The sequence below is a fragment of the Patella vulgata genome, chromosome 6 (genome assembly GCF_932274485.2).
Source record: "Patella vulgata chromosome 6, xgPatVulg1.2, whole genome shotgun sequence".
Lineage (NCBI taxonomy): Eukaryota > Metazoa > Mollusca > Gastropoda > Patellidae > Patella > Patella vulgata.
Window position 1 is genome coordinate 60028514 of NC_065884.2, and position 573874 is coordinate 60602387.

The 573874-nt window shown below is 36.7% G+C and overlaps 16 protein-coding genes, 12 long non-coding RNA genes and 1 other non-coding gene across 36 annotated transcripts; 16 read left to right on the plus strand and 13 right to left on the minus strand.

Moving 5' to 3' along the window:
- Positions 1-4520: 4520 nt before the first annotated feature.
- On the minus strand, positions 4521-11210 carry LOC126824213 (uncharacterized). Its single transcript, XR_007681510.2, has 4 exons — positions 11056-11210; positions 9520-9552; positions 8069-8693; positions 4521-7526 (listed from the first exon to the last, which is right to left on the minus strand). It is a non-coding gene; the product is annotated as an uncharacterized LOC126824213 (long non-coding RNA).
- Positions 11211-17138: 5928 nt separating this feature from the next.
- Positions 17139-21164, minus strand: LOC126823637 (bifunctional endo-1,4-beta-xylanase XylA). Its single transcript, XM_050552593.1, has 3 exons — positions 21047-21164; positions 19464-19496; positions 17139-18995 (listed from the first exon to the last, which is right to left on the minus strand). The coding sequence occupies exons 1-3, from the start codon at positions 21098-21100 to the stop codon at positions 17955-17957; spliced, it is 1128 nt and encodes a 375-aa protein (XP_050408550.1). The 5' UTR covers positions 21101-21164; the 3' UTR covers positions 17139-17954.
- Positions 21165-25745: 4581 nt separating this feature from the next.
- Positions 25746-33104, minus strand: LOC126824523 (uncharacterized). Its single transcript, XR_007681544.2, has 4 exons — positions 32973-33104; positions 29815-29847; positions 27088-27515; positions 25746-26712 (listed from the first exon to the last, which is right to left on the minus strand). It is a non-coding gene; the product is annotated as an uncharacterized LOC126824523 (long non-coding RNA).
- Positions 33105-40873: 7769 nt separating this feature from the next.
- LOC126824519 (chymotrypsin-like serine proteinase) lies at positions 40874-44775 on the minus strand. The gene is made up of 6 exons (XM_050553765.2): positions 44718-44775; positions 43365-43545; positions 42272-42362; positions 41772-41943; positions 41503-41639; positions 40874-41035 (listed from the first exon to the last, which is right to left on the minus strand). The coding sequence occupies exons 1-6, from the start codon at positions 44749-44751 to the stop codon at positions 40898-40900; spliced, it is 753 nt and encodes a 250-aa protein (XP_050409722.1). The 5' UTR covers positions 44752-44775; the 3' UTR covers positions 40874-40897.
- Positions 44776-46674: 1899 nt separating this feature from the next.
- LOC126824527 (uncharacterized) lies at positions 46675-50604 on the plus strand. The gene is made up of 6 exons (XR_007681547.1): positions 46675-46749; positions 48096-48276; positions 49073-49163; positions 49501-49672; positions 49807-49943; positions 50454-50604. It is a non-coding gene; the product is annotated as an uncharacterized LOC126824527 (long non-coding RNA).
- A 14438-nt stretch (positions 50605-65042) lies between these two features.
- On the plus strand, positions 65043-72216 carry LOC126824426 (uncharacterized). The gene is made up of 3 exons (XM_056101535.1): positions 65043-65166; positions 67976-69138; positions 70473-72216. Exons 2-3 carry the CDS (start codon positions 68005-68007, stop codon positions 72003-72005), a joined length of 2667 nt encoding a protein of 888 aa, XP_055957510.1. The 5' UTR covers positions 65043-65166; positions 67976-68004; the 3' UTR covers positions 72006-72216.
- Positions 72217-75689: 3473 nt separating this feature from the next.
- Positions 75690-82710, plus strand: LOC126824507 (uncharacterized). The gene is made up of 3 exons (XM_050553741.1): positions 75690-75801; positions 78033-79192; positions 80512-82710. Exons 2-3 carry the CDS (start codon positions 78062-78064, stop codon positions 82045-82047), a joined length of 2667 nt encoding a protein of 888 aa, XP_050409698.1. The 5' UTR covers positions 75690-75801; positions 78033-78061; the 3' UTR covers positions 82048-82710.
- A 10152-nt stretch (positions 82711-92862) lies between these two features.
- Positions 92863-95555, plus strand: LOC126824508 (uncharacterized). The gene is made up of 2 exons (XM_050553742.1): positions 92863-93263; positions 93743-95555. Exons 1-2 carry the CDS (start codon positions 92865-92867, stop codon positions 95294-95296), a joined length of 1953 nt encoding a protein of 650 aa, XP_050409699.1. The 5' UTR covers positions 92863-92864; the 3' UTR covers positions 95297-95555.
- A 1544-nt stretch (positions 95556-97099) lies between these two features.
- On the minus strand, positions 97100-348781 carry LOC130013148 (xanthine dehydrogenase/oxidase-like). The gene is made up of 7 exons (XM_056101763.1): positions 348596-348781; positions 347558-347697; positions 346518-346687; positions 345362-345522; positions 344821-344897; positions 343553-343635; positions 97100-97123 (listed from the first exon to the last, which is right to left on the minus strand). Exons 1-7 carry the CDS (start codon positions 348655-348657, stop codon positions 97100-97102), a joined length of 717 nt encoding a protein of 238 aa, XP_055957738.1. The 5' UTR covers positions 348658-348781.
- Positions 99582-114906, plus strand: LOC126824515 (uncharacterized). Of its 2 annotated transcripts, none has more exons than XM_050553757.1 (6): positions 99582-99964; positions 108789-108952; positions 110254-110438; positions 111721-111856; positions 114022-114148; positions 114744-114906. In XM_050553757.1, the coding sequence occupies exons 1-6, from the start codon at positions 99586-99588 to the stop codon at positions 114824-114826; spliced, it is 1074 nt and encodes a 357-aa protein (XP_050409714.1). In that variant the 5' UTR covers positions 99582-99585; the 3' UTR covers positions 114827-114906. The 2 variants fall into 2 exon arrangements, with proteins under 2 accessions (XP_050409714.1, XP_050409713.1); XM_050553756.1 differs by lacking the exon at positions 99582-99964 and adding an exon at positions 103731-104135.
- On the plus strand, positions 119713-134349 carry LOC126824510 (protein PIF). 3 transcript variants are annotated; one of them, XM_050553745.2, is made up of 10 exons: positions 119713-120695; positions 121574-121656; positions 123468-123554; positions 124346-124660; positions 124935-125117; positions 127433-127594; positions 128032-128378; positions 129829-129916; positions 130606-130685; positions 132399-134349. In XM_050553745.2, exons 2-10 carry the CDS (start codon positions 121581-121583, stop codon positions 132417-132419), a joined length of 1359 nt encoding a protein of 452 aa, XP_050409702.1. In that variant the 5' UTR covers positions 119713-120695; positions 121574-121580; the 3' UTR covers positions 132420-134349. The 3 variants fall into 3 exon arrangements, with proteins under 3 accessions (XP_050409702.1, XP_050409703.1, XP_050409701.1); XM_050553744.2 differs by having other exon boundaries at positions 119916-120695; positions 123468-124025; XM_050553746.2 differs by lacking the exon at positions 123468-123554.
- Positions 150435-154541, plus strand: LOC126824533 (uncharacterized). The gene is made up of 5 exons (XR_007681553.1): positions 150435-150536; positions 150883-151065; positions 151903-152139; positions 153659-153763; positions 154383-154541. It is a non-coding gene; the product is annotated as an uncharacterized LOC126824533 (long non-coding RNA).
- LOC126824428 (cell migration-inducing and hyaluronan-binding protein) lies at positions 155064-173348 on the plus strand. The gene is made up of 23 exons (XM_056101830.1): positions 155064-155132; positions 155722-155840; positions 155977-156149; positions 157368-157437; positions 157731-157877; positions 158192-158346; positions 159347-159418; positions 160371-160541; positions 160819-161041; positions 162471-162686; positions 162987-163092; positions 163702-163807; positions 164464-164634; positions 165763-165937; positions 166569-166616; positions 167167-167251; positions 167538-167695; positions 167878-167968; positions 168545-168619; positions 169607-169633; positions 170038-170122; positions 170866-170969; positions 172956-173348. Exons 1-23 carry the CDS (start codon positions 155111-155113, stop codon positions 173162-173164), a joined length of 2808 nt encoding a protein of 935 aa, XP_055957805.1. The 5' UTR covers positions 155064-155110; the 3' UTR covers positions 173165-173348.
- LOC126824534 (uncharacterized) lies at positions 195604-199324 on the plus strand. Its single transcript, XR_007681554.2, has 4 exons — positions 195604-195735; positions 196764-196918; positions 197847-197918; positions 199249-199324. It is a non-coding gene; the product is annotated as an uncharacterized LOC126824534 (long non-coding RNA).
- Positions 202217-214973, plus strand: LOC130013165 (uncharacterized). The gene is made up of 13 exons (XM_056101831.1): positions 202217-202284; positions 202877-202982; positions 203656-203826; positions 206927-207101; positions 207703-207750; positions 208439-208523; positions 208924-209081; positions 209492-209582; positions 210194-210268; positions 211255-211281; positions 213048-213132; positions 213614-213717; positions 214703-214973. Exons 1-13 carry the CDS (start codon positions 202236-202238, stop codon positions 214912-214914), a joined length of 1386 nt encoding a protein of 461 aa, XP_055957806.1. The 5' UTR covers positions 202217-202235; the 3' UTR covers positions 214915-214973.
- LOC126824521 (uncharacterized) lies at positions 248368-255333 on the plus strand. The gene is made up of 5 exons (XR_007681542.2): positions 248368-248536; positions 249820-250118; positions 250540-250644; positions 250890-250994; positions 251828-255333. It is a non-coding gene; the product is annotated as an uncharacterized LOC126824521 (long non-coding RNA).
- Positions 256691-263042, plus strand: LOC126824522 (uncharacterized). The gene is made up of 4 exons (XR_007681543.2): positions 256691-256849; positions 258892-258994; positions 259968-260092; positions 262469-263042. It is a non-coding gene; the product is annotated as an uncharacterized LOC126824522 (long non-coding RNA).
- Positions 264046-287906, minus strand: LOC126824532 (uncharacterized). 2 transcript variants are annotated; one of them, XR_007681552.2, is made up of 4 exons: positions 287614-287906; positions 275389-275762; positions 273880-273921; positions 264046-272399 (listed from the first exon to the last, which is right to left on the minus strand). It is a non-coding gene; the product is annotated as an uncharacterized LOC126824532 (long non-coding RNA). The 2 variants fall into 2 exon arrangements; XR_008788518.1 differs by lacking the exon at positions 287614-287906 and adding an exon at positions 283612-283872.
- Positions 291213-297401, plus strand: LOC126824529 (uncharacterized). The gene is made up of 3 exons (XR_007681549.2): positions 291213-291622; positions 295540-295640; positions 296957-297401. It is a non-coding gene; the product is annotated as an uncharacterized LOC126824529 (long non-coding RNA).
- On the plus strand, positions 302712-308947 carry LOC126824528 (uncharacterized). Its single transcript, XR_007681548.2, has 3 exons — positions 302712-302917; positions 304561-304641; positions 305970-308947. It is a non-coding gene; the product is annotated as an uncharacterized LOC126824528 (long non-coding RNA).
- LOC126824524 (uncharacterized) lies at positions 310883-316458 on the plus strand. Its single transcript, XR_007681545.2, has 3 exons — positions 310883-311018; positions 313720-313798; positions 314561-316458. It is a non-coding gene; the product is annotated as an uncharacterized LOC126824524 (long non-coding RNA).
- Positions 348782-352881: 4100 nt separating the features above from the next.
- On the minus strand, positions 352882-368774 carry LOC126824509 (xanthine dehydrogenase). Its single transcript, XM_056102086.1, has 12 exons — positions 368665-368774; positions 367376-367456; positions 365773-365882; positions 365181-365294; positions 363908-364069; positions 362389-362517; positions 360372-360502; positions 359428-359562; positions 357665-357788; positions 355551-355647; positions 354013-354120; positions 352882-353020 (listed from the first exon to the last, which is right to left on the minus strand). Exons 1-12 carry the CDS (start codon positions 368717-368719, stop codon positions 352947-352949), a joined length of 1320 nt encoding a protein of 439 aa, XP_055958061.1. The 5' UTR covers positions 368720-368774; the 3' UTR covers positions 352882-352946.
- Positions 368775-369804: 1030 nt separating this feature from the next.
- LOC130013268 (uncharacterized) lies at positions 369805-377664 on the minus strand. The gene is made up of 6 exons (XR_008788662.1): positions 377607-377664; positions 376774-376920; positions 375863-375942; positions 371542-371651; positions 371106-371210; positions 369805-369872 (listed from the first exon to the last, which is right to left on the minus strand). It is a non-coding gene; the product is annotated as an uncharacterized LOC130013268 (long non-coding RNA).
- A 14769-nt stretch (positions 377665-392433) lies between these two features.
- On the minus strand, positions 392434-403937 carry LOC130013149 (uncharacterized). The gene is made up of 6 exons (XM_056101764.1): positions 403725-403937; positions 402752-402912; positions 400568-400644; positions 396377-396459; positions 393247-393445; positions 392434-392543 (listed from the first exon to the last, which is right to left on the minus strand). Exons 1-6 carry the CDS (start codon positions 403935-403937, stop codon positions 392434-392436), a joined length of 843 nt encoding a protein of 280 aa, XP_055957739.1.
- Positions 403938-428748: 24811 nt separating this feature from the next.
- Positions 428749-450547, minus strand: LOC126824513 (uncharacterized). Of its 3 annotated transcripts, none has more exons than XM_056101906.1 (10): positions 450416-450547; positions 449224-449713; positions 443262-443507; positions 442978-443118; positions 441438-441596; positions 440580-440713; positions 439288-439483; positions 435392-435442; positions 432924-432971; positions 428749-432166 (listed from the first exon to the last, which is right to left on the minus strand). In XM_056101906.1, the coding sequence occupies exons 3-10, from the start codon at positions 443494-443496 to the stop codon at positions 432138-432140; spliced, it is 993 nt and encodes a 330-aa protein (XP_055957881.1). In that variant the 5' UTR covers positions 443497-443507; positions 449224-449713; positions 450416-450547; the 3' UTR covers positions 428749-432137. The 3 variants fall into 3 exon arrangements, with proteins under 3 accessions (XP_055957881.1, XP_055957880.1, XP_055957878.1); XM_056101905.1 differs by having other exon boundaries at positions 432837-432971; XM_056101903.1 differs by lacking the exons at positions 449224-449713; positions 450416-450547 and adding exons at positions 434034-434084; positions 446931-446990 and having other exon boundaries at positions 432837-432971.
- A 5173-nt stretch (positions 450548-455720) lies between these two features.
- Positions 455721-499869, minus strand: LOC126824506 (uncharacterized). The gene is made up of 32 exons (XM_050553739.2): positions 499694-499869; positions 498190-498266; positions 496795-496877; positions 491833-492031; positions 491228-491307; positions 490159-490317; positions 489725-489827; positions 488802-488950; positions 488224-488334; positions 487464-487530; positions 485885-485985; positions 484658-484816; positions 483066-483188; positions 481911-482009; positions 480928-480985; positions 479837-479983; positions 478731-478810; positions 477659-477768; positions 475308-475412; positions 474936-475014; positions 474256-474373; positions 473166-473246; positions 470061-470170; positions 469484-469597; positions 467784-467945; positions 465437-465565; positions 464163-464293; positions 461009-461143; positions 459196-459319; positions 458355-458451; positions 457381-457488; positions 455721-456304 (listed from the first exon to the last, which is right to left on the minus strand). Exons 1-32 carry the CDS (start codon positions 499867-499869, stop codon positions 456231-456233), a joined length of 3648 nt encoding a protein of 1215 aa, XP_050409696.2. The 3' UTR covers positions 455721-456230.
- A 6614-nt stretch (positions 499870-506483) lies between these two features.
- On the minus strand, positions 506484-506556 carry Trnar-ucg (transfer RNA arginine (anticodon UCG)). The gene has a single exon. It is a non-coding gene; the product is annotated as a tRNA-Arg (tRNA).
- Positions 506557-509927: 3371 nt separating this feature from the next.
- Positions 509928-514169, plus strand: LOC126824511 (uncharacterized). Its single transcript, XM_050553747.1, has 3 exons — positions 509928-510028; positions 511223-511641; positions 512563-514169. The coding sequence occupies exon 3, from the start codon at positions 512801-512803 to the stop codon at positions 514118-514120; it is 1320 nt and encodes a 439-aa protein (XP_050409704.1). The 5' UTR covers positions 509928-510028; positions 511223-511641; positions 512563-512800; the 3' UTR covers positions 514121-514169.
- Positions 514170-514940: 771 nt separating this feature from the next.
- Positions 514941-517549, minus strand: LOC126824514 (innexin unc-7). 2 transcript variants are annotated; one of them, XM_050553755.1, is made up of 2 exons: positions 517399-517549; positions 514941-516104 (listed from the first exon to the last, which is right to left on the minus strand). In XM_050553755.1, the coding sequence occupies exon 2, from the start codon at positions 516088-516090 to the stop codon at positions 514963-514965; it is 1128 nt and encodes a 375-aa protein (XP_050409712.1). In that variant the 5' UTR covers positions 516091-516104; positions 517399-517549; the 3' UTR covers positions 514941-514962. The 2 variants fall into 2 exon arrangements, with proteins under 2 accessions (XP_050409712.1, XP_055957980.1); XM_056102005.1 differs by lacking the exon at positions 517399-517549 and adding an exon at positions 517123-517141.
- Positions 517550-573874: the final 56325 nt, after the last annotated feature.

A 573874-nucleotide genomic window follows, 5' to 3' on the forward strand; every position in this document is an offset into this window, starting at 1 on the left:
AAATTGAATATTTTCTGTAAAATTGAATATTTTCTGTAAAATTGAATATTTTCTGTAAAATTGAATATTTTCTGTAAAATTGAATATTTTCTGAAAAATTTAAAGAATATATATTCCGAAAAATTTAAAGAATATATATTCTGTAAAATTTAAAGAATATTTTCTAAAACAAATCAACATGAATTCTATCAACTGCTCGCAATAAAAACTTACATTCTGCCATGGTGGTCCTTTAAGAGAGATAACGTGCCATTTGTTTGAAGTTGAGATACGTTTTGTGTATTTTTGTAAAACCAACAAACATAATGCCTTTTAGGCCGTATATAAGTGCGGTGTATTCCAATTATTTTCACTTTATTTTCCAATGGTACTGCAAAAGCCGAATAAACAAACGTAATATTATGATCAAGGATTTGCCACTCGTCACTGCCTTTTGGCCACGAAAGGTTAACGGCGCATTGGTTTCCAGGCACAAACTTCGTTGATTTTAAACTTTGACGCTTTGGTTTCTCATTTGTACTGGGAATTTGTTTAACCGATGTTTTTTCTCGGAGAGTGGTTTTCTGCAATATCCCCAACTCATCGAAATGATTAATTCTTGCTTTCATTTTCCCCAATAAACTCTCGTTAAGGTTATACCAATATATGAACATTAGAAAAAGTCCAGCGATATAAAAAAGATAAGTAATCCTTTTAATCTTCATCGTGAATGTTTTTGGAATTTTTAAAAAAATTGAAATCCGGCGTATGTTTACCAATCCAATATCTAAATGAACTTCTTTTCGGAACTAACGAATCTTTGATAAATACAATATTGAAACAAAAGAGAAATGGCACATCTGATTAAAACAAGAAAATTTGCTGTCTAATTCGATCCGAATTCATTTTGGCAGCATTTGAATTAACTGGAAAACAGATCCGTTTTATATCCGATGCAGAAATGAACAAATGTGAAAATTGGTGTTATATTTGTTCCTAATTCACTTTGACATAATTTCAACTGACTGGACTGATACGTTTTATATCTGATGCAGAAAATAACAGAAGTTTAACAAATAATCCACAGGCATGTACAGGTTCACGTGTTAATCAAGTACTATATTCCAAAATTTTAAAAAGTAAGAATTAAAATATATCCGTCCGAATTAAAATATATCCAAGGAACGAGCTAAAAACCAGCACGCACACTCATTATCAATCTCTTCATTTGACTAGATTTAAGGTACAAACTGTCTGGTTGGGGGAGTTTTTAGAATCAGTGATGTGACATGACCTAACGAGTATGTTATTTCACAAAATAAGAAATACACTGGGCTACAGTAAAAGGATTGGAAAAAAGTCATCTTAAATATAAATTTATTTCTGAAGGGGAGGATCTTTTTGTATGTTTATATTAAAAGCTATTTAAATCACATTCAAGACTGGTGGAAATACACGACCTTTATCTGATTACAACTTCACCTTTTAATCTGCAGACACATTAAAACAGCATGTATGGGCCCGAGATATCCATGATTGTGACAATGTTAAAAAATAAATGATGTCTGTTTAATTGTTAAGGAACACCCACCATTTTCTTTTAAAAGGGGTTTGCTCCCATTGCTAAAGACCCCTACGCACAAGCGAATTATTAAAAAAAACGATTGTACCATATATTGGTCACGAAATGACCTAGTTTGTGTCATACCTATGGACCCCCCCCCCCCCCTCTCTCTCCACACACAATCTGATTAAAATACAGACATATATTTTTTATACTTTCGATGGCCTAAACTACACGAAGATCTGACTGGTTGTAGCGATACAAGTGGCTTTTGACCTATGACGTCAGACATTTGATTAACCAATAAGCATTGATGTTACTAGTGGATTACCCACAGTGCCGTGCAAAACATGCCCAAAGCTCGCCGTAACAGACCATTTCATTGGCTAAGCCCTCACACCATTCAGAACATGTCAATGATAACAACTTTTCCAGATCCTATGTAGTAAAGACAAGTAAAACGAAATTTTGAACTATAAATACGAAACGAAATAGGATCTGTGTTTTAATCAGATTGTCCACACAGACACACACACACAAACCCACACACACACACGCGCGCACACAGAGTTTTTATTGAATCATTTTACAACCTTAATACACTCACTGTACAGTTTATGAAGTTCTCACGTGAATGTACACTATATTTCTTGGCAAATATGCTCCGAGGTGAAACATGTTAAAGGGATGAAGTGAGCCAGTCGCGAAATCTAATACAGAGTGCAGTTAAGGTTTAGAGTTTGGTCCTAATAATTTTAACACGTTTTACTAATCACTGAGAACAGCGTTCCTTTTTCAAGTATTGCAAAAAGTGAGCGACAAGGAAAATGTCTTATAGACATGCATATTCTACATATATCCAAAAAGTAATTGATTTCATAAAATATTGACAATTTATGGATAAGTGAAATATTGATATACATTTCCCAGTGTAGGTACTTTTTATTTTGATAAAAATAATATTTATTCAAACGTAATTATTATTGCATATTATAAGGTGCATAATAGATCTGTCGTATTTAGTTGCGGTCGCAGGGGGGTTGGATTGCTAAATGGTTAGCGTGCGCGCGCTGTATCATAAAGTCTGTCATTGAGTCGACTGGCGTGGTTTCGAATCTCCGGTTGTACGTGACAAGGAGTAGGGTCGCATGTCCAACCTCGTGGGTTTTCTCCGGGTCCTCCGGTTTCCTCCCACTGCTAAAGACCCCTACGCGCAAGCGAATTATTGAAATAAAATTAAACCATATGTTAGTCCCGAAATGACCTAGTTTGTGTCGAGTGGACGTTAAACCCCATTTCTCTCTCTCTCAGTTGCGGTCGCAGAATATTGATTTCTGGGATATCATGAACGTTAACCATATGAAGGCCTCCCAAACCCTCAGAAAGACTCCATCCGACGTGTTCCTCCACTCGAAATACTGTCTGATTAAATATAGTTTCCAACATGTAATTCAATCGGACATTCGTTCCAACAGATCCTGCCAAACATCACTGACTTACGTGACAGAAAAACGCACGACGCTCTGAATGACAAACCTTGACTATCTCCTTGTTCCTATTTCTTCAGCTGGTTTTCCAGGCGTCTGTCTGTCTTGTGGGCTCGGATCTCAGATACAGATCATTTGTAATGGCCGAAGTTTTATCAACACCTTTATTAGTATTTATAATTATGAACAAAGTATAGTACATGTTTATAATTATTCTTCATTAAAACAATCAAATGATATTACCTAATAATATGAGAAGATATTGACTATTTGTAAGTTAAAGGGACCAACCCGATTTTAAGAGAGTCTTATAAATAAAAGTCCGTGTACGTATAAAATGTAAGCGTCAAATTATAGAGAAATGGTGTATTACCTTGTCGAAAAATTTCACCTCAGAAGGTTGAGTCGTTTGGGCGTGAACGTCAAAACGGCTTATCCGGACACGTAACCTTTTTAAGATTTCGGGTCAGTTATTTTTATAAAATAAAAGTCTGCTTTTATCCAGACACCGTATAATACAGCTTTGGACACCAGTCTCCATTTCCAGATGAAGACTGGTGGCTATAAGTTGCTTGAAAACGTATCACAAAATTAAGCAGTTTTGTTCTCAAATTTTTTATCGAGCTTGGCCCTTAAATAATGCATGCGTGGCACACCTGTCTATAATATTATATTGCACGAGCCAGCGTCTTACTCACTGAAATATTTCTTTAAAAGGTCTGGCCCCGAGTTCACAAAGCATTCCCAGACTTAAGTTAAGAATTTACTCAACTTTCAATCACTGTTTACGAGAAATATCTTTGATCCAAAAACACAAAACTTTGCACATAGTTTCTTTTTGAGGTATTTGATACATTAAGACAACAATAGATTTATAAAGAGCTATATTTTAGTTAGAATAAGGCAAACATTTTTGAGTAAATTCTTAACTTAAGTCTGAGAATGCTTTGTGAACTCGGGGCCAGGACACTAGCTATGCAAACGGTATATACAAATACAAATCGGTTTAAAGCCCCGAGATACATGTGGGCCAGTGACCTACCAGAGAGAGGTGGGGTGGTAACGTCCATTTGTCATAAACTATGATTCAATTTTATTTCAATAATTCACTTGCGCGTAGTGATCGTAAGCAGCGAGAGAAAAACGGACAACCCAGACAAACCCCCTTGTCACGTACAAGCGAGGAATCGAAACCACGCTACTTGGCCCAATGGCAGACCTAACCACCCAACTTGCACGCATTAACAATTCGCCCCCCCCCCCCCAAAAAAAAAATAAAAATAAATAAATAACCACTACTAATAAATATCTTGCAATTAAAGGACACTTTTATCCTAATACAGGACAATGGTAACTGTGACACCTTGGGCATATAAAATCATATTTAGTGCATGACTGACAGACAGTGGACGACAATATCCGACAACATAACAAAGGGGACGAACACAAGAAACAACAGAAACTTTATCATATTTTGTTATTTTATTAACAAAACATACATTTATAATTATGCAATGCATAAAATGATTGGTCAAACCGAGACACTGATGTTACTTAAATTACATGTTATATGCCGTTTTGCAAGGCATCGTTTCAGTATTAAAGATAACAGTGATTTTTTATGACAATAAATATCCTGTATTTCAATACAATTCATTGCTTACTTTTTAAAACAAAAACAAGGTGCACAAATTGTGTGCTACAATTATGAAGTCCACAGTAATCAATATACCGGACACAATTCCTTATCTTTAATGCCACTCAAATTACATCGAATATAGCAACATTTTTGCGCTATAATATCTCCCATAATTTGCATTTAAAGTATTTCAATACATCAGATTGGTTACTTTATAAAATATAGCAAAAAGGGTGTGCTTCAATATGCCCATGTTGTGGGACATTTAAATACATTTATTCCCTATAGTTTTAATATTTAAAATATTATCCATAGTTTGAAAGTATTTAACTTAAAACAAAATAAATTTATATGACATTTCAGTATTTAAAGTAAATCTAATGAGTAATTGTTAAACATAGATAAACTTTTCACCTGGGTCAACAATCCGGAGTTACAGAACAACCTATTTGTTGCTTTCATATCACATAAAATTAGCATAAAATGTGTGCTGTAACAAAGTCCATAATGTAGGACATTTACAGTAAATTTATATTTAAGGGACAAAATTCCCTAGTTTTAATACTATTCAAATTACACGGAAATATAGCAGTATGGGCGTGCTAAAATATCGTTCATAATTTGAAAGTATTCAACTTAAATTTAAATTTCCGGGACATTCCAGTATTTAAATTATTTCTATTTTTTAGAGGCATACTTCCCTAGTTTTAATACTACTTTAACTATTATAGGGAAATGTGACATTTTGGGTGTGCTACAATATTTATAATAATAAGTAAGTATTAAACATAGATAAATTTTTAATCTGGGTCACTCATCCGGAGTAACAATACAAACTATTTGTTACTTTAAAAAAGTATCATAAAGTGTGTGCTTCAACAAAGCCCATAATGTAGGACATTTAAAGTGTTTGTAAATACACCTATGTGTAAACTACAGAATAAAGGGTATGCTTCAAAATGCCCAAAATGTAGAACATTTTAAGTAGGGACCCATCCGGAGTTACAATACAACCTATGAGTTACATAAATATCACCCATAATTTACATTTAAAGTGTTTGTAAATACACCTATGTGTAAACTACAGTAAAAAGGGTATGCTTCAAAATGCCCAGAATGTAAGACATTTTAAGCAGGGACCCATCCGGAGTTACAATACAATCTATGAGTTACATAAATATCACCCATAATTTGCATTTAAAATGTTTGTAAATACATTTATGTGTAAACTACAGTATAAAGGGTATGCTTCAAAAGTAGGGACCCATCCGGAGTTACAATACAACCTAAATATCACCCATAATTTGCATTTAAAGTGTTTGTAAATACACCTATGTGTAAACTACAGTATAAAGGGTATGCTTCAAAATGCCCAGAATGTAGAACATTTTAAGTAGGGACCCATCCGGAGTTAGAATACAACCTATGAGTTACATAAATATCACCCATAATTTACATTTAAAGTGTTTGTAAATACACCTATGTGTAAACTACAGTAAAAAGGGTATGCTTCAAAATGCCCAGAATCTAAGACATTTTAAGCAGGGACCCATCCGGAGTTACAATACAATCTATGAGTTACATAAATATCACTCATAATTTGCATTTAAAATGTTTGTAAATACACCTATGTGTAAACTACAGAATAAAGGGTATGCTTCAAAATGCCCAGAATGTAGGACATTTTAAGTAGGGACCCATCCGGAGTTATAATACAACATATGTGTTACATCTATATCGCCCATAATTTTAAGTAAATTTATATTTAAGGGACCCAATTCCCCAGTTTTAATACGATTCAAAATAGTATGCATAATTTGAAAGTATTAAACTTGAATAAATATACATTTTCGGGACATTGTATAGTATTTTAAGTAAATCTAATTTTCAAGGACATACTTCCCTGGTTTCAATACTACTTCAACTATTATAGGAAAATGTAACATTTTGGGTGTGCCACAATATCTATAATAATGAGTAAGTATTAAACATAGATAAACTTTTCATTTTAGTCACCTATCTCGAGTTTCAATTTAAATGTAGAATATAGGTTTGCTACAATTAAGCTCATGGTCTCGAAATATTTGAACTTTATTTCAATGCATTAATTCCATTTTGATTACATGGAAAAACAGCATAGTTAGACTGTTGTAATGTCAACTATAATTGGGAAGTATTTATAAGTATCAATGTACATTTAAACTTCCGGGACATTTCAGTCTCAAAGCATGTCTACTTGTCGGTCAGCATGTCGGAGTTCCCGTACAATCGGACTAGTAGCATTATACTATACTATTATACTCGTGCTACAATATATCCACTTTTATATTTTGAACATCTATTGTCCAGGGACGCCTTTTGTAATTTTCAGTACAATCCGGCTAATAAAAATGTAGCAGTGTAGGTATACTAACATATCTCTCTAAAATCGTAAGTAATTTAGATAAAGAACTTGTATCATATCCAACACCTATTCCGAGTTTCAATAACGTCAATCTGGTATTTAGCGTAATGCGCGTACCACAATTACGCTTATGATTTGGAAGTATCAACTTTAATTTCAGGGACATCCATCCCGAAATTTAATACATTCCATCAGTTACCTGGAATATAGCCCATAATTCTGACGTTTTTAACCTAAATGGTCTTCACGTCATGGGACTACAATCGTTCTTTTCTGCACAATCCATTCATTTCTTGAACGTACTATATAGTACAGAAGAACTTCATCTCCCATTCAGAGGTAGTTCCAGGTGTGAGCTCTGGAGTGTTTATTACTCCACCATAATACCTGATCGGGATACCATGTAGAGTTCCACCACTAGGTGTTAGTTGATAACAACAGCGACCCTGTTACCTATAAATAATATAAAACTTATTTACAAAATGGAATGACAATTTATATTTTCTTATAATTGATATCAAGATTTTTGTCCCTTTCGCAAAATTGTAATTATGATATTCCCCATAAGCCTTTTCTAAAATTTTCTGTTAAGCTTCCCCGTCCCCTCCCCCTTCCTAACACAAAACCTAATCTCAAATCCCCTAATCCAAACAAGATAACCTCCAAAAAACAAATAATACCCCCCCCCCCCACCCTCCAATCCAAACTTAAAGTTGATTAAAACAAGAGAGAGAAAGAGAGAGAGAGAAATGGGGTTTAACGTCCACTCGACACAAACTAGGTCATTTCGGGACTAACATATGGTTTAATTTTATTTCAATAATTCGCTTGCGCGTAGGGGTCTTTAGTAGTGGAAGGAAACCGGAGGACCCGGAGAAAACCCACGAGGTTGGACAGGCAACCCTACTCCTTGTCACGTACAACCGGGGATTCGAAACCAGATTAAAACAAGAGGTTTGTTACTGATAGTTTACTGCCCTACAAAGTTAACTTACCGTTGCATTTACTGCTTGGTTTTGGGCCATTGGTCTAAATTTCATAATCAGAATCATTGTCATCGAAATCATCATATATATGTCTGACCATGTCCTCGTTCCCATTATCTTCCTTCTTCTCTTTCTCCCTCTCCTCTCCATCATCATTGTCATCCTCATCATCATCATGATCATCACCACCACCATTCACTTCGTCATAATCGTTTTCCGCATACTCTTCAATATCGTTCAGATCAGGGCAAAAAACATTATTCTCATCATCGTCCTCATCATTACTATAGTAACCATCGCCGTCACCATCCTCCCATTCCTCATTACTATCGTTACCACATTCATAATTACTATATTCACCATCGTCAACCCAATTCCCCCATTCCTCATCTGTTTCATTTGTATGACAGTCATCATCTGTTTTATACTTTGGACGTTTTGCGTTCCTGTTAACAGTGACGTTAACCCCAACACGATCAATACTTCGTTTTATAAGAGAAAGTTGAAGTTTCCTGTTTTGGTCACTCTTTTTAAGGTTCTTAATCTCTCTCCTTAACTCATTAATTGTTTTTAAAATTCCTTCTGGAGTTTCAAAGACAATGCTGTTCTTCTCTCCAAGTTGAACAGATGCCTCCTACAACGAAATGATGTTTTAGCATCAGTTATAAATGGATGTTATATAATGGGCTTACTAAACATTATCACTCGATGTAATTAAAACAATGTTTATCTTTATTTCTGATGTTATAAACTCCAGGTTAGTGCTAAATGGTAAGGCCAGCTCAATTTTTCGTCATAGGTCAGGAGATGTAAACATGGCTAGCGCTGATCTCAATCCTATAACCCTGGACCTAGACCCAATGCTTACAATAACCGTAACCTACAATCTCGCCAACAATCACATGACCTAACCTTATTTACATCTCTGTGACCTTAACAAAAAGAGATTTAGCCCCGCAGAAGATACCTGAAATTTGTAACAACCTTTGTTCGAAAGACTGGCGTGGTCAACGTTGTTCACGTTAAAAAGAAACGAGGTTCAAAACCGTTCTGTTACGTGCATGCCAAAGAATATTAGGATGTACCTTGGTTTTGTAGCATTTTCGTTTGTCACGCCATCCTACACCTCTGACAAGGAGTAATCAAGTTGGAATTTCCCGAAACCGGAACCTCCTGGTTACTGAGAGAGTGAAAGAGGGAGAGGGAGAGAGAGGGAGAGAGAGAGAGAGAGAGAGAGAGAGAAGTGGGGTTTAACGTCCTCTCGCCACAAACTAGGTCAATTCGGGACTACCATATGGTTAAATATTATACTCAATGACAGACCTTATGATACAGCATGCACGTGCTAACCGTTCGGCCATCCACCCCCCACACATGCTAACCATTCGCCCCCCCCCCTCTGGTTACTGAGCCAACTCGGCTCCGGTAAGTGGTTTAAAAGACACATACTTATTTCTTACCTGTGTATAAATGTTGAAGTTATAGGTATCACCCTGAAATAAAAATAATGAACATTCATTAAATTTCCATAAAGGGATATTAATTATAAGTACTTCTTTTTTTTTTAAGAATTAAGAACAAATATGGATGAAATGTGTTCGTTGCATATTCATCAAGACGATTACCGCACATTCCCTCTCATTAGGTTAGTTAACATCTTGATCTCGATGTACAAAGATATAAACGAGATAATTATTCTTTAGCTGACTGATGTCTTGAAATGATGTTTTGGAAAAGAAATGTTTTCGACAGGACTACTTTTTAAATGTCTACATTTGTCTTTTAGTCTGAAATATAGTGCCTTTAATTAACATAACAATGACTGAACACCCACATTAATTTCCCCATTGACTTCAATGTTAATTCTGGCCTCTTTGCCCACCTCCAACTTTTCCCCAAATTTTCGTTGGGCTGAATGCTTTTCACTACAGACAGATGAACAAATGGTCATGTCTTTGCACTAAAATTTGTATGAGGTTAACCACCAAAATTTTGAGATACACAAACTTGATGAAGCATACTAAAAACATGTAACTAGTTGCCGTACATATCGCCGTAGCCAACCTGATAACCCGCCTCAAAATCATGAATATTTACGAAAACCTGGCAGAACATGTTAATTCAAACCCTCTTCGTCCATTCTAGACCAAAAAATCAACAAAAAAGGGCATGCAAAAGGGGAGAAAAGAGAGAGAGAGAGAATTGCTATAAATAGAGGAACTACAATTTAATGGTGGTCTGCATCCGTACGAAACAGAACACGGTTATTTCCCTTTCCCCAATCCGTTGACTAATGTAAGTAAAATATAACATAGATAATTCTTTATCTTTCATTTTCTTCTGTTTAGCACGTAATAATGGGAATTCCCACGAGAATGCCCGTACAATACTGATTAAATTGAAAATAAAAAAACCCGCGGTCACAGTTCAGGGTCGCAATCTATAGTTGCCAAAATGTTGGAAATGCGGTACAGGTGTGTCTGAAGGATGGGTCAGCTTTTAGACGGAAGAAATGACAAGAGAACGACCGAAATTCTATGGAACAGCAAACCAGATTTGTGTGTGTGTGCGGGGGGGGGGGGGGGGGGCGGCACGGAATGCTCGAACAATTTTATAGGGCGAAATGTCAATGGGGAGAGAATTACACACCTGGACGTTAAACGTTGAATTATGCCCCACGTATGGTTTCCATAAATTTAAAATACCATATTTAGTCCCGAGCTTCTGCAATATTATGATTGCAGAAAAAAAAGAGACAAGATATAAGAACGCCTCCACGTGAGTTTCCTCCCACTGCTAAAAACCCCTACAGGCTACGCGCAAGCGAATTACTGAAATAAAATTAAACCATGCCCCGAATGCCTCTAGTTTGTGTCGAGTGGACTTCACTCTCTCCTTCTCCTCCCTATTTCACACCACGACAGCCGTGTGATATCCTGTAGGCCCTACTGTGGCGGTACATAAATAATTTAGGTCTGTGTTTCATTTATACTTACCGCCATCTCCTTAATGGTACTGGTCTTATCCGCTGTTATTAGATCCGCGGATGCCATTATAATCAACGAATAACGAAAAAAACGAAACAAAAATAAAGCAAAATTAAACTTTAATTTCTACAAGAATGTGCTGCAAGTAGAAATAATAGCTAGAATGAAACATAACGTGCAATTATTTGATTGGCGAGCGAGATGGACGCTCATGCGCAATACTGGACGTAAAAACCTAAATGTCTTATAATAGAGGTTTATATTTATGCATATATGATGTCACCGGTGCATGATATTTATTTAGCCCATTTAGACGTAACATTATTGATCATGTGATGGTTGTTATGCGGTTGAGACCAGTTTATTTATTCGCTCAGGTATACAGGTACGCATTGCCATAGTACACATGGTATATTAGTTATCAAGTTGAATGTCATCTTCAATAGAAGGCTTGATCACGCGTTTAACTGCGTTCATCATATAACAATGATATAGCTAGCTATCAAGGTGAACGTTGGCAGTTGAAGCAGTGAATATATATATATATAGCTGATACAGGTCTATAGCCCACCACCTCACCCATATCTTAACGTCTCATCGACATTAAAATACATGGGTCAATTTGGGCTTAACATACTATTATTTTATTTGGTCATGTGTACAAAACGACGGAGGACATATTGGAGACTAACATAAAGTTGTGTTTCTGCCTACTCTTCTCCTGGGCCCGGTTCCTAGAAAATTCTTAAAGTAAGCACAAAGTCGTTCTTCACTTTTTCTTACGTAAGAAACTTATAAAAATACCGTCCCTAGAAAATTCTCAAGACCATTCTTACGTAAGCACAAGTCAAGTATAAGTCTAAGCACATTGTGACTGGTAAAGTTTTTTCTTGGAACGCATAATAACGTTCTTGTGCTTACAATGAAGTCTACTTAAAATCTAAGCACAAGAACGTTCTTAAGAATTTTTTGGGAACACAAAATAAGGTAAGTTTACTTAAATGCAAAGTCTACTAAAATCTAAGCACAAGAACGTGCTTAAGGGTAGTAGAGAGTGTCTTTTGATTTACGCGGAGAACTCTAGGCCGGGCAATACAGCTGTAGTATCAAATTTCAAGTGAACTATAGGTATTCTATTATTCTATACATATTTAATTACAATATAGGCTGCACAATAGGCGCCTACATTTTAGGCGCCAATAGGCACCCTACATCGGGTGTAGGCAAATGCAAACATTTGAACCGGCGCGTTGTAGGCGAAAAAATAAACCAGGGCCTCTTTTAAACCCGTAACCCGTAGCTCGAGCTAATTCTGAACTATTTCTTCTTCTTTTGAAATTTGTGTGAATGAATGATTGACACAAACGGGCATTTGGTATCGTAGCAACGCGCGTAGACAAAACAAAGTGACTCATGCTGGCGCGGCTTATTCAGATATCATCAGCATAGCGGCTTACCTTATTCGCCGATTTCTTGATTATCCTTACACGACAGGCAGGTCTCGGTGGACCATGCTACGAGCCTACGGGTCGCCTACCAATTTGAACACTCCTAAAAAATTGTCGGGGAAATATTTGAGGGGGAGGGGGCTTAGCCAGAACGGATCAATTGACAGACAGCTGTGGGCACAATATACGTCCTCATGAAATCAAGAGATTCACAATCACTAAACCTTTTGGTTTTGTGTCAGAAGTGTTGATTTATTTCGTGCAGTGGATATATGGTTCATAGACACAGTTACCTTAAATTGTAGCATAGGCGTACGGGCTCGATGAATGTTAGGGGGCAGAACTGAGATGCCCGAAAAAAATCTCGTTTACAGACAGCATAGCGGAGCTTACCATGTAGCTGAGTTTTCCTGCTATTTCAGCCCGAATACCAATCAACCAATCCATCGTTCACAGAAACGCGACGGTTGGGAGAAAATTTGAACATTTAACTGCCACAAACGCGTTTCCTGCCCGTGAATATAGCAACTCCAACGTGGTGCAAATTCGCCTAACCCGAATTCTAAACAACCAATCGTTAAGTCCAAGATTTAGAAAATATTTCAGGTCTAGGAAAATACCTGGAATAGGCAGATTTAGCTCTTGCATTAGTATTCAATTTTAAAAAGCAAAGTAAAATTAGTATTATAATAGATTTCGGGCACTTTATTTTGCCAACTAGATGATATATTATTTTTTTTCACTGCCTGAAAAGTCAGATTGACCCCTCTCCCCCTGGGAGGGATTAGGTCAGCTCGAAGCCTGGGAGTGAGTGATATTGGCCTGGTGGAATTGCACTGCCTTGGGGCTGTCTTAACAATATAGGCTCCAGGGCAAAGCAGTGCACTGGATGCCCTACCTACAAAACCACTCACAGGAATCAAAATGTAAATGGTAGATAAAACTAAACATATATTATTGTACTTCTTAACAATATCAGTGTTTAAACAATTAAAAAAAAAACAGCGGCTGTCAGGCAGGATACGCTCACATTTTGCAAGAGATGGATAGAGAACAAGCTAAAAACAAACAGGATTTTTTGTACAATCAGAGGCAATAATCCAGAAAGTTATGGTCTGAAATGCGCAAATATCAAAAAGGACTGAGAACTTTGGGATATAAAGATATGTTTTAAGTTTCATCAGAATCGGAACAAAAATTGTGACCTCTAGAGGGTCCACAACCTTCGTATTGCATACTTGTACACAGTTCGCGTACAAAGAGCGGCCATTTTGTCGGGACGGACGTCCGGACGGACAGGGGGGACGACAATATACGTCCACATGAAAATATGGGCGTATAAAAACCATGTTGTACAGCAAAGATGAGCCACCTATGCTCATGCCCCCCCCCCCCACCAACAAAACTACTTAGTATATTCATGCGTTAGATGGCCCTGGCACTATCGTTACCTGCTCATGCCCGCCCCCCACCAACAAAACTACTTAGTATATTCATGCGTTAGATGGCCCTGGCACTATCGTTACCTGAGTTAGGGTTACGTTAGGACCGAGGGTGCGTCCCAGGACATGAGTTCAATTCCAGTTAAACTGCTGGCAAGTGCATAAGACGATAGTTACCACTATTTACGCGAAGCTTAAAGCGGAACTGCTTTTAACAGTCGTATTGTGAAACTTTTGTTTGCATAATTTTTGCCCCCGCCCCCGTGACAGCACCCCATTCCATTTTAGTGACAACAGGTGTGTGGTGCCTAATCAATAGTAAACATAATCCGTCTCGTGACAAAAACAGAATACAATAGAGTTTATGACGGCATAAACGTTGCAACGAAATTTTAAAAGTATGGATACATTTGTGAGTTAGTGTGGGATAGAAGTCAGGAGAGAGAACACATCTCAGACCAGGTGAATATAAATATATCATAATATGTACATTAAAATGTACGCATATCTAATGTATTCTCATTGCGTTTTCGTCGGTATGCACCTTTTTGTGTAGTATTGGTTTCTGAGGTAGCATTGATAGTCACTATTTTATAGTTTTCCGGTGTCGCTCCTTGTGGTTGCTTTCCTTGTCGTTTCATACGGTTGCTTCCGGTCTTACTTCATCATTTGTAAAAGTCGATATTGTCGCTGTTGAGCTGGCTCTATCGCGAAGTCTTGAAAAAAAACAAGAGTTAGTTTTTAGTCTGTTAAGTTTAAAGTAGCTAAGTCTCTAACTCAGTATCATCCAAAATCTTCGACATTGAAAACACGATTTAATTGTCAATTTAAATCAACATTGATGTTGTGATCTTACGGGGAAAAGATGGGCTTCTGATATCCGATAATTAAGTCAAAATAAACATTTTACCGATGGTACACGAATCGTGTACAATGGTGCATTTCAGCGCCATTTTTAACAAGGGACTCGTAGAAAGGGGCTAGATATATTTCACAAGTCATGTCAAACAGTGACGTCGTATTCTTCTCTGGAGAGCATGCGCAATAAATACTATCGGTATAGAGTTGAATAACCAGACGCTAGAGATTGCCATTGGATTGAGACTTTTGGCGTATTTCGCCGAATATAACTGATAAGAAATTGCAGTAAAAACTGAAACGATTGAATGTAAATCAGTTTATATACATTCATATTACATTATTATATGCGTTGCGACCCATTTGTGTCAATTTCTAGATCCAAAATATTAGCGATTTAGCTCCTTTAATATAACAAAAACATAATTATATGTTTGACAGAACGTGTCACATATGACGTAAGTGAAATATACAATACAATATATATAAAATTACGTTGAAAAAAGAAATAAACCACATGTGTCATATTACGTACATTATATTAAATAGCCTGAACAAGTTCAACAGAACTGAAAACGTTAGTTAAATAACAGGACGGTGTGTGTGTGTGTTGTGGGGTGGGGGGTACTCGCTTTGCTGTAAGAGAGAGAGAGAGAGAGAGAGAGAGAGAAATGGGGTTTAACGTCCACTCGACACAAACTAGGTCATTTCGGGACTAACATGTTTTATTTTTATTTACATAATTCGCTTGCGCGTAGGGGTCTTTAGCATTGGGAGGAAACCGGAGGCCCCGGAGAAAACCCACGAGGTTGGACAGCTTTGCTGTAAGAGGCACTGTTTGGAATAATACATTGTCACATGATAATAACATCCCGTGACAATTACACTCGGGGCAAGGAGTCCCCGTCACGTAGATAACTTGGTGGTTTTATGACGTAATTTGTATGTTATAATTAAGATATGATAATGATTTGAAAGTCTTCGCTAAGCGAACTTTAGAATTTCGATCATTTCTGGGGACCTGCACAAGCTGAGCTATGATCGATCCAATCATAATTATTATTTACAAGTTTACTTAGACTATTTAGTAATAGTATCGTCTAGTATATATTAAGAAATCATCCAAATTGCAGTTGTTGTCTTTCCACATTTACATTGCCATACCATAGAGTATGTCATACGGTAGTGCAACTGCAGAGGCCAATAAGCTTTAGCGTTCAGTGTAATATTACGAATAACTGTTATGATTCAGTAGATAGATATAGGACATGATAGATTATATTTTCAATGAATCCCAATCTCAATACACTGGTCCACTCTATTTATCTCGACAATCGGTGTCGCACTGTATTCCCGGCTGTCTATTTTTAACAATTGTCCCACGTAAGGGCTCGCTACTTTGGAGCTCATGAGGGGGCTTCGTCGAGGTTCGCAAGTCCGTTCTTTGACATTTTTCACTCTGGTCGGGTAAACTGGTCAGTCTATTTATTTTGACTATCAGTGCCTGAAATACTACCAGACTGCATTTCAGGGAGGCCACCCATACCCCTAGTTGAAGCTTCCGCCTTTGCCCCCATTGCCCCTCCTATCACCGGTGGCTGGCATCGCCACTGCGTGTTGGTATCCTTAACGATGAATAATACAGTTATAGTGAAAGATTAAAGGCTTCGTGCAGACCATTAAAGGTTTCAGCTGAAGCTTTAAAGGACAATATTGGTGTGAGTCAATATCACATATGTGATAGAACTGGTTTAACACGTTCCAAATATAATTTTAACACAGAGATCATTGCTACGATAGATGCGTTATGAAGCGTTCAAGAAAAGGGAAGTGACAAACGCAAAAGGAAAACACGAGTTATCCTTCTATATAACCAACTGAAGTGACGAGTGATAACAGATTCACGGGCGAATTTGTTATATGAGACTGTGGGAGGATATCTTACAATTAAAAAAAGTAACCGACTCTCACTAGATAAGAGACAGCGAGAAAACTACAAAAAGTCCGTGCATTACAATGTTTTTTATAAAGAAGAGAATGATTAAGAACAAAGGGAATGTACGGGCTATTTCTGTTTTTCGCGTTTCCCTTATCCAGTGGCATTCAATTACTTTTTTGAATTATCAGATATCCTCTCACAGTCTCACATAACAATTTTTCGTCTTCAAAGGAATTATTAGTGAGCAGAAATTAACCCGTGTATCTGTTATCACTCGTCACTTGAGTCAGTTATATAGAAGGATAACTCGTGTTTTCCTTTTGCGTTCGTCACTTTCTTTTCTTGAAAGCTTCACAACGCATCTATCGTAGCAAAGCTATATGTATTAAAATTATATTTGGAACGTGTTTAACCAGTTCTATCACATAATGACTGACACCAATATTGTCCTTTAAATGAAAAGTTGACAAGTAGTGCCGATCGCTTGTTAATTAGACAAAAACGCAGTTTGTGGAAAACAAATTTGAAGAATATTTAAACTGTTACGACGAATATTGTAATACTATAGATGATGCAGCCATTGCAGCCTATAATGAATAGTATTTCACCGAGAGAAATAACTATATAGAAACGTCCAAACAAAGTGATAGTGAATGGTTTAGTATAAATAAAACCCCAGTACCAAGTTTTCGCACTAGTAATTCACCAACATCGACGTTGTCGTCGGCACGGATAAAGGAAGTACTAATGCTTGCTGTGCTGGAAACAATGGCGGAAACACAAAAGGAACAAGAATTTGAACTAGAAATGCAATTTGAACTAGACATGGAAAAAGAAAAAGAAGCATTGGACTTGACTGAAATTAAAGTAAAACATCAGCAAACAAAATAGAACTAGAAACGGACATTAAAGTAAGTAGAAAAATGTCAAAGTTCTCAAAGAACTGGGACGTCAGCATTGCCTCAATAGTTGCAATAATAGTGACCATGTTAACGATTATATTTCTATATATTGTCGTTAGTCAACCTTTGGTAAATCCATCTATTGTTAGTAATTCCATTGTTAACAGGCCTATAGTTAGTCATTCCATTTTAAATGGTAAGGTTAATCTAGAAATTGTAAATCCATCTGATTGTCAGTATTAACATGCTTTTACATAACCATTTTGCATATAACCCTGTTAATATGTCCATTTTGAATCATTATGTAGTATATAGGGTATTAGGGGTAGTATTGGCGTGGTATTAGGTCGTAGCGACGATTGCTGGTACGTGACATTTCGCAATGAGAACCATAATCGTATTCATCATCATCATCGCTATCATAGTCATTCCTCCATTCCTCATTACTATAGTTACCATCGTCATTCCTCCATTCTTCATTACTATAGTTACCATCGTAATTCCGCCATTCCTCATTACTATAGTTACCATTGCTGGTACGTGACATTTCGCAATGAGAACCATAGTCGTCTTCATCATCATCATCGCTATCATAGTCATTCCTCCATTCCTCATTACTATAGTTACCATCGTCATTCCTCCATTCTTCATTACTATAGTTACCATCGTAATTCCGCCATTCCTCATTACTATAGTTACCATTGCTGGTACGTGACATTTCGCAATGAGAACCATAGTCGTCTTCATCATCATCATCGCTATCATAGTCATTCCTCCATTCCTGATTACTATAGTTACCATCGTCATTCCTCCATTCCTCATTACTATAGTTACCATCGTAGTTCCGCCATTCCTCATTACTATAGTTACCATTGTAATTCCTCCATTCATCATGGTCTTCATCATTACTATCGACTTCATCATTACTATAGTCACCATTCTCAGATTTCTCATGTCTATAGTGATTCCTCCATTTCCCATTACTATAGTTACCATTGTAATTCCTCCATTCATCATGGACTTCATCATTACTATCGACTTCATCATTACTATAGTCACCATTCTCAGATTTCTCATGTCTATAGTGATTCCTCCATTTCCCATTACTATAGTTACCGTCGCCATCCCTCCATTCCTCATTACTATAGTTACCATCGCCATCACGCTTGGCCTTGCTGTTGCCAGTGGTGACATTAACATCCACACGATCATTGCTTCGTTTCCTCAGAGAAAGATGGGATCTTGTATATCGGGTCAGTTCCTCCATTTGTCTTTTCAAATTAGTAATTTCTTTTTCAACCCGTCGAGGATTTTTAAAGTCAATGCTGTTCTTCTCTCCAAGTTGCAGAATTGCTCCTTCCTACAACGACATGGTAATATATATATATAAGATATAAATGGAAGGTCCATTTAGAATTACATTTCTACGCCGCAGAAGATCCCAGAAATTTGTAACAACCTTTGCTCGGAAGACTGGCGTGGTCAACTTTGTTCACACTAACATGAAATGAGTTTCAACACCGTTCTCTAAGTGCATGCCAAAGAGTAATCGGATGGACCTCAGTTTATCGTCAATCCATCATGCACCACTGACTAGGAGATATATAAGGCTAGATATTCCCGAAGCCGGAACCTCCTGGTTACTGAGCCCATTTGGATACTGTAAGTGGTTTAAAAGACACATATTTATTTCATCTCTAAGCAAGAAAACGTTTATATATTTTCACTCATGCTACGCATTCGTGAAAATATAAGTTTTCTTGCGTCTCGATGAAATAAAATATGTTATTCACTCTAAAACGACAAATATTCTCTATTTATTTCTTACCTTTGTATACATGTGGATGATATAGGTGTCACCCTGAAAGGAAAATAATGCACATTCTTCTATAACTGTCAAAACAAAAATGGATGAAATGTAAGTAAAATATACATAATTCTTTATCTTCCCTTTTCTTCTGTTTAGCGGATAAAAACGGGAATTCCCATGAGAAATCGGAAATCCCATACAATTTGTTTAAATTTGAAAATATAAACTTTACGGCCATAGTTCGGAGTCACAATCCATAGTAGCCAAAATGCGCTAGTTTGTCGCCTGAAGATATTTGCAGTCGGTTGGGTGGGGGATTGCGTAAACCTTGAGAAGGAGGAAGTGAAAAGCGAATGACGGAAATTCTATCGACAGGAAAACCAGATAAGTTTTGTTTTGTTTGTCCCAGGCGGCGATTCCTGTTTTGTTTTGATAATTATAGTTCTAAATATGCTTAGAATTGGACCCATTAGAAAATCTATGAATTTGATATGAACAAACGTACATGGAGTCAAAGTTGGGGTAAAAATGAAATAATGTTTTAAAATTATAATTTACCCCTTTCTTTCTTTCTTCTTTCTATACGGGACCTTTTATGAATAAAATTACTTTTTAAAGAGCCCCCCCCCCCACCCACCACCACCACAGTTTCACCTGAGACGAGATGGGGAAAAGACGTTGGCACCTTCCCTTGATGTCTCAGTATGTCCGCCACACGTGGTCGAACTTGAAGAATGTGACATTTATTTGGCTATTTTTAAAGAGTAATTATTATTTCCGTTTATTTCATGATAGACGAATATATTTCATCAATTTATAGCAATCATATCTTTCCCATTTCCCCGCTTTTGCATTGTAATTTGCTTTGACATGTTTTTCAATAATCAAAGACACAGTTAAACAGCCATAGCTAAATCGCTTTCAAAAATGTTACATTGGACTCGTTGTACATGTATTTAAAACAATTAAAGATACATTATGGGGGATTTAAAGAGCTGGCAGGTCTCACTATAATAGTTAAAATCTAAATAATGTAAAGGGAATTTGCTGAAAATTTCAGTCACATTGATCAACTCTTGAGTCGAGATTTTAACGATTGAATTTACGGCCAAGCCTCGGCCATCATTATTAAAGTCGGTAGGATAAAAACATAGTCTCGATTATTCATTTCATGATTAAGTTATGAACAGCAAATCCGAACCTAATCCAATAAACATCGCAGGCTAGCGATGCCATCGAGAGTTGATTATGGTCTGGATAAGTTAATTAATGTCTAATTACTAATTTAGATAACATTTCAGGTCTAAAGAAAGACCTGCAATAGGCAGATTTAGATCTTGCATAATGTATATTTAAGTTTCACGGAATGCTCGAAAAAATTTATAGGGCAAAAACTGGCATGCATTTAACATTGATGTCAATAGAAAATGAATTACACATCCGATTATGTGCGTTCAGCGGTCTTGAATTTCGTCCAACGTACCACTTCCATATATATTAAATTTAGTCCTGAGTTTGTGATATTATGATTGCAGAATTGAAGGGACAAGATCTAATCACGGCAGTCGTAGGATACATAGGCCTAAATAATTAATACGTACTGTCATCTCCTTAATACTTTTCTTATCCGCTATCATCCGTCCCCCGTATGCCATTATAATCAACGAATAAGATAAACAAAAAAAAGAGGAAAATTAAACTACAAGAAAGTGCTGCAAGTAGAAATAATAGCTAGAATGAATCATATAACGTGCAATTATTTGATTGGTGATGGAGACGTACAAACCCAAATGTCTAATAATAGAGGTTTATATTTATGTATACAATGTCACCGGTGCACGATATTTATTAATCATGTGATGTTTGCTATGAAGCTGAGACCAGTTTATTTATTCGTGCAGGCAGACAGGTAGCCTACATCATAATACACATGGTGTAAGCGTTTGCGCAATGCGTCCCAACGCTTCACCACACACACCAATAATCTTCTTATCACCCAACACAATGACAATTCATTTAGAGGAAAATACAGTATATTAACATCAATACTGGAAGGTACACCTATCTATGAGACGTAATTTTAATATAGACGGAGCCTATTGGAGACGATTAACTGAAAATAAAATAAAATATATGGGGAATAAAGTAGGCCTATTACAAAATATACTGTTCATTATTAGGCCACTTTATTAACTAATGCCAGAATAAGTACACACACACACACACACCCTATCTTAAATTTATGTACATGTATGTATTAAAATAGACTCGTCCAAAGTACCAGCTTGTAGACGCAAAAAATAAATCGTACCTTGTCTTTAGATTAAAATGTGCACTAAATAATCCAAATTTGAAGAAACAAAAGACACCATACCATTCTTAGATTATCACCTAACAGTAGCATATTGAAATAGCAAAAACGTTTCATACGAAATATGCAAGAAATAATTAATACAAAGATCCCAATCAGTGCAAGACATAACAGATCCCAAAGACATAACAGCACGGAGCACAATCACCTGTAAATGACAGGCAAAACAATTGATCTTAGCATTAACAATCTGACATCTTCTTAAACAAACCAGCGGCTGCCGGGCAGGATACGCCCACATTTTCGAGAGATGGATAGAAAACAAGCTAACAAGAAATTGATTTTTCCTACAATCAAGGGCCATAATTCAGGAAATTACAATTCGATATGCGCAAATATCGAAAGGAACTGAACGAACGGCAGCCATTTTGTCTGTCAATACGGTTTTTTAAATCGGATAAAAATTATGACCTCTATAGGATCCACAAGCTAAAAACGCAATTTTTCGTACAATCAGGGGCCATAATTCAGGAAGTTACGGTCCGATATGTGCGAATATCGAAAGGAACCAAGATCTTTGGGTTATAAACTTACATTTCAAGTTTCAACAAAATCGGATAAAAATTGTGACCTCTATAGGGTCCACAACCTTGATATAACATATTCTTATGCTATGCCAGAACGAACGGCGGCCATTTTGTCTGTCAATTTTGGGCCGATTTTCACGAAATTCAAACTCAGTCGTCCTTAGGGTGTAACGGTTATATAATAATACGGTTTTTTAAATCGGATAAAAAATATGACCTCTATAGGGTCCACAAGCTAAAAACGCGATTTTTCGTACAATCAGGGGCCATAATTCAGGAAATTACGGTCCGACATGCGCGAATATCAAAAGGAACCGAGATCTTTGGGTTATAAACTTACATTTCAAGTTTCAACAAAATTGGATAAACATTGTGACCTCTATAGGGTCCACAACCTTGATATACCATTTTCTTACGCTATTTGAGAACGAACGGCGGCCATTTTGTCTATTAATTTTGGGCCGATTTTCACGAAATTCGAGTTCAGTCGTCCCTAGGGTGTAACGGTGATATAATAATACGTTTTTTTTTTAAATCGGGTAAAAATTATGACTTCTATAGGGTCCACAAGCTAAAAACGTGATTTTTCGTACAATCAGGGGCCATAATTCAGGAAGTTATGGTCCGATATGCACGAATATCGAAAGGAACCGAGATCTTTGGGTTATAAATTTACATTTCAAGTTTCAACAAAATCGGATAAAAATTGTGACCTCTATAGGGTCCACAAGCTAAAAACGTGATTTTTCGTACAAACAGGGGGCATAATCCATGAAGTTTCGATCCGATACATGCCAATATCGAAAGCAGCCGAGATCTTTTGGGGATAAACCTATATTTCAAGTTTCGTCGAAATCGGATAAGAATTGTGACCTGTAGAGAGTCCACAAACAATTGTGGACGGACGGACAGGGGCGACGGCATAATACGTCCACATGAAAATGTGGGCGTACAAAAAGTTTTAACGTATATAGAGACATACTATCAAGAAATAGTCTTGCTTACCTATGTCTGAAATTTTTGAACTTGACACGTGTTATATAGCCTATCTAACTATCAAGGTGAATGCCATCTGCAATAGAAGGCTCCATCTCGCTTTAACTCCTTGCATCTTATTAGGATATGATATGATGTATCTAGCTTTAGCTCCCCAAACTCACCCATGCATATACGTTAACGTCTTATCGAATTTCAACTTTCAAGTTTCTTTTAATCCTACCCCAACATGTACAGGATGGGTCTTGTTGGTTTGTCGAGATTCTTTTTGAAAAAAGAATCATTTTCTTATAAAGTGGGTATATCTTTTGCACTCTTGCTTCCCCACCTCAGATCGTTTTCTCAATTCTAGAAATGTATGGGTATATTGTTACACGGATTAGATTAATTAATTTAGAAAGTATTAAATAATTCTAGCTACCATATAATCGTAGCCGGCGCTGCATGGCAAGGTGTCGAAGATGAAAGACCCGGCGTCGCTGATGTAGCCTTGATTGCCTCAGGAAACTAAACATAAGCAACTTAAGATCACCAATGGCGCATCCATCTTGGATATGAATGATCGTCACTGCGCATTCAGTGTGGCGCGTTTCATTCTGAATTCAATCCGAATAAACAGTAATGTGACGCACAGCTTTTAAACCGGGAAAAACCAACCCGAATTCGGGCGACCGGTCTCCGGAATTCCCATTGAATGCGAATGCAGTGTGAACGCAGCTGTATTGTGATAGTTAGATGAATGCCATTCACAGAGCTGTGCTTCTGCCCACCCCAGAGTGGATCGGTCGACGAATAGCTGATGGCACAATAGACGTCCTTATGAAATCAAGAGATTTGAAATTACTAAACATTTTGGATTTGTGTGACAAGTGTTGATTTATTTCGTGAAGTGGGTACAGACACGGTCAGTTTGGAGATAGCTGATAGCTGATTTTGTTTTCAGCAGTCCTAGCAACCAACTTTCTGCTTAATATTCCAAACGAAAATGTAATCGTTCCATCACTAAACCAAAGATACAACCAATTCAATACTTTCTTTTATCCTCCATTATCTCGGTCATTAATACGTTAAATTCATTTATTACCTTTCAATTTTCGCAGAGGATATTCGCCATCCGAATGGCAAAGAGTAATTCGTTTTCGTTATTTGCGGAATCAAAACCACGCCAATTGAGTAAATGGCAGACCTTTTGATCCAACGCGCAGGCGTTAATCGCCCACCCCACCCCGCCCAAATGCAGTATAGCGTACTTAATATAATAGGAGGAGTCACGGTGGCTCAGTCAGTTAGATGTTGGCTCGCTAACCTGTTGATTCCGTGTTGGCCGAGAAAGTTCATCTGGATTTCCCGGCGTCGTTCCTTCTTAACAGTGATGAAAGAGGTTCTGGCTAAAAACAGCCTACAGCTGCAAATATCAAAAAAGGAAGGCAAAAGACCCTTTGCAATCCATATGTCGAATTATTCTTTGACATCCGAATGCCGAACTCTTCTGTCAAATGAGAAAGTTCATCCGGATTTTCCGGCCAGGTTCCGGTATGGTGTCTGTTTACACTGTTAGCTTTGAATAACACATGACAATTAAAAAGGGATTTTGGGTCCTTTTTTCAATAGAAGCACAAACAATTTACTATAATGTTCCGGTGGGGGCGATTAACGGCCACAAACGCGTTTCCTACTGTTCCATCCCGTGAACACAGCAACTTTAACGTGGTGCAAATTGGCCTAACCTGAATTCCAAACAACAAATGAATCGTTACGGCCGGCTAAAAATTTTACTGCGGCAAATGCATTTTTTTCTGCATTTTTTGTCCGTGAGTTAAGTAGCTTCAAAGTTGTCCAATTGTTTTGCAACCGAAATCCTTCTCTATGCCGACATAAATTTACTCATCCAATTATTAACTGATGCCCGAAAAATGTTGCACAAAGCAGGGGGCTCCAGAAAAAAATATCTTAATCCGTAGTCAATTCAGAACAAATTCGCAGTATTAAAATAAAAGCAAAGTATAATTAGTTTTTTATTTCGGGCACTTTATTTTGATAATTATATTATTTTTTGTTCACTACCTGAAAAGTTAGATTGACCCCTCTCCCCCTGGTTCGTACGCCTATGTATTGTGTCAGCTCGAAGTCGGGGAGTGATATTGGCCTAGTGGAATTGCGCTGCATCAGGGCTGTCTTACAATATAGGCTACAGGGCAAAGCAGTGCACTGGATGCCCTACCTACACAACCACTCACGGGAATCCAAATGTAAATGGTAGATAAAACTAAACATATATTTATTGTACTTGTACCTCTTAACAATATCAGTGTTTAATCTTAACTGCTGGCAAGCCCATAAGATGATAGGGAGAACTGAGACTGAGAAAATAGTACAAACATAAAACAAAAGACTAATTATTTAAGATTTGTTTTTCTTTTTATTCCAGGTTGGTTTTCCCATATAAAAGGGGATATTGCTCCATTTATAATCATAATAAAATATGAATTTTTCCACTTTAGACGTGGGCTTAAAAAGGATCTCACCCTGTTTATCTGAAACAACTTCCAGTTCGCAAAATTGTTTAAGTCACAGACAAAAGTTTCGTGTGTGGCCAGTAATATTTTTGTTTTAGTGATAAATGGTGAAATCTGTCCAATCATTGGTCATTAATTTGAAAAGGGTGACATCCTCTTTAACGCAGAACAACATTTTGTGCTCATAATACGTAATCCCATTTCATGACTTATAATTACCACTATTTACGTGGGGCTTAAAGAGGCACTCATCCTACGAGCTCGGCTTTTAACCAAAAAAAAAAAAATCCGTCGTATTGTGAAACTGTTTGTTTGGATATAACGTTAGGCAATCGCAACGTGGTAAACAAGTTAACAAAATGTTATAACGCTTTATATCGTCGTCGAGACTCCTTGTAATAAGCGACCCAAGGAAACCTGCGAAACACACAAAACCTAGCTGGAACGAAATTTTAAAAGTATGGAAACATATGTGAGTAATACCTTTTATTAAATACGTCCAGTTTCATTAAATATTCATGAAAGTTTTCGAGAAACTGCGATATATTTTTTTTTAAAAATCTGCGCCCTTTTAAATTTGAACTTTATTTTAGATAAGCATAGACTTTAAAGAATGACTACCTCTTTAACGCTCTTTTTGTATTACAAGGGAATGTTACCGTATCTGTGGGCCTTATTTTACACCCTTTCTCCCATTTCAGAGGAACATTATAATTGTGGGCTATCTAGCACCAATCATCTACGGCGCTATTACTCAAACGCGAGCGTATATTATAACGTTTACTTCTGAGACGCATCTTCAACCGTACTCATTGCGCCTTAGGTAGCAGCCAACCATGGTATTCTTGTTTTCTCACCTAAAAAGAAATGCTAAAAGATAGAAAGTGCTTATATCACACCCTATTACCGACAACTGTGACAGCTGATGAAATCCGGAACACAGATTCGAAATTTAAAAAAAATTTCTTCCACATGAAAATTTGGATTTACAATTTCTGTCTCGTATGTTCCTACGGTACTGTTGAATTGGCATCCCCGTCGTTCTCTTATAGGTGACAGAGGATAAAAAAAAATACAAAAAACACAATAGTTGACGTAGAGACGCATCCCTGTTTTTCTAAAATTTTACACTTCTTTCAGCTAAAATATGTTTCTTCAACTCTTTGTCTAGTTTAGGCAGAAAGATATTTTATTTGATAATAATAATGGATGACCATTTTGATTCAACTTACCTCCGAAGCATCTTTAAATTACAGATGACTTTAGGGACGTGCATCATCATCTTCACTATCACCATGACCGCCTTCACCATTTCCCTCTCTCTCTTCTTCATCATTGTAAGCATCTTCACAAACTTCCTCGTCCACATCTGCCTCTCCCTCCGCTTCATCATTGCTATAACCGTCTTCACCTTCTGCCTACCCCTCTTCTTCCCGAGTCTTTCTATCTCCGACCGAATCTTCTGTTTCATCTTTCTTTGACTTTTTCGAATTTTTGTTGTCAAATGGCTGATGATTGATCTTTTCATCTCCGAAAGTTGAACACGTATCAACTTTGTCTGGCTTAAGAATTGTTTTTCAATATTCGCCATTCTGATTGACAATCCCTCCGGCATTTCGGACATCATGGTGTTTTTCTCGCCAATCTGAACAGATGACTCCTACAACAATAACAATGTTACATTGTAAAACGAGAAAATAATTTGCACTTCATATGCAATTTGTTTTGTGCCCGAAGAACAAAACAAATCTGAAGACGCACAAATGCTTTCATCGTTTATTAACATGGCGGGAACTATCAGTCACTGTAAACATATATATATATAATATATATATATATAAAACGATCTAACTCTGACGATTCGTTTGATAACGATGAAAGTACTAGCCAAAATTTAATTTGTAGTGTTTTTTCTCTAATATACTATTCAAAAAAAGTAGGGGATATTTGATTTTTAAGTGTTATTAAAGTCACCTAATGAAACTGACGAAGAAACAAATGACAAAATGAAATGAAGTTCACATTCATCGATTTATTCCAAATGATCGTTAGACTAAGTAAGGCACAGACTGACCATTATAAGGGTAAAATGATACCCGGGGTCAAACAGCAAAGTTACCACAGCATCACAACCAAGTCAGTGACGGGTAAATCCTCCTCTGTTTGCCAAACAAGCATTGATCCGACGTGGCATACTCCTAATGAGACGTCTAAGGTCATTTTGGTCCAGATTGTCCCATTCCTGTTGCAACGCAGCAGCAAGTTCTTGGACATTGGCAGGACGTTGTTGACGTTGACGTAACCTCTGTCCAAGCATGTCCCAGACATGCTCGATGGGGGAGAGGTCGGGACTCAGTGCTGGCCAAGGTAATGTGGTGATGTTCTGTTGTTGGAGGTAACCTGTAACGATCCTGGCCCTGTGACATCTTGCGTTGTCATCCTGGAAGATGAAACGGCGGCCATGACGTCGTGCGAACGGCACAACATGGACTGCCAAGATGTTGTCCCGGTAGTACTGGCCTGTAACACGCCCTGCAACAACATGTAAAGCCGTTCTTCCAGCAACAGTGATGCCTCCCCACACCATAACAGAACCACCCCCAAATCGATCATGCCTGATGATGTTAACGTCTTGGAAGCGCTCGTTTCGACGACGCCACACCCTCCTACGTCTGTCCAAAAAATCAACAGTGAACCTTGACTCATCTGAAAACATCACATTGCTGATCTGATTTGAGGTGATGACACGATTTCTCAAGGCCAAGGTACGGATAAATCGATCCTGGGCTTGAGTTGTCGACCTGAGCTTGAGTTGTCGACCTGAGCGTGGTCTGTCCTGTACAGATTGTGTATCACGGTATCTGGACCATAGCCTGCTTATGACAGACTGAGAAACATTCATCGTCCGCGCCACAACCGCCTGTGTTGTGCCGATCTGTAGCATGCCAAGGGCACGTAACCTTTCATTTTGGGTAAGCCGACGCATATCAAAATTTGTTTTCTGGTCACTAAAACAATTAAACTGATGTTTCCACCCTGGAATTCAATGCCACAATGACTGTAACATTCAAAGTCAGAGTCGTGCAAATCTTGGGTTGGACCCCCATGATGATCCCAAGCATCACCTGCATTCCATGCGGTAGCTATTGGTGCGTTTGGGCGTCACATGTAACTGGAAATGTTTCTTCTGTTAGGTTCTATAGTGACTTTTTTCGTAGTCATTTGCATATTTTAGTATTATGCCCCCAAAATCAAATATCCCCTACTTTTTTTGAATAGTATACTTGAATTTTACTTTCACGGTAAACGACGAAAAGATAAAAGGTATGCCGACACAAACTGATTTCAACACTGGTTTAATAATATTTTAACATTTTAAAGTACTTTTCGTCCGTCTTGGGACTATTCATAAATAATGCCATTGTATAAACATGGACAGTATAGTAGTATATTTATACATATTTACATAGAAGCACTGGTTTTAACTGGCTATAGTTACCATTGTCTATGGTTACATAGTAAATCGGTAACTAATGGAAAAATGTACACACGAGTGGAAGATAATCCTGGGATAGATGTAAGAAAATCAATGAAGTTAATGGCCAAGTGTTACTTATTGACCATTAAGTCGAGGAACATATTATTTCGTAAAATGTCAACGGCTTTAATTTTATAAAAAGGGAAAATTTGAAGTTTACTTGTAGGTATTGTGCACATCTAAAGATATGTCTATTTACAAATAAGGGCCCATTTTCAATATTACAATCCCGTCGATGGTTGTGTACCCTATCCCGTAGATTTATGCCCGTCTCCCCGATGTAATTCGGAGGACTGGTGCATTTTTATATATATACGTTAACATGTTAAAGTACTTATTAATACAACCTAAGACTTTAGTTATACACCAATTCTATACGCAAATGGCAGATGTAAGCGTGACCATATATAAAATTTCTTACCTTACTACTGATGTTAAAGATGTTAGTAGTTCCCTGAAAAATCAAAGATGTATACCTTTTCAGAGGAAGTTGATAGAATTCACATAATAAATGCAATAACAGGACTCCTTATCAACGAGCAGACAAGTCATGCGCACTAGCAACAAAAGTACGTGTTTACAATTTATTCCCTGTCTACTAAAACAATAGTTTTTATATTTATAGACAAGGCATAGAGATATAAGATGGTTTAGAAAATATTTGTATCTTTACAAAACATTATCTATTGTTAGTATATTAGCTATGGTATGAATTTTTTTAAAACGCAAATTAATTGTTTATGAAATAGTGTGAGAATAACAGGAAAGAGGGTCTAAGTTCAAGGGTAGATTGTGTCAAAAAACATTTGACTGGAAATTTACCTATTGCGTCATTTGGTTTAGTTTGACCAATCACATGATTAATTACATCATAATTAGCCAATAGAATAATTAATGGGTGTCAATCTGAGAATATATAATTAATAGAATGCGCGTTCTAGGGTAGACAGCCATGTGGTTCTCGTAGGGAGAAGATGTAGGAATTTCCATCAGCAGACTCGCCGCATGAGAGCGGGTTAGAGAGAATGTCTTTATTCTACTATGCATTGTACCATATGTAATCAGCTATGATATATAAAATGTAAAAACGAACTGTTGCATTGTTATTCCTGGTAAGACAAACGTATTAAGAAAAGAAGTAAATACACAACGTGAAGCAGAAGCAAAGACAAATAGAGACAAATTCTAGACGATCACAAGGCTACTAAGATATGTGGAAAGAAAAGATGCATAGGATATGGCGGCCGGTTAGGATCACCCGCTCTCCACGTCTGACAGAAGACTGATGGTACTACATCGATCGTACTCAGTCGGTTTTTGCCTTTGTTTTCTTACACTGGATCACTTGGATTAAGATCCTGGTCTGGCCAGGCCATTTATGTTACAACGGGTGTAGATCTTAGTGCCAGTCATTACAAATCAATAACAGCAGACGAAACTACAACGAACTGTATTGACCATTAAAATTGTAATAAACAAAAAGAACAAACAAAATGAGGTAGATAAGGGATTGTATAGTTTACTTAACAAAAAACTAAAATGTATGTAAACTTCGATTTAAATTTCAACGTCCCAATTTAATCGAGGATTCTGCTGTTTATATCTTCCAGGAATTGCTGTCAATAGAACTACATTTCTGGGCAATGTATTTGTCTTGGTCGTGCATTTACTAATTTAATTCGCTCATAACGGAAAATATTTATAGTTTGGTAGCCAGCCAGGCTTTCTGGTGATAATATTTTACGTAGAATTTCAACAAAAAGGTAACAGTAAAATAATAATAAAAAATAATAATAATAATAAAGGCTATGCGGGTCTAAGCCTCCGCGTATTTGTGCAGCTACAAAAATTTTTAATCTCCCCACTCTTTTAAGTTTGTAATGGCACGGTCCATTTTTTGCATTTCATCAACACATCTGCGACCGAAATCTGTTTATCATCTGAACGTACCAAGTTATAGGGTGACAACTTTCGGTTATCGTCCAGTAATACCCCCAACCAACCAACCAACGGCAACGCACGGCTAGATCTATTTCTTAAAGCCAAGGTTGCTGAGATGTAAATAAGGTTATGCACGTGATTGTCGGCGAGATTGTAGGTTAGGGAACGCTTTAGGACTAGAGTTAGGGTTAGGGTTGGGATTAGCGCTAGCCCTATTTATATCTCGTGACCTTTGACCAAACTTTTGTAATAGATCTGACCGCAAATGCACCACCTTATTTTCAATCAAGAAACTTTTTAAAAACTCATTTTTTCAAACATTAAGTTATAATTTATAGCTAAAAACTCGTTATGGCGATATGGCGATATGCTTGCCAAGCACTGCGAGCACTTTTGTGTGTATGCGGGGGGGGGGGGGGCTAGAATAATTAACAATTATTACACGGGTAGTGAAATGAAATGAAATGAAATGGAGTTTAACGTCCTACTGTTCTGCGCCTAACCTGGGCTAATGAAGACGGGCATACGCCATACAGTGTGAGGGAAATTTTGCCCGGACTGCGGCACTACGGCCTACTCTTATATCGAATTCCAACTGCCAAGGGGTCTTTTACGTGCACGCCAATGTGTACACGGGTCCTCGGTTTTTCGTGCCATCCGAACGACTAGACAGCTTTCCTTGTCAGCCCCTCCCTCCTGCATCACTGACAAGGGAGAACCACGCCGGAAAATCTGGATGAACTTTCTCGGCCAATGCAGGGATCGAACATGCTAGCGTCTTACCCACTTAGCCACGCGATCCCCTACACGGGTAGTGCCCTGAAATCGGAAGTAGAATTACCAGAAGGGGTAGTGGAACGCCACCAATCCGATGTCAGTCCGCGGATCGAGCTGCCCTTATATTATATCACTCGTCTTTCGAGTTGACGCAACTCTTGTTTGGTACAGTCAATTGTTATTCAGTGTCGTTTAGCTTTATAGACGATCCCATTATTGAATGAACAGGTTAACCTCCATGGACAACCCAACTGTGATATATTTCGCCGATGCGTACCCAGATTGCATTATAGTAAAAACCTTGTTCATATATATGCCTGACGAAGTTATAGCGATAACTGATCGTCCCGATTATCAAGTCACCTATACAATCGAACAATTTAAATCCTTAAATAGTTGTAACCTCATTAAGCGAACCTTGTGATTATTTCTGAAAGTCTCAATATTTTTATTTGGAACTTTCAGCCAAAGTAATTGAGCATTTGCTTTTAATTTTGGCTTTGCATACTACACTTTATACCTACATCAGTGGAAGATTTCGCCTTGCAAAGGTGCGCAGCTACCAGAGCGTTTGAAACAGGTATTCCCAGTTTCGCCTGAGTGAATAGATCACAATATTTACATCCGCAATGAATTATTTAGCGCTCCAACATCATCTCGTATTATTTACCAAATGTTAAAAACTGTTTGACGTTTTAAAAGCAATCTCACCGAACGTAAACGATGGGAAAAATTAAGTATTCAGTAATATCCAAAATCAACAGACGTCATTTGACGACTCCAACAAATGGGCGTGGCACGTAAAAAAGACAAATTATGATATTAATTCTGTTGCATATTTAGGATAACAACGGTACCCACCTCCTTATTATTGTTGTTATTCACCTCCTCTGATTCCATTGAAAGTTGGAACTGACGAAACGAAAACTAATAAAATTAATTAATCCTCTTTAAGAGAACGACCAAATACAGTCCAGGTTATGGACCGTGTGCAAATATTAGTATGTGAGCATGCGCGTTAACAATTATTCTTTCTGACACGTGGATAGAGATTAAAATAAGTAGCTTGTCATATTAGATATAGAAAATAATATCTTTTATATCACACACATTGAGCCTTGTATACAGCAGTCTATAAATAGAATTTGTTTAGATGCATATTGCATAACGACATTCAAGGTCAAAAGGAATTTAATAATATCCTTAACCTTTAAATTATGTTGGTGTGGGTGGGGTATGGGGTAGAGGATTAAAAATATGAAAAAGAGAAGAGCAGCACACACATGCCTGTCCAACTGACAGAACTAATAGTAATATGTCAAATTACACGGCAAAAGTAGAACGTCGAGTGAGCCATTTTCGTAATAACATTTTTACGATAAAAATAATATCACCTTTGCAATAAAAATAATAGCATTTTTGCGATAAAAATAATAGCACTTTTGCAATAAAAATAAAAACATTTTGCAATAAAAATAATTTTGCATTAAAAATAATAACATTTTTGCAAGCTTAAAAAATCTGTTAAAAACTATATATTTCGTTCACAACATTTTCTGCAAAGGGAGTGGAATCCCGAAAAGTCACAGAACGCTGAATGTCGATAGGGTTCATCCACCCATGGCCCCACAGCTTCATATCAGATTTGAATCGTAGCCACTAACATGGTGACTGTATCTCTTTCACAAGTTTTTCGGCAAGGGGTGGGATAATTCCTGTATGGAAGGTCATGGAACGCTTAATATCGATACGATTTATCCCCTAATGATCGCAGAGCTGCACACCAAATTATAAAAAATACCAAATTTAAACTGTAGCCTCTATCGCTATCACTAGGATTTCGGCAGGGATGGGAGGAGGGGAGGGGTGTGTATAGCGCTTAATATCGACAGGGTTCATATGCTGAGACCAGTTTACAAATTGGTGATTGCAAATGTGAGAGTGTAGAAGCATACCACAAGCAATCCTTCATCGACTTGTCGCGACTTTAAATTCAATGGTGTTTAACGTCCTACTTTTCTGCAGCAGCAACTCCAGCATTCATGATAAAAGATGTATTGCTAACCAATTACATAAATGAATAAAACAGAATGATGGATATATAACGAATTAGGTGTGGCTCTGTTATAGTGTATCTTTGTATATATTTTATTACTATTGGTCAAAATAGCAATTGACCAATGTCCGAATTGATATTTTTTTTTTTATAAACATATTTTATTCACTATAAATGAATGGGAAATTGGGGAACAGGCAAAATGCCTATGTCAGACCCCTATCCCTATTTACAATACAAATTATATACTAATAATGAAAAGCAGTATATACAATATATACAACCCTTACTTAGTTGAGTACACCTAAAGTATTATAGTATGTAATAATAATAATAATATTAATAATAATAATAACAACAACAATAATAGTTTAAAATCGTTTAGATAAATTGAAGTATGATTGAACTGTTGTAAAGATAAGGTTATTAATTTCGTTTGTGGAGTCATGCAAGCCATAGAGTAGAGTTATGCTGTTCTTATACTCATCAGGTAATGTAGAAATGGTTTTTCGTCGAAAAGTATTGAAGTTTAAAATCGTTTAGATAAATTGAAGTATGATTGAACTGTTGTAAAGATAAGGTTATTAATTTCGTTTGTGGAGTCATGCAAGCCATAGAGTAGAGTTATGCTGTTCTTATACTCATCAGGTAATGTAGAAATGGTTTTTCGTCGAAAAGTATTGAAGTTTGGACAGTGTAAAAGATAGTGTTCGCTATCCTCGAAAAGGTGACCACAATTGATATCGCGCTAATCTTTCAGGTCTTTTAACTGTTTAGGTTTATACTTAATGTAACGATATATATTACGTAATTATGGTTAACACGCGTTCTTGCTATGTCGATATCTTCTTCTGTATTAAACATCTGTTTCCTATGTACAATTTAATATCTCTGATCAAATATTATTATATAATTATTTTTATCCTAGGCTTGTATATATGTTCTATATTCTACTGTATCTTTAGTCTGGTGACCGGCTCGCACTAGCGATACCAATCTCGTTATTGTGACCGTTAGCCAGTTTTGGACACTCGTTTATTAAAAGTACAATTTTAACTATTGATCTGAGTTTTCGTCGTTAGTGTTGGTATAAGCTACAACCCCCAGAAAACAGCACTTTGGCAGCTCGATGCCGGTAATGCTTAGTCATTCTAGAAAACCTGACAATGACAACGTTTATTTGAATAGTTTACTATTTGTACAATACTAGTTGTACAATATCCTAAAAGTTAATTCGTCCTTAACTTTTCAAACCAGCACAACCCGTTTTACTGTTCGTTTTAATTATTTTTATGACGCATACAATTTTGTGCGACAAATTAGAAGAATAAACGAAACTAACTTGTAGTCTTAATTTAAAATTAAAATGTAATGTTCACGATACGGTGATTTCTGGGAAAAGCCTGTTTGCTGTTGATTTTCATGTCTTTAATTTAGTTTAAACATGATCTATTTCTAACCCATATATCTCGTTTTAATCTTGGCAATTCAAATCTAATTAATCTTTATAAGCTTACTTGTTTGCAGAGTAAGCTTACTCTTCCGGACACCTGTTACCACTGTTTGTTATATATTTTGTACACGGTGATCAGTCCATTTGCTGATTACACTATTTAGCCTATACTTGTTCGTACTTGTTTTTTTTTTATTTTTAATAAATAATAACACATTTTAATCCATGTCTTTAAACATTATAATATACTTTTATAATTTGTTTGTTTGTTTTGTTCTATTCGCAAATGTTCATGTCAATCAAAGAATTGAGATTAAACAACATTCCAATCTTATCACCGAACTGTTTATCTAGAACAGTCATAAAGAAGACCACGGTCGCTGAACACCAAGTTGTGGAGAACACAGCGAATAACAGTATATCCATTGTACAACAACTTCCGCGGTAGCGGTCTGATTTGCATCGCATTGTTTTACTGATGATTTTCACTCCCCTTGACCACTTGTTCGTCTGGGAAATCTCGTCCTTAATTTTATTCTGGCATGTACATTTCCAATCCGCATTCCTCTTTCTCTTGTACAGCAAAACAATAGTGGTTAGAACCGCCAGACCACTCAGCATTAACAGACAACTGATCTAGGCTGTTATAAACACCAACTTTGAAGATGTTTGTGGGAGAAGGTTGCTCACGGTTGTCAAAAACACAGCAAGTGCAAACAAAACTGTGATGAAAAAAGACGTCTTCTCTCTAGAATCATCTGGTAGCCAAAATTAACATATTTCTCCGTTTGAATTTAAAGTGATAGTTTTAAAAACGATATGCCGTGATCCTCTTTAGGACTGACACTGGGAGAGATCAGCTTCCATTCACCATTGGGTTTAAATACAGAATAATTTGTTAATTCATCATTATGCTGAAGCTGAACTTCCTCGCTAGTTAAATGCAAAGGTGCAATCGTTAGTTGACACTCCTGGGTATCAAATGGATATATGGATACGTCCAATGAACATGTCACCGTTATTTTGTTGGTTGGTTTCCATGCGACTTGACCATCATGATAGATAGTTAGTCGGTACCGATCTTCGCCAAACATGTGTCCATCCTCGAGGGAACTTACTATATTCACATATGGTTTCCATATATTAAAAGAATCAAACTGCATCTTATTGCTCCCACCATAGAGACTTGGAACCCATTTTAAAAATTCGTCTGTCCAACTCAAAGAAAAGGAACAGGATACAGTTAAATATTGCTGGATCTCGTTCAGTTCAACCAAATCTTTTGGCTGTGATTGTAACGTGGCCTTATAGAAGTGCTATAATTTGTCAAGAGTGCATTTTGTAAGGTTCGCAAATCATCCGAGGTACCGCCAACATGGCAGAACCAAACAATGTATCTGACGAATGCCAGTGATGACATAATAATTGCCCTTGATTGTTGACACCGAGCCACAGGAAATAAGATCAACTGTGTAAATAAAAATCTAATTTGGTCAAAAGTCTTCTCTTTCGTTCTCTCACAGTTGCTCAGATGGCTGTCCTGTTCTCGTTCGTCTACATTTCGTTTGTGCACCAAAAATAAAATATTAAATAATCTTCCCGGTGAGCTTTTAACGACCCCATGCTTAAATCCACATCACACTACGCGACATTTAATCTTGTACTGAAATTGTTTGAGATGGAAAAGTTAATCACACACTTCGGGGATGTCTATAAGGACTTGTCGTGATTTTAGATGTCTTTCCGATGTCTATGGCATTTTTGCGAATTTTTCGGCAATGAAACAAGAGTTAAATCCAACAAATAAACCCAAAGTATGGTGAGCTTTAGGTTCATTTATTTACCCATATCAACAGACACCGTCGTTACCATTTGCTATTATTACTAATAGAAACAAAGGTGATGCTTAAGAATTAGGTTTTAAAAGTCAGGTTAAGCATTCATTTTCGAATATTTGGATAAACCACACAGAATTTATAACTTGCATCAATAAAAGTTGGGATTTTACCGTTTGGTGAACTGATAATTGATATTTCATTAATGAAATTAATCAACGTAATCGATCCTAAAAGCTGACATTTAATAAAATGCACGAATCTCTAAAACTAAAATAATAATAGAGACAATTGCTACTGACCTTGCGAATTAAAAACAAATCATAATGTGTGGAAGAGAGAGAGGGAGAGAAAGGGGTGTTAACGTCCACTCGACACAAACTAGGTCATTTCTGGACTAACATGGTTTAATTTTATTTCAATAATTCGCTTGCGCTTATAGGAGTCCCTAGCAGTGGGAGAAAACCGGGGGCCCCGGAGAAAACCCACGAGGTTGGACAAAAGACCCTATTTCTTGTCGCGTACAACCGGAGAATCGAAACCACGCCGGTTGACTCAATGACAGACCTTATGATACAGCGCGCACGTGCTAACCATTCCCTCCCCCCACAACTTCTAGAAGGCATGATGGTGTCTGAGAACTGAAAAGCCAGCCCCCAAGTGGTCTCCCTTATACCAAAAACCACCTAGCGAATCCAGACCCACTTCTGTATAAAATGGGATATTCTTTCCTCGGACCTTTCATCCATCAGAGGGCTAATAATGAAACTCCGTTCTTTTTCTCAGAATTGGCCCCATGTCATCTTTTCCAGTCTTATGCTGTTGTTGGGATTCTACAGTCTAATTGCTGTGTATATGTAGGGCTAGTTGGCCACTATAGCTATGTCAATCGACGAACTGAGGCACAGTAATAGTACGGTAGGGTCTGTCTATCAGAAAAGAATTAGTAGAAACAGAAAATTGCCCATGTAAATTATAATGAATGTGATATCGAAATCCTTCTATGGCTTGGTTTAGTTGAAAGCATAACACGAATCGTTTTATTTTTGGACATATTTAATGTGTTTTTGTGTATGAGCTGATTATATCTGATAATGTGTTAGCGCAACTTGTTAATATACTGTTTGAAATGTAATTTATAAATAATTTATATACAGGGCGACTGAAATTCAACGCCCATGTGTTGGTTAGTGAAGCTATACAATTTTATGTATCATGTAACCACAAATATCACATGAGCATACGTTATTGACCTACAAAAACGCCCTTGTTTAGTATATGTTATGTAACCACAAATATCACATGGGCATACACAGCTGCATAACAGCATAAATTGTGAACGTTTGTAAATAACGCACAAAAACTTGTGCCTTAATCCATGAAGACTCTTTCCCTTCTTACCAGGCACCTTTTCCAATATTTTAGACGCTATTGACCTAAAAAAACGCCTTTGTTTAGTATGATAGTATGATATGTCCATGGTGTTTATTCATGCAGCTAACCACTCATATGATGGATATTGAAAGTAGGCAAGTCTCTAACTCAGTATGATCTAAAGTCTTCGACATTGAAATCTCGAATTATTTATCAATTTAAATTGATGTTGTGGTCTTACCGGGAAAAGACGGGCTTCTGATATCCAATATTTAAGACATAATAAAAATTTTACCATTGGTACACTACTTGTACCATAATGCGTTTCAGCGCCATTTGTAACAAGGGACTCGAATAACAAGGCTAGACATATTCCACAAGCCATATCAAGCGGTGACTTCATATTCTTATCTGGAGAGCATGCGCAATAAATACTATCGGTACAGACTGGAATAACCAGACGCTAGAGATTGCCATTCGATTGAGACTTCTGGCGTATATCGCCGAACATAACTGATTAGAAATTACATTAAAAACGGAAACGATTGAATGTAAATCAGTTTATATACATTCATATTACATTATTATATGCGTTGTACCCATTTGTGTTAATTTCTAGGTCCCAAATATTAGAGATTTAGCTCCTTTAATACACTGCAAGATACAGGTTTTTACGTGATTGTTTAGTAATGAAGATTTTCTAAGCGGGGATCGGAGTTACCAACGGCAACAAACTTTTTGCGTGTAAAGTGTCGACTATATAGAGTTAATATCTTTCTCATTTAAATGTGACGCGTTCGTATGTATCATTATCCAATCGCCAATTCTTTGAAATGACAACTATATAGGGTCAATTTCTTGCTCACTTAATGTGACGCCTTCGTATGTATCATTATCCAATCCCAAATTCTTTGAAATGACAACTATATTGTAAGGACTTTTACGTATCGAAAAGGGTATTTCATTATGAAAACACTCGAAAAGAAATATCTACATCAACTGTCCTGAAAGGTAAATAAAAAAACCCCTAAAACAACGTGGTGCCTGTCCATTAAAACTTTTGGTAAACTAACAGTCCAATACATCACGGTCCCTTCTGCCATCACCAGTGGCCATATTAGTTCGGTCCATGAAAGCTTACCTGTTCATGGAGTAAATTTGATCTCTTGGAGGGCTAAAGTATACTGATCACCCTACCGCACTAATTAACATCACTACTTCTCTATTTTGAAGATTTCAAATATATTACGATTTTTGAAAACGTCTGTTATATAACTGTTTCAATGCAAAAAATGCACTCGGTTGCCCAAAATACATTTTCAGAAAACTAAACATGGTTGACTGAGTATCGGTGATAAAATTCTGCAATTGTGGCGATCAAAAAATCCTACTAAATATTTGCGAGGCTAGATATGGTCATTATCTCTAGAAAGGTTGAATTGTATATAATATGTATGTGGTAAATTTATCACCGAATGTATGGTTTAGTAACTATTTGATAAAGATTTCATTATGTTGTCTAAATTATGATTTAGATCATAATTTTCAGACAAGGTAAATACACCATTGCTCGATATTTTGGCACTTAAATTTCATACGTTCACGGACTTTTATGTCTGAAACTGTTAAAATTGGGATGGTCCCTTTAACATTTTAAACAAATTTTGTTGCCCAATAGTCTTGCAAGTTGTCGCACTGACGTCCCGATAATGTGTCATCTTTTTGTTGTATTGACATGTCGAGGTCCCGTTGTAAAATGTATCTAGTGAACACAACGTTCTTAAACCTTTTCTCAGTGCAATCGCTGATATCCCAAACATGCTATTCATGACGTGTGTGTGTGTGTGGGTGGGTGTGTGTGTGTGTGTGTGTGGGGGGGGGGGGGTCCGCCATAGATTCGTTACAGGCTTCACTGGAAGTTTTCACTGGTATGTATAGAAGACACAATACTTAAAAAAAATCATTAAATCCACGTTTATATTTGATTATGTAAATAAATTCTCATAGGCATTCCGATTGATGTATTTCATTTATTTCAGCGGAAAATAACTCATCTTATAGATTTATCTTAAATAGTAGCAATCCAGTTAAGGTATTGTGATACTCGAGTATACACACTAGGATAGGTGCCTGGACATCCAGACGCTCCCCATGATGTAACTCCAGCCAAATAACCATTACAGATCATAGGTCCACCACTATCACCCTGCAGTTAAAATACCATATTCGACTAATATCACCGTCACTTATTAGTTAAAATTTTACATTACCCGGAAGTTAAAATATATTCCACTAATATCACCGTCATCCTATAGTTAAAATATTATATTATTGTCACCCTGGGATTACATATTACATTATTATCACCCTGAAGTTAAAATATATCGCGATTTTACCAATAATATGCTTGTTATTAAACAGTACGTCAACGTTCTGGTGTTCAATTGTAGGGTATGACTATTATACTAATTGTCATTAATATACCCAACATACAGTTATATCGTCTGTACCATATCCTATTAAAATGATCAGTGAAGTAAGGACCAACATGACGTGGTGGCAGTGATGACAGTATTGATATATATGGAGATCAAGTATTGTCGAACTTAACCACGAGTCAATGGTTATCAATGCGGGTATAGTTTACTGACGAGAGAATATAAAATATCTTACGTTACAGGCTGATTTTCCTGTTTCATGAACACAGATATGTCCACTGTTGATACTGCTACCCCATCTACTGGTGCATTCACTGTTAGAGATTTTATTCATAGATACATATTGAAGGGTGTTTGGTAGACTACCACCACCTGAATAACAAGTTATAGGAATGGGTGATTATAAATCTAACAAAACAGTACTGATCGCAAGTTTATAATCTATAAAAATAATAGGTTTTTATGCTTATATATTGAGATAAGTTTCAACAAATACTGACTCACCTACTGTTCTACCCCATCCACTGATTGTACATTTTTGACCAGTAAAACTTGATCCATATGGAGCCAGAGTAACAGTGCTGACAGCTGAACTTCCGGTATTGGCATTGGATGCAAGTCTCATAACAGAAATATCGTTAGGGTATCCATTAGCATTACCATTGTAGTTAGGGTGCTTGAAAATAAAGAAACCCCAAATGTTCAAAGTATTGCACATCACTGATATTAATTTAAAACCTGGACCTAGAAGCGCATCCATCGTGTTTGGAACATTCGGTTATAAGCGGAACCGCAATCAGCTCTTGTTGTTCGAAAACAAAAAATAAAAGGATTATCAAAACGCTGGAATATATAATTACGAATTGTTTCTTTTGTTAAATTGTTACTTTTGCCTATTACTTCTTTGGTTCGGGTTAAAAATAAAATCGTTTATTTCATTGGCTTTACTCATGGGTTGTAACTGACATGCGTGTATATCTGTCAGTTATATTTAAATTACTTACGTTTACAATAGAACTGATATAAATGACCTGTTCTGTACCATCATTGTTGTTTAATCTGTGGTCACCAAGAACAACTCGATATGACCCGGGACTGACAAAAATAAACAATAAGAGTCAGCATCATTGGTTATTTACGTTGTTAAAAAATAATAACAACAGGTCAAGTATTTGATATTTATATAATAGACATGATTGAGGTTTAATATCCGATCATTACAATAGATTAGGTATTTTGAGAGAAATAAATATAATGGTATTTTGTATGTCTATGGCTACGTGCAATATGAGAATTTTGACAGTTGAGCGTTTTTGAGGATTTTTAGATGCAGGCAAATCTGTACACCTAGGGTTAACGTTCCATCCGAATGACTAGATGATTTTATGGTTACGCGTGCTATGCGAGGAGGGAGAACTTTAACCGGACAACGTTGATTGGACCTATTATTCGTCGATTTTTAATTGTCTTTAATTGTACACCAATGTGTACATCTGAGGTTTACGTCCCATCCGAACAACTAGATACGCGTTTCTTGTCAGCCTGGCAGGTACCATCCCTGACAAGTGAATCCCGTCCACACCGGGATTCGAGCTAGGAAATTTTCTAGTCAGTGCCCTGATCTCTCGATTACCATGGCCGATTTTTATCAACAACTACCTGTAAAATCACGACAACCCGCATTAATGCAAAGGATCGGTTGCGATACCAAGATGGTGTAATTTAACACGCACACACGGCCCAATGCTGGAATAACAGGCTGAACATTTTGTTAACACATAGGTATATTTAACTGTTGAAAAACACAGAGGGAGCTGGAGATGGAGAAAATATGCGAGTTCAAAACCAACCGTGAAATTGCAGTGATGACAGACGTTTTATGATCTAAAACGTGTGCTAGAAAGCACACCCTGGGAAACAACAACGTAAATGTAGATGCCATACAGTATGCTATTATGATCATATTGCTACTGCCTACTCTAATATCAATTACCATTTGTCAGAGCACCCACAGCGACACGTCAATGGTATGCACGTGTGTTCGTGCCGTTAAATGAAGATGTAACAAGAAAAACAATTTAAAAGAAAAAGTTAAACCTGTTGGGAGAAACACAATGGGCAGCGGTTAAAACTCGGTTGCTGGAAATCAAACTTCCACCACAGATATGAGACCAGCTGCTTCCAGAACTTCTCTGAAGAGACGCTTGCCAAGGAAATTGTCCGGCATAAGCATTGGATCCTCCAACAATTTTTTGTGATACTTCACTGGCGACAAGGCCTGCAAAAATATAATTCCCCATTATATATGTTACTTTATCAGAATTTATCCAGGATTGCTCTGTAATCACTATATATACCGGATATATACCTTACGTGCAACACATGTATTCTGATTGGTGGATAGATTATGGAAGCTAGCAAAACTAATCACAATTTATTTTTACTAATTAATTTAAATTATTTCTAGTTATTCGCTATTTACAATACCCAATTTGTCAGAATAAAATTCATCTGTTTGTCATGTTCTTGAGGTCAGCTATTATTTAAAATATCAATACAGGGTAAACTTTCAAGGCCACCATCGGAATCCACCCCGGGAATGTTAAGAGTGGGGGACTTTTTACGTGCATTTCAGTTTTCCCTTTCAGACCCTGTGTTCTGCTAAACTAACAAGGGAAAAGGCTTGAAAATCGCAAGGAACTTAACCAGCCAACGTCAGGATCGATCGCACCATAGTCATCAAGCCTGTTATATTAAAACTTACGTTATATTGCAGTGCAATATGAAATTTACTTGGTTCTGATTGGTCAAATCATGACGTAAATGGTATGTATGGGATTTTGGCAACCAAGACAATGTTACAGCCACTTTCTGGGTCGTGGTGTTGAGCTGTTTTGCATACCGCTTAGCCAGCTGCCCCAATGGCGTGCTTGTGTGGTCTGTCATTTTCAAACTGATCCTTTTCATCCCAAACATTTGTCTGCGTTATCACCCTAGGTAATAGTACCCTTTAGTGCTGTCCTGTGAGAAAGCGAAGGTTAATCCCCTATAATCAATCGGACAATAATTCAAGCAGGGTTAAATGATCACAATCGAATCTGGGATGTTTATTTTGAGCTCAGTATCACGAGGTAGATTTTTTATATGACACCAGTAGTAAACTCAACCCACCTCGACTATGTATATGTCACCAGTAGTAACATGACGGAGTAGACAACTAAACTCAACCCATCTTGATAATGGATAAGTCACCAGTAGTAACACGACAGAGTAGACAACTAAACTCGACCCATCTCGACAATTTATATGACACCAGTAGTAACACGGCGGAGTAGACAACTAAACCCAACCCATCTCGACAATTTATATGAAACCAGTAGTAACACGACGGAGTGGGCAACTTAACTCACCCCCTCGCCAATTTATACTATACAGATTAAAACAACTTACCAGCTAAAGCAAAGATACACAACAGAAGTTTCATCTTGGATGGTTTTATCAGTCTGTATTCAGATGATGGCAATCCAGACAAAGAAACGGGCTGTATTTATATCCAAAACGTAAAACACGGTTGCCATAAAATGGTGCATAAGGAGCGGAAAAATAACAGATGTTTATTGTTTTTGACCGTCTTAATAGGTACTTGGGATAAGTTTAGGCGGACTCACGGAACTAGCGACGTGCTATTTCTATATGACCATAATCTGCAGTTCAATTATTACCGCTCAAATAACAAACTGTAAATTGTATCCCTTAAAATTCCATGGCTTTCGGAACATTGCCCTCATAGACAAAAGCAAGTTCATTCCTCTGACTAGAAAACAAGGGCAGAATTCTAACTTGTTAGCCCTGGGTCCAATTATAAAATACCTTATAAACTAGCTAAACAGCCAGTTTCCCAATATTATAACACGAAGGGTGGGTGTCACTTAAACACATTCAGTTACGTAATTTGTCGCGTATAAACAACATAATAAAGAGACATTAGAACGTGTTTCCAAATACTTAAATATGCAATGTGTAAGATTTTGATATAGAGCTGATAGTTCTCGCTATAATAGTTTTAAAAAATGATAATGAAAAGGGAAAATGTTGAAAATTTTAGTCGAATAACTTTATTCTGAGCGGAGTTATTGTCAATTGCAGAACATTGTAGTCACTATTGTCATTACTACCGTTATTACGACAATAAACAAAGTCTTGATTATCCATTTTTAAATTAAATCATTAGGTGCCAATCGTATTTAAATGTGTTGAAAAACTATGGCACCCTATGGAAACCAGGGTTGATTATGGTCTTGGCATGTTCATAAATGTTTAATTAATAATTTACAGGGCAAGTTTAGCCCTTAAATAATGCAGCTTTAAATAATGTATTTTTAAAATGCAGATTTCTCATTGGCCAAGAACTCAAATATCTGCTGCTATATTAAACCTCGCTCAATGAAAATTCTTAACGCTCGAATACTTTATTTTAGGGTCCTAACACAACAAACATATGGACATAATAAAAGTAATTTAATGGTTTGATTTTTGGTTGCAGGTGAATGTAAGAATAAAATTATGTCAAATAAATTTCAGTTATTTTCTGACTGAATGGGACAATGGCGCTTTAACATGTTTATTAATGTTTTAGCGATATTCGAGATTCTATCCAAATTATCGCCCTTATTGTTAAAATTGTTTGACGTTCTAGACGCGAACACCGTTAAGGTCGATCGTCTTTCTTGTAAATATTTTCCGGCGTGGTTTCCCCTTGTCAGTGATGCAGGACGGAGGGCCTAGCAAGGACAGCTGTCTAGTCGTTCGGAAGGGACGAAAAACCGAGGTCCCGTGTACATATTGGCGTGCACGTAAAAGATCCATTGACAGTTGGAATTCGATATAAGAGTAGGTCGTAGCGCCGCTGTCCGGGCAAAATTTCCCTCACAGCACACTGTATGGCGTATGCCCGTCTTCATTAGCCCAGTTTAGGAGCAGAACAGTAGGACGTTAAACCCCATTTCATTTCATTTCATTTCTTTCTTGTAAATCATTTTCAGTGAAGCCTGTATCATAATAACAGGACAATGGTTCAGTCACTTGATTTGATATTTGTTGTTTAGTTCTTGTAATGTCTATATAGTTTGTCTTGTCCGCATGTTTGTCTCGTCGGTTTTTTTTTGCGTGTAGTACGGTTCTCTTGTACTTACTATTTAGAAGTAGACTTAAAGAAAAAATGTATGTTACAAGATTTATTGACATAAGTGTCGACACAGATCATATATATTTCAAAGCACTACAGAATTATAAATTAATTCCAAGTATTTATTAAGACGGTCAAAATAATAAACATCTGTTAATTTTCCTCTCTTAAAAAACCGTATTTACGGTGACTTTTTGGTATAAATACATGTCTCATTGTCTGGATCGCCATCATCTGAATACAGGCTGATAAAATCAACCAAGATGAAACTTCTTTTGTGCTTCTTTGCTTTAGCTGGTAAGTTGTTTTAATCTCTACAGCATAAATTGTCGGGATTAGTTGTGTTCGAGTCTATATGCAACCCGTGTTAGATAAAAAAATTTACTCCGTGATATTGTGCTCGAATAAACGTGTTTCAATTAGAAGTTAAACACGCCCAGCGTGCACGTAAAAGATCCCTTGGCAGTTAGAATTCGATATAAGAGTAGGCCGTAGCGCCGCTGCCCAGGCAAAATTTCACTCATAGCACAGTGTATGACGTATGCTCGTCTTCATTAGCCCAAGTTAGGAGCAGAACAGTAGGACGTTAAACCCCATTTCATTTCATTTCATAAACACGCCCAGATTCGAATGTTGGGAGGGGGAGGGGTTATTGACCATTTAACCCTGCTTGAATCAGATTGACTTATAATAGATGTTAACGTCCGCTGTCTCACAGTGTGATATCACAGACTAATACTAGAGATTTCTCGATATGGCAGACACGTGTTTCGGATTAAACGGACCAGCACACCTCTATGGCCCCAGATAGTGGGGTACAAATGGCGCTGTCTTGGTGACAAGCCCCTACACGCCATTTACGTCATGATTTTCTCAATCACAACCAACGAGTCGAAACCTACAATTAGAGAATACAGAGTGCCACCAAACATAACAAAGCAGGAGAGAGAGAGAGAGAGAGAGAGAGAGAGAGAGAGAGAGGTGGGGTTTAACGTCCACTCGACACAAACTAGGTCATTTCGGGACTAACACGTGGTTCAATTCTTTTTCAATAATTCGCTTGCGCGTAGGGGTCTTTAGCAGTGCGAGGAACCGAAGGACCCAGAGAAAACCCACGAGACTGGACAGGCGACCCTACTCCTTGTCACGTACAACCGGGGAATCGAAACCACGTTAGTTGATACAACGCGCACGTGCTAACCATTCGGACATCCATCACCCCCCGCCCCTCCATAACAAACCAACATATAACCATTTTGTTTGTAAACAAAAACTTGTGAGGGGTTTGCGGTTGGAAGGCCAAGATTTCGCAGTGTACTGTATTTATAAATAACAGCTATCTTTAAAAGGCATATATCTGAATTCTTTCGAATCTTAAAATAAAGGAATAAATTAATGAGATATGTGAGCATATAAAGTGATCTACATTCAATTTTATCAATACACATAATCTGTTATACGATGTAATCAGCAGTCATATTTCGTTAGCCATCTTTGAAAAGATACACGTGTTCTTTTTTTGACAGCAGCAGAAGGTTTTAAGATAGTGTAACATCTATATTGAAGTAAGGTATAATGTTTACAAAAAGAACTGGCTAAATTTCGTGAAAATAAAATATATAATGTGAATTATATTTTTGCAGGCCTTGTCGCCAGTGAAGTATCACAAAAAATTGTTGGAGGATCCAATGCTTATGCCGGACAATTTCCTTGGCAAGCGTCTCTTCAGAGAAGTTCTGGAAGCAGCTGGTCTCATATCTGTGGTGGAAGTTTGATTTCCAGCAACCGAGTTTTAACCGCTGCCCATTGTGTTTCTCCCAACAGGTTTAACTCTTTCTTTTGAATTGTTTTTCTTGTTACATATTTTAACCACATGGGTGACTAACGAACACGCGTGAATACCATTGACAAATCATTGTGGGTGCTTTGACAGTTGGCGATTTCATTTACCTGGTTGGTCACACATTTTAGATCATAACGTCTGTCATCAATGCAGACTTGGACTCCAGGTTCCACTGTGTTTTTCAACACCTAAATACACGTACGGGTTAACAAAATCCCGCATTGGGTCATGTGCACGTTAATTCACATCATCTTCATGGTATCGTAATTGATCCTTTGTATAATGCAGTTTGTCGTGATCCTTTGTATAATGCAGTTTGTCGTGAACAAGGACAGCTGTCTAGTCGTTTGGATGGGACGAAAAACCGAGGTCCCGTGTACATTTTGGCGTGCACGTAAAAGATCCCTTGACAGTTGGATTTCGATATAAGAGTAGGTCGTAGCGCCGCTGCCCGGGCAAAATTTCCCTCACAGCACACTGTATGGCGTATGCCCGTCTTCATTAGCCCAGTTTAGGAGCAGAACAGTAGGACGTTAAACCCCATTTCATTTCATTTCATTTCAGTTTGTCGTGATTTTACAGGTAGTTGTTGATAAAATCGGCAGTGGTAGTCGAGAGATCAGGACACTGACTAGAATATCCACTAGTTCAAATCCCAGTGTGGACGGTTTCACTTAAACCCCAATCATGTCTATTACATAAATATAAAATACTTGACCTATTATTTAATAACGTATGTAACCAATGATGCTGACTCTGGTTGTTTATTTTTATCAGTCCCGGGTCATATCGAGTTGTTCTTGGTGACCACAGATTAAACAACAATGATGGTACAGAACAGGTCATTTATATCAGTTCTATTGTAAACGTAAGTAATAATTTACACAAAACTGACAGATATACACGCATTCCACGAATAAAGCCAATGAAATCAATAATGTTATTTTTAACCCAAACCAAAAAAGTAAAAAGCAAAAGTAACAATTTAACTGCACATTTTCCTTTACCCATTCGTAAGTATGGATTCCAGCGGTTTGATAATCTTCTCTTTTTTTTTCTTTTTATTTTCGAACATCAAGTGCTGATTGAGGTTCCGCTTATAATCGAGTGTTCCAACCACGATGGATGCGCTTCTAAATCCAGGTTTTAGATTAATATTAATGATGTGCAATGCTTTGAACATTTGGGATTTCTTTATTTTCAAGCATCCTAACTACAATGGTAATGCTAATGGATACCCTAACGACATTTCTGTTATGAGACTTGCATCCAATGCAAATACCGGAAGTTCAGCTGTCAGCACTGTTACTCTGGCCCCATATGGATCAAGTTTTACTGGTCAAAAATGTACAATCAGTGGATGGGGTAGAACAGTAGGTGAGTCAGTACTGTTTGAAACTTATCTCAATATATAAGCATAAAAACATATTATTTTTATAGATTATAAACTTACGACCAGTACTGTTTTGTTAGATTTATAATTGCACCCATTCCTATAACTTGTTATTCAGGTGGTGGTAGTCTACCAAACACCCTTCAATATGTATCTATGAATAAAATCTCTAACAGTGAATGTACCAGTAGATGGGGTAGCAGTATCAACAGTGGACATATCTGTGTTCATGAAACAGGAAAATCAGCCTGTAACGTAAGATATTTTATATTCTGTCGTCAGTATACTGTCCCCGCATTGATAACCATTGACGTTTGTACTTTGATTCGTTGTTAAATTCGACAATACTTGATCTCCATATCAATACAGTCATCACTGCAACCATATCATGTTGGTCCTTACTTCCCTGATCATTTTAATAGGATATTGTACAGATGATATAACTGTATGTTGGGAATATTAATGACGATTAGTATAATAGCCATTATCCTATAATTGAATACCAGAACGTTGACGTACTGTTTAATAACAAGCATATTAGTGGTAAAATTAGCTTTATATTTTAACTTCAGGGTTATAATAATGTAATACTTAACTCCAGGGTGACAATAATGTAATATTTTAACTATAGGATGACTGTGATAGTGGAATATATTTTAACTTCAGGGTAATGTAATTTTTTAACTATAAAGTGACGGTGATATTAGTCGAATGTGGTATTTAATTGCAGTGTAATAGTAATGTAATATTTTATTTTAACTGCAGGGTGACAGTGGTGGACCTATGATCTGTAATGGTTATTTGGCTGGAGTTACATCATGGGGAGCGTCTGGATGTCCAGGCACCTATCCTAGTGTGTATACCCGAGTATCACAATACCTTAGCTGGATTGCTTCTATTTAAGATAAATCTATAAGATGAGTTATTTTCCGCTGAAATAAATGATATCAATCGGAATTATGTTTTGTCAATTTATTCATGGAGAGTTAACCAAGCGCTACTTGTGTAATCTCGTACTGGAAGCTTTATTGGTCGTGGTCCGATCTAAATGGGGACTTACGTTGGTGTAAATGGGGTTGTACAATATAACCCACCTATTCCTTTTATTTGACTAGGGTAAAGAGATATATCCACAGAGACAAAATGCCGCAACACCCGAATTTTTATGCGCTGAAAAGAAATGTATTACGTAAATAAATGAATGCGAAAATGTCCTCCATACACACAAGTGACAACTGCACGTGCACTGCATAACGGACCTACGACGGAAAGCATGAACCCCGTACATCATGAAAAGCATGTTTGTTAAATCAGTCATTGCATTGAGGAAAGTTTTAAAACTATTCACTCTAGCTAGCTGTATTTCACAATGAGACCTCCAAAATTTGGCGAAAAGATGGCAAATTATTTGGACGTCAATTGGGTACCGCCCCGCTCCACCACCACTAGTCGATTGTTGATAAAAACATCAACAGACTTGTGTCATAAAGGACCGTCAATGTTCTGGCAAATCTCGCAGTACGTTTCCCAGAGAAGATGCAGCGTTTACGAGAGTCGTGCGACTTCCCCCGTCAGCGTCAAGCACTGTGTTGAAAAGGAGATAAGATAATTACCCCGCCGCCCCTATCCTACTGAGCTGTTGGCGATCGACTCGAATCGACTGGATATTGCGCTTCGAGACAGGAATCCCTGACCTGAATCCAGTTGAGCATGGAACATTCTTAGGCGTAAAATCCACCAGAAGGGTCCACCCGTGATGAATAGGGATGGAACAACCCATCACAGGCTCAGATCCAACGTCTCATTCAATCAATGAGAAGAGTTCAGCGGATGATTCAGATATTGCGTTTTTTTCACCGTTTTGAATTTGAACATGAAATGATATGAGCTGAAATGTACGATTTCGTATTGACCTGTACCAGCCATGGTTTTTTTTGGACTTTGTTTTACCCATGTTTCGCCCCTCTTTTTGAATTGGACGGTATCATATTAAACTCACTACTTAAACTTCAACCTTTGTCTATTTTTTCTGGTTCACTGTTCCGTTGAGGTAGTTCAGGACGATTGAATTCTCTCCAGAACGTAAAATAGAGAGAAAGAGAGAGAAATAGGGTTTAACGTCCACTCGACACAAACTAGGTCATTTCGGGACTAACACATGGTTCAATTTTATTTGAATAATTCGCTTGCGCGTAGGGGTCTTTAGCAGTGGGAGGAAACCGGAGGACCCGGAGAAAACCCACGAGGTTGGACAGGCGACCCTACTCCTTGTCACATACAACAGGGGAATTGATACAGCGCGCGCGTGCTAACCATTCAGCTATCCAGCCCCCCTAAAACGTAAAATAGCTAACGTATCTGATCATACACTATAAGCACTGTATTCTTGTCAATGATGCAGGAAGGAAGTTCTGACAAGAACAGCTGTCTAGTCATTCGGATGAGACGAAAAACCGAGGTCCCGTGTACACATTGGCGTGCACATAAAAGATCCCTTGACAGTTGAAATTCGATATTAGAGTAGGCCGTAGTGCCGCTGTCCGGGCAAAATTTCCCTCATAGCACAATGTATGGCGTATGCCCGTCTTCATAAGCCCAGTTCGGACAAAGCAGTAGGATGTTAAACTCAAAGATTTAAATACTCCAGATAGAGCCCAATGTAAAAACCTTAATTTAAAATACTATTTATACTTTCATTATGACATATAATCTTAATTTAATTCTATAACGGACCTGGCCTAGGGGCAACACAACTTTTTTAAAATGTTAACTCAACATAAGAATAGTTCAACTGTGTTAAAATTCAAAACTTTTCTAAATCATAATTTAGGCAACATAATGAAATAATGATAAAATAGTTACTTAAAGATACATTCAGCACATACATCTTATATACAATTCACCAAATGTATATTATATACAATTCACCACATACATCTTATATACAATTCACCATATACATCTTATATACAATTCACCACATACATCTTATATACAATTCACCAAGTGTATATTATATACAATTCACCACATACATCTTATATACAATTCACCACATGCATATTATATACAATTCACCAAATACATATACAATTCACCATTTCTAGTTATTTAAATATTTAGTTAGATTTTTGGATCACAACCATAATCGAATTGTTCTCCAGACCACCCATTTCTACATAAGTCAATGAAAAATGACACCAAACGCCATATTGAGAACTGAAGTTTATTCAGAAAACATTCGAGTAGTCCGAACACAAAGCATTGACAGAAATCGTCAATTACATACAGGGGCGGATTGGGGCCGCGAACCGGCCCGGGCTCCCGTGTCGGAGCGGCCCCTTTTACTGACCGCGGGTCCGGGGGCTCTCTCCCCTGGAAAATTTTGAAAAATGAACCCCAAATATGCGATTTGGTGGCATATCTGATTATAATCTCTGTCAAATAATATATCTCATAAATCGATTAATTTAGGCCAAAACCCGGACATACAAGTAATTTCCAACCATCAACCTGTGAAATTATCATATCGTCATATTATTAATTAACGTATTATCTTTTTATCGTCAAGAGAATTTAACTGGTTACAAAATGGGACTAATTGAGAAAATTTTGACCATTTGATTAACCAGTTAGGAATATTGAATAAGTAGGAATATTTTCATTGAAAAATGTCCCATTTTTGTTGCCGGGGGCGCTAATTGATTCCCCCTGTAATGGAAGGCCACAAGACACATTGGTACAGAGTGACGAAAGTGAAATTCATGAAAGCTGCTTTTTGAATTTTGGATTTGTTCGGATGAAATTCGGAATCCCCATTGCAGGATTCCGAATTCCGGCCCACACCCGGCACACCTGGCCCAGAAAGTCTATTCTACCAGCCCGTTAAAGCCACCGGCCACATACAACATTGCCGCTCCATCGCCGGTCCAATACCCCCCCCCCCCCCCCATATAATGTTTAGCAGAAAAAAAAAGTTTTTTTAGACGAATTGGACAAACTTATTTTTTTCCATTTTGTGTCCGACCGGCCCTTAGGGCGATCGCCCGATTGCCCGATGGCCCAATCCGCCCCTGATTACATATCAAGTAGTAACAGCTGTTAGTACGTTAGTATTGTTAACGATCGGGTAAGGTTAAACTGTGGGTAATAGCAAAAAAATTATTTAATGAGGCAACTTATTTAGTTTGCAAAAAACTAATCTTCAATTTAAGCTCCTAAACTACAAAGACATATATACATGTAATATCAAAATCATGTGAAATGCAATAGCACTCCTAAACAAAAAGAACATATACACGTAAAATGTAGGAAGAACACTATACAAGTGGATTACACACAATAAAAGGTTAATATAGACGCTGTGATAATGCACAAGGTTAACAAAATCCCCCAAGTAGTATAATAAATTTAACTGTTAACAAAATTTATGTTCTTGTTTATTTCGATTATACTTCTGCATATGGCAAGTTCACAGTCATATGCAATAACTGTGTATCAGGTGTTAATGAAACACATACCTATATAATATCCGATATCTTTGAGATACCTCTTAGACACGTTGCCCAAATATATTAGTTGCTAGTTTTCATAAGTATGTGTTATATAGTTTATTATATCAAATATAATGATCGGCCGACCTAATACCGCTTTTCATAAAGCTAACAGTTTAACCAGTTTTTATACACATAAACACGTGCAGTTTGTATTTTCCGCATTGAACTCCGTTACACTTGACATCACATAGTTAACACGGTTGGTTGTATGCCTAATTCTGTATTGAAAACAATATATATCAGCTTACGGGACCGGTAATGAAAACAGGCATACGTCATGCAGTGTGCTATGAGGGAAATTATCAAGATTTCTTTTATGTGCATGCCAATGTGTACACTAGACCTCGGTTTTCGTGCCTCTGGAAAAGCTATTCGCTGTCTCTTGCCAGATGGACACTAGTTTCATAATGTAAAGGTCCAGTCTGCCAGAAGGAAAATAGCATGCGATGCCAAATATTGCAATTCCGTAATGCAACTACTTTTTTTTAACTGAAAGGAGGTCTACCCCACCCCCTCGCCACCTCTGGTAGGCTGGCCTATTAAGTTAATATGAAGCTAAAATTTGTTTAATTCTATGCAAATTGAAGGGAGGGAGCGATATATATATGCAGGCATACATATATAAACCCAAGATATAATTGTTAACAATTTAACCGTTATTTATACTACATTTCAAAAGATGACGGCATAGATACAGCCAGTTGAAATATATATATATATATATATATATATATATATATAGGTTGTTTTTTTTTCAAATTAAATTAGCTATAGAACTACCCGTTAAATTACTCTTCGTATTGATATAATAAATGACTCTTATACCCGGTAGCATGTTTATACACATCACCCCGCCACCAATAGACAAAAATAACTAGCCTATGTAGCAGGCGTCATATATCCCGGCAGCATGTCTATGCGTGTTAGAAAAACATCTATGTGTATATATATATATATACATTGTGTATCTTTTACTTAGTTTTATCTATCTATAACAGTCTATAATGTTTAATTTACTTTCCATTATGTTTTTAATGTGTATGTACTGTGAAGCCTTTGTGATAGTCTTCTGTCCGGGTTTAGGAGATGATAAAGCCATAAAGGTTGTTAATATTAGTGATAAGAACACAGACACCGTTACTTTACATAACACGTTCGGGACTTTAGGAATGTATCAATCTTTGGTATGGAATCCACCCGATCAGAGACTGTATTACATCAACGATACTAGTATCGTGACCAGTTTTCTTCATGGAAAGGATTTACAAATTTTACCTAACTTAACGAATGTAATAGCATTTGATTTGGATGTTGAAAGACAATGGCTGTTCTACGCCGAGGCCTCTAATTCAGAACAACACATCAAACGTTATTCATTAGTCGATCATTCTAAAACAAGCGTTGCCAGTAAACTTTCTTCTATTTCTACTGTTGTCGTTGATGCATTTAAAAAGATCGTGTTTTGGGGCTCCTTTACAGGATTAGTACGCAGCAACTATGACGGTACGGACAGAAGGCTGTTATTAGAGATCCTCTTCACACAATTATTCATTACAATAGATAAGTCACAAGAGATAATCTACTATAGAAAATTGGGTAGCGATAAACTTCGCTCTATGAATTATAATGGCTCGAATAAACAAACTTTCGACGAAACGACATCTGCAATGGTGGCGTGGGATAGTTATCTTCTTCTTTCACAGAGAAACAATATTGTGTTGGTCCGATATAACAATGGGAATTTAACGACCAGGGAAATAATATACACCGACGATGATAGTAAGATCCGTATTTTAGGAATGACAGTTATTTCAACGAACACTACAGCCACGCAACCTTCGACCGCGATTTCATCATCGACATCGTCGACGTATTCGCCTACGTCATCAGATCTAGAGGTAATGTCATCAACATCTACTGCCGTATCAAGTACAGTGACAGGACGTATGTCGACTCCATTACCCGGTCAAGACTCCCCACTCGGTTTAATTATTGGATGTGTCATTGGCTTAGCTGTGGCAATGGTTATCGTCGTATGTTTGATCATATGGTACAGAAGGAACAGGAGGTCTGAATCCGGCACTTCACGTTTCACTGCAGTACCCAAATGATTAGAAGTGGTGGTCAGTCATTGGGATGACTTGGGAAAACGTCACAACCTTGAAAATGGACGTAGTGTTATCACAATATTTTTGAAAAGGCAGTATTCACTATCATAAAATGAGTTAGATAGGATTACCAACCGTTGGGATGACCATGAAAAACTCCACAAACCTGAAATTGGCAGGAGTGTTATGTCAGTATTCTTATCAACATTCTAGTCTAATGGACTACCCATATATAAGATGATTAACCGTTGGGATGACCTGGGTAAACTTTATAAACTGAAAGTTTGGAGAAGTGTTATCCTAGTCCAATCTGATTAAAATACAGATCAATATTTCATTTCGTTTTTTTTATACTTTCGATGGCCTATACTACATGAAGATCTAACAAGTTATAGTGGGAGTTCACGTCAGGGGTCAAACGAGTGGCTTTTGGCCCATTGACGTCAGACAATGATTAATCAACCAGCGTTGACGTTTCTAGGGGTTTACGCGCAGAGAACGCCAAGAAGCCGCCGTAAGAGAACGTTTCATTGACTAATTCCACACATCAATAAGAACGCCTATTATATAACAACTCTTCCAGATCCTAGTGTAGTAAAGACAAGTAAAACGAAATTTTGAACTATAAAAAACGAAACGAAATAGGATCTGTGTTTTTATCAGATTGTATCCTAATCCACTGGACGTATTCAGTACCCATACAAAGGATGCTCCAGCGATGGGGTGAACAAAGAACATTTTACAAACTTGAAACTGTTATAATCGCAATAATTTATCACAATATGGAAAGGAAGTATTTAATTCCAGTTTGCTGCAATATTTGTGTTTTAAAAAGAAATTATATATTTATTTTGTACTTTTTGTATAGAAGTTTGAAATTTTGATTGAGTTGAACTCACAAATTTACCATTTTTTATAGCTTCTCATTTTTACGAAGATGCATACATCATAGTTTGACATTTCATACCTTCACATTTAACGAAGATGCATAATTTTATCAGTCATTACTATGGTACCAGTTAGGTTTTGGTGTTGATTTTCACTAGTTACTAAAGTTATATCCAGACAAACAATTCATATAAAATTGAGTATCATTGACCCCTTTTTATCGTGGAGTAATCGTGGTGATCCTATCAGGTCTTATCATATATTAGAGTCAGTCGTGGCAATCGTGTTGATCATATCGAAACGTATCGAAACGTAACTTCACGTACCAGATAGGTACAATCTAATCGTAACGCGGGGTGTGGATGGCCGAATGGTTAGCACGTGCGCGCTGTATCATAAGGTCTGTCATTGAGTCAACGGGCGTGGTTTCGACTCCCTGGTTGTACGTGACAATGAATAGGGTCGCCTGTCCAACCTCGTTCGTTTTCCCCCCACTGCTGAAATAAAATTGAACCATAGTTTGTGCCGAGTGGACGTTAAACCCCATCTCTCTCTCTCTCTCCCTCTCTCTCTCTCTCTCTCTCTCTCTCTCTCTGTTTGTCTGTTCGGGGTTGGCGACTACACTAGGTCTGTCCCGAGTTTGAAATTTGGGGTATAGGGGTAGCTCGGACCGGGGAGTAATATAGGCCAGGTGGCGTTAGTCTACCACTTCCCCTTTCGGAGTTATGACCCCCGGGCATTCTGCTAGTACGTATATAAGAGACATTTGGCAAGCGTAAATTCCTGGTCCGTATCGGGTTAGTGCTAAATGATAAGGCCAACTCAATTTTTCGTCATAGGTCACGAGATGTAAACAATGCTAGCGCTAATCCCAACCCCAAGCCTGGACCTAGTCCCAATGCTTACCCTAATCCTAACCTACAATCTTGCCAAAACATCGGGCGCAAAGTTCCCAATATTAGACCAACTTTCATGCAGCAGTCCAGACATAATTTATCTAATTTCATGCAGAAAATGCGTAGGAGAGACCTAGAATGCACTTGGGGAAAGAATTAACGGTCACCGGTCTGTTTTAGTCTGTAGTTTTTTCCACTTTTTAGTGAACAAGTATAGATAACAGTCAGGTAAAACACCAAAGAGTTTGTCATTTGACCATATGCAACTTCTATGACTTTGGACTTTTGAATAGAGAGATTCTTGTTTATTTCCATGCTGAACCATTTTACCCCAACCGGGTAGATCATTTTGCCCATTTGTTGACCTGTTCATATTAATCCACAGTGTTTATCAACTAATAATGGGGCACTAGTATCCATCAAAACACTAATGATTCGTCTCATTAGTAAGAGGTGAACCGTGCCAAAACCTTAAGTGGTCCATTTGACTGGATAAAGACTGGAATTTAATCATTATTTCTGATGAGTTTTTCTAGGAATGTTCATGTTTTTCATGTCTGTCTGTATGCATGCTGGTTGATCTACTTACTAAATTTAGTGAGGTGGGACCTTGCAAATCTGTAAATGATGTGATTTATGGTAAAGTGTTACGAACTTTCTGAAATGATACATCAGTGAAACCATTAATTGCGGACGATTCGAAGTCGAAGTTTTATAATAAGATTCGACATTAAATTTTAATAGCTTAGCGATTGTCGAGCGACTTTACTGCCTCCAGGAATTTGTAGGTTAGGCCTAGATTAATACTGATGGTGATCTTGGTAGATACCTGCCATCATGTTGTAATAAATCTAAGCTCAGCTCAGCGACTCAGACTTGCCAAAACTCTAAAACTACATTGACGCAGCGTATCACGAAATCATAAGGCAACGGATACTACAGATACGGATTAACGGCGGCTTCCATCGAAACTTGCCAGAATGGCCATTTTGAGTGAGAGGCAAGTCAAGCATACCACGCCACTTGACTAATGACAAACTTTGTGATTTCACACACAAGCGTTAAACCACTAGATGATCCAAACACCCTAAATAAAACGGCCGGACGTTTACTGTCACCTTAGCTCCAAGTTAAAGAAATGAAATGAAATTGGGTTTATCGTCCTACTGTTCTGCTCCTGTACTGGGATAATGAAGATGGCCATAGGCCATACATTGTGCAATGAGGGAAATTTTGCCCGGGCAGCGGCACTATAGCCTATTCTTATATCGAATTCCAACTGCCAAGGGATCTTTTACACGCACGCCAATGTATACACGGGATCCCATCCAAACGACTAGACAGCTGTCCTTTGTCCGGTCCTACGTCCTGCACCACTGACAAGGGGAAAGCAGGTCGGAAAATTCCGATGAACTTTCTCGGCCAATACAGGGATGAAAACCACGTTGGAAATGAAATGAAATGGGGTTTAACGTCCTACTCTTCTGCTCCTATGCTGGGCTAGTGAAGACGGGCATACGCCATACAGTGTGCTATGAGGGAAATTTTGCCCGGGCAGCGGTACTATCGCCTACTCTTATATCGAATTCCAACTGCCAAGGGATCCTTTACGTGCATTCTAAATGTATACACGGGACCGAGGGAAAACCACGTTGGAGCCCCCCCCCCCAAACTAAACTATGATGTTGTGTACAACATCGCAATGCTCAGGCGCTGTGTTGTCAGAGGTAATGATCTCCATTTATTGTTGAAGAATGGCACAGTCCATGTCGCAAAAAGAACCGACCCTCCATTCGGCAATTGGAGGTCAAACTCAGACGAGATCTTTAATTGTAAAAATAACCAATGGGAGACAACTCCACTTAATGCCCGACACTGTACTGGATTCGATTAATGTATCATTCACACAGTTCATCTGTTTTGTACTTGAGTTAAAATATTTTAATATTCAGGCCAAATTGATTGAAATCTACCAAAATTGTTCTTAATTTCGAATATTATGTTGAGCTAGAGGTTCAACTACTTAAATATCTCTACACTTAATTATCAGGTAATTGAATGTCTAATAATCCTTAATGACATACCAAAATATATTATTGTAATTATAGTAGGTTTGTGTTACTGATGGCATTCTATGGTGTATGATTAGCAAGGCATTCCAAAACCATAATTAAAGGATAAACGAAAACTATAAGAAATAGGCTAGTTGTAGGAAAACCGTGTAGCATATAAAAAACAAATGTTATACCCCAATGTAATGTACTGCTGCTTATTCTTTCTTTTTTTATAGTTATGTCAAGGATTCAATTACGTGCACGCCAACGTATACAAGGGAGCCCGAGTTTACATCACATCCGAATGACCAGAGGTTATTTCTGCAAAACTGACAAGGGGTAACCACGCCGGGGAATCCCGAGGAACTTTCTCGACCAACACCAGGGGCGAACCCGAGACCGCGTGGGTGTATCCAAATGACTAAATGGCCTACTTTTTTTGGAATTCCGAATGTCAAAAAAAGAAGGGAATTGAGTTTAACTTCCACTCGACACAAACTAGGTCATTTCTGGACTAACATATGGTTCAATGTTATTTCATTAATTCGCTTGCGCGTAGGGGTCTTTATGCTCTCTGGGAGGAAACCGGAGGTTGGACAGGCGACCCTACTCCTTGTCACGTACAAGCGGGGAATCGAACCAAATGTCAAAGGTTCGTTTCAGCCTGAGTATATATTCAAAACAAAAAATGTAAATCACGAAAATTTGATCTGTGCTGTGGTGAGTATCGATAGGCTTACACACCACCAGAAAGGTGTTGTTCCCCAGTTTGGGTACTCGTGTATACAGCTTTGTCTCCATTATGTAGTTCCGTGTGTTTTTATTGATTAATAATAGTGGTAAATGATTTACTACAACATTATAAAAGGTTTTTCTCCAATGTGCAACCTCGTGCTGTTCGCTCTACATGATTTATTGCAAACACAAGCAAAAGGGTTTTCTTAAGTACGAGTTTAAAATGTTTTTTTCCCCGGTATGAATTGTAACTTTAGATCATTAATGATTTTACAAACACCACAAGTTTCTCTTTTGCATGAACCATCTAGAACTATTTTTCAAGGTTTCAGTCGATCACTATGGTATCGAGTAGTAATAAAAATTAGTATTGGGCAGTACTAGGTAAATCGTCCTGTCAGTATATGATTAACCACAAAAATCACGTTCGAAATGTCTTTCTAAAATGTGAAATCTAATATGTATCTTTAAGTTGCCAGTATGATTGCACAATTTGCTACAACCATCACACCTCAGTCACACTTGAAAGATTTTTCTTCAGCATAAATTCTATTGTGTTTCTTCAATTTGCTACAAGAGAGAGAGATGGGGTTTAACGTCCACTCGACACAAACTAGGTCATTTCGGGACTAACATATGGTTTAATTTTATTTCAATAATTCGCTTGCGCGTAGGGGTCTTTAGCAGTGGGAGGAAACCGGAGGACCCGGAGAAAACCCACGAGGCCGGACAGGCGACCCTACTCCTTGTCACGTACAACCGGGGATTCGAAACCACGCCAGTCGACTCAATGACAGACTTTATGATACAGCGCGCGCACGCTAACCATTTGCAAGAAAAGGCGTCTAGTTTGTCGATTGAGTGTATGGACAAAAACGCGACGTGTAAGACCTCTAACAATTGGAAATTTAAATAAAAGTAGGCCATAGCCCCGCTACCATGGACATAAATATCACACTGTTTCGCGTTACCATAAATATGAACACAATTTTGAAGCAATTTTCTATAAGGCAATTTAATGAGTTCACTGTTATTTAACAGCCGGTGTTCAGACAGCTGTTTTCATCCACTGTATTTAAAGCTATTTTAGAATCGCATTTTGGCGAGTTGCTTCCTTAGCAACCCTAGAAACTTTGAAATTCGATCTATTAACGAAAAACGTGTCATAATTTCTAATTATAGAGGTAAAATCACGTGCTCACCGATTGGCGAAGAAAGTAATCACTGATTTGATGGTAATTGGGCCTGTTTACATTTTTGCAAAATTTGATACAAATGTACCTTTTGGCGCGTGGTATAATTTTCTTAATGCTTTTTCGAGTTGGGGCGTGATTGCCATTCCTGTCCCGATCCCAACAACTTCTTCTTTTTCTTTGTACTCGATATGTCTAATATTTATCATTAACAACAAAGATATTGTATTTTTCAAGGTATGGTTAGCGTGCGCGCGCTGTATCATTAAGTCTGTCATTGAGTCGACTGGCTTGGTTTCGAATCCCCGGTTGTACGTGGCAAGGAGTAGGGTCGCCTGTCCAACCTCGTGGGTTTTCTCCGGGTCCTCCGGTTTCCTCCCACTGCTAAAGACCCCTACGCGCAAGCGAATTATGTAAATAAAATTAAACCATATGTTAATCCCGAAATGACCTAGTTTGTGTCGAGTGGACGTTAAACCCCATTTCTCTCTCTCTCTCTCTTACTACACCAAATCAGTTTGTTAACGGCCAGGGTGTTGGATGGCTGAATGGTAAGCGCGCGTGCGCTGTATCATAAGGTCTGTCATTGAGTCAACTGGCGGGGTTTCGATTCCCCGGTTGTACGTGACAAGGAGTAGGGTCGCCTGTCCAACCTCGTGGGGTTTCTCCGGATCCTCAGGTTTCCTCGCACTGCTAAAGACCCCTACACGCAAGCGAATTATTGAAACAAAAGTGAACCATGCGTTAGTCCCGAAATGGCCTAGTTTGTGTCGAGCGGACGTTAAACCCATCTCTCTCTCTCTCTCTCTCTCTTGTTAACGGCCTCGCATGCATACGTCATGGATGACAATGATACTGCCTCTTTAAATAAGATTTGCAACTGGCATTTTAGCTGAACTAATTATGGGATATTAACGATGGCATTATGTACACCTGATCGAAACCCCGCGAACTATTCTAAAAATAGACGACTAACAGCACAATATGAGAGTTTTTCTAACAATTTTATATGATGGTCTGTTCGCTGTGGTTTGATCTACAGAAAGGTAAGAAGTTAGCCTAAAATTATATTCAATTGTTATTAAAGTTAAGTTTACATTGCATTCTCAAAACCACCGTGCGTGGATGGATTTCTGGCAGGATCTATAAGATAAGATTAGATAAGATAAGTTATTGCATCAAAACGTCCATTAAGGACAGCATGCATACATATACACGTACTTTTAGACATAATCATATACATTTGATAATACATTATACAGAAAACACGCACACACAAGTAATACTTCATACAAACAGTAACTAAATATAGTTACCACCAAATTTGATTTAGATCTCTTATCAAAAGCAAAAATCACACATACAGCCACTGCCTTGGCAAATAATTTTGGCGGGTCAAATAGATTAATAAAACTGTAGGAAATCTCAGGATTTGCTGAGAAGACGGGGTATATATCTTACCAAGTCATTTAAAACCGCCCATACACGCTCAAATTTTTCGTCAATTAATTGATGTCGAACTAATTGAAACAATTTAAAGGAGCTAAGTCGCTAATATTTGGGACCTAGAAATTGACACAAATGGGTCGCAACGCATACAATAATGTAATATGAATGTATATAAATTGGTTTACATTCAATCGTTTCTGTTTTTACTGTAATTTCCAATCATTTAGGTTCGGCGACATACGCCAGTATTCTCAATCGAATTTCAATCTCTAGCTTCTGGTTATTCCAGTCTACGCCGATAGTATTTATTGGGCATGCTCTCCAGATAAAAATATAGCGTCACCGTATGACATTACTTGTGGAATATAACTAACCTCGTTTTTCGAGTCCCTTATTACAAATAAGGCTGAAACGCATTATGGTACACGATTCGTGTACCAATTGTAAAATGTTTATTTTGTCTTAAATATTGGATATCAGAAGGACATCTTTTGCCGGTAAGATCACAACATCAATGTTGATTTAAACCGACAAATAAATCGTGTTTTCAATATCGAAGATTTTGGATGATATTGAGTTAGAGACTTAGCTACTTTAATTGAATTAATTAAACGACGGATCAAAGTTTCTTTGATATTTATTGACGGCATGTCAATTACGTTGCTAGTGCCAGAGATGCTTTCATCTCGACGTTTTCGATCAGAATGAAAATTGACACTAAAACATTGATCGTGCGTGGGCAAGGTCAATTTCGTCAAATTAATTGATATAAAGATCATTAATATAATCTTGAAAAATGATTTTCCCATACTTTCAGTGGAATATTATAATGAAAATTGACACTAAAACATTGATCGTGCGTGGGCAAGGTCAACTTCGTCAAATTAATTGATATAAAGATCCTTAATATAATTTGAAAAATGATTTTCCCATACTTTCAGTGGAATATTATAATTTGTTTCTTTACTTTGGGGGTCACGGTGGCTAAGTGAGTAAGGCGCTGGCTCGCTAGCCTGGAGGTCGGGTGTTCGATCCCTGCATTGGCCGAGAAAGTTCATCCAGATTTTTCGGCGTGGTCCCCCCTTGTCAGTGGTGCAGGACGCAGGGCCTGACAAGGACAGCTGTCTAGTCATTCGGATGGGGCGAAAAACCGAGGTCAGTGTACACATTGGCGTGCACGTAAAAGATCCCTTAACAGTTAGAATTCGATATAAGAGTAGGCCGCAGTGCCGCTGTCCAGGCAAAATTTCCCTCATAGCACACTGTATGGCGTATGCCAATCTTTATTAGACAGTTTCTTGAAGAAAGAATTTACTAATTTCCAATACTCACGCGGGTTGTTCGTTTGTAGATCACGTAGTTTATCTAGAATTTCGGTTTTGGCGTGTTTACTTTTTAAATTTCATAGTCTTTTTATTATAGTTTTTTACCTTCCGAATATATTTTTCGTAGAAATTTATTTTGAGGGTAAAATTCTTGTTCAACTAATGATTTTTCTTGTTATTTTCTTAATTTTGACCAGCTTGACACAAGCTTTTGTTGCATCAAGAAAGACGGAAGTTGTATCAGATACTGTTGTGTTTACATCATCAGCTCCAGGTACATAGTTTGTTGTTAATTTACTATTATAAAATATCCGTTTTCTAAAGTATCAAATGGGTTGTAATTTAGAGGAAATTTGAGGGGGATATAGATAGCTGCTATGGTAATTGTGATACTGGGCCCTTATTCACGAAAACTTAAACTAAGATACAATCGAAATTTTAAGAAATACTGCAATTCGATTGGCTGACCAGTAAAATCGATTTGCATATATCCAATGAAGTTGCAGTATTTCTTAAAATTTCGATTGTATCTTAGTTTAAGTTTTCGCGAATAAGGGCCCAGATCTTAAAAGTTTGACCCAGATAATATCATCTTCAGATTTAAAGAATTTGATACCACTTTTTAATTGTACAGCCACCCCCTCCCACTTGGACCCCCCCCTCCCATTCTACTAGTAGATATGCCTATATAACCCTTTAAACAGGTAATATTTGAATGTTCCTAGGTACTCCAGGTGTCTAGGAAGCATTATATAGCCCTTAAAAGAATGTTTTAAATATTAATAATGTTTAATCTAAGTAAGTCATTATTGTACTATAAATATACAATGAAGTACTGATAATATTCCCGAAATTTTACACACTGTACACACACACGTACACACCATAATAACCCGGATTTGTTCTTGAATAAAGTTTCGGCGTCGATCAATTGCATGGTACGCATCAAGTAGGAAGCAATCATGCACATTAGATTTTTCACTGTAAAAACTCCTCTCTCCATATACTTTGTCATATGGAGATGGATCAGTTTTTTCACAACCAGCATATCTTGTTCAAACACAACCTGAATATCTTGTTTAAATGAGCTCAATCGCTAATATATGGGACCTAGAAATTGACACAAATGGGTCACAACGCATATAATAATGTAATATGAATGTATATAAACTGATTTACATTCAATCGTTTTCGTTTTTAATCTAATTTCAAATCAGTTATGTTCGACGAAATACGCCAGAAGTCTCAATCGAATGGCAATCTCTAGCGTCTGGGTTATTCCAGTCTACACAGATAGTATTTATTGCGCATTACTCGTGGAATATGTCTAGCCTCGTTCTTCGAGTCCCGTGTTACCAATGGGGCTGAAATGCATTATGATAAACGATTCGTGTACCAATGGTAAAATGTTTATTTTGTCTTAAATATTGGATATCAGGCCCCGAATTCACAAAGCATTCTCAGACTTAAGTTAAGAATTTACTCAAAATTATTCGCCAAATTTTAACTAAAATATAGCTCTTTATAAAACTATTGTTGTTTTAATGTATCAAATACATCAATAAGAAACTATGTGCAAAGTTTTGTGTTTCTGGATCAAAGATATTTCTCATAAACAGTGATTCAAAGTTGAGTAAATTCTTAATTTCAGTCTAAGAATGCTTTGTGAACTCGAGGCCTGAAGCCCATCTTTTCCCAGTAACATCACAGCAACAATGTTGATTTAAATTTTGAAAACTTTGGATGATATTGAGTTAGAAAATTAGCTACTTTAAACACAATCTTGCGATTCCTCTCTATACACATAAACTTTGACACATTGTGATCAGTCACAGTTTTTACGACCTGTATATTTCGTAGACGAAGGTATAATATTTTTTACATTATATTTATATGTATTGGGCCTACTGTATTTTACGTTGATGGATTTCTAATCAAATATATTTATGAGAGAAAGAAGAAGACACAAACTAGGTCATTGCTGGACTAACATGGTTCCATAAAACTCACGAGGTTGGACAGGCGACCCTACTCCTTGTCACGTGCCACTCATTTGACTCTATGGCAGATCTTATGATCTAAAGCGCACGATAAACATGATTTTTTTTCTTGGGAATGAATTGTTCGCCGTGTGTAGATGGACTGACTTTATAAACATGATATATTTCTTAGAATTAGATCGGCAATAGATATATACAATGATGCACTGTCCAGATTGAATATATCTTGCAATGATGTTTTGTGTATTTTGTTTTTATTGGATATGAAAAAGGCCAACTGTATTATAGTTGGACATAATACATTTGAAAAGGCGTGATCCGAAATCAAACGTATCAACGTGTGTCAATTACAATTGCATCCATCGATACCCGTGGCGTACGTAAACAGTTTTAAACCTGACTGTAAAGAAATTACTTACTTATCTCACTACTAACATGCGCGTATGGGTCTTTAGCAGTGATAGAAAACCGGAGGACCCGGAGAAACCCCACAAGGTTGGTCAGGCGACCGAGGAATAAGAGCGTAATATACATGTACAAATTAATAAAAAATAAGGTTATCTATTAATAACATTCGTTATCTACGGCAAACACATGTCGGGATATACTAATAGATGATCTAGCTAGACTCAATAACTGTTAGCAGGTAATGGATGTTTATTAGCAAATAAGAATTGATATGCGATTGGGTTAACGCAACGAATTGTGCTAGGATGTAAGGTTACATCCGAGCATCGCTGTGTTGCCCGTTATGCGGAGAATTTTGCCCGGACATCGGCACTATCAAATTCCAACTTTCAAAGGATACTTTACGTGCATGCCAATGTGTAAACGGGACTCGGTTTTTCGCGTCTTCCGAACAACTAAACGTTATCCATTGTCAGGCCTTCCTGCCTTCACACTAGGAGCCACGCCGGAAAACCGATGACCTTTCTCGATCAAAACTGGGAACGAACACGGAACCTCCAGCTTAGTGACCTAACATATTACTCACTGAATCACCGTGGCTCATGGTGTAACCTTCCTTTTCAGCAATGGGTTTTATAAACAGCTATTTGATGATAATATACTTTCTTATTTTAGGTGAACATAGAATCTGAAGACCGTTCGTAATGAGAAATACTGACATGGAAACAATTATTCTGTGTTGTCTTGTATTATCAACATTAGCACCCGACCCTTCAACGGTAGATAATTTACAGCCAACCACACCTGGAGCAGGACCCGATAACAGTTATTCCATTACCCCATACGACCCAAACAACCACAATACAACCGCTGGTAATAAGTTTAACTATGTATTGCGACTCAAAAGCCAAAAAGAGGTAGAAGAGATAAAAATAAAGACCGACATTGTAGCACTAACTCAAAAGAATCTTTCAGATTGGACGCTTGATGAGCTGTTCCATTACTTTCAGGTGGTACAACTAATAGAATGTAATAAACAGTGTATCGAGGAAACTAACATACCTGTAGAAACGCTAAACATAAGTCTAATGCGTCGCAACGGTTTTGAGTGCCAGCCTTGTTATTGTGATGAGTCATGTCATGTGAGCGGTGATTGCTGCACTCTTGCGACACATACCCTACCTGAACAAGACAAATTTCAGTGCATAGTTACAATTAATCAGACAAAAATGGAAAAAAGCATTTTAACAAAGATGTCATGTGCGGATAATTATCATGATAAGAGAATACGAGAATTATGCAAAATGCCATCTAGTGGTTGTAGTATGCTGCCCGTGACAGCACAAAGTGGAATAACGTATTTGAATAAATACTGCGCAATTTGTAATTATGAGAGCAAATATAAGGAATGGCAATTGGATATGAGAGGAGAAAACACGATATTGAGTAGCCGTGTACTAGAATTATTTTCATGTGAAAAGGAAATATACATAAAGCAGTCTTCATTTAATCAACAGATGAAAACTAAAACAAGAGAATGTAATCGGTTTATGATTCAAACATGCAAAATAAATACATCAAAAATACTAGAAACAAACTGTCAACAACACTATGGTCCAATTTATCGTCCAGATGTAGGGATGCTTAAAAATGTTTTCTGTTATCTTTGTAATGGGTTGGACTTCAGAGGAGAATATATATGGGTGTCGAACACTGAATTTGGAGGCTTCATAAATAGGGTGTCATACCCTAATTTATCAGATTTATTTGATCGTACCTATACTTCAAGTGTGGCTGGAATTTGCAATTCTTCTGTGGACTGGTTTCACCCGTATCAGGTATGAAGCAAGAGTAAAGAGGATGCACTTTCCCCCTTCCCGTGTGGCGCTCCTTTTTGTCGTCGGGGAGGGGCATTTAGTCTTTTGCATTGAACAAAACCTAGAAGAATGATACGAGATGCCATATACAATTATATTTTTTTCACGAAAAGACGGCTTCTTGGCGGAAACTAGCCTTGTCATTGCTACCGTTGTTACGATAGTAAACAAAGTCTTGATTATCCATTTTTAAATTAAAATCAGTGACCGCCAATCCTGTATAAATCCTTTGAATATCTAGAGCATCCGATGGCATCGAGAGTTGATTATGGTCTTGGCAAGTTAATAAATGTCTAATTTATAATTTATATAACATAATTTAAGGTCTAAAGAAAGACCTGCATTAGGCAGGTTTAGCTCTTGCATAATGCATCTTTAGTTGGTGTTAAGCGGGGCTCTCGAAAATTGTGTACTACGGAGTTCTATGGCTGAATGGTTAGCACGTGAGTGATGTATCATTGAGTCAACTGGCGTGGTTTCGAATCCCCGGTTGTACGTGACAAGGAGTAGGGTCGCCTGTCCAACCTCCTGGTCCTCCGGTTTCCTCCCACTGCTAAAGACCCCTACGCGCAAAGCGAATTATTGAAATAAAATTAAATCATGTTAGTCCCGAAATGACCTAGTTTGTGTCGAGTGGACGTTAAACCCCATTTCTCTCTCCCTCCCCCCCTCTCTCTCTCTGGCCATTTGCGTCGCTCCGCCACATTATTGTAACGGACTCGTTATTAAATATTTCGTTTAGTTACGTTCATTATAAACACCTGTCGCTACAGGACATGGGCTTTAACATTCTGTCTTTCTTCACCACCGGGCTAAAAAAAAAAGAAGAATGGCTTAGGACAGATATGGGGGACATTATTGCGGATAGGGGGGTTCCCTCTCCTCTTCATCGAATTCCATTGGACAAGATTCAAGATTTATCTTACGTGCATGCCAACGTGAACATGCAGCGTTGTGTTTTCGTCCGATCTGAATGTCGAAACCTTTAGGCTAGAAAATCATAGCGAGATCGAACCCGGGGCCTCCTGGTTAGTGAGCCTATCCCTTACTAGCTGAGTCATCGTGGCTCTTGTTTCGTTACCTCTTGTCCAGGTCAGGTTCATTATGTAGGCAAAAGACAAGACAGGGTAACGAGTTTGATAAGTTTATGTAACAGCCATTTCTAACTATCTCGGACATACGTCATCATGAATACATCCGGGTAGTTTACATTATACAAATCGTAATACAGTTAAATATCGTTACAGCTCTCAGAACCCCACCCTTAAATGATCATTGTTTTGTTATGCTTTCAGAGACGGTGCTATCAAATTGAGTGTTCACCACAGCTACAACTGCAAGACGGTGAATGTCTTCCCATACAAAACGATGTTAGGACAGTGTACCATATCCTGTTTACAATAGACGACGTGTTCTACAAGGCACAAATTGATCTTCTAGCAAATAAAATAAAAGAGGATTTGCAGACATTAAGAATTACCACTTATGTAACATATGTTGGAATTCAAGATTATTCAAATAATGCCTTTATCCATGTGTACTTTTTCTTAGAAGAATCGCGATTCAGAAACCTAACAAAAATTTTATCTTTCATTAAAGATAATTGGAAATTTGGCGAACAAGTGACACATGATTCGACTGTATCACAAAGTCGGAGCATATCACATGAAATCGTTTCTGATGATGTGTTATTAACCTGTTGTAAAAAAGACAAGATTGCCTATTTTAATCTCTTAAGAACACGAATTGTTGAGCTCAATAAGCAATATATATGTCCGCATATTGTACAGGACTATTTGGAATTTGAAGACGGACTGAATGGCAGTTTAACATTATACAATACCAGTTTAACATTAAATAAAGGGGAGTATTACATGGATCAGCAAAATAGCGTAACGATCTGTATAGATACAATCAATGATAAATGGAAATCAAGTTTGTATCAGGAAAATATCATATTCATCATATTACGAATAAGCTTTTTAGTCTTGTCATTACTGTCCCTATTTCTAACGTTTCTAACATACTGCACGTTCCCGATTCTGAGGACATCGGCCTCAAAAAACAATATGGCGCTCGTTGTATGTCTATTTCTGGGGCAACTGTTTTTGCTGATCGGAAGCTTTCAGGCGACCAATGATATTATGTGTAAAATAACTGGCATGTTAATTCACTATTCATGGTTGTGCGTTGTCTTTTGGATGAATGTTTGTTCGTTTCACATGTTTTCTGTTTTTCGATTATCAACTGTGTCGAGAATACCAAGTTCCTCCAAACGATTGATCAAATATACATTATATGCTAATGGCCTACCCTTGATTATCGTTGCTATGGTGATTTCATCGTTTTCCATTATTTACGGCACTCCAGGTTACGGTGGGAGGAAATGTTACTTAGAAACGCCCCTTTTAGTGGGTGTAGCCTTTATCTTGCCGCTTGCTTTGGTTATTATTTGTAACTTCATTTTCCTATCACTAACAATAATATCGATAAATAAAACTTCTAATAATGCCAGGCTTGTTGGTAAAGATCAACACCATATCATGGTATACATAAAACTATCGACACTAACCGGCATCTTCTGGACGGTCGATATTTTATCAAACTTTTTCTTACATGATATCTTGAGCGTCTTATCTACAATTTTAAACTATGGTCAAGGTATTTTTATCTTCCTGTCTTACATGGTAAATCGACGAGTTGCTAACATGTGGCTTGGTCTGTGTGGTAAACAACTCCCTTTGAGTAGCACTGAATCACCGAAGGCAAGCAATGATTCAAAACAAGATAAAAAGCAACCCGTCACTGAGGAAGTGACATTGAAGTAATTTAATTAATCAAATTCACGAATTTTTGGTGATTTGAAAAATAAATCGCGTTTGAATACTCTAGTATAAATTACGTTTGTTTTCGTTTTAATAACACGCTCACATTTTAAATCCGTATAATAATACGTCCAATTTTAGATCTGTATAATAATTCGCCCATGTTTAATTATGTATGCCTGATACATGTATAATAAATCTGTATTTTCATTAAATGTACATGTACTACATGCATAAAGCTATCTCTGTATAATGTAATTTGTTTTTGTTTAATATTTCATATAAAAGAAAGTGAAAGTATGCAAAATAAATATAAAAAGGAAATGGCCACATACTTCTGTTATTGAGCCACAGATCCACTTGCACCTATTTCAGAAAGTTTGGGGTGAACTCTCGATAATGGCCTTCAGCGAACTAGTCAAATATAGAAAGGGCCCAATAGAAGTGCACTGAACTCTGCAGTTGTCGCCTGGAGAAGTAAGACACGCATGGCACGTACAGCGGAATAAAGACAAAAAATCGCCTATCATGTATCATCAACGGTAGCTTGATATCTGGTACGGTTCCGTCACATGGTTGTTAAACCATTGATCCAAATGCCAACATTGGACACAGATATTTTAAAGAACTTTTGATTAATTTTCAAAAACAAAAGCTGCACGAATAAGCGAGAGAGAGAGAGAGAGAGAGAGAGAGAGAGAGAGAGAGAAATGGGGTTTAACGTCCACTCGACACAAACTAGGTCATTTCGGGACTAACATATGGTTTAATTTTATTTACATAATTCGCTTGCGCGTAGGGGTCTTTAGCAGTGGGAGGAAACCGGAGGCCCTGGAGAAAACCCACGAGGTGCACGAATAAGCCTTTTGAACATCTAAATCAACAAAATCTATTGTATGAATTTCAATATTCGTACAGATCTAAACATGGCACAGAAACGGCCTTTATGTTATCAATAATCTTAGAGTGGGGTGGGGTGGGTGATCCCTCTTTGTTCACATGAAAGTTTCAGCCGCATTTGATATGCTCGACCTCTTTCGGTCCCTGAACTGTTTAGATACCGACTTTGATATAACAAGTACTTCCTTAAAGTGGTTAGATTCAGACTTTATTACAATATGGCGTTCCCCAAAGGTCTGTACTAGTTCCCTTGTTAATTTCATGCACGAATCAGTTCGGCCATCTTCACCAATCCATATCCATTCCACATCGCTTCTACGCTGACGACATTTTTATTCATTTATTGGTTATGTAAAATGACTTCTTGCACACAAAATGTAGAACTATGTAAAGTTTGGTTGACCAACGACTGTGACAAAGTGCTCAATAGCTTTCATAAAATTGTGTAGCGTATAAAATACGAACTTATTGACCCCCAACTGGTTTTCGTAATACGTGTATATGATATTGGTTTTTCAACTACTTTGATTCTAACTGATGGAGAGTGATAAAACTTAGTGTATAGTTTCACTACCAGGTACTTCAAAACCTGTCTGAGTTTGATTGTTCCTATACTTGAAACTAAACAACAACTTAAGAAACTCTCTGTGATAAAGCTGAAATTCCAACAGAAGAAGCAAATAATACAGGTCCTATTCTTGATTCGCACTTAACTTTTAAATCTCAGATAACTTCCGCAAGACTTTTCTCTTCAACCAGAAAATATGACAATATAATATAACTTCATTACTTAAATATCTGCACTGGTTACCCACTGAAGAACGCGTCAAGTTTAATACAGCTCCATCTTATATGATAGATTTAGTTACTCCACAGACTTCTCATCGATGGCTTAGGTCCTCTGATAAGAGTCAACTTAGTATTCTAAGGAAGACGTGCCTTCTCCTTTTCTACTCCTTCATTGCGGAACGAAACACTAAAAAATATTAAGGATCTGCAATCTATATATAGAATCAACAGAAACATACCCCCCCCCCCCCAAATCAAATAAGCGAAAGTGCTAGTAATCAACAAATAATGTAGTTCTATTTTCAAAAACTTTTATATTTTTGTATATTTAATACCTAAGAGTAGTTATCTTTAACTTTTCATATGAGAGAGAGATAGAGAGAGATGGAGAGAGAAAGAGAGATGGGTTTAACGTCAACTCGACACAAACTAGGTCATTTCGGGACTAACATATGTTCCATTTTATTTAAATATTTCGCTTGCCGGTAGGTTTTTTTAGCAGTGGGACGAAACCGGAGGACCCAGAGAAAACACACGAAGCTGGACAGGCGACCCTACTCCTTGCGACGTACAACTGTTGAATCGAAACCACGCCAGTTGACCCAATAACAGACCTTATGATACAATGAGCACGCGCTAACTATCCGCCCCCCCCCCCCAATAATTTATATAACATTCATGGTCTAATGCATTATTATTTAAAATCAGGTGTTCAGAAAACTGTTTCTATGCACTGTTGTTATGCGTCCACATTTTCATGTCCACGGATATTGTGGGTGGAGGGGGCCACGGTGGCCAAGTGGGTAAAAACGCTGGCTCGCTAGCCTGGAGGTCGGGTGTTCGATCCCTGCATTGGCCGAGAAAGTTCATCCAGATTTTCCGGCTTGGTTCCCCCTTGTCAGTGATGTTTAAAGATATCGCCGTAACACCATAATGAAGATTGAGTTCGAATTTCGGGAAAACCGATACAAAACTGCCAGATAAAATGGCCGCTCCTTGTACGCAAAATGTGTATAAGTATTAATAAGAAGATTGTGGACCCTCTACAGGTCACAATTGTTGTCCGATTTTGATGAAACGTAAAATATATGTTTATATCCCAAATATCGCAGTTCCTTTCTGTGTTCGCGCTTTCAGACCATAACTTACCGGATTATGGCCCCTGATTGTACGAAAAATCGCGTGTTGTTTTTTTTTTAGCTTGTTCTCTATCCATTGCAAAATGTGGGCGTATCTTGCATGGCAACCGCTGGTTAACGTTACATTTTGGCTTGTTGCCACTGTAAACCTATGAAATTCAATCTAAATCGTTGAAACCATGCAAAAAAAAAATGTACGGAAATTGTGATTGTTAAATCTCTCGCTATTCTAATTATCTCCCTTATACCATGCTATTAAAATCAATATATGTCTATAAAATACTAGACCAATATAACAAAATAATGATATAAAAGTACAATTATTTGGATAACAATATAGTTGTTTGTGGACAATAAATATTTATTCAAATGTTTGAATTATTATACAAGTTTACTCATTGATATTGATATAATTGCAGAATTCTGTCAATTTTGTATAATAATAAGGTGTTATTGTAGAACTGGGTTAGAATTGGGAGATATTTGGTAATATTTGGCAAGTCTTTTAGACGCTTGGGCTACCGGGTACTAATACTATAAATAGACTTGTCTAGTTTATCGTAATATTTTGCTAATTCCATAAAGTAGGTCAATTTTGTTTGCATTATTCAACCCCTGTGGTGGTATTTAATTAGTACTGAGTAGTATTGGATAAATTGTCCTGCCGTTACATTTGATTGTTGCAAAATCTGATATCAAATTACACCAAATCAGTTTGTTAACGCCCATGCCGGCTTCTCCATACGCGCGTATTCATTTAGAAATCCCGCATACGTCATCGATGACAGTGATACTGCCTCTTTAAATAAGATTTGCATCTGGACTAAACGTGGGATATTAACCATGGCGTTTTGTATACCGACTCGACTCTCGACTAACTATTCTAAAAATAGACGACTAATACTACAATATAAGAGCTTTTAAAACTTTGTATATGATGATTTGTTCGCTGTGATTTGATTTACTAAAAGGTAAGAAGTTAGTCTTAAATTATACTCAATTGTAATTAAAGCTAAGTTTACTTTGCATTCTCAAAACCACCGTGTGTGGTCGGATTTCTGACAGTATCTATATGATAAATATGATGTATTTCCTTGAACTGGATCGGTTATAGTGCGTGGACGGATTTCCAACCAGATTTATTTGAGAGAGAGAGAGAGAGAGAAAGAAAGAGAGGGATTTGGTGGAGGATCGGGGGAGGGGAGGGGGGAGGCTTTTATGTTCAGCTGTCACAGACTAGGTCATTTCTGGACTAATCTAAAATGGCTCATAAAAACCACAACTTTGGACATGCGTCCCTCCCTACTCCTTGGCACGTACCGGCTGAGAATCGAACCATGTCACTCCCTTGACACACATGATGATCTGAAGAGTATATGGATTAACTTAACAGACATGATATATTTCTTAGGAATGAATCGGCAATAGATATATGTACAATAATACACTGTCCAGATTGAATATATATTGCAATGAAGATTTGTTTATTTTGCTAATGTTTGTATTGGATACCAAAAGGCAAGCTGAATTATGGTTTGGCATAATGCTCTTGAAAAGAGGTGATCACAAATCAAACTTATAGACGTGGCTTCCTGCTTAGTTTCTGGATGCAGGACAGAGGGTCTGACAGGGACAGCTGTCTAGTAGTTCGGATGGGACGAAAAACCGAGGTCTCGTGTACACATTGGCGTGCACGTAAAAGATTCCTTGACAGTTGGAATTCGATATAAGAGTAGGCCGTAGTACCGCTGTCCGGGCAAAATTTTCCTCACAGCACAATGTATTAAGTATGCCTGTCAATATTAGCCCAGTTCGGAGCAGAACAGTAGGACGTTAAACCCTATTTCATTTCATTTCATTTCATTTCAGTTTCTGGGTCTTTGCCATCTATCATACCCGTGGTGTACTAAAAACGTAATACACATGTACAGGCGTTGTGTTCAAATATCTTAACAAAAAAAACCAGTTTATCTATTAATAACATTCGTTATCTACGGCAAACACATGCCGGGATGTTCTAATAGATGATCTAGCCAGACGCAATAACTGTTCGCAGGTAATAAATGCTTCTTATCAAATAAAAATTGATATGTAATGCTTTTAAGGAAATAATAAATGATATGCAATTGGGTTTAACGTCCTACTTTTCTGCAACAATGAATTGTGTGCTAGGATGTAAGGTTGTTTTGCCAATTGTATTTCGTTTCTACGTTCCATCTGAAAGACTAGACGATTTTACATCTTAGGCTCCTCGTGCTGTCCGACCTGCAAAAGGGGGAATAATTCTAGAAATTAAATGGGGTTTAACGTCCTACTGTTTTGCTCCGAACTGGGCTAATGAAGACGGGCATACGCCATACAGTGTGCTATGAGGGAAATTTTGCCCGGACAGCGGCACTACGGCCTACTCTTATATCGAAGTCCAACTGTCAAGGGATCTTTTACGTGCACGCCAATGTGTACACGGGAAATAATGACCAATCACCAAACAGTATGTTTTATAAATAATAAAGGGAAGACATTTTGCACTAAACTAACACATGGAAAGATAAAAATCGCACCGTGACGACCGGGTCTACTTACAATTGAGAACACAATGAAACGTCGTACATGTGGGTGTTGGCTGTGTGAACTCCACAAATGGGAAATGGTATCAGGTCTTACAGAAAAAGTAAACGTACTTATCCCGTACACGACACCGTCACTACAAATAGCTAATTGGAGCATTGGTTTAAAATGAAGTGGGGCTTCACGTCCTACTGTTCTGCTCCGATTGGACCAGTTAAGACGGGCGTATGTCATACAGTGCTCTAAGAGAGGAATTTTGCCAGGGCATTGGCAATAGTGGTTATTGAATGCCAACTGTCAAGGGGTCTTTTACGTGCACGTCAATGCACCAATGAAGACGGGCATATGTCATACAGTGCTCCGAGAGGGGAATTTCGCCCGGACATTGGCACTACGGCCTAACTATTTATTGAATTTCAACTGTCGGGGTCTTTTACGTGCACGTCAATATGTACACGGGACCTCGGTCTTTCGTCTCGACCGTACGACTATCCTTTACCAGGCCCTCTGTCCTGAACCAAGGAGAAACCACGGGACCTTCTGGTTAGCGAGCCTAAGTCTCCCGGTTGACTCCCGGTTTCAGCAATAGGATTTGTAAACAGCTATTTGATGATAATATACTTCCCTATTTTAGGTGAACATAGAATCTGAAGACCGTTCGTAATGAGACGTTCAGACATGCAAACAATTATTCTGTGGTGCCTTGTATTACCAGCATTAGCACCCGACCCTTCAACGGTAGATAATTTACAGCCTACCACACCTGGAGCAGAACCTGATAACAGTTATTCAGTTACCACAAACGATACAAACAGCCTCAATACAGCCGTTGATAATACGTTTGACTACGTATTACGGATCAAAAGACCAAAAGGAATAGAAGAGATAAAAATAAAGACCGATATTGTGCCACTAACGCAAAAGACCCTTTTTTATTGGACGCTTGATGAGATTATCCAATACTTTCCAGTGGTACAACTTATAGAATGTAATAGCCAATGTATTGAAGAAACCAATATTCCTCTAGAAAAGCTAGAAATGGGTCTGATGCGTCGCAACGGTTTTGAGTGTCAGCCTTGTTATTGTGATGATTCATGTCATGTGAGCGGTGATTGTTGCACTCTTGTGGCACATACCCGACCTGTACAAGACAAATTTCAGTGCATAGATAGAATTAATCAGACAAAAATGGAAAGGGTCGTTTTCACAAAGATGTCTTGTGCGGATAATTATTCTGATATGGGAGTGCGAGAATTATGCGAAATGCCACCTAGTGGTTGTGGTATGTTGCCCGTGACATCACAAAGTGGAATAACGTATTTGAATAAATATTGTGCAATTTGTAACTATGAGAATAAATATAAGAAATGGGAATTGGATATGAGAGGAGAAAACATGCAATTGAGTAGCCGTGTACTAGAATTGTTTTCATGTGAAAATGACATATACATAAAGCAGTCTTCATTTGATCAACAGATGGAAACTATAAGAGAATGTGATCGAAATATGATTCGAACATGCAAAATAAATTCCCCCAAAATACTAGAAACAAACTGTCAACGACACTATGGTCCAATTTATCGTCCAGATGTTGGGGCGTTTAAAAATGTTTTCTGTTATATGTGTAATAGAGGAGAATATGGACGGGTGGCGAACACTGAATTTAGTGGCGTCATATTTACAGTATACACAGTGTCATACCCTAATTTACCAGATTTATTTCATCGTGTTTATACTTCAAGTGTGGCTGGAATGTGTAATTCTTCTTCTGTGGGCTGGTTTCATCCATATCAGGTATGAAACAAGAGTAAAGCGTATCGTAGGGGCGACGAGGATGATCTCGGGGCACATCTTATTTTGTTGGGAGGTGGGGGCATTTGGTATTTTGCATTGAATTGAAAATAACCCCAACAGATTGACACGAGATGTCACGAAAAGACTGCGCACTTGCGGAAACTAGCCTTCGTTAATGTGTCATTAATCGCCAATCCTGCTTAAATCCGTTGAAAAGCTGGAGCATTCGGTGGCATCGAGAGTTGATTATGGTTTTGGCAAGTTAATAAATGTCTAATCAATGATTTATATAACAGTTAAGGCCCAAAAAAATTTTGCAATAGGCAATTTAGCTCTTGCATAATCGCCAATCCTGCTTATATTCGTTGAAAAGCTAGAGAATTCGATGGCATCGAGAGCTGATTATGGTCTTGACAAGTTAATAAATGTCTTATATAACCGTTAAGGGCTAAAGAAAGTTCTGCATTAGGCATAATGTATCTTAATAAATGTCTAATTAATAATTTATGTAACCTATAACTAAGGCCTAAAGAAAGACCTGTAATAGGCAGATTTAGCTCTTGCATAATGCATCTTTAACTATAGTTGATGTTAAGCGCGGCTCTACGATTTTTGTGCTGAGGTGATCTATAGTCCTTTGTTTCGCTCGGCCACATTTTTGTGACAGACTAAATATTTCGTTTAGTTTTATAAACACCTGTCGCAAAAGAGGGGTAGTTGAAATGAAGGGACATGGGAGTTAATATTCTGTCTTTCTCCACCACCCGGACTAATGAAAAAAATCATGGCTTAGGACAGATATGGGGGAACTTGTGCCTGGGCAGGGGCGTTTCCACATCCTTTTCATTGAATTTCAATTGAAATGGGTTATTTTACGTGCATGTCAAGGGATCGAACCCTGGGCCTCCTTCTAAGGGAGACAGGGCCGTGGCTCCCAGAAAACCACCCTTAAAGCTGAACTCAGTAATAATTAAATAAAAAAAGTTAACGCCCTAAACAACCGCCATACTTGTTTTCAATGTGTAGAACAAACATGACGATCGCTTAGGGGTAACAAATACACAGGCAGGCTCCGCCCACATCCAGTATATGCAGTCTCAAGCAAAGTGTCCACATCCGGTTAGCTAGTCAACTACCAATTACCTCCTGACTGATTGACGTTTTTCACTATCAGCTTACGGAAAATATTATTGCTACACAATTACTATAATTTTATGTATTATTTCTGTAGTTTTGTAATCGGAGTTCAGCTTTAAGTGTACTAGTGCATGAACTATAACAGGCGAAAGTTCTGATCATTTGTCTTGTTAAACTTTCAGAGAAGGTGCTATAAAATTGATTGTGCACCACAGCTCCAATTACAAAATGGCGAATGTCTTCCCAGACAAGACGATTTTAGGACGGTGTACCATATCCTGTTTACAATAGACGACGTCTTCTACATGGCACAAATGGATCTTCTAGCAAATAAAATACAAGAGGATTTGCAGACATTAAGAATTACCACGTATGCAACATATGTTGGAATTCTAGATTATTCAAATAACGCATTTATCCATGTATACTTTTTCTTAGAAAAATCGCGATTCAGAAACCTAACAAAAATTTTATCTTTCATTAAAGATAATTGGAAATTTGGCGAACAAGTGACACATGATTCGACAGTATCACACAGTCGGAACATATCACATGAAATCGTTTCTGATGATGTGTTATTAACCTGCTGTAAAAAAGACAAGATTGCCTATTTTAATCGCTCAAGGACACATATTGTTGAGCTCAATGAGCAATACCTCTGTCCGCACATTGTACAAGACTATTTAGAATTTAAAGTCGGACTGAATGGCAGTTTAACATTATACAACACGAGTTTAAGATTAAATAAAGGGGACTATTACATGGATCAGCAAAACAGCGTAACGATCTGTATACAGACAATCAATGATAAATGGAAATCTAGTTTGGAACAGGAAAATGGCATATTCTTCAGGTTACGAATAGGCTTTTTGGTCCTGTCATTACTTTCTCTATTTCTAACGTTTCTGACATACTGCACGTTCCCGATTCTGAGGACATCGGCCTCAAAAAACAATATGGCGCTCGTTGTATGTCTATTTCTGGCGCAACTGTTTTTGCTGATCGGAAGCTTTCAGGCGACCAATGATATTATTTGTAAAATATTGGGTATGCTAATTCTTTATTCATGGTTGTCCGTTGTCTTTTGGATGAATGTTTGTTCGTATCACATGTTTTCTGTTTTCCGATTATCAACTGTGTCGAGAATACCAAGTTCCGCCAAACGATTCATCAAATATACATTATATGCTAATGGCCTACCCTTGATTATTATGGTTGTTTTGGTGTTTGGGTGGGCTTTGGCGAGTAATGGTTTTCTTGATTATGATGGGCGGCTATGTTACTTAGAAACGCCCTTTGCAGTGGGGATTGGTTTTTATTTGCCACTTTTTTTAGTAATTATTTGTAACTTTATTTTCCTATCACTGACAATAATATCGATAAATAAGACCTCTAATAATGCCAGACTTGTTGGTAACGATCGACAGCATATCATGGTATACCTAAAACTATCGACACTAACCGGCATCTTCTGGACGGTCGATATTTTATCAAAGGTTTTCTTACATGATATCTTGAGCGTCTTATCCACAATTTTAAACTATGGTCAAGGTATTTTTATCTTCCTGTCTTATATGGTAAATCGACGAGTTGCTAACATGTGGCTTGGTCTGTGTGGTAAACAACTCCCCTTTAGTAGTCCTGAATCACCGAAGGCAAGCAGCGATTCAAAACAAGATAAAAAACAACCCAGCACTGAGGAAGTGGAATTGAAGTAATTTAATTAACGAAATTCTCGAACTGTTGGTATTTTGTAAATAAGGCCAAAAAAAAAATCTTATATGCGTATTCTGATTAAGATTTACATGTCGCTTCGACTCGTTTTAATGGTATGTCAACATTGAAATATGTACCACATTTAGAACTGTATAATAATACACCTAGATTCAGATTTGTATATTAATACTGTCGAGTAGGAATATTTGCATATTCCATTTTCCCCTCTTTACGCCAATATCTTATGTTATTCCACTGTTTTACGCATTGTTATAATTTACTTATATATTACTAATTCGGATCCTTTAGAACCTCTTTACTTATTCAATGCCAAGGTCATGTCGATGATGCATGTTTATATTCGATTAACCAGACACTTTGTATCTATGATTTGTGTTGCTTGATAATTAGGCACTAGGAGATCGAGATTAAAGATGGCGTCTTAAAGATTGATGGTATTTTGTTCTTCCTATATAACCCAGTTGTGGCCCCCCCGCTACACCCCCAGGAAATGGGGTAGCCGCAACAATACGCATATTTAAACCTGCATAATTATACGCCCATATCTGAATCCGTTACGCCCACTTTTAGAGCTGTATAATAATACATTTTAATCTGTATAACAATACGCTCACATTTTAATCTCTATTATGACAAGCCCACATTTTAATTTACATAATAATACGCCCATATTTAGATCTGTATAATGATACGCCTTCATTTAAATCGGCTTTTTAATACTTCCAAATTTGAACTTTATATTAATAAGCCCACAATAAAATCAATAATACGCCAACATTTTAAATCTGTATATGAATACGCCCTCGTGTGTACTTATAGATCCACATTTTAACCGACAAAATAATACGCCCATATTTCAATCGAAATATAATGGTGATTTTTTTATATCATTTTAGAATCAACACACGAATCAATTTTGAGAATCAATTTTACTACCATGTTATCTCAGAAAAAAAAACCTATCTTTTTTTTTATTCAATCTTTCATAACTATATATTTTACTATCCATACACTATAAAACTATACACCCTAATCCTATATATTGTATTCAATAAAGTAACCTATAAATCAATTTAGTTTTTTTCGTTTAGAAATTTCAAAAATCAGTTCCTTTGATTTTCACAAATCTATGTTTTACATCGAGATGCTGTAAATTTTACTTTCGATGGGTGTGTGTGCCGCCGTGTCCTTTGAACTGTTGAGAGATGTTCTGGTAAAAAACCGACCCCATTGGGATTCTTGAACTTAAAATCTCAGACGTATTCTTTACTGTCAATTTTGGGTGATTAACGCCACAGTGAGACAAGTCGATTGGTTGCAATAGCTCTGGTGTTTTTGTGCGTGTCTTTTCATAGGCTTCCCAAAGTCCTACCTGTCACCATACACCCTTGTGATTTATCGTTCTTGGGCAATTCAAATTTTTATGTTCTAAAACTGTTCAGTCCGGGTTGAATGTCCACTAGGTCGTTTCGGGACTATCTCCTTTTCACGTACAAGCGGGTGAATCTAGACTGTTCGAGGCTTTTTATTCTAAACCGCCTTACCCCCACCCCACCATGCGTGTGATGTAGCCGACAGCAATGATAGATTTTATACCGATTTTAATGACAACAGGGTATATGTTCTAATAAGCTAATGCAAAATATAGGCCTATGGTATTCAGAATCAATAATATATTCATGTAGTAATTCATAAACTAGTACCAATTCAATATTTGTATACAACAAATATGAAATAATGGCTGCACCTATGAAAAACACGTGTTAGGCATTTTCTAAACACCTGAAGGCATTCATTTCTCTAAGAGGCAAACTAATGTTTGAATCAAAGAATATAGAAAATGTACTCTATCCGCCTTCCAAACAACAACCTAGAGCACGATAAGGGAAGTCGTTCTGGCTATAATCATTCCCTAATTGCCTTCTAATTATATTAGCCTTGTTTGAGTGACATTTAGAAGAAGTTAACGCGATAAGAGACATTTAGCCAAGCTATTATATTAGTCATGACAACTTTTCATGAATAACGCAATATGGATTTAATATAACTAAGTGTGTAACACATAATTATTCTCATTGGGGATTTGGGGATCAACAAGGAGCTGCATCGCCTGTCCAACCTCGTGAGTTTTATGGAACCATGTGTTAGTCCAAGAAAGACATGGTTTCTCCCTCTCATTCACGTACTATAACAGATCCAGTCCAAGGAAATAACTCTTGCAAAGTAAACTTAACTTTAATTACCAGTAAGTACGATTTTAGACCAATTTCTTACCTTTCAGTAAATCAAATCACGGCGAACATACCACAATATAAAATTGTAAGAAAACCTGTCACATTGTGCGCTTAGTCGTCTATCATTAGAATAGTTAGCCGGATGTCCGGTATACAAAATTTGAAATGGTGGCCGTCTTGGGCGCCATCTAGAATTTATCAAAACGCCAAGGGTGACCGAGGTTCACCCGGCAGATTCTTAACGAGGACACCCTAGGCTACTAAAATCAATCACATAAAAACCTTGTAGACAATTTTCAGGTTCACTCGAAATATATATAGTCGCTTGAGAAGAGATGCAAAGCTAGCTGACCGACAATATAAGTCCTAAATCGACAATATTACTTGAACACACTAAGTATAACTTCCAGAATTTTGAGAAGTATATATTTTGCTTTTATTTAATAAAACGTTTTCGTTTCGTTTACAACCAAATCATTCATTGTAAACTACGTCTCTTTTGCAGCAATGTAAATGGGCATAACTTTTTTTTTACGTCATATTGATGATTGCCTTATGGCCAGTTTTGTCCTTTTCTGGGTATGTTCATAATATGGTCTGGTAGGAAGACAATACTGTTGGTTGCAAAAGTTTGTTTAAACCTAATTGATCTATCCTTTTCAGGCTTAGGACGTTTCAGCCAGTCCTCGACAGTTGTGTATAGCATAATGTAGGACGTTTGTCCATCTTCTTTAACCCAGTCGGTGTAGAAAAGTAGGACGTTAAACCATATTTTACTTCATTTCATGTTGATCCCAGGTTGATATATTCGGTTCATATCAACCGCTGATGACGTTGTTGATCGAAATAATACAAAGAACACAGAAATAATTTTTTATTTTTATTCTTTTGACAATTAAAACATTTTATGGTACAGTTTGTAGCATTCAGCACCGAAATAGACGGCGTACTTATCGGCATATTTAGATCTGTTAATATCCATGTCTAAGATTCCTGTCAGAATTTTCTTTTCGTCCACATTTTGATTATTTCTCTACACACTCCAAGACTAGAAAGCATTTATATTCCAAGAGTTCCTTTGTAAAGTATTTTTGGGTATATTCCACTTAACACAGTCGATCAAATCTTTCTCTGAACATATCGAAAACCTTCACGGTTCACTGTTAGAATTATCGGAAAAGATTGCCTTTTGATCCAAATTTTCTTCAATCTGTTTGCTTTGCAAAGGGGGAATAAATGTAGAAAAAATGGCCCAACACCAAACACTATGTATTATGGATAATGAAGGGAAGAAATTTCCATTAAACCAACACACGGAAAGGTCAAAATATAATCAGACACCCCAACCACTCCCTCCTCCTGCAACACAAAATCGCCCTGTGATGGCCAGGTCTACTCACAACTGAGAACAAAAACCCATCACCAAACAACCCACCTCCTGCAACACAAAACTGCTCTGGGACGACCTGGTCTACTCACAATTGAGAACAAACAGGCCAGCGATACCGGTGTCCCACGCCGCAATCCCAAAATAAATAGATGACACAAATTAATTAATCGCACATTTATTTTTTCAAAAGTATCAAACAATCAAACTGATTATCAACTATACACTCTCTACCAGATACAATCAAAATTATCTTGTCCTAAAGCATCGACCAATGAAATTGCTTAGCTCTGCTTAGCTTTAGCTTGAAATGTTAATCAGTGTACTCAGTCAAGACATTCACCTAATGAACATCTACATCAAGTTTAAACATTCTACCTCAATTAAAAGGGGAGTCGTTATGTTCCAATGTTTATACCAATCAAATTGCTTATCGCTCCTTAGCCTAAGCAGAAAGTTTTGACCAATCAAATTGCTTATCACGCGTTAGTCAAGGTAATGAAGTAATAAATCTGTACTCAGAGTTTCATCACTCTCACTTAATTATAACCAAAGTTATCGTGCCCCAAATCATCAACCAATCAGGTTGCTTATCCCTGCTTACCGTAAGCAGACAATGATTATTATCAAACTAGATCAAGGCATTCACCTAATGAACGCCTACACCAATTTCAACATTCTACCTCAATTAGAAGAAGAGTTATTGTGTTCCAAAGTCGAGACCAATCAAATTGCTCATCGCCCTGCTTACCCTGAACAGAAAGTGCTCATTATCGAACTTAGTCAAGGTATTGATGTCATCACTCTCACTTAATTAGAACTAAGGTTATCGTGTCTCAAAGCATCAACTAATCATATTGCTTATCTCTACTAATTCTAAGCAGAAAATTCCCATCTTCGAATTACGCAAAGGCATTGACCTAATAAACACTTATGCCAAGTGTGAACAGTCTTAGCAGAAAATGCTCATTATCGAACTTAATCAAGGTATTGGTGTAATGAAACTATACATCAAGTTTCTTAACTCCCAATTAATTACAACGAAAGTTATCGTGTCCCAAAGCATCAACCAATCACATTGCTTATCTCTGCTTACCCTAAGCAGAAAATCCTCATCAAGGCACTGAACTAATAAACACCTACACCAAGTTTGAACATTCTAGCTCAATTTGAAGGAGAGTTATTGTGTCCTAAAAAGTGTGACGGACAGACAGACAGACGGACGAACCCATTTAAATAGCCCCCCGGCTTTCTTCGAAAGGCGAAGGGCAATTAGTACGTGAATTTATCCCTGAAACAAAACCTGGCCACGAATACTTCTTTGCTTGGCGTGTGGTTCTACAGGTCATCGCCCTAACCATTTGGTATACTGCATCATTCTCCATAGAAGGGTGATTATCAAGGCGTCTTATAATACGATCACGCTCTTTTCAGGGCGGATTTGCAATCGTTATTATACCATGGTAGGGTGACCCACCATAAATAAATATCTCCATATATCTCGACAATTTCGCCACAATATTTATATATATGCCAAGCCTCAAATCAGTTTCACACAATTATAGTCACTAAATAAACGATCATGTTGTACTTAATAAGCTATGACCATTAATCATCTATAAATAATAGACTGAAAACTGGTTCCATGTGTCGTCCATAACATCCAGACACTTTTGAGTAAAAGATAGGTTACGTGCCCTTGTTTTGAAATTAGTCTCGCTTAACCAGTCTATCGACCATTCTAGGGCTGATTGACAGGTCGGGATAATCAAGACTACTTTTTTACGAAACATAACAGAAAGCTAGAACAAGAAATTGAATTTAGAAATGAGCACGTTAGCTAGCTCAACAATTGTTTTAAGAAGCTTGTAAAAGTAAAATGAAACTACTGCTAGTATCATGTTCCTGTCTAACCCGAGTGTTTCTGAGATATTATTTGTACTAAACCAAAAGATGCCGCTCTTAAGGGTACAGTTAATGATAAAGCGATTTAAAAAATGAAACGAACGTAATTTCTAAATCTGCTGTAATAACCAAGAAGCTTAATTTCACTGCTATTCAAAATCGTCAACAATAATTTTTTTACGGCTGTAATAGTTGATAGATTTGTAGAGAATTGCACGTGCCATGGCTATTTATAGTATCATACTGTCAGAAAGTTGGCCTCGACACGGCGAATGTGCACGCTTCAGTGGTAGTCTCGAACTATCAGCGGTGGACTGTATTTCTGTAGGTGCGTGGGCCACCCTAACCATGGTTTATTGAAAGGTTTCGTTTAAGAATTGAAGGAAGGGAGATAGAAATAGGGTTTAAAGTTCACTCGACACAAACTAGGCCATTTTGGGACTAACACATAGTTCAATTTTATTTCACTTATTCTCTTGCGCGTAGGGGTCTTTAGAAGTGGGGGGGGGGGGGGGCTAAGGACTCGGAGAAAACCCACAGGTTGGACAAACGATCCTACACCTTTTGTCACGTAAATGGAAATAACGCCACCTGGCCTATTATACCATGGTTTATTGAAACGTTTCGATTCAGTCGTGGACTTTGAAAACGCCCGCTTAGCTACATCTTTAAGAATTGAAGGAAGAGAGAGAGAAATGCAATTAAAGTCCACTCGACACAAACTAGGCCATTTCGGGACTAACACATAGTTCAATTTTATTTCACATATTCGCTTGCGCGTAGGGGTCTTTAGAAGTGGAGGGAAACCGGAGGACACGGAGAAAACACACGAAGTTTTGCAAGCGACCCTACACCTTTTGTCACGTAAAAGCGCGGAATGGAAACCACGCCACCTGACCTAATGACAGACCTACTGATTCAACGCGCACGCGCAACAAAATCTGAGAGATAACACATCTGAATTCTTGAAATACGTTCCTTGTAAACAGATAGCTAATGGATTGAATTTTTGGATTTAAATTTGGTTTAAGACACCGACAATTCCATCGAATACTGAAATTAGACATTTTCAAGGAGGTATAACAGAACTTCTATAATGTTGTTTGGAGTCCATTAGCTTATCCGGTATCCCGAATATGTTAAAGGTTTGGACAGGATCTTCGCCACTCTTACTACTGCGGACTGTAGTTAGGCAGAATCTCCTCTATCACAGACTCCGCAGGCTTATTATTAGTCGGAGTACTGAGAGAAACAATAACGGGTTTAGGAGCAATTTGTCATTTTTCGTTTAACGAGGACTCTGTCTCAGCAGGCGTTTGAAAGGCAATAGCAGCGGGCTTAGGCTTGGCTGCATTTGCAAAAGACATTGTTAATGTTGGGGTTGCAGCCTCAACCAACTTTCTAGCTTCTAGATATGGTATATCTTTTCCGTTTTTACCTACTTAACTTGTTTTTTCTTTTTACCATATCGGACACTCTTTCGAATAAGAAAAACGTTGGGGTATATGCTGTTAACTCCTACGCCCCGGAGGGTGGGGGAGGGAGTATTATGACAAAATCTCGCATCTATTTATAAAATTCCCGGTAATTTGATACCTGGTACTCTTCAGTCACATTTCAAACACGCGTTTGTTAAATCATTGATCCAAACGCCAACATTGGACAGCTATATTATAAAGGACGTTTGTCCAGAAACAAAAGTTGTAAGATTATTTGAACATCTAAGTCAAAACAGGGTATTGTATGAACTTCAATCTGCGTATAGATCTAAACATAGTACATAAACGGTGAATATGTTATCAATCAATCCCTCCCCCTTTAATATGGATATTTCGGCCGCATTGAATAAGATTGACCACTTTCGACCACTAGAATGATTAGCCGTGCCCGGACATCTAAAATTCCCATCGCGTCTACGCCGATTAGATTTTCATTCATTTATCCCTGATTTAGCGCATAAAATGACTACTTGTATATAAAATTATGTCAAGTTTGGGTGACCAGTGGGTGCCGATGTAGAGATTGGTATCATTTCTTGGCATGGTCATTAATATGATCCAAGCAGACCGTTTCGGGCGACTCCGCTGTGTTTTCGTAGCAATCAGTCACTGTGTAGCACTTCAATAACCTGATGATGGTCGTTCTACAAGCGATATGGACATTAGTCACATTGATGAATGGGGGTTTTCTTTTACCAAAAAAACCCCAAACAAAACAAACAAACAGTAAACGAATACTCCACGAATAATGGAAATTATTCCACAGTAATAAATAAATGCTTTGTAATATTTAACTAATGTGGGAAGAACTAATGAAAAGCTTTAAAGACTTACGTGCACATACTACCAAATAAATGCTTTGTAATATTTAACTAATGTGGGAAGAACTAATGAAAAGCTTTAAAGACCCACGTGCACATACTACCATACAAGATCATTTGCAACTGTCAAAATATTTTATATTTGACCACCCATTTAACCCTTTAACCCTAAGAACGTCACTTCACTGGCGACCAGTAACTTTCAATTCGCAATTAGTAATATGTCGTTATAAACTGTACAGTTGGCTACAAAGTCCGTATGACTTAGATCCTTGTCCATTCAATGGATTTTATCAAATCCAACTGGCCTAAACATTACAGAAAATGTTAGAATTCAAATACTCCACACCTTATAATTTCCAAGTTATCATCTGTAGACGTTATCCATGGCCTCAACAGACAATATGCACAGAAAAGGTTATCAAAACCCCATGGTATAAAATATTTCAGACTAATGAAAAATATTCACAAGTTCCACTTACACCCAATAAAATATTTATTGATCATTTCACGAAATGGTAGCGGTGATAGTGATGATGCCTTTCCAAATTTTATCTCAATTCTGTGTAATTGTCTATAATATGCGATTGATATTTTAGCGTCATCCTGAATTAATAAGGGAATATTAGCTTGAATGTTTTGCATTCCAGTTCGTTGACTTCCAACAACTCGTTTATGGCTGTTGTTTGATTGACTGAAAGGTAAGTTGTTACGACTCAAATTATACTTAACTAAAATTAAAATAGGGACGGATACTAAAATTAAAATAGGGACGGATACTAAAGAAATTATACTTAACTATAATTAAACAAAATTAAATGCCAAACACATTAGGTTAGATACTAAATTTATATTTATATTGATGGGAGTAGATATTAAACAAATTCTATTAAACTGTAATTAAAATAGAATAAACTAAATTCAATTAAATAATAATTCAAATCGGGGTAGATACTAAACCAAATTCTGTGTAAGTGTTTAGATTGCTCGATTGGCGTTGCATGTTAAAACTTACGAATATAATATTAGTTTAAATTAAATAATGGGGACTACATTTTTTTTCAAATTTCAAAATCAATATTTTCAGGCTTTTGAGTTTCATAATACGAGCAAACGAAACACACGGCTAATCACGGAGATAATAGCCTATTCTAATTAATTAGTATCACTGGTGTAAACTTCCCACTCTAATTATTGTTACTGGTGAACACGTCCAACTATCCGTAGATTGGGAAAATTTGGTGAAATCATTTTACTAATATATTTACATTGTGATCTGTTTTGATGTAATAATTGATTTGAAATAAATAAAAAAAATAAACTACTGATATTTAATCACAGCTTATCAGTTGATATATATAGCTCCTCTGAAGCACAAATATATTTATTATATATTTGTACTTATTATATATTTATTATATTATATATGTATTAATTTGTATATTATTTAAATTTTGGAAATGGTATAATACAAGAATCTGTATTATATGTAGTTTTTTTACATGTAATCTTTTTCACTAATATTATTTAAATCATTTTGTTATAGTGTCACAAACTTATTACAGACTATACTTTAAACCCCCTTTGTTGATTAATCAGTCATGGCGTGGTGGATCTAGATTCTAAACAATAGATGTGGGGAAAGTGAGGTGTCCCCGTAATCACATTGTGCCTATAGTGATTACACAACATATCGCAATTTTTACATATAACTCGATTATATAATATTCCTATACAGGTGTTATTAACTTATAATCGATCACCATCGTGATAACGATACCAGCCAGGAGTTAGTAACTGGCACTATTAAAATTTTACAATGGTATGGCCATATGAGATACACAAACTGGAAGCAGAGACACAAAAAATGCAACTTTCTGCCCTACATTTCAACCTAACCAACCTCTTAACTCTCGTACCCTTCCGCCTCAAAATCATGTATATACACCAAAACCTGGCAGCAAATGTATATTAAAACACTTTTCGTCGAATCTACACCTAAAAGTGAAAAATATCCGATGGAAAAGGGAGAGAAAGGTTAAAAAAAGCTTTGTCCCCTGCAGCTAAGGAATAATTGGTGACCCATATGCGTATGATATTTTGTATACACCAATTTCACTAGATTATCTCATAAGGTGTTATCACGCAGATTACTATTGTCATGTTATACTTTATAAGATGATTTATTATTTTAGGTGAATGCCGTTCGTAATGAGAGGTACAGGCATGCAAATAATTATACTGTTGTGTCTTGTATTGCCAACATTAGCAGCCGATTCGTCAAGGTTAGATTATTCGCAGGTAACAACCAATGGAGCTGAACCCGATAAAAGTTTTTCAGTTACCGCATATGATCAAAACAACCACACTACAACCGTCGATAAAAAGTTTGACTACTTTTTTCGGATCAAAGCATTCAAAGGAGTAGAAGAGATAAAAATAAAGACCGATATTGTAACACTAACGCATACAGACCTTTCAGAATGGACGCCCGATGAGCTTTTCCAATACTTTCCAGTTGTCCAACTAATAGAATGTAATCAACAATGTATCGAGCAAACGAATATACCCATAGAAAAGCTAAACATGGGTCTAATGCGTCGCAACGGTTTTGAGTGTCAGCCTTGTTATTGTGATGAGTCATGTCATGTGAACGGTGATTGCTGCACTCTTGTGACACATACCCGACCTGTACAAGACAAATTTCAGTGCATAGATACAATTAATCAGACAAAAATGGAAAAAAGCGTTTTCACAAAGATGTCATGTGCGGAGAATTATTATGATATGAGAATACCAGAATTGTGCAAAATGCCATCTAGTGGTTGTAGTATGCTGCCCGTGACAGCACAAAGTGGAATAACGTATTTGAATAAATACTGTGCAATTTGTAATTATGAGAATAATTATAAGGAATGGCACTTGGCTATGAGACAAGGGAACATGATCAACATGCAATTGAGCAGCCGTGTACTAGAATTGTTTTCATGTGAAAAGGAAATATACATAAAGCAGTCTTCATTTAATCAACAGATGAAAACTAAAACAAGAAAATGTAATCGGTTTATGATTCAAACATGCAAAATAAATACATCAAAAATACTAGAAACAAACTGTAAACAACACTATGGTCCAATTGAGCCCAAGGGATTAGGAACTTTTAAAAATATTTTCTGTTATATTTGCAATGGATTCGACCTTGGACTAACATTTCCCCCATCAGTAATGGTTCCAGATACTGGTATCATCGGTTTAACAGACGTATCATACCCTGATACATTTGTTCGTTTCTATAGTTCAAGAGTGGCTGGAATGTGCAATTCGTCAGTGGAATGGTTTCATCCGTATCAGGTATGTATAAACATTAGCGTATCTAGGGCGGGAAGGTACATGTTGTGTGTTGCATTTGGGGTCTACTACATTGAAAAATATAACTCGTTTTGTAGAATATTACCAGGCGTCCGCTATAATTTCTTCCACTTTCTCCTACTTTTTGACCGATTTTTCTACTAAACATTTCGTTTAGTAACACTTTCATTATAAACACGCGTGTATTAATTGACAGCCCTCTCTCCTATTCTGCGTCTGCCCTTGAATTGAAATGAAAGGGAACGAGTTCCAACGGTCACGTGGATGCCAACGTGTAGACGGGGCGGGGCGTCGGATGTTCGTCCCACCCAAATGACTAGATCATTTGTCTTATACAAGGGAAGGTGTAGGGGACAACAGGGATATTTCGCGGCCAACACCTGGTTAGTTGACATAGCGCCTTTCTCAATGCATGCACTGCACCAGACAAAGTGTTGATTAAAGTTTTGTTAAACTTTCAGAGACGGTGCTATCATATTGTGTGTTCACCACAGCTCCAACTACAAGATGGTGAATGTCTTCCCATACAAAACGATCTTAGGACAGTGTACCATATCCTGTTTACAATAGACGACGTGTTCTACAAGGCACAAATGGATCTTCTAGCAAATAAAATAAAAGAGGATTTGCAGACATTAAGAATTACCAATTATGTAACATATGTTGGAATTCTAGATTATTCAAATAATGCCTTTATCCATGTATACTTTTTCTTAGAAGAATCGCAATTCAGAAACCTAACAAAAATTTTATCTTTCATTAAAGATAATTGGAAATTTGGTCAACAAGTAACAGATGATTCGATTTTGTCACAATTCTGGAAAACGTCACATGAGATCGTTTCTGATGATGTTTTATTAGCCTGCTGCCAAAAAGAAACCCCAGCCCCGTTTGATCAACGTATTGTTGAACTGAGTGATCACTATATCTGTCCGCATATTGTACAAGACTATTTGGAATTTGAAGACGAACTGAATGGCAGTTTAACATTATACAACACGAGTTTAACATTAAATAAAGGGGAGTATAACATGGATCAGGAAAATCGCGTAACGGTCTGTATACAGACAATCAATGATAAATGGCAGCTATATTTGGATCAGGAAAATACTGATGTCAAACCTCGGGGTCTTTTTGAGCATGCATTGACCATTTTACAAATAAGCTTTTTGGTCCTGTCATTACTTTCTCTATTTCTAACATTTCTGACATATTGCACGTTCTCGATTCTGAGGACATCAGCAACAAAAAACAATATGGCGCTCGTTGTATGTTTATTTCTAGCGCAACTGATTTTGCTGATCGGAAGCTTTCAGTCGACCAATGATATTATTTGTAAAATATTTGGTATACTAATTCATTATTCATGGTTGTGCGTTGTCTTTTGGATGAATGTTTGTTCGTTTCACATGTTTTCTGTTTTCCGATTAGCATCGGTGTCGAGAATACCAAGTTCTGCCAAACGATTTATTAAATATACATTATATGCTAATGGCCTACCCTTGATTATTGTTGCTATGGTGATTTCATCGTCGTCGATGATTTACGGCACTCCTGGTTATGGTAGGAGGAAATGTTACTTAGACACGCCTCTTTTAGTGGGAGTAACCTTTATCTTGCCGCTTGCTTTGGTTATTATTTGTAACTTCATTTTCCTATCACTAACAATAATATCGATAAATAAGACCTCTAATAATGCCAGACTTGTTGGTAAAGATCGACACCATACCATGGTATACATAAAACTATCGACACTTACCGGCATCTTCTGGACGGTCGATATTTTATCAAACGTTTTCTTACATGATATCTTGAGCGTATTATCCACAATTTTAAACTATGGTCAAGGTATTTTTATCTTTCTGTCTTACATGGTAAATCGACGAGTTGCTAACATGTGGCTTGGTCTGTGTGGTAAACAACTCCCTTTGAGTAGCACTGAATCACCGAAGGCAAGCAATGATTCAAAACAAGATAAAAAACAACCCAGCACTGAGGAAGTGGAATTCAAGTAATTTAATTAATCAAATTCACTAATTATTGTTGTTTTGAACAACATCTTGTTTGCGTATTCTGATTACAATTATATTTCGTTTCGACTCGTTTTAATGCTACGTCTACATTTAAATGTATACATTTAGATCTGTATAATAATACACTCAGATTTAAATTTTGTTATTAATACGCCCACATTTAAATCACTTTAATAATACGCACATGTTAAAATTTGTGTAATAAAACGCCCACATTTACAGCTGTATATTACCACTTAAATCAGTATAACCACTCTCCTACATTTTAATCTGTATAATATTGTAATCTGTATAATATTGTAATCTAATAATGTATACAGCGTTTAATAGTACGTCTACATTTAAATATATACATTTAGATCTGTATAATAATACACCCACATCTTAATCTGTATAATATTTTAATCTAATAATTTATACAGGGCCTAATCGTCCTAAGATGCTTTAAGCGCTTTACAATCATGATATCACATTACCTGACATATGTCAAATTATAATATATGCATGTCATTACTGATAAACTTGGTTGTAGAAATGAGTTTTTAAATTGCTTTTAAAATGTCTAGGGACTTGGTTGATCTAATGGTTTCTGGTAGGCTCGATCTCCACTACGTTTCACTTTTGAGCGTTTTTCTGCAAAAAGATTGAGTGAAGTTGATCGAAGATTTCGATTTGGATTGTATTTTGTGATCATCTCTTTGATATAGTCTGGTGCTTGATTATGTAGTGCCTTGATCCGATAGGTAACTGACAACCAATGCAGGCTATATTTAGATCGGTATAATGATAAACCCATATTTAAACCTGTATAATTATAAATCCAAATTGGAATCTGTATATTAATACACCAACAGTGACGTCAGTCCAATAATACGCCCACATCTTAAATCTGTATATGAATACATCCACATTTTAATTTGTATATTTATAGGCACACATTTAAATCGGCAAAATAATACGCGTACATTCAAATCGATATTTACTGGTATAGGTTATATCCTGTAGAACACACGAAGCCATTTTGAGAATGCAAGATCCATTTCTGTTTCACTACGATATTATTTCAGAATAAATTATCTATCTACTGGAAAGGTTAAGCTATCTTTCATACCATGTATTTCTCTCCAAATCAGATATAAAAATTCCATCTTTTCACTATAACGGTCAGAGGAAACTCCAGATAATCCATAGTAAACTTAGACTCCGATGTTCTGACCTACAGGACCACAAATACCTCAGACATGTTGCTGACAGCCCGCATGCCTCTGTGGTCACATTTTTGAAGCTCCTGATCACTACCTCTTGCAATGCTATTATATTCAAATGCACGAAAGGAAACCATAGACAAACTACAATACGTTCTCAAAAACATTAACTGTCTTCTGTTCGGGCCCTCAACCCACTGTATCGATGTAAACAATATTTTTCACCAAGTCCACAAGTTTATTGATATGTCAAACATATTTTAATCTTGCTTACTAGTTATTTAATTTACAATATTAATTTTAAATTTACCTAACAATGTAACATATCATATAGTATATATTGTACATTCCCATCCATCTCATGTATTTACACTTATATATGTATGTGTTTGTCATTTTAACTGTGTATATACACCCATTTTGTTCCTTTGTTTGTAATACTATGTATGTATATTATCTAGGGAGAGAGGTTTTACATAGGCTAAGCCTGTTCCCCAATCCCATTCAGACATCCTGAATAAAAATATTGTTTATATAAAAAAAAACGTTTAGAAATATATCTAATATATATGCCTATTTACTATAAAATCATACACTCTAAATCCTCAATATTGTATTCAATAAAGTAACCTATAAATCAATTTGTGTTTTTTCGTTTAGAAATATCCAAAATCAGTTCCTTCGAGTGTCACGAATCTTTGTTTTTGAGGCAAGCGGTCCTGACTTTCGACCCTTGTTATATTGAGATGTAGTGAGTTCTACTTTCGATAGGTGTGTGTTCCGCAGTGTCCTTTGAACAGTTGAGAGATGTTCTAGTAAGAAACTGAACCCATTGAGATTCTTGAACTTGAAATCTCAGACGTATTCTTTGTAAACATACTGTGTAACGAAAAATAGCATTTCATAACACCATTGTTGCTGCTGAATTCATGGTCACGAATTCAATCCATAGTGAGTCGCCTTAACTGGTGGAATGTATGTGTGTGTGTGGTTGGGGGGGGGGGCAAATCGTGGTGTCTTTTCGTAGGCTTCTCAAAGTCCTTCCGGACACCATACAGCCTTGTGCTCATCGCTCTTGTGCAACAATAACCGAGAAAACGATAAGGGGAGTACTTCTGGCTAATAATCATTCATTAATTGCCTTCCAACTGGCATTGTTTTAGTGACATTCAGAAGCGGTTAACTTGATACAAAACATTTAGCCAAGTTACTATATTATTCATGAATAACGCAATATGTATTAAATATAACTGTATGTCTTCAGGTAATTTGTCATCCTTGAGATGATTTTAACCCTGAAAAGTTAATTGAGTCATGGCGCCATGTTGTGTATTGTTATTTAGGTTTAAATGTGGACGTTTTTGTTAAGATATTGCTTTTCTGAAGCAATGTCATTATGTTCCATTTCGAAAAGATCTAAGTCTGAAAAGGATAGATCAACTGGGTTGAAACAAACTTTTGACAAAAAAGTACAACCATTGAATGAATCATAGGAATACAAACTGCATTGTGGTGTTATTATTGTCTTCGTACCAGATCATTTGGTGAACACACCCATTGAAATCACCAGAAATGGACAAAACGAGCTTTAGGGCAGTTATCAAGTATCTGCAGCTGAAAGGACAAGCCCCACCACAGATACATGCCGACGTGGTCTCCACTTTCGGAGATGACACCTCTTGCCTTTTCACAGTAAAGAAGAGGTCTGGAATTTAATCGTGGCAGAGATAGCCTTGATGTTTACCCGCGCCCTTGAAAGCCACAAACAGCAACCATTCAAGAAAATATTTTCCGGGTACATGACCTGAGAGGGTTGACAGCGGATCAAAAACGTGTCAAATTCGTGACGTCCCGTTAAAATCTGCACTTTTTGTAAGCAGACCGTGATATATTTGGGGCCCTAATGTAACCATGCATGAGATTCACCACTTTCAACCAGAATTCACAATTCGGACTGAACAATGAAAGCATCCAAAGTCGCCAGCTCCCCAAAAAGACCAGTAGGTTACTTCGGCTTTAATGGATATGGCGGCAGTATTTTGGGATTGTACTGATTGATAAATCTCGAAAAAGGGCAGACTATCAATGGAAGAGATCATGCTGATCTACTAAGACAGTTGAGTGAAGCTATCAAAGCTAAGCGACAGGGAATGCTCACTAATGGCGCCCTGTTCATAAATCGGTGATTTGGTCGCACGCTAGACTTGAAAAAAAAATGAAAAAGGAATAGTCGGTAATGGAATAACAACTGTTCTTTTACGTGCTCGTCAATGTGCACACGAGTCCAGGCCCTCCGCAATCCACCAATGACGTGGGGGAATCACGCCAGAAAATCCCGATGTTCATTTCCGGTCAAAGCACAGGGAGTGAACATGGAACCGCAGGTTAGCGAACCGAACATCCTGTTGTGTATGGCTGCCCCGCCTCTAAACACTGCCTCGTATTTTTGTTTGCAGAGTTATTGTCCCTGCACCGAAAACTGACAAACATACTATAATTTTATCAAACTTCCGGCGTTTGTTCGACTGTCTTAATCTAGGAATACCATTACAATTAAGGACTGAGCATTCTGTTTTGCTAAGTTTTTGCCATACTACGGAAGTGATTCCAATAAGCTGTTGGCAGGTCTTATTTTCGATATCTGTCAACAATGTTCTCAATTACTATTATTGCGTATCAGAGGTATGTGATGGTCCTTGTGGGTTAAAAAGACCAAACTGTTTCGTTGATCATAATTAGTAAATGAACTGGGAATATACAGGTCACAATTCTGTGGAATAAAATTACTGTTTATTTCTAGTCTTTATCAGGCAATGACAAAATAAGAAATCTGGCGGGACATTATATACACGTAAAACATATTTTGTTAATTAAATTAATAAATGTACAAAAAAAAAATATTATGGAAAACCATAACAATAGCAACCTGTAAAGTGATGATGATAGTAATATAACTTTAGTAATAAACGGCAATTTTATTCCATAAAAATGTGACTTAATGTGTGTTAATGGGGCCACCTGTTGCGTTATTGCATACGCATTAGAGAGCCACGAATAAAACCTAAGATGGGTGACGACGACGATTCGGTTCTAAATCAAGTGCGAAGGGACGTTACAGAATTACGCCAATTAGGCGAGCAGTGGGGTCTGACAAATCTGGAAATTAATTCTTGCATTAGTTACGCCTTTAAAAAGAAACTAACCATCGTTACGAATGAAAACATTGCTAAGAAATTAAACTTAAAAAACAAATGTAGCAAAATCGGATTTGCTTTCCGAGTATTGATAGCGTTCGCTATTCTCAATTTTGGATTTACAGTAATGGTTATCAAGACAGGGTATCTATCTGGTATTGCTGAGAGAGTTTTACAACCTTATAGATATTGCATTATGAGAGTGGTAAGGCTGGCTTCTCTACCACTTCATGAAAAATACAACATAAGCCGTAAGTATAACTTAAAGGAGACAAATATCTAACTCGGTAACACCCACAGTCTTCGACATTGCAAACACGACTTATTGATCAATTTAAATCCACATTGATGTAGTTATCTTACCGTGAAAAGGTGGGCTTCTGATCTCCAATATTTAAGAAAAATTGAAAATTTACAATTGGCACACGAATCGCATGCCATATTTTATGAAGCGACTCGATGAAAGAGGCTAAACATACCCCACAGGAGACTGGAATAACCATACGCCAAAAACTGCATTTCAATTTGGGCTCTTCGTGTACTTCGCCCAACATAACTGATTAGAAATTACATTAAAAACAGGAACGATTGAATGTGAATCAGTTTCTCTACAATGATATTACGTGTACATTATTATATGCGTTGCGACCCAAGTGAGGACAGTTTTCAGTCTTTAGAAAGTTCTTAATTTTTTACAACAATTTAATTTTTTACACGTCACTTGGTGTCATTGTACAAATTATTATCTTCATGGATGTTATAACGAAATGTCCTATCGATATTTACTTTTGAGGATCAAATAAATTAGTTTTTGTTATGCCTCCGTCAGACCCGGGTGGCGTCCTTACTGCGCTGCTGCGACCGTACGGGGACCAGAAAATACACAAGGTCGCCGGCAAACGTGAACACAACGCAAGAAAATATCCCAAAAAATTACCAACTTGTAAAAAAGTCGGGTTCTCACAGCTTTCCAGGCCAGATCGCACAACCTTGGCGTTTGCTTTGAACATGCTCAAAACAAACGCCGTGACTCGGCGATCATTTGCGACCATGGAGACCATAGCACGACATCTGGCTTTTACACCAAGCTTTTACCACGCATATGGCGATGTTGACGCGCTCTAAGACCATTTTCCGTCGCCGTAGCAGCGCAATAAGGACGCCACCTAGGTCTGATGAGGGTATAAAATAACCTTTCCAACTTCGGCGATCATAATCAGTAATAATGGACTAGTATATCACCGAACCACAGCATTTGTACTACACTCGAAATGAAGAAATGAAATGAAATAGGGTTTAACGCCTTAATTTTCTGCAACGACTGATAAGACCTACTCGACCTAATCACGGGCCGAACACGACAACCTCGCTTCAGTCCAGATACTGTACAGATCGTGTCCAGATCCATCACGACCTCAGCAGAATGGTACAAAATGATCGGAAATAGGCTTGTGGTTTAATATCGTGTCTGGGTATTCAAAAGGTAAACATCTCCTTGTCTTGTTGCATCGCATCAGGGTCGCGTTAAGACCTTCTTGGATCTCCTTGGTCGTGTTGAGAGCGTACTGGTCGTATCGATATCGTTTAGTTACCAGGTTTGTGGGTTCCGGTTACTGGTTGAAGTAATTTCATCAAATTTGAACCGCGATTATACGCGACCTGCTAGATATTGGGAGTCTCCTTGGATCGCCAAACTTTTTAGATCTTAGTCCGACAGCAGGTCGACAAACCTAGAAATATAGTCCACCTAATATTTTTTGATGGATTATATATCTTCAGTATGTGTAGATCCGGAATCCGGATGATGGCGCCCTTGGGGAAATTTAAATATTCACGATGGCCGGCATGAGTCATTTTCTGGTTATTTTGTGGGTGAAATATGTGACAGATTCTCTGGACTTCGATTGGAAGATGGTTTCTATAAGAATTTGACCCATTGAGTCTATTGAGCTTGGTCATAAAAGGGACGACTAATCCCGCTAGGGGGCTAAATTCAGAATGGTGGCTTATTCTTGATATTGTTTAATCAACATGAACACATACATATTGCTGGACTGCGATTGTCGAAATGAAATGAAATGGGGTTTAACGTCCTATTGTGCTGCTCCTACTGGACTAATGAAGACGGGCATACGTCATACTGTGCTATGCGGGAAAGTTTGCCCGGATAGTGTTACTGTGGCCTACTCTTATTTCGAATTCCAGTTGCCAATGGTTCTTTTATATCTATGCCAATACACAGGACCTCGGTGTTTCGTACTATCCGAAAGACTATACGTTGTCCCTTGCCAGACCCTCTAGCTGTGTGGTCGTCGATCGATCTATGCAGACGCAACATAAAATGAATGTACACGCTGCTTAACTTCACGCGCGGTGGATAACACCTGTTCACAGTACTAAAGCAAAGACATGAAATTAAATAACCCGGCACTCCTACGGGAACATTAAATTCGCAAAACCCGTTCGAAATATAAGATCCAAACATTTTAAAACTCAATAGGGTTGTTCTCGTTTGGAAACGATTCTCTTTGGATGACCTCTAGATTACTAGAGTCTGGTAATGCTCGGGCATGGAAGCGTGTAGGGGCCAAAAGCAAGAAAGGTTTCACGGTATTAATAAAGTAATATTATGTTATCTATGAAATGATTTTAACCCCGAAAAGGTAATTTTTACTGAGTTAATTGAATCAACGCCCCATGTTGTGTGTCGTCATAAAAAACAACACAATGCGTTGATAAAATGATAAAATTAACTCGGGTTTAATCATCGCAACAATTAATATCGCGGTTTTGACCCCAATACGCTTCCATACTTAGTTACCAGTGAATACGCCCGACCACTGTTTCGAAATTCGCGTGTCTTCAGTTGGAATGAAATTGTAAATAGAGCAATTACCGGTTATTATAAAGTGATGTCGGTATAATTCGTATCACATTTTATACCCCCCGCTCCCACTCTTACATTATAAATTAATTTCCCTATTTTACGACTTATAGTATAAAACGAATCATGAACTGGCATCCATTTTCATGGCCTGTATTTCTAGCGTTTGCATATGGCTGTCCCACATGTAAACTTGAGTCTTTGTGGGGTTTTAAAAACTTCCATTGGGATTTGTTCAGCTTTCAGCTTGTCATACGGGGGAATGTATTACAAAGGTTTAACGCGTGCGCGCTAGATCACAAGGTCTGTGATTGAGTCAAGTACGTAGGGTTTCTGACCTAGTGGATGTTTAACTGCATTATAATGCTTTGTATATTGTTTTGCAATGTTATTGTCCCTACACCAAAGCCTGGCAAACATGTTAAAGTTTTTTTCTGTTGATATATGTCTTTTTAAAACACTTTTAAAATTCAGGGCTCAACAATATATGTTACTATTTTTTTTGTCGATATTACGGAAGTGTTTCCAATAATATTCGATATCTGTTAACGGTATGTTCTCAATTACTATGGTTGCGGAACAAAGGATTTTTTTTTAAAAACAATATACTCAGAAAAGGATTGAGGTACAGGCTTGGCTTATATTACCTCCCTCCTATGATACAGGAAATATATACAAAAAGTTATGAATAATATAAAATAAAACGTAAAAAAGACTATGTCCATATTTACATTTTCAGGTTTGCCATCCATATTTTAAAACAATCTGAAATGAATCTTGAGATGTCTAGAAACCAAATTGTTTCGTTGATCATAATTAGTAAATGAACTGGGAATACACTGTTTATTACTGCACGAGGTTTTTCTAATCTTTATCAGGCAATGATAAAATAAGAATTATGGTAGGACAATTATATACACGTAAAACAATATTTAGCTAATTAAATTAATAAATGTAAAAAAAACCAAAAAAAAAAACCAAACAAATTATTGAAAACTATAGTAATAACTTCTTGTAAAGTGATATTGATAATAATGTAATTTAAATAACAAACGCCAATTGTGTACCATAAAATTGTAACTTGTGTATTAATGGAACCACCTGTTGCATTATTCATAAAGGGGGATAACTCATTATAGAGCCACAAATAAAATCTAAGATGGGTGACGACAGCAGTGCGGTTCTAAATCAAGTGCAACGGGACGTTACAGAATTACGCCAATTAGGCGAGCAGTGGGGTCTGACAAGTGTGGAAATTAGTTCTTGCATTACTTCTGCCTTTAAAAAGAAATTAACCGTCGCTACCACCGAAGAGATCGCTAAGAAATTAAAGTTAAAAAACAAATGGAGCAAAATCCGGCTTGCTTTTCGAGTATGGTTGGCTTTCGTTATTGTCATATCAGGAATTGCAGTAATGGTAACCAAGATAGAATATTTATCTAATATTGTTGACAAAGTTTCACAACCTTATGATTATTACATTATGAGAGCGGCGAGGCTGGCTGCTTTACCACTTCATGAAAAATACAACATTAGCTGTAAGTATAACTTTTACACGGACGAGTCCTAAGTGAGGACAGTTTTCTATGCTTAGAGGGGTTTTGCGTCTCTTTCTCCTTCCACAATTCAATTATTACATACCAATTGACGTCATTGTACGAATTATTAACTTCATTGCTGTCACACCGAAATGCCCTATTACTAAGAAATAACACCCATATTTACTGTTGATGATCAAGATTTAGCCGGAAAGTGTCTAATAGATTATTTCATTTTGAATAGCCTGTCTCACTTCGGGGATGATAATCGGCTATAATGGACTAGTAGAAAATATCGCCGACTCGTATTACTTGTACTACACATGAAATGAAATGGGGTTTAATGATCTACTCTTCTGCACCGACTGGACTAATGAAATGAAATGAAATGGGGTTTAACGTCCTACTCTTCTGCACCTAACCTGGGCTAATTGAAGACGGGCATACGCCATATAGTGTGCTATGTGGGAAATTTTGCCCGGGCAGCGGCGCTACGGCCTACTCTTATATCGAATTCCAACTGCCAAGGGATCTTTTACGTGCACGCCAATGTGTACACGGGAGCTCGGTTTTTCGTCCCATCCGAACGACTAGGCAGATGTCCTTGTCAGGCCCTCCGTTCTGCATCACTGACAAGGGGAAACCACGCCGGAAAGTCGAGATGAACTTTCTCGGCCAATGCAGGGATCGAACACCCGATCTCCAGGCTAGCGAGCCAGCGCCTTACCCACTTAGCCACGTGATCCCACTGGACTAATGAAGACTGGCATACGCCATGCAGAGGGCTATGACGGAAACTTTGTCAAAAAGCGACGCTATGACCTATTCTTATATCGAATATATATAATTCCAGCTGCCAAGGGTTCTTTTATATACTTGTACGCCAATGTGTACATGAGACCTCGGTTTTGCGCCCATCTGAACGACTAGACAGCTGTTCTTCCGGACCACTGACAAAGGGAAACCGCGCCGGAAAATCCCAAGGAACCTTCTCGATCAACACCGAGAGCGAACCCGAGACCTCCAAGTTAGAAAGCCAACTTTTTACTCAATCAAATTCGTCAAATAAATTATTTCATTTTGAATAGCCTTTCTCGATTCGGCGATGGTAATCACTAATAATGAACTTCTAGAATATATCTCCGACTCGCATTATTTTGGCCACATTATACGAAGTGACGAAGGGTTATTGTTTCTATATGACTCGGTTTGACTATACATGTACACATTAAATGAAATGGGGTTTAACGTCCTACTGTTCTGCTCCTATGCTGGGCTAATGAAGACGTGCATACGCCATATAGTGTGCTATGAGGGAAAGTCTGCCCGGGTAGCGGCACTATCGCCTACTCTTACGTGCATTCCAATGTATACACGGGACCTCGGTTTTTCGTCTCATCCGAAGGACTAGACAACTGTCTTTGTCAGGCCCCCCGTCCTGCATTACTGACAAGGGGGAACCACGCCGGAAAATCTGGATGAACTTTCTCGGCCAATGCGGGGATCGAACACCCGACCTCCAGGCTAGCGAGCGTCTTACCCACTTAGCCACGTGATCCCCATATACATGTATATGACAATACCTATAGAATTTAACTATAATATATAGGTTACTTTAAATGGAATATTGAGCAAAGCTCAAGACAATGATAATCCCAATATACCCATGTATAAACTACATGTGGGTAGGCTAACATGTCAATATTTTATTACTATTGACCCCCCCCCCCCCAACCCCCCCCCCCCTCAAAAACAATAAATAAATAAATAAACCCAACAGAACAAACAAAACTGTGCTGTTACACCGTCTGGATATCAAAGATATTTTCTCCAGTTGTCAATGTTAATATTACCGATCAATCGGTGTCCATGTTACGAGTTATTAAATGTGTACTGTTATGTATAGACTGTGGTTTTTAGCCAATATTTTATTGATATTTTGATCAAATATCCTTTGTATATACAACAGCTGTATTATATATCTGTATAACAAACCAAAACTAAATTTAAAAGACTATCAAGTTGCTCACGGCTTAATCAAAGCTGGCATATACTCAGATTGATTATTTACTATTTAATTAAGCATAGAAAATCAAAAGGGGTGGGGGGGATGGCCCAAAGGTTAGCGCGTGGGTCGCCTGTCCAACCTCCGGTCTCCTACCACTGCTAAAGACCCCTACGCCCAAGTAATTTATTGAAATAAAATTGAACCATATGATATGTTAGTCCCGAAATGAGCTAGTTTGTGCCGAGTGGACCCCCCTCTCTCTCTCTCTCCCTCACCCCCCCCCCCCCCCCCCCCACACACTTAAATTCAATATATCAACGCTATAGAAGATAATGTTCCGGCGTGGATTCAATCGGATTTAAAACCGGCCTATTAATATATTTTCGCGGACAACCGAATATCGGCTGGCTTATTGCAGAGCGGACTGTATAGATCGATAAAATTTCAATTCCACAATTCTTGGTAATTACTTATCCGAACGGGACCATTTTTGGGCTGATATTCCATTATTGTAGTTTGCAAGTGATTCCTATTGCTAAAATTAGCGCACCGAGACTTCAATATCATCCAGTTCCAGCACTAAACATTTCACAAAATTGATAAAAATTGAGACCTCCAGAGAGACAACACGCTAAAACCACGTTTTTTCGTACAATCAGATATCGAAAGATACCGAGATCGTTTCGCCAAAAACAGATAAAAATTGTAACCTGTAGAGTGTCTACAAACAAGTTGTGGACGGACGTCCGGATGGACAGCGGCGACGACAATATACGTCGACATGAAAATTTGGGCGTATATGCATGCCCAATGGCACCGATGATCACACGAAGATGACACGATTTGACAGGATGCTCTCACGATGGCCTTGTGAAGGACACAATGGAAAATAAAACTTCGCAAGATTTTGCAAGCGCTCAAGAAGTTTGCTGCCGGAGCCTGAGAAACTCCACAGGAGCTTGTACAATGCTCTCACGAATGGGCCAATGTTTTTACGATCAGAGCCGAATTTGAACATTTACTCTATCGTGTGTCAGTCTGATGTCAATTTCGGGACAGTGTGACGCTTTAACATATTCTAAATTCATTATGGTATTTGTAAACACTGAATAGAATTGAACAATTTGTGGACGGTTATGAGATTTAACATTCATAATATTGTAGTTTGCGAACAATTAACAATCTCTTAAATGATATCCACAGACATTAAGTAGAAGTAAACAGACATACATTAGATAGAGAAAGAGAAATGGGGTTTAACGTCCACCCGACACAAACTATGTCATTTCGGGACTAATACATGGTTCAATTTTATTTCAATAATGCGCTTGCGAGTAGGAGTCTTCAGGTCAAGAAATATCATAGATTTAATACTGATGTCAATAGTGGGTGTAGGGGGGGGGGGGGTACTAGTCCGAGACCACCAATAGCTTCATAGTTGAAAAGTTATTCCCTTTAAAACTTTATAGTATTGTAACCTGGCATGACGTTTTTCTTATTGGTATGTAATGATTCGTGGATAATGTATATTAAAGGTTTTATGGTGTGTCGATATACAGCTGTTGTATATATTTGTATATGCTTTCGTATAAATGTCAATATTTTAACACAATATGAACACATAGGTATTAACTGGAGTGTGATTGTTGGTCGATATATACGCAACATATATAAGGCATGTACACATTGCTTTACTTCACGTGTGGTGGATGACAGCCGTTCACTGTACGAAAGCAATGACACGAAATGAAATACACAGTTGTAAACCTCAATATTTGTTCATTTCAATCAATATTGATGTTGTGATCTTGCTGTGAAAATATATTTAAGACACAATGAAAATTTAGGATCAATACCCGAGTCGTGCATTGTATGGTTTGGTGTGCCATTTGTAAAGAATTTCTTTTTACTCAGAAGTTTACATATATTTTTTTATAGGTGCGGGGGGGGGGGGGGGGGGGGTGGGGATTGTTTTATATTTTAAAAAAATATATATCCTAATTATAACTTAGTAAGGGGCCCCGCCACTGGTTTTCATGAACAAATGTTATAAAGGTACATTACCCTAATACATCTGGCAGTGTTTGTGTTTGTCAAAGGTTACAGCTAGGCTAATTTGTGACGGTATTTCGAAATTTAACAGTAATCTACGATTATAAACCGGGAAATTGTCTTCCTACAGTTTGGATATAGTCTCTAATTCACACCTAAACATGCATTATGCAAGAGTTAAATATGCCTATTGCAAGTCTTTCTTTAGGCCTTAAATTTTATCTAAATTATTAATTAGACATTAATTAACTTATCCAGACCATAATCAACTCTCGATGTCATGGCTAACCTGCGATATTCAGTGTAATGGAATATATTTTTTGATGGATAATTTAACGTAAAAATAATTAATCGAGACTTTGTTTATTATCGTACCAACGTTAGTAATAACGATCGAGGCTAGCCTAAAAATGAATTGCTAATATCCTGGTTCAGACTGAAGCAATTTGACTCAAATTTTCAGCATATTCTGTTTTCATTATCTATCTTTGGACTATTATAGCACGAACTGTCAGATCTTTATCTAATCTCACCTAATGTCCCTTTAATTAAGTATTAGGCATATTTAATGTTTTATTTTTGTTTCTATGTAGCATACCACAATCAAGAATGTCTGATTGAAAATCCTTACTACGAATATGAAGAAGAGGAAGTTGATTGTTTACGGTGTGAAGGAATCGATTCAGTGCGTATAACCAAATTAAAAAACGAGAACGAATTAACAGAGGACATCTTTTCCGAACCTGTTTTATTCAGGGTAAGTCATTTTGTAGAGAAAGAGATATAATTGGGTTTGACGTACGCCCGACACAAAATAGGTCATTTCAATATTTCAATAATTCTCCTGAGCGTAGGGACCTTTATCAGTGGGAAGAAAACAGAGGAACCAGAAACAAGCTAACAGTGAGGCTGATGTCCCCCGCCGAAATCCCAAAATAAATATATGACACATATTATTTAATCGCACATTTATTTTTTTCAAAAGTATTGAGTAATCAAATTGATTATCAACTATACACTAAGTTACACTACTCTCTATCAGATAGAATCAAGTTATCTTGTCTCAAAGCATCGACCAATGAAATTACTTAGATCTGTTTAGCTTTTGCTCGAAATGTTAATCATTGAACTCAGTCAAGCCATTCACCTAATGAACATCAACATCAAGTTTAAATATTCTACCTCAATTAAAAGTAGAGTTGTTATGTTCCAAAGTCTTGACCAATCAAATTGCTTATCAATCCTTCGCCTAAACAGAAAATTCTCATCATCAAACTTAGTCATGGTAATGATATAATGAATCTATACTCAGAATTTCATCACTCTCACTTAATTAAAACCAAAGTTTCCTAGATGTTTTTCTTACAATCATAATCATGTTACTTCTTGTCAGATTTCATTATTATATGTTGCAATGTTTGATTAACAATACAATAAAAAGAATGCAGGGCGAAAACGGAGTGCAAGCTGAAATTGAAAAGGAATTAAATGAAATGGGGTTTAACGTCCCACTGTTCTTCTCCGACTGGCCTAATGAAGACGTGTAAACACCATACAAAGTGCTATGGGGGGGGGGGGGGGGGTTGGATGGCTGAATGGTTAGCACGTGCGTATCATAAAGTCTGTCATTGAGTCAACTGGCGTGGTTTCGAATCCCCGGTTGTACGTGACAAGGAGTAGGGTCGTCTGTCCAACTTCGTGGGTTTTCTCCGGGTCCTCCGGTTTCCTCCCACTGCTAAAGACCCCTACGCATAAGCGAATTATGGAAATAAAATTGAACCATATGTTAGTCCCGAAATGACCTGGTTTGTGTCGAGTGGACGTTAAACCCCATTTCTCGCTCTCTCGCTATGGGGGGAAATTTTGTCCGGACAGCTGCGCTACGGCCTATACTTATTTAGAATTCCAGCTACCAAGGGCTTTTTTTACGTGCACGCCAATATGTACACAGGACCTCGGTTTACCGTCCCATTCGGACGACTATACGTTATCCATTAGCAGGTCTTCTGTCCTGTTCCAAGGTGTTATGTTTCATCAGCCATATATTGTTATTTGCAGGGTCTGCAGAAACGCATTATTAGTTTTATGGATATAGTGAATTTAATAAATAAAGAGGAAGTGTTACAGGATTCCTCATTGGTCCTCCAACAATCCTCAGTTGATTGGATGAAATCGCTCAATGATTTAAATCAACCAGGTACATTGGAGGACATATATGCTGAAGAAGACTTTCACATCCAGTGGTATGTCATAATTTACTGAAATAACTTTAGACAAAACAATACACAAAAAATATATATTATATTGAGTTGTGTCCAACATGGGGGGCGGGGGCAGTGGTGACTCTGTGGGTTAGACGCTGGCTCGCTAAACAGCAGGTGCCGGGTTCGTTCCCTAAATACCGTGGTCCGTGTACGCATTGGCATGCACGTAAAGGAACTAATGACAGCTAGAATTCGATATAAGAGAAGGCCGGGGCACCATTGTTCGTTCAAATCGTCCCCGATAGCATACTGTATGGCAAATGCCCGTCTTCCTTAGCCGAGTCGGTGCAGAAAAATAAGATGTTAATTTCATTTGATTTAATTTCATGTATCCAACAGCGTTATCTCAATGAAAATCCAGAATAGATAACCACATGGAATGTGGTTTAATGTCGTGTCAACGCAATATGTCGGCGATTGTGAGACAAATATGATTATTATTTTTATGGGTACATGGACACTTCGAGGTGGACAGCTGCGGTTCCACCTACTCTTCCTTCATTTTCAACTGTCAAGGGCTCTTTTACGTGCAGGGCAATGTATACATGGATGGACCTACCTATGTTTTTGTCCTTTCCAAACGACCAGGCACACTTTTCTTGTGAGTTCAACATGCCCTACCTCTAACAAATGAAGATTGGTGTCGACCTATTCATGGATTCTAACTGGGGACGTACTAGTTCAGTGATCTGCTCATCCTCGGTATCCCCAGTGGTCTCATTCCGTTCTTCTCCACTATACTCAACTCTACTCAACTATTTACGTATTCCAATTATCTGCCCTTGATCGTAGGTAGCTTGGTTCTACGAGCCAATCAAAAAACGTTTACAATCGAGACTTAGGCTTATTGTTTACGCTCTCAACAATATGACGGTTTGTTCGCTCGATTATGAGAAAGTTTGAAAGAAATTTAATATAAAAAAGTGACATGCAAACAACAAGATGTCCTAAAGCATCTTTGTGATTGGAATGAATTTTTTTTATGTATCAGTCAAAACAGGCAGTGGCAAGTCTTATATGCCATCAAGCGTATTGGTCGATAAAAATAGCACAATCATCAAGGGCAGATAATTTGAATACGTGTTCCCATGGATGAACCTGGGGTATAATCGAGTGAAACGGAATAAGACCACTGGATATACCGAGGATGTGATCTGCTAGAAATACTCAAACATATTTCAAAATTAGCCAATTAACATGGCTGATTACAATTTTTAACATCACCAACTGGACTCAATTTAATCTTGTTTTTATGTTATAGGTCAAGTCGTAGAATGGCAACCAGTAAGTTACTAAAGGGGCTATTCCCAAGACCGAGTGTTATATCTAAAAATGTGGAGGTTCTCATAGAAAAACATCTATATATATCTGGGCCAGGAGCTGATGGCGTATCATTGGTAAGTAGAAGTTAAATGTATATCCAACAGGAAGTTTAATAATCAAAATGCCCTCACAAAGTTTAGATGTACACAATCTGAAAAGTCAGTTTCCACTGCAGCAAATGCCACCCCCTGTTAAAGGGTACGCTGGGACCTTATCTTAAATGTGCAAAATATACCACTTTTCACTTCATCAGTTCACATAGCTGATAATATTGTGTGAATTTGTATTTTACTGTAAAAGAACTATTGTTATAATATAATCAAACATAGCACTGATTTTTTTAAGCTCTGGTGTTGATGGCGACGTCAAATCAATAGAGACTAATCATAACGTAGAACACTATTGAGTAGACATAGATAGAATAGTGTAATTGCAGGAGGCAGCGCCTTAACGAGTGTGGAGGTTCTATCTGAATTAGGTACCGTGCGATTAGATTCGGTCAGTAACCTCAAAATCCAAATATGGTACACACCCTTCGCCCCTTCCCCTTCAGGGGACATAAGGGTGGCATATCTGCAGTTGGACAACCAAGGAAAAAGTGTGCCTCGCTAACTTAGGGTAAGCTGCAAAAGAACTGTCCGTATCACAAGCCAGAATTTTATCGGGCGTGTGCCGAGACTACATCAGACGGGACGCTTAAAGAACATCATGTGATCTTTATAAGTTTTTTAAAACCATGTTTGTAGTTTAATGTTTTACCGGTTTATATGTAAAACAGTACACAACATGAAGTGCACGGGTGACACATGGCTAGGGTAGTCTTTAAGAGGTAGTCTGGAGGCCCCGTGCGGCGCAGGGCGTCCATTAAATGGGTCCGCCGTTTGGGCGTTTTTCGAGATATTTGGGGTCAAAAGTCAAATGAAGTCATTTAAACTGACAGTGAATACTCAACCATTCTTGTATCCTGAAAACATGCTGAAAATGATCGAAACTAATCACACTTTCAACAAAAATGTAAATTTGCTAAGTTCACCTTTGTTATTTTTGACCCCGGAGGTCAAAGAGTCAAATTATCCGTTTTTGCACTAGAAGATTTAACGCAATACAAGTCAGCGTAAAATATAAAAACTAAAGACAAAACCACGCGGCCTGCAGGCTGGAATCCAACCATGAAACTACTCAATTGTTTTTCGGCCGTCTAGTTTCATTATGAATATAGCAATCGTTGTACAAACTAAATCAGAGAGATTACGATTAGACAGTTTTTACGTATTTTTGAAACGGGTTTCGAGGTGTTTTGTTCCTGTTATGCAAGATCTTTTTCGACACTGCAATGTAAAGGTACGGTGCTAAGACCCCATACAGATAAGTTTTAAAAGTTCCGATTATTAATTAGAACTGATTTCTCATTAGTTTTTATATTTTACGCTGACATCCTGTTGAAGTTCCCAAGTGCAAAACCGAAAATTGGACATTTTGACCTCCGAGGTCCCAAGGAACAAAGGTTTAAGGCCTTGTGATTCAGGACGGCACTGTCATAAACGTAACTTAGCATCGATTGTTTGAAAAATATTTTGACTACTTGTTTATTTGCTGTAAGAGTAATTTTCGTTATGTTTGCTCTAAAACGCGTTTTTTTTTAAAATACATCCTGACTTGTTATGTTAGCCCTTGACAGTGCACGATCTATCAGTTATTCATTAAGAAAAAAAATACAGTAGTCGTCCAATCTTTATTCGATAACCGTATTGAAATGTGGTTGTATATTGTTTGGCGCCCTTATACGAAGTATCAATGCATTTCTAGTTAGGCGAAGAGGCATAATCTATCTATTTATCCTAGAGTTATTTCCCTTCCACGCTGTGCAGGATCTTGGGAACGATATATTATATAACCCGGTACATTGTGCATTGATCAGATTAGAAAGAATAACCTTTATAATAATCATAATAATTTATGTTAACAGCGTCCATTTTTATTTTTCTTCCTCACTTTATATAATCTTTATATCAACTTATATAGCTTCGAGTTATTGACCTTGCTCAGTTTTATTTTTTTTTAGAAAATTGCTTTTCATTATACTGTAGAATCTTGTCAACGCCTCAATGTCTTTGCTTCTGCTTCTACTTCCTATGTAATGTATACATCCGACAATTCGAAAAGCTTTATTGGCTACTCTGGCGACTTGGCTCCTGTGGTTGTAAGCTTCCTTTTCTAAAAAGATTTTATTATTATATAGGAAACTGGAATTGCGAATATGTTTTATATACAAGGCTCTGGTTCTCGTACCATAGCATTTACACCCAAGGCTGGATGTGAAGAGAGTTGTTTCTCGTTTGACGTTACAACAGAGCCAGGAGATGTCGGTAAGTTTACAAGATAAATAATTAAATATGAGTGTGTGATCACGAAAGGGCCACCATGTATGTTGATAGAATGCATTATAGGCCAGTTCAGTGGAAACAAATACCTGTCTTCTAGTGGTGCCTCGCTCTTATATCAATATTGATACATTGACCCCCCCCCCCCACACACACACACACACAGACCCGGTAGGGTTCTGATAAAACATCGATAGTTCGCCGCTAGTTTAATAGGCAGTCGTGAGTTCAGCGGCCGTGAAACACAATATCAAGTGGATTACCTTATAAAACCACGAAGTATGAAAACCACCATGGATAAAGTTACTTGAACAGATACAGTGACGTTGGCGACCTGGTATTTTCTCTGATCGCAGACGACATAAGCCCGTAGAGCAGTTTAATTATAGTTTCCAATACTTTTATCGCCTCACAGAACGACACAAGCCCGGCTTAAAAATTAATACCGTCAACACACAAAACTATCATATCGACATGCACGTAAAATGACTCACATAACTTGCTTTCATTAGCCCAGTTCGTGGAGAACGTTAAACCCTATTTCATTTATTGTATTTAATGACACGTCTGCTAATTTCAGTGGTTTTTCCGGATTATTGGTATATCGAATTATTAACCAATGACTATGAAGTCAGTGTTTCTTTCCTTGGTGGAACCAATTGAAATATAAGCATCGACCAAAAAGGAGAACAGACATTGATATTGTCCACAGAAAATAAACAAATAAAACCCATAAAGTGTCATCTTTAGTTAGTTAGTTCTTGGTGTTTAACGTCTGCTTCTACATAAGTGATATCGCAGACAAGACATAGGAGAGGCGAAGCTGATTCCTGTTTTTTAGAATATGCTTTGCAATTTTTCCATTTGGCCTTAGGCCATGGATTTGGTTTAGTGGGAAGTTCTTCCCTTTATTTAATATAAAACATATCGTTTGGTTGATGATCTCGTCTGCTTCTGGATTGGTAGATGTCATCGTTTGGGGTTAGTGTTTAGATGCCAGGCCCGTCTTATCGTGACCTCCCCTTACTCCACTATCCCACTCTCTGGGTTTGGTATCAGTTTTATTTGCGGAATAGTGTATAGGTGCCGAGTTCGTCTGACCGTAACTCCCCTTACTCCACTATCCTGCTAGTTTGGTAGATGTCATCTTTGTGGGGTTTGTGTTTAGGTGCCAGGCACGTCTTATTGTGACCTCCCCTTACTCCACTATCCCACTCTGTAGGTTTGGTGTCTGTTTTTGGTGGAATAGTGTTTAGATGCCGAGTCCGTCTGATCGTGACTCCCCTTAAAACCCATAAAGTGTCATCTTTATTATTATTAACATTAAAACTTGACTGCGCATGTTTCCGCTAAACCTTAAGGGTTTATTAGTATCAACGGTTGTTTTAGTTTAATTGTATATTTCCCTCCCTTTAAGGGTTTCTTATAGATTAATATTAATAATAGTTCATAGGTATGAGGTTTAACTTAATGGCTTCTGATTTAACTCTTAATTAGTTTATTGTTATCCACTTGTATATAACCTTCTTTAACATGTTTGATTGTATCATTGCTTGATAACGGTGAGAGTATCCTCATTGAAACGTTGCAGTTTATAACCCTATTGAATGTTATCCATAAAGTTGTCATTTTATTATATATCCCGTTCACTAAATGCCCTTCAAAGATACAACCCATTGAAAATTGAACGTAATAAATTTATGTTCATTGTTTTCACATGGTACATCGACCAGTAATATGTTCAATGTTTTCACATGGTATATCGACCAGTAATATGTTCAATGTTTTCACATGGTACATCGACCAGTAATATGTTCAATGTTTTCACATGGTACATCGACCAATAATATGTTCAATGTTTTCACATGGTAAATGGAAATATTATGTTCCGTGTTTTGACGTGGTAAACCGAACAGTAATGTGTTAAACATTAACAGATGGTAAATTGAACAGATATTTGATTAATGTTTGCACATTGTAAATCGAGCAGTAGTATGTTGAATGTTTTCACATGGTAAACCGAACATTAAGGGTAAATCGAACAGTAATATGTGTAAGGTTTGCACGCGGTAAACTGAACAGTTCTCGGTTCATAGTGGATCAATTTGAATGAAATGGATAATCGAGACTATGCTGTTTATCGTACTGACTTTAGTAATGATGATCAAGGCTAGATAATGTAAAGGCAATTTAAGCGGTTGAAATTTCCGCCTAGCCTCGATCATCATTACTAAAGTCAGTACGATAAACAACATAGTCTCGATTATCCATTTAATCGTTAAATCGCGAAGGAAAGTTATGCAGTAAATCGGCCCATAATCGACTAAAGATCGCATGCTAGCATTACCATCTAGAGTTGATTATGGTCTTGATAGGTTAATTAATGTCTAATTAATAATTTAGATAACATTTCAGGCCCTAAAGAAAGACCTACAATAGACAGATTTAACTCTTGCATAATGTATGTTTAAAAAAAACAAATCATAAACCTACAAAATGTGAAATAGCGTCGGCATACAATAGCACTCCCGTCAACAGTTCGATTCGTAGATTGTTATCCACTTGTATATAACCTTCTGTAACATGTTTGATTGTATCTTTGCTTGATAACGGCGAGAGTTTCCTCATTGAAACGTTGCAGTTAATAAACCCAGTGAATGTTATCCATAAAGATGTCATTTTATTATATATCCCGTTCACTAAATGCCCTTCAAAGATACAACCCATTGAAAATTGAACGTAATAAATTTATGTTCATTGTTTTCACATGGTACATCGACCAGTAATATGTTCAATGTTTTCACATGGTATATCGACCAGTAATATGTTCAATGTTTTCACATGGTACATCGACCAATAATATGTTCAATGTTTTCACATGGTAAATGGAAGTATTATGTTCCGTGTTTTGACGTGGTAAACCGAACAGTAATGTGTTAAACATTAACAGATGGTAAATTGAACAGATATTTGATTAATGTTTGCACATTGTAAATCAAACAGTAGTATGTTCAATGTTTTCACATGGTAAACCGAATATTAAGGGTAAATCGAACAGTAATATGTGTAAGGTTTGCACGCGATAAACTGAACAGTTCTCGGTTCATAGTGGATCAATTTGAATGAAATGGATAATCGAGACTATGCTGTTTATCGTACTGACTTTAGTAATGATGATCAAGGCTAGATAATGTAATTTGCTGAAATTTCATTCAAATTGATCCACTATGAACCGAGAACTAAGCGGTTGAAATTTCCGCCTAGCCTCGATCATCATTACTAAAGTCAGTACGATAAACAACATAGTCTCGATTATCCATTTAATCGTTAAATCGCGAAGGAAAGTTATGCAGTAAATCGGCTCATAATCGACTAAAGATCGCATGCTAGCATTACCATCTAGAGTTGATTATGGTCTTGATAGGTTAATTAATGTCTAATTAATAATTTAGATAACATTTCAGGCCCTAAAGAAAGACCTACAATAGACAGATTTAGCTCTTGCATAATGTATGTTTAAAAAAAACCAAATCATAAACCTACAAAATGTGAAATAGCGTCGGCATACAATAGCACTCCCGTCAACAGTTCGATTCGTAGATCACGTATCCGGTGTTCAACCCTTCTGTATTTTCACCTTAGAAATAAATAAAATTTTAAAATTTCTGTTGTCATGGGGTTGATAAATATTCCTATACACGGATAAAGTAAATTGAATGAAATTAATTTTGAATTATCTATGTGTTAGCTCTTTCTCTAAATCTTACATAATGCATCTTTAACCTGCCACATGTGGTTCACCTAGAGCATACGTAAGCTGAATCAACAATGATCTAAACAAAACAGGAGACAATAATTTGAAAAAAGTTTCAGTTGGTGTTATGAATGCTATCGGTAGTCTCACAACCAGACTCAATGCCATGGCGGCAGCAGTGACGATTTTATGATCGGTACAATGTATAGGACAAACGTTCTCCTCCTAATCCTAACATTTCACCTGTCTTCGTGAAATGAAATGAAATGAAATGGGGTTTAACGTCCTACTGTTCAATTCCTAAACTGGGTGCTTTGAGGAAAATTGTGCCCGGGCAGCGGCGCTACAGCCTACTCTGATATCGAATTCCAACTGCCAAGGGATCTTTTACGTGCACGCCAATGTGTACACGGGACCTCGGTTTTTCGTCCCATCCGAACGACAAGGACGCCAGGCCCTCCGTCCTGCATCACTGACAAGCGGAAACCACGCCGGAAATCTGGATGAACTTTCTCGGCCAATGCACCCGACCTCCAGGCTAGCGGGCCAGCGCCTTACCCACTTAGCCACCGTGATCCCACCTGTCTTCGTGAAACGGTAAATATAAATCCTTTAGCCAAATCCACGGAAGCGGAATTTTTAGAATGTACAATCATCCTCGGTTAAAGGCAAGTAAACATTTGTTGGCTGAACTGAATACTATTGGAGAAAAGTGTACATACATGTAGAAGTTATAAAATCCTCGTTTCAAATGATAGAAAAGAGATCTGAGATGAGTTATTTGCCCCTGGTCTTTATGATCGGTGGTTGAGAGGTCTAAATGTAAAGATATAATCCCTACATTATCAGAAAATTTTGATATATGATTTGTTTGAGCGTAGGAAATGAGATGGCAATGACCATAGTATTACAGACATCAAATATACACCTTCGTATTCTAGGATACACATGATGTTATACGGACAGTATCACGTATGAGGAATACACACGCATTGATGGCGTCACACGCAAAATCGATACGGACCAGGAATTTACGCTTGCCAAAAGTCTCTTATATCTGTGCGTTGTCCGTATTGAAAGATGAGAAACACGGGTTATTGTATAGTAACAGTTAATACTGCGTGTTTAAAAAAGACTGACAGAAGAAAGAAATATATTATTTCCTTTCGCTGGTGTCAGTTTGCTGGTGAGTAAAACACAAAAGCTTGTTAAAAATACAAATATTAAAAAAGTGAATATTTAACACAAGGGAAGAATGCAATATCAACCAATCAGAAACGATGTTACGAACCCGATGACTGTACGGGTATATAATATTAATGATGTCATTATTCCTCCTACATAAACGTCTTTTCCGTTATTTTTCATAAAAAAATATATATTTTTTAAAAACAGCATTTTAAGGTAACACATAACGTATACGACAATCACGATATCCGTCTCAAAATAAACCCAAGTGAATCAACGTGACATTAATTTATTTCTGAGTATTTTGAGGGTAAAGGAACTCGCGCTAAAATAGTCCAGTTTCTCATTTACTGCTTTTTCGACATATTGTTAAAGTTTCAATTTCATATTTTTAAGTTATATTTTTAAAATTTATTAAAATAAAGCCTTAAAATTAAAATAGATGGTATCTATAAACAGTCCTACCTTGTTAAAGAATAATCCTATTAATCCTATAATTCACTATTGCCAGTTGAGAAACTGGCAAAAATATCATTTTCATCGACAAATTCAAACGTTTGAAGTTAGCTACTCCATGGAGTAGAATAGAAAACAAGGTAGGTAATTGGGAGGTATTTGTGTTATTATTTCCGGTGTAAATGAGTTTTAAGTGTGAGAATGACACCCATGATCGTATAATAGTGAGTTGACAACCCATTAAGCAAAAGACATAGAAATAATTATGTTTTGACTTTCTTAGAAAATATGAAATTGTAACTTTAATTAAAATAAACAAAATAAATTGTACCAACAAATTAAAGATACATTATCAAAGATTTAGATAAATAGCTAGACATTCGTGCTATAATAGTTCGAAAATAGATAATGTAAAATGAATAATTTGAAAATTTCATTCAAATTACTCTATTGCGAGCGAAGATATTAGCCTTTGGAGGTTTGACAAGACGGTGTGCTAAGTCTCGCTCCTCCATTTTTAAATTATATCAAAATATGGCTAAACCGTTCTAATCTATTTAATATCAGAGAAATCCGATGCCATCAAGAATTGATTATGGCCTAGATCAGTTAATTAATGTCTAATTAATGATGTAGAAAACATTTCAGGCCTAGGCAGATTTAGCGCTTGCATAATGTATGTTTAAATGTAAGTATTTGTGTGACAGGATAAATACTTAATATGCAAATTAGTCTGGAAAAGGCGGGGAAAACAGTTGAATAAAACAAATTTATGGTAACACATGAATCGTGATAAACGTTGAGATGTCTGACAGCTTAAAATCCGGGTAGCGTAAATCTACATAATCAAAAACACGTCTTCAAATGCAAATAAAAAAATCAGGTGACGTTTTACACACCTTCATTAACAGGGGCTCTAGAGACGTTCATCTGTATTAATCAATCAATTGTCATGATAAGCTATTGTGAGGCGACAGCAAGGAAGTCTAATTTAAGTACAGCCATAGCTTAGGTTTGAGGTCAGCATGGAAGTTTGCGGGGTGTGGCAATTAGTCAAAGTATATAAACATTATTTTCCACTGAATCAAAATATTGAGCTGTCAAGTTGTCGGGGAATATAGCAGTGTAAATACGGTAAGTGGAGAGAGAGAGAGAGAGAGAGAGAGAGAGAGAGAGAGAGAGAGATGTTAACGTCCCCTCGACACAAACTAGGTCATTTCGGGACTAACTTATGATTCAATTTTATGTCAATAATTCCATTGCGCGTAGGGGTCTTTAGCAGTGGGAGGATACCGGAGGACCAGGAGAAAACCCGGGTGTGTGTGTGTGTGTGTGTGGGGGGGGGGTAACGTCCACTCGACACAAACTAGATCATTTCGGGACTAACATATGGTTCAATTTTATTTCAATAATTCCATTGCGCGCAGGGGTCTTTAGTAGTGGAATTAAACCGGAGGACCCGGAGAAAACCCACAAGGTTAGACAGGCGATCCTTGTCACGTAAATGGAATTATAAATGCTGCGGTCAGTAGTATGGTTTTAAAATGTTACAATTATTATATTATTTTTCTTGGATGATTTTTGCCGAAAAATCGTTTCATTGATAATACGATGTAAAAATCACCATGTTTGATATATTTTGCAAGATTGTTTTACATGATAACCAGCATTAATTGTGTAATACCTATATATTAGTGAATTAATAAACGTCTATATCACAGCCCGTCTTCATTAACCCAGTCGGTGCAGAAAGCTATTTCATATGTCAAAAATACCTTTGCAAATTGACTTTACATTTTACATAACTATTAAAGCTGCAATTAGGTTTTTATAAGCTATTAAAAATAATGACAAAACAACATTATCCAATTCATCATATTCCTCTGTTAAAGCAATTAAAGCATTAACCAGTATGGCGTCTTTCTTATTTTCCGCATTTTTTGTTTCGACTCAATTACAATGATATAACATTTATATTACTTATGTTTTATAAACCACTTTTCTACTTACAGATAAAGGATGATTTGTCGATTATTTTGCGTATTCTTGGTGGGTTTTCTATCAATTCGAGCCGATGATTCTGACGATGGACCAGGTATGTGATTTAAAATACAATGATAGTCGACAGTAACATTGCTATAAATGATTTTATTAATGTAAGGTAATGAGTCATGTACTTAATATGCATTATGTAAGATTTAGATAAAGGGTTGGTCGTTCGTGCTGTAATAGTTAAAAAATAGACCATTTAGAAAGAATAGCTTAAAAATTTCAGTTAATTTATTTCATTCTAATCGAAGTTATGGGTGTTTGAAGTTGTGAGGATATATCCTCGATTGTCAAGTTCCATTGTTACGATAACAAAGTATCCCTTGTCCATTTTTAAATTAAAATATTAAATTTCGGTCGTGTTTTAATCCATTTAAAATCCCGATCACCCGATGGACCAGCGAGTTGATTAGGGGTTTGGCTTACTACCGGGTGTTTAAGCCATTCTGCAATTTTCATTACTCAACTACCTTTATATAATATTTCACAGTGTTGTCTAAAGGGCGTCTAAAGGGGCAGGTGTGGGGGGGGGGGTCGCCAACATAATCACAACCCAGATTCGGAATCTAGAAAAACTTGGTTTCATAAATTCACAGCTCGGGTGGCGATTCCTCGCTCCAGCCCCCAGACTATAAAACTACATGTAATATTTAATAGTGTTGCCATTACATAATATTTAACAGTGCTGTTATTTACTCCAGTACGGTTAAACATTATATAATATTTAATAGTGTTGTTATTTACTCCAGTACGGTTATACATTATATGCTACTTAATAGTGTTATTATTTACTCCAGTACGGTTATACATTATAACATATTTAATAGGATTGCAATTGTATGATATTTAATAGTGTTGTTATTTACTTCAGTACAGTTAAACATTATATAATATTTAATAGTGTTGTTTTTTTTTTTGCTCCAGTACGGTTATACAATATATAATATTTAATAGTGTTGTTATTTACTTCAGTACGGTTAAACATTATATAATATTTAATAGTGTTGTTTTTGCTCCAGTACGGTTATACAATATTTAATAGTGTTGTTATTTACTCCAGCGCGGTTATACAATATTTAGTAGTGTTGTTATTTACTCCAGTACGGTTAACTCAAATACGGTTATATAATATCAATCTGATTAAAACACAGATCCTATTTCGTTTCGTTTTTTAAAGTTCAGAATTTCGTTTTACTTGTCTTTACTACACTAGGATCTGGAAGAGTTGTTTAATGACCCGCGGTTTGGCTGATGTGAGGGATTAGCCAATGGAACGGTCCGTTGCAGCGAGTTCTTTGAGTGCGATGCACGGAACTGTGGGTATCCTACTAGAAACATCAATGTTCATTGGCTAATCAAATATCTGACTTAATAGCCAGAACTGACGACGCTTTTATCTAAATCTTAATTAGTACATCTTTAAGCGTCGTTATATGATATTCATAAACAGTGGTCTATTATTCCATTAAAGTTGCAATTTCATATTTTTAAAATTTATTAAAAGAAAGCCTTAAAATAGATGGTATCTATAAACAGTTCTACTTTGTTAAAGAATAATCCTTTTAATCCTATAATTCACTATTGCCAGTTGAGAAATTGGCAAAAATATCATTTTCATCTTCAAATTCAAACGTCGGAAGTTAGCTACTCCATGGTGGAGAATAGAAAACAAGGGAGGTAATTGGGAGGTAAATGTGTTATTATTTCCGGTGTAAATGAGTTTTAAGTGTGAGAATGACACCTATGATCGTATAATAGTGAGTTGACAACAGCAAAAGACATAGAAATAATTATGTTTTGACTTTCTTAGAAAATATGAAATTGTAACTTCAACTGTAAATTATTCTTGCATTTTAGCTCAAGTGTCAGCCTTAGATTGTAAAAGTTTATTAGACGTAGTCGTAATTGTTGACGGTTCAGACAGTATTGATGCTGATGATTTCAGTAAGTTGAAATCAGCACTGGAGTCTCTAGTAACTGATTTGAATGTTAAACCAGAAAATACCCATCTTGGGATTATTTTATTCAGCGCAAATATAACTGCTAGAATCGAACTGAGTGGGGATGCTGCGAACCTAATTTCCAGAATCCGGGGTTTGGGACATCCTCGTGATGGAACTAACACTGGTCTTGCTATTGCGGAAATGAATGACATGGTCTCCGTTTTACGAAGAAAAGGAGTTCCAATTGTTGGTATTGTTATTACTGATGGTATCTCTAAAGACCCTATTTACACCGCTCAGCAAGCTGTCGTATCCAGAGATATGGGAATTAACATGGTTGCCATTGGCGTTGGAACTAAAGTTGACGAACTGGAACTTCAATCTATTGCCTCAAATGGCCAGGTCCTGACCACCGCCCACTTCAACCAGATTAGGGCCATTTTGGGTAACCTTGTACAAGTTGTGTGTCCAAGTAAGTAAAATATATTAGAATCCCAATTATAAAAAAGCAAAATAGGAATAGAAAGCCGTCAAACTAATTTTCTATGCGGTAAAAGTGATAAACCAAACTGGGCATTCTAAATCCCAATATGCAACACTAGTGAACTTGTGTGTTTTACAAAGCGTAAGCTCACTCCACCTCGGGCACGACATTCGTCACTTAACATAGCAGAATGTAGACGTATTATAGCGGCCATCAAAAACAATTTCCCAGACGGAAAATGACACCATATGTACCTTTATGTAAGTATCGTCTTTATAATATTTATGCCCATGATGCTTTTCTTTTAGCTACCACCACTACTACGACTACAACGACCCCAGTACCAACTACAGCAATTCCCACAACCACACCCACCCCAACTACTACAACCATCCCAGCACCAAACCCCACTAAAACTATAAAACCAGATCCTTGTTCAGGATGCAAGATGTCCAATGGTATCGGTTACAATCCTCATCCCATCGATTGTCGAAAATATATCCAGTGTGAGTTCGGATTAAACGGCGTCATTAATTCTGTAGTTCAAGAATGTGGTCATGGACTTTTCTGGGATCAGGACCTGTTGACTTGTAACTACCCTGCTGCCGTCCAGTGTGCTGCTGGTGAGTACACATGCTTTTATTCTGACATATCATGTTGTCGCAGAGACTACCCATACCTATTGTATTATGTACCCACTTATAGTCGTGATTCCATTTTTCGATCTACGAACCTTGCAGTAAGATAAGGAATATCAACGAGGAATTTAACAATGTGTTACTTGAAAATCACCTATCAGATAAACTACCTAATCGGTTTTGCTGCTGGTTCGTCCATAAATCGTTTATTATTGGATTCATGGGTTAACTATAAAATACCCAAATATCCTTTCTTTAGATCCTTGCAAGAATATGTACAGCCAGACGTACAAAAATGGTGGAAACTGTCGGGAATATTACGGATGTGTCAACGGTTCATCTGTTGGACAGTGTTGTGCTAAAGGTAACGCTTATGTTTCTGGACGTTGTGTTTATAACCAAGGATGCGATGCTTACTGTTCAGGAGATGTTGTCAACACGGGTAAGTAAACATTTTTTTTATTGTAGTAAATATTGTAATACATGCGTTCATGCTGATAAATGTTCCAGTGGACCCTTTTGGAACTTACTGTCTATTTTATATAAATAAATATATAGCTATGTCATCAAATCGTTAGGGAACATTCCCTAGGTATAGAAACTACCAATGTGTGTGTGGGGGGGGGGGGGGGTGTCTTTGCGCTACATAGTTACAGGGTATGGCGGCAGTAGCGTGCATAGAGGTGGCATAATGAAATGGTGTTTAACGTCCCATTTTTCTTCACCGACTGGGCTATAAATGGAGAGAGAGAAAGAGAGGGAGAGAGATGGTTTAACGTCCACTCGATAAAAACTAGGTCATTTCGGGACTGACACATGGTTCAATTTTATTTCAATAATTCGCTTGCGCGTAAATGCCTTTAGCTTGTGTGGCTAAAAACCCCGTAAAAACTCATGAAGAAATCTTCCATAAAAAACATGGGGGTACGGCTTCGATCTTTTTTCCCCAGCACAACATAGGTGCAAAGAATAATGGACTTTCCTGCATAACGTAAAGTGTTTTTTCTTGGAATTTAAATATAAAGTCCGGCATAAACGCAAAATGCATTTTATGGCCTGTCAAAAGTTTTGTGATATAAAATCTAGGATGACTTGCTGTAAACAATGGTGTATCTTTGTGACACATTGTATGTCACGTTGGAAGTTGAGCGATGAGATAAAATAGAAAAAAAAACACATTTATTCATCATGTTCGCATGACAAATCGATTAATAGCAATAAAGTATCTGGTTTTGAATATATTATATAAGACTAATTATCAGTCAAAATAATGTCATTTGGATCAAGTGCTAATAGATCATTCTCTCTGGTCTGTAAGACAGATACAGAATTCTTGCTGGGCGGGGCTGCATAAAAATACACCCGTTTTTTCGAAAGTGACTAATACGATACCATATCATGCAATGTGACGTAATTATTGTCCTCTGACAATACTGTCCCATAGTACCACATGTCTTGTGATATATGACCAGTATAGTCGCACTGCATGTCATGTTGTCCTATGACCGGTACGATCTCACAGAGTATGACATGTCCTATATATGACCAGTATGACCTCACAGAGTATGTCATGTTATGACCAGTACGTTCTCACAGAGTATGTTATGTTGTCCTATGACTAGAACGACCCCCCCCCCCCGTTCCCCTACTTGCTATGCTGTCCCATGTCCACTACGATCACATAGAGTATGTCATGTTGTTCCTATGACCAGTACGATCCTACAGCGTATGTTATGTTGTCCTATGACCAGTACGATCTCACAACGTATGTTATGTTGTCCTATGACCAGTACGATCTCACAGAGTATGTTATGTTGTCCTATGACTAGAACGATTCCCCCAACATGCTAATGTTGTCCTATGACCACTACGATCACATAGAGTATATCATGTTGTCCTATTACCAGTACGATCTCATAGAGTATGTCATGGTGTCCTATGACCAGTACGATCTCACAGAGTGTTATGGTATTCCATGTCAAGTATGTCACGGAGTATGTCATGTTGAATCGTGAACAGTACCATCTCACAGATGATGTCCTGTTGTAGCGTGATCCGCACGACCCCACATCATGTGTCCCATGACTCGAATAATCCCCCAGCATGCCAAGTTGTTCTGTAACACTATGACTCCACAGTAAGTGCCATGTTGTCACGTGACCAGTGCGATTCCACAGCATTTGCCATTTCGCTATGTGGCCAGTACGACACCGAAGCATGTTCCATGTTCACGTAGTTAAGAGATAGTTTTAGCATTTAAGCACAATCCGTTCGTTAATATTAGTTCGTTGTAAAGGGTTTTGTCCAAGACACCGCATTATGTTGTTCCTGAAGACATTGGCTTAACTTCCAGAACCCTCACACTATTTTCGTATGTCCAGTAGACACCAGAATTACGTACAGTGCAATAAATGGGCCGAACTATGGACCGGGGTAATCATACTTATACTCGTTTCTAAATTATTTCCAGCTACATATAAATGAAATTAAACTGTCAAATATGATTTAGACTCATTATTGTAGTTGTTACCATTATACCACAGGGTAGTTTTAGTGTTTTCTTATATTGCCATTGACCATCACCAAGGTCTTGCCTGATGATTAATGGATGATGAACGGCATATAATGGTTACGAAATTTCATGATAAAATGAAACGGATGGTGTCAGATGTTCTAGACATATAAACGACAGGTTTAACACAAATATAACAAATATATATATGATTATTTACATCTTTTGAATTTAAATTATTTCAGTTTGTGACAAACGAGCTGTTTCCGGCAATAAACGAGTCTTTGAGCAACTGGTATCAGATTACCAATGGGTTTCGATGCCATGCGCACCAGGAACTGCCTACAATTCTGAAGATTGTGGATGCACTGTTTTAGCTGATTCTGTTGCCATCCCAGTTACGCACCGTAAGTACCAATAAGCCAGATTTATTGAACAGAATCCGAATCAAGGGTATTTCAAAAAATGGGTTCAATCATAATAAGGTCCCTCAATTACATTTTCTCTTTCTAAAATCCCCTCCGTTTTCTTGTAGAGAGTCGCGGTGGCTCAGCGAGTAAGACGTTGCCTCAACCAGGATGTCTCTTTTCGATCTATACCGGAGTTGGCCGAGAAAATTCATCGGGATTTTCCGGTGTGGTCCCCGATATCAGTTGTGCAAGACGGTGGCCTGGCAAGGTACAACGTATAGTCGTTCCGATGGAAAGATCTCCCTCATAGCACCCTCAATGGCGTATTTCCGTCTTCATTAGCCCAATCGGAGTGCACCCGAGATATCTTGGTTAACGAACCAGTGTCTTACTCACTAAGATTAAACATCACGCTGGTGTGTTATATATTACAGAATGTCGGCGAATTGTTTATTTACCATTTGACAAGGATGTAAGCGATCAGTCAGGAAATGGTAATTACGTTGAGAATATTGGTGTTACCGTGAGTGGAGGCTCTGCGTATTTTGATGGAAAAAGTGGTTTGAGAATCCCAAGATTCGCTAATGTTGAATTCGGTACCAAATTCGTCATAAAACTGACTTACAGAAACGATGGAGTTTCTGACAAACCGGAAGCTGTCGTATCCAATGGTGACTGTGGCAAACCACAAACCCTGCTCATCGCTTCGTATAAACACACAACAATGTTTGGTCTACAACCTGTAACTGGTAGGCCTAGAGTCGTTTCTATTCCATCTACTGTAAGTGTATCTTTAACACTCAGAGCATATATATTAACAGCTTTAAAACGACAAGATTTAACCAAATAAACAAAGCCGCTCCTAAAATGAGGGGTGGGGGTGGGGGTACCAACTAAGCAAGCAGTGTGCTATATAGGAAAATGTGACCGCATGACGGCGTTTCCAACTGTCAATGGCTCTTTTACCAAGGTCGAACCCGAGACCCCCACTTCAGTGACATCATTAGCGATGTGTGTGTGCAAGTGGCAGAGTATGCCTACTCATTCCAGAACAACCCATTCCAAGTAAAACCTTATTATGTATTATAAAAATTAGAAAAATGTGAATTCTAAATTGATCATGAAACATTAGTTCGAACTATCGTAATGGAACAATGATATTTTATTAAGTTAAACATTAGCCTCGGTTAACTAGAAAGTATTCAAAAATTACTTTGAGTGACAACTGACGTGCAGTGGTGAACCCTAGTGTCAATTATCTGTCAGCCCTGTGATAGACTAGCTGTATTATAATTTATTGTACCAAGCCTATATTTAACATCAAAGTGGCGCGAGGCTTGATACACGATTGCCATCGACCAATCGCATTATAAGTACATTAAAAATAAAACCCACCACTGCCGCCGACTACAATGTAAATTGTTATAATTTTATTGGGAATTATTACATACACGTATAAATATGGCAACACAGTGACAACCCAATCAATTTAATACGCATTAAAACACAGGTTACGATTTGTTAGACGTAATAGTTATAAAGAGCAGAGTTGACTCACTCGGTATAAATATATTTGCAAACTTATTTCATTTAGTTAATAAGTTAGAGGGGCTATGAACTTATAAATACAAGCCCTTTATCGCCTTGGAGGGAGCCTCGGTGGCTGGCTAACCCGTAGGTCTCAGGTTCGCTCCTGGTGTTGACCGAGAACATTTCCTGGGATTTTTCGAAGTGGTGTTCTCTTGGCAGGAGACATTGGCAAGAAACAACGTCTAGTCATTCGGATGCAACGGGAAACCGATACCCCGTGTATACATTGAAGTGTGCGTAACAGAATCCTTAATAGTTGGAATTCGCAATAAGAGTAGACCACTTTCTGGGGTAAAATAGTCCCCATACCTGTCTTTAATAGCCCAGTGGGTTCCAAAAAGTAGGACGTTGAATCACATGGAATATTTACACCATTTCGATACCACTATCAAAAAATCAGAAGTGCCATGATTGACGCAATAAATTATAGCTCTGTTGGTGCTGACAGAGGTCTACCAAAACATTTCTCTGCTGTTCATGTAGTAGGCTGTTTCAAAAGTTGAGCCATGGGCCTCGATGAGTAAGGTGTTGGCAGAAAAAAAATACTTTCCACTCGTCATTCAATTTCAATTTCGTGTTATCACTAGTCCCCCCTTTTCAACATGAGTGTAAGAATCACCGAAATATTTTTTTATCTGCAGGTTGGCTGGAATAACATTATATTTAAAATACAAGATAACCATCTATCAGGATCAGTTAATGGTAATGAAGCCCGCACGGCTAATGATGGTAAGTTATTCGTGTTAAAGGGTTTATGACTCTTCTTTGGATCTTACTGTCTTCGTAAGCCCAGTCGGTGCAGTATAGCAGGACGTTAGGGCCTGTTTATTTTCGTTTCTTCGGATACTTTAAATCGATACAAATTGATAGAGAAGCACATATTAATGTAATACACATGTATATGAAATGATTTTATATGAAGTACGTAAACATCGTCTTGTATATGTTTTCTTTGTTAACTATAAAATGCTCACTGATTATAGACGGTTCCCATTTCTTAAATATTGGATATTAGGATGTCATATTCTCACGGCAAGATAACAACATCAATATCGATTGAAATGGACCAATATTGAACTCTACTTCGTTTTCTTTAAATTTCGAATGCTATGAAAAATATTAAGTAACTTCTTTAACTTCTGTAATGCAGAGGGGTTTTATCCATTCGACAGACAAATGTAATCTATGTTGTGATGTATGGCAGTCTAGAAGGGTAAGCGAAAAGGCCGCTGCCCGGACAAAATTCTTTCCGTCACATTGTATACGTATCTATTGAATCGACATTTACCACCTAGTCTCAAATTATAACGTTATGAGACGTTACATGCCATTTCATTGCTCAGGCTATTTGTTGATAATGTTTTATTTAGCAGAGATAAATCACTTGAATCAATAGTGTTGTCTACTTTTACTTTCAGGTGATGTAAAGAGAAGTCAGTGTGCCCTACAGATTGGCCGTGGTACCAGTCTTAATAACTTCCGGGGTTACATGGATGAGGTGGGTATCTACTATATATATTGTCGATTAGTTTAATGACATATAAATGATACCTGTTTTTGTTGATGGTTATCAACAAAATGTCGCACTCGAATATATTACATATTATTGCCTGGGGAATTGCTATTTGCGTCTTTCAAGGGACGTAACTCGACTTAAAGAAATTATTTTATTACATTGCGTAGCTATCGACAACTTTCACCCTTATAACTTAAACGTAAAATCACTACTCAAATCTTGTAATGTTGATGTGATGGCTTCGCAACCCAGATAGTGACGCTAAGACAGGGTACAATTTTATGGATACAAAATTACTGAGTTTAATACGAGGATGCTCTTGTCTTTGTCAAGCAAATGATACAGGTATGTGAATAATAGGCAAATATATACAGAATATGCAACAAAAATAACATTCAAATACATTTAAAACTTAACACCTTTGATTGGGGGGGGGGGCATTTACAACTAAACCTGCACAACGGAAACTCGTACAGGGCTTAAAAAGAGGTGTGTGTGTGTGTGTGTGTGTGTGGGGGGGGGGGGTCAATGTATTAACACTATTAATGGGAAACCAATTAACCTGAGCTATAGATAAACAATAATTTAAAGAGAAGTGTGAATGTATGGGAGTATACTGAACAAGAGTGATCGCTGATGCAAGGGAAATGACAGAATAAAAAATATATTAATTCAATAAACAGAAAATCATGAACGATAAAACCTATTATTAGATTGTAAAACTGGACGAGGGAAACAGTAATATATTAATTCAATAAACTGAAAATCATGAAGGATAAAACCTCTTAAAAAATATATTAATTCAATGAGCTGAAAATCAAGAAATGTGAAATATATCATAAGACTATAAAACTGGATAAGTGCTAAGAACCAAGATGTGTAAAATGTATAATTCGACTGTAAAAACTGGATAAGCACCGAAATAGAACAAAAGTATGGGAATGAATGTATAAGTTTGTCATAAGCTCCTGAAAAAGAGTGATCGCTGATGCAAAGGAAACCATAAATGTATTAATTCAATAAGCTGGAAATCATGAAAGATAAAACCTATTGTTAGATTATAAACCCGGGCGAGGGAAACCGTAAATATATTAATTCAATAAATTGAAAATCAATAAATGTGAAAAATATTATCAGATTTCACATTTCTTGATTTTCAGTTTATTGAATTAGCCTAAAATGCAATAGCTTATGGCTAACAGCTATCCCCGTCAGGCCCACCGACCTGCACCACTCACAATGGGAAACCACGGGTCTCTGGATAAAGACTAGGGAAACCCAGTCGAAACATCGTCAGTAATTACATTCCAGAGGCTTGAAATTGTACACTGAATGGCAATGGATTAAAAAGTGTATACAATACAATTCTGGGTAGCATGAACTAAATTCTCAAACAATTATGACAGAGAAAAAATAATTACGCCAGGGACATTTAATAGATATTGTCTAAAAACTCTTTCATACTCTCAAACAGATTAATGCATATAATTATAAAGTGTAGCCGTGTCAATCATATCAATAGATGGATTAGACCCCACCCCCACCCATCCAACCCGTCCTTACCAACCAAAATAGTACAAATTTGACCACGGATATGATGTCAGTATCACCAAAACATGGGTAATTACTATTTATCAGGTATAAATTAGCCAATCAATCAAACATTTAAATCAATCCATATATTTTCCATTTCAGTTCTCGGTCTACATGTGCTAAACTACAACCTGCAAGACAGATAATATTTAACAAGCTTATGTGATATATATATTGCTAATGTATGTGACGTATATTACTAATGTATGTGACGCAAAATGCTGATGTATGTGATATATATATATTGACCAACTTATGTGATATATATTGCTAATGTATGTGACGTATATTACTAATGTATGATAATGCATGTGATGTATATTGATAATGCATGTGATGTGATGTATATTGATAATGCATGTGAATAAATATCGATAATAAATTGAAAATGTTTGTGACATATTGATAATGTATGTGACATATATTGATAATATATGTGATCGGAGCTAGGGAGGCAACGAGGGACAGACTGCACCTGCATGCCATCACTTTATTTCACCTACTTGTACCCAGGAGAAACGCCTTTCTAGAGCTTTATGAATGGTGTTTAACAGCACCACTGGACAGAGTCTCTCATAAGGCACTATTGAGCTCTTATTCAAGGAAATGGAAGCTGTAAAATCTGTTTTAATCTTACCTCTATCTCTAACCTGTGCTAGACTAGCAACTCATTTACGACTAGCTCTATTTGCATGTTTAATAGGAAACACCTGTCTGCAATATCACCCCCCGGTGGAAGCGGACGATAAACCCCATGAAAGAAGCAATGATGAATTATGCACAGACAAGGTCTGGACTGATAAGCATCCTCTCAGTATTAGTTGAGGACAAAACGTCAACTTTTAGCCGTTTTTTACATTCCGGGTTATAGCTCAGTCTGTTAATATTGAATAATAGGTGTGGTCGGATTTTATGTGCCATATTGATAATGTATGTGATATATATTGATAATGTATGTACCATATTGATAATGGATGTGATATTGATAATACTATTATGTGATTATCATTTGATATATATTGATAATGTTAATGTATGTGATGTATATTGAGAATTTATGTGATATAAATGTATATGGGATGTTATTGTAATGTTTCCAAAATATTACCCGTTACCTTTGCAATCGACTTAAAAACAGTGTCAATGGTTTAATTTCATACCATTTACAGTAATTAATTTACATTTGTGTTTAAAGTAGCTAAGTCTCTAACTCAGTATCATCCAAAACCTACGACAATGAAAACACGAATTATTTGTCAATTTTAATCAACATTGGTGTTGTGATCTTACCGGGAAAAGCTGGGCTTCTGATATTCAATAAACATTTTACGATTGGTACACGATGCGTTTCAGCGCAATTTGTAACAAGCGACTCGGAAGAACGAGGTTAGACATATTCCACAAGTCATGTCAAACGGTGACCCCATATTCTTATCTGGAAAGCATGTGCAATAAATACTATCATCAGTGTAGACTGGAATAACCAGGCGCTAGACATTGCCATTCGATTGAGACTTTTGGCTTATTTCGCCGAACATAACTATTTTGAAATTAGAGTAAAAACGGAAACGACTGAATGTAAATCAGTTTATTTACATTCATATTACATTATTATATACGTTGCGACCCATTTGTGTCAATTTGTAGGTCCCAAATATTAGCGATTAAGCTCCTTTAAAAGTCTGTATTAAATTTACAATAGGTCAATTCAATCATTTAAACATTTTTCATTTATCATAAATATAATATTTGTAATGATCGAAATAACTTTAAAAACACTGATTTCGTAAACAATATTATATGCATGACATATACATAGTATATAAAAAGCCAATGAAAATCAATAAGAAAGAAAGAACTGTTTATATTGTCATTCTATTTTTATATTATTTTATATGTATATTCGTTCTGTATTTGCGCGCTGTATCATATGACCTGTCATTTAGTCTATTGGCGTGGTTTCGAATCCCCGGTTGTACGTGACAAGGAGTAGGGTCGCCTGTCCAACCTGGCGGGTTTTCTCCGGGTCCTCCGGTTTGCTCCCACTGCCAAAGACCCCTACGCGCAAGCGAATTATTGAAATAAAATTAGACCACATGTTAGTCCCGAAATGACCTAGTTTATGTCAAGTGGACGTTAAACCCCATTTCTCTCTCGTTTTGTATTGGATCCAATCTGGTAACAGTGTCTTAGACATTCAAACAGTAGTACGATAAACCCCATTTCATTTCATTTCATTTCACTTAGACATTCGGATGGGACCAAAAACCGAGGTCCCATGACAACTGATTTATCGTAGTGTAGGTCATACCACAGCAGTGTATGCCGTCTTCATTAGCTTAGTCGGAGCAGAACAGTATGACGTTAAACCCCATATCATTTCAATTCATAGCGTATGTAAATCTTTATTTGCCCATTTGGTGCATGAAGCCACCACCCCCCTTTAATTTTGTTTTGTCTTCTTAATAAAAGCTAATAAGCTTCACTGTTAATACATGTAAGCAGACAGGGTCTCGAACAAATGTACCTTAATTATTGGTAACTGGAATAGGAATAACGTTGGATCTCAGAGAGAGAGAGAGAGAGAGAGAGAGAGAGGTTTAATGCATTGTTGAAACTTCAGTCAATAATTTGGTTTCCCGACCAGCCCTCTTTAATAATTTCTGCCTATTTCACTGATCTGTTTGATAAACTAAGAGGGGAAGCCGAGATAAACAGGAAGTAATTAATGGTCTGCACCTGGGTAACATACAGGACTAGGAATACAGGCAATTCAGTAGAGCGTGGCCTTATATCGATGAAATCTTGGAAGAGTTCAAATTAAGTACGTTACTACCAGAGAGAGAGAGAGAGAGAGAGAGAGAAATGGGGTTTAACGTCCACTCGACACAAACTGGGTCATTTCGGGACTAACACATGGTTCAATTTTATTTCAATAATTCGCTTGCGCGTAGGGGTCTATAGGAGTGGGAGGAAACCGGAGGACCCGGAGAAAACCCACGAGGTTGGACAGGCGACCCTACTCCTTGTCACGTACTACTGGGGAATCGAAACCCCGCCAGATGACTCAATGACAGACTTTATGATACAGCGCGCACGTGCTAACCATTCAGCCATCCAACCCCCCAGCGTTACTACCAACTCCGATAGTTATAGCTATGTGACATATTGTACTTTCAGGTAAGATTATCCAGAATACGGGAGATCACGTGGCTAAGTGGGTAAGACGCTGGCTCGCTAGCCTGGAGGTCGGGTGTTCGATCCCTACATTGGCCGAGAAAGTTCTTCCAGATTTTCCGGCGTGATTTCCCCTTGATGCAGGACGGAGGGCCTGACAAGGACAACTGTCTAGTCGTTCGGATGGGACGAAAAACCGAGGTCCCGTGTACATATTGGCGTTCACGTAAAAGATCCCTTGGCAGTTGGAATTCGATATAAGAGTAGGCCGTAGCGCCGCTGCCCGGGCAACATTTCCCTCATAGCACACTGTATGGCGTATGCCCGTCTTCATTAGCCCAATGGGGGGGGGGTTGGATTGCTGAATGGTTAGCGTGCGCGCGCTGTATCATAAAGTCTGTCATTGAGTCGACTGGCGTGGTTTCGAATCCCCGGTTGTACGTGACAAGGAGTAGGGTTGCCTGTCCAACCTCGTTGGTTTTCTCCGGGTCCTCCGGTTTCCTCCCACTGCTCAAGACCCCTACGCGCAAGCGAATTATTGAAATAAAATTAAACCATTTGTTAGTCCCGAAATGACCTAGTTTGTGTCGAGTGGACGTTAAACCCCATTTCTCTCTCTCTCTCTCTCTCTCTCTCTCTCTCTCTCTCTCTCTCTCATTAGCCCAGTATCCAGAATACTTACCTTTATGGAGGAGTGCACTGTTAAAATTGTATGTAAATTTACCGCTATAATGAAACTAACCATACGGTGTCAGATAACATGGTCTGTTTAACTTACATTTAAAACGATGAATATGAATAGAAGACTTATGGATGATTACTTCAGATAAAATGCAAAAATACAATCATATATCAGTTCACACAATGCCAACTGTATATTAAATATACATTATGCAAAAGCTACATATGTCTATTGCAGGCCTTTCTTTAGGCCTGAACTGTTATCTAAATTGAGACATTAATTAACCTATCCATAATCAACTCTAGATGGCTTCGCTAGCCTACGATCTTTAGTGGATTATGAGCCGATTTACTGCATAAATTTCCTTCACGATTAAATGGATAATCGAGACTATGCTGTTTATCGTACTGACTTTAGTAATGCTGATCGAGCCTAGGCGGAAATTTCAATCGCTTAGTTCTCGGTTCATAGTTGATCAATTTGAATGAAATTTGCAGCAAATTGCCTTTACATTATCTAGTTTGTAACTATACTATTAAAAAAAAGTAGGGGATATTTGATTTTGGGGGCATAATACTAAAATATGCAAATGACTACGAAAAAAGTCACTATAGAACCTAACAGAAGAAACATTTCCAGTTACATGTGACGCCCAAACGCACCAATAGCTACCGCATGGAATGCAGGTGATGCTTGGGATCATCATGGGGGTCCAACCCAAGATTTGCACGACTCTGACTTTGAATGTTACAGTCATTGTGGCATTGAATTCCAGGGTGGAAACATCAGTTTAATTGTTTTAGTGACCAGAAAACAAATTTTGATATGCGTCGGCTTACCCAAAATGAAAGGTTACGTGCCCTTGGCATGCTACAGATCGGCACAACACAGGCGGTTGTGGCGCGGACGATGAATGTTTCTCAGTCTGTCATAAGCAGGCTATGGTCCAGATACTGTGATACACAATCTGTACAGGACAGACCACGCTCAGGTCGACCAAGGGCGACAACTCAAGCCCAGGATCGATTTATCCATACCTTGGCCTTGAGAAATCGTGTCATCACAGCAAATCAGATCAGCGCTCCTCTTCAAACAGACACTGGTGTGAGAGTGAGTGGCCAGACGATTCGGAATCGACTGCATAGGGGTCACCTTCGCGCCCGACGTCCTCGCGTGATCCCTTGTTTGAGAGATCATCACATTCAGGCAAGACGTCGTTGGTGTAGGGATCGTCAACACTGGGATAATCGACGCTGGAGCAATGTGATGTTTTCAGATGAGTCAAGGTTCACTGTTGATTTTTTGGACAGACGTAGGAGGGTGTGGCGTCGTCGAAACGAGCGCTTCCACGACGTTAACGTCATCAGACATGATCGATTTGGGGATGGTTCTGTTATGGTGTGGGGAGGCATCACTGTTGCTGGAAGAACGGCTTTACATGTTGTTGCAGGGCGTGTTACAGGCCAGTGCTACCGGGACAACATCTTGGCAGTCCATGTTGTGCCGTTCGCACGACGTCATGGCCGCCGTTTCATCTTCCAGGATGACAACGCAAGATGTCACAGGGCCAGGATCGTTACAGGTTACCTCCAACAACAGAACATCACCACATTACCTTGGCCAGCACTGAGTCCCGACCTCTCCCCCATCGAGCATGTCTGGGACATGCATGGACAGAGGTTACGTCAACGTCAACAACGTCCTGCCAATGTCCAAGAACTTGCTGCTGCGTTGCAACAGGAATGGGACAATCTGGACCAAAATGACCCTAGACGTCTCATTAGGAGTATGCCACGTCGGATCAATGCTTGTTTGGCAAACAGAGGAGGATTTACCCGTTACTGACTTGGTTGTGATGCTGTGGTAACTTTGCTGTTTGACCCCGGGTATCATTTTACCCTTATAATGGTCAGTCTGTGCCTTACTTAGTCTAACGATCATTTGGAATAAATCGATGAATGTGAACTTCATTTCATTTTGTCATTTGTTTCTTCGTCAGTTTCATTAGGTGACTTTAATAACACTTAAAAATCAAATATCCCCTACTTTTTTGGAATAGTATATGTTAACATATTGTAATTGTTATGAAGATTTTATCTCTAATTAAATAACTCACTATGTTGTATGTCGTCATTTCGTTTTAAATGCATGGCAATATTTCGCGAAAATGTCGACATATATTACGACGAAATGGAATATGTCGACAAAGCTTCAGAATAGCAATATCTTAATGCAAACGGGCACATTTAAATCGAAATGGAGACATATAACATAGCGCGTTGCTCATTCAACTCGACAAAAATTGTCTTTTCCGAGATAAATCCATCAGAACAATCACAATATGTTAACATATTACCAACTTAATATTGCGATATTTATCGCGCTATTGACCCCTATACGCTTCCATAGTTAGCGGCCATTCTATATTCTCGACACGACAAGTCGAAATAATTGCATGTGACAAGTCTACAAAATGTACTCGATAATCGTCGCCTTCATTTTGTCGATTTGTCGCCTTCGACAATTGCAATTAAATGGTGTTTAACGTTCCACTGTTCTTCATCGACAGGGCCAGTGAAGACAGGCATACGTCATACAAATGAAATGAAATCGGGTGTAACGTCCTACTGGTCAGCTCCGACTGGGCTAATGAAGACGGGCATACGCCATACAGTGTGCTATAAATTTTACCCGGACAGCGGTGCTACGACCTACTCTTATATCGATTTCCAACTGCCGAGGGATCTTTTATGTGCACGGCAACGTGTAAACCGAACCTCGGTTTTTCGTCCCATCTGAAGGCGCTATTGCACTTTCGTACCTCTACCAGTTCCCGTGGTCATAGGATGTTAAGGGGGGCTAGCAATGACCACACACCAAATTTCAGCCAAATCGATAAATAACTTTTTATTTTACCGACCTTTTAATTTCTAACGAGAGAGAACTTCATCCGTTTGACGCCATTTGCTTTGTTTACTAATTAGACTTGAATAACAAGACACTAAGACGGAAACCGACTCGAATAACAAGACACTTAGACGGAAACCGACACACTGCACTAGCTGCCTAACACTGCAGTTCATAAAAATTAGTTTGAGTTTAGTTTTCTGTAACATGACCTTGACCTACGACTTTGACCCAATTATCTTTTCTGAATGACGCCGTCTCTGCTTTCACCTCGAACATTAACTTTGATAATACAGTAAGAAATAAGGTCACGGCACGCATAAACGCAAAGGGCCCGAGATGGATGGGAAGTTCGGACACTAGGTCAGGGTCAAGGTCACGGATGGTTAACGGTGACTAGTGGAGGTCACCACGACCTTTCACATTGACCACGCCCATTGACTTCCTTTCGGACACGGCCCCTCTGCGTTTGACCCTTTTCTGACCGAGCAGTGTGTGACAGAACCAAGGTAAACGTCCATGATTCAAGCCAAGATGATAGCCTTCGAAAACGGTTACGGGTCAAGGTCGTAAGTCAAGGTCAAATGTTCAAAAAATGACTTTGAAAAGTTTGAGTTTAGTTTTCTGTATTATGACCTTGACCTACGACTTTGACCCAATTATCTTTTCTGAAGGACGTCGTCTCTGCTTTCACCACGAACATTAACTTTGAAAATACAGTAAGAAATAAGGCCACGGCAATCATAAACGCAAAGGCCCTGATATGGATGGGAAGTTAAGACTCAAGGTCAAAATCAAGGTCACGGCAATATTTACACCTAAAGGCCAATCCACTGATCAACACCAAATAGTATTTTATAGAACATGGTGGCTTCGCGCAAAAATTAAAGTATACGAAAATTATATTAATTTTTATGAACTGCAGAGATAGGCAGCTAGTGCAGTGTGTCGGTTTCTGTCTTAGTGTCTTGTTATTCGAGTCTAAATAGTAAACAAAGCAAATGGCGTCAAACAGATGAACTTCTCTCTCGTTAGAAATTAAAAGGTCAGTAAAATAAAAAGTTATTGATCGATTCGGCTGAAATTTGGTGTGTGGTCATTGCTAGTCCCCCTTAACATCCTCTAATAATTTCAAGTTCCTACGACCACGGGAACTGGTAGAGGTACGAAAGTGCAATAGCGCCCTGAACTACTAGACAGCTGTCCTTGTCAGGCCCTCCGTCCTGCACCACTGACAAGGGGTAACCACGCCGGAAAATCTCGATGAACTTTCTCGGCCAACACCGGGATCGAACCCGCGACCTCCAGACTAGCGAGCCAGCGTCTTACTTACTTAGCCACCGTGGCTCCCCATACGCCATACAGTGCCTATGAGGGAAATATTGCCCCGACAGCGGCTCTACAGTCTACTCTTATATTGAATTCCAACGACAAGGTATATTTTACGTGCTCGCCAAAGTATACACGGGGCGTGGTTTTTTCGTCCCATCTAGACCACCATGCGTTGCTGTGCGAGCTTGCGTCTTACTCACTGAGCCACTGTGGCTATCCAATTTGAAATCTAGACAAACAAATATTTACCCAATTAAACGTTTACCCTCCACGTTATTTTTGATTCCATTGAAATATGTAAAAGACATAATAATATTCTTTTGGGAAATATTTAAAAAATAATAAAAGTTTCAATACAGCAGAAGAAACTGGTCCAGTAGGTTTTGCGATTTGGAGCCATATTAGGATTTGCTAGCTGCATTGGGAAAAAGCGGCAATACTATATATCGGAAAACAACCGGAAAACACCGGAAAAACTACCGGAAAACACCATGTTATACTGAATACCGGAAAACTTCGGAAAAACACTAAATACAGGAAAACACTCTAAATACCGGAAACACCCTAAATAGGTTACCCAGAGCCTTGCCCTCTGCTTGCGGGGAGTTAGAGTTATGGTTAGGTTTTTCGGGTGTTTTCCAGAGGACCAGGCTCCGAGTTACCTATTTAGAGGTTTTTTTCCGGTATTTAGTGTATTGAGTGTTTTTCCGGTGTTTTCCGATATTCAGTATAACATGGTGTTTTCCGGTATTTTTCGGTTGTTTCCCGGTATATAGTATAGCCCGGAAAAAACTTAGCTGAGTGATACTTGTTTTACTTTCAGGGATTTGTAGGGCGCCCAATTCCAATATTATTGTACTGTTTTAAATTGTAGACTTTATTTTTTATTCTATTCATTCATATAAAACCAATTTATTACAATTTTATAATAAAATGTATAAAACTCCGACTTCGAGTTTTGACTAGCATATGAGAGTGAATTTATGGAAAATACGGAGGCTTATATATGTATAGTTCACAAGCAGTATCATAATATAGATTTGTGACGAGAAACTAATAAGTAATATAAATAGGGCCTACTTAATACCCTATAAAGTTTTTTCACAATTGGTTTAAAAATTAGAAGTTTAAGTGGCTGAATCAATACAAAATTATATTTTCAATGGGCTGCTAATGTGCTCAAAGGGGGTCTGTTCGCGGATATAATGTTATTCCCACTCAATTTATATTATTGATATACACTTGTAACGTCCTCGGATGTAGGTGTGTATGTACTAGGTTGTTGGCGTTCATCAAGTCCCCATGTGTCGGTATTGAAACATAATATGCGTCCTCGGCTGATTACATTATCGCGATATTGTACCATACATCAATTTTTATACGCCCACATTTTCATGTCCACAATTGTCCGTGAATGAAATATAGGTTTAACACCCCAAGATCCCGGTTCCTTTCGATATTGGCATGTATCGGACCGTAACTTCATAGACTATGGCCCCTGAATGTAGGAAAAGTCACGTCTTTAGCTTGTGAACACTGTAGAGGACACAATTTTTATCCGATTTGGTTTAAACATGAAATGTATGTTTATAACCCCCAAATCTCGGTTCCTGTCGATATTCGCTCATATCGGGCCATAACTTCCTCAATTGTATTATTTATATATTTTTCAAATCGTTTGATGTACTAGAGTTCAGACATAACTGTGTTTTTTAGTTACATGCAATATTTATCAAGACCTCGATTAGAAGCATCCAGTCAAAGTCCTCGGTTTACACCATAAACATGTTTGTGTGTGCGTGTATGTATGTCTGTGTGTCGCCTACAGGCCACAATGCTTAAGTGATCATCTTCAAACTTTACATTCCTATTCCTTATACCCTAAGGATGATCCCTATTGTTTTTGGTGCATGCCCGAACCCCAGAGGCAGAGCCACGCCCATTTTTTGTATTTCTTTGTTTGTCATCTACAGACCGCATTTCTTAACGTATCATATTGAAACTTTGCATACTTATTCTTTGTACCCGAAGGAACATCCCTATCGTTTGGGGTGCATGAATAGCCCCCAGGGGCAGAGCCACGCCCATTTTCTTTTTGTGTGTCTGTGTGTCGCCTACAGGCCACAATTCTTAAGTTATCATCTAGAATCATTACAAACTTATTCCTTATACCCTAAGGATGATCCCTATTGTTTTTGGTGCATGCCCGATACCCAGGGGCAGAGCCACGCCCATTTCTTGTATTTGTTTATTTGTCGTCTATAGGCCGCATTTCTTAACGCATCATCTCGAAACTTTGCATACTTATTTTCTGTACCCTAAGGAACATCCCTATGGTTTGGGGTGCATGCCCAACCCCTAGGGGCAGAGCCACGCCCATTTTTTTGTGTGTCTGTGTTGTTGCCTACAGGCCACAATTCTTAATCGATCGTCTTAAAAGAATTTCATATGAATTCCTTATACCCTAAGGATGATCCCTATTGTGTTTGGTGCATGCCCGACCCCCAGTGACAGAGCCACGTCCATTTCTTGTATTCATTGTTTGTCATCTACAGACCGCATTTCTTAACGTATTACCTTGAAACTGTGCATACTTAGTCCTTCTATCCTAAAGGAACATTCCTATTGTTTGTGGCGAATGCCAAGCCCCCGGGGACAGAGCCACGCCCATTTTCTTTGTGTGTGTCTGTATGTCACTTACAGCCTACAATGCTTAATCGATCATCTTGAAAACTTTTTTATACTTATAAAAAAGTAGGCTGACCTCTATTATTTTTGGTGCATGCCCGAACCCCTGGGACAGAGCCACGTTCAAAATTTGTGTGCTTTTGTGTCGCCTACAGGCCGCAATTCTTAACATTTCCTTTTGAAACTTTGCATACCTATTCATTTTCCCTAAGGATGCCCCCAGTTGTTTTTTGGTGATTGCCCAACCCCAGGGGCAGAGCCACACCCATTTTTTCTTTGTGTCTCTGTGAGTTGCCTACAGGCCACGATTCTTAATTGTATTGTTATTATTTTATTTATATTTTGATTCGAATATTATAATTGTATATGCTTATGTAATATAATAGCATTTAAACGAACTAAATCTCATCCCATAATTAATTTGACTGAAGTGTACAGAACAATTAGTTATTTGACATACAATGCTAAGGATTCGGTCGGGGTTGGATGGTGGAATGGTTAGCACGTGCGAGCTGTATCATACGGTCTACCAGTGAGTCATCTGCCGTGTTTCGATTCCCCGGTTCTACGTTACAAGGACGAGGGTCGCCTGTCCACCGTTGTAGGTTTTTGTACGAGTGACGGTTAAACCCATTTCTCTCTCTCTCTCTCTCTCTCTCTCTCTCTCTCTCGCTAAGGATTCAGTGATTTAAGATAGTGCTTTTGGTCTTCGAAGGAACTATTAGTGAGTAGAAATACGGCCGTGTATCTGTTTTCACTCGTCTCTTCTGTCAGTTATATAGAGGGATAACTCGTGTTTTCCTTTGGCGTTCGTCACTTTCGATTCATGACACCTGTATTACTCATCTATCGTAGCAATGACCTCTGTGTTAAAATTATATTTGGAATGTGTTTAACCAGTTCTATCACATGACTGACACCAATATTGTCCTTTAATCCGACACTGCTCGTATGCAGGGCCTAAATATTTGCTAAAATCTTTGTAACTAAACCAAATTGTAAACGTGTAATATATAATAGTAAAAGTGGTTTACTATCAATCCAAACCAGTTACATCTAGTTTTTGTTGATAAAACATGTTACTGACCCACCAATTCCGCCATCTTGATAAGATGTGATACATTGTACTAGGTAGACTAGTCGGAAGAGAATATATTTAATGTATTTATTAATAAACAACGTTGACGGCCGTGGAGATGAAGCAGTCGTTCCCGGGATCAGATGTTATGGAACGGAAAATACACTGCACTTTCTTTGGGAGAAGGAGAGAACAATGGGGTTTAACGTCCACTCGACACAAACTAGGTCATTTCGGGACTAACATATGGTTCAATTTATTTCATTAATTCACTTGCGCGTAGGTTTCTTTAGCAGTGGGAGGAACCCGACAGGTGACCCTACTCCTTGTCACGTACAACCGGGGAATCGAAACCACGCCAGTTGACTAATGACAGATCTTATGATAACCATTCGGCCACCTTTTGTGAGATGTATATTTCTACTCAAATATGAGTGACAGTATGTTATCGCTTTAATCGTTCATTATAATGCATTTGAAGATACTTTAGTGTCTTAACTCCTCGGAAAACCCCAGCCCGTGTCGGTTGACGGTATTGCAATAATCGTTTAGTAAAAAAAGGTAAAATTAGCCAGGCATATCTGAGATAAATGATGAAACAGATAAAAAGGATATTACTATTGATCGGTTATTTGAGACTACAAGATACAAATCATTCGGTATGTTATCGGATAGATATATCATTTGATATAATATATTAATATTAATACATTCTATTACTTCCCTGTCCGGTCGCTTGAAATGACAATCTTATCGTCCACCGATTTTGGAAATGTGAAAATAATCATTCATATCCTTATTTAACCACCATCTGGTGCCTAAACTCTTAAGGTTGGGGTTATAAATTGGTTTTAAAGGTTTGAGGTTCGAGGCAAACTCCTATTTTTGAAGGTCTTTTCTGTACCAGACAAAACGCACTGAACAAAATGGGCTTGGACGGTTTTGGCCAGGGTATAATACTTTCCATATTGGGGGACTTTCTAGAGCATTTGAACGTTTTTTTGGTGTGCAATTATGTCTGAAATTCTGCAATTATAGTGTTCTAATCACTAAGTAGTTAATCATGATCCATGTTTGATTTAATTTATTCAAAATGGTATCTGCAGATTTTAGGTTAACGCTGATTAAATTAGAAGTCAATGATAAGTCATCTGCTATACAGATAATATGTATGTCAATTATAAAGATGTTCACAGGTATAAAACTGCATTAACTGTTAGGGAGCATAGTTTATTGCTGACGTGTATCTAAATCCAGTATGCCAGGTGGGTTCTCTTAATTACGTACAAAAACACATTAAATGAAATAAATAAATCAGAATTTAATATATATATATATATATTATAAATATAAGTGAATCATTACTTTTTACGTTTTATTAATACAGTTATTAATACAGTTATTAAAACTGCCAGTAAAAACCCAGTGAATGATATTAAATGATATAAATATATATGTATTTCACATGATGTACTTTTTACGTTTTATTAATACAGTTATTAAAACTGCCAGTAAAAACTCAGTGGATTATATTATTAAATGATATAAACATATTATATGTATTTTACATAATGTACCGTAATAATACATTTAAAGCGAGTGAACTTCGGCGGGATCTTTTGCCAAATATTATTTAGTATTCAACAACCTAAAGGTCATTGTCCCCCCATCCCCAATAGGTTGTTTTGTCCGTGACATCATTCCTGTAAACCATAATAATGACTTCAGTCTGATTAAAATACAGATCTATATTTCGTTTCGTTTTTTTATACTTTAGATGGCCAAAACTGCATGAAGATCTGACCAGTTGTAATGGATGGTCACGTCAGGTGTCATTCGAGCGGCTTTTGACCTTATGACGGCAGACATTGATTAATCAATCAGCGTTGGCGTTTTTAGTGCTTTACCGAAAGTTCCGTGCACCTTACCCCCCAAAACGCACCGTAACAGACAGTTTCATTGGCTAATCCCTCAAATCATCGAGAACGCAGATTATATAACAACTCTTTCAGATCCTAGTGTAGTAAAAACAAGTAATACAAAATTTTGAACTGTAAAAAACGAAACGAAATAGGATCTGTGTTTTAATCAGATTGTTATGACTTTTGCCAGCGATTATTGTAAGGCACATGCACCACATCCACATCGAACATTTCACTTCACCCGACAACAATTAGTAAACTACAACCGTGGCCTTTATCAACAAATAACGTGTTTTGTTAAGCCATGTGATGTACATGTCCAGAGATTTGCAAATAAATTTCAGGTAATTTAAGTTTCGTAACTTTGCCTCGTTTATGAAATATGGACCCTGTTATTCAAACAGTAATATCTCGACCGTTCCCGTTTCCATTTTATCATGTAAGGAATAACAAATTGTAGTTACATTAACTATCATATTTGAAGTCATTATTGGAATGATTTTAAATGAAATGAAATGAAATGGAGTTTAACGTCCTACTGTTCTGCTCCTAACCTGGGCTAATGAAGACGGGCATACGCCATACAGTGTGCTATGAGGGAAATTTTGCCCGGACAGCGGCACTACCGCCTACTCTTATATCGAATTCCAACTGCCAAGGGATCTTTTACGTGCACGCCAATGTGTACACGGGACCTCTGTTTTTCGTCCCCTCCGAACGACTAGACAGCTTTCCTTGTCAGCCCCTCCGTCCTGCATCACTGACAAGGGAGAACCACGCCGGAAAATCTGGATGAACTTTCTTGGCCAGGAATGATTTTACCTATTCTATCACATATTATGTAAACTCTGTGGACAGCAACATTGTCCCTTTAAACTGAGTCACCCGAATCAACAACACCTGCAGTTGTCTATAAAGGCATTGGATTTATCAGTTGAAGTATATTAGCTTCTTAAACGATGCTGTGGTCTGTGGTCGTCGTTAGTGTACTGGAATGCGTGGCAGCTCTCTGCCCATGGGAGGAGGCTGGCCTTGAATCCTGGAGTGATGTAAATACATGGGGTGGAACTGTTCCTGGTATTAACAGTAAGGTTGTAATATCTGGAAAGAAGGTTTTACTAGATGTTACTCCTCCAGATTTAGCCACTATTGTAATCTCCAGTGATGCCGCATTGATTTGGGGAAATGTGAATGGCACCAAGTTAACAGTTAGCTATATTTTGGTTAATGGGGAGTTTCATATCGGTTCAAATGATTGCCCGTTCACAAAAGATGCCCATATCTTCTTGACAGGTAAGATAATTTTGAAAATTCAGTTGATTAAATATCATAATTATTGTAACTACATTTTGTTATTCCTTAAATGATAAAATGGAAACGGGAGCGGTCGAGATATTACTGTTTGAATAACAGGGTCCGTATTTCATAAACGAGGCAAAGTTACGAAACTTAATTTACCTGAAATTTATTTGCAAATCTCTGGTCATGTACATGACATGAGTTAACAAAACACATTTAACCAAATATGACAAAATATTGCCGGGGGTGAGGTGTTTATTAAGCCCAAGGAATAAATCCATAATTACATATATCAATTTACAAACATGATTAAGTAAAGTTTTTTTTACATAAATCATAGATTAGAAACTTTAAATTTTGGGTTTGCAATGATAATATTCTGGTAACAGGAGTTATATATGTCTATATATGATAAAATGTTTACAATTAAATAAATATTGATGTTTATCACTGTACAATCTTTATATTTAGTAAAACTTATTTTATATTTCTTTTGTGAACTGGTGAGCCACTGTGGCTAAATGGGTAAGACGCTGATTCTCTAGCCTGTAGGTCGCGTGTTCGATCCTTGCATTGGCCGAGAATGTTCATCGGGATTTTTCCACGTGGTTTCGCCTTGTCTAGTTGTCGAAAAAGCGAGGTCCCATGTACACATTGGCGAGCATAGTGCCGCTGCCCGGGCAAATTTCTTTCAGAATACTAGGACGTTCAATCCCATTTCATTTCTTTTGTAAATTTAAATAAGGTACGGTTGAATATTCTTATATGGTTCTATAAGTAATTGATTTGCTAGACCAATGAATACTAGGGTGCCAAAATTAATTTTCGGAGAACTTATCCTTAAAAACTAGTAACAGTTGCAACACCGCTTGAATGCCAAATATAACTACAAACATATTCATTCAGGGTATTTTCAATAAAAATTTAACAGTTTCACATCTTTAAGTTTAAAGTCTTCACCAAAACGTAATCATCCTGTATTTAATAAAACAATACTGATAAAGAAAATGGTCCAAATAAATCAATGGACTAATTAAGAATTTGTTGTAGAAATTTATTATGTACAGAATCAATATCAGATAGCATTTTCCCAAATGTCACATCGGAATAGTAAAATTATTATTATAGTCTGATCAAACGATTTTAATGGGCAATCAATAGATTAATCAAGATTGAATATTCTAGAATTTAAAAGATACATTGCTTTTAAAACACTTTCATTATATACTATGTTACAACCTTTTGGAACAATTCATTCTAAGGTATTTGCATTCATCGATTATTTCTAACATTTCGTTCTTTAAATGAAAGTCATGATTTGTGATTTCTCTTGTTCTAAAAATAACAATTTTAGTTTTAAATATATTTACTTCAAATTTTTATTTATTATAATAATGTACAAATTCAGTAAGAATAGTTTTATATAATCCACTTAAAACAAAACACAATTTAAAAATGAAAAACAACAAAAAACTAATATTGCACATCGTCTTTACAATTTTCAATATTAACGCCGTGTAGTTGTTGGAATGGGACTAAAGAACGAGGGCATGTGTACACGTTTTTGTGCCCGTTACATCAGAGGTGGATTTCGACAAAGAGACGACCGAAACACCGCTGTCCCTGCATGATTTCCAGCATGTCACCTCCGTGGCATTTAAACTTCTTAATCTGATCGCTTGGTGCAGAAAAGTAGGACGTTACACCCGCCCTGTTTCATTTCATTTTGTAACAACAATGTAAGCCCCGATACTTGTTCGATCCCCGCGTCGGCGGAACAGAGGGCCTGGTAAGGGACAACGTATAGTCGTTCGGATAGGACGAAAAAGCGCGGTGTCCGTGTAAGCATTGGTGTGCACGTAAAAGATCCATTGGAATTTAATATAAAAATTTCCATCTTCATTAACCCAGTCGGAGTAGAACGTTAAACTTCATTTCATTTTATTTTTATACGCCCACATTTTCATTTGGACGTATTATGCCGTCGACCCTGTTTTTCCGTTCACAATTCGGTTCCATTATATATTGGCATGTATCGGACCATAACTTCATGGATTATGACCCCTGATTGTACGAAAACCCACGTTTTTAGCTTGTGGGCACTCTAGAGGTCAAAATTTTCATCTGATTTTGATGAAACTTGAAATGCATGTTTAGAACCCAAAGATCTTGGTTGTTTTCGATATTCGTGCATATTATGACACCTGATTGTACGAAAAATCGCACTTTTAGCTTGTGGGCCCTGTAGAGGTCACAATTTTTATCCGATTTAAAAAAAAATGTGTGAATATATCACAGTTATACACTAATGATGGTTGAGGTCGAATTTTGTGAAAATCAGACAAAAACTGACGGACATAATGGCCGCCCCTTGTACGCAAATAATGTAAAAATATGGTATATCAAGGTTGTGGACTCTCTAGAGGCCACAGTTTTTATCCGATTTGGATATAACTTTAATTATATATTTTTATCATAAAAGTCTTTGTTCCCTTTGATAATCACACATATACAAACGTAACTTCCTGGATTATGGCCCTTGGTCTAGTTACTGGTGGTTTAACATTGTCTTTAATGGTAGTGATATCGCAAACATTTATTTTTTCAGTTTTAACGTTGATGTTATATTGTCTATTTCAGGAAAAGCAAACAGTCCTCACAGTGTTGCTGGATTTGGAAGGAAATTTATTGGTGTTACTGCAGGTGCGACTTTGGAAATTCACGGAGCAAAGAAGAAAGCATGGACGAAGTTGATTCAAAGTGTTCCGGCTGCATCTCTAACTTGTGGAGTTGTTTACAGCGTGGAGGTGTGACGAACGATTAATTTCACCTTAAGCAACCTTTACAATATAACAATTTTCAATGAATACTTATATAACCAGATTGTAATAAATGATAATAAAAATCGATCTTCTGATGCATTAACTGGATTCCTGATGCACCACATTTTGTTTCAAATTTCAAACAGATTTTTTTTTATTTTATGATATTCCAATTTAACCATTTTCAGGAACAAAGATATGCGAAATCGAGTGCCTTTGGCCTTCACGTAACTGTTTGGAATATTGATGGTTCATTAAATGATTTCAATGTGTATCCACTTTCTGACAGTGGTAAATCTGGGGTTGAAACAGATTTCAAGGATTATGTTGAGAGTAGGTCTTACTTATATTTATTACCAGGGGCGTGGTGACGGATTATTTTGCATAATGAACAAGATCTCGTTGAGGCACAAAACTCTAATATTTATATCGAAAGTTCCTAGGATTTTCCTCTGTGATTTCCCTGTCTCAGTTATTCAGGAAGGAGAGCCTGCATGACAAGAACAGCTAACTAGTCGTTCGGATTGTACGGAAACCCGAGGTGCCGTGTACAAATTAACGTGCACGTAAAAGAATACTTGACAGTTGGAATTTGATATAAGAGCGTCATAGCATACTGATTTTATTGTATATCACAGATATTCATATTTTTATGTTTGTTGTATTTTATTATCAACAGGTCTTGATGCAGGACTAATTGTTGCTATTGCTGTATATGGTGATCTTGGTGTTACTAAAGTACCAGGAAGGAACTGGGAAGATGTATATTCTAGTATAGAGCAACTTGGTGGATTAGCCGCTACCACAAGTCAAATACGAAACATCGATGGAAAAGAAGCATACGCGTTTATAACAATGAAAGGTATCATGATGCTAATATAATGGAAATGTTTTTAACTATGTCAATACAATACAAATGTTTATAATTATGTCAATACAAATGTTTATAATTATAATTTAAATAATACGAATGTTTATAACTGTGGAAAGTATCATAATGGTAATACAATACAAATGTTTATAACTATTATCAATACAAATGTTTACAACTATGTAAATATAATACGCATGTTTATAACTGTGGAAAGTATCATAATGTCAATACAATACAAATGTTTATAACTATGTAAATATAATACGAATGTTTATAACTGTGCAAAGTATCATAATGTCAATACAATGTATATAACTACGAAAGGTACAATAATACACTACAAACGTGTTCTTTGTACATGGTTATTTAATTACCTCCGCTCTATAAATATTCTTTTTGGGCGTAGTTTAATATGATATATTAATATAATTCATTTTTTTATAATTTAATAAGTAATTGAAACACGGGAATATACGGTAAAATTCCATTTCTCCACTAGAAAACAACGAAAATAGAAAGTATAGCGGGAAGTTCATATTGCGCTCGTCTGGTGGGTATAGCGGATAGCTTTAAGTGGAGACATGTTGATTGCTAGGCATGTTGCTCTGTCACCTTCCAACCCTTGGTCAACAGACGTTGGTATTTTTTGAAAACGCATCACAAAGCTTCGTATAATTATATGAGGGTGGGCGCCTTTAACACACAATATTAACCAGATTTAATAACTGGGATATAACTGTGATTTCTTAAATAAGTTTTGTCCTCGGAATGAACGTCTTTTGTTATCAAAGTTGATTCACAATCAAATTTTATTTTTTTTTAAAGGCGATGCTACGTCAACTTCCGAAGAATATATCGATGCTCCATTTTATGTGAATGTTACAAGAACATCGATACAAAAATTTGTTCACCAGGGAAAGGCTTTAGAATTTAGAACTAGAAGTCAAGTTAAGGCCAAAAACACAGTTCCTGACATTAACCAAGTAGATTTTGAGGTTCTGACGACTGAAGTTTCTCAACCAATAATAACTGTTCGAGATGATGTATCTTCTTGGAACCCAGGTAATACTATAGTAGATTTTAACAGAACTTAAATATTCGTGACTGCAACTTCTTGGCCTTCTCTACATCAGATTGAACGATATCGATATGAGAACCAGATATTAATGAGTTTTAAGTGTCATCAACATAACATAATAATTTTGAACGTATGACTATATCAGGGACTCGTAGTTTTGAATTTCTAGTTTGCGCTTATTGTCATATAATAAATACATTCTCAATTTCCATCGACATTTAACTTGTCATTATTTATTCATTATACCATTGGATTTTGATATTGTCAGTTTACACTTCCGTTGGCAGTATAAATGTTTTTTTTTATACGCCCACATTTTCATGTAAACGTATTATGCCGTCGCCCCTGTCCGTCCGGACGTCCGTCCGTCCACAATTTGTTTGTGGACACTCTAGAGTTCACAATTCTTATCCGATTTTGACGAAACTTGAAATATAGGTTTATCTCCAAACGATCTCGACTGCTTTCGATAATGGCATGTATCGGATCGAAAATTCATGGATTATGGCCCCTGTTTGTACGAAAAATCACGTTTTTAGCTTGTGGACCCTATAGAGGTCACAATTTTTATCCGATTTTGTTGAAACTTGAAATGTAAGTTTATAACCCAAAGACAACGGTTCCTTTCGATATTCGCGCATATCGGACCGTAACTTCCTGAATTATTGCCCCTGATTGTACGAAAAATCGCGTTTTTAGCTTGTGGACCCTATAGAGGTCATAATTTTTATCCGATTTAAAAAACTGTATTATTATATCACTGTTACACCCTACGGACGACTGAATTCGAATTTCGTGAAAATCAACCCAAAATTGACAGACAAAATGGCCGCCGTTCGTTCTCAAATAGCGTAAAAATATGGTATATCAAGGTTGTGGACCCTATAGAGGTCACAATTTTTATCCGATTTTAAAGTAATTGAATGTCATTAGATAAGAGAACACGACAAAAATAGAAATAGTCCGTACATTCTCTTGTTTACATTCATTCTATACCTTATAAAAACATGGTAATGCACGGACTTTTTCTGTTTTTCTTTCGCGTTCACTTATCTAGTGGCAGTCAATTCCTTTTATGAATTGTCAGATATCCTCTCACAATCTAAGACGACAACTTTTGGTCTTCGAAGGAATTATTAGTGAGCAGAAATTCGCCGGTATATCCGTTATCACTCATCACATCAGTCAGTTATATAGAGAGATGATATAGAGAGATGACTCGTGTTTTCCTTTGGCGTTCGTCACTTCCGATTCAGGAAACCTGTATTACTCAGCTATCGTAGCAATGGTCTCTGTGTTAAAATTATATTTGGAATGTGTTTAACCAGCTCTATCACATATGTGATAATGACTGGCACCAATATTGTCCTTTAAAACATACACGTCTATAGAATAAACCATTATAGGTGATTTTTTTAATTATTGATACACCGCACACTAAATTTCACATTTGCCAATGCAGTTAAAGAGCCTAATGGTTTCTTATTATATGTTTGATTTCAGGCGATGAAATTATTGTGACATCAACAGATTTTGACTGGAGACAAGTGGAGCAGTTTAAGATATTAGTTTGTCCAGATTGTTCAAATAATCAAATTAAATTAGACGGTATGTTCACTCTTATATTGAATATAACTCAAAAGTTATTATAATAATAATATGGTTTAGCATTTCTATTAGACAATCAATGCGACCAAACTGTTCAATATAACGCAATACATTTCTATATAACAAATGATCCAATACGTTGAAGTGAGTCAAGAATAATTTGTTTTGCAGCATCTAAAATTCTTAAAGACACCATCAAGAGATAAATTTGCCTTTTATGGCGGTTTTTGTTTTGGCTTCAAATGTTATATATTTAAATTATTATGTAGACATTTATTCTCATGACAAGCACATATTCAACTCTCTGGGCCATCGGAAGGTCGAAATTTTGGATGGATTAGAAACACCTGCGCCATTTAATGATTTAATGATAAAATGGATAATCAAGACATTGTCTTTTATTATAGCAAACGTACTTGACAATCGAGACTATGTATATTATATTTTGTGGAAACTTCAAACAATTATAACTTCGCACAGAATAAAATTTTAACTATATTCATTTTACATTAATTTATTCTTACTTTTTATATATCAAGAAAAATCAGCTTTTATCTAAATCTTTCATAACGCATCATTGAGTCATTTGTTTGTTTGATAATCATGAATGTGTTTATAGGCGCTTTCCAGTATCCCCATTATGGTAAGATCACTCATGGCGTCGATGAAAGAGCAGAAGTTGCTTTATTAACAAGGAATATTAAAATAGAAGGCGAACTACAACCAAAATGTTACGATAATGGTGATCCTAAAGCAGCTTTGTTATGTGAACGTTATAAAAGAGACACTTTCGGGGGTCATGTCAAGGTAAAGATCTACTGTTATGAATAAATCGCATTTTAAGTTGTAGTGTCTGGAGGAAGCTGAATAAGCTAGCCGATACATTCGCTTTACACGTCGAAATCTTTTCCTAAAACCAGTTAGAATAAAATTTCACCGAGGCTACACAAGTTTTCCATACACGTCACAAGATCAATTTAAGTTGTAATTTTAATGGAAGCTAAGTTAAATAGCGGACACTCTTGCTATGATATGATCACATCTGTTCCCCAAACCAACTGGAATAACATTTACCGAGGCTACACAAATTGAAATCAGTTATTGATACACAAGATCAATTTAAACTGATAAAATTATATTAAAGATCAAATTAATTATTAAATAGATAACTGAGACAATTATGCCAATAAGATTTTATAAATTGGAATAATACAATATTTGGGAATTAATACTTTAGGCACTTTTTAGTCATAACTTTGACGGTCAATAGCAATATTTTTAACAATAATGTTTTAGTTTGTAAGAGGCTTTAAGTCTGTTCATGTTGAAGGCCTTGAGTTGTATCATATGGGACAACAACTTTTAACTGGTAGGTGTTTTCTTCTTCTTTTTTTTCCATAAAGATCAGACCTGTTGTGGTGTTGCGCCTGTATCCATCATCACTGGGTACTCTTTGGTTTATATATCCCTAAATTGATTGAATGCATTCGAGTTAAAACGAAGACACGTCTATTTAAGTATGATAAAACAATTCTTTGAAGGGCGAAGCTCTATTCATTGGAGTCTCAAAATAGACGAGGGGGCGGGGGTCTAAAAACGCACTTTATTGTAATAATTATGTTCGGTGAAATACGTGTACAATTCAAATTAAAGGGTAATCGTTAGAGCTTGCTGGGTTCATTGTACATACATTTTTTTTATAATTGTGTCGTTCGTGAAACAGCCATATTTAATCAATTTCACATTGTCTTGTGGGGTATGTTTTATTTTGTTCATTACAAAAATGGTGCCCAAAACCAGTATGTAAATAGTGGATATTAGATTTTAGAATGTTATGGATAATACTCAATTTTTAGTTTAGCTCCTTTAACTACAATGAAACATAATGTAACACGAAGACACATTTTAGGTATCCACGAGCATTCTTTTCAAAGCCCATGTCTTTGACTTTATTGCAGGGACCTACCCTCTCCATTATCATATGTGTGATGACGTAGATACATCCTATTTACGTAATACCAGTATCCACGATAGTAATAATCGTTGTATTACTATACACGGTACAGATGGTGCCGAGGTAAAAAGTTTTAATTTACTATATTCGATGGTATTAAACTATCTGAACTAGCTCTGTATGTAAATAATTTAACATATTATGTAATAGAAGTCGATTGAAGAAAAACTATATCAGAATATTATTTCTTTCTTATTAGTTAAGCGACAATGTATGCTATGATCATCTTGGTCATGGATATTTCCTCGAGGACAGTGCTGAACAGCGAAACATCTTAGATGGTAATCTGGGTGTAGGAACTCAATATGGAACACAATTGTTGACAGATATGGCCCCAGAGTGGTGTCCTGAGGGTTTAGAAAGTTCATGCAAGTAATGATTAATTTTATGTTTTTGCTTGTGCTGTTGTTTGTAAATAACGAAAACTTTGTCGGTGACGATCCTAAACGTATCTAACCTAATGCTAATCGATTAATTAAACTGGATAAATATCACCTGTGCTTTCTAGAAACTATTTGAATTGTCCACTGTGCGACAAGTTGGGTCAGTATTTTTAAAACCCCTTATTCTATGGTATGATATACCGCTTGTGGTAATATCCTCATATATATGTGGTAATATCCTCATATATATGAACGAACATATAAGGGAGATGTGTAAATACTAAAAAGGCGAAGACCAAGTACTGAACCCTGTTGAATGCCAAACTTTAAATATATTTGATTATATATATATAGGGTTACAACCAAGATAATTAAAATAGATAAATAGCAAAAGAGATATGTATTTCTTCCTACAAGGTTAGCTACAAATAATATAAATAGTACACCTTGTTATCTTTGTAAATTACCTAAATGAGAGATGCATCGGGTGTTGTAAAAATGAGCAACCATATCCAGTTGGGTGTTTGACACTCGCCACTAATTATAGCTAACTCGAGTAAGATTAAAACCAGGATATTAGTTTCCGAAGCTATTGGTTACATTGTATATCAATGGTGCCAAAGGGCTACCAGCAGAGTAATTTCGGTCTTTTTTTTATAGATGTGTACCTTATTAGCTAATACAAGCATTTGCGTATTTAAATAATACTGCAAGTTGATTCGCTATCTTGTTTAAAAGTGTTATGGTATAACAATACTGTACGTATGGGTTAGGCTACTCTACGTTTTGAAACTTGTGTCTGATCTGTTTGAAATTAACAGTTGGACATCGATATAAAAGTTAGCCATAGTTCCAGTGTCCGGGTAAAATTTCCCTCGTAGCACAGTGCACAATTTTTGCCCGTCTTCAATAGCCCAGTCGAGACAGAAAAGTAGGTCGCCAAGCCCCGTTTCATTTCATTTTCATACGCCATTAGCATCTGACATTTTCTGTGTTCAAATCACGTAAACAATTAAATTGTCTTTACTGGTATTCGAGAATGAATTATGGGAAATAGTAAATATGAGAAGTGTGCTGAGTGGTCCAGGGATAAGGATATGGTTATCTATTATCAATATAGCCCGCTCATGTGCTTAATAAAACAGTTAGATAGATTTTCATTAATTATATTAAACAACAGTAATATTGGATAGTACATTATTTCCAGTCATCCAGCTACCTACTGGATAACACATCCCAACAACATAATAACAAATAATGTTGCAGCCGGTGCTGAGGTGAATATTATTTATTTATACTACACAAGATTGCTAAGTAAAATAATTAGATATTATTTAAGTATAATCAGAATTAAGTATTTTCGTGTTTCGTTACAATATCAGTTAATTTTTGCTCATCAGTTACTCTAAATAATATACAATCTGACGGTCTGAATAATTGATTCATATTGGGATTAACCCGAAGTGGCTTTTGTTTCCCAATAAAATGAAAACTTGGTGCACTGCGCACAGGTTAAAGCTCGAAAAAAAAATGACTTTGCTTAATTGGATTAACCTTTTTTTGTTTCTAGAGAAATGGTTTTCATATACTTTTTGCTAAAAAGCCTCTAACAATATCAGCTGCACGTCAAGCAGAACGAGGACTGGTGTTTGAAGATCATGCACGACTGTCTAAAATTGCGCTGTTTGATCGAAATGTTGCGCATTCAAACAAAGATGTAAGTTTTGTGGAATTATTGAAATCCTTTAGATTTGAACATTATACCCCCACTGTAGCCTATGTGTATCCGTAACAGTCTATATTTTACAGTGTGTTATGATGTTTGATATGCTGCTATGTAAGAGGTTTACATGTAATAGCAGATGTTTACATGTAAGACCATTAGTTTTTACCTCTATGTTTACCTGTAAACAGCCTGTGTTTATCCGTAATAGTCTATAATTTACAGTGTGTTATGATGTTTGATAGAGGTTATGTAAAAGGTTTACATATAAAAGCCTATGTTTACATGTAATAGCCTATGTTTTACAGCGTGGTATAATGTTTGATAGGATGATATCTAATGGACAAGTCGATGGCATTACTGACGAAGTGGTACCAGAGAATGGACTTATTGCCAATAGCAGATACGATCCCAGAGAGGAACCAGATAAAAAATCACCACGAGCTGAAAGCATTATTAAAAGGTATTGGACATGTTTCTGATAAGAAACAGGCCAAATAAAAAAACTGATACATGTAGCTGATTATTGGAGGTCGTTTGTACACAAATCACTGAACTCAACACTTCCCTCGGGGGTGTGGTGGTCACGATGGCTTTGTGAGTAAGGCGCTGACTCATTAACAGGGTCCCGAAGTTTGATCCAAATGTAAAATTACTATTATAGCTCAAATCAGAAATTTCCACATTCTGACATTCATCATCTATTGGACAAAAACATTTTCATGAAAAAATGTACGGGAAATCTTCATCTATGACATTCATAATAAAAAACAAAAACCACTAATCATTAACATTATGTAGACCATTATGAGAACCGTTCTCAACCTTTTTTTGCCAACGGCACACCTTGGAACACAAGAAATTATAGCGGCACACCTGACTAAATACATATGAAAAATATTTGAATTTTGCAAAATAAAAACATGGGATCACGAGGTTTTTCGCATTTTCTTAGTGTGCCGTTCAAAATTCCTCGGCACAATTAGGAAGACATGGCGGGACTGGTTTAGACAATAGAAAGCATTAGACTTTATTAATAAAATAGATGTGATATGAGTTTTAAAACTCGACCAGTTATCCTTAAAACCGTTATAATAATGGAAATGTTGTCAGTCTTCGTTGAGCCTATCTTGCACGATTTATTCTTAATTTTACTAAATTTATACCCCGAGTCACTTACCATAAACCGGATAATTCATTTAGATAATCATCAGTATTACGTTTAAACATATGCTTCAAGCATGTACATTTTTCCCAGTTGCACAATGCCTGGTTGATTACGTGTAGGCATTATGTCAAATTTGTCAAACTCGTCCCCGTTATTTGAGTATTTATGTTCCAAATACACATATGTTGCCAGGGAAAAGGCCTATTTAACGTTATTGACAGAAGTTTAGGTGGGATTAAGGAGACATGTGTGGCTTTGATGTCTGGGTTCGAATGACAACATGTCTTTCTTTCAGGCCAACAGTTTATAGGAACAGGGGAGAAAATATTTGGTCAAAGGGAGGTAAAATTGTCTACGATCACGCAAGGTAAGTAATTCTATCATGCTTATAATCATTAAACAGCGTATAGCGCTATTGTTTGGGACCTTAAAATATATGAAAATTTTAAATTACTTCCGAATTGTCTTAATTGTGGAATATATTCATTACAAATCCATAAAATACATGGCATCATGTACTAATTTTAAAATTATCCAATGTTTCCAATGTAAGATGGCTACATCAATATTGATTGAAATGAACCAATATAGTATAGTATTGGATTACAGGTTTAGATCATTTAAAACAAAATAAACATTCTCACTAAATAACAAATTAAAGACATAATTCTTCGAGTTTAATTAAATGGTCATCCGTATAACACACACACATATTATTCCTTACGCGCGGTAAAAGTAGACACATAAAATGAAGTTGGATGATCAAGAAATATGATTAAAAGAACCAAATGTTCACCTTTTCTTACTAGCCAGTAGATTTAGCAACGATGTCGTCAACCTCAAGAGTTACAAATATAAATTAGTATGTTAATGTGTTATTATGAATCGATGGCATTATAAAATCCTGCAATGGACGTGTGGGCTACGTTCTTGTGAGAAGATTGCAGCCAGATTGGAAATATTTTTGGATCGTGAATCATAATTAGAATCTCATACTTGAAAGGAAGACAACTTTATTATTTAATTAGATCAGATCACATTAATATTATCTATTCAGAATTAATTTATTCTACATCGGGATTGAGAATTTTTTTTAAAGTTTCGCCTGGATAGCATTGCCATTTAGTGAATTCCATAGAATGTCTTTGATTCTATTAACTGATGTGACATTATATGGGTATAATTAAAAAAAATCAATCAAGGCCATTACGTTTCCTGTGGGGTGGCTTGTAATTTGTTTCTTTATATGTAAGATCCATTTTTTGGGTGGGGGGGGGCGATCATAGACTGCAAAGTAATGTTAAGTTTTGTTTATATAGTATTGCAGATGCCCCAATTGGAGTTGCTATGACAAGAAGTATATTGGACACTGCACAAGAAATACGAAACAGTGTTATTATTGGCGAAACAGATAATCTTGGATTGCCATTAAAGTATAAAAAGGATGGACAAACACATAACTTCGAACGTTCTTTTTCACGCCCCTTGCCGTAAGTAGAACGATTATAATGACAATTTCCGTTTTTACAAAATTATTGCGATGGCTTGTTAATATTTCTTTACTAATGAAACAAAAAATCGTTTCGTTCACACAGAAACTGTCAACCAGAGAAGAAACGAAAAGGATGAAGAGAGTGGTGATTTGATCCTGTATGGGGTTAAAACCAGGTTAAAATGGGAATTAAGAAAAAATCTACTTAATGACGATTTTCGTAACTGTTCATTTTATTTACATATCCTTACTAAAATGTATATTTATATTTACAGTAATTTACCATTGGTTGGTGTCGAATTCTTTTTCGGGATTATTCTCGTGAAGAACACATATTTTGATAAGTTTAATCATTGGACGTGGAATAGTACGTGGGAGACAGAATATGGTTTAGATGCCACAAGACGAGCAGCAGCGCTGGGATTTAATACAAATTTCCCCTACCCGTCCCTACCACAGAATGGTGTAGAAGGAGCTGTTTTTGGATTCTGTGACACGGTATGTCTGTCAGAAAAGTTGTACGTTAAACCTCATTTCATTTCATGGAAATGCTGAGTTATACGTGTTTATAGTCAGTTTGATAAATACAAAATCAGGTTTGGGAATGGAGATCTTTAGAGGAAACACGATCGTATAATTAATATATATTAACTCATAGTGAAATGAAATGGGTTATAACGTCCTATTTTTCTGTTCCGACTGGGCTAATGAAAATGGGAACTCATAAAGAACCTCGTGAAGAGTTAAACTTAATTTTAAAATATTAACTTACTAGCAGGATGCCCGGCTTCGCTCGGGGGTAATGACTCCGAAACCGGAAGTGGTAGACTAACGCCACCTGGCCTATGTTACTCCCCGGTCCGAGCTACCCCTATACCCCAAATTTCAGACTCGGGGCAGACCTAGTGTAGCCGCCAACCTCAAACAGACCGGCTTCGCTCGGGGGTCATAACTCCGAAACCGAAAGTGGTAGACTAACGCCACCTGGCCTATGTTACTCCCCGGTCCGAGCTACCTCAAAATCCCAAATTTCAGACTCGGGGCAGACCTAGTGTAGCCGCCAACCCCGAACAGACAGACAGACAAACGACAGTCACAAATATATATATAGATAGATAGATATAATGAAATGAAATGGTGTTTAACGTCCTACTGTTCTGCCCCGACAGGGTACATGAAGATGAGGGAACTCATAAAGAGATTCCTGAAGCGTTAAATTAAAATGGTTGAAGTACAAATGTTGCGTACCCGTTCTTGGTCTAACTGTTTTTGCTTTAGTCTTGCGTGTTATTTATATGATTAATGGACGAGTTTATCTTCTCTTCAATGCGTGCTAGGTATTAGTAATCTACGCATCCTGGCACAATTTTTAAATTTTTGGACCACGGGAACAGTGCCGGCTAATCTATCCTAGTTGGAGGGCGTGTCTATTAGGGATAACCCACCGCACAAACTGTCTGGCAGTGGTCATTCATGATTCCTCTCGTGGTACTGAACAACTCCAAAGCTGTTTTAGGTGGTACAGATTTGAGCTAATCTAGCCTAGCTTTGGGCTGGAAATTAGATAACTCTTGTCAGGGATACTTCATCAATACAAATGTCTGGCAATTACATAGCTCCACTAGAAATGTCTGTCAGAGTGTTCTTGTAATACCTGAAGATGTACGGTACCTTGCTGTGCGATTTTTATGTGGTACACTTTTGAGCTAATCTAGACAAGTTGGGGGGCATGGCATTTTGGGCGTGGAATACCACACCCACCACCAGAAACCCGGCAGACTTACATTCTGATGATACCAGATATACATACATTGATACCATATAGGAGAAACTTGGTACATTTTTCAGCTAGGTTAACCCCCTGGGCTCCCGCTCTATAAGTAGCGAATATCCACTGCTGATCAGTGTGGATAATTTGTTGTTACAGGTTGACGGACTAAAAGTGTTTGCAGGAAATAGTTCTCTGCCATTCTTCGATCAACCAAAAGATGGCGATCTTCAAGCAAGTATTAGAGATTATGATGGTTCTATCTCTGGTATAGCAAACGTACAGTTAGTGAGAAAAACCCCATTTTTCTTGGATTATGATTGTTACTATAACCAAAATTATCAGATGTCTGTTTGTCCTCATGAATATTCAAAGGTAAGGGTTCAATGAATTAATGAATGAATGAAAACAAGTATAGAACCTACAAACTGTGGGGCTACGCAGCAGCATGTGTGACCTTGGTATGAGATCTTTTAGGTATAAAGAATATTTATGCCCGAAAAGACATTGCTTTCTGAACTAGGGTGAAATTAAGTGTTGCCATACTATCATATGTCAGTCTAACCCGAAATAAACCCTAGTGCGGTTTCGAATAGCCTCTTTCAATTAAAAAAATATCACAGATAACCATTTTGATATTGTTACATTAAATTTCATGTATTCAAAATTATTCAGATAATATTTAAAGGTTCCGATGGGATATTCAAGTCGCCAAAACGCACTGATTATCCAATGTATATGGTGAGAGATGACGTAACTGACAGTCCGTTTGCTATACGTGGTAAGAAAGCTTTGTGTTTTGTAAGTAGAATATTGTCTTGACTAGGAGCCACGGTAGCTGGGTGGGTAAGATGCTGGATCGCTAGCATAGAGGTCGCGTGTTCGATTCCTGCTTTGGCCAAAAAAGTTCATTTGGATTTCTCCAACGTAAAAGATCCCCTAACAGTTGGAATTCGATATAAGAGTAGGACACAGTGTCGCTGCCAGGTTAAAATTTCCCCCCATAGCACAATTCATTAGCCCAGTCGTAGCAGAACAGTAGGACGTTAAACCCCATTTCATTTCATTTTTGTCTGACTAAAGCAATAAATAAAACTTATGACATACCCTTTCTTATTGCTAAAAGACCAACACTTGTATACGCCCATATTTGAGTATCTTATCATGCCATCACCTTTTCGGCCCGTCGATCCGTCAACAGTTGGTTTATGAAGGCGATAGAGAACACAGTTTAATATGGATGTTTTTCCAAATTAGTCTGAAGAATTGGGGTCACGAGAAATGATATTCCTCATATTTCCGTTGATACTTCCCCCACCCCCGTTAAGAAATCCTCGCACACGTGATGACCGATTGTTTTAATAAACCTACAATATGTTTTTTTAATCAGGTGACAAAAGTATAGAGTATCTGTCTATGCAAAACAAAGGCTATGTTGCTATGTTTAATGGTACCAATCCAACTGATGTAACCGTGAAAGTCAATAATTTAGCAATGTAAGTACTATTGTTGTTATGTATTCATGCGGATGCCTTAGCATCTTGTGTCTCTAGTGGCGGGGGGGGGGGGGTCACGTTCACGAATCAACCAGTAGGCCTACACAAACTTGTAATCACCTTCGGACACTAAGATAATGTTTAGCACAACAGCTACACAAGCAGTGGAGGAGACAACAATCGTTAAAATCTGTGAGGGGAGCAACAAACAAAACTGCACTTCTTGGCTAGATTGTCTTACAGACTAAGAGTGCTCTTATTGTGTACTGAACTATGGGAGGTAGCCCAATTTAAGAATAAAACCACAATATATAACTTCACGGCAAATCTTTTTAATAACTTTACAACGATAAATTAAACTGCCACATGTGTGCCGTGCCGTGTCATATATTGGCCGATGTTTGTTATTCATTGATAGCCATTTTGTTGTTTTTCGGCCAAAATGTTTCAATATATTATAGAAAGATTTCACCACAGCACACGGTATGACTATGCCCGGCTTCATTAGCCTAGTTGAGACAGAACAGTATGACGTTAAACCCCATTCCATTTCATTTTGTACTTCTTTTAATAGACTGGGGCTCATAGCATTATATTTACATCGATACTTTACTTTTAACATATTTTTAAATTCCCATATCTGATTGTTATTTCAGTGGATCATATATTCGCCTGGCACTTTGTTTTCCAAAAGGAACTACCGATTTTACTATAACTGGAAGCAACCCTACAATTAATAGCAACAATCTCCCAATATCTGTTGACAGTATGTCGGACCTTGAGGCAGATACAACCGGTAGAGCTTATTTCTGGGATAATTCTCGCGGGTATGTACTTATATGAACAATTGTCATAGATTAGACTAAAGGGCATATATATTTACTTTCAGTGTGTAGTATAGGTTAACTTAAAAACTGTTAAAATAACTATCTCGACTTTTAGAATAATTTAAATTTTAATTGACGTCACTTCCCGTGTAAATAAAACCGTTTAGATATCCGGTCACAATAGACGATTAGTTCCCTCATTGCTCTGATAGTAATTCTGGTTTGTTTGACCGGCACTAACATTTAAATCAAATCTCTGATAGTTTGAAAGATTTCAATTCTACCACAGATGGAGAAACATGTGGACACTCAAGCGCATCTATGGGGCTTATAATGTGAAAGTAGGATTCTTAAAAAACTTACAATTATCCGCCCTACATTTCAACGTATCCAATGTAGTCAACAAAAACCGCAATGCAAACGGGGGGGGGGGGGGGAGAGGAAATAGATATACGGATTTGGGTAACCAAATACATGAAATAATCGCGTCCTGGTTCCACCCTCTTCTTCATGGAACATCCACTAATTATTGAACAAGCCGTATTAACGTGTGAACACCCTTTAAAATAATCGAGGGAATTTGCTATTTCCGGCAATATATAAGGTTAAAAAATATTTTAATTGGGGCAGTTGAAAAAAAAATCAAATAGCCCAACCTCGGCTATAGTTGGTACACCAAAGCAACCGAATCCTCATGTAACACAAACGGCGTTTGTTTTGAGCATGTTCTAAAGAAACACCAAGGTTCTACGATCTGTTCCAAGAAAGATGTAGAACGCGACATTTTTTCAAGTTTGTAATTTTTGGGGACATTTTCTCGCGATGTTCTCACATTTGCCATCGACCCATGTGCATATAATGTTCGTCGTACAGTCGCAGCAGCGCAATAACCCCCCCCCCCCCCCGGTCGGACGGTGGCATTACAGAATGCATCATCCGGTAAGTCGCAGCAGTGGTACACTAAATTAGGGAGTTGAAAATTCTAAAAGCAGTTTTATGTCCATACCTACCTGTTTTAAGGCAAATTAATATATTTCGAACTACATTTTGGCCAGTAACATTACAAATTAAAAAACTGGAAGCGGAACTTTAATACTAATATTCACAATGTTTCATACAATATTTCAGGTTATTTTTCCTCCGATTTGATGGAACAGAAGCAAGACAAAATTCCGACGAAGAGTGTCCTGGTTCCAAATGTCCAAGCATACGAATTAAACGTAATGATGGTGGTACCGATCCTATAGATTGTTTCCAAGACGCCTACGTCAATGGACCGTATAAAGTTACTCCCCAATCGCCGGTAATTTTAATTATGTAAACACCTAATACTATCGTACAGCTCCAAACAAACGATGTGACACTATTATGCATCACAACGGTCAAACAGGAAGTACGCAAGACTATTCTAAGAGCCACGATGGCTAAGTGAGTAAGACGCTGGCTCGCTATTCTGGAGGTCGCGGGTTCACTCTCGGTGTTGACCGAGAAAGTTCATCAGGATTTTCAAGCATGGTTTCCCCTTGTCAGTGGTGCAGGATGTCGGGCCTGACAAGGACAGCTTTCTAGTCCTTCGGATGGGACAAAAAACGAGGATCCGTGTACACATTGGAGTACACGTGTAAAAGATCCCGGAACAGTTGGAATTCGATATAAGAGTAGGCCGAAGCGCCGCAGTCCGAGCAACATTTCCCTCACAGCACACTGTTGGTGTATGTCCGTCGTCATTAGCCCAGCCAGAGCAAAACAGTAAAACGTTAAACCCCCATTTTATTTGCAAGAGTACCCTAGCTTCACCGTCCAAATATACAAAGATACACAATGTCAAAGCAGCTGCATAAACCAGTTACACTATCCTGTGGTCCAATCGTCGGTCCAGTTCTTTACTACTTTAGTAAAGTTTTTAATAACAAAATTAATGTTGTTTATTTCAGGATCCAATAACTCCGCCATCAACACCTTGTGTACCAGCTGAGATTGATGTAATTACCCATTTTATTTCTTCCACAATCGACTACTGGCAAAAAGTTGCTAATGTCTGACGTATATTTTACACCCATTATTGAAACGTTATTTAGAGTGTATCTTAAAAGTTGTGTTTTTTTACGAATTTGGTGTCATTTTGAATACCACATTGAAGAATGAGGAAGATTGTAAATTCAAAGGGTGTATGGTCTCATGATATTTCAGCCTACTTACCACTTGTCATAGGCGGAGGATGGGCGGACCTGGAAAGTAACATCGTCTTTTCGTTCGGATGGGGACGCAAAACCGAGGTCCACTCGACACTTGTGCGCTGATTGGCATAGAGAATCCCTGACAGTGGTAATGCACCGGTATAATTTACCTCATGGCGCATGCCTGTCTTCATTACAAAAGTTTCCAAATTTAAATTGACTACCCACGTGATTAATCAATATGTAATATGCTTACAGATACAGCAATACAGTTTTAATATTGCGATAACATTTGTGAAAGCATTCTTTATAGAAATTTATAAATATTTAGTCATTTGAAGACGTATTTTTACAGGGACGTGGTGCTGTTGATCCAGCGGAACTGCTGATTACAGCTCCTGAGCTGACGCAGACTTGTCACACATTTGATTCTGACAAAGGTAGGTTGGTGAGGTGGTTAAAATAATTGGCACATCTTCTCATATCTGTGATCTTAAGTACAATATGTGATTAAAAGATACATCGAAACATCCGGGATACTAGTATTTCATCTAAAGATATACCCAGGATACTAGTATTTCATCTAAAGAGACATCGAAACATCCGGGATACTAGTATTTCATTTAAAGATACACCCAGGATACACGTAATTGGAAGTTTGTAGATCGGAGAAGTAGATTTTAGATTATTTTCATTAAACAAATTGTTTTATTCTTATATTTCCAGTGCCACAACCATGTGGAACAAATAATGCCGGATATCGTATAGGAAGTGGAGGGAAATGTTATGCTGTAATCAACAAGTTTGACAGTTATATCAAATCGAAATATCTCTGCTACAGAATGGGAGGAATTTTGGCACCAATACCCGATCTTGACAGCCAAGTAAGTAGCATAGATTACGCTTAAATATTTCAAGTTGAACCAGTCTTTTCTTACGGGGCATTTTATCGGGGTTTAAACTGGTGAAATTGTTTATCGTAATCCAAGAATTTATCAACTATAAAATTTGATAAAAATAACTCTTTCCACTTTTAAATATATTTATTGTCTTTGAATGTTTGCAGCGTGAAATAAGAAATCATATTTATAGATTTGGAGAAACAAAGAAAGATTATTGGGTTGATGAAGTAGGTGACAGTGCGAAAACTTTCATGGGTATGTAGACATTTAAACTAATGGAGGATTGTATACACCTTGTAATGTACTAAAGAGAAAATTTCGCCTGGACAGCAACGCTACAGACTACTCTTATTTGGAAGTCCAACACTCAATGTTAATTTACCAGAACGTCAAGGGGGGCACCACGCCGAAAAATCCCATGGACTTTCTCGGCCAACACCGGGGATGGAACCTGGGGGGCTCCATGTTAACGAGCCAACGCCTTACTGAGCCACCGCGGCTCCCTTTTTAACTATGATATTTCCGATGTAGCAAGGCCTTCTGTTACTTTGCTACTGTTTCACTATTGCCAGAAGTACTTTTCGGTGTATTTTACTGCTGTTGTGATACTGCTATTACTGGTAGAAATATCTATTAGGAATAAGAATTTGTATCCTGTGCAGATAATTGCGAATGCTTCCCCCCATGGTTAAGCCTTAAGTTGTGTACTTCCACTAATATTCTGTGTCACAAAAATATTTTTCTTGGTGACATAACGTTAAAATAAATACTGTACCATAGCTGATTAATTATTGCTGGATCTTTATATTATTTTACCAAAATGTTTTTTAGAGATGCAGTTCAACAATTATTATAACCCAATAAGCAAGACGTCAGGCAACAAAAATGGAGCTATTTGTCTTTTCGGTAAGTCTACTTGCATATAACTATATAAACAGTAAGAAAAGAAGAAATATGGAGACATGATAAGAACATTGGTGTCAGATGTTTAACAAAGTCATGAATAGACACGAGAAAGTTTGTCTTTGATGTTATTGTATTCTGCTGCAGCTTTTGATACCATTGACAATTATATTCAATTAAACCGTCTTGGACTTAGTTTTGAGTACCGAAACCTTTAGAGGTTATTTTATTAAAAGGACACAGGGTATTGTTGTAAATAGTCATTGTCTTTCTGAATTAGGTTTTACAATATGGTGTACGGCAAGGTTCAGTCCTTGGCCCTATTTTAATTGACTTGGGTGATATTGTTCGAAAGCAAGTTATATTTCATTGATATACAGATGACAAATGATACCAATTCCTTGGAGAATTCTAACAGATGTCGAAAATGTTTCATAAACTCAACGATGACCATAAGGAATTTATGTGTATTAGATTGAATAATCAATTTTTCAAACTAAATTAGGATTCAGAATTGGTTATCGGTAATAGTATACTTTCCTCTAAATTACCTTCTTGCCTATAGCTGTAAGTATTGCTTCCACTATGAGTGGGGAGGGTGGGGTCCTATTGACAAAGAACATAAACTTCTATTTTTTTTTAACTTAGGAGGGTATCTCACTAACAAATGACACAGCTTGCTCCCCATTAGGCATTATCTAATTACTGTCCTCCAGTGTTTTAGACAATACATTTTGGACACTTCCCTCTTGCGGCAAGGGCCGATAAGTCAGTGACTAGTGAAATTGTTTAAACTCGTAATACTTGTGTCCGTTTGATAAGAATATGAATCTGAAATGTTGTCATTTTAAAAATAAGAATATGGGTATGGGATGTCAATTGAATAATGTTTGTAAAATATTGTTATTGTTACGTTCGGAAGATCGGTACCATTCTGAAATTTATGACTTTAAATGCTACTACTAAATAACTGCTTATTAATATTTACAGATTATGCCACAACACCTTGCCGAACAGGTAATCATTTTAAAACATTAACAGCTGTATATACATCTATATGTTTATATCAAAGATATCAGTTTGATATATATTATCGGAAATAAGCATGCTTGTGTACAAAATGTGTATTCTATAATATAGGGAATTCTCTATAATATAAATCATCCGCCAAATTGTTAAACTTGATTTCAACAGTATTTATTTAACATATAATTACATACTATATACAATACATAATGAATTATTTGGATTGGGAAACAAGCTGTAAAGCTTATATTAATCGGTCTCCAAATTCTTAAACTTAGCCCTTGTCCTACTAAAAGTTGCCCAACCCTTACATAACCCTTCTGTGGTTACGAATAGCCTCTTTCATCAACTAAATGTTTACTATTGCGGTTGATTTACACATATTTTGTATTTAGGTTGGAAAAATATCGGCAGTAGCTGTTATTTATTCGAGGATGTAACTGTAAAATCGTATACACAAGCTGAGGAGTTTTGTAGCGGGTAAGTCAAATTTATCACATTAATTTTCTCAGTTCTGTTAAACCGAGCAAATATAGTAATACTACAAAGTTCAATGCACAATCCATTATAAATGTGTACACAATAATAATTCAATACATAATTAAATACACACAGGTACCCAATTTTACCCGAAATTTGAGTTTTAAGATTCGTCATGCAAGTCATAGCGGACGTCAAATGCAGCGGGCACGAGCAAATAATGCATACTTTGTACTTGTATATTGGTTAAGCTGTTACAAAAAAGATTATCTTTATTTACATATCTTTAAGACTGTCGCTTTAGTGGTGTATGTGCAATAGTTGAATATCTTTTTATATCTTGTTTATCGAATTAGTATATTCAGTCGTGCTTCAAAATCTAATTAACATTCCTTTTAGGTTTTATACTGTCGTGCTTACACGGAATAGTGGACTAACAATAAACATAAAATGCTCATTTCCTTGGAATAATTTCCGCTCTTCTGCCTTTCATTCCTCTCAAAAATTTGCATAGCTTATACATTTTTATGTATTGCAACCAGATTACTTTTATTTCGCGACTTTCCCGTCATTTCAAGTTGCGATAGTGGATTGTGAAATAATAGGCAATACTGATGACGATATTTCGACAAAGAGTTAATTTAAATATTTGCAAAGCATTATAAAACATATTGTAACCAAATAGAATTCGTGTTTAAATAAATTGAATAGTTTCTTAGATATGCTTTCAAAATTAATTTCAGTGAATTCATGTCAATTCTCTCCATCGAAAATGCGGAAGAAAACGAAGCAGTCAGAACATTTGTGTCTGACTATAACCCAGAAAAGAACGGTGCCGTATTACTTGGTAAGAACTGTGTTATTTCCTTAATATAACCGGCTAAATGCATATATAAAGAGCTACACTTCAATCACTTCAGAACAAGGATGAAGTTCGGTTTTGTTAGTAGAAATATTAAAACTTGCCTTAAATTTGATCTTGTAATAAAACAAACATTTGTGTAAACCGAAGACGCCACAAAAAACCATTATCTGAATTATAGACAAATGGAGTGAAAAGCATTGTTTTGATGTAGAATATTCAAGTTTCATGGCCATCATATTGACTTGATTGGTAAATATAACATGTCTCTCTCGGCTATCATTCTAGATATATTTAATTGACGCGTATACTATCTCCTTGATAATGTCTGTATGTCTGTTTATCGCGTGCATTTTGCATATCGATAGTCCATTGACCATTCATGCTATTTTACCGAGATTTCGCCTAATAGTTTGGATGCAGCTATGGCGGATGTGGCGCTAGGCAGGGTAAGCACTCTTCCGGACACCTGTTACCACTGTTTGTTGTGTATTTTGTACACGCTGAACAGTCCATATGCTGATTACACTATTTTGCCTGATTACACTATTTTGTCTATACTGTTTTTTTAGGACTTCGAATTTTGTCTAATGGTTTGGATTGTTCGTACTTGATTTTATTTTATTCAAACAATAGAATGCTAATATATTTGAAACTAGTACAGCCGCTTAAAGATTTGACACGAAATGATAAAATCCCTGTATGGGAGTCAACTATGGGATTTCTCGCAAAAGTCATTAGAGAGTTTTTATGTATAGTTTGAGGAAAAACAGGTTAGGAGAGTATTCAACATTTCCCCAAGAACCCACAATAGTTTAGTGAATATTATATGTCAGGATTTGTCAATTGAAACTCAGCTTCATAAACGTTTTATCATAGTATTATACATAGTAGTAATTTATGTCTTCATGTGGACGTACTGCGTTGTTGGGAAGTCAATCTACTATGTGCAACAATATCAATTACTATAATATTATTATAATATAACAAAATACAATTTAGAACGTAAGTGATTGACAGGCGTTAACTCCACCTACATAATCTCGATTATCAAGTAACGTTTTCAATTCGTATCACATTTCTTTTTACTACAAATTAAAAATAGGACTTTTATTATATAGATAAGAAGCGAAAGTTTTAAAGGAATGGACCAAATCAATGAGGCATAATTATAGCCGACTTCTTCAATCTTGTTAGCCTGCGTGTACTCCCGAAGCAGACAAATTGAAATAGGAAACATTGATCCAATGGGGCTGCATTGGCTGCAATTCAACTGATGTGATGTTAGCTGCGATGTTTATCAATTTCCATAATTTTTCTGTAAACGCAGGTGACAAAAGAGCGTATAATACCGACATCGAAACTCTCATTTTAACCACAAATAAACATAATATCAAGGCCGTATATATCGAACTTTCAATCAAATTGACCGACATATGCGGTTTCGCTCAACAGCGGCCTCGCTTCGTACACTCTATCATTCAGCCTCGATCTAAAATTTCCCGGAGTATGACGTCAACGTAACGGTTAATCTCAGCTTACCACGCCATTTAAAAATTTAATCAATCAATGAAATCCTGTTTAAATCCAAGCGAATCCAAGCCATCCGTGGGTCTACAGAGTTGATTTTGTGCTTGTTGTGTAAATAAAGATCTAATTTAAAATTTCTATGACATCTGAAGCCTAAATAAAGACTTGCAATAATCAGATTTAGCTCTTGCATAATGTATGTTTAATTGAAAACTTTTATATATGTATTTATTGTTCATATTTATTGTACTTAATGTACGAATAAAAATTTATTATTATATATCACGATGGGTTTAACATGAACTCCAAACGCCCAAATATTTTTAAATTGGCGAAATACCGTGCCGAAACGGATCTAGGTACTATACGCCAGAATCTCTCTATATGTGTATATAAGGTTCTTTGGGCATTGGAAATAATTTCTCGATTATTTTTATTCAGCATACAAGTACAGTTCGGCAAGTAATGAATTTGAGTGGCAAGATGGAGAAACTACAACGTACGCACCATGGGCTTCTGGACAAGGAACGGGTGCTGTTGCCGCCGATGGAGATTGTGCCAGACTCTTTATTTCTAATGGCCAATGGAAGAATACTCCATGCGATAAAACCAACGGCCGACTTGTCTGTAAAACGTCCGTTAATGTATAAACGGGACGTACATTAATATAATGTTACATTAATCGAAATTAGTGCTAAATAATTTAATAATTTCCCATAATAATTTATTTGGGATAAAACAAATGAAAATAAAATAATTAAAATTATTTGTATATCTTTAGATAAACTATTTCAATAAAAATAAAATGTTTCTTTCAAATCTGAAATAAAAAAAAATAACGATGGCTGCCTAGTAGTGTTTGTGATTGGGTGTTTCAGTCTGGTTTGATTTCAGTAATAAAATGGAATGGAATTTAAAGACCTATGTACACGGGACCTTGGTTTTTAGTTTGAACCCGGTCGGGATGGCTGCCTATTAGTGTTTGCGTTTGGGCGTTTCAGTCTGGTTTGATTTCAGTAATAAAATGAAATTGAGTTTAAAGACCAATGAGAGAAATATTTTCCCGGGTTATTTGACGTGCACGCCAAAATTTACACGGGACCTTCGTGTTTAGTTTGAACTCGGTCGGGAAGACACTGTAATCTGCCATTACTATATCATCGAGAAGGGGGAACCACACTGGAACATTCCGGGGTACTAACTCGGCGAAAACCAGCATGATCGAACCGGAGACCTGTTATTTTAATATCTCCAAGGATGCCAGGGTAACATCATACAGCTTCCGAATCTACACATACTGAAGATATATAATCAATCAAAAAATTGCAAGAAAACATTTTATGCATTTTTGCGTTTATAACATCCCCTCAGGTTACCAAATATTGCGTACCGGACAGCGGTAAAAATTCGTAAAATCCTGAATGGCTTACATTCGCCTGATCAATGTACAAGAAAATCCTTAACGGTTGGTTTAAAACCCTATATGTATTATGAACACATAGCAATATAATATCAAAATGTTAAATGAGCCCATTGAAAGTAGTATGACGCCATATAGCCATATACTGATGTAATATGACGACCGGCATATCCACGTACTACATAGGCGTACGGGCTGGGGGGCTGGGGGGGCTGGGGGGGCGCCCCCCCCCATTTTGGGCCCCAAATGCTGGGAAAATTTGGGCACACAATTGTACTTTGTAAAAGTTGTATAAAAAAAATATTGTGTTCTTGAATGTGTCCAATTTAACAGCGAATTTAAATTCAGAATGTCTATAGTTAGGCAATTAAATAGAAATCTTAAGACTCGAACCCTCTATTGTTTGGAGTACAGTAAGCCACGAGTTACAGTTACATAAACAACTGTTTTTAGTTGTGTATATTACACTTATTCATCGCAAAAGAGATATTATAGAACCTGTCATGGGCCTTCAAATAAAAATCAAACTTTTTTTTATTTGGTAAAAACTAATAATAATAATAATAATAATAACTTTATTTTCTTATAAAACTACAAATATACATATTATTAATATGTATATTTTTGTTTTATAAGAAAATAAAGTTATTATTATTATTATTTTTATTATTATGTAACATACTAAGAACCTAACTACATTTTTTGGGCACCAACCACCACCGCCCCCCCCCCCAGTCAAAAATTTCCCCGTACGTCCACATTGTGGACGTATAAAAAGGGGGCAGACTAAAATATACCCCAAAGCAATAAAGTTATGTGCATATATAGACAAATATCATACGCGTTTTAATATTTAATAAGTCCAGTATTTTACAATCTTGACCCGGTTTGGCAAATAATTGGTGTAATGACTGACAACGGTAAAAATGCGATCTAACATCCTTGAGATGCTTGCACTCAATCAAAATGTGCTTAACGGTCAAAAGAACACGAGAGTATAAAAGACATTCTGGTTCAGGTTCTCGCTTCAAGATGAAAATGGGTCGGAACATATTGATCCTAGGCGTGTCTTAAACGACCGACCCTTAATAAATATAAACAAATATCAACTAAAATATATTCAACTGAATTTAATTGTATTGTTATTATTATTTTATTTATATTTTGATTGTAATATTATAATTGTGTATGCTTATGTAATATAATAGCATTTAAAACGATCTAAATCTCAACCAATAACTCATTTGACTGAAGTGTACATAACAATTTGTTATTTGACATACATTACTAAGGATTCAGTGATTTAAGATCGTCCCTTTCTTTTTAATCTGTGATCAAATAAAAAAAAAGAAAATCAATATTACATCTTATATAACTCAATTTAAATATAAACTCAACATATATTTCGGAGTTGGTGGGGATGGGGTATCTCCAGTTTAATAAAGTGCCCCAGGACCCCATATCGTATTAATCCGACACTGCCCGTATGCAGGGCCCATATATTTGCCAAAATGTTTGTAACAAACCCAAATCGTAAACGTGTAATACATGTATATTATAGTAAAAGTGTTACATCTAGTTTTTGTTGATAAAACATATTACTGACCCACCAATTCCTCCATCTTGATAAGATGTGATACATTGTACTAGGTAGACTAGTCGGAAGAGAATATATTTAATGTATTTATTAATAAACAACGTTGACGGCCGTGGAGATGAAGCAGTCGTTCCCGGGGTCAGATGTTATGGAACGTAAAATACACTGCAACTTCTTTGAGAGAGGGAGAGAAAATTGGGTTTAACGTCCACTCGACACAAACTAGGTCATTTCGGGATAACATATGGTTCAATTTATTTCGTTAATTCACTTGCGCGTAGGTTTCTTTAGTAGTAGGAGGAACTCGACTGGCGACCCTACTCCTTGTCACGTACAACAGGGGAATCGAAACCACGCCAGTTGACTAATGACAGATCTTATGATAACCATTCGGCCACCTTTTTTGAGATGTATATTTCTACTCAAATATTAGTGACAGTATGTTATCGCTTTAATCGTTCATTATAATGCATTTGAAGATACTTTAGTGTCTTGACTCCTCGGAAAGCCCCAGCCCGTGTCAGTTGACCTTATTGCAATACTCGTCGAGTAAAAAAGTAAAATTAGCCAGGCATATCTGAGATATATGATGAAACCAATAAAATGGATATTACTATTGATCGGTAATTTTAGACTACGAGATACAAATCATTCATTATGTTATCGTATAGTTATTTCCTTTAATATAATATATTAATATTACTACATACATTTTCCCATGACATTCGGGCAAATGTCAAACGATTTCTTAAACAAGCACAGTTTGAAAGGAACAATTATTGAGACAAAAACCTACCCCGTCACTCCACCTTGGCAAATAAGCGACCCTATCATTAACACGCACTTAAGTGACGTCACAAACAAACGCGCTGATCCCATAGAGGCTATAGCACTAGCATTAGAATTAATTGACACCAAATGGACGGATCATCTCAAAATCTACACAGATGGATCAAAAAACAATACACAGGGTTCAACAGGGTACGGCTTATTCATACCCAAAGCAAAACTAAACATCGGGAAAAGGATACCAGAACACTGTTCTGTGTACACCGCAGAACTGATGGTCATCAAAAATGCAATGGAATGGCTAGACACGCAAACATACCAAAATGCCATAATCCTATCTGACTCCTTGAGTAGCATCAAATCCATAGAATCAAATTCCTCCAAAAGCCGGCAGGACATAATCCATCAAGTTGGGGACCTAAATCAAAAATTCAAGAATAATGGGAGAGGGGTAGTCCTTGCATGGACTCTCTCCCACGTCAATATTTTCGGCAACGAACAAGCCGACAAACTAGGGGTTGTCACTAAACGAACTAGAAAATTTAGAATATAGCAGTCAGGAATTAGCAAGCATAGCAAAAGAGTGATTAGAAATGCATGGAAAGTCCGTCTAAAACAAGAAAATACTCATCGCTATCAAATAGATTGCAATTTTGTAGACAAGGTTTACATCAATCACCCTTCTATCAAAACATGAAAACTCATCACGAGGCTTAAAACAATAAACGTAGTCAAAGACTACACCTATACACCAATTAAATGCCCGCGTTAATAAATTGCAAGCACCTCACACCTGCTAATCAACTGCAATCAATTAAACAATGACCGTCAATCAATGATTGACAAACTAATAGAGAGAGGGGAAAATCACTCTGTCTCAACTCTTTCCTTTCTCCACAGCTTGAAGATAGATACCGGACATCTCTGCTGGTCTGGGACTTCACTGAAAATATAGGCATGACCAAACAGATATAATAATAAAACCAATCAATTAAAACACACTCAGTAGGGCGAAACGCAAAAACGTCCCCTAGAGGGAAGCGCCAATCGCCCTACACTACTAATAAAACTACGATGAAATTAATGAATTAAAATACACTAAGTAGGCGGAGCGCAAAAACGTCCCCTAGAGGGAAGCGCCAATCGCCCTACACTACTAATAAAACTACGATGAAATTAATGAATTAAAATACACTAAGTAGGCGGAGCGCAAAAACGTCCCCTAGAGGGAAGCGCCACCCGTCCTTCATCACTAATAAAATTAGTGTAATGTAAATGTAAATTATATTAACTTGTCATAAATGCAAATTGATTTTCTTACTTTTTTTATATTTTATTATTATTATTATTATTATTATTATATCAAATTAAGTATCTTTATCTTTTTTATATTATTATTATTACATACCCCCCTCCCCCCGAAGCCTTACTAGACGAAATAAAACCCAAAATCACCGTAAGACCAGATACTCTCTTTTCTCTCTCCTTCTTTTCAGGGACTTAATTCTTCCTTCAGAGAACCAATAACAAAAGGAATGAACAACAGAAATAAGGATGAAAACAATACCACCATACCGGACAACAAACCCAAATGGAAGGAAGAATGGACCAGGCCTTACACTCACCAACAGGTCCCAAGGAAGAGTTGCACCGCCCTGCCATTCAACCGGACAGAACGACCAGACCGACTAAAACAACCCAAGATATATATATATATATATATATATATATATATATTATGTACATAATGTGTTTAAATGTTAGTCCACTTTCGGGGGAGGTCGGGTGTTCGATCCCTGCATTGGCCGAGAAAGTTCATCCCGATTTTCCGGCGTGGTTTACCCTTGTCAGTGATGCAGGACGGAGGGCCTGACAAGGACAGCTGTCTAGTCCTTCGGATGAAACGAAAAAACGAGGCCCCGTGTATACATTGGAATGCACGTAAAAGATCCCTTGGCAGTTGGAATTCGATATAAGAGTCGGCGATAGTGCCGCTGCCCGTCTTCATTAGCCCAGTATAGGAACAGAACTGTAGGACGTTAAACCCCATTTCATTTCGTCCACTTTCATGTATGTTTTGTCAAAATGTCCGTATATAAATGTCTATGTCTGTCTGTCTAAATGTTCGTCCATATTCATGTCTATTTGTCAATGTCTGTGATTGTCCCTAATAGCACCTCATTACTTTGCACTTGTTATATCATGTCTCGTCCTCCTATCTATTGTCTTCTGTACATATATATAAAAACCTAACTATCCTTTAATTTTTCCACTAATCACATTGTAAATATTTTCACTATGTATATATAACATGTAATTGTCTAAGATATCACTTCGGTGGAAGCGGACGTTAAATAAAGCTATTTCACACACACACACACACACATTCTATTACTTCTCTGTCCGGTCGCTTGCAACGACAATCTTATCGTCCACCGATTTTGGAAATGTGAAAATAATCATTTATATCCTTATTTTACCACCATCTGTCCAATATGTTGTCTAAACGCTTAAGGTTGAGGTTACAAATTCGTTTTCAAGGTTTGAGGTTCGAGCCAAACTGGGTTGAGTTTCCTAGTTGTGAAGGTCTTTTCTGTACCAGACAAAATGCACTGAACAAAATGGGCTTGGACGGTTTTGACCAGGGTATAACAATTTCCGTAATGGGGGACTTTCTAGAGCATTTGAATGTATTTTGGTGCGCAATTATGTCTGAAATTCTGCAATTATAGTGTTCTAATCACTAAGTAGTTAATCATGATCCATCTTTGATTTAATTTATGGCATCTCCATTTAGAATTAGAAGTCAAGGATAAGTCATCTGCTACATGTATATCAGGAGAACCCATAGGGGAACCCTTATTTGATAGATTTGCTGCCATACTAAATAAACGTATTTTTAAAGACTGGTTTCTATCTTTCTCTGTGAAATATAGGCAATTAAATCTAAAATTTAAGACTCGAACCCTCTATGTATTGGAGTACAGTAAGCTGAGCCAAGAATCGTGTGTACTTATTTACAAGTAAGTAAAATGTTTTTGCTGTTTTGAAGATGGTTTAGAAATTTGGGAAATTTATCTGAAAAGACATTTTTTAAAACCTGTCATGGGCCGTCCAGACAGAAGACAAAGGGAAAAGAAACGGGCAGAGTGGATATAAGTGTACTGTTCTTATGTTTTAACTGTATTAAATACTTTATTGAATGGGTTTTTTTTTCGATTAAAAAATTGCTCTCTGAACTACATTGTATTTCGTTATTGTTAAAAACTCCTCGGAATCACTGAGAATGCATATTTAGACACCATTTTGAAACAAAAATTAAAAAAATTGTAAGAAACTCCTCCCCCACCTCTAGCAGCTCACGCCAGCGTCGTTCGGTTCGGTTTCACAAACGAACCCGTCCACCCTGCTTCCAGCCTACGGGCCCGACTCTGTATGAAAACTTATAAATTTCTAAAGAAAATATTCTTTTAATTATTATTAGGATCTACACTGCGTCGTGGAGATGTCCCAGAATGAAAAACAAAAGCAGTTAGGCCGGAAGATATACGATATTTTCAAGAAGAGCATGAATGAGACAGCGCGGCCAGCACCTAGGCCTACAGTTACTTCGGATTCTTCTGTTTCCGTATCTTTGGACGATATCTGTGAAAATTGATGTGAGGATGATATATATTCTCGGACAGATGAATCTCCAGGTTGTAGTACAAGCTCCGATATAGGAAAGAAATACATGTACTACCCTTACCTGTTACAGATCAGCCGTATCAACCAACCGATTTGACTTTCATGACCACACAAAAAGTGAAAATGGGCGGCAAAGCTGGTGATAAAACGAAGATTTTGAGTACATGAGAGAATAAATCGTGAATGGTGGCTTGAAGATTTGTCTTTAGATTAGATTTCGTATCATTTGCTGACTCGGGGATTAGAATTGTTTGCCAGAAAATGATGCTGAAAATACCCACAGAGTGCGTTTTAGAGCGTCTGGTTTTCAAAAAATTTCGGGGGAGGACCGCCGAACCCCCCTCTTTACCAATAGTCGCCCGCGCATGGACTGTCTCCACCATTAACTTTTGGCGATCTGCGCCGTTGTCTGCTATAAAGATAATATGTATGTCAATTATAAAGATGTTCACAGGTATAAAACTGCATTAACTGTTATGGAGCATAGTTTATTGCTGACGTATATCTAAATCCAGTATGCCAGGTGCATGGGTTCTCTTAATTACGTACAAAAACACATTAAATGAAATAAATAATTCAAAATATATATATTTTAATAAATGGGTGAATCATTACATTTTACGTTTTATTAATACAGTTATTAAAACTGGGGGTAAAAACTCAGTGGATGATATTATTAAATGATATAAACATATTACATGTATATGTACCGTATACATGTACATGTATATGTACATGATGTACCGTGATAATACATTTAAGGCGAATTAACTTCAACGGGATGTTTTGCCAAATATTATTTAGTATGTAACAACCTAAAGGTTATCCCGCCCCACCCCCTCCCTCAATAGGATGCTTTGTCCGTGACATCATTCCTGTAAACCAAAATAATGACTTCAATCTGATTGAAATACAGTTTTATATTTCGTTTCGTTTTTTTTATACTTTCGATGGCCTACACTACATGAAGATCTGACCAGTTGTAATGGACGGTCGCGTCAGGTGTCATTCGAGCGACTTTTGACTGTATGACGGCAGACATTGATTAATCAATCAGCGTTGACGTTTTTAGTGGTTTACCGAAAGTTCCGTGCACCCCACCCCAAAAAACTCACCGTAACAGACAGTTTCATTGGCTAATCCCTCAAATCAACTCTCCCAGATCCTAGTGTAGTAAAAACAAGTACAAGTAAAACAAAATTTTGAACTATAAAAACGAAACGAAATATGATTTGTGTTTTAATCAGATTGTTATGACTTGTACCGGCGATTATTGTAAGGCACGTGCACCACATCCACATCGAACATTTCACTTCACCCGACAACAATTAGAAAACTACAACCGTGGCCTTTATCAACAGATACGTTATATGCAGCAGTAAGATATGATTCTTTGTGATGAGTGGTATCTGATATTATAGTAAGAGTAAGTGAGTGGTATCTTTTGTTACAGAAATAGTGAGTTAGTGTTATCTGATGTTATAGCAAGAGTCAGTGAGTGGTATGTGGTATCTTGTGTTACAGCAAGAGTAAGTTAGTGGTATCTGGTGTTACAGCAAGAGTAAGTGAGTGGTATCTGTTGTAGCAAGAGTAAGTGACTGGTATCTGGTGTTACAGCAAGAGTAAGTGGGTGGTATCTGCTGTTATAGCAAGAGTAAGTTGGTTGTATCTTATCTTGACACATAGTCCATTTTGACACATGTTTAGATTTTTGAATGTTAATTCTGTCTAATTATTAAAAAACAAGCCAACAGTGAGGCTGATGTTCCCCGCCGAAATCCCCAAATAAATAGATGACACATATTAATTAATCGCACATCTATTTTTTTCAAAAGTATTGAGCAATCAAACTGATTGTCAACTATACACTAAATTTCATCACTCTCTATAAGATAGAATCAAAGTTATCTTGTCCCAAAGCATCGACCAAGGAAATTGCTTATCTCTGCTTAGCTTTAGCTCGATATGTTAATCATTGAACAAAGTCAAGAAAACATCTACATCAAGTTTAACCATTCTACCGCAATTAGAAGCAGAGTTGTTATGTTCCAAAATCTTGATCAATCAAAATGCTTATTGCTCCTTGCCTAAGCAGACAATTCTCATCATCGAACTTAGTCAAGGTATTGATGTAATGAAACTATACACCGAGTTTCATCACTCTCACTTAATTAGAACTAAAGTTATCGTGCCCCAAAGCATCAACCAATAAAATTGCTTATCTCTACTTACCATAAGCAGAAAATGCTGCTCATCTTCGCACTCTATTAAGGCATTGACCTCATAAACACCTACACCAAGTTTGAACATTCTAGCTCAATATGAAGGAGAGTTATTGTGTTCCAAAGTCTCGGCCAATCAAATTGCTTATCGCTCTGCTTACCCTGAGCAGAACATGCTCAATATCGAACCTAGTCAAGGTATTGATGCAATGAAACTATACACCAAGTTTCATCATTCTCACTTAATTGGAACTAAAGTTATCGTGTCACAAAGCACCAACCAATCAAATTGCTTATCTCTGCCTACCCTAAGCAGAAAATGCTCATCTTCACACCCAATCAAGGCATTGACCTAATAAACACCTACACCAAGTTTGAACATTTTAGCTCAATTTGAAGGAGAGTTATTGTGTTCCAAAGTCTCGGACAATCAAATTGCTTATCGCTCTGCTTACCCTGAGCAGAAAATGCTCATTATCGAACTTAGTCAAGGTATTGATGTAATGAAACTATACACCAAGTTCCATCACTCTCGCTTAATTAGAACTAAAGTTATCGTGTCCCAAAGCATCAACCAATCAAATTGCTTATCTCTGCTTACCCTAAGCAGAAAATGTTCATCTTCGAACTCCATCAAGGCATTGACCTAATAAACACCTATACTAAGTTTGAACATTCTAGGTCAATTAGAAGGAGAGTTATTGTGTCCCAAAAAGTGTGACGGACAGACAGACGGACGGACAGACAGACGGACGAACCCATTTTAATAGTCCCCTGCTTTCTTCGAAAGGCGCGGGACAAAAATGCACAATTTTATGGAAATTTGGCGGGTTTATTTCTATAAGACGATTTAAATATTTTGTTGATAACGGAAGTGACGTCATGTTATACTTTGTGTATTGTTTTGGTTTTACTTGTCTTTGGACAAAATTTTGACGGTAACTATTTCGATATATGTTATAGGATTTAGTTTTTGTGTTTACCATCAGAAATATAATTAGAGTAGTCATTTTGTAATAAATGGGGCATTGAAAGTTTGGTCTTTCGTTGCCGAACTCCTATCCATGGCTCTATGAAGAATCGAGGTAATAAATCCATAACTAAAATTGATATCTTATTGGTACAGAAAGTTAAATCCATAGTTTAATTGTAAAGGTGCGGGTACCACTAAGAATCGCCATTGCTCTAGTTTGAGGTCAATATTGGAATGATTTTAACCTATTCTATCACATATTATGTAAACTCTGTGGACAGCAACATTGTCCCTTTAAACTGAGTCACTTACCAGCATCAACAACACCTGCAGTTGTCTATAAAAGCATTGGATTTATCAGTGAAAGTATATCAGTTACTTAAACGATGCTGTGGTCTGTGGTCGTCGTTAGTGTACTGGAATGCGTGGTAGCTCTATGCCCATGGGAGGAGACTGGCCTTAAATCTTGGAGTGATCCAAATACATGGGGTGGAACGGTTCCTGGTATTAACAGTAAGGTTGTAATATCCGGAAAGAAGGTTTTACTAGATGTTACTCCTCTAGATTTAGCCACTATTGAAATCTCCAGTGATGCTGCGTTGATTTGGGGAAATGTGAATGGCACCAAATTAACAGTTAGCTATATTTTGGTTAATGGAGAATTTCACATCGGTTCAAATGATTGCCCGTTCACAAAAGATGCCCATATCTTCTTGACAGGTAAGATAATTTTGAAAATTCAGTTGATTAAATATAATAGTTATTGTAACTACATTTTGTTATTCCTTAAATGACAAAATGGAAATTCGAGCGGTCGGGATATTACCATTTAAATAACGGGTCCATATTTCATAAACGAGGCAAAGTTACGAAACTTAATTTGCCTGAAATTTATTTGCAAATCTCTGGTCATGTACATGCCATGAGTTAACAAAACACATTTCATTATTTATTTTTCAGCTACTACGGAGAGAGCTGTCAGCTCTTTATCTAAATCTTGCATCTTTAAAATTCAGTTTTTGTCTTTCGTAGCTGGTTCAGTGTTTCCTGGGGGCAGTTCAGAATGATTGAATACCTTCCAAGACGTAAAATAGCTATCATATCTGCTCAAACACTATAGCATTATATGCTTAGCCGTGTTGCAATACCTTATTCTCTGTGTATATGTATCTTGTATGTATGTCATATATTGTCGGGTTTTGAATCTAATACGGCATACTATTTAGCAAGGTGTTAGTTATTTCCCTGAATATTTTCTGATTAGGCTAAGCATTGATCGATAAACAGTTTGATTGGTCGATGGTTTGGGATAGGATAACTGTGATTTGGTGATATATTTGGATTGAAAACAATTTCAAACTAATTTATACATCAAAAGTTTAAACCCTCTCAAACAATCTAATTTCAAGAAACTACACCAAATCGTAGACATCTATTTTACGCACCCTTCTTTGACACGTGACCTACTTGAGGAAGAGTGTATTTACAGCTTGTAATTGTCATTACCCCCTGCCCATTTACATACATATCGAAACATAAGTAATTATCCAATGCCAACTTCATTTTCTGCCGTTTAATACACGTAGGTTTAAATTTTCCTCAGAGTCTTCCAAAACGAATAACAAATCCATCAAGAAATACCATTCACCTCCACTTCATTCCAGCAGAGAATTTGCCATACTGGAAATAACTATCCTATTTTTAAGTAGTAGTCTAGTAGTTGCTGGTGGTTTAACATCGTCTTTAACGGTAGTGATATCCCAAGCATTTTTTTTCACTTGTAACGTTGATCTTATATTTTCTGTTTCAGGGAAAGCAAACAGTCCTCACAGTGTTTCTGGATTTGGAAGGAAATTTATTGGTGTTACTGCAGGTGCGACGTTGGAAATTCACGGAGCAAAGAAGAAAGCATGGACGCGGTTGATTCAAAGTGTTCCGGCTGCATCTCTAACTTGTGGAGTTGTTTACAGCGTGGAGGTGTGACGAACGATTAATTTCACCATAAGCAGTTTTTTCAATATAACAGTTTTCAATGAATACTTATATAGCCAGATTGTAATAAATGATAATAAAAATCGATCTTCTGATGCATTAACTGGATTCCTGATGCACCACATTTTGTTTCCAATTTTAAACATAATTTTTTTTATTTATGTTGTTCAAATTTAACTATTTTCAGGAACAAAGATATGCGCAATCGAGTGCCTTTGGCCTTCACGTAACTGTTTGGAACATTGATGGTTCATTAAATGATTTCAATGTATTTCCACTTTCTGACAGTGGTAAATCTGGGGTTGAAACAGATTTCAAGGATTATGTTGAGAGTAGGTTTTACTTATATATATATATATATATGTACCATGGGCGTGGTGACGGATTACTTTGCATAATGTTGCATAATGAACATAATCTCTTTGAGGCACAAAACTCTAATATCCTCTAAGAGGAGGGTGGTGGGGCTCGCTCCGAGAAATGTTGAGGCCGTTGAGTCGGTTTGTTGCATATCTGAGCCACGGTATATGTTTGATACTGGTTGAGTAGCAATACGATTATGAAGTAACGAAGACCAGAATCTACTACAGCCACGTGATGTTTTCCATGTGATGAGGGGAGCTGCGGTGGCTCGGTGTTGGCCGAGAAAGTTCCTCGGATTTTCCTCCGTGGTTTCCCTTTGCCAATTATTCTGGGAGGATGGCCTGGCAAGGACAGTTGTCTAGTCGTTCGGATTGTACGAACACCCGAGGTCTCCTGTACACACTGGTGTGCACGTATAAGAGTCCTGTGAAGTTGAGAATCGGTATAAAAGTAGGCCATAGCACACTGCATTAGCCAAGTCAGTACAAAACAATAGGGCGCTAAACCCATTTCATTGTGATCAAACTATTTATAGCGTATTTTATGTAGCTGGTATGACATAGCCGTACTGCTTTTATTATGTATCACAGATATTCATATTTGCACGTATATCGTACTTTATTCTCAAACACCGTCTTCATTAGCCCAGTTCGGAGCAGAACAGTAGGACGTTAAACCCCATTTCATTTTATTCTCAAAAGGTCTTGATGCAGGATTAATTGTTGCTATTGCTGTATATGGTGATCTTGGTGTTACTAATGTACCAGGAAGGAACTGGGAAGATGTTTATTCTAGTATAGAGCAACTTGGTGGATTAGCCGCTACCACAAGTAAAATACGAAACATCGATGGAAAAGAAGCATACGCGTTTATAACCATGAAAGGTATCATAATGCTAATATAATGCAAATATTTTTAACTATGTCAATACAATATAAATGTTTATAACTAGATCAATATAAATGTTTATTTTATAACTATGTCAATACAAATGTTTATAACCATGTAAATATAATATGAATGTTTATAACTGTGAAAAGTATCATAATATCAATACAATACAAATGTTTATAACTATGTCAATAGAAATGTTATGTAAATATAATACGAATGTTTATAACTGTGCAAAGTATTATAATGTATATAACTATGAAAGGTACAATAATACACCACAAACGTGTTCTCTGTACATGGTTATTTAATTACCTCCGCTCTATAAATATTCTATTTTGGCGTAGTTTAACATAATATATTAATATAATCCATTTTTTTTATAATTTAATAAGTAATTGAACCACGGGAATATACGGTAAAATTCCATTACTCCACTAGAAAACAACGAAAATAGAAAGTATAGCGGGAAGTTCATATTGCGCTCGTCTGGGGGGGGGGGGGGGTATAACGGATAGCTTTATGCGGAGACATGTTGATTGCTAGGCATGTTTGCTCTGTCACCTTTTAACTCTCGGTGAACCGGACGTTGGTATTAATTTTGAACACGCATCACAAAGCTTCATATAATTATATGAGGGTGGGTGCATTTCACACACAATATTAACCAGATATAATCACTGGGATATAACTGTGATTTCTCAAATACGTTTTGTCCTCGGAATGAACGTCTTTTGTTATCAAAGTTGATCCACAATAAAATGTTATTTTTTTAAAGGCGATGCTACGTCAACTTCCGAACAATATATCGATGCTCCAATTGATGTGAATGTTACAAGAACATCGATTCAAAAATTTGTTCACCAGGGAAAGGCTTTAGAATTTAGAACTAGAAGTCAAGTTAAGGCAAGAAACACAGTTCCTGACAATGACCAAGTAGATTTTGAGGTTCTGACGACTGAAGTTTCTCAACCAATAATAACTGTTCGAGATGATGTATCTTCTTGGAACCCAGGTAATACTATAATAGAGTTTAACGGAACTTAAATATATACTTGTGACTGCAACGTCTTGGCCTTCCCTATTATTTGCCTTCTTCTGCTTTGGTCTGAAATGCTTGGATAATGGGTTTGCGGTTGTCAATTTTCAAATTTTTCCGGGGGGAGGGGGGGACCCCCCTCCTCCCGATCCCCCTAGGACGCTTGCACGCCTTTGGCGCCCTCTTGACGCGCCTTCTCCGCTTACTTGTGTGGACCTTGGTTAATGACCTGACAGGCGGGCCTTGGACACACCAGTCCGGCACTGTATGCGAACCAGATATTAATTGAGTTTTATGTCTCATCAACATAACGTCATAATTTTGAACAGGTGACAATATCAGGGTCTCGTAGGTTTAAATTTCTAGTTTGCGCTTATTGTCATATAATAGATACATTCTCAATTTCCATCGACTTTTAACTTGTCATTATTTATTCATTATACCATTGGATTTTGATAATTGTCAGTTTACACTTCCGTTAGCAGTATAAATGTGTGGGGTTTTTTATTTTATAACGTATACATAGATATGATGAAAAATTGTGTTAAAACGTATACGTTTACTGAATAAACCATTACAGGTGATTTTTTTGAATATTGATACACCGGACACTTGTAATTGTCAATGCAATTAAAGACCATAATGGTTTCTTATTATATGTTTGATTTCAGGCGATGAAATTATTGTGACATCAACAGATTTTGAATGGAGACAAGTAGAACAATTTAAAATATTAGATTGTCCAGATTGTTCAAATAATCAAATTAAATTAGACGGTATGTTCACTCTTATATTGAATAGAACTCCAAAGTTATTATAATAATAATTTGGTTTAGCATTTCTATTAGACAATGCGACACCAAACTGTTCAATATAACAAATGATCCAATACGTTGAAATGAGTCAAGAATAATTTGTTTTGTAGTTTCTAAATTTCTTAAAGATGCCACCAAGAGATAAATTTGCCTTTTATGGCGTTTTTGTTTTGGCTTCAAAAGTTATATTAATTATTATGTAGAAATTTATTCTCATGACAAGCACATAAAGTCAACTCTGTAGGGCATCGGAAGGTCGAAATTGTGGATGGATTAGAAACAAATGCGCCATTTGATAATTTAATGATAATATGGATAATCAAGACATTTTCGTTTATTATAGCAAACGTACTTGACAATATAGACTATATATCCTATATTGTGTGGAAACTTCAAACAATTATAACTTCGCTCAAAATAAAGTTATTTAACTGAAATTTTAACTATATTCATTTTACATCAATTTATTCTTATTTTCCTATATATCAAGAAAGATCAGCTTTTATCTAAATCTTACATAACGCATCATTATATTAAGCCATTTTTTTGTTTGATAATCATGAATGTGTTTCTAGGCGCTTTCCAGTATCCCCATTATGGTAAGATCACTCATGGCGTCGATGAAAGAGCGGAAGTTGCTTTATTAACCAGGAATATTAAAATAGAAGGCGAACTACAACCAAAATGTTACGATAATGGTGATTCTAAAGCAGCTTTGTTATGTGAACGTTATAATAGAGACACTTTCGGGGGTCATGTCAAGGTAATGATATACTGTTATGAATAAATCGCATTTTAAGTTGTATTTTCCTAAAACCAATTAGAATAAAAATTTACCAAGCCTACACAAGTTTCCATATACGTCACAAGCTCAATTTAAGTTGTACTTTTAACGGAAGCTAAGTTAAATAGCGGACACTTTGCTATGATATGATGACATCTGTTCCCCAAACCAACTGGAATAACAATTTACCGAGGCTCAATTTAAACTGATAAAATTATATTAAAGATCAAATTAATTATTAAATAGATAACTGAGACAATTATGCCAATAAGATTTTATAAATTGGAATAATACAATATTTGGGAATTAATACTTTAGGCACTTTTTACTCATAACTTTGACGGTTAATAACAATATTTTTTTAACAATAACTATTTTAGTTTTTAAGAGGCTTTAAGTCTGTTCATGTTGAAGGCATTGAGTTGTATCATATGGGACAACAGCTTGTGATTGGTAGGTGTTTTCTTATTTGTATTTTTCATGAAGATCAGACCTGTTGTGGTTTTGCGTCTGTATCCATCATCATTGGGTACTCTTTGGTTTAGATATCCCTAAATTGATTGGATGCATTCGAGATAAAGTGAAGACACGTCTATTTAAGTATGATAAAACAGTCCTTTGAAGGGTGAAGCTCTATTCATTGGAGTCACCAAATAGACGTGGCGCGGGTGTCTAAAAACGAATTTTATTGTAATAATTATGTTCGGTGAAATGCGTGAACAGTTTAAATTAAAGGACAATCGTTAGAGCGTGCTGGGTCCATTGTACATATACTATTCAAAAAAAGTAGGGGATATTTGATTTTTAAGTGTTATTAAAGTCACCTAATGAAACTGACGAAGAAACAAATGACAAAATGAAATGAAGTTCACATTCATCGATTTATTCCAAATGATCGTTAGACTAATTAAGGCACAGACTGACCATTATAAGGGTAAAATGATACCCGGGGTCAAACAGCAATGTTACCACAGCACCACAACCAAGTCAGTAACGGGTAAATCCTCCTCTGTTTGCCAAACAAGCATTGATCCGACGTGGCATACTCCTAATGAGACGTCTAAGGTCATTTTGGTCCAGATTGTCCCATTCCTGTTGCAACGCAGCAGCAAGTTCTTGGACATTGGCAGGACGTTGTTGACGTTGACGTAACCTCTGTCCAAGCATGTCCCAGACATGCTCGATGGGGGAGAGGTCGGGACTCAGTGCTGGCCAAGGTGATGTTCTGTTGTTGGAGGTAACCTGTAACGATCCTGGCCCTGTGACATCTTGCGTTGTCATCCTGGAAGATAATACGGCGGCCATGACGTCGTGCGAACGGCACAACATGGACTGCCAAGATGTTGTCCCGGTAGTACTGGCCTGTAACACGCCCTGCAACAACATGTAAAGCCGTTCTTCCAGCAACAATGATGCCTCCCCACACCATAACAGAACCACCCCCAAATCGATCATGTCTGATGACGTTAACGTCTTGGAAGCGCTCGTTTCGACGACGCCAAGCCCTCCTACGTCTGTCCACAAAATCAACAGTGAACCTTGACTCATCTGAAAACATCACATTGCTTCAGCGTCGATTATCCCAGTGTTGACGATCCCTACACCAACGACGTCTTGCCTGAATGTGATGATCTCTCAAACAAGGGATCACGCGAGGACGTCGGGCGCGAAGGTGACCCCTATGCAGTCGATTCCGAATCGTCTGGCCACTCACTCTCACACTAGTGTCTGTTTGAAGACGAGCGCTGATCTGATTTGCTGTGATGACACGATTTCTCAAGGCCAAGGTACGGATAAATCGATCCTGGGCTTGAGTTGTCGCCCTTGGTCGACCTGAGCGTGGTCTGTCCTGTACAGATTGTGTATCACGGTATCTGGACCATAGCCTGCTTATGACAGACTGAGAAACATTCATCGTCCGCGCCACAACCGCCTGTGTTGTGCCGATCTGTAGCATGCCAAGGGCACGTAACCTTTCAATTTGGGTAAGCCGACGCATATCAAAATTTGTTTTCTGGTCATTAAAACAATTAAACTGATGTTTCCACCCTGGAATTCAATGCCACAATGACTGTAACATTCAAAGTCAGAGTCGTGCAAATCTAGGGTTGGACCCCCATGATGATCCCAAGCATCACCTGCATTCCATGCGGTAGCTATTTGTGCGTTTGGGCGTCTTCTGTTAGGTTCTATAGTGACTTTTTTCGTAGTCATTTGCATATTTTAGTATAATGCCCCCAAAATATTTTTTTTAAAAATTGTGCCGTTCGTGAATCAGCCATATTTAATCAATTTTACATTGTCTTGTGGGGTATGTTTTATTTTGTTCATTACAAAAATGGTGCCCCAAACCAGTATGTAAATAGTGGATATTAGATTTTAGAAGGTTAAGGATAATACTCAATTTTGAGTTTAGCTCCTTAAACTACAAAGAAACATAATGTAACACGAAGAAACATTTTAGTTATCCACAAGCATGCTTTTCAAAGCCCCTGTCTTTTACTTTATTGCAGGTACCTACCCTCTCCATTATCATATGTGTGATGACGTAGATGGATCTTGGTTACGTAATATCAGTATCCACAATAGTAATAATCGTTGTATTACTATACACGGTACAGATGGTGCCGAGGTAAAAAGTTTTAATTTAATATATTCGATGGTATTAAACTATCTGAACTAGCTCTGTATGTAAATAATTTAACATATTATGTAATAGAGTTCGATTGAAGAAAAACTATATCAGAATATTATTTCTTTCTTATTAGTTAAGCGACAATGTATGCTATGATCATCTTGGTCATGGATATTTCCTCGAGGACAGTGCTGAACAGAGAAACATCTTAGATGGTAATCTGGGTGTAGGAACTCAATATGGAACACAACTGTTGACAGATCTGGCCCCAGAGTGGTGTCCTAAGGGTTTAAAAACTTCGTGCAGGTACTGTTACGATCTCATGATTAATTATATGTTGTTGATTCGTGCTGTTGTTTGTAAATAACGAAAACATTGACGGTCACGGTCCTAAACGTACCTAACATAATACCATAATACTAATCTATTAATTTTAATGATAGATATAATGGGCACCCTCTAATAACACCTGTGCTCTCTAGAAATAAAATAAAACCAAGTACGAACAATCCAAACCATAAGACAGAATTCGATGTCCTAAAAAACGTTATAGGCAAAATAGTGTATTCAAGCAAAATAGTGTAATCAGCAAATGGACTGCTCCTCGTGTACAAATTACACGACAAACAGTGGTAACAGGTGTCCGGAAGAGTGAGCTTACCCTGCCTGGCGCCACACCCGCCATAGCTGCATCCAAACTATTAGGCAAAATATCGGTAAAATAGCGTGATTGGCCAATGAACTATCGGTATGCAAAATGCACGCGATGAACTGTGTTAACGATGTAGTAGATATTATCAGGGAGATAGTAATAGTATACGTGTCAATTAAATATATCTAGAATAATAGCCGAGAGAGACACGTTATATTTACCAATGAAATCAATATGACGGCCATAAAACTTTTTAAAGGTTTTAATAAGTTTAACGCGCAAGTATCCTTGTAGTTGAAGCTTAGATGACAAATGCCTCGATCTACTTAAAAAATCAGAATAAAAGGAACAAGCTCTCGCGTAACGAATTAGCTGAGACACAAACACTCCATAAGCTGGTAATATTAGAATGTTACTACTAATAAATGGAAAGTTAACAATCGGAAAGTCAAAGTCATCACGTTTATCGTACAATTTAACACTCAGTTTATGGCAATTGTCAAAATCGAGACGCAGATCCAAGTAGGAAGCGTAATTGTCACTGTCAGTGGTGTTTTTAATTTCGAGCTCATCAGGATATATGAATTCTACATAATCACTAAATTTAGGATTATTAAGTGATAAAACGTCATCGATATATCGATAAGTGAAATTAAAAAGTCTGACTGATCGTTTATTAGTTTTTACGAGCGTCTGTATGTAATCGGCTTCGTACGAATAGAGAAACAGATCAGCAAGCAAAGGTGCACAGTTGGTGCCCATGGGAATGCCAACCACTTGCTGATATATTTCCCCTCCAAATTCAACAAAGATGTTGTCAATTAAAGAATCCAACATCTGAATTATCTTGATGGCCGTGAATTTGTTTTTGGAATCACTGTGATTCTTAACGAAATATGTGGAATTGTAATTTACAACTAAATATTGATATCTCGCAGTACCTGATTTAGACGAAAAGACACTGTGAATAATGTCTTTCAACCGGGCTTTTAATTTACTATGGGGAATTTTAGTGTACAAAGTAGAAAAGTCAAACGTTTGAATAGATGAGACTGAAGCAAGGGATCTAGATTGCAAACTATCAAGTAATTCTTTGGAATTTTTCAATATCCACATTTGATTTATACCACTACGAGAGTATATTTTGTCACCCTCTTTAACAGCCGTTAGTAGAGATGTCAATACTTTTGAAAGTGGTTTTACTATTTGAGTTGTCTACCGTGCGACAAGTTGGGTCAGTATTTTTAAAACCGCTTGTGGTAATATCCCCATATATGAACGAACATAAAATAAGATAGATGTGTTGATATTAAAAAGGGGCCGACCAAGTACTTAACCCTGTTGAATGCCAAACTTTAAATATGTTTGATTATATAGTGTTAAAACCAAGATAATTGAAATAGATAAATAACAAAAGAGATATGTATTTCTTCCTACTTGGTACAAATAATATAAATAGTACACCTTGTTATCTTTGCAAATTACCTAAATGAGAGATGCACCGGGTGTTGTAAAATGAGTAACCATATCCAGTTTGGTGTTTGACACTCGCCACTAATTATAGCTAACTCGAGTAATGATTAAAACCAGGATATCAATTTCCGAAGCTATTGGTTGCATTGTATATCATAGGTGCCAAAGGGCTACCAGCAGAGTAATTTCGATTTTTTTTATAGATGTGTACCTTATTAGCTAATACAAGCATTTACGTATTTAAATAATACTGCATGTTCATTCGGTATCTTGTTTAAAAGTGTTATGTTATAACAATACTGTACGTATGGAAAAGGTCACTCGAAGTTTTTGAAACTTGTGTATGATCTTATATGAATTAACAGTTGGAATTTGATATAAAAGTTAGCCATATTGCCAATGTCCGGATAAAATTTCCCTCGTAGCACAGTGCATGACTTTTGCCCGTCTTCAATAGCCCAGTCGGGACAGAACAGTAGGACGTCAAGCCCCGTTCCATTTCATTTTCATACGCCATTAGAATCTGACATTTTCTGTGTTCTAGATCACGTAAACAATTAAATTGTCTTTACTGGTATTCGAGAATGAATTATGGGAAATAGTAAATATGAGAAGGGTGCTGGGTGGTCCAGGGATAAGAATATGGTTGTTTGTTATCAATATAGACCGCCCATGTAAACAACAGTAATATTGGATTGTATTTTATTTCCCCAAATGTACAGCGAAAATATTCCAGAACACGATCGTATAGCATCTACAAGGTTAAGACTCTCGTCTCATGACCTAGCTATTGAAAAAGGACGTTGGTCTAACATCCCTAAAGAAAGTCGCTTGTGTCTTTGTGGTGCAATTCAAACTGAAAAACATGTGATTTGTGAATGACCGATATGTGACGATGTTCGTGCCGACTATCCAGAGTTAGACTTTCCCAGTTTAAAATCTGTTTTCCTTAACAACCGTGTCTATGATGTAACTAGATGTGTCCGTCAGTGCTTGAGAAAATTCAGTTAAAATAATCATCTTTCTATCAAAACCAGACTTATCAACATATTTGAACCCCACCTAGAGTTTTTAATTAGTTAAATCAGTTAACATTATCACTTGTATTTGTGCTATATTCACAGCTATTATACCCATCTTGTTTCATATTTAAATTTGGTAAAAACTTTCATGATATATTTAGCATGTACATGTATCAGTTTTAATTCTCACTTCACATTATTCGATATATATATATATACTGTATTATGATGGTAATAAACTATAACTAACTAACTATTTCCAGTCATCCAGCTACCTACTGGATAACACATCCTAACAACATAATAACAAATAATGTTGCAGCCGGTGCTGAGGTGAATATTATTTATTTATACTACACAAGATTGCTAAGTAAAATAATTAGATATTATTTAAGTATAATCAGAATTAAGTATTTTCTTGTTACGTTTCGATGTCAGTTATTTTTTTATTTATACTAAACAAGATTACTAAGTAACATAATTAGATACTTATTTAAGTATAATCAGAATTAAGTATTTTCTTGTTACGTTAAGATATTTTTGCTTATCGGCCGTTACACTAAATAATATACAATCTGACGGTCTGAATAATTGATTCATATTGGAATTAACCCGAAATGGTTTTTGTTTTCCCAATAAAATGAAAACTTGGTGCACTGCGCACAGGTTCAAGCTCGAAAAAAAACTTTGCTTAATTGAATTAACCTTTTTTGTTTCTAGAGAAATGGTTTTCATATACTATTTTCTAAAAAGCCTCTAACGACATCAGCTGCACGTCAAGCAGAACGAGGACTGGTGTTTGAAGATCAAGCAAGACTGTCTAAAATTGCGCTATTTGATCGAAATGTTGCGCATTCAAACCAAGATGTAAGTTTTGTGGAATTATTGAAGTCCTTTATATTTGAACATTACACCCCCTTTTGTAGCCTATGTTTACCTGTAAACGGCCTATGTTTACCCGTAATACTCTATAATTTACAGTGTGTTATGATGTTTGATATGATGTTATGTAAGAGGTTTGCATGTAAAAGCCTATGTTTACCTGTAATATCCTATATGTTTACATGCGAGGCCATTAGTTTTTACCACTATGATTACCTGTAATAGGCTATGTTTACCCTTAGTAGTCTATATTTGACAGTGTTTTATGCATACTCCTCGCAATGTTTCGTTTGATTAGAGCTAATCCCACTACTCACTGCTGTAAACAAAGCAAATTCTTGTTCTAAATTATGACTGGTCAATAGTCCGATTAACAACCAATAGCTTACTGCGTAACAATACCAAACAGAGCTCCAAATTGGACCAAATATGTTTACATAACGTTACGTCATGACTCACGATTTTATTATGCCCAATTAACCAGTGCATAGCAGAACATTGCAGAAAAACTAATTGTGTGACAAACAAGGCTATCAACTGTCAACACGATTTTTACTCTGTGGATATAATGTAAACAATATTGTTTTGAGACGAACAACACTTTCACCGTTTTTAATACCTTAAATCACTGTCCAAAGTTTTAGGGAAGACCCCTGATTAAACGAAGGGGTATCATGTTGCTGTTCTTTTGGATAGATTTGATTGAACGGGAAGAATAGACACACTCCCTCAAAAGCGCAAGTTTCAGAAGCTAATCCAGCAATGGCCAGAGAGGGATTTCTCCGGCCATTGCTTCAGGAATATGTGTGTTATGGTGTTTCATAGACTGTCATGTAAGAGGTTTACATGTAAAAGCCTATGTTTACCTGTAATATCCTATATGTTTACATGTAAGACCATTAGTTTTTACCACCATGTTTACCTGTCATAGCCTATGTTTACCCGTAATAGTCTATATTTTACAGTGTGTATGATGTTTGATAGGATGTTATGTAAAAGCATATGTTTTACAGCGTGGTATGATGTTTGATAGGTTGATATCTACTGGACAAGTCGATGACAGTACTGGCGAAGTGGTACCAGAGAATGGACTTATTGCCAATAGTAGATACGATCCGAGGGAAGTACCAGATAAAAAATCACCACGAGCTGAAAGCATTATTAAAAGGTATTGGACATGTTACTTATCAGAAACATGCTAAATAAAATGTTGATACATGTGGCTGATTATTGGGGGTCGTTTGTACACAAATCACGGAGCTCAACACTTCCCGGTGTGGTTGGAGGGGGGGGGGGGGGTAGCCACGGTGGCTCAGTGAGTCATGAAATTTGATCCGGATGTCAAATCACTATTGTAGCGCAAATCAGAAATTTCCACGATTCTGACATTCATCATCTATTGAACAAAAAACATTTTCATGAAAAATGTAAGGGACATTTATGACATTCATAATAAAACACTAATCATGAAATGGATGCTCAGACTATGTTTTTTATCGTAAAGATTTGAGTAATGATGATCGAGGCTAGGCCGAAATTTCAATCGCTTAATTCTCGGTTCATAGTGGATCAATTTGACTGAAATTTTCAGCAAATTGCCTTTACTTTATCAAGTTTTGAACTGTATGCTCTTTATCTTATCTCCCATAATGGATATTTATTAAAATAGAGCCGTAATGAGTTTTAAAACTCCACCAGTTATTCTTAAAACCGTTATAATGGAAATGTTGTCAATCTTCGTTGAACCTATCATGCACGATTTATTCTCAATTTTACTAAATTTATACCCCGAGTTAATTATCATAAACTGAATAATTCATTTAGATAATCATCAGTATTACGTTTAAACATATGCCTCAAGCATGTAACCTTAGCCCAGTTCCACAATGCCTGGTTGATTACGTGTAAATATTATCTCAAAGTTGTCAAACTCGTCCCCGTTATGTGTGTATTTATGTTCCAAATACATACATATATAAATAACTATTGCCAGGGCTTAAGCCTACTTAATATTATCGAAAGAAGTTTAGGTGGAGTTAAGGAGACATGAGTGGTTTCGATGCCAGGGTTCGAATAACAACACGTCTTTCTTTCAGGCTAACAGTTTATAGAAACAAAGGAGAAAATATTTGGTCAAAGGGAGGTAAAATTGTCTACGATCACGCAAGGTAAGTAATTCTATCATAATTATAATCGTTAAAGGGCGTATAGCGCTATTCTGTGGAACCTTTTAAATTACTTCCGTATTGTCTTGTGGGATATGTTCATTACAAATGGCGCCCGAAACCATAGAATACATGACATCATGTACTAATTTTAAAATTATCCAATATTTCCAATGTAAGATGGCTACATCAATATTGATTGAAATGAACCAATATAAAATGTTTAATTTTATTTCAAATAGCATAGTATTGTGTTAGAGGTTTAGATCCTTTAAAACAAAATAAACATTCCACTAAATAACAAATCAAAGATATAATTCTTCGAGGTTAATTAAATGATCATCCTTGTAACACACACACACACATATTATTTCTTACGCGCGGTAAAAGTAGACTCACAAAATGAAATTGGATGATCAAGTATCTCAAAACGGAACTTTTTAATCAAATATACAACTGATTGAATACGGTTCTGGCCGTGTTTGGGTCAGACTGTTACCATGTGTACTAAATAATGCTCTCCATTTTTTGTTTATGTCTTTCTTTTATGGATTAATGTGTTGTAATTTTATATTAGTTGTACTTAGGTAAAGCGTACGAGAGCGGCTCGCTGAGTTTAATTGTTGGCGCTATATTATCAAAAAATATGATTAAAGGAACCAAATGTTCACATTTTCTTACTAGCCAGTAGATTTAGCAACGATGTCGTCAACTCCAAGAGTTACAAATAGTAATTAGTATGTTAATGTGTTATTATGAAATGAAATGAAATGGGGTTTAACGTCCTACTGTTCTGCTCCTATGCTGGGCTATTGAAGACGGGCTGTTATTATGAATCGCTGGCATTAGAAACGCCTACAATGGACGTTTTACCCTCAGCAGCTTTATTCTTATAATTGATATTCTCTACGGAATCGCGTGGGCTACGTTCTTGTTAGAAGATTCCAGTCAGATTTGAAATATTTTTGGATCTTGAATCATAATTAGAATCTCATACTTGAAAGGAAGACAACTTTATTATTTAATTAGATCAGATCAAATTAATATTATCTATTCAGAATTAGTTTATTCTATATCGGGATTGAGTTATTTTTTAAAGTTTCGTCTGGATAGCATATATTTCCATTTAGCGAATTTCATAGAATGTCTTTTATTCGATTAACTGATTTGACATTATATGGGTATAATTTTAAAAAAATCAATCAAGGCCATTACGTTTCCTGTGGGGTGGCTTGTAATTTGTTTCTTTATGTATAAGATCCATTTTTTTTTGGGGGGGGGGGGCGATCATAGACTGCAAAGTATTAGTTAATGTTAAGTTTTGTTTATATAGTATTGCAGATGCCCCAGTTGGTGTTGCTATGACAAGAAGTGTATTGGACACTGCACAAGAAGTACGAAACAGTGTCATTATTGGCGTAACAGATAATCTTGGATTGCCATTAAAGTATAGAAAGGATGGACACACACATAACTTCGAACGTTCTTTTGCACGTTTCTTGCCGTAAGTAGAACGGTTATAATGACAATTTCCGTTTTTTCTAGAATAATCACCGTTGAATACAAAATTGCTGCGATACTAATGAAACAAAATATCGTTTCGTTCATATAGGAACTGTCCACCAGAGAAGAAGCAAAAAGGATGACTACAGTGGTGATTTGGTTTGTATGGGGCTAAAACCAGGTTACAATGAGAATTAAGTAAAATTCTACATATGACGATTTTCGTAACTGTTCATTTTATTTACATATCCCTTACTAAAATGTATATTTATATTTACAGTAATTTACCATTGGTTGGTGTCGAATTCATTTTTGGGGTTATTCTCGTGAAAAACACATATTTTGATAAGTTTAATCATTGGACGTGGAATAGTACGTGGGAGACAGAATATGGTTTAGATGCCACAAGACGAGCAGCAGCGCTAGGGTTTAATACAAATTTACCCTACCCGTCCCTACCACAGAATGGTGTAGAAGGAGTTGTTTTTGGATTCTGTGACACGGTATGTCTGTCTATGCAGAAAATTAGGACGTTAAACCTCATTTCATTTCATTGAAATGCTGAGTTATACGTGTTTATAGCCAGTGTGATAAATACAAGATCAGGTTTGGGAATGGAGATCTTTAGAGGAAACACGATCGTATAATTAATATATCTTTAATTAAACTTAATTCTTGTTAACTCATAATGAAGTGACATAAAATGAAATGGGTTTTAACGTCCTACTGTTCTGTTCCGACTGAGCTAATTAAGATGGGGAACTCATAAAGAACCTGTGAAGAGTTAAACTCAATTCTAAAATATTAAGTCACAAAGAAATGAAATGAAATGAAATGGGGTTTAACGTCCTGCTGTTCTGCTCCAACACTGTTAATGAAGACGGTAAGATCCCAAGAAGAGTCATAAACCCTTTAACATCAATAAATTACGACCATTAGCCGCACGGACTTCATTACCATTAACTGATCCTGATCTATGTTTATCTTGTATTTTAAATATGATTTTATTCCAGCCAACCCGCAGATATAAATTAAAGGCGTTAAATTAAAAATGGTTGACGTATAAAGGTTGGGTATCCGTTCTTGGTCTAACTATTTTGTTGTTGTTGTTAGTTAGTTGTATTTTACGTCCGCTTCCACCGAGGTGATATCGCAGACAATATTTTGTTGTAGTCCTGCGTGTCTTTTATGGACGCTGGTTCGCTAGCCTGGAGGTCGGGTGTTCGATCCCTGCATTGACCGAGAAAGTTCATCTAGATTTTCCGGTGTGGTTCTCCCTTGTCAGTGATGCAGGACGGGGACCTGGCACGGACAGCTGTCTAGTCGTTCGGATGGGACGAAAAACCGAGACCCGTGTACACATTGGCGTGCACATAAAATATCCTTTGACAGTTGGAATTCGATATAAGAGTAGGTCGTACTGCCGCTGTCCGGGCGAAATTTCCCCCATAGCACCTTGTATCGCGTATGCCCGTCTTCATTAGCCCAGTTCGGAGCAGAAGAGCAGAACAGTAGGACGTTAAACTCCATTTCATTTCATTTGCGTGTCTTTTATATGATTATTGCGGGGGGGATGGCTGAATGGTTAGCACGTGCGCGCGCTGTATCATACGGTCTGTCATTGAGTCAACTGGCGGGGTTTCGATTCCCCGGTTTTCGTAACAATGAGTAGGGCCGCCTGTCCAATCTCGTGGGTTTTCTCCGGGTCCTCCGGTTTCCTCCCCCTGCTAAAGACCCCTACGCTCAAGCGAATTATTGAAATAAAATTGAACCATGTTTGTGTCGAGTGGACGTTAAACCCCATTTCTCTCTCTATATATATATGATTATTGGATGATATTTAAAGAAGCCAGGAGTAAGAAGATATCATTAAATAATTTGTTGTTACAGGTTGACGGACTAAAAGTGTTTGCAGGAAATAGTTCCATGCCATTCTTCGATCAACCAAAAGATGGCTTTCGTCAAGCATGTTTTAGAGATTATGATGGTTCCATCTCTGGTATAGCAAACGTACAGTTCGTGAGAAAAACGCCATTTTTCTTGGATTATGATTGTTACTATAACCAAAATTATCAGATGTCTGTTTGTCCTCATGAATATTCAAAGGTAAGGCTTCAATGAATTAAACATGCATTATGCAAGAGCTAAATCTGATTATTGCAAGTCTTAATTTAGGCTTCAGATGTATCTTTAATGAATGAATGAAAACAAGTATAGAACCTACAAACTGTGGGGCTCCGCAGCAGCATGTGTGACCTTGGTATGAAATCCTTTAGATATAAAGAGTTTTTGTGCACGAAAAGTGAGAGAGAGAAATGGAGCTTAACGTCCACTCGACATGTACTAGGTCATTTCGGGACTAACGCATGGTTCAATTTTATTTCTATAATTCGCATGCGCGTAGGGGTCTTTAGCAGTGGGAGGAACCAGGAGGACCCGGAGAAAACCCACGAGGTTGGACAGGCGACCCTACTCCTTGTCACGTACAATCTGGGATTCGAAACCACGCCAGTTGACTCAATGACAGGCCTTATGATACAGCACACACGTGCTAACCACCCCCACCCTACCCCCATGCACGAAAAGACATTGCTTTCTAAACTAGGTTGAAATTGAGCGTTGGTTGGTCATACTATCTTGGCAACCTAACCCGACCTAAACCCTAGTGCGGTTTCGAATAGCCTCTTTCAATTTAAAAATTATCACAGATAATCATTTTGATATTGTTACATTAAATTTCATTTATTTAAAATTATTCAGATACTCTTTAAAGGTTCCGATGGGGTATTCAAGTCGCCAAAACGCACTGATTACCCAATGTATATGGTAAGAGATGATGTAACTGACAGTCCGTTTGCTCTACGTGGTAAGAAAAATTTGTGTTTTGTAAGTAGAATATTGTCTTGACTAGGAGCCACAGTGCCTGAGAGGGTAAGACGCGCTGGCTAGCTAGCCTAGAGGTCGCATGTTCGATCCCTGCTTTGCCCGAAAAAGTTCATCGGGATTTTCCTACGTTAAAGATCCCTTGACAGTTGGAATTCGATATAAGAGTAGGACATAGTGTCGCTGCCTGGGAAAAATTTCCCCGCATAGCGTATGTCCGTCTTCATTAGAGTAATCGGAGCAGAACAGAAGGACGTTAAACCCCATTTCATTTCATTTCTGTTTTGACTAAAGCAATAAATAAAACTTATGACATACCCTTTCTTATTGCTAAAAGACCAACACTTGTATTCGCCCATATTTGAGTTTCTTATCATGCCATCACCCTTTCGGCCCGTCGGTTCGTCAACAGTTGGTTTATATGGATGTTTTTCCAATTTAGTGTGAAGAATTGGGGTTACGAGAAATCAATATTCCTCAAATTTCCGTTGATATACACCCCCCCCCCCGTTTTGAAATCCTCGTGCACGCGATAACCGATGTTTTTAATAAACATATCATATTTTTTTATGCAGGTGATAAGAGTATAGAGTATCTTTCTATGCAAAACAAAGGCTATGTTGCTATGTTTAATGGTACCAATCCAACTGATGTAACCGTAAAAGTCAATAATTTAGCAATGTAAGTACTATCGTTGTGGGCATTGCTTTATACTGTTATGTATTCATGCGGATGCCTTAGCATCATGTGTCTCCAAAACCTGCGGGGCGGGGGCGGGGGGGGGGGGGTAATTCATGTGAATCAACCCAAACACCTTCTGACAATATAAAATAATGTTTAGCACAACAATGCGGGGTAGAGGGGGTAAGATAATATTTAGCACAACAGTTACAAGCAGTGGAGGAGATAAGAATCGGTTACATCTGTGAGGGGAGAAACAAACAAACCTGTATTTCTTCGCTAGTGCGCTTATTGTTTACTGAACTATGGGAGGTAACCCAATTTAAGAATATAACTATAGGGTTCAGGCTACAATATATAACTTCACTGCAAACCTCTTTAATAACTTTACAGTGATACGTTAAGCTGCCACACGTGTGACGTGTCATATATTGGCCGATGTTTGTTCTTCAATGATAACCATTTTGTTGGTTTTTTCTGCCAAAATGCTTCAATATATTATTGACGTATGCCCGGCTTCATTAGCCTAGTTGGGACAGAACAGTAGGACGTTAAACCCCATTCCATTTCATTTTGTATTTCTTTTAATAGAGTGGAGCTCATAGCATTACATTTACATTGATACTTTAATTTTAACATATTTTTAAATTCCCATATCTGATTGTTATTTCAGTGGATCATATATTCGTCTGGCACTTTGTTTTCCAAAAGGAACTACCGATTTTACTATAACTGGAAGCAACCCCACAATTGATACCAAAAATCTCCCAATATCTGTTGACAGTATGTCGGACCTTGAGGCAGACACAACCGGTAGAGCTTATTTCTGGGACAATTCTCGCGGGTATGTACCTATGAACAATTTTCATAGATTAGACTAAACGGCATATATATCTACTTTCAATGTGTAGTGTCGGTTCAACCTCGTGGATTTCCTCAACTGGTGTGGTTTCGATTCCCTGGTTGTATGTGACAAGGAGTAGGGTCGCCTGTCCAACCTGTCCGGGTACTCCGGTTTCCTCCCACTGCTAAAGACCCCTACGCGCAAGCCAATTATTGAAATAACCCAGTTTGGGTCGAGTGGACATTAACTAACTATTGATCAAGCCGCATTAACGTGTGAATACCCTTTAAAATAATCGATGCGGAATTTGCTATTTCCGACAATATATCAGTTTAAAAATTATTTTGTCATCGTATATCATATGCATAGTTAGAAAATAAACAGTATACTGGGAAAATGTGCTAAATATTTTGAGTAGGTCAGTTGAAAAATTGGATCAAATAACCGAACTTCGGTTACACTTGTTACACTAAAACAACCGAATCAATAAATACGAATGAGACATATATATATTATAGAACCAACATTAGTAATGATGATCGAGGCTAGCCGAAAATTGAATCGTTCATATCTTGGTTCAGAGTGAAGCAATTTGGCTGAAATATTCAGTATTTTCTGTTTTCATTATCTATTTTTAACTATTATAGCGAGAGTTGTCAGCTCTTAATCTAATCTTACATAATGCCCGTTTAATATCCAAGCAGTGGCCAGTGGCCCACTTAAATATTGGGGAGACGAAAATTATGAGTTTTATTTCCATACCTACCTGTTTTGAGGCAAATTATTATATTTCGAAGTACATTTTGGCAAGTAACATTACAAATTAAAAAAACCGAAAGCGTGACTTTAATTTTTTTTTTTTAAACCATATTTTTTATTCAGGTTGACTGAATGGGATTGGGGAACAGGCTTAGCCTATGTAAAACCCCTCTCCCTAGATAATTTGTATATACATATTTATTATTAATACAAAAAGGGTTCTTCACTACCATCTCTCTTGCGAATCAGCTTCTTCACGTCACCACATTCAAGAACTTCATACTTGTTTAGTAAGTAGTACTGGTGTGGAGACTTCTTGCTTGAAGAATTAGCATCAAGCAACTCACTAACGATCTTCTGGTAATCATCTTTGGGAATGAGGACGCGCTTGTTGACAGTGTGCATCTGATACAGTTGATCTCTAAACTGTACCTCTCTATCTGAATCCATTTTGGAAATAGTGAGGATCCACTTTTCGTTCGTTCGTTTCTGGGGTTTTACGTCCACTTCCACCTAAGGTGATATCGTGTGAGGATCCACGTTCGTTCGTTTCTGGGGTTTTACGTCCACTTCCACCTAAGGTGATATCGTAGACAAGATGAGGATCCACACACAGATATGTCTTTTATATCATTAACTTCATTAAGCAGCAGTAAATGGTATGTTATGAAAGCAGAAAACACCTGTTTACGCATTAATCCCCTTCTTTAAACAAACAATCTAGAATGAAACAGTTTAACAACAACACTAATTGTTATGTAAACAAACACTAACAATAGTGATTGTTTAAAGCACTAAACAAACACTAGTAGCAAACATTGTCATCACAACAAACAGAGATCACTTCAGGTATGCACCAATTGGTAAGAAAACTCATCCTTCTCTACGTATTAAAATAGCCATGATTAAAGGTAGTTCTTTGATCACATAATGTTAAAAATTATATCAAAATAAGAACATTTATTATAAACTATGTTTCATACATGCATATGTTTGATGCATGCATTTGTGTATGTGGTAACATGTTGTTAAGATATAATAGATAAAGAAAACAACTGTAAACTGTGTTGGTATCTCATTTATAAGCATTCAGGGAATATGTATAATATTTGCTGACTTTTATCAGGGAATATGTATAATCCCTGAAAATTTCAGGGAATATACATACTCACTGGGTGAATCAGGGAATATACATAATCACTGAAATTTTCAGGGATTATACATATTCCCTGATTATACATATTAACTGTAACATATATACATAGTTAAAATTAGCAAACGCATACATATTATATAGATATAATAAAATGGATGAGAATGTACAGAATATAGAGTAGTTAATAATTATACATATGCAACCACAGTAAGAATCTTGTAATAATAATCAGCATTAGAGAGACTATACATACATAAAAGAGAAGATAAAATATTATTTGATCGAGATGAGATTAGAATCTGTTTGATATATTTATAAATTTATGGACCTGAATAAAAATATTAGAATTAACATCAAGATTGTAGGCTGTTGAGCCGAATAACAGACAGTTTATATTTTTAAAATCATGTTGTAATTTGTCTATGGTTTCTGTTCGTGCAATTGAATGTAAGGAACATCGCAGGAGGTAATGATCGGGATCTTCAAATATATGACCGTAGAGGCATGCGGGACTGTTGGCAATATGTCGTAGGAATTTGTGACCCTGCAGGTCAGAGCAACGAAGTCGTAATTTACAATGGATTATTTGAGGTTTCCGCTGACCGTTATAATAAATCGAAGGAACTTTGATATCAGATTTCGATAGATGATCGGAGAAAATTTTAAGAGATCTAGAATTCCTCGCAGGGGTACTGAGTTTATTCCATTCCCTTATACTGGATGGGATAAATGATATAGCAAAAATTTCAGTACGACAGCGAGTTACTTTTAATTTGTCTTCGTTACGAAGGGAATATTTGTTTGCAGGTTCTAGATTTATGAGATTCTTAAGATAAGGAGGGGTTAGGTTATTGATGATTTTGTAAAGTAGTTTTAATTTATGTCGATTTCGTCTTTCTTTGAGTGGAATAAACCCAGTTTCTGCGTAGAGGGAAGCATGGCTAGTACCCTTAACTGCCCCACAAATAGTGCGTAGTGCGTCAAGCTGAAGCTATTCAAGATTATTACATAAGTAGTCAGTGCACCCGTCGCAGATAACATCGGCATAATCAAAGTGTGACAGAATGAAGGAAGAATATAGGGTGTGTAGCGATTTCCTATTTAGACGATATTTCAAGGAGCGAAGACTGTTTACTAATTTTGACTTTAATACTAATATTCACAATGTTTCATACAATATTTTAGGTTATTTTTCCTCCGGTTTGATGGAACAGAAGCAAGACAAAATTCCGAGGAAGAGTGTCCTGCTTCCAAATGTCCAAGCATACGAATTAAACGTAATGATGGTGGTACCGATCCTATAGATTGTTTCAAAGACGCCTACGTCAATGGACCGTATAAAGTTACTCCCAAATCGCCGGTAGGTTTTAATTATGTAAACATGTAATACTATCGTACAGCTCCAGACAAACGATGTGACACTATTATGCCCCTCAGCGGCCAAACAGAAAGCACGCAGCAGTATTCCGAGAGCCACGATGGTTGGCTCGCCTTTCTCGAGGTCGCGGGTTCTCTCCCGGTGTCGGCCACGAAAGTTCATCAGGATTTTCCAGCATGGTTTCCCTTTGTCAGTGGTGCAGGATGGAGGGCCTGAGAAGTCCTTTGGATAGTACAAAACCCCGAGGACCGGGTACACATTGGCTTAAACGTAAAAGATCCAGGGACAGTTGGAATTCGATGTAAGAGTAGGCCGAAGCGCCGCAGTCCGAGCAACATTTGCCTCATAGCACACTTTATGGAGTATGTCCACCTTCATTAGCCAAGTCGGTGCAGAACAACAGGACGTTAAACCCCATTTCAGTTGCAAGGGTACCATAGCTTCAGCGCCCAAATAAACAAAGATACACAATGTCAAAGCAGCTACATAAACCAGTGACACTATCCTGTGGTCTAATCGCTGGTCCAGTTCTTTACTACTTTAGTAAAGTTTTTAATAACAAAATTAATGTTGTTTATTTCAGGATCCAATAACTCCGCCATCAACACCTTGTGTACCAGCTGAGATTGATGTAATTATCCACTTTATCTCTTCCACAATCGACTACTGGCAAAACGTTGCTAATGTCTGACAAGATGACATATATTTTACACCCATTGTTGAAACGTTTTTTAGAGTGTATCTTAAAAATTGTGTTTTGTACGAATTTGGTGTCATTTTGAATACCACGTTGAAGAAGATTGTAAATCCAAACGGGGCCACGATTGCTCTATTGTGTATGGCCCTGTAGACTAACCAAGTGGTCTCGTGATATTTCAGCCTACTTACCCCTTGTCATAGGCGGAGGATGGGCGGACCTGGAAAGTAACATCGTCTTTTCGTTCGGATGGGGAGGCAAAACCGAGGTCCACTCGACACTAAACTTGTGCGCTGATTGAATCCCTGGCAGTAGTAATGCGATGGAGAGTAGGCCTGTCCCCATTACAAAAGTTTCCAAATTTAAATTGACTACCCACGTGATTAATCAATATATAATATGCTTAAAGATAAGATGGAAATAATATAAATCATTTAAAACTGTAAAGAGTGGTCTCCCTTTTAAATGCATGAATCGGACTTTCGATTTTAGAGCAGTTAAAGAATCGCTGTTAACCGAGGGTGCTTAAATATATAAGGCAATACTGTTTTAATATTGCCATAATATTCTTGAAAGCATTCTTTGTAGAAATTTATAAATATTTGAAGACGTGTGTTTACAGGGACGTGGTGCTGTTGATCCAGCGGAACTGCTGATTACAGCTCCCGAGCTGACTCAGACTTGTCACACATTTGATTCTGACAAAGGTAGGTTGGTGAGGTGGTTTAAATAATTGGTACATATCTTCTCATACCTGTGATCTTAAGTACAATAAGTGATTAAAAGATACGTCTAAACATCCGGGATACTAGTATTTCATCTAAAGATACACCCAGGATACTAGTATTTCATCTAAAGAGACATCGAAACATCCGAGATACTAGTATTTGATCTATAGATACATCGAAACATCTGGGATACTAATATTTCATCTAAAGATACACCCAGGATACTAGTATTTCATCTAAAGAGACATCGAAACATCCGGGATACTAGTATTTCATTTAAAGATACACCCAGGATACACGTAATTGGAAGTTTGTAGATCGGAGAAGTAGATTTTAGATTATTTTCATTAAACAGATTGTTTTATTCTTATATTTCCAGTGCCACAACCATGTGGAACAAACAATGCCGGATATCGTATAGGAAGTGGAGGGAAATGTTATGCTGTAATCAACAAGTCTGACAGTTATATCAAATCGAAATATCTCTGCTATAAAATGGGAGGAATTTTGGCACCAATACCCGATCTTGGCAGCCAAGTAAGTAGCATAGATTACGCATAAATATTTCAAGTTGAACCAACCTTTTCTTACGGGGCATTTATTTTATCGGGGTTTAAACTGGTGAAATTGTTTATCGTAATCCAAGACTTTATCTATCAATCTTCTATACTAATATTTGTGAATGTCGTTTGTCTGTCTGTTTGTCTGTCTGTCTGTCTGTTCGGGGTTGGCGGCTACACTAGGTCTGCCCCGAGTCTGAAATTTGGGGTATAGGGGTAGCTCGGACCGGGGAGTAACATAAGCCAGGTGGCGTTAGTCTACCACTTCCGGTTTCGGAGTTATGACCCCCGAGCGAAGCCGGGTATCCTGCTAGTCAAATATAAAATTCGATAAAAATAACTTTTTCCACTTTTAAATATATATTTATTGTCTTTGAATGTTTGCAGCGTGAAATAAGAAGTCATATTTATAGATTTGGAGAAACAAAGAAAGATTATTGGGTTGATGAAGTAGGTGACAGTTCGAAAACTTTCATGGGTATGTAGACATTTAAACTAATGAAGGATTGTATACACCTTGTAATGTACTAAAGAGAAAATTTCGCCTGGACAGCAACGCTACAGACTACTCTTATTTGGAAGTCCAACACTCAATGTTAATTTACCAGAACGTCAAGGGGGGCACCACGCCGAAAAATCCCATGGACCTTCTCGGCCAACACCGGGGATGGAACCTGGGGGGCTCCAGGTTAACGAGCCAACGCCTTACTGAGCCACCGCGGCTCCCTTTTTAACTATGATATTTCCAATGTAGCAAGGCCCTCTAAAGTAATACATGTTACTTTGCTACTGTTTCACTATTGCCAGAAGTACTTTTCGGTGTATTTTACTACTGTTGTGATACTGCTATTACTGGTAGAAATACTTAATATTAGGAATAAGAATTCGTATCACGTGCAGATGATTGCGAATGCGTTCCCCCGTGGTTAAGCCTTGAGATATGTACTTCCACTAATATTCTATGTTACAAAAAATGTTGTTCTTGGAGATTTAACGTTAAAATGAATACGTTACCACTTCACAGCTTTGCTCCCGTAGCCAATTAACTATTGCTGGACCTTTAATAGTATTTTGCCAAACTGTTTTTAGAGATGCAGTTCGACAATTATTACAACCCAATAAGCAGGACGTCAGGCAGCAAAAATGGAGCTATTTGTCTTTTCGGTAAGTCTACTTCCATATAACTATAAAAACAATAAGAAAGGAAGAAATATAGAGACATGATAAGAACATTGGTGTCAGATGTTTAACACAGTCATGAATAGACAGTTTCTCTTTAATGATATTTTACTTTCACTCGATAACCCTATTATTATTATTTAAAATGCTAATGTATTTTGTAGCATCTTTTGATACCATTGATCATTATATTCAATTAAACCGTCTTTGACTTAGTTTTGAGTACCGAAACTTTTAGAAGGTTATTTTATTAGGACACAGGGTATTGTTGTACATAGTCATTGTCTTTCTGAATTAAGTTTTACAATATGGTGTACCGCAAGACTCGGCCCTTGACCCTATATTAATGGACTTGGGTGATATTGTTCGAAAGCAAGTTATTGTTCATTGATATACAGATGACAAATGATACCAATTCCTTGGCTAATTCTAACAGATGTCGAAAATGTTTCATAAACTCAACGATGACTATAAGGAATATATGTTTATTAGATTGAATAATCAATTTTTCAAATTAAATTAGGATTCAGAATTGGTTATCTGTAGTAGTTAATTTTGCTCTGATTTACCTTCTTGCGTATAGCTGTAAGTATTACTTCCACTGTATTGAGGGGGGGGGGGTCCTATTGACAAAGAACATAAACTTCTATTTTCTTTTACCTTTAACTTAGGAGGGTATCTCACTAACAAATGACACAGCTTGCTCCCCATTAGGCATTATCTAATTACTGTCCTCCAGTGTTTTAGACAATACATTTTGGACACTTCCCTCTTGCGGCAAGGGCCGGTAAATCAGTGAAGAGTGAAATTGTTTAAACTCGTAATACTTGTGTCCGTTTGATAAGAATATGAATCTGAAATGTTGTCATTTTAAAAATAAGAATATGGGTATGGGATGTCAATTGAATAATGTTTGTGAAATTTATGACTTTAAATGCTACTACTAAATGACTGCTTATTAATATTTACAGATTATGCCACAACACCTTGCCGAACAGGTAATCATTTTAAAACATTAAAAGCTGTATATACATCTATATGTTTATATCAAAGATATCAGTTTGATATATATTATCGGAAATAAGCATACTTGTGTACAAAATGTGTATTCTATAATATAGGGAATTCTCTATAATATAAATCATCCGCCAGTTTTTTTAAACTTGATTTAAACAGTATTTATTGTTAAAACATAAAATAACATACTATAGATACTAAACAGCAAACAAAAACAAAACGTCAGTACGATTTCAAAATCAGAGAGGCACTTTAATCAAATAATTCTAGAAAAGGACTTACTAAATGGATCAAAGCAATTTTTTGTGAACAGTATGTTGACACATTAGTGATTAATTCATCACAATTTCAAGACATTACGAGAAGATTTATAGTCAGTACACAGTCTATACATCAGTATCTGGTGTGTCAACCGCGAGTGTCAATAACAGCAGCGCAGCGTCTGTATATGGAGTGGACCAGACGAATGATGAACGCCATTGGCACCTGGAGCCACACTCTCAGAAAAGCCTGGCGCAATCCATCGACTGTGTTTGTCTCGGTACTACGCTATTAAGTCTCATCTGAATTTCATCCCAAAGATGTTCAATCGCGTTTGACTTTGACACCGTTCTGCCGTAGAAAGTCCCTCTTGCGGTGTGGGCACGGGCGTTGTCATGCTGGAAAACATTGTTTCGATGACGTGCGAAATGTGGTATGACGTGGGGTCTGAGAATTTGATCAATGTAGCTCACTGCTGTGATGCCGGTTCCTCTCCCTGGACCAAGATTTTGGAACACCACAGGACCCACTCCCTGGTTCATTCCGATTCCACCCCCAAACCATGTGTCGCCAGTCCTGGTGTTGTTTGGCAAACTGTAGGCGTCCACGTCGATGGCAAGGGGTGAGGATCGGTCAACGGTAAGGTCTACGGCAATGGATGTTCTCTTTGGTGAGACGTCGGCGCACTGTATCGATACCGATGGGTCTTCCGTGTGTTCTCACTGTCTGCCTGTGTGAAGGGATTCTTCACGTGCTGTCGCACAACATGGCGGTCTTGTCGCCTTGTGGTAATCCTTGGTCTACCAGCTGGGGGGGGGGGGGGGCGATCCTCCGTGGTGTCTGTGGCCCGAAAGCGTTGCTGAATACTGTAGATGGTCCGAACATTGACCTGGAAGTGATTGGCAATGGCTTGGGCAGTGTGGCCAGTGTCGAGGTCGAGTCTTCCACGCGCCTGATTCTTCTGAGCTGTCGTGAGTTGTGGCATGCTGCTGACGTTGAAGTGTGAATGATTCAACCGGGTATGGGGGTGTATTTTATAGGGCTGGTCCCGGTGAACATGGAGAACACATTACCATCTCAGAAGTCAGGTTGCGTTTTTGAGAACATTTCCTGGGTTCAATTCTGTGTTTGGGAAGGAGCCTTATTGCTCAGGTAAAGTTGGAGATGTGGTCACAAATATACAATAAAAACATTTGACAAGTTTTATGCAATGCGTTTATTCAGAGTAACATACCAACCTGGCGTTTCGTTTGCTGCTTAGTATATATACAATACATAATAAATTATTTGTCTTCAGAAACAAGCTATAAAGCTTCTATTAATCCGTCTCAAATTCTTAAACTTAACCCTTGTGCTTGTCTAGTATATAGATTGTCCCACTAAAAGTTGCCCAATCCTACCAATAACCCTTCTGTGGTTGCGAATAACCTCTTTCATCAACTAAATGTTTACTATTGCGGTTGATTTGCACCAATTTTGTATTTAGGTTGGAAACATATCGGCAATAGCTGTTATTTATTCGAGGATGTAACTGTGAAATCGTATACAGAAGCAGGGGAGTTTTGTAGCGGGTAAGTCAAATTTATCACATTAATTTCCACAGTTTTGTTAAACCGAGCGAATATAGTAATACTACACAGTTTAATGCACAATCTAATACATAAATGTGTACATAATGATAATTCAATACATAATTAAATATACACAGCTACCCAATTTTACGCAAAATTTGAGTTTTAAGATTCGTCATACAAGTTATAGCGGACTCCAATTCCAGCGGACACGAGCAAATAATGCATTCTTAGTATATTAAGCTGTTATATTGATAATATATATTAATAATTCCAGATTACTATTATTTCGCGAATTCCCCATCATTCCAAGTTGCGCTAGTGAGTTGCGAAAGAATAGCCAATACCGATGACGATATGTCGACAAAGAGATAATTTAAAAATTTGCAAAACATTATAAAACATAATATTGTAACCAAATGGAATTCCTGTTTAACTAAATTGAATAGTTTCTTAGATATGCTTTCAAAATTAATTTCAGTGAATTCATGTCAATTCTCTCCATCGAAAATGCGGAAGAAAACGAAGCAGTCAGAACATTTGTGTCTGACTTTAACCCAAAAAAGAATGGTGCCGTATTACTTGGTAAGAACTGTGTTGTTTCCTTAATTTAACCGGCTGAATGCATCTATAAAGAGCTACACTTGAATTGCAGCCCCTTATTGTTGCCACTCTTCACTTGAGAACAAGGATGAAGTTCGGTTTTGTTAATAGCAATATTAAAACTTCCCTTACTCTATTAATATTTGATCTTGTAATACAACAAACAATTGTGTAAACCGAAGACGCCACAAAAGACCATTATCTGAATTATAGCCAAATGGAGTGCAAAGCATCAAACAATAGTCTAATGCTAATATGTTTGAAATTAGTACAGCCGCTTAATGATTTGACACGAAGTGATAAAATCACTGTATGGGAGCCAACTATGGGATTTTTCACAAAGGGCATCAGAGAGCTTTTACGTAGTTTGGAGAAAACAGATTAGGAAAGCATTCAACATTTCCCCAAGAACACACAATAGAATATTGAATGTTATATACCAAGACTTCTCAATTGAAACTCAGCTTCATAAACGTTTTAAAAAGTATTATCATAGTCTATTATACTAGCAGTAATTTATGTCTTCAAATATGTGGACGTACTGTGTTGCTGAGAACTCAGTCTACTATGTGCAACAATATCAATTACTTGTCATATTATTATAATATAACAAAATAAAATTTAGAACGTAAGTCATTGTTAAATATTGTAAATAAATGTCACGATAAAAGTTCCTGGAAGGAAAATGATAAGAGAATAGGAAATGCTATTCGAGAATACATAGATTTAAGAGATTGTTCACCATCTGAATATATAAACTTAAATGAAATAATTAATCAATTATGTATTAATCGAGAACCTAGTTTTATATTTATGGTACTTAGTGTACGAATAAAATTTATTATTATATATCACGATGGGTTTAACATGCACCCCAAACGACCAAATATTACGTCAGAATCTCTCTATGTATGTAAATGAGGTTATTTTGGACATTGGAAATAATTGCTCGATTATTTTTATTCAGCATACAAGTACAGTTCGGCAAGTAATCAGTTTGAGTGGCAAGATGGAGAAACTACAACGTACGCACCATGGGCTTCTGGACAAGGAACGGGTGCTGTTGCCGCCGATGGAGAGTGTGCAAGACTCTTTATTTCTAATGGCCAATGGAAGAATACTCCATGTGATAATAAAACCAACGGCCGGCTTGTCTGTAAAACGTCCGTTAATGCATAAACAAGACGTACATGAGTATAATGTTACATTAATTGAAATTACGCTAAGAATTTAATGATTACCCATAATAATTTATTTGGGATAAAACAAATGAAAATAAAATAATTAAAATTATTTGTATATCTTTAGAGTTATTAACCATTTCAATAAATATAACATGTTTCTTTCAAATCTGAAATAAACAAAATTAAAGATGGCTGCCTATTAGTGTTCGTGTTTGGGCGTTTCAGTAATAAAATGAAATTGAGTTTAAAGACCTATGAGAGAAATATTTTCCAGGGTTATTTGACGTGCACGCCAAAATGTACACGGGACCTTCGTGTTTAGTTTGAACTCGGTCGGGAAGACACTGTAATCTGGCATTACTATAACATCGAGAAGGGGGAACCACACTGGAACCTTCCGGGGTACTAACTCGGCGAAAACCAGTATGATCGAACCGGAGACCTGTTATTTTAATATCCCCGAGGATGCCAGGGTAACATCATACAGCTTCCGAATCTACACATACTGAAGATATATAATCAATCAAAAAATTGCAAGAAAACGTTTTATGCATTTTTGCGTTTATAACATCCCAAAAGGTTACCAAATATTGCGTACCGGACAGCGGTAAAAATTCGTAAAATCCGGAATGGCCGACATTCGCCTAATCAATGTACAAGAAAATCCTTAACGGTTGGTTTAAAACCCTATATGTATTATGAACACATAACAATATGATATCAAAATGTTAAATGAGCCCATTGAAAGTAGTATGACGCCATATATACTGATGTAGTATGACGACCGACACATCCACATACTAATATCATTTAAACTTTTGGTTTTTTTCTCTATATAATAAATGTAATTGAGCTTTAAATGTATGAATATTTCCTCCCAAGAAATAGATATTTTCAATAGGGCTGACCCATTTTGTTCAACTGTAATTTAGTATGGCACTAATGTCATCAAACAGAAACAAATAAAGTAAAAATCATATAAAAGATTTAAAACAACAGGCAGAGTATATGTAGTATATTAATAAATAAGCGGCTGCCAGGCAGGATACGCCCACATTTTCGTGAGATGGATAGAGAACAAGCTAAAAAGATGATTTTTCCTACAATCAAGGGCCATAATTCAGGAAATTACAATTCGATATGCGCAAATATCGACCGGAATCGAGATCTTTGCGTTATAAACTTACATTTCAAGTTTCAACAAAATCGGATAAAAATTGTGACCTCTATAGGGTCCACAACCTTGATATACCATATGTTTACGCTACTTGAGAACGAGGGGCGGCCATTTTGTCAGTCAGTTTTGGACCGATTTTCACGAAATTCGAACTCAGCCGTCCTTAGGGTGTAACGGTGATATAATAATACGATTTTTTAAATCAGATAAAAATTATGACCTCTATAGGGTCCAAAACCTAAAAACGCGATTTTTCGTACAATCAGGGGCCATAATTCAGGAATTGACGGTCCGATATGCGCGAATATCGAAAGGATCTGACATCTTTGGGTTATAAACTTACATTTCAAGTTTCAACAAAATTGGATAAAAATTGTGACCTCTATAGGGTCCACAACCTTGATATACCATATTTTTACGCTGTTTGAAAACGAATGGCGGCCATTTTGTCTGTCAGTTTTGGGCCGATTTTCACGAAATTCGAACTCAGTCGTACTGAGGGTGTAACGGTGATATAATAATACGTTTTTTTAAATCGGATAAAAATTATGACCTCTATAGGGTCCACAAGCTAAAAACGCGATTTTTCGTACAATCAGGGGCCATAATTCAGGAAGTTACGTTCCGATATGCGCGAACATCGACAGGAACCGAGATCTTTGGGTTATAAGCATACATTTCAAGTTTAAACCAAATCGGATAAAAAATTGTGACCTCTACAGTGTTCACAAGCTTAAAACGTGATTTTCGTACAATCAGGGGCCATAATCCATGAAGTAACAGTCCGATACATGCCAATATCAAAAGAAACCGAGATCATAGGGTGATAAACCTATATTTCAAGTTTCGTTGAAATCGGATAAAAATTGTGACCTGTAGACTGTTCACAAACAATTGTGGACGGGTGGACAGGGGCGACGACAATAAGCATACATTTCAAGTTTAAGCCAAATCGGATAAAAATTGTGACCTCTACAGTGTTCACAAGCTTAAAACGTGATTTTTCGTACAATCAGGGGCCATAATCCATGAAGTTACAGTCCGATACATGCCAATATCGAAAGGAACCGAGATCTTAGGGTGATAAACCGAAATTTCAAGTTTCGTTGAAATCGGATACAAGTTGTGACCTGTAGACTGTTCACAAACAATTGTGGACGGACGGACAGGGGCGACGACAATATACGTCCACATGAAAATGTGGGCGTATAAAAAAGAGTGAACACGTATTGTTTTGTTTAAATTGTGCGGAAAGAATTCCATTCGTAAATGAATTAATAAGTCTATAGTAAGAGGTTAAAGAAGCATTACTCTATGTAAACCAACCAGGTTGAAATCGGAAATATTGTGGCCATCAGCGAGATTATTGAAACTTTTAAATTTCCGCATTTTTACAGTATAACGTTTTAAAATTATAATTCTTAAATTTGGAGGCTACCATAGTAAGTGACGTATGGGCATTATTCAAAACGATTGTAAGTTCAGTGGCTTAAACTGTTGGGCCCACTTTCGATGGAAGCATTTCCGCGGGAGAAATAAGAGAAAGCTATATCTGAGTCTCCGATCGTTATGGATTGTTCATGTATGTTTGATCGCTGATGTTTAGTGCCTCTTAAAACTGCCTCAGTTTTGTCATTACGTTTCAGCATATTAGTGGTCATCCATGACTTAATCGATTTGGTACATGCAGTTATGTTTTCGAATTTCTGCAAAGATGCTGATATCCCGAAACTTCCAATTATCTGAGTGTCATCTGCATATGCATGCTTATCCAGGAATGACGGTCAATGATGTTAGATACAGATGCAGAATAGAGCATAAACAACAGTGGGCCCAAAACAGAGCCTTGTGGCACACCATGTTTAAACAGTACTGGTGGTGATACTGTTTTGCCTATTAACACTTTCTGCGATCGATTTTGTAAATAGGATTTACAGCGTCTCTGATACCAAACTGACTGGAGAGACGGTCCACCAGTATACTGTAAATATAATGATTGTACAATCTCAATAATAAAATCTTGCCTTTCTAGTATTAGGAAAGATGTAAAAATACGTTTAGATCCTGGAGACAACATCAGTTTAATTTTATCACGGCAAAATAATAAATTAGATGACCCCCACCCCTACCCCAAACAAATAAAAACCTACACCAAAAACACCTGTATTACATATTTTGATCCCTGCATTGGCTGGTAAAGTTCGTCGGGATTTTCCGACGTGGTTTCCCATTGTCATTTGTGCAGGATGGGGGCATAACTCAAGACCCAACTCAAATATATTTGAAATTCACTTTTTATTAACTTATAATTAATATTAATGAAAGTTTACTGTACCTATATAACATATATGAGATAAGCACACTGTGAGAAGATTTAGTAGCCAATTGTATTTCCCTTGGGGAAAAAAATAAATCATTGTGATAATTTTAAATTAGGCCTAAGTAAGAAAGGCCTTATCCAAACTGGAGCGTGGCACTGGTATTTTCAAAGTGCCCTTGAAAAAGTCTATGGGGATTAAATTTTAAAGCAAGGCATCTCATGTTGTTCACGCATCGTCGTTGGCCTTCCCCTTTAACATATAATAATGTTAAATCTCATCTGAATCGGACAATTGGGACCTAGTTCTGGAGGGTCCACAAACTTTGTACATATTTCACATTTTGAGTAATCCGAGATCTTTTGATTCTAGAGAGTTTACAACATTAGTATGCTTTGTCACTATTTGCTTAAAGGGGAGGGGCCATTTTGACGAGAAATTACCGCCCTATTTTCCGTGATTATGATGTAACGAAGTTAAATCTGAACGGTTTTTTTAAAGGCAAATGACAATTGTGACATCCGGAGGGCCCACGAGCTTTTCGAACAATCAGGAGAAATAATCCAGGAAGTTACAGTCCGATTCGTGAAAAATATCTAACTCATCCTGGATCTTAAGGATATTAACATACATTTTAAATTCCAATAAAATTGGAATACAATTGTTTGCTCTAGACGAGATATAAATAAAATTGCATGCAATATTTAATGATTTTTGTTTATATCCCTAGATCACAATAACTACATGGCGTCTACATGTAGAACAATTGCATACAGCATGAAAGTGATCCACAATGCTACTAAAATTAGTATCGAACTTATACATTTTTAAACTAAACATATTAAAACTGGGGTTGTCAGACCATACTTTCATTTCTCTTTACTCTTTATAGTTTACATAAACAGAACATAGTTTGGTAAGTCTCTCGTCATCTCAAGCATGAATAAAGTGCATATTTCTGTCATAAAGTTAACAAATCAAATAATTGGTATTTAGTGACACATTCCTGGGCGAGGACGTATTAACATTTAAAAAGAGAGCTGCTCGTTTAGAAAGTTAGGATACCATTCAATTGGACAAAATGGTAAGATAATGACATGTAATCGACATGTGTTTCTAATTTTTCATCATAATGGAGTCTATGGGAACGTCCATTTGCGGTGCATAATTGAAACACAACGTGAAGCAGACAAGGTAATGTGCGACCGTGTTGCAAACAGCACCACCCAGGAAACCCATACCGATCTCAATAGCCGATATAACGTTCTGAAATGATATTTACAGGTTTCACTTGTGTTTGTTTCCGGAAAGTTTTCAAATTTGTTTAGTCGCGAATAGTTAATATATTCCAAGAAAAGCCGTCGATGTCATGAATGCGGAAGCCCAGTGCCAAATCTGCGTTCCACTACACTGGTCGATTCAAAATAAAGTACACAGTAGGGCCGCCTAGTGAAAGGGAGGTACGACAATTTCAGAATACAAAGAAGCTAGCAACACCCCTGTCCAGGGAAACTATACCGGACTCTACATAAAATCCTCGAATATCAAAAGAGAAAAAAACAGTTGCTGTAATGTCCAAAACGTTTCGTTTCTTAGATTATTATTATTATTATTGTTTCATTTATATAGCGCTACATTACATATCAAATGTTCCTAAGCGCTTCACAAGACTAATCATAACACTATCCGATTTACGCTTAAATATATAATATGAATTTGATCGTCTAATGGTCACAGGAAGATTGTTCCAGAGTTTTGCAGAATTACAAGGGTATGTGCGAAGTTCTTTCAGATAGACTGGGTGGGAATCGGAGTATAGCGAATTGTATGTGTTGCATAGTATCTTAAAAGAGATGCGGGATTTTACTGGTAGCCAATGAAGATCTTTCATATAGGGTGTGATGTGTTCTCTTTTTCGAGCTCCACATATAATCCGGTGTTCCAGATAATGTTTTTGTTGGAGTTTTATTAAATGGACATTGTGATGGATTTCAAATGCACGTTACAAATACCAAAAATTAATATTAAATGTTTTTGGTATATCAAGCGTGAATTTCCATTTACCTCTTTTTCACATAATCAGTTTTGTGAGAATTATTAAATATTGTCCATATGTCAATAACGTTTCTGTGTAACAATTATATTGTTGTCAGATGTCACATATGAATGCAAAAACACACACCTCTGCCCTTATAACTCAAATACATGTGTGTGTAAAAAATTCGAAATAATAATGGGGCCCAAATGGACCCTATGATAACAGCGATGTGATTATTCTAACTCATGTCTGCCCCATAAAAGCTTGATTTGTAACATTCTCATTTTGATGATTTGTTTTTTCTTCTGTGGTGGTTTACAATCTCGTGAAAACATTCTCATTTCTTACCGTGATCTGACTGTGTTAACATTCCGAATTGCAAGATTATGTGCTACTCCAAACCAGATTTGCATTCCTCAATTCACAAAGGTGGTTCGTTTTACATGCGATATTGATAGATAGGTTCTTTTAAAAAGAATAAAGTGATTTTGAATAAACATGATTTACAATTAAACCCTAATGAATACGCTAACGAAAATTAGTATTGATTCGTGAATTACTGAACCATGACTAGCTATTATGACGGTAGTTATGGTTATCAAGCGTGACTTTTATTCATAACAAATGACCGATAATGTCGAAACTGATTTGGAGAGGAAAATACTTTCAATTATATGCATATGAGTTGTTAAAATGATGAAGAAGGGTTGGACCTTGAACATACTTAATTGTATCATCCTAACGTACTGGGTGCCAAGTTTATCAAACAGTTTCAATACCAATGACTTCTTGATCAAATACAGTTTGATAAAGTTAGATAAATCGGTTGCAGCATCTTTTAAAACTTATAATGCTGATGAGCGAAGTTTGTGTAATTTGGAATGTGAAATTGAATCAAGGTGTGTGTCATATACGTTTAACAAAAATAAACGAGAATGTCAACTTTTTGATGTAAATCTAAATGAAACGGAGACATGGGTCGATGATGTTGGAAATGAAGTTTTTACACTGAAAACAGGTAATGTTTATAACGATCTGTTGTTTGCATGATTATTTACCCATAATAAAATGTTTCTTAAATATGCATTATGTGAGACCTAAATCTACCTATTGCAGGTTTTTGGGTTTTTTTCTAAATGTTATTTACCTATTACATATAATTTTATTCACATGACAAACCCATAAAGAACTCTCTGGAACATAGGATGGCCCCTGCCTTTTACGCAAAATGTGAAATAATTTATGTACAAATATACTCTTCAAAAAAAGAAACGCATAGTGACATTTCATCGTCGGTATACCCTCGCTTTACAATCGCCTCGTTACAACAGGAACCGCGACTCGTCGCTGAACCAAACTGTTCTCCAGCGTTTGTGTGGCCATAACCTGTGTGTCTGAAGCCACTGACGGTGTCGGCCTATTTCAAAACCTCAACTCTAATGAGATGTCCGGCTCATAATACGGTTTCACGTAGGCGTCTATGGACTATCTGGTCTAGGAGGATACGCCGTCCAGGAATTGCGGCTGCAGTAGAGGTCGCTGATGTGAACCGTTTCCGCAAATAACGGAACCGGATGTGACGATCCAGGGCAAGTGAGGTCACTCTTGTTTGGCGTGAGCTTGGGTGGTCACGTGTTGATCTTCGCTGTCAGCACCTATTCGAAAGGTGAGAAATGGTACCCTGCGAAACATTCAGCAGCCTTGCTACATCTGTCTGGTATTCACCTGCTTGTAACCAACCAATAGCGTTGTTGCGTCGGTCTTCGTTCAGATGTGGCATCACTTGGCTCGTTGGGTATGCAACTGATTTTGAAACCGAGAACCCCCGGATTTTAAGGCCTTAGATTTGGGTTTCATACGAAAAGCTTGAGCAGTTGTTAAACTCGTGTGTCTTGGTACAATCAAGCGAAACCAAATTTCGGCAAAAAGTATGACCAGTTAGAATTAGTGAACCTACATTTAAAAGCAATAATGAATTTCTTTTATCCTTACATAGTGACATTAAAACAAGTAAGATTTATGGAAACATCGACCCTGTTCAAATAAAATATGATGAAAAGCGGGCTGTGCATTTGTTTGGTTTTTTTTTGAAGAGTATATTTTGTGGATCCTGGTTGTCCGATCCAGATGAAACTTAACATATATTTTGATGTGCGTATTTTGTCCGATTCAGAAGTTAAGTGTTGAGGATCTTGAATGGGTTCGATATCAGTGCGCATCAGAGTTGAGCTCCTTGGGATATGGCCCCTCTCTTTCACGCAAAATGTGAAATATATACTAATGTATTTTGATGTGCGTATTTTATCCGATTCAGAAGTTAAGTGTTGAGGATCTTGAATGGGTTCGATATCGGTGCGCATCAGACTTGAGCTCCTTGGGATATGGCCCTTCTCTGTCACGCCAAATGTCAAATACGTACTAAAATTCTGGGCCCTCTAGAGCCCAATAAGGTGACACTTAAAACTATATTTTAAGGTACATATGATCTCTGATGAATGTGATTTTGGTGGGTATCGGACCTTTCCGGAGTTATGATCCCTTTTCCGAAACCCTGTGAACGCGATAGAGGTTATAGTTTTTAATTTAACAGATTATTTTCATATTGGATTGAGGTGTTGGTGTCATGACGGTCGATAATCAGCATTCCGAGACCTTTCGTTCAGGGTTTATACCAATTCCAAAAGGTTGTGAATGCGACAGTGGCTACAGACTTTAACAGATCGTTTTTAAATTTGGTTTGAAGCTTTGGGTTTTATAGAAGACGAACCCATATTCAACGTTCCGCGACTTTCTGTGCCGGAGTAAACCCAATTTGCCGAAAACCTTCTGCGTTCGGTAGGGGCTACAGTTTTTTTTTACTAATTTTCTTTTCAAATATGATGTGGGGACGAGCTCTATCGACTTTACCAGGTCTCCGTCCATCTCTTGCAAAATGCGCGAGTATCTTGCGTAGCGGTCAGTTCTAGGAGTAGCACTAGTAGGAGACTATTTGCTTTTACAGACCGCAGGCTTAACTGTCATGTTTAAATTGACTTCATACCTAACGCCATGGATATAAAGACTATACTACAGATTTCTAATACATATTTTCTTGTACACTGGCTTTAATGGACAGTTTCCATTAATAGGCCTGTACAATATATACATTAGCACATCTATTTGAAATGTATCCTTGGACACCTAGAGCCGTTTTAAGTGCAAGGAATTAACTGGTATGTGTAGATTTGGCTTATTCATAAAGATAAACCAATAGGTTCGAATCTGTTAATTGCAAACTGTTATAAGCCTGTTTAAAATTCAATTGTATCTTAAATTTTAAAAAACATATAACATTACATTTAACTTAAAAGTGCACAGTAAAATTAAAATAAATAATAACACTAAATCTTAACTGTACATTCAAAAAAAAATAATCCTTTTGGCTGAACAAAATAGCACTGTTTTTAATTGTTTTCATAAGAATTTGGCCCTTTGGTATTTTCAAGGAGAGGTGGGATTTAAAGTCCACTCGACAAAAACTACGTTATTTCGGGACTAACATATGGTTCAAGTGTATTTCAATAATTTACGTGCGCGTAGGGGTCTATAGCAGTGGGAGGAAACCGGAGGTCCTGGAGAACAACCCACAAGATTGGCCAGGCGACCCTACTACTTGTCACATACAACCGGGGAATCGAAACCACGCCAATGAGAGACCTTATGATACAATGCGCACGCGTTAACCATTCGTCCCCCCTCTTTAAAAGGTATCTTGCTGCAATGTAACAAAATGGCAGCAGTTGGCAGGTGTACTGTAACACTATCTTAGTGATAACAGAGATCAGTTTCGTACATATAGGGTTTATTTACATCGGAACGGAATATAACACAGCTACATAAACACAACCTGAACATATATTAAACAGAAACTAGACTACGACAGTAACACATCCGGACGGTACATAACTATATTAAATCCACCATTCCACCAAGGAAACGGCTGAACTCATGTGAGTCCATGCACTCGTCCATGCCTCTCTTTTCCTCCCTGCTCGTCTCCTTGTTATATAGGGGTCGACAATAGATAAGACTCATGGTCATATATGGAATTGTCATCTTATCACGTTATGGTATGATTACTGAAGTCATGCGGACAGCAAAATAAACGTTTCTAAACATCACAAAAAGAAAAAGGTAATTCACACAATCAAAATATATTATTTCACTCAAGATAAATGATAATGAATGATCTGAACACATTTTACCAATCTTAAATAAGACATTTTTCAAAGAAGCTCTCAAAATCAACAATTTCGAACAGGACACAAAACAAAACCTAATATTCGCTTCGAATTTGCGCGACCCTACTTCCTTGAGGGTATAAACCGATTCTATTTAATAGGAATACAAAGCTCTTGAATTTACAATGCAAAACTCTTGAAAAAGCTTCCAGTTACATCGGGGTATATACAAAACACACAAAAAAAGCCAACAGTGAGGCTGATGTCCCCCGCCGAAATCCCAAAATAAATAGATGACACATATTAATGGCACATTTATTTTTTTCAAAAGTATCGAGCAATCAAACTATACACTAAGTTTCATCACTCTCCATCAGATGAAATTGATTAGCTCTGCTTAGCTTCAGCTCGAAATGTTAATCATTGAACTCAATCAAGACATTCACCTAATGAACATCTACATCAAGTTTAAACATTCTACCTCAATTAAAAGCAGAGTTATTATGTTCCAAAGTCTTGACCAATCAAATTGCTTATCGCTCCTTAACCTAAGCAGAACATTTTCACCATCGAACTTAGTCAAGGTAATGATATAATGAATCTATATTCGTCGCTCTCACTTTATTATAACCGAAGTTATCGTGCCCCAAAGCATCAACCAATCAGACTGCTTATCTCCCCATCAAGGCATTCACCTAATGAACGCCTACACCAAGTTTGAACATTCTACCTCAATTATTGTGTTCCCATCAAATTGCTTACCCTCAGCAGAAAATGTTCATTATCAAGTTATTGATGTAATAAACGCTATACACCAAGTGTCCCCACTCTCATTTAATTAGAACTAAAGTTATCGTGTCCCAAAGCATCAACCAATCAAACTGCTTACTCTAATCAGAAAATTGTCACGGCATTCACTTAATAGACACCTACGCCAAGAGTGTACATTCTAACTCAATTAGAATGGGAGTTATTGTGTTCCAAAGTCTCGACCAATCAAATTGCTTATCGCTCTGCTTACCCTGAGCAGAAAATAATCATTATCAGACTTAGTCAAGGTATTGATGTAATGAAACGATACACCAAGTTTCATCACTCTCACTAAGCATGCGACAAAGGCTATTTTTTTCAAGGAGAGTTTTGAAGACAGGTATTTTCATAGGCCAAAGTACTCGAACAACGCAAATAAGAACAGTTTTTGCCTGAAAATCGAGTTTGTGCAGAGCCATTTTTCAAAATGGCCGCCAGACAGCCCAAAAATACCATTTTTCACAATAAAACCATTAATAACTCGATAAATACTGATCTTTTAGAGTACCAATGTATTACAAACATATAGGAAATGACCCCTGACCTTTCCAAAAATAATACTATTTTTTCAGTGTGACGTCATACCGATGGTTTTTACTAGCTTATATGGCCGTTTCACGAACTTTTTGAACAAGATCAGATTGAGTATAACATTACAAAATCCCATATGAAACATCCATTTTTAATTTAAATGCACGAATTCATCATTTTCATAGGTTAAAGTACTCAAACAACGCTATAAAGAACAGCTTTTTAGTCGAAAATTGAGTCTTTCGCTAGGTGCAGATTCATTTTTCAAAATGGCCGACAGACGGCCCTAAAATACTATTTTTCACAATAAAATCATTAATAACTCATAAATACTGATCTTTGGGAGTACCAATGTATAACAAACATAAGCTTACAGCAAATGACCCCTGACCATTCCGAAAATAACATTATTTTTTGTGTGGCAAATCCATTTGGCGCACGAATTCATCATTTTTTACAAAGAATTCCAAGAATTAGTTCATCGATATCATCCACAAGTTTAGCTTCTGGTTTGACGGCCATCTTCACAGACTGTATCAGTTCGTCCAGGTTAAATGTCTTGAATTGATATTTTTCCATTACCCAGTTTTACTCTCCGTTTCTGTCTTATGTTCGGAGCCACGGTCAGTCTGAGAAAAGAAATTTCAGATAAAAGCTGATTCTCATTTAGCCGATCTATCAAGTATATTGTAGAGGGTGTTACCGGACCCCCGCGATTCTTGCACTTTTCCAGAGTCTGGAGAATTCTCATAGACTTCTTCCTTTTTTGTTCTTCCTTTTGCTGCATCGCAAGGCGCTTCATCGCCTTCACCTTCTCAATGAAATCTTCTTCCAGCTTCTTCACTTCTGGTACTTTTTCTGAACGCCTGGCCCATTTCCGCATTGTTGTGCGTTCTGTGTCAGTCTTGCTGAGGAAATTTTCGCTGACAAGTAATCCATTGGATGATGCAACTGTCTTATCCGAGTGAGTTTTCAGTAATGTCATACCTCCACTAGACTTTACTCTGCTACTCAATTTCGAGAATTTGGACTCGCAACCAAGATTCGTTAAGGGTGCCAATTGCAGCTTTTCTATGTCCAATCTACAGGAGTCCATGCTCTCATCGCTGAAGTAGTCCATTTGTGAAAGTTGTCGATTTAGTCCTTCAATGATTTCACCAAGTACGGCGCTGATGAGCTGGCCTTTCCCAGTAGTTGTTCGCGCGAAGTCTTCATGCCGTACTTGAAGCTGAGGAAGTTTCAGTTGAAAGAAGGTCTTCAGGTCAACTCACTGCCGTCTATCGTTCTCTCCGCGTCCGTCGATTCCGAGAAGGTCCATTAGTGGGTAAATCAACATTTCCCCAATGAGTGAATAGGCTTAGTTGCGGCATAAGAACCACCGACATGAGATGAACGTATACACGGCCAGCACCAATCTATTTGTGTTCTCGTCAACTACTGATTCAAAAAAGGCAAGGAGGTTGTCCCTTTGCTTCAAAAACTCCCGTGATAATTCAACCACACGCCCAAATCTATTGGAAGTGAATCCACTAAAGCTGGCAGAGTCCAGATCGTTAGTTTTCAACCAATCCTTGAATGAGAATATAAAGATACAGAATGCGAGGCGTGGGATGGGGAAAGTAGTTTGGCCAGAGCGATAAGTCCTGCTGTATGTAGTGATTCGTTACCTCGTAGAACGTTTCCCACCTTTATAAGCTTCTGGATATCAGCTCTGTCTTCAGTATCTTTGAATACCTTTTCAATGGTATGGTCGATGCGTAGAAGCAGGTGTGCACTGCATTTCAACGTTTTAGATTTCTCTATACCAAGTTTGTCCAGCAAAGAGGTGCAGTCAGAAGCACGATCCGACATCCAGAAGTCGATATTAGATAGGATATCTTCTAGAGTAGTGTCTGCCAATACGGCCAGGCATTCATTGTAGCTTGAACTTCACCGATTTAGCACCAGCTTCTCCGGAATGAGAAGCATTTTCCATGTACCCGGTGGTGTAAGTATCGCGCTTGCCTTCAGAAGTTGTGACCGTAATATGGTGAGTTTTGATGTCGAAAACTCTGTATCCGGCGGCCGTAGTGGTATCGTCTATTCCCATGGTTACGACTGCACCGTTTTCATGAGCTTCTGCAACTACCTTCGCGACCACAGCTAGATTTAGGTAGGATGCGTCCTTCACATAGTTAGATATACATTAGATATACGTATTCTCTGTCGTTATATAGCGTTGTCGCAGGCAGCTGAAGTTTTAGTTGCTTCTTCAATGAGTGCCCTCTGTAATTCTAACTGAGCCGCAGCCTTTTCGTCGATCTTGGCTCGTTTCTCCTCTTTACGATATTCTCTATGAATTCTTCGCTTTGCCTGCTTAGCCCATTTTCTGGGAACAGTATACACGCATGTAGTCACGTACTCCCCGTTACAAGTGTCTTCATAGAAAGCTAAAGTTTCTGAGTTATTAGAGATTTTTAAAATTTTCGAAAGTTTTGGCGGCCATTTTGAAAATTCGTCCTGCACCAACCTAAAACGACAATTTCTGTGAAAAAGTCATTAGGATTCAGCTATATCAACCCATTTCGCATACAAAAATGCCCGTCTTCAAACTTCGATCTCAGTTGTCCCTTCCCTACTCTCACTTAATTAGAACTAAAGTTATCGTGTCCCAAAGCATCAACCAATCAAATTGTTTATCTCTGCTTACCCTAAGCAGAAAATGGTCATCTTCACACTCTATCATGGCATTCACCTAATAAACACCTACGCCAAGTGTGAACATTATTGCTCAATTAGAATGAGAGTTATTGTGTCCTAAAGTCTCAACCAATCAAATTGCTTATCGCTCTGCTTACCCTGAGCAGAAAATGCTCATTGTCGAACTTAGTCAAGGTATTGTTGTAATAAAACTATACACCAAATTTCATCACTCTCACTTAATTAGAACTAAAGTTATCGTGTCCCAAAGCATCAACCAATCAAATTGCTTATCTCTGCTTATCCTAGGCAGAAAATGCTCATCTTCACACTCTATCAAGGCATTTACCTAATAAACACCTACGCCAAGTGATCCCAATTGAGTATTCACTGGTGTCTACTGATAAGTTCATAGCTGTGTTTTTCTTTATTTAGTTTGAGTCATTCTATGTATCTATGACTAGTCTTTGTCTACGGTTGTATGCCGTCTGACTTGCCATGTATACACAAAATGAAGATTAGTAAAATATCCATTATACATCGAAATATTTACCTTTTATTCAGAGGGTGCAAACCTGGCCAGAAGTAAACCCACTTTTAACAGTAGTGTTGTAGCTGGTCGTTCAAGTGGACAGGCAGTAGACGGAGTCATCACACCACAAGATTATGGTTTACAAACTGTTTGTTTTCAAACACCTATCACAGACCTCAATCCTTGGTTTATTGTTGACTTAGAAGATGTTTATAGAATCAACTTTGTTGTTGTTTATAATGCCGATGATTATCGTAAGTATAAACACGGTAATTTGTGGACAATCGTCGTTTCTGAAATCATATTCGATTTTGGTAGAGATAATGAAAATGTTTTCTTTTCATGGTTATATTGAAGCTATCTTTTTAATTAGATCTTCCGACAAATATCCTGTTGCATGTTTGAAAAGACAACGCCAGGAATATCTTCCTTAAGATTATATATTCTATATGTTCTACCGGTATCTTGCGAAAATCAATACACTAGACGATTTCGTAAACATGGGTAAGTCGCTGGCTCGCTAGCCTGGAGGTCGGGTGTTCGATCCCTGCATTGGCCGAGAAAGTTCATCCAGATTTTCCGACGTGGTTTACCCTTGTCAGTGATGCAGGACGGAGGGCCTGACAAGGACAGCTGTCTTGTCGTTCGGATGGGACGAAAAACCGAGGTCCCGTGTACAAATTGGCGTGCACGTAAAAGATCCCTTGGCAATTGGAATTCGATATAAGAGTAGGCCGTAGCGCCGCTGCTCTGGCAAGATTTCCCTCATAGCACACTATATGGCGTATGCCCGTCTTCATTAGCCCAGTTGAGGAGCAAAACAGTAGGACGTTAAACCCCATTTCATTTCTATTTCGTAAACACGTTTATCGTTGTAAGAAAGAAAGATCTAAACTGGCTAGTAGTGCGTTCATTTCCAGAAAAGCCGTTATTATATATTGTGATATAATCAAAAGAAAGTGTTATGCATATTTGATGTTGGTAAAGACAGTGAAAACTACTTCTTTGTATGTTTCTCAATCAGGTTATCCCTAGTCGATATTAAATAGTGAAAATATCAACAAAGTGCTATTTTAAACCATTATAGCATCTTTGGCCACAATCGTAAAAGAAAAAGCGACATTGTTATTAAGGATGCATTATTCAAGAGCACAATCTGCCTAATGGAGATCCTTTGTTTGGCTTCAAATGTTATATAAATCATTAATTAGACATATATGTAGATGCCAGGCCCATAATCAACTCTCTAGAACTCCAGATGGTTTTGATTTCCAGCAGTTTTAAATACGAATACCAGTTAATGATTTAATTTAAAGCTTGATAATCGAGACTGTTTATGATCGTAACAACGGTAGCAATAACATGCTGGACTATACTGTTCTGCAAACGACGATAACTCGCGGCTCAGAATGAAGTTATTTGACTGAAATTGTCAACATATTCCCTTTTTATTTATTTTTTTAACTATTATAGCGAGAACTGTCAGCTCTTCATCTAAATCTTATATAATGCATCTGTATTTATACTCTTATTCTTAAATTGGTAGGCTACCAAAATTAGGTTTGTTTCCTGTGGTTCTCGTGTATAGAATATTAGAAGCCTATAACTGTAATTTCTACATTTGGCCCCTTCAAAACACGAAAGTCGAAAAGTAGAAGTTACGACAAAATGTCAGGCGACAGCATGCTATACAAGCCAAAATGGGAAATTAAGAATTATAACACCGCGATAATAGCGCCGCGTGATTTTCGTTAGTAAGAAGGCACCAACACGCATACCTAGCTATAATGTAACTCGAAAAGTAGAAATTAGGAAATTAACACATCGCGCTATTAGCGACCTATCATTTTGGCTTTCTGTTGTACTGGCATTTACGACTGGCTCTTCTTGCAAGTTTCCGCGGAATCACTTGTGGACGTTAAGCCCCACGAACGAACGATGTGTGAATAAAGGACTGAACTACTTGGCACGCCTGAGGTTTCGTCATATAAGTGAAGATAGATGGTGATTCCTTGTACCGCAGTACATACCGCAGTACAAAATTCAAAGAGTTGCGCCCCTCCTCTTTTTGCGGTTTTTCAAACCGAGCATTCCGGGTTATAGCACTATCTGTTAGTATTGATGGCGTATTCCACTATCATGCGTGCATTTCCTGGAAAACAACTACCCAACCCAGCTATCTTGCTACGCTGGCCCTGGAACCGTCATTTGGCATTTTGAGCTGACAAAATAGGCGAAACTGAGAAATTTCGCTGATTGATGCACATTTATGCGAGAAACATTAGATAAACTCATTCCCCCTCATTCCTAGATCCGGAAGAGTGAAAATGCGTGAACAACTGAAAAAATATTTCTGGTTCAATTAAATAACCACATTGATAAATGCCTGAAAGAGGCTTATTAGATTTAGTTTTATGTATTGTCATATTTACCAAAACGTGTAATATTCATAAACACCAGTAAGATATATGGATAGATATGGATGTAGTTAATTCTATTAGACCCCGACATTAAATTAAACCCTTGTCTTGCTTACATTATAAATTTTGGCTTTAGAGAATGTTTTATAATTTACAGCTGAAAGACTACATGATGTTAATTATGAACTATTTCAAACGAACCCGGAAGTTGACAATGCGGCCGTCCCTAACTGCTGTGCATCTGTGGTGAATTTCAATAAAGGAAAAAATATCATCCGATGCAATGACGATGTATCTGGAAGATTTTTGAAAATTTCTATCCAGAAATCCAATTTCCTGACACTCTGTGAAGTTGAAGTTTATGGAGTTTTGTGTAAGTATTATGGTAAGATATTTATAAACTGAAGGGTTGTCTGTTTGTGTTGAAATAAATAAAAAATGTACACCAAAGATCGTTGGACGAGGGCTTAAGAACCAGAAACTACATATCAAAAGGTTTTCAATTGAGGTAATCGACTCATTTTGGTTAAAACCAGTACGTCAATTACTCAAGTCAGCTGAAGTATAACCGGATTAGTAATCAACAGCTTAAGGACATACGAAATGTGGGAAACGGTTGATTTTTGCTCAGTGTACCGAAATTAAATTACATGTATAATCGTAGAAAGCATACAGTGCTAATGGGGAGCCACGGTGACTAAGTGGGTAGGACGCTTCCTCACTAGCCTGGAGGTCGCGTGTTCGATCCCTACTTAGGCTGAGAAAGTTCATCGGGAATTTCCGACGTGATTTTCCCTTTCAGTGGTGCAGGACGGAGGGCCTGACAAGAACAGCCGTCTAATCTTCGGATGGGGCGAAAAACCGAGGTCCCGGGTATACATTGACGTGGACGTAAAAGATCCATTGACAGTTGGAATTCGATATAGCCATAATGCCGCTGCCCTGGCAAAATTTCCCTCATAGTACACTGTATGGCGTGGCATCCGACCATTACCTCGCTACCCCGACCGTAATGGTATGTGAACGTTGGGTGGCCGACTAGCACGGAGACGACCGTTTGTCAACCAAGTAGGGTGTTAACTAGTTTGTTGGAGTGCACGGAGCGGTCTAGAAATGGTTCCACTACTGATGTCTTCTGCCTTACTCCAGCCATAGTAGTGGCTCGTCCTGCGGAGTTCCTTTGCGCAAGTTTTTTAGTCAAATGACTACAAAAAATTTACTGGTCTATAGCTCCCTTTCATTTACACATAAACTGACCCCAAACTGTACTGCACATAAATTAACATATAATAAACCAATTCTCATTGAAATAACGGTGTATCCTTACCGCATAATAATATGATTTGACGAAACCCAACTGTTAAGCGAAATTTCTCTCCTATCCATCTTAAAATGTCCGCAAGTCTGAAATAACATGCGCACTTCATCTCACCTGATCACACGTCACTTTCCATATATGGCCTTCATGTTCATAATTATATGCTAATGACTTTAGCGTGGGAAAAAATGCCCAAAACAATAATAGACAGTGTGTTGCGGAGGATGGGTATTAATTTCTCGCTCAAACGTGAACAAAAGTTGATTATTGACTATGTTTTGGAAGTCGGATACAATGGGTGTCTTGCCAACTAGTTTTGGCAAATCTATAACATTTGGCGAGATTTCACCAGGCTTGTGCCATGGTGCTTACATTATAAGAAATATCGCTTTGAAAATGTAGAACGTATTACCACAAAGACAAACTGTTCGGTAACTATTTGATTGGTCCAGTCTTCACTATTTGTGATAGAATTACTTATTTCAATACAAACTGTAATGATATGTGTTGCCAATTGTGCGTTTGAACCTAGGTGGTGTCAATTGTAGCGTTAAGCAATCACCTATCTTAATCCCGAATAACGAGCCAGCACGGTATTCGGGATTTGCCAGTAAAACAGACCGGCCTATCTACAATCCGACTATTCCCTCGTTACCTCCGACCGTAGGGATAAGTGAACGTTTGGTGGCCGACTAGCAATGAGACGACCCTTTGCCACACGAGTAGCTTTAAAGAAACAACCTGTTTTTTGTTGGGGGGTGTTTTTTTTTTTTTTTTTTTTTTTTTTTTTTTTTTTTTTTTTTTTTGTTGGGGGGGGGGGGGGGTCTTTTTTAGCTAATTTGTAAATGAATTCCGGTGGTTTAACTCCGGTGTTATCGCTTAGACAGCTTACGAAACATCGGGAACAAACTCGAGGGTTATATACAATTGATCGGTCGCAGTCTAAAGATATTGCGTCCACGTGCGCTGATCTCATACTTTAAGACTAGATGTTATTTGTGAACCTAGATGTCTTTCACTGTACTAACTGATCTATTAAGCTTTCTGGTCAGACATCATACGTGTTGCGATTTTTTCTTCCAGCGGAGAGCGATAACTGTGGATCCCAGTCCTACAGCTGTAAACAGCTACCAGGTATCTGTATTATATTATATTGTATACACATGAAATGACTTTTCTATTTTTACGGTAGATAAAATACATGATGAAATCAACCAATTTTACATCTTCATTGTGGCATGCATCAAATCATAAACTATCTGTCTGCTCCTAATTGAGCGTCTTCAGATGCTATAATGTATATAGCTAATTAAACGTTAGCAATACAATTGCCTGGGGTTATATACATAAATAACTAACATAGAGCATGTAGATACGCGTGTTAATCTGTTGTATATGGGCATAATTTAGGAGTAATGAACTGAAACTAATCTCCGGATAGATTGATATAAGTAACCGACCATTGTAACCTACTGGATATTAAGTTGAGGGACATATGTTTTAATAAAATGTTGATCCATTATTTTTCTTTTAGTTATGAAATTTCATTTGTAGGTGTTGTACATATCTACAAATGTGATTCTTTTTACAAATAAGGGCCCATTTGCAATGTTACAATCTCGTCGATGGTTGCGTCCTCTATCCCTTAGATTTGAGTCGATTTCTCCGCTTTAGTAATGGCGACACATCAAGATATATACGAGGTTATTTGTGTGAAAGTCACATATAAACAGATCCTTGTGAATTATTGAGTTTTGCTTTGGTTAGAAGGTGTTTCCGATTTCTTCTCTAGGATCTCGCGATGAAGGGAAAGTTAACCCCGCTCTTCTTATATAAAGAAGATACGCATATGAGTCATGTATTGAGCCCCGGGAAATTGACCAGCTACTTCCTTTATCGGATTGGTCAGCTGCACAGACGCTACCCTGGATTTAAACCTATTGTACTAATATGGGCACAAGAAGGACAGTTGCCCATGTGTCTAAAGCATGGGATTACAATATTTGGATTATCAGACTGATGTCATTGCCCGATTTTAAACTACCAGACTTATCCTTGTTAGCCTAATTTTCGTTGTCACTGGTACTAGCTAACAACTTCAATACATTAAAAAGAGCATATTTTTACAGAACTCAGATAAACTCTGCTGTATATAAGTCCTATAGTATTACAATTTAAATAACAAACTTTTGAGGTCTCTGATTTCAGTTTCGATTTTAAAAAGTTCGCAGTTCCGTTATTAGCTCCGTATTTAAAATTATCGGGGGGGGGGACTGGGTAGTCGTGGGCCCTAATACAACAGTTGGTCGTGGCTCTCCCCCTGGGGGTCGGGCATGGCACTAAAAACAAAAGGGATCATCCTTGGGTTCATACTTAGGGCATAAGGAATAAATATGCAAAGTTTCAAAACAACCCAATAAGAATTGTGGTCTGTAGGAGACCCACAGACACACAAATTCGAATACGTGGCATGACGAGAAAATGAAACTAGTTTGATTCACTATTCCTGCACTTCCTTCATAGATAAATGAAACTAGTTTGATTCACTATTCCTGCACTTCCTTCATAGATAAATGAAACTAGTTTGATTCACTATTCCTGCACTTCCTTCATAGATAATTTTTCTGCTCTGATTGAGACTATTATGATCCGAAGATCAATTTTAGTAATTTTGAAAAAAAAAACATATATATGTTTTTCCAATCAGGACCGATGGACCCCTGGCCTGTCGTGACCCTGAAAATAACTTACCCCGTACCTCAATAGTTAGGAGTTTGTCGCCATTTCCTGCACTTAAATTTCTAGCACTTAAGAACAGAAGAATCGAATGGAACTTTTGTATTGCATATGCTCGTATTCATTAGCCGAGTAGGTTAATACGTTCAATCAAATTTTATTTCATTTCTATTTGTTTTAAATCGCCATCTCAATGAGTGGGCCGAAACAAATCTGACCTCTGATTGGCAGTCCGGGTTTAGAAATAAATTCAAATGAAATAGGGTTGGACCTTGTCTCTTCTGCACCAACTGGGTTAATGAATACATGCATTTGCCATGCCGTATGCTGTCAGGAAAATATTGCACGGATAATGAGTATGGTTTCCGTTCCCACACCCCCGCCCAATAAGTGCTCCATCACGCCACTGCCCACTACGTTAGATAGGGGACCGTGCTCCCCGTCACATACAAGCTGAGGCTCGACGACAGGCCACTTGTCTGAACGACAGAGATGATGAGGAACTTGTATTATTTGATCTTTGTCAAATTTTAATAAGCGTTTGACTTACAAGTGTGACACTGTTAAGATCGGCTTCGCTTTCTTATATGACCAGTTAGGTTCTTATTTTAGCATGGATTAGGCCGTGTAAAAATAGTTATTATCAGGAAAATGCAGTTGACTGACAAGAGACATCAAGCTTATACAGTCATCACCAATATGTCATATTCTGCATATTGAAATATATTTTCTTTTTTTAAGGTGGGACGAACGTAGCTTTCAATAAAACATCTGCACAAAGTTCACAATTAAGCGGACATGTTCCTGGGTTAGCTAATGACGGTGATATACCAATTGATGCTTTCGGCTGCATGCATTCCGATGTCAATGATGCTCACCCCTGGTGGCAAGTTAATTTACAGAAGACATACAACATTACCAGTGTTACCATTGCTAACAGATTCGATGATAAGCAAAGTAAATATTATGTAGTTAACAAGCGGGGATAGTCAGGCAACCAATTAAACCTCATTTTAAGACTTTGACATTGAAATATAGTCCACCTAATGTTTTTGATGGATAAGATATGTTCAATATGTGTAGATTCAGAATCCAGATGATGCCAGCCTGGAGGTTCGGTTTGGCGGGAAACTCATAAAGTTTCCTAATAGGGTGTGTAATATATTGCAATATAGGTTTCCGGTGGATTATATATCCTCAATATGTGTAGGTCCTGAAACTGGATGGTGTCAACCAAACACCCTTGGAAAAATTTAAATATTCAATATGGCTGCCATGGAGTTATTCAGTTGGGTAAAATTAGTGACATATTTTGTCAGACCTCGGTTTAAAGGAGGTTTCTATAAGAAATCCGATGAGCTTAGGTATTCCCCCTAATAGTGACGGCTAATTCCGCTAGTGGGCCAGATTGAAAATGGGTGCTCATATTGGCGGGAAGCTCATAAGGTTCCCTTAAAAGGTATGTAATATATTGAAATATCGTTTTTTTAGGGATTATATACCCTCAGTATGTGTAGATTCAGAATCTGGATGATGTCACCCTGGCATCCTTGGGGGAAATTTAAATATTCAAGATGGTCGCCATGAGGCATTTTCTGGATATTTTCGGACCTCTGTTTGAAGGTGGTTTCTATAATGAATTCGATCCGCTGAGCGAGGGTATTACTCCTATAAGTAATGTCTAATTTCGCTTAGAAGAAAAATAAATTCAAAATACGGGCTCATTATGGCGGGAAACAGGTGTGCACTATATTGAAATATAAGGTTACGGTGTCAATTACTTCAAATTTAAACATGAAAACATCTTCCGACCAAAAGTTATTCCAGGTTGAACTCATATTCAAAATGGCGGCTATATTTGGCGGGACATTTCGATGCCAGTAATGTGAGTGTGTAATACATCAAACTATTGGTTTTCGGCGTCGCTGAATTCATATCTGAACAGCTAAATGTCCCATGATCGAATGAAACAACAACATGGTTCTCCAATTTGACATACTCGCTAAGTTTAGGACACCATTGAAGAATATAGTAATGTAATGCATAAACATTTTGTATCAATGGACTAATAGCAAGGCAGAATGAGCGTTAACAAGAATAACCAACCCGACGATCGACGATATTCTTTCCCTTGTATTATAAAAAAACACAAATTATACGGTCAAAAACAATCAGCTATCGGACCATCGTGCGTTGAAAGCACATGTTTCTAAAAGATAACTGGTACTCACATATTTGTCTCGCCCAACCTCGCGTAATTATCTATCTCAGTCGGATTCTTCCCGTTTCATCTGTATCATTCAACGGGGATCAACTTTGCCTGGCAGTTATTAGGTCACTCATATGCACGGATATAGCTGACGTTTTGATCACGCTGGCAAACATTTTCCATTATATATTACATATCAACCTATTACAGTATTTGTGATTTTTCTATTTAGAAATTTCTTGGGTTTATCTTTATTGTGTTTCCATGGAAACAAATTTGACTTAGATTTTGGTGTACAGTTTTGTTTCCGGAGCCTATCTCATAAACCATTCAAGAAATCTTCATGAAACTGTACAAACATCCACCTATTATAGTAGTTGTGCCTTTTGCTGATTTGGAATTTCTTGGATTTAATAATTTGTATGTTTTTGGTATATAAATATAGTTCGATAGCATACATCAGAAACTGTTCAAGATACCTTTTTTACACTTTTGCATTCATGAACCTATTATTTTACTTTCTGTTCCTATTTCGTTTCCCGATTATATTTCATTATCCGTTCAAGAAATCTTTTTAAAACTTCTTACAAACATCAACCTATTACAGTACTTCATTTTCTGATGTATAAGCTTATTGTTTAACATACAGCAGCTGATTGAGGTTGGCAACGGTTGTTGTGCAAACGTTAGAGGGAGTAGCGACCCTGCCTTGACGAGCTACTGTGATCAGAGTATGAATCTTCTGACTAGTCCTATTGGTATTCCATGTGTTGGAATATGAGATTAATCGGATATAATTTTATATCGATTACTAATAACATGCCTTCCAAACAAGTGCAAGGGCGCGGGGTGTCGATGACTACCACATTACTAACATCGTTATGTCCCCCAAATACGTCCGAGAGAATCTGTCACGAATTTTACCCCACTAATTAACCAGAAAATTCCCCATGGCGGACATCTTGAATATTTAAATTTCCCCCTAGAGGTGCCAGAGTGACATCATTCAGATTCCGAATCTACACATATTGAAGATATAATCCACCGAAAACTTATATTGCAATATATTTCACACATTTTTAGGGAACTTTATTAGTTTCCGGCCGAAATGAGCCTCCCGTTTGAATTCGGCCCCCTGACGGAATTAGTTATCCCTTTTAGGAGGAATACCCAAGCTCACTGGAATCAGCGGGTCGAATTCTTATAGAAACCACCTTCAAAACCGAAGTCCGAGAGAATCTGTCACAAATTTTACCACATTAAATGTCTCACGGCGGCCATCTTGAATATTTAAATTTCCCCAAGGCTGTCACCGTGGCATCATCCGGATTGTCAATCTACACATACTGAAGATATATAATTCATTAAAAAACATTAGGTGGACTATATTTCCAGGTTTGTCGACCACCTGCTGCCGGACTAGAACGGGGGAAATATACATTCAGTTTATTCAAACTGAAGGTTAGAAAAATGATTTATCATTCGGGGCCGCGCAACATTTTCTAGAATTAGAAGGTTTGCGCCGCGCACGAAATGTTTTGTTTATTGTATTCGTGATTTGTGGACACCTTCGTCTTTCTTCTCTGAACTATACACAGAGAAACAGAGAACAGCGCATGGCAACATCCCTATTAAAATATAGTGCTAGTGTTTGATCAGATACGTTAGCTCTTTTACTCGTTCGGACAATTATTCAATTTTCTTGAATTTCCTCGAACATGCAATAATAAACAAAAACTTTTTTTAATTGACGATTATGTAACCATTTTACTATTTACAATCTCGATTTACAGGTAAAACTTGTCATTTTGAAATATTAAGCACAAAATCGGCTAAATCACATAACTGGCTCTGTCTTTGTTATCATTGATGATTTCACATCCCCGAAGGCTGAACGGCTTCAATCTGTTTAAGTCCAATTCTGTTTAGTCGGTCAAATGCAACATCGAAAGCTGTATATCGGGGATTAAATCATGGATGTCATCAAATGTTTTAAAGTTGAATTTCGAGAAATAGGAATTTGTGTTTAGTGACTTTAAATAGCAGCTACAAATAGTGGCCCCACAAAAAAGTGGTTTTCCATTGGTGACAGTCAAATTACTACATCTTCATCAGCCAGGAACATGGCCCGGATGCTGTATTCGATGAATACGAGTATGAAACTGCAGATAAACAATATATTTGTAAAGTTCGTTACTACTATTCGTGGTTAGAAAATACGTCACAAACGATGCAACAAAAACTTAAGTCCTAACGCATTAATTTTTTAAATCGCAAACGGTGCATGAGCGATGAATTCCTTTTGCTTTTAGAAATATTATTATCAACTTTTTCTTTTTATAATTTCAGACATTGGAGATCGTTTGTCAGATACCCGTATCTTAGTCTATGAAACAACACCATCAACATCAACGCCATTTACCGCGTGTAAATTTATACCCGGAGTATTTGGTTGTACTATTAGAACCTTTGAATGTGACGGAGTAACTATTGGTAGATGGGTTCGTATTACGAAACCCACCCCCCTTTTAACACTTTGTGAAGTAGAAGTAACAGGTACACTGATATAACGCGTGGGGTGGGGGAGGGGCTGATAGAAATCTGTGATATAAGATCCATCCATACTATACCTGTCTTATATTAGTACATTATAGTTCACAAATATATGACGGACCGTTTATCAAGGTAATTAATTGGGGTCTCTGAATTAGAACTATTGCTCAGTTAAAGATACATTATGTGAGGGCTAAATCTGCCTATTACAGGTCTTTATTTTGGCTTCAAAAGTTATATAAACTATTATTTAGACATTTATTCACATGACAAGTCTATAATCAACTCTCTAGACCAACGGACGGCGGAGATTTAAAGGGATTAAAACACGGCCGCCATTTAAAATGGCGAAGCGCGACTAAGTCTCGAATAATCGTTACCTTTGTTACGATAATAAACAATCTATGCCATATCTTGTCAAACCATGATAACGTCACTCAGAATAAAGTAATTTTAATGACATTTTCAATATATTCATTTAGCATCAGGCTATCTATATTTGAGCTATTATAGCAAGAATGACCAGCTCTTTATCTTAATCTACATAATGCACCTTTCCTAAGATCATACAATTACGGTCGCTTTCGTTAATCTCTATAAAGCAGTGTTTCATCCCATCTGATCGAATTCCAATTATCAAGGGTTTTTCTTTTTTACATGTAAACCGACGAGAACACGGATGGAACTTGGTTGACTGATGAATTAGACGTTTTCCCTTGTCAGTTTCTCCGTTCAGAACCATTACACAATTCCAAGGTACGTTCTCCATCGGAATCAAACCCCGGACCCCCCCCCCCCCGCCCCCGGTTAGTGAGGTAGCGCCATAATCAGTGAAACGAAGTAGCTCCACATTTCATGAAACCATAAACTGTATTTTGCGATGTATGAAACAGGTATATTATGTTTTCTCATAATAAAATTTACTATTGTCCCCTTTAGTTATTTAGGATAAAGATACATTATGGGAGATTCGGTAACGAGTTGGCAGTTCTTACTATAATAGTTAAAAACTAGATAATGTAAAGGCAATTTGGTGAAAATTTCATTCAAATTGATGCACTATGAACCGAGAACTAAGCGACTGAAATTCCCACAAGCCTCGGTCATCATTACTAAAGTCAGTACGATAGTCTCGATTATCCACTTAATCGTTTAATCGAGAAGGAAAGTTATGCAGTAAATCGGCTTACAATCCACTAAAGGTCGCAGGCTAGCGCTGCCATCTAGAGTTGATTATGGCCTGGATAGGTTAATTAATGTCTAATTAATAATTTAGATAACATTTCAGGCCTAAAGAAAGACCTGAAATAGGCAGATTTAGCTCTTGCATAATGTATGTTTAAGTTAAAGATACATTATGTAAGATTTAGATAAAGAGCTAATTATTCTTGCTATAATAGCTCAAAAATAGATAATGCAAAATGAAAATATTGAAATTTCATTCAAATTACTCTATTCTGAGCCAAGTTATCAATGTTTGTAGTTTTGACAAGATATGTGCATTGTGGTAACAAGGGCACTTGTGCCTTAGCCTAGCTTTCCTATTTTTAAATTAAATATTTAAATGGCGAACCGTTCTAATCTAATTAAAATCTCAAGTATCCCATGGCATCGAGAGTTGATTATTTTCTTGTCATGTTAATAAATGTGTAATTAATAATTAAGATAATATTTAGGGCCCAAAGAAAGACCTGCAATAGGCATATTTACCTCTCACATATTGTATGTTTAATAATTCAAAGTTTTCTAATTATATGATTATTTCTCACATCCTTGAGTTATTCTTTTTTCCGTTTTTTTTTATTATTAATCGTCACTGGCTCCGAGTGCACGAGAGAATAAACTTTAAACTCTGACATTCAAAACATTAAATAAAACAGCATCAAGATCTCTTCAGAATCTCTTGACACACTACCAACCAAAAAGGTCATTGATATCCGACAATAAATTATTGTTAGATGTATCAGTACAATGCATCATTTCTATGGAATTCGCTACCACTTTCCATTTGAAAATGTGATGAAAATCTAGTCACTATAATTAACCCACGTGATCGCTTTCATGCGCCTAGAGCATCCCCAAGTGGGCTAAATTTCGTTATTATTACAATGCATGTGTTATGTTATAGTTAATCTTTGTATATATTTTATTATATAATTTTAGTTAAAGTAATAATTGACCGATGCCCGAATTGATATCTTAGTAATCTTTCAAGTCCTGTAACTGTTTGGGTTTATACTTAATGTGTAGGGGTCACGGTGGCTAAGTGGGTAAGACGCTGGCTCGCTAGCCTGGAGGTCGGGTGTTCCATCCCTGCATTGGCCGAGAAAGTTCACACAGATTTTCCGACGTGGTTCCCCCTTGTCAGTGATGCAGGACAGAGGGCCCGACAAGGACAGCTGTCTAGTCATTCGGATGATACGAAAAACCGAGGTCCCTGCGCGTGCACGTAAAAGATCTCTTGACAGTTGGAATTCGATATAAGAGTAGGCCGTAGTGCCGCTGTCCGGGTAAAAGTTCCCTCATAGCACACTGTATGGCGTATGCCCGTCTTCATTTACCCAGGTTAGGAGCAGAACATCTGATTCGTATGTACAATTTAACTTTTCTGATCCAATATTATTATATAATTATTTTAATCCCAAGCTTGTTATGTACATATGTTCCGTATTCTACTCCTTGGCAGTTGGAATTCGATATTAGAGTAGGCGATAGTGCCGATGCCCGGGCAAAATTTCCTTCATAGTACACTGTATGGCGTATGCCCGTCTTCATTAGCCCAGCATAGAAGCAGAACTGTAGGACGTTAAATCCCATTTCATTTCATTTCATTTTTTAAAATAGTACGTCAATGGAGATATCAACCATCATTTCCGTATTCTACTGTAACTTTAGTCTGTTGAACGGCTCACCCTAGCGATACCTATCTCGTTAGCTAGTTTTGGACACTTCGTTTATTAAAAGTACAATTTAATTTAATTTCAAAAAAATCTTGTTATATTATTTGTAAAAAAGTACTGTAGAACCAGAACAAAATTAGGGGTACAGAACGGGGATATGGTAAATGGTTTCTATACTTGATGGAGCTAGGGTGGCTAAGTGGGTAGGACGCTGGCTCGCTAGCCTGGAGGTCGCGTTTTCGATCCCTGCATTGGCCGAGATTTTCCGACGTTGTTTCCCCCTTGTCAGTCGCTCGGATGGGACAAAAAACGAGGTCTCGTGTATAAATTGGCGTGCACATAAAAGATCCCTTGACAGTTGGAATTCGATATAAGAGTAGGCCATAGCGCCGCTGCCCAGGCAAAATTTCCCTCATAGCACACTATATGGTGTATGCTCGTCTTCATTAGCCCAGTATAAAAACAGAACAGTAGGACGCTAAATCCCATTTCATTTCATTTCTATATTTGACAAAGGAAACACAACACAAGATTTTAACAGCATGTATCGACAATAACACAAGTCTATGTATGGATACATCCCAAGTTATACCATGAGACCATGAGTTATTCCAAGTTTCTTAAATTTTAATTGAAGTGATGTGTTGATTTTCACACAACGTTGCAACACATGAGTGTTATTTGGTGAAGTTTAACAGAAGATTTGTTGAATGGCCAACTCGCCCGTCGCCTATAGTGTTACGATATTTTTATCCATAGGATATATAAACAATTTAATCCCACAAAAATAACATCATTAAAAAGATAAGATTAATGATGCACTAAACTAGGACCCTTGGACTTCTGGAAATAATTAAACTGCAGTGTCCTATTCATAAGGACATATTAGAAGACTGTATAAAAAAATAGTTTTTCCTTTTCAAAAAATAAAACTTTAGTATATAACAGCAGTGCCGGACTGGTGTGCCGAAGGCCCACCTGTCAGGTCATTGACCAAGGCCCACACAAGTACGCGCCGAAGGCGTGCGAGCATTCGGGGGGGGGGGGGGGTCTCCCCCCATGAAAATTTTGAAAATTTTCCAAGCATTTCAGACCAAAGCAGAAGGCAAATTTTTGATTTCCTGATACAATTAGATAACAGAATGACCTAAGAGCACTATCATTAGATGAATTTGAGTTCTCGGTATAATGAGGTCAAACTCATAAAGTTCTTTCCTTGAAGGACACTTCTTTTTTTGTGTTGTTTGTCAGTCATTTTTTGCCTATCTTTTCTTTCTCCTGTCCTTTGTCCTGTCCTCTCCTTCCTTAATCTTTCTTTTTTTTTCTCACCCTCTCCTTTCTTTCTCTTTTCTTTTTTTTCTTTTTTCTTTTTTCTTTCTCTTTTTTTTCTTTTTTCTTTCTCTTTTTTTCTTTTTTCGTTTTTCTTTATAGGCTTAGGCCCACTTTTTTTAATGAGCTTAGGCCAACCTGTCATGGACAGGTGGACAGGTGGGCCCAGTCCGGCACTGTTTAACAGAGCACTACTGATTAAGATACAAGCAAAATAGTTCCAGGCTGATAACAAGAAAAAAATAGAGAGAAATGGGGTTTAACGTCCACTGGACATAAACTACATGTATGTCATTTAGTGACTAACTTATGGTTTAATTTTATTTCAATAATTCGCTTGTGCGTAGGATTGTTAGCAGTGGGGGGGGGGGGAGAACGACTCATAGAAAATCCACGATGTTACAGAAAGGGGGAGAGAAATGGGGTTTAACGTCCACTCGACACAAACTAGGTCATTTCGGAAATAAATCCACGAGGTTGGAAGCCCTTGCTTAAAAAAGGGGCGAAACCGGAAGTCAGAATTCTAATTATTGGCCCGTTGGCGTTTGTCTTCAATGTTAATTCAATGTCATGTCTGGGCATATAACATCTTGGAGAGCATTCCAAGAAGTCCAATCGTATTAATTTGAGAAAAGAGCCCAATGTTATTTTCCCAGGGAATTACCATAATGGCCGCCTTCCTGACACCTTATCATTTCACTCAAATGGCAGTAAATGTGATTTTAAAAATTTGTCAGCAATTATAGACCAAACTAAAAATTCAAAAAAATAAAAAAAATAATAATAAATAAACGAACAGAAAAGGGTAAGAAATGTATAATAAAAATAGCTCGCCCTACATTCTTCCTGATGACTCACTGAGTAAGACGTTGGCTCGCTATCCTGGACCTCCTGTGTTCGATCCCTGCGATGGCCGAGAAAGTTCATCGAGCTTTTCTGGCTTGGTTCCTCCTTGTCAGTGGAGCAGAACCGAGGGTCTGACAAGGGACAACGTATAGTCATTCGGATGGGACGAAATACCAAGCACATTGGTGTGCACGTAAATGACCCCTTGGCAGTTGGAATTCGATAGAAGATTAGGCCGTAACGCCGCTGTCCTGGAAAAATTACTATCATAGCACACTGTATGGCTATACCCATCTTCATTAGAATAATCGGAGCAGATAAGTAGGACGTTAAACCCCATTTCATTTCATTTCACATTCTACCTTAATGTATTTCAGTTACATGCCCCCGCCCTCCGAACCCGTGATCTTTTTTAGAGAGTATGAACCGTAGTCATTAATGACACATTAGATTGGCTCATAGATCTTTTTAAAAAAAATAGTCCTTCGGATGAGATGGAAAACGGAGGTCCCGTGTATATATTGGAATGCACGTAAAAGATCCCCTGGCAGTTGGAATTCGATATAAGAGTAGGCGATAGTGCCGCTGCCCGGGCAAAATTTCCCCCATAGCACACTGTATGGCGTATGCCCGTCCTCATTAGCCCAGTATAGTAGCAGAACAGTGGGACGTTAAACCCCATTTCATTTCATTTCATTTTTTTTAAAAAGTACGTCAATGGAGATATCAACCATCCGGGTGTTTTACAAGCTTAAAAACCAGGATTATTTCCCTTTAAGTGTACCACCCGATTTCATCAAATAGTAATTATTTGCCCATTGACTTCAATGTTAAATGGCTGTAACATCACAGGCTGTAGCTTTTTGCTCAACATTCCGTTGGTTCCAATCTTTATAGGCACAATGGGGACCACATTTGGCAATCTCCTCATCATAATTTTGTAGGGGGTTGACCATTTAGATTTTTTGCTACGCGGATTTGAAGTTGACTGGGGTGAAAATCTCACTTCCGACACAATGATTGCTCTGCAGAAAGACACTTTACACCCCCTATCCCTCCGCTGTAATATCATTAGTATTACCCAAAACTGCTATGAAATTGCAAATTTGATCCCTTTTCTCCAATTCTAGACCAAAAAGTCAACCCAAAAATGCAGGAAGAGGGGAGAAAAAAATTGAGGGAAAAATTGTCTATTTATAACTCGCACGATTGTGGGTTAGGGTTAGGATTAGCGCTAGCTCTGTTTACATCTAGAGACCTTGACGAAATCTGCATATGGCCTTAATATTTAGATCTGATCGGTTGAATTTGGAACGAACATAGACTGGGATTCATCTATTAGCTACTATCCAATGATTACATGATCACTCGTGATGTGCAAGGAAAATTCACAAAAATAAACGCATTGACCTATTTAAACAATTGGGAATTCCCGTTTTGAGACTGTGCGTCTGGTGAGCCACGACTATGACCCGAAACCACCTCATCATGACGTAAGTTACATCACGTGATATTAATAGCGACCTAGTTTCGATTCTATAATGAAGCGTTAAAGGGCGTATAGCTCTATTCATTGGAACCTTAGAATAGACTAAAATTATTCTAAAAGCACATATACAATTAACATATGAGTTTTTATAAAGTGATTTTTTAACAACTGTTATTGTAATTTCTAATCAATTACGTTCGTTTTGAGCATGTGTTAACATGGAGAAGACGCTATATAAAACCTCATTATTATTATTATTAATACGCGAACAGTTCAAATTTAACAACTGTCGTTTCGCCTGCTTAGTCCATTCTACGTCGGGTTTTTTTATTATTATGTTGTTTTCTTGTATATGTTTTCCTTTTTTCATTACAAATGGCACTCGAAACCCATATATATATCCATAGAATACACGATTCGCATTGATTTTAAAATGTTCACTGTGTCTTAAACAATTGGTATGGGGATCCCATATTTTACAGTAAGATAACTACATCAATATTGATTGAAATGGACCAAAATTGAATTCTAATTCGTATTTATAATTTCGTATACTAAGGGTAATTTTATTGGGTTAGGGGTTTAGCTTCTTTAATATGTTTTCATACATTTCTTATAGAAATAATATCGATTAAATTTTGTAATAGAAAATTTGATTAAAGTGGCATTAGGTAAGATTAGATACAGAGCTGACAGTTCTCGCTATAATTGTGAACCGAGTTATTAGCCACTGGATTTTAGGCTAGTCTCGGTTGTCATTACTGACGTTGTTATGTTAATAACAAAGTCTCGGTTATCCACTTTTACGTTGAATTATCCATCACAAAATGTATTCCAATCCAGTAAATATCGCAGGCTAACGATGGCATCGAGCGTTGATTATGGTCCAAAAAGTTAATTAATGTCCAATTAATAATTAATATAACATTTCAGGCCCAAAGAAAGACCAGCAATAGGCAGATTTAGCTCTTGCATAATATAATACATGTTTAAGAGATAAACTGTTTTAAATTATGACTGTTCATTCCGTATTTTATCACTGTCACTTATGAAGTAATGCATGTTGATACGGCTACCCAGTGCGGCGTCAGTCTAAGCAGTCACTGTAAAGTGTGGAATACTGCAAGTCTATTTTGTCACTATAAAGTGTGGAATAATTCAAATCTATTTTGTCACTTTAAACTGTGATGTGGTACAAATATATGCTTTCACTTTAAATTGCGGCGTAATGCAAGTATATGCCGTCACTTTAAATTGCGGCGTAATGCAAGTCAATACTGTTACTTTAAGGTGCTGCTGTCACTTTAAATCCAGTCGAAATATTTCCCGGTCTATTATATATTACACAGGCTATATATCGCCATTTTGAATAGTGTCAAAGTACGTTTCTAAGAAAATAGCTGTTTTGGAACGGGACCGTATTTTACACCGGGCTTACGTCTTAAGAACTTACTGCGAGCTTAATAGCCTACGACTGACTCGACGTTGTATTTAAAAGGCAAGATATTCACGGTAAGATATAATTCATTGGTTTAATATATATTATAATGGGAATTCCCTGTTCTTTGTCCTCATCGATTTGTATCCCTATCAACTATAGGTAATGCTGGGCGATGTTTGACAGGCAGGGTATGTGTACTTTTTCTAGAACAACTGATATCACTTCTAACATATATGTGTGTTAGGGCTACAGAGCCTGTTACATTATATTGATATTATTCCTTGATTTATTATATTTTAAAATGTGGGAATTCCCATTTCTTTGTTCTCATTGACATGGAGGCCTATTAACTATAGGTAATGATAGGCGATGTTCGATAGGCAGGGTATGTGCTAGAACAAACTAATACCACATCTAACATACCCGTATGTTAACGTTAGAGCATTTCATGATACCTCTGCTCGCGCTTTTTTGATAATTTCAACACAATGTTGTTCTTCTATATTACTTGAGAGAAAGAGAGAGAGAGAGAGAGAGAGAGAAGAGAGAGCGAGAGAGAGAGAGGGGGGTGGTAACGTCTACTCAACACAAACTAGGTCATTTCGGGATTAACATATGGTTCAATTTTTATATCAATAAAAATTGTGGATGGGTTTTTTCCAATGTTAAAATACGTCAGTATTGGTATCAGTAGAAGGTCAGATATACTTGTGTAATAAGATGGGTTTTCCCAATCTTAGGATTTGTCATTATTCATCAACTTAAATGGTCAGACCTCCTAATGACAAAGGCGTATTACTCAGTTTAATAACAAACTGAATATTAAAAAGAAAAACATCTAAACATATCTAGGTGTATGTATTCATTAGATTTATTAAATTGTATAAATAATCTGAAACTGCATTATATGGTTGGTGTACAATACGATAGCACTAATCCCTATATTCTATTAGTCCAATGCGTAGTAGCCAGTGGTAGTCGTGTTTTTATGGGGTGGGGGCGGCGGGCGCTACGTAACCCCTTTTTTTATATAATGTAGTCCGGTTGCTCACACAAAACCTTTTTCCATAATTGAAATGGGGTTTAACGTTCTACTCTTTAACCCCAGTCCGAGATTTTGAAAACAAGTCAGAGTTTTCGTCTGTGGTTCTCTGTAGAATTATAAATACAAACAAACTCGGATTTCTTGTATAGTTCCGAGAAGTCCGAATTTTCCGTTTTTGCACAGGATCAAAGACAAAAAATTGAACTGTAGAAATCTCTGATCAAATAGGTGCGATAGGTTCGATTTCTCAATGCAATTCCTGAATAAAGCAGATTTCAATGGTTAATATTATTGTGCTTTATTTAATAGGTAAGAAAACAATATGGCTAAACTTCCGCAAGAAAGTTATGACAGAATACGAAAGTGTAATGAGTTTATTCTCGAAAATATGGTAAATCCCGATAAGGTCGTTGAGTACCTGTTCAGTGAAGATGTTCTTTCTTACGACCATACGTCTGAGATTGAGGCCAAAGTAAAGGGACGACAGCGAGTAAAGAAACTTCTAGATATAATAATGAATGAGTGTAACGACTGCTATGATCAGTTTCTGGAAGCACTGAGAAAGAGCGGGTTTGCGCAGGTCGCTGATAAAATAGATTCTGGTAATGGTAAGTATAATGAGTTACGCTTTGTTAGCCGGAAGTGACGACGTAGATTCTGCCATAAATTATATAAATATACTATTTTGTATTGCGGTTTTAATTCGTTTTACACCTTACATACACACAAAGACTAAATAAACATTTTCAATTTTATGAATTAGCATGTCGTTTAGACGGCCCCTTCTCTATTTCAAATCAACTAATTGTGTAAGTTTCGTATGAAGTTAATTGTACCATAGAAATCATGGCCAGAACAAAGACACGTGTAATTAAATTACCCCACCCCACCCCTCTTGCTAAAGACCTAAAGACCCCTGTGAGCAAGCAAATTATTGAATAAGGTATTATCTTAATTTGATTTAATGTGTTGTATTTGTCTCTCTTATGGATGGCTCATACCACTTCTTATTCTTTCACTTTTATATAGACGACAGCCGACCTATAAATGGATCCATTCCAATTAAACCAGAACCGATCCCATCAAACTCAATGCCGAACAGAGACCGGAATCCAGATATAAAACCAAACCCGAGTAAGTACGTTAGTGATGTTTACGGGGTAATTATTGTAAACTGGTTTCCGTTTCACAAAGAACACATCAAGCCATAAATTGTAATGTACTTAAATATTAAAGTTAGATAATTTATATAACATTTCAGGCTCAAAGAAAGACCTGAAATAGGCAGATATAGCTCTTGCATAACTTGATTTAATGTGTTGTTTTTGTCTCCCTTATGGATGGCTCATACCACTTGTAATTCTTTCACTTTCATATAGACGACAGTCGACCTATAAATAGATCCATTCCAATTAAAACAGAACCGATCCCATCAAACTCAATGCCAAACAGAGACCGGAAGCCAGATATAAAGACAACCCCGAGTAAGTACGTTAGTGATGTTTACGGGGTAATTATTGTAAACGGGTTTCCGTTTCACAAAGAACGCATCAAGCCATAAACTGTACTATTCTTAAATATTAAATTTGGATAATCTCCCGGGTTCGAGTCAATCAGATCAAAAAGAGGCCCATCAAAAGGTTTTAGAGAAGATTGTAGGTGACACTGCTTGTTTTAACCATATCGTTGTTTCCCATTGTCAGTTATGCAGGACGAGGGGCCTGACACGGACAGCTGTCTAGTCGTTCGGATGGGACGAACAACTGAGGTCCCTGAAATGGGGGAACCACGTCGGAAAATCCCGAGGAACTTTCTCTGCAAACACCGTGGGCGAACACGAGACCTTCAGGCTAGCTAGCCAACGTCTTACTCCCTTGGGGGATCACGGTGGGTAAGTGGATAAGACGCTGGCTTATGTCGGCTTATGTCGGGTGTTCGATCCCTGCATTGGCCGAGAAAGTTCATCCAGATTTTACGGCGTGGTTTCCCCTTGTCAGAGGGCATGACTTGTCGTTCGGATGGGACGAAAAACAGAGGTCCTGTGCACATATTGGCGTGCACATAAAAGATCCATTGGCAGTTGGAATTCGATATAAGAGTAGCGCCGCTGCCCGGGCAAAATTTCCCTCATAGCATGCCCGTCTTCATTAGCCCAGTTTAGGAGCAGAACAGTAGGACTTTAAACTCCATTTCATTTCATTTCATTTTTTACTCCCTGAGCCACTGCGGATCCCTACCCGACTTGGACACAATGTTTTCTTTATATCTTTAGTGTACATTTCAGTTAGTTATTATTTGTCGATTTGTTTCTTTAAAGCTCAAGTGCAGAAGGGTCAAATGAGAAGTGACCATTACGACATATGGGTAGAGTTACACGAATATGTGGTGACACACTTTAGTGTCCAGCTTAGAGAACTCACGAAAAAAATGGTGTCAGAAAATATCATAAGTGAAGATGACATGGAAATAATTAACAGAGAAGCAAAGGAAACGAGTAATTTAGATGGCGCTACAAAACTTGTGGAGATTCTTGGTGGGCGTGGTGATCTTGTGTTACCGCGGATTAAGAATGCTCTGAAAAATATCAACAACAAAGTAGCCGATGTGATAGAAGACAGATTGGATGAGTTGGATCGTGACTAACCATGTTCGGACATAAATATATATATATATATCTAAAAGCTGTAAATAATTTCATGTAATTTTCGTAGTTCAAATTACAGTAGAAAAAGCGATAATTTCATATTTTCTAAGAAAGTCAAAACATAATTATTTCTATGTCTTTTGCTCAATAGGATGTCAACTCACTATTATACGATCAAGGGTATTATTCTCCCACTTAAAAATCCTTTGACCCCGGAAATAATAACACAATTACCTCCCTTGTTTTTCTATTTCCCCCATGGAATAGCTATCTTCAAACGTTTAAATTTAAAATTGAAAATTATACTTTTGCTAATTTCTCAACTGACAATAGTGAATTATAGGATTAATAGGAATATTCTTTAACAAGGTAGGACTGTTTATAGATACCATCTTTGTTAAGGCTTTATTTTAAAAAATTTTAAAAATATAACTTAAAAATATGAAATTGCAACTTTAAACTAAAAGTCTGGTATACAGTGTCACCAGATGGCACTACGGTACGCATTATTTTGACCCATTTGTAAAGGCGAAAATTTTATTGCAGCTCTTGATAATCTTCATTTTTGAAACAGAAGCAGTTGTAGTCACAAAAGGAATGGTAGTTTGAGGGGGAGGGGGTGTAAGGGAGTCACTCGTTTTTTTTTATTTGTAACTTTAAATAAGTACGTTTTATATATGTTATGTTTTGATGTACCCTAGGGTCTCTATGGGCCTCAATCCGACCCTGCTCACTTAGAACGACCTGCAAATAAAGATATTTGTATCTTACCAATAGAGGATTAAACTTAACAATAATAATATGTTTCTAGCTTGTAGAACTTTATAAATAAATAGCCGAACTAAACAGTGGTGAATTCTGGAATTTATCACAGAACACAGATTGTGTGTCCTTCTTCCCGAAATAGACACATTTATTTCTTCAAATTGGTGGTGGGGGGGGGGGGGGCACTTAGGTATTGGATACACGAACTGAAATGGGGTGTAACGTACTACTTTTCTGTACCGACGAGGTATGAGGGATTTTGCCTGGCCAGCGGCGTTACGACTTACTCTTATTTATAAATCGATATGTCACGGGTTCCTTCTTTACGTGTATGCCAATGTTTACACGGCGCCCAGGATTCCCATCCCATCCGAACGACTAGACATTGTCCTTGCCATGCCCTCCGTCGTGCACCTCTGACAAGGGGGGGGGGGGTGGCAACCGGGAGCGGACCCGAAACCTCCCGGTTAACGAGCCAGCATTTTACTCACTGCGCCACCACGTCTCCCTATTACATTACAAAGATACACAGTGAGGCGTCCGGGTTTTTAGCAAGACTTATGACAGTAAAGTTCGTGTTAGTCTATCAAAATTATTTTGTATCTGAAACCATGCGATCGCCAGCGCCTTTCTCACTGGGCCACAAGATCTAAATAGACAAAATGGACAGTAATTCACTCAAGCAAATTGTAAAGCCTCTTCGAAATTATTTTGTATCTGAATCGATGCGTGCACCAGCGCCTTTCTCATTTTCCCACAAAATGGAAAGTAATTCACCCAAGCATGTTGTAAAGCCTCTTAAAAATAGGCGTAATCCGGAATGATGTCAAATGAGTTTTTCCAAGAGGAAAGTCACGTGATGAGTTAAACACCTGACGTCACGTTCGTCATCATAATATACTACGGCCATTTTGCATCTGAATTGATGCGTGCAACTGGCTTCTTTTTACTTCACTAATTAACATGACCGTATTATTACAGATCCTATAATCTAAATAGCACAGGATACCCCCCCCCCCCATACCCCTCCCAAAGAAATAAATATATCGTGTTACTGTTAAGATAAACTTTGCTTTGGTTGTGACATATTTTAATATTTCTACCACTTGATTTTTCTCCACGTATTATAATGTTTATTTGCTTTGCTCATAGCCAAACAATAAAGCAAATAAAAACGGCGACATATATTATGTGGGCGAAGCATTCTAATACAGGTAACAAACATATTGAAAGGAGTCTTTGCCTTAAAAAAAAATGATTGAAGTCCTGTAGTGTTTAATAAAGGTGAAGGCGTGTATTATTAAAATAGCCCAAATATAGATAAAATTATATAGCAGTGAGGTTTTGCCATAAAAGCTTGATTGTTGGCAAGTTTACTGGTGAATGTAAAGGGACTATAAAAAGTGCTGCGCATTGGAATTAGTGCAAGAATATCACATATAACAGGGGGGATTAAGCGAAGGGAATGGGAGTCTCTTTCAATCCTTTCAAATAGCTCATTTTTCTTTAAAAGGCAAGTTCACTCTTTATTGGGCCGCTTAATGATATAGCTGGCGTGTATCCAGATCGGGGAAGGGAAGTGCAGGGGTTCCATACCCGCCTCTGCTCATTCAAAGCATATTTTATTATGTCCTACATTCTTCGACATAACATCGAATAAACAAACGTACAAGGATTGAACAAAAATGAATAAACTCATAAAAACGCCCTTTCCTTGATAAGTACATAATATTATTCAAGATAACAAAATGTGTAATAACTATCAATTCTATCCTGTATTATTTAACGGCATTTATTCATTAAAATCCAGGGGCCTGTTTCACGAAATTTTAACTAAGATAAAATCCAAATTTTAGTAATTTGATTGGATAATATTAGACTGATTGTAGAGCTTAGCCAATCAAAATTGAAGTATCTACTAAAATTACCCAGGATCTTGAAAACTAATACTTATAACAGTATAATAGTTTGAAAACTAATACTTATAACAGAGAGGGGGAGAAATGGGGTTTAAAGTCCACTCGACACAAACTAGGTCATTTCGGGACTAACATATGGTTTAATTTTATTTCAATAATTCGCTTGCGCGTAGGGGTCTTTAGCAGTGGGAGGCTTTATGATACAGCGCGCACGTGCTAACCATTCGGCCATCCACCCCCCCACCCCCCTACTTATAACAGTATAATCGTTTGAAAACTAATACTTATAACAGTATAATCGTTTATACTGGACCGTTCTGTTTAGTTACCTTTGTATGCAGGGCCCTCACAAGCCTATGTGTCGATCCAGGGATAAAGTTCTGTAATTGCTTTGTTCAATGCCTGTGCTCATTTGATTTGTTATGGTTAAATAAATTTTAAAATACAATTTTTATACTTTTAACACTTTATCTAAATAAATATTTATTAAATCAACTCATATGTACAATTTTATGTTTATTTCCCCTGCAACTCTCCATTTGATCGAAAAACCCAATAATATATCTTGAAAAAATCATAATTCTACCCTCTCTATTTGTTGAAATGCGAACTGGTTTACCAAGGGTTAGAGGGAGTGAAGGCGGGTGATTTGCTACCTCAGCCTCCAAGGAGCCTAGTCCATAAATATTCAAAGGGTCCCCCATTAAATATTTCTGGTATGCACTTAGATAATTTGCCGCCCTCAACAAGTGTCGAACAGCCCCCACCGCGCCCCTACGTGAGGGCCCTGTTCGTAGGTCGGTATATAATGGTCAGTATTCTCCTTAAGTAGATCAAAGGACAGTGTCTAGGCGTTCGGATCAGATGATAACCGGGGATCACGTGGCTAAGTGGGTAAGGCGCTAGCTCGCTAGCCTGGAGGTCGGGTGTTCGATCCCTGCATTGGCCGAGAAAGTTCATCCAGATTTTCCGGCGTGGTTCTCCCTTGTCAGTGATGCAGGACGGAGGGGCTGACAAGGAAAGCTGTCTAGTCGTTCGGATGGGACAAAAAACCGAGGTCCCGTGTACACATTGGCGTGCACGTAAAAGATCCCTTGGCAGTTGGAATTCGATATAAGAGTAGGCCGTAGTGCCGCTGTCCGGGCAAAATTTCCCTCATAGCACACTGTATGGCGTATGCCCGTCTTCATTAGCCCAGGTTAGGAGCAGAACAGTAGGACGTTAAACTCCATTTCATTTCATTTCAGATGATAACCCAAGGTAGTGTATACAAATCGACGTGCACATAAAAGAGACCGTGAAATAAGAGTAGGCTTTCCACGCCCAATTTCCATGTCACACACTGCATGACGTATTTCCGTCTTCATTAGCTTAGTCGGTGCAGAAACGTGGGACGTTAAACCCTATTACATTTCATTTTATTTGAAGTAATTAAACGTAACGGAAATGGGACACCAAATGATGATGGAAGTAAAGCGAAATATTACTTGGTCGAAGTTAACCCTCTGCTTCCACGGTTGTGTTATTATGGACTGGCAATCAGAATGTGTGGGAAATAGCTTTATTTGACGTCAGCTTCCATCTAAGTCAGTGGTTCCCAACCTGTGGTAAGCGCACCACTAGTGGTACGCGAGGGCCTTCCAGGTGGTACGCGAGCACTTTCGGGTTCATGAACGATTTTTAGTTATTTTTTACTTTACAAAAGATAATACCCATTATTTTCTCAGTGTGTATGTTACTTTTCGTATTATTATTTTGTATACTTTTTTATTTATTTCTTGATTGATTTATACTCCCACTCGGTTGGGTGCGACTATTTGATACACCTATTCAATGCTCTTACTATTCACAGCGTCAATGATATCTAAATATAAATACATTATGATATACATAAGAGGATGAGCTAGGAGATTAAGTTCGATAGAATTGCGAAACTTAAAGGTGTCAGTCTCAAACAAGATGGGGATGATTAGTAAATTAACAACGGTTTTATTAATATTGGGTACTTTAGGTAAGTTTTAGATTAGATTTATTCCAATCAATGAAATGGAGTGTTGACACGATTACCGTTTTTATTGATTTGATACCATGTTATGCGCTAATATATTATGATACATAGAATTCTTTATATAATAAAGGGGATCACGTGGCTAAGTGGGTAAGACGCTGGCTCGCTAGCCTGTAGGTCGCTAGCCTGGAGGTCGTATGTTCGATCCCTGCATTGGCCGATAAAGTTCATCCAGATTTTCCGGCGTGGTTCCCCCTTGTAAGTGATGCAAGACGGAGGGCCTGACAAGGACAGCTGTCTAGTCGTTCGGATGGGACGAAAAACCGAGGTCCCGTGTACACATTGGTGTGCACGTAAAAGATCCCTTGACAGTTGGAATTCGATATAAGAGTAGGCCGTAGATCCACTGTACGGGCAAAATTTCCCTCATCGCACACTGTATGGCGTATGCCCGTCTTCATTAGCCCAGTTCGGAGCAGAACAGTAGGACGTTAAACCCCTATTTCATTTCAATATAATAAAAATTTCTTTATTTTTAAATTAGCACTGTAGCTTCAAAGAGGCAAAACATTTAGATCCCCGCCCCTTCCCCGAAAAACAGATGCTACAATGATTCGCTGTTTCCATTAGTGATGAACCAAATGAAAAGAAGTGTCTCACTTTTCTACAATGTTCTATGAAGGAAGTCTTGTCCTGGCTCGATGAATGTTGCGTGGGGGCGGAGGGAGGGAGGGAGGGGGGCAGAACCAGGAATGCCCGAAATTATTTAAAAATTCGTGTTTCGAACACGTGAACAAAGCGACTTCAAAGTTTCCACTCTATGCCGACCTGAATTCCAACCATCCAATCATACTGTTGCAGCTGGATTCACAAATAATAATCGCTACCCGAAACAAAATGTTTTAATCCATAGTCACTTCAGTACAAATTCGTGGTATTCAATTAAAAGAAAAGTAAAATTAGTGTTTTATTAGGTTTCGGGCGATTTTTTTTGATTTTTTTGCCAACGATGAAATAATAATTTTTGTTTTCATTTTAACCGTCTGCCCGAAAAGTCAGATTGCTTGAAATCAATAAGATTTTATGTGTCAGGGCTTCTCGGGTAATCCCCCTTTAAACTTGACGTTCTCTCCACCTTGGACGCCCCATCCCCTTCGCTGCTCTAGTCCATGTACAAGCAACTGATAAGTGCAAAAAAAAATATATTTCAAAGAAATAATCTTTAGCGTATGACAAATTTTAAATACGCTTATTCTTCTGAATGAAAACACTGGTTATATTGAAATGAAAGAGAATGAAATAGGGCTTGACGTCCTACTGTTTTGCACCGACAGGGATATTGTTGAAGAGGGGTATACGCCACACAGTGTGTTTAAATTGAAATTTTGCACGTATTCTTATATCGAATTTCATCTGCCAGGGGTCTTTTACGTGCACGTCAATGTGTACACGTGACTCCTGATTTCCATCCCCTCCGGGCGACTATACGCTTCCCTTGCCAGTATCTTCGTTATGTGTGTGTGTGTGGGGGGGGGGGGAATTCCGATGAACTATCTGAATTTAACGTGAGGGTCAAACATGGGACCTCGCACACTGATCAGCAGTGAATATTCGCTAGGCCGCTACAATCACTGGTAAGGATGACATCAACGTAACTTAATGAGTCTCAAATATTAACTTTGTTTCACCGACAAATTAAATTCTGAAACATTTTTTGATGTATTAGAAAAATAAATAAAGACGTTTGACGTATTTGTAAGTAAAACTTATTTCCTATTTAGTGCAAATGGGAATTAAAGTGACTAAAAGGCAGCATTCTGCGCGAAGCAGTAACGTCTTATGTAAACAATGCACGCGCCATTCAGCCAACGCACGTGTAAAAGGCAGTCATCTTTTACAGAGATATTAGAAAAAACTCGAGGTTAGCGAGCTGTCATCTTTCTGTTTATATCATCTTTAATCCCGTCTTCATTAGCCCAGTTCGGAGCAAAACAGTAGGACGTTAAACCCCATTTCATTTCATTTCATTTTATATCATCTTTAAGGAATGGTATGGGCTGTAGCAGAAAGTGAATGTACATTACTGACATGTAAACGTGACCACGAGAGATTATATCCAGGAGCAAGCAATCAACAGATGAAATGCGAGTAAGTTATTGAACTTTTTGTTTTAAAATATTTTTTTAAAAAAATAACATTATGTAACCCTGTGGTTAATGAACCTTTTGTTTTGAAATAAATTCAAATAAATATAATTATGTAACTCTTTGGTGTGAGAAGCCTAATGGAAATGCTCGAGATGGAAATGTTGCCCAGACAGCATAGGGAAGACTAAGCACACCGAGCACCCTCGCCCCTCCGCAACATCCCCCAATCCATTCTTGATATTGTTTATTTACAAAATGAATGCAATAAGATTTTGACAAATAACTAGACGTTTATTGCTATAATAGTTCAAAAATAGATAATGAAACACAAATATACTGACAATTTCATTCAATAATCTTCATTCAAATTACTTTATTTTGAACGAAGTTATTTCTGTTTGAATATCGTTCATTATCGTAGCAACGTTACTTGAAACCCGAGTCTTAGTCTCGTTTGTCCATTTTATCGTTAAATTTTTAAATCTCGCGGATGTTAGAGAGTTGAATATAGGCTTGTTATGTTAAAGATGCATTATGTAAGATTTAGATAAATAGCTGAGATTTCTCGTTAAAGTTTAAAAAAAAATAGATAATGAAAAGGGAATATGCTATAGTCGTTGGAAGAACTGTGTAATCGCGATTGTCATTCCTACCGTTGTTACGATAAAATATACAAAGTCTCGGTTATCTATTTTTAAATCAAATCATTAACTGCCAATAGTATTTAAATCGGCTGGAAATCAAATCCATTCGAAGTACTAAAAGAGAGTTGATTATGGGCTTGGCATGTTAATAAATGTCCAGTTAATGATTTATATAACATTTGAGGCCAAACGAAAGATCTGCATTAGGAAGATTTTGCTTTTGAATAGTGCATCTTTAATTCTTTAATAAATGTCTAAAGATTAATTTATATAACATTTGAAGTCAACCAATTTAACTCTAACATAATGTATCTTATATGTATTATATAGATTGGTGTATGAATATGCAGAGTGTATCGATAAACAGAATGTTAACAGTGGATCAGGTTGTAGTGAAACAGAGATTAAAAACGCCAATTCAACAGTGAATGGTTTACAGGGTGTATTAAATTGTAGTACGTATTATTATTATTTGTTTAGATATAGGGCGTATATAGTATTTGTTTGGACAGGTATCAATTATAGTTTTTGTAAGGTCTTTCATTTGTGTATCTACAGTTAGCCTACTCTGTGTAGGATAAAGCACGAGACTGAGGTTATGCTGGGGAAAGAAAGACTGAAGAAAATAACCCGAGAAAAAGAAAAACCGAGGCCGGTAAGCAGGGTTTTTTCTGTCGAGGGTTTTTTTCTGGAGTCTTACTTCCCCAGCATAACCTCAGTCTCGTGCTTTATCCTACACAGAGGACTTTATCTTGCTTATAAACCGTTTGTTTACATGTACGCAAGATGAGAATATCCCAGAATCCCCGCAAGAAAAATCTTATATCATGTTTTCTTATGGAAAATAAACCTACCCTTGAAGAATAATCTGTTACAGGTTTAAAGAAAAACTTTCAGAAGAACAACCCCAAATTTCCCTATATATATATATCCAAAATCTCCCCTGACTTTCAGACCGCAAGTTATTCTGGGCATAGAATATACCCCAAAGATCAAAGAGATTTACCATTACAAGTTTATAACGGTGTGTAATTGAATGCATTTATCTCGCTGTGTATAGTATTAATTGCTGATAGGAGGTGGTAGTAGAATACCTGAGGGTCGGGGCAACTTTATTTCACACCGACTGAAAATAAATACGCCCGTGTACTTGTTGCCTCTACAAATGAAATTCGATGAAGAGCAGGGTGGAAAGCCGCTGTCTGGGCAAAATGTCCAGCATGATCGTCCTCATTAGCACTGTCATTCAGAAAAGTATGACGTTAAGGGTTGAAATAAGCTTATGCCAGCCGTAGTAACTTGACATAATCATACTTATTGTTAAATATGTATATTAGTTCGTGGGCTGGGGGAGGGGGGGGGGCGTGCAAAAAAGCAAAGACGATCAAATCCCCTTTCAATTTACATATTTTTAATAATGAATTGAAATGAGGTTTTACGCTCTAGTTTTATGCGCCATTTTACCAATTGTTTTATAATTAAACACTTGTGGATAATAAAGGGACGATATGATTTTAAATGCTTTTAATTCCATAATATCCGTGGGCAGCAACATTTCTGTACATCCATTCTTACCACAATATACCCGGATCACATGGTTTAAACGGTTATATTCACTCTTACCACCATACAATACCCCGATCACAACACATGATACATGGTCAAAACTGTTATATCCTGGATACCCAATCTTACCACCATACAATACCCCGATCACAACACATGATACATGGTCAAAACTGTTATATCCTGGATACCCAATCTTACCACCATACAATACCCCGATCACAACACATGATACATGGTCAAAACTGTTATATCCTGGATACCCAATCTTACCACCATACAATACCCCGATCACAACACATGATACATGGTCAAAACTGTTATATCCTGGATACCCAATCTTACCACCATACAATACCCCGATCACAACACATGATACATGGTCAAAACTGTTATATCCTGGATACCCAATCTTACCACCATACAATACCCCGATCACAACACATGATACATGGTCAAAACTGTTATATCCTGGATACCCAATCTTACCACCATACACAACCCCGATCGCATCACATGGTACATGGTCTAAACTGTTATATTCTGGATACCCACTCTTACCACCATACACTACCCCGATCACATCACATGGTACATGGTCGAAACGGTTATATTCTGGATACCCACTCTTACCATCATACACTACCCCGATCACATCACATGGTACATGATCTAAACTGCTATATTCTGGATACCCACTCTTACCATCATCCACTACCCCGATCACATCACATGGTACATGGTCTAAACTGTTATATTCTGGTTACCTACTCTTACCATCATACACTACCCCGATAACATCACATGGTACATGGTCTAAACTGTTATATTCTCGATACCTACTCTTACCATCATACACTACCCCGATAACATCACATGGTACATGGTCTAAACTGTTATATTCTGGATACCTACTCTTACCATCATACACTACCCCGATAATATCACATGGTTCATGGTCGACGCGGTTATATTCTGTGTATCCATTCTTGCCGCCACACATGGTACATTGTCAAAACGATTATATTCTGTATACCCACTCTTACCATCATACACTACCCCGATCACATCACATGGTACATGGTCTATTCCGTGTACCCACTCTTACCATCATACACTACCCAGATTAAATTCAACTACATTATGGAGAATATGCCATCGATAAATTCCATATTTACAGTTAAAAACTGTTCAAAACCACAATTTAGTACTGAACTTCGGTTTTGCCCGTGATTGCATTTTACCAATTAGTTCTTTTATTTCAGATTCTGCCTCCACAACAAGTACATTACTGGCTTGGATTTTATGTTTGGTGACGACTACATCACTACGATTTATATACTAAATAAATTACACAAAGGTTATTACTTCCCGTCATTTCACAATGTGTTAACCAATTGTGATTTTAACCCTTAACTTAACCACAGCCTTTGTTCAAAGCCGGACGTACACCTAATATGAGTAAAGTTAAACAATGTTTCTTTGGCATCGAAGCAAAGCGACCGGATTAAGTCTTGTGGGGGCCCTAAGTAACGAAAGGATTGTGGTGTCTTCATACGATACTAAATAAAAACAACATCAAACCGTATTAAAACAAAGTTTAGAAGTATGCTGAAATTAAATTAACTTTTTTCGGATTTTCTGATTTCAAAATCTTGGACAATAGCATTCATCTGCTGATTGTTGGCACTGGATTTCACACAAATATCCCGACTCACGACTGAGCTAGCAGAGAACCGCAAATGTTGTTCTAATGTTGATATATTCGCAAGTTTAAAATATATCAATCCTTAACCTCTTGAATACTATGATACTAATAAATTATTAATATTATTGTTATATGTTGCTGATTTGTTATTCATTGTTGGCACTGGTCTGGCTGAGACATTTGCCCCAAATTCCGTTGTGCTGATCCCTTCCTTGGCCTAATTGGAGTGTGAAATATAGGCCTAGCTTGGTCCGCAATCCTTATTCTGTAAACAAACAAACCCGGCCGAGACGAACACCCGAGGTCCCGTGTACACGTAAAAGTCCCCTTGACAGTTGGATTCGAAATAATAGCAGGCCTCGCGCAGTTGTTGGGGCAAAATTACTCTCATAGCATGGTGGATTTCCGTCTTCATTAGCCCGGTGGAACAAGCCCCATTCATTCCATTTATGTTAAACAAACTTATTAAATTGATTTATATATGCTGTGTGCAGAGTCAGTCGAACTGTAAAGCCTCCCTAATATTTAGCACCCAATTGCACTCTTGGTTCAGTACGCAGTCATGTCATTATAACACTTGCATTAAATATCATGCGCAGTCATGCTCTAATTAGCGGCGCACTTAAAGGAGCTAACCCTCTAACTCAATATTATCCCTAACATTAAAAATTAAAAACGCGAAGTAGAATTCAACATTGGTCCATTCTAAACAATATTGGTGTTGTTATCTTGCCGTGAAAATATGGGATCCTAATTACATGTATGCAATATTAAAAATCGATGGACATTTTAAAGCAGTGCACAACTTCTTGTACTCTAATGACATAATGGTTTCGAACGCCATTTGCAATGAACAACGATATCATTCCCTAGAAAACTGTGGAAATAATAAAAATAAATCCATGTAGAATGGACTAAGCAGGCGCAAAAGACTATCGTTCAATTTGGAATGTTCGTGTTTTTCACCGAACAAAACTGATTATAAATTATAACACAAAGTAAAATTTGAATGTAAATCACCCATATTACAACAATTATATCCGTTAAGTCCCCCTTTCGTCTAGTTTAGAAAAATAGAACTACATGACCTTTAAAGTGGCAATATAGTTATTAATAAAAACAAATCACGATGCGTGACGTTTAAACATGCTATATTATAAATTACACACCATTGGCAATACATCTATTAATAGAAACAGATCACGATGCGTGACGTTTAAACATGCTATATTATAAATTACACACCACTGGCAATACATCTATTAATAGAAACAGATCACGTTGCGTGACTTTAAACCATACTATACTATTCAAAAAAAGTAGGGGATATTTGATTTTGGGGGCATAATACTAAAATATGCAAATGACTACGAAAAAAGTCACTATAGAACCTAACAGAAGAAACATTTCCAGTTACATGTGACGCCCAAACGCACCAATAGCTACCGCATGGAATGCAGGTGATGCTTGGGATCATCATGGGGGTCCAACCCAAGATTTGCACGACTCTGACTTTGAATGTTACAGTCATTGTGGCATTGAATTCCAGGGTGGAAACATCAGTTTAATTGTTTTAGTGACCAGAAAACAAATTTTGATATGCGTCGGCTTACCCAAAATGAAAGGTTACGTGCCCTTGGCATGCTACAGATCGGCACAACACAGGCGGTTGTGGCGCGGACGATGAATGTTTCTCAGTCTGTCATAAGCAGGCTATGGTCCAGATACCGTGATACACAATCTGTACAGGACAGACCACGCTCAGGTCGACCAAGGGCGACAACTCAAGCCCAGGATCGATTTATCCGTACCTTGGCCTTGAAAAATCGTGTCATCACAGCAAATCAGATCAGCGCTCGTCTTCAAACAGACACTGGTGTGAGAGTGAGTGGCCAGACGATTCGGAATCGACTGCATAGGGGTCACCTTCGCGCCCGACGTCCTCGCGTGATCCCTTGTTTGAGAGATCATCACATTCAGGCAAGACGTCGTTGGTGTAGGGATCGCCAACACTGGGATAATCGACGCTGGAGCAATGTGATGTTTTCAGATGAGTCAAGGTTCACTGTTGATTTTTTGGACAGACGTAGGAGGGTGTGGCGTCGTCGAAACGAGCGCTTCCAAGACGTTAACGTCATCAGACATGATCGATTTGGGGGTGGTTCTGTTATGGTGTGGGGAGGCATCACTGTTGCTCGAAGAACGGCTTTACATGTTGTTGCAGGGCGTGTTACAGGCCAGTACTACCGGGACAACATCTTGGCAGTCCATGCTGTGCCGTTCGCACGATGTCATGGCCGCCGTTTCATCTTCCAGGATGACAACGCAAGATGTCACAGGGCCAGGATCGTTACAGGTTACCTCCAACAACAGAACATCACCACATTACCTTGGCCAGCACTGAGTCCCGACCTCTCCCCCATCGAGCATGTCTGGGACATGCTTGGACAGAGGTTACGTCAACGTCAACAACGTCATGCCAATGTCCAAGAACTTGCTGCTGCGTTGCAACAGGAATGGGACAATCTGGACCAAAATGACCTTAGACGTCTCATTAGGAGTATGCCACGTCGGATCAATGCTTGTTTGGCAAACAGAGGAGGATTTACCCGTTACTGACTTGGTTGTGATGCTGTGGTAACTTTGCTGTTTGACCCCGGGTATCATTTTACCCTTATAATGGTCAGTCTGTGCCTTACTTAGTCTAACGATCATTTGGAATAAATCGATGAATGTGAACTTCATTTCATTTTGTCATTTGTTTCTTCGTCAGTTTCATTAGGTGACTTTAATAACACTTAAAAATCAAATATCCCCTACTTTTTTTGAATAGTATATATTATAAACTTTTAATTTAATTTATTATTTTGAAAACACTTAAATTAGTTGTCAACTAAAATTACGTTTCTTTATAGTAAGTGACATTAATCGTCGTATCTTTACAGTAAGTGACATCTTTACAGTAAATGGCAGGGTCAGATCGCCAAAAATTAGGTGTGGGGACAGTCCATGCGCGGGCGACTATTGGTAAAGAGGGTGGTTAGGGGGTCCTCTGCGGAATGTGCCAAACACACTTTCAACCTTGCTTCTGATTAATAAAATGCAGTAATATATATTCTAATTTCTTGAAACAATTATAACAGATACTGAAAAGTATTCGATCAAATCCAACACTAATTGACTCCCTGAACAAATACTGGCTCCAGTAGATTGCACAATTATAACATATTAGAATAATCCCAAAACATTTGGGTCATAATGACCAAAAACAACATTTGTTATATTATGCATCAAATGATAGTTATTAATATAAATATAGCATAATATAAATACCAACATTTCGTAATAGATAATATTTACATATACATTTATTTAAAGGAGCTAAATCGCTAATATTTGAGACCTAGAAATTGACCCAAATGGGTCGCAACGCATATAATAATGTAATCTGATTGTATATGAACTGATTTATATTCAATTGTTTCCGTTTTGACTCTAATTTCAAATCAGTTATGTCCAGCGAAATACGGCAGGAGTCTCAACCGAATAGCAATTTCTAGCGTCTGGTTATTCAAGTCTATTGCGCATGCTCTCCAGATAAGATATGGCGTTACCGTTTGACAGTAGTTGTGGAATATATCTAGCCTCGTCCTTTCTGGTCACTTGTAACAAATGACGCTGAAACGCACTATGGTACACGATTCGTGTACCAATGGTAAAATGTTTATTTTGTCTTAAATATTGGATATCAAAAGCCTACTTTTTCCTGGTAAGATCACAACATCAATGTTGATTTGAATTGACAAATAATTCGTATTTTCAACGTGTAAGACTTTAGATGATATTGAGTTAGAGACTTAGCTACTTTAATACATAAATTTAAATACACTGTAGACATTGGGGGGTTGGATGGCTGAATGGTTAGCGTGCGCGCGCTGTATCATACAGTCTGTCATTGAGTCGACTGGCGTGGTTTCGAATCCCCGGTTGTACGTGGCAAGGAGTAGGGTCGCCTGTCCAACCTCATGGGTTTTCTCCGGGTCCTCCGGTTTCCTCCCACTGCTAAAGACCCCTACGCGCAAGCGAATTATGTAAATAAAATTAAACCATATGTTAGTCCCGAAATGACCTAGTTTGTGTCGAGTGGACGTTAAACCCCATTTCTCTCTCTCTCTGTAGACATTTATACTTAATACACTGTGTAACATACACATGAAATAATAAGGTCTGTCATTGAGTCAAGTGACGTGGTTTCGATTCTCCGCTTGTACGTGACAAGGAGTAGGGTCACTTGTTAACCTTGCGGGTTTTCTCCCAGTCTTCCAACTTCCTCCCTCTGCTAGAGACCCGCGTATTATTGAAATGAAAAGGATCAATATGCTGGACCCCAAAATGACTTACTTTGTGTCAGGTGGACATTAATGTTCAGCTCATGTTACTTAATCAGATTAGAGGGGCGTGAAGTACTTAATTAGGGATTATCCAAACACTTGATTAACGATACATTATGGGAGATTAAATAAAGAGCTGCTAGTTCTCACTATAATAGTTAAAAATCTAGATACTGTAAAATGAATTTGCTGAAAATTTCAGTCAAAATGATCCACTATGAACCGAGATTTTAGCAATTGAATTTTTGGTCTAGCCTCGATCATCATTACTAAAGTAGGTAGGATAAAAACCAGACTCGATTATCACTTTTTTTAAATTTAATTATCAATGGCCGTTAGCGGCATATAGGAATCTAATCCAGTCAACATCGAAGGCTAGTCTTGACATCGAGAGTTTATTATGGTCTGGATAAGTTAATTAATGTCTAATTGATAATTTAGATAACATTTCAGGCCAAAAGAAAGACTTGTAATAAGCAGATTTTGCTCTTGCATAATGCATGTTTAAATCGTCAACATACTGCTTTGCAATGCGGTGCTAATCTGGTTCAAATCTGTTATACACAAAAAGACTCATTAAACCTTTTCAATCTTAATAAATAAAAGCAGAATATATACTTCTCAAAATTCTCCAAATATACTTGGGACCTAAAATGTCGGTCAACTAGCTAGTATCTGTTCTTAAGCAGAGTGAATAGTAGACAGAAAACGTACGTTTAGTATGCCCCAACGCTTGCCAACCAAGGAAGAACATGAAAGGCTTGTTTTCAAGGCAATCACAAGATATCCCAGTAATAACCCGTAAGCGTAAACATTGTACGCTGACATCTGTTTGGACCATATATCCTCGGAAGCCTTATTGATGAATCGTCAATTCACTATCAGTCCCGTTAAAGATTACGTATGTGCTTCCGAGCATAATAAGGTTATATTACCAGCGGCTGCCAGGCAGGATACGCCCACAATTTGCAAGAGATGGATAGAGAACAAGCTAAAAACAAAAACGATATTTTGTACAATCAGGGGCAATCATAGGCGTACGAGGCCAATATTTTCATGAAAAAAAATAGAAATCTGAAAAGAGCTCAGAATTGTGAGATCGGTCATTAGCCGAGGAGTTTTTGAAAATGGGGTAGGGGTAGGGGTATGGCCATGTCGGGTAAGGCTATGGTCTTGTCGGGAATGAATGCTCCGTTTGTCTGGAAGCGTCGCGCCGTCTGTCGGGTTTTGAATATTTTTAATAATATGGAAGCGGAAAGAAAGCAGTCCAGTCAATGATGAACACGTACGCCATCTGAATAGAACTAGCACGTACACATGGCCTTTCTCAGTTCTTGAGTACTGTGTTCCTGTATACTAGCATCAAACTCCATGGACCGGACGAGCCCAGTGATAGAAGTGAGCAGCTGAAAAGCAGTATAAACCCTCTGTTTATGCCTTCCCTATCCATACATACACTTCATATGCTACCTGTCGATGCCAGAGGAGGAGATATAGATATTGATAGATACCACTGATACCCCCCACTGCCCCAACCAGTACAACATATCTATATGTGAACTATAGATAGTAGTGCATTGCACTTTCTGGCCAATACCAGTCGATAATCGGTACTAATTGAAACCACTCCATGGCGTTTTTTTATTTCGCGCAATTGCGTTTAAAATCATAATATGATATATATCATTTTTAGTAACTTAGTATACTATTTTTTTCTAGTGAGAAATTTTAGTGAAAAATCTGATGCTGCATCATCGCGCATCAAATGTGAAATAAGTAAAGTATTCTTCTTTTGGTATAATATAGTGCACTAGATGTAAATAAACTTGAACTAAAATGGTCATTCATATATTAAAAGTATATAAATTTTACAAGTTCAAAAAGTCTTCTATCTTGATTCTAGATCTATCTATCTTAGATATGGATAAAAATGTGAACTGTCATATAATGAAAAACGTGGCAAAAGTAAATCGTAATACGGAATATATAGATTGCAAATTTGAACTCTTTTAAAATGGCCATTCATATATTAAAAGTAGATAAAGTATATACAAGTCTTCTGAGATCTGGATAAAAATGTGAAGTCTCATAAAATGGGGCAAAAGTAAATCGTTCGACTTGTTCTTGTTTTCGTAGTAATAGAGCTTGTATTTTAAAGATGACTTTTTACCAGTTTTTATGCTGCAACTGACATAATTTACTACCCACTCTAAATTACTAGAAAGTATTCGAAATGCCTGGAAATAGCGTCTACGGCCGTCTGGTTTTCAAAATTTTCTGGGGGCGCCCCCAGTAACCCCCATCGAACGTTTACGCCTCCGGCGCTCGCGGCCGGACGGATTCGCGGACTCTAAAGAAATATATTTGTCGGGAGAATATGCTGCCCCTCCCCCCAAACAAGTTCGGCCACGTACAGTTATGGTCTGAAATGTGCAAATGTCAAAAGGGACTGAGATCTTTGGGATATAAAGATATATTTTAAGTTTCATCAGAATCGGATAAAAATTGTGACCTCTAGAGGGTCCACAACCTTCGTATTGCATACTTTTACACAATTTGCATACAAAGAGCGGCCATTTTGTCGAGCAGTTTCATTTCGATTTTCCCGAAATTCGAATTCAACCGTCATTATGGTGGAATGGTGAAATATTTGAAAATATTTTTGAAATCGGAACAATCAGGAGCCATAATCCAGGAAGTTATGTTCGGATACACGCGATAATCAAAAGGAACCAAGATCTTAGTGGGTAATGATGATATATTCACCATTTTTTTTTAAATCGGTTAAAAATTGTGACCTCTACATGGACCTCAAGCTAAAAACGATAATTTTCGTACAATCAAGGGCCATAATTCAGGAAGTTACGATCCGATATGCGCGAATAACGACAGGATCCAAGATCGTTGGGTTATAAACGTACATTTCAAGTTTCATCACAATCGGAAGAAAATTGTGACCTCTAGAGGGTCCACAACCTTGATATACCATATTTTTACGCTATTTGAGAACGAGGGACGGCCATTTTGTCTGTCAGTTTTGGGCCGATTTTCACGAAATTCGATCTCAACGTACCTTAGTGTGTAACGGTGATATACTAAACGTTTTTTTTTTAAAATCGGATAAAAATTATGACCTATATAGGGTCCACAAGCTAAAAACGTGATTTTTTGTACAATCGGGGTCCATAATTCAGGAAGTTACGATCCGATATCCTCGAATATCGAAAGGAACCGAGATCTTTGGGTTATAAACTCACTTTTCAAGTTTCAACAAAATCGGATACAAATTTTGACCTCTATAGGGTCCACAAGCTAAAAACGTGATTTTTCGTACAATCAGAGGCCATAATTTATGAAGTTTCGGCCCGATACATGCCAATATTGAAAGTAACCGAGATCTTTTAGAGAGAGAGAGAGAGAGAGAGAGAGAGGGAGATAGAGAGAAGGGTTTAACGTCCACTCGACACAAACTAGGTCATTTCGGGACTAACACATGGTTCAATTTTATTTCAACAATTCGCTTGCGCGTAGGGGATCTTTAGCAGTGGGAGGAAACCGGAGGACCCGGGGAAAACCTACGAGATTGGACAGGCAACCCTACTCCTTGTCCCGTACAACTAGGGAATCGAAACCACAACAATTGATTCAATGACAGACCTTGTGATACAGCGCGCACGTGCTAACCATTCGGCCATCCAACCCCCCAAGTTTGAATGTATTTGTCAGTTAATATAAATGGTATCGTGCTTTATTCTAACAACTTTTAACGGCTTAACATACATTATGCAAGAGCTAATTCTGCCTATTGAAGGTCTTTCCATATGCCTGAAATGTTCTCTAAATTATTAATTAGACATTAATTAACTTATCCAGGTCATAATCAACTCCCGATGGCATCGGATTTGTCCGATATTAAATAGATTAGAACAATTCAGCCATATTTTGATTAAAGCTTAAAATGGAGGAGCGAGATTTAGCTTCGAACAACCAGTACGGTGGTTGAAATTATTGCACACCTCTTGTCAAAACTTTAAAGGCTAATATCTTCGCTCGCAATAGAGTAATTTGAATGAAATTTTCAAATTATTCATTTTAGATTAACTTTTTTCGAACTATTATAGCAAGAATGGGTAGCTCTTTATCTAAATCTTACATAATGTATCTTTAATATAAACAGCGCTAAAGGTACAAAATATAATAATATAACAATAAATTAAGAAAACAAAAGCAAACTATAAACAGTATATTTTTTCTTAACATTTATAGATGTCACTGGCTTGTTGATATCGTCTGCAGTGGATGTCGAATATTGTTTCATTTTCACTAAGTCATATCGCTCTAAATACTGAACGGAGTGGAACCATTTCTTTAAAGGGTCAATCCCGATAATATTTTGGAGAATAAAACTGCTTAATTTTGTGTTACACACCCTTAAAATTCTCTGCCTTAGTGCCGAGCAACTAACTCAATATATGTGATACGTTGTCAAACAACTTAAACCCGTCAGTCAGTCATTGTATAGACCTCTAAAGGAACGGGATTCGATTATCGCGTCACCCAACGAAAAAACTGACCCGATATCTTATAAGGGTTACGTGCCCGGATAAGCAGTTTTGACGTTCACATCCAAACGAATCAATTTGTTGAGCTGAAATTTTGAGACAAAGTAAATACACCATCCCAATATATTTTGGCACTTAAATTTCCTACGTCAGACTTTTATTTTTGAGACTCTGGTCAAATCGAGATAGTCCCTTTAATTCTATTTCTCTTTGAGATTCAACTTTCAGAATGTCGTAGTTACCATCAATACGACATGATATAAGGTTACATCTTTTTATTCTCAACTGTCACACAACAGATTAGACAAAGAAATCCCCTTGTGCGTTTTTCTATTTCTTCACAGATTCCGTTATCCGACTGGTTTGATTCTGTTTTGTCCGACATAACCGATTCTGTTTTGTCCGACATAACCGATTCAGCATCATCCGTTGAAATTGAGTCGTAATGTTTCCGCGGAATATTTTTAAACTGTATCTGCAGACGCATGTTTTCGTCTCTCAGTCTTTCATTTTCAAATCGTAAATAGGTATCAGGCTGGAACAAAAAGAACAGAAAAAGATCATTCAAAATGTGTTTCCAACAATTTAGCTAGGTTTTTGTTATGGAGTTATCAATCGCGATCACTTGTCAATACCGCGCAATAAAGGGATACTCGACTGTCAGTTCGGAGAGAGAGAGAGAGAGAGAGAGAGAGAGATGGGTTTAACGTCCACTCGACACAAACTAGGTCATTTCGGGACTAACATATGGTTTAATTTTATTTTAATAATTCGCTTGCGCGTAGGGGTCTTTAGCAGTGGGAGGAAAACGGAGGACCCGGAGAAACCCCACGAGGTTGGACAGGCGACCCTACTCCTTGTCACGTACAACCGGGGATTCGAAACCACGCCTGTTTACTCAATGACAGGAATTATGATACAGCACGCACGTGCTAACCATTCGGCGATCACCCCCCCCCCCCCCCGTCAGTTCGGAACGATTCGCATGACGGAATTAAAATCGAGTGACGCAGAATTCAAACCCGACACAGTTCTGCCAAGATGTCAATTCCAACAAGGGAGGTGGTTTGAGTAGAATCGTTACGTAATTAAATACGACGAATATGTTCCAGCTGTAATGTTTGGCTGGGATATTTTTTCTGATGAAGTCGGTGCATGCGTGCCACCTCGAAATCCCTTTTCACTCGATTGTCGCTATTTTGGAGACTGAGAAAACTCAATTCCGAAACGTTATGGCTATCTGTCGAGTTGCACGCTTATACTTGCCGCAGACAGAAAAACATCGGAAACAATTGTACGTTTGCATTTCTCAGTTAAATAATTTGTATTTATTTATTTTTAACATGGCTAAAATAAGTTGGGTGGGAATGACAAAAATATCGATTTTATTGGATTTTATATGTCGGTTTACGTTGTGTTATGATAATCTGTTAAACAATTCGGAAGTCCGGGGTTCTATCCCGAGGTTGGCCAAAGTTGTTACGAAAATGTCCACTATAGCACACTCTATGGCGCAGCCAGTCTTCATTAGTCCAGTCGGAGCAGAACAGTGGGACGGACTGGAAAAGGCACACTGTACAGAGCACACTGTATGGCTTATGTTCGTCTTTATTAGCCCAGTTGGAGCGGAACAGTAGGACATTAAACCCTATTTCATTTCATTTCGCCCTCCCCCACTCGTCCTGGTTGGTGTACAACAACAATATTTTAAACCACATTTTACTTTGTTCTACCTCTCCCAAAGCATTTATTTTATTCTCTTGTATACAACATGCCACAGTCTAAATATATAACCCTGTGTATATAAACCTGAATATATAACCCTGAGTATATAAACCTGAATATATAATCCTGAGTATATAAACCTAAATATATAACCCTGAGTATATAAACCTGAATATATAATCCTGAGTATATAAACCTGAATATATAACCCTGAGTATATATAATAACCATATGTTAGTCTCAAAATAGGTGTCAAAAAGAGGTTAAACGTTTCATAAACAGCAACCTACCTTCGGATTTTTCTTGAAAATATTACAAATTTTTTTTTTTACCTATAAGTAAAAAATAATAGTATTATTTATAATATTTTGTAAAATCTACGATAGCCTGACCCTACCCCCTCCACTAGAATATGTTCTAAATGATGATTGCGGTTACACAAAACTTTAAGAAAGAAATGGGGGTTAACGTCCACTCGACACAAACTCGTTCAGGTTACGGGTCTTTTGCAGTGAGAAGAAACCTGAGGACCCGGAGGAAACCCACGAGGTTGGACAGGGAATCCTACTCCGTATCACGTACACGCGGGGAATCGAACCCACGAACGCGTTAAACCACTAGACCACCCAGCCCCATTGGCCCATTTGGTGCAGAAAACGAGGACGTTAAACTCCATTTCATCTGATTGCTAAGTGGGAAGACACTCTGTCCGGATATGTTTATAGTAACTACGGATGACCTATTTTTGATTAACATTAACTTAACACACTTTCCTCATGTTACATAATGTTATATTATTATTCGTTTCTGATGTTCACATTGGCTACGTTTATTCTAACATAAGCCCGAATGTTATATAAATTATCATTTAGACATTTATTCACATGGCCAGTAGAGAATCAACTCTCTGGACTGCTGGATGTCAGAGATTTAAACCGATTAAAGACGGTCGCCATTTAATGATTAAATTAAAAAAATGGAGACCGTGAGTCTCGATTAACAAGTAAAGTTGCTAAGGTAATAAATAATATTTACCACGGCTTGTCAGAACTTTAATCAGTGATATCATGGCTCAGAATAAAGTAATTTGAATGAAATTCTCAATATATCTTTTTTTTTAATTATCATTTTTAGAACTATTATAGGAAGAACGGGCAGCTCTTTATCTAAATCTTACACAATGCATCTTTAAGACTAGAGATAATACACGATATTGACCCCTTAATCTCTACGTGTAACTGTGTATTTAAATAAGACACGAAAAGCCCTCACGTTTGTATGGTTATGTATTAATAATACAGAACTGTACACAACGGATACACGTGTTCAAATGATTTAGGCAGTTCAGATTCTGGATCGTTGGGACGGTATACACCCCTACTTCAAAACGATATCAATACCCGCTAAACATTTCCGGGGAATGGCGTCGACAAGGAAATATTAACAGAAAAGACCATACGCTATTCAAGCCAAGTTCGGTATGGGCAACACCGCAATATTGGCAATGAATTGTGCTTTCTTTCAATTAAACGACGCAACAAATGTGTACCCAAATGCTCTTCAACACATTAGACATGTCTTAGACTGATTTGAAGACGCAATCGAAAATGTGAAGTGATAAGGAACCTTGATGATACTGTGCAACGTCAATCTGATTAAAACACAGATCCTATTTTGTTTCGTTTTTTATAGTTCAAAATTTAGTTTTACTTGTCTTTACTACACTAGGATCTATATATAACTCGCGTTCTGGTTGATGTGAGGAATTAATCAGATGTGCACCATATAAACATACTTACACTTGGAGATTTTAATCTCTTTAGGACGTCTTTATAGCCAGCTCTTTTCAAACAGATTTTAAACTTTTTGTACGTTTGTTCATCCGAATCACTTAATGTTTCAACAAACATACGAGCTGCGTCTTGTCTGTTTCTGTAATGAGCCGTTATCAGTGCTGAAAGTTCACATTTATCAAATAAGCGTATATTGTCTGTTAGCATTACATCAATTAGCTCTTTAACCGATAGTGTGTAGCTTAAGAACTCTTTGTGTTTCTGAAGAGCTTTCCGATGTTTTTCACTTAACTTAACACTCCCAGTCATTTTAGATGTCTTTACAAATTCCGGTTAATCCAGATCTCAGTCCGTATACATGGAATCGAAGGGTCGATGAACTGAAATTAAAATATATTTTAATGGTTATTTTGAAGAAGCCGTATAAAGGCAAACAAGCCGTTGCCATGCAAGATACGTCCACATTTTGCAAGAGATGGACAGAGAACAAGCTAAAAAAGCGATTTTCGTGCAATAATCGGCCATAATCCAGGATGTTACGGTCCGAAATGTGTCAATATCAAACTGTGCCGAGATCTTTTAAGATATAACCGTTTTCGATTACATCGAAATCGGATAAAAATGTGACCTCTAGGTGTTCCTCAAGCTACAAACGCGGGTTTTCGTACCATAAGGGGCCATAATCCAAGAAGTTACGGTCCGATATACGCCAATATCGAAAGAAACCGAAATCGTAGGGATATAAACATATGTTTTAAGTATCATCAACATCGGATAACAGTTGTGACCTCTAAATTGTCCAACAACCCTTGTGGACATAGATTGGTGGCCACGTGGTTGTTTTGCATGTTTGCTAAAAGATATTGTCTACTTATTAATAATGGAAATCTATGGATCAAAAGATAATCACCATATTAATAAGGAATCCAACCAACCATAGAAGGTTGAAATATAAACAATTTTTCGACAGATTCTTTATTAATAGCGTTTACCAAGTAAACCATCGCGAGACATGGCTAACCATATAAACAATAACAATCCAAAATTTTGACAAGAAAACAATAATGACGTATTTAATCATGGCAGTGTTTATCTACAGTTTATGTAACACTTTCAACCCCACCGTTATTAGCAGTCGTCATACAACATACCCTGAAATCAACATTGCTAACATACCAACGGTAGTGATCCCGTTTAGTCATGAAGTTATTTTCTCAATTAAATTTAGATTTGATTAGTGTTTCTGACCCTATAAAAATTAGAATTAAGCAATCATGTACTTTAGACATTGGTATTAGTAACCGCTCTGTTGTTTTCCTATCTGATTAAAACGCAGTTGCTATTTCGTTTCGTTTTTATAGTTCAAAAATTTCGTTTTACTTGTCTTTACTACACTAGGATCCGGAGGAGTTGTTATTATATAACTCGCGTTCTGGTTGGTGTGAGGGATTAGCCAATGAAACGGTCTGTTGCGTGCAATGCACGGAACTGGTCAGATCGTCATGTAATAGAGGCCATCGAAAGAATAAAAAACAAAACGAAATATAGATTTGTATTTTAAACAGACTGAATGTTAGTAAGGAGCAGGTTGGACAACACTGACTGGAATGAAGCTACCACCTGTGCAAATGTAAATAATACCTGGTTACGGTTTAAGAGTTTATATGCTGGTATTCTAGATTCAGATACATCTAGTAAACAAGTTAGAATTAAACAAAGAACCGAGGTTTGGATTACTAATGATATTTTAAAATGGATTCATGTGAGAGATTATGCTCTCTGAAAAGATTTAAAATATTTTTTGTCTAGTTTAAAGCTTTTAGAAACAAAATCCCATAAATAATAAACCATAGGTTGCCAGGCAAGATAGGCCCACAATTTGCAAGAGATGTACAGAGAACAAGCTAAAAAATGCTAAAATCAGGGCCCATATTCCAGGAAGTTACGATTCGATACGCGCAAGTATCCAAACGAACCCAGATCTTTGGGATATAAACATAAGTTTCACTGAAATCGGATAAAGAATGTGACCTCTACAGGATCCACTGAGATCTTTGGGATATAAACCTATTTTTCAAGTTTCGTAAAAATTGTGACCGGGCGCACAGGCGGGTGGCCAGGCAGGCGGACGTCCGGACGGACAGGGGCGACGACAATATACGTTCATGTGGACGCATAAAAATGGCCAAATCATTTTTGTTTCACAGATAAAATAGACGAAAACCAAAACAACTCAAGGAGTCTTTGGTGGGGACACTGGAGCAAATTTGCACACCTTCTAAAATGGTGGGGTCATCATCAAAAATTATAGGCTTAAAGATAAATGAAGAAATAATTTTTGACGACAAATCAGTGGCTGAATGTTTTTATTCGTTTTTCACCACCATGGCATAAAATTATCTACAGGTGCAGCATATACAATTATTAGTACCTCAATAATTTCTAGAAATTCAACACATCGGAGTTCTACTTAGTGTCATTGAGAAAAAAAATCTCAAAAATGTTAATTAATTTAAATCCTAAAATAGAAACAGGTTTTGATAGTCTTTCTGCAAAATTTTTAAAGGATAGCGTTAAGTCAATTGTGGGACCAATTCCTTGCATAATTAATTTGTCCATTCAATTAGGAAATGTGCCCGTATTGTCCCTCTGTATAAAAAGTGATAAAACATCGTCTGGTAACTATAGACCTCTGGCAATTTTGAATATTGTGTCAAAAGTACTAGAAAAGATGTTTTTTTATGAACAAGTGTAGTCCTATTTAAAAAACAATACACTCCTGTTTCAGCACAAATCTGGTTTTTACTGACACTACATTTATATATTTGACAGACTATATCAGACACCAAATGGATAATGGCAATTACACTTGAGTTGTTTTGATTGACTTTAAAAAAAAAGCCTTTTATGCTGTAGATCATTCCATTTTAATAAATGAACTAGAAGCAATGAGTTAATATTCACTCTAGTTTTTTTTAAATATATCATGTGGGGTACCCCAAGGTTCAATATTTGGACCTTCCTCATTTCAATTGTATGTTTAAGATATGCAAGCATCGGTGTCTTATAGACTATTGTTATATGCGGATGTTTCTGCCCTAATTATTGCAAGCAAGCATATAGAGGAAATTGAAAATAAACTATAATTAGAAGCAAGCTCTCACTTAATTTAGGCAAGACCGAGTCCATTCTATTTGGTACTAAATTAAAGAAACATTCTAGTGTAAAGGTAGTCTGCAATAACACTGATATGGGTAAAAGGGTAATAAAAAAAGCTAAATCTACACTAATGTTCCTGTATAGAAAGGTCCAATGTCATTTCGATTACGCTTGCTCTTACTGTTATTCCAGCCTATCCGGAATAACAAAAAAGATGTTACAGTCAATAAATTGTTAAGATTTGTTTTAAATTTAAGCTATGTGGTGAATTCCTTGAAGTTGGCTGGTTACCGGTACATATGAGGGTGCAACAAATAAAATTAAACCATTATTTTTGCATAGTAAATGGTCTTGTCCCTAAGTACTTGACAGACAAATTAACTTTCACCAATGATATTGTTAAACACTATACTAGACCTAGTCATTTGTTAATTAATGTAAGCACTTTTGGATCTCGGGGTAAAAAAACTTTTCACTATTCTGGTAAGTCTACCTTATAATATCATATGTATTGACCAAATAGTGAATTACACAAAAATTGTGATCCCTACACTGTAACAAAAATTTCCGTGAAAAAACGTAAAAAATTCCGGAAACAAAAATTACCAGGAAAATTTTATCCATATGTATTGACCAAATAGTGAATTACACAAAAATTGTGATCCCTACACTGTAACAAAAATTTCCGTGAAAAAACGTAAAAAATTCCGGAAACAAAAATTACCAGGAAAATTTTATCCGTATTTTTGTTTTTCCTGTAATTTACAGAAATTCCCTCAATTAACAGAAATTCCATTTTCAAATACAGAAAAAAAAACCCTGGTAAATTTTGTTTCCTGACGATGATGAAGGTGATAAAAATTTCATTGAATTAACCATTGACTTTATATGCGTGCGTGAAATAGCTTTATTTAACGTCCGCTTCTACCGAAGTGATAACACAGATAATCTTTAAACGTAACCTCTTTTCGCTAATATAAGAATCGAGAGCAAGGTATCACAACCCGCTACTCGTCAGTGGTTGGATGCTTTCAGGGGTAAGTTTGCGGTATTATCAATTCGCAGATATGTAGACTCCGCCATAGAGACAAACCGACTTACACTGGCCAACCGGTTGTACTATCCGGATTTAAGCGTGCTTCATTACCAGATATTACAATCTTAACACACGCAGCATTAAAACATATTTTTATATATTTATGAAAATACTTACAATCTGATTTCCGTATGATGAATCACAATACACTTATAAATAATTGAAATTAGATATATATGACAATCAATATACCAAACTTTACAAAATATGATTCTTCATATTATGGTAAATAAATTGAAATGAATACTATAACATGATGATTATTAGGAATGATTATATATGTATACGATTACTTATCGTTGCACCGTTTATCCCGTAAAATAACAGACTTAAGTCCATTACAGAACGGAATAAAACATTTTATCCCTAAATTTCAAGGAACTTCCTTGTCATTCCACCGTTTATTCCGTAAAATAACAGAATTAAGTCCATTATAGAAGGGAATAAAACATTTTATCCCTAAATTTCACGGAAATTTCCTGTTTAATATTGAATATTCTAGAGAAATACATAAAACACGTAATTTGAAGAAATAATTCACACTATAAACACAATTTCTCCAAAAAATCCATCGATTAACAGAAAAAAGGTGTTAAATTACGGAAATCGGCCACATAAAAAATGGATATTTTTTACAGTGTAGAGGTTCCACAAGCTCAAAAAACGTGATTTTTTTCTACAATCGGGGGGAATAATCCAGGAAGTGACTGTCCGAATTGCGCCAATATCGAACGGAACCGAGGTGGTTCAGACAGAAACATATGTTTTAAGCTTTATCAAAATCAGATAAAAATTGGGAATTCTAGCGGGTCCACAAGTTAAAAGCGCGATTTTACGTACAATCAGGGGCCATACTCCATGAAGTTACAATTCGATATATGCCAATATAGAACGGAACCGAGATCCTTGGGATATAAATCTATATTTTGAGTTTCGTCAAAATCGGATAAAAATTGTAACCTGTGTAGAGAATCCACAAACAAAATGTGAACGGACACACGTACGAACAGGGGCGACGGCATAATAAGTCCACATGAAAATATGGGCGTATAAGAATGAAAACAATGACCCTGTTCTAAATACTTGCGTATTGCAATTATGTTTGCCTCTTGTCAAATTTTTGGTTTGGGTTTTAATAATTTTGTTTAAAAATTAAAATGATATGATGTCACAAGATCTCCCTTCCGTGTCATTAAGAGGCTCTATGATACTTTATTAAATACAAAATTTGACTTTCCACGTTGGGTTGACCGTAAAACCCTACATTCCACACTGTGTAAGTTCCTTTATATATACAACCAGAGATTATTGTAGAGTGCAACTGAAGAACAAAATTCTTTAGATGAGTTCCGAACGGCTCAGTATTTTGATTTCAAATTTTCGCCTAAGCTATTTATACTATATCGTAAAATTTTCGCTTGTAATTTATATAACTGACCCGGTTTTATTTCCGTTCTATGTCACTCTTTGTGAAGGCCTATGCGTAACCACTGTGACAAGTCATCACCCCGCGTATTCATTCTCCTTGTTACAGATATGCAGGGCCGGCGGAAGCAATTCTTGATTGGGGGTAGGGGGCTACTATCCTAGGATTTCAGGCGAGGGTCCAGGGGCCGCCTAGGCCCGAAAGCTTCTAGGGATCTAGATACGCTTTCTGGCTAATGAAATTACTCAGCAATGTTTCTAAATCCCGTACCATGCACGTATATGCGATGGTGGCTTCCTGTGATACTGAACTTGACAAATATATGCATAATAATCCAAGGTTGTGGACACTCTAGAGGTCCCAATTTGTATACGATTTTCATGAAACTGACAATGTATGTTTATAACCGAAATATCTCGACATGTGTAGCTTGTGGGCCCTCTAGACCTCACAGTTTTCATTTGATTGTCAAAACCGTTCACATATATCACAGTTTTACCATAATTACGGAGTTCAAATTTCGTGAAGATCGGACCGAAACTGCACGACAAAATGGCCGCTATCCATAAATGCATGTAATACCCAGGATGCAGACCAGAGGTTCGAATTTTCATTCAATTTTGATATATCCTAAAGGCCCGGGTTCCTTTAGATATTGGCATGTATTGGACCGTAGCTTTCTGTATTATGACCCCTAATTTACCCTGTAGAGGTCATTATTTTTATCTTATTTCCAAAACCGCTCAAATGTATCACTGTTACATCATAATTATGAATTATGAATCAGTCAAATGGCCATGACTCTCTTTCACGGAAATAGAATAAAAGCATGTAATACTATAATCGCTAATGTTTCTTAAATTAACCACTTTAAGATCAACTGGCTAGTAGGTCGTTAACCTGTCACCACTTTTCAACCGGTCATTTGGTGACGATGTTAATCCAATCTTTTGTTTTTGTTGATTTATTATATTGTTTAATCCTTTATGCATTGTTCATCTATCGACGTTTCAATTAGTTTTAATTACATTTACTTTTATCCTATTATCTGCTTTTCCTTAAATAAAACAAAATAGTACATTGATGGCAGTCACTAGTTAGGATCCCTTACTAATTGCAGTAACTGGCCTGTCAGCACTGTATAACGATATATGTATATTTATGTTCCGGTATATTAAAGAATTGAAGAATCATTCGAAGTCTGTTATATCCGAAGAGAGAATTTACACCTCTAAAGTTGGCGGAGAAGTTTTGTGTGGCAAGACCCCAACTTCTCTACAAGTAATAGCGAGTATACCAGGCCACCCCCAAACGACAACTTCACAATGGAACAGGTTTTAATCTCTAAAAAATTGGCTGAGATTTTAAATAACTTGAATCTTTTCAGGAAAAAACTTCCTCTTTACCTTAAATCTACTTCAAATGTCTTATTTTAAAAACCTATAAGCTTATCTCTTATGCTATGTGTTCTGTGTATCTCCTTTATTATAAACATGTACATATTGTATATGTTAATACATGTTATATCTATATGTATTCATACGTTCTGTTATATGACTCGCATGTATATGTACTTAAATTAATCTTTTAACTGATTTTAATATTTTTTTATTTTCCTCTATTGTAAATTATTATGATTTGTTGTTTAATTTATTAGCTATATATTTTGTATTATATTTTCTACGAAGGGCAGGATTTTAGAAAGGCTATTATAGCCTAATCTTTAACCCTTCTTAAATAAAGTCATTATTATTATTATTAAATTATGGACATTGAAATAGTGGCCAACCAATGGAGAATAGAAAGCAGAGGAAATAATTTTAGCGTTGTGCTAACATGGAGTGGTTTCTATTTATGTGTGCTACAAAAGTACCATTACACATACAGAGGAAGAACTGCCCGAAGAGCACCCTCTAAAAAATGGAAGAGTTGATGAAAACTGATGCGTGCTGGTTTATCTATCCATGTTTGCTTTCCTATCGGTTCTTGCATAAAATTTACTGTTTAGCCTATTTTTGCCTTGGTGTGTTACGTTTAATTTGATCGGGAGACGTGTTCGTCAACGTCAACGTCAAGAATTGGTCGTGGCACTGCAAGAGGAGTGGGTCGGAATGCCCCAAATCGTTATTGGACGGTTGATTAGGAGAATGCCACGACGAATTGCTGAATGTCTGAGGATTGGTGGAGCAATTACTCATTATTAAGACAAAAATCAAAAAAACATCCATTTTCACTATTGACGGTGTATCTCTTTGCGAGATCTCTTTGAGAGTATATAACAAAATTGTACATTGATAGCAGTCACTAGTTAGGATCCCTTACTAAGTGCAGTAACTGGCCTGTCAGTACTATATGACGATATATGTATATTTATGATCCGGTATATTAAAGAATTGAAGAATCATTCGAAGTCTGTTATATCCGAAGAGAGACTTTACACCTCTAAAATACCAAGGTTGTGGACCATCTACTGTCTGAACCTTTCTATTTTTAAACGGCTTTCTTCGATTATGAACAAATTATGTAACTTTGGATATTATAAACTTACCTGTGTGTTTGAAATCAACTCCGGTTAAATAAAATCCATTGCACAATTACATATCCCAATGAATAAAAATTTCTTTCTTGAAAACATTTGACGTGTTTACATATATTTTCGACCGAGTGCAAGACAACACTGCTTTCGTCACGTGTTGGGCGAAACCAAATGAGGCTTTTGACAACCACGTGTTGCAATAAAAACAAACCGTGATTGTTTGAGTTTGGGCGACGAAAAATATCAACTGAAGGCAATTACATAGAAGATTTATATTGAAACCATTGATGGCCAGCCTACCAAATTTTATTCACAATGAAAATACCAATGATTGCATGGATACTCGTAAAAATAAAGTCATATATAAACAAAAACTTTCCTATTATCTTTATATTATAAATAATTTAACAAACAACATGGGTACAAGTCTAAAGAACGTCAAACGAATGTCATTATTTTTGTGCCGCGTTTGTGTTCAAAAGAAAATTCTCCCATCCGTATAATCAAATAATTAAAACAACATATTTCAAAAGAAAATCTATAAACAGGGATTTTACTAGAATGTAAAAAGATGGTAACAAAATAAATGGATACGGGCAGTTATATGTGTGAACACCCAAACTCAATACCGAGCCCCTTTATACGAAATGATCTCTCCCGACGAGTGACGTAATCGGGCTCCATTGTGGTATTGCCCGAAGTTAAAAGTTTGTGGGAGTTCAATTTTTCAAGAGAAAACTTTTTTATTCGTTGGAATATTTAATTGTACAGTGGATTTTATTTATACCGGAGTTGATTTCAAACACACATGTAAGTTTATAATAACCAAAATTCAATAGTTCACAATCGAAGAAATACGTTTAAAAAATAGGAAGGTTCAGACAGTAGAGGTCAGGTGTTTTATCCGATCATGAACTTAAAACAAGTATCACTAGCTCTTGGATGAGTTCAATTTTGGTACCCTACTTTTTAAGCAAAATGTGATATATAAATGAAGTTTGTGGACCTTCCTGAGGCTAGAATTTTTGTCCGATTCATGAGATGAAACTTAAACTATGTGTTAAAGATCAAAAGTTGGTGCGCAGCAGACCTCACATTCTAGAGCTACAGCCCCAGCTTTTTATGCAAGATGTGAAATATGTATGAACTTTTAGGCCGTCCAGAGGGGCTTCAATTGTTGTCCCATTCTGATGAAAGTTCACAAATATGTTAAAGATCAAAAGATCTTGATTGAGAGGACGGGCCCTATAGATTTTACCTCTTCCCCATACATTTCTTGGAAAATGTGGGCGTATTTTGCATGACAAGCGCTTGTTTGAACTGGTGCCTTTTTATACCCATCTTACGCTTTCGCGTACTATTGTATGTACTCATTTACAGTACTAACACATTTGTTTTGTTTTGTTTTTTTTCTTAATAATTTAAAAAAAATGTTTTAGAATTTAATTTGCAGAAGAAAAAAAAGTTAATATTGAGAGCTAATTAACTCGCCCCGATGTCACCCCTTTAAGTAATAGTAGTGGCCAAGCAAATATTTACTGCTGCTCAGTTTGATATGTCTAAGTAGTGAACGTTATGGGTGATCGGTATCTAGTGAAAGCCTATATTATACACCGACGTTTTAATATGAAGTTAGTTGTCACGTCTCGCGTGGTAAATGTCACAGGAAGCTACAGTAGTTCAAAATGGTTATAAAAGATATTTAAAAATACATACCACGTCTCTTTTTCGATACTTCACATCTTCCAACTCTTCGAATTAATGTTCTGTTTATGTTGTGAATAAAATCTAGATGGGTGTGTGTGCAATAAAAAGGAATTACCAGCTTGAGTAATGACCTCGGTGGAAGCGGACGTAAAATACAACTAATTCATCATCATCATCATTGAGTAATGACGAATGTGCTAGTGGTGCACATAGTCAATTCACTAGGAAATCAAAATTAATGTTCTGTTTATGTTGTGAATAAAATCTAGATGGGTGTGTATGCAATAAAAAGGAATTACCAGCTTGCGTAATGACGAATGTGCTAGTGGTGGACAGAGTCAATTCACGAGGAAATCAAAATGACGGGAAGTCTGCTGTTATTGGTTAAAATTATAAAATTTCCAACGAAACATTTATGGGATTAATTACTTAAACATGCATTATGCAAGAGCAAAATCTGCTCATTACAAGTCGTTCTTTAGGCTTGAAATGTTATCTAAATTATCAATTAGACATTAATTAACTTATCCATTAACGGCCATTGATAATTAAATCAAAACAGTGGATAATCCAGACAATGCTGTTTATATTAATGATTTTAGTAAGGATGACCGAGACTATGCGAAAATTTCACCCGCTTCGTTCTCGGCTCATAGTGGATCAATTTGACTGAAATTTTCAGCAAATTACCTTTACACTATCTAGTTTTTAACTATTATAGCGAGAACTGCCATCTCTTTATCTTATCTCCCATAATGTATCTTTAATATTCCACAAGATATTGGGCTTTGAAAAAAAATGATTTTGATACAGTGTTTTGGGTTTGTGGTGTTTTTTACCACAAGAGTTTTACAAGATATTGGACTTAAAAAAAAATCCTTTTTTTCAAAAAATATCCAATATCTTGTGGAACTCTTGTCACAATGTGGTATAAAACACCACAGACCCAAAACACTGTATCAAAATTATTCTAAGTCAACCATTTTGTGAAATGTGGTACCACACAGGCATATAGGAAGGTCTGAGAAGAATTTTTTGAAAAAATTGATATTTTTTCTATGTCCAATTTCTTGTGGAAGTTTTGTAGTGAAAAACACCATAGACCCAAAACACTGCATCAAAGTTATACTAAGTCGAAAATTTTGTGGAATGTGGTACCACGCAGGCATATAGGAAGGTCTGAGAAGAATTTTTTGAAAAAAAATGATTTTTTGTTCTAAGTCATCTTGTGAAAAACACCACAGAATAATATTTTGTAGAATATATTTTCCCCACATCTTACAAGATGATAGGATAAACTATTACTGTTCCAGCAAAATAAAAAGAAAATGTTTCATAAATTTTTCATTGTCCACACTGGCATATAGGGAGGTCTGAGACGAATTTTTAAAAAAAATTGATATTTTTTCTATGTCCAATATCTTGTGGAACTCTTGTGGTGAAAAACACCACAGACCCAAAACACTCTATGAATATTATTTTAAGTCGAAAGTCTTGTAGAATGTATTTATTTTCAGAAATCCAACATCTTGTGGAACTCGTGCAGTGTTCGAAGCTAAGTCTTGCTCCTCCATTTTTAAATTAAATCAAAATATGGCTGAACCGTTCTAATCTATTTAATGTCATAATGGCGCAAGAGTTACTAACCTAGACGAACGAACGCGTAAGCCCATAGAGTTACTGTTCGAAAATCGAACTCATCCGCGATTTTTGTGTAATAAACATATGTTTGAACGTTAATCAAAATTGGACAAATCAATTGTAATCTCTAGACCTGTAGACGACGCACAAATAAAATGTGAACGGACATAGGAACGGTCGGGCGGACAGGAGAGATGGCATAATACGTCCACATGAAAATGTGGGCGTATAAAGCTTAAAACATAACCCTGTTCTAAATACTTGTGTATTGCAGTTAAGTTTGCCTCTTGTCAAATATTTGGTTTGGGTTTTAATAATTTCATTAAAAAAATAAAATGATAAGATGTCACAAGATCTCAATAGAACTTAATGGCAACGATTAGCTATGATATGGTTAATGTCGGTTACCCATCTGCCTTCAATGTCATTGAGAGGCTCTGTGATAGTTATCAAATACAAAATTTCACTTTCCACGATGGGTTGGCCATAAGACCCTAAATACCACGCTGCGTAGGTGCCTTTAGTAAGCAGATTTAATAGACAAGCCGAGAGTGTTGTAGAACGTGATCGTCGCGATCATCAAGTCACGAAATAATTTAGATGAGTTGCGAACGGCTCAGTATATAAGTTCAAAAATAGTTATAAAAGATAGTAATTAATACATACCCTGCCTCTTGTTCGACACTTCCCAGCTTCCAGCTTGTCGAATTGATATGATGTTTATGTTGTGATGTGATTACAGACAGGTGTGACTTTTCAACGGAATTTCCAGTTACGATAATAATGATATAAATAGCCAGTTGAATGCACGATGGGTGCACGAAGTAAATTCACGGGGAAATCAAATTAACGGGACGTCCGTATGTTCATAATGTCATGACGTTATTATTGGTTTAAACTATAAAATTTCAATCAAAACAAGGAAAGTATTTGCAGGTTTTAGTTGATTATTATTTATTAGTTCAATTACTTAATATCATCTAAATTATAATTTCAACAACAAATAATATGACCAAATCTGCTAAGTGGGTATGTTGCTGGCTCACTAACAAGGTCGCGGTGACTGAAAGTTACATTTTATTTAAAGTTTATTGACTGTGAGTGTGTAGTATTGTATTGTATATATTAAATAGAGAGACAAGTGGGGTTTAACGTCCACTCGACACAGGCTAGGTCATTTCGGGGCTAACATATGGTTTAATTTTATTTTAATAATTCGATTGCGCGTAGGGGTCTCTAGCAGTAGGAGGAAACCGGAGGACCCGGAGAAAACCCACGAGGTTGGACAGGCAACCCTACTCCTTGTCACGTACAACCGGGGATTAGAAACCACGCCAGTTAACTCAATGACAGGCCTTATGATACAGCGCGCACTTGCTAACCATTAGGCCACCCAACCCCCCTGTATTGTATTAAAGATTTATGTATGTTCGCTTATCACGCTTCGTCGCGGCCCTCCAAGCTAAAAAAAATGCGATGTTTTTGAACAATCAGGGGCCATAATCCAGGACGTTAAGATCCGATATACACGAATATCGACAGGAACCGAGATCGTTTGGATATAAACATATATTTTCAGTTTCATCAAGATCGGATAAAAACTGTGACTTCTAATAGAGGGTGCAAAAACTTGGTATTACATACTTTTAGACTATTTGCGTACAAGGAACGGTCATTTTGTCCGGTAGTTTCGGTCGGATTTTTACGAAATTCGAACTCAACCATCACTGTGGTGAAACGGTGATAGATTTAAACGTTTTTAAATAATTAAGTACAATTTGTGTCTTCTAGGGGGTCCACAAGTTAAAAACGTCAAAACTTCAAACAAAGATAACTTCCCTTGGAAAAAAGTAATTTGAAAGTTCAATATAATTATTATTGTTTTTTTCTAAATATACTGGCACGAACGGTTAGTTCTTTTTCTAAATCTTGCATAAAATCTAATTTATGAATAGATCAACAACACTTCCTGTAGGTGGTGGGCGTCCGTTAGCTCGGCTTGAAAAACTGAAACATGTGACACGTTGTTTCCTCGTCTCCGTATTTTTCAGAACACGTCCGTGACTAATTGATTATTACTGGCTAGGTTATTGTCGAAAATTTTAATAAACATTCGGAGTCCAGCACTAGGGGTGAAACTGCCAAAAAGGAAAAACTTGTCCATGGTGCCTAGTTAAGGATTTCTTAAAATGGTTCCAGTTGAATTGTTACGATTTATTCCAACTGGCTTGCGTATTTCAGGGGCGTAGCCCAGATTGTCAAGCCAGTGGAGCTAAGGCTGTCCTATCAGAAAACTGTTCAAACAGCGCCGGCAGAACTACGCAATTTGGATAATGTTCTATATAATATAAGGAACACAATTACATCTTCGCATGGATCAGAACGGTGGAAAATATTGGCTCATGGAACTTGGATATGGCGGTGTCGAATGAAAGGTCCGTCGGGTCGGATTGGAGACTGTTTCGTATTGTAAGTTGTTTAAAAATACATCATGCAAAGGCTAAATCTGCCTATTGTAGGTCTGTCTACATTTTGGTTTCAAATGTTCTACAAACTATTATTTAAACATTTATTAACATGGCAAACCCACAATCAACTCTCTCGGTGGCTCCGATTTTAAGAAGCTTAGAACGCTTCATCCTTTTAATGATTTAATTTAAAAATGGAGACGCGAGGCTACGATAATAAACAATCAATGCTACATATTGTCAAAATTCCAAATACTGATAACTTCGCTCAGAATAAAGTATCTATTTTTGATATAGCAAGAACAGTCAGCTCTGTATCTAAATCTTACACATGCATCTATCTGTAATGGTCTCAAGCGAGGAAGCAGAAATGAAATGAAATGGGGTTTAACTTCCTACTGTTCTGCTCCTATACTGGGCTAATGAAGACGGGCATACGCCATACAGAGTGCTATGAGGGAAATTTTGCCCGGGCAGCGGCACTATCGCCTACTCTTATATCGAATTCCAACTGCCAAGGGATCTTTTACGTGCATTCCAATGTATACGCGGGACCTCGGTTTTTTGTCTCATCCGAAGGACTAGACAGCTGTCCTTGTCAGGCCCTCCGTTCTGCACCACTGACAAGAGGAAACCACGTCGGAAAATCCGGATGAAAAGCGAGGAAGCAGTATCTCTATTACTTAATGTCTCGGTCTCTACCTTTAAACCAGGCATAATACGTATTTTGTAGATATGATATGATAATCGATACTGTAGTCTCGATTATCAAACCCTCGCACTCTGCCAGCCAGGGTAAAGAATAGTTGTAATCTTCCTCGACATTGAGATGATAGTGAAATGTCACTGCTTGTTTGTGATTGGCTGACTGGAAATCACCCTCGTGTGACAGTCAATACGAATATGTCGCAGGCTGACTACAATCTGTATTACTTTGACTACAAGAAGATGATTGGTTGTATGCATGGACGTAATAGACACCACGTCATCGTGGAGAGAGAAATGGGGTTTAACGTCCACTCGACACATATATCATTTCGGGACTAACACATGGTTCAATTTTATTTCAATAATTCGCTTGTCACGTACAAATGGGGAATCGAAACCCCGCCAGTTGACTCAATGACAGGCCGTATGATACAGCGCGCACGTGTTAACCATTCGGCCATCCACCCCCACCATCTTACAGGGTCTGAGCTTAACCATGGATTTACAACTACAGTCTTAAATTACTATCCTACTACACTGTGTTTTTTTATAGCTAGTCAGCCACTGGTAATGACATACAAGTCTAATTTTACAGATAGGAGGAAAATGCGAGGTTCAACCTTGTACCCGTTGGTGGGCCCAGAGAAAATCCACGGGGTTGGACTGGCAACCCTACCTATATAACAAACGGAGAATCAATGACAGACCTTATGATACAACGCGCACGAGCTAACCATTCGGTCATTCAAGCCCCTTGCCTCGGAGGACGATAATATGTATTTTTCATTTTTTGTATGCCCTTTCCATGTTTTCATACTCCCATACCTTATATGGAAATCCTGCACACCCTATTGTCCTTCGAACTAGTTTCGGATACACCCATTAATATGAATAATAATAAAAAAAATAGTTCATCCTTATTAGTCAACACACGGGGATTATACGACTACTGTTATATTTCAAACTACGTTTTAATACCCAGATATAGGTTTGGTTTTAAAATAGTGATTTATAAATAATGAAATTACAACTCTGCTTATAAGGTAAAATTAACATGAATGAATAACTAAATTAACAATAACAGGGGTGAGGTTTAAATATTTCCTTATGTAGGTCTAGTGACGTTTCTACTTAGCCTGAAAAGAGACCCCAAAGTACAGAAAATATATTACTTAGTATATGCCAGACTACTAAGTCCCGTGATATCCATTTGCTTTAAGCAGTGAAATTAATGTGTCGTGCAAGAGGCAGAATATGTAACACTTTCCAGGGTACCTGGTGTTACTTCCAGTTTAATAGATCCAGATCATTCATTGCTTAACATCGTGTACCTTACCCGGGCTCAATACTTTCAAAATATTTCCTGTTATTCACACCTGACAAATACCCTATATGATATGTAAGCGAAAATATATTCTCCGTGAATTAATACATCTGCGAATAGGTGCATGGATTAGTCGGACTACTGCAATCAGAGAATTGATCCCACCAGTTTAATGGTAAGTTAGAGTTCTTTTAGTAGTAGTGTACACAAACCTCGTACATAAATAAATAAAATAAATCATACTGAAATTGGGATTAACGTCCTACTCTTCAGTACCAACTGGGTTAATGTGGACAGGCAAAATAAGCTATACATTGTGGTGTGAGGGAAATTGGGCATACTCTTATATCGAATGGTTAGCGTGCGCCCGCTGTATCATAAAGTCTGTCATTGAGTCGACTGGCGTGGTTTCGAATCCCCAGTTGTACGTGACAAGGAGTAGTGTCGCCTGTCCAACCTCGTGGGTTTTCTCCGGGTCGTCCGGTTTCCTCCCACTGCTAAAGACCCCTATGCGCAAGCGAATTATTGAAATAAAATTAAACCATATGTTAGTCCCGAAATGACCTAGTTGTGTCGAGTGGACGTTAAACCCCATTTCTCTCTCTCTCTCTCTCTCTCTCTCTCTCTCTCTCTCACTCTCGCTCTCTCTGTATATCGAATTCCAACCTTCAGTGGTTCTTTTACGTGCACGTCTATGAGTACACTGGACCTCGGTTTTTCGTCCAGTTCGAACGACTATAGGTTGTTTACTGCCATGTCCTCTGTCCTCCACCACTGACAAGGGGGAGCCACGCCGTTTTATCTCGATGAACTTTCTCGGCCAATGCACCGAGATTGAACATGGGATCTCCAAGTTATTAACGTCTTTTGTAGGGAAATAAACACACGAATACACAGTAAAGACATATACAAACAATTAAATTATCATTATTATTGTTTATTAATATACGTGGTTTAATATTGATCATGTTGATTCGCCTATAGACGTAGAATTTATTTGTTATAAAACGTTTGATAGCGATAAAACACCTGGGCCCTTTTTCTCGAAATCTTGACTAAAGATAAAATCCAAATTTTAGTAGATACTTCAATTTTCATTGGCTAATCACTAAAATCAATCTAATATTATCCAATCAAATTACTAAATTTTTGATTTTATCTTTGTTAAAATCGATACATAGTTAGTCATCGAGGAAATCGAAACATAGTCATTGAGAAATAAAGACACGTTATTCATTTCCCCACAAAAAAATATTCTGGGGGTGAATCATGCGAATTCAATTTATTTATAGATTGTAAATAATGAATTCTATAGAATTCTATAGTGATCATTGATCATGATCAGAGCTAAATACGTATAAATAGGTTTTGGGGATTTTATTTTTAAAAGGTATCGTCGAGACTATTGGTACAACGCAGATGTGGTGGGTATACCCTTTAATATCCAAATATCGATAAAAACAATTTAAAATTAATTTAAGCCTTTTTAAAATGCTCCGCTCGGGGCCACGATACATACTATTTTTGAGGTTATTTGTTTTGGGGGCGGGGTGAGGCTCTTATATAAACTGATTCTTGTTCATTGACATTTTCTGTCCCAACAATACATTGATTCTGCCATAGCTTAAAAGTAGCTTATTTACAGAAAATAAAAGTGTGATTGGGGTAATGATAAAATATACGCCCACTTTTCTCACACTCTCACCAGCGATATCTCGATTTACAATTTGCTGTGGTGTGTCTATTTTCCCTACCATCGATCAATAGGTATAGTTTTCAACAAGGTGTAAACATGTGGTGTCGCCTTGTTTAAAACTGACCTATATAATAAGTGTTCGTGTTTACTCTCTTTAAAGACTTGTTCGTTGTAGTCTTGTTTCCCATATTATCCACAAGTTATCTCCGTGTTATCATTACAACTCCTTCGTGTCAAAAATATAACAAACCAAATTGAAGCAGTAAAGGTGAACTTATGGTGTGAAGGGCACACAGTGCATATTTATGCCAGTGACAATATCTGCTTTATTATGACTACTGAATTTCCAATCTCGGCTCCCAGAGAGAACGGTTTCATATAGTGTATTTAAGTGTATTTCACTAAATTTGTCAACTGTTTTTGTAGTGTAGTATGGAAGAATATTATTTCAATATTCATTGTACAAACTGCACATGTCAGCAGTTTAAAATACATATTTTTTTAGGTTTGCAATTTCCATTTCCCCACAATCCTAATGTCACAGTGTTAAAATACAGAATACACTTTTCAATAATAGTTATTTTGCACATTACACTTCTCCATTCTGCATTTTGCTTTATTGACAAATGCATAATAGAACTTAGCATATTAGAACATACCTTTATATGGGATCTACGACGAAGCTCATTTGCATACGGAAAATGTCCGGACTAGGACGGAAATTAATAATTTACACGATCAATCTAAAGGGTCAAGGTCAGTAGAAGGGGGTGGTACTTATATTTACAGACCTTGGAAAACGATCAAAGAAATGAAATAAAATGAGGTTTAGCGTCCTACTGTTCTTCTCTGACTGGACTAATGAAAACGGGCATATGCCATGTAGCGTGCTATGAGGTAAAATTTGCCAGGCCAGGGGCACTATATACGGCCTACTCTTGTATAGAATTCCGACTGCCAAAGGATCTGTCGGGTGTTCGATCCCTGCATTGGCCGAGAAAGATCATCCTGATTTTCCGACGTGGTTTCCCCTTGTCAGTGGTGCAGGAAAGAGGGTCTGACAGGGACAGCTGTCTAGTCCTTCGGATGAGACGAACAAACCGAGGTCCCGTGTATACATTGGAATGCACGTAAAAGATCCCTTGGCAGTTGGAATTCGATATAAGAGGAGGCGATAGTGCCGCTGCCCGGGCAAAATTTCCCTCATAGCACACTGTATGGCGTATGCCCGTCTTCATTAGCCCAGTATAGGAGCAAAACAGTAGGACGTTAAACCCCATTTCATTTCATTTCTTTTAAATGTGCACTAATGTGTACACGGGACCTTGCTTTTTCGTCCCTTTCGAACGATAAACAGTTGTTCTTGTCAGGTCCACTGTCCCGCATCACTGACAAGGGGAAAGAAAAACGACCAAAGTCGGGTGGTACGAAACTTTATTAAATGATGGGGGTGGGGGTATTTAAAGTAAACATACCTGTCTTGATATAAATTCCAGATATCATGTTAAGTATCACTCAAAAGCACGTTCATTTCTCTTTTCAAACATTTAAATAAGTTTCAGGTACATTTATATTTACATACTTTGAAAAAATGCTATGAAATGAAATGGGGTTTAACGTCCTACTGTTCTCCGACTGGGCTAATGAGGGCGGGCATACGTCATACAGTGTGCTAGGAGGAACATTTTTCCCGGGCCGCAGCACTATGGCCTACTCTTGTATCGAATTCCAACTGCCAAGAGTTTTTTCTTTACCTGCACGCCAATGTGTACATGAGACCTCGGTTTAACCTATCCGAACGACTAGCCAGCTGTCCTTGTCAGGCCCTCCTTCCTGCACTACTGAAAAGGTGAAACCACATCGGAAAATCCCGATGAACTTTCTCGGCCAATGCAGGGATCGCACACGCGACCTACAGGCTAGTTAAAAGATTAAAGTTGAAGTGAAGGGCGGTGGGGGGGGGGGGGCTTTATGAAGTAAAAATGTGGGTCTTATCGAAGGCACGGATTAACCATACCAAGCGCATGATTTCACAAGAAGTCATGGTCATCCTTATTGTATGCTATCTTGATTCGCCCTCCTTGCATGCTAAGCCGACTTATTGTACGGTGACTTATTGTATGCCAGCTTTATCTCTGCCCCTTCTACTGACCTTGACTTTGTAGATTGGTTTCTTTGATAAAAGCGAGATAAATCAGTAATCCCGATGTAAATTTGCCTGTGAAGATGAAAAATTAACAATTTGTAGACGGAACGTCACATCCGCGGGAGGCTGTTTGGGCAGTTCGCAAGTATTACATATAAAGTGGTATCCGAGATACGGATCTTCAAAGAGGATTCGAAGGTTGGATATTTTGACCATATGTGGGTTATAGATGAAATGTTCTCTCTTTCAGAAATATCGCATGCAAGTAATTTGAAATCGTTTGAAATATAGATAATATCAAACGTCGAAATAAAAGCATGGCGGAAAATATTGAGAAGGGAAAGAAAACAGGTAAAATAATTAATTTCTTTTACAAATGCATGCCGAAGTAATCTGGTTAAAACACAGATCCTATTTCGTTTCGTTTTTATAGTTCAAAAGTTCGGTTTACTTGTCTTTACTACACTAGGATCTGGAAGAGTTGTTATATAACCCGAATTCTGGATGATGTGAGGGATTAGCCAATGAAACGGTCTGTTACGTCGAGGTTTTGGCGTAAGATGCACGGAATCATGGTAACCCATTAGAAACATCAACGCTGATTGATTAATCAAATTTCTGACGTCATAGGGTCAAAAGCCGCTCGCTTGACATGTGACGCGACCTTCCACTATAACCGATATGATCTTCATGTAATGGTAGGCTATCGAAAGTATAAAAATTAGATTAATTAGATTAATGCAGATTGCAGAATCGGGGACTTGTGGACAATTTTCTTTTATTTTTTGGGGAAGGTGGGTCGGTGGGGGGGTGGGGGTGGGGGCGGAGGACTCCGCTCAATTAACCGTCTGGCTGTTAAGAGTTTATTCACCCTCTACACTGCACCTAATGGAGATATATGGAAATAATACTAATTATCATATGCAGATTCTACACAAATTTATTTGGCATAAAGCAAGTCCAATGTCAATAATGAAATCGAAAGAATTGAGTCATGTTTTGTTATACTACTGTTATTTCGAATTTCACCTGTCGGGAGTTTTCACGTGCATGCCAATATGTACACGGGAGCTCCACCCGAGCTACTATTTGTCCCTTGCCACCCCAACCCACCCCACCCCACCCCGCCCCCTTCCGGGCGTGCACCACTAACAAAGGGGAGCACGCCGAAAAATCACGATAAACATTCACAGCAAACACCCGTATCGATCACGAGTCCTTCCCTTTGCCCCTGCAGACAACCGTGAGACCTGAACTGCAAAACACAAATAAAACAAGTGATGCACTGATGCAGGAATTATTGAACAATTGTATTCTTATTCTTGCGATGTGTACACAATTAAACCAAACGAAACTGAAAAATACATTTAACGTAAATACTCTAGGTCAGAGTTTTGTTAGAGAAAAGGGGAGGGGCGGGGGCAACATGGATACCACCTGTGAAACGTTGTCATCGCTACAAGTCGTTTTGCCTCAGTGTACCAATCGATAAATTAATATTCTTGTCGTGGGGATTCTCCGCCCTCCCCCCACCACACACACAGCTAAAGACTCCTACGTGCAAGCGAATTATTAAAATATAATTGATTCATATGTTAGTCCAGAAATAACATAGTTTGTGTCCAGTGGACCTTAAACCCCATTTATCTTTCTCTCTCGTTTTTCAGTCGATACGCAAAACCGAGGTCGCATGAACGACGTCGATTATAAAGTTATTCAGAGTAATATGTGGTATCTTTGTAAGCAGGTAAGAGGAGACGACATCATAACTAATATGTTCTCAAAGCATATTTTGGACAATGATGATATGGAGAACATTAAAAAAGAGCAGGAGAAGAGTCAGCGCAAAGGGATAGAGACGGCATTAACTTGTGTGATGAACAGCGGTGGCGTCGACGGATTTGGTGTCTTTATCGGTTGCTTACATGATTGCGGCTTTGGACATGTGGCAGATCACTTAGAACGTTATCGACAAGAAAATACTATATGTCAGGAGTCCCCTACCACAACCGCTTCAGATGGTGACACCACAAGGATCAAATTACAAAAATAACTGTGCGTATATTAAAAGAATTTGTTACAAATGGCTTCTAAAATACATTAGTAAACATCTTTGCATTGTCAATTTTATTACAATGTATGTGTTCGTTTATTGTGTCGCATATGCAGCTCAGAGGTTCTCTTGGGGCGATAAGTTCTTCATCTGTAAACATACTCTCAAAGCATGTCAAGTGTCCATGACTATTTATCATATCACAACCTGCATAGGTATTTGCATTTCAATATCCCCTACTTTGTTTGAAGAGTACTATAAGATATAATTTATTATAATTTTTTTGGAGGTGGTCATGTTCCCACCGTTGGTCTAGTTGATATGGAATGACCCAAATTGGTTTGAAAATTAATAAATCGTATTGTTGCTTCTGTTCTTGTGGGCATATCTTGTCGTCAAGCCGACCCGGCCCCCCTGTCACTTCGGGGGTCAATACACCGTACATTTGGTTGTAGCATCTTCGTCTATTAAGAATAAGTTCGCGAGAGAACCATGCAAAATTTAAAAATACCGGCACAGGCTGTGTCGGGCGATTTTGACCAAACTTTGCAGATTTGGTCATTGGATACCCCATATACCCCACATAAAATATGAGGGTCACCAACCTTGTAGTTACGGAGAACCAGCTATGGCCATTTTTTAGTTAAAATTCAAATATTTCCCATAAATTGCCTATTGAATTTTTTAAATTTTTTTAATTATTTTTTATGAATGATCTTGTCTACTACTTCAATATATATGACTATTTTGAGACGTAGTCTTTGCTATATGCTAAAATATATAAATTTCATGATGCTATATATCACCCACTGCGGGGCTGAGGACAATTGTATTTGGAATGGAAGTTGAGGACAAGTAAAACTAATATTTAGTTTTGACAAAATGACTGACACGGATTTTTGGACCTGTCCTTTCTGTAATGTATACTAAGAATTTAGGACAACTAATCGATAAACATGGTTTATAAGACGACATTCTTATACAGATGATACACAGCTGATTGCAAATCACTGTTCCATCCCCAAATTATTCTGACATTAAATTGTGTTCACATGACATTAAAGACAGGATGACAAGAAATCAGAATGTATTTTATTTGGCCCAAATACACATCTGAAAAATACAAGTTCAAATGATGTGGTTGCACGTACGAGATGCAATACTTGTACCACGAGACACTGTGAAGAACTTAGGTGTCCTTGTAGGGTTCAATTTAAGCATGGACAGTCACGTTAGTGAAATTTGTCGAAAATGTTATCTTCAGCCCAGGAACATTGGCCATATAAGACACTTGATTAGCAGGAAGTAGCTGCTACATTTGTATGTTCTTTGAAGGATTGACTACTGTAACAGATTGTTGGTAGAAACATTTAGTGCCAATATTAAAAAGAAAATTAACTTAATTGTATGCGCAGTGAACATGTCTCTGTGCATGGAGTACGTGCGCTGTATAAATGTACATATTATTATTATTCGCCAGGCCGAAATTAGGTTTGTACACCAGCATCCAAGATGACGACTGAAATCAACTGTTTATTTTCCCGTCTTTTCCAGTTATCCGAAAGAAACTACAAGTACAATAGCATATTCCTGAAGCAATGACCCTAGAAATACCTCTCTGGCCATTGCTGGATTGACTTCTGATAATTGAGTTTTTGGGGAAGTGTGTCTACTCTTTCCGTTCAATCAAATCACTCTTAAGTACAGCAACATGACAGCCCTTCGTTTAATCCGGGTATTACCTAAACCTTTGGACAGTGATCTGAGGTATTAAAAACGGTGAAAGCATTGTTCGTCTCCAAACAGTATTGTTTACATTGTAACAGTTTTGATACCTTTTTTATGACGCAATTAGATTTTCTGCAATATTCTGCTATGCACTGGAAAATTGGGCGTAATAGATTTCGTGAATCATGATGTAACGTTATGTAAACATATATATTTGGAGCTCTGTTTAAACCCGAATGATATTGTTACGCAGTTAGGTATTGGTTATTAATCAGACTATTGATCGCTCATAATTTGGAACAGAAATTTGCTTTCATTACGGCAGCGTTGAGTGGGATTGGGTCTAATCAAACGAAACACTGCGAGGAGTATGCTAGCTACTATAGTGACCTTACGCGCATATACTACTTGTTTTTGTCTTTTTGGAATAACTCTTGATTCGTTTGTCAAGTATAGACAGATGTATATGGCCACTATGCTAGTTTTTACGATTTGCTGTTCAAACATTCATCATCATTCTACTAGATCATGAGATTATATTGCCGAATTAATAAAATGTTGAAAATTTTTCTAGAGAGATTAATTATATTTACCAAGAACAGTCCTTTTGGCATTTACAGTAAATTAAGCTTTTCAAATTTCATCGTTTAAAAATTTTAACGGTGTAATTGTGAGCTCAGTTTTCATGATTAGATACTGATCAGACAGATGGATAGATAGATAGATAGATAGATAGATCGATGGATAGTAAAGTATAGCGATATTTTGTAATTTGAAATACTTATTGGTAATAGGTATTTGTAGTTTTGATAATGAAACATTTTTTAAACGTGAATTATTTGATGAAAGTATATAATGCGTTTATATTTATTTCTATTTCTATTATGGCTTAATGGAACTGGAACCCACGTTAATTTGGTTTCCAGCGCCCTGTTACCTTTTCAGTGTGTAAATAAAGCGGGTTTTTGCCCGTCATTTTTCTTGATCTTAATACTATAGATCTTTGCCTTTACCGTCAGCATTCCAAAAAAAAAATTTCTTATACCGCAGTGGTTGAGATATAGATAGAATAAAATGACATACCTAAATTGAGCTGTTTTGGTACCGTTCAGCACTAAGTTCCTATACCAAAAACCTCTCGATGAAAGTCCATCAAATTTTAAGAATGTATACTCACTAACCATATCTGCTACCCTATAAAGTTCCATTAATCTACTCGCCGTAGTTTAGTTGTTTGTACCCCATAATTGAAAAATGGCCTGAAAATGTTTTTTTCGGCTTTTTTGGTCTTAAAATTTAATTTTTTTTCTACACTTTAAAAATGGTTCGATCGATCTAAAATTATGGCAGTGGGGTTTGGATGGGTTACCCATCATACATAAAAAAAATGGTGAAAATCGGTCACCCACCATGTCCCGGTCTTTAGGCCTGAAATGTTATCTAAATTATTAATTAGACATTAATTAACTTATCCAAACCATAATCAACTCTCGATGTCATCGCTAGCCTGCGATATTTACTGGATTAGGATCCGATTTGCTGCTTAACTTTCATTCATGATTAAATCATGAAATGAATAATCGAGAATATACTTTAGTAATATTGATCGAGAATATACCCAAAGTTCAGTACTCGGTTCAGTTTGACTGAAATTTTCAGCAAATTCTCTTTACATTATCTAGTTTTTAACTATTATAGTGAGAACTGCCAGCTCTTTATCTAATCACCCATAATGTATCTTTAAACATACATTATGCAAGAGCTAAATCTGCCTATTGCAGCTCTTTATCTAATCGCCCATAATGTATCTTTAAAGGATTGGGAAGATAAGTGCTGGGTGCCAGATTATACAGACATTTAAAAGTTATAATAGTGAAATATTTTAACCAAGTGTCAAGTGTGCATGTCAGTAATGTTTGCTCAACGTTCTCAGATAGAGAGAGGGAGAGAGAGGCGGGGTTTAATGCCCATTCGACAAACTATGTCATTTCAGGACTAATATATTGTTCAATTTTCTTCCAAACAATTTGCTTGTGCGTAGGGGTTTTTAGCACTGGGAGGACATCATCCATTTTCTTATGTAGAGGGAGCTGCTTTTTGTAGTGAACAGTTGATCATTAAGTTGCCACCCAGGATGATCGGACTTTCTCATTAGGCGATGTAGTTCTGGTACAAATTTCCATTTCTTTGATGATGATCAATCGGGGTGTGGATGTCGACTGGCATTTGAAATTTATATGATGATAAAACTAAATACGTATTAATAGGAAATAAACATCAGTTGCAAGAGATAGAATTGGGTATATATACATGTAGGTCAACTGACCTCAACTCATCAACACATGCATGTATATTGTGGATTATACGACTTGTGCTATATTTCAAACCACGTTCCAATTCCCAGATAAGGTTATTGCTTTTAAGTAAGTGATTAATTACATCTCAGCTTATAAGGTACTTATGGGTCACGGTGGCTAAGTGGGTAAGACGCTGGCTCGCTATAGCCTGGAGGTCGGGTTATCGATCCCTGCATTGGCCGAGAAAGTTCATCCATATATTCCGGCGTGGTTTCCCCTTGTCAGCGATGCAGGACGGATGGCCTGACAAGGACAGCTGTCTGGTCATTCGAATGGGACGCAAAACCGAGGTCCCATGTACACATTGGCGTGCACGTAAAATATGACAGTTGGAATTCGATATAAGAGTAGGCCGGGCAAAATCCCTCATAGCACACTGTATGGCGTATACTCGTCTTCATTAGCCCATGTTCGGAGCAGAACAGTAGGGCGTTAAACCCCATTTCATTTCTGCTTATAAGGTAAAATTAACATGAATGAATAACTAAATTAACAATAACAGGGTCAGGTTTAAATATTTCCTTATGCAGTGACGTTTCTACGGAGCCCGGTAAGGGACACAAAATCAAAATATATTACATTGTGCATGCCAAACAATAACTAGACCCGCGATATTCATAATAAATTACTTTAAGCACTGAAATGTGTCGTGCAAGAGGCAGAATATGTAATACTTTCCAGGGTACTTGGTATTATTTCCAGTTACATAGCTCAAGACCTTTGCTTAAAGGAGCTAAATCGCTAATATTTTGGGCATAGAAATTGGCACAAATGGATCGCAACACATATAATAATGTAATATGAATTTATATAAACTGTTTTACATTCAATCGTTTCCGTTTTACTGTGAAGTGTCATCAGTTATGTTCGGCGAAATACGCCAGAAGTCTCAACCGAAAGAAAATTTCTAGCGTCTGGTTATTCCAGTCAACACCGATAGTATATATTGCGTATGCTCTTCAAATAAGAATATGGCATCACCGTTTGACATGACTTGTGGAATATGTATATCCTCATTCTTTGAGCACCTTGTTACAAATGGCGATGAAACGCATTATGGTACACGATTCGTGTACGAATGGTAAAATATTTATTTTGTCTTAAATATTGGATATCAGAAGCCCATCTTTTCCAGGTAAGACCACAAGACCAATGCTGATTTAAATTGCGAAACAAAATCGTGTTTTCAATGTCGAAGATTTTGGATGATATTGAGTTACGGACTTAGCTACTTTAAAATCGTGTACCTAACCGGGCTCCGTATTAATATTTCCCGTTATCTATTATTAGCACTCGACACTGTCTAGCTGATGTAGGCCAAGCTGTGGTTACGTAGAAAATATATTCTCCGTGAATTGATATATCTGCGAATCGTGTTTGTAACTAAATTTATTCTAGGAAAACACTACTTACTCGGTCTATAGGGATTATTCAGAGTTATTGTACGTTTAATGAATATAGATCAGAGAATAGGGTCCGCCAGTTTTATGGTAAGTTGGAGTTAATTTAGTAGTAGCATACTAGGGATTAATGTCCGCTTCCACCTAGAGCGATATTGCACAGGACATGTGTCGAAAATATAAACAACCGGTAATGGGGTCAGGCAGCGTGTTGGGGGGGGGGGGGGGGGCGAGATCAGGAATACTTTTAACACCAACATCTTACATATGAATTAGTAGGTAGATAAATGAAATGAAATTGGGTTTAACGTCCTACTTTTCGGCACATACAGTGTGCTATGTTCGTGGGACATTTTGATAGGACAGTGGCACTTTGGTATACTCTCATAACGAATCCCAAATGTGTACATTGGTCGTCGGGGTTTTGTCCCATTCGAACGACTATGCGTTGTCCCTTGCTGTCCATTGCTAGGCCGTCTGTTCTGCAACACCGGGGGTGGGAACCACATGCTATATTCCCGATGAACTTTCTCGGCCAACACCGGATCGAATATGCTGAACCCCATGCAGGTTAAAGAGCCAGCGTCTTACTCACTGGGCCACTGCGGCTCCCGTAAATAAATACATGGATACACAATACACTGTTGTTTATTAGCATACGTGGTTTAATCATTTGATCATTTGGATTCGTCTTATTTATTCGTAATAAAACACTAATACAAGGACACACTAGGAAATCGATACAGGTAGCCGACAAAGAAATATATTTCGATTCAGCCATAGTAATTTTGTTTACAGGAAATGAAAATGTGAACGGGGTAATGATCTAATACACGCCCACTTCACCAAGGATATCTCGATTAACACTTTGACTATTATTATTTTACTGATAATAAACGGGTATTCCCTATATGCTATATTTAGTAACCAAATACGTTTTAAATTTACGGCTTACTTTTTGCCTTTTTACTATTTGTAACAAAGACATAGAACACAATTAGTATTAAAATATATTGGACTCGAGCTAGGTAAGAAATTTAATGCATAACTTGTTCTGATAATAATATTGGACTCGAACTAGCATAAAGAAAGTTTGCTTTTTTAAACATGTTATTATCAAACACGCAGATAATATGGGCTAGTGTTCGACCGTTACTAGAGAGAGAGAGCGAAATGACGTTTAACGTCCACTCGACACAAACTAGGTCATTTCGGGACTAACATATGGTTTATTTCGATAATTCGCTTGCGCTTAGGGGTCTTTTTTAATAGCAGTGGGAGGAAACCTGAGGACCCGGAGAAAACCCAGGAGGTTGGACAATCGACCCTAGTGTCACGTACAACCGGGGAATCATTGAAATCACTTTAGTTGACTCAATGACAGACCTTATGATACAATGCACACGCGCTAACCATTCGGCCATGCACCCCCGATCGTTACTAGAGGTTCCAGGTATGACTGTGCAATGTTTACATAAGACTCGTTTCTTTGATAATACAGTAGTTTGTTTTCCATTATGTTTATAAACCAGTAATTTGTTTTCCCGGTGTAAGTTTTAGTGTGAAGATGGAAAATTAACAATTTGTACACGGAACTGAATGTTAACGACACGTCACATCCGCGGCAGATTATTTGGCAGCTTCGCGGGTATTATATAAGGTGGGGTCTGAGATTTGGAGGAGGGATATCAATTATAATTTACATGTTATAGATGAAATGTTCTCTCTTTCAGATAAAGGCTATCCTATACCAGTAACTTAGACACTTTTGCGATAGAGATTATAAACATCTAAAAATAGTATCATGGCAACAGGTAAAATAACATTTTTAAAAAAAAAATGCACACAGAAGTCACAGTGCAGACTGCGCTTTCAGGAGCTTGGTGTCAAAATTGTTTCGTGACTTCGACATAACCCCTCTCCCATCCCGTAGGTCGTTAAATAGAGAATCTCCTACTCGTCTTTTTTGATATCAAAAAATATCAACACAAGTTGATAAAGTAACAAAAAACGAGACTATGCCGATTTTTTTTTTACTTTATCAACGAGTTGACCCAGTGTTTCCATCAAGTTCAATTGAATAACAATAGTTCATTTTTAATATAAAAAAAAGTTACTTTTAATAAGAAATGGACTGTTCTTTGAAAATAAAAAAAGTAGTTCCTTTTTAACTGACCAATCAAATTCATGTAAAGAGATATCTCCTAAGGAGATATCGCAGTAGATTATGAAATATATCACACAAGCGATATCTACTGTAGAATGTATTATTGGGTGATAAAACACCTTAATATGTTAGTCGATTTATACTGTACATGTCCCTTCTCTTTCGTTTAGTTACTTTAATTATCAAAATCTCTGGGACAGGGGTGCCCTGCCCCATTTCCATAGATCCACTCTTTAAAACATAATATTAAAATAAACAAGTATTATATATTAAATAAGATATTAATTAAAACCAAAATGAAAATGGCACAAAGACGCATAATAGTCACTATGTTTAAAAACATCTCCTCCATATCCATGTACTGAGGGAAATCATATGTAAGTGTGAAAAATCTAATCCGTCAGAAACACGATATGATAATTTGACTGGTGAATCCTGCTATAAATTTATACACAGTGTTTAAGATCATGAGTCGAAGAATCCTATTGATTTTCAGCGATTTCCAATAATTACTGCCAGAGTTATGGCCCTTCATCACTTTGAAAAATCTTGTGGACGCTTTAGAGGCTAAAGTAATATCTGGTTGATATTAAATTGATACACAGTGTTTAAGGTCTTGAGACGAACAAGTATATTGATTTTCAATGGATCTTTATGACTTGAACAGCTAAATCCATGATGTTAAAAGTTTCGTATACTAAACGTTAGCATAGGGCAGAACTTTATAAAAACCAAACAAATTCTAATGGTTTTCTGATAATTATTTAATGAGTTGTTACTCTTAATCAGATTTTAATGTATTATAAATGTTTCATTACCGAAAAATTAAAAATATGCGACAAGTCCTGTTGACTGCCCGGACGATATAGCTGCTGTGGGCGTATGTTTCGTTGCCTGGCAACCTATCTTTTTTTATCAAGTGGACGTTAAACCCCATTTCTCTCTATCTATATCTATCTCGTTCTTGTTTTTCAGCCGATGAACTTAATCGGGGTCGCATGAATAACATCGACCATTATGTTTTGCAGAGTAATATGCCGTATCTTTGCGAGCAGATAAGAGGCGACGTGGTTATCATTAATATGTTTTCAAAGCATATTTTTAACCGTGATGATATGGATATGATTGAAAAGAAGCAGGAGATCAGTCCGCGCCAAGGGATAAAGGAAGCGTTAAAATGTTTGATGGAAAGCGGTGGTGTCAATGCATTTGATTCCTTTATCGATTGCTTACATACATCTGGCTTTACGCATGTGGCAGAAAAGTTAAAACTTGATCGAAAAGAAAGAACAGACGCGATGAATGTGGAAGCAAAACTACCTAATCCCGAAACCACAGCCCCTACATATGACTCATAATACAAAAATAACTGTTCGTGTATTACAATAGATTGTTACAAATGGCTTGAAAACGTAATGAATTATGTTTCGTGATCTCAACTAATTAGTGAACATTAACCTCTTTGAATAGACTCAAAAATGATCAATTTTTATCAATCTTATGAATTCGTTTATTGCACTCGCCATTACCTATCTATCCATCTGAAGACTCCATCGACAACTGTAATTTTCCGAATTGTTTAAAGATTGCGTTACTGTACCTAAAATAATAGAATGCGACAAACTTTGTGTACTGAATGAGTGCCGTGATCGTATATTTTATTGCCAGGCAACCTGTATTATGACATGAAACATTGGGGTGAGACCTGCTTTCTTCTTCCGTAACGTCTGGTGCCATTTTAACGCGTCAATGGGGGGCCCCGCGAGCAAAAGGCCTCATGCTAATGTAACTTTTATGTTTTATACACTGATTTTGTTGGAAGCACCAATACAATTATATGTCTATTCAGGGCAAATGTTCCAAGGATCCCCCGCATTTGCATACTGCTTTGTTCAGTGCCTGCGCTCAGTTGATTTTTTATGATTAAAGAAATTTTAAAATACAAATATTTTACTTTCAACACTTTATCTAAATAACTATATTGAACCAACTTATTTGTAAAATCGCTATGCTTATTTCCCCATTTGATCGGAAAACGCTAGATCTTGGAAAAATCATAATTCTACCCTTCCTACATGTTTCTCTTTGAATATTTCTGGTATACACTTAGTTAATTTGCCGCACCCCGAGAAGTGTCGCTCTGGGCATATGCCCCCCTCATTCCCTCCGATATGTGAGGGCCCTGATGTGAATGGCTGTGTAGGTAGGGACCCCAATGCACTGCTTTGCCCGGGGCCTGTAATCGAATGCTGAATTAACAATCCGAGTACTTAACGAATTTTTGTGGAGGTTTCTTTTTTAGAATTCTACAAATTGATATTAGAATTTATAAACTTACATCTTTAGTTTGCGAGAGAACTCTAATATAGAAATCGTGCGCTTGGTAGTCCCCTCCCCCGGCCACCTGGAAATTCTATACTAATATTTGTGACTGTCGTTTGTCTATCTGGTTGTCTGTCTGTTCGGGGTTGGCGGCTACACTAGGTCTGCCCCGAGTCTGAAATTTGGGGCATAGGCGTAGCTCGGACCGGGGAGTAACATAGGCCAGGTGGCGTTAGTCTACGACTTCCGGTTTCGGGGTTACGACCTCCGAGCGAAGCCGGGCATTCTTCTAGTGTATATATAATTTTGATTTGATCTATTTTGCAATAAAATTGTAATTTTTATTATGTGAGATATCTAAAGATAAAATATATTGTTTAGATGATATAACAATGAAGTTTGTATGGCAGCCGTGGGTCGCCAAAGTGATTCATGTACATTGTTCGGGTAGCTAACAATTTCCATAAAAAAAATTTTTTAAACGTGTAACCCATGAAGTATTGATAAATTAATTTGTAAATATCAACTTAAAGATACATTATGTACGAGCTCAATCTGCCCATTACAGGTCTTTCTGTTGGCTTAAAATGTTGTATAAATTATTATTTAGACCTTTATTCACATGACAAGCCCATAATCAACTCTCTAGGGCATTGGATGGTTATGATTTTGAATGGATTGATACACCTTTTAATAATTTGTATTAAAAATGGATAGTCGATACAATAGATTTATTATCGTTGCAATGGTTCATCAAATTTGAAATATTCAAAATATACATTTTTCATTGTCTATTTTTGAACTATTATAGCAAGAACGGACTTTATCTATATCTTGCATAATGCATCTTTAATGTCTCATCTGGATTCATTGATTGGTCTCAATTAAACGGTATCATTAAATATAGTCATTATCGCAAATCACAGTGTAATGCCTTATATTATTCAGTGTGTAAAATAGGTTTGTATTCGCCCCCAGATCTCTCTTTAAAACATGTCCCTGTGCCCTACGACCACCCAGCTCAAAAAGATCAACCGCCCGAAACCTCATTTAAGGAAATCCACGCGGGATTTTTTAAAAATTCCCTTTCAATGTATAGACTAGTGAGATATTAAACCCCATTTCATTTCAATTTTGAGACCGTATTTAATCTCTTAATAGCTTAATTAGTCACCCGGTAATGCCAAGGGTCATTGCAGATTTCATCATAGCTCGCAAGATGTAACATGATTGTTGACGAGATTGTGGGTTAGGGTTAGCCCTAGCCCAAATTCTTGTAACCATAACCCTAACATCTCGTGACCTATAGCGAAATCGGCAATGACTTGGCTTTCAGCCTTAATTGCATAGCAAGGGTAAAAAATCGCCATCTGCCTAACATCCAGAATTACTAAATACTTCACCAAAATGCACCATTTAAAAATTCCTTGTAAAGACACGTTTTATTTTACATTTACGTGTATTTTAAAATTAACATCAGTTCAACCGTTTGGTGTTCTACAGCAGACAGACATACTTTTATTGAAGTATTTTGTCGTTTGTTATGCTCAATTGTCTTTTTTACTATTTCATTTGGAATTTAGATTATTTGGCGTGAAAATATTTTTTTAATAAAGTTGTTTGAAAATTTCTAGATAGAATTGTTGTTTCTGTTTTTGTGAGCGTGTCTTGTCGTCAACCCGGTCCGGTCCGATCCGATCCGTCACCTGCTAATTGGGTTGTTAACATCCGAGTCAAGCTGTGTTTTTAAATTTGAATAAAACTGTGAATGTGGCTGTATTGTGTTAACGATAAACAGCTGGTGTCTCCTGGTGAATGTAGGGGATAACTTCTTTGAGCTAAGTGGGTAAGACGCTGGCTCGCTAGCCTGGAGGTCGGGTGTTCGATCCCTGCATTGACCGAGAAGGTTCATTCAGATTTTCCGGCGTGGTTTCCCCTTGTCAGTGATGCAGGATGGAGGGCCTGACAAGGACAGCTGTCTAGTCGTTCGGATGGGACGAAAAACCGAGGTCCCGTGTACACATTGGCGTGCACGTAAAAGACCTTTGGCAGTTGGAATTGGATATAAGAGTAGGCCGTAGCGCCGCTGCCCGGGCAAAATTTCCCTCATAGCACACTGTATGGCGTATGCTCGTCTTCATTAGCCCAGGTTAGGAGCAGAACAGTGGGACGTTAAACCCCATTTCATTTCATTTCATTAACTTCGGTGGTCATAGAATTGTAGTGAACTGGATCTCTGGATAGAGCATGATTATTGTGGTAGAGTGGGCCCGGCTCTATCCATTAGTTCCGTGGAGGGTTGACTACTGTAGAGGTGTGGGAGTAGCCAACCAAGCACAGCTGGCTCAGAAAGACTAACCCCAGATTAATCAGCAACTCTCTGTATTGTATTGTGTACACGGCCAACTCCGTCTTGCGATTGTAGGGCTATCGAATCCCGCTCCTAGCAACGACTCGGAAAATGGCTCTCTCCTCAGAGCTCTAATCTTAAAGGGCTAATCCCGATAATTTTTTGGAGAATAAAACTGTTTAATTTTGTTTTAAAATCCCTTAAAATCCTCTACCTAAGGGCCGAGCAACTAACTCAATATTTGTGATAAGTTTTCAAATAACTGAAACCCGTCAGTCTCCATCTGGAAATGGAGACTGGTGTCCCAAGCTGTATTATGCGGTGTCTAGATAAAACCAGACATTTTTTGTATAAAAATAATGTGTAGGTGAAATTTACCTTTCATTATCAAGTACAGCATTTGGGTCATTCACTGTATAGACCTCTCAATGAACGTGAATCGATTATCAGGTCTCCCAAAGAAAAAATTGACCCGAAATCTTAAAAGGGTTACGTGTCCGGATAAGCAGTTTTGACGGTCACGTCCAAACGACTTAATATTTTGAGCAGAAATTTTGAGATACGGTCAATACACCATTCCTCTATATTTTGGTGTTTAAATTTCATACATACTCAGGCTTTTATTTTTGAGACTCTGTTCAAATAAGGGATAGTCCCTTTAACGAACGCTCTGACTAACGTTATCTTATCATGACCATATCATACAATTATTAATTAGGGTAAAGTGTGTGATTATTAGGTTACATCATGTGAGTGAGTGAGTGAGACGTTAGCTCGCTAACCTGGGTCCTGTTTCACGAAATTTTAACTAAGATAAAATCCAAACATTAGTAGATACTTTAATTTCGATTGGCTAAGCACTATAATCAGTCTAATATTATCCAATCAAATTACTAAAATTTGAATTTTATCTTAGTTAAAATTTCGTGAAACAGGCCCCGGGTTTAAATATTTCCTTGTGCGAGACCTTTCTACGGAGCCCGGTAAGGGACAGAAAATATATTACATTGTGCATGTCAAACAATAACTAGACCCGCGATATCCATAATAAATTGCTTTAAGCAGTGAAATGTGTCGTGCAAGATGCAGAATGTGTAATACTTTCCAGGGTACCTGGTATTACTTCCAGTTGAATAGCTCAAGACCTTTGCTTAAAATCGTGTACCTAACCGGGCTCCATATTAATATTTCCCGTTAACTATTATTAGCACTCGACAGTGAATTGATATATCTGCGAATCGGTGTTTGTAACTAAATCTTTTCTTGGAAAACACTACTTTCTCTGTCTATAGGGATTATTCAGATTTATTGTACATTTAATAGATCAGAGAATAGGGTCCGCCAGTTTTATGGTAAGTTGGAGTTAATTTAGTAGTAGTATACTAGGGATTAATGTCCGCTTCCACCTAGAGCGATATTGCACAGGACATGTGTCGAAAATATAAACAACTGGTAATGGGGTCGGGCAGCGCGAGATCATGAATACTTTTAACACCAACATCTTACATATGAATTAGTAGGTAGATAAATGAAATGTAATGGGGTTTAACGTCCTACTTTTCTGCACATACAGTGTGCTATGTGGGACATTTTGATAGGACAGTGCACTCCGGTATACTGAATACTCGCATAACGAATTCCAAATTTAAAGGGTTCTTTTACGTGCACGCCCATGTGTACGTTGGTCTTCGGTTGTTTGTCCCATTCGAACGACTATGCGTTGTCCCTTGCTAGGCCGTCTGTCCCGTAACACCGACGAGGGGAACCACGTCGTACATTCCCGATGAACTTTCTCGGCCAACACCGGGATCGAACATGCTGGACCCCATCTTAAAGAGCCAGCGTCTTACTCACTTAGCCACTGCGGCTCCCGTAAATAAATGCATGGATACGTAGCAAAGATACACAATATACATTGTTGTTTATTAACACCGTTGTTTAATCGTTTGATCATTTGGATTCGCCTATGGAAGTAGAATTTATTCGTTATAAAACACGTGACAACGATGACACACTAGGAAATCGATACAGTTAACAACAAAGAAATAAATGCGCCTTTCCCATTTTCCCGCAAAAATGATTCTGTTCAAGAATATTATTTGGGTGATTCCAATTCATTTTACTTATAGATTGTAGAATTTTGTAGTGCATCATGATCAGAGCTAAATTTAAACACATTTTTTATTATCACTGGTTTTTTTTAAAATACATACTAGTTGAGGTTATTTGTGGTTTTTTTTTTCTTTAGCTCTTTTTTTTTTGGGGGGGGGGGGGTATAAAATAAGTCTTGATCTTTGACATTATATTTACGATCAAAATAATGATTCAACCATTCAGCTTATACCCCCATATGAGCAGAAAAGTAGGACGTTTAACCCCATTTTATTTCGATTCTGTCATAGTTTTTTGTTTTACAGGAAATGAAAATGTGAACGGGGTAATGATCAAATACACGCCCACTTTTCTCATAACTTCACCAACGATATATCGATTAACGCTTTGACTTTTATTATTTTACTGATGATAAACGGGTATTCCATATATGCTATATTTAGTAATGAAATTCCAATTCTATTTTATCAACGTTTTAAATTTAAGGCTTACTTTTTGCCATTTTACTATTTGTAAAAAAGCCATAGAACACAATTTGTATTAAATATTGGACTCGAGCTAGGTAAGAAGTTTAATGTATAACTTGTTCTGATAATAATATCGGACTCGAACCAGCATAAAGAAGGTTTGCGTTTTAAAACTTGTTATTATCAAACACGCAGATAATAGTGTTCGACCGTTACGAGAGAGAGAGAGAGAGAGAGAGAGAGAGAGAGACGTTCACTCGACACAAACTAGGTCATTTCGGCACTAACATAATGGTTTATTTCGATACTTCGCTTGCGCGTATAGAGTCTTTAGCAGTGGGAGGAAACCCACGAGGTTGGACAGGCGACTCTACTCCTTGTCATGTACAACCGAGGAATCCTCGAAACCGCGTCAGTTGACTCAATGACAGACCTTATGATACAACGCGCACGCGAAAAGCACTCGCCCATGATCGTTACTAGAGGTTCTTGGTATAACGACGGTGCAATGTTTACACAAGACTCGTTTCTTTGATAATACAGTAGTTTGTTTTCCATTATGTTTATAAACCAGTATTTCGTTTTCTCGATGTAAGTTTCAGTGGAAAGATGAAAAATTAACAATTTGTACACGGAACTGAATGTTAAAGACACGTCCAGGCCCGTAACTAAGATGGGGGGGGGGGGCCTGCAAAAAGTTCAGCCCCCCCCCCCCCCCGTGAAAAAATTTACGACCATAAAAAAATAGATATACATTGTCCGTCAATATTACAGCACCCCTGAGAACACTTCCCGCCCCCCTTGTTGCTCTGAGCTAGTTACGGCCCTAGACACGTCACATCCGCGGCAGATTATTTGGCAGCTTCGCGGGTATTATATACTCTTCAAAAGTAGGGGATATTGAAATGCAAATACCTATGCAGGTTGTGATATGATAAATATTCATGGACACTTGACATGCTTTGAGAGTATGTTCACAGATGAAGAACTTATCGCCCCAACAGAACCACTGGGCTGCACATGCGACACGCAATAGCGCCATACACGTGAGAGGGACCCATTGTCAAATTTGACACTTCAAGGAAGGGTTGATGAAAACTGCTGGTTTATCTATCCATGTTTGATTTCCTATCGGTTCTTGCATAAGATGTACTGTTTAGCGTATCTTTGCTTTAGTGTGTTACGTTTAATTTGATCGGGAGACGTGTACGTCGACGTCAACGTCAACCGACAACACTGCAAGAATTGGCCGTGACACTGCAAGAGGAGTGGTCAGATTGCCCCAATTCGTGATTAGACGGTTGATTAGGTGCATGCCACGACGAATTGCTGAATGTCTGAGGATTGGTGGAGCAATTACTCATTATTAAGACAAAAATCAAAAACGTCCATTTTCACTTTTGACGGCGTATCTCTTTGCGAGTGAAATGGGGCCGTCAGATAATTATTATAGATGAAATGTTCTCTCTTTCAGATACAGGCTATCCTATACAAGTAATTTGGACATTTTTGAGATAAAGATTATAAACATCTAAATTGTATCATGGCAACAGGTAAGATAATTAAGTTTCTTTAAAATTGCAGACAAAAGTGCAGATTGCGGATTCAGAAACTTGTTGTCAAAATTGTTTTGTTACTTCGCCATACCCCCCCCCCCCCCAGTAGGTAACGGTCAAAAAGCGCCCATAAATATTCATTCGGACTTCTTATAAATATAGTACATACTTATATAATATGTCCTCACCCATTTGTTTAGTTATTTTAATTATTAAGCTCTTTGGGGTTGGGGTGTATGGATCTGCTCTTTAAAAAAATAATATTAAAATGTATATTGAATTGGTAATTAATTCAAATGAAGAATGAAAATGTCACAAAGGCGCATAATTATCACTATTTGAACATCCCCGTCATACCCATTTACTTAGGAAATCATATGTAGGTGTGAAACATCTAATCCGTCAGAAACACGATATGATAATTTGACTGGTGAACCCTTCCATAATTTTTCGAAACGAAATTTTACGCCCCCCTCCCTCCCCAACACGGATGGTCCTCAGCGTTTCGTCCAATCCGAATGGCCAGGTGAGTTTTCCCTTGCATGGGCCTGCATCGTGCACTACTCACAAACGAAACTAGTCTGGGAAATCTCATTGAAACGTTGCCCGAATGTCAACAGGATGCCAACGATACTTTGTCCAGGTCCCCCGGTTCCTCCCACTGCTAAAAACCAATAATTGAGAATCCTATGTTAGTCCAGAAATCGCCTAGCTTGTATCAAGTAGACAATAAACCTCATTTCTCCCTTGTCTTTTCAGACGATGAATGTAACCGGGGGAAAATGAAGGATATAGATTATTATGTTATTCAGGATAATATGACGTATCTTTGTAAGGAGTTAAGAGGAAAAGATATTGCCGATTTCATGTTTGCAAAGCATATTATAGACCGTGATGATATGGATAAGATTGAAAAGGAGCAGAAGAAAGGGCGGCCTGAAGGGGTGAGGGCGGTATTGAAATGTTTGATGGAAACTGGTGGTGTCAACGCATTTCATGCCTTTATCTATTGCTTAAATAATTCTGGCTTTAAACATGTCGCAGAGAAGTTGGAACTTGATCGAAAGGGAAGAATCGACGCGATAAATCAGCCGGAACTACCAGATCCCGAAACCACCACCCCTTCAATAATACAAAAATAATTGTTCGTGAAGTAAACTGGATTGTTATAAATGGCTGTAAAAAAATCTTATATTTACTAAAAATAGTGATAACAGATATCAGTTTCACTGTAACCCAGGTATCATTTAATCTTGTGTATCTAGCACTAATTTCTTTCAGATCTTTGTTTAAAAATTTGTAAAAACTGTTTAAAATCACCATAAATCGTTTAATTTGTACTTCTGTCCAGTTTAAAGCTGACCATTCAATTTTGATAATGAGTGTCCAATTTACAAGTGTTTAATTTCTTGATCACCGACAATAGGGAAAATAGATAAGACTCATGATCACATATGGAATTGTCTATTTTATTTTCTGATCAGTAGTGGAATACCGCGTTTTATCAGTGAAATAAAAGTGTTATTCCACTGGCTAGTTGTTTTTACCTAAAATGATTGTAAAATCATAAAATAAATAGAACATTTGTCGTTTTGTCGTGAATAACATATTTTATTTCATCTCTAAGCAAGAAAACGTTTATATTTTCACTCATGCTACGCATTCGTGAAAATATAAGTTTTCTTGCTTCTCGATGAAATAAAATATGTTATTCACTCTAAAACGACAAATATCCTCTATTTATCACGTCATGGTATGATTACTGACACGTCCGTGTTCCTTTGAAGTCATGCGGAGCTTGTACACAGATCATATTATGTAGTTTGTAAATGACACATGGGATTAATTACATGTTTAATTAGATCATAGTTGGGTTAACAGAATCTGAATAATAGTTCGTATTTTGTAATTAAGCACAGAAATTAAGCACACACTTTGTCACAAATGTCTCAACTTGATTAATTGATTGGCCTCAATTAAACGGTATCATTAAATATAATCATTATCAGTAGTTGCCTTATATTATTCGAGTGTGTAAAATAGGTTGTATACGTTTCTAGATCCTTTTTAAACAGGTTCCCTGTCTCCTACGACCACCTAGCTCAAAGAAATCCCTACCAGAAACCTCATTTAAGGAAATCCGCGCGGGAAAATCCTCCTCTCAGCCTGTATATCTTTTTTTTAAAATTCCCTTTCAATTTATAGACCAGTAGGTCATTAAACCTCATTTCATTTCAAATTAGAGACCGTATTTAATCTCTTAAGTATAGCTTAGTTACCCGTATTGCCAATGGCCATTGCATTTGCAGATTTCATCATAGCTCGCAATTAGATGTAACGTGATTGTGGGTTCGGTTTAGCCCTAGCCCAAATTTTTGTAACCATAACCCTAACATCTCGTGACCTATGGCGAAATCTGCAATGACTTGGCTTTCAGCCTTAATTGCATAGCAAGGGTGAAAAATCGCAATGTCTAACATCCAGAATTAATACTGCACCAAAAAGCACCATTTAAAAATTCCCTTTGTATTTACTTTTACTGAAGTCTTTTGTCGTTTGTTATGCTCAATTGTCTTTTTGACTATTTCATTTGGAATTTAGATTATTTGGCGTGAAAATATTATTTTAATAAAGTTGTTTGAAATTTATAAATAGAATTGTTGCTTCTGTTTTTGTGAACGTGTCTTGTCGTCAACCCGGTCCGGTCCGATCGGTCACCTGCTTGGGTTGTTAACATCCGGGTCAAGCTGGGTTTTTTTTTTTAATTTTAATAAAACTGTGAATGTGATTGTATTGTGTTAACGATAAACAGCTGGTGTTTCCTGCTGAATATAGGGGCAAACGTCTTTGGGAAATGTACAGAGCCGTAACTAGCTCTGAGCAACGAGGGGACGGGAAGTGTTCTCGGGGGGTGCTGTAAATATTGACGGACAATGTATATCTATTTTTTTTATGGTCGAAAATTTTTTCCCAGGGGGGTGGGGGGGATGTGCGAAACTTTTTGCAGGGGGGGGGGCTTTCCCTCCCTAGTTACGGGCCTGGGAATGTACATTCCACGGTGTGTGTGTGTGGGGGGGGGGGGATCTGACTAACGTTATCTTATGGCCATATCATGCAATTATTAATTAGGGTCAAGTATGTGATTATTAGGGTACATCATGTGATATTTCAGTCAAATATGGTATACATAAAACAAAGCATACTCAATTTGCATAATTTATTCATTGTATTATAATAATTTGATAAAACTATTATGAATTTTATAAATGATTTATCTAATGATTGACAGGTGGATCCATTGATTGGTTATAAATAATCATCCTTAAAGTTATGCTCCCAAAAATCTTCCAAACCCGAAATAAAATCAACAAGAACAATAACATCCTAAATATGTGTGTAGATCTAACAATTAATTAAAATTATGTAACCTAGATTATGACACTTAATTCAATAAACAGTCATAACGGAAGTTCAGTAATGCCTTCAACTCACCCATGTGGTAACTTCTTTATCCGTTAATGAGGTCATTTTGGCACTGACTGTTAGAGATATTGGGTTTACCGCCCACTCAACACAAAGGTCATTTCGGGACTAACATATGGTTCAATTTTATTTCAATAATTCGCTTGAGCGTAGGGGTCTTTAGCAGTTGGAGGAAACCAGAGAACCTGGAGATAATCCACGAGGTTGGTCAGGCGACCCTACTCCTTGTCACGTACAACCAGGGAATCGAAACCACGCCAGTTGACTCAATGACAGACCTTATGATTCAGCGCGCACGTGCTAACCATTCGGCCATGCAACCCCACCACTGACTGTTAGTACTTGAATTTAACAAAGCCTTTAAAGGCTGTTGTCCATTATGTAAATTATTCTATACTAGGTGAATCTTTGTCTGTGGCACATTGCTGAGGTTGAACTTTTAAGAGTAGGAAATGGGTCCTATCTTTCAACAGCTAGATTTTGATCTACCCAAAAATCAATGATTATAATACTCTCAGTAATCATCACTATGTGGCTAATGATTTAAGCCTTTGCCACTTGGTCCCGTGTTTTTATATTCTGGAGCCACGTGAGTAAGACGTTGGCTCGCTAACCTGGAGGTACTGTGTTCGATCCCTGTGGTGGTCGAGACAGTTCATCTGGATTTTCTGGCATAGTTCCTCTTTGTCAGTGGTACAGTACTGACAGCCTGGCAAGGATCAACATATAGTCCTTCAGATGGGACGAAAAAAACGAGGTTCCATGTCCACATTGGCATGCACGCTAAAGATCCCTTGGCTGTTGGATTTCAATATAACAGTTGGCCATAGTGCCACTGTCCAGGCAAAATGTCCCTCATAGCAGACTGTATGGTGTATGCCTGTCTTCATTAGCCCAGTAGGATGTTAAACCCCATTTCATTTCATTTTTAGCACTTGGACAATCTGAAACGACTCTACTCCGTCACAGTGAGCTACATCTTTTTCTTTGTAGTCAATATTTACCTGTAGCAAGGCTAAAAGGTAAAGCATTAGAAAGACAATAAATCAATGGAACAAAAATATTTAATTAATTAATATACAAACTGATCAAATCAATTATACACTGATCAATAACAAACTGAGAAAGCCAATTAATCAAATGATTGAATTATCAGTCACTCAAATCAATAAATTAAATCAATTAATAACCTATTAATAAACAGTCATGGTATATACAGAACTTCTGGATTACTGATACCACCCCCTGTGGAGAAACTTGAATAAGGCTGCCTTAGATTCCAATGTGGTGGCCAATAATCTATGGCCCAAGTGGTACACTGCATCTTCCTCGTATCCCAATGCATGATCTAATATAAAAAAATAACTATTTTGACTCCGTAAAACAAAATCAAAACACTCAAGAAGGTATATAATGTTTCTATCTCTGTTAGCTTGTTTTCTTAATTTAATCTTTGGAGTTGTATGGCACATTTGAAGTTTTACATATAATATTTGGCACATGGAAAATTGGCCACCCCAGCTAGCAACAAACAATATCTAAGCAAATGAAAAAAAACCTGGCCTTTCACAATATGGATCATAATTTGGTTTTATAATTAATTATACTGTGATTTAAATTTCAAAACTTTACAAAAATAGAAAATAACTATTATATAAAAATAATTATTAGGCTACACATATTGAAATTTTAGCCTAATTCATGTAAATAAATGTGAAAGTAATAATTTCTATTAGAAATTTGTACATATACATAGCATACAATAAAAGTATTTAAAGTACCAGCAGAAAAAACTAATATCAAATACTGCTACAATGAGAAGACAGTATCATACAAAATGTCAAAATATAAATGATATATTATGGAGTGGAGGTATTTCTAAAGTCATAATATATAAAGTCATATTTACTATAATATACAAAAGATTTTTTTTTAGCATTAACAAATATTACTTAATCTTAAATTTGAAATAACATACATAATAATATTCCATTCAGGCATTCTATTTTGAATTAAAACAATTTAACAGACTTTCAAGAAATATTAGTTGAAAATTTGTAAAAAAATTTAAACAATTTGTAAATATTGATGGATATTGTAAAGGTTAAACTTTATCCGCTCTGTTTTATCAGTAAATTCTGATAAATAAAGAAAATGATCAACTTGGAGCTGGTCTAGAGATGATGGTTTTAGTGGTTGGCACCTGATAAATTGTCCCACACTACTAAACCTGTACTTGATAATTTGAGCTTGTGAATCTTGTACCTGACAATTTGAACTTGTGAATCTAGTACCGGACAATTTAAACTTATGAATCCAGTACCTGACAATCTAAACTTGTGAATCTAGTACCTGACACTTTGAACTTTTGAATCTAGTACCTGACAATCTAAACTTGTGATCTAGTACCTGACAATTTGAACTTTTGAATCTAGTACCGGACAATTTAAACTTGTGAATCCAGTACCTGACAATCTAAACTTGTGAATCTACTATCTAGTACCGGACAATTTAAACTTTGTGAATCCAGTACCTGACATTTAAACTTTGTGAATCCAGTATCTGACATTTAAACTTTGTGAATCTAGTACCTGACAATATCAATAAAAACACAGAAAAATAATAAATCAATGCCTGCGAATTAATGTCTGTACCTCATCGTCTGGCTTAATTGCTAGATTATACAATAATTAATAATTTCAAATTCTAATACAACAGTGTATCTAAATCTAATCAGTTTGAATGGATATATATATATGAAAGTTATAAATAATTAATTATAATTTGTTAGACTTAAAATGAGACATAATTTAACAAATTAATTTTTATTTGGCTTCAATTAACGTTATTGTGTTCCAGATTCAAGTTCCAGATTTATTTTCCGTAGGTTAAGTTTGTGGAATCAGGCAGACAGTTTTGTTGAACTGTATCCACTGTAGCAGGTCCATCTATAAATATATAAAATAGTTTGTGTAAATAAATATGAAATACATTCAGATACTTTAAAGGGAAAGAAAACTGTTTAGTCATTAGGAAGGGTACAAAAATCTGAGGTCCACCCCTGTACTCATTGGTATGAATGTAAAAGAACCTCTGGCTGTTGGAATTCGACAAAGAGTACTGCGTGGATAAAATGAAATGAAATGGGGTTTATTGTCCTACTGTTCTGCTCCGACAGGGCTAATGAAGATGGGTATACATCATACAGTGTGCTATGAGGGTAATCTTGCCTTGACACTAGCGGCACTATGACCTACTCTTATATCAAATTCCAACTGCCAAGGGATCTTTTACATGCACTCCAATGTGTACACAGGACCTTGGTTTATTCGTCCCATCCAAACTACTAGACAGCTGTCCTTGTCAGGCCCTCCGTCCTGCACCACTGAGGAAACCGTGTTGGAAAATCTTGAACTTCCCAGCCAAAACACCGGCACCAGGAGCGAACCCACGACCTCCAGGTTACAGGCTAGCGATCTACCCACTTAGCCATCTGGCTCCACTACTGCATGGATGTCTTCTTTAACCTGGATGGTGCATAAAAGTAGGACGTCATATTAATCTCTGTTTCATTTCAAAAGAGACTCGGACACATTGTGTATAACTTGGTAGCGATTGGAGAATCCAAGTAGGCTAGTCCTGTAACTATAGAACAGTTTTGTGGAGTCAAAAACTGACTAGTCCATTGCTGAAGATCTTGGGTAAACTCTGCCTTAGTTAAAATAATGCTGCATCATTAGTTAAAATATTAAATTTCTCACAGCTTAATCCATGCTAATTAATAATATGTACTCAGATTGATAAATTAAGAAAATGTAACCAAAATACCAACTCTAGATAGCCAGCTGGTCTGGTTTCAATCGGATTTAAAATAGGCCTTTAATTTCCATTCGTCACCAACAGAATTGCGATGAAATTTCAATTCAACATTACTTTGTAAATACTGACTGGAATTGTATTATTTTTATAGAATCATCTTTCACAATATTGTAGTTTACAAGGGATTCATATGGCTTAAAATGATGCATCAAGACTTTAGCATGATCTCAAATATAATGGGTAAAATATAAAAACTCACCTAGACCAAAGAATACATCCTTGGATATTTCTTTTCTAGCAGCTTCTATAGCATGTTTTACTGCCAATATTGCAGATGTAGCCATACAGACAGGTGGCTCCCCCACAGCTGTTTTAAAAATATAATTTATTTATAAATTAACATACAGTAAAATCCTTCTGATAGACCACGTGGAGAACTGATATGAATTGGTCTTAATAGTGGAGTGATCTGTATATTGCATAGTCCTAAAGGCCAGTGCCATACAATTTTTATTTTTTTGTAAGCTGGACAATCCATAACCGGTGAATGATCATTGGTCTGAATGGTCTGCAGGAAATTATACAGTCTGAATATTCATCGATATCAAACAATTAAGGTTTCCATGGTTTCCAAAAGCGCACCTCTCCATACATCAAATATTTATTTATGCTGTGTTTAGAATAATTACATCTGTTCTGTTGACTGAGGGTTCCTTACTGAAATCATGCCAGCAACACTTGTATTGGTGCAACCGAAATTGTCAGGAATTGACAGTTGTAATGATGGAATTGTCAGTGGTAAAGATGGATTTGTCAATAGAAATGATGGCATAGTCAGTTGTAATGATGTATGTGTCAGTAATTGTTGGTTGTAATGATGTATGTATCAGTAATTGTCAGTTGTAATGACAGAATTGTCAGTTGTAATGATGAAAGTGTCAGTTCTAATAATGGAATTGTCAGTTGTAATGATGGATGTGTCAGTATTGTCAGTTGTAATGACAGAATTGTAAGTTGTAATGATGAAAGTGTAAGTTCTAATAATGGGAGAGTCAGTTGTAATGATGGATGTGCGAGTTGCAATGATGGAATTGTCAGTTGTGTTGACACAAATTCCATCAATGGAAGTAATTTAATTTCAGCTTTTAGTAATTTTAACAATGTTCAGGAATTTAGCAATGTTAATGTTGAAGATTTAAAATATTTTAAAATCCTACCTTTTGATCCAAGAACTCCTCTAGGATTATCAGAATTCTTCAAAAACTCAATTCTAAAATCAATTGGTATGTCTTTAGGCATTGGTGGGTGATATTCCTATAATATTTAAAACAAAATGACTGTAAAATTATATTTGGAAGCTCAACTTTAAGAAATCTGCTGAATCCTGTATAATTGTTTACAAAAGATGTTAAAAGTATCTAACTCAAATTTGGGACATTGTTTGCTGTAGCTGAGGGCTGACATCTACAAAATAAACACAGGGCTTCAAAAAAGACCCCCTGTCCTACACCAGGATCAAATACGGGACCTCCAGGTTAGAGAGTCAACATCTTACTCACTGAGCCAGTGCAGCTCCCTGGTCAAATAATAAAACAAGTATCAATATAAAATACCCATGTATTTGCTGTAAGATTTTCACCAGTTGTGGAATCATAGACTACCCTCTCTGTTAACCAGTAACCTAAAGCCATAACAAATCCTCCTTCAGCTTGACCAACATCAATATCGGGATTCAAACTAAAAGATATCAAAGCCAAAGTTCAAACTGGAAAATATCAATATTAAAAATTTAATATCAGTAAGCATGAAAGGAATTTGAATACAAAGTTCAAGGCAGAACCCTTCTCCATCCAGAAATGGGTTCAAATATACTTATGTGAATGTTCAACGTAAATTAAATGATAACTTCTAAAGCGATTATGGAAATGGCAGCAAATCAAATATTCAAACAGAGAGAGAGAGAAAGAGAGAGAGAGAAAGAGAGAGAGAGAGAGAGAGAGAGAGAGAGAGATGGGGTTTAACGTCCACTTGACACAAACTATGTCATTTCGGGACTAACATTTGGTTTAATTTCATTTCAATAATTCGCTTGTGCGTAGGGGTCTTTAGCTGTGGATGGAAACCGGAAAATATTCAAGCAACAATAAAAACATTTTAATGTTAACCAGTCTAATTTAGAGTAATATTAAAATTGTCTGTGGTGTTGTCAACGACTTTAGAAAATTACGCTGGGTTAAATTTTTCAATTTGCTATGCTGTTCTGAGCGGTGTATATTTGGGATAAATAGAATTTATATCTTTGATGATCATGCAGCCAGTAAAAATATAATGTCAGGTTTGTAACAGCTATTTATATTATTTTTTATATAATAGTCTTTATAATCAAGGAACATAACTCTGCAGGTGAACAATCTAGTTTAGTACAATTAATTTCAAAACAACGCACATATCCAATTTTGCACTGAAATATACCTGTGTGGGGAGCTACACAGGTAGCTGAGCATGATCATAATTATAAAGAATTTACTTACCTCTTTCCACCATCATACAACATGTCTACCCTCAATATCTGGTGTTCTCCAGTCAGAACATCAAGTTCCACTTCCGAACAAGAAACACCATATACATTATAATGAGCAAAGGGGTTGACATCGACAGGTTCCGTTCTAAATCAAACATTGAAAACCTTGTAAATCATAACAAACGGCAAAGATTCTATGAACCACATGTCCAATGAGAGAGAAATGGGGTTTAAGGTCTACTTGACACTAAACTAGGTCATTTCGGGACTAACATATGGTTAAATGTTGTTTAAAATATTGTTCTATACCAGGGATCTTAATCAGCTGATTTTAGTTGGGTGGCCGAATGGTTAACAAGTGAGTGATGGATCAGAAGGTCTATCATTGATTCTAGTAGCGTGGTTTCAATTCCCCGCTTGTACATGACAAGGAGTAGGGTCGCTTGTCCCTCCTTGTGGGTTTTCTTCGGGTCCACCCACCCACTGCTAAAGACCTCTACGCACAAACAAATTACTGAAACACAATTGAACCATATGTTAGTCTCAAAATGACCTAGTTTGTGCCAAGTGGACTTTAAACCCATATCTAATCCATGACTCTCAATTCAGATATATTTGCCAGTCTTGAATATCCAGCAGTGAAATTTACGGACCTGAAATTTTATCTTTCAGTCAACCGATTGTGACTCACACCAATCTAATACGTTTGGGAAATATTCCCTTTTTTCTCAAGTTGCTTCCCTTATTGTTCGTTTTTATTTTGAAAGAAGCCTGTATCACTACAGGTCCGGTTACTGTAGAGAGCAGTGGACGCTTACAACTCGACCTTAGTCCAGTCCGTATGTTTGTCTTGTGTAATTGTGTGTGTTGTGGTCCCACTGCACTAACCATTAACTGATGATAATGATGATAATATAGAGAGAGGAGGCTGAGGGAAATGGAGTTTAAGGTCCACTCAACACAAACTAGGTCATTTTGGGACTAACATATGATTCAATTTTATTTCAATAATTTGCTTGCACGTAGGGGTCTTTAGCAGTGGGAGGAAACGGGATGACCTGGAGAAAACCCACGAGGATGGCGAGATGACCCAACTCCTTGTCACGTACAACCGGGGAATCGAAACCACGCCAGTTGACTCAATGACAGACCTTATGATACAGCGCGCACACACTAACGATTCAGCCATACAACCCCCCTTACGATGATATAAGTAATTATAACTTACACAAATCTAGCTGTAATATCAACACCTTTACTGTAACATTTCGCAACTAAATCCTTCCATGTTGGATTTACCATCTTAGCTTTAACTGGCGCCATTCTTTCCTTCAACATTTTACAGCATTCTATAACACTCTGTTGATAAATAAATATTTTTGTGTAAAGCCACTGAACATCAGTCCCCAAAAAGTTTAATTCTGTTTACAAATATGAAATGAAAATTCTCAGCATCATGTACCCTTAATTAACCTTCTTTTTTTTTGGTTTTGTTTCTTAAACATACATTATGCAAGAGCTAACTCTGCCTATTGCAGCTCTTTCTTTAGACCTGAAATGTTATCTAAATTATTAATTAGACATTAATTAACTGATCCAGACCATTATCAACTCTCAATGTCATCGTTAGCCTGTGATCTTTAGTGGATTTAAATACATTTTGTGATGGATAATTTAACGTAAAAATGGATAATCAAGATGTTATTAATTATAGAACCAACGTTAATAATGATGATCGAGGCTAGCCGAAAATTGAATCGTTAATATCTCAATTCAGAGTGAAGCAACTTTCGCTGAAATTTCAGCATTTTCTGTTTTCATTATCTATTTTTTTTTATCTATTATAGCGAGAACTGTCAGCTCTTTATTTAATGCCCCTTTAATTAAATATCAAATAATAAGTTTCAGTATATTCTAGGGTGGATTAATTAAGCTATGAAACTTAGATATGTTCCGAAAATTAAAATGACTATAAGCAGCTTTCAAAACCTTAAGCTTTTAAACAGTTTATTTTCAAACATTGTGATATATAAAAACTTCCCATGGAAAAAAATGCGTGACTGAGTTAGATCCCTTTATTAGCCCACAAGCAACAGTTTTGATAAAATTTAAACTCTTTTAATTCTCTAGATTTAAAAGTACTAGTTGACAAAGCAGAACAGCTAGTAATTAGTTGCTTGGTAAAATTCAGTGGTTTGAAAAATTTTGTTTTGTGTGAGCAAATGTCCAAGTCCTGACCAAAGTCGCCGCACCTCAAGGCTGAGTTGAATCTCAAGTCGCTGACTTAAGTTCCGAATTAAGTTGGGTCCATGCTCTGCTCAAAATCCAAGTCTGGTTCAAGTTGCCAGTCCATCACATCAGTTTGCAATTCATGGCAAATAAGGCAAGTAAGAGTTATGTCTCCTCACTATGACTTCAGTCCTTAGCTCTGTCGTGAGTTGTCACAAGATTGGAGTCTGTGTTAAGTCTCCATATTCAAAAGATGGGCTGGGAAATGAAAAGTATGTTTCTTACCAGACAACAAAGTTCACTTGTAATACTACCACCTGTTGTTATAGAATTACTGTTTGTCATAGTAGATGTCTTCTTTACGTTTATGATATCCATTGGAACCCCCAACTCATACGCACATGTCTGGGCCACCTAAAACCATAAAATATAATTGCATTTTCATATTGTATGTAGAGATACCAACCTCTGACAATCAAAATTCGTAATGCGCCATAAATTTTGGGTCTCTCGGCTGTACCATATAACGGAAAGTACCGAAAAATACAAGCTATATTTTGATATCTGACCAAATATTCATAGTTTAATTTACACAAAAAGGCCAACTTATTGTGTCCCGAAAAGTGTGACGGACAGACAGCCAGATGGACGGACAGACCAATTTTAATAAGTTTTAATAGTCCTCTTCTTTCTTCAAAAGGCGGGGTATAATAAAATAATGTTAGAGGCATTTAGTAATTGGATAGAAAAATATACCACATTACTTATGGAAAATAGCTTCTAATTTATTTGGGCTACGTTTTGAAGAGTATTCTATTAACGTTAACATGCTTGACAACATTGAGAGAACAATAACAAACCTTGATGTTGATTCCCTGTCCACAATTAACACCACCATGGAAAATGGCGATAGTTCCATCTCCATTACTTATTGTAACCAATGTGTTATACTGTGCTGTAGCCCAACCTAATCCAAACTTTAATGGCAGCACTGATATACCACGCTTCTTCCATCGATTGGCCTGAAATATTATAAATATCAATCAGAGGATGGTAAGCAGTAAGCACTGATCTGAATAAATCTGAAAGGGGGGGAGGGGCTGTGGTGCAGTGGGTACAGCGCTTGCTCACTAACTTGATTCAGCCTTTTCTCATTTTGTACACATCGGAATAACTAGACAATAATTTACTTATGACCACTGACAAGTCGAACAAGGTTTGAAAAATCGTGAGATTCTTTTCAGTTGATGCCAGTATATGAACTTGAGTCATTCTAGTAGAGAGCCTACTGCCCTTTCAGACAGACTACTCTGATCTTCCCATCTTCATTGCATTTTTGTATTTTGATACAATAGGAAATGTGTACATTTCATAATACATACAGTGTTGTACTGGGCAATTTGTTGTTTTCTGGTAGCAATTTGAGCAGACGTCTCTAACTGAGTAACCATTGCGCGAATATTACAATAGTCTAATACCATTCCTGATGGAGTTTTCTACAAAATAAGAAAATAAAAACCAGATTATATTTGATATCTTTTAATGGTTGTTATTTCCTATTTCAGTTTTTAACCCAGGGTTGAGAACAAGGATATTTTGATGTATGGCCTTATATCATAATTTCATATTGTCTTTATGGGTCTCATATGTTACACAACTAAAGACATAACATATATCAACAGTGGTGCCACTTAAAGACAGAACAAATATCAACAGTGGTGCTATTTAAAGACATAACATATTAACAGTGGTGCCATTTAAAGACATAACATATATCAACAGTGGTGCAACTTAAAGATATAACATGTATTAACAGTGGTCCACCTAAAGATATAACATATATCAACAGTGGTGCCACTTAAATGACTTAGTTATTCATGTGACTTCAGTGTATTTATTTATAGATCAGCAGACAATATCTTGGTGTGACTGAAAAAGCTGTGTTTCCATTGGCTGTTTACAGTACACAACTAGAGAACAACACGATGATAAAACTTGTCTTAACTGAGTGTGATAAAATATAAATATAGAATAAAGAATGACAGAAAGCAAAATCATTTTATTTTAATCTGAATGAGAATATTTGCCATTCGGTCATATTGAAAATATTTACCTGTCCCTTTTGATATAAGTTGAGTTTACGGACGTCAAGTTGATCTTTATTAAGTGATTTAGCCACATGTTCCATGATAGACTCCATAATAAATACAGCAGGTGATGACCCTATACAATAAAACAGACAATATTTTCCCAATAGGTGTTTTAACCATTTCTCCGAAATGAAATAAGATTTAATGTCCTACTGTTCTGCTCCGACTGGGCTAATGAAGACTGGTATATCATACAGTGTGCCATGAGTAAACTTTTGCCTCAACAGCGGCGTTATATGGCCTACTCTTATATTGAATTCCAATATAGCGTCAAATCTCAAAAATTAAAACTTTTGGGAAGAGCAAACCATGCAGTACTTTTTATTTGTAAATTATTGTCTGTTACCAAGAAATAAGAAGGAAAAGTTTAAAGAGATGTTCCCAAGAAACAAAAGTTTAAATTGGTCAAGCTTAATCAACATACCTGGTGATCTGGCTGCAGTATTTTGTGGTTTATTTGTTTTACATAAAAATGGTGTCATCTTCCAATTAGCACAATAATAGGCTAAAAAATAAAAACAATATATATGATAGTATGTCATCTGGCAGGATTTCGTACAGTGTGGAGTGATCTGAAACGATTTGTAAGTGTTTGGAGTGACTTGAAATGGTTTGTTACTGTGTGTAGTGACCCAGAATGGGTGGCACAGAATGGTATGTTACTGTTTAGAGTGACACAGAATGATATGTTACTGTTTAGAGTGACACAGAATGATATGATGTTACTGTTTAGAGTGACACACAATGGTTTGTTACTGTTTAGAGTGACACACAATGGTTTGTTACTGTTTAGAGTGACACAATGATATGATGTTACTGTTTAGAGTGACACACAATGATTTGTTACTGTTTAGAGTGACACACAATGATTTGTTACTGTTTAGAGTGATACACAATGATTTGTTAGTGTTTAAGAGTGACATGGATTAATTTGTAACTGTTTAGAGTGACACATAATGATTTGTCACTGTTTAGAGTGATATGGAATAATTTTTCCTGTTTAGCGAGATATGGAATGACTTGTTTCTGTAAAGAGTGGTATGAAATGATTTGTAACTGTTTAGAGTGATATGGAATGATACGTTACTGTATGCAGTGACATGGAATGATATGATGCTTTTTGCTGAGTAACAAAATTAAATTTTTCTTTAACCCTTAACCGGTCATGTCGACTATAGTCACCACAACGTTATACAGCTAAGTGGTCACGGTTGACTAAAGTCGACCACAGCAACAACCTTTTTTATAAGCTGCATTTGAGTATTTAGTTTCGTATTTAATTGATATGGCCACGCATGCGTGTCAGACAGGAACTTGTCTTGTCAAGGGGATTGAGAAAAACATGTCTTTGTTCAACATTTTTTGACGAAAGACGTAATTTAACAGTGCCGGGAACGTTAAAGACGCTCGAAGTGGTTGAAATACTTATGAATTATTCCGAATCGGATTATATCGATGACACCGATTCTGAAGACGATATTTCTGATGAAAAGGATTTAGAATGATTTGCAAATTATAGATCAACTTATCCCCAGCAACTTTTTTATTGGTGTCAAGAGTCTATCACTTATAATTATTCGGCAGTAGTTGATTGAAATAGACATACAAAATATTTCACGCCAGCCTTTATTTAGCCTGACCACTTGACGTCATAACGTCAAAATGACGTCGACCGGTTAAGGGTTAAGACATTGGCAGTCACGTGACGATCAATAGGGAGGGAATCAGCACATGGGTTTGTGACTTAGATTCTCTAAACACAGTGTTCTATCTCCACTCTAGAGAGAGAGAGAGAGAGAGAGAGAGAGAGAAATGGGCTTTAACATCCACTCAACACAAACTAGGTTATTTCGGGACTAAGATCTCCACTCTAACTGTGTATCCGGAATCCTTGTGTCATTGAATAAGACACCTTTTCTAGGTATTCTAGTCAACCCAGCTGTAATTTCTTTGATAAGACATTCAGTAATTGAACATAACAACACAAGGCACAATATTCTGGATACAAAATTAATAAATCCAGTAATTGTGTATCCATAAAATTCTAGGATAGTTCAAGCAGAATGATATGACATGTTACTGTTTAGAATGACACAGAATAATATGGAATGATTTGTAACTATTCAGAATGATATGGAATGATTTGTTACTGTTTAAGAGTGACACAGAATGATTTGTTACTGTTTAGTGTGATATGGAATGTTTTTTCCCCGTTTAGAGTGATATGGCATGATACGTTACTGTTTAAAGTGATATGGAATGATATTGTATATCCATAAAATTAAGGATAGTGCAAGCAAAATAAAATGAAGGTGGCATGAACATTCTGGGGATACTCAATTGAATTCTGTCAAACCCCAAAATAGTCACAATCGAGTGAAAATGGGAATTTTGGGCTAAAACGCATGCGCAGACTGGATGAGAAAATATCTCAACCAACCACGACAGCTGAAACATATTCGTTGTGTTTAATTACGTGATGATTCTACTCACACCACCTCCGTTGTTGGGCCTGACAGAACTGAATTCTGCATCACACGATTGCAATTTTGTCAATTCGGAACACTCCAGACTGACAATCAAGCAACTCCTCTGTATGACACAAAGAAATGGTCTCTAAAGGGAGTTAAGAACATCATGCAGTATGAGCTGTGTCTCAAGTTTGGGGTAATTAAATTAAATATAAGATGAAAGACAATAAAATGAGAATTGTTTTTTTTTTTTTTACTTTCATCCATGGGAATGGTCCCAAATATGAAAAAAAACCACATTTTTTTGTAGGATGTGGGGGGGGGGGGGGAATGAGAAAATCTTACCAGAATCAAACCATCCAGGCATACCCGCAGCAGACGTATCATTAGGTGTAGCACCACAATCAGCATAATAATCAATTTTGATACCATTCAGGAGACCAGCATCGGTAAAACCAACCTAAAAATATCGAGGTAAATGAAAATGTAGCACTAGAAATCACACTTTTAAAACACAGCTCAAGACATCAATCTTCAAGCAAATATATGACTAGCGCTCTTGAGCAGTTTACTGGAAAGAATTGCGCTCTACAAATTCATAATTTATTGTTATTATATTATTATATATTGCAGTCATGACCTCACGCCAAGTTGGTAAATCTGATGAATCATAAAGGTAGGGGTCTATTTTATATGGAACTAACGGATGGTAATTGACAGGACCAGCCAAAACATGAACACCCAAAGCCATAAGAAAATTATCACAAGTGAATTAATCCAGAGAAATCCAAAGATATGGATGAGACACAATGACGGACACCATAAGTCAATGACTTTGATCAGACACAATGATGGACAACCTAATATAAGCCAATGACTTTTGAGGCATAACAATGGCCACCCAAAGCCCATGTCTTGAATGAGACATAGCGATGGGCAAATGGGGTTTGTCATGTACAAGCAGGAATCAAATTCACGCCAATAAATGACAGACCTTATAATCTAAAGTGCACATGTTAAACCATTCCCCACCCCCACCCCCACCCCCAACACTTTGCACAGTTACAACTTAAGATTCAAGAGGAATATATCTTTAAATGATTTCAATAGGTTTTAGTAATAGTATTTTAACTAACGTAATACTTACTGAATATTTAGCTAGGTATGGAGTTCTTTTTCCTATTGACTTCATATTGGTGTGGATATCAAGCATCAATCGAACAGGTCTGTAGTAAGAATACATCAAATAATTTATATACATAATTAAAAGTATAATGCCTTTACCACTACATAAAGATTGGTATAAATTAATAATTCATCTGTACCCATAAATACTGATCTATGTATTTTACTGTTTGAAGAAGCTAAACCTGTATTATCCATAATATTAGAGAGAGAGAGAGAGAGAGAGAGAGAGAGAGAGAGAGAGTCATTTTGGGACTAACACATGGTTCAATTTTTATTTCAATAATTCGATTGTGCGTATGGGGTCTTTAGGGGTGGGAGGAAACCGGAGAAAACCTACGAGGTCGGACAGGTGACCCTACTCCTTGTCATGTACAACCAGGGAATCGAAACCACGGCAGCTGACTTCATGACAGACCTTGTGATACAGCGCTCATGTGTTAACCATTCGACCTTTCAAGTCCCCCATAATATTCAAAATTAAAAACACAAATAATTCACTACTGGTCAATTTCAATCAATACTGATGTTATTTTACCAGAAGATATGTGATCCTAATATCCAACATGACAAAATGAACATTTTTAAGTCAGTACATAACGTCGTATAGTCCATGGCTTCTAGCACCATTTGTAATAAACAAAGAAAAACATATCTCACAGACAATTTTCATCTATTTGAAGGTTCCAAAGAATAGAGCTACTTTAAATGAAAGTAGAAATTAAAAAATTAAAACATTAAAAACCAAATTAAAATTTGAAACCTGCAAGGTTATTTGTGAGTGATGTCAGATGTCATATAAACTTTTAAATGGTTTTAATATGACAACTAACCTTCTTAAAACATGAGCAGCCAGGGCACAAGCAGCTGATATGGGGAAATTACGTGTAATTTTACTTCCAAATGCCCCACCAAGTCTCTTTACTTCTACTGTGATACTGAAACAATAATATAATAGCAAAAGCATTTTCAGGAGAACCGCACCATAAATTAACCCTTTAAAGTCAAGTCAAAATGACAAAACATGTTAAATATTTTATACCACTGAATAGAGGAATTCAAGATCTTTCCAAAAATATATACATTTGTATGATTAATTTTTAAATTTAATGAGTTACAGAATATATTCTTAACTATAGGCTTTCCCTAGTCGAAACCCCCGAAACTATTTGACGGTTAAAGGGTTAACAAGCATGGAAGACAAGAAATGTTACACACACATTGTAAGTTATAAACAATAAAAGTAGTCAGTACTATCAAATCAAGATGATGGATCTGGAGGCTGACAGAAAGAGTCCACTGTGCTGTAGAGTCCCATCCCTGCATTTAAATCAAATAGTAAATGCAGGAGGACCGCACCACACATAAACAAAAAATGTGTACAAGACATATACAAACATTGCAAGCTAAACAACAATCAAATATATCAGATCAAGTGAATAGATCAGGGGCCTGACATAAGCTGTACTGTCCCGGGACTGTAATGATGCCTAATAATAAGGGATATAATCCACGAAAAATGGTGGACATTTCCCAAACGTTCGAGTCATGATCTATTATGTCCTACATGAAATCTAAATGTTAGCACACTGAAAAAAAGGGTACTGTTTATTTTTGAGAAATGAGGCAAAACGACAACACAAATGGTAAGGGATCATGATCAAAACAGTATACAAGTCTCTTTCTATAAAACAGAAAAACATCTATAAAACTGAATACAAGAAAGAAACAAAAGAAATGATGCAACTGATCTGCCAACTCATTTAAGAGAATTTAGAATGTCAAAAACGCTAAAATATTTGAGACTGAATTTCGGAAATCGCCAAAAAAGGGTGATAATCAACAATTTGGAATAAAATTAATAGGTATTATTCCACTTTAATATAAGATATTTTGCTGTAAGTATATTAATATTGGAAGTAAGCTATCAGCCTTACCAACACAGGAGATTATAAAAAAATAATTTGTGAAATATAATGGCACTTAACCCACCTACTATTAGGAACATTCAAAACCTGACCAACTATTTGCTGAACTCCATCAATCCACTGTGTTCCCGCTAATATATTCATTCCATCTTCTGTGGGGTAGCAGATTGATATCTATTGATTAAAAAAAACCCAAGAAACATAATATATAAGTTAATCTATCTACCTGTCTCTCAAGTAGATACTGATAATGTGTATAATATATAAGTTATATATCTATATTTACCTGTCTCGCAATTAGATAATGATAATGTGTATAATATGTAAGCTATATATCTTTATCTACCAAATTGATAACGATACTGTGTATAATATGTTAAGTTATTTATCTATATCTACCTGTCTCTCAAGTAAATACTGATATGTGTATAATATATAAGTTATATATCTATATCTACCTGTGTTTCAAGTTGATAATGATACTGTGCACCACATGCAATCTGGCCGGTTAGTTGGTGAGCTGATTTAGCTATGGCACCTGCATGCAGATATAAATGTTATGAAATGGGGTTTAATGTCCCACTTTTGTGCACCAACTAGGATAATGAAAACAAGCATAAACCATCCTGTCACACAGTCCATTCTGCATGACTGACAAGGGCAAACCAAACTAAAAACTGAGGCAGTTTGTCGGTCAACATCAGGATCAAGCCAATGACCTCCTGGCTTTTAAGCCAGTACCTTACTCACTGAGCCTCCAAGGCACCCACCTGCATACAAAAGCAATAATATAGTCAACCTAGTTGTACGGGTGACCTTGAATAATTTTTGTCATCATCCAGAATTGCTGGAGATTGTCATTGGAAATTTAACTTTAATACCAGTCAATTGGTTACATGTGTCAGTGGACCACATGATTTAACTCATGACATTCATCTATAAGTTCAATTGTATCAACTGTAATGGCCCATATTGTCTTCACAAGAATTAAGACATTCATTTTATATCCAGTTTCAACATCTCCACCAAAAGACACAATGAACTTTTAGATCTAGTTTCAACATCTCCATCAAAGACACAATGAACTTTTAGATCCAGTTTCAACATCTCCACCAAAAGACACAATGAACTTTTAGATTAGTTTCAACATCTCTATCAAAGACACAATGAACTTTTAGATCCAGTTTCAACATCTCCACCAAAGACACAATGAACTTTTAGATCCAGTTCCTACATCTCCACCAAAGACACAATGAACTTTTAGATCTAGTTCCAACATCTCCACCAAAGACACAATGAACTTTTAGATCTAGTTTTAACATCTCCATCAAAGACAGATGAACTTTTAGAACTAGTTTCAACATCTCCGTCAAAGACACAATGAACTTTTAGATCTAGTTTTAACATAGTTTCAACATCTCCATCTAAGACCAATGAACTTTTAGATCTAGTTTCATTAATTCCCATCAAAAAACACAATTAAATTCATCATCTACTGGTCTATTTGTCCAGACAAGGGATGAAAATGACAATTTTGCTCCATAATAAAAATTACAAATGGAGAGTGGTTTACTTACCATCTGCATCTCCAGCACTAAGTCCAGGTGGAGCTTTAAAGAATGATTTTTTTTGAATAGCACTATCAATAGTCAGAATTGGAGGTTGGACATTCTTGTATGTAACTTTAACCATTCCAGCTCCAAAATTAGCTGTTATCTGGTCCTCTGTAAACAAAAACAAGAGATATGAACATTAATCTCTATAACATAAGGTACATGTTCATTTAAGATCTTACTTTGAGTTAGAACACTGAAAACAATTTAATTTCATACAGACACCTTCATATGGGCCACCAATGCAGGTCACAGGTCTTTTTCAAAATATTTTCCAAATCTTTCTCATTAAATTGTTATGTCGTTCTTTGTGCTGAGAATGGAGTACACTTTAATTCTGCATTGTTTGTTTTGTCTGTGCTGTGCTATACAGTCACCTGTACTGTCTAATACAGAAGGTACAGCTTAATGGATGAATTCAAAAGCGGAATAAATCTCTGTCAAATGACATAAATAATATTATAGAAATAATATTTGTCAGAATAAAAATAATATTACTGATTTAAATGATCATCTAAAATATATCACTTACCTGCTACTATCAGACCAAGAGGTTGACCAGCAAAAAGAACTTTACCACTACAAAATATCTAAAGAAAAAAAATGTATTGTTCTGATTCTCCACCACCTATTCATAGAAAGATAGTTTACAGATTTTTAACATTAAGCTCATTAAGGTGTTACGTCCAACAAGTGGGAAGGAGTATTTTAAAAGCTTTTAACGGTTCTTCCTAATGCAGGGCATTTTATTTGAGTTACATACCCCAACCACCTTACCACAATGTTCCAGTATCCTTACCACACTGTTTCAGAACCCTTACCACATTGTTCCAGTATCCTTATCACACTGTTCAAGCACTCTTACTAAATTGTTTCAGAACCTCCGAAACATTGTTCCAGTATCCTTTCCACACTGTTCCAGTATCCTTACCACATTATTCCAGGACCTTTACAACATTGTTCCAGGATCCTTACCACTTTGTTCCAGAACCTTTACAACATTGTTCCAGAACCTTTACAACTTTGTTCCAGTATCCTTACCACATTATTCCAGGATTTTAACAACATTGTTCCAGTATCCTTACCACACTGTTCTGGAAACCTTACCACACTGTTCTAGAAACCTAAAAACACAACATCAGTATTCAAACCACACAGATCAAAATAAACAAAATAAAACATGTATTTACCTCTTCCTTGACTGAATACTTTGGTGCAGGGGAACAATTATTTATCCCACCTGCTGGTATATCTTTAGCTGAGATATACTTTAATACACCTGGTATTGCCTGAAAAACAATTCAAACAATACAGTACATATATTACTAAAAAAGACTTGGAATGTAAATTTGAAACATCCCTGGTATTCCCTGAAAAACAATTTAAACAACTGGACTAATGAAGATGGGCATAAGCCATGTAGAGTTACTTTTCCTTGACTCTGTCCTGTACCACTGACAAGTGCGGCCGCATCATATTGACCAACTACGGCTTCACTAATATTTATGTCCAACTATGTATTTCAAAACTATAACACTTACTAAAGCTGGTGAAGGATCAATGACATCTATATCAGTAACGTATAATACCTATCAAAGCTCGTGAAGGATCAATGACATCTATATCAGTAACGTATAATACCTATCAAAGCTCGTGAAGGATCAATGACATCTATATCAGTAACACATAATACCTACCAAAGCTCGTGAAGGATCAATGACATCTATATCAGTAACACATAATACCTACCAAAGCTCGTGAAGGATCAATGACATCTATATCAGTAACACATAATACCTACCAAAGCTGGTGAAGGATCAATGACATCTATATCAGCATTACCAACAGTACTGATAACAAATGCAGCATAAACTTCATTAAACTGGGGTGGTGTATCATTAATAAACTCAGCTTCTCCACATGTCTACAATACAGTCAATAACATAAGTCTGACTTGATGTCTATAATACAGTCAAAAATATAACTAATCTGACTATCATATCTACAATACAGTCAATAATATAAATCTGACTTAATATGTCTACAATACAGTCAAAAATATAATTAATCTGACTAGCATGTCTACAATACAATCAATAATATAAATCTAAAGGGCTAAAGTGTGCTATGTGGAAACGTTTCTTAGACAGCAGCATGTCAGCATCTTTGAATTCCAACTGCAAAGGGTTCTTATAGCTGCTTGCCAATGAGGACCCAGAGAAAATCACGAGGTTGGACAGACGACCTTGCCTCTTGTCACGCACAAGCAGGGAATCGAGACCACGCTATTTGACTCAATGACAGATCTTGTGATTTCACGCGCAAATGTTACACCACTAGACTCCCCCCCCCTCCAATTTACAATAAGATTCATTCAACAAACCTGTAACGTAGCACCTAGTTTAATCATTGGTTTTGAGACTGGATATTCTTCTGGATGTGTATCAAAGCTCTGTTGTCCACACGATAAAGGTCGGATAAGGTCAGTACAACCACTCAGATATCGTGGATTTACAATCTGGCAACATATATCTAATACAAACTAAATATATAAAAACATAAATTACAGAGTATTAATACACGTTTGAGTATAAAAAGAAAAGTATGTACACAAGACCGTGCTTTTTCTTCTCATCCAAATGACTAGAATTCCCTTGCGAGGCCCTCCACCCTGCACCCTGTGACAGGGGGAAACCATTCTTGATAAATTCCAGGGAATTTCTCTGTAACCCCAGGACCTCATGGTTAGTGAGCCAGAATCTTACTCACTTGGTCACCATGGCTCCCTCGGTGATTTGAGGCAGCCTTGGGTCTAGATGTAGATAATCAATACTATCATGGGTGTTAAGATATACGTACCTTATAAAATAAATTGAGGGCAACACTTTTTCTGTAAGGACCTGGAGTAAGTGACGTCACTGTGTCTGTTACTAATTCACCAGATAATGTCGTCAAAGCACCTGAAATATATGAACACATTTTCACAATTACACAGTGCCAGATTGAATTTTACGAATCCTCCTGTTCCAATAGATGATTAGGTCAACATAATATAGGCCACGCCAACTTGATTTTCTGTTTCCCCCCCCCCCCAAAAAAAAAAAATTACCTAAAACAGGACAGGTTGCCAGGCAACAAAACATGCCCCCACAGCAGGTATGCTGTCCAAGTAGTCCAAAAGGGTTGTTGCATATTATTTCTATTGTCATTAATGAAATCATTTAAGTAACACATTAGGATTTACTTGGTCTCTAAAAGATTTTTCAAAGTAATCAAGGGACATAACTCTGACAGAAATTATTGAAAATCATGGAAAATTTCAAACAAAACCTCTTGTGTGTATGTGACTCCGAAGACTCTGAAACAGAAAATCAAATTAGTCTGGCCTTACTATCAACTACCTTTTAACGATTAGCTTTAAACAAAGAACTTGATCATTAATGAAGATGGAGGTCAGGTAAAAAAGTGTTTGGGGGGAAAACATGTCAAAGCTATCTGTGGAAATGGTTTCAAAAGCATTAAATATATTTAAATTTACTTCCAACATACACCACAACAACCAGCTGGAAAGAAGAATTCCCAAACATGAAGTTTTATTACCTTTAAGAACATTTGGATCACCAAGTTGTTTTCCAGAAAGATAATTCTCTGTTAAAGTAGCTCGAGTCTAAAATGTAACAAGAAAATTTCAGCAATTTTATTAGTGTAAGTTTGGGTTTTTTTGGAGTCAAATTTCTTTACTTTAATCTTTATTGTGTAACTTTGATTCATTCCTGGCATGTCTGCAATCTGATTAAAATACAGATCTATATTTCGTTTCATTTTTTTATACTTTCGATGGCCTACACTACATGAAGATCTGACGGGTTGTACTGGAAGGTGGCGTTCGGGATCACACAAGCGGCTTTTGACCCTATAATAACGCCAGACATTGAATAATCAATCAGCGTTGACGTTTCTAGTGGTATACCCACAGTTCCGTGCATCGCACAACATTAAGACCTCGCCATATCAGGACCATTTCATTGGCTTATCCCTCACTTCAACCAGAATGCGGGTCATATAACAACTCTTCCAGATCCTAGTGTAGTAAATCATTCATATAATGACTTTTACTAATGAGTTTTGAGACCAAATAGGGGCTTGAAATAGCCTTCAATGGAGAATGAGGAAATAAAATGGTGGTCTTCTAATAAGCTTCCCTCCAATGATATACTTCCAATTTTAACTTACAAATACTTTGCTGATTCCAATATATGCCAGGACTGGAGCTCCTGCAACAAGATAATTCTGTGTTGCATCAACCACCATGTTAAAACCAGCAGACACATATGCATGAGCATTCTGTTAAAAATACCAAACATAATCTGTTATTGTAAACAGTTAAATTACATAAATGTAAACAACTAAATTAATTACAAAAATCTGTGAAAGTATTTATACCCTGTAAATATAATTTCCTTTTTTTTTTCTTTTTATTTTCTAGAAATGGGGTTTAACATCCACTTGACTAGGTCATTTCAGGAATGATATATGGTTCAATTTTAATTCAATAATTCGCTTGCACATAGGGGTCTTTAGCAGTGGGAGGAAATAGCAGGACCCGGAGAAAACCCACAAGGTTGTACAGGCGACCCTACTCCTTGTCACATACAACGGGGGAACCGATAACTACTATTAAAGTATAATTTGGTCTGCTTGACAAGTGGCTGCGTGACTTTAACAATCCTAATGATCATTTATCATATAATATAATATAAAATGTCCATTAATTTTAATTGTAACACAATGGATTATAAAACAAAGCTTCCGAATCATCGTCACACACAAGAGTTTATGCTTATATTTAGTAACAGAGTCCATAACGGGTAGGGGGTCACGGTGGCTAAGTGGGTAAGACGCTGGCTCGGTAGCCTGGAGATCGGGTGTTCAACCGAGAAAGTTCTTCCGGATTTTCAAGCTGGGTTCCCCGTTGACAGTGATTCAGGACGGAGGGCCTGACAAGGACAGCTGTCTAGTCGTTCGGATCGGAAAAAAAACTGAGGTCCCGTGTACATATTGGCATGCACGTAAGATCCCTTGACAGTTGGAATTCGATACAAGAGTAGTGCCACTGTCTGGGCAAAATTTCCCTCATAGCACAATGTATGGCATATGCCAGTCTTCATTAGCCCGGTAGGAGCAGAACACTAGGATGTTAAACCCCATTTCATTTCCATAACAGGTAAGTTTTTAGACAAGATCTGAATGGACTCAAATTCAAAATGGATCAAAGTTCATCTGGTAGAGAATTACGATTTTCAGATACAGCTGTATGGAAAGATATGGCAGTGAAAGATTTCAATTTCCAATTTGGTTTATTGAGTTTATTTTAATTATAAGACTCTTGGGGCTGCGCATTTTTGTACTGAAATATACTGACCTGATGTCTTGGCATAACCTTGAAAGTTCTAATATTGACATTGGGGTTGTTAACAATAGGTAACATTGCCATGGTGATGGCCTTGCCAGTCATATCCAGTTTAAGGAAGTCTGTGATGTTGTAATTCATTTCTTTACCAGTACTGTCACCTGTTGAATTATGATAAATGAAATATTACACTGACCATAAAATAAGCTGTGCTACGAAAGTTTTGCGATACTAAAATAAATGTGACGAGTGAGCATCAGATTGAAATCCAACAGAACTAAACTACTTCTAATTGCTTCCTTCAACATGTTGTTTTCAAGACCCTTATGATCATGTCGAAAACCTGATATCTCACATATACATAACCACAGGTACATGGAGAAAACCAGGTATCGTACAGAGATAACCCACAATTACAGTACATGTTGAAAACCAGGTATCACACAGATAACCCACAAATACATGGAGAAAACCAAGGATTACACACAGGATTCTTTCTGGATTTGTATCTCAGACCAGAAACTGTGGGAAAGAACACATTAACAGATTTGGGTTGATTTTTTTCTCATTATCCATAATTTCACAATTCTTATTAGGAAACTCTAGCACTCTGCAAATTGTGCAATAACCGAAAGCATAATTAAAACTTAATTTACCAATAACCAAATGCATAATTAAAACTTACCAATAACCAAACACATCATTAAAACTTATCAATAACCAAAAACATAAATAAAACTTAACTTACCAATAACCAGAGTAGTTTTCATAGCCTCAAGAATACAATAAATGTCCGATACGAACTCTGGGTGTTTGTGCTTCAACATCAGGTTTCCAGCCCAAGTTCCAAGCTGGAACACAAAGTATAGAAACATATTAAAATTAGAGCATTATTTTAAAATTTGTAAGAGAGATATTCATATGCGTATTGCGGCTAAAGGTTTAAACTGGAAAAGTAGTCTATTAATATGATTGTTTCATTAATTATTTTCAGATTTTCAGGCACCATTAATAAAACTTAATTACCAATAACCAGAATAATTTTCATATTCACAAGAATAACATAAATATAAAGGTTTCAAACTGAAACTTGTCACTGTTTATTATGATTTAAAGCAACTAAATATCTATTCTTTGGCACCTACAAATGAACACAAATGGGTCGCAATGCATATAACAATGTAATATGTATGTATATAAACTGATTTTTAACTATAATTTCTAATCAGTTATGTTCGGGGAAATACGCGAAGAGTCGAAATTAAATGGCAGTCTTTGGTGTCTGGTTATTCCAGTCTACACCGGTAGTATTCTCCTGTGGGATATGTTTAGCCACATTCATCGAGTTGCTTTATTACCAATGGTGCTCATGGTAAGACAACAACATCAATGTTGATTTAAATTGACCAACAACTGTGGATGATATTGAGATAGAGATTTGCATTTTTTAAAGCACATAATTGCAACACAAACAATTATTTTAGCATGATTTCTAACTTCAACTTACATTTCTAATTGAGGTTGTAGCAACTTTTTCTAAATGTAAACAAATATTTGAGTAGAATGATTTCAAATAGTTATTTTTCTCAGCTGCCTTTATCCTGAAGTACTCCAGTAGATTTGTTATTGTCAGGTTGGAACCAAGATTGATAGTCGCTCCCCCTTGCTATTATTTTAAAAATAAAACAAAGAAGTAACTCATTATTATATACCTTCACAAGACATTAACTCTCTATCATTTACATTCCAACAAACAGTCTGAATCTGAGTCATATGAAAAGATATACATTCATAGCTCAGCACCCCTGCCCCCTCCCCCCCCATTAATTTGCAAATATGTGTTCATTTGAATAAAGAAAAGCCATTGTGGAACCCCATTTTAGCTCACTATTCTGACAGATCCCGAAAGTTTCCTCATTAGGCCCCATTGAATAAACTCATCATGGTTTTAAAAATTATTGTACAAACACCTAACCCATGACCACCTGGTTAGTGTGCCAGCTGAAACCTACCTGAATTATGTTGAATTCTACAACACCTCTGACATCAATCAAAACAGAATAATTCCAATCACCAATATCTTTGTATACACCTGAAAATTAAATTAAACTAGGTCATTTTGGGACTAACATATGGTTCAATTTTATTTCAATAATTCGCTTACAGGTAGGGCTCTTTAGTAGTGGGAGGAAAATGAAGGACACAGAAATCGAAACCATGCCACTTGACTCAATGACAGACCTTATGATCCAATGTGCACACATTAAACCATCTTTTGACAGTCTCAAGTGCAGTTGTTTCAAGCAGTTAAAAATTTATTTTTAAAGTCTCTCTGTCTTGTAATTTAAAGCTGCAGGAACTCCCATAAAGGTCAAAACATATTTGTAACTCACCATAGCCAGTGTTACCATGTAGAAGTCTGTAATTATCTGCCTTATGTTGGTTTAGTAATGTGTAAAGCTCTTGTTTATTGGTTGGTTTTAACCACTGACTTCCAGCCGTCACCATATGTAACATGGTCTGTGGTTGGTCAGAAGAACATTTTCCTGTACATGGATTACCAGTTTTCGTACAAATCTTTCTCTCTAAATCCTATCATTTTACAAAAGAAAAACAGGAAATAATTCAAGCTAAAACAAACTCAACATATTAGCAATTTTGAGGTTAATCCGACAGACCAATGATCGTCATCTTTCCTAGACACATGTTCACCCACCAGCAGCAAAACTCTAAAATCGGTGTCAATAAATCCAACAGGCACATTTTCATTAGCCTCGTCAGAAAAGGTAAGACGATAAACACTATTACATTTCATTACGTGAATGTGTGGCATTTAACATACTTGCATCCCGGTAATAAAACTAGAATTCATATGAATTACTTATATGTTTCAAGATCATTTTTAATCTGCAATAATTATATAGAAGTTTAGACAACTTAACCTCAATATCAATTAGGCCACCAGGAAGATCAGGACCAGCATCAGCAGCAAATGATTTCATTGCATCCAGGATTGATCTGTAACCTGTAACAATACATAATTCTTATTTTGTACCAGGTTTTTAATAAGTTGATATTGTTGAATAAGCGACAAATAACTTTTATAAATAAATATAATATAATATAACATTAGCAGATCAAAGACTTCATTTCATATACATAATGTTTATTACCGTATTTAAAATTGGTAGTAATCAGGCAGAAGTCATTAACTAGGTGTTATGCCACTCAGGTGTTACAACCGTGACTATTGAATGATACACACCATTATTGTCCAGGGTTGTGTATTCAATAGTGATGGTTGTTATAATTAGTCAAGCTTTTACACCAGTAGTGACATCTTTTACAGCTACTTATTACTCACCAGCTAATTAATGACAACTGTATAATTTCTAACCACTTTCTATACATACTAAAGATACATTATATAAGATTTAGATAAAGATCTAGCTATTCTTTCTATAATAGTTCGAAAACGATAATGTAAAATAAATAATTTGAAAATTTCATTCAAATTACTCTATTGCGAGCGAAAATATTAGCCTTTGAAGGTTTTACAAGACGTGTGCAATAAGTTCAACCACTATATACTGGTTGTTCGAAGCTAAGTCTCGTTCCTCCATTTTTAGCTTAAATCAAAATATGGCTGAACTGTTCTGATCTATTTAATGTCGGAGTAATCCCATGCCATCGAGAGTTGATTATGGCCTTGATAAGTTAATTAATGTCTAATTAATAATTTAGAAAACATTTCAGGTCTAAAGAAAAACCTGCAATAGACAGATTTAGCTCTTGCATAATGTATGTTTAAACACTAGTTTAGAATAATGATCACTTATATAATTTAATGACAAAATTTGTCATTACTAAACGGCACCGGTTTATACGTCAACAGTATTAGTTTACCAGTGTAATTGGGCTATGCTTTGGTTAAATATTCTAAAGCTACAACAGTCAAAATGTGAATGTGAAGTCGGCAAACCTTTTTGAAAAACTATGATTCATTATTGTTCTTTCTGATGCCAAATTGAGCAATCCCAAGAACTCTGTTGTGTATCATGAACCTAAATACCATTCCTCTTGAAGATTCCATTAAGATTTTTTGTCTGTGTCACGTTCACAAACTCAAAATATGACCAGAAATATAAAACCTGCAGAACTTGTTCGAAATTTTAAAACAAAAGTAGAGTTAGATGGTTATTTGACGCACCTGTACATCGACAAACTGTTGAATCCATTATTTGTTCTACTTCTTCCATTGTAGGTTTTGGATTCGTCTTTAACAAACTATATTGATAAAAATAAAAATAATGGATGTTTAATTATGTTATGCTGGCCGCCTATTTGGTAATTTAATTATTGCCACACAAGCCAGAAAAGCAAATGTCACATTTGTCAGGCAAAAATTCAGGCTTTGTCCTTCCCTGTCCTTCTGGCGCCTGTCTTTGTGCCTGGCACATATCTGTCTTTTTTATTCATATTATTTATATATACAGTACAAAGTTCAAAATATCAAGTATAGTCAAATATAGTGCCAGACATTTTATCAGGTACACCAAGACATTCTAATCAAGAGTTCAGTTCCCTTGACCCTCGAATACTATGGCCCCCAATAGAAAACAAAGTTGTACATCTAATATAATGGTTTAAAACTTAGGCAAGATTAATTGACACTGGGTTATGCAGTTGTATAGTAGGCTACATTTCTGATGTATATCAGATGTAAGAAATGACAATGTAAATCATCTGACCTGTTCATGGACATGACTTGTGCTGGACTACAGAAACCACATTGTGTACCATTATAATCAGCTAGACGTTGTTGTATAGGATTAATACCATCTCTAGTGTTACCTAAACCTTCTATTGTAGTTATATCCCAACCATCACATTGTAATAACGGTACACAGCACTGTAATATACACATAATGTAATATAAACAACTAGAGGCGTAGTCGTGAAATATATATTGGGGGGGGGCAAATGAAATTATATAAAATGTTGACAATTTGTGACGCCGGAGGCACGAGGCTGCGCAGCAGCCGATGTAGCGCAATTGGTAGAGTGTGGGGGGGGGGGCCACCCCCATCAAATTTTTTTAAAGTTTCAGTCTTCTGTAAACACTGTTTTGGCTTATTTTACTGGGTTAAAATAAAACATCACACCAATACAAAGTTTATCATGTTTAAAGCAAGAATTTTATATTTTCTAAGAAAGTCAAAACATAATTATTTCTATGTCTTTTGCTCAATAGGTTGTCAACTCACTATTATACGATCATAGGTATCATTTTCACACTTAAACATTCACCCCGGAAATAATAACACAATTACCTCCCTTGTTTTTCTATTCCCCCCATGGAATAGCTATCTTCAAACGTTTGAATTTGAAGTTGAAAATGATATTTTTGCCAATTTCTCAACTGGCAATAGTGAATTATAGGGTTAATAGGATCATTCTTTAACAAGGTAGGACTGTTTAAAGATACCATCTATTTTAAGGCTTTATTTTAATAAATTTTGAAAATATAACTTAAAAATATGAAATTGCAACTTTAAGTTCTATATGTATAAAACACACTGTAATATACACATAATATGCTATATACAACACTATAATATACACATCAATATGATATATACAAAACTGAAATATACATATAAATTTGATACAACACTGCAATATACATATAAATGCGATATATACAACACTGCAATATACATATAACCATGATAATATGTACTATATATACACATGTATAATATGATATACACAACACTGCAATATACACAACACTGCAATATACACATTCTGACATAAGATTCTTACCCTGTTATGAACTGTAACTACATTGATTGCTATATTCTTATAGTACTAAGTACAAAATTTAACATGAAAAAAACTTACAGAATTAACAGCATAAGTCCTTGGTTTACTAGTGACTGGATCCATTATGGTGGCTGACACGACACACACACCGCATCCTCCCTCTATACACATCACTTTAGTTCCAGGGGATATTCCTTTCTGACGTAAAAACTCATTTAGAGACGTACTTCCTGGATACGAGTTATCAACTACAAATAAAAAATAAATATAAAGACAACATAAATAAAATGGGAGAAAAAATGGCTGCATTTTTAGATATAAATAAATAAAAATAATTATATAAATAAAACAATTCCACGGCGTCTGATTTGTTATTATTGGTTGTCTGTCTCAAATTATTTACCCCTATGATTAATTATTAATATCTCCAATGTTAATTAATGCCAATCATCAGTGACCTCACTAATCCTTTATATGCGCCATATTGCCTTTGATCTTGTTATTGTCATGCATGGTTTCTGATTTTTTGTTATAGCTTGTCTATATATAATTGCCTTACACATCTGGTATTGTAGGCCTACTTGGTTGAAAACGTTGAGAGAATACTCTTCGAAACGTCACCTAAATACGTCAGTAATTGTTCTTCCATAAGTATGTGTTATAGTTTAATTGCAAAGGAGTACCAATAAGTAAAAACGTTACTGTTCTTTGGGATGATGGACTTATTAACTATCAAAAGACTGTTAAAACACCAGTGTCTGGTAAAAACTTTTCCCCACTTTAAAAAAAACTTTACAAACTTTCATCTTCGACATCAATGAATGATTTCTACCAAATTTCAAAATAAATCCATTTAAAATGAGCTTTATAAAAAAAAGAAGAAAAAACGGCACTATGACCCACTCTTATATTGAATTCTAACTGTAAATCAAGGGATCTTTTACATGCATGCCAATGTGTACACAGGACCTCGTCAGCTGTCCTTGTCAGGCCATCAGTCCTGCATCACTGGCAAGGGGGAACCACGCCGGAAAATCTGGATGAACTTTCTCGGCCAATGCGTCTTACCCACTGTGACCCCTCTCTTTGTGAAGAAATTAATAAAAGAAATTGTTCACCTGGATAACTCTGTCCATTTATGGTCACAGAAAATGTTGATCGAAAAGGACCCGCTGCTCGAAACTTGAAAAAATGTCCACAGTTTTGACAATCTGCAGCATAGACTCCATCTTTCAGTTCACCTTTTACTGGACTGTGACTGAAAAAAAGTGTTTTAATTTAGGGTAGTATTATTGTCATAATTTGTAAACACTTGAAGCTCCAGCTATAGAAGAAGCCTAGGAACTTGAGAATATTTCAAATCAAGGGCACAAATTTATTTCAAGACACTGATGGTCGTATTGTAAAAGTTGAATCTAAAAGTCAGTTCAAAAATGGTTCCTTTCCATTATTTACAAATATTTAATCAATTTAAAATTTTGCAGAAAATTATCTGGCAATGATATTTTGGTTTAGTTTCTTTAATCAAATGTGAAATAATCAATTTGAGTACCGGTATATTTTAGAATATGGATTAAATTACACTGTGACAAATTAGATTTTGTCTGTAAAATGCTACTGATGATCAGCAGCGCTTTTAATCCAAATCAGGTCTGATATTCCAAATTTAGACCAAACTCGCATAGCCTATAGGTTGGATTTTCCAAACATCAAATCTGACCTTTTAATAAATAAAATTATTTCAAATATTTCTGAATTTTCCATTTTAAATTTCTTGGTCGAATTGCGCAAACTAGGCCTATGATAGTACCAAGCGTACAAAAATCAAGCCCTTTCTAAATTGTAGTAAATCTATTTGCAAAGTTCGAATAATATTGTTTCTATTAGTCCCTGGATTTGACATTATAAGGCTGGCCCAGGAAACAAAAAACACTTTAATTTCAGAAAAATAGCTAGCTAAGAATAAGGAGCAAGAAATGACAATTAAATTCTTAATTGGATATAAAATAATGTCAAATAATCAAATAATTATTGTTGATTCACCAACAACATATAGGTTTAATTATAATCAAAAACTCATGCTCTTTTAAATAATATTGTACCGTACAATATATTGTAGGCCTAAATGTACGTCAAAGTGGGTGGTGTCAACAAACCTTGCATGGCAGACAGGACACTGCACAAAGTCGGGCCTGGCACTGTTTATGCAAACCGGCATTTTAAGGTGTAACAAATGTGCGTCTGCTACTTGCCACTGTCAACCCCGATATCATGCAAGACCTAACAGTAAATCACTTCGTCACCGTTTGCAATTGATAACAAAAACTTTAAGAGTGCATGTCGGTGTAATCACATGATAAGATCACGTGAAGAATTTGTATGCCGTCACGTGACATTATTTTGTAAACAAAATTAATCCACAGAAATGGCCAATTGCGAAAAGGTTTGAAAAAATAAGCAATTTGGGACTCGTGGGACACTTTACTTCGAAACTGCGTTACAGTATTCATAATGCATTATAGACACAAGGGAGACTGGGCAATTTTACTACAATACTGTGGATGTTTAAACTTCAAATACCGCATATTCTTCGATCATTTTTGGGTGTACAGAATTCGAAAATATATACAGCTCTAAGACTTCGTTACTAAAGTAACTAATACAGCTCTTGAAATTTGCAAAAGTCTATAGCTCGGCAGTATGAATTTCCAATTCTTAATTTAAAGTGACTATCCCGATTTGAAAAGAGTCTCAAAAATAAAAGTCTGAGTTCATATGAAATTTAAGCGCCAAAATATAGAGGAATGGTGTATTTACCTTGTCTCAAAATTTAAGCTCGAAATATTGAGTTGTTTAGACGTGAACGTCAAAAATGCTTATCCGTACACCCTTTTAAGATTTCTGGTCAATTTTTTCGTTGGATGACCTGATAAACTATCGCTGTTCCTTTAGAGGTCTATACAGTGAATGACCCATATGTGCCGTACTGGATAACGAAAGGTAAATTTCACCTACACATTGTTTTTATAAAATAAAAGTCTGGTTTTATCCAGACACCGCACATATATAATACAGCTTGGGACACCGGTCTCCATTTCCAGAACCAGATGAAGACTGACGGGTGTAAGATGTTTGAAAACATTTCACAAATATTGAATTAGTTGCTCGGCCATTAGGTATGGGATTTTCATGAGTTTTATAGATTAAGCAGTTTTATTCTCCAAAATATTATCGGGATTGGCCCTTTAACTAAAAAAAGACAAGTAAGCTATACCGATGGTAAAATTAAATTAGGTGGTGTTTGAGTTGTCCTCAGTAAGCATTTTTGTGGCAAAGATAATTATGAATAAGAGATAAGCTACATATGGCAGGGGCTGGAGCCATGAATACTGTGGCTATGAATGTCAACGAACAGAAAAAACAAAGTTGTTAGCAACATTCTCAATTCTATAGTTTTCGATCTATGATGCTCAAAATGACTTTCTACAGATATAATGTTGCATGGGAAAGCCACCATCTCATCTCACAACCATCAATATTTCCATGGAATTGTCCATGCCTTTCAGTGTTAAGTGAGCTCCGCCAAGGATACTCCAGTTAGTTACTGTATGGATGATATCTTAAAGAGTTAATCTGGATATAAAGTATTTTGATCATATTCTGAAACATGTAATTAAATCCCTAACATACTATTACTAGAATAAAGAATAAATAAGGAGAAGGCCTACGTTTATTTTTTAAAAAAATTTAATTTTTGTCCACCTTCAATTATTTTTAAAACATATTTTTTGTCCACCTACTTTTATTTTTAAAAAATAAATTTTGGTCCATTAACTACTCAAATTAAATAATTTTAAGTTGAACCATGACCATTTCAAGTTTACATTGATTTCCCATCACTAGCTCTATGTGTCTTTACCAATATTTCTTTTAATACTGGGTGGTAGATAAGGGGAAGTTAGTTAATTAATTGTATCAATCTCTGCTGTATTAAAAGAAACTTCCAGTAAACTGCAACACACAACATCCCATCTGGCCCTGTTACTCAAAATTGACTAAATAAAACAGAACTGACATTCTGATTTATGATGAAAGATGCAATTAAACTATCCAATTGTTAATTACTCCTTCATTTGCACTAATGTACCTCAGTCTTCGGTTTATGGGGCTTGTAAACATTTCTCAGTTCAACCACATGCAGACCATTCCTTTGTCATTCACTAATGGCTTCATACATTTGATTCACCCCCCCACCCCCCCAGGATCTATTAGTTACTTCTGTATTTTATATTTTATTTGGATCTATGACATACTTTCAGCATTCTTTGAATATTAACAGGAACCATAATTTAATATAATTTGTGTAGATCTATAGTAATATGAATTACAATAGGCACTTTAATAATAATACTTTATTAGTATAATAATCTCAGCGTTGAAACATTATTATTATAAATGATCTCAGTAACTGTTGAAACTTAACAAAATCAACAAGAAGTCAAACAAGGTATATATAATTATATAACATACTCAACAATAGCAATTAGAAAATTTAACAAATACTTAACAAAATACAAAATTTAACAAATATCAACAATACAAAAATCAACAAATATGTGGATACTAATTATAAGGTAGGAGTAATAACAGGCCTATTATAATGTCCATCAATTGATGCATCGGACAACCAGCAGATACTAACTTATCCATTGTTCAACCAGTGATTGATCCAATTAAAATTAACTTTTAAAATCAACTGATCAAATGTATGTTTAACCATTTGTATTATAGCTGTACCTAATTATATAAGCCTTGAGTGGCATTGGAGAGTATATTTATCACTAAATTTTATATTAAACTCAGCAGACCAATTTGGATATTCAAATCGTTCCTGGCCAAATCCTTTTGCACAGTTGCATCTGAAAAATGCACCTGTTCATTTTTAACCATTTCGTACTTAAAAGTAAACCCAAATCTTGTCTGGAGGCATACCTATTTAAATGCTATCATAAATTATTAGCATAACTGCAGTGTAATTTTTAAGACTATAAATGTTGTCATTATTTTAATGTGTTCAATTACTAAATGTCATTTAAACAATACAAATTAAAGTTGCCTCCTTGTAAAATAAGAAGGCAGTATAAAACTAAGACAGTATTAAACTCAAAATTAAAATATAAACACCATTCTCGGGTATATATTAAACATGCATTATGCAAGAGCAAAATCTGCTTATTACAAATCTTTCTTTAGGCCTGAAATGTTATCTAAATTATCAATTAGACATTAATTAACTTATCCAGACCATAAGAAACTCTCGATGTCAAGGCTAGCCTTCGATGTTGGCTGGATTAGATTCCTATATGCCGCTAACGGCCGTTGATAATTAAATCAGAAAAAGTGGATAATCGAGACTATGCTGTTTATATTAATGATTTTAGTAATGATGACCGAGACTATGCAAAAATTTCACCCGCTTCTTTCTCGGCTCATAGTGGATCAATTTGACTGAAATTTTCAGCAAATTACCTTTACACTATCTAGTTTTTAACTATTATAGCGAGAACTGCCATCTCTTTATTTTATCTCCCATAATGTATCTTTAAGTAGCAATATAATTATTTATATATAAAGGCCAAGCACTTCTAAAAAATAAATCTATGTAGAATATTATTTGAGTTTTAAAATATGAATTGATACTCTCCAATTGTAGAAGAAATTATTTAATTTATAAAATATTAATCTAAATTGCACATTTGTAGAAGAAATTATTTGACATATAAATTATTAATCTATATTGCACATTTGTAGAAGAAATTATTTGACATATAAATTATTAATCTATATTGCACATTTGTAGAAGATATTATTTGATTTATAAAATAGTAATTGATACTGTCTATTATTTGACTCATAAACGATAAATCTATATTGCACATCTGTAGAATAAATTAGTTGACTTATAAAATATTAATCTATATTGCACATTGGTAGAAGATTTTATTTGATTTATAAAATATTAATTGATACTGTCCATTTTTTGACTCATAATCTATAAATCTATATTGCACATTTGTAGAAGAAATTATTTGACTTATAAAATATTATTCTTGTCTTGATCTAGAATATACATATAAATATCTAAACTGCTGTGTCACAGTCGGACACATGGACTTTCAACAACCACGTTTTATCAGTAATTAAATTTGATAAATATATAATTATCAATAGCTAGAATATTATACAATACAATATGTAGGTGAGATAAGTTTCACATTGTTTTCATCAATATCATATTGTTGGAGAGAGGTGATATAGGCCTAGCCTGATCCTCAATCCTTTTCTGAGAATAAAATATTGTTTATAAAAAATTAAAAAAATATTAACCAGCTATGCTAATAAATACAAAATTTTGATTTTAAAAAAGGAGCCGTTTTCAAAATTAATTTACATAGGTAAATTGTACAGTATTGATCTAATAGTTTTTCTGTTTTTTTTTTACTTAGATTAATTTCCGTAGGTTAAGTTTGTGATATCTGTCAGACAGTTTAGTTGAACTGTATCCACTGTAGCAGGTCCATCTATAAATAAATGAAACAGTTTGTGTAAGTAAATATGAAATATGATAATAATAATATCAGCTGACTTACAATATTCAATAGTTAAATATACATTGTATATCAGTATCAAATATTGACAGGGATAGCTATATAGAGTTGACAGGGATAGCTATATGGAGTTGACAAATGAAATCGGGTTTAACATCATACTTTTCTGTACCAACGGGGTTAACTAGGGACATCTGACACAGACAACCATGATCCCACATACTCTTCATCAAATTCTTTTATGTGTATACGAATGTCTACATAGAACTGTCTCGGGTATAAACCAGGTCCTCCTGGTTAGCGCACAAGCACCTTAATTAATGAAACCAAAAATGAAAGTGTTCCTTGCTGTTTGGATGGGATGACAATAACAACTGACAGATAAAAATGAAATGCTCCGAGGGGCATATGCCATACACTGTGCTATGAGGGAAATTTTGCCCGACAGCAGCGATATGGTCTACTCTTATATCATATTTCAACTGCCATGGGATCTTTAATGTGCATGCCAATGTATACACAGGACCTTGGTTTTTTTTTTTATCCCATCCAAACGACTAGACAGCTGTCCTTGTCAGCCCCCCCCTCCCACGTCCTGCACCACTGACAAGAGGAAATCATGCCAGAAAATCCTGAAGAACTTTTTGGGTCAACACTAGGGATCAAACCCACGATCTCCAAGGTAGCGAGCCAGCATCTCACTCACTTAGCCACTGTGGCTCCTGTAAAGATAGAGGTGAATGTGGTTCCACATCCACTTAATACGGGATAAGGGGGTTACTGATGTACCCATAAGGTTTGACAGGTGACCCCCATCCTTGTTATGTATATGTTGATCGAGATTGCCTTATACTAAACATTAGGCCCTAGGTTAATAATTGAACAGTATCAGTTTCACAATGATAACATCTGAAGCAAGATCGATTGTCTATTAATTAATCAAATATAAAAAGTGTTCAACTCACATAAAGTGAAGTATATATCCTTGGATATTTCTTTTCTTGCAGCTTCAATAGCATGTTTTACTGCCAAGAAAGCAGAAATGGACATAGGAACAGTTGCCTCCCCTAACGCTGTTTAATAAAAAAAAATGACATTGTTTTATAAATTAACATATATGAGGCCTACTGATCATCATTCCTTCAATTATAGATCCAGGCCTCGAGTTCACAAAGCATTCTCAGACTTAAAGGAGCTAAATCGGTAATAATTGGGACCTAGAAATTGACACAAAGGCGTCGCAATGCATGTAATAATGTAATATGAAAGTATTTTAACTGATTTACATTCAACTGTTTCCGTTTTTACTTCAATTTTAAATCAGTTACGTTCAGCGAAATACGCCGGAAGTCTCAATCGAATGTCAATCTCTAGCGTCTGGTTATTCCATTCTATATCGATAGTATTTATTTATTGCGCATGCTCTCCAGATAAAAAATATGGCATCACCGTTTGCCATGACTCGTGGATTATGTCTAGCTTCGTTCTTTAAGCCACTTGTTACAAACGGCGCTGAAACGCATTATGGTACACGATTCATGTACCAATGGTAAAATGTTTATTTTGTTTTTAATATTTCCCGGTAAAATCACAACATAAATGTTGATTTAAATTGACAAATAATTCTTGTTTTCAATGTCGAAGACTTTGGATGATATTGAGTTAGAGACTTAGCTACTTTAGGTTAAGAATTGATTCAAAATTGTTTGTCTTATTTTAACTAAAATATAGCCCTTCATAAAACTTTTGTTGTTTTAATGTATCAAATACATCAATAAGAAACTCTGTGCTAAATTTTGTGTTTCTGGATCAAAGACATTTCTCATAAACAGTGACTGAAAGTTGAGTAAATTCTTAACTCAAGTCTGAGAATGGTTTGTCAACTCCAAGGCTTCTTTACGAGCATGCCAATGTGACCACAGGATCTTGCCCGGAGTTCACAAAGCATTCTCAGGTTTATACATTCAGAACATTACTTTCACATGGTGTTTAACGTCCACTTGACACAAACTAGATCATTTCAGGACTAACATTTGGTTCAATTTTATTTCATTAATTCGATTGCGCGTATAGGGGTCTTTAGCAGTGGGAGGAAACCGGAGGACCCAAAGAAAACCCACAAGGTTGGACAGACGACCCTACTCCTTGTCATGTACTTGATTCAATGACAGACCTTATGATCCAACGCGCACACATTAACCATTCAGTCCCGCCCCTTCCCCCGATGCATATGTGAATGGAAGCCAGACACTAGCACCCCTTAGACCACTCCGAACAGCACATCTCACATGAATAGCTGTGCCCCCTCCACTTAGACACAGAGAGTTATTAACATAATTCAGGTGGTTGAGATGGTCTAAAGGGATGTATCGGTATGAACTATATCACCCTTTTTCTAATTTGTTTCAGAGAACTGAGCAATTTAATATTTATATGGACACACAGTGCTAAAGGGTTAAGGAGGGGAATTAACAAATACAGGATTATCCTGTATAAGACTTACACTTTGATCCTAGAACTCCATTAACGTTGTCAGAATTGTTCAAAAACTCAACTCTAAAATCAATTGGTATGTCCTTTGGCATTGGTGGGTGATATTCCTGTAATATAAAAGAATCAGGGTAACGCTCAGAACCAGTGATGCTCATTCAGACTGTATAACACAATCAATAGGTTGATCACTTAATTACCCAGTTAGAAGTTTACAGATCGTTTATCTCTGGGAAATCATGCCGGCCATGTTCCAGTCAGAATTCGGTTCCTAAGCTCCTCCTCCAGTGGCGCCTGATTAGCTGGATTTGTTTGAATGAAATGCTGCCGATTTCTCGACAATCAGGTATCGGTTTAGTCACATGAGTTACATATTAATGATTCTTGGAACATTTTCCACATTTTGACATCAAAAGTTCATTCAGAAACAGCCAATTTGATGATATACCCGGAAACTATTTTTATCGTGCAATGTGAATGATCCAGCCGTGAGCAGAAAATATGTGAAATTTCTGAAGAAACGCGAGTTTGAGCAGCCATTTTAGATCTTTGTGAAGCAACTGCCGGAAGGATGCATCACGTGACATTCAAAATCGCCGACACAATTCCCCAGAGAGAAACAAACAGTAAACTTCTCTCTGGGAGCCGATGATTGTTAATTACCTAATCAATTGAGCCTATTATCAAGGATAATCGAGATAAGTACTAGTTATACACTCAGTACAGTCAAATAGTTTTGGAATTTTGAATACTATTCACAGTATCTTGATGTCATTGGGCATATTCCTGGTTGGACATTTGGAAAATCGCTTAAGACATGTCCAGAAAATACAGTGAAATAGTGAAAAGTGACACATATACAGAGATTCTTTGGGGCAAATACTCAACAAGACAAATATTTCCTGATTTGTATTTCCTCATCTTCTAAGGAACTCACAAGAAAAGTAACATTAGTAAAAGATTTTTCCATTTTTGGTAAAAATCTTTTCTTTCTGTGTATACCAAAATATTTTAACTTTTCTATACCAACCAGGTTAAATATACATTATGGGAGATTAGATAAAGAGCTGGCAGTTCTCACTATAATAGTTAAAAATTAGATAATGTAAAGGGAATTTGCTGAAAATTTCAGTCAAAATTTTGATAAAAAACATAGTCTTGATTATCCATTTTATGATTAAATTATTAATGGAAGTCGAACAGGAAATTGGAACCTAATCCAATAAACATCACAGGCTAGCGATGCCATCGAGAGTTGATTATGGTCTGGATAAGTTAAAGATACATTATGGGAGATTTGATAACGAGTTGGCAGTTCTCACTATAATAGTTAAAAACTAGATAATGTAAAGGCAATTTGCTGAAAATTTCATTCAAATTGATCCACTATGAACCTAGAACTAAGCGAATGACATTTCTGCCTAGCCTCGGTATTACTTAAGTCAGTACGATAAACAGTATAGTCTCGATTATCCATTTAATCGTTTATGCAGTTATGCAGTAAATCCGCTCACAATCCACTTAAGATCGTAGGCTAGCGATGCCATCTAGAGTTGATTATGGTCTAGGATAGGTTAATTAATGTCTAATTAATAATTTAGATAATATTGCAGGCCTAAAGAAAGACCTGCAATGGACAGATTTAGCTATGTTTAATTAATGTCTAATTAATAATTTAGATAACATTTCAGTTCTAAAGAAAGACCTGCAATCGGCAGATTTAGCGCTTGCATAATGTATGTTTAGTGTACTATTTGCCTGAACAACAACTTGACATTTTTTTTCCACCCCTTTCCGTTCGACCCTGCACTGCTGACAAGGGAAGCCAGGCAATATAGGCTAACTAGAATAGATGAACATATCTTTATGGGGTACCAGTACACCCCATGAATAGTTTATTCTCAAACAATCTAACAAAGATTGTTAACAAAGACGTCTTTCCTATTTGCACCTTCATCAAACAATGTAAAATAAAGGGATGATATTAATATCGTTATTTATAAAGTGCGCTAATACTGAAGAACATTTTATGGCGCTGTTGGTTGTGAGATGAATAGGAATTACCATATACCATACATTCGGTTATAAAATAAAATACCAGTGAGAAAGAAAATGAATATAAAATACCCATGTATTTGATGTGAGGTTTTCACCAGTAGTAGAATCATAGATGACTCTCTCTGTTAAAAAGTGACCCAAACCCATAACAAATCCTCCCTCTGCTTGTCCAATATCAATATCTGGATTCAAACTAAAAAATATTAATACCACAATTTTAAAGTTAAAGTATCACAATACCACAATTTTAGAGTTAAAGTATCACAATTTCAGAGTTAAAGCTTTCAGTATCACAATTTCAGAGTTCAAACTTTTAGTATCATAATTTCAGAGTTCAAACTTTCAGTATCACAATTTCAGAGGTCAAACTTTCAGTATCATAATTTCAGAGTTAAAACTTTCAGTATCACAATTTCAGAGTTAAAACTTTCAGTGTTAAAACTTTCAGTATCACAATTTCAGAGTTAAAACTTTCAGTATCACAATTTCAGATTTAACACTTCCAGTATCACATTTTTCAGCTTGTCCGGCCCCCTTATATGTCCATTAGCAGCAGACTTGACAATCTAGATACAAACAGATTGTTGGCTGTCACAGGAAGTTGGATTTTATCACAAGCAGACACAGTTTGTTGGATCAATAGAAGTATGATTGCACAAGTTCTTGATGAACACAAACTGTTGGTGGATACAGATTGTTGAACATCACTAACAACTGGATGGCAAACCAGGGCTTCTACTGGAAAATTTTCACTATCAGTCATTTTTGATAACACATAACTTTGCAAATAGTTTTACAGCGTGTAAATTTACCGATTGGTCCCGAGACATTTTGATCATTTGGTCCCCTAGCGCTATACTCATGCTGTTGTTGTTATTGTCATTCTTATTGGTGGCAATGCTCTTCGATAAAACCCCATGACTCTGTAAATTCACATACGATCGTTATGCAACTGGGCATGCTTGTTCCTTGGACAATTGTGCATCGATTGCCAGCCAATTGCAAGATGGCTGAGATGACATCATGCTTGGTTCCTAGTCCATATACTAGTATTTGTTAGTTGTCAGATTTCTATACATTGATTGTGATTGTTTCAAAACAATACATTTTCCTCTATCGTTTTTTTTTTGTTTTTTTTTTTATCAGCGGATTTCATTAAATGAATTAAAATATTTCTGATAACAAGACAAAAGGCTCCCAGATTCCATATTTACTGAGCACTAGTACATGTATTTTACTATATATACAAGATATACAATAATATTGAACCTCTGAACAAAAGTCATGGATAGAGAAGATGTATGTGAGTATGGTAGAATCAGGGGCCCTTAAGTTAACGAAGATAATGTTCTCAGTTAGTTTGGGGAACCTTTCTTTTAGTTTGAGGGAAGCCACAGTGGATAAGTGAGTAAAATGGTGGCTCGCGATGCAAGTTCAATCCCTGCATTGGTCGAGAAAGTTTATCAGCATTTTCTGGAGGTCCTGACAAGGACAGCTATCTAGTTATTAGAATGGGACGAAAAACCAAGGTTGCGTGCACGTAAAAGATCCCTTGGCAGTTGAAATTCGATATAAGAGTATACCCATCTTCATTAGCCCAGTAGAAGCAGAACAGTGGGACATTAAACTCCATTTTTTTTCATTTTCATTTCATTTTTTTAGTTTTAGGGCCATTTTAGACATGAATTCACATAGTTTTTTGATGAATTGGTGAGTGATTGTGTCACAGTAAATTTCTGCATAAGCTAGACACGCTAGGACATACTCTAGAAAGCACCATATATACCACCCCACCAAATGAGCAATTATATGAAGTTGTTAAATTGTATTACCTTTTACCAGCATCATACAAAAGGTCTACTCTCAGTATTTGATGTTCTCCAGTCAGAACATCAAGTTCCACTTCCGAACAACACACACCATATTGATTATAACGAGTATAGGTGCTGACATTCGTAGGCTCTGTTCTAAAATAACAAATCACAGCTTGTCAGTCACATAACGTACTGGAATTGAGTCAATCAGATCGAATGATAACTTTTGTCGTTACAGTGTTCACAAGGTTTTACATTTGAAGTTAAACAAGGGCTTTAATTGTTGAATTTCGATGGGCTTTTCTATTTTAATAATTTAAATAATGCATATAAATTTCATACAGATTACGTGATGATTCAGCCTTTGAGTATTTATAAGGTTCTACAAAGTGAAATAAGGGCCATAACTCAATTGAAATTGTTGAAATTCAAAAGGCTTCTTCTTGTCATCAATTTGAATACTGCATATAAATTTCATAGATTGGGTTATAGCGTTATAGCGTTCACAATGTCCTTTAAAGTAAAACAAGGGCCATAACACTTGACAGAAATGTTTGGAACTTAATAAGCTTCTTTGTAACTAATTCAAATAATGCATATAGTGCGTTGCATCATAAGGTTTGTCATTGAGTCTAGTGGCGTGGTTTCGATTCTCTGCTTGTACTTGACAAGGAGTAGGGTCGCCTGTCCAACCTCGTGGGTTTTCTCTGGGTACTACAGTTTCCTCCCACTGCTAAAGACCCCAACGGGCAAGCGAATAATGAAAAGAAATTGAACCACATGTTAGTCTCAAAATGACGTAGTTTGTGCCGAGTGGATGTTAAACCCCATTTCTCTCTGTGTCTCTCTCATATTAGATTTGAAGCCAAAACATAAACCTGTAATAGGCAGACTTAGCTCTAACATAATCCTTCTTTAATAAAATCAAAATGTATTAAAACTTTACTGGTGATGAAACTTACACATATCTAGCTGTAATATCAACACCTTGATTGTAACATTGAACAACTAAATCCTTCCATGATGGATTTACCATCTTAGCTTTAACTGGCGCCATTCTTTCCTTCAACATTTTACAGCATTCTATAACACTCTGTAGATAAATAATTATAGTGTCTTTTAAAAACCTCCACAAAAAAACAAAAACAAATGATGCTTTTCATTTTAATAGTTTATTATCATTTAAAATATAGATGTGACATCATCCTTTGATGTTGGTGTATCATTATTTTAAATAATGGTACGGGCAATGTGACAATCGTACATTATTTATACTAGTTAAAATTTTGGACCTGTGTGACGTATTTCATTGCAAAGCACGTGCAAGTGTCTGTATTTTAATGGTCTCAAGCTTAAGAAATTGCGTAATATATATAAACAACAACTCGTAACTATTGTCACTTGTGTTGTTTCAGTATATTACTTAATGTCTTGCTCTCGACCATTAAACCATACATAAAGTACAATCTCAGGAAAGATTTTTATGACCCGATATATTCAATGGTCATTATCTTTTAAATGACTATAGTATACTCTTCAAAAAAAGTAGGGTACATTGAAATGCAAATATCTATGCACGTTGTGATATGATAAATAGTCATGGACACTTGACATGCTTTGAGAGTATGTTCACAGGTGAAGAACTTATGTAGTAATATGGAGGGAAAGAATTTGTGCTTTGAAACATCTATGTAAAATAATATTAGAGTTTTGATCAATTATTCTCCATTGGCAAAATATTAGCTATGGTATAAGTTAATTCTGAAACGCAAATTAAAAATGTTTATGAATAGTGTGACAATAACAAGACATGGGGTCTAAAGACAAGAATGTAGAAATATGATGGCTAGAACAATAGCGTTATCTTTCATATTATTGATTCAAATATCATAACCACAAATATAGAAAGTATATGCCGGTTATTTTGATACATTAACTGAGCTATAGATTAATAAGCATGTTGGTCATTTACATGTTTCTTTGTTATAAAACATATATCATATTTGTTGACCAAATAAGGTAACAATCCCTGTCGATATACAGGTTTGGGGTGAATGTTCATTCCATATTTGGAATTTAGCTGTTATCAGTTGTTTACTTATATAACAGAGACAAAAAGAATAAACAGAGACAAAAGAATATGCACCTATATAAGGATATAAAGGAGCGGGACTAGAATAATTGGGGAGAGATCATGTGGATTCTTTAGACGACTATTTCATGCGGTAGTGTTTTCCTGGGTCTAGCCATGCTGGCTAGATTTTTACAGGACTGGGGTTGGAGAGAAAGAGATGTTAATTCTAAATATTGTAATGTAGACTACTGTGTAACTGTTGTGACATAAAATGTTTAGCAAAAACACTATTGTTGTTCCTGTTACCTATTTGAGTCGGTATCGTGAGAAAACACAATGGTGAAGTCCAAAAGAAGGAAGATACAACAGGCCAAAAACTAAGATGTGTAGTTGGATAGTACTACACTTATCGCCCCAATATGTACAGAACCACTGAGTTGCACATGCAACATGCAATAGCGCCATACACTGGTTACCTCTAATAAAAACAGCAGTGCATTTCCGCAGTTTTGTATTGTTCCTGAATATCCCCTACTTTTTTTTGAAGAATATATAAACTATATGGACTTTTAATCCTTAATCATCAAAGAAAAAGCATGATGTGGCCATAGATGTGCTATAAAACAGTTCGGATAGATGTGCTATAAAACAGTTAGATTTATGTGTTATAAAAAAAAGTTGCGATAGATGTGCTATAAAACAGTCACGATAGATGTGCTATAAAACAGCTGCGACATATATGCTCTAAAACAGTTGCAATAGATGTGCTTAAGTTTAGGTATTAGTGTCAAGGTTTACATAAATAATGATTATGATAGAGACAGGTATGCATACTTTCCACCCTTGGTGTACCAAATCAAATCTCACCAAGAGTAACCTATCATGCAGAGAACAAATCTTCTTACCAGACAACAAAGTTCACTTGTAACGCTACCAGCAGTTGTATGAGAATTACAGTTAGTCATAGTAGATGCCTTCTTTACGCTTATGATATCCATTGGAACACCCAACTCGTATGCACATGTCTGGGCCACCTGTAATGATAAAATTATAGTCTTATTACATCAGAACACCCAACAGTAATGCACATATCGGGACTAACATTTGGTTCAATTTTATTTCAATAATTCGCTTGCGCGTGGGGGGCTTTAGCAGTGGGAGGAAACTGGAGTACCCAGAGAAAACCCACGAGGTTGGACAGGCGACGATACTCCTTGTGTGTGATCAAAACCTTGACACTGAACAGCTGGTAGACCATTCAAGAACTTATCTGAGCTTCCTGTATAACTACATATTTTACTCCTCAAACAGGGTGTGCACAACTCAGAACACTTAAAGGACAATATTGGTGCCAGTCATTATCACATATGTGATAGAGCTGGTTAAACACATTCCAAATATAATTTTATCTCAGAGATCATTGCTACGGTAGCTGAGTAATACAGTTTTTCTTAATCGGAAGTGACGAATGCCAAAGGAAAACACGAGTCACCTCTCTATATAACTGACTGATGTGGTGAATGATAACGGATATACGGGCGAATTTCTGCTCACTAATAATTCCTTCGGAGACCAAAAGTTGTTATATGGGACTGTAAAAGGATACCTGACAATTCAATAAAGTAATTGAATGTCATTAGATAAGAGAACACGAGAAAAATAGAAATAGTCCGTACATTCCCTTGTTTATATTCATTCTATGCCTTCTAAAAACATGGTAATGCACAGACTTTTTCTGTTTTTCTTATCTAGTGACAGTCAATTCTTTTTATGAATTGTCAGATATCCTCTCACAGTCTCACACAACAACTTTTGGTCTTCGAAGGAATTATTAGTGAGCAGAAATTCGCCCGTATACCCGTTATCATTCACCACATCAGTCAGTTATATAGAGAGGTGACTCACGTTATTTTTCCTTTGGCGTTCGTCACTTCCGATTCAGGAAACCTGTATTACTCGGCTATCGTAGCAATGATCTCTGAGATAAAATTATATTTGGAATGTGTTTAACCAGCTCTATCACATATGTGATAATGACTGGCACCAATATTGTCCTTTAAAATTCCAGGAGTTTTCCAGGAGTCACTGTATAGAATTCTACAACAGAAAGTATTTTTTTATGCTTGAACATTTATGGCGACGAACTTGTGAATTTTTGAAGAAACATTGATGACTATATTCAGTTTTATATCTTAAAGTATATAGCGAAACCACACATGTTAATTTTCCAGGAGTTTCAAAGTGTTTTCTTGTTTTTCCAAGATTTTCCAGTCCTGGAAATCACATTTTCATTTTTCCAGGATTTTTAAGGAGTTTCAAGGAGTGTGCGAACCTTGTGACTACACATTTGAAAAAGTTGATAGGGTTCCTCCTTGGTAGTAGTAGTCAAACAACTGTAGTAATTTTAAAAGAAAGATTTCAAACCTTGATGTTGATTCCTTGTCCCAAATTGACTCCACCATGAAATATGGCAATACTTCCATCTCCATTACTAATATTAATTAATGTGTTATACTGTGAGCCTTTCCAATTTAAGGCAAACTTTAACGGCATGAGAGATATACCACGCTTCTTCCATCGATTGGCCTGAAACATGACATAGTTTACAATGAACAAGCATCTGCTATGGGAGATAAGATTTTGGAAACAACAATAGTCGGCAAACAGAAACTGGTTTGGGGTGCCAATTATTGTATGATATTAAGTTATGAATTGTAAAGAGTATTCCTTCCATTAACCTGCTCATATATTTGCTTGGAAATTATTGTCTTCAATTGTGACTTAAATACATTCAATACATCAATGACTTTAGAGACTGCTGTTTTCTACTGATTTCCAAAGAGAGGTGATCTGCATATTATAATGATATGTATAATTTTAGAGAGAGAGAGAAACGGGGTTTAAATGAGAGAAATGGGGTTTAACGTCCACTCGACACAAACTAGGTCATTTCAGGACTAATATATGGTTCAATTTTATTTCAATAATTCCCTTGCGCGTAGGGGCCTTTAGCAGTGGGAGGAAACCGGAGGCAACCCTCTACTTGTCATGTACAACAGGGAATTCGAAACCATGCCAGTTGACTCAATGACAGACCTTATGATACAGAGCGCTTGTGCTAACCATTCGGCCATCTCCCCCACCCCCATATAATTTTAGAGATTGTAATTAGAATGAGTTTAAATGTTCTACTTTTCTGCACCAGCTGAGCTAGTTGCCCCCAACTCATCATCACATTAGAACTGCCCGGGGTTCTTTAACATGTGCATCATACCAACTGCCAACATGTAAACAGGACCTTATTGGAGACTTGGCTTTTCCTCCTACATAACTGACAAGGGTAAACCACGCTGGAAAATTGTAATGAACTTTCTACTGTTGAGTCGGGCAGCACCTCACTAAGCCGCCATGATTGGATAGAGATTCGTGAACATAAGTAAGTGTGAAAACCCTTTTCCTGTGATATTTCGATATAACAATATATACCGAATGTAATGGAATTGGGGGCTTCATTTATCATCAATGCAATACTTTAGTTATTTAGTCATTTCAGTGGTTGCATGTGAAAAATATTTTCGATCAGAGGCATTTCTGCCAAATCTTCACCAAATACCCGTTGCCATGTCAATGTGTACACATGTGGACCTCATTTTTTTTAACCCAGTTTAAAATATTAGACACATTTAATAATACATACAGCGTTGTACTGGGCAATTTGTTGCTTTCTGCTTGCAATCTGAGCAGATGTCTCTAACTGAGTAACCATTGATCGAATATTACAATATTTTAATACCATTCCTGGTGGAGTTTTCTACAAAATAAAATCATAAGTCTTCATTTTATAAACACCCATGATTAAAATGTAACATGTACTTTTTGGGGTATTACGAGGATAAAGGTTACCAATGTTATTTACAACTAGAAATGAAATTGGGCTTAACATCCTATTTTTCTGCACTGACTGAGCTAATGAAGCGGGCATACACCATACAGCATGCTATAAGGGAATTTTGCCTGAACAGCGGCGCTACAGCCTACTCTCATTTCTCAAGGGATCTTTTATGTGTACGCCAAATATACACAGGACCTTGGTTTCTTGCCAGGCCCTCCGTCCTGCACCAGACAAGGGGCAATAGCCCCGTAAAATCATGAGAAACCATCTTGGCCAAGACCGGAAGCTAATCCGAGACCTCCTGGTTAGCGAGCCAGCGTCTTACTCACTGAGCCACCACCGCTCCCGCAACTCCACAGACTATTGGACAATAAAATCACACTAAGTAATAAGTTACCTGACCCTGTTGATACAAGTTCAATTTACGGACATCGAGCTGATCTTTATTCAGTGATTTAGCCACATGTTCCATGATAGTCTCCATAATAAATACAGCGGCTGTGGACCCTAATTTCAAAATATATCATACACAATCATGCATCTATATTTAAAACATTTTAGATGATTACTTTTGTCACTGGATTGTTTACAAGATAACACAAGTCAGTAAGGGCTATATAGAGAAAGAGAGAAATGGGGTTTAACGTCCACTTGACACAAGTTAGGTCATTTTAGGACTAACACATGGTTCAATTTTATTTAAATAATTCCCTGGAGTGTAGGGGTCTTTAGCAGTGGGAAGAAACGGGAGGACCCAGAGAAAACCCATGAGGTTGGAAGTAAAGGCTATAACTCTAGAAATAATAAATTGAAAATGTTGAAATTTGATAGCGACATGAATAATAAATTGTGTTGCTAAAGTTTTTACAAGGTATTGAATGATTAGCTTTAAACTGGACACAAGTACAAATTAGTGCTAGATACACAAGATTAAATGATACCCAGGTTAATGATGATAATTTTCCAATTCAGATATGGGCAAATTCCATTTCATATTTCAGTCCATTCCATTTCCTAGTAGAGAGACATGGATATCAATGTGGGAACATGTTGTTGTAATACCTGATTCTTAATATATGATACAAACTAAGAATAACTTTAATGTTACGGCTTCCCCAATGGCCTTATTCATGAAAACTTATACCAAAATAACATAAGAATTGAGTCTTTTCATTGGTCGCAGGTTAAAATCCTAACACAAAGTCTTAGCCAATAATAATGACGTTTTGTAAAAACAGTTTTGTTCAATGTTTTGTAAATATGGTCACCCAGTAATTAAGAAAAGGGATAAATCCGCAACTTCATTTTATGAGCTTTGGCAACTAATGGCAACTGGGTGTGTGATTTTTCCACCAAATATATTTATTTCATCATCAGTCTATTCAGACTACGTGAATTCTGCATTTACTGCAGTAATCGTCATCCCTACAAATATCAATGTGGCCGTGAAAAAATCAGATAAAGAAAACAACAGTTGAAAATTAATAGAAAAAAAAGCTGCTTGATCTCTCTATCTTTGTATTATTTGTTGTTGTTTGGGAATATAAAATTACTGCTTTTCATTAAGAAAGAAAGCCCCCCAAAACTCTCCTAATAGCCAAGTCCGATCTTTTGGAAATATGACTTAAAAATAAATGTAGCCCACGCCTATGGATGCTTTGTGAAACAGTGTCCTGTTATTCTGGACATGTGTCAATCAAATTCAAATTGTGTGATAACAGCACTAACAGCCAAACATGAAAACAGAACAGCACAATCCAAGATAATGAAATCATTTCAGGAATTTGGAATTCTTGTGAAGTTGAATGCAGTGTGTCGTGATGGAAGATCAGCTTTCTGCCTATTCTTTATTGAATGCAAACTGCCAAAGGTTCTTGACGAGCATGCCAATGTGGCCTACGTTTTTCGTGCTATTTGAATGACTGGATGCTGTTCTCTGTCAGCCCTCCTGCTGTAGACAAAATATTTAACCTGTTGTTTATAAAACTGACTAAAATTACCTGGTGATCTGCACGCAGTATTTGGTGGTTTATTTGTTTTACATAAATATGGTGTCATCTTCCAATTAGCACAATAATAAGCTGAAAAAAAACAACACAACAATATATGTTATATCAGACTCAACTTGCCAACCATAAAATCCAACAAAACATATGGGGATAGAGTGTTTTTATTTAAAGAGTATTATCGTCCATTTTTAAATGTTTAATTAATTAACTCCAACTTCTCGAACAATATTGTAAAGCGCATTGAGATGTTATTTGTATATTTTAATATATATAAAAATATATTATTATTATTATTATTATCATTAGGGCTCTTTTCTCAGTCAAACGACCATCTCAATTTACATGCCATAAAATTACAAATTTCAAAGAATTTAACCTTAAAACATAATAATTCATTTTATTTGTAAAAATATTTTAATAAATACTAAAAAATTGAAAATATGCTAAAAGTTATATTGTAAAACAAAAATATAAATGGTTGGAGTGCCCAAGTTTAGATTTGTCGTTGATTCCATAAAGTAGTTAGGTTTTAGAACGTTAAATACTGTGTGATTCAACATGGCGCCCAAGGGGTTTAATATGATATGGGTACGGAATAGTACCAGATGGTTTATTTGTATGATAGTCAAGGTTTGCACTAAAATGCCTTGGAAATCGGAAGTAGGAGGTGACTAGTATGTGTCTCTCTTTTGTGGACCGATGTGAGATTGTCCGTTGTATTAAATGGACAGTTAATACAACGGACAATCTCACATCGGTCCACAAAAGAGAGACACAACAATCTCACATCGGTCCACAAAAGAGAGACACATACTAGTACAACCCCGGTATACGAGCTACCGACCCCGGTAACAAATTCGCAAACACCGCCAAGGGGCCAACGCCAATTAGTAACCATGGAAACCCCACCAGGGTTTCGGAATAGTATAAATATAAATGCCCGCCACGTGAGTCCAATCAGTCTGAAGAATTCAATACCAACGAAACTAGTCACTGACATTTGGGATAACCAGGTCTTGATAGCCACCTTATCCCTTATTTTAAAAATTATATTCCTTGCTTATCTGAAGTAAATAAATTACAGAATGTCAAAATTTTGAAGTAAAAGCTCTGATTTATACTATGACGTCTATGATTTCCTATTGTTTACAGTGAAAGAAAATTCAGACTTTAAAAACATATTTTAACACAGCAATGGATGTGTCTACAGAAACCAGTCCCAAATATAAACAGAGTGATGTATTTTTACTACTTTTTTAATTAGAATAAAATAATTTTACCGTTATCTAACCATCCTGGCATTCTGACAATAGGAACCTTATCATTAGCTGTCATTCCACAATCATTGTAATAGTCAACTTTAACACCATTTAACAAACCGTCATCCGTAAAACCAACCTGTTGACACAAATAAAACATTTGGAGAGCCCCAGAGAAAAACGATCTAAGTCAGTTTTTCAACAAACCCCAGTAAATGGCGGCATCTCATAGCAAATTGTATAAGCTTTCTGTTGAACAATCAATTTCAGGTAAAAACGATCAGAGTCACATCGAACCAAGGCCCTTCTGAAATGGCCTCCCGGATAAATATGCCCATCGTACCCTTTTTTTGACCTTAATTTGGCTGAAAAGTGGAAGTCAGTTGTTATACTGGTAATTATGATTCATATTAAACATCATTTTGAAGTTGTAATTAAACCCACTCGTTGTTCTGTCCAGGTCAAGCAGACTCATCCAAAAGTCTGTTTTGCGAAAAGACAAAAATGTGATTTAGATCATTCTTCCCCTGGCTTCATTTGTCATTCCATTAATGTCATTTGTTCCTGCACCAACCAGGCAAATGAGAGAGAGAGAGAGAGAGAGAGAGAGAGAGAGAGGGAAATGGGGTTTAACATCCACTCAACACAAACTAGGTCATTTTTATTTCAATAATTCGCTTGTGCGTAGGGTTTTTTAGCAGTGGGAGGAAAGGCAACCCTACTCCTTGTTACATACAACCGGGCAATCGAAACTACGCCAGCTGACTCAATGACAGACCTTATGATAAAACATGCACACGCTAACCATTTGGCCATTCCACCCACCCGGGCTAATGAAGACAGACACATGCCATGCTGTGTGTGCTATAAGGGGAATTTTGCCAGGGCAGTATGTAGCTAATGCTATTGACGTGTCTTATTTCAAATTCTGACAATGTACACAACTAAGAATTTGACACAATGACAAACTTGTCTAATATTTAGTAAATACTGAGACTGGTATCACATAAAATATGAAAAAAACAAAATCTTTGGTTTTCCAGCCAGATATATTTTTCCAATTAAATGTTACATTAAGTTCTGTGAAAGGAAACAAATATCTTTAAATGGTTTCAATCAATCAAGAGTGAGGATTTTAATTCAAACTTACTGTATATTGAGCTTGACATGGCATTCTTTTTCCTAGTGTTTTCATATTAGTGTGGATATTCACCATCAAACGGACAGGTCTGAATTAACAATATACAAACAGGTCTAATAAATTAACAATATATTAATATTATAAAGAAGCTCATGTGGGGCTTAATCCAAAACCAAATGAAATGAAATAGCGTTTAACATCCTACTGGTTTGCACCGAATGGGCGAAGGAAGATGGGCATATGCCATGCAGGTCTACTCCTATATAGAATTCAACTGTCATGGGTTCTTTTATGGAATCTCAGCTTTTTTGTCCAATCCACATGACTAGACAGCTGTCCCTCAGGTCCTCGGCCAAAATCAAATAGATGACACTGATTGACGAATCAAATTACATATCTCTATTTAATTAATAAATGATCATCATGGAACAGTCAAGATATTCACTTTATGTCATCTACACCAGAACAATTAGCTAGAATTCTAATCTCTGCTTTGCTAAAAGCGGCATTAGGTAAGATTAGATTAAGAGCTGACAAATTGTGCTATAATAATTAAAAAATAGAGAATATGCTGAAAATTAAAATTTCAGTCAAATTACTTCACTCTAATAGTAAGTGCAGGGGGATTGCACCACACAAAAACAAATACACGGACAGGACATCATACTCTGGAAAACACAAACATACAGACAATTCAAAAAAAGTGAATGGATCCGGGGGCTAGCTGTAAGCGTCCACTGCGCTGTACAGTCCCGGGTCTGTATTTGAAAACAATTAGGAATACAACCCAAAGAACCCATTGTGTAATGCCAGCATGAATCATGATCTGCTATATGCTACACGAAATACGAATGTAAGCATATGTAGTCAAACTACTATACAAGTAACCACATCGGTGAAATGTATAAAAAAGTAGTCTAAACTCTAAATTCAATAGAGAAATGCTTCAGTATTCAATACATATAGGGTACATGTTCCATCGTCACAAAAACAAAAACAAAGAATACAAAGAATACAAAGAAGCAAATAGGAAATGTAGACTGTCTTGAGGGACAGTCGTCTACTGACTGAGTTGCGACGTTATTTTGGGAATGACGTCATATCTTAGAAGGTGATAAAAAATCACAATAATAAGGGCGATAATCCAGATAAAATAACGTTAAAAAATTAAAAACCACAAGTTTTAGCGACTAATTGGAATTATTAAGTTATGTAATTGTACAATTTATAATATATTAATATAATATATATTTCACACATGAAATGAAATGATGTAAAGGGTCCTACTGTTCTACACAGACTTGTCAATCTCATCACTCACCTGTTTAAAATGTGAGCTGCCAATGCACAAGCTGTTGATACGGGACAATTACGTGTAATTTTAGCCCCAAAAGCTCCACCTATTCTCTTTACTTCCACTGTTATACTGCAAGAAAAAATTTTCCATGGTGATCAAGGGCCATAACTCTGCAATTAGTTATCACATAACTTCTAAATTTGGTATCGAAAAAATTTTGCATGTCAAAATGTGTATAAAAATATAACTACAAAATACATTTAAAATTCACGATTGGAACAATACCCTTATGAACAATCCCACAGAGTTTTAACAAATATTGTAATACAAGCTCAATCAATTTCAACATTAATGGAAGATAACTTGTGCTTTGCATAGATAAAATAAATTTGTACCCAAGACATTGTGGAGGACCGACAGACCTATGGAGATATACTTGCCACCTATATTGTTCACTTACGTACTAGCAGGGACATTTAAAACCTGACCAACTGCTCGTTGAACTCCATTGAGCCACTGTGCACCTGCCAATATATTCATTCCATCTTCCGTGGGGTAGCAAATTGATATCTATTGAAAAAGAGAGGGAGGGTTCATCCTCTAAGACAAATATATGCCTATATTATTTTATTTAAATGCAATCTTTCTTAGTAGTTTCAAATTTGGACGGATTTTGTAATTAATAAGATATTTTTTCAAATGAATATGACAATTTTTAGCATTGAAATCTGTATTTTCATGTTTTAAGCATTAAATTTATTATAGAGGTCTCTTCTATGTTTTTTTTAAATTGATATTTTCATGTTTTTAGCATTAGATTAGACCTTTTAGAGATATATTTTCTATGTCTTTTTTTAAAATTCATATTTTCATGTTTTAGCATTAGTAGATCAGATAAAGAGATAAATCTAGTCTATGGTTTGTTTGAAAACTATATTTAGTCCAGGCATTTTAACTCAATTTCGCATTATTTCGGGCAGTCGCTGCAATAGAATGCCAACCACGGTTTATGGTCTGTCTAGACGTATACTATCACCCAACAAGCCAACAGTGAGGCTGATGTCCCCCTCCGAAATCCCCAAATAAATAGATGACACATATTAATTAATCGCACATCTATTTTTTTCAAAAGTATCGAGCAATCAAACTGATTATCAAACTAAGTTTCATCACTCTCTATCAGATAGAATCAAAGTTATTTTGTCCCAAAGCATCGACCAAGGAAATTGCTTATCTCTGCTTAGCTTTAGCTCGATATGTTAATCATTGAACTCAGTCAAGACGAACATCTACATCAAGTTTAAAAATTCTACCTCAATTAGAAGCAGAGTTGTTATGTTCGAAAGTCTTGACCAATCAAAATGCTTATTGCTCCTTAGCCTAAGCAGACAATTCTCATCATCGAACTTAGTCAAGGTATTGATGTAATGAAACTATACACCAAGTTTCATCACTCTCACTTAATAAGAACTAAAGTTATTGTGTCCCAAAGCATCAACCAATCAAATTGCCTATCTCTACATACCATAAGCAGAAAATGCTCATCTTCGCACTCTATCAAGGCATTGACCTCATAAACACCTACACCAAGTTTGAACATTCTAGCTCAATTAGAAGGAGAGTTATTGTGTTCCAAAGTCTCGGCCAATCAAATTGCTTATCGCTCTGCTTACCCTGAGCAGAAAATGCTCAATATCGAACTTAGGCAAGGTATTGATGTAATGAAACTATACACTAAGTTTCATCACTCTCAATTAATTGGAAATAAAGTTATCGTGTCCCAAAGCATCAACCAATCGAATTGCTTATCTCTATTTACCCTAGGCAGAAAATGCTCATCTTCACACGCCATCAAGGCATTCACCTCATATATACCTACACCAAGTTTGAACATTTTAGCTCAATTAGATGGAGAGTTATTGTGTTCCAAAGTCTTGGCCAATCAAATTGCTTATCGCTCTGCTTACCCTGAGCAGAAAATGCTCATTATCGAACTTAGTCAAGGTATTGATGTAATGAAACTATACACCAAGTTTCATCACTCTCACTTAATTAGAACTAAAGTTATCGTGTCCCAAAGCATCAACCAATCAAATTGCTTATCTCTGCTTACCCTAAGCAGAAAATGCTCATCTTCGAACTCCATCAAGGCATTGACCTAATAAACACCTACACCAAGTTTGAACATACATTCTAGGTCAATTAGAAGGAGAGTTATTGTGTCCCAAAAAGTGTGACGGACAGACAGACGGACGGGGGACAAAAAAAAGTCCCAGTCCGAAATCCGTGCCCAAATGGGTCAAATTGGCAAAAATACAAAATGGCCACCAGTTTTGACTGGGAAATGCCACGTTTTATCCACTTATCATAATTTGATCGAGTTTGGTATCAAAACATATCCTTTCGGGGCAGCTGAATCCATTTCCATACAAATATTGGTGATTAGCTATACTGCGGACTCAAATAATTGAAATTGAAAGTAGACTGACAACACCAAGACTGAGAAGATGATCAGGATACACTTTAAGCCAGGCCAAGGAAGTTACTTATTGGCCTTGAGTTAATATATAAGCGACAAAAACGTTCCTGTCACTCGTGTTGCAATTTTCCTAAATTCATTTAGATAAATAAATAAAACTAAGACAAATTAGTTGATTCTGAATATTATGGAAATATTAATCCAGCTGTGAAGTCTATTCTGGAAGTCATCAGTGGAAATCAGGGTCTGATTATATGGGGCCTTTACATCATCAATGAAAAACGGACATATTCTGTACGTACATTGAGTGCGATTGGTTTGTAGTATATCTGGATTAGGTTGGAAAAAGGGAAAGGGCAGTAGAAAAAGGGGCACAATGTTTCTTTAGGGTGGGCATTTCCTTGGGTATTTAACTTTTTTTAAAGTAACTGTCGAAATTTGAGGGCACATTTTCGGAAGAGGGGCACGGCACATAGCCACCCCCGCGCCCTCCCTTATACCCTGGTAAGAAATTGCATCGGATTCAAGCGTTATCAACCATTTCCAGTTTCTTTTGCATTTATGAGAGCAGGGTAGGCGATTGACTACCTGCCCAGCACGCCTCTGCAAGGAGATTTTTTGCTTAGGTTAAACAGAGGGATGAATAATTTAAATGCTAGTATTAGATGTTCAAATAATTAATGAGTGTCATCTATTTAGGTACACCGGCCTCAATGTTCATTTGTCAAATACAACTAGATTAAAAGTCGTCATTTGTCCTGTCTTGGCATGTCTAAATAATAGGTGTTGCAAGTCTAATGTTTACTGTTGTAACAGTGGTCACCCATTATATCTGTTGTAATGTACCAGCTGCCTACAGACCATGTAAAAGACAATGGTCCACAAAATTGAAGTTTGGCACCACAGACCGCGTATACCCTGATAGGCCTACAGGCGCCTCCACTTCAATAGCGTTACAACATTGAGCAATAATGGTGGGCTGTTCATTATCAAATGGTTCCTTGCATATCTGACAAACACTGTCAAACAGGCAATACTGTCTGTGTCTCAACATTTGAATCATTTTGTGAAAAAAATATGCCACATGCTTCAAAAGGCACGACCAGCTTCCGTAGTGATCTGGGAGTGGCCCCATTCGACATACCACTATGCCGCTACAGCAGCGAGCTGGGAGACATTCCAAATGAAATTTAGTTGATACTGGATGAATGTCATTGTATTAGGTCTAAGGTAGGAGTATCATTGATCTCCGATCCCCAATCAGAAATCTAAATCTCTAATTATGGACTTTCTCCTATATTGACACAGGGAATCTCTTAATCACTAAAATATGTACAAAAATAGATTTAGTTACCTCCAAAATGTATATTTTGACACCAAACTTGATCCTTATGCAAAATTCGAATTTTCCCACCAAACCTGACCAACACCTTGAATAACCCCTGATATTGACTCAGCGGTAACACTTATCACAAAAATGTGTACGGAAATGGATTCAGAAACCCCGAAAACGTATATTTTGATACCAAACTCGATTATATTATGATAATTGGGTGGAAATCAGAATTTACAGGACAAAACCGGCAGTCATTTTGGATTTTTTTGGTGATAATATACGTCTTGACCGACCATAAACCGTGGTCAGCATTTCTATTGAAGCAAATGCCCGCACTTATGCTATCTTGCCTAGACTAATTTTCATGTTTTTAGCAAGACCTATTACCAGTGGCAGACTGCGTCTGAAAATATTAGTTGTCAGGAGACAAAGGGGGCCCACCCACCAATACAATTCTATCATTTAATTTTTAAAATGAATGAATTAAATTTTCAAAAAATATGTAAGTGGAAATTTCCCCGATTTTGTTTTCTTTATATTGTTTGATAATTTATATTTTAAATATACTGTCTAATGTCTAAGGGGGCCCACATCCTCAGGGGTCTCTTCTATGGTTTGTTTGAAATCTATTATTTCTTGTATCTAGCATTAGATCTGATACAGTGGTCTGATCTAGTTTATGGTTTATTTATATTTTCATGTTTTTTAGCTTTAGACCAAAAGTAGAGATGGGAAGATGCCTGGTTGAGATATAGGGTACTGGACTACTGGGCTCTCAACTACAATGTCAGGGGCTAGACTTTAAGCAAGGCCGGGTTCTTACCAATCCACAATGGTGCCTGTGGAATCGACAAGGAAAGTGCACCTAGTTGTTTGGATGGTATATATAAAACCGGGATCCATCTATGCATGTAAAAAACCCTTTGAAGTTGGAATTTGAAGATATGAAAGAGATAAGTAGCCTACCTGTGTTTCGAGATGATAATGATACTGTTCAGTACAAAATATCTGGCCTGTTAGTTGATGAGCTGATTTAGCTATGGCACCTTCATATACAAATAATATAAATATAAGATGGTCAGACACACTGATACACAAATAATAAATAAAATCTAGTCATATAAACATGTAACCTGTACAAATATAGGTCTACATCACCCACCGGAAATAAACTTTTACATATACCACCTTCATTTTGCTGTCGGAAGCCACAGTGGCTCGGTGAGCTAGACGATGGCTCGCTAACCTGGAGGTCCCATTTTCGATCCTGGTTTTGAAGTTCTTCAACATGAATCCTACTTGTCAGTTATGCAGGGCGGAGGGCGTGGCAAGGAAGAATGTAAAGTTGCTCGGATGGGGCATTAAACTGAAGTCCTGTGTACACATTGGCATGCACAAGTACCCTGGACAGTTGGAATATGATATAAGAGTAGGCTGCAGTGCTTCTGTCCAGGCAAAATTTACCTCATAGCTCACTGAATGGCCCATCATCATTATCCTAGTAAGTGCATAATTTGTGTGATACATACAAGAATAGCCTATCCTCGCCCACATGTTGCACAGTAATACATCCAGTTATGTTTCCACAAAATTGTACCTTGTGCTAAATTTTATATGTATCTGCATTTAGATATTAATAGGCTTTTACGTCTCACTATTTTAATCAAAAAGTCTTAATTTCATAAAAATCAAATGGTAACTTTTGCCACTAGCAAAGGCCAATAACTCTGAAAGAATTTATAAGAAAGTATTGAAATTTGACAGCATTATAACTTCCAATTTCATTTAGACAAATGAGTAGATAGACTGACTGGCTAATGGATATACACAAGAACAATATACGACCACATTTCAAGGCTCCTTCATCATCCACTTACCATCTGCATCTCCAGCACTAAGTCCAGTTAAAGGTGTAAAGAATGAATTATTTCGAATGGCAGAATCAATAGTTAAAATCGGAGGCAGAACATTTTTATACGTAACTTTAACCATTTCAGCTGCGCTATCAGCAGTTATTTGGTCCTCTGAAATTAAACACATTTCGTTTTACATTGTAATTAGAGAATTAATGAAAATTGAATACAGACTTCATCAAAAAAGCATATTCTCATAATTATTTTTTTTCTTTACATTCCATTTTTCCTGAGAATGTAAGAGAGTGTTCTATTGAAATGTTAGGTGTTATCTGAGAATGTAAGAGAATGTTCTATTGAAATGTTAGGTGTTATCTGAGAATGTAAGAGAGTGTTCTATTGAAATGTTAGGTGTTATCTGAGAATGTAAGAGAGTGTTCTATTGAAATGTTAGGTGTTATCTGAGAATGTAAGAGAGTGTTCTATTGAAATGTTAGGTGTTATCTGAGAATGTAAGAGAGTGTTCTATTGAAATGTTAGGTGTTATCTGAGAATGTAAGAAAATGTTCTATTGAAATGTTAGGTGTTATCTGAGAATGTAAGAGAATGCTCTATTGAAATGTTAGGTGTTATCTGAGAATGTAAGAGAGTGTTCTATTGAAATGTTAGGTGGTTAAAAGAAACCATGTTTCATTTATGACAGTGTCTAACAGAAACCAACCTGTAAGGTGGTGACGAATATAAACTTGTCGCCCCCCCCCCCCCCCGAACCCATCAAAATATATTTAAGCTATTCAGAAATCCAGCAAATGCCACTAATCAGGCTACAACTGTAATGAATGCCAATATTAAATTACCTGCTACTATCAATCCAAGAGGTTGACCAGCAAAAATAACTTTACCACTACAAAATACCTGAAAAGTATAACACAAAATCTAGTCTTAATCTTTTTTTTTCATAATTTTTATCAATTAGATTTACTCAACACTATACAACGGATTCAGACTGTCCCTGGACATACTACTATATGAATTGTTCTCTTATTTCTTCAAGGAAGTGGGGTACCGGTAGTCAACATCTACATGTACCTAAAGGGTTACTCAGTACTACTTACTTCTTCAGGTGCGGCAGAATCACTTGCAGGATAACAATTATTTACCCCACCTGCTGGTATATCTTTAGCCGAGATATACTTTAATACACCTGGTATTGCCTGAAAAACAATTCAAACAATATGAAAAGTGCTTAATGCATAGATTTGAAACAGAAGATAGGCATTTTGAGAGAGAAAGAGAGAGAGATTGGGTTTAATGCCCACTCGACACAAACTAGGTCATTTCGAGACTAACATAAATGGGTTACTTTTATTTCAATAATTCGCTTGCACATAGGGGTCTTTAGCAGTGGGAAGAAACCGGAGGACCCGGAGAAAACCCACGAAGTTGGACAGGCGACCCTACGGGGAATCAAAACCACGCCGGTTGACTCAAAGACAGACCTTATGATACACTGCGCACACGCTAACCATTCAGCCATCCAACCCCAGGCATTTTGAAGTTGTGCGTTCAAGTTTTTGAAATCAGTTATAATAATTGATTAAGCTGATCCCGAATTTCGATTTAGTCAAACAATGCTTACAAGTTTAAAGAGACAAAAAGACAATCTCTAAACATTGATCAATATATATAGGGTATACCATACTCAAGGTTTTGGTGACAGGATCATTACCTGTTAACTCTGCATGAAATTGAAAATATATTCAATTATCCAGTCACATGCCAACAAATGGTTTTTTTTAATCATGTTTACAATGCCTTGATATTTGTGACTCATGCTGGCATAATAAGTCACACTGAGGAAGTTTTAGAAATTGAGTTTGTAACTCTTACAAACCTTCCAAATAAAGGTACTTTATGGACTAAATTGTGTGAAAATTCTCCATTTTGACCCAAATCCATACTTTTCACTAGTTTTGCCCATAATTCATTAGACTGTACATTCCGATCCTTTTTTCCAGCACGGATCACATTCGACTGATAACAATATTTATGCCCAACTATGTATTTAAAAGTATAATACCTTCCAAAGCTGGTGAAGGATCAATGATATCTGTATCTACAACATATAATACCTACCAAAGCTGGTGGAAGATCAATGATACCTGTATCAGTAACATATAATACCTGGTGAAAGATCAATAACATCTATATCTACAACATATAATACCTACCAAAGCTGGTGAAGGATCAATGATGTCTAATATAATACCTACGTACCAGAGCTGGTGAAGGATCAATGACATCTATATCAGCATTACCAACAGTACTGATAACAAATGCAGCATAAACTTCATCATACTGGGGTGGTGTATCATTAATAAAGTCAGCTTCTCCACATGTCTACAAAACAGTCAATAACTCTGACTAGCATGTTTTATAATACAATCAATAATATAGATCTGACTAATGTCTTCAATACAATCAATAATATAAATCTGACTAGCATGTCTTTAATACAGTCAATAATATAAATCTGACTAGCATGACTAACATCAAATTATGTCTAGAAAACATGATCACACTGAATAATGTTTAATTAACATCTTGGGGGGTCTATATGTGATTAGAAGCATAATATTCCACAAATATGGATTTTAAGACCACATACTATCACAAGCAAGTCTTATCAAAATGCATATTGGTAAAATAAATAATTATTAAATAATGTAACTATCTAATTATCTAAAGTTTCTATTGCTACTGTCAGTGAAAATAAGTATATCTCAGCGGTGAGTGGCACGAATTTAGCCTGATATGTGAGAATGCATTGATAGGCTATTGCTATGACAGCATGATAATTTTTAAAGACGCTAAAGGCTAATAAACCTCCTTGATTTAGTTGGATATTGGGAAAAGTCATTAGGCCACACCAATTTAATTTTCTGTTCTTAGGCGTCTTGATAAATAAATAGCCAAATTAACTATGTGAAAGATGTTTTGCTTACATTTTGAAAACATAACAATTTGGAACTAAAAGCTTTAGAACAATGTAAACAGTTAGTAGTTTTTTTTTCCCAAAGAAATATGAAGGACAATTTTTAACAGGTGTTTTCGAAGAAGAGAAAATCAAATTGGTGTGGCATAGATGAGAAATTTGGGCTTTTTGTGTTGGCTCTGGAACACAAAATTGGTTATATCTTAACACTGGATTTATCTAAATACGTAATAATCATTGAAGACAGATTGTCAGACGAGAAAACAAATCAACATATAAAGTCCAATGATATTAACAATTTTTATTTTCTTGTCCGAAATTAAGGAGTTGTACAATTTTAATACAATGCTTTAGATCTGACTTGCAACTCGACTTGAAATATTCATTATGACTCGAGATTTGACTTGACATTTGTGACAACTCGTGACTTGAAAGAGCTAAGGCCTTGAGTTGCTGTGAGGGGAAATAACTCTGAATTGCCTTATTAGCCATGAATTGCAGGCTCATTTGATGAAATGGTCACTTAAGTGGGAATTGGGGTCTGTGAAGATTTGAGACCTGAATTTGAACTAAAGTCAGTGACTTTGACTCAATTTGGGCTCTGGGTCCGAGGATTTGCGACTCGACTCCGACCCAAGGTCCTGCAGCCTGTTCTCAACTTTGGTATACATCTTAGTAGCCTACTTTAAAATTATCAAACCTGTATTGCAGCATTTTGTTTAATCATTGGCCTTGAGACTGGATATTCATCTGGATCTGTACTGTATATCTGTTTTCCAGACGATAAAGGTCGGATGAGGTCAGAACAACCACTCAGATATCGAGGATTTACAATCTCGCTACATATATCCAATACAAACTAAATATATAAACACATAAAGGAAACACTCAAATTATGGCAGAGGCTATTCGCCATTCGAATGGCAAAGAGTTATTCACCATTCGTTTACGTTATTTGCCATTCGTTTTCGTTATCTGCCATTCTTTTTTTTAAATCGATATTCTCTGTCCTACAACTAGTTTAACTTCGTCCTACAAAATGCACATACATCATTTTCGTTGCAGTAAAAATGCGAAAACAACTACTACAACAAACGTTGTTTGACACAGTGCCATTGAAGGACTATTTATAGCCTAGTGGCGACTACCCGAAAAAGTACCATACTTTATGACCTGTCTTTGCAAGGTTTAAATAAGACTAAATAGTTTTATTCAAATATATGGATTGTAAATAAACAGTGGTTGAAAATGAAAGGTTTGGGTAGATAAAAAAAAAAAATGAAATAAAATCCTGCTGCTAAATATGAAAAATAAAAACGAATGACATGGTTTTGATTCACCTGTTGTACGTGACAAGGAGTAGGGTCGCCTGTCCAACCCCATGGGCTTTCTCCGGGTCCTACCACTGCTAAAGTCTAAAGACCCCTACGCGCGAAAGGAATTTTTCAAATAATAAAAAAAATGGAACCCTGTGTGTTAGTCCCGAAATGACCCTCTCTCTCATTCCAGTTTCATATGCGGGAAATTTTGCCCGGATACGCCAATGTATACACGGGTCCTAGTTTTTTACGTCCCATCCCAGCGACTACACAGCTGTCCCTATCAGGCCCTCCGTCCTGCTCCACTGACAAGGGGAAATAGCCGAAACAAATTATGATCATGGTCAGCACGTGTGCGCTATATCATAAGGTCTGTCATTGAGGTCTCCCTCTCTCTCTAGTTTGAAATGGAAGGTATAAATAGAAATATACGGGTGGCAAATATAACACGCAGTTGGAAATTAAATGAAATGGGGTTTAACGTCACACTGTTCTGTTCCTAACCTGGGCTAATGAAGACGGGCATACGCCATACAGTGTGCCATGAGGGAAATTTTGCCCGGGCAGCGGCGCTACGGCCTACTCTTATATCGAATTCCAACTGTCAAGGGATCTTTTACGTACACAGGACCTCGGTTTTTCGTCCCATCCGAACGACTAGACAGCTGTCATTGTCAGGCCCTCCATAACACGCAGTTGGAAATGAAGTATTGGTAGGAAATGAAATATACGAATGGTATATAGATAGAACATGCGGTTGGCAATGAAATAATATGGGTAGCCTACTCCGAGTGGTAGGCAGGCAGGCAGATCAGGTAGAACAATTTCAATAAGCATCTGCTGCTTTCGTAGGAATGAAATTAGATTAAGTTTGTATTTTATCTACTTTGTGATAAACAAAAGTGCAAAGAAATGTGTTTTCAATGTTTCTGGATTAGTAAAGATACAAAATTTCCAAGAATACAGAATTTTTCAAATGGGTGCTACTTCCATCTACACACGATGTCGGTTTCGGTGTCTACGCTTCTGCTGTGAACGAAGGTGTTCATATGCACCATGAAGCTTCAAATAACTAATGACAATTAAAAAGTGATTCTGGGTCTGTATTTTGAATAAAAGCACAAACAATCTACAAGAATGTTAGGTTTATTATATAAAACGAATGGCGAATAACCATCCTTATGGCTCTAGGCTATTAGCCATTCGAATGGCGAATATCCACTCCGATAAATTATTAACAACTTTATATATTCAAAGAAACACTGTTACTTTGGGGGAGTCACTCGGGGCCATAACTAGCTCAGAGCAACGAGGGGTGCGAGGGGGGGGGGGGGCTCAAAGGGTATAGGGCTGTCTCATCAATAACCATACAGTCCTGAGAACTTTCACTGTGATTTCCAACCTGATTTCCCCGTGTCAGAGATGTGAGGAACAGCGTCTAGTCATTTGGATGAGACAAAAAAATCGAAGACTCTTGTGTATACTATTATTGGCAGTAAATTAAAGATCTCGAAACATTTGGAGAATGAAATAATAGTAGGCAATAGTGCCACTGTCAGGGATAAATTTCCTTAATAACATACTGTATAGCTTGTGCCCAACCTTATTAGCCTGGTATAAGGTATGAGGGTGGTCTTAAATAGATATGGATTTTTATTAACAAAATGTAGACTTTTTCTACTTCTAACAAAGATACCTTATAAAAGAAAGCAATGGCAACATTTTGTCTGTAAGAACCTGGAGTGAGTGATGTTACTGTGTCTGTCACTAATTCACTAGATAATGTCGTCAAAGCTCCTGAAATATATAAAAATGTATAAAAAACAGTTCAATAAGTGGTTAATCGTAATGTATCTGTTTCAATTCAAAGCTCCTGAAACACACATCTATACAAATTTATATGTTATCTCAAAACCCAATTTGATCAAAATCAGTTGTTTTTCAATTCATTTTCTTCAATTTAAGACTTCACATTTTACATTTTACCTGAAGACTTGATTTTACATAATGTTCTATTGTTGTCTTATATGTGTGTGTTGCAAACAGTCAAGGACAATACAGTTCCTCGAATTAAGCCAAGACATCTTCCACTCATCTAATATACTAAATGAAATCAGGGCTCTTAATTCATAAAAACTTAAACTAAACTATTTTAAGGATAAAGTCATTGCAGGAAGTTAAAATTCTAGTACAAATTTCAGCGGGAACAATGCAAAGGCTGAGTTCTTAAAATATTTCTGTGAATAAGCCCCCAGCCAGATGCCTAAAAACACATCCGACGTCAGATGTGAATAATGGCCGTTCTGTTCTCAATGTAAGTTAGATCGTATGTAGTGCAGAAAATCATATTTTTTACATTACAATACATATTACATTTGATATAGTGCACATTACTGCCATGTATTCAATGGCGCTTAATTAGTAGTCAAAAAGCCAGATATAGACATTCATTTATACATTTCTGGGGGGGTCGCGATGGATAAGTGGGTAAGATGCTGGCTCGCTAGCCTGGAGGTCGGGCGTTCGATCCCTGTATTGGCTGAGAAAGTTTCTCCAGATTTTCCAACGTGGTTCTCCCTTGTCAGTGATGCAGGTCAGTGGGCCTGACAAGGACATCTGTCTAGTCGTTCGGATGGTACGAAGAAACCAAGGTCCCGTGTACACATTGGCATGCACGTAAAAGATCCCTTGACAGTTGGAATTCGTTATAAGAGTTGGCCGTAGTGCCGCTGTCCGGGCAAAATTTCCCTCATAGCACACTGTATGGCGTATGCCTGTCTTCATTAGCCCAATTCGGAGCAGAACATTTCTAGTGTTACATGTTAAACCAAGTTTTGATGGATTTTGTTTACCTCAAATTAGTAAGATATTTTGCCCCCAAAAATATGGCTATTTTGAGCATTATTCCCTTTTCTTTTACATAAAAATTTTGAATTTGACTGTTGTGTTTTAAAGTTAAATTCCTTAAAATTCTAATTCTAAGGGGGGGGGGGGGGGTCTAGTGGTATAACGTGTTTATCCGTGAAGGTCTGTCATTCAGTCAACTGGCGTGGTTTCAATTCCCTGCTTGTACTTGACAAGGAGTAAGGTCGCCTGTCCAACCTTGTGGGTTTTCTCTGGGTCCTCCGGTTTCTTCCCACTGCTAAAGACCCCTATGTGCAAGCGAATTATTGAAATAAAACTGAACCATATTTTAGTCATGAAATGGCCTAGTTTGCGTTGAGTGAACGTTAAACCCCATTTCTCTCAAACTGCATGGCTAATTAAATTGTTAACTGACAAGTAAGTTCTGCAGTTTGCCATTTTCACTGCAATTCAGTCAAATATGACTACCAGCGGCTGCCAGGCAGGATACGCCACATTTTCGAGAGATGGATAGAGAACAAGCTAAAAAGAAAGTGATTTTTCGTACAATCAGGGGCCATAATTGAGGAAGTTACAGTCCGATATGCGCGAATATCGAAAGGAACCGAGATCTTTGGGTTATAAACTTACATATCAAGTTTCAACAAAATCAGATAAAAAATTGTGACCTCTTTAGGGTCAACAACCTTGAAATACCATATTTTTAAGCTATTTGAGAACGAAGGGCGGCCATTTTGTCTGTCAGTTTTGGGCCGATTTTCACGAAATTTAAACTCAGTCATCCTTAGGGTTTAACGGTGATATAAAAATACGTTTTTTTAAATCGGATAAAAATTATGACCTCTATAGGGTCCACAAGCTAAAAACGTGATTTTTCGTACAATCAGGGGCCATAATTAAGGAAGTTACGTTCCAATATGCGCGAATATCAAAAGGAACCGAGATCTTTGGGTTATAATCACACATTTCAAGTTTAAACTAAATCGGATAAAAATTGTGACCTCTACAGTGTTCACAAGCTAAAAACTTGATTTTTCGTACAATCAGGGGCCATAATCCATGAAGTTACAGTCCGATACATGCCAATATCGAAAGGAACCGAGATCTTAGGGTGATAAACCTATATTTAAAGTTTCATTGAAATCTGATAAAAATTGTGACCTGTAGACTATTGTGGACGGACGGACAGGGGTGACGACAATATACGTCCACATGAAAATGTGGGCGTATAAAAATGAGAGTGCTGATTCCAACCCAGAAATTATAGGAGTTATCTAAATAACAAGTAACGGTTTTATTACCTTTAAGAACGTTTGGATCACCAAGTTGTTTTCCAGAAAGATAATTCTCTGTTAAAGTAGCTCGAGTCTAAAATTTAACAAGAAAAAAAAACTGTAATTCTATTAGTATAAATTTACTCTTTTTACTTATTTTTCTTGTGTAATTTGAATAAATATTGGCATGTTAACTTGTTGTCAAGTTGTAAATAACATGCCAGTGATTCTAATTAATTAATTTTTAAAAAAGTTAAAGATACATTATGTAAGATTTAGATAAAGCGCTAACCATTCTTGCTATGTTAGTTCGAAAAACATAATGTAAAATGAATAATTTGAAAATTTCATTCAATTTACTCAACCACTGTACTGGTTTTTCAACGCTAAGTCTTGCTCCTCCATTTTTAGCTTAAATCAAAATATGGCAGAGCTGTTCTAATCTATTTAATATCGGAGAAATCCAATGCCATCGAGAGTTGATTATGGCCTGGATAAGTTAATTAATGTCTAATTAATAATGTAGAAAACATTTCAGGCCTAAAGAAAGACCTACAATAGGCAGATTTAGCTCTTGCATAACGTATGTTAAAATCATCTATTTGTATTTTATTGCACAACTATTATCAAATAATTTATTTACAAATCACTGGCACTTTGAAACTCAAGCAGTACAAATCTTTAAAGATATATAATAATCAGGGCCTTTACATGTCCCTTTGTTTTAACTTACAAATGTCTTGCTGATTCCAGCATACGCCAGGACAGGATTTCGCCCAACTAAATAATTCTTTGAGGCATCGACCTCCATATTAAAACCAGCAGACACATATGCTTGAGCATTCTGTTAAAAACACATAAATCGGTTAACATAATTGTTCAAAATACAAAACATAATCAGTTAAAATACACAAATGTAATCAGTTATAATACAATAATGTAATCAATTTAACTACAATAATGTAATCTTTTTAACTGCAATAACGTAATTGATTTAACTACAATGATGTAATCTGTAATAAGGTAATCTGTTTAACTACAATATTGTAATATGTTTAACTGCAGTAAGGTATTCGATTTAACTACAAAAACTAATCTGTTTAACTCCAATAAGGTAATCTGTTCAACTGCAATGAGGTAATCTGTTTAACTACAATAAAGTAATCTGTTTAAATGCAATAACGTAATCTGTTCAACTGCCATAACGTAACCTGTTTAACTGCAATAAGGTAATCTGTTTAACTGCAATAAGGTAATCTGTTTAACTGCAATAAAGTAATCTGTTCAAATACAATAACGTAGGCTAACCTGTTTAACTGCCATAATGTAATCTGTTTAACTGTAATAAAGTAATCGATTTAACTACAATAAAGTAATCGATTTAACTACAATAAAGTAATCTGTTCAAATACAATAACGTAATCTGTTTAACTACAATAACGTAATCTGTTTAACTCCAATAAGGTAATCTGTTCAACTGCAATAATGTAATCTGTTTAACTGCAATAACATATAATGAACACAGAAATAACATCAGTGAATCTGTCATTTCTTTATACCCTGCAAATTGGCCACGGCCTGATTTTAACTATCAATAAAGTGCAAAAATAAGGGAATGCAATTTAACATACCATCTTCCTGATATACCATGAAGAATGTTGAAGAATGTTAAGATTTCATTGTGAGACATTTTCTAGTCGAGTACTGACCTGATGCCTGGGCATGGACTTGAAACTTCTAATGTTGACGTTGGCATTGGTAACAAGAGGTATTATTGCCATGGTGATGACCTTGCCTGTCATGTCCAGTTTCAAGAAGTCTGCGACGTCGTAATTCATTTCGTTACCAGTACTATCAACTAGATAAAAGATAAATACAAATAAAATTACATCAAGGATTTAAATACAGATCATGAAATTACTTGAAAAACAAAATTATTGTGTTCAGAATATTCCATTAAATAAATGCAAAATGCTGTAAACTACCTCACTCAGTAAAAGGCACAACTACTGTAATAGGTTCATGTGGGTACAAAAAAAAACCCAAAAATAAGAAAACTTTGTCATCATCAAGTCAAACATGTTTCCATGGAAACATGAAAATAATCAAATCCAAAAAAATTTAATTACCAAGATTATTGTGTCCATAATATTCCATTCAATAAATGCAAAATGTCGTAAACCACCTCTAAATGTTATTTTATCTGAGTAATGATCATTCAAAATTTCCTATCCAGATCACTCAGAAAAGGCACAACTTCTGTAATACGTTCATGTGGGCCCCCCCCCCCCCCAAATAAGAAAACTTAGTCATCATAAAGTCAAACATGTTTCCAAGGAAACATCAAAATTATCAAATTCAAAAAAAATTTAATTAGCAAAGCCAGACTACTATAACAGGTTGATCAGTAGCGGATTATCAGTGAGGCTGATGAGGCTGCAGCCTCAAGCCCAAAGATTTTGTAAAAAAAAAATTTTTAGACTTGTCTGATACGATTAAAAACGCATAGACAATGAATGTTAGGGGGGTTGGGTTTAGGCCCACCGGTAATCAACATAGGCCCTGACCCGAAATTAATTAGGCCCACGCCATTTTAAATAGGCCCTATTTAAAAACTAAATAGGCCCTCCAGCAACTGCCGCCTCAGGCCTTGGTGGAGCTTAATCCGCCACTGAGGTTGATGTGTGTACAAAGTTCCATCATGGAAGGATAGACAGATCCCATTCATTATAATTTAAATTCGTTTTGCTATATCATAATAATTCAATACATTTGGAGCCACGGTGGCTAAGTGGGTAGTCTGGAGGTCACAGGTTCGCTCCCAGTGTTGGCCAAGAGAGTTGATCAGGATTTTTCGGTGTGGTTTCCCCTTGTCATTGGTGCAGGACGGAGGACATTCAACCCCATTTCATTTTAATACATTATATAACCTACCAATAACCAGAAGGGTTTTCATAGCTTCAAATATAACGTAGATATCAGATATAAACTCTGGATGTTTGTTCTTCATCATCAGGTTTCCAGCCCAAGTTCCAAGCTGGAACATAAAATACAATATCAGAATTATACATATAGGCTTCTCAAATCAACTAACACCTGTAATTTGATACACACCAATAGTTGATGTTTATAATGTCCTCCTAACACAAACTAGACCATGAGTTAGTGACAGACCCATGACAACTGTTGGATCATCTTTTATGGGAGGAACTATGATCCATGCTTTGGTCGACAAAGTTCATCAAGATTTTCCGACGTGGTTTTCCCTTGTTAGTGGTGCAGGACGGAGGGCCTGACAAGTACAGCTGTCTAGTCATTCAGATGTGACAAAAAAACGAGGTCCCGTCTATACATTGGCCTGCATGTAAAAGATCCCTTGGCAGGTCAGCATTTCTAATAATTTTACTTACATTTCTAATAGAAGTTGTACCAATTTTTTCTAAATGTAGAGAAATATTTGAGTAGAATGATGTCATTCTGTCGTTACCAGCAGCAGCTTTTGTATTGAAATACTCCAGTAGATTCGTTATCGTCAAGTTGGCACCAAGATTTAGAGTTTTTCCCCCTTGCTGTAGACAAAAGAAACCATTAATTCAAACTTAAATCACACATCAATTACACAATGACATTCTGGAATTCACTACCTCAAACTGTGAAACATTCATCTTTAATTTCTTTTTTCAAAAGGTATAATATGTCAAATCATTTAAGCCCTTGTTAATTACTTTTGTCTTCTGAATCTATGTTTATTTGCCATTTTTCCTTTCTTGTTTATTTGATTTTTCCCATTGATAAGCTGATATAATATGATATATAATTTGTAAATATTGTTACTGTGTAGCTGCTAGTTTTATAGTAGGAGGGACATGTTGAAAATTAGAACTCATATATCAAATATGTTCCCTCATAAAATAAAGCCATTATTACTACTACTACTTCTACTACTACTACTACTACTACTACAATCAAGTCACAACAGCCCACACACACACACATGAGCGGGAACACAAGGCACCGGTTACACACATTGTCCAGCACAAATTCAGGCTTTATTCGAAATATTCGTCTGGTGCCTGTCATTTTCTCTCGCACAGACTTGTCATGTCGTTTCGAACAGATTTGTCTTTTTCAGTGATTTTGTTTATATCATTAAAATCGTTTACAAATTATCTGATCTTTGTTATTATTGAACAGAATTCAACCATGTTTAGACTAATATCCCTTTTAAAGATTTCACGGGATTAAAAAATCTCTCAAACAAAATTCAATTAGAAATCCCGAGACCAAATTATGTGAAATGTGGAGACAGAAGTTTTTCTGTTGCTGCTCCTAAACTGTGGAAAAGGCTGCCATCACATATTAAGGATGCGAAATCATTGTGTAAATTCAAATCCTTGCTAAAAACACCTATTCAGTGCAGATGATGGGAAACTGTTGTAAATGTGACGGACTAACTCAGCGCCAGTGAGCAAACTTTTTGGATACGAGGCGCTATACAAATCCATTATTATTATTATTTTTAAAGACCACCAGATCCCTTTTTAAAAAATTGGGATAATAAACAAAATTAAAGTACTGGTACATAAAAAATTGACCAATTGACCCAATTTTTTAGAATGTCTTTCACAGGTTGATATGTAGGTTTTCGTGGTCTGCAAGTCTGAATATGACATTGAAAATGACCCGTGATAATCCAATATGGCTCAATCCAATATGGAGGCCAAAATGGCACTGCAAATATGTATTTTTTGCCTTTCGACAAAAAATAGTGTTGTAATATGTCGACTACTATGTTTTCGAGGGCGTAGAATCCAAATTTGTGGTGATTTCAAACAAAATGAAATGAAATGAAATGGACTAATGAAGACGGGCATATGCCATACAGTGTGCTATGAGAGAAATTTTGCCTGGACAGCGGCACTACGGCCTACTCTTATATCAAATTCCAACTGTCAAGGGATCTTTTACGTGCACGCCAATGTGTACACAGGACCCCGGTTTTTCGTCCCATCCAAACGACTAGACAGCTTTCCTTGTCAGCCCCTCCATCCTGCATCACTGACAAGGGAGAACCACGCCGGAAAATCTGGATGAACTTTCTCGGCCAAATCAGGGATCGAACACCTGACCTCCAGGCTAACGAGCTAGTGTCTTATCCACTTAGCCACGTGATCCCCGATTTCAAACAAAAAAGAAACCACTAAGAACATATTTATCATGTGGTGAAATATTCATCAATTCGAATAGATTACATAATATAATTATTTTGGCAAAGTTAAGCTATCTCGAACTGAATTCAAATCACTGCTTTACAATTGAGATTGCTTACGTAGGCCTTCCAATTGGCCCCATAAACAGATGCTGGCAGCTGTTTATGGTCCTTTAAAAAACGGAATCTATCACTTTGTTTAGGTACTCATGATAAGGCTGTATCTCAAGCATATTTTACTTCGATATAATCGAATGATTGTTTCGTCTTTTGTCACAGAATAAGTTTGCTTTTTCCTTGACAGCTAGACCCTGTTGATGCAAAAGCTTCTGTTTCTTGTCCCACGTTTTCATTACAGCAGGAATTTCATACTTAGCGATATTACTATATCCTAGGAAGGTACCAGAAGACTGTCATTCGATCAAGTCCTGGGATCTGGCTTGCACTTGCACAGTGGATGCAAATTTCAAGTTTATAGCGCCTCATTGCAATATCTAATTATCCGCTACAGGACCCAAATCCAAATATCCCTTCTTGCGTTGAAAACCGGCAGCTAGTTTAAATAGTAGCATAGTGATGACCATTTCACCTCTGAGCGTGTGCCTTCAATTGCTTTGCCAAGTGACTCGCATATATCTTGGCTGAACTTTGTTTGATCGAAACGTTCTTGAGAAAAAAACTTAAATGCAGGCTGTTTGAATCAGATATTGTTCTGTCAGGAATGAATTCAGAAAACCTATAGTGCTCCAATACACAATCTAGATTCGGAATGGGCAGTGGGTTTCATAGACGATGAGCTCAAGCAACGAGGTGCTAAAAATTTGGAATGTGTTTCCACTGTGCAAGTGAAAGCCAATCCCAAGGACTTGATCGAATCCCAATCTTCTGGTACTTTCCGGGGTCAAATTTTTTTTGATACCCCTCCACATACTTTAAGCACCATACAGCTTGGCTTCCAGAATATTTGTTGAATAACATGTGGTAGAGTGGTTTTATTTATTTTATGGGTATTTTAATATGGTCACAATGCTAATTTAATCTTAGATAATATGTTACACATCACTGTCTCTTTAAACTATCCTGTTCTATAAACTTTTCCTAAAGGTTTCCAGTGAGTTCCAGTTCACCCAGCTCACTGGTAGTTTATTTCAACTTTGACCCGAGGTTTTCTTTGTTTTGTAACACCATTACTATGGTCATCCTTACTTATGATTTCATGAAGGTCAGAGGATACTTTCATTCTCTGTCATTCATAAATTTAGTCTGTATTTAGTTTGATAGGTTTTTTTATGGTTGAATCTTCTTCAATTTAAATATAATCTAGTGCAGTTGTTTTTATTAAAGTTCCAGGATAGAGTTTAAAGTTATGTGTAAACTTTTAGATGTTTTATAATTCATTTTTCTTTGTTAAAGTGGCGGCCATGTTAGTTTTATTAGTAAAGTTTCAATAGTCAAGTTTAAGTTCATCTGGTTTTTGTTTAATGTATTCTGCAAATACACCTTATATATACATATAGTCAAATAATATTAACGGTATTTAAAGCATTCCACTTTAAATCTAGGCTATACATTATTACTTTCATACAACTCATATATTTTATTACAGACTTTATAGGTACTTCACCTTCTGACAAGTCTGGTTAGCCAGGAAAACCCCTTTTCAGGGTAAGACATTATATTTTATTAATTAGCTTTATTATAATTAAGAGCCTGCAAGTTTCTGCATATTTCATGCTGGGTAACAGGTGTTTTTTTTTTCTTTTAAAGTATTGACTATTATAATAGCTTAAGTACCGTATATATATCAGTATATATAGATTTAGAGGTGTTTTAATATTAATATGTAATATATTATTTGAATGAAATGAATGCATTGATTTTATATGTTGATTGTATAATTTATATTGAAATTGTATACTTTCAGGGTTGTTTTTTTTTAACTGGATATCAAATAAACCGTTGTGAAACTGAACCCTTGTGTGGTGGCTTTATTAGATAACTTGACCCCCTACAACAAACATACTATTTATACATGAAATCAGTGAAACTTACGTGAATTATATTGAAATCTACAACACCTCTGATATCAATCAAAACAGAATAATTCCAATCACCAATATCTTTATATACACCTGTAAATTAATATATTAATATTATGAATTGATTTTAGATGGATTTCGGTGAAGTTGAATGGTTTTAGCTAACTTTGGGTGTCTGGATTTTGGTTGATTTGGGTGAAATGAAATGGGTGGAGTTGAATGGTTTTAGATGACTTTAGGTAGATTCGTGTGAACATGGATTGATTTGGGTGAAGTTGAATGGTTCGGTTGGGGTAGTTTTGCATTCTTTTGAGTTGATTTACATCTTGATGTGGGTGAAGTTGAATGGTTTCTGATGTTAGGTAGATTTGGGTGAATTTGGGTTGAATTTGCGGAAGATGAAGAGTGGTTTTAGATTGTTTTAGGTAGATGTGTGGGGATTTGGATCAGTTTGGGTTGATTTGTATGGAGTTTGGATAAACATGAAAAAAATTGGCTGGAATTGAGTGGAGCTGAGAAATGGTTAGATTTAAATGAATTTATCTATACCAATGAACTATAAAAAAAATAGGGTTTAACGTCCTACTGTTCTGCTCTGACTGGGCTAATAAAGACAGCATATGCCATACAGTGTGCTATGATGGAAATTTTGCCAGGGCAGCGGCACTATGGCCTACTATTATAATGAATTCCAACTGCAAAGGGATCTTTTACGTGCATGCCAATGTATACAAGGGACATAGAAACATAGCTCTGTTTAAATACGGTAATCACAGTGTGACTATTTCATACTCACCAAAGCCAGTGTTACCATGTAGAAGTCTGTAATTATCTGCCTTATGTTGGTTTAGTAATGTGCAAAGCTCTTGTTTATTGGTTGGTTTTAACCACTGACTTCCAGCCGTCACCATATGTAACATGGTCTGTGGTTGGTCAGAAGAACATTTTCCAGTACATGGATTACCAGTTTTCTTACAAATCTTTCTCTCTAAATCCTATCATGATGTAGAGGTTACACAGGAATAAAGGGAGACAATTAGGTTTGTCACAAAGTTAAACAAAAAACAGCAGCCATTATACGGCCGACCCCTGTTACTAGAAAACATTAGAGATAAGGGATTGTCTCAAAATTTGAACACTTGCATCCAAATGAAAAACCAATAGAACTGGGTTGGTGGGTTGAATGACACTGTGGATAGACAATAAATTATAAATGTTGATTATTTTGTCTTAAACTCAAAACAAAATCAATCTGATTAAAATACAGATCTATATATTACGTTTTGTTTTTCTCATACTTCCGATGGCTTAAATGAAATGGGGGTTAACGTCCTACTGTTCTGCTTCCACTAGGCTAATGAAGATGGGCATACACCATACAGTGTGCTATGAGGAAAATTGTGCCCGAACAGCAGCCCTATGGCCTACTATTATATCGAATTCCAACTGCCAAGGGATCTTCTATATGCACGCCAATGTGTACACGGGTCCTCCATTTTTCGCCCCATTTAAACGACTAGACAGCTGACCTTGTCAGGCTCTCTGTACTGCATCACTGACAAAAGGAGAACACACCGGAAAATCTTGATGCACTTTCTCGGCCAACACCGGGAGCAAACCCGCCACCTCCAGGCTAGTGAGCCACAGTATTACCCATTTAGCCACTGTGGCTCCAAGAAGTTGTGAACATAATACGATACAGTTTATATCTTCACCGAACCCAGAGTGTCAAGGGGTCTTTTATGTGCACAAAAGCATGTTCCTAACAGGCCCTACATCCAATACCACTGACATGGGAAAACCACAATGAACCAGCGGCTGCCAGGCAGGATACGCCCACATTTTGCAACAGATGGATAGAGATCAAGCTAATAACAAATGAGATTTTTTGTACAATCCAGAAAGTGACGGCCTGAAATGTGCAAATATCAAAAGGGAAGTTAAGTTCGGGTATCCGCGATTATCAAAAGGAACCAAGATCTTAGTGTGTAATGGATATATATTCACACGTTTTTTTAAATCCGTTAAAAATTGTGACCCCTACAGGGACCACAAGCTAAAAACGTGATTTTTTGTTCAATCAAGGGCCATAATTCAAGAAGTTATGATCCGATATGCGCGAATATCGACAGGAACCAATATCTTTGGGTTATAAACATGTATTTCAAGTTTCATCGAAATCGGATCAAAATTTTCACCTCTAGAGGGTCCACAACCTTGATTTACCTGACGTTTACACTATTTGCGTACAAGGGGCAGCCATTTTGTCCAGCAATTTTGACCCACTTTTCATGAATTTCAAAGTCAACAAACATTATGGTGTAACAGTGATATATTCGAACGTTTTTTTAAATCAAATAACAATTGAGACCTCTAGAGGGACCACAACTAAAAACGCAATTTTTTATACAACCAGAGGCCATAATTCAGGAACTTACGATCTGATATGCGTGAATATTGAAAGGAACCGAGATCTTTGGGTTATAAACATGCATGTCAAGTTTCATCAAAATCGGATCAAAATTATGGCCTATAGGGGATCCACAACTTTGATATACCAGATGTTTACACTTTTTGCGTACGAGGGGCGACCATTTTGTCTGGCAATTTTGGTCCAATTTTCATGAAACTCAACCTCAGACAAAATTACAGTGTAACAATGATATATTCGAACGTTTTTTTCAAATCGGATAATAATTGTGACCTCTAGAGGGACCACAAGCTAAAAACATGATTTTTCGTAAAATCAGGGCCCATAATTCGGGAAGTTACAATTCGATATGCGCTAAAATAGAAAGGAACCAAGATATTTGGGTTATAAACATGCATTTCAAAATTCATCAAAATCAGATGACAATTGTGACCTCTAAAGGGTCCACAACCCTGATACACAATATTTTGACACTATTTGCGAACGAGGGTCGGCCAGTTTGTCCGTCAGTTTCAATCCGATCTTTACGAAATTCATACTCAACCATCATTAGGGTGTAACGGTGATATATTCAAACGTTTTTTTAAATCGGATAAAAATTGTGACCTTTATGGGGTCCACAAACTAAAAACGTGATTTTTCGTACAATCAGGGGCCATAATTCAGGAAGTTATGGTTTGATATGCGCGAATATCGACAGGAACCAATATCTGTGGGTTATAAAAATGCATTTCAAGTTTCATCAAAATCAGATGAAAATTGTGACCTACAGAGGGTCCATAACCCTGATACGCAATATTTTGCCACTATCTGCAAACAAGGGCGGCCATTTTGTCTGTCAGTTTCGGTTTGATTTTTATGAAATTCGAGCTCAACCATCCTTAGGGTGTAACGGTGATATATTCACACGTTTTTTTTTAAATCAAGGAAAAATTGTGACCTCTATGGGGTCCACAAGATAAAAACGCGATTTTTCGTACAATCAGGGGCCATAATTCAGGAAGTTATGGTCCGATATGCGCGAATATCGAAAGGTTTATAAACATACATTTCAAGCTAAACCAAATCGGATAAAAATTGTGACCTCTGCAGTGTTCACAAGCTAAAAACGCTATTTTTCGTACAATCAGGGCCATAATCCATGAAGTTACGGTCCGTTACATGCCAATATCGAAAGGAATCAAGATCTTGGGGAGATAAACCTATATTTCAAGTTTCGTTGAAATCGGATAAGAATTGTGACCTGTAGAGTGTTCACAAACAATTGTGGACGGACGAACGGACAGGGGCGACGAAAATATACGTCCACATGAAAATGTGGGCGTATAAACTATAAAAAGTCCAAAGAACTATCTCAACAATCACCGGGATTGAACCCGAACTTCCTAGTTAGTCGACCAGCGCCTTACCAACTGAGCCACTGTGGAAGCCCAATTTTGAAGATTCAACATAATTTTTAAGCTGCAATAAATGTAGAGAAGTTTAGAGAATTTACCTCAATATCAATTAGACCACCAGGAAGATCAGGACCAGCATCAGCAGAAAATGATTTCATTGCATCCAGTATTGATCTGTAACCTGTGGAAATAAAGAAAATTAATACCTATTTTTGATTTTCTTCTCAGTCTATTTATTATTAGAGGTAGGGAGCTGGGTGGCTGAATAGTTTAACGCGTGGACGTTAGCTCATAAGGTATGTTATTGAGTTAAATGGCGTGGTTTCGATTCCCTGCTTCTACGTGAAGCTAGGGTTGTCTGTTCAACCTTGTAGGTTTTCTCCAGGTCCTCCAGATTCCTTCCAAAGCTAAAAGACCCCAGCAAGTGAATAATTTAAATAAAATTGAACCAAGTTAGTCTCGAAATGACCTAGTTTGTGTTGAGTGATGTTAAACATCTCTCTCTCTCTCTCTCTCTAAAAACTCCAAATTGGATGTGTTTCATTGACTTCAATTGATGAAAACAGAGATAACCAGTTGTCATCAATTATTTATCATTATTAAAATACAGATGTGACCTCATCCTTTGATGTTGGTGTAGGGCTACCAATATTTCAATACTGGACCCGCGTGACAAATGCACGTGCTGGATAGTGTCTGTATTTTAAGTTGTTTAATGGTATCACTGTAACCCAGGTATCGTTTAATCTTGTGTATCTAGCACTAATTTCTTTCACATTCGTTTAATATCCAATCTTTGTTTAAAAATTTGTAAAAACTGTTTAAAATCACCATAAATTGTTTAATTTGTACTTCTGTCCAGTTTAAAGCTGACCATTCAATTTTGATAATGAGTGTCCAATTTACAAGTGTTTAATTTCTCAATCATTGTTAAAAAATAAACAATCCAATTGATTAATGATGTATAATGATTAATTTTTGAACAGTGATCAGGAAATTAATACTTGTAAATTGGACACTCATTATCAAAATTAATCAGTCAGCTTTAAACTGGACACATGTACAAATTAGATGATTTTTGGTGATTTTAAACGATTATTACGAATTTTTAAACAAAGATTTGATATTAAATGAATGTGAAAGAAATTAGTGCTAGATACACAAGATTAAACGATACCTGGGTTACAGAGTATTGTGGAAGACATTGCGTTATATATGGATATAGCACTCTTGCTATCGCACTCGTGCAATATCCATATATTACTTAAGTCTTGCACTCGACCATTAAACCATACTTATAGCATGGCACAAACAAGATTTCATAAAGAAGGTGACAAACTGGGTGTTATTATCAAAAATCAATAGGGTACATCAATTCAATAGAATACATAACCAGCATAAATTTCAGAATGATCCGATCATAACTAGATTTTGTAACAAAGGGTACTAACTCTGAAAGATATCATAAATTCTTGCAAATTAAAAAGCTTCTTTATTTCTATGAGATAGACAATGCAAGCCACACATCAATTTAAAGAAAGTACATATGGATTATTGTGGATTTTATTGTGTTCAGTGGATGACACATGGACGGACAGAATTGGTGACAGCAATATAAAATCACATTACAAATGTTACAAAGAGTGGAGATATTACATGTATGTCAAGTAAAAGTAGAATTGACTGTCTCACAGATATGGGAGGTAACTCTTATTATGTATTTGAGTGTATGCTTGCGGGGGGGGGGGGGGGTGTAACAGTATCCAGACAACTCATCCCAAAGAAAACTCATCCCGAAGACAACTCATCCCAAGACCACTGGACCAAAAAGAAGACAACTCATCCTAAGATAGAAGATGGATGACAAACAGTGTCTGAAGTATCCCAACGTGGAGAGTATTTGGTAGAACGATAAGAACGAACAATGACACAACCGAATGAACCAGAAGGCAAAACCAGCAGCTGCCAGGCAGGATACGCCCATATTTTCGAGAGATGGATAGAGAACAAGCTAAAAAGAAAGCGATTTTTTGTACAATTATAAGGGCCATAATTCAGGAAGTTACGGTCTGATATGCGCGAATATCGAAAGGAACCGAGATATTTGGGTTATAAATTTACATTTCAAGTTTCAACAAAATCGGATAGAAATTGTGACATCTATAGGGTCCACAACCTTGATATACCATATTTTTACGCTATTTGAGAAGGAAGGGCGGCCATTTTGTCTGTCAGTTTTGGGCCGATTTTCACAAAATTCGAACTTGATATAATAATACGTTTTTTTAAATCGGATAAAAATTATGACCACTATATGTTTTTTTAAATAGGATAAAAATTATGACCTCTATAGGGTCCGCAAGCTAAAAACGTGATTTTTCGTACAATCAGGAGCCATAATTCAGGAAGTTACGTCCGATATGCGCGAATATCGAAAGGAACTGAGATCTTTGAGTTATCAACATACATTTTAAGTTTCAACAAAATCGGATAAAAATTGTGACCTCTATAGTGTCCACAAGCTAAAAACGTGATTTTTCGTACAAACAGGGGCCATAATCCATGAAGTTTCGATCCGATACATGCCAATATCGAAAGCAGCCGAGATCTTTTGGAGATAAACCTATATTTCAAGTTTCGTCAAAATCGGATAAGATTTGTGCCCTGTAGAGTGTCCACAAACAAATTGTGGACGGACGGACAGGGGCGACGACAATATACGTCCACATGAAAATGTGAGCGTATAAAAAAGGAAACCTCCAATTCTACCTTATATTAATATTATTGTATAAAGAGGCCATTCAAATCAACTACCGTCACAGATTAAAATGGTGTCCGAAAGAAAGTCAAAAAGGCACCAACAAAAACAGATTGGCACTATACTGCAGTGCTCAGGTACAATTAGTACAAGTCAGTTATTAAAAAAAGTGGAGCCATCTACAGGCCAATACAATGAACAAAAAAATGAAGAAAAATGTGAAGAAAAAAGTGAAGAAAAATGTGAAGAAAAAACTAAATAAAAAAATATTTATTTGAATATTAGAAAAAAAAAAAAAAATATTTAATAAACTGTTGATGTAATATAAAGATTAATACTAATTACTTTATTCTTGTAAATTTTTGATGTAATATGTAATTTCATAAATTGTTGATGTAATATTATATATATATATATATATATATATATATATATATATATACTTTAATTAATAATGATAAATAAAAAACAATAAATTGAGTATTTTATTGGTCTGAGTGGTCTTATATCTCTGCCCACATATTGAAACAAACATGTCTATAGTGGGATGAGTGGTCTTCTATCTTAAAATGAGTTGTCTTACATTCAAATTTAACTAGATTCAAGCCACTTTAGCATATTTAACATAACAAATATACAGTTAAAAGTAAATGATAACAAAAACAACTGTTATAATATATTGATAGAAATATAATGTAAATATAGCCATGTATGTGAGACATGTTACAGCCATGACATTTCATTGCTAATGATTTTTTTTTATCATTTCGATTATCTTTATCTATAAATACTCAAAAGTCTAACAGGTCACAATCATATGATTTTTTTTATCATTTCAATTATCTTTATCTATAAAAACTCAAAAGTCTAACCTGTCACAATCATATCATAATATATTGAATGCGGTTGAGTGTTTCAATTCTTTTTCTAGGCCTGATCAAAGGAATCTATAGGCTGTGACGTCATCAATATAAAAGAATCAACAACAAAAAAATGCCATGTATAAGGGCAATCTGATTAAAAAACAGATGTATATTTCGTTCCGTTTTTTTATACTTTCGATGGCCTACACTACATGAAGATCTGACAAGTTCTACTGGCAGATCGCATCACGGGTCATACGAGCGGCTTTTGCCCCTATGACGTCAGAAATTGGTTAATCAATTAGCGTTGAGTTTCAAGGGGTTTACCTACAGTTTCGTGCAGAGTACGCCAAGAATTCGCTGTAACAGACCATTTCATTGGCTAATACCTCACATCAACTTGAATGCCTGTTATAACAACTCTTCCAGATCCTAGTGTTGTGAAGTAAAACGAAATTTTGAACTATAAAAAACGTAAAAAAAAATAGGATCTGTGTTTTAATCAGATTGGCAAAAAGGGGAGAAAGAGGAAAATATTGTGTTAACATAATCACATATGGGACATAAAAATGCGAGGTTAGAAATCGAAACGGCTTAGGGATTGGTTCCTGTGGACACTTTGTGGTGACCTGGACGCACATAATGAAGGGTTAGTAAGAATGACCAACCTGTACATCGACATACTACATCATCCATTATTTGTTCTACTTCTTCCATGGTAGGCTGGGGATTGGTCTTCAATAAACTATTTATAAAAAACATAATTAACGCTTCAAAGATGAAGGTAGACAAATTATACAAAGTACCTCAGTTTTTTTTTTGTCCCATCAGAATAACTAGATGTTGTCCCTTACCATGGGTTTCTGTTTTGCACCGTTGACAAAAGTGAAAACCGGGCTGGATAAATACTCAAGAATGGGTACAACATTTCAAGATTTAAACAACTTCATCTGCCATATATAATAGATATTAACCACTCACATATTTGAAAATTAAAACAATTATATCTTTGCCATAGGTGGACAGATTTTTCTCAATTTTGCATATTTTCCGCCTCGAGTGGAAATGAAAAGACATTAATTTATCGTCAACACAACACTTCAGTCTTTTTTTTAGACTAACATATGGTTAATTTTATCACATATGCAACGTTAGAGAGGAGAATTTTGCCCAGACAGCATCATTTCCACTGTTGGAGCCATATGGTTTAAAAATCCTGAGATTCTTCTTTGAACCCTAGACATTCTACTTGAGATCCTAGTTGACCAGTGAGTAAGACACTAGTAAACTACAGATGAGGTTCAGGGTTCATTCCAGATTTTACGGCATGGTTTTTCCATTGTCAGTGTTGCAGAACAGATGTCCTGACAAGAACAATGTCCAGTTTTTCAGATGGAATTAAAAACATTGGCACTCATGTATAGATCTCTTGACTCTTCGAAATAAGAGTAGACTAATGCAGTAGTCCGGGCAAAATTTCTCTCACAACATATTATGATATTGTATGGCGAATACCCGTCTTCATTAGCGCAATCCACTAGCTTTTTTTTTTTTTTTTTTTTTAAAAATCTTTATTTTAAATAATCAATAACAGCATAGTACATAGTTCACATATTACAATCACAGTGTGTAGCATCATACAGATAGCCTCGGTTTAATGTTGAAGGCTATACTATATTACAATGAGTAGAACAAATATATTCACAAAGAAAATAAAATCTAATAAAAAAAACTAAACAAAAAAAAAAAATACAGAGATAGCTACAGGTATTAAGGGGTTGGAATACTAGGAATGGAATACTAGAGGTATGCATAATATTCATATGGTATAATCCCATTTATTTACTAAGGTTTCGTTTAATTCATTTTCTATCTGTTGTTTACCTTTTAGGTAGTTTCGATAATTAATAATTGTCGGTCTGATATTTTCTATTTTCGATTTGTAGAGGTAGTATTTTGTTAAAAATATTAAATGATTTACAAATAAGAATTCACGATATGATTTAAAAACTGTTTCTTTCAGAAAACCGAAATGAATGTTCGTAAGTTGTAATTGTAATGAAATGTCATTAGTTGAGAAGATTTCATGTAAATCATTCCATATTACCTGGGCGTAATTGCAGTATATAAAAAGGTGTTCCGGGGTTTCTATATTTGAATAACAAAAATCGCACAATGAAGACTCCTTTAATTGGACTTTAAATAAACGGTCGTTTGTATATATAATTTTATGGAGGTATTTAAATTGAAAATTTTGTAATCTAGTATCAGTGCTCGTTTTATAGACCAAATTGAATATACATGAGGTTTCACGTTCTTCAAGTATAAAACTATTCTCTTCTTCCCATTTACTTATTGCTAATGGTTTACTGTATTTAGAATCTACTCGTATTGAATAAATGTCTTTTGCTTTAATCTTATCTAGTGATTTTTTATATATATTTATACAGTTGTTATTAATAATATCAAACACGCTTTGTTTTCTTACTATAGGCGTAGGTTCGTAGTCGATTGTATCCAAAAACTCTTTAACTGCTAAGCAAACGCTTTTCATTCTTAATATTTTATTACTATTCATTATCCTATTGATTAAAAAGTCTTCTCTACAGTCAACCAAAAATAAAATATTATCATTCATCAATTCTTTATCTATTAAAGGTTTTTTGTTAATCTTTATATGCTTATTGTTCCAGATGATTTGATTTTGAGGGCTTATTAACATATCCACTAGCTGGCATCTGTTAATTTCAGTATATTGTGTGTCACAACTGTTACACAGAGGAGCTGTAAAAGCACTTTGGTCGAAGAGGGATATGTTGTATGATCACTTTAATATGCAAATAATATCTGACCTGTACATAGACATGACCTGACCGGGACTACAGAAACCACATTGTGTACCATTATAATCAGCTAGACGTTGTTGTATAGGATTAATACCATCTCTAGTGTTACCTAAACCTTCTATTGTAGTTATATCCCAACCATCACATTGTAACAATGGTACACAACACTGTAATATACACATAATATAATATATTATATACAACACTATAATATACATGATAATATGATATATACAACGCTGTAATATACACATAATCATGATATAATATAACACTGCTATTTATACACACACATATATATAATATGGTATACAACACTGTAATATACACATAATCATGACATGTAGTAAGTAGTATGTGCATAACAGTAATAAATACAGGTATAAAATATACATACATCTATCTTATGCAAATAATGAGGTTATATTATATGCAAAGTAATTAGGTGGACAAATTTTGTCCAGACACCTAGATTTTCAACCACTCTACATAGAAAGCAAGGTGGGTAATATTACCTGGACAGCTGTATTTATGCCTACTCTTCACAGAATTTCAACTGCCAAGGGTTCTTGCTAACCAATATGTACACAATTGGTTTTTTATCCCATTCAAACTACTAGGCACATTTTCTTTTGGAAGAACAGCTTTTGTTATAAGTCGAATAGGCCTACACATCAATTCCAAGATATATCATGGCAGCACTTACCTGATTGGTGTGCATGTAAAATAACAATTGACAATTTGAATTTGAAATAAGAGTAGGGTGTAGTGCAGCTGTCTAGGCAAAACTTCCCTCATAGCACTCAACATGGCATATGCTCATCATCATTAGCCCTAGTTCAGCTCTGAACGTAGGTCTCATTACCCTCCGAGTGTAATGAGACCTACGTTCAGAGCTGAACTATATTAGCCCAGTCTGGCCGAAAAGTAGTGTGTTAATTCATTTCAACACTATAATTTGGGAATTAAAAAAACTTACAGAATTAACAGTATAAGTCCTTGGTTTACTTATGACTGGATCCATTATGGTGGCCGACACGACACATACACCACATCCTCCCTCTATACACATCACTTTAGTTCCTGGGGATATTCCTTTCTGACGTAAAAACTCATTTAGAGACGTACTTCCTGGATACGAGTTATCAACTACAAATAAAAGCAGGCCATCAGTAAGGCTAATGTGCCCCATCTTAATCCTTAATTAATTAATTACTTGCACTTCTTTCTTTTCATAAAGCACGGAGAAAACAAATTGGTTATCATTTAAACCCCGACCAGAAAATGCTTATTGTTAAACTTAGTCAAATCAATGATGCATAGTTCGAATCATAGTTAGTGTGTTCCAAAGCAAGCGAATTATTGAAATAAAATTGAACTATATGTTAGTCCTGAAATGACCTAGTTTGTGTCGAGTGGATGATAAACCCCCCCTCTCTCTCTCATACGAAATCAAAAACTGTTTGTGAAAATTTCACATTTCTGATTTAAAGCTGTTTTCCAATTGATATTACAACCATCTTGGTTACATGAAAATATTAAGAAGATAAAATTAATCCAGAATGTAGTTCAGATCAATAAATCTACAAAAAATAGATCAACATTCACATATTCCCCCTTCCCCACCTCTTTCTACCAACATTCATTAATAGAAGGAGGAAATGCTAAGTTTACCTGTGTAACTTTGTCCATTTATTGTCATAGAAAAAGTTGATCGAACTGGACCTTCAGCTCTAAACTTGAAAAAATGTCCACAGTTTTGACAATCTGCAGCATAGACTCCATCTTTTAGTTCTCCTTTTAATGGACTGTGACTGAAAAAATCATCGAAAATAGGTGTCTATATTGGCTTTATCGCTCAGCATTATCATTTTGGTTAATTATGTTCTATCAAGAAAATAAAATTGGGTTTAACGTCCTACTGTTCTGCTCCGACTGGGCTAATGAAGACAGGCATACCCGATACAGAGCGCTATGAGGGAAATATTGCGCGGGCAGCGGCACCATGGTGTACTCTTATATCAAATTCTAACTGCCTAGGGATCTTTTACATACACACCAATGTATACACAGGACCTCAGTTTTTCTACCCATCCAAATGACTAGACAGCTGTCCTTGTCAGGCCCTCCATCCTGCTCTACTGACAAGGGGAAACCACGCTGGAAAATCCTGATGAACTTTCTTGGCCAATGCAGATCGAGTAGCGAGTCAGCGTCTTACCCACTTAACCAACATAGGCCTACTAATAATTTGAATCTTTCATCTGTCCTTTTAAGTTGGTTCTGTCAAATCCCTATGGGGCCATGCGATGTTATTTCAAGTATACATACTAAAGTGTAAATTAACTAAATTTGACCATTCAAAGTGTTCCAAAAAAGTGTCCTAGTCCAGATCTAGTTTATGAGAAGTCACTAATGTCTGCACATGTTAATTTCGAACCTTATTTTTACCTCTATGAGACAGTCAAATTATCTAATCAAATCTAAAAAAGAACCACCAAATATGACTGAAAATGTTCAAAAAAAAAAAATCAGCATTTTATGCATCTAAGATGCCCCCACCAAAACAACCACACAAGTGAGAGACTTTCAAATTCAACATAAGCCTCACCCAAAGATATATTGTCGAAAATCTGTCAGAATGTCTAAATTTGTCCCTTTAAGTCGGAATGTCTAAATTTGTCCCTATAAGTAGTGATTTTTTCTAAAATATCAAATTTTTCAAAGCTTAATCCATCTGATTTAATATTTAATAAAGAAAACAAAATGAAAATACTAATGTCCCGACTTAGATTCGATCGTATTTAAAACAGGACTACCAATAAATTCTCGCAGACAAACAAAATGAAAGTTAGCTTATTACACAGGGAAGCTACATAGATCAATGAAATTTCATTTCCACATTTCTTTGTAAATAATGAGTAGAATCGGACCATTTTTGGATGGATATTCCTTTTGGAGATTAATCTTTCACAATATTGTAGTTTGCGAGAGATTTCTATGGCTCTAAAATGGTGCATCGGGAATTAAAGGACAATATTGCTATCAGTCATTACCACATATGTGACAGAACTGGTTTAACACGTTCCAAATATAATTTTAACACAGAGATCATTGCTACGATAGATGTGTTGTGACGAATACAAAAGGAAAACAAGAGTTATAACTGACTGAAGTGACGAGTGATAACAGATACACGGACGAAATTTTGCTCACTAATAATTCCTTCGAAAACCAAAAGTTGTTATATGAGACTGTGAGAGGATATGTGATCTTTGTCTTAAAATTATATTTGGAATGTGTTTAACGAGTTCTATCACATATGTGATCATGAATGACAGCAATATTGTCCTTCAAGGTTCATATGTCTGTCGACCTTAACCTAAAAGTCTAAAAATGTTAAAATTTGACCCCTATGAGACAATGAGATATGAGCTACCTTTGATATTTCTATGAAGTATTATTGTTTGTTTTATCATTTATGTATCTAATCTATGTGATATGTATGTTTTTTATCACCTGTATTTAATCATACATGTCATCCTGTGATATGTACATGTATTTTATCTAATTAGTACTATTATATGCATGCCATTCTGTATGTGTTCTACATTCTGCCATGCTATCGTGTCCTGAATGGTCCTCTTGGGCCATTAATTATCTACCTTATCTGAACAAATCAGAATAAAGATCACCAGTAGCATATAAATGTATCTACCACCAAATTTGGTTAAAATTAAAATCCACGATGTGGTTCAGAAGACAAAGTTAAAAATTTAAAGAGCTAACTCAAACTGAAACTTGACCACACATTGGGGCTTTGACATAAGCCCTGTACTAACTAACAAGAATGTTTCCACTTTAAATCTTTGCACAATCTATTTTGCCCGGGGCAGCAGCGCTATGGCCTACTCTTTTATTTCCTTCCAACTGCCAAAGGGATCCTATATGTGCAAGCCAATGTGTTCGGGGGACCTTGGTTTTTCATCTCACCCGAACGACTAGACAGCTGTATGTGTGACTATATCCAATCAGATTGACTTATTTTAATTACTAATGTATATACCGAAAATTTCCGAAAAATTCTAAAAAAAAAAGTCCAAAAAGTACCCGCCTAAAAACACTGAAAAAAAAATATTTGATACTAATAACCGAAAAAATCTGAAAAATGCTAAATGCCAAAAAATCACTAAATATCCAAAAAACAACACTAATTACTGAAAAAACCTAAAAATCGATATAAATTCATTTCAAAACATTACAGTTAAAAAAGGTGGTGACATAAGATCGATTTAAATTAACGACAGCTTCTTTAAATTACTGTACTAACTTATGCTTTTATTGAGTGATTTCAATGATTTGCGGCTGTATATGAATGATTGTTACTTATTATTTATATATTACAATTATAATCGTAAAACGATACACATTATCTTTAGTTATCTTTTTTAATCGATCTTATACAATCTTATTCACCTGCCCAAATTCCATTAAATTACCTATAAAAATTAATAGTACGTTATAGGCGTACTATTCTTTTGAGAAATTCTTCTAGCAATATTATTGTTTATTATATAGGCATCGGTCAGCATCAAAAACCTCAAATTTAGCAGACCATTATAATAATGACAATATCCACTGATCCAGGATAAATGTTATTCACATTTTAAATACAGTAAACCTCGCATAAGTCGAATTCGTATAAGTCGGATCTTCGCTCAACTCGGACAAAATCGTTTGGACCCTTTGATCTTTGATCCAATTCAGGCTTTTTTCCTTCGCCTAAGTCGAACCGGCGGTATGTTCAGAATTTGACAAAGTCAGTTTCGTACCGATGGCCTAAAACGCGGTTAGGTATTCCCAAAATAATTTCCCCTATCATTTTGCCTAAAATCCGCCTATTTGACGCGATGCAATAATAGAATTTTCCCTGTCAACAACGGGCAAACATGATAATTTCATGGGTATTATATATAATAAGTGGACTGAATGCATACTGGACGAGACTGGAATTGACTGTGCCTTTTTAGGAGTGATAAATTGCCAATGTAATTTTAATAAAATACTGTTTTATAAAGAAGAAAACAATGCTCCAACAATTAAATAATCGAAAGATTCCCTCAGTACGGAAGCGTATAGGGGTCATGCAAAATTTTGTAGAAGGTCTCGAGATCCGGCGATCCTGTGATACTTTCTCGAAATCCCGTGATCACCTGGGCCCTTATTCACGAAAACTTAAACTAAGATACAATCGAAATTTTAAGAAATACTGCAATTCGATTGGCTGACCAGTAAAATCAATTTGCATATATCCAATGAAGTTGCAGTATTTCTTAAAATTTCGGTTTTAACTTAGTTTAAGTTTTCGTGAATAAGGTCCCTGGTAATTTTCTCGAGATCTCAATTTAATAATCTCGAAATCCCCTGATAATTTTCCTGGGATATTGACATCCTGTGTAAATTCTCGAGAGTTCGAGTTAATGTTCTCGAGAAATGGACATCCTGTGTAAATTTTCTCGAGATCCTGAGTTTATATGAAACCTTATATGATAGTGTATCCACGTTGTGATGCAACCGTTGGCCCAATACTTCGCACCAAAGTTGATAAAAAAAAAATCTAACATTTGTTACAAAGGAAAACTGCTAACTAATGAAAGAATAAACGGACAATCGATAGGGTACCCATAATTTACACTAAATTTGACATATACTCAGCCAAATTAAAAACTTGACACTCGGGATTTTTTGGACTAGATTTTTAATATTTGGTTTATGACGACCTTGACATCAACAGAAAGCAAGAATACGTCTCGCCGAATGTCCTTGACATTGATAACGTTCGTGATGTCACAGTACCCCCCAAAATGAAATTCACAGACTTGGAGAACAATCGGAATAAAGTGTTTAGTAACGGTTGTGGCCTCCTCTAGCGTCTCGTACTGCCACACAACGTCTTCTCATGGATCTCAGAACATTAGTAAATACTACCCGAGGAAGACGTCCCCACTGCTCAGAAAGAGCATGTTGAAGGTCCTGCACTGTCAGTGGTGGATTCACTTGCTGACGAAAACGTCGACCCAGTTCGTCCCAGATGTGTTCAATAGGATTAAGATCGGGGCTAAGCGACGGCCAATCCAGGACTTGGACATTGGCATTGTTTAAAAAATTCTGGGTAGCAATTGCTGTATGCATGGGGTCGAGCATTAAGTTGTTGAAACGTTAGTCAAAGGCCCATGTCTCTGCATAAACGGAAGAAGAACAGGTTGCAAAATCTGATCCCTGTACTGGACTGCATTTAAGTTCCCTTGGACAACAACAAGAGGAGAACGTCCATGTGCACAAAAAGAACCCCAAACCATGACGCTGCCGCCACCAAATCGGTCAACTTCTCTGACGCATACTTGAGCGTAAGGTTCACCTCGTCTACGGTACACTCGGACCCTGCCATCGGCAAATCTCAAAGTGAATCGAGATTCGTCACTAAAGACAACCGAATTCCAGTAAATCTTATGTGTCTTGTGGCCCACACAAGTCGGTTACGACGATGAAGAGGTGTCAATATTGGTCCATTATAGGGCCTCCGAGCTCGAAGTCCAGCAGCCTGCAAGCGATTTCGAACAGTTTGTGCAGTTATCCTTGTGGAGGTTGCAGTGACAAATCTGTTTCTAAGATGACGTAATTGTATTGCTTGATCTTCCTGGAGTGACGTCACACGTGGCGCTCCCGCCCTTGGGCGGTCGGCAATAGTTCCAGTTTGAAGCACTCTCATTCTAAGATTAATTATTGTCTGGCGTGAACAATTAAAGGCTCTTGCAACAGCCTGGCCAGCATAGAGCCTACCTATAGCACGTAGACGTTCTAGATTTGAAAGGCGCGGCATTTTCGAATAAAGATGAAAATAACAATTTTAATTTGTTTTTCCAGTTCAAGTAACGTGTGCGTGTTCAGTTTAAGCAAACCTGCATCGATTGACCTCACGAGTTTGTGTTTGCACGTGTTTTTCAGGTTTTTCATCTTTATATGCTTAAAAGGGTTCCTCTGCTTATGACACTAATGATTCAAAGAAATTTGAACGATAGCCACGCAAAGTGTGGAGATACGCCCACGCAGCATCTATGCCTCAACAGTAGATTATTCGAAAGGAAAACTTGGTTGTCTAATAAATTGAATAAGGATCTAGCATTCTTCAAGAAATCTAATCTCTATCGTGTTCACGTGCTTGTTATATCTCTAGGACAGAAAACCTTATATTGCTGAAAATAAACAAAATAAAGCTTCACACAGAATTTAAAAAGTGAAGTCTCTATGGCGTGAACAAGGCTTTCAGGGAGCGGGCGGCGAGGGGTTATATTAAGGAACAGAAGGTCGCAGAATGCTGAATATCGATAGGGTTCGTCCTTTCGTCGTCAAATACAGACAAAAGAGGGTAACTCTCGAACAGAAGTTTGCGGAGTACTGAAAACCGAAAGGTCCTAGTGCTCCACACCACATTTGAAAAACAAAATCGGTTAAAAACTGTAGCCTCTATTGCGTTAACAAGTTTTTCGGATAAGGGGGATAACTCCAGAACGATAAGGTGCGCTAGAAGCGACAGGGACTGTCCTCTCATGGCCCCAATGCTTTACACTAAATTTGGAACAAATCCGTTAAAGATTCTCCGGAAAGTATGTATGTTTGTGTGTGCGGGGGAGTAAACTCCAAAACGACAGGTTGTGGGGCATTGAAAATACGTTAAAACTACGCGCACACATAAAAATACCCAAGATCTCGAGAAAATTTACACAGGATGGCAAGATCCCGAGAACATTAACTTGAATTCTCGAGATCGTTAACACAGGATGGGAGATTCTCGAGAAATTTTTAGGGGATCTCGAGAACATTAAATTGAGTTCTCGAGAAAGTATCACAGGATCGCCGGATCTCGAGGTCGTCTACAAAATTTTGCATGACCCCTATATGCTTCCGTACCTCAGAAATTCCTCCAGTATAAATTAATTCTAAACCCAGTTGTAATTTATTATTTAATTCACAAACAGTATGTGCCGTTACCGTGTACGAGACATCGAATAAACGAGTTCCTGACATTACCAGTCAGAAGGACCTTCTATTCGCCCCCCCCCCCCCCGTATATCTTGCCATATTTTTCAATGACACGTGGGTTTTTTTCTATTTGTACCTTCTTGTGCGGCTTCTGTTGTTTTTCGTCAATATGATTATCGCTATATATGTTAAAATATTATGTAGGGGAATTGTACTAATCAATTGTAATCTATTGGATTTTTAATTAGCAGTTAAAGCTGTAGGTTTAAGTCAGAACACGGGAATGTCTTACTCAGCTTAATAAATAGACAATCAGCTATTCAGTGTTCACGCGTCATTTTATAATTTACTTATCAACAAACAATCACAAGAAAAAAAAACCTCGGAACGCAGTACATACATTGACTTTATAGAATTTATACGGCATCCGATTAATCGGCACCGATACGATTTTTGGCTGGCCGATAAACCATTCATGAATTTTGTAATCGTGACAAGAACGTATACTACTTTGAATCAGTTAATTACCCGGCTCTTGCAGTTTATTTCTAATCGAGCTGAGATTGAATTTCGGTCTTCGGCTAACACGGATCTAATTGGTCAGTCCACTTAGATCCGACTTCTAAGTTATAAAGCGAAGTTTGTAGTGTTTACTAAAAATTTAGAAAAGTCTCACAAACCTCGCCTGGCAGACGGGACACTGCACAAAGCCAGGTCCTGCATTATTTGTGCGGATCGGCATCTTCGAATTAGAACATCTAACTGGGAACAGGTGAGGCCTTACAATGTTTCATTCAGGTTGACAGAGCTTACATAAAATTATCTTGGGTCTTGTTTAATTCAGCGATTACATGACGAGCGATAAGGTCACGTGAACAATTTGTACGCCGTCACGTACGTGATTTGATAGAAACAAACGACAAAGGCTTTTTCATATTTCGCACAATTTGAGAATATTTTATTATTATTACAGCATATTTATAGTGCGCCCCTTTATATAACATGTTCAGGGGCACTTTACAAAGTGACAATGTAATCATAAATAAACAAAAAGATTATGGACATGTTAACGATTGCTGTTCGAGTCAGTTAAAAAAAGCCTGATTAAATAAATGTGTTTTAAGTTATTTTTTAAAAGAATATAGAGATGTACAACATCTTAAACTAAATGGTAGATTATTCAATAAAACAGGTGCTTGATAACTAAAAGAGCGCTGACCATATAATAAGACTAATTTATCTGATGTACGTAATGTTCGGTCAGGTGAATAAAGTTCTAAAACTAAAAGATCCGAGAGATAAACAGGAGCTAAATTATTTAAACATTTAAAAGTAAGTAATAAAATCTTAAAATCAATTCGATATTTGAATCATTAATTTTCTCCCAACCACAAATGCAACAAGATTAAATGGAAATTTAACTTCATTAAGAAAAAAAAAAGGCGACCAAGACGAAACTCGATATTTTCTGAGTTAAACTTAAATTAAAGTCAGACGCCTTATCCTTTAGGCCACGCGGCTGTTAGAAATTTATGTGTTTACTAGCAGGATACCCGGCTTCGCTCGGGGGTCATAACTCCGAAACCGGAAGCGGTAGTCTAACGCCACCTGGCCTATGTTACTCCCCGGTCCGAGCTACCCCTATACCCCAAATTTCAGACTCGGGGCAGACCTAGTGTAGTCGCCAACCCCGAACAGACCGGCTTGGCTCGGGGGTCATAACTCCGAAACCGGAAGTGGTAGACTAACGCCACCTAGCCTATGTTACTCCCCGGTCCGAGCTACCCCTATACCCCAAATTTCAGACTCGGGGCAGATGTAGCCGCCAACCCCGAACAGACAGACTTCGCTCGGGGGTCATAACTCCGAAACCGGAAGTGGTAGACTAACGCCACCTGGCCTATGTTACTCCCCGGTCCGAGCCTACCCCTATACCCCAAATTTCAGACTCGGGGCAGACCTAGTGTAGCCGCCAACCCCGAACAGACCGGCTTCGCTCGGAGGTCATAACCCCGAAACCGGAAGTGGTAGACTAACGCCACCTGGCCTTTGTTACTCCCCGGTCCGAGCTACCCCTATACCCCAAATTTCCGACTCGGGGCAGACCTAGTGTAGCCGCCAACCCCGAACAGACAGACAGACAGACAAACAGATAGACAAACGACAGTCACAAATATATATAGAAGATTGCAGTACCCTTAACTTGCTAATCCTACTTATTTGTGAGGTATTTTACCTGTAGGGATTAGACACAAATAGTATTTACTTTATAATTTTGTTGAATTATTTTAAAACTTAAGCCTATATTTTCAAAAAGAAAAAAAAAATGTTTTATTTCTCCCTTATTCCTTAAACATACATTATACAAGAGCTAAATCTGCTTGTTGCAGGTCTTTCTTTAGGCCTGAAATGTTATCTAAATTATTAATTAGACATTAATTAACCTATCCAGACCATAATCAACTCTAGATGGCATCGCTAGGCTGCGATCTTAAGTGGATTGTGAGCCGATTTACTGCATAATTTTCCTTCTCGATTAAACGATTAAGTGCATAATCGAGACTATGCTGTTTATCGTACTGATTTTTGTAATGATGACCGAGGCTAGGCAGAAATTTCATTTGCTTAGTTCTCGGTTCATAGTGGATCAATTTGAATGAAATTTTCAGCAAATTGCCTTTACGTTATCTAGTTTTTAATTATTATAGTGAGAACTGCCAACTCGTTATTGAATCTCCCATAATGTATCTTTAATCCTTATATTATGTGGCCTACTTATGTTATCATATTCTGTAAGGTTCATGGATATCGGTTAATAATTGTGGTCTGCAGACGTGCCACATGAAATTTGTGATAACCTTATATCTCGAAAACCGCTAACCGGAAGTGGTCGAAATTTCGCCTCCTGTGAGATATTATTAATGTAATTATAATCGAAAAAGTTTCATTGAAATCGGTTGGTAATTGCGGTCTGTAGCCGTGCCAAATGAAATGTGTGGTAACCTGATATCTCGGAAACTGCTAACCGGAATTGGTCAAAATATCGGCTACTCTTAGATATTATTAATGTTATCATATTCTGTAAGTTTCATGGATATCGGTTCATAATTGTGGTCTGCAGTCGTGCCACATGAAATGTGTGGTAACCTGATATCTCGGAAACCGCTAACCGGAAGTGATAACTGGTGATCCAGGCAGCAGTGAATGCTTTTTTGACTAAATACAGTGACCAATACATACTAAAATTGTCTTGTGACAATTGATATAACTCCAGTTTTTAATCTAAGTTGGATAATTTGCTTGTGTTCAAGTGATCTATCTAAAATGTCAGATTGAAGCGGGCAGATGGACAGAGATGGCCCTCAACGTCTATTATAATATTCAGTAATAATTTGAATTGGGTACCAATGTTGGTGTGAAATGCACATGGTTTAGACTTTGAGGTCAGATTTCTAAAAATGGGATTTTTGTAGTTAGATCACTTGTGCTCTAGACCTTATATCTCGGAAACCGCTAACCGGAAGTGATCGAAATTTCGCCTATTGTGATTATAATCTGCAGGTTTCATTGAAATCAGTCGGTAATTGCGCTCTGTAGCCGTGCCACATGAAATGAGTGGTAACCTGATATCTCGGAAACTGCTTACCGGAAGTGGTCGAAATTTTGGATACACTGAGATATTATTAATGTTATCGTGATCTGTAAGTGTCATTGAAATCGGTTGATAATTGCAGTACGGAGACTTAGCCTACCACATGTGGCAAGTAGCTCTAGCCGATTACAAATTTGCAGACGTCCCTAGCCAACATTTTTTGTTTATCAATAACTCTAATTACTGCTGTCTGAATAGAAGGTCGTTTACTGTGTACTGTGTTTGAATAAATCGATATATCAGCAGGATCACGCAGGCTGTAGTAGGCCTAGTGATCTGAACGTCATCCCAATCTAGCTGCCTGTCACAGGCACTTGAAGGGATTAAAATAAAACTTCTTACTACTGCTTGACTATGCCTGTCTACAGTTGAGATGCCTCACTGTGTCCACACCAGGTCCAGCTACCCACTACTACTACAAGGAATTTGTTGATAACAAAATCCTTACACTACTTGTAACAACGGCAGGCCGTCCGTCCCGTACGGTACAATAACAGTAGATAACAATTACTGTCGACCACTTAACAAGGGACTGGACTATCTCGTCTTTCTCACTCGGTATTGTGAGCTATCTGGTGCGAGATTGGGTCGGAAATTAGCGTGAAAAGAAGAATCTATACGACTTTGGATCGATTGTATTGTATGTATTTTTAATTTACTGCGCTAGGTTTCGGCTACGAATCAGGCCTGTTGTAACTGCGACTTATCCCTGCTCTGTACGCTACTCCTCGGCTTCTGTACTCGTCTAGGCAATAGATAATAACCCCTTGGCTCTAGTCGAGTAGTAGTGCTAGTGATTAGTGTAGCCTATAGACATCCCGCCTCCCGGTACGTCGGTAGGCCTGTAACGCCACGGGCACGGGGCTGTCTATTGGCTTTGCGGCTCGCCAAAGAGCTCAGAGCAATCCTTGTGGGTTCGACTCCATAACTAGCATTCGACCAAAAGAAATGAAACAAGGCATTAATAAAAAATCTATAAGTTTTATTGATATTAATGATATAATAATAAAATATATTTCAAGTATACCGCGGATATGGTGGCGACGGTAATAATATGTTAGGCCCTATCATTTATAATAATTTGTTATATATAATGACAATGTCAATAGTATTATTTATAGTATAGAATTGTATTCAAGTATATTCTTATGCATCATAATATGTTCCTTTGTCTTGGGTAGTAGTTGGGACTGATTCAAAAAAAACAAAACAAACTTGGCTAAGTCAGCTTAGTTAGTGTTAGTCAATTATGTGACAAGGCCTAAATAGTCGGAATTGGACTAGGGCTAGGCTATCGCACGAAATAGTCGAAGCGCAGGCTCACTCCCCGCATCGAATAATAATAAATAGCCTAACTATCTTTAAGATATAATTTATAAATTGACTTAATATTCAGACTGACTCGTTTCTTACCATTAAATCTTTCCATGGTTTGGTAATAATTATTATTATAAGTCTTATAATATCAAATAAGACTAAGTACTGACAGTAGGACTAAACGTAGACTGGATAACCTGCTCTAATACGTCAGACTCGCTCCTACGTCACTCCTTTTCTGACTTGCATATAGAGACAGGTAGCGGGCAGCCATGTTTTGACGTGGTGTTACTAAAAATAGACGGGTATCCCTAATGATGGCGTTCAGCGTTAAAATGAATAAGCTAGAAGATTTGTTAAGCTTTTCTTTAATGTCTTAGATTGCTAGCCAAATTAAGTTTAAACGTTGATCGTGCGACATCTTGTTATCTTAAACCCAAACAAAGCGACAGTTTAAAATCAGCTCTTATAATAATCAGATACAACCGTAGGCCTACCGCCGGCTATGGCAAATCGCTCATCATAGTCAATAATAAGTCATATTGCATTTGATTTATTGCCGTATTTCTCAAATTCCAAAATATTAATTATTGTTCCGTTAAATTCCATTATTGAGAAAAAAATTGCATAGTTTCGGCTCTAATCCACAAGCTAAACCTAAACTACCGCACCATTTAATTGGACAGGTGTTGACATCTTTATTGCATACTTCAGCTTGAAGTCAGCTAGCGCAGTGACGTGGGAACCAGCCTGACGTCATTTAGAGCAGGTTGTCCAGTCTAGACCAAAGCCCTGTATAGGGAAAGTTACGACAACTCATTTACAGGCGCCATTTTGGGTCCCAAGAGTCCCAACTATGACGCCATAAAAACTATGACGTCATGGCGTCATGTAGGTTTACTTAACAAAACGTTTTATTTTTTCTTGGTATAACGTTTTACGGGCTACAATTTATACTAAACAAATTGCAAAAGAAATCAATGCGGTTTGGTTCAATGATAATATGTCAGACAAAATCATACTCAAAATCGACCAAGGCAAAATGACATGATTAACATAATTCAATTTGGCGTTCTTCGGGAATTATCAAGAGCGCTATATCGTAATCAGTGTCTTTCAGTGGTGGTAGGATAAATAATTTATTTTTAAATTCCTCAAACACAGAGTGGTTATGCAAGCGAAGTGTGTTGAAAAATCGAATTTGACAAAACATCAATTTAAAAATGTATTTTTCATTTGATGGCGGGCATTTCTTTCAAAGTAACTGCCAAATTAAAAAAGAAAAGAAAAATAAAACCCCATTAATTTGGTAATAAAAGGGCAGCGATAATCTCAAAAATTTAATTTCGAGAATTCTTGAATTCAAAATGGTGGAATTTTCATTAATCGTCATTTCTTTCCGTTGGGTATGACTTGTAATATGTGGTATATTAATCACGAAATGACATAGTTTCTCTTAAATGAATATATTGTTAACGCGCTTTAAACATCTAGATGCAAAAGACGAGGTGTAAAAACTTGATGTTATAAAACACATAATTTATTCAGCTCGATGCAAGATTTGAAATGAATAGATGCGGTTCGTTTAACTTGAATGTAGATATATCATGCATATATAGGACCTTTCGGTTGAATCATATCATAGGAATATCTTATTTGATAGTTTTACGTATTTGTCGACATTAAGGTGTACATGTTCTATAGTTCCATTTAGCCTATACATTTTCTTGTTTCACTTGACTAAACAAAACATTGTGTAGGAATGTAGGCTTTTATAGATTAAACAAAACGCTGATAAATGTTGAGATGTGTGGAACATGCTCGAGGCGATTTGTAACAGGCACGATATACTCTTCAAAAAAAAAGTAGGGGATATTAAAATGCAAATACCTATGCAGGTTGTAATATGTGTAGTCATGGACACTAGACATGCTTTGAGAGTATGTTCACATATGAAGAACTTATCGCCCCAACAGAACCACTGAGCGGCACATGCTACACGCAATAGCGCCATACACGAGGGTTCATTGTCAAATTTGACACTTCAAGGAAGGGTTGATGAAAACTGCCGCGTGCTGGTGTATCTATCCATGTTTGCTTTCCTATCGGTTCTTGCATAATAGCGTATCTTTGCTGTAGTGTGTTACGTTTAATTTGATCGGGAGATGTGTTCGTCGACGTCAACGGACAACACTGCAAGAATTAGTCGTCGCACTGCAAGAGGAGTGGGTCAGATTGCCCCAAATCGTGACTGGACAGTTCATTAAGAGCATGCAACGACGAATTGCTGAATGCCTGAGGATTGGTGGAGCAATTACTCATTTTTAAGACAAAAATCAAAAACGTTCTTTTTCACTTTTGACGGTGTATCTATTTGCGAGTGTAAAGGGACCGTCAGATAAGCCGCCCATATGAAATGTTTATATTCATGTGTAGGGCATTGGCCTTTTATTAACATACACTGGTTACCTCTAATAAAAACAGCAGTGCATTTCCGCAGTTTTGTATTGTTTCTGAATATCCCCTACTTTTTATGAAGAGTATATATTTGATACTAGTTGAGCATCAGAAAAGCATGATTATTTCACTGGGTATGGGACGCAAATACCCAAAGGTGTCGGACAAACTCTAAAGCAACTGCGTCTCCTTCACTGGGCACCTTCAATGTACGTCTACCTATGGAATAACATGTACATTATTTGTATCTGTTAAATTTGTGAGGTTTATATATTAGATTAATATTATTATTTACTCATGGGCGCAGGGGCGGATTGGGGCCGGGAACCGGCTCGGGCTCCCGTGTCGGAGCGGCCCCTTTTACTGACCGCGAAGCCCGGATGGGGGTCCGTGGGCTCTCCCCCATAAATTATGAAAAATGAATCCCAAATATGCGATTTGGTGGCATATCTGATTATAATCTCTGTCAAATAATATATCTCATCAATCGATTAATTTAGGCCAAAACCCCGACCTGCAAGTAATTTACAACCATCAACCTGTGAAATTATCATATCGTCATATTAATTAACGTATTATCATTGTATCGTCAAGACCAGCAACATCAAATTTTGCTGAGGCCTTAAAATTGATTTTTTTTTTTGAGTTACGAACCATCGGCAGACGTTTCTGGCGACAGCGTCGGGTGAATCCGATGAAATTTTCGGATCAAATTTGGAATCCCCATCGCAGGATTCCGAATTCCGGCCAACACCCAGCCCACAAAGTCTATTATACCAGCCCATTCCAGACCCCAGTGATGGCGTGGTGGCCCGTTAAAGTCACCGGCCACATACAACATGATCATCATCGCTACACTGATTTTAAATGTTTTATCTAGTCAATTTAAAGAAATTTCTATTTTCGAAAAATTGATGAAATAATTAATGATTGATGACCCAATCCGGAATGGCTCCAGACCAAAAAATAATGGAATTTCAGGCATTTATTTTGCCGGCTAGAAGGCAAAAAGGTTTTATCTTCCAAATTACTATATAGGCTAATTTAAATTTTTAATTTTTCACTTTACCCGTCTGCACAAAAAATCTGATTTTTAAAAGCGTATGCAAGTTAAATATATTTAATAGCGCTTTTATCTGGTGTATCTTTCATTTCATTTTCTTATGAATTGGACTATATTATTATAACAATAATGTGCGCTTTTTGTTGTATAATAATAATAATAGTTTGTTCAGCTATACTTTTCGTTTAAAAAATGTATATTTTATCTCTTTTTCGCGGAATTCTATGAGATATCCATCTACATCCCTGTCATTGGCAGCCAACTTAAACACAACAGTATGATAGGACATAAAATAGAAAGTGAGTAGGTACAAATACTTGGGACCCAAGATGGCGTCTTTGTGCACTTGACGTCATATTTTCATGACGTCATATGAAATTTCTGGCTTCACAGTTGTCGCAACTTTATCTATATACGGCTTTGGTCTAGACCATAGAAATATATTTCTATGTCTAGACTAAACGTTGATCACTGTCTAGGCTAGGCCTATAGCAGACGTGAAACTGAGCCAGGAGCTTACATAGGTATCACGTGACGATATTATCCAATCCCGACATGGGATTTCCAGTCGTCAGCTTGAAATGGCACGCGCTCGTCTCTTACTAGTCTTAGTCTTAACAGTTTAAAACATCGCGGTAAATGGAAGCGGGGAATCTTAAGCTGTATCTACTAAATATGTAAGTAAAATGAACTATAATGTAAGTTTTAAAAGTAATTCATGTAGCCTACAAGGAATTCATTAATTGACAATATATACTTATGGTGAAAATTAGCTAAATTCCACCATGGAAGTGCACATCCGGTTTAACGTGACAACGAGACCGGCGAAAGGCCTGGATGTAAACAAAGCGACTGAAATGACAGCTAGCCGTCTAAATAATTCGTAACACTACCCCCTTTCCTGAAAAGCATTCGTCCCGAATGACGATACATTATTATAACTGAGAAAATGCAAGTGCACAAAAATACATTAAAATAAGTATGTCAATAAACCGTGATCTCAACTAATAATATAAATTAATTAGTGAACATAATTCTTTGAAAGTTTAAATACTAACTGACTATCAGTTTTTAATAAATCTTATGAGTTCGTTTATTTTGTAGTCACCATTGGCTATCGATCCGTTCATGAAGACTCTAGGGACAACTGTCATGTCATAATACAGGTTGTCTGGCAATAAACTATCACTCATTCAGTCTGTAAAGTTTGTCGTGTTCTATTATTTTAGGTACAGAAACGCAATCTTTAACCTGCTTTCTTCTTCCGTAACGTCTGGTGCCACCCGCGGGGGCCCCGTGAGCAAAGGGGCTAATCAACTTTGATGTTTTATACACTGATTTTGTTGGAAGCACCAATACAATATATGTCTATTCAGGGCAAATTTTCCAAGGATCACCCGCATTTGCATACTCATACTGCTTTGTTCAGTGCCTGCGCTCAGTTGATTTTTTATGAAATTAAAGAAATTATAAAATACAATTTTTTTACTTTCAACATATTGAATCAACTTATTTGTAAAATCGTTATGTTTATTTCCCCATTTGATCGGAAAACGCTAGATGGGTCATTCTCCGGTAATCCCGGCTTTTCAGGAACATATTTTCTGGAATAGAAAAGTTATTTCTACTTTCTATTTTACTTTTATTGTGTCGATATACCATTGTTAAATAGGACAAAACACCGAGCAGAGAACAGCAACGCATTTTTTTTTTCTTTTTCCAGGGGTTATTCAATGTCCATAAAACGCAGGTGTCATTTCCGTTACGAATGTACTTAGTAGTATAATATAATATATTTTTATCTTTACACTTAGTCGTGACAAGACAGAAATTGAATTTTGAAAAACATATTCACTTTCAAACAGTATTCACCATTGATTTGCTCATCTAAAGCATTATTTTCGTAAAAATTTTAACTTTATTTCAATGGCGCGCACGAAAATGGTTTCCGGGTGATATTTATGAGTTGTTAACCCCATTTTAGAACGGAATATGAACAGCAGAAAATTGAAATTTATCATGGATAATTTACGAACACTAATTAATTTATAAGCATCAACAGAAATACGACAAGCTATTATATTATTAGACCGCACAATTGGGCTGAATATGGTGAGTGACGAAGATGACTTTTCGTGTTGGATATGAAAAGATCGTTACGGATATGACGAAAGCAACGGGATGAAATAAAACACAGCTTAAAATTTGTAATACTTTATTTTGTTAATCTAGGTCGAGTCTTTGCATTATGGCATCCCATTCCCAATATATTCTATCAATCTGTACATACATACGCATGTCTGGCGGTAACCGATGTTGGTTCTGGAATAAGAGACAATACAGCATCATAATCAAAATCATACCACATTATGTCAACGATCGTAGGCCAGAAGAATCGGTTTTTGCCTATTCTGGTAATGCAGTTTACTTCCACAGAAGTGTCATCAAAATCCTTGATGTGTCCCGGATACGGTTGACGGTCATAGACAACGACGCACCACTTGTTCAACAACGAAACATCTGGAGGTGGGGAAGAGGGAATATGTGAATTTTGATCTATTTTTTCTTGATTAATTGGTCTGAACTTCATTCTGGATTAAGTTTATCTTCTTCATATTAGCATGTAACCAAGATGGAGAACTGTAATGGATTTGGCACCATGTTTCCACAAGAGAGAGAGAGAGAGAGATGGGGTTTAACGTCCGCTTGACACAAACTAGGTTCATTTTCATTTCAATAATTCGCTTGCGCGTAGGGGTCTTTAGCAGAGGGAGAAAACCCACGAGGTTGGACAGACGACCCTACTCCTTGTCACGTACAACCGGGGAATCGACACCTCGCCAGTTGACTCAATGACAGATCGTATGATACAGCGTGCATGTGCTAACCATTCGCCCCCCCCCACCCCATGATGTCATGCCCGTCTTGGTGCACCATTTAATCATTGGACTATGGCGCTATTTAAGGTTAGGCCCTGTACAGTAAAACATTGAAGATGTCCGGTAATCCAATTATCTGATCGGAATCCGGAATATTCTTTCATATCGCAGTCTCATATCTTTCTAATATCTGATCTTTTAAGAACGCATTTCAGCGAAAAAAAAGTATGTATATGTATTTTACCTTTATCCGATGACGGTCTACGCCAAGATTCTTTCAGTTCAAAACAATCACAAACAACTGTTGATCCATGACAAAAGCAACTAACAGCTCTATGTTTAACCACTGATGTTTGTTCAATAAGAGCTAAAAAATAGACACCCATAGCACGTATTTAGACATAAAGCAAGAAGTAAAACAGTAAAATAAAACGTGAAATGAAATGAAATGAAATGAGGTTTAACGACCTACTGTTCTGCTCCGACTGGGCTAACGAAGACAGGCATACAATGTGGTATGAGGGAAATTTTACGTGCACACCAACTTGAACACGCGAAATTGGGGGACATCGGTTTTGGTCCCATCCGAACGACTAGTCGCTGTCTTTGCCAGGCCCTCTCTCCTACATCACTGACAAGGGGGTACCAGCGCTTTACTCACTGAGCCACCGCGGTTCCCAAAATACATTTTGCTACAACATAAACTTAATTACCTGATGTAGTTTCATTGTTCCGTGAACAACGTTCAGTTGATCTGGTACACTATCTTCAGGAATAACTCTATCGATGTGAAAGGTTTCAGATGTTTATGAAGGTCGTTAGCGTTTCTGATATCGGTATCGTTTGAGACCAGTCGATCTGCAGCTCTTTTAATTGTAACGCCGACTCCGTCCGCCACCCCTTTACCATGGCCGGCCTCCAGCAGATTCCATGTAACATGTTTGTAACCTAATTGGAATGGATATGTTGATGTTAAATGAAAATTCACTTTATTTCGGTATTGCGTGGTCGGGCCATCGCTGACGAAGTGTAGAGTTGAAACTGTTGTCGGAGGTGCTTTTACTTATCAAGTACTGGTACCAAATGTGCCCAAATGGCAACCGGATCATGTCGCATTGACGCCGAAATACTGCAGAAAGGATAAGTTTGATTGGTGCCCACATAGCATAAACCAGTATGAAGAGTGACCTAATATCTGGAAACCCCAAAGTGGATGCTCTGACCTTCTTCACTATACTTACAAGCATAATTCTCGGAAAAATCGATGTGCAACATGGCTTCATCATCACGGAGTATGATGTATGTTATATAGGTGTACTGCAAACCGTTCCTTCATATCTTTTTCAAATTTCTCTTTTAGGTCCCATAACGACGATTCAATTCTGTCTTTTACTGTTATGTTCACTCAAACGTTTTGTCGCCATTGGCCGTAGTTTTGACCTGTTGTTCCTTCTTGGAAATCCACTGATAGTATCGACCACTTTTTCCGCGTTTTCTCTTGGCATACGTTCTAACCACTGGTGTTTACAAGTTTCACATTCCCTATACATACAAGCTTTATTGTGTATGTCACACACCATCTTTTTCATTTGGTCGACTAAAACTGAGGAAGTGATGACCTGTTCTTTAGAAAGTACGTCAGCCATTAACTGAGGGTTGCTGTGCTGTTTGCAGAGACAGGTGTCCCTGTCTGAGACGGATGGAATGACAACCCAAAAGAGTCGTAATTTTGCAAATTTTGAATACGAAATTGAAGTTGACGGATTTTCATACAAGAACTTTGCATGCACATTCTGAATGGTCTCGGAAAGTAGTCGCTTCTGTACCCTCTCTTTGTGGCGAGTTATGGCATCTTTTTTACCAGGTGTCATTCTGCTACTGTCATCTCTGGTATAAAAATCTGTCACAAGCTTCTGGACCTCTGAAGAGACGGTATCGTTTCGGCGTTTCCGTATAAGATTTGAAAGACTAGCGGATTGCTTCTTTTTTTTAGTATATGACCCTATTGCTCTTCTATATTTTTTGATTATCCGACCTCCTACCAGACACGACAATAACTCTTTTCTCGCTGCTCTTTGGTTCGAGTATATCATCTTCTGATTTCTGACACTAATGAACCATGAAATAACAGGTCTTCTGGACTTCTGGGTTTACTTTTTTCTGCGCTATACCTCTAAGTAACTTGTTAATTTTAGTTCAGGGGAATTGGTCATGTTGTCTAATTTTGTTGAAACCTTCTGGTACCGCTTTTTATATTTTTCTACTTTGGTTTCTAACTGTGACATTTTCTTTTGTAGCTGACCACTTCTTCTATACGCTGCACTTCTACCCTTCCTGACCTTTCTTCTGCCTCTCATGATCCGTCTTGATTCTTGCGTAACTGCGGGAAAAACATAGTTTCTATCATCCAGAGAAATATTCTACGTATGTTGAAGACTAGGAGGTTCTGGGTGACCGAGACTAGGAAAAACAAAGACTTGGTTTCCTGGTTCGACCGCATCTGGGATACTTGGTGGGGATTAAAATCCGTTAGCCGCCCATACGGGACTGTTTTTGAGAACTGCGCCATGCTTTTCTGATTCTTCTTTTATCTCTGTCTGATCTTTCATTTATTGGTATATAACTTTCTGTTTTTCTCTTTACGTAGAAAAGCTTCCTTTGTTTCTGGGTTTGACTTTTTCCTCTCTCTGTATCTCTTGGCTCTTTCAGCGGGTGTTAGAGGCATTCTGCAACGGAAAACACGAAATAAGTACATTTGTAATATAAAATAAAAAAAAATAATCATGTCCGTCACGCAGTGTCTTCTCCGTCACGGTTGAAATCACTAAAAATGTGACGGTGATGACTGTGACGGAGATGACCACTTTAATGTTTGATGGATTATACAGCTAACACGCATGGTTAAAATGTACGGGAGGACACGACAATAATGCATAAACTGCTAAAAACTTGTCCAAAATGAGTGCTTCACATATGAATTTTCGACGTTCATAATTCTACCCTTCTTGCATGTATTTGCTGATATGAATCGGTTTACACATGTCTCCCCAAACAGTGCTAGAAATTCGTCATTCTTTGCGAGAATCTAAGAGGATTCTCATATATGCAATCTGTTTAAAGAAAAAAAATTGCAGATGAAAGTTTCACGGTAATCGATCTAGCCGCACGAGGGCGGAGACTGAGCTATCCCTCAACCTTCTCTGTGAAGTTCCACTTGGTGATCCGTCTAGTACGAAAGCCCAGAAGGCTCATTCCAGATTCCAAATTCCAAATTCCAGATTCCAAATTCCAAATTCCAAAAAAAAAATATGCCAGTCCTAGGATACCGAGTAGCAAAGTAGCTCACTGCAGAGGAACTTTGCCCCAAACTGTTCACATCTGCCGAAGCAAACCCGAACTGGAATATTGTTATTATACTCTAACTGATTGGGGGGGGGGGGGATGGCCGAATGGTTAGCACGTGCGTGCTGTATCATACAGCCTGTCATTGAGTCAACTGGCGTGGTTTCGAATCCCCAGTTGTACGTGACACTGGCAAGGAGTAGGGTGGCCTGTCCAACCTCGTGGGTTTTCCCCGGGTCCTCCGGTTTCCTCCCACTGCTAAAGACCCCTACGCGCAAGCGTATTATTGAAATAAAATTAAAACCATATGTTAGTTCCGAAATGACCCAGTTTGTGTCGAGTGGACGTTAAACCCCGTTTCTCTCTCTCTCTCTCTCTAACTGATTAGTCAAAAGCAAAAACCTGATCCGATTGGTCGGATCAGATTTGGAATTTGGAATTTAGAATCTGGAATTTGGAAATTGGAATCTGGAATTTGGAATCTGGAATTTGGAATCTAGTAATTTGGAACGGGTATTTATTCGGCCCAGATAGGTAAACTAGAAGTAATTAGTTGTGTAAAATTACAATTTATATAAATTCTAATTTGTTTAATTGAGGGGGGGGGGGCTGCCAATTTGCTATTTTATCGATAAGACATGAATTTGGAATTTCGCATTTGGAATTTGGAATTTCGCATTTGGAATTTGGAATTTCGCATTTGGAATTTGGAATTTGGAATGAGCCTTCTGGACTTTCGTAAGTATGCCATAGTTTGGGAATAGGGTCACTACAGTTTTTTGTAGCAATAGGTACTATAGAATTCTATGGATTTTTTATTGTTTAGGGCAAATAATTAGTTGGCGCATGATTTACTTTAAATTGAATCCCACAAGATTCTAGCAACCTCACTTTTTATATAGGACTTTTACATAAGTGAAGAATTGTGCTTCTTTTTTCACATTGTAACATTATGAAAAGGCTCTAGCGAGGTACCGTATATTTATGTCCCTCCTATGTCACAATAAGGTATACTATTTAACTCAAAATGACATGTTTGGCACCGGCCACATTCAAACAATAAAGTTGAAATATTGGTAAATTAGTGTCGATTTTGGTCTAACTTACAAAGATTTGATTCCGCAAAACGCTTGTTGTATACGATAACTATATGAAATGAAATGAAATGGGGTTTAAAGTCCTACTGTTCTGCTTCAACTGGGATAATGAAGACTGGCCGTGCATACGCCATACATTGTGCTATGGGGGAAATTTTCCCCGGACTGCGGATTGTGCCGATGAGTAGGGCTAAGTTAGTCATGTCAGCCCACAAATGCTAACACTATAGAATGGCCAAAACAATATCATTAGTAAGAAAGATTCCAAATACAAAGCTAGCACCGAGGGCAGAACAGATTAGACACGTGTAACCAGCAAAATGTTGAAAGGAAAGGAGGTGGGTCCAAAAGACCTCTCGTGTCCGATAATGTAATACTCGTAGTTTCTTGTCAAATGATGAATGTTGCCACTCCCTCACGTCCATTTTATGTGCAGCATTATACTCGACAGTAATTAGCTGACAATGAATAAAATTCTCGCTAGACAATTATGAACCAGTAATCCTCACAAACGTTAAGAATGTGGTCGTGGGGTCCCGAAGCACCCATTGTATACGCACAAGGGTTAATGTAGAATTCCCTAAATATAACACTATAAAAAATCTGTGGAATAGAATAGTATTTTCCCATAAATTTGTAGGAGATCTTATAGGCCACCCCAATTCTGTAGAATACTATAAAATTTCATCCTATGGAATTAATCAATCTAAACAAAATTCGATTCTTCCAAGATTGATGACACAAATAATGATTGATGACACATATAATGAAAACTGTATTTGTTGAACAATGCAGAGTGGCTCTATCTATAGACCAAAACGTTTTGGGTTTTCCTGCACTTTTTGTTGCCGATCTGGAGGCAAAACGGCGTTTTCTCAAAAAATATTACATTTTTTTTATCACTTTACCCATCTGCCCAACCGATCGACTAGGCACTGTTCCTTGGGAGACGCCCATTGACACCCCCGTCTGAAACAATCTGTAGCCTACATTTACTAACTTTAATAACAACATGATTATTAAGGGCACTCTAGATGCTTTTATATGATCTCTGATATATCATTCCAAGGTACAGACGAATAAACGTATCACTGGAATTCTTTAGAGGGTCAGCATGGGTTATGATTATTAGCGGCGTTCCAGATACTGGTGAATAAACGTATTATTGAAAGACGGAGGAAAGTGCAAGAATCCATGTAACAGTAAGTCAGTTTGGATCTCAGTGATATGGTCGGGGACGAACAGGAAAAATATTCTGGTAAATAATCCAAGCAAATTAATCTCCGACGACAAACTTGACAAGGCAGGTGATGAAGGGCCGTAGCCCGAAACGCGTTCTGGATTAAACTACTTCATTTATACAATCGTATCAAATTTGTTGCTCGGGGATTAATTTATTAGGATTCTTTATTAGTTATGTTCCATCAAAGTCATGATTATTAACAGAAGGGTGTACTTTCTTGAGAAGTTAAAAGTGTTCAATTTGTCCAGAATAGAATTTATTTTCATATTTTCTTTTACCTATAACTAAGTTGTTTTATGTCTTGATTCGGGAGGGATTGACAGCCTCTTTGATCTTGGATTATCATGTATAGGCACGTGTCGCCAGCAAAGAGCCAGATTTTTATTGCCAGATTTATAACATTTACATAAGTGAGGGATAGAAGACGCCCTAGAACCGAACCTTGTGGTACTCCAGAATTTATCGGTGGACAGTAGAACTTTCAATATGGATTATCCGGTTTTTGTACGTATTTTTGAATTAAATTTAGCAATATTCACCAGATTCCAATAAAATTTAATTTATAAACGAGACCCTAATGCCAAACATGGAATTTAATTCTTCAACGTCCATAATCAAGTGAACCACACATTTGGTCATATAAATCAACGAATTAGAATATCGTTGATTCATTACTTCTGTAACAAGTATGCATACGCTGGTTCAAGCATTACTCCAGACACAATTTATATTTCCATACTCTTTGATTAAATACCATTTCAGGTAAGACTGTCCCTTTCAACGATTTCATGCTCTGTGTGCCAAGACCAACTATTGACCCATCCCACCCTTTTCAATAGGCTGGACCCACCCTGATAATGTCAAGCACCCCTACTCCCTTTCTCCAACTCCATAACACAACAGCATATTTATGTATTTATTTACAACATTTTATATGAAATACAACATATTATTAAATATTTAAATGATTTTTCAAATAATTATTACAAATAATTTGTGAAGAAATAGATGTATGAATCGAAGATGCCATCCATAACATTTTCTTATGAAGTAACTAGAAAGTTTCTACAATTTAATATCTTCAATTTCCATTACAATTCACTACCGTTACAGGTTTTAATCTTTTGAGAAAAGTAACCAAGTAATTTTTTCCAAGAAGAAAAATTTAGGTGTTCCTGAAAAATGAAACTTCAAATTGGTGTGTCCTTCAATTAAGGTGGACAGACGGACAAGGGCAACCGAAATACTCTAACATGAATAATTAATAAGTAACACTGTTCAATTACTCAGGACTGTATGTCATTGATGGGTGTTCTCAAAGTATCAGAAAGGAATAAAGATACTTGGAATTGTTTTTTTAAAACAAAGAACAGTTACAATAACATAACATACAACTTCAAATATTATATATTTGCGGTGGAATGTTTTGACAATATCCCTTTTATATCAACTGCAGAGAATGCTGAATTTCAATTCATCCTATCTGTAAATACTCGATCAAACCATTTTTGGACTGATATTCCTTTTATTATTATTATTATCATAGAATTTATATGGCACCCTTTTTTATAAAATGTTAAAAATAAAATACATAATTTAAAGTTGAAATATACATGAAACATAAGATAAAACATTAAAATAAAGATAGAGCATAGGTTTATTAGAAGTCTAAATAAATGATATTTGAAAAAAAAACCCAACCTATTAGCGGAAAATACCAAAGATAGGTTGCCAGGCAAAGAAACATACGTCCACAGCAGCTAAATCGTCCGGGCAGTCATTAAGAGTTGTCGCATATTTTTACTTTTTTCGGTAATGAAATACACTATATAATACACTAAAATCTGATTAAGAGCAACAACACAGAAAACCATAAGAATTTGTTTGGTTTTTATAAAGTCCTGCCCCATGCTAACGTTTTGTATACAAAACTTTTAATATCATGGATTTAGCTGTTCCAATTCATAAAAATTCAGTGAAATTCAATATACTTGTTCGTCTCAAGATCTTAAACTCTTTGTATCAATCTGAAGTCAATTGGATGATAACTTTAGCCTTTAGAGCGTCACAAGATTTTGCAAAGTGATCAAGGGCCATAACTCTGGCATTAATTATCGGAAATCGCTGAAAATCAATAGGATTCTTCATCTTAAGACCTTAAACACTGTGTATAAATTTAAAGTCAATCGGATAATAAATTTAGCCTCTAGAGCGTCCACAAGATTTTTTGAAGTGATCAAGGGCCATAACTCTGGCAGTAATTATCGGAAATTGCTGAAAATCAATAGGCCATAATCCAGAAAGTTATGGTCTGAAATGTGGAAATATTCCAATTCAACCTTCATTATGGTGGAATGGAGATATATATAAACGTTTTTTAAAATCGGAAAAAAAATTGTGAGCCCTAGAGAATCCACAAGCTAAAAATGAGATTTTTCGACCAATCTGGATCCATAATCCAGAAAGTTACGTTCAGATATGTGTGATTATCAAACGGAACCAAGGTCTTTACGATAAAAACATATATTTAAAGTTTCATCCAAATCGGATAAAAAATGTGGCCTCTAGGGTCCACAACCTTGATATACCCTATTTTTACACTATTTGCGTACAAGGGGTGGTCATTATGTCTGTCACTTTTTGTCTGATTTTCACGAAATTCGAACTTTGCCATCATTAGTGTATAACTGTGATATATTCACACGTTTTTTTTTAAATCGGATAAAAGTCATGACCTCTATATCGACAGGAAACAAGATATTTGCCATCATTAGTGTATAACTGTGATATATTCACACGTTTTTTTTTTAAATCGGATAAAAATCATGACCTCTATATCGACAGGAAACAAGATATTTGGGTTATAAACATGCATATCAAGTTTCATAAAAATCGGATCAAAATTGTGACCTCTAGAGTGTCCACAAGCTAAAAACGTGACGGACAGACAGGGGCGACGACAATATACGTTCACATGAAAATGTGGGCGAATAAAAAGGGAAAATTTTTATATTTTACTTGTAGGTGTTGTGCACATCTAAAGATATGTCTGTTTACAAATAAGGGCCCATTTTCAATATTACAATCCTGTTGATGTGTGCCCGTAGATGTGTGACAACCATTGCAAGTCAACCTGGTATATGAGATTTTTATATAGATACAGAACAGTTATTTAAACATACATTGTGCAGAAATGACCTACTAGTTTGTGAGTGGACGTTAAACAACATTTCACTCTCTCTTTCCTTGTCGGAATTGTTTGTTTTACAGGTCTTTCTATCATTATAGCATTAGATTCATTCAATACTCAAGAAATAAAATATATAATATCTATATTACGTTCAAATTTATACTGTTCCATCTCCTCAATGATACGAAAGAATTCCGAAAGTTCATTTATCAGATATCTTCCCTTTCAATGACTGGAAAGAGGTAAATAGATAAATTGAAAAACTGTCCTTGCTATTATAAAAAACAAGAATTAAATATATCTTTCAATGTTATCACAACTTACCAGTCACTAAATTTTATAATGAAGGGAATCAAGAAAACAGTTTTGAATAGTTATCCCTCCTATTAAAGATGCACTATGTAAGACTTAGATAAAGAGCTGAACATTCTTGTTATAATAGTTCAAAAATAGAAAACGCAAAATGAATATATTGAAAATTTCATTCAAATTACTTTTTTGACGTTATCACCGTTTGAAGTTTTGATAACATGGGGCATCGACTGTTCCTTATCGTAGCACTACTCCATTTTCAAATTAAATGGCGACCTGGTTTTTATCGATTAAAATCTCCGCCATCCGATGGTCTAGAGAGTAGATTATGGGCTTATCATGTGTATAAATATCTAAATATATAATTTTTGAAGCCAAAATAAAGACCTTTAATAGACAGATTTAGCTCTTACATAATGCATCTTTAACTTTAATAAACATATTCATCTGAACACAAGATACATACATTTGTTTTTCTATATGGCAATAGTACTTTATTTCTTTTAAACATACTTAATATATCTTCTTTGATTGGCATTTAGTAATTGAACATATTAACACGAGGTACAATTGTACCTTGTGTTAATACTTAATATAGGCTATGAATTTAGGAGTTTTTCATTATAAATATCTAACTAAGCATAATCAGGGTTTGCACAATATCAGGTCCAATATATTTCCCAAAATACCAGTGATTAGTTCTATATCTAGTTTAATATTTGTTTTATTATTAATCAGATTATTGATTAATATCCATAAAACTTGGCCATATAAGAATTCCTTTAAGTATCCTATACCATCTATACTCCACCTCTATTCCTGCATATTTCTGAAATAAAAATAATTTTAAACAAATTACCTGTTTGAGGTTAAGTTCTATCCATATATGAGAGAGGGGGGTTGGGGTGATGTCCACTTGATACAAACATGACTTTCATGAAACAATTTTACTTCAATAACTTGTGATGTTTTTTTAGCCATGGGAGGAAACCCACCAGATTTGGCAGGTGCCCATACTCCATGTCACATACAAGGACCCGGAGGAATCCCACGTGGTTGGGTAGGTGACCCTATGCCTTGTTGATTAGAAGTGTGGGCCCGAAACCCTGCCACTTGACTCAATGACAGATCTTACGACCGAAAGCACACACATTAGACCACACATCATCTGGAAGGTACAGAGATAGACAACTATGGGCGTCACACATGGGGGGGGTCCGCCCCCCCCCACCCAATTATTTTCCTGGGGGGGTCTGAATATATTTGGACCCCCCCCCCCCTTTCAAAATTGACATAGTAGGCCCTAACTCCTATTTATTTACAACAATTATTAGGATTAGTTAAGATTCTATCTGTATAAAACCTGTACATATCTCAATATGTTGGTGTGATGTTTTAGTTTAACGAAACGAAATATAGCACTATATTTTAATCAGATTAGGGATTGACAATAATTTTAGTAAAACTAGTTGTGTATTTTGTGTAATTTGAAGACTTACTGTATGTTTTTAATATCTGAACAACAATGTACAGAGCTACTCCACAGATAAATAAAATAAAATCGATGATGGCCAAGATGGTTAAACCTGATATGGGTACAGCACTGTTCATTGCTTTCCTATCATGTCCATTAACTGTAAAAGATACAAATAGTCACAATAATAACTCACGGTTTGGATGGCCTAATGGTCTGGTATAACAAAAGCTGAATCTTAAAGAAACATTATGGGAAATGAGATAACGAGTTGGTAGTTCTCACTATAATAGTTAAAAACTACATAATATAAAGGCAATTTTCTGAAAATTTCAGACAAATTGATCCAATATGAACCGAGAGCTAAGCGGATGAAAGTTCCGCTTAGCCTTGATCATCATTACTGAAGTCGGTAAGACAAACCTAATAGTCTCGATTATCCATTTAATCGTTAATCACGAAGGAAAGTTTTGCACCAAATCTGACTATAATCCAACAAATATCGCAGGCTAGCCTTGACATCGAGGGCTGATTATGGTCTGGATAAGTTAATTAATGTCTAATTAATAGTTTTTATAACATTTCAGGCCTAAAGAAAGACCTGCAATAGGCAGATTTTGCTCTTGCATAATGTATGTTTAAATAAAACAGGGTTTAACGTCCTACTGTTCTGTTCCTACTGGACTAATGAAGATGGGCATACGCTATACAGTGTGCTATGGGGGAAATATTGCCAGGAGAGTGGCACTACGGCCTAATGTTATTTCAAATTCAAATTGTCATTGATTCTTTTATGGATGACTATATATATGTTCCCAAGGCCCTCCTTCCTGCAACACTGACAAGGGGGAACCACACCAAAAATCCAGATGATATTTCTCGACCAACAGTGGGGTCAAACACGAGATCTTCAGGGTTATGTAGTCATATCTGGCAGGAGAATGTGCAATGTGGATCACAATTTCTGTTATTGGGGCAGCAGTGGGGGATATGTGTCACTGAGTCGAGTAGCAAGCTGTATAAATGGATGATCTCATTTGAGAGATAAAGTTTGTATTTCTGAATTTAACATCAGATCACGACGGCACATGAGAATGATGTTTGGATGCCATTAAATGAACATAATGAGACTGGCATTGTAGGTTACGATAGGGCCCACTAAAAATAGGCCAAGGCCTTGATAGAACATTTTTTTATGTATGGTCTAATAATTAGATCTTACCTTTTCTAGTTGTCATTGTTGGCCTGGTGGTTGAATTAACAACACTTTCATCTGTAGAAAATAAAAATTTACAAACTTTACTACAGTTTTAAATTTGAATATGGGGAAATTTCTATAGTTCTGCATCAACTTTATCCAATCTACCCTACACTTCGTCTGTGTACCATCAATTTGTTCCAACTTATCTGTTTGCCACAGCTCAATATAAACATACAATATTTTAGCTAAAAAATGACCTGCTTTTGAGATCCTCATTTTCTGCACGACTGGGCTAACAAATATCATCATACACCCCCATGCAATTACATTTTTTTCTCCAATAGCAGCATTTGCGCTTCCTCTTTATCAAACTTCAACCGCTAAGGATCTTTTATGTGCATCACAGTACATACCAGCCTGCTCATGAGACATCATATTTTTCATCCCATATGAAGGACTTTACACTTTTTCTTGCCAGACTCTCTATCCTACAACGCTAACAAGGTTTGGACGATAAAAAGGCATTATCTCTCTTACCAAGAATATAAATGTAAATTATTTTGAATATTTTCACTTAATTAATGAAATCCAAAGCATCATCTGTGATGATTTAATTAAAATAGGTCTTATTGTTTGATCTCTGCATTTTTCGGTGTGGTTCCTTCTTGTTAGGGGTACAGGACAGAAATGAAATGAAATGAAATGGGGTTTAACATCCTACTGTTCTGCTCTGAACTGGGCTAATGAGGGAAATTTTGCCTTCAATAGGCAGATTTTGCTTTGCATAATGTATGTTTAAATAAAACAGGGTTTAACGTCCTACTGTTCTGTTCCTACTGGACTAATGAAGATGGGCATACGTTATACAGTGTGCTATGAGGGAAATATTGCCAGGAGAGTGGCACTACGGCCTAATGTTATTTCAAATTCAAATTGTCATTGATTCTTTTATGGATGACTATATATATGTTCCCAAGGCCCTCCTTCCTGCAACACTGACAAGGGGGAGCCACACCAAAAATCCAGATGATGTTTCTCGACCAACAGTGGGGTCAAACACGAGATCTTCAGGGTTATGTAGTCATATCTGGCAGGAGAATGTGCAATGTGGATCACAATTTCTGTTATTGGGGCAGCAGTGGGGGATATGTGTCACTGAGTCGAGTAGCAAGCTGTATAAATGGATGATCTCATTTGAGAGATAAAGTTTGTATTTCTGAATTTAACATCAGATCACGACGGCACATGAGAATGATGTTTGGATGCCATTAAATGAACATAATGAGACTGGCATTGTAGGTTACGATAGGGCCCACTAAAAATAGGCCAAGGCCTTGATAGAACATTTTTTTATGTATGGTCTAATAATTAGATCTTACCTTTTCTAGTTGTCATTGTTGGCCTGGTGGTTGAATTAACAACACTTTCATCTGTAGAAAATAAAAATTTACAAACTTTACTACAGTTTTAAATTTGAATATGGGGAAATTTCTATAGTTCTGCATCAACTTTATCCAATCTACCCTACACTTCGTCTGTGTACCATCAATTTGTTCCAACTTATCTGTTTGCCACAGCTCAATATAAACATACAATATTTTAGCTAAAAAATGACCTGCTTTTGAGATCCTCATTTTCTGCACGACTGGGCTAACAAATATCATCATACACCCCCATGCAATTACATTTTTTTCTCCAATAGCAGCATTTGCGCTTCCTCTTTATCAAACTTCAACCGCTAAGGATCTTTTATGTGCATCACAGTACATACCAGCCTGCTCATGAGACATCATATTTTTCATCCCATATGAAGGACTTTACACTTTTTCTTGCCAGACTCTCTATCCTACAACGCTAACAAGGTTTGGACGATAAAAAGGCATTATCTCTCTTACCAAGAATATAAATGTAAATTATTTTGAATATTTTCACTTAATTAATGAAATCCAAAGCATCATCTGTGATGATTTAATTAAAATAGATCTTATTGTTTGATCTCTGCATTTTTCGGTGTGGTTCCTTCTTGTTAGGGGTACAGGACAGAAATGAAATGAAATGAAATGGGGTTTAACATCCTACTGTTCTGCTCTGAACTGGGCTAATGAGGGAAATTTTGCCCAGACAGCGGCACTACGGCCTACTCTTATATCGAATTCCAACTGTCAAGGGATCTTTTACGTGCACGCCAATGTGTACACGGGACCTCGGTTTTTCGTCCCATCCGAACGACTAGACAGCTTTCCTTGTCAGCCCCTCCATCCTTGTCCTTGTCAGGCCCTTCGTCCTGCATAACTGACAAGGGAGAACCACGCGGGAAAATCTGGATGAACTTTCTCGGCCAATGCAGGGATCGAACACCCGACCTCCAGTCTAGCGAGCCACCGCCTTACCCACTTAGCCACCGTGATCCCCGGTACAGGACAGAGGGTCTGGCAATGGATAACGTCTAGCCATTCTGGTGGCACAAATAACTGAGGTTCTATGCACACATTGGCATGCACATAAAAGATCCCTTGGTGGTTGGAATTTGATATATGAGTAGGCCGCGGTGTCACTTTCCAGGCAAAATTTCTTTCATGGCATACTGTATGGCGTATGCCCGTCTTCATAGCACACTGTACGACGTATGCCTGTCTTCATTGGCCCAGTTTGAGCAGAAGAGTACGATGTTTCACTCCATTTCATTTCATTTCATATTTAATGTGACAGTTTGTATGACTTTCAAATTATTGTTATTAATACTGACAGATATGATAGCAGTACAGAACAGAGATGTGGACAGCACAGCAATTTTGTTGACTGTCTACTCTTATTACCACTATCTCACTGAACTTCCCACCCTCTCACCGAACCTTTCACCCCAAACTTAAACAAACTGTACTGTACTTAGATATAATAAAGGCGTGTTAGCAACAGAGCACATAGATACAATACTAAACTCTGTCACTTTAACATAAGGCTGTACGATATTGCAAAAAGGGACGATATCGATATTGGCATTTTTTTCAACCATATAGTTAAATATCGCGATATTTAATAATAATGTCACTTTGCTATTAAAAAAATTAAATATAAATGCATTAAAGCTGACTACAGAGTGAGTAAGAATTGTGGGTAAGAATTGCTTTATTCATACACTTAAACCTTTGCTTTTTTTAATAATATAGATTTATTAAAATTAACAAGACAACATCCTTTTTGGATAAAAACGTTTCAATGCTTTTTAAAAAAAACAAGCCAACAGTGAGGCTGATGTCCCCCGCCGAAATTGCAAAATAAATAGATGACACATATTAATTAATCGCACATTTATTTTTTTCACTAAGTTTCATCACTCTCTATCAGATAGAATCAAGATTATCTTGTCCCAAACCATCGACAAATGAAATCGATTAGCTCTGCTTAGCTTCAGCTCGAAATGTTAATTATTGAACTCAGTCAAGACATTCACCTAATGAACATCTACATATACATCAAGTTTAAACATCCACCTAATAGACACCTATGCCAAGTTTGAACATTCTACCTCAATTAGAAGGAGAGTTATTGTGTTCCAAAGTTTCTACCAATCAAATTGCTTATCACTCTGCTTACCCTCAGCAAAAAATGTTCATTATCGAACTTAGTTAAGGTATTCATATAATAAATCTATACACCAAGTTTCATCAATCTCACTTAATTAGAACTAAAGTTATCGTGTCCCAAAGCATCAACCAATCAAATTGCTTATCTCTGCTTACCCTAAGCGGAAAATGCTCATCTTCAAACTCCATCAAGGCATTGACCTAATCAACACATACACCAAGTTTGAACATTCTAGCTCAATTAGGAAGAGAGTTATCGTGCCCCAAAGTATCAACCAATCAAATTGCTTATCTCTGCTTACCCTAAGCGGAAAATGCTCATCTTCGAACTCCATCAAGGCATTGACCTAATAAACACATACACCAAGTTTGAACATTCTAGCTCAATTAAAAGTTATCGTGTCCCAAAGCATCAACCAATCAAATTGCTTATCTCTGCTTACCCTAAGCGGAAAATGCTCATCTTCGAACTCCATCAAGGCATTGACCTAATCAACACATACACCAAGTTTGAACATTCTAGCCCAATTAGGAAGAGAGTTATCGTGTCCCAAAGCATCAACCAATCAAATTGCTTATCTCTGCTTACCCTAAGCGGAAAATGCTCATCTTCGAACTCCATCAAGGCATTGACCTAATAAACACATACACCAAGTTTGAACATTCTAGCTCAATTAGGAAGAGAGTTATTGTGTCCCAAAAAGTGTGACGGACAGACAGACGGACGGACAGACAGACGGACGGACAGACGGACAGACAGACGGACAGACAGACGGACGAACCCATTTTAATAGTCCCCTGCTTTCTTCGAAAGGAGGGGGACAATAACAGGAGACATTACTTATGCCTGTACATATAATTAAATTAAATACAACCGCTGATGTTTAAAAAGCGTCTGCTTGTGACCTTGAGTAAGAAAATTCTCAAATATCACATGCAGCGGTAGTAAGTAGTTGCGGTCTTCAAGTCCTGTATTGTAAGTTCAAACTGTCTAACAAATACTAAATGATCCGGACTATCTTCCATTCAAGCATTCGATTGGCTGCGGTATTTCTGGCCTAACAGTGACAGTAATCTACTTATAGATCGTTTTATTCTTGTTTTCAGAAATTAAGTTTCGTAGAGTTTTCTAAAAACATTTGTTTTTAAAAAATATGACAACCTATTTATAGCCTGGTAATTAGCCGCGGTAGTGGGAAATTTCAGGCGTTTAGTAGGCCTAAGCTTTACATGGAGTAACAACTGACAATTTATTGTCGACTAAAAACAAAGTAAAAGTAACGCATACACGGCTGCGGACACTGCGCAAGTGTTTTCAACATTTAACGATTCTCAAAACATTAGTTTTATTATAGTTTATTGCCGTCGGCTAATTTCCACTGCTGTATAGTGTATTTATTATCTATTTTTATGATAATTTTTTTCGATATTTGAAGTTTTTGGCGATATTCGATAAACCACTATATCGACGATTTTTGGCCACATGATATCGTAGTTAGGTCTGAAAATACCATATCGCGATAAATGACTATATCGAGAATATCATACAGCCCTACTATAACATCCGCAAAAGAGCATGTTATCTTAAACACGGTCACTTTAATACACATGTTGCACAGTCAAAACTAGTCCAAAGCACCAATAGCCCCCTCCATCTCCCTCCACTATAAATACAGAGATGATAAGCTTACCTTTTTTTTGTGGAATATATATACGACCATCAGGAAAATCTATCCACACAACAATTCTACCTTGAAGTGTTATGTTGTTCACAGTCACCTTCATTTTCCTATTCTTAAGATCAACTTCAATCTGCATTCGTCCTTTAAAATGTGGATTATAGGGCTGATTTCCTTTTTTATCATACAACTTCCACACATTTATCGCCTTTAATTCAAACAATTAAATATATTTAGATGATCAGTGCACATCACCAATCGCAGGCTCATATATAGACGTCCTGACAAACTGATACCAGCTGGGGGGGTTGGATGGCTGAATGGTTGCAGAGAGAGAGAGAGAAATAGGGTTTAACATCCACTTGACACAAACCAGGTCATTTATTGGCTTTAATTCAAACAATTAAAGATATTTAGATGATCAGTGCACATTATTTCATCACAAATCACAGGCTCATATATAGACGTCCTGACAAACTGATATCAGCTGTGGGGATTCGATGGCCCAATGGTTGCATCACAAGGCCTGTCATTGAGTCAAGTGGTTTGGTTTTGATTCCCCGGTTGTACGTGACAAGGAGTAGGGTCACCCGTCCAACCTCGTGGGTTTTCTCTGGGTGTCCCCTGGTTTCCTCCCACTGCTAAAAGACACCTACGCGCAAGCGAATAATTGAAATAAAATTGAACCATATGTTAGTCATGAAATGAACTAGTATGTGTCGAGTGAAATGGGGTTTAACGTCCTACTGTTCTGCTCCTATACTGGGCTAATGAAGACGGGCATACGCCATACAGTGTGCTATGAGGGAAATTTTGCCCGGGCAGCGGCACTATTGCCTACTCTTATATCGAATTCCAACTGCCAAGGGATCTTTTATGTGCATTCCAATGTATACACGGGACCTTGGTTTTTCGTATCATCCAAAGGACTAGACAGCTGTCCTTGTCAGGCCCTCCGTTCTGCACCACTGACAAGAGGAAACCACATGAACTTTCTCGGCCAATGCAAGGGCCCAAAGAAAGACTTGCAATGGCATATTTAACAAAACATCACTAATTCAAGGGCCATTGCTGATACCATCCCTTCATGGCGCCTCAGCTAATCCTGTGATTTAAGAGTTAATTATCTGGGCCCCTCACAAATCCTGTGATTTAACAGTTAATTATCTGGGTGCCCCACAAATCAGGTTAAACGAACAGTGAAAATAACAATAAACGTATAAAAATTTAATAGTCGGCAGGTTATTTGATAGGTGGGTCCGGTTAACGGAAACAGAATATATTTTTTGATCTAGGATACTTACAGTTGAGCTATTGTCCCGGTAAAACACAACCTGTATATTTTCCACTACTGACAGGCATTTGAATGTAATCCTAAACGTCTGGTTATCACCTGGTGTCACCTTCATGTTTTTTGGATTGTTTGACCTATCATTATCTGTAACAATCACATTTTATCACTTTTATAATAACAACAACTATAACTATACCTGTGATTTGGATTCTCTGACCAGTCATAATTTGTAACAATCACAATTTATTTTTGTATAATAACAATAATTAGACCTGTGAGATAATAATAACTAGACCTATGATGATGCACTTATGACCAGTTTCTCAAGAGACTTTTAATCTGTCCTTTCCCATGCCAATAAACCATTTACCAGACCATCAGAAATATTGGTTAAATTTATATATGCTTTACTAAAAACAGCTTATGGACTGACAGTTGAATTGACAGAAACAATGTTGCAAACTATCTAATTCAAAGATATACGTTTATTTCCCCCTTGGTAAAGTAAACTTTTGGTCAATCAATTTATTATCTGTGTATGTAAATATATGGTACTAGAAGAATGCCCGGCTTCCCTCGGGGGTCATAACCCCCGAAACCGGAAGTGGTAGACTAACGCCACCTGGCCTATGTTACTCCCCGGTCCGAGCTACCCCTATACCCCAAATTTCAGACTCGGGGCAGACCTAGTGTAGCCGCCAACCCCGAACAGACAGACAGACAGACAAACAGACAGACAAACGACAGTCACAAATATAAATATAGATAGATGGTGTGTGATTGTTCGTTTAGTGCCTAGATTGTTCTGTTCTGTTCTGTGTCTCATGTTTCAAGATATACTTCTTGTCATATAATCAAATTAACTTACGACATGTATCTGGGCCAAGGACTGGAGGCCTATCTGAGGCACGGACAGGAGGCCTATCTGCAGCACGGACAGGAGGCCTATCTGAGGCACGGACAGGAGATATCAATTGGCTGTAGATTATCCAAGAGAGTAGGCCAAACAGAAGCTTTGTTCTAAAACCTGTAAAAGTTAATAATAAATGATATTAACGTTACATGACTTTCAATAAATACAGTATGCTCACCAGCTGTAAAGGCTGTTAAAAATTACAGTCTCTATAGTGGTCACAAGATTTTCGGCAAAGTGGGGAATAATTCCAGAATGGAAAGTTGCAAAATGCTGAATATCATTAGGGTTCATCCTCTTATGACCCCAATGCTTTACACCAAAATCAATGGGATTCATCCTAAATGTATGTCTTTGTTGAAAATTGAGAATAAAGTAGAGCTGGTTACATATTCTTCCTAAGCTCATTATTGTTGCATTTTATTTCTATACCTTGGACATCAGGTACTAAAAAGGTGTTGGTAGGAAGATAATAATGACCATAATAATTAACAGTGCAGAAATGTACCTTTCGTTTCCTAATTGGTTTCAGAATTTAGTCATAATATACATTTTTTCCTAAATCAATATAACAGAAAGAACATACCCCTGAACAACTGGAATGGAAAACCCATCAAAGATTATATTCAATTAGAATGGGTGTGTATGCAGGTCCGTAACTAGCCCAAAAATATTGGGCTTTTGGGAGTGCCAATGGGGCTTCAGGGAGTGCCGATGTACCTGCAATTGACGGTACACAAACGAACGGCACTGTGGATGTGCCTCCCTTCAAAGAAGGGTCTAGGGTGCTCTCACCTGAGGAGAGGAACTATAAAAATGATGGAAAATTTCAATTTTGAGGCTGAATTTGCTATATCGGCGTATTTTGATATGAACATTATAAACATTTGAAGGAAGGAATACGACTTTAGAGTACCTATAATAATTTATGAGAAAAACAAGTCTTGAATCGGATTAGTGTGCGACTTGTTTGAGTTGTGAAGATTATCACGCCTGGTGTGGGCTTGAATCAATTTCATCTCCATCGTGAATTTGACCTGGAAAATTTCCTACAATTTCCAATTGGCTTTCTTATTGTTTATTTTTTTTGGCCGTCGGTATGCGGTCAGTTTCTTGCTTAGGCACCCGCGATCAAGTCGTGGGTAGCCCCTCAGTCTCGGCATCATGGGCACCCCTACGGGATGAGGCACCCCAACAATCATGCCATTTTATGTACCTCATTGTTCAAGTCGTGGACAGGCAACCAATCTCATTCAGCATTATTTTTCGGCTTTATAGGGTGCCAAAAACGGCATTATGTATTATTTCTCGGCTTTATGGGGCGCCCATATTGATATCGGAACGTTGGTCCTTGGCTTTGTATTGCGTCCATTAGAAAGGGCGCTGATTATTTCCAGGGAGGGGGCAGCTGCCCCACTTGCCCCCTGCTAGCTACGGGCCTGGGGTGAGGAGGGAAAGAGGCGCAACCTGTGAAAATTACCAAAATATTCATTACCATAATCTTCATTATTGAAGATTTTCTGTTTTTTAGCTGGAGTTGATGTTTCGTTCAAAATTTCTTTCTCTCTTCTATTTGACGTGGCTGGCTTTATTGCGCCTTCATCAACAACCTCATTGTCATCCTGCACAGGTTTACCTAGAAAAATATTCACACAAAGGTAAAAATATATAATCCTCGTCAACAGAAGAGCTTTACATGTGATCAAGGTCAATAAGTGAAAATTATCAGAAATATCAAAACATGACTGGTTATAAAAATGGATGTATAAAAATACTCACCTAATACACTTCTCACTTTATTGATTACTGAATTAAGAAATGGGTAGAACTTATTTATTTTACCATCTTCAGATGTCTTATCTGGGCTTCTGTCTCGATCACAGGAAGTTTTTATAATGACAGCGTCTTCATCATTACTAATGAAAAAATCGACTGATTTTATATCGGATCTAATCGTTTGCTCAAACTTGAGCATAGACCCTAAAACAAATTCTGATAATTCATTCAGTGCCATGACTCAGGTACCTGAAAGATGAAAGAAACAGTAGCTAATCAGATCTGATTTCTTAATTTGAAATGGGGACTAACGTATGGTTCAATTTTATTTCAATAAATCAATTGTACGTAGGGGCTTTAACTGTGGAAGGAAACGTGAGGACCAGGAGAACACCCCCCCCCACCCAACACACTCCGACATTACATATGATTCAATTTTATTTCAATAATTTGCTTGTGTGTAGGGGGTTTGGACGATACTGAAGGACCAGGAGAAAACTCATGAGTCAAATCTACGCCACTTGACCTCACACCTTAAGCAGTGGACACATTAGCCGAATCGATCGGCCAAATGGTTCGGCCGAATCAATCGGTGCCGAATTTTATTCGGCCGAATGGGTGGACACACTAGCCGAATGCTTCGCCCGATTCAACCTGTCGATTGCATCACCTTTCACGTCACATGATTAAACATGGCGGCGTCTATGGCTTCAATCTATCACGTGACTTCTCGATATGAGTGGTGATTGGCTAATGAATTCTATATTCGGCCGAATGCTTCGGCGAAGCGGACACACCAGGCGAATATAATTTGGCCGAATATATCAAACATGTTTGATTCGGGCGAATCATTCGGCCGAATGACAGTGGACACACTAGGCGAATTTCGTCGCCGATTGATTCGGCCGAATCATTCGGCTAGTGTGTCCACCGCATTACACATTAATCCATTTATACACCACAAGTTATGTCGATTTTACATCAGTATTTATCTCGATAATGAATTTTATTATGAAATTTTTGAAGCATGACAATTGTAATTATCCAGGGGGGTGGGGGGTGGATGGTTGAATGATTTCCTCCCACTGCTAATGACCCTATGCACAAGCAAATTATTGAAAAAAAATTGAACCATATGTTAGTCCCAAAATGACCTAGTTTGTTAATCTCTCTCTCTCCCCCCCCCCTCTCCTCAACCACAGGTACTACTATATGTGGATAATCAACCACATAAAACACCAAACTCCTGGTTACCCATGGGCAATGGAACTTTTTAACTAAAGTCAAGAAAGAGTTGTGCCCCTTCCCAAAATAAACTCCATAATTCATGCATTAATGATTATTATAACAAACATAAATCTTGAGGACAAGTTAGGATTAACAAAAACCATAGATATGATCCTTGAGGAAAGAAATTTTACAATAAAAAAATTAGGAGTGTTGGATATTGAATAGGCAAAGCAGATAGACATGCCCGATCTGCGACAATATCAAAACTCCCACAACTTTATCAAAATTTATTATTTGAAACATATACATATATAACTGAAAACGATATCATTCTATCAGGGATTCAGATTTTGATACCTTTACGGTACCTGAAAATAACAATAGGCCTATTGTACATGCAAAATATAAATTTATAGAAAATCTGCAATCTTTGAATGAGACCAGACGTGTAAATCGGCCTACTGAAAATATATTGTGTTGTACGGTGTTCAAAATGGACTAAAGTCACCAAAATTAACATCTTATCTTAGTAAATCGTGTATATAGTGTATATAGCCATCTTATAATTTAATCGTTCCTCTACTTTCTTTTCTTATGTCATATAGTATCATACTATGACTTACACGGCATCTCCACCATGTTAAATAGGCCTTAAGCCTATTCATATAATTAGATGACAGAAGTATTTATAAGTTCTAGAGGTGTTTATTCCAATTAACTGAACAAAAATATCACAACACAAATGATGTCCTCAACTCACTGACAACTACAAGTTAACTGACCTCTCTCACTAGAGTGTACACTCTCTCACACATACAACCTTACATTAAAAAGAGAGAGAGAGAGATGGGGTTTAACGTCCACTCGACACAAACCAAGTCATTTCGGGATTAACATATGGTTTTAATTTTATTTCATTAACTGGCTTGTGCGTAGATGTCTTTAGCAGTGGGAGGAAACCGGAGGATCCGGAGAAAACCCACGAGGTTGGATACATTAAAAGGACAACACGTATAGTATGATACTATATGACACTTATTCTTTTTTACATCTTTTTAATATATATTTATGTTTGTACTATTATGGAGAGGGGGTCTCTATAGCACTGTAACCCAGGTACATGTAACATTTAATCTTGTGTATCTAGCACTAATTTCTTTAACATTCGTTTAATATCAAATCTTTGTTTAAAAATTTGTAAAAATTGTTTAAAATCACCAAAAATCATCTAATTTGTACTTGTGTCCAGTTTAAAGCTGACTGATTAATTTTAATAATGAGTGTCCAATTTACAAGTATTTAAATTCTCGATCACTATTAGAAAATTCAAAAATTATTCATTATACATCAGAAATTAATTGGGTTGTTTATATTTTAACAGTGATCAAGAAATTAAACACTTGTAAATTGGACACTCATTATCAAAATTGAATGATCAGCTTTAAACTGGACAGAAGCACAAATTAAACGATTTATGGTGATTTTAAACACTTTTTACAAATTTTTAAACAAAGATTGGATATTAAACGAAGGTGAAAGAAATTAGTGCTAGATACACAAGATTAAATGATACCTAGGTTACAGTGTAGGCTTCTGCCTGTTCTCCAATCCACAGTTTCTGTGAATAAATATTGTTTAGAAAAAAAACAAACTTAGACATCTTGTTTCGCCATCTTGTTATAAGGCTATTAACCCCCCTTACTACGCACTATAACTGATCAAAATGGTTGCTTTATTCAATGCTAACATTCTTAGAATATTTTTTGAATGAACGAATCAACGTGGCTTTACTAACATATAATAATTAATAAACCATTTTTGTATCATTATCATCCGTTATCTGACCCTAAAAGTTTGCTTACAAGAATGATCTTTAAACATGCATTATGCAAGAGCTAAATCTGATTATTGTAAATCTTAATTTAGGCTTCAGATGTTATAGAAATTATAAATTAGATCTTTATTTAAACAACAAGACCAAAATCAACTCTGTAGACCCACGGATGGCTCGGCTACAGCTCGGATTTAAATGATAGAGTGTACTTAGCGAGGCCGCTACCATTTCTAGGCAAATATTACAACGATGATAACTATGTTCAGAATAAAGTAATTTGACTGAATTTTTCAATATATTCTTCTTTCATCATCTACTTTGGAACTGTTATAGCAAGAATGGCCAACTCTCTATAAATATCTCCCATAATGTATCTTTAATTTTACGGGCGCCATCTTTATAGATTTGACCATTACCTGTATGATGACATTCGAGGGACACACCCAAAACTTTTATCAAAGGTATTCAGAAGCATTTTAAGATGAAAATAAGACTACCCGGTGCACATACATAATTTAAAGTTAAGTAAAATTGGTTATAATTATAAATGAAAATAGTTTAATAAACTTTACAAACTTTTAAAAACTACTTTCAAACTTATTACGTACCTTTTCTCAAACTAACAATGATTTTAACCAAAACAGGGTAAGAAGAGAGCAAACTTCCGGATGTTCACTCAGGAGTAATTTCTTTTTTATTATGTGACATTAAATCATACAAAGGTTCACATGTTAAGAAAATAGCAAATTTTCTTCCCAAATCAACCAAAAATTGATATTAAACTAAATTTTTATTTTATTTTATGGAAAAATTTACCCATAGCCAAGGACATTGAGTGCGGTCTTATTGTCACATACCGTAAATACCTGCACCCTCTATATGTATATGTATGCAGTAAACCGATATTATACAATAAGTGAATAATAAAAGATAAAATGAGGTTTGAATAAATTGTTATCATGCATCACCAAAGGTGTTAAACTATAAAATGTGGATGTTACAGCGTGTTGCTATACACAAGACGAGACGTGTTTGTTAAGTTTTGATTGTATTATTGAGTGAAGATGACACAATTATAAACATTGATATTAGAGCCTACTTTACAACATTAATCTATAGATGTGTCATACTTAACTATGTTATATCACTCCCCCACTAAACAATGCAGACGCATAAATAAGGGCCATTTTTTTTAGGTCATGCATGTTATGTTATTATGTTAAATTAACATTTATGGAGTTATATTACAAAACCCTACTTGTACCTGACAAGGAGTAGGGTCGTCTACATGCAAAAGAATTATTGAAATGACCTAGTTATCACTGTAATCTGGGTATCATTTACTTGTGTATTTACCATTCATTTCTTTCGCATTCATTCAATATCAAATCCGTGTTTAAATATTCGTAAAAATTGTTTAAAATCACTAAAAATCATCTAATTTGTACTTGTGTCCAGTTTAAAGCTGACCATTCAATTTTGATAATGAATGCCCAATTGACAAGTGTTTAATTTCTCGATCACTGTTAAAATATAAACAACCCATTTGATTATTGATGTATAATTATTAATTTTTGAATAGTGATCGAGAAATTAAACACTTGTAAATTGGACACGTGGACACGTTTTCAATCTGACTGTTCGCATGTCTTTCCCTCTGACTGTTCACATGTCTTTCACTCCGACTGTTGACAATCTTTCAAATCCGACTGTTGACAATCTTTCCAATCCGACTATTGACAATTTTTTCCATCTGACTGTTGACACCTTTTCAATCTGACTGTTGACACATTTTCAATCTGACTGTTGACACATTTTCAATCTGACTGTTGACACCTTTTCAATCTGACTGTTGACACATTTTTCTTTTCAATCTGTCAGTCCACACATTATATCTTTGTAATTATTGAATGGAACAGAGGAACAGAACAATTATTGGAATGATACTCTGTCTGCGGTGACGTTGTAAGAAGTTGGCTTGCTAAGATGCAGGTCCCGTGTTTGATCCCAGTGTTGCCTTGTTGGCCGAGAAAGTTCATCTGGATTTCTCAGAGTGGTTCCCCCTTTTTAGTAGTGCAGGACCTCGTAAGGGACAATGTATAGCTGTTTGGATGGGATGATAAACCAAGGTCCTGCTTACACATTGGTGTGCACGTAAAAGAACCTTTGACCGCTGGAGATCGATATAAGAGCAAGCCTTAACGCCAGTGTTCCGGCCGCAACTGTACTAAAAATATCAATTAAAATACTAAAACAAGCGCTTGTCATGTCAGATAGACCTATGATTACAATTTGCAAGAGATGGACAGACAGCACGAGTGTATAAAAATTGTGACCTGTAGAGGGTACACAGGTTATATGTAAAAGATTTTCGTTATTGAACCCTAGATCCAGGATATAAACATTTATTTTAGGTTTCATCAAAAGCTGGATAACAATTTTGACCTATAAAGTGTCGACAAACAAAAGTGAGTGGATGTCTGGACATATTGACCAGGGTAAGACAACATAATACCTCCACAAGAATTCATGTTATTATATAATATTGCTAAAGATGTATTCTTTTTACAATCCATGGGGTTTCGGTGATCGAATGGTTAACGTGAGGAGCTTAAATTAGAGAATAAGGACTGTGAAGAAGTCAAGTGGCGTGTTTCGTTTCCCCGTTTGTAAGTGACAAGGAGTAGAGTTGCCTGTATCCAACCTTGTGGGTTTTCTCCAGATCCTCCCACAGCCGCTACAAGCAAGCAAATTATTACAACCATGTTAGTCCCGAAATGACCTAGTTTGTGTCAAGTGCATGTAAAACCCTATTTCTCTCCCTAATACATCCCAACTACACTTTTCTGTTATCTTTGTGTGAAATATTGTTTGTAAAGCAACACAAAGATATTTTCTTACCTTGGTCATTGAAATCTCTATCTCCTGATAACCTCCCATGACTGTATGGAACACATTCCACTAATGCTGGGCTGGACACCGTGAGTAATTTCCAATTGTTAATCTTGTTTTAGTAAGGTAGTTGCTCTCTGACATTGTAGAGTCGAGTTTTCAGGCTTGGACATACTGTTATTTATTGCAGAAACATTGTTAACTAACAAACTCTTCAGCATTCTGACCAGATTATCAGTGTCTTTAAAGTGGCTTCCATCAATTGCTCTACCTTGGTCGTTGAAATATTCATCTCCTGATATGCTTGCAGGATTGTATGGAAGACATTCCACTAATGCTGTAAGTAATTTCCAAGGAATAGTTCATCCTAGCTCTGGCTGGATTTCAGGCTTGGACACACTGTTTATCTCACAAACATTGCTGACTGATGAACTGTTCAGCACTCTGACCAGATGATTTGATTTTAATGTGGCTTCCATCATTTAATTGCTCTGAAATTCTGAAACAAGTATTAAATTATATGTCTGTTGGTACTGAAAGTGATTATAATAGCAATTCTAACCCTTTCTCTTGATCTTATTGCATGGGGGGTTGGATGGCTGATTGGTTAACATGTGTGCGCTATATCATAAAGTCTGGCATTGATCGAGTCAACTGGCATGGTTTCAATTCCCCGGTTGTAGGTCCTACGTAAGTGGCAAGGAGTAGGGTCGCCTGTACAACCTCGTGGGTTTTCTCCAGCCAGTTTCCTCCCACTACTAAAGACCCCTACGCGCAAGCGAGTTATGGAAATAAAATTGAACCATATGTTAGTCCCGAAATGACCTAGTTTGTGTTGAGTGCACTTAAACCCCATTTGTCTCTCGCTCTCTCTTTTTTTGCATGGCAATATTTGTCGACTGTTTGTTCTGGAATTGAAGAAGAGTCCGAGTGTGTGAATTTACATTTTCTGCTTGGTTTTGGTGAATATTCAGTCTTGGGCCAGAAGAGTCAAGAGGCAAACCTACATGAATTAGGGAAACATATACCGGTATTAAAATGAGGTTATAGCCTGTCAGAAATAATCGCTTGGAAAGTTGATTCCATGGAAATGGTTATTTGCTAGTTCCAAAAACAGAAAGAGCGGTATTTGCAGCTGCCATGGTGGCATAAATCCTAGAATAATGAAAATATATTTATTCACCGCCCGACTTCAACAAACCTGTTGTTCTAGGGTACACACATCTAGAGTAGATGCCAACCGCCGAACTTCCCCAGCATTGGTTTATATGCATAATAATATGCCATATTGACGATTCAGCTTCACGCTTCTCGGAAAGTGACAGCTGCAGAGAAGAACAGAACACGTGACGAGTATATTTTGTAGGAATCAGACCACAATCTAAAATGCATTACTATAATGTAGTAATCAAGATCTGAAAGCAAATCTAGGTATTCTACCAACCCCATCAAAAGACGATTCTACAGTAGAAATGACAATAAAAGTTATTTGTAGATTTGTATGGTTTCAAAAATACCTTATAATTCATATCGTCACTGTTTTAACAATACTCTAATATTTTTTTTTACTCTCACTCTGATTGATTATTATTCAGTCTTTAAATGAAGCTGTAGTTTGATCGTATTTGATTAACAGTATGCATCCAAAAACCTTTTTATGTCTGGGGTCTTACATTACCCCTTGTTGCCGACAACGTTTTTTATGCGACGTACGTAACTGCACAAGGGTAAATGTATAGGAATGAATACTGTAGTATGTACGAAAGCCCAGAAGGCTCATTCCAAATTCCAGATTCCAAATTCCAAATTCCAGATTCCAAATTCCAGATTCCAGATTCCAAATTCCAAATTCCAGATTCCAAATTCCAAATTCCAAATTTGCTGCAGTAGCAAAAAAAAAAAAAAAAAAATGCCAGTCCTAGGATACCGAGTAGCAGAGTAGCTCACTGCAGAGGAACTTTGCCCCAAACTGTTCACATCTGCCGAAGCAAACCCGAACTGGAATATTGTTATTATACTCTAACTGATTGGGGGGGGGGGGGGGTGGCCGAATGGTTAGCACGTGCGTGCTGTATCATACGGCCTGTCATTGAGTCAACTGGCGTGGTTTCGAATCCCCGGTTGTACGTGACACTGACAAGGAGTAGGGTGGCCTGTCCAACCTCGTGGGTTTTCCCCGGGTCCTCCGGTTTCCTCCCACTGCTAAAGACCCCTACGCGCAAGCGAATTATTGAAATAAAATTAAAACCATATGTTAGTCCCGAAATGACCTAGTTTGTGTCGAGTGGACGTTAAACCCCGTTTCTCTCTCTCTCTCTCTCTCTCTAACTGATTAGTCAAAAGCAAAAACCTGATCCGATTGGTAGGATCAGATTTGGAATTTGGAATTTAGAATCTGGAATTTGGAATTTGGAATCTGGAATTTGGAATTTGGAATCTGGAATTTGGAATCTGGAATTTGGAATTTGGAATCTGGAATTTGGAATCTAGTAATTTGGAACGGGTATGTATTCGGCCCAGATAGATAAACTAGAAGTAATTAGTTGTGTAAAATTACAATTTATATAAATTCTAATTTGTTTAATTGGGGGGGGGGGGCTGCCAAATTGCTATTTTATCGATAAGACATGAATTTGGAATTTGGAATTTCGCATTTGGAATTTGGAATTTGGAATTTCGCATTTGGAATTTGGAATGAGCCTTCTGGGCTTCCGTAGTCTAGAGTCGTAAGCATAGGCGTAAATTGTTCTGCAACAACTCAATCCGGTGATTTCAATTGTTATAACAGTTCCCCGCCGTTCGCCGTATTGTATGCCATTCGGAACTGAATAGATTTCGTATGTGATCAGATATTATGTAATTATTCTTGCATTAAAGATTGTTTAATTGTGTGTTACGCATGCGTACCATTCAAAAGGATATGAAATACATGTAATCCTCTCGTCGCGTTACGGTCCCCGTGATTCTAGTCAAACCCAGGGCCCCGCTCCAGTTAAGCTGGGCTTTGTGTAAATATACATGTATATATGTGTGAGGGCCCTGGTGTGAATGGCTGTGTAGGTATGTGCCTCAATGCACTGCTTTGCCCGGTTCCTGTAATCGAATTCTGAATTGACAATCCGGGTACTTATCGAATTTTTGTGGAGTTTTTATTTTTTTAGAGTTCTACAAATTGATATTAGAATTTATAAACTTACATCTTTGGTTTGCGAGAGAACTTTGAAATTGTGGGATTGGCATCCCCCGTCCCCGGCCACCTGGAAATGTATATATAATTTTGATTTGATTTATTTTGCAATAAAATTCTAATTTTTGATTTTTATTATGTGAGATTTCTGAAGTCTAGAGATAAAATATTTTTTTTAGATGAAATAACAAAATAGTTTGTATGTCAGCTGTTGGTCGATGGCAGCCGTGGGTCTCCAAAGTCATTCAGATACATTGTTCGGGTAGCTAACAATTTCCATAATTTTTTTTTTTAAAAACGTATAACCCATGAAGTATTAATAACTTAATTTGTAAATATCAACTTAAAGATACATTTTGTAAGAGCACAACCTGGTCTTTCTGTTGGCTTAAAATGTTGTATAAATTATTATTTAGATATTTATTCACATGACAAGCCCATAATCAACTCTCTAGATCATTGGATGGTTGTGATTTTGGATGAATTGATACACCTTTTAATAATTTAATTTAAAAATGGATAATCGAGAAACTTGATTTATTATCGTTGCAATTTATTATTTTGCCATCAAAGCTGGTTTGGGTGCTTTTTGATGCAGTGTGGGCGTACTCCGTGTTTATTGAACCCACGAACACCGCCTCAAATCTGGGTGCTTGGAACTTTGAGGTGCTATAACTCGATACACCAACATAGAAAGCTAATGGAATATGGCATTTCATACCTTGTGCATCTGTCGATTTGGTGAAATAAAGATTTCGAAGCCACCAACGCTAGTTTAGAAGTTATCACATGCGCGATGGATGAGCCTACCCTTACCCGATTCCCCAGTAGTTTTAAGATGTTTACGGTAATATTTCTCACAAACCCAGCATTGGAAGCTTCTGAAATTTTGTATTCTAGTAGTTTATTCATCCCTTGATCCCGTGAAACAAAAAACATTTTGCCACCAAAGCTGGTTTGGGCTTACCCCTTGTTTATTGAACCCACGAACGCCGCCTCAAATCCGGGTGCTAGGAACTTTGCGGTGGTATAACTCGATACGCCAACGTAGAAAGTTAATGAATTTTAACATGTTCATACCTTGTGCATCTGTCGATTTAGTGAAATAAAGATTTCGAAACCACCAAAGCTAGTTTAGAAGTTATTGCGTGCGCGATGAGCCTACCCTTACCCGATTTCCCCATAGTTTTAGTATGTTTACGGTGATATATCTCGAAAAGCCAGCAAAGGAAGCCTCTGAAATCTTGTATTCTAGTAATTTATTCATCCCTTGATACAGTGAAACAAAAAAAACCGATTTTGCCACCAAAGCTGGTTTGGATGCTTTTTGGTGAAGCTTGAGCGCACCCCTTGTTTATTGAACCCTCCAGCGCCGTCCCAAATCCGGGTGGTATAACTTTGCGGTGGTATAACTCGATATGCCAACATAGAAAGTTAATGAAATTTGGCATGTTTATACCATGTGCATCTGTCGATTTGATGAAATAAAGATTTCGAAGCCACCAAAGCTAGTTTAAAAGATATTACGTGCGTTTTCGATCTATGATGCTCGAATTGACTTTCTACAGATATAATGCTGCATAGGAAAGCCACCATCTCATCTCACAACCATCAATATTTCCATGCAATTGTCCATGCCTTTGAGTGTTAAGTGAGCTCCGCCAAGGATATCCAAGTCAGTTATGGAATCTATGGATGATATTTTGAGAGCTAATCTGGATATAAAGTATTTTGATCATATTCTGAAACATGTAATTAAATCCCTAACATACTATTACTAGAATAAATAAGAAGGCCTACTTTATTTTTTTTAAAAAAACAATTTTTGTCCACCTTCGTTTGTTTTTAAACATATTTTTGGTCCACCTACTTTTATTTTTAAAAAAATGCATTTTGGTCCATTAACTTAACTCAAATTGAATAAATTTATGAGTTAAACCATGACCATTTCTCATCACTAGATGTGATATACCAATATTTATTTTAATACAGGGGAGGTAGATAAGGGGTCGGGGGGGGGGGGGGCGGATGGGGAGTCAGTTGCATGTCTCTGCTGTATTAAAAGCAACTTCTGGTAAACTGCAACACAGCATCTCATCTGGCCCTGTTACTCAAAATTGACTAAATAAAATATTAAAACTATCCAATCCGTAATTACTCCTTCATTTACAGTAATGTTCATCATAATGTTCATCATATGTCAGAACTTGTACAGTGTATGGTGAGTTCTTTGTCATTCACTAACGGCTTCATACATTTGATTGCCCCACAGGATCTATTAGTTCTGTATTTTATATTTTATTTGGATTGTGACATACTTCCAGCATTCTTTGAATATTAACAGGAACCATAATGTAGATCTATAGTAATTTGAATTACAATAGGCACTTTAATAATAATACTTTATTAGTATAATAATCTCAGCGTTGAAACATTAATGATATTATAAATAATCTCAGTAACTGTTGAAACTTAACAAAATCAACAAGAATGTTATAATGTATATTTGTATAAAAATATATAATGTACTCAACAATAGCGATTAACAAATTTAACAAATATCAAAAATACAAAATTAACAAATATCAAAAATACAATTTTTTTTAACAAATATCAACAATACAAAAATCAACAAATATATGGATAGCAATTAAAGTAGGAGTAATAACAGGCCTATTATAATGTCCATCAATTGATGCATCGGACAACCAACAGATACTTAGGAGATAAACACTTCCTGTTTCGCATTCAGTAAGAGTTCACGACATTGTAACATGCTATTTTAGCATTTTAAAAGAAATTACTAAAATAGAGGGGTGTTAATTGTCCAATCGACAGTGTCTAATTGACCAATCATAACGCAAGTTTCACCCTTAAGCGTGTTACATTAAAATGCTTAAATCAACTGATCAAATCACTCAATTAGCAATTTGTATTATAGTTGTACCCAATTATATAAGCCTTGAGTGGCATTGGGGAGTATATTTATCACTAAATTTTATATTAAACTCACCAGGCCAATTTGGAAATTCAAATCTTTCCTGGCCAAATCGTTATGCACAGCTGCATCTGAAAAATGGAATTGTCTACAATTTAAATTGCACATTTGACTTATAAAATATTAATCTATATTGCACATTTGTAGAAGATTTTATTTGATTTATAAACTATTAAGATACTGTCTATTATTTGACTCATTAACTATAAATCTATATTGCACATCTGTAGAAGAAATTATTTAGACTTATAAAATGTTAATCTAATCTATATTGCACATTGTAGAAGATATTGACTTATAAAATATTAATCTATAGTGCACATTTGTAGAAGAAATTATTTGACATATAAAATATTAATCTATATTGCACAGTTGTTGAAGATATTACTTATGAAATATTAGTTGATCTAAACATTATTCTTGTCTTTATCTAAAATATACATATAAATATGTAAACTGCTGTGTCTCAGTTGGACACATGGACTTTCAACAACCACGTTTTATAAGTAATGAAATTTGATAAATATATAATTATCAACAACTAGAATATTATACAATATAGTATGTAGGTGAGATAAGTTTCACATTTAAAAATTGTTTTCATCAATATCATATTGTTGGAGGGAGGTATTATAGGCCTAGCCTGATCCTAAATCGACTTCTGAGAATAAAATATTTAAAAAATATTAATCAGCTATGCTAATAAATACAAAAATTTGATTTTAAAAATGGAACTGTTTTCAAAATTAATTTACATAAGTAAATTGTACAGTACTGATCTCATAGTTTTTCTGTGGTTTTTTTTATTACTTAGATTAATTGCCTTAAAGGTTAATTTCCGTAGGTTAAGTTTGTGATATCTGTAAGACAGTTTAGTTGAACTGTATCCACTGTCGCAGGTCCATCTATAAATAAATGAAACAGTTTGTGTAAATAAATATGAAATATGATAATAATCATATCAGCTTAATTATAATATCCAATGGTTAAATATATAACAGTATAAAATATTGACAGGGGTAGCTATATGGAGTTGACAATTGAAATGGGGTTCAACATCATTATTTTCTGTACCAGGGGGGATAACTAGGGACATCTGACACAGACAACCATGATCCCACATACTCTTCATCAAATTCTTTTATGTGTATACCCATGTCTACATAGGACATTGATTTCTCGTACCATCCAAATGACTAGTCCTTGTTCCTTACTAAGACCTTTGTCCTCCACCAATGACATGGTGGGAAGCGGGCAGGGACATCTAAAGGAACTGTCTCGGGTATAACCCAGGGCCTCCTGGTTAGTGCACAAGCACCTTAATTAATGAAACAAAAAATGAAAAGTGTTCCTTGCTGTTTGGATGGGATGATAATAACAAATGGCAGTTTCTGTAAAGATAAAAATGAAATGCTCCGAGAGGCATATGCCATAAACTGTGCTATGAGGTAAATTTTGCCTGGATAGCAGTGCTATGGCCTACTCTTATATCATATTCCAACTACCAGGGGATCTTTAATGTGCACGCCAATGTATACACAGGACCTTGGTTTTTCATCCCATCCAAACTAGACCGCTGTCCTTGTCAGCCCCCCCCCCCCCATGTCCTGCACCACTGACAAGGGGAAACCAAGCCAGAAAATTCTGAAGAACTTTTTTGTTTGGTCAACACTAGGGATCAAACCAACGATCTCCAAGGTAGCGAGCCAGCATCTTACTCACTTAGCCACTGTGGCTCCTGTAAAGATAGAGATGAATGTGGTCCCACATCCACGTAATATAGGATACGGGGATACTAATGTACCCACAAGGTTTGGCAGGTGACCCTCATCCTTGTTATGTATATCATTGATCTAGATTGCCTTATTCTAAACATAAGGCCCTAGGTTAATAATTGAACAGTATCAGTTTCACAATGATAACATCTGAAGCAACTTGGATTGCCTATTAATTAATCAAATATAAAAAGTGCTCAACTCACATAAAGTGAAGTATATATCCTTGGATATTTCTTTTCTTGCAGCTTCAATAGCATGTTTTACTGCCAAGAAAGCAGAAATGGACATAAGAACAGGTGCTTCCCCTACCGCTGTTGAATGAAAAAATGACATGGTTTTATAAATTAACATACAGTAGGCCTACTGATCACTAGGCCCCTGGGTTCACAAAGCATTCTCAGACTTAAGTTAAGAATTTATTCAAAATTGTTCCCCCTATTTTAACTAAAATATAGCCCTTCATAAAACTTTTGTTGTTTTAGTGTATCAAATACATCAATAAGAAACAATGTGCTAAGTTTTGTGCTTCTGGATCAAAGATATTTCTCATAAACAGTGACTGAAAGGTGAGTAAATTCTTAACTCAAGTCTGAGAATGCTTTGTCAACTCCAAGGCTTCTTTACGAGCATGCCAATGTGACCACAGGATCTTGCCCTGAGGTCACAAAGCATTCTCAGGTTTATACATTCAGAACATTACTTTACTTTCACATGGTGTTTAACGTCCACTTGACACAAACTAGATCATTTCAGGACTAACATTTGGTTCAATTTTATTTCATTAATTCGATTGCGCATAGAGGTCTTTAGCAGTAGGAGGAAACTGGGGGACCCAAAAAAAACCCACAAGGTTGGACAGGCGACCCTACTCCTTGTCATGTACTTGATTCAATGACAGACCTTATGATCCAACGTGCACACATTAACCATTCAGTCAAAAACTACCACCCCTTAAACCGCTCCAAACAGCACATCTCACATGAATAGCTGTGCCACCTCCCCTTGGACAAAGAGAGTTATTAACATAATTCAGGTGGTTGAGATGGTCTAAAGGGATGTATCAGTATGGAATATCACCTTTTTTCTATTTTGTTTCAGAGAACATTTAGCAATTTAATATTTATATGGACCCACAGTGCTAAAGGGTTAAGGAGGGGAATTCCTGTATAAAACTTACACTTTGATCCTAGAACTCCATTAACGTTGTTAGAATTTTTCAAAAACTCAACTCTAAAATCAATTGGTATGTCCTTGGGCATTGGTGGGTGATAGTCCTGTAATATGAAAGAATCATGGTAATGCTCAAAACCAAGGATGATATATCAGACTGTATGACACAATCAATAGGTTGATCCCTTAATTACCCAATCTTGGCTCCCTGAGAGAAGTTTACCGATTGTTTATCTCTGGGAAATCACGCCAGCCATGTTTAATTTGGTTCCTAAAATTCTCCTCCAGTGGCGACTGATTGGCTGGATTTGTTTGAATGAAACAATGACAGGTATCGGTTTGTCGCATGAGTTACATATTAATGATCCTTGGAACATTTTCCACATTTTGACATTCGGAAACAGCCGATTTGATGATTAACCGTGAACAACAGGAATAAGCTAATGAAGTGTACTATTTGCCTGAACAATAACTTGAAGTTTTTCTTCCAGCCCTTTCCCTTTGACCCCGCACCACTGACAAGGGAAACCAGGCAATATAGGCTAACTTGAATAGATGAATATATCTTTATGGGGTACCAATACACCTCATAAAAAGTTTATCCTCAAACAATTTCAACAAAGATATCTTTCCTATTTGCCCTTTCATCAAAGAATGTATAACAAAGAGATAACATTAATATCGTCATTTATAAAGTGCGTTAATACTAAAGAACGGTTTAAGGCACTGTGAGATGAATAGGAATGATTTAAATCGCTGTTGGTGGTGAGATGAATAGAAATGACCATATACCATTATATAGTAATAAAATAAAATACCAGTTAAGAAAGAAAATGAATATAAAATACCCATGTATTTGATGTAAGGTTTTCACCAGTAGTAGAATCATAGATGACTCTCTCTGTTAAAAAGCGACCCAAACCCATAACAAATCCTCCCTCTACTTGTCCAATATCAACATCTGGATTCATACTAAAAAATATTAATACCACAATTTTAGAGTTAAAGTATCACAATTTCAGAGTAAAAACTTTCAGTATCACGATTTCAGAGTTAAAGCTTTCAGTATCACAATTTCAGAGTTAAAAATTTCAGTATCACAATTTTAAAGTTAAAACTTTCAGTATCACAATTTCAGAGTTAAAACTTTCAGTATCACAATTTCAGAGTTAGTCTTTCAATATCACAATTTCAGATTTTAGACGTTTAGTATTACAATTTTAGAGTTAACACTTCCAGTATCACATTTTTCAGCTTTGCAGGCCCCCCTATATGCCCATCCTATTGTTGTTATTCTTATTGGTGGCTACGCTAGGCGATAAAACCCTATAGGCTATGACTCTGTAAATTCACATACAATCGATATGAAACTTGGCATGCTTGTTCTTTGGACAATTGTGCATCGATTGCCAGACAATTGCAAGAAGGCTGAGATGACATCATGCTTGATTCCTAGTCCATATAGTACACTAGTATTTGTTAGTTGTCAGATTTCTATACATTGTGATTTTTTCAAAACAATACATTTTCCTTTATCTGTTTTTTTTAAATCAGGATCAGCACATTTCATTAAATGAATTAAAATATTTCAGATAAGAGAATAGGCGGTCAAATTCCATATTTACTGAGCAGTATTTAACTATACAAGATATATAATATTGAACCTCTGAACAACCGCCATGGACAGAGAAGATACATGAGAGGATGGTAGAATCAAGGGCTCCTAACGAAGTTAAAGGCTCAATACCACTCTTGTTGTAACTGAATAATATGTCCCAATCTTTATTCTGGTCAACAAGTTGTACTATTTTAGAATATTTCAATTAATTGATGATACAAATTTCATCTTAACACACCTTATTTAAAAATTTTGAAAAATTCAACATAATGGTTTGAAACGTCTAACGTAAACCTTTTCAAATGAAACTTCGATTTAAAAATATTTTCGAACCCTCTGGACAAGTAAAATAGGATGTGATGGATAATTTACACAACAGGTAGGACACTTAAACATCTAGTACTTAGATAGAGATATTATTTATTTTCTGGAGCTTTCAAGCCAGCAAGAGTGTTATTGTCCCTTTAATGTTCATAAGTAGTTTAAGGAACTCTTTTTTAGTTTGAGGGGAGCCATGGTGGCTAAGTGAGTAAAACGCTGGCTCCCTGCATTGGTCGAGAAAGTAAATCAGGATTTTCCAGAGGGCCTGACAAGGACAGCTGTCTAGTTGTTCGAATGGGATGAACAACCAAGGTCCAATGTACATGTACAAAGATCCCTTGGCAGTTGAAATTCGATATAAGATTAGGCCCTAGCGTTGCTGTACAAGCAAAAAATCCCTCATGCACACTGCATGGCGGATGCCCATCTTCATTAGCCCAGTCAGAGCAGAACAATCGGACATAAAACCCCATTTTTTTTATTTTCATTTCATTTTTTAGTTTTAGGGTCATTTTAGACTTGAATTTTTTGATGAATTGGTGAGTGATTGTGTCACGGTAAATTTCTGCATCAGCTAGACATGCTAGGACATACTCTAGAAAGCACCATATACCACCCCACCCCACTCCACGCCACTAAGAGTGGGGTCCTTCACTGGTGAACCAAAATCACTACACAGATTGTCAGATGATCAATTATTTGAATCTGTTGAATTGTCTTACCTTTTACCAGCATCAAACAGAAGGTCTACTCTCAGTATTTGATGTTCTCCAGTAAGAACATCAAGTTCCACTTCCGAACAACACACACCATATGCATTATAACGAGTATAGGTGCCGACATTCGTAGGCTCTGTTCTAAAATAACAAATCACAGCTTGTCAGTCACATAACATACTGGAATTAAAATCAATCAGATCAAATGATAACTTTTGTCGTTACAGTGTTCACAAGGTTCTACATTTGAAGTTAAACAAGGGCTTTAATTGTTGAATTTCGATAGGCTTTTCTATTTTAATAATTTAAATAATGCGTATAAATTTCATACAGATTACATGATGACTTCAGCCTTTGACAGTTTTGCAGGTTTTACAAAGTGAAACAAGCGCCATAACTCAATGAAAATTGTTAAAATTCAATAGCCTTCTTCTAGTCATTATTTTAAATACTGCATATAAATATATATAGATTGGGTGTTAACTTTTGTCATAGCGTTCACAATGTCCTTTATAAGTGTAACAAGGGTTATAACACTTGACAGAAATGGTTGGAATTTAATATGATAACATTTATTGTCAGAGTATCAAAAATGAATACATTGAAAATTTCATTGAAAGTACTTTATTCTGAGCAAAATTATGGCTACTTGAAAATGTAGCGTAGATTGTTTACAATCATAGGAAAGGTACTTGACAATCGAGGCTAAGTCTTAATTATCCATTTCATCTCACGCAAGACGAAAAATCTAAATTTCATGTACGTATAGCCAATGGTTACTATATCCACTATTACGCAAGTTCACACCAATCTGATTAAAATTATTTCGGCTGTTAACGTTTAAGTATCCACCATGCCAAAACGCTTTTCAATTTTTCAATTACGACCTTAATCCGGTTGATTGGCTGGTGACGTCACAGGCACTACATACATTATCTATACAATATATCACTCTGTACAATATAACACTATCAATACACACCACCAGTTGACAAGTGTCTATTGACGGTCCAATGACCACGTGACAGGCCTAATCATACTCACAGAATTATCGTCTTGCATTGTTATAGATTAGACAATTGGTGATTGGAATATTTTAGAGTGAATTTATAATGCTGTAGATCCATTTAATTTGGATAACCCTGTAATACTTGATATCCCAACCTATACTCTATACATACAGAAATACAAATGGAGCCAGTCATTTGTCGATATATTCATTATTAGCTATATAATAATAATAACCATTTCTATACACAAAGAACAACTTTATTGTAACTCCATTTGAAATTTACAGCGAATGTGGAATTTCCTGATGACTATATGCATAACAATAGATCGCTCTTATTTCTCAGCCAATGAGGTTAAACTTTGGCGTGAAAATTGCAGAGGATTCATGGACATGAATATCAAATACACTTGATATAAATAAAATAAATCCAAGTACGAACAATCCAAACCATAAGACAGAATTCGAAGTCCTAAAAAACGTTATAGGCAAAATAGTGTATTAAAGCAAAATAGTGTAATCAGCAAATGGACTGCTCCTTGTGTACAAAATACACGACAAACAGTGGTAACAGGTGTCCGGAAGAGTAAGATTTGGTGAGTGATTAAACTGTCAATGTAATTGTAAAATACCTTTATTATAAAAAAATTTAAACAATGTTAGAAATTATAACCTTATCTTATTACAAACAATTATTCATCGAATGATTTATATTCAGATTTCATATCAAGTCAATTAAATGTTATTTAAACGCCAATCAACAAATAATACGGGGCTACTTTATTACAAAAACATCGGCGAGCAAAGCTAATTGATGTGGCCTGCGTAAAAAAGATAACTACCTAATCAGCATTCTTAATTAATTTATGACCCCATTTCTGCAACTTTAGTCGGATTGATTAATGACAGATATAAACGAAACTACACTTGCCATATTATTATCAATACTCAAAGATAGTTAGATGATCTTTCTCAATCTGTTATTCCATTTACCCAAAAAATTTATTTGTACTTTTAATTCTAAGGTATATTGATATATTTTTTCGTATTTCATTTTTACGGTCTATTTCAGAGTAATAAAGTGAAATCTACATGCAGAAAGAAAGACGTCGTACGATGACTACAGGAAACAAGATACTGTTGGCTACTCTGATAACGGATCATCATTTACTTTTATGATATATTTTGTATGAGCACATCTTTTTACTCGGGAAATTAGAACCACAATACTCTTCTGACGAAAATGTATCTCGAATCTTTTGGACTGCACACGATGGTAGAAGGACTCTATCAAAAAGTCACTTTAAAACACAGTATTAAACTTGCTGTCGTGAGAAGAGAGGGCGGGACATTATAAAACAATCTAAATTACAAAACAAATTATTTCGTAGTCAATTGTTTTTTATTTAATTAGGGGATTAAGGAATCAGTCAGGTGTTAATGAATACACACGCCGGCTGTATATAGGTAATTAAGGAATAAACATTCCGAATATGCATTCGGTCACTGTGACGTCACTGGCGTCCGAGTGGATTAAGAGTGTTTTCAATAATTGGCAATGTCATTTTTACGGGAGGTCTATTTTTGCGACTTTGAGTGAAGATAGCTGAATTAATTTCAAACAGATTGGTGTGAACTTGCCGTAAAGTGGATATAGTAACCATTGGCTACACGTACCTAAAAGTTTTCACACCCATCTTATGTGCACTTTAACTTTTTAAATCTGGTGGGTGTTTTAATCCATTCAAGTCTCAGCTATCTGATGGTGTAGCAAGTTGATTATAGGATTGACAAATGTCGGGCGCGTTGCATCATAAGGTCTGTCATTGAGTCTAGTGCCATGTTTTGTTCCCACGTTTTACGTGACAAGGAGTAGGGTCGCCTGTCCAACCTCGAAGGTTTTCTCCGGGTCCTCTGGTTTCCTCCCACTGCTAAAGACCCCTACGCACAGGCCAATTAATGAAATGAAATTGAATGATATATTAGTCCTGAAATGACTTAATTTGCGTCAAGTGGATGTTAAACCCCATTTCTCTCTCTGTCTCTCTCATATCAGATTTGAAGCTAAAACATAGACCTGAAATAGGCAGATTTAGCTCTTACTTAAAGGCTCTTTTATAAAAATAAAACTTTACTGGTGATGAAACTTACACATATCTAGCTGTAATATCAACACCTTGATTGTAACATTTAACAACTAAATCCTTCCATGATGGATTTACCATCTTAGCTTTAACTGGCGCCATTCTTTCCTTCAACATTTTACAGCATTCTATAACACTCTGTAGATAAATAATTATAGTGTCTTTTAAAAACCTCCACAAAAAAACAAAAACAAATGATGCTTTTCATTTTAATAGTTTATTATCATTTAAAATATAGATGTGACATCATCCTTTGATGTTGGTGTATCATTATTTTAAATAATGGTACGGGCAATGTGACAATCGTACATTATTTATACTAGTTAAAATTTTGGACCTGTGTGACGTATTTCATTGCAAAGCACGTGCAAGTGTCTGTATTTTAATGGTCTCAAGCTTAAGAAATTGCGTAATATATATAAACAACAACTCGTAACTATTGTCACTTGTGTTGTTTCAGTATATTACTTAATGTCTTGCTCTCGACCATTAAACCATACATAAACATACAGTACAATCTCAGGAAAGATTTTTATCACCCGATATATTCAATGGTCATTATCTTTTAAATGACTATGAAATATAAACTCAAAGGTGTGCAGTAGACTTGGAAGTTATCGAGTTATTATTACCCCCAAGTAAATTATGTGAACTTATAATCCTCAATCATCAGACATTGATTAATCAGTCAACGTTGACATTTCTAGGGGTTCACTCACAGTTCTTTACAGAGCACGCCTGTAACAGACTGTTTCATTGGCTAGTTCCTCACATCAACTAGAATGCCTGTTATATAACAACTCTTCCAGATCCTAGTATTGTGAAGACAAGTAAAACGAAATTTTGAACTATAAAAAACGAAACGAAATAGGATCTGTTAAATCAGATTGACTATAGATGTGCTATAAATCAGTTCGGATAGATGTACTATAAAACAGTTACGATTTATGTGCTATAAAAAACTCACGATAGTTGTACTATAAAACAGCTGTGATAGATGTGCTATAAAAAAAAGTCACGATGGCTAAGCCATAAAACAGTTGTGATAGATGTGCTATAAAACAGGTGCAACATATGTGCTCTAAAACAGTTGCAAAAGATGTGCTTAAGTTTAGGTATTAGTGTCAAGGTTTACATAAATAATGATCAGAAATATCTTCAAGTAGCAAAATTTTGAAAAAGAAAGCGTGGTAGAGACAGGTGTGCATACTTTCCACTCTTGGTGATCCAAATCAAATCTCACCAAGAGTAACCTATTATGCAGAGAATAAATCTTCTTACCAGACAACAAAGTTCACTTGTAACGCTACCACCGGTTGTATGAGAATTACAGTTAGTCATAGTAGATGTCTTCTTTACGCTTATGATATCCATTGGAACGCCCAACTCATATGCACATGTCTGGGCCACCTGTAATGATAAAATTATAGTCTTATTACATCAGAACATCAGAGAGAGAAGAGAGAGAGGGGGTTTTTAACGTCCACTTGACACAAACTAGGTCATCTCGGGACTAACATATGGTTCAATTTTATTTCAATAATTTGCTTGTATGTAGGGGTCATTAGCAGTGGGAGGAAACACAACCACTACTCCTTGTGACAGACGGTAGACCATTCAGGAACTTCACCCTGCTCACATATCTGAGCTTCCTGTAATACTAATAACTACATATTTAATTACTCCTCAAAAAACAGGGTGTGCACAACTCAGAACACTTAAAATCCCAGGAGTTTTCCAGGAGTCCCTGTATAGAATTCTACATCATAATGGGTTTTTTTTATGCTTGAAGAACATTTATGGCGACGAAGTCGTCAACTTTTGAATTATATCCAATCACAAATCAGTATTCACTTCATTTGGTACTCCGTGTGGAGATACCTATACAGATTTGCCCTTGTTATATTGGATACCTAAACTACATAAAAATCCCTACAAACAACGTTTTATAGCAGGTTCATCCCGTTGTTCCACAAAACCACTTTCAAAAGTATTGACATCTATACTAACGGCTGTTAAAGAGGGTATTCAAAAATACTGTGACAAAATATACTCTCGTAGTGGTATAAATCCAATGTGGATATTGAAAAATTCCAAAGAATTACTTGATGATTTGCAATCTAGATCCCTTGCTTCAGTCTCATCTATTCAAACGTTTGACTTTTCTACTTTGTACACTAAAATTCCCCATAGTAAATTAAAAGCCCGGTTGAAAGACATTATTCACAGTGTCTTTTCGTCTAAATCAGGTACTGCTAGATATCAATATTTAGTTGTAAATTACAATTCCACATATTTTGTGTAAGAATCACAGTGATTCCAAAAACAAATTCACGGCCATCAAGATAATTCAGATGTTGGATTTTTTAATTGATAACATCTTTGTTGAATTTGGAGGGGAAATATATCAGCAAGTGGTTGGCATCCCCATGGGCACCAACTTTGCACCTTTGCTTGCTGATCTGTTTCTCTATTCGTACGAAGCCGATTACATACAGACGCTCGTAAAAACTAATAAACGATCAGTCAGACTTTTTAATTTCACTTATCGATATATCGATGACGTTTTATCACTTAATAATCCTAAATTTAGTGATTATGTAGAATTCATATATCCTGATGAGCTCGAAATTAAAAACACCACTGACAGTGACAATTACGCTTCCTACTTGGATCTGCGTCTCGATTTTGACAATTGCCATAAACTGAGTGTTAAATTGTACGATAAGCGTGATGACTTTGACTTTCCAATTGTTAACTTTCCATTTATTAGTAGTAACATTCCAATATCACCAGCTTATGGAGTGTTTGTATCTCAGCTAATTCGTTACGCGAGAGTTTGTTGCTTTTATTCTGATTTTTTAAGTACATCGAGGCATTTGTCATCTAAGCTTCAACTACAAGGATACTTGCGCACTAAACTTATTAAAACCTTTAAAAAGTTTTATGGCCGTCATATTGATTTGATTGGTAAATATAACGTGTCTCTCTCGGCTATTATTCTAGATATATTTAATTGACACGTATACTATTACTATCTCCCTGATAATGTCTACTACATCGTTAACACATTTCATCGCATGCATTTTGCATACCGATAGTTCATTGGCCAATCACGCTATTTTACCGACATTTCGCCTAATAGTTTGGATGCAGCTATGGCGAGTGTGGTGCCAGGCAGGGTAAGCTTACTCTTCCGGACACCTGTTACCACTGTTTGTCGTGTATTTTGTACACGAGGAGCAGTCCATTTGCTGATTACACTATTTAGCTTGAATACACTATTTTGCCAATAACGTTTTTTAGGACTTCAAATTCTGTCTTATGGTTTGAATTGTTCGTACTTGTTTTTTTTTATTTGAAGAAACATTCGATGACTAATTTCATTTTTATATCTTAAAATATATAGCGAAACCACAAATGTTAATTTTCCAGGAGTTTTAAGGAGTAATCTTGTTTTTCGAGGTTTTTCTAGTACTGGAAATCACATTTTCATTTTTCCAGGATTTTTAAGACGTTTCAAGGTGTGTGCGAACCTTGTGACTATACATTTGAAAAAGTTGATAGGGTTCCTCCTTGGTAGTAGTAGTCAAACAACTGGAGCAATTTTGAAAGAAAGATTTCAAACCTTGATGTTGATTCCTTGTCCCATATTGACTCCACCATGAAATATGGCAATACTTCCATCTCCATTACTAATATTAATTAATGTGTTATACTGTGACCCTTTCCAATTTACGGCAAACTTTAATGGCATGACAGATATACCACGTTTCTTCCATCGATTGGCCTGAAACATGACATAGTTAACTCGACAATGAACAAGCACCTGCCAGGGGAGATAAGATTTTTGAAACGACAATAGTCGGCAGACAGAAACTGGTTTGCAGTGCCAATTATTTTATTTTCATAAATTATGAATTGTAAAGAGTATTCATTCCTTAAATGCATTCAATACATCAATGACTTAGATACTGCTGTTTTCTACTGAAATTATATAATCTACTGAGTGATTTCCAAAGAGAGGTGATCTGCAGACAGGTACAGCATTCTGTCCAATTTAAGCATATTATAATGATATGTATCATTTTAGAGAGAGAGAGAAACAGGGTTTAATGTCCACTCGACACAAACTAGGTCATTTCAGGACTAATATATGGTTCAATTTTATTTCAATAATTCCCTTGCGAGTAGGGGAGGAAACCTGAGGACCCAGAGAAAACCCACGAGGTTGGACAGACGACCCTACTCCTTGTCATGTACAACCAGGAATTCGAAACCACGCCAGTTGACTCAATGACAGGCCTTATGATACAGCATGCACATGCTAACCATTCGGAATTTTAGAGATTGTAATTAGAATGAGTTTAAATTTTCTATTTTTCTGCACCAGCTGGGCTAGTTGCCCCCTACTCTTCATCACATTACAACTGCCAGGGGTTCTTTAATATGTGCATCATACCAACTGCCAACATGTAAACAGGACATTATTTGAGGCTTGGCTTTTCCTCCTACATAACTGACAAGGGTAAACCACGCTGGAAAATTGTAATGAACTTTCTACTGTTGAGTGGGGCAGCATCACTCGGCAAACCTCGGCAGATTCAGGTACCCTACATCTAACCTCGGCTGTATGATAGTAATTGATATGTACCTACGCCCATACATTTGCGATGTGGCTACCGGTTTACTTTAACAGGAAAGCGTGCCGCTTTCACAAAAAAGTCCCAAAATGGCGTCTTTTGTCGATTGTATATAACTAAACGAGCAGAGATATTGTCTCAAGGCTGCTGGTTTGATATAATTCCCTAGTAATTCCCAAAACCCAATGCCAAACTTGACGTTTGTTGATATAATACACTCTCCACAGAAATCTCCATGGGCGCAGCCATTTTTCATCTGGGACCTTTAAAATAGTTTCAATATGGCGGAATTCGTCATACAGCTGAGATTAGATGCGTAGAATCTGTTGAGGTTTGCAGAGTGGGGCAGCATCTGACTCACTGAGTCGCCATGATTGGATAGAGATTCATGAACATAAGTAAGTGTGAAACCCCCTTTTCTGTGATATTTTGATATAACAATATATTATACCAAATGTAATAAAATTGGACTTCACTTATCATCAATGCAATACTTCGGTCATTTGAGACTAATAGTATATTATTTTTATTGTTCATTTCAGTGATTGCACGTGAAAATATGTTGCGGTCAGAGGCATTTCTGCCAAATTTTCAGTTACGCCTACCATGTCAATGTGTACACATACATTGACCCCCCTTTTTTTAAAACTCATTTGGAAGACTAAACACATTTAATAATACATACGGCGTTGTACTGGGCAACTTGTTGCTTTCTGCTTGCAATTTGAGCAGACGTCTCTAACTGTGTAACCATTGATCGAATATTACAATATTTTAATACCAATCCTAATGGAGTTTTCTACAAAATAAAATCATTAGTCTTTATTTTATAAACACTCATGATTAAATATGTAACAGGTACTTTTTGGGGTATTACCAGGATAAAGGTTACCAATGTTATTTACAACTTGAAATGAAATGGGGTTAAATGTTCTATTTTTCTGCACTGACTGAGCTAATGAAGCGGGCATACACCATACAGCGTGCTATGAGGGAATTTTGCCTGAACAGCAGCGCTACAGCCTACTCTTATTTCTCAAGGGATCTTTTATGTGTACGCCAAAATATACACAGGACCTTGGTTTCTTGCCAGGCCCTCCGTCCTGCACGACACGAGAAACCATCTTGACCGGAAGCTAATCCAAGATCTCCTGGTTAGCGAGCCAGCGTCTTACTCACTGAGCCACCACCGCTCCCGCACCTCCACAGACTATTGAACAATAAAATCACACTAGGGAATACAAAGTCTAATTATAAGTTACCTGACCCTGTTGATACAAGTTCAATTTACGGACATCAAGTTGATCTTTATTCAGTGATTTAGCTACATGTTCCATGATAGTCTCCATAATAAATACAGCGGTTGTCGACCCTAAATTCAAAATAGTATCATACACAATTATGCATCTATATTTCAAACATTTTAGATGATTACTTTTGTCACTGAATTGTTCGCAAGGTTACTTAAGTCAGTAAGGGCTATATACAAAAAGAGAGAAATGGGGTTTAACGTCCACTCGACACAAACTAGGACATTTTGGGACTAACATATGGTTCAATTTTATTTCAATAATTCGCTTGCGCGTAGGGGTCTTTAGCAGTAGGAGGAAACCTGAGGACCCAGAGAAAACCTACGGAATTGAAAATGTTGAAATTTGATGGCGACATGAATGATAAATTATGTTTTTACAAGGTATTGAATGGTTATAGCTTTAAATTGGACACAAGTACAAATTAGTGCTAGATACACAAGATAAAATGATACCCAGGTTATTGATGATAATTTTCCAATTCAGATATGGACAAATTCCATTTCATATTTTAATCCATTCCATTTCCCAGTAAAGAGACATGGATATCAATGGGGAAACATGTTGTTGTAATAACTGATTCTCAATATTATTAATGATACAAATTAAGAATAACTTCAATGGCCTCCCCAATGTCCTTATTGGAAACTTAAACTAAAATAACTTAAGGATGCTGTCTTTTCATTGGTTGAGTGTTAAAATCCTAATACAAATTCTTGCTCCTAGCCAATGAAAAGGACGTTTTCTAAAAACAGTTTTGTTCAATGTTTTGTGAATATGGCCACCCCATAACTAAGTGATAGATAATGGCCGAAGACTGTCCATTATGTAAATAGAAAGAACAACTGAGGGGCATTAGCCCTAGATGTCTTTCTTTATATTTACATAATGGATAGTCTGAGGCTTTTATTAAACTTCAAACATATAGCACCATAGCGAGATACAAATAATGGATAGTTTTCTAAAACAACAAGCCATAAAATAATGGATATATTCTTAAAACAACATGCACATGCTCATGAATGCATGTGACAAAAAACTCCAGTCATACAATGCAAGCATACACAGACAGTCTAAAATATTCGGCATGGAGACGACATGTTTATAACACAGTCGAAAACAAATATTAATAATGAGAATATATGTGATAAGCATTTGGATACTGATTACACTGGTAATGTACGCGATATGGATTATAATAGCTGTAAAAATTGTGATGTTCTTGATATGGGGAATAATAGCCGTCAAAGTTGTGATGGAAAGGCTGCTCCCAAGAATGATTTAGATATTGATAATATTCTTAGTGCTGTGGTTAATATGGAGGGTACTAAAGCCGTCCAAATTTTGATTTAAAATTTTTAAATATACTCTGATATAAGTGACAGGACACAGGATCAAAGACACAAACCAATTCACGAAATTTAACTCAACTGTCATTATGGTGTAACGGTGATATATTTGAACGTTTTTTAAAATCGGATAAAAATTATGACCTGTATATAGGTTCCACAGGCTCAAAACATGTTTTTTTTGTTCAATCAGAGGCCATAATCCGCAAAGTTACGGGCCGATATGCGCCAATATCGCAAGGAATTGAGGTCTTTGGGTTATAAACACACATGTTCAGTTTCATCAAAATGGGCTAATAATTGTGACCTCTAGTGTGTACAGTCAGGGGCATAATCCATCAAGTTATGGTCCCATACAAGCCAATATCGAGAGAAACCGAGATCATTGGGATATATACCTATATTTCAAGTTATGACCTGTAGAGTGTCCACAAAGAAGGCGTGAAAATGTTCGCGTATAAAAACGTATCATCGATCTAGTGCCGAACATACCTTTAAACGGACAAGTGACATATAACAGACGGATTTAAGTGGAATTCTTTATGTAGACTAACACGTGAAATCAACATTCGGGCATGTGACATTTCGGTAACTATGAGGTTTTAAAGACTTTCATGTTCTGTAATTTAATTTGTTCAGAGAATAAATTATCCCAAAATACATGTTCATTTTTCAAATAAGTGTCTATTATTGGTAAACCTGTCCATTATTTTCAATAAATAATGGAACAGTTTTATAAATAATAGACGATTGTTTAAGAAAAGCGTACATTCTCCTATATACTGGTTAAAAAACACCACATTTTTACACAAAATAAATTTCATATTCAGACTATTCAGAGAATGTGAATTCCACGATCGCGAAAAATAATCATCCTACACATATCAATGTGGATGTGAACAAATCAGTTAAAGAAAACAACAGTTGAAAATTAATTATAAAAAAATGCTTGATCTCTCTATCTCCACATTATTTGTTGTTGTTTGGTAATATAAAATTACTGCTTTTCATTAAGAAAGAAAGCACCTGAAAACTCTCCTAATAGCCAAGTCTGATCTTTTGAAAATATGACTTTAAAATAAATGTAGCCCACGCCTATGGATGCTTTGTGAAACAATGTCCTTTTTTTCAGAACATGTGTCAATCAAATTCAAATTGTGTGATAACAGCACTAACAGCCAAACATGAAAACAGAACAGCACAATCCAGGATAATGAAATTAATTGAGGAATTTGGAGAGAGAGAGGGAAATGTGGTTTAATGTCCACTCGACACAAGTTAGTTCATTTCTGGACTAACATATGGTTTTAATTTGTTATTTCAATAACTTGATTGCACGTATAGGGTCTTTAGCAGTGGGATGAAAATGGAGGACCCAGAGAAAACCCACGAGGTTGGACAGGCAACCCTACTCATGTCACGTATAATTGGGGAATCGAAACCACGGCAGTTGACTCAATGACAGGCCTTATGATACAGCGTGCACATGCTAACCATTGGACCATCCAACCTGAGGAATTTGGAATCCTTGTGAAGTTGAATGCATTGTGTCATGATGGGATATCAGCTTTCTGCCTATTCTTCATCGTATGCCAACTACCAAAGGTTCTTGAATGTGACCTGTGTTATTCTTGCTATTATTCTCTGTCAGCTCTCCAGCTACAGATGAAATATTTAACCTGTTGTTTATAAAACTGACTAAAATTACCTGGTGATCTGCATGTAGTATGTGGTGGTTTATTTGTTTTACATAAATATGGTGTCATCTTCCAATTAGCACAATAATACGCTGAAAAAGAAAAACAACCCAACAATATATCTTATGTCAGTATAGCGGTCAGACTCAACTTGCCAACCATAAAGTCCAACAAAACATTTGGGATAGAGTGTTTTTATTTAAAGAGTATTAATCGTCCATTTTTAAATGTTTAGCAATGTTTAATTAATTTACTTCAACTTCTACACACAACATTGTAAAGCGCGTTGAGACATTATTTGTATCTTGTAATGCTCTATATACAAGAATTATTATCATTATCATTGTTATTATTAATTATGATGATGATGATGATGATGGCTCTTTTCTCAATATATATGCCATAAAATTAGGAATTTCAAAGAATTTGACTTTAAAACACAATAAATTCAATTTAAAGGGTCATTATGTAAGATTTAGATAAAGAGCTGACCGTTCTCGCTATAATATTTCAAAAATAGACAATGCAAAATGAATATATATTGAACATTCCATTTAAATTACTTTATTTTGAGCAAAGTTATCAGTGTTTGTATTTTTGACAAGATGTGTGCATTGATCAAAATAACCATACTGGTCATTCGAGTCTTCGCCTCGCTTCTCCATCTTAAAATTAAATCATTAAATGGCCAAACAGTTCTAATCTACTTAAAATCGAAGCCAGAGTTGATTATGGTCTTGTCATGTTAATAAATGTCTAATTAATAGTTTATTTAAGGCCCAAAGAAAGACCTGCAATAGGCAGATTTAGCTCTTACATAATACCTCTTTAACATACAGTACCGGTATATGTTTAAAAATATTCTTAAAACATTTAGAAATTGGAATAATGCTAAAAAAAATTATCATATTCTTCGTAAATAATATCATTCTAATCTAATGTAAATGAAATACTGAATGGCAAAATTTTGTAGTGAAAGAATATTCAGATTTTAAAAACATATTTAAACACAGCAATGGTTGTGTCTACAGAAACAGGTCCCAAATATGAACAGAGTGATGAATTTTTACTTCTTTTTTAATTAGAATAAAATGATTTTACCGTTATCTAACCATCCTGGCATTCTGACAACGCCAGAAATATCATTAGCTGTCATTCCACAATCATTGTAATAGTCAACTTTAACACCATTTAACAAACCGTCATCCGTAAAACCAACCTGTTGACACAAATTCCATTAACGTCAGATGTTTCTGCACCAACCAGGCAAATGAGAGAGAGATGGAAATGGGGTTTAACATCCACTCAACACAAACTAGGTCATTTTTATTTCAATAATTCTCTTGTACGTAGGGGTTCTGTAGCAGTGGAAGGAAAGGCGACCCTACTCCTTGTCACATACAACCTGGCAATTGAAACCAGCCAGTTGACTCAATGACAGACCTTGATACAACGCACATGTGCTAACCTTTCGGCCATCCAACCCCACCGCTCTAATGAAACCAGGCACATGCATGCTGTGAGAGAAATTTTACCAGGACAGTAGCAAATGCTATTGACATGTCTTATTTCGAATTCCGACTAAGTACACAACTAAGAGCTTGACACAATAACAAACTTTAAGTAAATACTGAGACAGGTATCACATAAATTATGAAAGAAACAAAATATTTGGTTTTCCAGCCAGATATATTTTTCCAATTAAATGTTACATTAAATTCTGTCAAATATCTTTAAATGGTTTCAATCAATCAAGAGTGAAGTTTTTAATTTAAACTTACTGTATATCGAGCTTGACATGGCATTCTTTTTCCTAGTGTTTTCATGTTGGTATGGATATTCACCATCAAACGGACAGGTCTGAATTAGCAATATACAAACAGGTCTAATAAATTAACATATTAATATTATAAACAAGCTCATGTGAGGCTTAATCCAATACCAAATGAAATGAAATAGCATGGACTGTCCTACTGGTCTGCACTGACTAATGAGCTGTCACACTAGATATATTTCCGAAATTAAATGAATTAATAGTGTAAAGCATCCTACTGTGAGCTGTCACAGATATATTTCAGAAATAAAATGAAATAATGATGTAAAGCGGCCTATGCTGTTCTACACAGACTGGCCAATATCATAAATTAACTCACCTGTTTAAAATGTGAGCTGCCAATGCACAAGCTGTTGATACGGGACAATTACGTGTAATTTTAGCCCCAAAAGCTCCACCTATTCTCTTTACTTCTACTGTTATACTGAAAGAAAAAATTTTCCATGGTGATCAAGGGCCATAACTCTGAAATTAGTTATCACATAACTTCTAAATTTGGTATTGTAAAAATTTTGCATGTCAAAATGTGTATAAAAATATAACTACAAAATACATTTAAAATTCACGATTGGAACAAGATTGGAACAATACCATTATGAACGATCCCACAGAGTTTTAACAAATATTGTAATACAAGCTCAATCAATTTCAACATTAATGGAAGATAACTTGTGCTTTGCATAGATAAAATAAATTTGTACCCAAGACATTATTGGAGGACCGACAGACAAAAGTGATAGCATACAAAAATTTGAGATAGTTTCTATTCTCATTTCAAAATCAAAAATAATATGTATTAAGCATATTCAGGCTAAAATATTGTTATTTCGTATGGGGCGCCGTTTGTAAAATAATTATTTAATTTTTTTTATAGCAAAAAACATTAGATTTAACTCCGAATATATATATTTAGATAATTATTAGAACAAAAATGGCATATATGTAAATATCAAAAAATATTGTAGCTAAAAGTCGAGTTTTTGGTCTATGAAAAACTTTAAATGTTATATCTTGATTTCACATCGCTTAGTTAAATATATAGCTAAATTTGCTGTTTTTCGTAGGTATAAATGCTAAATACTAAATCACTGAAAAATCTAAAGTTAAATATTTAGCTAAATATATAAACATTTAGCTAAATATATAAACATTTAGCATATAAACATTTAACTAAATATATAAACATTTAACTAAATATATATATTTAGTTAAATATATAAACAGTTAACTAAATATATAAATATCATGCTAAATATATATGTTTAGCTAAATGTATAAATATTTAACTAAATATATATTTGTGGTCCCGCCAATATTTCTATTATCGTAAGCGACACAAAAAACTGTGCATAAAATGATGACATGTACCCGACACGTGAGCCTTGGCACAATAGGCCTACTAGCAATTAGAAATGGAAGCTGACCACGAACTTGTAACCCGAATCACGGCCGCGGTACTCCAATTCGTTCGCACAGATCAAGGCAATGAGGACGTAGATTATAGGGACCTTTCGCATCGATACGATAACGAACACCAAAACGAACATATGTTCGTTTACGTTTTCGTATCCTCTAACACGCGGTTTCGCAATCCGACGTACGATAATAACTAGATGGCGTTAATTTCCACTCCATGAACTTCTCGGTCAAGGCGAGGTTTTCAATCGATTTTTCGGCAGATGTAAAACAAATCAAGCAGAATATTCCTTGTGAGCACATTTTACGAACACTACACAATTAACAATATACACATAGGCTCGAAAAATGGTGAAAAATTCAATATATGAGACAAGAAACATATTCGTTTGCATACCTACGTAAATCCAGCTCCATACGCATAACGTTTTTCACTGGCCGAATACTCATTACGGATTGACGTCACATGTACGCACGAATCGATGACGTTTTCTTATTGTTTTCGTACCGGTGCGAAAGGTCCCTAGTATTGTGTTGTGCAGTCAATGGAAAGTTGTACACTACGTCATCGTTTAGTGTGAAGTCGCTTACAACAATAATTATTTTACAAACGGCGTGGTACGGTTGCGCTTTGTAAATTTAACTATATGTTTAGCTAAATATATAATTATTTAGCTAAATATATAAATATTTAGCTAAATATATAAATATTTAGCTAAATATATAAATATTTAGCTAAATATATATTATTTAGCTAAATATATATTATTTAGCTAAATATATATTATTTAGCTAAATATATAAATGTTTAACTAAATCTATAAATGTTTAACTAAATATATAAATGTTTAACTAAATATTTTAACATTTAACTAAATATATATTTAGCTAAATGTTTAAACATTTAACTAAATATTTAGCTAAATATTTATATATCATCAAATCTCTTGTTTTGGTCTTAATATTCAATGCTAAATGTTAAATATGAAAATAGAGACAAATCAAGAAATATATATATATATAATTATGTTAAATATTGAGTTTTTGTTGTATTTTTAGTTTAAATATTAAAAGTGAAAAATTTGCACAAAAGTCGAGATTTAACTATATATATAAATTTAAATTAAATCTAGTGTTTTTTGCTCTATAAAAAGCTAAATAATTAATTTACAAACGGCGCCCCATAATTTCGTTGCTAATAATAACATATAGCAGCAGCTGAAAATATACTTGCCACCAATATTGTTCACTTACGTACTAGCAGGGACATTTAAAACCTGACTAACTGCTCGTTGAATTCCATTGATCCACTGTGCACCTGCCAATATATTCATTCCATCTTCCGTGGGGTAGCAAATTGATATCTATTGAAAAAGAAAGGTAGAGGTTCATGTCCACTTCATACTGAGACAAATCTAATTTATTTTATTTTAATGCAATCATTCTTAGTAGTTTCAAATTTGGACGGATTTTGAAATTAGTATGATGTATTTTCCAAAGAATATGACAATTTTTAGCTTTGAAATCTGTATTTTCATGCTTTAAGCATTAAATTTATTATAGAGGTCTCTTCTATTTTTTCTGTGAAATTTATATTTTCATATTTTTAGCATTAGATTAGACCTTTTAGAGAGGACTTTTCTATGCTTTTTTTTAAAATTCATATTTTCATGTCTATGATTTGTTTGAAATCTATATTTTCATGTTTAAGATGCGTGGTTGAGAAATAGGGTAATCATTCTCAACTAGCTGGACTAAGACTAGTAATTATTTCCCTTTATTTCATGATGGAATTTTTCCCTTAATTTTTTTCTCCCCTCTTCCTGCATTTTTTGGTTGACTTTTTGGTCTAGAATTGGAGAAAAGGGATCAAATTTGCAATTTCATAGCAGTTTTGGGTAATACTGATGATATCACAGTGGAGGGATAGGGGGTGTAAAGAGTCTTTCTGCAGAGCAATCATGGTGTTGTAAGTGAGGTTTTCACCCCAGTCAACTTCAAATCTGTGTAGCAAAAAATCTAAAGGTCGACGCTCTACAAAATTATGATGAGAAGCTTGCCAAATGCGGTCCCCTATGTGCCATAAAGATTGGAATCAACAGAATGTTGGGGAAAACGCTACAGCCTGTGATGTTACAGTCATTTAACATTGAAGCCAATGGACAAATATTGCTAGTCTTGAGTCCAGCTAGAATGTCCAAGGTTAGACTCCAAGCATGGCCAGGTTCTTACTTGTCTGCAGTGGTCCCTGTGGGACTGACAAGGTAAGTGCACCTAGTTGGAATTTGAAGATAAACTTTGTTGCATGAAGAGATAAGTAGCCTACCTGTGTTTCGAGATGATAATGATACTGTTCGGTACAAGATATCTGGCCTGTTAGTTTATGAACTGATTTAGCTATGGCACCTGCATATACAAATAATATAATTATTAGATGGTCAGATACACAAATAATGAATAACATACAGTGAAACTTGTTCTAAAATTCATCTGTACAAATATAGGTCTACATAATCCACCGAAATATGCTTTTATATACCAGTCACCTTTATAATGCTGTTGGGAGCCAAGGTGCTATGATGAGCAAGAAGTTGGCTCGCTAAACTGGAGGTCCCATGTTCGATCCTGGTGTTGAAGTTCATCTGGAATTTCCAACATGAATCTCACTTGTCAGTTATGCCGGGCGTAGGGCCTGGCAAGGAAGGATGTACCAGTCACCTTCATAATGCTGTTGGAAGTCACAGTGGCTCGGTGAGCAAGAAGTTGGCTCGCTAACCTGGAGGTCCCATTTTCGATCCTGGTGTTGAAGTTCATCAGGAATTTCCAACATGAATCCCATTTGTCAGTTATGCAGGGCGGAGGGCGTGGCAAGGAAGAATGTAAAGTTGCTCAGATGGTGCGTTAAACTGAGGTCCTGTGTACACATTGGCATGCACATAAAAGAAGTTCCCTTCGACAGTTGGAATATGACATAACAGTAGGCTGCAGTGATATTGTCCAGGCAAAATTTTCTTCCTAGCACACTCTATGGCCCATCTTCATTATCCTAGTAAGTGCACAATTTGTGTGATACAGACAAGAGTAGTCTATCCTCGTCCACATGTTGCACAGTAATAAATATATACACTGTGTTTCCATAAAATTGTACCTTGTGCTAAATAATATATATCTGCATTTAATTAATATGAATAGGCTTTTACATCATAGGCCTACTATTTTCATCAAAGAGTCTGAAGTCTGAATTTTAAAACAATCAGATGATAACTTTTGCCACTAGCAAAGGCTAATAACTTTAAAAGAATTTATAAGAAAGTATTGAAATTTGACAGTATTATTTCATTTAGACAAATGAGCAGATAGAGTGACTGGCTAATGGATATACACAAGAACAATATACGACAACATTTCAAGGCTCCTTCATCATCCACTTACCATCTGGATCTCCAGCACTAAGTCCAGTTATAGGTGTAAAGAATGAATTATTTCGAATGGCAGAATCAATAGTTAAAATCGGAGGCAGAACATTTTTATACGTAACTTTAACCATTTCAGCAGCACGATCAGCAGTTATTTGGTCCTCTGAAAATAAACACAATTCGTTTTACATTGTAATTAGAAAATTACTGAAAATTGTATAGGCCTACAGGTTTCATCAAAAAAACGTATTCTCATTCAATCTTTGGTAAGATAATTTTTTTTTTACAGTTCAATTTTACTGAGGATAAAAGAGAATGTTCTATTGAATTGTTAGAAATTATCTGAGAATGTAAATGAGTGTTCTATTGAAATGTTAGGTGTCCTCTAAGAATGTAGATTAATGTTCTATTGAAATGTTAGGTATCCTCTAAGAATGTAGATGAATGTTCTATTGAAATGTTAGGTATCCTCTAAGAATGTAGATGAATGTTCTATTGAAATGTTAAGTGTCCTCTAAGAATGTAAATGAATGTTCTATTGAAATGTTAGGTGTTATCTATGAGAATGTAGATGAGTGTGCTATTGAAATGTATGGTGCTCTCTGAGAATGTAAATGAATTTGCTATTGAAATGTAAGCGGGTGTTTTATTGCAATGTTAGATCTCCTCTGAGTATGTAAATGAGTGTGCTACTAATTGTTAGGTATAATTGAGTGGCCGAGTGGTCTTGTGCATGAAATATAGATCACTATTAGGTCTGTTACAATTGCAATTGTCAATTGTTTGAACCTATGTTTATACATGGCAGGGAGTAGGGCCACCCTCCTAACCATTTTCTTTGGGAATACCTGTTTTTTCAACTGCCAGAAAGTCCTACTAGTGAAATATATAATATACCATGTTTGTTCCACTATACTCCGTTAACAAAAGTAGACATTTAATAGGTTAAAAGAAACCATGTTTTGTCTATGGCAGTGTCTAATATGTAAAGTGGTGACTAATAGAAACTTGTTCCCAGAAGCCATCAACATATATTTAAGCTATTCAGAAATCCAGCAAATGCCATTAATCAGGCTACAACTGTAATGAATGCCAATATTAACTTACCTGCTACTATCAATCCAAGAGGTTGACCAGCAAAATTAACTTTACCACTACAAAATACCTGAAAAGTATAACACAAAATCTATTCTTATCTTTTTTTCATAATTTTCATCAATTAGATTTACTCAACACTATACAACGGATTCAGACTGTCCCTGGACATACTACTATACTCTTCCCAAAAAAGTAGGGGATATTGAAATGCAAATACCTATGCAGGTTGTGATATGATAAATAGTCATAGACACTTGACATGCTTTGAGAGTATGTTCACAGATGAAGAACTTATCGCCCCAACAGAACCACTGGACTACATTTGCGACACACAATAGCCCCATACACGTAGGAGCGGTTCATTGTCAAACTTGACACTTCAATGAAGGGTTGATGAAAACTGCCGCTTGCTGGTTTATCCTATCCATGTTTGCTTTCCTATCAGTTCTTGCATATAGATTTACTGTTTAGCGTATCTTTGCTTTAGCGTGTTACGTTTAATTTTGATCGGGAGATGTGTTCGTCAACGTCAACCGACAACACTGCAAGAATAGGCCGTGGCACTGCAAGAGTATTGGGTCAGATTGACCCAAATCGTGATTGGACGGTTGATTAGGCGCATGCCACAACGAATTGCTGAATGTCTGAGGATTGGTGGAGCAATTACTCATTATTAAGACAAAAATCTAAAACGTCCATTTTTACTTTTGATGGTGTATCTCTTTGCGAGTGAAATGGGGCCGTCAGATAAGCTGCCTATTTGAACTGTTTATGTTCATGTGTAGGCAATTGGCCTGTTATTAACATACACTGGTTACCTCTAATAAAAACAGCAGTGCATTTCCACAGTTTTGTATTGTTTCTGAATATCCCCTACTTTTTTTGAAGAGTATATATCAATTTTTCTCTTATTTCTTCAAGAAAGTGGGGTACCGGTAGTCAACATCTACTATATACCTGCAAGTGATAAAGGGTTACTCAGTACTACTTACTTCTTCAGGTGCTGCAGAATCACTTACAGGATAACAATTATTTATCCCACCTGCTGGTATATCTTTAGCTGAGATATACTTTAATACACCTGGTACTGCCTGAAAAACAATGCAAACAATACATTACAGATATTACTTAAAAGTACTTGGAATATAGATTTGAAACAGAACAGAGGCATTTTGAGAGAGAGAGAGTGCGCGCGCGCGAGAGAGAGAGAGAGAGTGCACGCGCGCGCGAGAGAGAGAGATGGGATTTAAGTGCAATTGACAAAAACTAGGTTATTTTGGGACTAATGTATGGTTTACTTATATTTCAATAATTCGCTTGCACATAGAAGTTGGACAGACGACCCTACTCCTTGTCACGTACAACCGGGGAATCGAAACCACGCCAGTTGACACAATGACAGATTATATGATACAGCCCGTCCATGCTAACCATTCAGCCATCCAACCCCAAGCATTTGGAAGTTGTGCATTCAAGTTTTTGAAATCAGTTATAATAATTCATTGCTGATCCTGAATTTCAGTTTAGTCAAACAATGCTTACAAGTTTAAAGAGACAATCTCAAAACATTGATCAATATATATAGGGTATATCATACTCAAGGTTTTGGTGACAGGATCATTACCTGTTAACTCTGCATGAAATTGAAAATATATTCAATTATCCAGTCACATGCAAACAAATGTTGTTTTTTTTTTAAAAAAAAGGCCTAGATAATCATGTTTACAATGCCTTTGTCTATGAAAACATGCTATCAAAATGAGTCACATTGAGGAAGTTTTGGAAATTGAGTATGTAACTCTTACAAACCTTCCAAATAAAGGTACTTTTTTTTAAGACGTTATGGGCTAAATTTTATGAAAATTCTCAATTTTGACCCGAATCCAAATTTTTCACTACTTTTGCCCGTAACTCATTCTACTGTGAGCCTTTTGATCCACTTTTCCAGCACGGGTCACACTCTACTGATAATATTTATGCCCAACTATGTATTTACAACATATAATACCCACGAAAGCTGATGAAGGATCAATGTCATCTATATCAGTAACATACAATACCTACTATTAAGCTGGTGAAGGATCAATAACATCTATATAATACCTACCAAAGCTGGTGAAGGATCAATATATCTATATAATACCTACCAAAGCTGGTGATGGATCAATGACATCTATATCAGCATTACCAACAGTACTGATAACAAATGCAGCATAAACCTCACCATACTGGGGTAGTGTATCATTAATAAAGTCAGCTTCTCCACATGTCTACAATAGAGTCAATAATATAAATCTGACTATCATGACTACAATACAGTCAATAATATAAATCTGACTATCATGACTACAATACAGTCAATAATATAAATCTGATTAGCATGACCACCATTGAATTATGTCTAGAAAACATGACCAACACTGAATAATGCTTAATTAACATTTTGTGAGTATATATAACAAGGTGATTAGAAGTATAATATTCGACAAATATGGATTTTAAGATTACATACAATCACAAGCAAGTCTTATCAAAACGCATATTGGTTTCACATTGACATCTTTAATTTCTTGTAATCGAACTGAATGATTAAACAGTTCTTGCCATGAACATCTAGACCAAGATGGTATCTAACCAAGCTTAAAGTTATTATTGTTATAATTACAATCCAAAGAAAATTGAAAACTCTACTGTTATGCCAGTGAAAATAAGTATATTTCAGCAGTGAGTGGCATGAATTTAGCCTGATATGTGAGACTGCGTTGATAGGATGTTGCTATGGCAGCATGATAATTTTTAAATGAGCTAAAGGCTAAACATGCTTGATTTAGTTGGATCTGATATTGGAAAAAGTCCTATACAATAAGAATTTCATAGGCCACACCAATTTGATTATCTGTTCTTTGGCGCCTTGATAATAATAGACAAATTAATTATGTGAAAGATGTTTTGCTTAAATTTCGAAAACTTAACAATTTGGAATTGAATTGAATTGAAATGGGGTTTAACGTCCTACTGTTCTGCACCGACTGGGCTAATGAAGACGGAAAACAATTTAGAACTAAAAGCTTTAAAACAATGCCACCAATCAGTTGTTTTTTTCCCCAAAGAAATATGAAGGATAATTTTTAACAGGTGTTTTCGAAGAAGGGAAAATCTAATTGGTGTGACATAGATGAGAAATTTGGGCTTTTTGTATTGGCTCTGGAACACAAAATTGGTTATATCTTAACACTGGATTTATCTAAATATGTAATAATCAACGAAGACAGATTGACAGACCAGAATACAAATCAACATATAAAGTCCAATAATATCAACAATTTTTATTTTTTTGTCAGCAATTAAAAGTGAGTTCTACAATTTTAAGACAATACTTATATACATCAAAAGATCTGACTTCTGAATCGACTTGACATATTTATTATGACTCGACTTGACTTGACAGTGTGACAACTTGTGACTTGAAAGAGCGAAAGGCCTTGAGTTGCTGTGAAGGGAAATAACTCTGACTTGCCTTATAAGCCATGAATTGTAGACTTATTTGATGAAATGGTCACTTGAATGGGAATTGGGCTCTGTAAAGATTTGAGACCTGAATTTGAACTAAGTCAGTCATTTTGACTCAACTTGGGCTCTGGTTTCGACGATTTGTGACTTGACTCCGACCTAACTAGGTCCTGCAACCTGTTCTCAACTCTGATATACATCTTAGTACTGTACTTTAAAATTATCAAACCTGTATTGTAGCATTTTGTTTAATCATTGGCCGTGAGACTGGATATTCATCTGGATCTGTACTGTATATCTGTTTTCCAGACGATAAAGGTCGGATGAGGTCAGTACAACCACTCAGATATCGAGTATTTACAATCTCGCTACATATATCCAATACAAACTAAATACATAAACACAAAAAGGACACACTATAAACTAATAACATATTCAAAGAAGCACTGTTACTTTGGGGTATAGTGCTGGCCATAGACATACGGGCCAGGGGGGCTGCTGTCACCCTAACATTTATGCAATTTGACTTTTCAGGCAGATGGATCAAGTGAAAAAAAAAAATTATTTCATGTCGTTGGCAAAATAAAGTGCCCCAAATCTAATAAAACACCAATTTTGATTTTCTTTTAATTGAATACCACGAATTTGTACTGAACTGACTATGGATTAAAACATTTTGTCGGGAGTCACTCTACTTTGTGCGACATTTTTGGGCATCGATTATTATTTGTGAATGCAGCTGCAACAGTCTGATTGAATGGTTGGAATTCAGGTCGACATTGAGTGGGATTTTGGTAACAAAACCATTGGACAGCTTTGGAGTTGCTTATCTCACGGGCTAGAAGGGCAGAAAAACGCATTAGTTGTTTGTTTGGGATTTGGGTCAGCCACCTAATCTATATTGGATCACATTGAAGTTGATGAATTTAAGGGCTTGAATAGCAGGAAAACGCATTTGTGGCAGTTAAAAATTTTCAAAATTTTCTCCCGACGGTCCCGTTTCCTTAAATGGTTGATTGGAATTTGAGTCAGTCATCTAGAATAGCAGGAAAACATGCTTGCCGACGTCAAATTTTCCCAATTGTCTTTGTGGGTGTGGGGGGGGGGATATAACCTGAATTTTTTTTCAGGCATTTCGAGTTCAGACCCCCCCTCCAACTGTCATCCAGTCCGTACGCCTATGGTGCTGGCTCATCATCAATACAGTCCTGAGAACGTTCACTGCGATTTCCAACCTAATTTCCCCGTGTCAGGGATGTGAGGAATAGCATCTAGTCATTTGGATGAGACAAAAAATCAAAGTCTTGTGTATACTATTGGCAGCAAGTTAAAGATCTCGAAATAGTTGGAGAATGAAATAATAGTAGGCCATACTGTATAGTATGTGCCCGTCTTTATGGATTTTATAAACAAAATAAAATAACACACAGACTTTTTCTACTTTTAACAGAGATACCTTATAAAAGAAAGCGATGGCAACATTTTGTCTGTATGAACCTGGAGTGAGTGACGTTACTGTGTCTGTAACTAATTCACCAGATAATGTTGTCAAAGCTCCTGAAATATATAAACATGTATTTAAAAACAGTTCAAGAAGTGATTAATTGTAATGTATCAGTTTCAATTCAAAGCTCCTGAAACATACATTATACATCTATACAAATTTATATGCGATCTACAAAACCCAATTTGATCAAAATCAGTTGTTTTTCAATTCATTTTCTTCAGTTTAAGACTCCACATTTTACCAGACTTAATTTTACTAACAGGGTGCTCGATTGTCAGTCCGGAACGTCCCGAATTGACAGAATTGCAATCAAGTGATACAGAATTCAGTCCTGTCACAGTTCTGCCAGTCCCGACAGCTGAGGTGGTGTGAGTAAAATCGTGACGTATTATAAGTAACAAATATGTTTCAGCTGCCATGATTGGTTGAGATATTTTTTATGCAGTCGGCACATGCGTTGTACTCCGAAATTCTCCTTTTCACTCGATTGACACTATTTTCGGAATGGAGTTAATCTAATTCTGGAACGTTCAATCGAGTATCCCCATTAATGTTCTATTGTTGTCTTATGTGTGTATTGCAAACAGTCAAGGACAATACAGTTCCTCCTCGAATTAAGCCAAGACATCTTCCACTCATCTAATATACTAAATGGAATCAGGGCTCTAATTCACAAAGACTATTTTAAAGATATGTTCATTGTAGGGAGTTAAAATTCTAGTACAAATTTCAGCTCGATCAATGCAAAGGCTGAGTTCTGTGAATAAGCCCTCAGCCAGAGGCCTAAAATGTGAATAATGGCCATTCTGTTCTCAATGTAAGTTAGACGTATATGTAGTGCAGAAAATCAGATGAAAATAAAATAAAGACATATTTTTTACATTACATTTGATATAGTGCACATTACTGCCATGTATTCAATGGTGCTTAATTATTAGTCAAAAAGCCAGATGTAGACATTCATGAGTAGATTTGCTACACTTTATACATTCATTTCTAATGTTACACTTCAAACCAATTTTTGATGGAATGTTGTTTACCTCCAATTTGCCTATCCCCCCCCCCAAAAAAAATGGCTATTTTTAGCATTATTCCATTTTCTTTTACATAACAACTTTGAATTTGGCTATTGTGTTTTAAAGTTAAATTCCTTGAAATTCTAATTCTAAGGGGGGGGGGGGGGGGCTAAGGTATAACATTTGTCTGTGATGAAGGTCTATAATTCAGTTTCAATTCCCTGCTTGTACTTGACAAGGAATAAGATCGCCTGTCCAACTAGGTGGGTTTTCTCTGGGTCCTCCGGTTTCCTCCCACTGCTAAAGACCCCTATGTGCAAGCGAATTTTTAAAAAAAACAAAACTGAACCATATTTTAGTCCCGAAATGACCAAGTTTGCGTTGAGTGGATGTTAAACCCCATTTCTCTCAAACCCCATTTCTCAGTCAAATATGACTAAAATGAGAGTGCTGATTCCAACACAGAAATTATAGAAGTTATCAAAATAACAATTAAGTAAAGGCTTTATTACCTTTAAGAACGTTTGGATCACCAAGTTGTTTTCCAGAAAGATAATTCTCTGTTAAAGTAGCTCGAGTCTAAAATATATCAAGAAAAAACCCAGTAATTATATTAGTATAAATTTACTCTTTTTACTTATTTTTCTTGTGTAATTTGAATAAATATTGGCATGTTAACTTGTTGTCAAGTTGTAAATAACATGCCAGTGATTCTAATTAATTAATTTTTAAAAAAGTTAAAGATACAATTATGTAAGATTTAGATAAAGAGCTAACCATTCTTGATATAATAGTACGAAAATAGATAATGTAAAATGAATAATTTGAAAATTTCATTCAAATTACTTTGTTGCCAGCAAAGATATTAGCCTTTGAAGGTTTGACAAGACATGTGCAATAATTTCAACCACTGTACTGGTTGTTCAAAGCTAAGTCTCGCTCCTCCATTTTTAGCTTAAATCAAAATATGGCTGAACTGTTCTAATGTATTTAATATCAGAGAAATCTGATGCCATCGAGAGTTGACTATGGCCTAGATAAGTTAATTAATGTCTAATTAATAATTTAGAAAACTTTTCAGGCCTAAAGAAAGACCTACAATATGCAGATTTAGCTCTTGCATAATGTATATTTAAATCATCTATTTGTATTTTATTGAACAACTATTATCAAATCATTTACAAATCACTGGCACTTTGAAACTCAAGCGGTACAAATCTTTAAAGATATATAATAATCAGGGCCTTTACATGTCCCTTTGTTTTAACTTACAAATGTCTTGCTGATTCCAGCATATGCCAGGACAGGATTTCGCCCAACTAAATAATTCTTTGAGGCATCGACCTCCATATTAAAACCAGCAGACACATATGCATGAGCATTCTGTTAAAAATACATAAATTGTTTAACATACTCAGTTAAAATACAACAATGTAATCAGTTATAATACAATAATTTAATCAATTTAACTACAATAACTTAGCCTTTATAACTGCAATAATGTAATCGATTTAACTAAAATGATGTTATCTTTTTAACTGCAATAATGTAATCGATTTAACTACAAAAACGTAATCTGTTTAAATGTAATAAGGTAATCTGTTTAACTACAATAATGTAATCTGTTCAACTGCAATAACATAACACAGAAATGTCATCAGTGAATCTGTCAATTCTTTATACCATGCAATTTGGCCATGGCCTGATTTTACCTATCAATAAAGAGCAAACATAAGGGAATGGAATTTAACATACCATCTTCCCAATATACCAGGAAGAATGTTGAAGAATGTTAAGGTCCTTCCTGCTGCAAGATTTCATTGTGAGACATTTTCTAGTCAAGTACTGACCTGATGCCTGGGCATGGACTTGAAACTTCTAATGTTGATGTTGGCATCGGTAACAAGAGGTATTATTGCCATGGTGATGACCTTGCCTGTCATGTCCAGTTTCAAGAAGTCTGCGATATTGTAATTCATTTCTTTACCAGTACTATCAACTAGATAAAAGATTTAAATACAGATCATGAAATTACTTGAAAAACAAAATTATTGTGTTCATAATATTCCAATAAATAAATGCAAAATGTTGTAAACTACCTCACTAAGCATGAGGCATAACTACTGTAATAGGTTCAAGTGGGTACAAAAAAAACCCAAAATAAGAAAACTTAGTCATCATCAAATCAAACATGAAAATGATCAAATCTAAAAAATTTTAATTACCAAAATTACTGTGTCGTCCATAATATTCCATTAAATAAATGCAAAATGTCGTAAACCACTTCTAAATATTATTTTATCTGAGTATTGATCATTCAAAGTTTCCTATCCAGATCACTCACAAAAGGCACCTCTACTGTAATAGGTTCATGTGGGCACAAAAAATCCCCCAAAAATAAGAAAACTTAGTCATCATAAAGTCAAACATGTTTCCAAGGAAACACAAAAATGATCAAATCCAAGAAATTTTTAATTAGAAAAAGCCACAACTACTATAACAGGTTGATGTGTATACAAAGTTCCATCATGGAAGGACAGACAGATCCCATTCATTATAATTTAAATTTAAATTATAATATATGATAATAATTCAATACATTTGGAGCCACTGTGGCTAAGTGAGTAGTCTGGAGGTCGCAGGTTCGGTCCCAGTATTGGCCAAGAGAGTTGACCAAATGCATCAAGATTTTTCGGCATGGTTTCCCCCTTATCAGTGGTGCATGACGTAGGACATTCAACTCCATTTCATTTTAATACATTTTATAACCTACCAATAACCAGAAGGGTTTTCATAGCCTCAAATATAACGTAGATATCAGATATAAACTCTGGATGTTTGTTCTTCATCATCAGGTTTCCAGCCCAAGTTCCAAGCTGGAACATAAAATACAATATCAGAATTATACATATAGGCTTCTCAAATCAACTAACACCTGTAATTTGATCCACACCAATAGTTGATGTTTAATGTCCTCCTAACACAAATTAGATCATATTTTATGGGAGGAACTAAGATCCATGCTTTGGTCGACAAAGTTCATCAAGATTTTCCGACATGGTTTTCCCTTGTTAGTGGTGAAGGACGGAGGGCCTGACAAGTACAGCTGTCTAGTCATTCGGATGTGACAAAAAAACGAGGTTCCGTCTATACATTGGCCTGCACGTAAAAGATCCCTTAGCAGGCAGCATTTCTAATATTACTTACATTTCTAATAGAAGTTGTACCAATTTTTTCTAAATGTAGAGAAATATTTGAGTAGAATGATGTCATTCTGTCGTTACCAGCAGCAGCTTTTGTATTGAAATACTCCAGTAGATTTGTTAATGTCAAGTTGGCACCAAGTTTTAGAGTTTTTCCCCCTAGCTGTAGACAAAAGAAACCATTCATTATTAGAAATACTATAATATATAAACTTAAATCACACATCAATTTCACAATGACATTCGTGGAATTCACTACCTCAAACTGTGAAACATGCGTCTTCAATTTTTTTTTTCAAAAAGGAGTTAGTTTAATATGTCAAATCATTTAAACCCTTGTTAATTACTGTTGTCCTCTGAATCTATGTTTATTTGCCATTTTTTCATTCTTGTTTATTTGATTTTTCCCCTTGATAAGCTGATATAATATGATATATAATTTGTAAATATTGTTACTGTGTAGTTGCTAGTTTTACAGAGTAGGAGGGACATGTTGAAAATTAAAACTCATGTACTAAATATGTTCCCTAGGAAACTACTAACTACTTCTAACTACTACAAGTACTACTAACTACTACTAATACTACTACTACTACTAACTGCTACTCAAGTCACAACAGCACACACACACACACACGAGCGGGAAAACAAGGCACCAGTTACAGACAGTGTCCAGCACAAATTCAAGCTTTATCCAAAATATCCTTCTGATGCCTGTCATTTTCTCTGGCACAGATTTGTTATTTCAGTTCGAACAGATTTGTCTTTTCGGTGTTTTTATTTATATCATTAATATTGTTTAAAAATTATTCGATCTTTGTTATTATTGAACAGAATTCAACCATGTTTAGACTGATATCCCTTCAAAAGATTTCACAAGATTAAAAAATCTCTCAAAGACCACCAGATCCCTTTATAAAAAATTGGGATAATAAACAAAATAAAAGTGCATAAAAAATTGACCAACTGGCCCAATTTTGAAGCGAAAGCCATGCACAAAAACAAAGGCAGGCAATTAAAGAAATATTATACATGAAAAAATTCTTTCATATCAGGAATTCCGTAAAACTTACCTGAATTATATTGAAATCTACAACACCTCTGATATCAATCAAAACAGAATAATTCCAATCACTAATATCTTTATACACACCTGTTAATTATTATATCAGTATTATGAGTTGATTTTAGATGGATCTGGGTTAAGTTAAATGGTTTTAGATAACTTTTGGTAGATTTGTTTGGATTTTGGTTGATTTGGGTGAAGTTGAACGAATTTATATGACTTTAGGTAGATTTGTGTGAACGTGGATTGATTTCGGTAAAGTTGAATGGTTTTAGATTGTTTTGGGTAGATTTGTGTGGTTTTGAGTTGATTTGTGTGAATTTGGGTTGATGTGGGTGAAGTTGAATAATTTCAGATGACGTTAAAGTTTTAGATGGTTTTGGGTTGAATTTGCATAGAATTGAGTGAAATTGGATTAGTTTGGGTTGATTTGTATGGGGTTTTAGTAGAATTGAGTGGAGCTGAGAAATGGTTGGATTTGAATGAATTTATGTACCATTAGACATTTAAACTCACAATATTATCCAGACTAAAAGGCAAATGGAGATTTTTATTATAGAAACATAGCTCTGTTTAAATACGGTAATCACTGTGTGACTATTTCATACTCACCAAAGCCAGTGTTACCATGTAGAAGTCTGTAATTATCTGCCTTATGTTGGTTTAGTAATGTGCAAAGCTCTTGTTTATTGGTTGGTTTTAACCACTGACTTCCAGCCGTCACCATATGTAACATGGTCTGTGGTTGGTCAGAAGAACATTTTCCAGTACATGGATTACCAGTTTTCTTACAAATCTTTCTCTCTAAATCCTATCATGATATACAGGTTACACATGAATAAAGGGAGACAATTAGGTTTGTCACACAGTTAAACAAAACATAGCAATTTTAACCCTATACTCCGACTATAGCCCTGTTACAAGAAAACATTAGAGTTATAATCAAAATTTCAACACCTGCATCCAAATGGGAGAGAGAGAGAGATAGAAATGGGGTTTAATGTCCACTTGACACAAACTAGGTCATTTTGGGACTAATGCACAGTTCAATTTTATTTCAATAACTCGCTTGCGCGTGGGGATAAATAGCATTACCAATGAAAAACCAATGGAACTGGGTTGATGGATTGAACGAAACTGTGGATAGACAACGATAATTTAAAGGAGCTAAATCAATATTCTTTGGCACTTAGAAGTGGACACAAATGGATTGCAACGCATATAATAATATAGGCTAATATGAATGTATGATTCACTGTCAATAGTTCCGCGAAATACACGAAGAATGCAAATTAAATGGCAGTTATTCCAGTCTACACTGGTAGTATTTTCCTGTGGGATATGTTTAGCCTCGTTCATTGAGGCGTCTCATTACAAATGAAGCTCGAAAGCATTCTAACACGCGATTCGTGTGCCAATTTAAACATTTTCATTTTGTCTTAAACCAGTGGCTGCCACGCAGGATACACCCACATTTTGAAAGAGATGAATAGAGAACAAGCTAAAACAGGGCTCTATAAAAGTTGAGTGTGCCTGCGCACACACTTGAAAATGTGCCTGCAGGGTCATACTGAAACACACGGATGTAGCCAGGATTTGGCAAGTGGTGTTAAAATATATTAGGCGAGCGGAGCGAGGCCCAAAAAATTTTGGGAGTGGGGCGTGGTCTTTTATGAAAATTAAACCCTTCTTGGTGTATTTTCAGAGCATCTGCTGCCTTTTGTATTTGGTTCAGTGCAAATCAAATTTCCATTTATATATTCAAATTTTACCAATTCACTTAATTTTCATCAATGATACAGGGATCTAAAAACTTTTTGACACCACCCGAGCGAGCATAAAATTGTCCCGCCCCACTCTGTTTCTCTGGATAGATAAGTTGAGGACCTTTCGATATTTGTTGTTTTGTTGGGTTTTTTTTCAAATATTACTTTATTACTTTGAGATTAAAAATTAAAACGATTCTTAAAACGGTGTTTGTGTTTTATTTGAGTACAACGAATTATGACAACAGGTAGATATTGATAATTAAAACACGTTGTATTATTTGACTTGTTTGTAAAGTTGTTGTACATGTCTCACGAATATTATTATTATTATGGTGGAATGAGAATCAGGTCAGGCAGAAACTGAGAAAGCTCTCATTGTCCTCCTAGTCCTACTCTCGGGCCGTAGCAAATCCACGGTCAACACAGGTAAGAAATAAAATAAGATCATCGTGAAAATTTGCAGGCACGTGTTGGACAATTACGACATTCAAACCTTGGAGTGCCGTAAATTGGTCTGGGTGACCTATTTACGGCAAATAAACAAACATAAAGATCGTAGAATAATTGTAAAATGAATAGCCCTAGACCTACACATCTTCTAAGTATAAATAAACAAAATACCAATACATCTTTCTTTAAACTAATTTGGGATGATAGGGTCTACTACGGCACACAAAAATAAATTATGCCGTGACAGACATGGTTTGCGTCACACGGATCCGCAGTGAATATTTGCTTGGCCGCGACAATCACTGATAAGGATGACATTGATGCGGCTTAATGAGCTAGAAATATTAACTTTTTTCCTGCGACAAATTAAATTCTAAAACATTTTTTGTATATATTGGAAAAATAAATAATGGCGTTTGACGTATTTGTAGGTAAACATTATTTCCTATTTAGTATAAATGGGTATTAAAATGACTAAAATGCAGCATTCTCTCCGAAGCAGTTATGTCTTATGTAAACAATGCACGCATCATTCAGCCAATGATTCACACCGCGTGCTGTGACGGTACGTGTTAAGGCAGTCATCTATGACAGAGGTATTATACGAGACTCGTAATTCTCTGTGAAACAGATTGGGTTTGCGTACGTCAGCTTTTACCATGGCTTTGCCGTTTAACTGCCGTGGTAAATTTCGAACGCCGAGTTTGTCTACAGAGAAGGACGAGGGGGTTTAAATACGACTGGGCCTTTTTCGATTTTTTCTTTGTGCTGGGCGGCAAAAAATATTGCCGGGCACAGGAGCCGCCCGGCGTGGCTACATCTTTAAAAATGTGCCTGTAAAAAATTTTTTCAAGCAAATGTGCCTGCGCACGCCGTGCGCATGTGCGCGGAAATATCGATGCCTGAGCTAAAAACAAACGTGATTTTTTGTATAATCGGAGGCAATAATCCAGAAAGTTATGGCCTGAAATGTGTAAATATCAAAAGAGACAGAGATCTTTGGGACATAAAGATATGTTTTAAGTTTCATTAAAATCGGATAAAAATTGTGACCTCTAGTGGGTCCACAACCATCGTATTACACACTTCTACACAATTTGCGTACAAAGAGCGGCCATTTTGTCGGGCAGTTTCATTTTGATTTTCCCGAAATACGAATTCAACCTTCATTATGGTGGATTGGTGATGTATTTAAAACCGTTTTTAAAATCGTGACCTCTAGAGAATCCGCAAGCTAAAAATGCGATTTTTTGAAAATCAAGGGCCATAATCCAGGAAGTTAAGTTCGGGTATCTGTGATTATCAAAAGGAACCAAGATCTTAGTGTGTAATGGTGATATATTCACACATTTTTTTTTTAAATCGGATAAAAATTGTGACCTCTACAGGGACTACAAGCTAAAAACGTGATTTTTTGTTCAATCAATGGCCATAATTCAGTTACGATCCGATATGCACGAATATCAAAAGGAACCAATACCTTTGGGTTATAAACATGTATTTTAAGATTCATCGAAATCGGATCAAAATTGTGATCTTTAGAGGGTCCACTACATTGATTTACCAAATGTTTAAACTATTTGCATACGAGGAGTGGCCATTTTGTCCGGCAGTTTTGGCACGATTTTCACGAAATTCAAACTCAACAAACATTATGGTGTAACGGTGATATATTCGAACGTTTTTTTTAAATCAAATAAAAATTGTGACCTCTAGCGGGACCACAAGCTAAAAACGCCATTTTGCGTACAATCAGAGGCCATAATTCAGGAAGTTACGGTCTGATATGCGCGAATATTGAAAGGGATCGAGATCTGTGGGTTATAAATATGCATTTCAAGTTTCATCAAAATCAGATGAAAATTGTGACCTCCAGGGGGTCCACAACGAAATTCGAACTCAACCATCCTTATGGTGTAACATTGATATATTGTAACGGTTTTTTAAATCAGATAAAAATTGTGACCTCTATGGGGTCCACAAGCTAAAAACGCGATTTTCTCTACAATCAGGGTCCATAATTCAGGAAGTTATGGTCCGATATGCGCAAATATCGAAAGGAACCGAGATCTGTGGGTCATAAACATGCATTTCAGGTTTCATCAAAATCAGATGAAAATAGTGACATCAAGAGGGTCCACAACCCTGTAACACAATATTTTTCTTACAATCAGGGGCCATAATCCATGAAGTTACAGTCCGATACATGCCATACATATCGAAAGGAACCGAGATCTTAGGGTGATAAACCTATATTTCAAGTTTAGTTGAAATCGGATAAAAATTGTGACCTGTAGAGTGTTCACAAACAATTGTGGATGGACGGACGGACAGGGACAACGACAATATACTTCCACATGAAAATGTGGGCGTATAATATTGGATATCAAAAGCGCATTTTTTCACGGTGAGATAACAACACCAATGTTGATTTAAATTGAACAATAAGTTGACGTTTGCAATGTTGAAGACTCTGGTTGACATTGAGTTAGCGACTTGCTTCCTTTAAATGTTGCCTTTGCCTCGCATCAACATCCACCTGTGTCGACACTTTCTTACCCTTGTCAGCGTGGATGGGCCGGTGGGTGTGTGGGTGTAGATCATTTGGACGCAAGAGTTGAAATTTAGCTATGGTTTCTAGGTAATCTTTTTTCACAATCAACTCTGTACTTCATTTCATAACCGTCCCAACAATCGATCCCTAGACCAGCTCACAGAAGTAGGAAACGGTTCTTAAATAGTTTACAGCTAACCACATGACTCACGACGGTTAGAAGCACGAAAGTGAGTGCTCAGCAGCTCGGGGCTGTTTCAAGGGTCCAAGTTCTAAAGGGTTGGGTTTTTTTTATTTATCTGTTAACAAAGTAACTTGTCGATCTATATACGAACTTCAAAATAAACATGACGGCCTGCAGCAGTTGACAGTTGTTAGGGAATAGTACTTCAATTGTATGCCACTGTTGGATGGTTAAGAGAAAAATGACATATATATATGTAAGCCTTCACTCAACTTTATAGTGGCATGCGAAAATTACATCAGTCGATGGTTTATCATTAAGAAGTTTTGAACATAAAACGATACAGTTTTTATATCTTCATCGAATTCCAACTGTCAAGGGGTCTTTTACGTGCTAACCAGCATTTTCCTATCAGGCCTTCCATCCTATACCACTGACAAAGGAAAACCACAATGAAAAATTGTCTCGACCAACACCGGAATCTAACCCAAACTTCATGATTAGTGAGTCGACGCCTTACACACTGAGCCACTGTGGCACCCCAAATAATCTGGAAAATTTTAATGATTCAATATAATTTTTAATCTGCAATAATTATAGAAGTTTAGACAACTTACCTCAATATCAATTAGGCCACCAGGAAGATCAGGACCAGCATCAGCAGAAAATGATTTCATTGCATCCAGGATTGATCTGTAACCTGTGGAAATAAAGAAAATTTATTCCTAGTTTTTATTTTTTTTGCCTGTCCAACCTGGTAGGTTTTCTCCAGTTCCTCCGGTTTCCTTCCACAGCCAAAAGACCTTTATGAGCAAGAGAATAACTGAAATAAAATTGAACCTCCTAAAAATATGACCTAGTTTGTGTTGAGTCAATGTTAAACCCATTTCTCTCTCGGGGGTTTGGATGGCCGAACGGGTAACATGTGCACACTGTATCATACGGTCTGTCATTGAGTCAACTGGCGTGGTTTCGATTCCCCGGTTGTACGTGACAAGGAGTAGGGTCGTCTGTCCAACCTCATGGGTTTTCTCTGGGTCCTCCTGTTTCCTCCCACTGCTAAAGACTCCTATGTGCAAGTTAATTATTGAAATAAAATTGAACCATGTCTCCCTCTCTCATTTCCCTCTGGCTCTCTGTCTCACTCACTCTGTGTTTCACTCACTTCAATTGGTGAAAACATAGATAACCAACAGTTTTGTCGTCTATTATGGGCTAATCATGGTACAACTCATAAACTTTTAAAAAGATTTATCAATCATTATCATAGCATGGCACAAACAAGATTTCATAAAGAAGGGGACAAACTTTGGGTGTCATTATCGAAAATCAATATGGTTCCTTTCAACAGGATAGATATAACCAGCATAAATTTCAGAATGATCAAATCATAACTAGATTTTGTAACAAAAGGGATCGAAGAACTCTTGAAAATTAAAAAGCTTCTTTATTTCATTGAGATAGACAATTTAAAGAAAGTACTTATATATGGATTACTGTAGCCTTTATTGTGTTCAGTGGACGATAGATGGACGGACAACAGATGGACAGACGTATGGAATTGGTGACAGCATATACAATAACATTATAAATGTTACAAGTGTGGAGATATCATATTACGTAGAACTGACTGGGGATACTTGATTGTCAGTCCGGAACATTCCGAATTGACGGAATTGTAATCGTGTGATTCACAGTGGTGTGAGTAGAATCTGACGTAATTAAGCACAACGAATATGTTTCAGCTCTCATGGTTGGTTGAGACATTTTCTCATGCATTCTAGCCCCAAAATCCCATTATAACTCGATTGTCACTATTTTTGGGATTGACAGAATTCAATTCCGGACCGTTCAATCGAGTAAGGGGCGGGGGGAATATAGTGTAAACATAGTCAGATATGGGAGGCATAAAAAAGCAAGGTTAGACATCGAATGGGCTCAGTGATTGGTTCCTGTGGACACTTTGTGGTGACCTGGCCACACATAATGAAAGGTTAGTAAGCATGACCAACCTGTACATCGACATACTACATTGTCCATTATCTGTTCTACTTCTTCCATGGTAGGATGGGGATTCGTCTTCAATAAACTATTTATAAAAGATAAAACATAATTAACGCTTCAAAGATGAAGGTAGACAAATTGTACACAGTACATCAAGTTTTTTGTCCCATCTGAATGACTAGATACTGTTCCTTGCCAGGCCTCTGTCTTGCACCACTCTGACAAGGGAAAACCGGGCTGGATAAATACTCAAGAATGGATACAACTCGCACATTTTAAGATTTAAATAACTTCATCCCCTTATAATAGATTCACCAAATATTTGTGTGAATCTATTCACATATTTGATATCTCTGCCATAGACAGATTAATTTTTCTCAATTTTGCATACTATCCAATCTGATTAAAACACAGATCCTATTTCGTTTCGTTTTTATAGTTCAAAATTTTGATTTACTTGTCTTTACTACACTAGGATCTGGAAGAGTTGTTATCATTGACATGTTCTGAATGGTGTGAGGGATTAGCCAATATAACGGTCTGTTATGGCGAGCTTTAGGCGTGTTTTGCACGGAACTGTGGGTAATCCACTAGTAACATCAGTCATCAGTGCTGATTGGTTAATCAAATTTCTGACGTCATAGGGTCAAAAGTCGCTTGTATGACCTCAGACGCGACCAATCATTACAACCGGTCAGTGTAGGAATTCAAAAGTATAAAAAAAAAAACGAAAATAGATCTGTATTTTTATCAGATTGCATACTTTCCGCTTTGAACGGAATTGAAAAGAGATTAATTTATCATCAACACAACACTCTTGTATTCTAAGACTAACACGGTTAATTTTATCACATATGCAATGCTAGAGAGGAGAATTTTGCCCAGACAGCATCATTTCCACTGTGGGAGCCATGCTTAGAGTAAGATACTACCGTAGCTTGCCAACGATGAGGTTCAAGGTTCCCAATGTCAGTGGTGCAAGACTGAGGGTCTGGCAAGGACAGTGTCTAGTTGTTCGGATGGAATTATAAACATTGACACTTGACACTTCGAAATAAGAGTAGACTGTAGTGTCGTTGTCTGGGCAAAATATTTCTCATAGTATATTGTATGGCGTATGCCCGTCTTCATTAACACAATCCACTAGCCTTCTGATGATTTCAGTATATTGCAGTGTTAGTTTTTATATAATGATTATGTGTATATTACAGTGTTGTATATTACAGTGTGGTATCCTCAGAGGAGGATATGTTGTATGAGTGTAATGGCAGTTCGATCAAAGGAGGATATGTTGTATGAGTGTAATGGCAGTTTGATCGAAGGGAGATATGTTGTATGAGTGTAATGGCAGTTCAATCAAATAAGGATATGTTGTATGAGTGTAATGACAGTTCGATCAAAAGAGGATATGTTGTATGAGTGTAATGGCAGTTCGATCAAAGGAGGATATGTTGTAGGAGTGTAATGGCACTTTGGTCGAAGAGGGATCATACTATGCAAATAATATCTGACCTGTACATAGACATGACCTGACCAGGACTACAGAAACCACATTGTGTACCATTATAATCAGCTAGACGTTGTTGTATAGGATTAATACCATCTCTAGTGTTACCTAAACCTTCAATTGTAGTTATATTCCAACCATCACATTGTAACAATGGTACACAACACTGTAATATACACATAATATAATATATACAACACAGCAAGATACCACACTGTAATATACAACACTGTAATATACACATAATCATTATATAAAAACTAACACTGCAATTTACACATGTAAAAAAATGGTATATACAACACTATAATATACACATAATCATGATATATGTAGTATGTACAACTCAGTAATAAATACAAATATAAAATATACATATATTTATCTTATGCAAATAATAGAATGGGGTTACATATGCAATGTAAATGTAAGGTGGTCAGATTCTGTCCGGACAGCTGTATTTTCATCTACTCAACATAGAAAGCAAGGAGGGCTATTTTAACTGGACAGTTGCATTTATGCCCACTCTTCACAAAATTTCAACTGCCAAGGTTTCTTGCTCACCAATATGTACACTTGGACCCTGGTTTTTCATTCCGTCCAAACTACTAGGCACATTTTCTTTTGGAAGAACAGCTTTTGTTACAAGTAAAATACACATCAATTCCAAGGTATATCATGGCAGCACTTACCTTATTGGTATGCATGTAAAAGAACCCTTGACAAAATTTGAAATATGAGTAGGCTGTAGTGCAGCTGTCTAGGCAAAGCTTCCCTCATAGCACTCAACATGGCAAATGCCCATCATCATTAGCACAGTTTGTGAGAGAGAGAGAGAGAAATGGGGTTTAACGTCCACTCGACACAAACTAGGTCATTTCGGGACTAACATATGGTTTAATTTTATTTCAATAATTCGCTTGCACGTAGGGGTCTTTAGCAGTGGGAGGAAACCGGAGGACCCGGAGAAAACCCACGAGGTTGGACAGGCGACCCTACTCCTTGTCACGTACAACTGGGGATTCGAAACCACGCTAGTCGACTCAATGACAGACTTTATGATACAGCGCGCGCTAACCATTCAGCCATCCAACCCCCCAGCACAGTTTGTGCCAAAAAGAAGTGTGTTGATTCATTTCAACACTATAATTTGGGAATTAAAAAAACTTACAGAATTAACAGTATAAGTCCTTGGTTTACTTGTGACTGGATCCATTATGGTGGCCGACACGACACATACACCACATCCTCCCTCTATACACATCACTTTAGTTCCTGGGGATATTCCTTTCTGACGTAAAAACTCATTTAGAGACGTACTTCCTGGATATGAGTTATCAACTACAAAAAAAGGCCATAAGTAAGGCTATTGTACCCCACCTTAATCCTTCATTACTTGCGCTTTTATCTTTTCAAAAGCACTGAGCATACAAATTGCTTAACATTTAAACCCCAGCAGAAAATGCTCATTTTTAACCTTAGTCAAAGCAATGATGCAACAAAACTATACAAAATAATAAGACAAAAATAATCCAGAATGTAGTTCAGGCCAAATAATCAACAAAAAAATAGATCAATCATTCCTAGCACAGTATGGTGGAAACATGTCAATTGGGTAAAACTATCCTTTTACATATTCCCCCCCCCCCCACCCCCCTTCAACAACTCCCTACCACCATTCATTAATAGAAGAAGGAAATGCTAAGTTTACCTGTGTAACTTTGTCCATTTATTGTCATAGAAAAAGTTGATCGAACTGGACCTTCAGCTCTAAACTTGAAAAAATGTCCACAGTTTTGACAATCTGCAGCATAGACTCCATCTTGTAGTTCTCCTTTTACTGGGCTGTGACTGAAAAAATCATCAAAAATAGGTGTCTATATTGACTTTATCGCTTAAAATTTGAAAAATTGTCCACAGTTTTGACAATCTGCAGCGACTCCATCTTGTAGTTCTCCTTTTACTGGGCTGTGACTGAAAAAATCATCAAAAATAGGTGTCTATATTGGCTTTATCGCTCGTCATTATTATTATGGTTAATTATGTTCTATCAACATAAGCAGGAACGCACAACAGGGGGGTTACCCTGAGCTTAGTCCAGATTGGCAAATGGGGCGATCTTTTTGCTGAGTGGGCCGTTTTTTTTTTTCTTTCTGGAAAATTGATTGGTTTGCCCGAGTCTCTTACACATTTAATCAAACCAAAATGAGGCCTACAAATCAATATTCAACTGTGTCATTTAAAAATGACATAATGCTATACTTACTACTTTTCGACTGGGGACAATAATTGATTTTCTAATGGGGAGTGGGCAGATTTTTTGATGGTGCACTCCCCTTGGGAAAATATGTTTGTGCACCCCTAAATATAGTGCCTACTATAAATTGCATCTTCAAATACATTTCTGTACTAAAGTGTAAAATATCTAAATTTGACCCTTCAAAGTGTTCCAAATAAGTGTCCTAGTCCAGATATAGTCTAGGAGAAGTCAATAATGTCTAAAAATGTTAATTTCAAGCCTTGTTTTGACCACTATGAAGCAGTTAAATTATTTAATTAAATTTTAAAAAGAACCACCAAACATGATTGAAAATGTTCAAAAATCTGCATATTATGTAGCTTTACTATGTCCCCCACCCCCCTACAAAAACAACCACACACGTGACAAACTTTCAAATTATTTAATATTTAATCGAGAAAACAAATTCAAAATACTAATACCAGATAATGTCCCGGCTTAGATTCAATGGGATTTAATACAGGACTACCAATAAATTCTCGCAGACAACAAAATGGAAGTCCGCTTATAAAAAAGGGAAACTACACATAGATCAATGAAATTTCAATGAACAGAACAGGACCATTTTTGGACAGATATTCCAATTGGAGATTAATCTTTTTCAATATTGTAGTTTGCATGTGATTTCTATGGCTCTAAAATAGTGCATCGATCAGGACTATAAGGTGCATATGTCTGTTGACCCTAACCTTCAAGTCTAAAACTGTTAAAGTTGGACCCAATATGAGATATGAGCGACCTTTGATATTTCTATGAAGTATTATTGTTTGTTTTATCATTTATATATCTAATCTATGTGATATGTATTTTATCACCTGTATTTAATCATGTATACATGTCATCCTGTGATATGTACTTGTATTTTATCTAATTAGTACTATTATATGCATGCCATTCTGTATGTGTTCTACATTCTGCCATGCTATCTGAATTCGGCTATGCTGTCCTGAATGGTCCTCTTGGGCCATTAATTATCTACCTTATCTGAACTAATCAGAATAAAGATACCAGTAGCATATAAATGTACCTACCACCAAATTTGGTTAAAATTAAAATCCACAATGTGGTTCAGAAGACAAAGTTAAAAATTTAAAGAGCTAACTGAAACTTGACAACACATTGGGGCTTTGACATTAAGCCCTGTACAAACTAACAAGAATGTTTCCACTTAAATCCTTGCACAATCTAAAAAAAAAAAAGTGTTTGGCTCTAACCGGGCTATTTTGCCCAGGCAGCAGCGCTATGGCCTACTCTTTTATTTCCTTCCAACTGCCAAAGGGATCCTATATGTGCAAGCCCATATGTAGGGGTCAAAATTCGTGAAATTGGAACAAAGCATTTTTTTCAAAAAATGCCACAGTAATTCCTTCTTCACAACGGCAGTTTTTATGCACACTAAGGCAAAACTTTTAATTTACTTTTGTCACTACGCATTTTTTAAACTGGTAAACTTTGATTGTTAAGGTGATGAATAATAACACGTTAACTATAAACGTTTTAATGTTTTCGTTCATAATGTCTATTCAGACACATCATCATTATTACATAATTAGTCCAGAATTCGGTCACCACAATCACCCTTAAATTGTTTAGAGCTTTACGTACACCGCAGTCTATATGAATATCGTAATACATGTCGTATAATTCGTTTTTTTTCTTCGAAATCAGAAGGCCCGCGAATCTGCTTTGGCTCAGCGACACAAAGAAGATTCGTGCAATTGTATAATCGGTATCCACAATTCCACCAAATATAAGTATCATGGTATCTAACTTGCAATTTAAATGAATACTTCGCCGTTGAGGTGTTAGATTCCGGTTCTAAAATATCCGTAATTAATACCGTGCTGATTATCAAAAGGCGACTTCAAACCTGTGCATGACATTATAAATACATAACATTGTACCTCTGCGGCGGACGTACGCCCCCTGGAATTCCGTTCTCACATCCCGTCTACATTTACACTAAAAATTATATATGACACATTTTCCCGACCTAATTATTTGATTTCGTCAAATTTTCCAGTAAATTATATTCATAGCCTTTATTTCTGGGATTTGTTTTGAACTTTTTAAATGATAAAATACACCAGACAACGAGCCGTGGACATTTTCATTCCAGCCAGCAGCACGTGATGTTACGGTAGAATTATGTCAGATTTTTTTAAGATAAGACTCCATATATGTGATTTACTGGCATCTGATCTTCAAATATTAAACACAACTCCCACCCTATTTTCAGTGTTTTTTGTCTGCAAAATCATCAGGAACAGATCGGTAGCCTACTGCCTGAAAAATTTCTGAAAAAAAAGTCATGGTCATGCTGATGCAGAAATCATGCTGCTCACAGAACTTTACCGGTCCCTTGGTAAATGAGCCCTTAGAATGCATATTCTAAGGGCTTACTTACCAAGGCTAAGGGCACACTTACCAAGGGACAGCTAGATGACAGGTAAAGTTCTGTGAGATAATTTATATCCATGATCGGTCAAATTTGGTTAGGTACCATTTAGCCTACGTATTTAAGTCACACAATATATAGAATATTTAATCCACTCCAAATAGTAAGCGAATAACGAATATAAAATCCCCTATAGATATTTGGGTATATCCTGTTGGATAAATTAGTCATACTTAGAACCCCACCAATCTATAGACCGGCGATAATCTTTTGAGTCACATAGGTTTTGGGGCCTGCAGGCTGGTTGCGGGACCAAGATTAAAAATAAGTTTGGCCTGAAATTGGGGGGGGGGGGGGAAGACATTTGTCCAAATTTACCCTCCCTTGATCTGGTAGGCTACTTTCTATATAAGATAACTTTTATAATGCATGATTCATTTGTATATTTTAAAAGACTTTTTTGTGTACATTTTTATAATATAAAAAATTGTTTCAATAATTTAAAAATGTTACAATATATAATTCATAATGTTATCTTTTAATGTAAACATTGTAATAATATATATATCTATATATATATATATATATATACAATCCCACTTTGGTTGTAAAGTATAAAAATGTCTCAATCTTCATTCTGATTAATAAATTGTAGTATTATAAGATATTTCATTTTATGGGTGCTATATATTTCATCTAAACCATACAATTTAAAAATTGGAAAAATTCATGTTGCCAAAAGTTATCTTATTATCTGGGAATTTAAAACTGAACGAAGTTTGCTGCATTGGCTCGTTCGTTTTTCTTTTTTTTTTTTTTTTCTTTTACACCTTGCCGGAATTAGGGGGGGGGGGGGGGCTTGCGCCGAGTGCAAATAAATTACCACGGCTATAATTTATTTTCTACGGCAATTTCGCTAAAATGTGGGACCTTGGTTTTCCATATCATCCGAACGACTAGACAGCTGTATGCGGGACTAAATCCAATCAGATTGACTTATTTTAACTACTATACCGAAAATTTCCGAAGAATTCTAAAAAAAAATCCCAAAAGTACCCCCAAAAAACACTGAACAATACTGAAAAAAAATATTTGATACTATTTAAGTAATTACCGAAAAAATCTGAAAAATGCTAAATGCCGAAAATTCACTAAATACCCCCCCCCCCCCAAAAAAAAAACCAACAAAAAAAAACAGCAACACTAATTACTGAAAAAAACTAAAAACCAAAATAAATTCATTTCAAAACATTACAGTCAAAATTATAATTAAAATCGTAAAATATGCTACACATTCTCTTTAGTAACTAATATTGCTAGAAGAATTTCTTAAAAGAATAGTAGGCCTACGCCTATAACGTACTATTAATTTTTATAGGTAATAACGGAAATTGGACAGGTGAATTAAATCATGTTTAAGATTGTGTAAGATTAATTTAAAAAGATAATTCCATTAACCCTTACATTAGGCCTACTGGTGAGTTTTAAAACGTATGACGCTTTAAAGAAAGTCTTCTAGCAATATTATTGTTTATTGTAACAAAAAAAAGTGGCTTTTCTTTTATATAAGGCATCGGTCAGCATTCAAAAGCTCGAATTTAGCACACCATGTCCATAGTGACCGTCCACTGATCCAGGATATTATTTAATAAATGCCATTTCACATTTTTTTTTTAGTGCTAATACTAGTATTAGTAGTATACAAATAATAAATTTAGAAAAGTCTCACAAACCTCGTCTGGCAGACGGGACACTGCACTAAGACAGGTCCTGCATTATTTGTGCGAATCGGCATTTTGGAATTAGAAAATCAAACTGGGCACAGGTAAGATCTGACAGTGTTTCATTCCGGCTGACAGATTCTTAAATAATTAATATTTTGAGTCTTGCCGGATTACTTAATACATGACGAGCGATAAGGTCACGTGAACAATTTGTATGCCGTCACGTGATTTGACAGCAACAAACGATAAAGGATTCTTCGTATTTCGCACAATTAATTTGAGAATATATTTTGAATCATAAATTTTCTCACAAACACTGATGCAACAATGATAAAAATGGAAATTGAACTTTTTTATAATTAAAAAAAAATTGTCGACCACGACGAGACTCGAACTCGCAATCTTCTGATTCGAAGTCAGACGCCTTATCCATTAGGCCACGCGGCCGCTAGAAAATTGTGGGTTTATTGTAGTAGTCTTTACTTGCTAGTCCAACTTATTAAAAGATCTTTTGTGAGGTATTTTACTTGTAGTTGTAGGGATTAGACACAATTATAGAGATTAATAATAGCCTATGTATTAATTTTGTGATTTTGTTGCATAATTACTTTAAAAATTAGGCCTATATTTTCATAAAGAAAAAAAACACTGTTTTGTTTCTCCCTTCCTTAGTTATGTGGGTGGTTCTTGCCCTAGCTAGGCTCTGGGGCTCAGGTTTAGTTTTAGTTTTAGTTTTTATTTTTAGGAAGTAATTATCAAGTAAAGAATTAGAACTAGAACTTAGAAGGATATATATCTTTTGTCTTGTTTCAAATTGGTTCAGATAGAATTAGATCTACTGTAACATTATTATATACTAACATTTGGGCTTGACCATTTTTTACTTTAGCTATTTAATATAATAGACAATTATAGTGTCTGTGACTTTTCCGACGATCATCATAAATGATAATATTATGATCGTCGGAAAAGTCACAGACTGACTATGGTGACTATGGACCAGCGTCATAAATTCGTCACAATACCAACACGTCACGATTTCGTTAAAATATAACGACCAATGCTGGCCTTGGACCTGCACAATGACTATACATTAGCCATTAGGCCTATTATATTATTCTACTTCTCGCAGTCGTTTGATTAGACCTTTTCTAGGAATTGGTTCAGGAGTATGCCATGGGCTTCCCCTGCTTTTAGGAGCTATACATGTTGAAATGACCTAGCTTTACGTGCATGCAAACATGGACACAATCATTTGGCTAGTCCTTCGGATGAGACGAAAAACCGAGGTCCCGTGTATATATTGGAATGCACATAAAAGATCCCCTGACAGTTGGAATTCGATATAAGAGTAGGCGATAGTGCCGCTGCCCGGGCAAAATTTCCCTCATAGCACACTGTATGGCGTATGCCCGTCTTCATTAGCCCAGTATAGGAGCAGAACAGTAGGACGTTAAACCTCATTTCATTTCATTTCATTTGGCTACCTCGGCTTTTCGTGTTGGGGGTCGATAGCCTACCTAACCCAAGCGGTTTTAATCCTTATTATTGCCTTGTCCCCTATTTGATTTTTTTTTTTTAAAAGAGTTGGGCTTATCGTTTCTAGGCCTATATTATTAGTGTAGCCTACTCGAGGTCTAGGTGTTGGTTGTGGAGGGGTGGGTGGGGCGATAAAGGGTTGTTTCCGTTCGGAAAAGTAGGTATAAATTGAAATAGACCTACCACAGCTATAGAGATCTATCCATTACGTACTACAAATATGTATCCTAGCTACCACTACTATAGTTCGATTTTTGTCTGTTTCGAAGGATTAGACAGTCTCTCAACACGTGAGAACCGACCTTGAAAAGATTCTAAGGTTTCGAATCTTTGTATTTTGAAGTTCATCCCCGCTTGTAGAAGAACATAATCATTCAAAAATACTAACTTTCACTGCACAAAAGGCTCGGTTCTAAAAAAATTCTAAGGTTGGCAGTATATTAAAACGAAACGACATAATACCGGTACGGCAAGATAGTATGCAATCTAAGTAAGAAATGTGCATGTAGGCTTATCATTACTATAACATCTAAACATACCACCATTCACAAAAACAATTCTCATTCAGTTTCTTTTCATAGATTGGGAAATATAGCTACGGTCCACCCGTTTGTTTTATTGTAAGGCAATTTAAGCATAGATGACCTCCCAAATAAGAACCCACAAAGAAAATAAACACTCAAAACCTCAGTAAACAAAACCCTTTGTTAGTGTTATATATCACAGGGCCGAAAATAAAGTTAAATCCTCCTAGCACGCAGGTGCGAAGCCCGCCGGCATGGGTCTAGGTAGAAAATAAAAGCAAAATCTGATTATTGTCTTTTAAAGTCTCTTTATGGACTGAACCTAGAGGTCGACACTGGAAACATGGGTACTAGTGAGCTGATGCGGCTGGCGCTCACTCGACTCGTCCGATGTCGTCGATCGAATGCCAGCTGATCTGATCTGTGCAACTGACCACCAGTTCTCATTAGGAGTCAGGAAGCATCACTACCTTACACTTTTTTTGGAGCACTACACAATTTTCTTCCGAGCATGGTTTTCTTATTTTAGAAGCATAGATTTTTCATTTCATGTTATTTTAGACCCTGTGTTACCATGATTCAAGTATAAATTACAATATTTTCAAATTATTTTAAAAGACAAAAAAAAAAAAAAAAAATCACTAAGTCTTCATTTAATTCATTTCACGGTGACTGTCTGCCCATGTGCAAACGTTGCTACAGCGTATGAAACTCTCCCCTTGTTAAAATGTGGAGAAAAGTTTAAGCCGGGCAAATAAACCAGAATTTATTGGGGAAATTAATGGCGGTCTGCATCCCTTTGCCTTTCAGGTTGTCTCCCTTGTGAGTTCATATTGATTTTGATTTTCCAACAATTGCAACACTTTCAACATATCCAGACAAATAATTGTCAATCTGATTGAATAATTGTATTTTGCTGAATAACCCTGCCTATCAACATTAACCCCTAACTCCAACCTACCCGATTAAAAAATAATTGCGAAATAGTAGCTCTTCAAGTTTAAATAGCCTATATATACATAGCTATCTATGAAAATATTCCCCGACTTTATATATGCGCTTTGTTTTAATCAGCATGGTCTTTCCATCTATTGTGCATCTTTATCCCAGCTGTTTATGTTATATATTTGTTGATTTATTGGATTTCCCAATATTGCGTGAGTTTAGACCATAAGGTCTGTTAACTAAATCAAGTGGCGTGGCTTCAGTGCCATGCTTGTACGTGGCAAGGAACTCAGGGTCGCCTGTACACCCTGAGTCCGGGTCCCCCGGTTCCCCCACTGCTAAAGAACCCCAAAGCGCGAGCGAATTATTGAAATAAATTGAACCATAACTATATGTTAGTGCCGAAATGACAAAGTTTGTGTGGATTGGACGTTAAACCCTGATTAATTTTCCTCCGTTCGATCGTTCCTGGAGTTTTACGTCCAATTCCACCGAGAGTGATATCGGAGACAATTCTCCCCCCCCCCCCGATTATCTCGCTCCTATAATCTGGAATAGTTCCAAGTATATAAGGGAGATAACTACATTTAAATTATATTCTGACAATTAATGATAATGATGCAACGCTTTTTAACATGTTTTAATTTCATACTTAAGAGCCAGAGTCCCTGTCGTTGGTTTCTATTGAACAAATATTATTATATATCGTTACTAAGGTGCATGCGGTTTGTATTATTAGGTTATTAAGCTTCTAAAAATATATTGACGTATGTTACTAATTTTAGTAACACATATTGCACAAGGGGCATGAAATAAGGTATATATTGGGCGTGTGGCAAATTGGTTTAGAGTCTTGTTTCTAAGTCTTTTAATGGGAATGTTTTGTTATTGTTAGTGCTGAATAATATAAGGTAAATTTACAAATATTATTTTTAAAATGGAAAACCATTACGAACATGAATAACCAACATAATTATCTATCAAAATTCAAAATTATATTTGTCTAGTAGCTATAGCCTACCAGATTCCGGACCTTTTTTACGCAGCGAAAACGCCTGTAGGCCTACACAGTCCAAATGCTCTCCTCGCATTCTATAGAAAATGAAATTGACTTTTAGGAGCATTTTCCACGCTGATACAGGACCAAGTAGTAAACATATACATACATGTATTAGTTAGTGGTTATATTAGTGCTAAATGATAAGGGCAGCTCAATTTAGATTTAAACAGGGCTAGCGCTAATCCCAACCCTAACCCTAACTATCTGGACCTAGCCCCAATGCTTACCCTAACCCAAACCTACAATCTGGCCATGCATCAATCACGTACCCTAACCTTATATATTGACAAAAAATTGAGCTGGCCTTAACAAATAGATTTAGCCATTATTATAGGGTTAATATAGCGACGCTTCGATTAGGCGAGGGGTTGTGCAGGTCAGGACGGAATTTTTTTCGACTCCTTAAACAAAGGGTAGATTTTCAATCAGGAGAAAACAGTAAAATAATTCACGAAAACAACCAACTGTTTAACAGTTTATATCCCCGTGTGACCGGGGTGGCGTCCTCACTGCGCTGCTACGGCGATGGAAAATGGTCTCGGGGTGCGCAAAGATCGCCATATTATAAGCGTAGTCAAAGCGTGGTGGAAACGCCAGATATTGTGCTGTGGTCTCGTCTCTATGGTCGCAAATGATCGCCAAGTCAAGGCGTTTCTTTTGAGCATGTTCAAAACAAATGCCAAAGTTCTGTGACCTAACTTGGAAAGCTGTGAGAACGCGGCTTTATTCAGGTTTGTAATTTTTGGGGACATTTTCTCGCGTTTTGTTCACGTTTGCCGGCGATTTTGTGTATTTTCTGGGCGCCGTACGGTCGCAGCAGCGCAGTAAGAACGCCACATCGGTCTGACGGGGGTATTAAGTATAGGTTTGATGTGTGTTTTGTTTTACATGGATGTGGGGGCTGTGACGGTGAGTGCAAACCCCAAACCGACCCTTTATATACATCACTGTTCTTACTCGGTGACATGGTCGTCTCTTTATAAAACTAAGTATACGAGGGCATAAATTTCAAGGGTCCATAATAATTGTTATTTTATATTTACAGTGATATGATGTGTTAGCTAAATTAATCAGGAGAAAAAGAAAATGGAGAAATGATTTGACAATATTAATGATAAACATCGAATAATGAAAAATTCAAACATTTCGTAAAAGACAAGGATGTGTAAGGTGTATTGACTATGTTGTAAATTTTTCGTGTAGATATTAAATTGTTTCACGAAAGCAGTTCATATTTTAATATAAACATTCCAATGATTCTCGAGGAAACAGACATAGCATATAAATTATTCCACTGGAAGAAAATGTCTAGAAAACGCAACAAATATCCAGACTATTTGTAGCAACACGATTGCTACAGCCATGTGTGTTTTAGTGTATACTAAATATAAAAACATGTGATCAGCAGGAAATGGAATAAAATTCGAACTGAATCCGTGGGCATTTTGGAATCTATTTTGAAAAGTAAGTATAAAGTCAGGGTCGTCGAGGGTTAATTTTCAAATATGTGTTTATTCTTTAAACAATTATCATGCTGACACGCCCTCCGGAATCCCATTTGGCTCGCTACTCTGACAGCCGCCAACCCATACCCTATGAATTTCGATTCGATGGGCGTGTAAAGTCCAACTGATAACGTCGCCAATGGATTTCATTTCATTTCATGTCAGAGCTTCAGTCACACTAATCTCTACTCTATCTGATTATTTTAGGGGGGTTGGATGGCTGAATGGTTAGCACGTGCGCGCTCTATCATAAAGTCTGTCATTGAGTCAACTGGCGTGGTTTCGATTCCCCGGTTGTACGTGACAAGGAGTAGGGTCGCCTGTCCAACCCCGTGGGTTTTCTCCGGGTCCTCCGGTTTCATCCCACTACTAAAAACCCCTACGCGCAAGCGAATTATTGAACTAAAATTGAACCATATGTTAGTCCCGAAATGACCTAGTTTGTGTCGAGTGGACGTTAAACCCCATCTCTCTCTCTCTCTCTCTCTGATTATTTTTTATGAGACTAACCCTAACAAAATTCAAAATATCAACGGTAGATTATCTCCCGGTTTGGATTCAATCATATTGAAAAGAGGCTTTGTCCAACAATTAAAGGTGGCGCTGGCCTCTTTATATCACCCACAGAGAATGCTGCAAAATTTTCTATATACCATATCATTGAACCTAAAAGGAATATCAGTCCAATATAGCCCTATATATTAGTTTATAGGGGATTCAATGCCCAGTAAATGTTCTAGAAACAGTAAAAATAATTAACTAGTAACATCTGTGTCTAATAACAGGTGTGCATTTTTAATTAACAAATTTCTTCCTTTTGTGAAATTATGTATACCCTTCGATTTTGTAATTCCTACTAATTCTTGTTTTTCACTTTCAGGTTTATTATCGTGAAATTCTTAGACTTTACGTGCTGAACAAAAGTCCAACTTTAGATTTTGAATTGATATAGACCAACCTGACTTTACTTGAGGCAGAATATAACTAAACAAATATAGAAATATAAAAAGTAGCCAACGTCGAGTTTAGGCTTCCATTAAATTCTTTTGGACCTGCATTTAATCATACTTTAACTTAAGTTAGGCCCAAGTCACTTATATTTAGCGTTCCTATTTACAATGAGTCGAGCAGGTTTTTCACGCAGCACGTTTTTATCAGCAAAAGCTATCAAAATGGATTCCAGGGGTCAGAAAAGGCGGGAAAGGGGGGATTTCTCTGTAAGGGCCGCGAGTGTCCTTCTTATTGGGAAATCCCTCCAACTCACCTTTCTGATGGATAGAATGATGAATTATAGGACATTCCCTGCCATGTCATCATCTTTTTCGTCAATGACGTCATATATTTTGAATGTTTTGCAAGGTTTTAGGAACTCAAAACCATATACGGAGAAGTATGGCGCTGAAAATTCAGAATATCCTCTATTCGAGAACTATTTGAAACGCGTTCCTCGAATAAGTTTCAGAGTCGAAAAAAAAGACAAGTCTATTACGTCTAATATTGATGAATTAGTCGAATTAAGCAATGATGGCCAATTGAAGCGAGCTGAACTCGAATTCGAGATATATGAACTAAATTCAAACGGTATAGAATATAATGAAAACGAATTCTCGTGCGACCACGACTCGGATGAACCTTTTGAACATCAATATTTTATTCGTTCTATACGGCCGGAAGCTACACAAAACCTTAATTATAACGGTCCAAAACAAACCGAATTCGAGATAAGTGAACCGAATTCAAATGACATGGACGATATTGAAATTGAGTTCTCGTGCAACGACAACTCGGATGAAGCTCGTGAATATCAATTTTCTGATCATTCTATTCAACGGGGAGCTGTTACCCAACAGTTTGATGAAATTAGATCTGAAAAAGAAAATTGCTGCTTGTCCAAACAAAAACCCGAACTGTTCAACATTGAGCCGCTTCTATCTCTGTCGCTTACAAAAGAGCAATTAATGACAAACGTTTGCGTTGCGTCCTTGTCTGCATTTCTGCGAAGGTTGAGAATTAAACACAAAATTGCCGAATACAGAGAAAAACGAAACAGACAAGATTCAAACGAAATATTCTGCAAAAATCTTCTCTTAAAAGATCGAAATGGAAACTTCTATTATTTGATTTGTGATGAAAATAAATCCGTCAACATGAAAAAAGCCGCGAAACTTTTGGGCGCTTACAGAAACTTGTCATTTGCTTCTTCGGATGAAACAGATCACCTTCTTCACTTGAAAAGCGGAGAAATAACCCCCTTTGCTTTAATGCATAAGACTGCCACGTGCATTAAAGTTTCTATAACAGCAGATATCATTCTGGATGAAGAGGCACTTCTGAATTTTCACCCATTTGATTCGAAATTGACCTTGGCTATAACCTTGAATGACCTTCAAAAGTATTTGACTGCTTTTAAACATGAATTACATTTTCTTCCTTTGTAACATATGTTTTTAAATATAAAGTTCATTAATTGTAAAAATTTGTGTTGTATTTTCCACACCCACTAAAATATCGGAGAAACATAAAATGGAAACATGTTATATAATGGAAATTAAATTAAATGGGGTTTAATGTCATACTTTTCTGTACCAACCGGGAAGGGGAATCACAGTGGCTAAGTGGGTAAGACGCTGGCTCGCTAACCTGGAGGTCGGGTGTTCGATCCCTGCATTGGCCGAGAAAGTTCATCCAGATTTCCCGGCGTGGTTCCCCTTGTCAGTGATGCAGGACGGAGGGCCTGACAAGGACAGCTGTCTAGTCATTCGAATGAGACGAAAAACCGAGGTCCCGTGTACACCATTGCGTGCACGTAAAAGATCCCTTGCCAGTTGGAATTCGATATAAGAGTAGGCCGTAGTGTACACTGTATGGCGTATACCCGTCTTCATTAGCCCAGTTCGGAGCAAAACAGCAGAACGTTAAACCCTATTTCATTTCATTTCATTTCACCAACCGGGAAAATGAAGATAAACATAATCTATGCAGTGTGCTGTGGGGGACATTTTGCTCGCAAGTTTTGCACGTTTACTCTTTAATGAATTCCAACTGTCAATGAATCTTTTAAGTGCAGGCCAAAGGGTACACCGGACCTCAGTTATGCGTAATATGCGACTAGACACTGTTCGTTGCCAGACCCTTTGTCTGTCTCATACCACTGGGAAACCATGCCGAAAATGCCGAGAACCCCGGTTAGTTAGACAACGCATCAGGGGCGGATATAGAAGGGGTTTTAAAAACGGAATTAAAAACGAACTACCAGGGTTGGAAGTATATTATTCTTTATCTATACTTCAAGCTTAGATGGTTCCTCTACTTCAAACTGTTCAACAGGTGTTTCTATTATTATTTCTGGTGGTCGAATAGAGTTATCCCCCGCTGGTTCTTCGCTCTCATATCTAGCAGAAGGTGTCGTTCTTATAATCTCGCGCAGCAGCTGGGAAACGTCTCGGACCAGGCTCGCGTCTTCATTCCTACATAGTCTCCATAGCTGAAATAGCCCGTCTGTTCTTTGAACTTTCTTCAATATCGTATCCAAATCTTCCTTGGGTACATATTGTGACAGGACTGTCTTCGTGTAAGTTCCATAGCAACAAAAAGTAACGTAACAAACGAACCCAATCAAGGACAAAATAGCAGCGAAGGCAAACCAAAGACTTAACAAAACAAAATAGTTCTCGTACACGCTGTTAATAGCAATCGTACACATTAATGTATACACTTGACGGGTTGAATGAATTTGGACATAAGTTTCGCAAAGAACAGTTTTGGGAAAACCTTCATCTGTGTAAGAAATATCAACGACACCATTTGCCGATGTGTTATAAGTGGCGGCACGACTTTGATCCCTGAAGTGGAACTTTATGAACAGAAAGTGGAGAACCAGGTTGACAAGGATCATGACCTTGATGATTAGAAGACAGAATGTCTGTGTGTTCTGTGACGCAGAATCGAAAATAGTTTCCGCGATCTCCGCAGCAACATGTTTCCCGCCTTCTGTTATCTTCCTGTCATGGGTTGATCTGTTAGGGTTAAAATATCGCTTAGCAACATGACGTAGACCTTGTGGAATGCTAAACAAAAGTAACATAATAAACAGCATGAATGGTATCCAGTCGTGAGGCGACGTCACGCGTGGTTCATCACTTATCAGCTTGTCGTCTGTAGTTGGGGTGGTGTCCAGAATGGGCTGGTATTTGTCGTTCAGCCAGCAGGCTTGGTGAATGAAGTAGGCATGCGAATTTGTCATATGTGCCGGAATATAACATGTTATAGCAGACCGGACGAATAAAGTTCGGACAGCTATAAAGAAGACTGCGGGTATGGCGATGAAGATGACGCTCCAGAAGTAATTGAAGTCGTCGGTAAAGTTGTTTGACCTTCGTTTTCCCCCAGCAAAACTCAGAACCATCATGTTGATCGAATGTCCTAAAAAGAAAAAAAAATTGATATAGGAAAAATTCTTAGAATTTTAAGAAGACAGATCTTTGGGGAAAGATTTGTTATTAAGCAAAAGCTACACAATACTAGTACTAACACACTTCAAACTGTTAGGGAAAACCACACACAAGTCTGTATAATGTCCCCGGGAACATAAAGACGCTCTTATCCCCCACATACATGTAGCTTAGTCTGATGCCCATTTTATTGGTTCGATGTACATCGATTCAACAAGCTCATTACTGGCTTGACACGTTCAGATAAGTACAAAATGAAAGCGCGTGCATGATGTTTTCACTATATTGCTAAACATCCGAAATAAGGGGGTTGATTGTGTTACTTTTACTATCTGTTAATTCGAAATGCATACCATTAGGTGTTTAAAAACGATTTACTATATCTCAATTCATTTAAGTTTGCAACCGAATAAAGATAGAACAACTATCAAATTACCTTAATAAGCAAATAATACGCTATCACGTACACGACACCTATAGCTTGTTGTCGCGATCAATAAATCGATATTCCTTTAACGGTTCATATCGGACTCCGATAGAAAGTTCCTCGTGATTTTCCGGCGTGATTTCTCCTTGTCATTGGCACAGGTCGGAGGGTACCTACAATGCCAGCTGTCTAATCGTTCGGATGGGAAGAAAAGCCAAGGTCCCGTGTACACATTGGCATGCACGTATTCTCGACTTCATTAGCCCAGTCGGAGCATTTCATTTCGACTCAGATAATATGATATTGGTGAATGAGTCTATTAGCAACACACTTGGCTCATTATGTTTCAGTTTCCAGCTTTATGTTCCTATATCAGTGGTGCCAGGGGGGTGGGCTGCAAGGGCGAGCATCTAGTCGTTCGGGTGGGACGAAAAACCAAGCTCCCGTGTACACGTAAAATCTGATAAAGACTAGACATGAACACCGCTACCAGGGCAAAGGTCTCCTCACTGCAAAATCCATGTAGAAAAGTAGGACGTTAAATATACTATATTTCACTTACTCTCTGGATCCCTCAAGGGCGTGTCTGTTGATAGCTATGGATAGAACTTTATTGCAACAGCTAAACGTGTTCAAAATTGCCAAAAATATTGGATGGTGGGCCTCCAACGCACCCCAGACCCCTATCGATTTACTGGTGTACGTCTGACCTATGGTCCCTGAGTTTAGTCGCTTCCTGCGGCAGCTATCAAACCCCACTGGGGCGCCGTTACTATACCTTGTCCCTCATGCTGCAACAGTCCCAAAGCGCTAATGCAAAAAAGAAAACATGGCTTACCGTATCTAACATGAAGTCTTTTGTTGAGTATATCAAGGACACAAAATTGTTGTTTGTTTGATAGCCTGTCGTTCTAGAAGTCTAAATATACGAATCGGCAAAACAACATTGTAAGCAATTAAAGTGACATCCCCTTCAGCCCAAGCTCTGAAATTGGTTACTAGTTGTTCTCATTCTTTATAGAAATATTTGTTTAGAAAGACACATAACAATTAATGAATACGCTAGATAGTCTCACTCATCATAACATACAATGCTCCGACTATGACCACAACGCATATTGCTAGTTTGTTTGGAAAAGATAGCAGCCGTTATGCAGATGGTAAATAGTAACTGACTGTCTGACCTTTTCCATACCCAATTCACGGAATGACTGTTGTCTCGCTCCACTGGTTAACAATGACTTATATCGGTCCACCCGTTAATCAGGACTTGTCTCAGTCCACAAGTTAACGAGTCAACAATTACTTGTCTCGCTTCACTAGTTAACAATGACTTATCTCGGTCCACCCGTTAACCAGGACTTGTCTCAGTCCACAAGTTAACGAGTCAACAATTACTTGTCTCAGTCCACTTAGCAACTTGTTTCAGTCCACCAGTTAACAATGACTTTTCTCAGTCCACCAGTTAACAATGATTTGTCTCAGTCCACCAGTTAATAACGACTTGTCTCGACCCAACAATTAACAATGGCTTGGTATATTCGGTATATTTCCAATACAAATAGAGGGTCATTTATCCTCCAAGCAAATCGCAAAACAAGCGAAAATATTAACTTGTATACAAATTTAGCGCTAAGTTGTTCAGACCGCATTCGTTTGAGTCGAAGCGGAGACAGTATGGACTGGGTTGATTGCGACTATGTATTGGGAATGTCAACAAGTCACAAGGGCATAGTATAATAATTGTAATGAGCTGTTCTAGTTTATCAAACATGCAAACAAAACATTTTGATAAAAATAAAATCGTCTAGTATACGCGTGTAATTGTCCCCGAATGTTAAGAATATTCATCGCTATGATTCGTCTTAATAAATCCATGATGTTCTAAAATAGACGAACTATGCGACTGAAACGTTTTAGCTCATGGAGGTCTGTCTCATTTAAACATCTATGTTTTATTAAAAAGGACTCACCAACCGGTGTTCGACCGAAAACGTTCCTCGGGATTTTCTGGTGGTGCAGGACGTCTAGTCGTTTGATCGGAACGCTAATAAGAGTAGGTCCAGGCATTTTTGAAGGAGGGGGGTTCGCCAGGTCCCTGTTAAGGAAGTGTGACAATTGACAATGCATGATACAACCATCGTCTCCAAATTACATAGGCATACATACACACTGAGCTTTTTTTAGAGAGAAATCCAACACCCCGTTTGACGTCGATTTTTATAATTAATACGATCACAGTGTAAATTAATTTCATTGATGCAAAGAATCAATTGTGATATCACATAATGTTTATATCATTATCCCGCGCTCTGAATGTTCATCCCATCCCACCATATGACGATAAAGGATAAAGCACGCGACCGTGAGTTTTTCCTATAAAAAAGTGCTTTACAATTTTTTTTTATGTAGCTGAGCAGTCTGGGAAAACTGCCCGCACAGCACACTGTATGGCGTATGCCCGTCTTCATTAGTCTAGTCGGAACAGAACAGTAGGACGTTAAACCCTATTTCATTTCATTTCATTTTTTGTCCACCTCTCTCCAAACAACGATTTAACTCTGGTTTGTTATCGACACAGATTTTATTTTAGAAACTTTGCATGTATTGCACTGGTTGTCGCTTGAATAACCTATTAAAACTAACATTCCACACTGTACGAGTCATCATAAACATTTTATTCTTCTTATCACTAACGACATAATAACTGAAATATCAGCCCAATTAACAACATAATAATAACCGTTAATTACTAATTAATACATATCTCAATAACTTGTATTAATATTCATATGTACATGTAATTAGTGCAAACTGTGCAGAAAAGTCACTGGTTCCAAAGTATGCAACCGATGGTCATCATTTTATTGGAATTTTAAACCCTTCGTGAACTACCGTATGTATTATAAACGTTAAATCTCTAAAACGACAGAGAGAGAGAGAGAGAAATGGGGTTTAACGTCCACTCGACACAAAGTAGGTCAATTCGGGACTAACATATATGGTTTAATTTTATTTCAATAATTCGCTTGCGCGTAGGGGTCTTTTAGCAGTGGGAGGAAACCGGAGGACCCAGAGAAAACCCACGAGGTTGGACAGGCGACCCTACTCCTTGTCACGTACAACCGGGGATTCGAAACCACGCCAGTTGACTCAATGACAGGCCGTATGATACAGCACGCACGTGCTAACCATTCGGCCACCCAACCCCCCCATCTCTAAAACGAATATATCATTCTATAGAAATGTGGCCTATATTCAACACTTACAAAAATATGATGAATTGAACATTTTCTCTGCAGCGCAATCCTATAAATGTAAAATCTTTTGATGGACCTTTTTTTCTATTCTGATTGAATAGATATTGGGAATTATGAGGCGCGGATCCAGAGGGGGGGGGGGGGGGTCAAACAGGATGTTGGATTTCTCTGTATAAAAAGATCAATGTGTATGTATTTACGCCAAAATGACGATAGAGACCATATATTTCTCCAAAAAAATCAAGTCGAGGGGAGGGGGGGGGGAGGAATTCATTTTCTCAGGAAACTGGCAAACCCCCTCCTGCAAAAATTCCTGGATCCGCCCCTGATTATCTACCGTAAGATTGATATTTCGGGTTGGTTTCTTAAAGATACTTTATGTAAGATTTAGATAAAGAGCTGGTCGTTCTTGTTATACAAAGCTAAAAATAGTTTATGATAACTGAACATATCGTAAAATTACCTTATTCGCGTGAAATTATGGCAATTGCCGATTAACTGTTCATATACTCGATTGTCAAGTATGTCCACGATAACAGACGAAGTCTCGATTTTCAGTCCTTCAATCTGCATTTTTGCCGTAAAATTTTTAGATTACGCTCAGCGGCTTTAAAGCAAAATGAAATGAAATGAAATGGGGTTTAACGTCCTACTGTTTTGCTCCGAACTGGGCTAATGAAGACGGGCATACGCCATACAGTATGCTATGAGGAAATTTTGCCCGGACAGAGGCACTACGGCCTACTCTTATATCGAATTCCAACTGTCAAGGGATCTTTTACGTGCTCGCCAATGTGTACACGGGACCTCGGTTTTTCGTCTCATCCGAATGACTAGACAGCTGTCCTTGTCAGGCCCTCCGACCTGCATCACTGACAAGGGGGAACCACGCCGGAAAATCTGGGTGAACTTTCTCGGCCAATGCAGGGATCGAACGGCTTTAAAGCGATATTGGCATGTCGGTAAAACAATAATTGTAGATTAGACTTGATATGAATAAACAGTAAGACTGTGTGTGTGGGTATCAAGTAAGACTGCATGTTAGCACAACACTATTTCAACAGTTCACTTGTGCTTTGGTGTTTTTTCAGTTAGAGTAATAAGGAAACCAGCCCCCACCCCCCTCAATCATGCTAAAAAAAAGCCTCAAAAAACAAAACAACTGAGATACGTATGTAATCACTGGTTTATTAAATAATGTCAAAAGCAAAGCATAAATGGACTACTTCCATTTGTTGGTAATAATCATTCTATTTATTTTGGTCCTCCGGTTTCCTCCCACTGCTAAAGACCCCTACGCGCAAGCGAATTATTGAAATAAAATTAAACCATATGTTAGTCCCGAAATGACCTAATATGTGTCGAGTGGACGTTAAACCCCATTGAAATAATATTAAACCATAGGTTAGTCCCGAAATGACCTAGTCTGTGTCGAGTGGACGTTAAACCCCATTTCTCTCACTCTCTCTCTCTCTCTCTCTCTCTCTCTCTCTTCATTTTACAGCCTAATGTTTGGACAAAAAAACCCGGTCATTCGTTTCCTATATATTTGGTATATAATCGGTGACATATGCTGGAACACATGCGTGACAAGCACGTGGAAAAATACTTGACAGTTGGAATCCAATGAAGCGTAGGCAGAAACTTAGCTGTTCGGGCAAAAGTTTCCCCATAGCACACTTGGGTATTTTAATCTTTATTAGCCGGGTTTGTGCAGAAAATTAGGATATTAATTATTTAGTGGTCTAACCTGAAGTCAACGTGGTGAAAATAGAGGTTTATCTCCCCTTGAACACAGAGCGTTTTATGACTAAATATATTTGTTAAGGCCAGCTCAATTTTTGTCAAGGTCGTTGAGATGTAAATAAGGTTAGGGCACGTGATTGTTGGCGAGATTGTAGGTTAGGGTTAGGGTAAGCATTGAGGCTAGGTCCGGGGTTAGGATTGGGATTAGCGCTAGCCCTGTTTACATCTCGTGACATATACGACGATAAATTGAGCTGGCCTTATCATTTAGCACTAACCGCGTTTTTATTCGGCATCGCTACAAACATAATTCGTAGACATGCTGTTAGAAAACGATCACTGAATAGGGAAGCATTTGAGGGCACAACGCTCAAGAACTAAGAATTAATAAGTTAGTTCGTGATTAATTTTTATTTGATAAATTCCCCAATGGCATTTTCCGTCAGTAGAAGGAAGCTATTGGAGAACTCGACAGAAAAGAAACCTACGCACCTTCTTGGTGCAGAACTCCTGTTTGACAGATATATACATCGAAATATCTCAGCAAGAGCATGTTGAAGGTCCTGCAACGTCAGTGGTGGATTCACTTGCTGACGAACACGTCGACCCAGTTCGTCCCAGATGTGTTCAATAGGATTAAGGTCGGGACTAAGCGACGGCCAATCCAGGACTTGGACACCGGCATTTCTTAAAAAATACTGGGTAGCAATTGCTGTATGGGGTCGAGCATTGTCTTGTTGAAACGTTAGTCCAGGCCCATGTCTCTGCATTAACGGAAGAAGAACAGGTTGCAAAATCTGATCCCTGTACTGGACAGCATTTAAGTTCCCTTGGACAACAACAAGAGGAGAACGTCCATGTGCACAAAAAGAACCCCAAACCATGACGCTTCCGCCACCAAACCGGTCAACTTCTCTGACGCATACTTGAGCGTAACGTTCACCTCGTCTGCGGTACACTCGGACCCTGCCATCGTCAAATCTCAAAGTGAATCGAGATTCGTCACTAAAGACAACCGAATTCCACTGTCTTTGAGTAAATCTTATGTGTCTTGTGGCCCACACAAGCCGGTTACGGCGATGAAGAGGTGTCAATATTGGTCCATTATAGGGCCTCCGAGCTCGAAGACCAGCAGCCTGCAAGCGATATCGAACAGTTTGTGCAGTTACCCTTCCACCAAACATCTCTCTACTTGTGGAGGTTGCAGTGACAAATCTGTTTCTAAGATGACGTAATCGTATTGCTTGATCTTCCTGGAATGACGTCACACGTGGCGCTCCCGCCCTTGGGCGGTCTGCAATAGTTCCAGTTTGAAGCACTCTCATTCTAAGATTAATTATTGTCTGGCGTGAACAATTAAAGGCTCTTGCAACAGTGACCACAGACTGACCAGCATAAGCTTACCTATAGCACGTAGACGTTCTACATTTATAAGGCGCGGCATTTTCTAACAAAGATGAAAATAACAATTTTAATTTTTTTCCAGTTCAAGTTACGTGTGCGTGTTCAGTTTAAGCAAACTTGCATCGATTGACCTCACGAGTTTGTGTTTGCACGTGTTTTTCAGGTTTTTCATCTTTATATGTTCAAAGGTCACGTGATCCACGTGACTTTACAATTTTATGAAATTAAAGGCTTCTTACTACTTACTATCGTTAGAAACACTTTAAAATTTATTTGACTTGCCAGAAAAAATTTTTTGTTGAAATTCATCAGTGTCAAGTTTTTAATTTGGCTGAGTATATATAGGCCCGGAATTGTACAATGCAGTGGACACATACAACTTCCCCTCGGATCCATTCACTTGATTTGATTTTGATAATTGTTGTTTATATCTTGCAATGTCTTTTGTAGTTTGTCTTGTCCTCATGTTTGTCTTGTCGGCTTTGTTTTGCGTGTACATGTAGTTTGGTTCTCATGGACTTAGTAAAAGAATATGATTTCTTGTTTTTTTTATGTTATAGTTTTTTTCCAGGAATACTCTTATAAAATATAAGGTGTGTGGGATTATTCCCGACTCTACTAATTGTTATTGACATTCTAGACTTTTGTTGAAAACGTCAGTATTTTTGTTCATCAATCAATGATGAAAAGTCGTGGAAATTCTCTTTGTTGATATATTAAACGTAAAGGTTAACAGGCCATTTGCCTGCCGCGTGGAGCTTAATTAGCTCATTTGAAAGTAATTATAAATAGGTTTAAACTACTGGGAACAGGTCCTACACAAGTTTGACTGATGTTTTTGTTGACATCTTTACGAACCTTAGAAAAATAGAAAACGTACATATTTTTTCAATCCAAAAATATCTGAAATCGTTAGTGATATATTGTCATTCAATCTCATTCAAACGCAGGTCCTATTTAGTTTCGGTTTTTTTATATTTCAAATTATCGTTTTACTTGTCTTCACAACAATAGAATCTGGTTGAAGTGAGGGATTAGCCAATGAAACGGTCTATTACGGCGAGTTCTTGGCTTGCGATGCACGGAACTGTGGGTAACCCACTAGAGACGAAAACGCTGATTGATTAATCAATGTCTGACGTCATGGGGTCAAAGCCGCTGGTACAACCCCTGACGCGACCTTCCACTAGAACAGGCCAGATCTGTATGTAGTGTAGGCCATCGAAAGTATAAAAAAAAGAAACGAAATACAAATCTGTCTCTTAATCAGATTGATTGTCATTATGTTAGGAAAACAAACTGAGCAGGTTAATTGATTCGTGTGTTAGGGTGGCCCATGTACTCTACAGAAATAAAGTCCACCGCTGATAGTTCGAGACTACCACTGAAGCGTGCACATTCGCCGTGCCGAGACCAACTTTCTGACAATATGATACTATAAATAACCATGGCACGTGCAATTCTCTACAAATCTATCAACTATTACAGCCGTAAAAAAATTATTGTTGACGATTTTGAATAGCAGTGAAATTAAGCTTCTTGGTTATTACAGCAGATTTAGAAATTACGTTCGTTTCATTTTTTAAATCGCTTTATCATTAACTGTACCGTTAAGAGCGGCATCTTTTGGTTTAGTACAAATAATATCTCTGAATCACTCGGGTTAGACAGGAACATGATACTAGCAGTAGTTTCATTTTACTTTTACAAGGTTCTTAAAACGATTGTTGAGCTACCTAACGTGCTTATTTCTAAATTCAATTTCTTGTTCTAGCTTTCTGTTATGTTTCGTAAAAAGGTAGTCTTGATTATCCCGACCTGTCAATCAGACGTAGAATGGTCAATAGACTGGTTAAGCGAGACTAATTTCAAAACAAGGGCACGTAACCTATCTTTTACTCAAAAGTGTCTGGATGTTATGGACGACACTTGGAACCAGTTTTCAGTCTATTATTTATAGATGATTAATGGTCATAGCTTATTAAGTACAACATGATCGTTTATTTAGTGACTATAATTGTGTGAAACTGATTTGAGGCTTGACATATATATAAATATTGTGGCGTAATTGTCGAGATATATGGAGATATATGGAGATATTTATTTATGGTGGGTCACCCTACACCGTGTGTGTTATATTGCTTTCAAGTGATCACATCTCTAGTAGTACTGTTAGTGTTGTTTCGCATAGGCTAGGGATTATAAAATAGTGTATTTATGTCATTTGCATTCAAATTGACCGTTGGCGCAAATTTAGAGAACACAATGATAGAAATATCCAGTTTTCGAGAAACTGGCTGGTGCTTGCTGTGGATCATAAGTATGCTACTTATTTAAGTTATGCATAGGCGTCACACATGGTGGTGGGGGTCCGACCCCCCCCCCCCCAATTGATTTTCTGGGGGGCGGGGGTCTGAATATACTTGGACCCCCCCCCCCCCAAAAAAAAAATAAATAAATAAATAAGTAAATTTTACATAGTAGGCCCTAACTCCTATTTTTTTTTACAACAATTATTAGGATTAGTTAAGATTCTATCTGTATAAAACAATGTATAAATTAAAACGCAAACACTTATGTTTACTTTTTGAAATCCATTTATAATACACAAAATATACAAAATACTTTAAATATCTATACAACTTTCTTGTAAATGTCAATGTGTATATGTATTGTAGTTAATAAAGTGATTGTCAAATATGCATCCTCATAAACTAAAGTTATGTGATCAAGTTTTGTTTCATTTGGATCCTCCTCATAAAAATTCCCCTACTAAACTCTCTTTGTCGTGTTGTTCATAACTCAAGCGTAACATTCAATATGTAAAAGTCATGAAAAAAATATGAATACGGCACCCCCTGACTTAAACATGATGAACATTGTATTAGTGTGATGTTTTAGTTTAACCCACCAGTAAAATATGCCAAAACAGTGTTTACGCAGAAGACTGAAACTTTAAAAACATTTTACGGACCCCCCCCCCCCCAATATATATTTCACGGCTACGCCTCTGAAGTTATGGGATCGTCTGCCCAACCTCGAGAGATGTCTGGGGACATACCTGGTGCACCCCGCCCCTATCCTGTCCCTCACCCTGCCCCCGCTTCGTCAGACCGTAGCGTGCAACTGAATGACTGAAACAAAACCATACCATATATTAGGCTGAATTTCACCCTTTCTTATTTTCCGGCGTGGTTCTCTCTTGTCAGTGATGCAGGACGGAGGGGCTGACAAGGAAAGCTGTCTAGTCGTTCGGATGGGACGAAAAACCGAGGTCCCGTGTACACATTGGCGTGTACGTAAAAGATCCCTTGGCAGTTGGAATTCGATATAAGAGTAGGCCGTAGTGCCGCTGTCCGGGCAAAATTTCCCTCATAGCACACTGTATGGCGTATGCCCGTCTTCATTAGCCCAGGTTAGGAGCAGAACAGTAGGACGTTAAACTCCATTTCATTTCATTTTCATTTCATTTAACCCTTTCTTTGATCTAAACACAAGAGATATGTGGTCAGTTTGTGTTGTACTATTCAAAATAGAGGTTGTATGGTTGTACATTATTTTAGCAATTTTCTTAGATTGACATTGCAGACACTACATACGTTTGTAATAATCTGCACGTGAACGATTGGGGGATCTGCAGAGTGTTGTTTCGGCATAGGCGTCCGAAATGGTCTGATGGATCCTAGTTTTCGCAACTGAAATTGGTTGACTTTACCCATATAATTGACATAATGTACATGTAATTAGTGCAAAGTCACAGGTTCCACGGGATACATTAAGGTTAACAAAATGAAATGAAATGGGGTTTAACGTCCTACTGTGTTCTGCTCCTATACTGGGCTAATGAAGACGGGCATACGCCATACAGTGTGCTTTGAGGGAAATTTTGCCCGGACAGCGGTACTATCGCCTACTCTTATATCGAATTCCAACTGCCAGGGGATCTTTTAAGTGCATTCCAATATATACACGGGACCTCGGTTTTTGGTCTCATCCGAAGGACTAGACAGCTGTCCTTGTCAGGCCCTCCGTTCTGCGCCGTTGACAAGGGGAAACCACGTCGGAAAATCTGGATGAACTTTCTCGGCCAATGCAGGGATCGAACTCCCGACCTCCAGGCTAGCGAGCCAGCGTCTTAACCAACAATATTTTAACAGTTGAATGAGCACAATATATATTGGATGGGGTGGGCCAAACAATACACGTTCTGTATAATCATTTCTTTAGTTTTAACAAGTTTAACTTCTGCAAGATACTTTGCTAGTCTTGTAAAGGGGGTTCTTCCGGGACAATTAGTTTGGAATCATCAACTTAAAAACGATATAGTACATATTACAGATCAAGTTTGCTTTTCATGGGATAGTGTTATATTTTTTTAGTGAATTGTCACTTTGTGGAATTAAAATCAATAAATATTATCCTTTCCTAAATTATATTAGCTTAAACTTTGCTATACGTTTGCACAAAGTAGAGTTGCGGATTCCTTTTGAATAGATCGACCAACGGTGAAACTGGCATATCAGTCAACATTATTATTGTGAGGCGATGATCCAACTCCAGTGGAGATCTGGGCATTGGTTCCAAACTACAGGAACAAAAATCTGGAACTACAGTGGGAAACAAGAAAACCGTATTGGTGGATTTTCGAGCTTGATTTTCCCTTGTTAGTGATGCAGTCTGAAGTGTATCCTAACAGATAGAAATTTTATGTAAAACGCAACAGAAAGTATTAAGGAAGTAGAAACTGCCGCTCTGTGTACATTTCTACAGTAGTATGTATCAGCATCTGGTCCTCAAATTTGGAAGAAATATTTGCAAATGGATATAGCTGACTTATATTGAAGAATATTACAATCACAAATTGTGGGATAAAGAGATAAGTTATCTTTACATAAAAATGTGTCTGCTTCTTAAACTCCAGTATACGCTTGACATTTGATTTAAGGTTGGATAATTGCATTCTCATATCCAGTCTGCTCCAATATTCTGTTTTCGTCTTCGCATACCTTAAAAATCCTGATATACATACATAATCTTGTAGCAAAAGCATATAGCACTCGTACAGCTTGTTTAACAATTCCAGATCTTCGCTCGTCCCAGGGAAATTGCTACCGTAAATTCTTCAAACTTAGCTTATAACACACTGATCAGCAGTGAATTTTCGCTAGGCCTCTACAATCACTGATAAGGATGACATCGACCATGCAGGGACCGGCACATGGTGGGTGACCGATTTTCACCATTTTTTAATGTATGATAGGTAACCCCTCCAAACCCCACTGCCACAATTTTAGATCAATCGAGCCATTTTTAGAGCGTAGAAATAAATTTGAAATTTTAAGACCGAAAAAAGCCAAAAAATCTTCATTTTCAGGCCAATTATTTCGTACAACAAAACTACGGCGAGTAGATTAATGAAACTTTATAGCGTAGCAGATAATTATGGTTAGTGAGTATACATTCTGAAAGTTTGATGGATTTTCATGGAGCGGTGTTTGGTATAGGGACTTATTGCTGCAAGGTACCAAAATAGCTCAATTTAGGTATGTCATTGTATTCTATCTATATCTCACCAACTGCGGGTTTAAGTATTTTTTTGGAAAGCTGACTGAAAAGACAATGATCTATAGTATTAAGATCAAGAAAAAAATTGGGTGGCACTCGACCCGTTTAGTAGTAAATAATTTCCATTTTTGTACAAAAATAACGATTTTTAACAAAAATGACGAAAAATAAACCGCTTTATTTACACACTCAAAAGTGTAACATGGCACTTGAAACCAAATTAACGTGGTTTCCAGTTCCGTTAAGAGCAAGCCATAATAAAAATAGAAATAAAAAAATAAATATCAACGCAGATTATATACTTTCAACAAAAAATTGAAGTTTAAAAAATGTTCCATTATCAAAACTACAAATGTTAATACTTATTACTATCTATATGTTAATACTTATTACTATCTATCTATCTATCTATCTAGCGCTATCTATCTATCCAATACGTATATAATCACAAAAACGGAGCTCATAATGACACCGTTAAAATTTTCAAACGATGAAGTTTGAAAAGCTTAATTTACTGTAAATGTCAAAAGAGCTGTTCTTGGTAAATACAATTAATCTCTCTAGACTATTTGTTAACATTTTATTAATTCGGCAATATAACCTCATGATCTAGTAGAAGGAGGATGAATTTTTGAACAGCAAATCGTAAAAACTTAATAGTGTAGTAGTGATATATATATCTGTCTATACTTGACAAACGAATCAAGCGATATTTCAAAAAGACAAAAAACAAATTGTATATGACCGTAAGGTCACTATTTTAGCATATTCCCCGCTGTGTTTCGTTTTATTATACCTAATCCCACTCAACACTACCGTAATGAAAGCAAATTTCTGTTCCAAATTATGATTGGTCAATAGTCCGATTAACAAACAATACCTAACTGTGTAACAATATAATTCTGGTTTAAACAGAGTTTCAAATATGTTAACATAACGTTACGTCATGATTCACGAAATTTATTACGCCCAATTAACCAGTGCATAGCAGAATATTGCAGAAACACTAATATTAGTATTATAAGTCATCAACTTCCATTATAAATATAATTGTCCTCAGCCCCGCAGTGGGTGAGATATAGCATCATGAAATTTTATGTTTTAGCATATAGCAAAAACTACGTCCCAAACTAAATTCCTCATAGCCTGAAATGGTTGTCGGAAACATTAAATAGTCATATATATTGAAGTAGTAGACATGATCATTCATAAAAAATAATTTAAAAAAATAAAAAATCAATAGACAATTTATGGGAAATATTTGAATTTAAGGAATTTTTTTATAAAAAATGACCGGTTTTTAACACTAAAATGGCCAAAGCAGGTTCTCCGGAACTACAGTTGGCGACCCTCATATTTCATGTGGGGTATACGGGGTACCCAATGACCAAATCTGCAAAGTTTGGTCAAAATCGCCCGACACCGCTTGTGCCGGTTTTTTTAAATTTTGCATGATTCACTCGCGAACTCATTCTTAAATACTAAAATATATTTTTTTTAAGTATTGGAAAAATAAATAAAGGCGTTTGACGTATTTGTAGGTAAAAATTATTTCCTATTTAGTGTAAATGGGTATTAAAATGACGAAAAGGCAGCATTCTCTCCGAAGCAGTAACGTCTTATGTAAACAATGCGCGCGCCATTCAGCCAATGTCATTGACGCCGCGTGCAGTGGCGGCACGTGTTAAGGCAGTCATCTTTGACAGAGATATTATACTAGACTCGTAATTTTCTGTGAAACAGATTGAGCTTATAACTGCTCATGGTCCAGCTAGAAATCCTGTTGGCTTTTTATTTAACCTTTAATGATTTCTGCACCCAATAGTCGGATACATCATGAAAGTGACCAATTTAATTTTAATTTTGAAAACAAAATATGTAATTCTTGATATATAGACATGACATAATAATTTGTTAAAGTCAGCCAAGTTTAAAACAATTTCTCCCCAATTCAAGTTTTTCTCACAAGAGCGTACTCTAGTGATAGTAATCTCACTGCGATATGTAAAAATAAAATGGTATGAGGATTACCATAAAAATGTGCGATTACAATGGCCGATAGTAATTGATAATCTACACTGCTTCGTCTAAAACAACTACCTTTAATTAAGCTGAAATCCTTTTGTCCCTAATATCTGTAAAGAATGCAGTCATTACTGTTGCACGTTTTCTTTACAGCATCGCTACATATGTAATTCCCCGTGTTATGCAATTCTAAATTATTTGTTTTCAAATTAAAGTTAAATCCCCGTGTTATGCAATTCTAAATTATTTGTTTTTAAATTAAAGTTAAATCCATAAACATAATTAAAATTGCCAATCAAGCAATGTCTGTGGACTCATCTGGTTGTAATGCATAAGCATAACAAACACGCAATCGTGAAATATGTTCAGATTGAATGGCATAAGCAACGCGGTTTGTTGGAAAGAGAGCCTTAACATTCAGAATAGAATCCGCAATATATCTTTTAACACATGTTGTATAAGTGAGTAGCCAATAGTACGCGCATCGCTAGCAAGAGAAATGCGACCACTTGTTATATTGCATTTCTGGTTGTTCTTGTTCTTCTGCATGGATGCGACTATCATTGAGAAAAATCATAAAGCTCTGCAAATTCCAGTATAAGATCTACATGAAACCTTGCATGCTTTTTCCTGTGACAACCGTGCATCAATTGAAGGACTTCGATATATAAATTTAAATATAAATGTACTTAAGCTTGTAAACATATACGTACATAAAAGTTAAAAAAAAAACCCAACAAAAACTCTTTTCATTGTGCATATTGCAGAACCACATTACTAGAATTTAAATACGCCTCTGTCTTACATTACAACTACGTTATTTAATTAAATGCCATCATTTATTTTGTTTGATTAGCAAAATTGGAAATATCTACTCTGTTCGAGGGCATTAAGCAAAATATATATGAAATTTACACTGTCTGAAGAAAAACAGAAAACATCTACTCAGACAAAAAATATCACACTTATTCCAATAAACGAAATATAAGCCTGGCGTTAACATGATCGTACAAAAAAAGCGATTTACTGTTTCTGAATGTTACAAGCCTACAAAACGAACAATTCTTAATTTGTTTATATCCCAGACCAAAAATTTAACACATACTACATTTATTTTGATTTAAACACAGACTGCAAAAAAAAAAAAAAAACGTTTTAAACTTGAATTGTATCACCTGACAAATTTTAATGTTCTGTCACGAATTAAAGTATCCGTGTCTGGATGAAAGTGCTCTGAAATACCTGTGTGATCTCTTAAAATTTTACATCCGATCTAGACAGTTATGACCAATTAATCAGAAATAACTTTGTATTTCTCAGTGGATGTCAAATATCTTTTGGTAGTCGCTTCTTCCAAGTCTCCAATAGCCCAGTCAGAGCAGAACATTAAGCCGCATTTTATTTCATTTCCAGTCGCTGCAACTACAAATTGGTACAAACTGCCATTAAACCTTCACAGAAGTCCTACACAATAACTTCAAATCTGACTTGAAAACGTATCTGTTTGAATTAGATTAGAGACTTGTGTACTATGCGTCATGAGCACGTTTTGTGGATCTGGCGCTTTATAAATGGACATATTCTCATTGTGTCATTCTAGCGCAATGCGACTCCCTTACAAACTATAATATTATTATAAACGATGAATCTATAATAAGAATATCGGTCCAATATTTACACGATATATTGAACTGAAATTTCATCGATCCATTCTGCTCTATAACAGAATCGATGGACCCTTATTTAAACCCGATTGAGTTAAAGACACGGGATTAACTAGCGTTGGTATTTTGATTTTGTTCTATTCATTAAATATTTAATAATCAATCTGGGTATATATTAGCGTGGGTTATGCCCTGGGAAATATGATATTGTAGCGAATTATGACACATCGTTATTAATGTATTTTTGCACTTGCATTTAATCTATGCGACGTAACGAGCACCATAGGTTTCTGAATGCATGGTGCCCCATGATAACACATATCGCGTACGTGACAAGTCAACGAACGTTTTAGTATCCTATTCTTGCCAAAGGCGCCATCTTTGGAGAATTAACAAAAGATGCTCCTAAAGCAAATTGAAAAATAAACAAAACGTAGTGACAATCTATATATTACTGTAATGCAGACCTATTGACGTGATGACTTTATCACTTGATAAATGATCAGACTCCACGTGCTTCTGCTACTAATTATACTGCGTGTCTGTTTGACAATCACTTGTAGGCCTACAGCTAAAATTTCTAATGTAGTTTGCATACAAACGCAATTCCGCTACATGTTTTGAAAGCTTATAACACCAGGAACACAAATCCGAGTGTATCAAGAAAAAAGATGAAAATCGTCACAGTTGACATAAAATTAAACATTCACGAAAACAACCGATGTCTTTCATCCTTGGCAAAGAATTATGTATTGGTTAAATTTTGATTTATACAAAAATGCCATGACTAAAAAGGGAATTTTGGAAATGCATTAACGGTAAAAAACGACTTATCCCCCTTTCTGTCAATGTTTGCAATTGATAATGGTATTTCTGGTGCGTGGTGACTGCCGATGTTGTATAAAGCACAAGACCCTGTGTAATGGGGTCCCATGAGCCTGCGAGGGTTGGTGGGCGGGTGTTTACCCATACACCATACATTATGGGCTGGGTGGAACATGCTAGAGTCTGATGAGCCACTGGTTGATCAAGATGGTTATGAAGTAAAGCCCCCGTCAGATCAAAGTACTATGAGGTTCAGATATAAAAAGTTTAGGAATGTAAGGAGACTAGTAATTTCTAGCAGGTCGCGTATAATCGCGGTCCAAATTTGGTAAAATTGGTCCAGCAAGTCTCCGGGGCCAAGGGACTCGGTAACTACACGATGTCGATACGATCAAACAAGCAACACGCTCTCAAAACGATCAATGCGATCCTAGAAGACCCTAACACAAACGATCGCAACCCGGATTCGATGCTACGAGCAAGTAGATGTTTATCATATCCTCTCTCGACAAATCAAATTCCTTCCCGGCGAAGTACACCTTAATACGACCAATCACGATGCAGCATGCTTTGAGCAGATAACAAGCTGAGAATCATATTTCGAATCCACATTTTTCTGTGAGGTCCGTGCATATAGTACATAAGGACACGATATGAAACTAGCGGCCAATTTCCGATCATTTTGTACTACTCTGCAGAGGTCGTGATCGATCTGGACACGATCTGTACAGCAATGAATCGTGATTAGATCGAGTAGGTCTTGTTGGATCTGGTCTGGAACGAGTTGGTCGTATCCAGGTCGAGCTGTGTCGAGGTCTGATGTAGATCAAATTGACATGTACCCGGGGATGATATGCTTATTTTACGATCCAACTCGACCTCAACACGACGTACACGAACCCAACACTGTAACAGCGTAACGGTATACTCTTTATTTCGAATTCGTACGGTCAAGGGTTCTTTACGTGTACACCAACGGGTACACATAACCTCAGTTTTATATCCCATCCGAATAACTAGAGACTGCCCATGGCAGCAGCAGCCCCCCCGCCCCCACAGTGGCCCACCACTGACAAGGGGAACAATACTCGGAAATTGGGGGGAACTTTCTAGACTAACATGCGGATCAAACAACGGACCTCCTGATTAGTGAGCCAGCGCCTTACTCACTAACCCTAATGAGCTTGCACCACTGACAAGGGGAAACCACACCGAACCAGCATCAAACCCCGCACCCTCGGTAATCGAGCCAGCGTCCTTACTGAGTTGCAACGGCTCTCTTGCACTGATGACACTAGCATCTAAAGCAGGAATACTACCCGTACATTGCACCCCCCCCCCCCATTTATATTATTGTAGAATAATTTTGGGTGGAACTTTTTTTCCAAATAATTGTCTTGGAAGTGGGTGTTCCTGGTGTTAAAATCTTTTCAAAAATGTATAGTTTGTTTAGCTACGAGGACCACGTAGAGACCATTTCTGGCTGTTCGTAGCACTCGACTGAATGCCGAGAGAATGGCCAAAAGTCGAGCAATCGATTACCGGAAGAGACCCTCTTGACGTAAACTTCGGGACAAGAATACGATACACTTATTTCAATAATTCGCTTAGGCGTAAGTTTCTTTTGCAGTTGGGAGAAACCGGAGTCCCCCGGAGAAAAACCAGATTGGGGCCTATAGTAGAGTGGCTCACGCCTAAAATATTTGTCCTTATAAAAACTGACACACGTATCTGCCATACTGCATCGCCGGGGAGATTTTCTGAAGTGAGCAAAGCTTAATCCATCGGACGTGGATTCGGAGGTCGCAGCAAATATACGTCACAAATAGCCTTCCACGAACATGTGTTGGTATTTAAAAGCCGAATACAAAATACCCTCATTACGCCCTTCGACTTTCGTGGTTATTTAATAGCAAACCTGAGCAAAAATTTCGATTGGACTCGTTCATTTAATTTTTGATTTTGGTGATTTCCGTACAGAGCTAGCTGTAATAGCTTCGTTTCTTTTCTTCCTTTCAAGTTTATGAGCGCGGCAACATAAACTCATTACAACACTTTGAGATTTACTTTTATTTAGTAGTTTCTACCTTCGTTTACGTGCCGTTCTCGTGAGTTTAGGAAATAAATATTTGCTAGCTCTAAATACACGGAACTATTTGAGACCGGAAAATAACCGAAACAAAATTTTTATTTGTAGTCTTTATTTTCCAGACACTTTTCGGTAACTTGGTATTGATTATGTTCATAGTATCTTATTTAACTATTTTTTTGGCCTAAAGCGTTGATCGACGGATTTTTTTTCTAGATCTGAGACTAAGCCCTGCAAAATGGCGTCTACCGATGATATGCTATCCAACATTGGATTGGACAAGTACGCCTATGATTTGAGCACTGTAACCAAACTACCTGGTATTGTTAATAAATTCCCGATTGCTACTGAGCATCGGTCCATCATAACTGCTTTACATGACGACTGTGTAACGTTTGGTGATAAAGACATCCACAATAGACTGGTCAGACTGAATAAAAAGCCTAGGAGGTTTGGTAAAAGTAAGGCTAAGTCCAATAAATCTATAAAATCATACGATTATTTTCTTCAAATCCCATTTTTTCCTGGGATATCGGACCGGACTCCATCGGCAGAATTGATTTAATAAATAGAGAGACCCAGACATCTACCGATGCGACCTTGATTGATTTAAATTGGAAAAAAATAGGTATTTGCGGCGATTGTCAAAGTGTCATAAAAACAATCGCCCAGTTAAACATACATTATGCAAGAGCTAAATCTGCCTATTGCTTCAGATGTTATAGAAATGATTAATTAGACCTTTATTTACACGGCAAGGTTAAAATCAACTCTGTTGACCCACGAATGGCTTGGATACAGTTTGGATTTAAACAGCCTCGTCCATTTAAAATTAAATCAATTAATGGCGGACCAAGCTAACGTTTACCGTTACTCGCTGATGTCACAACCGGAAATTGGTGATGAAAAGCCTGCCAAGCGAGGCTACCATAGCCATTGAGCGTGTTACTTGATAATCGAGAATATGTGGGTGGAGTTATTGTTTGTCAATCAAACGATCGCCAATTCTCATAGACGCTGAAGACACAATTAATGCCTATTTCTAGTTCAAACTTCTAACAGTGACAATTCCGTTCAGAACAAAGTAATTTGACTGAAATTTTCAACATTTTTTTTTATCATCTATTTTTGAATTATTATAGAAAGAATGGCCAACTCTTTATAAAACTCTTAACTAATCTATCTTTAAAAGATCGACTTTGGTAGACTAGAAAAGAAAATATTTGCATAAAGGCTAATAATGAAAATAAAAAAAAAATCATGTTAAAAAAATAGTTGCAAGTGCTATCCAGCAAAAAGTGTATTTTAATTGCCATCGTAGCATTATAAACAGTTAATATTAAGACATTTGAAGGCGTGGGTTTATTGTTAAAACAACGAAGCGTTTACGTATGCGTACAGATGTTAAATTCAATCGTTTCATTGAGTGTATTTCGTTACTTCGCAGCAAGGAAATAAACGATGTTTTCCGTCTATGGTGAAGAAATTTTCGTTACAGGGGTGTCGGTTATAATTTTAATGTCACCAAGGGACATAACTCATATTGTCACAAAGAGTTAAGTTAACTGCCTTGATCGTGGGACCCGGTCAGAATTTCGAGCCATTTGTAAAAAAAATCCCAAACGATTATATCCTCAAAAATCAAACGTAGGTTGTTGAATGAAATTTTCGTGGTTTTCATATTAAAATAAGCATGAAATATTGTCTGTTTGTTGCAAAATATTTAGAGCATGAACCACTCTACCTATAGAACATTATTCAAAGTACACGTTCGTCTGAAGAAAAGACCCACAAACAAAACAACAATGAGATAAACCACTGAAAAAGGAAATTCTAATTAGTAGGAAGACCCGAGTTCAAACTGATTAGCTGGAAGAGTTTTGATTAAAAGTTGTTGTTTTTTAAAACTCGGTGTGGCAAATAGAGTCTGGTTTTAAAAAAAAAGCGTTTATATCCGCCAATTCTCAATCGATTAAGCCCAAATTTTAAATTTCAGTATCATTAAGGAACATATAAAACGATATCATAGTGATCACTAAAATCAAATTTTTGGTTTTAAAAGGCGTAAATGGCTCCAATCTTCTGAGAGGGGTTCACTAGTCCGCCGCTATAAAAAATACTATAAATATGGGTATCAAAAAACCCGGTAGGTATGGTGGCTGATTGGTATCATGTCGTGATGTGGAGTCGCCCTTCATAAGGCGACAACCCTACACGACGACATTTTAACCCGACACCTCGAGATTTTTAGCCGAAAATACGACATATTTACCCGACACCACGACATTAAAAATGTCGTAATGTCGCGTAAAATGTCGTGATGTCAAGTTGTCGACGAACTTTTTGGTTTTAAAAGGCGTAAATGGCTCCATTCTTCTGAGAGGGGTTCACTAGTCTGCGGGTGCACTAGTCCGCCGCTATAAAAAATACTATAAATATGGGTATCAAAAAACATGATACCAATCAGCCTCCATACCTGCTGGTTTTTTTTGATACCCATCTTTATAGTATTGTTTATAGCGACGGACTAGTGCACCTGCACCTGCACCTGCGGATCAGTGAGCATTCCCCATTCTTCGGAACCTTAAAATAGACGAAAATGGGTCTAAAAGCACACATTAATGTAATTTGAGTGTAGTTTTCAAAGTTTTATTGTAATATATAATCGGTTATTTTCTCTTAATTACACGAATAGTCCAAATTGAACGGCCGTCGTTTCCGTCAGCATAATGCATTGAACATGTACACTGTTGTATTGTAAAATTATTTTTTTGTAGTTAGTGAATCGGTGATTTTTAATTACTTTGGCACTGTCTAATGGGATCTGTTTCCTTTGTTTACTAGGAATGGCAGAGTACACGGTTCGTGTAGTGATTTTAAGATGTTCACTGTGTCTTGAATAGTTGATATTAGGATCCCATATTTTCACGGTAAGATAACAACAATAATATTGATTGAAATGAACCAAGGGTGAATATTAAGTGGTGTATTTAATTTCGAATATTGTGGATAATATTGAGTTAGGGGTTATAGCTTTCGAGATCGTCGAAGGTCGGATAAATATACGTTCGATTTAAAGTGATTTCATTATACATATTGAAGTTGTTCATATTAGATTTTAGGTTACATTAACACATGGAACATCGTTACGTCAATAATTTGTTTGCACGTAGGGGTCTTTAGTAGCGGAAGCAACCCAAAGACCGGGAGAAAGGCTTACTCCTTGTCACGTACAAGCACACTCCTTGGCACGCACAAGCAAGTGGTCGAATCTCACTATATCAACCAATGATAGACCTTATGATTTAAAGAGTGCTAATTTGACCGCCCCACCCACAAACTTAAAAAAAACTGGCTTAATCAACTACGTGTTGTTCGCTTATGGGAAGTTTGAGACAACTATGTCGCTGTTGCAATGTCCATGGTTACGTTCCACTCAAACGACTAAAGACGCTTTTCTTGTCAACCTTGCAGGCGCCACGCCTTACGAGTAAAGGTCGGGCTTGATAAAATAAATTTGTTATCATTATTTCAATACACGCAGATCATCAAAAAAAAAAAAAAAAAAAAAAAAAAAAAAAATACAGCAGTTATATCTTTCATTGGTTATTGACACTAGAAAAGTAAAACGATGATGGACATTGTCAAACTGGGCCTGGCAAATTATAAAATACAGAATATAAAAGGAAAGAAATTGAAAGACAAACATCTGATTTGGTTGTAACAACATTAACATGTTTCTTTAAACTGAAACTGTTTGAAACATGAAGCGCATACTATATAATATAACACCGTCTGTACCTTGCAGATAAACTGCATGTACCTTGTCAAGTATCATATTTCTTGTTTAAAAAAAACAAAGAAGGCAGTCTAATTAAATTGATTTACAAAGATTTCAAAATAAATGTATCCTGACAGTATTAAATAAAAAAAATACTTGTTTTATAACTCAAATCTTATAAATTTAAATTTGAAAATAGGCATTGGCGCCCCCTCCCTCCACCCCCAACAAAGAAAAAGAAACAAAAATAGAAACATTAAAAACAACAGATATAACCAATGCGTGTTCACAAAGTTTATACAAGTTTATTTCTAAATGAAAACCGACGTGAGATAATTGAACAGTCGAAATTTAATCGGAAAGCTATGTAATTGTTCAGGCTTAGTTGAAACTGTCATCTGGTAACGAGGTTATTTCGTGGTAGAGGCAGCCATATTGTAAAGTAACATGACAACACGTCACTATGAAGAATAACACTGACAAAGTTATCTCCCTTGGGAAAAGATGGCAGCGTCCTGGTAATCGCGTGGAAGTATTTATCCTAAGTTTTATCAATAATTATTGAATTTATTTCACAGTTTGTCTGGGTTCTGCCATCAATTGATTCCATCTTGACGTGTTTAGAAGAAAGGGATTGGGAAGTCTTGAGAGTTTTTAAAGAGCAAAGATGAGGATATTTAGAGAGCGATCAATTGCGATTAGAGAAGAAGAGAAACCTATTACACGGACTGTAATTCTTTTTATAAAGCGATTTATATATGGGGATAAGGACAGGATGGAGGTTTAACCAACGGCATCAATAGTTACTGTGTGTATCGTATTATAGATAATAATAAGTCCATATATATCGCGCTAATTCCACATATAGTCGTGCTCATAGGCTTCCAAAAACACAATCACCCTTGCAAATATTTTTCAGAGTCTAATGTTGGACTGGTTCGAAGATTTTCATGTAGCTATTTCCACGAACTGGCAACAACAACACTAAATGAAAGAGCTCCAAAGGAGCTGAGTTTATATTTTGTCACAACGAGGTTGTCCTTAATACTTGATCTTAGATACCATGCGATTTCAGATATTACTTCAAGGTATCAATATATTATGTACATTTTGTCATCGCACGTAAAGTCAGTCTAATTTAAAATGTTTTTGCACCTGTTTTGGACATGTTTAAGGTAAGCGCAATTCGGGCTATTGGTGATAGCCAAATTGTTCTTTTGGCATTAGCTAGACAGCCAATCAGATATCCAGATAATTCAAAGTTATTATATCACAAGTGTTGATTGGTTTGATCCTGGGTCGACCAATCATAATTTGTGCATTACTGAACGCCCACTACAAAAAGTGTATTTAAATAACACCCCCTCCCCTCCCCTCACCGAAGCCTTATTAGACGAAACATAACCATTATAAGGCCAAATACTCTCTTTCTTCTTTCTTTCTTTTCAGGGACTGGATTCTTCCTTCAGAGAACCAATAAACAAAAGGAACGAACAACAAAATAAAGACGAAATCAACCGCCATACCGGACAATAAAACCAAATGGAAGGAAAAATGGACCGGGCCATACACTCACCAACAAGCCCCAAGGAAGAGTTGCACCACCCTGTCATTCAATCGGACAAACCGACCAGACCGACGAAAACGACCTAAAAATATATATATATGTACATACTATGTCATTATGTCTCAATGGTCGTCCAAATTCATGTCTGTTCTGTCAAATGTCCGTATTGCGTGTATGTCTGTAAATGTCTATGCTTGTCTAAATGTTCGTCCATATTCTTGTCTGTTTTGTCACGAATTCGTCTGTCTGTCAATGTCTATGATCGTCTCTACTGGCACTTCTTTATTTTTGCACCTGTTATTTCACGTCTCGTCCTGTTATCTATTGTCTTCTGTACATATATATATATAAATAAACCCAATTATCCTTTTTTTCCACTAATCACATTGTAAATATTTCACTATGTATATATAACATGTAATTGTCTGGGATATCACCTCGGTGGAAGCGGACGTTAAATAAAGGTATTTCTCTCTCTCTCATTCAAGATGAGGGAGGTTGGGATGCCTAGTGGTCCAGAGTGCCACGCTTCGACCTCTAGCTGGCCGGCCACCTCTGGCTTGCGGCTGTGGTTTCGATCCCTGGTGTGAGGTATGTGGCGTGGAGATAGGCGCGCCTTCTCAAACTAAGACCTCTGCGCGTGCGCTAAGATTATATAAAAAAATGACAAATAAGACTTGCCTGCGATATCACCTTTGGTGGAAGCGGACGTTAAACACTAAGATCATCAACGCCCAAGGAGGACGCGGGTGTTAAACCTTGAGCCCGGTACGAACGAACGCGATGAGTAATGTCTCTGATATCACGATCGGTGAAAGCGTACGTTGAGACGAACGTAAAAATTTGTGGTTTGATAAAACAATGTAATAAAAAGTAAGTAATTGCCCCCATTTTAAAATATGGGGTACTGACTCTGTTATTGATTTTCTGGCTAAAAATGCCTTCTAATTAGTTTCTAGGCATTTCCATTTAGTTATACGTGGTGGTAGGTGTAGTGCATAGGGCTGGATACGCACACTCTTTCTAGAACAACTTCCGAAAACTCATATCCAAACTTTATAAGACTCCTGCCCAAACACCCTAAGACCCTTACTCAAACCTTTTAAAACCCTATCCTAAGACTCCTATCCTACTTTTCTAAGACCATTGCCCACACTTTCCAAGACTCTAGCCCAAACATCCTATGACCCATACGCGAAATTTGTAAAACCCAATGCTACCCAAACCTTTTGCGACTCCCACCCAAGAATCCGGCCCAAACTGCCCAAAGTCCTACTTAAAGTAGCCAAGTCTCTAACTCAATATCATCCAAAGTCTTACACGTTGAAAATACGAATTATTTGTCAATTCAAACCAACATTGATGTTGTGATCTTACAAGGAAAAGGCAGGCTTCTGATATCCAATAGTTAAGACAAAATAAACATTTTACCATTGGTACACGAATCGTGTACCATAGTGCGTTTTAGTTTCATTTGCAACAAGTGACCAGAAAGAATGAGGCTAGACATATTCAACTGGAGAGCCTGCTTAATAGACTGGAATAACCAGACGCTAGAAATTGCTATAGGATTGAGACACATGCTGTATTTCGCTGGACATAACTGATTTGAAATTAGAGTCAAAAAGAAAACAATTGAATGTAAATCAGTTTATATACAATCAGATTACATTATTATATGCGTTTCGACCCATTTGGGTCAATTTCTAGGTCCTAAATATTAGCGATTTAGCTCCTTTAAACATTCTACGACCCCTACTCGAACTTTTTAAGACTTTATCCAAGCGTTCTAAGACATCTATCCTACGGTCTGTCATTGAGACAACTGGCGGGGTTTCGATTCCCCGATTGTATGTGACAAGGAGTAGGGTCGCCTGTCCAACCTCGTGGGTTTTCTCCTGGTCCTCCGGTTTCCTCCTGCTGCTAAAGACCCCAACGCGCAAGCAAATTATTGAAATAAAATTGAACCATGAGTTAGTCCCGAAATGACCTAGTTTGTGTCGAGTGGACGTTAAACCCCATTTCTATCTCTCGCATGTCTAACATGTCCATGTTTTGTTGAAGAAACCAAAGTGTGGTTGCTACTGAATACCACTGGGCTGTATATTTGACAGGCGACTACAATCTTCAGCTATTCAAAATCTCCCGATCTTCGTTATGTACAGTAACATGATTCCTCACGATTTATTTTCGTATATCAAATCGTTACAACCAATTATCTTAAGTGATAATTATATGACTAAGTTTGCTATTCGACAAACGCCAGCAAATCCCGAGAGAGGTAAACCTTGTTAATATTGACGTCATTAAATAACGTCACAATTAACGGAAATGGATATCCCCTTTGGAACCCTCTAGCGGTTTTATTAGTTAAAACAGTGCATCTCGTTAGCTAAACAATTAGTAATAGATACCAGAACATGGGTACGACTAGAAAATAGTTATCGTCAATTTATACATTTTAATGATGGACATGTTTACGCCTTGTACTACTGTCCCAAGAGTCTTCGCGGGAGCCGCGGTGGCTTAGTGGATAAGACGTTGGCTCTCTAACCCGGGGGTCCCGTGTTCGATCCCGATGTTGGGACCTCGGTTTTTCGTCCCATCCGAACGACTAGACAGCTTTTCTTGTCATGCCCTCCGTCCTGCATCACTGACAAGGGGGAAGCACGCCGGAAAATCTGGATGAACTTTCTCGGCCAATGCAGGGATCGAACACCCGACCTCCATGCTAGCGAGCCAGCGTCTTACCCATTTAGCCATCGTGATCCCCATTTAAACAAAGAGCTGGCCGTACAAATAGATACTGAAAAATGAACGTATGGAAAAATTTCATTCAAATTACTTTATTCTAAGCGAAGTTATCAGTTTTTTGAAGTTTTCACATGATGCAGCGTAGATTGTTTATTATCGATTATCATTTTATAGTTGAATTTTTAATCTCGGGTAAAGTGAAAATAAAGTCCCCTAAATATAATAAAACACTAATTTTAATATTCTTTTCATTGAATACCATGAATAATATCTGGTGTAATTCTGATCTGTGTGACATTTTTCGGGCATCGATGATTATTTGTGAATAAAATAAAATCAAGTATGAACAATCCAAACCATTAGACAAAATTCAAAGTCCTAAAAAATGCATCAGCAACAAGCTGATTGGATGATTGGAATTTGGGCTGGGGCCTGGAGATGGTGGTCATTTGGGGTTGAGTACGGCCAAGAGATTGTGGCGCAAAAATCACCCTTACCTTGGACTTGCATTTGACATCCACGCTCCCTTGGCCCTGTCGGCTCAAAAGATTGAAATTGGAAAGTTGAAATGAAAACGAAAGATATGGAAAATAAGAATGATTGTTTCATTAGAAAAATTACCAATTAGAAAATACAATGAAATGATACGAAGAAATCACGATAATTCTGAAAACAATATTGTGATCTATTCTGATACGCCGATTAGGACGTCATGATAATCGTACTGTATAGAACATAATCCCGCATAATTTGGCTGAACAAAACCCACTGCTGATTTTTCACGATTTTCATAACTATCTCGCCGTTTTGCACTTGGGCATATTGCTTTGCAAAGAAAAATACACTTTTGATCTCTGGCGCAAAAATGATCACTTGTCCCCTGAATTCGTCATAGACTGTGATTTTAAGTTGCTAGGATTCGTCATAGACTGTGATTTTAAGTTGCTAGGATTCGTCATAGACTGGGATTTTAAGTTGCTTAACTCACTGGCTTGAATAGCAGAAAAACGCATTTGCGTCAGTTAAATTTTCAAACTTTTCCCGAGGAGGACGCGGCCCTCATACCCCGATTGATTGGTTGTTTATAATGTAGGTCATCACCTACGTTAGGCTATATTGGACCACATTGAAGTTGCTGATTCACGGAAAACACATTTGCGGTCGTTAAATTTTCAAAATATTTTCCCAACGGTCTCATCTCCGTGGACAGCCGATAAATACTCTTTCTTGTCGCGGCTTCTTGGCCTCGGTTTCGAACCTCGAGCGACAGGGTACTTATCGGCTTCCATAGGTTGGAATAGCAGGAAAACGCATTTTGGGGGGGGGGGGGGTAGGCTCCGCGAGTCTCATACGCAAGTGTGATAAATGTCGGTCAAATCAACCAGTTTGGTTATTGACTAGGACGGGTATGTCCAGGGCCTAATTATGTTTGCATGGGGCCCCTGAAAGTGTTACTGGGGCTCCGTGAACCAACAATGAAAACGGGGGGGGGGGGGGCACATTCTGGTCATTGTCCGTATGGTAGATAGATTTAGGCCTACTTGTTACATACACATTCTATATAAATAAAATCATAAAATTATATGCTATTTTTTTATTAGGCATACTGGTATACGATATATTTATTACACGCGTTTATAAACAAAGTGGGTTTAAAGTTACATTTTCATATTTTTAAGTTATATTTTTAAATTGTATTAAAATAAAGCCCTAAAATAGATGGTATCTATAAACATTCCTACCTAGTTAAAGAATAATCCTATTAATCCTATAATTCACTATTGCCAGTTGAGAAATTGGCAAAAATATAATTTTCAACTTCAAATTCAAACGTTTGAAGATAGCTTTTCCACGGTGGGGGATAGGAAAACAAGGGAGGTAATTGGGTGGTAATTGTGTTATTATTTCCGGTGAGAAGATTTTTAAGTGTGAGAAAGATAACCTATGATCGTATAATAGTGAGTTGACAACCTATTGAGCAAAAGACATAGAAATAATTATGTTTGACTTTCTTAGAAAATATAAAATTGTAACTTTAAAGGGTGAAATTACATGGCTGAAAGCAAAGTTAGTAATACAACAAAATCAGATCTATCTCGACATCTTAAGCGACCTTCTCCTAGTTAGGTTCCCTGTCTCGACTGCCGTTATTTAGCTGATCGATTGAGGATTAGGTGTATGAAACAAAATGAAAATAGTTTGTCCAGATCGTTTGTGGATTGGCCGTGTGAAAAAAAAAACCGAAAGTAGTTTATCCAGATCATTTGTGGATTGGCTGTGTGAAAAAAAACCGAAAGTAGTTTCTCTAGATCGTTTGGGATTTGGATGAAGGTTCTTGAATCACACTATCTGGAAATAGGCCCTTTAATATTACAACCCGTTTTTCTAGCTGAATACTTTAAAGTGTTATTGCATCGTAACGCCGCCTATCAAATTATATAACCGAAGTGAACGTTGGTGTTTTATGCAAATTTTAAAGGTTAGACTTGATCAGAAGATGCCATTATGTAAATGAGTAAAATGTATAATGGCCGACCCAGCATGTAATTTAAACAAACTGTAAACAAAGTAATTGGCGATTACCATCTCGAATAACCATAACTTATAAATATAAATATCCTCTATGATCCCCATGGATAGATCATTACTTGCTTGTAGCATACCGACACGAAATACCCAGTCTCTTGTAATTACATTTATCCGCTAGAGGGCGACACGTGCTACATTCGTCTGCTCGCTTAATAAAATGAACCCCAAGAGTTTAACCGTTACCTTGGGTTTATTTACATACTTTACACAAATAATTTTTAATTACTAACATTGTCTCTACTCCTACAACTTAAAATTAGTTGTATTATATTTTCGACACCCCGTGTTCTGCAGAAATGTAAAGCAAGTAATACAAATGCTATATAAAGAGGGTTTATCTTTCATGATTTTCAGTTTATTGAATTAATATATTATGGTTTCTCCCGTTTAGTTTTACAGTCTAATAATAGGTTTTATCTTTCATGATTTTCCGTTTATTGAATTAATATATTTACAGTTTCTCCTGTCCAGTTTTATTCTAATTATAGGTTTTATCATTTATGATTTTCAGTTTATTGAATTAGTATGTTTTATTTTTCCATTTCCCTTGCATCAGCGATCAATCTTGTTCAGTATACACCCATACATTCACACTTCTCTTTAAATTATTGTTTATCTATAGCCCAGTTTAATTGGTATACCATTAATAGTGTTAATACATTGATCTTTATAAATAATAAGATTTTTCCCCTTTTTAATCCCTGTAAGGGTTTCCGTTTTTTGATGTAAATGGCACCCTAATGAAAAGTGTTAAGTTTTAATTGTATTTGATTGTTATTTTTGTTGCATATTCTGTATTCACATACCCGTATCATTTGCTTGATAAAGACGAGAGAGTATCCCCGTCGGAACGTCGCTTAGTATTAAACTCAGTAATTGTGTATCCATAAAATATTACCTTGTGTTAAGTTAAAATTGGTCCAAGTATCTCTTTCTGTATGGTGAGCCACTAGATATAAATATTAAAGTTGTATTATGTAAGGTTTAGATAAAGAGCTGTCAGTTCTCGCTATAATAGTTCAAATATAAATAATGAGAAATGAATATTTTGAAAATTTCAGTCAAAGTACTTTATTCTGAGCGTAGTTATGAGTTTTGCAATAATATACTCGAGATTGTCAAGTACTATTGCTACGATAATAAAAAAAAAGTCTCGATTATCCATTTTATCATTAAATATAACATTTGAAGGCAGAAAAAAAGACCTGCACTAGGCATATTTAGCTCTTACATAATCCATCTTTAATGTAGTGAAATGGTTAATTTCCAACTCCTAACGAACTCCGAGAAAAACTCCTGCAATTGTTGGGTGGCTAAGTGGGTAGGACGTTGGCTTGCTAGCCTGGAGGTCGCGTGTTCGATCCCTGCATTGGCCGAGAAAGTTCATCTGAATTTCCCGACGTTGTTTCCCCTTGTCAGTGGTGCAGGACGGAGGGTCTGACGAGGTTCAGTGGCAGTTGGAATTCGATATAAGAGTAAGCCATAGTGCCGCTTCCCGGGCAAAATTTCCCCCATAGAACACTGTATGACGTATGCCCGTCTTCAGTAGCCCAGCCAGGAGCAGAACTGTAGGACGTTAAACCCCATTTCATTTCAGTTGTTGGGACAATATTGTTAGTCTATAAACTTTGAGGGATTGTGATTTTGTAGCTTTGCATAATTATAATTACTTTGCCCCCACATCTGGGTACCCGTCGTCATTAGGCCGGTGGGTGGAGAGAAGTGAATCGTTAAACCCCATTTCATTTTATTCACTATTTGAGTGCCACTTTCAAAACGCTTTCTTTTTTTAGCACTGCACTTCGTATGCTTGTTCGGTGCACTTTTGTCGAGACTTCAATTCCAAGATGGCTGACATCTCAACTGGTTCATATCGTGCTCTTGTATTTAGTTTTTAAAGCAATACCAATATAGACAGGCTTTAAAAATAAATAGGCAATAAAACGTTTATTAGTGTATATTATATATATTATATTTTTTTTTTAATACAAGGAAGTCAATTTAAATATTTATTTCATCAACAGTTCGCTGGTGTTGGTTTAACCTGCGAATCACCAAGGGGGTGACAGAGCAATAAAATACCAATTAACAGGTTCCCCGGTGTAGACGCGATTCGTGTCCAGTAGAATAATGCCCCTATTAGCGTTTAATTGTTATTATATTCTGAACGGAGCAACCGTGTCAAATCAAATATCTAGAGATTTAAGAAAACTTCAGTTGGTTCTGCATTCACTGATAAGAAAGTGAAAATGGCGAAAATGCCAGTCACAGGGGGAGTCGCGACCTTTTGACTGTCACATAAGGTGAATTACTCCAAGAAGCCTTTGGTTTATTTGTGACGCTCTGCTACAAGTGACAATCAATAACACAATGAGCTAGCGATACCTGGTAAGGACTGCTGATTATTTGTATTCAAGAGGTTGGATTAGCTCAAATCTGTACACCTAAAACAGCATTTGATTTGTTCAGTACCACCACAGAAGTCATGAATGACCACTGCCAGACAGTTTGTGTGGTGGGTTATCCCTAACAGACACGCCCCAAAATGTCACGCCCCCAACTAGGCTAACTTCGCAAGCACTGTTCCCGTGTTTTAAAAAATTAAACTTTTAGCCAGGATGCGTAGAATACTAATACCTAGCACGTATGGAAGAGGCGATAAACTGCGGTTGCAAGAATTGATTTTTGGGAAAAAAAATTGTTCCTGTAACCGCAGTATTCTACGCATCCTGGCTAAAGATTTAATTTTTTGGACCACGGGAACAGTGCCGGCTTATCTATCCTAGTTGGAGGGCGTGCCATTTTGGGCGTGCCTATTAGGGGTAACCCACCGCACAAACTGTCTGGCAGTGGTCATTCATGATTCCTTTCGTGGTACTGAACAACTCCAAAGCTACTTTAGGTGGTACAGATTTGAGCCAATCTAGCCTAGCTTTGGTCTGGAAATTAGATAACTCTTGTCAGGGATACTCCATCACTACAAATGTCTGGCAATTACATAGCTCTGTCAGGGGTACCCCACCACTAGAAATGTCTGTCAGAGTGTTTTTGTAATACCTGAAGATGCACGGTACATTGCTGTGCGATTTTCATGTGGTACACTTTTGTGCTAATCTAGACTAGTTGGGGGCATGACATTTTGGGCGTGGAATACCACACCCACCACCAGAAACCCGGCAGACTTACATTCTGATGATACCAGATATACATACATTGATACCATATAGGAGAAAATTGGTACACTTTTCATCTAGGTTAACCCCCTGGGCTTCCGCTCTAATAATTGATGTTTAACACTATTTAGAAATGGACAGTTCCATTAACCAGGCCCCAAGCCCACAAAGCATTATCAGACTTAAGTTATTAATTTACTCAAAACTGCTCTCATTAATTTAACTGAGATATAACCCTTTATAAAACTTTTGTTGCTTTAATGTATCAAATACATCAATAAGAAACTATGTGCAAAGTTTTGTGTTTCTGGATCAAAGATATTTCTCCTAAACAGTGATTGGAAGTTGAGTATTTGAGTATGGGTTGGATGGCCGAATGGTTAGCGCGAGTGCGCTGTATCATAAGGACTGTCATTGAGTCAACTGGCGTGGTTTCGATTCCCCGGTTGTACGTGACAAGGAGTAGGGTCGCCTGTCCAACCTCGTGGGTTTTGTTCGGGTCCTCCGGTTTCCACCCACTGCCAAATACGCTTACGCGTAAGCTTATTGAAATAAAATTGAACCATATGTTAGTCCCGAAATGACCTAGTTTTTGTCGAGTGGACGTTAAACCCTATTTCTCTCTCTCGCTTTGTAAATGAAATGAGGTTTAACGTCCTACTGTTCTGCTCCTATACTGGGCTAATGAAGACGGGCATACGCCATACAGTGTGCTATGAGGGAAATTTTGCCCGGGCAGCGGCACTATCGCCTACTCTTATATCGAATTCCATCTGCCAGGGGATCTTTTACGTGCATTCCAACATATACACGGGACCTCGGTTTTTCGTATCATCCGAAGGACTAGACAGCTGTCCTTGTCAGGCCCTCCGTCCTGCATCACTGACAAGGGGAATCCACGCTGGAAAATCTGGATGAACTTTGTAAATGAAATGAAATGGGGTTTAACGTCCTACTGTTCTGCTCCTATACTGGGCTAATGAAGACGGGCATACGCCATACAGTGTGCTATGAGGGAAATTTTGCCCGGGCAGCGGCACTATCGCCTACTCTTATATCGAATTCCAACTGCCAGGGGATCTTTTACGTGCATTCCAATATATACACGGGACCTCGGTTTTTCGTACAGCGGCACTACGGCCTACTCTTACATCGAATTCCAACTACGAAGAGATCTTTTACGTGCACGCCAATGTGTACACGGGACCTACCTCGGTTTTTCGAACCATCCGAACGACTAGACAGCTGTCCTTGTCAGGCCCTCCGTTCTTGCATCACTGACAAGGGGAAACCACGCCGGAAAATCTGGATGAACTTTCTCGGCCAATACAGGGATCGAACACCCGACCTCCAGGCTAGCGAGCCAGCGTCTTACCCGCTTAGCCACGTGGTCCCTACTCTCGCTTTGTAAAATCGGGGCCAGATCTCGCTTTGTAAAGCTACAAGAATTAAGCCCATGTACGCGGTTTCATGGTCGTGCGCTGTTGCATGCATTTTCTCCGGTTACTTGGAAACGGTCTTATTACATTTGACCTACCCTTTCCGGCGAAAACGTGCGCGGAAACACGTACATGGAAAAACGGACATAATCATTGTAAATAGTAGGCATAAGAATGATAACAATGATAGTTTTACATTTTGCTTTTACTGGGGTAAAGTGAACATTGATGATATTCTAAAAACATTTAGTGCTAGTGTTAGAGTTTGTGTCAGCAAAAAAGTTCACTCGGATCCCTTAATCTGATAAACGGACTGATAAATTCAATTTTAAAACCGAAAAGTCATGGCCATTTTCAATAATTAGTTTGTTCTATGTACATATTAGTACATTATAAGTGGATAATTATTTGATTCAGATGAAACGAGCCATAAAACATCTATATTATTTTTTTTATATTTTTACCTCAGAACTTAAGGCTAACTCACTGTTTTGATCTGATATCAGATTTCTAAGATTCGTTTAGTTTTTAATTTCAAAAATGAGGCGAAACCAGCATGGGTGTCACAATAGTGTTTCCCTAATCACGGCTCATGGAGATTTCCATATTTTTCAACATGGGTCCGAACAGGACAGTACCCCTATCCCCAAGGGATTACATTTTTTCGAAGTCAAAAGTAACATGCAAAGTGTTACCTGATTTTCTCAAAATGGTGCTATTTTTTCTCTAATATCATTATTCAGGATTAAAGGCCCTACAAATTTCAAGAAAACCCACATGAGATTTCAGGGATTTAATTATTTTCGAGTTACCCTAATCTCTGTAATTTTATTAACAGTTGGAAAGAAACATTTGAAGCTGTAATTATCTCCCTTTTAGCTGAACACTTTATTCAAGAACAGACGTTCCAATCTGTTTTACAGAGAATTACGAAAGACTTCTGATATCTCTGTAAAAGATAGCTGCCTTCAACACGTGACGTCACATCACACAGCGTTAATCATTGGCTCAATGGCGCGTGCATTGTTTACATAAGACGTTACTGTTTTAATACCCATTTACACTAAATGGGAAATATTTTTTACCTACAAATACTTCAAACGTCTTTATTTATTTTTCTAATACATAAAAATAATGTTTTAGAATTTAATTTGTCGGAAGAAAAAAGTTAATATTTGGGGCCCATTAAGTCGCATCGATGCCATCCTTATCAGTGATTGTAGAGGCCTAGCGAATATTCACTGTTGATCAGTGTGCAGACGTTCGGAAAGGAGTTCCACTGGTGTTACATTACGCCCCAAATACTTACTCTAACACTGCTTTTGACCTCTTCCACTGAGAGATAATCAAGACGTGTTAACAAGTTCTTGTTTTCTGGTCAACACTACCCAGGACAGCGTTGACAAAATGTGCCGACAGCTTTTACCAAATGTCTATCGGATTTGATACTACACATAGAAACACAATCTGTTTCACAGAGAAGTACGAGTCTCGTATAATATCTCTGTCATAGATGACTGCCTTAACACGTGCTGTCACAGCACGCGGTGTGAATCATTGGCTGAATGGCGCGTGCATTGTTTACATAAGACATAACTGCTTCGGAGAGAATGCTTCATTTTAGTCAATTTAATACCCATTTACACTAAATCGGAAATAATTTTTACCTACAAATACGTCAAACGCCTTTATTTATTTTTCCAATATATACAAAAAATGTTTAAGAATTTAATTTGTCGCAGGAAAAAAGTTAATATTTCTAGCTCATTAAGCCGCATCAATGTCATCTTTATCAGTGATTGTCGCGGCCAAGCAAATATTCACTGCGGATCAGTGTGATAGAAACACTATCCGTAAATAGGTCAATCTGATTAAAATACAGATCTATATTTCGTTTCGTTTTTTTATATATACTTTCGATGGTCTACACTACACGAAGATCTGACAAGTTGTACTCGAAGGTCGTGTCAGGGGTCGTACCCAATGACGTCAGACATTGATTAATCAATCAGCGGTGACCTTTTTAGTGGTTTCCTTTTTTTTACCCACAGTTCCGTGTATGAGTCTCCAAGAAGTCGCCGTAACAGACCGTCTGATTGGCTTATCCCTCAATTCAACTAAAACGCCGGTAACATAACAACTCTTCCGGATCCTAGTGTAGTAAAGACAAGTAAACAAAATTTTGAACTATAAAAAAACGAAACGAAATAGGATCTGTGTTTTAATCAGATTGTAAATAAGCTAAACTTGATAAGCCATGGTTTACAGACGACTGCAAAAATAAATATCATGAATGTAAATCTGCTTAATTTGTACATAATCGTAATAAGACTACTGTAAATAGATGGATTTTAATACAAGCTAAAATTAACAACAAAAAAAAGAATTAAAACACAAATGATTATAAAAATAATCAAGGCAACACAAAACGAAAAAAGAACACTAGTTTAACTATATACCAGTCCTAGATAATTATAAAGGAATCATGATTGTTTCTTGTCCCCGTAAATTATTTAGTTCTATTATTAATAATCGCTTGTTAAAGTTGGATGCAAATGAGAAGAAAATTACTTCCTGTCAATTTGATTTGCGTAAAACCAGTCTACTGTGTAGACGCTATTATTAATTATGTCCCAAATAAAAAAAAACGTTCTTTGTGGTTACTGTAAGGTATTCGATTATTTAAAAGGTGTAATTTACAGTTTAAATTAATAGAGGAGGGAATCCGGGGTAAATAATAAGGTCTTTGTATAACAAGGTTAAGTGTTATGTTCAATTAAAATTACGAATTATCTGAATATTTATATAGTAAGAATGGTCTATTTCAACGGGAAGTTTTAAGGCCGTTGTTATTTTCTTTTTATATTAATTATTGTGAATCTCATCTTCTAGCCGATAATTATGAATTTATTGACATCCAGACATGCAATTTATTTTTACTTTTGTACGCAGCCTTCTTTCTTTCAGAAACTCCGCTAGGCCTTCCAAGATATTTTGAATTCACTATGTCTCTACTACCCACACATGGGATTTAAAAATTAATACTAAAAAGACCAAGATTATAATTTTTCGAAATAGGGGTAAACTTAAATTATAAGAATTGGACTCTTGATGGTTGTAATATTGAATTTGTAAATAGTTTTAATTATCTTGGCCTACCACTAAATTTTAATGATAAACGATATATAATTATACATTGCTGTCGGTCTCAAAAGTTTGAAATGAAAATTATTTTTATACTGTAACAAAGCTTTGTATATTTGATATTTTGATCTCTTGTATTCTAAACTATGAAAATCTTAGCTACAAGAACAACCACAAATTCCTATCTAGTCTGGGGGTAGGATGGCCGAATGGTTAGCACGTGCGCGCTGTATCATAAGGCCTGTCATTGAATCCCCGGTTGTACGTGACAAGGAGTAGGGTCGCCTGTCCAACCTCGTGGGTTTTCTCCGGGTCCTCCGGTTTCCTCCCACTGCTAAAGACCCCTACGCGCAAGCGAATTATTGAAATAAATTTAAACTATATGTTAGTCCCGAAATGACCTAGTTTGTGTCGAGTGGACGTTGAACCCCATTTCTCTCCCTCCCTCTCTATCTTTCTCTCTCTCTCTCTCTCCTATCTAGTCTGTTATGAAGTTGGGCGTATTCCTTTAACTACAACATTCTATTCTCACTTAATTATTGCTACTCTAATATATATGTTAATATATAATGGCCCAATCCGTCCTGAATGTTATTAGAGATAATAATCACATAGGGAAAATAAGTTACATTTCGACCAATATTTATGTGAAAACCGTGAGATATTAATTTTTGTCTTACTATATTAATACTATTAAATGTAAAAATTGTATATATGGTACGAGAGTTAATTTCTACGGCATAAATAAGAATGCAATTTTATGTTTAGCTTAGTTTTCAAAGGGATAGTCTGTTCAGAAGATATGGCATAAATACCCCTTTGCGTATGAGTTTTAAATTATTCTAATGTTTGAAAACTAGATTTCACATAAAAATTATATTTTGGAAATACTCACTATAATTGAAATGTCAAATAGACACAAAAATGTTCCTATTAATTAGATAATATATTTTTTGTTTTGGATTCCCACTTGTAATATAATTGGAGATTGGTGCCATATTGAAGTATAATGTTATATAAATGTGGTGGAATCCACGGTAGCTAAGTGAGTAAGACACTGGCCCGCTAGCCTAGAGAAGGCGCGTTCGCGCCAGTGTTAGTCAAGAAAGTTCATGGAGATTTTCGGGCGTGGTTTCCCCTTATCAGTGGTGAAGGACGGGGGAAGAGGGGTGACAAAAGACAGCTGTCTAGTCGTTCGGATGGGACGAAAAACCGAGGTCCGGTGTACACATAGGCGTGCACGTAAAAGATCCCTTGATAGTTGGAATTCGATATAAGAGTAGGCGGCAGCGTATGGCGTATGCCCGGGTTCATTCGCCCAGTCGGGGCAGAACAGTAGGACGTTTCTAACTCAATATCATCCAAAATCTTCGACATTGAAAACACGAATTATTTGTCAATTTAAATCAACATTGATGTTGTGATCTTACGGGAAAAAGATGGGCTTCTGATATCCAATAATAAAGACAAAATAAACATTTTACCGTTGGTACACGAATCGTGTACCATGGTGCATTTCAGCGCCATTTTTAACAAGGGACTCGTAGAAAGAGGCTAGATATATTCCACAAGTCATGTCAAACGGTGACGTAATATTCCTATCTGGAGAGCATGCGCAATAAATACTATCGGTATAGAGTGGAATAACCAGACGCTAGAAATTGCCATTGGATTGAGACTTCTTGCGTTTTTCGCGGAATATAATTGATTAGAAATTGCAGCAAAAACAGAAACGATTGAATGTAAATCAGTTTATATACATTCACATTACATTAGTATATACGTTGCGACCCATTTGTGTCAATTTCTAGATCCAAAATATTAGCGATTTAGCTCCTTTAAACCCGTTTCATTTTATTTATATGAATATGACAGCAGCCCGACTTCAATGTGTTCCTGAGTTATTATGGAGATGTATTGGAAGTCCTCTAAAAACCGTCTCATTCCAAGTCGATTTTAAAACACAACGTGAAGCAATGAATTGGCGACCGTGACGAAGGACATTGCTGCATATTCTATTTAATGCGGTTTGTGCATACAGTTTACAACATACGGCCCAGTTACATGTTTTTGTATTTTGGTTTATTTCGTGACCAGATATACATAATCGCCCTGCTGTTACATTGTTTAAGCACGCTGTAATTTGACTGACAGCATAACTTAGCCAATGAAAGTCTTGGTTGTGTCTATTTTTTCCCGTTAAACTGCATGTCTTCCTGAAATATATTTATTCATGAACGAGGTAATATTTGTGATTTATGTCATTATTTTCATTCTGTTAAGTCAGGAATCACAAGGAGAAATGTCTCAAGGTGAACAAATTTGTCAGTTCTTCATTTAAAATAACTGGAAAGTTAACAATAATATTTGTTATACCCAGTAGCAAGGCGTCATCAAAGCGCAAGTACAGAAAGAAGTAATAAATATATCCACAAATGATAATCTCGGCATGTAGCAAAATTATTTCCAAAGAGTCCTTGTTATTTACAAAATGGTTAATATAACTAAATCTAAAAGCAGGTTATTGGCTTTGATATTTTCATTTAATCTGGTGTTAATCACTTCATGGGATTATAGTACAAATGAATTATTTTAGAAAACGTATTTATGACTGGTAAGATTGCAACAGAGATAGCAGCAACCAGCTACTATCGTTTATCACCACACAAAAATCATAGCTATAGTTGATGGCCCATTGCACAAGATTGACAAACCATAATTTGTTTCCTGAAAGGTCATTATAAAGCTAATTGTAAATAGTTTCAGGATGTAAATCATCTTGTGTAAAAGTTGACATAACGATAGATACAACTCACAGGGTTCCCATATCCCAAATAAAAGTAACATACAACACTGTAAAATTGCACCCGGGGGACTAGACGCTGGAACTTGCCAGGTCCTCCTTCCTGAACCAAGGGGAATCAAAGCTGGAAAATCTGGGAACTGTCTCGGCTACGGGAACGAACCCGGGACCTCCAGGTTCGTGAGCCAGTGCCGTCCCCACTGAACCGCCACGGCTTCCTAAAATTGTGTAAAAATAATACACGGACAAACATCCACAAGAAAAGTAAAATAAATGTGGATAGAAATATGATTGATACATATTTATACGTTGCATCGAGCAGAAAATAATGCACTGTATAAGAAAGAGCGTATATAAACATTACGTCGTCGCCGACATCTTAGAATTGTGACTTCATATCAAAAATGTCAAATTTCATGTCCACCGTACATGAATTGGGAGAACCAATGGGCGTCGCCCTCAAAGAAGAAAAACAGTCCAAGAGCGATCACGAAAATATATAATTGAAGATAAACAATGCATAGAGTAGAGAATAAAACAGCGTAACAAACGGAAGCAAACTGTACAATTAAAGAATATTCATCCACTGCACAGAACATATATTAATGAATAAACTTGTGCATTATATAGTATAAAATAAGGCTTAGGAAATATCCGTGTAGTGTTAGGTAGGCCCATGCCACACCAATATAGAATTTGTTTTTAAAAAAGAAAAGGCTATTATTACAATAGCTGAATATATGCTATTAGCATATTTGAATAGTTTTATTCAGAAACAGGGCAACCCTCGAGTTCCTGGAAATCTACGAAGTCAATATCATCCAAAGTCTTCGACATTGAAAACACGAATTATTTGTCAATTTAAACCAACATTGATGTTGTGATCTTACCGGGAAAAGATGGGCTTATACCAATGGTACACGAATTGTGTACCACAATGCGTTTCAGCGCCATTTGTAACAAGGGACGCGAAGAACAAGGCAAGACATATTCCACAAGTGATGTCAAACGGTGACGCCATATTCATATCCGGAGAGCATGCGCAATAAATACTATCAGTGTAGACTGGACTAACCAGAAGCTAGAGATTGCCATTCGATTGAGACTTCTGGTGTATTTCGCCGAACATAACTGATTTGAAATTAAAAACGGAAACGATTGAGTGTTAATCAGTTTATACACATTCATATTACTTTATTATATGCGTTGCGACCTATTTGTGTCAATTTCTAGGTCCCAAATATTAGCGATTTAGCTCCTTTAAGCTTTATCCAACTGTGATACTGGTGTTCTTCAAAAAATTTCCCCAGTCCTTTATTGCGTTTACAAGGTTTTTGGAAAAGGCAGGTAACCCCGCAACGTTATTTGTGCTTCATAAGGATAAGAGTATACATATCGAAACGTCGTGCGTATGTATATTAAACCAGAGATTGTTATCCCACACAACTGTGTTAGTTTTGTAAAAACTCTTAATCTCTATCGCGTTCACAAATTTTCCGGAAAAGGAGGGTTCACTTCGGAAGGTAAGGTTATCCCCTCATGCTATAATGCGTCACACTAAATTTGAAAAAAAAACAACATTCATTAAAATTTTTAGCCTCTGTCGCGTTTACAATGTTTTCGGAAAAGGGGGCATAACGCAAGATCGCAGACTGATAAATATGTCCACATTGCTTCATAACAAAGAACCCATTAACAACTGTAGCCTTTATCGTGTTCCAAAATACACAAACCTATTGTTGATGGATGTACCAACGACATAATTCGCCAACACTGGAATGTGGGCGTGTAAAAAATGACCATAAATAATTACGATAATAAAATTCCCCCCGTAATTCATTGTAACAGATACCCCCCCCCCCAAAAAAAAATCTGAAGATCCAGCTGATTGGATAAACAGACAAACGAATCAGAAACAACTATTGGGGACTATGTGTACCATGCTTTCTGGGTTGTGACCATGTGTATACCTTTAGCCACGGTATCTTAATCTGGAACATGTATCCCAGCAGGCTAAAAATTTGCAATAATTTAGTACTCTATTTAAAGTGAATGGTTAAAGTGAGAGAGAGAGACATTCATAAAATGTATTTATTTCTTTACTGTTTGGATGGCCAAATGCTTTAGATCAAAAGGTCTGTCATTGAGTCAAATGGCGTGGTTTCGATTCCCCGTTTAAACATGACAAGGAGGGAGTTGCTGGACCAACCTCATGTGTTGTCTCCAGGTCCTCCGGGTTTTCCTCACATAGCTAAAGACCCCAACCCGCAAGCGAATTATTTAAATACAACTGTACCATGCGTTAGACCCGAAATGACCTAGTTTGTGTCGAATGGACGTTAAACCAGATTTCTCTTTCGTTTTATGGATATATTTTCTTTATAAAGACGTCACGTATACACGCGAGATATATCTATAGACACAAACACAATATATTATAATATTATTTTATAATATTTAATTTTTAAAAGTTAAATTGGAATAATTCAAATGTATATATACCAAAAGTGACGTAAATAGCGAGTTAACAAAGTGCCCAAAGCCATGTAGCTAACGGCGCTTCCTTTTGACATTTTATTCAATAAAATTAAAACAAGATATCCAATTTTACAATTAATAATTCTAATAGTTTATAAAACAGCAAATAAAATTAAACTTCCCTTTTAAAACGGTGATCAGATCGATGTCATGATGCAATTATATCTTCAATGTGGCGCGTTCGATTCCTGCATTGTCGAAGAAAGTTCATCCGACGTGGTTTCCCCTTGTCAGAGGTGCAGGTCGGAGGGTCTGACAAGGACAGCTGTTTAGTTGTTCGGATGGTTTGAAAACCAGAGGCCCCGTTTATACATTGGCGTGCACGTAAAAGATCCCTTTAAAGTTGGAATTCGATATAAGAGCAGGTCTTCGTTAGCACAGTCGGGAGAAGAATAGTAGGACTTTAAGCCCCATTTCATTTCATTTTATTTCTGTTCATTGTGATCCTTGTTCAGGCTATATTCCAACCCGGGGGGCTGAATGGCTAAATGGTTAGCGTGCGCGCGCTGTATCATAAAGTCTGTCATTGAGTCGACTGGCGTGGTTTCGAATCCCCGGTTGTACGTGGCAAGGAGTAGGGTCGCCTGTCCAACTTCGTGGGTTTTCTCCGGGTCCTCCGGTTTCCTCCCACTGCTAAAGACCCCTACGCGCAAGCGAATTATGTAAATAAAATTAAACCATATGTTAGTCCCGAAATGACCTAGTTTGTGTCGAGTGGACGTTAAACCCCATTTCTCTCTCTATATATATATATTCCAACCCATGCAGCTTCCCTAATGGCATAGGATGATCCCAATTATATAGTTTATTTTCATCCAAATTGGTTCGATTTTAAACTCGTGCGGTACAGGAGTTCTAACAACAGGATGTTATACACATCTACACGTGATTTAAATATGTTTTCGCGGTTTGACTTAAAAAGAACTGTGTTTAATTACTCAAGCACACCATTCACTAGTTACGAACACATGCTAGACATTTATAATAATGTTGTTATTCGGCGATATTTTATTGCGCAATTTTAACCAATTCTCAGACAATACAACCTGTCGTCTCCAATCAGGCGTCCAATCAGTTGATCGCTTGTAATCTCGTCGATTCAGCACGCACAAACGTGATTACGTAAAACAAAGGAGGCTAAAAGGACAGTAGTAATTTGTTCATTAGTCCGGGGACCGATTTTTCCAAGCGACTACTTTTCCTTCTGTAAATAATTCCTAATAAGTCAATTATATATCTTAACGACAACCGTTATTAGGCTCTACATAACAACGCCACCTGGGACGAACAAAATGGCTGCACGTCACAATTGAGTTATGAGAAAGGTTTTGGTAGCGGAGATTATTATGTGTCATGCAACCAACATATCTTGTACGATAATTAACAAATCCATTCTTGTTTGACCAACGACATGACAAAAAACAGATTCTGGTCGCTAGACATGTAAATGTCGCACACAAAGTTTTAAACAAGACGCTGAAACATCTCAAACAATACATATTGTCAAAGTCGTAGAATTATTTTGTCACATGTCGACAATAAATTGGTTAGGTTTCGAAATAATATAATCATAGTCTGCTGAAGAATAAACCATTATTTTTTCGACCTCATGGTTTTTGCGATTAACATTTTACTTGGGACAAATGATAATGTCCCCCAGATACTTTTATATTTAACCTAATAGCTAGTTATTTTAGTTTGGCAATTCAAATTTTAAATGTCTATAGATCGTTTACATGCAATGCGAATCATGGTTCCAACCAATTGTTCAATCCCCAATTTCCCTCAGTGATGACCGCCAACTTGTACTTGGCGCTGGGCAATTTTGGAGTGTGGGGAACATGCTAGGATTTGTAGGTTACCAAAAGATTAATTTATTACTTCAGCTATATTTAATCCTACCCAACACCCCCACCCCACCACACGACTGAGGAACACGCTAGGATTTGTACTATATATCTGAGCCACGGCACATCTTTGATGCTGGTTGATCAATATGATTGTGAGTGTGACCAAGCACTTCCACATCTGTAGTAGATATGGCAATTGGGTGCATAATATAGCCTTGAAAACCGAACCGACACCACATTAAAACGTTCATTTGAGATGGGTCGCAAAAACCCTAAAGCAAACCAAAGCGCGCCATTGCGTTCAATTCAACCTAAGAAAAAGATTTTGAGAAAAGCTTCTTGTAATCGCAAAACTGTAAGAAAAAAAAATATGTGCGCATGTAATGTTTAGAATACAATTTTATTGATTTGAGGAAGTGAAGCTTAAAATAAATATAGCATTGTTGATAAGTTTGATGTAATACCATTAATTTAAAGCTCTGAATGTGAAGAAACGCATTCGCTGAAAAAGAAAAAAATGTTGGTGTGGAAAGTGTCCGCTGACGAAGAAATATTTTGGAAAAAAAAGAAACAGTTAATGGGAGAATAGTGTCTAGTGTATAAAAAAAGTATTTTGTAGCACTCGACTAAGAAATGTTTTAAAGGAATCTGCAATGAAATGTGTGATATTAGTATTGTGTTCCCCCTCCGACTTGTGTGTTACTTTAGTAGGCTCTGTTAAACACTTAAAGAGGCATTACTTAAGACCTTTTTTTTCTTTTTTTTTAAAATGATATGATAATTTATTCAAATGAGGTACAGATTAGAGAACTGATTTATAGTTCTTTTCTCTTTTTTTTTTTTACAGTTTATTGTATAAAAATAAAATAAAACCATATACGAACAATCCAAACCATTAGACAAAATTCGAAGTCCTAAAAAAACGGTATAGGCAAAATAGTGTATACTTTTTTTTTCCATCATGCATTATATACTACAAATTATACTACACAGTAAACCCCCCAGGCAAACTACATGGATACCGGTATCACAAACCTTACTACTAAATGAGGACATTTAACAGGGAAAAGCTCAGCTGAAAAGACCTTCAAAATTTTTCCAACTATCTTGAACTTTGTCACACAATATAATTTGTTCTTTTTCAAAATATTATAATAATTCTTTTTTAAATACATTCAGAATTGGTTTGTTTTCTCTAAGCCTTTGTTTATATATGAGTAACTTAGCTAAACTATATATCAAATTTTGAATTTTATTATCATCATTATCAATGCCAAATAAACATGTTATCAAGGTGATATCAAAATCTTTGTTTGCCTTTAGTTTAATCCAGGTTCCTAATTCTTTCCAATATCCCTGTACATATTCACAGCTGTAATAAAGTTGTATTAATGATTCTGTTTCTTTTTTGCAAAAGGTACATAGGTCTGATTTAATAATTCCAATTTTAGCTAAAAATTTATTTGTACCAATTACATGTATTCTACTATTGAGTCGAAATTGAAACCATTTCAGCCTAGTATCGGCTGTAAATTCAAAGGTTTACTTGTAAATACGAGCCCATTCTTCTAGAGTTAAGTTCATTTCCAGATCTGATTCCCACGAGATTTCGGATTTAGTTTTTAGAGTTACGACTTAGATAAGGGGCTGACCGTTCTTGCTATATTAGTTTGAAAATAGATGATGAAAAATGAATATATTGAAAATTACAGCCAAGTTACTTTATTATGAGAGAAGTTAATGCATATTGAATTTTTTGACAAGATTTAGTCTAAATAGTCTCTAATATCAAATAAAATTGTTATAATATAAACGAAGTCTCGAAATCTTTTTAACGATAATTAAAATACAGATGTGACGTCATCCTTTGATGTTGGCGTACCAGTATTTCCAATAATGTACGGACAAGTTGCCAATCGTACATTATGTATACTAGATGAAATATTGGACTCGCGTGACGTATTGCATTGAAAAGCACGTGCGGGATAGTGTCTGTATTTTAAGTTGTTTAATGGTTTCGAGCTAACGACATTGCGTAATATATTGAAACAACACTCGGCTAACGCCTCGTACAGTATCAATATTTTACTTAATGTATCGCTCTCGACCATTAAACCATACATAATTACATGGTAAGGTTGTTCTAATCCATATATTTACCTTGGCCATCCGATGACCTGGATCGGTTTATAACATTTTATAAGGCCAATAACTCGGTATGTTGTTAGACAGTTAATAAATTAATTATGTCCACGGTGTACTTAAAGGACAATAACCCGGGGAATAATAATAAAAAATTCGATAGGATTTTGTCGCATAGGTGCGAACTTTGGCGTTGGCAATAATGATCAAAATGCAGCCCCACTGCTAAACAAACAATGGTGTCGAGATTCCGTTGTGGCCATTCCAGCATCATGTAGGGCGTATTCTGAAATATTTGCATGCGATATCGCCATAGACGGAAGAGGGCGTTAACCACCGGTTAGTAGTAGTAATAAATCAAGCCAGTCTAGAATAAAAATAAAAGGAGTGTACCCTACCTGGCATACTCCATACAAGTCTCGCTATGTTAGTGTGAACTGCAAGAGAAGACAACTCTTTGGGAGATTGACGTGAAACCAATACAAACTTCCAATAGTACGTTGAATCCCGAAGAGAGCAGTCATGGTATTTAACAATTATAATATCTGGTAAATAGCAAGCCATTTTAACATAAACAATGCTCAACATACACATGTAGCCTATGTCCCATAACACCAGTTCTTTTAAAAAATAAGATTAATATAAATGCCTGTCAAGAAAAAATACATTAAGGAGTATATAAGGAAATGTTTGATGTGTTTACTGTCACCTATCCTATTCTTTTTATACGCCCACAATTTTATCCATCTCTTGCAAATGTGGGCGTATCTTGCATGGCAACCGCTTGTTAGCCAAACTCACCGACCCTTAAATGTACTACAAATCTCTCGACGTGGTTTTCTGTGGCCAAATAGTGCGAATTGGCACTGTTTTCAGTGCCTTCTAGAACTGTTCGAAAATTGGTAAAAAACACTTTCCTGTGTCTAAACGACATGCCAGAAGCTACCAAACATAAGAATCGATGAAGGTTACTAAAAGATTCATTTATTACTTCAGCTATATTCAATCCTACCCAACACCCCACCCCCACCACACGACCGATCCTTCCTATTGATTTGGGCCAAGTTTTGTGTTTTTACCTAATAGATGATCAAGGCATTTTGTGCGGTTTAAATAAATTTTGATGCTGTGACGTGACACCAATTCATTTAAACCATAGTCTTGATTTTTGTTAAATTGAATTAAAGGGTAAACTACGATTAGAATAACTGATCTCGCCGGGCAACACAACTGATGACGTAGCACACGTGTGTCGCTAAAGGTTTCAAAGGAAAATAATCGACGGAAATCACCTGTGATTAAATAGATTTTCGACATTGCGCGAGAGCAAGAGACAGGGTAGTCCATTCGACAGAAATGGATCCTTTTGGGACTAACATATGGTTCATTTTATTTTCAAAAATTCGTTTGCGCGTAGGGGTCTTCAGCAATTGGAGGAAACGGGAGAAAACACACGAGGTTTGGGCTGGCGACACGATTTTCTTGTCATCTATAATCGGGAAATCGAAACAACGCCAACTGACTCAATGCAGATCTTATGATCTAACGTGGATGCGTTAAACTATTTGGCCACCCAACAGCCCCCTGAGAATATATTATTCGGTCAATATATGTAGGGTTCACTGTAAATAAACGTCGTCTGTGTCAATTTTCAAACGTTCCATGAGATTTATTGACAATTATTAACATAGTATACTTGAAATCGCCCCCCCCCCCCGTCAAATATGTCTCTTAAAGAAAAATAAATGACAGAATAGTTGTTACAATAATTTATTTAAATAGTCATGCAAACACTCTCTTGCGATATCCTCAGTCATACAAATTCAGATTAAAATAACCCAAGTTACAGCACTGTCTTCATAGGCGTACGTGGCCGAACTTGTTTGGGGGGGGGGGGCAGCATATTTTCCCGACAAATATATTTCTTTAGAGTCGGCGGAGCCGCGGGCGGCGAAGCCGTCCTCCCGCGACCATTCGAGGCGCGAAGCGTCCGACGGGGTCTCCCCCCAGAAAATTTTGAAAACCAGACGGCCGTAGACGCGATTTCCAGGCATTTCGAATACTTTCTAATTTGGAGTGGGTAGTAAATTATGTCAGTTGCAGCATAAAAACTGGTAAAAAGTCATCTTTAAAATACAAGCTCTATTACTACGAAAACAAGAACAAGTCGAACGATTTACTTTTGCCACATTTTTCATTTTATGAGACTTCACATTTTTTTATCCAGATCTCAGAAGACTTGTATATACTTTATCTACTTTTAATATATGAATGGCCATTTTAAAAGAGTTCAAATTTGCAATCTATATATTCCGTATTACGATTTACTTTTGCCACGTTTTTCATTATATGACAGTTCACATTTTTTATCCATATCTAAGATAGATAGATCTAGAATCAAGATAGAAGACTTTTTGAACTTGTAAAATTTATATACTTTTAATATATGAATGACCATTTTAGTTCAAGTTTATTTACATCTAGTGCACTATATTATACCAAAAGAAGAATACTTTACTTATTTCACATTTGATGCGCGATGATGCAGCATCAGATTTTTCACTAAAATTTCTCACTAGAAAAAAATAGTATACTAAGTTACTAAAAATAATATATATCATATTATGATTTTAAACGCAATTGCGCGAAATAAAAAAAACGCCATGGAGTGGTTTCAATTAGTACCGATTATCGAGTGGTATTGGCCAGAAAGTGCAATGCACTACTATCTATAGTTCACATATAGATATGTTGTACTGGTTGGGGCAGTGGGGGGTATCAGTGGTATCTATCAATATCTATATCTCCTCCTCTGGCATCGACAGGTAGCATATGAAGTGTATGTATGGATAGGGAAGGCATAAACAGAGGGTTAATACTGCTTTTCAGCTGCTCACTTCTATCACTGGACTCGTCCGGTGCATGGAGTTGGAATGCCGGTATACAGGAACACAGTACTCAAGAACTGAGAAAGGCCATGTGTACGTGTTCTATTCAGATGGCGTACGTGTTCATCATTGACTGGGCTGCTTTCTTTCCGCTTCCATATTATTAAAAATATTCAAAACCCGACAGACGGCGCGACGCTTCCCGACAAACTGAGCATTCATTCTCGACAAGACCATAGCCTTCCCCGACAAGGCCATACCCCTACCCCCACCCCATTTTCAAAAATTCCTCGGCTAATGACCGATCTCACAATTCTGAGCTCTTTTCAGATTTCTATTTTTTTTTCATGAAAATATTTGGGGGGGAGGGGCGGTGCCCTCCCGCCCCCCCCCCCGCCTCGTACGCCTATGACTGTCTTGCAATGTCTAAAGTTAAAATGACTAAAAACCCCTGTCATACGAAGGCTGTATACAATATGTTAAAGGCTCAATACCACTCTTGTTGTAACTGAATAATATGTCCCAATCTTTATTTTGGTCAACGAATTGTACTATTTTACAATATTCCAATTAATTGATGATACAAATTTCATCTTAACACACCTAATTTAAAAAATTGGAAAAATTCAACTAAATGATTTGAAAAGCCTGACGTAAAGCTTTTCAAATATGACTTGGATTTAAAAATATTTTTGAATCCTCTGGACAAGTAAAATATGATTTAATGGATAATTTACACAACAGGTAGGACACTAACACATCTAGTACTTCGAATAAGGCTATTTTTTATTTTCTGGAGCTGTCAAGCTAGCAAGAGTGTTATTGTCCCTTTAAGCAAAAAACAACTTTATGTTCTCCATTCTCTGATGTTTGTGAACGAAAAACGGAAATACATTGCCCGAACAATGGGTGGTTCATTTTGCCTATGGGGAGAGAGAGAGAGAGATTAAAAACTGTGGCCGGTGGGATTGGATGCTTATTTTAAGCATATGCTGAACAAAAAGTGACATCAAAGGCGTATTAAGAAAACAAATCCCTTTGACCTACATATTTAACCTAATAAGACTCTTATTCCCAACCGAAGATAGCGGCTAGTCGTTTGTGAATTAAACTTCCTCTTAACCTAAAACGAATGACCATTTAATGCCTCTTTTCTCAAACGCTTTTTAATTAAGTTGAAACATTCCTTCCAGAAGTAGTCGAGAAAATACGTAATCTTTGAAGTGCTTAACAGCCATGGCGCCCATTTTTCATTCTGTGAGTTGATTTTAAGGTAATTTTGCTGTAATTGGTTGACTTGAGTGACGTGTCCAGAATTCAGCCAGTAAAAAGGTTTCTTTATAACTGTTTTGTCGAGTCTGGTTTTCCTCACGGTTATTTAGCGTGTTTAGTTAACTTGGTTGCTGTTAGCTTTCTAGAGATAAACATTTAGATATACATATTATATATATATATATATGACAAAAATATTAGCACAACCGTAAAGATACACCACTTTGATTCACGGTAAATGGTGAAAAGATAAAAGGTATGTCGACACAACCTGACTTCAGCATTGGTTAAATAATATTTTAAAATTTAAAGTAATTTTCGCTTTTCTTTGGAGCTATTCATAACAAGCCAAAATTGAGGCTGATATTTCCGAAATGAAATGAAATGCGGTTTAACGTTCTACTGTTCGGCTCCGAACTGGGCTAATGAAGACGGGTATACGCCATACAGTGTGCTATAAGGGACATTTTGCTCGTACAGCGGCACTACGGCCTACTCTTACATCGAATTCCAACTACGAAGAGATCTTTTACGTGCACGCCAATGTGTACACGGGACCTACCTCGGTTTTTCGAACCATCCGAACGACTAGACAGCTGTACCTGTCAGGCCTTCCGTCCTGCATCACTGACAAGGGGGAACCACGCCGGAAAATCTGGATGAACTTTCTCATCCAATGCAGGGATCGAACAGTCGACCTCCAGACTAACGAGCCAGCGTCTTACCCACTTAGCCACAGTGACTCCCCTGATATCCCCTGTCGAAATCCGAAAATAAATAGATGACACATATAAATTAATTGCACATTTATCCTTTTTCAAAAGTATCGAGCAGTTAAACTGATTATCTATACTTAGTCTAAGCGTAAAATGTTCACGATCAAACTCAGGATAAAAGTTATCTTGTTCAGGAAATCATTGAACTCAGTCAAGACATTCACCTAATGAACATCTACATCTAAATTTAAACATTCAACCATAAACAGAGTTGTTATGTTCCAAAGTCTTGACCAATCAAATTGCTTATTGCTACTTAGCCTAAGCAGAAAATTCTCAACATCGAACTCAGGTCAAGCTATCTATATAACGAATCTATACTCTGAGTTTCATCACTCTCACTTAATTTTTACCAAAGTTATCGTCTCCCAATGCATCAACCAATCAAATTTCTTATCTCTGTTGACCCTTAACCGAAAATGCCGATCTTCGAACTCCATCAAGACATTAACCTAATGAACGCCCACATAACGTTTGGACATTCTACCTCAATTAGTTGGAGAGTTATAGTGTTCCAAAGTTTCGACGAATCAAATTGCTTATCGCTCTGCTTACCCTAAGCGGAAAATGCTCATTATGGAACTTAATCATGGTAATCATGCAATGAATAAAAATAAAATAAAACCAAGTACGAACAATCCAAACCATAAGACAGAATTCGAAGTCCTAAAACACGTTATAGGCAAAATAGTGTATTAAAGCAAAATAGTGTAATCAGCAAATGGACTGCTCCTCGTGTACAAAATACACGACAAACAGTGGTAACAGGTGCCCGGAAGAGTAAGCTTACCCTAGCTGGCGCATATACGCCAAGTTTACCAATCACTTAATTAGAACTAAAGGGATCGTGTCCCAAAGCATCAAGCAATCAAATTGCTTATCTTCGAACTCCATCAAAGCATTTACCTGATAAACACCTACACCACATTCTACCTCAGTTAGAAGGAGAGGTATTGTGTCCCAAAAGGTGTGACGGACAGACAAGTTAGGGTTATACAGGCCACCCTACCCTTGAGATCGAACCGATGACTTGTACAGATAAAAATAATTCTTAAATACAAGTGGGTTTGGGTGGTCTGTCATTGAGTCCGTATTATGGATATATGGAGGTTGGGTGACCGAATGGTTTAGATCTAAAAGTTTCCATTTGTACGTGACAACGAAGAGGGTCCAACCTCGTGGGTTTTCTCCAGATGCCACGGTTTCCTCACACTGCTACGTGCACGTGAATTTTTTTAAATAAAGATTGAACCATATCTTAAACCCGATCTCTCTCTATCTCCCTCTCTCTTAAATACAAGAAGTTCGACAGGTGTAACGACAATATACGACACCATTTATATGCACTATGCGTCGAACCTACAGGCTTGCGGTTTTTGTCTTGCAGGTCTAAGGTCCAATATTTAATCTGCTACTGCAGAATAGGCTGTGTCTGTCCATGAACACCGAGTTTAAAGGGCAACGTAACCCTTATTGTTATTATTTAAATATTCACTCACAGTACAATGCAAGGGTAATGCCTGTCTTCATGCAGAAAAGTAGGACGTTAAGATAATATTTTATTTCATTTCTTAATTTAATTAAATACATGTAAAATGACTAGTAGCTTCTAACGCATTAAGGGCAAGGTTAAAGTGACAAAAATTGTCACAACACCTGAAATGGGGGGGGGGGGGTCCTCAAAAAATCATTCACAACACCTTTAGTGCCTTTATTTTGGTGTCTAAACGTGCTTGAGGTGATACTGAACAATAAAAAAATGCATGAAAATAAAAAATAATGACTTTGGAATTTGTAACTTTGGAAAATATGAACAGCACTGCACAGCTACAGGGTAAACAATTCAATATGGGAAATCACAAAGTCTCACAGAGATACCTAAATATATACACTACAACCATCAAAACTTCAAATTTTGAAAACTATCTTTGTTTTAGCGCACCACGTCCATATAATTAAACTTTCTTTTTTCAAATATCCTCCATTTTTTTTCAAGGGAATACTTTCAGATTTTTTGTATGGAGTACCATCATAAACATCATTTGGATTAAATGTTTCGGGTCTGTATGGAAATTGTAAATACTGCATCACAATTTCCTTTTGGTTTTCAGCAATTATTTATAATGAATACATATTGTTATCATTTGTATTACTTCTTAATCCAACCCTTGAAACTTTGTGTCAGGAAGCATAAAGATGCACTGACAATTAAACATTGAACATTTTTACTGAGTTTTACAGTAAAATAATTTGTTATAAATTTTATTAAATATTTATTCACACTCAACATATTGTTTAATCTTAGACTGTACACTAATAGTCCACTATTGAATGTGGAAAGGTCCAGCTGAATGATTGATTGGAAAATATGATGTGTTTCAAATAGTACTCCATAGAAATGAATTTGACCCACAAAAATTATATCTAGGTAACAAATTCTATGTCAAACCCTCAAAATGATTATTATTCTAACATAAATGAATAATAATCTATCCAAAATTTAGAAACAAGCCTTTTTGCTAACATTTACCAACACTTGACAACGGCAGCCATGATAGCTTAGATTTTGACAGTTCATTTTTCATTAATTTACAGAACGGTCCATATGAATAATGTTGACATTAAAAGATGTGACAGTTCTTGCAAATGAAGCGCAATAGTCTATAATATTACGATTTACCACCTGATGTAAGGATAATTGTGATAGTATAAGTCAAAAAGTATTTACTGCATTTTTATTTGCCTTTCAGTGTCGAATTACCGCCCAAAGGAAGTGTTGCTCGCATCAATGAGTTCATGCATGACTTATTTTTTTAATATTATCAAATCCCGTAAATGACACCTCATTTGTATTTAGATATGAATTAATCGTATTTCGCAGTTGTTTAAATTAAAAAAATAAAAACTTGTATTTAAAATTAACACTTTGCTCATAGATTTTAGCATAAGGTCAAGGACATACCAGATATTTGGATACCAAAGCTAACTACGAAACATTGTTTACAATTATACAACGGCGAAATGTGTTATTACTAAAGGGAATACGACATAATTGTATGTATGGGGATGTAAATGAAACCTTTGCATATCGATTCAATGTTCCGCTAAGCGTTGTCTGTTTAACGATTATTCGCATCACTCGTCTAAAGATATGGGTCATTTTCAAGATTGAAAAAGAAAATGGCGGATCCCAACCCGTGGTAGCAAGGACGTGGAAATCTCACACTACAAGGAAATATGAAAAAGAAAATGGCGGATCCCAACCCGTGGTAGCAAGGACGTGGAAATCTCACACTACAAGGAAATAGGAAAGCAACTCGAAAATCTAAGACTCGACTACTGTACTACATAGATCAGAGTATAAATAGAGAGATAATAGATGTCGCCAACTTTTATCGTTTTGTCTGTAGGTGTAACCGCGATTGAGCAAGAAAGAGATGAAACTGAAATTTTCGTTTACGCGATAACACGCGGATGTACGAATTAAAGGGGTAGCGACAGTGAAATAGCGTTTTGTGAGTAATAGAGTTTATTTTGGACGTTTGTATCCAAGGGTCACTATTCTGTGTTGGGAAATAATATATTCAGCCTTGTTGGTGTTGAGACTACTTTGCAACAAGATGGTGTCACTTTACCTTGCCCTTAAGGTTTTATGATATCATCTTCCATACTAGAAACTTCTGAAACTAATATGGCTGACCTCCAAAATCAAATGATGTAATAGAATTTTAAATAATAAAACAGCCAAATGGCGTGTTAATGATTTCCAATAGGTTTAATTACCAGTTCCTTTATAAACATTTATATGTTTGGCAGTGTTCAGCTGGGCAATATCGGCATTGCGTTTTTAAAAAACTATAAATAATAACTAAATGTAACTACTTGATAAGTGATGTTATAAATAAGTCCCGCAGCAAATGGATGATATATACTGCGACCTTTGCTAATAAATATATTAAATCTATTTATTAATGATATTGAGGCATGAATAATTGATGCTGAATCCACCATTAATATACACCAGGAAATACTAGCTTATTCCATCTGCTACTAATGACTCAGATACTTATTTCAGCTTGGTCTGTCATGGTGATGGTTTTAATCTCACATAATATTTTTCTTTGGCATACTCGTGTCGACATCTGAAGTGTGAGATCAACACCTTCGCATAGCCCGAGGCACACAGATATTTGACTCTCCCTAATATAACTTTAAAAAACTGAATGATCAACAGACTAGCTCGAGTGGGTTGCCATGCAAGATACGCCAATATTTTAGAAGAGATGGACAGAGAACAAGATAAGAAAAAGCGATTTTCGTACAATAAGGGGCCATAATCCAGGATGTTAACGTCCGACATGCGTTCGTATCAAAATGAGCCGTGATCTTTGGGATATAAACATAAGTTTCATCAAAATCGTATATCAATTGTGACATCTAGAGTGTCCACAAGATAAAGACACGATTTTCGTACAATCAGGGACCACAACGGTCCGATACATGCCGATATCGAAAGGAACCGAGATCTTGAGGATATACAGTAATATCGCAAGTTTCGCAAATTGTACCTCTAGAGAATCCACAACCTTGGTATTGCATTATTTGCGTAAAGAGGGGGGATATTTTAACGGGACGTTCTGGTCCGATTGTCCCGAAATTACTGTGTATCGATGATATTATGTGAACGTTTTTTTAAAATCAAATAAAAACTGTGACCTCTATAGGGCCCATAAGCTAAAAACGTAATTTTTCGTAGAATCACGGGCCATAATCAAAATGTTACGGTCCAGTATGGGCGAATATCGAAAGAAACTGAGATCGTTGGGATATAAACATATCTTTGGGTTTCATCAAAAATCGTATAAAAATTGTGACCTCTAGAGAGTCTACAACATTGGTATTACCTACTTTTACACTATTTGCATACAAGAGGTGGCCATTTGGTCAGACAGTTTCGATCCGATTGTCACGAAATTCAAACTCAACCGTCATTATGGCGCAACGGTGATATATTGAAACGGATTTTAAAATCGAAAAAATATTGTAACCTGCCTCCGTTTTTCTCCCCATCCGAACGACTAGAGAATGTATTTAGCATTACCTGTGCAAGATGATGAATGACCGATCGGTGGGGTTACCGGGCAAAGTTTGAATACTGCAAAGTATTGTAAATGATGCATGTCTCGATTTGTAAATAAAAGTAAAAACACAGGTACCAAGCCAAATCAGGTACCGAATCAGTCCGCGACACGTATTTCATCATGATAGTACTAGATGCTGTTGCAATCTTTAAGAGAGAGAGAGAGAGAGAGAGAGAGAGAGATGGGTTAAACGTCCACTCGACACAAACTCGCAGTGGGAGGAAACCGGGGGACCCGGAAACCCCCCACGATGTTGGACAGGCGACTCTACTCCGTGTCATGTATAACCGGGGAATCGAAACCACGCCATTTGACTCAATAACAGACCTTATCATACAGCGCGCACGTTAACCATTCGGCCATCCAACTCCCGTAATCTTTTAGCTATTGTGAAACACATTAACAGGACCCAATTTTTATGGAGAGAAAGAGAGAGAGGGGGGGGGGGGTCGTCCACGCGACACAAATAGGTCATTTCGGGACTATCATTTCGTTAAATTTCATTTCAATAATTCACTTGCGCGTAGGGGTCTTCAGCAGTGGGAGGAAACCGGAGGACCCGGAGAAAAACCAGGAGGTTGTACAGGCGGTCCCACACCTTGTCACGTATAAGCCGTTAATCGAAACCACTCCACTTAACTCATTAACAGACCTCATGATGCAATGCGCACGAGTTAACTATTCGGTCAATCAACCAGCCAATTATCATGGGAACCAATCCCTGGTTTGATTCAAAAAGCACGACGTCTCTACAAGTATCCTCATAATTATCGTTATCATATATAATATATATATATATATATATATATATATATATAATATATACCTCGGAAGTTTACTAAAAGTGTTTGATATGACAGAAACTCCAAACTTCAATTC

Excerpts from the sequence above, each read along its gene's own strand:
- LOC126824514 (XM_050553755.1), bottom strand. The coding sequence starts at position 516,090 with ATGATGGTTCTGAGTTTTGCTGGGGGAAAACGAAGGTCAAACAACTTT.
- LOC130013148 (XM_056101763.1), bottom strand. The coding sequence starts at position 348,657 with ATGCCGGTTTGCATAAACAGTGCCAGGCCCGACTTTGTGCAGTGTCCT. Across the intron at positions 345,523-346,517 it reads GGACTTATGCTGTTAATTCT|TGCTGTGTACCGTTATTACA; the intron begins GTAAGTTTTTTT and ends TGTATATTACAG. Across the intron at positions 97,124-343,552 it reads GTGGCCTAATTGATATTGAG|GATTTAGAGTGTATGATTTT; the intron begins GTTAAGTTGTCT and ends TACAATATTGAG.
- LOC126824509 (XM_056102086.1), bottom strand. The coding sequence starts at position 368,719 with ATGACAGCTAATGATAAGGTTCCTATTGTCAGAATGCCAGGATGGTTA. Across the intron at positions 364,070-365,180 it reads AAATTGCCCAGTACAACGCT|GCCAATCGATGGAAGAAGCG; the intron begins GTATGTATTATT and ends GTCATGTTTCAG. Across the intron at positions 353,021-354,012 it reads GGATATATACTTCACTTTAT|ATGGACCTGCTACAGTGGAT; the intron begins GTGAGTTGAACA and ends ATTTATTTATAG.
- LOC130013149 (XM_056101764.1), bottom strand. The coding sequence starts at position 403,937 with ATGGGGCACATTAGCCTTACTGATGGCCTGCTTTTATTTGTAGTTGAT. Across the intron at positions 402,913-403,724 it reads GGACTTATACTGTTAATTCT|TGTTGTGTACCATTGTTACA; the intron begins GTAAGTTTTTTT and ends TGTATATTACAG. Across the intron at positions 400,645-402,751 it reads CAGGTCATGTCTATGTACAG|TTTATTGAAGACCAATCCCC; the intron begins GTCAGATATTAT and ends TTTTATAAATAG.
- LOC126824506 (XM_050553739.2), bottom strand. The coding sequence starts at position 499,869 with ATGTGTATATTACAGTGTTGTGTACCATTGTTACAATGTGATGGTTGG. Across the intron at positions 478,811-479,836 it reads TAGTGCTGGAGATCCAGATG|GTGCCATAGCTAAATCAGTT; the intron begins GTAAGTGGATGA and ends TTGTATATGCAG. Across the intron at positions 461,144-464,162 it reads GATATTACAGCTAGATATGT|AACAGAGCCTACGAATGTCG; the intron begins GTAAGTTTCATC and ends TTGTTATTTTAG.
- LOC126824508 (XM_050553742.1), top strand. The coding sequence starts at position 92,865 with ATGCAATTGAGCAGCCGTGTACTAGAATTGTTTTCATGTGAAAAGGAA. Across the intron at positions 93,264-93,742 it reads AATGGTTTCATCCGTATCAG|AGACGGTGCTATCATATTGT; the intron begins GTATGTATAAAC and ends TTAAACTTTCAG.
- LOC126824510 (XM_050553744.2), top strand. The coding sequence starts at position 121,581 with ATGATTTGTCGATTATTTTGCGTATTCTTGGTGGGTTTTCTATCAATT. Across the intron at positions 121,657-123,467 it reads TGATTCTGACGATGGACCAG|CTCAAGTGTCAGCCTTAGAT; the intron begins GTATGTGATTTA and ends CTTGCATTTTAG. Across the intron at positions 127,595-128,031 it reads TGCCATCCCAGTTACGCACC|AATGTCGGCGAATTGTTTAT; the intron begins GTAAGTACCAAT and ends TATATATTACAG.
- LOC130013165 (XM_056101831.1), top strand. The coding sequence starts at position 202,236 with ATGTATATGGTAAGAGATGATGTAACTGACAGTCCGTTTGCTCTACGT. Across the intron at positions 202,983-203,655 it reads AAAGTCAATAATTTAGCAAT|TGGATCATATATTCGTCTGG; the intron begins GTAAGTACTATC and ends TTGTTATTTCAG. Across the intron at positions 207,102-207,702 it reads AAGTTACTCCCAAATCGCCG|GATCCAATAACTCCGCCATC; the intron begins GTAGGTTTTAAT and ends TGTTTATTTCAG.
- LOC126823637 (XM_050552593.1), bottom strand. The coding sequence starts at position 21,100 with ATGGCATACGGGGGACGGATGATAGCGGATAAGAAAAGTATTAAGGAG. Across the intron at positions 19,497-21,046 it reads AAAGTATTAAGGAGATGACA|GGTGACACCTATATCATCCA; the intron begins GTACGTATTAAT and ends TTTTCCTTTCAG. Across the intron at positions 18,996-19,463 it reads TCATCCACATGTATACAAAG|GAAGGAGCAATTCTGCAACT; the intron begins GTAAGAAATAAA and ends ATGTCGTTGTAG.
- LOC126824511 (XM_050553747.1), top strand. The coding sequence starts at position 512,801 with ATGAGTCGAGCAGGTTTTTCACGCAGCACGTTTTTATCAGCAAAAGCT.
- LOC126824519 (XM_050553765.2), bottom strand. The coding sequence starts at position 44,751 with ATGAAACTTCTGTTGTGTATCTTTGCTTTAGCTG. Across the intron at positions 41,944-42,271 it reads ATATCAGTTCTATTGTAAAC|CACCCTAACTACAATGGTAA; the intron begins GTAAGTAATTTA and ends TTTATTTTCAAG. Across the intron at positions 41,640-41,771 it reads TGGATGGGGTAGAACAGTAG|GTGGTGGTAGTCTACCAAAC; the intron begins GTGAGTCAGTAT and ends CTTGTTATTCAG.
- LOC126824507 (XM_050553741.1), top strand. The coding sequence starts at position 78,062 with ATGAGACGTTCAGACATGCAAACAATTATTCTGTGGTGCCTTGTATTA. Across the intron at positions 79,193-80,511 it reads GCTGGTTTCATCCATATCAG|AGAAGGTGCTATAAAATTGA; the intron begins GTATGAAACAAG and ends TTAAACTTTCAG.
- LOC126824515 (XM_050553757.1), top strand. The coding sequence starts at position 99,586 with ATGGGTGACGACGACGATTCGGTTCTAAATCAAGTGCGAAGGGACGTT. Across the intron at positions 99,965-108,788 it reads TGAAAAATACAACATAAGCC|CATACCACAATCAAGAATGT; the intron begins GTAAGTATAACT and ends GTTTCTATGTAG. Across the intron at positions 114,149-114,743 it reads AACAGAGCCAGGAGATGTCG|TGGTTTTTCCGGATTATTGG; the intron begins GTAAGTTTACAA and ends TGCTAATTTCAG.
- LOC126824513 (XM_056101903.1), bottom strand. The coding sequence starts at position 443,496 with ATGGCACTGAATGAATTATCAGAATTTGTTTTAGGGTCTATGCTCAAG. Across the intron at positions 439,484-440,579 it reads ACCGGGACAATAGCTCAACT|GCGATAAATGTGTGGAAGTT; the intron begins GTAAGTATCCTA and ends TTTGAATTAAAG. Across the intron at positions 432,972-434,033 it reads AACAATGACAACTAGAAAAG|TTAATGGACATGATAGGAAA; the intron begins GTAAGATCTAAT and ends TATCTTTTACAG.
- LOC126824428 (XM_056101830.1), top strand. The coding sequence starts at position 155,111 with ATGGGACAACAACTTTTAACTG. Across the intron at positions 155,841-155,976 it reads ACGGTACAGATGGTGCCGAG|TTAAGCGACAATGTATGCTA; the intron begins GTAAAAAGTTTT and ends CTTTCTTATTAG. Across the intron at positions 169,634-170,037 it reads CACAACACCTTGCCGAACAG|GTTGGAAAAATATCGGCAGT; the intron begins GTAATCATTTTA and ends TTTTGTATTTAG.
- LOC126824426 (XM_056101535.1), top strand. The coding sequence starts at position 68,005 with ATGAGAAATACTGACATGGAAACAATTATTCTGTGTTGTCTTGTATTA. Across the intron at positions 69,139-70,472 it reads ACTGGTTTCACCCGTATCAG|AGACGGTGCTATCAAATTGA; the intron begins GTATGAAGCAAG and ends TTATGCTTTCAG.